Raw genomic sequence first — 575247 nt, 5'->3', positions numbered from 1 at the left:
AAAAAAAAAAGGAAAAGGTGGAGCTGAAAATTGAATCAATTCTGGACTTGTTGGAATAAGAACATGTACAGAGAAGCCACTGTTGGGCCAGGAGGTGGCCTCGAGTCTTTGCAAGGAGGCTGTGACAACACAAAAGAAGACCTCACCAATCCCAGCATCCTGAGTGCACAGGAACCAAACGCATGACCTTGGTTCTATTTGCAGCATCATATTCTTTCAATCACCTGCACGAACAGAACGAGGAGGGCGATTCACAGACACGTGTACTGTAATGCCGCACGGTGACATTTTGAATAGCAGGCCTGATGGCTTATCTGCCCCTAGCTCTGCTTGGATGTCACATTTTTGCAAGCGACATCTTCAAGCTACATTCCAATGTCAGTTATCTGCACTAAGGAAACAGAACGGTGCAACAGATCGTCCAGTGGTCCTTCCTCTTAGCCTTTGGAATGCATTACAATGGGAATTTGAAGAAGAGAATTCTTTCTTCCCAATTCATTTTTTTCAGACCCATATGAAAATGAACGTGCCCTCCCTTCTAAATACATCAGACTGTCTGGTACTAAACATTTTCATGAACAGTCTGCAGAGGGAATGATCCACTATCACTAATGGACATCACTTAACTACTGTCACATTTATCTAATTACATTATCTCACATTAACAAAATGTAACATTTTTATGTAAGCACCAGGATGTCACCTCCTAATCTCTGGCCTGGATCCATCTGAATCCCACTAGGATGAAACTCTAGTTTAACATCTGAGCTCACCACATCCTTGAGACGGTGTCCTTGGACAATCTCTTCAACATGTTTATTTCCTCATTCTACTGTGATTGTATTTTAGTTTCCTGGGTATCAACATTTAATGTGTTTTTTCACATTTGGCAAACACTTCTATTCTCCTTCACTTTCCATTAGATGCCTCCTCCACACCTCTTCCCCGCCAGTGGCAGGGCACCTTTGAGTGTGGTCCATATACATTCAAGCTGAGGGGTGGTCTTGGGTTAATATCACTGATAACCAAAGGGGGCCATTTTCAAGAGATGAACCCAAACTGACTCTTTGTTTACCTTAAAGGAATAGGCTAAGTTCCTCTAAATAATACCACACAGTCATCTTCTCCTGATCCCCAGCCAGCGTCACAAGCAACCTGTTTCCTCCGTGAGAAATTGCTGCAGAAATTGCGGCATGAAAAGGATTCCAGGTGCCTGGCAAGGACAGACACAACACATTCTGCAACACGGCTGCCCTCTAACGGCTGACCCAGCGAAGTGCCCTATGGTGGAGGATTCACGCGTCCTGATGGGAAGCTGCAGCTGAGAAGCAAAAAGACTCAGCCTTTGAGAAACAATTTAGGTTCAATTCAAATGGAGATGAGAAGAAGAGGAAGTGGTACCAGTTCCCTGATATTCCTCTCAGAATCACCATCCCCATCACCATGACCACAAAAATCAGTTATCACATCTGAGAGGTGGTGTATATTCTGGGGTAGCATGGAATCATTGGTCAGTCCAGGCAAACAGACAGACATACACATACATACATATCTACATACATAGAGGAATTTATTTCAGATGTTCTTGGGAAAAAGTAAACCTTGCAAGTAGGACAACGAATGTTTATTTTATATTTGGAAAGATTTGGGATATAATTGCATTCTATACTAATTCTTAGAATAAACAAAATTTGGATTTTTTTAAAAGCCTGATTTTTCAAACTGATCATAGGATAGCAAGATGCAATGCTGATCACCCCAGGTTTAACTGGAACACAGCAATCATAGAAGATCAGTTTGTAAAACATTGAATAGATACCTCAGTTTTCCCAAGGGCCTCGCTCATGCTTTGATGTTCAAATCATTCCCTTTTGAATAATCCATCAGGTCCAGATCCCCTTCCATTTTCTCCAGTCTTCAAGTGGAGTATCTCTCCCAGACCCACATTCATCGGCGCCAATGTGTTTGTGATTCCAGCAGTTTCTGAGAGCCACACTCATTAACTACATGTAATCTGCCTTTTTGAAATATGGGTAGTTTTACTGTGCAATTTTATTAGACAGGGAGAGTTGAGTACATTTTAATTTTATAAGTGATCAGTTTCTAAATGAATATTTTAATGTAGAACAGCTTTTCCTTCCCCCAGGAAATGAATTCCAGATAATTACTTCACAGAAATAGAGGACTCTCAATGTTCTCTAGATGGCTGATTTGACATTAGCTGGATATGGAGACCTGGACTTGGAAGGCTTTCTTCATTGCATTGCCTTCCCCTATTTCAGCAGAGACAGTCCCAGCGCAATCGGACACTGGGAATTTGGGGATAACTTCCTGGTCATTATGGTGAAGTAACAAATGGCACATCGGTGCTTCATAGCTCAGGAAACATGGTGTAAGATTGGATGGAGTTCAGAATTGGTCTCATTATCATTCGCCGAGGGTTGTTTATTGGCATAATGACAGTCACGCATTTATGCCCAAAAATGAATAAACAGAGCAGCTTCCTATAGTCACCATGATCATCATTTCAACTGCCCAAGGGGGGCAGTGGAGGAAGCAGAGGGCCATCTCTGTGAAGACAGTACAAGCCTTAAGCGCCGAGGATATTATCCGGAATCAAGATTTAACGAAGGCTAGTTGTTTCCGTTTTCCTTCGGGGATGAGGAGGTTTACATTTTTATCATAACCAACGTTGGCTCCAATTGTGAGCTAAACAAAGTTTTCGTCTTCTGGGATACACCTTTTCATTACCTTGTTAAAAAGAACCAAAACCCTTATACCACTCGGTCCTGTGTGGCTTAGTCTCAGAGCTGTGAAACAGTCAATAAAACACAAAAGGAGTTCACATCTTTTGCTTGCTTTTCTTAAAAAGCCTAAAGAGGATCCAAACACACAGTTCAAGGCAACCTCATAAAACTCCCTTATTCCTTCCTAGGCCTTCCATCATATTCGGCAGCTAAGACGCTCTTCTCTTAAAAGCCCCCAAACAGGGCTTCCCTGGTGGCTCAGTGGTTAATAATCAGCCTACCAATGCAGGGGACACGGGTTCGAGCCCTGGTCCAGGAAGATCTCACATGCCATGGAGCAACTAAGCCCATGCACCACAACTACTGAGGCTGCGCTCTAGAGTTTGCGAGCCACAACTACTGAGTCTGCGTGCCACAACTACTGAGGCTCACGTGCCTAGAGCCCATGCTCCGCAACAGGAGAAGCTACCACAATGAGAAGACCACGCAGCACAACGAAGACCCAATGCAGCTAAAAATTAAATAGATTAAATAAATTAAAGAAAAAATAAATAAAGTCCCCAAACAAAATGATTCTTTGCTCTAGCTCTTATAACTTGGGTCTCCTCTGCCTTTCATTTCTGTGTTATTTACTTCAATTGATACCTTCCAAGTCCCCCTCCTTTTCCTCTAGTGTCTTGAATTCTCTTTTAACTAGGTTCCCAATTTTTGCATTATAAAAACTCAAGTCTGGTAGAGACCGAAGAAGAGGGCAGAAGCCCTCTGAGGATGGGAAAGAAGGTGAGGAGGCAAAAATCAAACTCTCTTTGGAAGAGATTGGGGGTGACTGGAAGTCTGGGAACACTGCAAAGTTAATCACGGTCGTCTCATCTAAACGTACATCAGATGTACAGGAGTAACCGTCATTAGTGGGTGAGCACGCTGGTGGTGCCCCGCTGCCTTCACTCCCGGTACAGGTGAAAGAGAAGCCAGCACAGAGTCTGCACGGCAACAGAGAGCAGCAAATACGAATGTCCAGACAACCTCCTCTGCTTGACTCAGCTCTGTGTCCCTGTGGATGAAAAACTGGAGCCCTTAACAACTTGCACCGTGATTGCTCAAACTGTGGAAGAGTGTGTGTGTGTGTGTGTGTGTGTAAAAAGACACACTAAGTCACGAATTAGACAATGTCAGGCTTGGAAAGACCCTGCTAGAGATTATTTCACTTACACCCATCCTCACCCGTTGTTTTAAAGGTAAGAAGTCAGAGGCCCAGAAAGATTGTGATTTGCTCGTGGAAAATCAGAATTTCCTGAATTCAGATTCCTTAGCTCCTAGGACACAAAGCTGAAGTGCAGGTCTGTCCCCACTGGGACCACTGGAGCATGGTATCAATGAAAGGGGTAGCATGGGCACCGATAGGCCGTGTTTGCAGAGACATCCTGTTTGCACATCTCTGGGCCTCCAGCCCTTCTGCTTAGACATCCAGGAAGGTGCTGAGCCTGGTGCCAGAGAATCAGCATAACCCTCCCAGTAACCCTTACCTCTAAGCGGAAGGTGGGAAGCAAAGGTGTCGCCCTTATACAAAGGCTCCAAGATCTCTGGTAGAGCCCAGTGACTGTCTTTCCTTTAACACAGAAAAGGGTGGACTTCCCTGGTGGTCCAGCGGTTAAGAGTCTGTGCTCCCAATGCAGGGGTCACGGGTTTGATCCCTAGTCAGGGAACTAAGATCCCACGTGTTGTGTGGCACGGACAAAAAAAAAAAACAAACAAACGAAAAAACAAAAACCAGAAAAGGGAAACTTGAAACTCAAAACCTAGGTTTTATAAAAATTTGCCACTCTCCTATAAATGAATCTGCTGCCCGCAGAAACCTGCAAAGCATTTTCCTTCATCCCTAGAACAGCTCAGATCATCTCTCGGTATCCTTTAATTTCATGCCACATTCCTTAACCGAATATTAGATTTCCCCCTTGAAGAGACAGTAATAAATCACCTAGGAGAGAACTGGCAGTTCTTATGAAAAAAACCGGAGGTACAAATTAGAAGTGGACACCTTTCTCGTCTTGTCATTCCAGCCCTGGGCACAGCTATGCGGCCTCAGCTGCCCCACGGAGGCTGCTCTGTGCCCTTGACTCTGAGGCCCTGCAGAGTTCTGGTGCCATTGTTACTGCTGCTGGTGTTGGGCTGTTTATTTGTTTATTTTTGTGTTCTTGCTGTTTTGCTCTCACAGGAACAGGTGTGGGCGTTTCAGTTTGCTTGTTCGCCACAGAGTCATTTTGATTGAAGTTCATGATGACAGCAAACAGATCTACTGTGGCAGCAGCCAAGCTTTGATGCTTGCTTTGATGCTATTGTTCTAGCAAGACTTTTTTTTTTTAATTTTTCAAAATAACCCTATTACATCCCATGTAGATTTATTGTTATGCTGCACAATTGTATAATATATACTCCTCAGTTTCCAAAAATCCTGCTATTTTGTAAATAAGAAAACAATACAGTATCCAGCTGCCTGCCAAACCATTGACTTCATAACACATGTCAAATGCTTTTTGCATATACAATTGGGAACTATGTTTACAATCAATCCCTTGTTGCCATTCTGAAGACAAAGGAGAGAATTTGCTTTCTATTTAAGGACAAGATGCATGTGCGTCTTAAGGGCACACTGCAAAAAAGCGAGGAGAATTTCTCCTTAGCTTCCTTTTAGCATCGCGTGGAGAGAACTGGATTAAGCTGACATTCTGGGGATAAACAGAAAACATTCAGGTGAGTGAAGTAGAACTTGAAAAAAATCAGAATGAGGAGATTAATTTGCTTCGTTCACACTCTGTTTCATAAGCGCTCGTTTTCAGCAGCTCAAACTCTTAAGGGAGTTTTTGTCACTGGGATGAGGGCTTCATCTCAACAGGTCAGCTGTTGCATCACAGGTAGAGTGTTACCTTGGGTAGCAAAGAATCAGTCACTCCTGATGTTTTAGGGATCCTGAGCCTTGACTGAGATAACTACCCACACCCATGACAAAAGCTGAGGAAATCAAAACGTGGGTCTGGAATTCTGTGAAGCAGCAATGGCTAGACTTCACTGGATGCCCACCGTGAGTTACCTACGTCTGTGATCCTTCACTGGGTGAACTGGCCCCGTGGGGAGGCAAGGTGAGCAACTACCTATGGAATTTATTAGAGACTGACAGATACTCACTGAAAAGAAAACCAAATTTTTAAGTGCCAGCTATGCAAATAATTTAAGAGACATTGACAATGATGAAGTAGATGGTTACTGACATGAAAAGATGACCCCAAGAGGAAATTGGTCTGGGGTGGGACCTGGGTGTGGCTCATTTTCTGAAGCTCCCTAGGAGATGCTCTTGGTCTGCAGGGTTGACAACCTCGGCTGCAGAACTTTTAGCTTCGTGATGGGAACAGAACCCAAAGCTCCACCTATAGACCAGCTATTGGCTGAGGGAAGCAGCACTTCACCAAGCCCAAATGTTCCCCCAGCATCTCTGTAGACAGAAGAGAATATAATAAAATAAAACAGTCTAAGCAGAATGTAAGGGATTTGGAGTAGATAGAAGGAGAAACCTTGAGAAGGAAGGAGGTTAGATATTAAAATGTATTACCTCAGGGAAATTGTGCCACATCGTTTTCCGGAGAGTTTCACAATGAGGATGAATTCCCATCTGTCTTGGATATGTTTCTACTGGAATGCCTACATGGTACTGGAGAGGAGAGCTCATTCTTTCAGACAGGGCTGAATTCTGCACTCATTCATTCAAAACAAATCAAGCATTTCCCACGTGCCTTATAATGTCCTAAAGGAGACCACTCGGTTTGATGAATTATTTGGGTGTGTGAGTTGTGTCAGGTCCTGTTTGTAAAACCAGTACAGTATAGAGAGACAGTACAGTATTTGGGCTAAGTATGTTTCCTCTGGAGCCAAACTGCTTGGTTTTCCTCCTATTAGCAGATAGGCATGTCCCCTACTGTATCTATCAGTTTACCTGTAATGATGACGATGATGGTGGTGGTTATGATGATAGTACCGTCCACAGAGAGTTATTCTAAGAGTTCAGTGAGCTAATGTATGTAAAGAACTTAGACCATGCCTGAAACACAGTAGACACTTATATAAAGATTAGATTTTTTAATTAAAATTCATTTTAGGTTGCTTAAGTCATAGAAGACACATTATATATATATATTTTTTTTTTTTTTTGTAAATTTTTTTTTTTTTAACTTTGGGTTTATTTATTTATTTATGGCTGTGTTGGGTCTTCGTTTCTGTGCGAGGGCTTTCTCTAGTTGCAGCAAGTGGGGGCCACTCTTCATCGCGGTGCGCGGGCCTTTCATTATCGCGGCCCCTCTCGTTGCGGAGCACAGGCTCCAGACGCGCAGGCTCAGTAGTTGTGGCTCACGGGCCTAGTTGCTCCGCGGCATGTGGGATCTTCCCAGACCAGGGCTCGAACCCGTGTCCCCTGCATTGGCAGGCAGATTCTCAACCTCTGCGCCACCAGGGAAGCCCGACACATTATATTTTTAACTGCAAAATTAAATATATGCTCTTTTTTGTGTTTTTTAAGCTAGTATAAAGTACAACTCATCCTTGGATTAGCAGAATCTTAAGAGTTTGAAGGAAATAGAGAAACTGTGTAAAGGAATTGCTCTCAAACACAGCTGCGCGTTGGAATCACAGGGGGAAATTTTAAACATACTGATACTCACACCCAATCACAGACAGTGCAATCAAATACGAGCTCTTTTTTTTTAAAGCTCTACTTGTCATTCCAAAGTCTAACAAAGGTTGCAAGCTACTGGGTGGGAAACATCCTCCTTGAAATTCAGACATTTCTTCAACAACCTCTTTTTAATATTTCCGTTGACAGCGAACTCACTACTTCACATAAAATTGAATGTCCCCTTAAGTTTAGGTACCACTAAGCAGATAATTCAGACTGAAAAAATTCAGAGTTTTCTTTTCGAATCCCTCACCTCCTCAAATTGTTGGCAGAAGGTTTGCTCAATCAAGTGATAAAGGCCAAATATAATGAAATATTTCTGTAAAATCTCTAACCTTTTACTACTGTCACAGTTAAATGGAACAAAATACTTTTCAAAGCAAATCGAATTCATTTGCAATATATAACCCAACTATTATGAGTTTAAATGAAATTCGTAAGATGGCATTCCTGTTTTGAGAGTTATTTCAGAATTGGCCTCCACATGATCAATTTTACACATTTCTTTTAAAATGATATTATTCTTTTATTACTAGTTGTTTAATAAGCTATAGCCAAGAACCAGCATCAGACACTGGCTACAAACATTAATAAATACAAAACAAAAAGCTGGGTTGAGACTTTGAATTTTCTCAATATTCCACAGCTTTTTCTTTGTCCTGAATTACTGATTGTATTGAAGATTCTATTAACAATTAAGCTGATGTACAATTGACCTAATTGTTAAATAGACTTAATATATAAGAATCTTGAGCTGTAATTCAGGTCAGTTAAGGAGTTAAGGGATGGGGTGAGGGTGAGCAGTTCATTATGGAATTTTTTTGAAAAAGTGAGTTTTTCTAGCTTATTTAAGATGTGACTTACTTTACCAGAATTGTCCATATACAATTTCTGAAGACACTGACTGAGTAAACCAAGACCTGCCAACAGCTGAGAATTCCTGTGCAGTGATCACTCTTGAAATATCACTGAGTAATGCATTTAGGCTGGCTTCAAGGACAGAAATGAGAGGAGACCAGGGCCATCAAAGGTTGGATTCCATTAATTAAATGAGAATAGCCCATCCGTGTCAGTGTGGTTCAGAGGAGGGGCAGGAGCCCACACGGTTCTCATGAAGGACACCTACAAGGGCAACCTCAAGGACATTGCAGCTCACAGGAATCCTGCTGGTGAGGTCTGTGAGAGGTGATTGTTGCAATATCCTCAGCAAAAGTACTACTGAATTTTTATTTTTCATGGCAAAATATCAGTGGGCCAAGGGTTATGAGCACCAATGATACAAGTAATGACAACCCTTGTTAATGTGTGTCTATAAACACAGTTTTTTCTCCAGAACACTTAAAGCACAGCTTTCAGGTCTGGTCTTATCTTTTCTAGTTATTATCATTAAAGTATATCTTGGAACAATTTTTGGATTCTAGCTCATTGTATTTCCAGCTAAACTGGCAGAGAGCAAAGGAGCTGGAATTAGTACAATGAAATAGAATGAATGCAAGTGAGAAGGCACGTATAATAATGTTGAGTGGAAAGAAATTGATTGTGGTTTTAAACATTTCAATGGGCTTTTTTTTTTTTTTTCTAAATGCTAAAATAAATCCTTACAGGATACCCATTTTGGTTTTTTGGGATTTTTTTTGTAAATTCAATTTCTCAGGTTCTTTTCAGTCCAGTGTAAAAAAATTCAATCTTTATGATTTTTCCCAAAAAATACACGGGCAAACATTAGTGATGCTCATTTAGATTTATAGAATGCCATTCTCTGACATAACACACTCTCAGTTTATCCTCACAGCACTAAAAAAAAAAAAAAAAAAAAAGGATTTTAAAGCAAAACGACTCTGGTCCTCTTCTTGATTTTCTTTTAATTGATCTGAACTTCGGAAAGACTCCTAAGCTTTGCCCTATGTTTCTTTATCCAGGTTATATATTAAGTTTCTTCCAGCTGTAACATTTTATAAATCTCTACTTTGGAGGGTGTTAACATGGTGGTGAAGGCTTTCAGTAACTTGCTCAGGGTCACATATTTAGACAGAGGTAAAGGAGGACTCAGGTCCCCCGAATCAAATTCCAAAGTGTCCTCCCTAGGCTTGATTGCTTATTATTGGGAATGTGAAAAACAGATCTTGGTTAACTTCACTATTATTTTCTTTTACTTTTGAACTAAAGAAATCTGTTTAAAGTCACACTTGAATATTTGACTGTGACATTTGACTGGCAACGATGTGTTTCAAGTAAACAGCGAACATCAGAGTTTTGCATTTAGTTGTGAGAATTAGGGAAGAAAGATTTCTACTCTGACCCAAAGCCACCAACTGCCACCATAGTCTGCTATCTCTTGGGTTGGCACTGTTTCCTAAAAACAGTGATTCCATTCGTGCTAAAGGAGTAGGACCTGATGAATCCTAATTCTCCAAGGCCAAAGAGAAAAGCTCACCTAGATGATTGAAGGTTTCTCGGAGTTTTACTGTTTGTCTATTTGTATTTTTTTAGCTCTAATTTATTTTATATTATTGTGTATGTTCACAACCTAGTGTATTTGATTTCAATGACATGAATGTTTTCTTCAGTATCACTTTTAAAAAAATTGTTTTTTATTGGAGTACAGTTGATTTACAATGTTGTGTTAGTTTCAGGTTAGATTAACCCAAACTTCATGGATTTCTTAAATGGTATGAAGCTTAAAAGCTAACCCTTGAAGAAGAACTAATAATAAGTGTTGTCTTCTACTCCCCCAGAAGGAGCTGCATGGGAAGGAGCACATCTTATTCTTCTCTTTATCCCATTACTCAGTTTTCCCCATAGAATAGAATGGTGAAATATTGGCTTCCAGTGGCCAATGTTAAGTAGGAACTGAGGTCATCACATTGAAATAGCCAAGGGTCCAGTTGCTGGGTCCTTTGTGGATGGCTTACACTCTCTTCTGTCCCTTGTCTCCATGCAAAAAACTCCCCAGGGAAGGCTTGCTCTCTTCGGGCATTCTCTACCTTTTTTCCAGCTTCACTGCAGGAGTTCAGTTGGAGTGAGATAGCAAGGCCCAATCCTTTCTCCAATTCAACATTGCTAGAAAACCCTATACTTTGAGAGCTATTGGGAAGCCATTGATAAATTGATACCATAGTTGGCTCTTGTTTGCCTCCTTGACTATTTGTCTATGTACTTACATTCAAAAGAGAAGACGGAGGATGTCATTAGCACTCCAAATCAACAGAAGTGCGCAGAGCAATCAAGAATCAAATTCTACAGCTGATGACTACAGAGGGCAACAACATTTGCTGTTAGAGTTGGCTAGAAGTTGATGTAATAATTCCAGATTAAGAAGGCCATGCAGGAACTCCAATTGCAGTGCATTTCTCATCTAGTCTAATTAGATTTTAATGTCTTCACACCTTGTCAGTTGGTTGGAGAAAATTACACTGGGAAGCATCACATGCTTCTGTCGCTAATAATTATCCTAATTTGTCTTGCTCACTTTGTGTCATAAAGTAGCACAAGGTGGAAACGGGGGCCCAGCAGGTCAGTGTGTATGACTTCACTACTCGGTACACATTTGTAGATCATAAACATGGTTCATTAGTTCCTCAAAGACAAGAGAGTTTTCTTGCAGCAGATATTTCTGAAAGCAATAAAAATTATATAATCATTCTTGAAGAACACAGAACGTTTACCGTCAGAATAAATTTTCCATGCACACGTGCATGTGTAACAAATGGTGTAGAGACTGAACGTTAAAAGGAACTCTTTAACTACAGAAAGCCACATGTCAACCCTTTCTTTAATTGTGGTGAATTCTCTGCTCTTACCTGAGAAAGTGACATTTCACGGCAAGTAAGTCTGGGAGATCACCTGGGACATGAAAAGATTTCCTGTTTTGTAAGCTGTTTCCTATAATGGCCAGAAAGTTGTGAACCAAAAGCTAACTGACAGTACAGTTGTTCTGAGCTTTGTTAAGCAGGTCAGGAAACCTGTACTTTTGTTTGAAAAGCAAGTGGAGAACTCTGGTTCTCCTGGGCATGAAGCTAGCCCAGTGAATTGGTAAGTCCAAGTGAGCATCGACATTGCTCAGAGCCTCAAGTCCCCAGGATTGCTGTGTAACACAGAGAGGCAGATGGGCAGAGGACATGCACATGATGCTGACCCTTGGTACCCATATGCTGCCCTCTCATCTTCCTTGTGGCCAAGCTGCCGCCAGTATTATCACCTCCACTCACGCAGACACCCCCAAGTCAGCAAAGTCATATGAATGGAGCTGGAACTGATACCAAGCAGGGCCCTGTGGGGCTCCTGGGCACAAAAGCCTTTCTGAGTCCCCCATTTCTTTGATTACAGGAAATAGGCTTCATTCAGCCTCCATGACCTTCCCTGAGTTCCAACGGCAGATCCAAGCAGTTGATAATTAAGGAAGGAAGAGGATGCAGAGACCAGGGAGAAACAAACAGTGAAGAGAAACAATAGTGCAGCCTTGGGGCAAGGTCCTGGTTCCCCATCAGGAGATACACACAACAATAGCTGTTTTGCAGATACTGAAACACCCCCTAGGTGGAAAAAGTTAATGGTTAATGACGGTATGCTGCCCACAAGCACGTAGACCCCCGACCAGTTGGAACCAGAAGGTTGACAGATGCTGACTCCTACTTATCTCATCACCAACCAGTCAGAAGAATGTCCACGAGCTCATCACGTCCTCTTTGAACCATTACTTCTCAGCCCCCTCTCCAAGTTGGGACACACATTAGCCTGCTGTGGCCCCCTTTGCCTGGCAAAGCAATAAAGCTATTCTTTTCTACTTCACCCAAAACTCTGGCTCCAAGATTTAATTTGCTGTCAGGGTACAGAGGCCGGATTCTGCTTCAGAACTAACTGTTTTGCAATAGGGTCTCACCTCTTCCACCATCCCCCTTCAGGACCTGCTATCCTCTGCTGTCACCTTCTCGGTCGGTTGTCCCCTTGAGACTATTCCTGATGTATATCTATCTGAATAAGACACCACAAAGATACAGACAGTAGATGGAAAAGGCCCTGACAGTATCATTTATCTCAGGCAGTTCAACAGAGACAGTGAAGTGAAACTCTCCAAATGTTAAAAGATAGCTTTCAAATCTGGGGAAAAGAGCACCGCTTCCAAACTCTGCATCATCCATTGCACTCAGATTTAGGGGAGTGTTCCAATATCGGTCCTGGCAGAGATGAGCAGGAACCTTCACAGTCCCAGGTGTCCAGGTGAGGCCAGCTCTGGGAGCAGATGAATGATAAGTCTGTGGCTTAAAAAAAAAGAAAAGAAACAAAGGAAAAGAAACAAACAAACAAAAAGACGTTCTGTTTTCTTTCTGTCTGTTGGATGTTCAGAGAGAACTGTAAATACATAGATCTCTTCACTGGGCCCAAGATTCTATCTATAAAACTGTGAACTGAATGGACCCCCAAATGGGCAGTTGGAATCCAGACCACTTGCAACACAAACACACACATGCACAATAAAACAAAACAAACAGATTCTGGATTGAAGGAGGGAAGATGCTTGTATTCTTCACCGAGTATGCCAACTAAGCCTCCACACTTGGAATCTATGATGAGATGTTGTGGAATAAATACTGCCCTAGGAACTGGAAATTAGTTCTGGTCCTACTATTTGCCATGTAACCTGGATGAGTCCCTTAATATCCCCACCCTCCCTCTTTATAGCATGGTGAAATAATACCTAGTTTACTTCCCTCAAAGAGTTGTTGTCAGATTAAGCAACAGATTAAAAAGTGTAGCGCATTGAACACGTAGAATGCTACCATTTATTGTTTTCCTAAGTAATTCTGCTTTGAATAGTTTTACTTTCTTTATCCACAATATTTTTATTTGCTTCTCCTAGCCCCAGGAGATGGAATAGGGAATATATTTATTAGTAAATCCCTTACCCCTGAAATTTAGAAGACTAGTTGGTAACTGTGCTTAGTTAAATCATACTTAAGGGAAAAATTAGCCTCTACTTGGACCACATTGACTGCTCCTCCCCCCAATCAAAAAACACTTAATGTATACTCATTTTTTATTCATTAAATTGGTCCAAAAAATTTCAAACCAGGCTTGTAGCTGAATTTTAAATTTGGATATGACTCAGTCTAGAGTAGGCATACAAATAAGTATAGTTACGTAATAAAAGAATGCCAAAATATTGCAGGGCAGGGGAAAAAAATTAACTTTCTCTGAGAGTAGAAAGTGAGAGTCTTTACAGGAAGATATCACAAAGAGATATCTTGAAAGATAAGTAGGCTTTTTCTATGTGAACAACAGTATTTTCATGTATATTCATCAGTAAAATCTTCCTTTTTAGTAGGAAACTAAAGAGTGAAATTATATGAGTAAATATGGTAATCACCTTTCACAGTAGGGTAGGTTCTTTTTTCTTTTTTAATAAGTTGATCACTTCAGGTTTTTTTTAAATTAATTAATTAATTAATTTTTATTTTTGGCTGTGTTGTGTCTTTGTTGCTGCACGCGGGCTTTCTCTAGCTGCGGCGAGCGGGGGCTACTCTTTGTTGCGGTGCATGGGCTTCTCACTGTCATGGCTTCTCTTGTTGCAGAGCATGGGCTCTAGGCGTGCAGGCTTCAGTAGTTGTGGCTCACGGGCTCTAGAGCTCAGGCTCAGTAGTTATGGCGCGTGAGCTTAGTTGCTCCGCGGCATGTGGGATCTTCTGGGGCCAGGGCTCGAACCTGTGTCCCCTGCATTGGCAGGCGGATTCTTAACCACTGTGCCACCAGGGAAGTCCAGGGTAGGTTCTTTTGAAAGCAAATTAAACACTGTCCCTGGTCTAGCAATTGAGTACCGCAGCGAGCACCGTACGCAAGGCTTGCTAAATGGTCTGTTTGGATGGAAATTGTCCCACTGGACTTAAGTCCAAACACAGTCCAGTGGAAAAAATGCCTAGGATACAGCTGTTCCAAAGGAGCTTAGGGAAGAGGGAAGGAAGGAGAGGGAGAGGGACGGAGAGTAAAGGAGAGTTGGGGTGGGGTGTTCAGAGAGTGCGAAGCTAAATTCTGACTTTCTGACTCCATTCTACTCAATGTCTTTAGCCTCTACACGACTTCTCTACTCTGTACCATCACCTCCTTCAAAGATGGGTCTACAAAATAGGACAAGTTAATAATTAATCAGGGTCAAGAATTTAAATGTTCTTATATCATGAGTTATTAATAAAATGGTTGAAATTAAAGCATGTGGTAAATTGAAATAATATGGCTTGGTGAGCTCTGGGGTAGATGCTGATGAACCTGAATCTCGTCCTGATGCTGTTATTTGTTTATGGAGTGACACTGACGTGTTCTGGAAGATGGGAAGAACTCTTTTCTGTGCTACCTTCTGAAAGAGCTCAAAGGGTGCATGGGGAGTGGGCTTCCTTTCTCCGTTTGAACTTGCCAATGTTCTGCAGTGCTGACCTCAGCAGTGAGGTGTCAAACCTGCTTGAAGCTCGAGAATCTTCCCCAGGAAACTTGGGGATTTCTTTCAGAGAAATGGTTTCATTCTAGCTGAAATAACCCAACACGTAAAAAGGATTCTTGGGAAAAAACATTTCCCACACCTGATACAAAACAGAAACCTGGAAGCCGTGGGGATGGTTATGTGTTGAATCGCAGGCGGGTAGGGGGACATCCTCAAACAGAGACTCAATCAGTCTCCAATTTCTCTCTCCAACTCTCACTTCTAATGGCCTGTGTCCAATTCACTTTAGGCCTTTGAAGACCTTGAGAACATCTCAGACTTGGGGAAAAAGAATTCCTTACTCTTTTCTATTCCTGAGTTCACAATAATAGTGATTCTCAATCAGGCTTATGAATTTATAAGAAATGCAGTCCTTGGACTCTGCAGAGAAACATTAAAACAGTATCTGAGCTTAGGACCAAGTGTCCATGTCTGGAATCTTTTGCGGGTGATTCTGAGGTTTTTCTGATCAATAATAATTTTATTTATTAATAATAATAATAAAAGTCAATCTACCCCTAAACTCTGCTTGTATATATCTAGAATCTCTGAAAGGAAAGGGACTTAGAGATAATTGCAAAGGTCATTAAGATGACTTCAAACCTTAGCTACATTATAGGGTTGGAGCTATTCAAGATACAGCCACACTTAACTTAGCCAAGCAAAGTTTAAACATGTTAAATTTGCCAAGGAAGTATATTTTATCATACCTAATGTGCCTTGAATGCTACAAACTTAACTCTAGTTATTTGACGGAGACTGCTGATAACCATAATTAGAAAGAGTAATTAGCCACAGAGGGCATCTCTAGGTCCACAGTTTAATTATTGTTTGCTTTAAAATTTGTATAGCATCTCACTTTCAATGTGTTTGTATTGTTCTTTCAAACTTGCAATCTTTTAATTTTGAACGTCCGTGTTCTAACGCAAAGTGAGAACATTAGAGACTGTCGTGTGCCAAAGAGACATCCTTTCCAAAGACTTAAATCAAATTAACTTAATCATATTTTATTTTACACATGAGAAATGCAGCAATTATTGTGCTTTCTAAATTTTCTTTCTTTTTCAGAGATAGCTGGTTGTCACTAACATCCAGTCTCCTGATTTTCCTTAGCCATTATGGCTGCTCAGCTAGACTAAATTTTCCAGACTCCCTTGCCTTTGGACCTGACAATGTGACATGATCTTGCCATTGGAATAGGAGTGATGCCTACCACTTTCCAGCCTGGATCTTTGGTCAGTGACCACCCACATCATCTTCCTTGTGACAGTGACCCAGCTTCTACTGTTTAGACAGCAGCAATGTCACAGTGACACGGAAAAGCAATGGCTTGGAACATGGGTCCATGATAGACTGTAAGGAACCCAGTTCCCTGCTGACCTGAGCGGGTCTCACTGAGACTTGTACCTGAAAGAAATAAAAAGTTGTAATTTTTCTTTTAAGCCATTCAGTTATGGGTTCTCTAGTTTTAGTGTGTTAGTACCATTATACCAACTACTTTAAACCCTTCAAACCTTTCATCTCCTGAAACCACGTGTTCAACTTCTTAGGAAATGCCTAACTGATCTCTGTAAATAGGATTTAGAAAAAGACCTGGCACACAATACAAAAAATACATAAATATTGAAATAATATGTGCAAAAATGGTGGAAAAGTAATTTGCTTAAGGGCACATAGTCAATTACACAGAGCTAAACCGAGAAACATATCAGAACAACCTACGAAAAATCCAAACTTACGCTCTTAATTATTTTAAGATATCCTCAACTGAAACCTCTCTTTCTTATCCAGAGAACTAAGAACATGGAGTTTTAGCCTTGTTCATACAATTTTGTCCTCCTATAGACTACTAAGAAATTTTGCTTGGAATATCCTTTTTGTTGTTATTAATTAGTATCAACTAGCTAGTACTATCAGAGAATTGTCCTAGTGATGTTTTCATAGCAGATACGACATCTTGGTTGGTCAAATGTATTACAATTTCAGGGAGAAAAAAATAAGCTACCCCAATTATGCTTTGCCATTTGTCTGACACTTTTATTATTCCTGATGCACTTCCTGTCACAGGTTGTCTTGTTGTAAAAGCCATTTCTGTCAAATTAACTTAGGGAAGAGTGGTGGGAAAGAAATAACTCCTCATCTACTTCTAACACCTAGAGAATCAGCAGAGAAATATAATTTTGTCATCTTTCAAATTAAATCAGATTCTGGGCTTGCTGTTTCTGAAAAATAAAAATCAGTATAAAATGGAAGTCTTGCATCCATCCATGACCATTTAGGCACATGCTCAGTTTATGGTAAATCAATTCCACCTCACAGCTATGTGGCTTTTTTTCTGATGCCCCATTAAGATTTCTCTAATTTTTGTAAATCTAGTGGTGTATTCATTTGGGTGCTCTCAGAAAGAAGACGTCTTCAGTTCAATAAAATCTTTATCTGGGAAAGTGATCTGGGGCTCTGGTCACAGTTCTTACACATATTAGGAAATCCATCTTTCCCACCTAGTACACAGCAAAAGGAAGAGGGCGGGACAAAAAGCTTCAAAATCTTTTTTAAAAAGATATCTTTTGCAAATTCTGAGACACTTCTGTCACCATGTCTTTTCATTTTGATTCTCTTCATTTGTCTGTCAATTTCATGTATAGGAAAAATATGCCAGACTTGATAAACAATTGAATATACAATTGGATTTTTATGTATTTCCATGGTTATACATGATTTTTTCAAGGAAAACATACGCTATAATTTACTAATCAGTTACAGAATTCCAATGATCTGAGTCAGGTCTGGTTAATCATTTTCATGTAGTTTTTTTTTATAGCTCTATTGAGATATATTTCAGATATAATAAATTTTACCTATTGGAAATGTTAGTGTATTTAGTATATTCACAGAGTTGTGCAACCATCACCACAAGCTAGGTTTAAAACATCTGAACAGGCCAAAAATAAACCCCATATACATACAATTCCTCCTTATCTCCCCTCCACCCACTTCCCACCAGCCCTAAGCAACCACTAATCTACTCTCTGTCACTATGGATTTGCCTATTCTAGATGTGTGGCCTTTTGTGACTGGCTTTTATCATTTAGTCTAATGTTTTCAAAATTCATCCATGTTGTAGCAGGTATCAATACCTTATTAATGTTTTTAAATGTCTGAATAATATTCCTCTGTTTGGATATACATTTTGTTGATCCACTCATCGCTTGATGAACATTTGGTTTTTTTCCACTTTGAGGGCATTATAAATAATTCTGCTAGAAATATTTGTGTACAAGCTTTGCATAGACATAGGTTTTCACTTATCTTGGGTCTCTAAATAAGAGTATAATTTCTGGGTCACATGGTAATTCTTTTTTTTTTAATTTCTTTTTATTTTTTAATTAATTAATTAATTTATGGCTGTGTTGGGTCTTTGTTGCTGCGTGCGGGCTTTCTCTAGTTGCAGTGAGCGGGGGCTACTCTTCGTTGCAGTGCGCAGGCTTCTCATTGCAGTGGCTTCTCTTGTTGCGGAGCATGGGCTCTAGGCTCGCGGTCTTCAGTAGTTGTGGCACGTGGGCTCAGTAGTTGTGGCTCGCGGGCTCTAGAGCACAGGCTCAGCAGTTGTGGCGCTGGGGCTCAGTTGCTCCGCGGCATGTGGGATCTTCCCACACCAGGGACCGAACCCATGTCCCCTGCATTGGCAGGCAGATTCTTAACCACTGCACCACCAGGGAAGTCCCACACATGGCAATTCTATGTTTAACATTTTGAGAAACTCCTATTTTCTATTTTGATTTACATTTCCCTGAAGACTAATGATGTTGAACATTTTGTCACATGTTTATTGGGCACATAAAGATTCCTTGGAAAAATACTTATTCAAATCCTTTGTCCATTTAAACATTAGCTTGTCTTTTTAATGTTGAGTTGTAAGAGTTCTTCATATGTTCTGGATACAAGTGCCTTGTCTCTTATATGACTTACAAATATTTTTTTTCCCCATTCTATGAAGTAAAAGTTTGGTCACTTGTGCTTTTGGTGTCATATCTAATAAACAATTTCCTAACCCTAGGGTCACAAAATTTATTCCTAAATTTTCTCCCAGGAGTTTTATAGTTTCAGCTCTTATATTTAAGTCTATGATTCATTTCAAGTTACGTTTTTGTGTGTAGTGTGAGGTAAAGGTACTCTTTACTCTTTTCCATATGGATATGCAGTTGCCCCAGTACGTTTGTTGAAAAGAATATTTTTTCTGCCTTGAATTGTCTTGGCACCTTTGTCAAAATCAAATTGCCTATAAATAATAGGGTTTATTTCTAGACTCTCAATTTTATTTCATTGATCTATATCAGTGTCAATTTGTCAATTTTTGTGACTGTACCACACTATCTCATGATAATTGTGGCTTTGTAGTAGGTTTGGAAATGGAAACTGTGACTCCTCCAACTTTGATCTGCTTTTTCAAAATTGTTTTGGCTATTTTGGGTACATTATGTTTACATATGAATTTTAGAGTTAGCTTATCAATTTCCATAAAAAAATAACAACTGGGATTTTGATAGGGATCACATTGAATTTGTAGATCAATTTGGAGAATATTGTCATCTTAATGTCATTAAGTTTTCCAGTCCATGATCATGATGTCCTTTCATTTATTTAGATTTTCTTTAATTTCTTTCAACACTCATTTGTAATTTTCATTTGTAGTGTATAAGTTTTGAAATTCTTTTGTTAAATTTATTCCTAGATTTTTTTTTACTATTATAAATGGGATTCTTTTGTTAATTTCATTTACAGATTATTCATTGCTAAAATATTGAAATGTAATTGATATTTGTATGTTGACTTTGTATGCTGCCACATTTATGAACTCATTTATTAGTTCTTATAGCATTTTAGTTGATTCCTTAGGATTTTCTGTATACAATATCTTGTCAACTGCAAATAGCAATAGTTTATTTCTTCCTTTCCAACATGAACATCCATTATTTCTTTATTTTGCCAGTTTTCCTGGCTAGAACCACTAGTACAATATCGGAAAGAAGTGGCAAGAGCAGATATTCTAACTTTCTCCCTCACTTTATAAGGAAAGCACCCAGACTTTCTCCGCCACATATCATGTTAACTGTGGGCTTTTCATAGATAGCCTGTGTGAGGTTGAAGAAGTTCCTTCTATTCCTAGTTTGTTGAGTGTTTTTATCATGAAAGGCGATTGAATTATGTCAAATGACTTTTTTGCATCTATTGAGGTGATCATGTGGTTTTAATCCTTTATTCTATTAATATAAGGTAATAAGTTTATTGTTCTGAGGTGGTTAAACAACCTTGCATTACTGGGATAAATCTTAATTGGTCATAATGTATAATCCTTTTTATACTTTGCTGCATTGGGTTTGCTATTATTTTCTGAGGAGTTTTATGTCTTTGTTCATAAAGGATGTGTGTCTGTGGTTTTCTGGGTTTTGTTGTCTTTGTCTGGTTTTGGCACCAGGAAAATAATGGTCTCATAAAAAGAGTTAGGAAGTATTACTTCCTTTTGTAATTCTTTGGGAAGTGTTTCTAAAGGACTGGTAGCAATTGTCTTTAAGTATTTGATATAATTCACCAGTGAAGCCCTGTGGGCTTGGCTTTTCTTTGTTGGAAGTTTTAAAACTATGAATTCAATTTCGTTGCCTGCTGTAGGTCTTTTCTGATTATCTATTCTTCTTGAGTTACTTTTGTTTGTTTTTGTCTTTCTGGAAATTTTCCCATTTAATTGAAGTTATCTAATATATTGGCATATGAGCATTCAAAGTATTCTATCATTATCCCTTTATTACTGTACAATCAGTAGTGATGTCTCCCTTTCATCCCTAATTTTAGTTATTTGAGTCTTCTCTCCATTTTTCTTGGTGAGTCTAGCTAAAGGTATATTAATTTTGTTGATCTTTTCAAAAAACCAACTTTTGGTCTCATAGCTTTTTGTCTGTTGTTTTTTTTGGGGGGGGGTGGAATTTTATTTCATTTATTTATTTATTTATTTTTAAGGAACTCCTTTATTTACTTATTTATTTATTTATTTTTGGCTGTGTTGGGTCTTCGTTTCTGTGCGAGGGCTTTCTCTAGTTGCGGCAAGTGGGGGCCACTCTTCATCGCGGTGTGCAGGCCTCTCACTATCGCGGCCTCTCTTGTTGCGGAGCACAGGCTCCAGACGCGCAGGCTTAGTAGTTGTGGCTCACGGGCCTAGTTGCTCCGCGACATATGGGATCTTCCCAGACCAGGGCTCAAACCCGTGTCCCCTGCCGTGGCAGGCATACTCAACCACTGCGCCACCGGGGAAGTCCTCATTTATTTTTTATACAGCAGGTTCTTATTAGTTATCTATTTTATACATATTAGTGTGTATATGTCAATCCTAATCTCCCAATTCATCACACCACCACCACCACACCCTGCCGCTTTGGTGTCCATACGTTTGTTCTCTACATCTGTGTCTCTATTTCTGCCCTGTGTTTTTCTATTCTTTGTTTTTTTAATTCCATTCCATTATTTCTTTCCTTCTGCTTGCTTTGAGCTTAGTTTTTTCTTTATTTTGTAGGTCTTTAGTTGGGAAATTAGGTTATTAATTTAAGATTTCTTCTTTTTTTTACTTATGTATTTATAGCAATAAATTTCCTTCTATGCATTGTATTTCCTGCTTCCTGTAAGTTTTGATATGTTGCATTTTCATTTTTACTCCTCTCAAAGTATTTTGTAATTTTCCCTATGTTTTCTTATTCGACTCATTGGTTATTTCTAAGAATTTCAAAATTTCCACATAGTTGTTAATTTCCAAGATTTCCCTTCGTTGTTGATGTCTAATTTAATTCTTTTGTGGTTGGAAAACTTATTTTGTATAATTTCAGTCCTTTTAAATGTATTCAGGCTTGTTTTATGGCCTAAGGTATGGTCTTACCTTGATAAGAATATGTATTCTGCTACTGTTGGGTACAGTCTTCTAGAGATGTCTGTTACATCCAGTTGGTTTACAGTGTTATTCAAGTTGTTATTCAAGTGTTCTTTTTTCTTGTTTATCTTCTGACTAGTTGCTCTTTCCATTATTGCATGTGGGTGTTGAAGTCTCTATTATATTTAAATTCCTTGTTTGTTTCTTCAATTCTGTCAGTTTTTCTTCATGTATTTTAGATCTCTGTGCTTAAATCCATATATGTTTAATATGATTATAGCTTCTTCTTCATGTATTGATCTTCTTAGTAATATAAAATATCCTTCTTTTCTCTAGCAACATTTTTTTTAAATCTTAAAGTCTATTTTCTTATATTAGTGTCACTACTCCAGTTCTTTTTGGTTACTGTTTGCATAGATTATATTTTTTCATCCTTTTACTTTCAATTGATTTATGTCTTTTAATCTAAAGTGTATCCCTTGTAGATAGCCTTTACTTGGGTAAATTTTTACCCATTCTGCTGATCTCAGACTTTTGATTGATTGACATAATTTTATTTAATGTAACTACTGATAAAACAGGATTAATGTCTGCCATTTGCTGTATGTTTCCTATATGTCTTATGTCTTTTTTATTTTCTATTCCTCAATTCCTGTTTTCTTTTTTTGTTAAGTGGATATTTTCTAGTGTATGTTTTTAATTATCTTGTTTCTCCTTTACTGCATTTTTTAAGTTATTTTCCTAGTGAATGATTGTTCTGGTGATTATATTTACCACCCTAATTTAAAACAATCTAGTTAGGATTAATATGTACTTAATTTTAGTAGTATACAAAGCTTTGTTCCAAAATGTTTCAGCTCCTCTCCACTCCTTTGTACAACTATTGTCATACAAATTACATTTTTTAAATATTATGCGGCTATAAAAACAGTTATCTAATTATAGCTTCATGCAGTTTCCTTTTAAAATAGATTGGATAATGAATAAGCATTTTCAGAACTCTAATGGAAAACTGATGAGTTCATAAAAGTGCTAACAAAAGATCAAGATGAAAAATAAATTAATTACATGGGACTGAGTGAACTGATGAGGATGATTATAATTTTTGTTACTTTCTGTTTGAATAAAAAAAATAGATTGGATAAAAAGTGTTACAAACAAAAATATGTTTATACTGCCTTTCATAATACCTTTATAGTCACTTCTATTGGTGCTCTTTGTATTTTTCTGTGAATTCGAGTTACCATCTAATGTGTCTTTGTTTCAGCCTGAAGGACTTCCTTTACTATTTTTTGTAGCTGTAAATTCTCTGTTTTTACTTTTCTGAAAATGGCACAACTTATCCATCAGTTTTGAAAAGTGGAGCTAGATATATATTGGTTTACAGTGTTTTTCTTTCAATACTTTGAAGATGTCATCCAGTAGGATCTTCTGGTCTCCATGGTTTCCAATGAGATATCAGTCTAATCTTTGTGAAGATCCCTTGTCTGTGATGTCATTTTTCTCTTGATCTTCTCAAGATTTCCTCTTTTTCTTTGATTTCATCAGTGTCTATGATATGTCTATGTGTGGTTCTCTCTGAGTTTATTCTACTTGGAGTTTGTTGAGCTTCTTGAATGTGTTGATTAATATTTTTATCAGATTTGAGAAGGTTTGATCATTATTTCTTTTAATATTTTTCTGCCTCTTTCTAGGGTCTTTTTCTGGGGCTCTCATTATGCATATGTTAATACATTTGATAGTTTCCAACAAATCTCTAAGGTTTTGTTTATTTTTCTTCGTTCTTTTCTTTCTCTTCCTGCTCCTAAGTCTGTATAGTATCTATTGACTTATCTTCAAGTTCACTGATTTTTTTCTTCTACGAGCTCAAATTTGTTGTTGAGCCCCTCTAGTGAATATTTATTTCACTTATTATACTTTTCAATTCAAGAGTTTCTATTTTTTAAAAATAACTTTGTCCTTATATTGATGTTCTGTATTTGGTCAGACATCATTGTCATTCTTTTCTTTAGACATAGTTTCCCTTAGTTCTTTAAACAAATTTTATTTTTAATTGCTGATTGAAAGTCTTTGTCTACTAAGTCTATGACCTGGGTACTCCGGGACGTTTTCTGTTGGCTCTTTTTTTTTATTGTGTATGTGGCATATTTCCATTTTCTTGCATTTCTCATAATTTTTTGCTGAAAACTGGACATTTAAGTAATATATTGTTTCAATTCTGGTATCAGATTCCTCTGTCCCCAGGGTTTATTGTTGCTGGTTTGTGGTTGTTGCTGGTTTATTTTGTTTGTTTGCTTGTTTTTGTTTTTATTGGTGCTTATTTATTTAATAACTTCCCTGAAGTAATCCTGTACATTCTGTTTTTTTCTGCAGTGTGTGGCCTGTGGGTTGAGCCTTCTGCTGTTTATTTTTAAGTTCTTGTTTGTATTTTTAAATCTCGCTACCTATGGCTCACACCTGGGGTCAGTATAATTTGGTAGTCAGCCAATAATTGGTCAGATTTTCTTAAATGTCTTGCCTTTATATCTGTACCCTTTGCCACATGTAGAACTTTACTAGAGAACAAGCCGTCAAACTTCAGGCCATTTACAAGACAGACTTAGCTTTCACTTTCTGCTTATACAAGACCTCAAAGTCATCCAGAGGGAGTGACAGGTGACTTCTCCTTTCCCAGTAATTTTCTGGGCTTTCTCATAGCCTTGTAGACCCCCCAAAATATGTGGGGACTTTTCAAAGTTCCTTATGGTTGTCTACTCCTGTTGGATTTTCTTTTAGATTCCCAGTCAGCATCTTGTTGGCCTCAACTGAAATCACAGCCTTAAACAGCTGAGATGTTCCTAGACTTTGTTATTATATTAGTAATAACCTGGGGGTAGGCTTCCTCCTCTTCTCCACTTCCAGTGAGCTGAGCTCTTGATAAATCACGTAGCCATCATGCTCTGAGAATAGAACTTTCTTAGGGAGCTGCAAGTTTGGATAAGACTTTGGCTGTATTCTGGAGACTGTGCTTTTAAAGAAGCTCTAAAAAGCTCAGATCTGTCCATTGCAGTGCTGCTGCCTTTTGGCTACCACACTACTGAGTTGAGGAGTGAGGAAGGCATGTGAATAGCCCCCAAGTTAAAGTTTGCAGACTCACCTCCCACCATCTAACTGAGGTTCAGTAGTTTCTCTTGGCTAGGTAATTTTCAGGTTGTTCTGTGGTTTTGGTTCATTGATAAGAGTTTTTAAATTGTTAGCTTTAGTTGTTTTTCCTGTATTTTTGTTGTTTTAGAGGGAGACTAAGGTCACCAAGTTTCACTCTGCTATTCTAGAAGTTGATCTCCCCTCATACAATTTATCAATTTTATTTGGCATCTCATTTAATTAATCTATGGTATGTTTTGAATTTACAGCAGACATATGAGATCTACCACAAATAATCAGCTGCATGCAGGGCTAGAATCTCAAGTCATGACAGATCATATTAGGCTAGAAAACTGACACTTCCAGTGATGAATGTCTAAACATTTAACCTCAAAATCTGATATATTCACTCTTACAAGGAATCTTTCATGATAATATAAAGACAGAGAGAAAGTAAAAGGTGAGTTTCATGAGCACTTTGGTGACTGGATCACTTATCCTCAACTTTCCACTTAACTATTGTTGTGTAACAAACTATAGCCAATGTAGTGACATGAAACACCATATTAATGTTACAACTTTTGGACCAGAAATTCAGGAAGGGATCAGCTGGGCCATACCTCTATGCCACATGGGGTAACTCAGTGTTACTCAGCTGGTGGCTGTTCCTGTATGAAGGGGCCAAAATGGCATTGTTCAACACCTGCCGCTTTTGTCTAATGGCTAGAAGGCTAGGTTCTGCTTTATCATGCTGTTTTTCTATCCATGAACTCTCAGGGTTTCTCCGGGGTGGGGGGGGGGGGTCTCTCCTGGAGGGTAGTCAGAGTTCCTACTTCATGGATCAGGGGTTCCCAGAGGGCAAGCCTAATCCTCTTCAAAGTTAGGTCCAGAATTGGTATAGCATCATTTCCACTGACTCTACTGGTCAAAGCAGTCACAAGCCAAGCCATCTCAGGATAAAGGGGAAGTGAAAGAGAACCCACCTCTTGAAGGGAAGAATGTCAATGCATTTAATGCCATCTTTAGTCTGCCACACAGCCCATCTCTGTTTGAAAAATAAAATACAAAGAAGTTAGCAATTCTCTGGGCTTGAGAGTGAGCACATCCCTGTGAATTTCTCATCACAAACGGCCTCTGAGACGTCGTTAAGAAACCTGAGAATTTGGTTTCTCTAGTCATACATTTTCCTGATTCATTGAGCGTGACAGTGGCATCACCTTTGGAGAATTACTAAAGCATCAGCAACAGTGGGATGAAGCCTGCATTTTTCAAAGGCATAAGGCGAAGTATCCACCGAGCATTTGAAGAGATTTCCAAAGATGATGTTCTTCTAACTCCCTTTTTAGAATCAGGTGCCATCATTGCTGACACATAGTACTGACATGAATGCTATTTCTCCTTCCCTGATGGACCACCTAGCAGCACAGTTTCCCTAGCTCAGCTCCTAAGATAACAAAGCCTTTAGAGGGAGGGTGGCTTCACTTGCTTAGTGCTACTTTGCTGGATTTTCTTAATGTTCATGTTTTTGTTTACGCACCTATCTGCTGCTGCCCCTGGAACATTTTGTCTCGATTAGCTCACAAGTTCATCACAGAACTCTCAACTCGCTCTCCTTTTCTAATCCTGGGGAATCTTACCATGAACATATTCACATGTTTCTAATCCTCAAAACGTAAAGAGCTCTAATACTCCTCTTTCACTTAGCATCTCCAATGCGGCACAGACTCTGAGACAAAAATAGAGGCCTATTTATTGATTGTCTTGTTGGAGGAGCAGTTGTATACCGGAAAGGCTCCACTTTTTGATCCTTAATACAAAAGACTGACTATAACCCCCTTCTTGGACAGTAGAGCTAATTTCCTAAAGGGTAGTTTTGTGTGTGATGGGAGTGAGGTATATCTTTGAAACACAGGAAGCAAATTCAGGAATTTCCCTGGTGGTCTACAGGTTAGGATTCGGTGCTTTCACTGCCATGGCCAGGGTTCAATCCCTGGTTGGAGAATTGAGATCCCGCAAGCCACAAGACGCAGCCAAGATTTAAAAAAAAAAAAAAAAAGGAGGCAAATTCATTCCCCACCTACCACTGAACCTTTAATGCCTCAACACTGACTAGTCCTCTCAAGGGTAAGATACTGGTAGCACCTGTACTTGACTGAAAGTAAAAATATCAAAAGTATATTAAATAGCAGATTTTGTTTAATATTGAACTTCTGCTATGTTGAAGGCATTGTACTCTAAGCTGGGGATATAATGGAAAACAAAATAAATATGCTTCCTAAAACTGGAGTTGACATTTAATAGTAATAAGAAAAAAAACCCGGATAATTCAAATAATGTGTATATTGTTACACAATGTTTCGAAGAAAAGGAAACTGAATCTAGAAGAGTGTATCCAAGGAACCTGATCCAGACCCGAGGTTGAAATCGCTTCTTGGGGGAAGTGACAGGTGAGATGAATCTGAAGAAACAGTAGGACATAATCCTACTAAGAGTAGGATAGTAATCCTCAAAAGAGTAGGAGGAAGTAGAAGAGCATTGCATACAGAGGCGATAACATGTACAAAGGATGTGATCCAGAAAAAAAAATGGCACATTTGGGACACGGAAAGGAGACCTGTGTGGCTGAGATACAGAGAGCAAAAGAAAAAGTGCATCAAGACCAGGTTGAAGAGACAGGTTTGTGCCGAATCATACAGCCATAGGCCAGAGTCAATATTTTGTATTTATCATAAATAAAATGAGCATCGCTTAAGAGACTTACTCTTAAGGATGGTATAATTATAACTACATTTGGGGAAAAAGAATCATTAAAGCTGAAATGTGGAAGATGGATTTGATTAGTAAGAGAGTGGCTCTTGAGAAGACCAAGTAGAGATAATACGTTTTCCCAAAGATATGTATGAGTTAAGATCGATAGAAGTTGATGATTGTTTGAATATATGGGATATGGTAAGGAGACAGAGATGTTAAAAATTGCTACGAGAAATTTAATGGTGACCCAATTCACTTAAAATTAGTTTGATGTGGGATTGGATATTGCAGTGGTATGGAGAAAAGGAGAGAAAGAGTTAAGTGACTGTAAGATTTCTAACTTGAACAAGAAAATAAATGGTGACCCCATTCTCTGACACAGAGAGCACTGGACGAGAATTAGACTTGAAAGGAAAGATCTCTCTCTTGGGTCTGTTGTCTTTGCTACATTTGAATAGAAATGTTAGTAAGTAGTTGAACATATGTATGTGGAAATAAAAAAGAGCGGTTTTGACGGGAGATGTAAATTTAAGAGTCATTAGACTGTAAGTGGTAAATGAAGCCATAGAACGGTTAGGAGGGCCTGAAAATGTGCAGAGTGTAAGAGTGAACACAAACAAAAACCCCTCATTGCTAAGTGTTTTAGTTTGAGCTTGCAAAAGAACAGAGAAGAACGACAATAGAAAAGCATTCGCTCTCAGAGGGGAACATCCATATTAAAACCATGAAGGTACAAAAGCCAAAAACTAAACCAAGACAGAACACTCTTTGAGTCTCTACAGGCACATTTTAAGATACTTGAAATAACTCTATACGACTATAGACCTAACATAAGTGTTCCATGGGCACTTTTTAAAGAGTTACTTCTGTAGTATTCAAAATATTAAGATAACCTTTATGTATCTATTAAATCAACGTTAGAAAGAATATAATTTTTATCAGTTATATCATTATTTACTGTATTTTGTTTATTGTATTTCACCTATACAGTCAAAATGAACAGAAACTTCAAACTCTGCCCTGAATAATGCATTTCTTACTATATGTTGGTATGTTTCTGATTCATTTAATTTATGTTAGGGCTTCCCTGGTGGCGCAGTGGTTGAGAATCTGCCTGCCAATGCAGGGGACACGGGTTCGAGCCCTGGTCTGGGAAGATCCCACATGCCGCGGAGCAACTAGGCCCGTGAGCCACAACTACTGAGCCTGCGCTCTAGAGCCCGTGAGCCACAACTACTGAGCCTGCGCGTCTGGAGCCTGTGCTCCGCAACAAGAGGGGCAGCGATGGTGAGAGGCCCGTGCACCGCGATGAAGAGTGGCCCCCACTTGCCGCAACTAGAGAAAGCCCTCGCACAGAAACGAAGACCCAACACAGCCATAAATAAATAAATAAACAAATAAACCCAAAGTTTAAAAAACAAAACAAAACAACAAACTAGTGCTCATCAAGAAAAAAGCAAACTGGCATTTCACCCACAGGAGCATTTAAACAAAAAAAATTTATGTTAGTATGCACATAAATATTTTTGACATTTATACTGCTATTGCGGATTATTTCCATTATTTATTTAACATTTTTATCATTTAGTGCTTTTTACTCCAAAATTTACTATGTTGATGTTAACTTTGTGACCCCATTTGTTCTATTTATTTTTCCCATCCTTTTGGTTTTAATCTTTATTTGTCTCCTTTTCAACTTTACGTGTTGATTAGATAATACAAGCTCATGGTACAAAATTCAAAGGGAACGGAACGATACACAGTGAAAAGTAAACCTCCTCCACCTCGGCCCCAGCCGTGCACACCCTTCCCAGGAGGCAGGCACTTTAACAGTTTCTAGTGAATCCTTCCAGAAATTCTCTAAATATATAAGAAAATGGATTATACATATAATTTTCACAGAAATGTTATCAAAACACACACATTGTTCTTTACATTGCCCATCACATACTGTGATGTTTCTTCGATATGAAGTCTATGTCTTTGTTGTTAATAGCTACATCTACGTCCCATAATTTTTTAACCAAGCCTCTGTTATGAATATGTATGCTTTGCAGCTAGCACATAGTTAGAGTTTGATTTTTGACTGTAAAGAGAAAACCAGGCTTATAGTTTGAGTTCTGTTCTAGGCTCAAAGTAACAGAAATCTCTGGCTTTCAGGATATAAAAATGTAGTATCTCACCTATTTGGAAACCTAGGTGGTGTAATCAGTGGCTCAATTATGTCACCAAGGACCCACGACCTTGCCATCTCCCCATGATAGCAGCTCAGCAGTGACTTCATCCTAAATCTTGTTCTCCTAATAGTTTCAAGATGGCCTATAGCATAGACTGTAATTTCTTCCCTTCAGTGGGACAGGGCCAACTTAGACCTTGTGCCCATATGTGGACGAACAGTCTGGAGGGCAATTCTGCACACTGATTAGCTTAAATTATTCAGGATTATCTTCAGGAGTGGGGGGAATAATGTGGATATCTTAAAAATATCTGGGTTCTGTTAGGAAAGGTATGATGAATGAATATTAGGAATACAGCTAAATGCCCAGTATATTTTCTCAATTTAAAAGACTTAGGCTTTAAATAGAAAAGTATATTAGGTCATATTAATTCTCTCTTATTGTCAAAACGAATGCATTTTGTTCCAATCTCACTTTGTTGTTTTTCTGCATCTTATTCTTATTGTTCTATCTTTTACTTTATGAACTATATTATATTCAATATTTTCTCTATAAATTTGAAAGATATATATCTTGTTACTATTTTATTACTAGTTTTTTAAATTAAAAAATTAGTCTATATGTCTCTAGTTATCATAACAATAATTAAACCAATGCTTCATTATATAAATGTTATATAAAAATCTATATTATATGAAGAAATGATCATACTTTTACTTTCACTTCACCAACTTTCCAATTTTTTCCCATAAATTTGGGCTTTAGTTACTATTATTATTGATTATTTATATTTGATTATTTATATTGATTATTAATATTTTATATTATTTATATTTAAATACAATATAAATACAATTTATATTGTATTTGTTATATGTGAAGAATTATTCTTATGTTTGCCTTCCATATTGCTGCACAATTTAAATATATATATATATATTTACATTTAAAGCTATGTCTAACTAGTTGTGACTCTCACCACCGGTCTTTTATGCCATGGATTTCTTATTCACGAGATTTTGTTTAATTGATGACATGTTCAATAAGAGTATATCTGAAATTTTGTTCCTCTAGAATGATGGCTGTTTCAGCAAAACAACAGATCGTCTATTTGGTTAGATTTTTTTCTCCCCCTGGCATAGACTTAGACAATGAGGTGTACTTGCCTGGGCTCTTGAATCATTAACCAAAGATGCAAAGAAGTCAGGACTGTGATAAATACTTTGGGGTAGTTAAGAAAATAGCAAATCACTCCTTTCAAGAAGGCTCAGAAGGAACAGAACTGACCTTGGCCTTGGGTGCCCACAGCTGTTGATAGCCGCGCTACAGACTGCCACGTCCAGCTTTACAATCTGTTTCCTGACTGTTTTATAATCCCAGTTCCTCAGCATTCCAGTGATTCTCTGAGAGACCTAATATCCTAATTTTACATTTTGCGTAAATCATTCGGAGTTGGTTTCTGATGTTTAAAACCAAAGCTTCCCAGGCTGCTCCCTGCACAGACAGGGTTAAGCTTACAATATTTGGCTGTTTTGTTTGCTCTAGCCTCCCAGTGAAGCACAGTTTTCACGTGCTGCTCCTCAGCACGAAGAAATAAATACCTAGCGAACACTTTCCCCAATGCTCTGAGAGCCAGAACTCACCCCTGCCCTGAGGCTCCTTAAATCAAAAGGTTTAAGGGGGATTTTCTCAAGAACTGCTCTATATGTTTCCTACTGACAGTTATTTTTAATCAGAGAGGTTGCTGGAAGTCAACCTTTCTTGAGCAACCTCAATTTCTTCCCGTCAGCACTCTACCTAGAAATTTCTCAAAGATGCTGACATATCAGGGGAGTCCTTTACCGGTTACCAACGCTCATGTCAGGGTTTGTTTCTCTCTATGCTTTCTATTCCGTTGACTGTGATGGGTGACCCACAGTGGGCAGTGCATCTTACTATGACATCAGATGTTACTACTTAACCATGTAAGTGTGCTACACAAAGTAAGGAGTAAAATAATGTATGTTTCAATTGTAACAATACCAGGCCAATAGAGCTTGTAAATTGCTTTAGATCGTGGATGACTTTCTGACCTCCAACTCACCCTGCCTTTGTACTGGTTGATGAAAAAAACGTCTAGAAGAGCGATGTACATATTGAAATGGATCCTGGATCCTGGTTTTAATCCTTAAATTTCAAGGCGGTATAGATGATAATCCCTGAGAGTCTGAATGACCATCTCCTGTAGTTCGACAACTATAACCGATGAATATCTTGTGATTAGCACAATATTTTCTTCTTTGCTCAGAATTTTGCCTTCACTCTGACCTCAAGAAATCAGTCAACCCAAAGATTTACCCTGCTCCTCATACCCCACCCTAAGAACTTGTTAGCCTGCCCAATAAGCAATGAAAACCAGGAACAAAATGCCCTTTTAGAATTGTCTGTGTGCTCTTCTGCTTGTTGCAACCTCATATGACTCTATTTATTTATATCATAACAGGTTGTTTTTCTTATAGATAAAGCTTTCCATATGCCCCACACATGTACACAATATTTGGGGGATAGAAATGAGTCTCTCACATTACCTCAGCTCATTTTCATTAATTCAGGATTTAAGTTCTCATCTTCATATAAGTTCAGTGCCTCCTTTTTCTATTCATTTTCTCAATTTGCTTTGACTGACTCATAAACAGACATGAGCTCTTGGAATTATCCTCTTTGATTCCTTACTGACCTTCTTTCTGTCACGAGTTAAAATCTCACTACTAATAAACATGAAGCTCTCTATTTTTATGGCAAAAAGAAAAATTAATAAATTCCAAGAGCTTTGCTTGTATATCAGCCTAAGAGAGAACGAAAGCAAAGGCAAGCAGGATAAAAATAAAGAAGGAAAATTAAAAGTCAGTATTTCTGCAATCCTAGATGCAAAGGCTTTTTTAAATTTTGACAGATTGGTTTCATAGCTTGGTAATTCAGGTAACATATGTATGAAAATGCCAAGAAGTTTCCTCTCGAAGAGTTTTTTTCCACAAATCCTGTCAATTTTTTAAAAATACTTATAAATGATTCAGTTCTGCATTATTTTTTTAAAAATAATGATGTTCTTAGCCAATGCTTTTCTTATCTTCCTTAGCCCATGGTGCATGTTTCCCCCAAGCAATTTACATAATTCCTCAGAATGTGATTTAGGGAATTTGTTATTGCCTAGTCTCTTATTTATGACAACAGATAATTTGTAAGATAATCTTACAATATTATAATGATTAAATAAATCACCTTAAATTGGTGGCTTCTATAAATTCTCTTGCTTGAGACTCCCTTTGAAGCCATCTCTATCCCAGGACAGGGTTATGTTATCACCACGAATGGATCCTCTGGTCTTTGTTTGATAGTTGGGAGAAAGCAGACAGGAACACGTAGAAATCATTTCTATTTCCCAAGAGAGATTCTCAATGATGAAAACCAATATGGAAAGCTACCGTCATCAGGAAGTGGTGGCAGCAGTGTCACACCAGGTCCTCCAGGGTCCCGAGGCCTCCCCTTGACCCCCATCTCTACTCAGACCCCCTCCCCCTCTAGGGCTCTGATCAGGGAGCCTATTCTTCCTTTGCCTGAGTATCAATCATTCGACATCAGCAATGCTGAATTTTACCTGTTCTCCTGGAAAACAGTAAAGATTCAGAAACCCCCTCACCCTTTATCATGTGCCTGAGACAGCTTATTGCTAAGAACCATCATTCCCCACATAACTTGTTGATGACTCCTGGATGCCCCCTGTTTACCTATGACAAGGTCAGACTCAGACCCTCCAAAGTCCGATTCTCATAAGTGATGAGCTGAATTGCTGCTCCCACTGATCAATAAGAACAAAATATTTATAAACCAAATGCTGATTAAGATTCTCTCCTTCCCTCAGCCCCCTGAAACTTGGCTCACCTCAGCCGAGAGAGCACACAGCGCTTCTTTAAGACCCTTCCCAGGAAATAGGCTGGCCTCAGGGTGAAACCTTCTCTCATCTACTATTCCATCACGCCGCCCTTTCATCCCATTCTTTCTAACTTTGTTTACTCCTCTCTCTAAAAGAAAGCCCTTTTTGCCTAGTCCTTGAGATGCTTGTTTATCTGATGTCACAACTCTCTTCCTATTGCTGTGATCTCTCCCTCTCTACTGCATTCTTCTCTTTCCCCTTCTTTTCCCCCTGCGATAATCGTCCTGAATAAAGTCTCTCCTTACCAAGTTTGTAGTTTTTAAAAACTTGTCAACATACATTGTAAAACTCCTCTATAATAAGAACTAAAATTGAATGGTACCTCCTTTGTCCCTCTGGCCTCTATTCTTCAACCCAGGTGTCCAGGATGGAGATGTTGGGCCAGTTAGGGAAAAGGTGAAAACCCCAGCTTAGAAGCCAGGAGGTAGATGTTGAGTCTGAACACTCCGAGTTTTCTCCCCTTCCACTTGTCATGGAAGCAGCCAATGAAGTGTGTATCAGCTGACCTGGAGATCCCTCAAATCCCTGTTATGAGTCTGGAAATTGATCTCCAGTCAGTCCTAAGACCCAGAATTGGCTCTGGTGATTTTTAAAATGGAGGAGCTACAGCCACCGGATGGCACCAAACACTACTTGGTCAGGGACAGACTGACGAGGGATGGACCCCTGCTACTGCAGCATTTTAGCTGAACTGGCTCACGCGTTCATCTCATTAACTTTTCGGTGATACTAACCTGCGTTTTAATTCTTGGACTCCACTATCACATTATGGTCCTAATAAAGTTTATTTATTAAGTACCTTTTTATGGGAAATTCAAATCAACATTGGGTATCTATTCTCAAGGAGTTTATTTTAATTGGGGATCAAGCTATATATCCATGAAAAGATGTGTGAAAAAAGAACAAGGTAAAGTAATGTATTTAGTGCCCTCTGATTGAAATTCAGCTAAGACATTTTTGCAAATGTTGATCGGTAGAAGCTGGAGGAGAAAAAAAAGGCATTTAAAGTAGGATGCAATGTTTTTTCTCCAGAAGTAGAGACTAGAACTCCTTTGGGAGTCCCTTTCTTTTGGAAAATCATTTGGGTACTTTTAGTAATGCAAATGTGATGCAAAGTGGCTGCAGAGATGGATGCTTGAGAAACCAGAGCTCAAGGAAGCTAAATTTCTGTAAAGAATAACAGTTTGAAGGGTCCCCCTTTGTTGCAGCTAAAGTTACATATTTAGATGAGTTGTTTCATGAAATCAACGTTTCTCAAACTTTTTAACAGACCCTCTCTGAGAAATATATTTCACATTTTACACGTGGTCGAGTACAGAAATATGTGCCTGTTTCACAAAACAATTTCACTTACCAAACCCAAGGCCTTGATCATTTCTATTTCTATTTTTTAAATGCCTATAGTGATCCATTATATTGACTTCAAGAATTCCACTGGGTTGTGAAGGATATCAGAATATGCCACCCTAAAATCTGCGGCTTGCCAAAGGATTCTTTTGGCAAAGAATTAATTGCATAAGGATTATTATGAGGTGAAGGCAGTTAAGTAACAGCAAACACAGGAGGAGCTCCCAGTCTTAAGCTTTCTGCCTAAAAGCAGGGCAAAAGTTTCCCTTTTGTAAAGGAAACTTGGAAATTTCCATTTGTAAAGGTGTCCTCCTGTCCTCTTTGTCACCAGAGACAATTCTTATCAACTGAGAGTGCACAGCAAAACTTACTAAACAACTCTAATTTACCTTATTTATTTTACATTTCCTAGTCCCTTGCCCACAATTTACTCAACCCCCCTTCTCCTTTGTCTAGACTCTTGTCCACATTTTACCACCCTTTGTTAAAATTATATATATATATCCCCAGGTTTAACTGCCTCTTTAGGGTTTTCATTTCTTTTCTGTGAGGAACCCTGTATGCATAGGAAATAAATCATTTCTCCCGTTAATATGTCTCTTGTCAGTTTAATTCACAGGTCCCAAAACAAAACGTAACAGGGTAGAGGAAAGATTATTTTTCTTCCCCTATGGTTGCAATCTATAATTTAAAAAAAAAAAAAAAAAAAAAGCTGCCTTAGGAAAAAACGTTTTATTTCCAAGTATAGATTTGGAGTACAACTTATTTCTCATCCTTGTGGAGATGTGCAGGGTTTTTGGGAGACCTAGAAATGATTCAGAGACTGCAGCAAGGACAGGCAGGTAAAGTCTTCACCTCATACTGCTTGACATACCGTAAAGTACCTATAAAATGGATACCTACCTAGATTCTTGATATTCAGTTTGGAATGTGCTGCTGGTGTTATTAGAAATTTTTCTGATTAATGTGTCCCTCTGCAGTGAGTAGGAAATCCTGCAAACGTGGGAGTCATGGTGAAGGCATAGATTCCAGAACAGAAACAATGACCAGGAAGGAGGCGCTGACTTGAAGAATATAGAAGAGCCATGGGGGCTTTATAGAAAGTTGTAAACTGACCACCTACCCAGAGAGACACAGGTACAATGTCAGAGTCCTTGAGAATGAGTCTGAATCTGTGGTCTCAGAGAGTAGCCGTTCCCAGAAGTATTTTTAATTTTTCTTTGTTACACTTTCCTTCTTATATACCGTTAAGTCCCTGACATACGAATGAGTTCCGTTCCGAGAGCGTGTTCGTAAGGCCAATTTGTTCATAAGTCCAACAGAGTTAGCCTAGGTACCCAGTTAACACAATCGGCTATATAGTGGTGTACTGTAACGGGTTTATAATACTTTTCACACAAATAATACATTAAAAACAAGCAAAAAGTAAAGAAAACATGTTTAATCTTACAGTACAGTACCTTGTAAAGCACAGTAGTACAGTACAACAGCTGGCACACAGGGGCTGGCATCGAGTGAACAGGCAAGAAGAGTTACTGACTGGAGGAGGGAGAGCAGGTGGGAGATGGTAGAGCTGAAGGATCGTCAGCGATAGGAGACGGAGGGCAAGCTGCCATCCCCCTCACGCCTGCAGTTGATGGAACGCACGTGCGCATCTTTGAAAGCTCACAACTCGAAGGTTCGTATGTTGGGGACTCACTGTACCTGAAATTTCCATAATGTCTTGTCAGAACTTCCAGCCTGATCTTAGTTATGCAATGAGAGGGTCTCTTGTGTGCCTGGGACGAAGCAGGAGAGCCTAGAACAGTACTTGTCGCGCGAGGCCAGAGAGACTGTAGCAGTAGTGGATTCAAGCAAAGGCTGGGGGTGCCCGGTGGGGCAGGCAGCCAATGTGGGCCAGGCCACTGCCTGTGAGGCATGTCCCGGCGGCTTGATGAGAAGCCAGAAAGAGGACATGGGCCCTCCTCAGCACAAAGGGAGCAGTGAGATATAATAGGGCAGTGGGTTTTTCTGTACTGAGAGGCAGCTCACTTGAATCACTGTAACTTATGCAAGTGAAGCATTAATGTTCCTGTATTTTTCCCTATAAGCTAGTGGAAAAGCCTGGGCTCTTGTCTCTTTTCTCTGTAAGTAGTGCAGCCAGTTACTCTTGGGCTTAGAGGGACAGGGGTGGAAATTTTTTCCTTCTTCCCTTCTACTTTCTAGGTTCTTTGCCTGGTCTAATAATCAAATTGACATCAGACAAATGAACAGGAGAAAAACAAATTTAATTTTGCACATATGGAGTCCCATCAAAATGTAAGACCCAAGGGCAAGTCTGGCAATTTGAGGCTTATCTGCCACCCTTATCACCCATCCCGTGGAATGGGATGAAGTCTGGGCCTCAAAAGGCAGGAGGGCACTTCACAGGAAGATGACAAGAACTTAGCCATGCAGCTAAGTCTTTTAGATTAGAAGAACCGAATAAAACAAAAAACAAACAAAAAAACCCCCAAAGCTAAACAAACCCCAAAAAGGCAGTTGCAACAAAAAAATATTATCTCTGATAACAGCTCTTTTCCTGATACAGGCCCCCTACCTAAATTCTTACAGGTATTAAGGGAGAGGTAAAAGTTTTTCCTGAGTTTGCTGGGTCTTAATTGCCTTGAGCTCAAAATAATCCACATGTCAAAGTGGGACCTTTTGGGGCGGCCTATTGTGTTCGCCTCAGAGGAAAATGACAGCTACATCTCAGAATTTGGAGTCAGACCACAGCAGGTGTCCTTTCTTGGGAACTCAGACCAGAACTGCCTCTCCAGTGGACTTGTGCTGCATACAGTATAAGAAGCAGGGTCACGTGATGACACATGTGACTGCAGCAGTTTACCAATGTCTTCAGAACATTGCCTACTTTCACCATTATCGTTAGCTCCAGTTCAGTGCTGCAGGTCGGAAATAACAACACAAATAATATAGACTCTCCCTGTGTTTTAGTTTCAGGTACGGAGCTTTGAAAGTAGGACCAAATCCCTAATAGATAACTTTCCAATTTTAGCATTTGCAGGCTCAATTCACAATAGGTTACTAATTGAGCACCGGGGAAAAATTTCAAGGCTCATGTCTACTAAACCTCCTAAATACAAAGTAGGGGGGAAAATACCAAGAGATGTACCAAAGGTTTTTCAAACTCTCCCTTCTATTAATGTGGTCTAGATCTATCGTTTGGACTAACTTTCCCCCTAAGAAATAACTAAATGATGGATTAAAAACATTTTTTAAGTCTTAAAATTATTGACGATGTGGCAGGTAGAAAGGAATGTCAGGGTATACTCAAAGGGAAAGAAGGAATCTGGAGAAGCAAGAAAAGACAGAAGCCATTTTTGCTGTGGAAACATTTGTCTACACAAGCACATTTGAACTTTTTGCTAGATCGTCTTACAGCCCCTGGGAAGAAAACCAAAGCCCAGGAAGTCTAGCTAGGGAGTCTAAGAGGTGACCTTCACGTATTCTGCTGGGACAACAGAGAACCACACTCTCAAGTTAAGGATAAGCTAAAAAAAACCCACCTTCACCACCAAATTCCATGGCATTTTTAGGAAAGTTGCTTTATTCCAAGTGAGAGATAGCCATAAACAGAAGCTGACCCTTCTGTAGATTTGAGGTCAAATTCATGTCACCTGAGTAATCAAAACAAAATAAAACAAAACAAACAAACACACAAACAAAAAAGACCAAAAACATACACACAAAAACCTTTGGCTCATGAGTTTAATTTAAAATGATTGAGAATAGTTCCTTGAGGCACCCTTTGTAGAAATGGACATTTATCCTTTATCTTGGGCTTCAAAGAACACTCATAAATAAATTTTCAAAGACAATACAACTAAGCACATAAGGAAAAAAGAAACCATGTGCAAGAAGCATTAAAAACAAATATATAAACAGATCTACAAACACCTCTAATAGAATTATCAGACATAACTTATAAAACATGGATTATAGAAATAGATTATACTATGAAAAAAAGACGAACTTGCAGTACCTACAAAAAAGGAAACTACAAAAAGTAATCCAGCATTTTAGAAAAAGTGCCAAATAGAAATTCTAAAAACGGAGATTAGATTACAATTTTGAAATACAATAACTTAGTAGATGGATTTAAGAGCAAATAGAACGCAATGAAGAATGAATAAGTGACTTGGAAAATAAGTCAGAGGAAATTGTATGGAAATTATGGCAGAGAAATGAAAAGATGAGCACACAGAAGATGAGATATGAAAGATAAAATGAGAAAACATAATATGTATTTAATTGGAGTTCATGAAGGAAGGGAGAGAGAAGGTCAGAGGCAAAGATGTGAAGATGATGACTGAGAAATTTCCAGACACGATAAAAGGCACTCAAGAATTCCAATGAATCTCCAGAAACAACTATTTTTTTAATGTTCACATCTAAAGACATTACAATAAAAGTTCAAAACTTTAAAGACAAAGAGAAAATCTTAATCACAGCCAAAGAAGTGAAAGATCATCTTCAAAAGAGAAGAGTGAGATTTATCACCGCCTTCACAACAGCAATAATGGAAGTCAGGAGATAATGAAACGATAATTTCAATTTGCTGAAAGAAAACTGCTGCTAATCTGGAAAATCTATGCCCAGAGAATCAACCAAGTTAAAGTTAATTTTATTTTAAATACTATTAATATTAACTTTTTTTGAGATTGATCATGGAAAATAGAAACGAGGTCTGAGGCATAGAAGATGCTATAGATCAGAAATAAGAAAACTATGGCCTGCATGCTTGCTGCTTATTTTTGCAAATAAAGATTTATTAGAGCACAACCATGTCCATTCATTTATATATTGTCTATACTGTTTTCACAATACAGTGGCAGAATTAAGAGAACTGTGACAGACACAACATTACCCTCAAGCCCTACATTTACCCTATATTTAATCTCGTTCCCTTTAAGGAAAATGAGCAAACTGAATGCATTACAGTGAATCTCACAAATAAAATGTTGCACAAAAAAAGCAAGACCCAAAATAATACATATGAGCGGAACTCCACTATGCAAATTTCAAAGTAGACCAAACTATACGTATATTGTATAAAGCCGCATATATAGGTGGTAAAAGTGTAGTGAAAATAACTATCACAAAAGTCAGAAGAGTGCTTACCTCTGATGTGAGGAAGAATATTATGATCAAGGAATGACTCATGGGCTATGTGTGTGAAAAAAGTGTGTTTTGGTGATAATGATGTTCTATTTCTTGACCTGGGTGGTGGTTATAGATACCTTTGCTTTATGATTATTTATTAAACTGCACATATGTATTTTCTGCATAATTATGGACTGAATTTTGTGGTCCCCAAGTTCATACGTTCAAGCCCTAACACCCCATGTGACTGTATTTAGAGATAGGGCCTTTAAAGAGGTAGTTAAGTTTAAATGAGGTCATAAGGGTAGGACCTTAATTCAAAAGGACTGGTGTCCTTCCTTATAAGAAGAGGACAAGACCACAGGGATACACACTCACAGAGAAAAGGCCATGTGAGGGCACAGCAAGAAGGTTGTCATCTGCAAGCCAAAGAGAGAGGCCTCAGCTGGCTCCTTGATCTTGGACTTCCAGCCTCCAGAGCTGTGAGAAAAGAAATTTCTGCTGTTTAAGCAACTTAATCTATGGTATTTTGTTACAGAAGCCCTAGGGGACTAACACATGCACTTTCCTGTTTACGAGTTAAATTTCACAATTTAAAAATGGAGATTTTTAAAAAAAAATAAATTTCCTAAAAGGAGAATGCTCTATAGAGTTTTTTTTTCTAAATAGTGTTTTTTTTCTAAATAGGTGAATTTTTAACCATTAAGCTTCAGGCATCCTTGCTTGTCTAGCTTTGGGAGGTGTCTTAACAATTTGTTTACATAGTTATATGCTTTTGTAAAATGTGCAAACCTAACGTAACTGTAATCTATTGAGATTGATCCACTTCTCACCTTCCCTGGTGTCTGTTGGGTTGCACTGAAGTGGCATTTTGAGGATCTGGCTTGTCACAGTTGAATTGAGGATACGTTTAGTTTGGGTTTAGTGGGACATACCTTTTTGGTTCCTAGTCACTTATGGGTATAGTTATCGTTGGCCATCTGTGGTCATAGTTTGCATCATGATATGAATGTTGGTATCAAAATCCGAAAGTGTCCACCATGGGAAGCGTGGAGATAGTAAAAGAGAAGGACGTGTGAAATGTAAGAACTACAAGCTATCCTGTGGGAATTTTTGTTTCTAATCATGTCCTGTATAAAATTACAAGCAGAGGATTCTATTTCACAACATCTAGTGAAAAGAGTTGCCTCATGTCAATAATATATTCATAAGCAGCATATACAATTATAGAAGCATCATGGATTTTTTTTTCTTTTTGATGGAATTTGTGCAAGACAGAATTTATCCAAATTCTCATTTGTAGGGCTTAAAGCTGTAGCAGTATTGCAAACAGCAACTACATTTGTAATGGTTCACATATGAAAGAGACTTGGGGGAAGGATTCCCAAATTTGTCAACCATCCTAATAATTCATATGACATGACCAACACTGAGTTAATAAGCAGAAAAACTTCTCTAAACAATTGATAGCAAAAATATTTTGACCAATGGCGCTAGAGGAAAAACCAATTATCTTTCTATTCTGTTTATAGAGAATGATGTTATAAGAAAATCTTTGTCATATGAAAAGGCAATCAAATAATACACAGCAAAAAAAAAAAAATTCAAGAGATGTGTCAGGCTATTATTAGCTGTTATTTTTTCTGGATTTTGTAATATTTGTACCATTATATACATTTGTGATTTGTTGTGATTCCTTCTCTTATTCTAAATAAATATTCACTTTTGTACCAAATTGCTCATTCATAGTGATTTTTTTGTTTTGTTTTGTTTTTTAATTAATTTATTTATTTATTTTTGGCTGTGTTGGGTCTTCGTTTCTGTGCGAGGGCTTTCTCTAGTTGCGGCAAGTGGGGGCCACTCTTCATCGCAGCGCGTGGGCCTCTCACCGTCGCGGCCTCTCTTGTTGCGGAGCACAGGCTCCAGACGCGCAGGCTCAGTAGTTGTGGCTCACGGGCCTAGTTGCTCCGCGGCATGTGGGATCTTCCCAGAGCAGGGCTCGAACCCGTGTCCCCTGCATTGGCAGGCAGATTCTCAACCACTGCGCCACCAGGGAAGCCCCTATGGTGTTGTTTTTTAAACAGTGTCCCCCAAATTAATATTAGGCCCTACAAAACCTGGGTCTACCTTAATCTAAACCTAATCAGATATTTGCTGATTTTTCCTTTCTTCTCTGATGGCTCTGTCTTCTCTGTGCTAAGATACAATTTTTCTGGAGCTCTATCTCGTTATATCTTTACACAGTAATTCTATTTGTGAAATTACTGTTATACATTGACTGGCCTCACATCAGTTGGTGTTACCCTTTCTGTGGGAAGAACTATTTTCCACACATTTAATCTCAAGGATATGACCTTCAGTTATATCTCCCATAGCAAAGCAGCTCTAAGCTCTTAGTAATTTCAACCTGCTAAGTCTTTGACCTCGAACTACTGTGTTTTAATGGCTTTGGTGTCTTACTGTTCTATAGCAAAAGAATTGCCAAGGTCTCATATATTTTTACTGATATTTTACTTCATTTGCTATCTCAATCTAATCATCTAAACTGAATACTCCTTCAGTTTTTATTCCTGTCTCTTTTTATCATCTTCTTCGCAAACATTTTACTTTCTCAATAACTAAGTTACTTAATGTCACTAATCCCAAGATGCCAGTTAAAAGCTTAGAGGTGAAAGCAGGTAAAAAAAAATTAGTGTCAATTTAGACCTGTCAGTGAAACACAATTTAATCTATTTTCCTCTGCATGCTTGAAATAATTTCATGGAAGAGAAAGGCATTCTTCCGGCTACCAGGTTTTTTTACTTGAAAATAACAGGAAACTTTCAGGATCACTGAGTAATGAAGTTCATATACCATATACAGACACTTAAACTGTCACAAACTTAATGGTTTCCTAATACTTTATGGTTTCCTAATACTCTGTGCCCAGAGCTGTGTTAGGGGACATGGTAGCTATTGAAGAGATGATAACATGATCTTTATATTTTCAGGAGGTTATGGTCTAATTAGGAGAAGAGGTATGTACACATGAAGTAACTAAAACTGGTACAAGCTAGTAGCAGGGCAAACAGGAAGGAGACAAAGCTACCTATGAACTGGGGCCTTATGATAAATAATTTCAGGATAACAAACAAGATTGGAAAGGATTTAAAAAATGAACTTGAGCAAGTAAAATAATAATACAATATGTTTGGAGATCAAATTTAAGAGTAGTATTGACAACTTATTCATCCTTCCAGATATAGTTCAAAAAGCACCTGTGCCCCGGGGGTTTGGGAGAGGGGGAATTGGATGAAGGTGGTCAAAATGTACAAACTTCCTGTTTTAAGATAAATAAGTACTAGGGATGTAATATACAGCATGATCACTATAATTAACACTGCTGTATGTTGTATATGAAAGTAGTAAAGAGAGAAAATCCCAAGAGTTCTCATCACAAGAAAATTCTTTTTCTATTTCTTTAATTTTGTATCTACATGAGGTGATGGATGTTTACTAAGCTTAGTGCGATAATCATTTCATCATGTATGTAAGTCAAATCATTATGCTTTACAACTGAAACTTACACAATGCTGTATGTCAATTACATCTCAATAAAACTGGGGGAAAAAAAGTGAATTGCCACCATAAATAGGACATTGAAATTCTATCTCCAATGCTTGGTTAGCTTCCGGGTAAGGAGTCATTCATTGTGTTTCATTTATGATCATTGATGGTGTTCAAAAACTTATTTACAGTGACTCAAAGGCAGTCTCTAAAATATCTTAATATTTGAGATACTTTAACATCTCAAATATATAGCGAAATATATTTCGAACACACAGTATTTATCACTGTGTGATAAATACTGAAATATATAGCGAACACACAGTATTTATCACGTGCCAGACACTGTACAGATACAGATATAGATATGATTGTAGATATAGACACACGCACTCATTTAACCTGAGGCACAGAGAAGTAAAGTAATTTGCCCAAAGTCACAGAGCTGGTGCCTAGTGGAACTGGAATTGGAACCCCAGTTGGCTGACCCCAGAATCCATGTTCTTAACCATGATGCTATCCTGTCTCTCATGCAGGGAAACAAATTTTATTATGTTTCACTCAGTTGTGAAGGAGAAGTGGGATGCTGACAAACATTTTCAGTCCCTGTGAAAACTACCTTGAAGTGTGCCTTCTTAAAAAAAAACTATTCCATTGTATATATGCGCCACATCTTCTTAACGAGTTATTTGTAGTGAGGTGGATGGACCTAGAATCTGTCATACGGAGTGAAGAAGGTCAGAAAGAGAAAAACAAATACTGTATGCTAACACATGTATATGGAATCTGAGAAAAAGAAAATGGTTCCGAAGAACCTAGGGGCAGGGGCAGGAATAAAGACGCAGATGTAGAGAATGGACTTAAGGACACGGGGAGGGGGAAGGTTAAGCTGGGACAAAGTGAGAGAGTGGCATGGACATGTATACATATGGTATATACATATATATCAAATGTAAAATAGATAGCTAGTGGGAAGCAGCTGCGTAGCACAGGGAGATCAGCTCCGTGCTTTGTGACCACCTAGAGGGGTGGGATAGGGAGGGTGGGAGGGAGATGCAAGAGGGAGGGGATGTGGGGATATATGTATACGTATAGCTGATTCACTTTGTTATACAGCAGAAACTAACACAACAATGTAAAGCAATTATACTCCAATAAAGATGTTAAAAAATAAATTAATTAAGTAATTAAACTAATAAATAATAAAATGGGGGAAAACAGCACCTATGCCCACAAGCCTTCCCATCCTACCTGGTCAAAATGAATCACTCCATTCTCTGCAGTTTGTTAGCCCTCTTTACTTCTCTTGAAGCACTTGCCAAATATAAACTTTTATATCTTACCTTAACATAGGGCAATCGTCTTCCAAATTGACCGTGAACTCCAAATGACACTGATTCATCTTCATCTCTGGACTCTGTACATGGTTTTTCAGTAACAAACCAAACCTCGGGTACCTTGATATTGTGTAATAAGCAGACTCTTTTAGTTGCAAGTGACTGAAACCCAACATAAAAAGTTGAATCTAAAATGAATGTATTGGCTCATGTAACTGAGAAGACCAAGAGTAGGTCTGGCTCTATTTATGTCTTGATCAACAAGCTCAAACAACATTAATTTGTGTTCTGTTTTGTCTTCTCTCTTTGGATACACCCAGAAGTGTGCAATCTTCCTTGAAAGAAATATGGCCGGTTGTTTCCCAGGTCAGATTCCTGTAGGAGACAGCTTCTCCCTCACAGGTCTGTAATCCATCTTGCTGAGGGATTCTGATTGGTTCAGCTCGGTCAGGTGACCATTCTTGATCCAGTCATAGTTTTTCAGGAAAGGGTGTGATACCACAATTGATTAAGCCTGGGTCCTTGTTCCCACTTGTGGCAAGGGATAGGATGGAGAGAACAGTTACTAGGACTGAAGAAACCTACACAAGTTAGGGTAAGGGCAGTTGGGCAGACCAAAATCAAGGGTGTTTATTATAGAAAGGTAGAGTAGGTGCATTGATTTCAGTTACAAATGAAAAGTTGAGATTTGTACAGGAGATGACAAATATGCAATAGTCTCTTATCGTGAAGAACCTGTTGGAAATAAAACGATGTAACAACTACAATGATTATAAAGTGCACTGGGGGTTAGAATGGGGGAGACAGTGAGGACAGAGATATCGGAATGATAATCCAAATATGAGAGGAAGATCTGAGATGTCCGTTTAGAAAGTGTGAAGGAAAGATGAGTAAGGTTAAGTGACTAAGGATTTAGGTGATAAGAAGGGAACTAAGTTATGCTGATTTAAAAATTTTGCCTTCAACAGATATTTGGAAAGAGAGGAGGGGCATATGTTTAGCTTCAAATAAAATAATCTTACCTAATTAGATGGATGGCCAGGTATCTTAAGGTGCATGTCCTTTGAACCAGCATGGAAGACAGAATTTCAGCTTGAGTGAAAGGTGAGAGGTGGAATAACAGAGGAGACAATATCAGTATTAATTTGATAGTTGAAGCCACGATGTTGAGTGAAGGCACTTTCTGGAGAAAGCGTAGGAGTATGAAAACTGGAAATTGTGGTTGGATTTTACCTGTGGGAGAGGGGTTTCAACGAGGTAGAAGAGGAAGGTGCCCAATAACAAGGGCTCAGGGAGGAAATGAGGCAGTAGAGGGTTAGACCACTTGGCTCTAAAGAAGAAGAAAATTAAGAAGATTGATGTAAAGGGCAGCAGAGTCAGGTTGAAATGTACTCAGTAAGAGGCAGTGACTAAAAAGAAAGAAGATAAATATAAGAAGAATCTTTAATGGAGGAAAGATTGAGAATCAGAGCCAAGGAGGAAAGAATTGTTCTCTCTCGGTATTGCAGGGGAAATGACAAGATACCCTGATTCTGCAAAGGGGATAAAGGAAAATGGTCTTTCTTACCATCTGCTGATACTCGTCATTGTTGGGGGTGGACATTAGCTTCTGGAGAGAGGAAATTTGGAGGCATTAGGGGGAAAATCACAGAATTTTTAGATAAAAGATATTGTTTTATTCTTCTGAAGAGTACCAATGGGGTGCAAGCGCTGCTCATAAATTTCCTAAATGGAGATAAATGGTGTTATAAAAGCTGACTTTGAACAATGAGGAAATGGCCACACCGAAGGCATTGCACACTATCCAAAGCCAGCCTGTCTTGGCCCGTGTACCCACGCACCTAATAATCTCGGTGTAGATGATAAAGAAGGAGTATAGTGAATGTTGCTGTCTCTAAGCACCTAGGTAACAATTAATCATAATTTGCTGATTACAGAGCCCAGGCTTCCCAAGTTTGAATCCCAGGTCCTCCTCAGAACAATAGTTCTGTGACTTTGGAGAAGTTTCTGAACTTCCTCTGCATCAGATTCCCCAGCTGGAAAATGGGTATAATAATAGAAATCTGGGGGGCTTCCCTGATGGCGCAGTGGTTGAGAGTCTGCCTGCCAATGCAGGGGACACGGGTTCGGGCCCTGGTCTGGGAGGATCCCACATGCCGCGGAGCAACTAGGCCCGTGAGCCACAACTACTGAGCCTGCGCGTCTGGAGCCTGTGCTCTGCAACAAGAGAGGCCGCGATAGTGAGAGGCCCGCGCACCGCGATGAAGAGTGGCCCCCGCTCGCCACAACTAGAGAAAGCCCTCACACAGAAACGAAGACCCAACACAGCCATAAATAAATAAATAAATAAAATTAAAAAAAAAAAATAGCAATAATAGAAATCTGTATAATGGGGTTGATGTTAAAAATAAATGAGGTACTATACGTTAAACGTTTATGAGTGTCAGGCACATGGTGAACATAAATGTTAGGTATTATATTTAGAAATCTCTGCATTGGGGTTTAAGGAAAGAAAATCATCGATAATTACTCTGAAAACGAACTTAGGATGTGATGAAATCTCAATGAATTGAACTTTAAACATTTTGTAATATAAGTATTTTAAAAATTCCTATCAAATACAGTCTTTTGTTTTTAAAATGGATGTTTTTGGTTTTCAAAGAGTTATTATAGAGTTTATTTAGTAAGCATACACCCCTCGTATGTAGCTCGGAGTACGTGATTACAGAATGTTCATCTTAATTAATTTGTTCATTGTTTGATTAACTCCTTTATTCATTTATCGAGTCAATCAGTATTTCTATAGAGCATCTAACAATTGCATTAGCCAGGTTCCTACTTTCATAAAAGCCACATAAAGAGGATTAATTACTGAGGTATGAAAACAAATGTATACAGCTTCATCGCCCATAAGAGAATTTTCTTTACAATATCATCCATGACTACATTTTCCTGAAATTTAAGTATATGATTTAATTTTTACCAGTTTGAAGGTATCTGTGTTCTATATTACAAGGCCCTCTTGGAACTGTGCATAAAAGAAATAAAATGTTCTTTATCCATATATCCTTTTTTTCTTTTTAAAGTAAGGTTTATTGAACTATAATTCACACACAGTAAAATTCACCTTTTTCAGTGTACAATTTTATGAATATTGATAAACACATACAGTTGTATAACCACCACCATGATCAAGATACAGCATATTTCCATCACAGAAATGTCCCCATGTCCATTTGCAGCCAATTCCTTACTCTCAGCCACAGCTCCTGGCAAACCCTGATCTCTTTTCAGTCCCTAATGTTTTGAGATTTCCAGAATGTCACATAAATGGAATCATACAGCATATAGCAGGTTGAACCTGGATTTTTTCACATTGCACTGTGCATTTGAGATTTATCAATGTTGAATTACTGTCACTAGTTTCTTTTTTATGTTTTTTTTTTTTTAATTACTGTTTCATTGTATAGATGTACCAAAGTTTATTTATCTGTTCTCCAGTTGACGAAAATTTGGCTAATTTCCAATTTTGGTAATGAAGCCACTAGAAAAACTTGTGCATGGCTTTTCTGTGAATATATGGTTTTATTTCTCTTGAGTATATACCTAGGAGTGAGATTGCTGGGTAATATAACTAAATATTTAGCTTAGAAGAAATTGCCATATTTAAGAAATTATTACCTAATCCAAGATTATGAAGATTTATGCCTATGTTTTTAAAAAAAAGAAAAGAACTTGCCGAACTGTTTTCTAAAGTGGCTATCTCAATTATGCATTCCCCTTAGCATTGCTTTATTAATTGTATTGCTTTTTTCAAAGTATCAGATTTGGTTTCTTTGATTCTCGCTATCGTTCTTCTGTTTTCAGTTTTAATGATCTCTGCTCTTACCTTTATCATTTCCTTTCTTCTGTTTGCTTTGTCTTTAATTCTCCTCCCCTTTCCCACATGCCCCTTGTTTCTTATGGTAAGAAATTTTATCATTGATTTGAAATGTTTCTTTTTTTCTAATAGAAACATTTAAAGATATAAATTTTCCTCTAAACATTGCCTTAGCTGTATCCCACAGATTTTGATATGGACAATACCGTGTTTTTATTTTTATACCATCAAGATATTTTCCAATATTGTCTGTGAGTTCCTCTTTAACTCATGTGTTATTTACCAATGTGTTGTTTTATTTTCAAATATTTGAGTATTTTTCAGGTATCTTTCCACTATGGATTTCTAGTTTAATTCTGTTATGCTTAGAAAACATACTTTGAATGATTTCAATTCTTATAAATGTATTGAGGATTGTTTTAAAGCCTAGAATATTACTTACCTTAGCGAATTTTCCATGTGCACTTAAAAAGGATGTATATTCTTCTGTTGTTGGGTAGATGTGGACTGAGCTATCAGTGTCATTTAGGTCAATCTCATTGACAGTGTTCTTCCGATTTTCTCTGTATTTACTTTTGTCTATTTGTTCTATCAGTTATGGAGAAGAGTATGGAATTTGCTAATTATAATTGTGAATTTGTCTATTTTTTCCTTTCAATTCTATCAATTTTTATTTCACTATTTTGAAATTCTTTTGTTAAGTTATTTCCACTTAGAACTGGTGTCTTCTTGGTGAATTTTCCCCTTTATATAAGGCTGGTCAAAAATGCTGTAAAATTCATAAACCTTGAGGTTGTTTGTGAAATAAGACTAATTATATGCTAAACCCAAAACTGATTTATTCAATAATTATTTGATTTTCACATATGACTTAGTGGCTGAGTTTGTTGATTATGCATGCAGAATATTTTTTTAAGTTGCTAAACTTTCAGTTTAATTATGTACTAAAAATATGTGACCCTTTAACAGGTATAAATATCAAAAGTCAAACTTAGAAAATAGACATCAGAAATATACTAGTTCTCATCATGCTCTTCTATGTCCCTTAGGGCCTTGTACATACCTCTACTCTGATTTTTTTGTTTGTTTATTTCTCTCTCTTATCATGCATATATATGGGACAAGAACTGAATCTGAATCTCTGGTGGCCAGGCCAATAGTTGCTTTACAGAGAGTGCTAAATAAAGTGTAAATATATGAACACATAATGAATGACTCAGGCTTTCTTCACTTTGCAGAAGATTTCCATTTTAAATTCTGAGCTATCCTAAGATACTTGAGTTTTATGTTATAGAGTACCAACCATCCTAATTTGCTCTTGTTTCCACGTTGTAAGCCCTGCCTCCCAAGAAACCCTTCAGTCCTGGGGAAACTGAGATGGTAGGTCACCCTACAGCCTCTCAGGTTGCATCTAAATGTTTAACATGGAAACAGAATTGTGTGAGTAGAAATGCTTTTTCAGCTGTAAGGTTGAGGTCAGAGCATTATGCATATGATTATAATTGAACCACGAAGTTCATTAACATGATTTTAAACTGGGGCACTTAGGTCTTCAAAAATTACAATTTGAATGAATGATGATTATAAATTTCACTTTTATTTTCCTGTGGAAATTTGTCCTCCCTTGGTAAAAATAGCATTTTTGTGACTTGTTTTGGTTGACTTTTGATTCACTGGAGGTAGAGAAAGCAAAATTGAATTTTAAAATGCTGTTTGTCCGTGGGATTACACCGAACCAGGTGAAAAGGGGAACACTGAGTTAAGAAGCCAGAGGGGTGTTTGAATAATGCCATAGAGCACGTATTTGACGGAGTTGCCTACGTTGTGTATTAACCACCTCCAAGAGAAAATAGGCTTAATTTTGTTGGAGCAAACTGATAGAATAAGCTAACTGTCCTATTTGACAGTGATTCTTCATGACCTTTCTTTCCCTTCTATAAACCCCAATTTCAATACCTTCCTCTGTTTTGCAGCAAAGTGGTTTTTTTGATATTGCAACAAGATATTATGCAAATATAAATCACATTAGATTAGAATTACTCCTTAACAGCAAGAGCAATGTTCTTACTAGCAAGATAAGTGTAAATGTCTTTAATTATCTTTTATTACACAAAGTCTGAGAGCAAAGTATCAGGCTGCAAATAGAAACAATCAGCTAGACTGGATTGGAGAACTAGATTGTTAATTCAATTCACAGAGGACAAAGCAGTTAATTACATTCTAAGACCAACTTTCTCGGTGCCTTATGATTTGAGATGCATTTGAGATGTATAAGCTGATACAGTCGTCATCTGTATCTTTCACACGATGGATAGATTCCAACAAAATAATGACTCTGGCATAATTGAGAAGCAGTTCTAAGATGTAGAAGTCAGAAGTTGCTGCCATAGATGAGACACAAAGAAAACAAATAGGGGATGACTGTCAATTTCCACAGCGATCGGGTTTTTCTGCTTCTTCCCATTTTTAAACCAGAAGATCAGTGATGAATAATAATGCCCAGTTTCAAAATGTTTAGAGTTAATTGAAATGTGCCTATTAGGTCCTTATTTCTTCATGGATATGTCAGTTTAAAAAGAAGCTTTAGAAAGCCAGGCAAAAACGGTATGAAGAAAGCTACGTGTTTGGGAATCTTGTCCAGCGTTCCTCTGCAGTAGGTATTTTATTCTCTGTTTCAGGTATAGAGGAAGAGATTTTGCAGGAAAAAAATGGCCAAAAATCTTGTCTCTTTCCTAAAATCGTTAACAACAGTTAACATATATTGAGTGCTTGTATATGAAAGGCTAACCCTGCCAGTGAAGGACTTACTATTATCATATCAATTTTAAAAATTAAAAAAATTCTGATACTTAGTTTAACTTTTTTTGAAGTATAGTTGATTTACAAAGTTGTGTTAATTTCTGCTATACAGCAAAGTGATTCAGTCATATAAATATATGTATATATGTATTCTTTTTCACATTCAGAAGCGTGAGTTTTGAAGCACAGAGTGCCTGAACAAAGCTGGTGGTCTCTACCAGCTCGTCTCTACAAAGAACATCTCTTCATGTATCTGTGGGAATCTGTGTGTTTACATCTTGTACTCACAGAGATCCTAAGACTGGGATATTCTTTTGGTTTATAAGATTTATGTGTTTTATTAAATAAAAGTCTTAACTTTACCCATCAATATCTAGTATTAAATACTATGTCTCACCCATGAGATAAATGTATATCAAAATACCAACTTGGGAAACAGACCTGGGAAATATACAAGTTATATTTCCATTATACTCCTCTGTGCCCCATAGCACCCATCACACATAATAAACCAGCCTTTGACAAAACATGGAAAGGCAGATTAGTATGGAAAGAAAGACTTCAGGATCCTTGACTGTCAGTAACCCAAAAGGCTATAGACAACCATTCTTCATTGATACCTAGCACGTCCTAACCTATAGATCATGAGCTGTCTTCCTGATTTCCTACCCAATCTCAATAGATACTGCACTGATTCTTCCCACAAGTTACTGCCTTACATGCACTGTTGCTTCTTATGGATTTATTTATAGGCACATAACAACCTTGCAGTCATTTCAGTTAAGCAGTATCTATAAAAAGCAAGGTGTGTTGAATTGCTTCAGTAAACCTCAGCTACCTGGTGAGAGAGAGAACTTTGCTCTTCATAGGTTGATCAAATTAATGACTGAAAAAAAAAATCATTTGAATGTGTGTTACATTCTAAGATGTTCTATTCTCTAAATCTTATCTAGGATGATCTGAGGAAGCCCAAGGTAGGATTACACATCTGCAAATATGATAAGTGTTTAGTCTGTAAATTATTTAATCTGTACCTCAGTGTTTTTATGTCTTTAGCTGTTACTCTAAATGGTTTATTTATGTGTGTATTTATTTATTCATTTAATGCCTGGTCAGACCTAGATTAAGATCAACATCCAAACAAACATCAGAGGTATCATGGGAGAGACAAAATTGAAAACATCCATTCTGATGGAAAGAAGAAAGTCAGGCACACAACGATAAATGACAAAGGAAAGGTAAAATGTAGAGCTGTACTCTTCAATATAGCCAGTAGCTTTTTGTGGCTATTGAGCACTTGAAACATGGAGAATTTAAATTAAGATGTGCTATCATATAAAATACATGCTGAATTTTGAAGACATCAAGAACAAAATTTTTTTAATATCTCAATAATTTTTATATTGATTGCATGTTGAAATGATGATATTAGAGTTTGATTAGCTCTGCTTCAGAGACTAAGTCTAATTTGTTTGAGGGCAGCCAACCAGAGAGTCTGTAAGGCCAGAAAAGACTCATGGCATTCCTCTCTTAACCTGAGCCATAGCAGACATCCATAAGCAACAGTGGCATTTTCCCATAACTCAAATTCAACTTTAGAATCCTTCTCAAAAAAAACAAAATTCTTCTCAAAACACATCTTTCACTCTCCTACATTAGTCCTAAGAGTTTATCTCTAGAATGGAGAGTGAAAGCTTTGGTGAACCTCTAAGATCTTCTTTCTACTACTGTCAGACTCATATACACTTATCCCCACTGGGTATGCAAGATCAGGTGGTGATGCTGGGTCCTGCATCTCCCTGATTAGTCTCAAGACCCCTTCTTTCCTCATTGTATATCTTCATTCACCAAAGAACAGGGACTAATTCAAAACAGCACAGGAATCAATGGAAGAGTTACTTATAATCAAATGTCTATTTACTCCTTTTATTAATCAATCTCTGACCCTGAAAATACAAGGGGAATAAAAGAATCAAGGAGACAATATGCAGATTATTGAACAAAAGGCATGATTTTGACATCAGGTGATCTTTCCTTTCCTGACATCAGGTGATGTTTCCTTTCCTGTTATTTCCCTTTACTATTTATTTCTTTCCTTTTTATTTCAACTGTGGAATTAGTGTAACACCTTTGGTGAGAAAGAAAGAAAGAAAGAAAAAGAAAGAAAGAAAGAAAGAAAGAAAGAAAGAAAGAAAGAAAGAAAGAAAGAAAGAAAGAAAGAAAGAAAGAAAGAAAGAGAGAGAGAGAGAGAGAGAAAGAAAGAAAGAAAGAAAGAAAGAAAGAAAGAAAGAAAGAAAGAGAGGAAGGAAGAAAGAAAGAAAGAAAGAAAGAAGGAAGGAAGGAAGGAAGGAAGGAAGAGAGATAGAAAGAAAAAGATCTGACAGTTTCTATAGCTTCTGACACTGCTCATGTCTCCTGGCACCTATTTGCACATTAGGAGGTACCATGGGGGACTGCTAGTTCCATATTTCCAAATTTAGGCAAGTGCAGAGAGACAGACCTAAGGAGAGAAACAGGTGAGCAGCGAATGTAGAGGAGAAGGTGCCGAATTTGTTCTCAACCCAGCCAGCATCAAAGAGCTTAACCCCTCGCAACTTGTAAAGCACAAATAGTGTTTAACTGAATGAGGACTTTGGTACTCCTCAGCACCTATGATTTCAAAGCAGAAATGAGGGGCGAGTTGGAGGGGCGATGAGGACGGGGGAAGGAGAGGGCTGACTTAGAAAATATTTTTCTTGAATTTCTATCACACTTTTTTTTTTTGATGAGATGCAAAAAGAAGGATGTGTGGCTAAACACAGTATTCAATATGTTTCCCTAAGATCTTTCTTAGAACTACCTTCTGCAGAGCAGATTTTCTATCATAGCTAGAAGGCATCATAGAATTAATCTGAAGCAATCCATTCATTTCTTAAATAAGCAGAGTAAGGTTACCAAATAGATGATTTGCCTCAAGTCACATGGCTGCTCACAGGCTCAACTGCAACTGACTCCCAGATAGCCTTTCTCAGCTGGGACTCGTCTGAACCACAGAAAGCATAACGTGTGCATGATATTTACTCAGTTCTCCCAAGGATGGTACAGAGCTAGTACCATTTTGGAGTAATAAGAGAGAAGTTAATTCATAACATCCAGTGGATGTCTTAGGACATTAGGGCATAATTCTCTTGCAGAACCCCGGTTGAAAAAGGCTGTAAATAGCACACTCTCACCATCTGGCTTTCCCCTGTCATAAACTATTTGGAAGCTGATCTATAAAATGGAAGCCACAGTGAGTTTATAGGAGTCATAAATTTAAAGTATAAACCTTACTGGTTTGGGCTGCTAGAAGATTCCAGACTATGGACACAGGGCTGTTTCATCTGTGACCTTGAGTTATGATAAATTTTAGATGAGCAGTGGATAATACATTTAAGGGACCTCACTTTGGCTCCACCTCGAACAGAAGCATAAATTTCACTTGTGTTCTAGTTTTTGTAATAACGGCTTTGCCGTAAAAAGTTTCCTAAATAGCTCGGCACTGGAGAGGCTAGTTAATAAAGCACTCTGTGTGTTCATTAGAGAAGGTAAAATGCCACAAAATTCAACAATTACCTGCAAATAATTGTCAGGAACTTTTTTCCTAAAGGAATTGACTCTTCCTCTAGGTGGGCATCCATCACCAAAGGTGGAGAGAAGCAATAACCCCCCTTGCAGGTCATGATGATGACCAAGAACAATCAAAGTTAAATATAATCAGAAACAGAAAGCAAAATTCAGCAGTAGCAGAGCCAAGCAGTAATTTAGGTTCATCACTTTACTGACAAATGATCACTTATTTTTCTTATAGTTTGTCCGTGGATAATTAAATATTTTCAAGGGAAAGAAATAGTAACACTCACTGAAATGAATCTGTCTTTGGAGGGGGTGACCTTGATTGTTTTTGATGCCCTTACCAAAGCCAGTTTCTAAATTTAATTTCTGTATAACTATCTATTTTAACCCAAATAGCATGGCGTGTCAGAAGAGAGGTTCATGTCCCTCCTGAAGACATCTATTGTGGGGTTTGATGGAGTCGGAGTACAGTTCAGGATTCAGAATGCTGAGTCACTGGTTGAAGTTGCTATGAGTTGACTGAAATGAGAAATTGGAATCAGGTTGAGAATGAAGGATCCAGAGTAAACCACTGTGGCATAAAACTATTTTGAGCTGAAGCTATTTGAGTTCCTAAAAGCAGAGCCTCCCCAAAGAACTCAGTGGCCATAAACTCCTCTCTGGAAGCATCTCTAATCTTGTCTTCCATAAGATGAGAAATGGGCACTGCACCCAAATAAACATTGTCACAAAACTATCATATCTCTCATCTATTCTCCCAAGGGTCTATTTATTCATCTTTCAAAGAAAACATTTGTTATTTCCATAAGTGTCCTTTCTTCCCCCTTCTAAAAAGTCATTTTTATCTCCCAGAAGTTCCCCCTTTCCAACCCCATTCACTATTAAGATGGTATAAAAGCCCCAAACTCTAACAACCTTCCTGAGTCACGTTTTTCTCTGAACTCCATGTACATGTATATAAATAAAAATCTGTATTTTTTCTCACTAATGTCTTTTGTCAGTTTAATTTGCACTCCTCCATAATAGAACTTAAAAGGGTAGAGAAGGTTTTTTTTTTCCTCCCACCAACAAGGATCAAGGTCACAGAATCAGATCATGTTTCTGTATAGTATGATGGTGGTCACTTCCTTGCCTGTTTCTACAAGACTGGAAAAATCAACCCATGGCCACCTAGTTATTTTACTTAAAAGTGAGGAGTGATCACGTGACCCTGTTTGACCAATGAAATAAGAGAAGGCATTTTCTGGAATTGGTTTCTGCTTTCCTGATCAAAGTGGCAAAGGTTCTGGGCATGCCCCATCTGTCTTTTCTTCCTCCCTTGAATGTGGATGCAGTGTTTGAAGCAGCAACAGCCAACTACCATCTATGAAGGGAAGAACATGAGAACAGAAGACAATTTTCTAACAATGAAACAAAAAGTTAAAAAGAGAGTTTGACTTTGGGGCCGTGATAGTATCACTAAACAGGTAAACCCAAACTATCACCTTCCTGCTTCAGGACATTTTGTTAGGAGAGAAAATTTATCCCAATTTGTTTAAGCCACTATAGCAGCATATAAGTTCAGGCAATTGACATCCTAATGAATGAAAACAGATAAGACAAAGCCAGGAACCCAGACACCAGAATGAGGAGGGATAGGGAAAATCTGGAGATGTTATGTAGTTCATTGCTTCTGCTGTTTCCCTCTATTCCTGCAGAATTTTACTTGAAGTTTAACTTGCTCGGTATCTTCACTCCCTTCCAGGAGCCTAACATCAGAGAAGGGAATTACGTGAGCCAATTGCTGTGGCTGGGTATTGCGTGTTTCCTCCTGACTGTAGCTCATGTTTGGACAGAGGAAAATGTCCTCCTGCCCTGTCCTCTCTTCACCCCCTTCAGAAGAGCCTTTGAAATCCTCTAACAGCAGTTGAGTGAGTGAAGTGGGTAATTACACTGCTTCCTTTCACTCAGAGCAAAGAGGACCATTTCTACCTCTTGTCAGACCTAACGAGTGGCTCTTCTGCTGAGAAGCTGGAGGTCTAGAAGGGAAGAAATGATATGGAGACACATAGAAAATATTTCCTGGGGATGACGGTGCAGAGCGTGTGGTACATGGGAGATGAGCTATATATAAAAGTACCCGTTTGCTAGTGTTCCTGCCCCAGGAAGGGGCAGCTCAGCGGAGAGACCGGCTCTCCACTGGGTTCACAGATGGGTACGCTGTCTGACACTGTGTCAGACACAGAAGATTCCTGGATTGTCCGTACAAAGCAAAATATGACTGAAAAGTGCACATAATTTTTTACACTCAAATAAAAGAAATGCAAAAGTCTTATTTGTTTGTCACAAATCTGTGATTTAATATACCCTCCTTCCCTCCCCAACCAAATCCATTTTCCCTGAAGCTGAAGTGCATCTTTCGGTGATTTTCTTTCATCTTCGTGATTAGATTGCCCTCGATGAGTGTCCTCTCTTAGGGCCCAAAGATCCCTGGAGAGATGGGGTAAGGAGAACAGGGAGGAAAGATCTTAGAAACATTTATGGAGGGCTGACAGTGAACCAGGTAGTATCTTAAGAGCCATATTAAATTACTGTGAAAAACAAGACAACAGGCCCCAAATGCAGTTGCTTCTGCTAAGCCCTGAGTTGCCAAACCAAGACTTAAAAATTACAATATGGGTTCTCCCAGAAATGGAATCTTAAGGCAGTCAAGCAGGAATCACCTGCCTAGCACTGGTTAGGTGATCTGCCTGATAGACCCCTGCATTCCCTAAAAGAAAGTAACCTCACCATAACCAACCTGCTTTTTGGCCAGTATAATTCCCTTGTTCCCACTCCCTTCTGCCTGTAAAGGTCTTTCATTTTGTAGAGTTCCTGGAGCTCCTTTCCACCTGCTAGACTGGATGCTGCCTGATTTAAATCAATTTTTGCTCAAATACACTGTTAACATTTTTAATATGCTTCCGTTCACCTTTTAACCCTAGACACTGGGCGTGGTGCGGTTGGAAAGATGTGCGTGGGGTGGGTAGTGGGATAGGAGATGGGGGATCTGGGTGGGGCACATGCCATATGGGAGAAAATAGGGTGGCAGAGCAGGGTGGAGCATATGGGGTAAGGGGTGGACATCAGGACACGTAGGGCAGCAAAGGACCCCATCTTCTGTACCACACTGGGATGAGTAGGTAAGATGTCAGTTCCCTGGGGAAAGAGACATTGATGGAATAGCAAGGGCCCTAAGAGAGAGAAAGTATAAAATGTGAGAAAGTGTCAGAAACATAGACAAACGTTGGCACTTCCTATTTGACACTTTACCCGGGGGCAGGGCTTTGTGAATTCTCTGACTGGAATCCAAAATGCTCTCTCCAAACACTTCCGACCTCTCCAAGAGACACAAACAAACGGACCACATTAACGCAACTGCGAGCTCATCACATTGACTTGGCAACAACTAAGCCATCTCCACGCCGAAGGGCAACGCTGCTGAAGATATTTAGCCGAGGAAACTAATCACTGAGGAACAGTTTCTGCTCGAGGAGAAATAGTGATTATGAGCAGATCAGTGCTTACTGTCAAAAGGCTTGGAAAATGTCTTTACTTTAGTTTCACTCTGTGCTGACTTCACACTTTTTCCCCCCAAAAGTTTACAGAAGTAATTTCACTAACACGCCCACCAAGGAGACTAAAATTACAATAGGCAAATGGCTTCAGAAGAAAAATTAAGAACACAAAGGATTTGAATGGAAGGCCCAGATATCATAGGTCTGCCTACTAAAATTCTCATCATGAAATCAGAAATGCAAATATAGGGAATTTCCTGGCGGTCGAGTGACTAGGACTCCGCACTTCCATTGCAGGTGGCCCGGGTTCCATCCCTAATCAGGAAACGAAGATCCCGTGCAGCCAAAAATTTGTTTTATAAATGCAAATATAAGGGCTGGAAAGGTTACAGGTCATAGCTGGGGTGAACCAATCTCGGTGATTCAGCGGAATTCATAGACCCTTTTATTACCTCTATGGAGCTTGAAGCCTTTTGTTTGTAACACAGTGACTGCCTTTTGAAACAGATTAACATGGGAAAAGGGTAGGTCTTACTAATGTACTTCAGGTACTTACAAAGGCGCCTGTTTTGTTTCCTACAACTCAGCTATAGAATTTACAAATCTTATGAGGGCAATATTTAATCTTATTTTCTCCAGTAAGGGAGGATAAATAATTTTGCCTCTACCTTCTGAGTTCTTGGCTGAGACCACCAGAAATAAAAGACAGATTAATAAGAGAAAAACAAACAGAAGTTTCTTAACATGTTTCCCCACGTATAAAAGAGAGATACCAGGGAAAACGAGTAACACTCCACGGTGGTCTTAACCACCACCTTAAAGACCGTCTTCAGCTAAAGGCAAGAGAAGGAAAAGTATGGGGGTGGGTGGTGGGGGGGGAGAGTCTGGGAGGCTACCAGGTAAAGCCTGGTAAACAAGGGTAAGGTTAGTTCTTGTAGATTTAAACTGCTGTCTTCTCCATTGATAAGATGCTCTTGTGATTCAGTCATCCTTCCCTTCCTGATACAGAGAGGGAGACACCCTTACAAATGGAGGTTTTCTTTATCCAAGTAAAATTCCCTTATAAAAGGGTAACTTCTACTGTGGTTTGCAGAGCTTCTCCTGGGTCTGCTGCTTCTCAAAATAATCAGCTCAGAATAATTCTTACGCCAGAGTGGTATACTTTGGTGTGGCATATCCTAGTACCCTTCACTTCCAAGATAAAACATGAAGCTATATTTTGGGGTCATGGAAGCAATATTAATTATAAAGCACGGAATATTTGTAGCGTTTGAGCAGAGGAATCTGTGAAAGAGAGAAGAAGGAAAAACAGAGCCTTGGATATTTTTCAACTTTCCCATTCTTTCTTAGCTGTTCCTTGATCCTTCAAGAGATTAATACTCTGCCTATATTATATGTTATACACAGAAAAGAATCATGTAGAACAAACGTAATGACTTGAAATATAAAAATGACTTACAGAGAAGAAGTACATTTATAGGAAACCATTCTCTGCAGAGCTTTCCTAAAGTCTCTGGGAATTTATGAAATAATTTTGCTGATGAACCTTATTTTTAGATTTACCCCATGACAGTCCCCTTGCAAAAGGAATGGGAATTCTGTTTATGCTACAGAAATGAAGGTTCTTCTCAGCAGTCAATAGAAAACAATGGATATCAATTACACAGCTGGAACTGCTGACTTGATCAGATTTTATAACTTTCTTCTCTGGGGGTCTTTTTAATAAATCCGTGGAGAGGAGTGTCATGTGTTTTATGGGAATGTTCCAGTGTTTTATTCTATACATAGAAACTAGTAACTAAAGGTAGCTTGACCACCCTGGAGTGACTCACCTTCCTAAATACATAAAAGTTAATGCCAAACACATACAGAATGTTAGATCTTTATTAGATCTGGAAGGAGTTGTTATCTTTGTTTCTAGGACTTAAAGGGCACTCTGATTTCTTTTATTATCTTCTTCTTTTTTTTTTTTTTTAACTTTGTATCATTCATCTCTCTACTCAGAGGGGAAATCAACTAGATATGCTGCTTTGGACAAGGTCCAAGGGTCTTTCGCTTCCTTTTCTAATTTATCTCCTCCCTGACTGCCACTTGCATTGAACAGGATCTGGTTTAGGAGATCTTATCTAACTTTCTGTCAGTTGGAGATAATAAAAGCACCTGCTTGTTAGGTAAGGGTGCCATAAGGATTAAATGAGATAATACATGCAAAGGATTTAGAGCAGTGCCTGGCACATAGTAGTAAGTTCTTAAAAATGTCGGCAACAAGTCATCAGAAAGTCATCAAAAAGAAAAAAACGTCCTGCTTATTCTTTCATGACACTTCGGATCAAGTCAGAGAGTGATTTCAGTAAAAACAATAATAATCAAAGTGTATGTTCCTCTGTTCTTGCAAGAAAGGGTCACTATGAAATCTTGAGGAGGCTTTGCTATTCTTTCCTATTTTTTAATTAAATTTCCACAGTTCTGGAGTGTTTAACTTCATATTTATGAGACTCACCTGGGGCTCGGGCGTGGGTAAAATGCAGATGATCAACTCCTTTGCCCATTCTCAGAAGATTCTTCTTCAGTAGACTTGGGGAAGGGGCAGGAATCTGTGTTGTCAAAGGCTTCTTCCACCCCCCATTTTCCTGCAGTGGGTCCACGGAGGAGCCCAGACTTACCATCTAGCTGAGAGCCTGACAATAGGCTCACTGGATTTATTGAATTGCTACTAAATTTGATTTTCTCAGTAGTTGATGTGTTGAGAACTCTCTGTACTTTTAAAGCTCTTTCAAGAGATTTAAGAGATCTCTACCTCATGTGTGGACAGTTCCCACACATAACCTAACTTTTTTGGAAGATTCCCAGTGGAATAGTTAAACCATCATTTCAGAACCCTTGAGTCTTTTTCCAAAGTGCTCAGAAGGCATCCACAGCTTTCCAGGATCTTCCAGTCAAAGCTTTTGCCATCTGCTGGATTTGGCGCTTGGTTTCCACTACAGGTGTAGACACCATTGTTGAGAGTCTAGCCTTACTTTATTTAAAAAAAATTTTTTTTGTTTGTCTTTGAAGTATAATTGACCTATAACACTATAGTAATTCCTGGTGCACAACATACTGATTTAGTACTTCTATACATTACAAAATGATCACCACTATACTCTAGTTACCATCTGTCACCATACAAAAATATTAGATTATTACTGACTATATTTTCCTCACTGTACATTTTATGCCTGTGACTAATTTATTTTGTTTTTTTTTTGTTTTGTTTTTTGGATTTTTTTAATGTTTTTTTTTTTTTCTTATTAGTCATCCATTTTATACACATCATTGTATACATGTCAATCCCAATCTCCCATTTCATCACATCACCACCCCACCCCCCCGCCGTTTTCCCCCCTTGGTGTCCCTACGTTTTTTCCCTACTTCCGTGTCTCAATTTCTGCTCTGCAAACCGGTTCATCTGTACCATTTTCTAGGTTCCACGTATATGCATTAATATACGATATTTGTTTTTCTCTTTCTGACTTACTTCACTCTGTATGACAGTCTCTAGATGCATCCACGTCTCTACAAATGACCCAATTTCGTTCCTTTTTATGGCTGAGTAATATTCCATTGTATATATGTACCACATCTTCTTTATCCATTCGTCTGTTGATGGGCATTTAGGTTGCTTCCATGACCTGGCTATTGTAAATAGTGCTGCAATGAACATTGGGGTGCATGTGTCTTTTTTAATTATGGTTTTCTCAGGGTATATGCTCAATAGTGGGATTGCTGGGTCATATGGTAATTTTATTTTTAGTTCTTTAAGGAACCTCCATACTGTTCTCCATAGTGGCTGTATCAATTTACATTCCCACCAAAAGTGCAAGAGGGTTCCCTTTTCTCCACACCCTCTCCAAGAGTTGTTGTTTGTAGATTTTCTGATGATGCCCATTCTAACTGGTGTGAGGTGATACCTCATTGTAGTTTTGATTTGCATTTCTCTAATAATTAGTGATGTTGAGCATCTTTTCATGTGCTTCGTGGCTATCTGTATGTCTTCTTTGGAGAAATGTCTATTTAGGTCTTCTGCCCATTTTTGGATTGGGTTGTTTGTTTTTTTTAATATTGAGCTGCATGAGCTGTTTATATATTTTGGAGATTAATCCTTTGTCCGTTGATTCATTTGCAAATATTTTCTCCCATTCTGAGGGTTGTTTTTTCATCTTGTTTATGGTTTCCTTTGCTGTGCAAAAGCTTTTAAGTTTCATTAGGTCCGATTTGTTTATTTTTGTTTTTATTTCCATTACTCTAAGAGGTGGATCAAAAATACCTTGCTGTGATTTATGTCAGAGAGTGTTCTTCCTATGTTTTCCTCTAAAAGTTTTATAGTGCCCAGTCTTACATTTAGGTGTCTAATCCATTTTGAGTTTATTTTTGTGTATGGTGTTAGGGAGTGTTCTAATTTCATTCTTTTACATGTAGCTGTCCAGTTTTCCGAGCACCACTTATTGAAGAGACTGTCTTTTCTCCATTGTATATCCTTGCCTCCTTTGTCATAGATTAGTTGACCAGATGTGTGTGGGTTTATCTCTGGGCTTTCTATCCTGTTCCATTGATCTTTGTTTCTGTTTTTGTGCCAGTACCATGTTGTCTTGATTACTGTAGCTTTGTAGTATAGTCTGAAGTCAGGGAGTCTGATTCTTCCAGCTCCTTTTTTTTCCCCTCAAGACTGCTTTGGCTATTCGGGGTCTTTTGTGTCTCCATACAAATTTTAAGATTTTTTGTTCTAATTCTGTAAAAAATGCCATTGGTAATTTGATAGGGATTGCATTGAATCTGTAGATTGCTTTGGGTAGTATAGTCATTTTCACAATATTGATTCTTCCAATCCAAGAACGTGGTATATCTCTCCATCTGTTGGTATCATCTTTAACTTCTTTCATCAGTGTCTTATAGTTTTCTGCACACTGGGCTTTTGTGTCCCTAGGTAGGTTTATTCCTAGGTATTTTATTCTTTTTGTTGCAGTGGTAAATGGGAGCGTTTCCTTAATTTCTCTTTCAGATTTTCCATCATGAGTGTATAGGAATGCAAGAGATTTCTGTGCCTTAATTTTGTATCTTGCAACTTTACCAGATTCATTGTTTAGCTCTAGTAGTTTTCTGGTGGCAACTTTAGGATTCTCTCTGTATAGTATCATGTCATCTGTAGACAGTGACAGTTTTACTTCTTCTTTTCCAATTTGGATTCCTTTTATTTCTTTTTCTTCTCTGATTGCCGTGGCTAGGACTTCTAAAACTATGTTGAATAATAGTGGTGAGAGTGGACATCTGTGTCTTGTTCCTGATCTTAGAGGAAATGCTTTCAGTTTTTCACCATTGAGAATGATGTTTGCTGTGAGTTTGTCGTATATGGCCATTATTATGTTGAAGTAGGTTCCCTCTATATCCACTTTCCGGAGAGTTTTTACCATAAATGGGTGTTGAATTTTGTCAAAAGCTTTTTCGGCATCTATTGAGATGATCATATGGTTTTTATTCTTCAGTTTTTTAATATGGTGTATCACATTGGTTGATTTGCGTATATTGAAGAATCCTTGCATCTCTGGGATAAATCCCACTTGATCAAGGTGTATGATCCTTTTAATGTGTTGTTGGATTCTGTTTGCTAGTATTTTGTTGAGGATTTTTTCATCTATATTCATCAGTGATATTGGTCTGTAATTTTCTTTTTTTGTAGTATCTTTGTCTGGTTTTGGTATCAGGGTGATGGTGGCCTCATAGAATGAGTTTGGGAGTTTTCCTTCCTCCGTAATTTTTTGGAAGAGTTAGAGAAGGATGGGTGTTAGCTCTTCTGTAAATATTTGATAGAGTTCACCTGTGGAGCCATCTGGTCCTGGACTTTTGTTTGCTGGAAGGTTTTTAATCACAGTTTCAATTTCATTACTTGTGATTGGTCTGTTCATATTTTCTATTTCTTCCTGGTTCAGTCTTGGAAGGTTATACCTTTCTAAGAATTTGTCCATTTCTTCCAGGTTGTCCATTTTATTGGCATAGGGTTGCTTGTAGTAGTCTCTTAGGATGCTTTGTATTTCTACGGTGTCTGTTGTAACTTCTCCTTTTTCATTTCTAATTTTATTGATTTGAGTGCTCTCCCTCTTTTTCTTAATGAGTCTGGCTAATGGTTTATCAATTTTGTTTATCTTCTCAAAGAACCAGCTTTTAGTTTTATTGATCTATGCTATTGTTTTCTTTGTCTCTATTTCATTTATTTCTGCTCTGATCTTTATGATTTCTTTCCTTCTGCTAACTTTGGGTTTTGTTTGTTCTTCTTTCTCTAGTTCCTTTAGGTGTAAGGTTAGATTGTTTATTTGAGATTTTTCTTGTTTCTTGAGGTAGACTTGTATAGTTATAAACTTCCCTCTTAGAACAGCTTTTGCTGCATCCCATAGGCTTTGGATCGTCGTGTTTTCGTTGTCATTTGTCTCTAGGTATTTTTTGATTTCCTCTTTGATTTCTTCAGTGATCTCTTGGTTATTTAGTAACATATTGTTTAGCCTCCATGTGTTTGTGTTTTCTACGTTTTTTTCCCTGTAATGGATTTCTAATCTCATAGCATTGTGGTCAGAAAAGATGCTTGCTATGATTTCAATTTTCTTAAATTTACTGAGGATTGATCTGTGACCCAAGATGTGTTCTATCCTGGAGAATGTTCCGTGCACACTTGAGAAGAAAGTGTAATCTGCTGTTTTTGGATGGAATGTCTTATAAATATCAATTAAATCTATCTGGTCTATTGTGTCATTTAAAGCTTGTGTTTCCTTATTAATTTTCTGTTTGGATGATCTGTCCATTGGTGTAAGTGAGGTGTTAAAGTCCCCCGCTATTATTGTGTTACTGTCGATTTCCTCTTTTAGAGCTGTTAGCCGTTGCCTTATGCACTGAGGTTTTCCTATGTTGGGTGCATATATATTTATAATTGTTATATCTTCTTCTTGGATTGATCCCTTGATCATTACGTAGTGTCCTTCCTTATCTCTTGTAACATTATTTTAAAGTCTATTTTATCTGATATGAGTATTGCTTCACCAGCTTTCTTTTGATTTCCATTTGCTTGGAATATCTTTTTCCATCCCCTCACTTGCAGTCTGTATGTGTCCCTAGGTCTGAAGTGGGTCTCTTGTAGACAGCATATATATGGGTCTTGTTTTTGTACCCATTCAGCAAGCCTGTATCTTTTGGTTGGAGCATTTAATCCATTCACGTTTAAGGTAATTATCGATATTTATGTTCCTATGACCATTTTCTTAATTGCTTTGGGTTTGTTTTTGTAGGTCCTTTTCTTCTCTTGTGTTTCCCACTTAGAGACGTTCCTTTAGCATTTGTGGTAGACCTGGTTTGGTGGTGCTGAATTCTCTTAGCTTTTGCTTGTCTGTAAAGCTTTTGATTTCTCCATCAAATCTGAATGAGATCCTTGCCGGGTAGAGTAATCTTGGTTGTAGGTTCTTCCCTTTCATCACTTTAAGTATATCATGCCACTCCCTTCTGGCTTGTAGAGTTTCTGCTGAGAAATCAGCTGTTAACCTTATGTGAGTTCCCTTGTATGTAATTTGTCATTTTTCCCTTGCTGCTTTCAGTAACTTTTTCTTTGCCTTTAATTTTTCCCAATTTGATTACTATGTGTCTTGGCATGTTTCCCCTTGGGTTTATCCTGTATGGGACTCTCTGCATTTCCTGGACTTGGGTGGCTATTTCCTTTCCCATGTTAGGGAAGTTTTTGACTATAATCTCTTCAAATATTTTCTTTGGTCCTTTCTCTCTCTCTTTTCCTTCTGGGACCCCTATAATGAAAATGTTGTTGCATTTAATGTTGTCCCAGAGGTCTCTTAGGCTGTCTTCATTTCTTTTCATTGTTTTTTCTTTATTCTGTTCCGTAGCAGCGAATTCCACCATTCTGTCTTCCAGGTCACTTATCCATTCTTCTGCCTCAATTATTCTGCTATTGATTCCTTCTAGTGTATTTTACATTTCAGTTATTGTATTGTTCATCTCTGTTTGTTTTTTCTTTAATTCTTCTAGATCTTTGTTAAACATTTCTTGCATCATCTTGATCTTTGCCTCCATTCTTTTTCCGAGGTCCTGGATCATCTTCACTATCATTATTCTGAACTCTTTTTCTGGAAGATTGCCTATCACCATTTCATTTAGTTGTTTTTCTGGGGTTTTAACCTGTTCCTTCATCTGGTACATAGTCCTCTGCCTTTTTATCTCATCTACCTTTCTGTGAATGTGGTTTTTGTTCCACAGGCTGCAGGATTGTAGTTCTTCTTACTTCTGCTGTCTGCCCTCTCTAGCCTTATTTTAAAATGGGAACTACAGAAATAAGTCAGAACTTATTCTTTCCACATGCTCTCTTTCATCCTTGCCTCTCTCACAGAAGGTTTTATCCTCTTTCTATGGCAACAGATTTTAAAAATTGCCTAGGTCTCTTGAGTTTTCCGTCTCTGTAGTCCTAGCGGAAAATGCTATCTATATTATTTGTTCTCCTGGTCTAATTGACTATCTACTGCCTCTTGAGTTTGTAGGGGAACCTCTATATTTTTCCATAGTAGAGATAAAAACTTCCTTCTTTTCTTCTTTCACAAAAAGTAGAATCAATTAAAAATCTTTCTTGGAGATATCCTGCTGCTCATAAAATGTAAAACATGGCATATAACCCTCCTCTCCATATGCAGCCAACTCCCGTAAACATTAAAGCCACTTAGACACTTGCATTACAGGAAAACCACACCCTATGAATTTAAACTGTGAGGGGAAAAGAAAGAGAAAGAGCTGCCATGGTCTTCACCATGTTTTCTTTTGTGTGCATTTTTTATTTATTCATCTCATTATCCAGGTTTGTAAATATAAAAGCATCACGTCTTCTATGTGACCTCTTCCCCGTGGTAAATCTAATTAAACTGCCATTAAAGGCTGTTTTTCCTCTATTATGCCAAGGTGACTACAGCAGCTACTAAATGTGAACAGTATCTTTCTTTGCTCATGGCCAGGCACTTGGGGAGGAACCAGCAATAGTGGTCTTTACAGAAATAGATTTTAACAACTATTCTTTTCTTGCTTTTTTTTTTTACAATCAGTATCTGTGATTTTGAAAATATTATTGTCAACAATGAATAACCATGTGGGGAAAAATGATATATTTAATGCTTTTCCTTGTACTATATAACAGAGTTTGATGGCCAGTTAAAATCAATATTTGCATATTTCTCTGGCTTTGGATCAAGTGCCTATCGATGTCTGGACATCTACCTTTCCAGTCTATTTGCCTGACTCTAATAGGACTGTTGCTGACTTCTGAATATGGCAAGCAGGTTTCAGCCCTCATGTTTTGCTCATGATAATTTCCATTTTTAATGTTTTGGTTTTTTTATTAAATCTTGACACCATCCATCTTTAGGACTCAGTTTGAAATGAAGCTTCTCTTGGACCTCAGCAGCCCAAAGTGATTTCCCCTTCATCTTGAATCAGTCGATGGCGGCCCATGTGACCGTTTTCACAGATCATCTTGCATTGGGACTCAGCATCTGTTCATCCAAAGCATCTTCTGGGCCACCCACCTGAGGAAGAAGAGGGTGGTCAGTAATTCTGGGCTCATACTCTCTCCGACGGCAAGGGCTCGCTTTCGGCTTCTCAGGGCCTGACATAGGATGGGGTGGAGACGAGGTGCTCTTAGCTCACAGAAGGCAAGCCAGGCCCCTTATCTGCTCACTCTCTGTAACTTTTTTGTTTGTTTTTTTACCTTCACTATCGTCTTTTGATTGCTGTCATATTGGAGCATTACCTACACTACACTTGCTGCCTTTTCCTCTCTGTCCCTTGCTCTACCCTAATTCACACACACACACATCACACACACACACATACACAGCAGTTCCATACCTGCGGGGATGCAGGGCACACCAGGTCCTATGGCTTACGTGGGCCTCTGCTAGGTTCCACCACAACTCCCTGTAAGCATCCCTGCTCCTCCTGGTCCAGCTTTTGGGGCACTGCTGGGGTCCAGGTTCTCTCCTCTCCTTGCCTCCCTGGGTACCTGCTGCTGACCGAGGCATGTGGGTTTCTTCCACCCCCAACTTTGCCCTTCCCTTCTCTTTTGGGGGCAGTTTCTTATCTAGTAATCCCCACTCCATGGCTAGATTTCCTTCCACCTGGATTCGTAGACCTACGCATGTGTCTATGGCCCCAGAGATGGATGGTCACTCTTTAGCAGGAAGGGGTGTGGTGTGTGGACAAATATCTGTCTCACTAACTAGAGTCCCCACTTCGCTTATGTAACTCCCTGTCCCTGATGGACTCTAAATAAATGTGAGTTGAGGTCAATCATTTGAAAGCTCTCTTTCAGAACCCCTACAGCAATTAGAGTTACTCTTTGTCCAGCTTCTATTAGGCTGCTGGGTTCTTTACTTGAATTATCTCATTAAATCCTTACAGTATTACCATAGGGCAAATATTCTTTTTTTCTATTTTGTGTGTGAGGAAACAGAGTCAGAGAAATTCATTAACTTGCCCCCGGTCACTCAGTCCATCAGAGTCAAAGAAGAGATTCAAACTCAAGTCTTCTGAATCTGTAGAATGCATGCCATTTCTCTTCTGACAGGCTTGTTCCCCAGTGAGAAGCAGAATCTCCAGGCGGGTCTAGATTTGTAATTCTCAGTTTACAAGGCCAGTCATTTAACTCCGCGGGATGGAGCCTCAGTGTGGAACAGAGGCTACCCAGTTATCTGTCCACTTTGACCAAAAATATTAAAATGTACAAAAAGAGGTGCTTTATTGTTGATTAGCACATTTAATTATTTGAGAATTACCCATGTAGTTTGGAAAACTTAAGCCATACTGAGGTATTCCCTTCCGTAAGTTCCAGAGTTGCGTTTTTATCCTTGGATCTGGCTTTTGACCCAAATGCATAGAGTATGCCATCCACTCTAACAGTTTACATTGAAATATATCTCTCCTAAGTAGGTAATTTGTCAGCTGAAAGTTAATGACAGCAATGCTAATGACCAAGTGGCAATTAAGTGTATCGTATTTTTAAACCAAACTCCCTTAAGAAGTATTACTGTATAATTACGCTCTAGGAAACCTCCACCATCTCCTAAATCAAAGTCAGGGAGATCTTCCTTCTTAGCAACAACGTGTTTGTCTTCTGCCTTTCTCTATTCAATTTCACACGTTTCATAAATCATTTAGCAGCTGCAATTGTTGTCAAAATGTTTTGGTTTCAAATGTAAATATTTATAACTGTATCGTTTACTTTTCCAAAGCAGAAAGAACTGTGTGGAGAAAAGCAACTAGAACTTCCGGTGCTTTAAGCTTGGCCAGGGGTGAGCCACCATTGTGGGACCGGGATCCTCTCCGAGGTCCTTTCCCAGGTTCTTGCCTGAAAGTAAATTGTCCTCACCAGGGGACACATACCAGGTCCAAAGCTGGAGCTGCAAAGTGAGTTTCAGGATTCCCAAACCCAACTGAATTGGATGGGCTCTGTCTAGACCCGGTGCTGCCCTGGGTAAGTGGTCTTCATGCCAGATGAGAGGCACATGTGCATTTTTAAGGCATTTCCAAGAGTTCCAAGGACCTTGGGCATTATCATCATTCCAGTGTTCCTAAGAAAACATGGTTCATATGGGAAGACAGTTAAGCAAACAGGTTCATGCTAGATCCTCCCGTTCATCTTCCTCCCAATCTCTCTCTTCTAGCTGGACACTCTTCCGAGGATGTACCCGTGAGCCGGCAGGCTGTGACAATGCAAAGCAGTCACAGGCTCTCAGGGGCAAGGCACTTGCCATCTTCATGGGAATCAATACACTAAGAAGGATTCATTCATCAGCTTTGTCTGAAAAGTTTGTTTTTTAAAAAGAAATCCAGCATGGCTTACAATGAACCTGTAGGAACTGCAATGACTGTAAAATAATGGAAACTTAGATGGGGAGGAGAAAAACAGCCATATGTAGGCTAACAGAGTTACCGCCTGAGAGCATTAAATAGTCTAAGCTTCCAGAAGGCTCAGAAGGAGAATCAGAATGTTACACCCAGCATTCATCTCATCATTTTCTAGTAGTAAAACAACATAAAAAGGTTTTCAAATCAGTTTTGAGGATGAGGAAGGCATCATTCTCCAGACTTGTCAAAGCTATTTTTTTTTTTGTTTTAGCATATGCCATTTCAATCTTTATTCTTGCAGAAATTCACATTCCTAGTACTTGTAAACTTTCATATTCTCCTTCTTGTCTCCTCCTCCACACCAACGTAACCATACGTCAGGTGAATTGTGACAGAAACTAGATGACCAACAGTTCACAGCAAAGCCCCTGAGGGCACCTGGGGCCCGTGAGGCAGAGGCAGGCTGCTGACCTTGAAGGGTCACGAGGCCCTTGGACGCCAAGGAAAGCTAGCTAAACTCTCCTTCGAGGGCACACAACTGCACAATTGTACAGGTTCTTTACATGCCATTTTAGGAAGCTGTAGAGCCTAGATTGAAGATCTCCAATACACAGTTAACTGCAGCAGGCCCTGCCAACAGGGCAGAGCTCGAAAGTCGTAATAGGCAAGCCCTTGGGAAGACAATAGCCCTTGGGAGAGTAAATGAGAGCAACTGTCTCAGGCCCAAGGCTTTGGGTGCCCAGATGTAATGGAAGAGATAGCCTCCAACTGTGGGTCTTAAATTCTGGTTTTGGGAGCCCTTGACACTCTTTAAAAGTATTAAGACTCCCCGGACTTCCCTGGTGGTGCAGCAGTTAAGAATCCACCTGCCAATGCAGGGGACACATGTTCGAGCCCTGGTCCGGGAAGATCCCACATGCCGCGGAGCAACTAAGCCCGTGCGCCACAACTACTGAGCCTGCGCTCTAGAGCCTGTGAGTCACAACTACTGAGCCCGCACGCCACAACTACTGAAGCCCACGTGCCTAGAGCCCGTGCTCCGCAACAAGAGAAGCTACCGCAGTGAGAATCCTGTGCACCACAACGAAGGGTAGCCCCCACTCGCTGCAGCTAGAGAAAGCTGCGCACAGCAATGAAGACCCAACACAGCCAAAAATAAATAAATAAACTTATTAAAAAAAAAAAAAAAGAATCCCCCAAATGGTTTTTTATATAACCTGGATCATTATTTACTATAGTAGAAATTAAAAATTTTAAATATATTTTACTAGTTCATTGAACTACATGGATTTATTACCTAAACAGCATTACATGAATAACATATCTTTTACAAAAGTCACTCTATTAAAAAAAAATAGTAGAAAATGGCATTGTTTTCCATTTTGCTGGTGTCTTTAATATCTGGGCTAAGACAGCTGGATGCTCCAATCTGCTCTGCATTCAATCTGCTGTGACGTTTTGGTTGAAGAATATGAAGAAAATCCAGCCTCACCCAGACATAGAGCAAGAAAAGGGAGGAGTATATTAGGAATTTCTTCAGATAATTGTGAAGATTCTTCTTTGATCCTACACCCAAAACTTTCCACGTGGTAGTTTCTCAAAAGTAAATGGCCCCTGGGTGTGTACACCTGAAATAATTACTTGTACTTATTTCCTGTGCTGTTACATAACACTCAGGGGTCTGTCTTGCCATTTAAATGTTTGTTTTACCCATGAACCTTTTGGATCTCTCAGAAACCCCTGAAAGACTCCCTGAGTCCCAAGGCCATGTGGATACAGCCCTGAAGCAGCCCTCTCCTCAGGCCACCCACACTCTGGACCTGCAAGTTCTCCTCTCGGGGTTTCCTTCTACCCATCCAGGCAGCATGTTGTCCTTACCACCCACAGCCAGGTAACAGGTAAAGAATAGAGCATGCGGAACGCAGAGTGTTGTTATCATGATCATGGAAACTCAGGAACTCCCGTGCGACGCCAACGCAGAGACCTGTTTGATGTGAAGAAGAGAAAAGGAGAAAAGACCAGAAGGCAAAAAGAGGCAAATCCTAACTCTAATTCTAACCTTACGTGTGTGTGATTGTGTGTGTTTGTCCTGGGGATGCGGGTGCAGATAACTGGGGTGTGGAGGTTAGAGGTGAGTTAAAGACAAGCTTTACCTAATACCAATCTTTGTGGGAAATGCTACACATTATATATATGATATATATATGTATATGTCATATATATGTTATATATGTGATATATATCTATGTATATATCATATATGTTATATGTATGATATATATCATGTGTATATCATATATATGTGATATATATGATATATATATATCTATGTATATATCATATATATGTTATATATATAAGTACTATATATATATTTGAACAGTTATAGGCATCACACATATTGTATATGCGATGCCTATAACTGTTCAAATTCCATGTATATATAATTATATATGTATGTGTGATGCTTATTAGCTGTTCCAGTTCCCTGTATTTGCAAGGCAGTTGGGATAACTCTTAAAACGATAACACTACCTCAATAAAGGTTTAGCAAAACTGTTGAATGGGGAATTCCTTGGTGGTCCAGTGGTTAGGACTCCGGTGCTTTCACTGCAGTGGCCCAGGTTTGATCCCTGGTGGGGGAACTAAGATCCCCTGAGTGCGGCCAAACAGACAAACAAAAAAATGTTGAATGAACCACATTTAGAATTTTCCGACCGTTAAAATGCCTTATAGTCTACTTTTTTCCTTTTCTTAATAGTTGGGTTGATCTTCTTTACCAAAGACAAAGTTAATCCGTGATTAAAACAAGCTAATTCAGTACTAGTATTTTTTCTTTCCTAGATGTTTCTCCAATACTGGCCTTCCAGTTCAGATGTGGCCGTACAGCATCTGGAAGGTTTCCATGCCCCTGCAGTTAATAGTCTCTGATAAAATGTTAGGCAGCTTGAGCCCTCCAAGGCTGACCACTCCTGCCGGTGAGCCTGACCTGTCCATCGCAGAAGAACCCGTGCTGACTGACCTCACCAGAGACCAGGTCTCAGGTGGATGGAGAACATTGGATTCAAGGTTCCTGCTCCGAACATGTCCCTTTGCAGCTATGATGTTTTATTCCAAGAAATAACATATTCTCAACGAGGATCTGGCCCAGCCAGGAAGTCTTGGGATCTTTAGAGCTGAGGTCCCTAGACTTGCAATGCCTTTGTTACTTCTCTAAAAGTAAAGACGCTTGTGTAATCCTTGTGAAAGGCTTCAGAGACAGAGACATTTATAAGCATAAAGGTCTGGCCAATGAAAACAATGTGTTCTGAGATTGTAACTACGGCCACATGCAGAGAGCAGAGAGCCTTGCTGTGCTGTGTGTTACGTAGGTGATGCCATGACTGTGCCCACGACTGGGGCACCCGAGCTGGGGAAGCCGGGGCCCGAGGCTGGGTACCCGCAGCTCAGGTCTGGTTGGTGGGCGAGTGGAGGACCCAGTCTTTGCGATGGAAGCACCCTGTTCGCAGAGCTGATTAGCCCCTGGCTTTTCAAGGAAAGGGATTCCACTTCTGCTGACACTTCCTATCTAATGAACTATTTAAAATTCGTCTCTGGTACCTTCCTTATCCCTGTTATGCAACTAATTTCCCCAAAGGAAGCATAGTTGGAAGCGTCTGGGGCCTCTGAAGGAGCCAGGCAAAGAGCACATTCTATGTGTAAGCCGAGCTGCCTTCTGTTCTGGCAGCACCCAGGCACAGGGAAAACTTGGGTTTCTTCCAGATGGTTCCAGGCTCTAGGGACACATTTCTGGTCTCTGTTTCTGTCAAGTTCTCCAGTGTATTTTCACTGAAAAACAGCGTATTTTCACTGTTAATGACTCAAAGGGGGGCCAGGGGGTGAGGTGCCGGCAAAAAAAAAAAAAAAAAAAACCAAAAAAACCCATGATGATAAATCCTGCTGATGCCTCTTTTCTGGAGAGAACAGACAACTGTCTTCTGCTTCCTATACCAGACCTGGCTGGTTCCCTGTGTTTTCCTCCGTTCCCAGTTCCCTGGTGGGTGGCGTTGGCGTGTGCACAGTTCCAAAACACCTTAATGAGAAGGATGCTATCGTGGGGCTGTCATTACTGTGAACATCTGTGAACCGTTGAGTTTAACTGAGCTGCAGCTAATGTTTATTGTGTGTGGAAAGAGTAGGGGATTAATGGTCGTTTGATTGCCTTTAGATGGTTTCTCACTATCTTTCCCTTTCTCGTGTGATGTTTTGGCAGGAGTTACAAAAAGGAACCGGAGCCCCGAAGATCAGACATCTAAATCATCCAAGAGTCTGGATTTGCAAACAAAGCAGCATGGGGAAGGGTTTTTCTTACAGCCTTTCTTTGAAATATATAGTATAAAATTTAGGAGCAAGTGGGAAAGCAGTTAATCAGTGAGAAAAGTTAGCTCGCCCATAGCAAAAAAAAAAAAAAAAAAAAAAATTCCAGAAAATTCATTGTAATTCCCCAAATGTTATCCACTTTGTACTGTCATTTCTGAATCTACTTATCTTAATATACTGGAATTGAGCTGAAGAAACGAAAGTTCATGAAGGACATTTTAGATTAAACCACAGGCTCAGAAACTTTTTTTTTATTTGAGATAAAAAAGTAAATAATCCTTAATTTTTTTTCCCTTCACAAAGCTGAGTATAAATGAAGTTTCCCTTATCTTGGCTTCCTTACTCTGGCCGTCTTCTCGGGCTGCAGAATGTTGGATGCTATACCCTGTATTCCTCCATCCTTGACAAAGATCTCAAGACTTAAATCACAGAACAGGTTTTTAATTAATTAATTAATTTATTTATTTATTTATTTATTTATTTATTTACTTCAGTACAACTTCAATCTGGAGAACAACTTCCAAGATACTTTTCAGTAAGAATGTTCCCTGTGTCTGGCATTTTAACTTCATTTTCATAATAAATTTGGGTGTATGTAAGTATTCCAACTCTAGATTTCAGGCTCTTCCTCTGTGCTATAAACCTGTGCTCACAGCTGCAGAGAAAGACGTTTCAGCATTTTTAGTAGTTAATCTTCAAAGAGCTATCATTTGAAAAAAACCCTGTGGAAAATACACATACAGACGCCTGAATCCAACTTTTTTTTTGCTGAATGACACATACCCTGTAAGGAGTGTGCCAAGGTAAACAGATCTGCCTGGGGCTGAAACTTCTTCCTCTCATTCTGGAGTCATAATCAGTGGTCTCCATACACACGCTTGGAGCCCTAACCAGACCCCTGCCCCCCAAGTTCCTCTGCCAGGTATATCCCTCATCATAGGAGGAGAAGTAGCATCTTTCTCCAGGAGGCCAGGTGATGCCTTTCTATGTCACCTCAATCAGAGGACACTGAAACAAAAAGCAAACACAAACAATAAGATAAAAAAAAAAAGAAAAAGCCCTTTAGAATAAAATTCCTTTGGTCCAAGTACGTACTTTTCCTTTTATTCTAGCCAGCAATCTTCTTACAGAAACCTGAAAGAAAGAGAAGGGAGTGCTGACAAAGACATATGTGATTGAAATTAGCTGTTATCTTCAGGACGCCACTGGATTGCACATGGGATAATGAATTAAATGAAGTAGAAACCACGGCCTGAACTGGAAATGTGCTTTGTGCCTAATGTAATTAATCTGTATTGAAACAGCTAAGCCATTTAATTTGTGTTGCATGAATAATGAAATGAAAGGGGCATGTATAAATGAACTTTTTAACCAGCAGAGAAGATGCAACCTCCAGGCTTAAAAATTGATTGAGAGTTTCCTGACAACTCTTTAGATTTATGTGTATTGGCCACAATCCCTTTATCTCGTTGGCTGGTCACGGATTGGTCTTGCGTTTCAGAAATGTCTGGTTCATCCAGACTTTTTGGGAAATCTACATCACAGGGACATTTTTGGACAGTGACCCAAAGGGTGCATGCAGAGCACAGATAGCTGCTGGATGCAGAGCCCTTCCCTGCAAAGACTGACCTTCTTTCTTTTAAGATTTCCTTCCTCTGAAGACTTGCAGAGACCGGGTAGGAGAGTTAACCCATGGCTGTTGTCATGTGCATCTGTGCCTCTGAGACCATCACACTCCTTTGAAAACGCTGGTATATCTACAGTGGTCTCAGAAGAAGGGCAGCGCCAGGAGGGCCTCAGTCCCTTCGTTTTTCATTCTAAGCATGGAAATGCACCCCTCCCTTAAATGTTTTTAGCATTTAACACATTTTTCCTAAGACTCAGTAATAGCCGATGGTTATCATTAATAAAAGACAGGCTTCGGGCTAAACGACCCAGAGTCTGGCTGCTGTGCTCCGTCCTCCAGCATCTTTGCTGGCTTTCCCTCTGCTTAGCCTGCCACCATGTCTCCTCCTATCCTGGGTCCAAATTTGGGCACAGGTGGGAGGGTGAGGGGTTGAACAAAATGTCTCAAAAACAATTAAGATTTTGCAGGACAGTACAGTCTAAATTCAGACTTAGAGATTTAGGAAAAAGGTTACTTAAAAGAGCACTGATTTTTGGTAATGTACATAACTTATATACACACGTGCCTCCTTAGGTTACCTACATTTCCTTTGGCTTCCACCCTTCATCTTTTTCTCCCATCATCACTGTAACAAACATACTCATTGACTGTTAAGTCTGTAAACAGGGCTCTGACTGACATGGTTTACAAAAAATAGAATCTTAAGGTGAAAAAAACAAAGGGCAGAGGTAAGAAAACTAGGGAAAAGGGAAGACATCCAGTGATGTAAAAGCATAAGAAAAAACTCTATCAATTACAGTTCAGTAGTACGATACTGCATGGTTTTAACCGTATAGAAATGGCCCCAACAGAAGGTGTATCCCGTCACCATTATAATGAGGAATCTGCAATCCAGCCTTGACAATACTTTCAGTTTAATTGATATAAAAAAGAGTAAGATGATCATTCAGCTGACCCTCAGGACCAGAGTGACAGCGTACTTTCAGGAGAGAGCCTTCTAGCCTTCTCAGAGCTCCTCTCACTTCCCCCCTCGGGGCTCCTCTCACCTCTTCTTTATCATCAAAGCACCTTCAGAGCCTGGAAATCACTTTAGCACTCTCTGTTCCACCTTCGTTTTTACTACCCTCTTCAGGCGCTGGATTTTCATCCTAAGTGGTCAAATTCCCCTAATACCTGTTCTAACCTGCCCCAGAGTCCTTCATTGTCTCCTCTGTTGAGTTTTCCTCATCAAGTATGCTTGCTCCATACCTTTCCTGCCAACTAACTACTGAACAAAACGTACCTAAGTATATGTATCTACACTAAGTTGTTCACTCGTTCTAAAGATAATTTTCCGTAGTCAAAAGAAATGTGTATCCAAGTGCAGCACATCAAGCATTAAGATTTGATGATAAGGGAGACGTTTTTGAGGAAAGGAGGGGAGAACTTTGTATCCTATCCCTTGCTCAGGCTGGTATTTAGCCAAGTACCGCCAGTCCTGGGAATATCACTGTCATCAGAAAATGAGCTGTTGAGAGAAGCCTCTGGTCTGTTCAACACACTCAGTTCTTCCTTGCTCACCATCACATGTGTGACTTCTGAGACGAGGTCATAAAAGACCCTACAGCTCCTGCTGGCTCTCTCTCTCAGATTGCTTGCTGTTCAAAATCCAGCTAATGTTGCGAGGGCACTCGAGCAGTTCCATAGAGACGCTTGATCAAGGAACTGAGGCCCCCTGCCTCCAGCCATGGAGTAAATCGTCTTGAAGTCAAGTCACATGACTGTAGTCCCAGCTGACGTCTTGACCACAGGTTCACAAGAGACCCTCACCCAGTTAATCTGCTCCTTCATTTCTGACCCACAAAAACTGTAGGAGTATAAATGTTTGTTTTTGTAAGTTGCTAAGTTTTAGGGCAATTTGTTTCTTAACACTGGCTAACTAATAAAAATTTAAAATATATTTTATATAAAAATATATAAAATTATGTACTATTACATAAATGCAAATATTCTCCCTTGTTCCAAAAGTGTTTGAGATCAACTTGTGATTAGTTTGACTTGCTCAGGGAATGACCAAATATGGTTTGGTCCTTTTAAACAAGATATTTAGATACCACTTGTATATCACATTGTGCTACAATGAAGTTTGAATTTTCTTGTTTAAAGAATCTACCATATATTTTTACCTTCACATTTTTTGCCTGTTTATTGTAAACTAGAAAAAGCTATCAGTATTATATTAAAACCGAACTTCCTACTAGCATAGAAAATTAGACTGATTATTTGTGTAATTCAAGAAGGTGTATTCTTCTTTACCTTTTTGGTTTCTTTTCTAAAAATGGTATTTCTATAGCTATTCAGAACAATGGAAGGGAGTTATACTGGTTTGACTTCATCTGAACTGTGACGGTTTTCTTAAATTAAAAGAAAAAAAGCAGATTTTCTACCTTTCAATTATGGTGTGTTTCCTGATTTGGACTGCCTAATCTAATTTTGCCTAATTTTATCTCTCATTTGCAGAAAATGAGTAATCTGCAGCAAAATAAGTCAGTGAAGTTAAGAGCTCATGGTATATAAAGAAGTCCTGTGTGTCAACAAGGAGGTAATAGGAGCAAACGAATCCCATTCTCTTCCTGGCTGGTCCAACAGCAGTTATTCTGTGTTATGCAAAATTTGAAAATTCCTTCCTAAACAGCATATTCTAAGTATTTTATTCCTTAAATAACCCAATTAATGTATTCACCCACATTTCTGCTTTTTAATCTTGGAATCAAGGAATTTGCCGCAGCTTGAAAAAACTGATGTATTTATTAGCTATCTAAAACTTAATGGCTTAAATAACAATAAATGTTTATCTTGTACAATTTTTGTAGGTCAAAATATTGTAAGCAGCTCCACTAGGTGGTTTTGGCTCCAGGTCTTTCATGAGATTGCAGCCAAGATGTAGGCTGGGTCTATAATCATCTGATGGCTCGACTGGGGTTGGAGGGTCTGCTTCCAAGATGGCGCACTCACATGGCAGCCAGCAGGAGGCCTCAGTTCCTCACCACTTGGACCTCTGCATAAGGTGGCTTGTGTGTCTCATGACAAGGCAACTGGCTTTCCACTGAGTGAGTAATCCAAGAAAGAGGAATGCGAGCAAAAATGTTTCTTATGACCTAGTTTTGGAAGTCACAAACCATCATTTCTGTAATATCTTTATTGTTACAGGTCATCCCTGTCACATGTAGATTTTAGAAGGACACCATGTGTGTCCACACATGCATGTATGGTACAGCTCATAACTGCCAAGGATCTGGGGACACCACTCATCCTCAAGTCCATTAAAATTTTTTTCTGTAAAAGACATGAATATTTTCATTAGTTACTTTTTTTTTTAACCTAAGGAATGTACCACAAATTTATTTTTAAAAAGTTAACTTCTCAGAACTCTGGATTTGAGGATTGTGGAGAAGGTATTTAATGTTGGCACAATTCATATTTCTTTTTCTTTTACGTGTATGTAGGTCTACAGCTAAATTATCAAACCAGTTATTTAATCCAGGTCACTTAGAAAAAGAACAGTCTAGTTCCAATGCAGAGTCTGCAATGGATAGTTTTATATAGAATGACTTTACTGTATAGTTATTAAAATAATTTAAAGGTATTACATTGAATTAGTAAATCTTAAACGTTTTATTCAGCATCATAAAAACATTCAAGACACAAAAAGTTCAATTATAAAAAATGTCCTTGAAAATACTAGAACTCTTTGTCTTGAAATTTTCCAGGCTATCACACCTTTAGTTCCAGTCCAAAAACATGCATCACTAGCTATAGCTATTCATAGTGAAAGCAAAGAAAATATACCCTAGACTTGGAAGCAGTGAGAACTACCTCTCTCATTTACAATTAGGAATGATTCAGGGAACGGTGTGGATTTTTTTTTTTTTTAAAGCACCAGCTTTTAGTGGTATGATTAGGTATCTTGGAGTCAATTGGATGCAGATTTGAATCCTCACTTATGTTTGACCTTGGACAAGTGACAAAGTCCTTGAGCTTCAGCTGTACATAAGAGATGGTACCTATCCTGCAGGTTCATTAGAAATATTAGGAAGAATTTCAGTAACACTATTAGCACAGGACCTGCCAGCTTGTAGGGACTCAAAAAGTTAGCTTTTATGGTTATTTAGGTGATAACCATCTCTCTGAAAATTTGGGTATAAAGTTTCTAGATATTAAATCATACTTAAAATACACTTAGGAATTTGCCTCTAATAAAATCCTTTAACTTTCTTTTTATTTTGAAAAGAGAATAATCTTTCTGTAAGGAAACTATGACCTTTAAATGATCAACCGGTTGGTCTAGATATTTAAATTTAAGTTGGCCTTGACTGGGATATAATGCACCTATGCCAGCAACAGGTGCCTGCAGCCCTCATGAGAAAGAAGGAAAGTATTCCTGACCTTTTACTCTATGCCTTTGAATTCAATTACAGGTAGAGGAGAAGCTGGGCCGTTGCCAGAGACAAACATGAATTTCTCCTTAGATACAAGTTCAGTGTTTACAAGGTTAGATGCATAGCACAGGACCTTGACAGTATGTGATACAACTTTTGTGTGTTAATGCACCTCATTCATATGCTGATAAGACTTCTGTTGCTGGTGGCAGAGGGTTGCCTTTAAATTAATACAAAGGGCAGCTGTAAGTTTTAATTTGCTACAACCTGATCAGCCCAATTGGATGTGCTGTTCTCATCATAAATTTAACTACGGTTACATTGCTTGGGCAGATAATTAGAAAGCACACCATTACTCCTACACTGAATACAATATGCATTTTGGTTTTCACCAGAGTTATTTTAACAGTATAAACAGTAAATTAAATTTATAATACAGTTATCGAAGTGCACACAGTGATAGCGACAAAGAACACAGAAGATTACCTGCTTCAATCCCTACATTTTACCAATGAGGAAATAGCTCCAAAGAAGGGAAGGGACTTCCCAGAGGTGACACAGCTGAGAAGCAAAGCTGATGCTGGAACCCAAGTGTCCTGTCTTCCTTTGCTGAGAAGCAAAGCTGATGCTGGAACCCAAGTGTCCTGTCTTCCAGTCTCACTCTTCTGTCCACCAACACAGAGTGAAATATGGTAACATTCTAATGGGGGATTCTGGGTTTCTTTTTCTCACCATTCACACTTTCTTTAAATAAATGAAAACATTCTACCATCTTTTCTATGGCATATAAATTATCTACTGAGCAACTACAGCATTTGTAGAAGAGCTTTTGGGTAGCAATTTCTTCCTTTCTTTTTATGCTCTCTAGACCGATACCATATCGTTTCATGCAATGCACTCATCTCCCTGCTTCTGCTATATCTCCACTCCATCCCAATCTGAAAAATACTCACCATAAACTCACTCATTCCATTGCATTCCGCTCCATTGTAAGTATCTAACCTGGAGGAGGCACTGTTCTAAGTGATGGGCCCCCAACAAGGAATAATAAAGAAACCAAGACCTACGTCCTCCTCATAGAATCCTGAGAACTCTTGACATTCGCCTGCACAACACTATTCTGTGACTTCCGTTGCTTCCTTCACGGAGCTCTGTCTGACCACAGTAGGCTCTTTTGCACTGCATCATTGAAGTCTTTCATATAGAAAAAAAAATGTCAGTTTCCTGAGCCCCATCTCAAATGACTGAATCAGAATTTCTGGGTTAAAAATTCTCCATTTTTAACCAGCACCCCAGGTGATTCTTACGCACATCTAAGTTTGAAACCCACACTCCTACAAAAATGAATGTCTGCTCAATTCACTGGACACTCACCACACGGCCTCATTTTTCTATTTGTCATCTCATAAGTGAATAAAATATTTTGTCTATTGTACCGCTGACTTCTTAATGACAGTGGCTCTAATTGCACATTTTTCTGTCTACCTCACTGTGCCTGGCACCATTTATTGAATATATTAGCTATTCAATTTATTAAATGACTCCATAATTAAATGTGAAATGACATTATTCATTCTTGAGACACATTTCTCCCCAGGAAAGCAGCACAAGATTTTATTTTTTATTTCTTAAATTGTGTACTTTGCAAAGTTGCCAAGCCTGACCAGAAGCTCTATGGGGACCCTAATGCGACTGTTGTGATTATCACCACCAGCAGCAAACCTCTTCTCTTCCTTCCCTTCCCAGGTTTATTGGATGTCTCTGGTCCTTGCCCTCAACTCATAGACCCTGACTCCAGAGTAGGGCATGTGGCTCCAGCCTCAACTAATCAATACAATCCCAACTATTGTATATTCAGGGGTGAGTATGACTCCATTAAAGCCAATGAGACACAAGGAGAGATTGGCTGGGAGCTCCCAGAACATGGGGATTTCTTCATATGGAAGAGAAAGCAAGTAACCTTGGTGGCCACCTTACAACCTTGACAGCAACCAGCCTTATCATCTGGCAGATGATGCAGAAGGCAGAGCAGAGATGGTAAGAAACAAGAGTCCCCAGGGATCTCAAAGGTTGATGGATCAAACCATCCCTGAAGCTGGCTGCCTTTGGCTTTGCTGGTTATGCAAGGCAGTAATCCTTTTTATTATTTAAGTTGCTTTGAGCTGGGTGTTCTGTTACACGGGATCAAAAGCATCCTGAGTGACGCAGGTAAGGACCATGTTTATCTTTGTCACAGTACATAATGCAAAGTCGACATGCACAATACAATTTTGAGTGAATAAATGAACTTCAGTTGTGCGCTTTTGTTGTCTTAGTGAACTAAATAATTACAATACATTCAGAAACTACCATGGTTTGTTATAGAATATCATGGTTTGTTATTGGAAACTATCATGTTGTCTAATATACTAAGCTATACATTCCTGTATTGAATCCATACTTATTCCAAGTGCTGTGTTAGTTTCTGGGGATATGGAGATTTTTTTTTTAACAGAGAAGATGAAAGGAATTCATGTTTGCTGACTCCCTGAAATAGCCCAGGCCCTGTGCTGAGTGCCTTCACATGTAGTTTTTTTCAATGAACCCTCACATAAGCCTTATGAGAGATGTATGATTATTATTATGACTTTAAACAAACAAGATTATCTCAGGGTGATTTATTAGACCAAAGTCACGTAGCTAATCTGTGGGGAAATTGATATTCAAACTCAGGTTCCTGCCCTTTTTTCCTCCACCCCAGTTTGGTGCCTGTGGCCAAGAACCTTACACTTTCCACCCCTCGCTGGAGGCCTGCAGGGGACAGAGACATGTCTGCCAAGTATGAAGCCTCACAGTTTCTGCTCTACGGAGGGAAATGAGTAATCCATTGTTCCAAGGTCACTGAAGGGAAAAATACATGCCTTTGCCTCAGAGAAATAATAATATTTGTTACTCACAGTGCTTTTTGCCTTGTTTTAAAATTTAATTGGAAGCTAGTTTTTAGCTTCTGTGACTGCCAAATGACCAAGAGGTCAGCTGCCCCGCTGTGGGCTTTGCAGCCAATTCATGAGGGTTATTTTACTTGACAAGGGTCCTGTTTTAATGGGAAGGGTTATCACATCCTATTCACATCCTGGTTTTGATCTCACTGCAACAGATTTGCTTAAACTCTTCGCCTGTCCTCCATACTGTTCTTTCCCAGATTTTTCTTTTAGCAGCCCTACTTTCATATGCAGAGAGAGTGCATCCTAGTCAAGATGTTTCCTGCCTTGCTGGATTTCCCCCAACACCTGAATGTGGTCTTTCGCTGCTTTGGGATTGCAGGCAATGCGGGTGAAGCCCTGAGCAGCCCTGGCGTCCCAGCCATCCCCATCAAACACCCTCCTCCCTTGTTCAACAAGACGGTTGGTTATGTGCTGGGCTGCTCTACCTAGCAGTAGCTTTCATTTCTTCTCAGCAGTAGAGGCCATTGTTTTGTGGCAGATACGTGTCTTGAAACGAGTCTCCGGGCAACCCTGCCCGTGAGTGAGGGAGCTCATCAGCTCGGTGCTCGTTCTCGCCAGGTGGTACCCAGAGCTTGATGACCTCATTAGTACTAAGAGACCATCGCAGAGCCTGGCACAGCAGAAGTCAGAGGAAGATGGAGGCAAAGGCAGATGAATGGGAGAGGAGGGGCGAAGAAAGGAAGGAGGGAAACAGAGAAAGTAGGAAGGAAAAAAGGGGTGTGGCTTGTAGAAGTGGGAGCATGACCCTTAGAAGTAATATCTCCCAGCCTCCCTCTCAGATGCAATCGTTCAAGCCCTTTTCACCAGGTTTACTGAGTGAACCTGTTTCTTGGTCCAATCCTGGAGCTTAGAGTACGATAGCAATCTCATCCTCATTACGGCTGAAGTGTGGAATTAGTCTCCATCTGGTAGGACCTTGTTCCTGGAGGGATCCCAGGACTCCTTGATCCCTTTTGATCTGCCACTTCCCCCAGACCCTCACCAAGTTATCGCAGTTAATACGTACAGGTTTCTTCTTCTATCTTCAGCTGCTTAATGAGCCTTGAGTCTTATTTAGATTCCCAGACCAGGGGTGCCCATAGCTCTGCACAATTTTAAATGATGCCCTTCAGGTGAATCAGGCTCCTTGGGGTCGTGCGTGCACAGACTGTATGACCTTCTGTGACAGTCCTGGTGCCATATCCCAACACCGCGATTGTGAGTGAGGGGTTAAGCCTCTTAATCCCAAATCTTGGCCACGCTCCTCTCTCGACAAGTCGTTATGTCTGCTTCATCTTAGTCAGAAAAGTGCCAGTTGTGTTGTTGTGCTTGTCCAGGGACTTGAGCTGGGCTTGATTCAGGGAAAATTCTCTAATACAGCTGCTCCCCACGCCTCAACCTCGCATCAGGGAATAGCTTTACACTAGAGTGAGTCAGCTGTCCTTCTGGTCCAGTTCCTGAGTCTCTGTAGCCCAAAAGCTGGGCCTTGAGGTTGCAGTGGGTCTGAGCTCAGCCTGCGTTCCACGTCCCCACAACTCCTGGCCCGCCCAGCAGGCAGCCGCATCTTTCAAAGCGCAAACCTCCTTAGAGGCTGCTCCCCTGCTTAAAAGTCCTCCGTGACTTCGTATTGCCCTCAGAAGGAAAAAGAATGAAAAAGATGAAACCAGGGAAAATTTAAAAATTGATCAACTCTAATGAAAAGTGGATGCTCTACCAAATAAAAATGATAAATCTCTGGCTAATTTAATTAAGAAAATAAGAAAGAAGATATAAATATATACTTACGCAGATAATATTTTCACATATATAATTATATATAGTTTCATATGTATATAGTCTCAGTACTCTAATTAGAATGCTTAATGAAATCTAACTACATTTAAGGCTCTTTAAATGACTCAAGTAGAGGAACGAAATCGGAACAGACCAAAATTGAGAAAGAAATTTTAGAAGTTTATGAAAGAATAACCTCCAAGAAAGATGCCAGTGGGCTTCACTGGAGAGTTATTTCAAAAGTTCAAGGAACAGATAATCCCTACCATTATGTTACCACCTAATGGTGCCTAAGGATTCAAAAGAGGCTAAAGACTTTTAATTTCACTTTGGTAAGTTAGTATGACTCTGCTATTAAAATCTGATAAAGTTGTTTTAAAGATGAAACATCTGGATCAATGTTACTTATGAATCTAGATGCTGAATTACTAAAAAAAATTATAGCTAATCAAATTCTTCAATATATTAGAGTCTATTAGTATATCAGTATGTCAGCATATTAGAAGAATAACATACTTTGTCAAGTAAGGTTTAATCTAAAAACATATGGTTAATTAAATATTAGAATACCTAGAACATAATTTATAATATTAGGAGAACAAAGGAAAAATATGCATTTGGTGGAGTTCAAATTTTATTCCATATTTTACTAGTAAAATAGGAGTAGAGGAACATGTCCCTAATATGATTTTTAAAAAATGCAAAAACAATAGCAAGCGTCTTACCTTATGATAAGAATGTTAATGATATTGTTCCTAAGTCAGACATAAAACAAACAAAGCTCTGTTTACTACTACTATTGTGGACACTTTTGTCACTGTTCTGAACATTTTACTCTCTATAATAAGATAAAATAAATCTAAATTTTCAAAAAGGAGAGTGATAATATCAATTCTTTTAAAAAGTCTTCTAAACAACGAGAAGTCGAGAACTTTTGTCGTCTGGTAATAAGAATGTTTGTGATAAAACATGTCAGAAGGACAATTTGGTACCCAAATTGTAATGGTTATCAAGAATCTTTCATTCCACACAAGCAAAAATATATATACATATAATTTTGTCATGTATAGAAATCTCAAATCTCCATGCTGTGCCCCAGGAGCTAACGTAGTGATGTAGGTCAATTGTGCTTCAAACAAACTCCTGGAAAAAAGAGATGATTTGCAGTCACCAGAGGCAGGAGGTTGGGGAGAGGGAGTAGAACTGGGGGAAGGGGGTCAAAAGGCACAAACTCCCATTTATAAGATAAATAAGTACCAGGGAAGTCATGTACAACACGGTTAATATAATTAACACTGTTATATGTTATATTCGGAACTTGCTAAGAGAGTAAATCCTAAGAGTCCTCATCACAAGGAAAAGATGTTTTTTTCCATTTTGTATCTATACGCGTTGATGCTCACTAAGCTTACTGTGGTCATCATTTCATGGTGTAAGTCAGATCGTTATGCCGTACACCTTAAATGTATACAGCGCTGTATGTCAATTTATATTTCAATAGAACTGAGGAGAAAATAAAAATAAAATAAATATATATATATGAGTTTACTTAATGCAGTGTTTTCAACGTTTATGTAGATTGAACTGAGATGATGGAGCTCTGCATGTTAAATGCACCTGCATAGTTCTGTAGAGAGAGAATAAATGTGACAGCTACATGTTGATAGCTCTGGGTGGTGGAAATGCTAACGTCACATTTTCAACAAGGTAAACTCCATGACTCATGAAAGTATAAAATGAACACATGTCCAACATTTTGTTCAGTTGATGAAGTAATGAGGGAAGATATTAAGACTAGTTCAAAGAATATGTAAGAGGCTAGATATTTCTAGTCAGTTTAACAACAACAGAATGCTAGGATATGATTGCTGGAGTAGATACAAAACTGGTTAATATTCTACAGCACAAGATGGTGATGATTGATGTTATCTTTCCTACCAGACAGAAATTATTTAGATCTCTACTGGACAAAAATCTATAAGTTAACATGTGGCTTCAGTAAGACCGGGAATTTTAATTAAGAGTAAACAGTGAGCTGAACGACATATCTTTCCCCAGATCTGTGCTGTCCAAGGTGGTAACCACCAGCCACAAACGGCTTTGGAACTAGTCCAAATCAAGATGTGCTGTGAGTATAAAATACACACCAGATTTCAAAGACGTAGTACAATAAAATCATATGAAATATTTCTTTAATGATTTCTTAGATCAATTGCATATTAAATTGAAACTATTTTGATATATTGAGTTAAATAGATTGTATTATAAAAATTAATTCTACCTGCTTATGTTTTGTTTTTTTTAATAAATTTATTTATTTATTTATTTTTGGCTGTGTTCGTTTCTGTGCGAGGGCTTTCTCTAGTTGCGGCGAGCGGGGGCCACTCTTCATCGCGGTGCGTGGGCCTCTCACTATCGCGGCCTCTCTTGTTGCGGGGCACAGGCTCCAGACGCGCAGGCTCAGTAGTTGTGGCTCACGGGCCCAGTTGCTCCGCGGCACGTGGGATCTTCCCAGACCAGGGCTCGAATCCGTGTCCCCTGCATTGGCAGGCAGATTCTCAACCACTGTGCCACCAGGGTACTACCTCTGCTTATCTTTTTAACATGGCCATTAGGACACTTGAAATTACGCAGTTTGCTCTTGTGTTTCACATTATATTTTTCTTGGTCGTAGACAATCCTTGGGTGGGTCCTTGCCCTCATGGTGTTGAAAGGACATGCCATGCATATTTCTGTTTCCAAGCGTTGAATAATTTTTATTATCAGAAATATGAGTAATTTCATTTTTCGTCATCTGTAATTTTACAAAATCTCTAAAATAGATAAGCATTAATTTTATAAACTGAAAAAAGACTATTTTGTACTTGGCTCTAAATATAAGAGTAAAATAGCTAAGTCAGGTTAGGAGAGAAAAAGCACATTGAGGAGGATTTTGAATGGGACTCTAATGGCACGTTCGGCTCTGTTAACTCCAAAGTCCTCCTGTGAGTTATTTTCACTAATGGTTTTAAGCAGCCAAGCATCCCTTAAAGTCTAATTCAGAGAAAATGAGAGCGACCCTAGGCATGAGCTGTGAAAGCCTCATTTGGGTGAGAAGAAGCTTCACTGCACGTTTCTCTGAGTTACACACTGTCTCCTAGAGCTCAGGCCAGGCCTCACCACTTGGGGAAATCAGGTAGCCCTGCGAGCTTGAGTTGCAGAGTTTTGGTGATGGAAGAGGCGGTGGATCAAGAAGGTACCACACCTGGTCCCTGTAGGGTTGGACCAGATTGGAATGGCCTGAGAGTAAGAGATGGCCATGACCCAAGAAGGCAAGAGATTCCCAGGTATCCTCAGATACTAGGCTGTTATATCTTTACCTGCTGGATGATCTCTGCATTACAGACTTCCAGGTGCTCATCAATTCAACGGGTAACGTTTGGAGGGCAAGCCAGACCGTTTGAGATCTAGCTTTCATTTTGTTGCTATCTCACAGACTACTCTGATCTTTGGCTGAAATTTAGGGACAAAAAAGCCAAGTCACTGGGATTTTCGTTCTAGTCTTCTATTGTGTTCCCCATAGTCAACAATGCAAATCTCTTAATGCATGAGGATAATTGTTAAAACATTTAGAAATTAAGATGACCCGCAATCTCCAACCTAATGCCTTAGGTTTTCCAAGCTGTGAACATTTTCTCTAAAGTATATAAAATAAAAATTAGTAATAGTATCCCCAACTCCTTGGATTTTGAGGGTAGGGAGTGTAATTTATACAGGAAAATAGTATTTATATGAATGATAAAACTAAAGTGGCAGTTTGCTTTAAAATAATAAATTACCCCCCCCTTCTTTTTTAAAAGGAGAGTGACATTTCTTCAGTTAGAATGGCAAAAGAAATTGATCCATGTGTGTCTTCTCTGTGAATTTTGAACTTTAATCAATTGCCCAGATTTTCAAGTTCAGGTAGCAAAATGTAGACCAGTTGAAGTTGAGGCTGATTCAATAAATAAGCTGAAAGGAAAGTGGCTTTCTATATATGCTTCTGTTTTTAGGGCAGAACAAAGCAGGTCGAGCAGCTGTTTCTGAATTGTGTAAGCCCTGCTTCACGTAGACTGGTGGAAAGAGCTTTGCTTACCCCTTTTCCAGCCCTCCATTGGAATAATTCCCTTTGTCCAATATGGCCTTTCATCCGTCCTAGCCTCTCATCTGACCCTTGTCTTCCAATGTTCTAGTCCAGTGGTTCTCAGAGGATGGTCTGAAGACTCTTAGAGTACCCAAGATCCTCTCAAGGCCATCTGAGAGCTCAAACTATTTTTACAATATGACTCAGATCTTACCTGCTTTTTACACTTTGTTAAAGTTTGCACTGATGGTACAAAAGCACTGTGGTAAAACTGTTAGTGTCTGATGGCAATCAAGGCAGTGGTCCCCAATGGACAAATACTCACTGTATTCCTCACCATCATGCATTCAGTTTCACTTAACAATGCCCCAGATGAAACAGTAAAAAGCATTAATTTTGACCCTTAAGTATATCTCTTTTTATTATTTTCAATAGGAAGTACACAAAAAAGATCTTCTGCTGCATACGATGGTTATCTCGAGGAAAAACACTGTGCAATGAATTTTTGTACTGGTACCTTAAAATCCATTAGTCTTTATAGACTAAAATCCATTAGTCTATATTCTACTGGTACATTAAAATCCATTAGTCTACTTTAAGTGGACTTTTTACCCATGTTCTGATTTTTGCAACAGCATGCAGTGGTCATTTGGAAAACATTTGCTCACTGAGTTATCCAAGTCTTCCCAAGGTTGACTCATGAAATTTGATATTCCACACATTTGAGCTGTCCTCTCCCTTCTATTATTATTATTATTATTATTATTACCATTGTTATTATTACTTGTGCATCTGCTATCAACTTGGTGCCGGAGGACCCTGCAAGGAACTTTACATGTATTATCTCATCTAACACTCACAATATCCCTTTACGTAGACTCCATTATTATATATACCTTGTCTACGGTCGAGGAGACTGAGGATAAGTATTTGCCAAGGGCACAAACAATGAGGAGGAGATAGAATTTGATGCCATGTCCATTCGATTCCATGGCCAGTGGTACTAATTACTGCATTATATGGACTTATTTCAATTATCGTAACATAATTTGCTTTCACTAGTACTTTTCTGTTTAGATTATATGCTCCTTGGGACCAAAATCCAAGGGCTGTCTCATTTCTCTTGGCCTGGTCCTCTTTTCAGAAATCTACAATGGCCCAATAGATACGTTGTGTATTCGTTTGCTGTGGTTTCAGATCCACTTGTCTTCATCCAGGAATGAAGCTGCTTTGTTCTAAGAGTGGATTGTTTACATGGAGGAGGCTGTGTCAGGATGTTGTCATCGACATCTGTAGTGGTCAGTAGCACTCAGTAGCCCGGCTATTAACAAGCACTGCTGGGGGCTTAGCCATAAAAACACATGGAGGAGCGACTATGGCCGGGGGAAGTTTAAGCCTTAAATACCAAGAGGGTTTGACTAGCAACTCGAGAGCATTCTGTCTGGAGAAACCTACTCCTTGCAGATCTAAATAGCTCTCCGTAGACCTTGGGGCACTAGCTCCTGCCTGGGCAGAGTGACTCTTTGTGGGCAGTGGTGAAAACCGTGCATCTTGCCACCAACACAGTCTTCTTTCCTGGGCAACACTTCCAAGCAACAAGAGACTTTTGCATTTGCTCTGGCAGCTGGATGCCAGCTCTTGGTTAGTTAAGCAGACTCTCCCAGGGACAAACTCATAGAAAGGTTCATCTCAACTAAATCTGGACTTTATTCTCTTCATCTCCCCCTTGCCTGGAACAATAATATGATTAATCTATTATTGGTTCGGGTGATGCTATTTTTTTTTATTGGCCTATTAACAGACATTATCCTGTATGCTCTTGGCTTATGAAATTATTATAATTCCCGCAGTGAGCCTGTGTTAAATAAATGAGTGGCAAAGACAATCTCAGTCTCTGAGCATAAGTTGTTCTCAACCAAAACAAAATATATATTTGCTGAATAAATGTATCAATATAAATGTTTATGTAGTATAATAAAAGTGACCCTGAAAGTCCAAAGTGGTTGCACTTCACATACCTTCAGTAGGACGTAACACTCTGAATTATTTTAATATCCAGTAGTGAGGCTGGATCTGGGCTGATGAATTTCTATCCTTCTGTTCTAGTTCCTTTAGGCCAAAAGGTAGGCCTATGATGTCTTGTAAATGTGTTTTCTGTTCCCCAGCGTCGTTGGACCTTTACATTTTTAAAATTAATCAACTGACAATATTTAAAAATCAGGGAATTTCACAAAAAATCCAGATCAATCGCTTGGCTGTAATAGGGCCTCAGTTACGCATTAGACTAGCTGGAGGGAAGTAGCTGCAGATCCCTGTAGCCAGTTTGTACTCTCCTGGTCAACACGGGGCCCAGCATCCCCACCTCTGTCTCGCCCATCAGATTCTCATGTGTTGCCTTCCGTCATTTAAGTGTGTGTGTCTAATTTTAGGACACTACTCTGCTTTTAGAAGTGATATTTTGTTACCATCAAACAAGATGGTATGTCAAAGAAGCACCTATTATATGACAGTCATTTCTACAACCTGATTGACCATAACTTTGTCTTAAATATCAGCTTATACTTTTTCTTGTGGAGAGTTTCATAATTGCCATGTTCTAGGAGGTCTCTGTGAGGATCTCCTAACTAGCCAGTTCCTCTCTCAGAGGTTTTGGATCAAGAGAAAGGTAGAGAAAAGCAAGAAGAAAATTCCTACCAGGAAGAGGTGAGAAGAAATGGCTAACAGTTGAGAAATAGCATGAAACCACAATGAAACATGACAGAAGGAGAACAGAGAGAATATGCCAAAACTGGGTATTTTGAAAGTTATCCATTCTTACTTTCTTTAAGTTCAAATCATAATTTATAGACTATCTTTGAAAGGGCAGTTTTTTGAAAGCCCAGAGTCAACTTTGCCTTTCTCTGAAAAGCTTCATCGGAAGGACCGACCACACTCTGAAGGGAGAAGAAAACAGCAAGGATTAGTATTTGTATTGGCCTCTTAAAGTTTGTAGCGCTCCTTTGCTTACATTTACTCATTTGATCCTCCCTGCAATCTAGTGAGGTAGGTATTATCATCTTTTTATTAGAGATAAGGACACAGATCCTCAAAGCACCGTCCTAGGTGCTCAAGGTCCCTTATCTATTAAGCAGATAGAACAACCCAGCCCCTTGCTACGCTCCTTCCATTCCCTGCATTAGCACTACTAGCATCAAACCACTATAAGAGTAGACAGTTAAGTGGCATATTGGACTGGCACACACTGAGAGGAAGACTGGTAACTTCTATCTCTGAGTTTCCATAAAATCAATGTGCAAATATTACATTAATTTATTACATTAATGATTACATTTGATTAATTAATTATTACATTTAACATAATGTTTTTGGTCACCACAATTACTTGTATTAAAGAGGCTGCTTTCAATTCTCTGCGCATCTTTGTGTTGAAGTCTACTTTCTTTCTTTCCATGTTCATTGTTAGAGAAAAATCAAATATTCTGTCTCTTGTTAAAACAGTAAGTCAGATTTTATTCAGGACTATCGTGACAGGTATAGCGACCACAGCAACGGGGTTTCACAGTAAGGGAGAGAGAGATTGGGCTCAACTCTGAATATAATCAAAAAAAAAAGTGGGAATTTAAAGATAAGGAGCAGAATTGGGCAGGGCAGGGGAGTGTGTATGGGAGGAGGGCCGTCTGTAGATGGAAAATTACTAAGAGGGTCCAGTAATTCTTTTCTCAATTGACTTAACGGTATTCTTGCTGAAGGCAGGCCAAAGTGATCACACGTCACCTGGGGGATGGTGGAGGGTGAGGGGTTTGGTCAGCTATGAGAGAGAGCAGATTGAAGGTGGAGGATTCGGGCTAAACCAACTTGACAGGATTCTTGCTTAAAACAGGGCTCTTCAGGACATGTCTAGTTGAAAGAGAGCTTGGAGGAACCCAACTACAGTTTGGCTAAGGAGAGACTCTTTGTCATCACATTTATTACATGAATAGTACATGAGTGTAGAATCAATGGAAACCCTGTTGCCTTTCTTATTTTTTGTCCTGTTTCTAATGAGTGTGTGTGTGTAGTTGTGTATGCATGCATACGTATGGGGGTTGAGGGAGATTGAAGTCCAATGTCAGATTTTGTAGATATTTGTCCCTTGACCCTGATTAACATTTGGCCAATAGCTTTTCTTCTCCATGCTTACTGTTGTCTTTAACCAATGATTAACATTTATCCAATAGCTTTTCTTCTCTATGCTTACTGTTGTCTTTAGCCATAAAGGGAAGGAACTAGCCGAGATTATTTCTAATGTCCCAACTAGCAGGAAACTCTGTCTGTCAAAATTTTGCTTTTATACTTTTTTTGCTACGACAGCGATGGAGGCATCTAGAAATGTGGTGAGGAGGGGGTTTTGTCCATTCCCCACCCCCAACTCTATAAGTCTTCCATCCTTGATATGCACAGTTGACATTTTTCCAATCATTTGTAAACTTATGTGCAAACTTAACTCTAGGCAAGTTCCTAGGCCCCATTTCCAACTAAATTGCTCCCCTTAAGACTCTTCTATAGAAATTCTGGAGTTGAGGCTTCCCTGGTGGCGCAGTGGTTAAGAATCCGCCTGCCAATTCAGGGGACACGGGTTTGAGCCCTGGTCCAGGAAGATCCCACATGCCGCGGAGCAACTAAGCCCGTGTGCTGCAACTACTAGCCTGCGCTCTAGAGCCCACAAGCCACAACTACTGAGCCCACAAGCCACAGCTACTGAAGCTCGTGCCTAGAGCCCGTGCTCCGCAACAGAAGAAGCCACCACAATGAGAAGCCCACGCACCGCAACGAAGAGTAGCCCCTGCTCGCCGCAACTAGAGAAAGCCCGCGCGCAGCAACGAAGACCCAACGCAACCAAAAGTAAATAAATAAAATAAATAAATATATTAAAAAAAAGAAAAGAAAAGAAACTCTGGAGTCACCAAGTTCTGTAGTCCCCAAAGGGAAGCTCAGAGACTTACGATTGTGCGTCTTTCTACAGCAGCCGCCATGGGTCCTAAGAATACTGCTCTCCCCATAGGGCTGTGTCAAGGACCTCTCCACAAAATCCATGCAACTCTGGGGGTTTCTCTCAATGTGCCAAATTTGGCAACATTGCAGTGTGTCTGCATTGCTATTTGGGCTAAATTTTTTGCCCTTTTCCTCATATCTTGTTGATAAATTAGACACCAGTTAGCAAATTTGCATATATTATCTCTAATCCTCATAAAATCTATGCAGATATAATTATCCCCAAGTTATTCATGACAGAATTTGGATTCAGAAAAGGATGGGTAGTTAGTACCAGAACTGGATTTGACTCCAGGCCTGCTCACTTCCAAATCATGTGTTTTTCCAAATATATCGTGCTACTGCAGTGTTCTGGCCTTTTTCTGGCTACAATTAACATCTGAGAAACCAAAGCAATTCACCTCCAGTGTAAAACGAGCAATAAGCAAAACCTCTTTCCTAGAATTGGAGCTTATTTCCTCTGCTTACTGACTGTCCAGACTCAGGCCTCCCTCCCCTCTCTGCTTCATATGAAGGAGTTTAACCTCTTCCTGGCCAGAATGCTGAGTCTCCCAGACTCTCCTGCAAGAGCTGGAATCCTGGCTTTAACTATCGTTGGCCAATAGCTTTTCTTCTCCATGCTAACTGTTGTCTTTAACCATAAAGGGAAGGAATTAGCTGAGATGGTTTCTAATGTCCCAACTAGCAGGAAACTCTATGTGTTGAAATTTTGCTCTTATACATAGTTTATGACAGTAGTGAAGGGATGAAGAAATGTGGTGAGGAGGGGGCTTTGTTCACCCCCCTCCCCCATTCTGTGAATCTTCCATTCCTTCCATTCCTTAATGTATTTTGCATGACGATCGTTAACCAGCAGTCAAGCAATAATAGGAATTTCTTAGGCGACTTCCCTTCACTTGTGTTTCATTCCAGAGGTCCTCACATGAAAAGATTCCTGTCTGTTTCCATACAATTCCAGATTTCTGAACAGGAATACACCCTACAGATGATCTCGTCTACTGCTTCACTTTGGGGATGATTGAACCAAGGCTTGGTGAGGTGAAATGCCCTCATTTACAACATGCACCATGTAGATAGCAGAGGAGAACTGGAATGCAGCTCTCCTGACTCACCACTCAGACCTCTCTCCTCCACACCACTCTGAATCCGGAAGATGCCTGTATAACTCATAACCCAGGTGAGTCACGTTTGCCTCTCCCCTAGTCCCAGCTGAACCGACAGCCGACGTGGCAGCGAGGTTTTCCGGGTCTGAGAAGGAAGCCTGACAAATGATGAGCGTTGATCTAGAGCCCATTATCCTTGATCAAACTAAAAAGTACCCTGCTGTCATACAACCTGGTTAGAAACCCAAACAACACGAGGCAGCCAGCCCTGTCAGCCAGAGACAGGCTTCCTGCTGGCAAAGCTAAACGCTTAGAGGCAGTTACGTTTTCACTTGCCTGAAAAACAAACTTCCAATGGCCCTGAAGCCAAAAACTTATTGAGCCACAGAGAAAACAGTGCAGGGCTCTTGTTTAGATATTCCCTTCTTTTTCATGGAGAATTTTGAAGTTTTGAAATTGAGGAAGAATGAGTGAGCGACGGTAGCTGGGATCCCAGTGGAAGGGAAGTTGGGTGGGAGAAGATGCCCTGTGGCAGACTTGCTCTTCAGTGGTCGCTGGGGACTTGGGCTATATTCAGATACTCCTTTTTTTAAATCTGGGAGACCTTGGAGGGGTCACTTCGCCACTTTGAGACTTAACCACTTCATTGATAAAATGAGTAACTTAGGTCAAGTCATCACTAAGATATCTTTATCCCTTCAAAGTTAGGCCAGAGAAATTTAAGACTTAACCGGTATCTTCCACCTAGATTTCATCTTCACTCCCACCTTGGATGCTCTGTGGTCCCTCATGACCCATCTTTGATACCGTCCCATTATTCAAGGATGGTCTCCCCTCCTAGGTTCTCGACCTTCCTGATGACCAGCCTACACTGCTCATCCGTATTCTCAACCCTCCTCCTTCCTTGTCCTTCTGCCCCGGTAACTTTGTTAACTGCCACTGTTTGACCAGCTTAGTCTCCTTCCATCCCTGAGAAGCTGAGTCTTGATGGGAAAAATGAGATTTCACTGTACTAATTGGACCCATTCCAAATGTATGATTTCCTTTGCAGGAAGATTCTCAATGCTCTTCAGAAATTCTCTTAATCATTTCTAGTGGTTTCCTCTAACACTCCCTATAATGAGCCCACACATTTATTACTTTTCTCAATATCCTGCTTTCACTCATGCGTATTAATTGGATGACATTTACTCCAAATACATGAGAAATTTTATGGTACAGAGGCAACAACTAGGAATTAAACACGTAGCATTACCAGGCACTGTTCCAGGTAGCAAGACTAAAATAAAATATCTGTGTTCTTAGATTCTAGTAGGGAGCATGGAAACAGACAAACAAATAAAGCTGCAAAGGAGTTTCCTTGACTCTTGGATGAACTCTAAGCTGCTCATGTGTAGGGCAAGACTCCATAATGCTGAGCAGTAAATAACCACTGGGGAGCTGTGAGTCAAGTAAAGGTTCCAGAGCTCGGGCAGGACTGGGAGTTTTGGAGTATGTTAAGTATTACTAACTGCTATGGAGAAAATAAAGCAGAATAAGGGGGATAGAAATTGGTGGGGGGATATATATTATATATAGGGTCATGAGGAAAGGCTATATTTATAGGTGAATTTGGGAAAGACACCTGAAAGAAATGAGGATATAAATCATGTAGATAACAAGGGAAAATAACATTTAATTAGCGCTAACTATAACTGATATAAGTGACGGTACTTGATGTATTAGAGCCAAGAGCAATGAGGACTCCAGTGTCTTTGCCTAGATTATTGGAAGAATAGACCTGTCATTTACAAAGATGAAGAAGGTTTAGGGAGGGGCTGGCTAGTTATAGGGTGATGCTGGGAGATATCAAGAATTTGACTTGGAAATGTTAAGTCTGAGATTCCTATCACGTAACCACGTAACGACAATGAGAAGTTAGTTGAATCCACAGTCATTCATTTTACGGTAAGAGTCTGTCTGGAGATATAAATTTTGGAGTCAATGGGTATAGCTGGTATTTAAGGCTATCTATGTCAAATGCTAGCAACTCACTTTCTTCCCACTTAAAATGCAAGCCTAATTTTCACGTATCCTAACTTCTCATTAGTCTCCTAAGTGTTCTTTTTTCTTTCTAAGACCACGTATTTTTCCATCTCAGGTTTCCTAAGGCAACTCTATAGCCACATTTATCTTACGATGTCTCATTTTCAATATATCTGAACTTCAATTCATCTACCTCACTTATGAATTGTTTCTTCTGGTCTGGTTTCTTATCACAAGAATGGACACCACTGTGTATGATTTTCCCAAGCTACAAAGCTTATTCATCATGAATTCCTTCATCTCTCTCACCTGTGTCATTCAACTTGTTGTCAACTTCTAGCAAATAATGTCCTTACAGCGGTTCTCATATCTAACCTTCTGTACTTTCTCACGACCTTCCAAATCCTATCCCAAAGTATGCAGCTAACACTATATGCCATCACTCTCCTCATTTACCCACAATTGCAGCTCTGCCAGCCTGTGGTCCATTCCACATACACATCACGATTTTCAGGGTATTTAAAATTCCCTAGCCACACACATGTTTAAATTCTACTAGTACTTGAACTATCTCTAGTATTCCCATTCTGGATCTTCCTTGACTCCAAGTCAAAATTAATTCCCCCTGATTATCAATTGCATAACACTTTGTTTCTCTCTCTATCCTTGCCCTGGGCATAGTCTGACTTTATATTCTAGTTTTCATACCTGTGAGTTTCCCTGGTTGTTCAGTGTAAGATCTTTAAGGATGTAAGATTCTTAATCATCATTTTGTCTCCAAGAACCAACAATGTGGCTGGTAATTAGACACTCATTAAATGCTAAATAAATTGACATTAAATATGTAATTTAGTTTTCTCTAATAGCTATATCCTAAATAATGTAACATTCTCAATTCCCTATTAATAGTTCTTCCTTATCGTTAGATAAGATTTTATCCATCTGGCTCCTATGGTTGGGAAGAAAATCCAACCTCTTGACAGAAGTCCCTTTAATGTCTAGTATAGCCTGATGGAAATAGCATTCTGCTATCAATGGGGAAAAGAAAGCTTTCTCTTTTACCTTGAAGAAGCTTCTGACCAAAAAACATTTCCAAAGGCGTGTCAATTGGCTGCAGCAGCCTCTTGGTCTTTCCTTCTGTGAATTGATTCCAAATAATCCCGGCACAATTTACTTTTAGATTTCTCACCTAATGGTAACTAGGTGTTCTGCAGGCACCCTCACTATGAGAATAAGCTGCTGGAAGTAAAATAGAAGAGGTGCTTCTCAAAAGTGAGGACTCATTCATTCAATAGGTATTGCTTAAGGGCTTATTGTATATAGAGCACTGTATGCTGTGGGGAATCACTGAAGAAATAAAAGACGAGGGCTTCATTTTTTTAAAATAGTTTCATAGGGGAGACAAAGATAGCAGACGAAAACTAGAGAATGGTGGTATATTAGTGACTTACAAAATATACTTACGATCTGAGTAATACAAAGGATAGTGCTTGAAAAATTTATCCCATCTCAACAGCGATATTTTTTTCTTACCTTTTGGTATGCGCTCGTCCATCTGTCTGCCTATCTCAGTCTCTCTCCCAATTCCCCAAATTCAGTTAAATATTAAATTCTTCCAGAAGACTCCTTAGCTATTCCAGGTAACTGATTTCTCCCTTTTTTCAACACTAGCTCATTTATGGTCTGTTAGTCTCAGTTGGCTATAGTTGCATAATGCCTTATATCGTTGGTGATCTTAAAAATAGTAAAAATAGTCACTGTGTTTTGAGCTCTTATATGTAAGCAGTACTATGCCTTAAGAATGGCATGTGGGATTATTTCATGTAATGTCACAAGACCCTAAGAGGTGTACTATTTGTTGTTGTTACTGTACAAAAAGAGAAGCAAAAACTCATTAACATAAACAGCACTTTAAAAATTTGAATACAGGTCAATCTGACTCTTAAAATCATGCTCTAAATGTGTTTCCCTGTAATAATTCGAAGCCCTTTTTTTTTTTGGTGGGGGGAAGTGGGAGTCATTCATTCTTTTGAAAATCTGATCAATTTGATTGCCATTTCTGTCAACACAGAGATTAGAGGTCCCCAAAATCCCACCCAGTGAAAACCTCCTGAAAATGTTGAATAAACTATTTCAAAAGAAAAATGTTGAGAGAACACAAATCGGGAGCAGAGTGAGTGTCGAAGCTGGCACTGCCTAAGGACCAGATGCTGGTCCCTTATGGCTTAGAGCTTTCATTTTAACGACAGTGAAAGATGACTTGGGACCAGAGACTTTGACATAAATGAGGACTCACAAAAGGCAACACCGGGTGGTGTAAACTAAAAAGAAAACAACATCCCCCCTTACACCAGATAATAATCAAGAAATTTGCCCCCCTCTGGGGCTTCCCTGGTGGCACAGTGGTTGAGAATCTGCCTGCCAATGCAGGGGACACAGGTTCGAGCCCTGGTCCGGGAAGATCCCACATGCCGTGGGGCAACTAAGCCCATGCGCCACAACTACTGAGCCTTTGTGCCACAACTACTGAAGCCCGTGCACCTAGAGCCCGTGCTCCGAAACAAGAGAAGCCACCGCAATGAGAAGCCCGCACACCGCAATGAAGAGTAGTCCCCGCTCGCCACAACTAAAGAACGGCCGTGCGCAGCAACGAAGACCCGACACAGCCAAAAATAAAATAAATACAATAAATAAATTAAAATTAAAAAAAAAAAAAAGAAATTTACCCTTTTCAGCCTTGCCTCCAGATACAGGAAGAACAAGAAAAACAAAAACACCTCCTCACCCAAGAATTCTTAACTACAAGTCAACTTTCAAGTGAAGTTGGGTCTAAAAATTACAATAATGATGTGGTCTGAAAAATATCAAGTATCAAATTAAGTCTGAAGTCTTCCCAGGTAAATAGGGCTCCCAGATGCCCAGCAGAAGCAAACTGAAATTCTCTCTATAATAAGGGCTCTAAGCCCAAGCCTTGACACTTTCCATTCCTTAAAGTTCCAGGGAAAATTAGATCACAATAAAAGGAAAAAAAAAAAAAAGAAAGAGAAAGAAAAAAATTTAAAAATGAAGTCACCACAAAGAAGAGTCTTCAGAAATAAATGAACAACAGAATCCAAGTAAGCACTGCACGCTTCTGAAATGAAGTTGGCAAGGAGTTTCTGGTGTGGCTGTGTAAATGTCTGTGGAGATGGCTCCTAAAGGGGTGTCCAAATATCTCTTGACCATTAGCTGCAGTCTCATGTATATTAATAAATATATAGCCTCCCAAGGTGACTGAAAGATAGTATTTATTTAGCTGTTTATTTTCCGGCATCTTTCTTTTACAATTAATTCCACAAAGCTGTTTCCACATGGAAGAAATTCCTCTTGCTTTTTAATGCTCACAGTATTTGGTCTATTCTATCTATGCTTTACTGACAACGCTAATCACTTTTCACCTAGTGTTATACATTTTTATCTATTAGTCTTATCTCTCCTATTAAGCAGGAAGTATTCTATCTAACTACCTTTATACATCTCAAATAACCTTACCAAACATAGTCAACATTCAAATAAACATTGAATGAAAATGAATAAAACAGCAGGTAACATATACTGGATACTTAATATGTTCTATGATACCACTTTACCTCTATTATTTAATAGACACACGTAAACAAACCATTTTAGGAGGACACTACCAGCATCCCCAGGACACTGATGAAGAAACAGACAGAGAGGTTAAAAAGACAACAACCTTGTCCAAGGTTACATGACTATAGGGATCAATACCAGTATTTCAGCTGGAGCTATCACACAGCCAGGAAGCTTAAGTCCTGTGCTATTAAGCCTCCCTGTAAATGTCCCTATAAGAGGCAGCATTGTATATGGCAAAGTCCCCAATCTTGCCATCAAGAATGTCAGTGAATAAAAACTGAATCCTTAACCCAGTTCTGCCAACAAAATCACTGAGGCATCCTTGGGAAATCACTTACCTCTCAGCCTTAGTCTTAAATAAGGGATATTACAGGCTGACTTGAAAGTTCCTTTCATCATATGATTCTATGTGCCATCAAACTTGTTTACCCAGATTTCTCTAATACAAACAAACACTGTCTTGCACAGATTCCTCACTAACCTTCATCTATATCCTAGTTAATCTTATCTCTAACCCTTTTCATTCTGTCTCCCCTTTAGAAATAGCTTGTCTCTTTTTTTTTTTCATACTATTGAAATTTTATTTTTTTAAGAAATAGGATTTTATAATAATTTCTTTTGCTGTGTAATACAGTTTTTACATTGTATGATGTTTTCTTCTTCTTTTTTTTTTTTAACATCTTTATTGGAGTATAATTGCTTTACAATGGTGTGAGCTTGTCTCTTTCTCTTGGCTGGTCTGGTTCTACTATCCTTTAAGTCACCACTTCAGTTCTGTATTCTCCATGAAGACCCTGCCAGCCCACACTAATCATCATTTGCCCTAAAGGATGTAGCACTTTCTGTTTAATATTGTCCTCTTCTTGTTTACTGCATGCTGTTTTAGGTTGGCATCCAAAATATAAGCTCCTTAAGTTTAGAAACTATGTATTTTGCTTTTTGTTTTGTTTTGTTAGTGTTTTATGTTCTATAGCATGTACCATGGATACATTATAAGAGCTCATTCACATGTGATTATTTTCTAAAAATTTGATACTTAATGAGGGGGGAATTCAGTGAGAAAATTCAAAGAGTTTACAGCATCAGTTAGAACCTTTGAAACTACATTCTCCAAGGCCAACGAGTCAGAGTTAGAATGGATTGTATTGAAGTCATAGCCTAGACAGTAGATCTCAGTCAGTGTCTTTCACTGACAAAGCTGGTGATGTAAAACTGAATGAGATCAATCCTATTCAAATCAGCATCCCTGAAAACCGGTTTTTCTTAAAGAAAAAAAAACACACAAACAATAAAAGCAACCTATAAACAAAGCAGCAACACAACAATGACAAAATTTGTCTACGGTAAAAAGGAAATCATAGGAAAACTAAACAAAATTAAATTATTAAAATTTTAGTAAAGGTGGTGACGAGCACACATTTCCTTTCCAAACATAGTTTCTGTAGAGAAAGAATTGACAGGCTGGGCCACCTAGACAAGCTGGTTCTCAGGTCATTTCCTCTGTCATCGTGTCTGGTTGGAAACTCATCCATAATTCATAGTCATCTCTCAAAGGACGATCATTTCCACCTCTTCTTCTCCTTCACATATTCTGGGCGGATAACCTCACTTTCTGCTTCACCAAGAAAACAGAAGTAAGTCAGAAGGAGAAAAACAAATACGTATATATGTGGAATCTAGGAAAATGGTACAGATGAACCTGTTTGCAAGGTAGAAATAGAGACGCAGACGTAGAGAACAAACGTACGGACAGCAAAGGGGGAAGGGAGGGGGTGGGATGAATAGGGAGATTGGGATTGACATATATACAGTAATATGTATAAAATAGATAACTAACGAGAACTTGCTGTATAGCACAGGGAAGTCTACTCCACTTCACTAAACACAACATCGTAAAAAACTATACCCCAAGAAAAATTTTTTTTAATTTAAAGAAATTTTAAAAAAAAGAAAATGGAAACCACGGAAAGGAACTCTTGAAACTTACATGGCTCCGTCTCCCCCTGCCCCCAGCCCCCCCCCACAGAGACCTCACTCTCTCAATTAGCCTCGAATTAGCCTCAATTTCTCAGGCATGTTCACCCCTACCACCTGCTCTTCCTCCTAACAGCATTAAAATATTTTCAAAATCTCTCCTACCTTTTTTAAACAATTAATTAATTAATTAATTAATTTTTGGCTGCGTTGGGTCTTTGTTGCTGCGTGCGGGCCTTCTCTAGTTGCGGCGAGCAGGGGCTACTCTTCGTTGTGGTGCGCGGGTTTCTCATTGCAGTGGCTTCTCTTGCTGCGGAGCATGGGCTCTAGGCACACAGGCTTCAGTAGTTGTGGCACGTGGGCTTAGTTGCTCCACTGCATGTGGGATCTTCCCAGACCAGGGCTCGAACCTGTGTCCCCTGTGTTGGCAGGCAGATTCTCAACCACTGTGCCACCAGGGAAGTCCCTCTCTCCTTTCTTAATGAAAAAAAAAAATCCGTCCACCCTGCATCCCATGTTCCCCTACTACACCTCTTCATTTAAACATTTAAATATTTAGCTATATTTGTTTCCTCTCTCCTTACCACCCACGATCTGGTTAGCCAGTCGCAATCTGGTTCACAATCTCCATGCTCCCCTGAAACAGCAAATAGTGCCCAAGGTCATCAAGAACCTCTTTTGCTGTCAGATCCCTTGGATGTGGGAGGTGGGATCCCTTGGGTTCACACACTCTTGATTGTGAATTCCAGCTCCTCCTAAGCTGTTTGACCTTCTGCAGTTGCCTGATTTTAAGCCTCATTTCTGCCTATGTAAGTGCTTCATCTGAAGACTGTCATGATGATTAAGTGAGGAAATGTATTTAACGAATTTAGCTTAGGTCCTGACTAATATGCTGCCGTTTACTGAGGGCTTACTGCCCTTGACCTCCCTGAAACTTTTGATTCTGTGGTACCTTCCTTCTCTTTGACTTTCTGTCTCCCCTTTGCTGCTAATGCTGTTGGCCGTTCCTACAATGTTAATCACAGAATTCTCCAGTGAGTTCTAAAAAGTTGAGAAACATAATAGGAATCAAATCAGAATCAACGCATTTGCTTTATTGCAGAAAAACTATGGGATGTTTACTTATAGCTAAAATGAGAATTTCACTACTCTCCCCAAAATTTGGACCCACATGAGATTGTAGCTCCCTCCCATCCAGCCAGTGACCCAGTTGACAACTGCACACCTCCCCCCATCACGTCTCCCTCTCATCACAGGCAGCTTGCCCCACGGGGAAGGCAGGATGGAGAGAAGACGACACTGGGCTCGTGGTCCTGGCAACCCTGAAAGGCTGAACCAGGCATGCTTGCCTCTGACAATCTCACCAAACAGCAATGAGTGAGGGTGTAGATGTTCCTGTGTTACGAGATAAGGTAGGAGGCCAGGAGAAAAAGAGCACGGTGTATCCCACCTTATCTGTCTGATTCTACTCCTCCTTGGCTGGCCACTCCTTCACAGGTTCCCTGCCTCTTTTCTCCCTTAAATGTCACTCTTCATTAGGAATTCACTCAATCCCTCTCCTCATCTCTGTGTACACACACTCTTAACATCTAATCTCATACACCCCCAGGGTTTCAACTATCATCAGTATGCTGATGACTCCAAACACTGCCTTCCTATTGCTGTGTAACAAATCACCACAAATGCATTTCTTTATTGAACAACACAGACAAATTATCACACAGTTTCCGTGGGTCAGGAGTCCGGGTGTGGCTTAGCTGGGTCCTCGGCTCAGATTCCCACCAGGCTGAAGTCAAGCTGGTGGCTGGGTCTGTGATCTCATCTGAAGCTCAGGAGGGATTCCAGGCTCACACGTTGTTGGATAAATTCAGGTCCCTGTAGCTGTATGGCTGAGGTGCCCGTTTTCTTGCTAGTCGTCAGCAGGTGACACTCTCACTTCTTGGAGGCCATCCTCAGGTCCTTGCTATGTGTCCTTCTCTGTAGGTCCCCTTACAAAATAGTAGCTCATGTCTTCAAGGCCAGCAGGAGGATCTTTCTGTTCAGCAAGGACCCAGTCCCTCTTTTAAGGGCTCACCCAGGATAATCTCTCTTTTGATTAACTGGGACTCAACTAATTAGTGAACTAGTCACGGAAGTGAAACATCATTATACGTACAAGTCCCACTCCCACTTGAAGAGGTTGATTATACAGGACGAGTATGAAAATCTGAGAGATGATCTTAGAATTCTTCCCTGCTGTTCAGCCCGTTTCTTTCTTCCCCCTGAGTTCCTTTATACGTACACACACATCTCTGTACAAAATGCCTCTTGAACAGCTCCAGTTAGAGGTCCCACTGGCTTGTCTAAGCAAACATAACGAAACCTGAATTATCTTTTTTCTTCATTCTACTGGGCAGGTTACAGCAGAAGTCCATAATACTTCACGGTATCTGTCAGGTACACGGAGCCCTTCCGAGAAAGGGAGCTTTGAGCGGTTCATTTGATCATGAGTGATGGACATTCATGGCACCTAAAAGGAAGGACACAGCCCTGCTCTTCTAACCAAAGCTGACAGGACCAGGAAGCTGTGCATATCCTGAAGGCAACCAAATCTGGGTTAGATGAATGAAAGCCAGCTACCACTAAGTGGGTAACGATGAAAAGGCATTTCATATGGATGATGGTACGTTGACCTCATCAAAACTACTCTTTGAGTAAGATGATATTTCCTTCCCAACCACGGAAATTATCTTTCTGGAAATTATCATCTTCAGAGAGATCAGTGTTTAAGATTAAGTTACCATAATCAATGCAGAGTAAGAGGGAAAGCAATGGCCTTAAATATTCATATTAAAACCATCATAAATAAACATTTAAAAGACTCCCACCTCCATAAAAAAAAAAAAAAAGGTAAAAATAAACTTTTTCTCTTGTATCTTTTTTTCTGAATCACCTTGTTGAGTTCTTTAAGAATCACTGCTACATATGCATGACCCCCGAGACAGATTTTTCTCACAACTTTTTTTCTATGCAAAAAAATTCCTCCTTCTAAATCTTTCGAACTAGTCTTTTCTGGTTGAAATGCAATGCATTTTGACCTCTATGCTCCTGTTTTGTTTTTGCGAGTCATGGAAAAACAACAGTCTGTCCTTTACAGAGAATATATTGATTGGGGTCTGTTCTTCTAGTTCTGGCCTGGATCTAGTCTCCAGTGGATGGATCAGCCAGCAAAGCGCAAATGGGACTTGCCTCTCTGCACGTCCCCAAACTTTACTTAGAGACCATACAATTTCTAGGTTGCTCACCCACTGACACATTTCAGCTAAGACTGTGAGGCTTCTGGGGCTTCCAAATATACAGAATGGTCCTAATGCTGCCTCTGAAAGAATGGAGCAAAGCAGAAGCAGAAGCAAGTAAAAGATGCTGGCAAGTCAGGTGCAGTCAGTGGGTATTTGCTTAAATGCTATTCAGCTCTTTTGTTCTGGTACCACGTTCAAAACCTTCTCTGGTTTTATTTTGTCTTTTCCACAGGGTCCGAGCAAGATGCCAATTCTGTAGTGAACCAATCCTCAGGTTATATAACAATATATTAGTTTATGTCAGAGGCATGCTTCACTTTGCCTCACAGATTGTGCTTCAAAATAGTTCTGTTTCTATCAGAATTTCCCTAACTGAAATATATTTTCAATGCAGTTAGGGTGGAATACTCTGTAAACAGTTAGGAGTACCTGAGTACTGACAAAATAATTCTGGAACAGGGATTATGAGGGCTGTATTCTATTACCCATTCTGATACCACCTAGCTGTATAATCATAGCTCTGGACAAGTCACAACCAATAAAGATTTTTATCTAATCAAGTGCTAAGTGAGAAATGTCGAAAACTAGACACCATCCCGTTCCAGGAATTCTTTGACAAAGCATTCAGTGTTACCTATTCAGTGAGTCTGAGCTGGGAAATGTTAGTGGCTCCACTATATTTTCTTTGCCATATATTCTGGAATTGGGACCTCGCCTATTTTTTTCCCAGTGTGCAGAAATATTGGCAAAGCTGTATTTCCTAGCGCTGGAGAACTGCTTTATGTAACCCTATCTAGAAAATAATACCTTTCCCCCCACTAAAAAACCTTGACAGAAACAAATCTTTTGGCTGTAAGGAAACCCTTGATCAATTGGGTCAGATCCCAGAGAGAAGGTCCCCAGTCACAGACAGCTAGACAGAGGCACCTTGACATTTACAGCATTGAGGTCAATATGCAATTACAAAACAAAACAGCAGGATGTGGACAATTTGGCTTAAAAGCGCATCCTTAATCCCACAGCAGATTTCTTGGGAAGGAGCAGAGTCCTCCAACGCAGCATTCTTCTGCTGGGTGAGCTGGGCTGTGCAGCTGTCCAGTCCTGCTCAGTGCGAAAGAACAGATCTCATAGGACACGTGATTTCTTAGGACTGCCATTAGCTTAACATTACATTTATGGCAACAAGATTCTTCTTACAGTCAGTTAAAAATCATATGTCATATATAATATTGCAATCCACAGTGACTCGGTCAACAAGTATATATCTGGCAGCTGCTCTGTGCCTGACACCTATGGTTAGAGCTGTAGGTGTAGCTATAGCTGCAAAACTGCTGGCCCTGCTCAGGAACAACCTATAATGCGATGTCTAACACCTAATACAACATTGATACAAATGAATATTTAATGACTATTGAAGGAACAGATGAATTAATCTAAGTGCGTGTGACCTGGCAAAACTTACTTAAGCTTGCTTTGCTTTCGTTACCTCACCTGATAAAACGGAGATGACAAAATACATACATTTAGAATTACAGGGAAGATTAAACGAATGAATACTGGGAAAGCGCTCGATAAACATAAGCCTTTATCATTAGTTGGGGCTTAAGATGTGTACATACATAAAACAAATGAAATTCGATAATGAAATGTAAAATTACCCATTATAGACAAGTTAAGGGAAATAAGGTGAAAATGGGCTTTCCTGGGGTGAAGTAGATAAAGCATAGAGACAGAATTGAGTACGAGATTCATCAGTAGGAGGTGCCTCCATACTTGGTTGGGGCCTGGGAGGTAGAACGGGAAGTGGCCCGGCAGATGGAAGGAGTAACAAAATGGTCAGCAGTGAATGAAAGTTCGGTGTCAGTTTACCATACGCATGGAATTTAGGCATTCCAAGCAGCTTTAAAGGTGCTGTAGAAATCTACACACAGAACATTCAAGTGAACATAGCCCTGCATAGGTTAAATGATCGGCAAGGCTATCTTCATGTTATCCTGGGCACCCACATAAGCGTAAGCACCTCGTCTTTAGAACCCATGGCAGTTCATAGGCCCGAGTCGCATCTTCCCCAGCACCTCAGAATCAAGGAAAAAACCCACGATCTCCTAATAGTTTTGAAAATTTGCTGTTTAATCACACTGGATTGCATCCTGATATTCATCCAGACATTCTCAAATATGATCAAGTAGGCTAAAATATAACTAAAGTAAGAATAACTGTAATTGAACAATTGTAGCATGTCATATGTTTTGAGGTCATTGCATTCCCAGAAAGTGGATCAGCTGAAGGTACCAGCAGTGATATAGAAAGTGGGACACAGGAAGTGGAAGAGGGGCTATGGGACTAGAGGATTATAATACTCCAAGGGTCACCGTGAGGAATAAAAGGGGCTGAAGTACTGACACAAAAGAGAGAAGGGCTCTACCGGAGTCCCCAGGTATCATGACAGTGTGTTACCTCTATATTTATTCAGCAGCTGTCAGTTGCTCACTACATGACGTGATTAAAATACTGAACAAATTAGCAATAAACATGTGCTCAGCCTAGTTGTCTTTTTCATATTATATGATTAAGTGGATGACATCTTTGTAGAGTATGAAAGGAATGTACAAAGAGTACTTAAGGACTCTGTCTCTACTGGGGGCAGAATGAGCAAAGGTTTTATTAGTGAAACTACAGCATGCAACTAGAAAAACCTCCTGCTGTTTTCTAAGAGGAAGCCAGAAATTCTTGTCATCCTTGGACAAAATCAGGGGACGAGTCTGCTAAGTCCTGGGCTACGGCTGTGATGAGCTTCCCTGCATCATTCACACATCACTCCTTCTCTCACAGCCAGAGGGATGTGCTGGGACCATTTGACCAAGCTCCACTCCCTAATCCCTCCTGCTCACGGCCATATGTGTGCCCAGCTAGACACAGACCCAGACATACACACATCCACATGCACATTCACACGCACACCTCCCCTGCCAAAGCCATTTCTTTATCTGGTACAAGTGTTGTTCCACCTCCTCCTTCATAACCCAAGCAAGAGAGAGAAGAGCTACAAGTTCATTATCAAAGGACGGAGCTGTGCGGGAAGCCCTGGAAGTATAAGTTCGTGTCTCTCCAACATGGTCAAGGGCAGAGACCTTGGATCTGCTGTTTTGGTCTCACAGAGCTATTCTCAGCATTAGAGCAGGGCCAGTCCTCCAGGCTGAAATGAAATATTGCACAGGACAACCAACTGTTGGCGTTATATACCCCAGGCTCCCCAAGCTGTGGCCAGTTTAGCAATTTCGATTTCAAAGAATAAATTGAAATACATACTTACTGAACATCTGAATATCTCAGTGCTATATTTGCACTGGGCCATGAGGAATAAACAAAGGTACATGCAGCCTGGTGAGGACAATGTCCGTTAAGCAGCTAGTGTGTGCCTCAGATGAGGAGTTCCTGACGCCTTAAGAAAGTACAGCAGCAGGGTTGGTCCAGTCTAGGGGCCAAGAGGGGCCTCCCTGTGGAAGTGACTCTCAAGATGAAGGTTGAGGAGCTTACTGAGAGAGAGAGGCAGTGGGCAGGAATAATAGTGTTCCAAGCAGAGGGAACAGAGAGCAAGGGTAGGGGTGGGGGAAGATGCCCTATTCTGAAATTCCAGTCCTAGAAGGATTTGGTCTGTTCGATTATAAACCCACTTCCCCTGGGTCTGGTAATCATGTGCAGGTCCTCCAGCTCAATCATCCCTGAGCCTCTGGCCACCAAGACTCAAGAGGGGGTCCTGGACCCTGTGAATGTCTGCTCAAACAGCCAGGCCATCGGCTGGCATTCCTAGCTTCCCTCATATCTTACATTGGGAGAGGTGCTGGTTCGTTAACTACACATAAATTCAATCCTAGTGTGAGGATTGTAGCAGGGATCTTGCAATCAGTCCTTTTTTATTGTGAAGAATTAAGAAAGAGTAGGATGAAGATTTTTATACTAAGATGCAGCCAGTGCAGGGCAATGCCTTTCTTGTTTTTAGCAAAGCCTCTTTCCCATCCTGCCCTGTCATCCATTCTGTTCTCCTCAGCAGACCTGCTTGTTCTCAATCACACCTGATGGGCAAACCTCCCCCAAAGGCAGAAACATCGACACTTCGGCTGATTAAAAAATAGGACTAGTGAAATCGTTTCACCCTATGAAAATGGACCCCCTCAAAAAAGAAAACCCTAAAAAAGAAATGGAGGAAATCCCCAGTGTTCAATAGGAAAGGAAGAAGAGGGAGCCCTAAAACGTGAGGGTGAAAATCCTGGGATGGTTTCTTATCTGTGTTAGAACACAGAAGCTCTCTGTTCCTTCCCAAGCACTCCTACTCATCTGGCTTCTCTTTGGTTTGGACAATAGGGAGCATTGGCAGCTATCAGAGGGAGGGTAGAAAGTGAGTTCAGGCTATTAGTCCCTTTCCTCTTTCTCTCTGGGGTGGTCTTGAGTTGGTTATGTCCTTTGACCAACTCTCTGCTCCTTTCAAAATGGCATTCTCTACCTGCTTCAGCCCTTCCTGGTTCTTGGACACTCTCTCCTCATCCCTCGAGGCCTCAGGATGGTCTGTTACTAGTCCCCGGTTACTGTATTGATCCTCGAAGATGCCCTACACTAGCCACAACATTGTGTGCAATCTGTTTATTGTCTTGATGTTTTCATTTGAATATGTCATCTGTTTCCTGATACAGCTACAGATCCAAATTTTGTTTGGGAGAGCGATGTGATGATCTCAAGCCCAAGCCAAACACTTAGCTTACCCTGTTCCCTTGTAGCCAGGAGTGGTCATGTGACATAACTGAGGCCAATGGGGGGAAACCAAAAATTGTGGAGGGGTGGGTGCCTTCTGGAAATGTTCTTTAAAAGGGGAAGGGCTCAGCTGGTTTGCCTCTCTGTTTCTTTAGCCCTTGACCTTCTCCCTTCACGGACAGTGGATGCCATGCCCATGTCTTGAGCGTGAACATGAAAGCCATGTGCTAGGAAGGGAAGGGCAGAAAGCTAAGGAGTCTAGGAGCCTGAAGGCACTGAAGTGGTCACGGTACCAGCCACGGACTTCCAATTTCCAGATTACTTGCTACATAAGAAAAACAGATCCATATTTGGATGAGTCGCGTGGTTGGGTTTCTGTCACATGCAGCCAATGCAATGCTAACAGATGTAATACATACAGATATAATGCAATAGTTAGCACTTTTCTCCAATTCTGCTTGCTTTATGCTGACTTCACATAACCTTCCTGACTTTCTCCTGTCCCAAGGTCTCACAACTCAAACTCTTTAATGGCTTCTCTAGCCTTTGACCTCACTTCCTTCCCACTTCCTCTTTCCAGGTACCCTGATCCTGTACTTTTTCCAACAACCCACCTAGAGACCAGACCCATTTTCTTGACCCCAGAATGCTTTCTGATAAATCTCCTTTGTTCTCGGCCTTCTGAAACAGCTGCAGAAGTCCAGACTCTAAGAAGGAAATGGTACATGGCAAGTTAATGTAATGAAATACTTATTGGGGTTGGAATCAGACAATGTGGGGTTATTTCTCCATTATCTTGTGCTTTGACCAGGGGCAAGTTAGTAATCTCTCTTCGGGTCACGTTTTACCATTAGAAAATATCAGATAAGTTGGTTTTACCTAAGCAATAGAGTTGTTATAAGATTCAAAATCAAATAAAAATGCTTTCTAGTTTTGAAGAAACAATTCCATAGTCAGCATACTAATTTAAGGATTATTATTACTGGAACCATGGGGAGACGGTGCCAGAGCACTGGGTAGTAGCCAACTGTGGGCCTAGAGGAGTTGGTTAAACTTCTGATACTTCAAGGCTTCCAGGAGCTACATGGTGATATTATTAATATCATCAGCCTCACAGGATTGTAGGATATTCACTACCCTAAATAAGGCTGTCTCATGGGCACTTGATATTTTTTTTCCTCACAGTTGAGATCTTAGCCAGTGGCATAATTGGACATGAAGGGCCCATAAATAAATTAGTTCAGAAACTACCTCATTATTGCAGGATAAAAGAATCTGGATATTTGTTGCAATGCAGTTTATTTTCTCCTACAGAGCTGGAAGAAGGAGGCATCTGGCAGTTATTTCCTTTTGTCTGGATCTGGCTTTCTCTCCATGTCATTTGTCACTCTCTCTACCTGACCGAAGTCATGGGTAATTAGTCTACAGCCATAAGTCACTGAAGTCCTCTGCAGTATTTTCTCAGGAATCAATTTAAAAAATGAATTTCCATCTAGATTTTCCTGCGAGTTGCCGACCAATAGGACATAGCAGAAGTGAGTGTTGCACACACACCCTGTGTTTATAGCACCAACAATGGTCCGGTTAACACAAGAGGTGGAGTGGGAGGGCAGTGGTAGAGTTTAGCCCTGCAGCTGGACAGCCTGGGTTCAAATCGCATCTCTGCCACCTCTCATTGCCATGACCTTGGACATGTCAATTAATTTCTCGTGCCTCAGTGTTCCCTCCTAAAAGATGGGAATAACAGGAGAACCTCTCTCACAAGTGTATTATAAGAATTAGATTACTTTATAAACAAAATGTTTAGACCAGTACCTGGCACATGGGAAGATTACATGGCATTTTCTATCTTTGTCATCCCATTGTAAGCGAGGTGGAAATGCAGCCCCAGTGCTCCAGATGATTCAATTCCTTAAGAAAAGCTAGAAATTGGATTTTTATTGTGATGTTTAAATATTGGCACTTCTTTTAATAGCCTTCAACACTGTACACACCAAACAAAATATGGCAGAGGGTGGCATTCAGCCTGGAGGCCTCCAGCTTTATAGTCCCTGAATTGGAGAAATCTACAGTAGATGCATAATGGCATGTAATCATTCCCAAGTTCTGAGTCTTGGAAAAGTTGGTTTGAAGCAGGGCTGCACCTAGATCTTGAAGGAACTGGTGTAAAGAAGAGAAAAGCAAGCACCTGCTGTGTGCCAACCTCGTGCCAACACTTGACAAACATGATTTTATTACTTTCTCACTAAAATGTGAAAGGTAAGCATTGTCATCTTCTTCTCACAGATGAGAGGACTGAGACTCAGAGAAATTAAGCAATTTGTCCAAGTTTACGTGGCCATGATGGCAGAGCGGAGATTCAAACTCAGATCTCGCCCCAAAGCCTATGTTCTTGACCACCTTTTAAAACTACTTGTTGGGCTTCCCTGGTGGCACAGTGGTTAAGAATCTGCCTGCCAATGTAGGGGACACGGGTTCTATCCTTGGTCCAGAAAGATCCCACACGCCTCGGAGCAACTAAGCCCCTGCACCACAACTAGTGAGCCTGCGCTCTAGAGCCCGCGAGCCACAACTACTGAACCCACGAGCCACAACTACTGAAGCCTGCGCGCCTAGAGCCCGTGCTCCAAAACAACAGAAGCCACTGCAATGAGAAGCCTGCTCACTACAACAAAGAGTAGCCCCCGCTCACTGCAACTAGAGAAAGCCCACGTGCAGCAGCAAAGACCCAACGCAGCCAAAAATTAATTAATTAATTAATGAAAAATTTAAAACAATAAAACTACTTGTCAATTAAGCCAAAGAAATGATGGTAATGTTTACCACTGATACAATAAATTCCAAAATCTCAATGGCATATTCCAACAGGAAGTGATTTCTCACTCATGTAAAACCCAGACGTGTATATCTAATCAGTGACATCTTCTGTGCAGTCATTCGGAGACCTGGTTCCTTCCATCTCCTGGCTCAGCCATGTTTCTGTGGGACGGCCAAGGAGGGGAGTGAGTGGAAGGAGCATGGAGCACATTGAATCAGAGTCAGTTCCAATCACACGCCATGTCCCCGCATCCCGCCACACAGGGCAAGAAAGGAGTCTAGCTATGGTCCAGAAGGTAGAGGAAACTGCCACTGGCTGTCAATATCCCATCTGAGATGTAATAATATTTTTACCCACCTAGATCCAGTGCCCTCTTCCTGAGCGGTGGTGGTGGTGTTGGTGATCTTTGAAATGAGATGATGATCTTGTCCATGAGATGATGATAGAGTCTCATGAATAACTATTTTCTCGAGAACATATTTGTCTGCTCCTGCATTAGCGTATTACAAAGGCCATTTCTTTCTGATGGTTTATAACTTTAAAAAAGTTACGATGTGGACATTCCTTTAAATTCCATAATCCATCATCAACAATAGTATTATGTAGTAACTCCCACTTTTAAATTGAATTTTCGTGCTCTCCATTAAAAGTTCACTAGGGAGAAATGACAAATCATTTCATGGCTCAAGAGCAGCAGACAGATGCCTTCAGCAAAAAAAAGACGTTTGGTATCAGCGGGGGTTTGACAAAACATGTAGCTTTCAAATCAAGACTATTTGCTTTCATGTTTGTAATTTTATCATTTAGCATCACTAAGGGTTATTAGCCCATTCTTTTTAGATGAGCAGCAGGACCTGTCTTCTTGTCATTGTTTCTGTTTGCTCCATGTTTGTTTTACAGCGGTGGGTGCAGGAACCTTGGAAATTTCAATATTTTGTTTCAAGATAGGAGCCAATGTCTTCCTCTCATTAAAATGGAAGACGTTCCAGGATACCTACGTTTTCCCTCCCTTGAGATTTTTCTTTCTTTTTAAACTCCTCAAGGAAGAATAGCACTTGAGCCTCAGTTTGTTGGAGAGATTTGTAAATGCATCTGGGATTTCACTTCCTCACACAATGCCTTTTTTTATTGCAAGGAACATCCCCCTAGGACATTGTCTACGCTCAGCACAGCTGCCTTTGCTTTTGCCACAGTAGGAAGGGAGGGACAGGATGGCTGTCTTCTGTAACCTCCATCCTGGGGCGTCTGTAGAAAGAAGAAAGTGGTAACATTATGGCGATTTTTAAAAATTTAATTTAATTTCTCTATTGAAGTAGAGTTGATTTACAATGTTGTGTTAGCTTCAGGTGTACAGCAAAGTGATTCAGTTATACATATATAGAATCTTTTTCAGATTCATTTCCCTTATAGGTTATTAAAAAACACTGAGTACAGTTCCCTGTGCTATACAGTAGGTCCTTGTTGGTTATCTATTTTATATATAATAAAAAATCTGTTAATCCCAAGCTCCTAATTTATCCCTCCTCCCATTCTCCTTTGGTAACCATAAGTTTGTCTCTAGGAGCAAGCCCCTACCCAATATAGAGGGACATCCACGCCATAGTTTGCTTTCCCTTGATCTCCAAATCCTCTGGCCACAATGTAGGAAAAGAAAATTTAATTGAGTCAGGAAAAGCAAATGACATAAATTGTTTAGCAATAGGAAGTAAAGAAACGGCAAGTCCTGCCATCCACACGAATCACATAAGCTGTTCTCAGCACCACTTTCAGTCTCTGGAGAGAGGGTTTAATCCCACCTGAGTCCACAGAGGTCCGTGGCATCACCATTTTTCTTGACCAGAAAATCAACTTACCCACCTGTTCTACCCCAGATATTAACCGTCTTTCTCTGCTGCTACACTTACCCTGAGAAGGTCCAGCACTCTGACTCCTGGCAATGTGGTAACACAAGGAAAAGTCTTTATGTCTCCTTCCAGAGCAGCTATGCATACTTTAAAATCATCTGCTCCTCCCTCACTCCTAAGAACTATTAGGCTGGGAAGTCTGAGATCAGGGTGCCACCTGGTTGAGTTCCAGTGAGGGCTCTCTCCTGACTTGCAGACAGCTGTCTTCTTGCTGTGTCTGCTCCTGGCAGAAAGGTTCCATCTTCATGATCTAATCACCTCCCAAAGATTCCCTTCTTCAAATATCATCATGTGGGAGATTAGGGTTTCAACATATGAAGTTTGGGGGAACACAAACATGCAATCCATAACAAGTTAAAACCACAGTGAGATACCACTTCACACCCAATAGGATGACTATAATAAAAAAATTAAAAATAAGAACAAAAATGATAAGTTTTGGCAAGGATGTGGAGAAATGGGAACCCTCATGCATAGCTGGTAGGTCTGTAAAATGGTGCAGCTGTTGTGGAAAATAATATGAATTTCCTCAAAATATTAAATGTTGAATTACCATTTGACCCAGCGATTCCACTCCTATGTATATACCCAAAAGGATTGAAAATGGGTGCTCAGGCAAATATTCATAAACAAATATTCATAACAGCATAATTCACAACAGCTAAAAGGTGGAAACAACCCAAATGTCCATGAATGGACGAATGGGTGAAGAAAATGTGATCTATACACAAAATGGAATATTATTCAGCCATAAAAAGGAATGAAGTTCTGATCCATGTTACAATGTGGATGAACTTTGAAAACTTTATGCTAAGTGAAAGATATCAAGCACAGAAGGCTACATATTCCATGATTCCATTTACATGAAATATACAGAATAGGTAAATCCAGAGAAAGAGAATGCAGAGTGCTGGTTGCTGGGTGCTGTGGGTAGGGAGGAATGGGAACCCACTGCTTGATGGGCATGGGATTTTCTTTTGGGATGGTGAAAATATTTTGCAATTAGATAGAGATGGTCCTTTGCAGAACTTTATGAATGCACTAAATGTTACTGAAGTGTAAATTTTAAAGTGGTTAATTTTATGTTATGCAAATTTTACTTCAATTTAAAAATATAAGCTCTGTGCATATTTCCAAAACCATGTGAATTTCTATTCTGATGACATATGACCAGAGGTCCCAACACTTAAACTTTCTATTTCCTCCTTCTGCCCTGTGTTCTGGGCTGAGTGTTTGTGTCCCCTCAAAATTCATATGTTGAAATCCTAACCTCCAACATGATGGTATTACGAGGTGGGGCCTTTGGAAGAGAATTAGGCCATGAAGGTGGAGCTCTTATGAATGGGATTAGTGCTCTTATGTAAAAAACACCACTGATTAAAAAATGAGCAGAGGATCTGAACAGACATTTTTCCAAAGAAGACATACAGATGGCCAACAGGCACATGAAAAGATACTCCACATCACTAAGCATCAGGGAAATACAAAATCAAAACCACAGTGAGATATCACCACACACCTGTCCGAATGGCTGTCATCAAAAAAGGCAAAAATAACTAGTGCTGGCAAGAACGTGGAGAAAAGGGAACACTTGTGTACTGTTGGTGGGAATGTAAATTGGTGCAGCCACTATGGAAACAGTATGGAGGAAAACAGTACGGAAGTTCCTTAAAAAAATTAAAAATATAAGTACCATATGATCTAGCAATTCCACTCCTGGGTAGTATTTATCCAAAGACAATGAAAATACTAACTCGAAAAGATATCTGCACCCCCATGTTCATTTCAGTGTTACTTAGAATAGCCAAGATATGGAAACAACCTAAGTGTCCAAAGATAGACGAATGGAGAAAGATGTGAGTATCTCACAATGGAATACTACCCAGCCAGAAAAAAGAATGAAATTTTGCCATTTGTGACAATATGTATAGAACTTGAGGGAATTATGCTAAGTGAAATAAGTCAGACAGAGAAAGACAAATACTGTATGATCTCACTTATATGTGTAATCTGCAAAACAAAACAAACCAACAAACCAACAAGCGAAAACCAAGCTCATAGTTACAGAGAACAGATTGCTGGTTGCCAGGGTGGAAGGGGAGTGGAGGAGGGCAAAATGGGTGAAGGGGATCAAAAGGTACAAAATTTCAGTTATAAAGTAAATAGGTCAAGGGAATATAACGTACAGCACGGTGACTATATTTAACAAAACTGTACTACATATATGTAAATTGTTAAGGGAGTACATCTTAAAAGTCTTCATCACACAAAGAAAGAAAAAATGTAACTATGTATGGTGACAGATAGTAACTAGACTTAGAGTGATCACAATGTACGCAAATATCAAACCATTATGTTATACACCTGAAACTAATACAACACTATATGTCAATTATACCTCAATTTAAAGAAAAATTTAAGAAGACCCCAGAAAGCTCCCTCATCCTCTCTGGTCCCCTCTAGCATGTGAGGATAGAAGGAGAAACAGCACCCCAGAAGAAAGCTCTCACCAGTACCCAACCGTGCTGACATCCCCAATCTCAGATTTCCAGCCTCTAGAACTGTGAGAAATACATTTTTGTTGTTAATAAGCCTCCCAGTGGATGGTGCTCTGTTAGAGCAGCCAGAACAGACCAAGACACCCTGCACCTCACCACCATCCAACCAGCTCCACTCCCCATGTATCAAGTGCCAGAGACTTCACTTACCCTCTCATTTTGACATCTTTTACCCACTGCTGGCCCAGCCCACAGATGCTGGGCATACTTGGGGCACAACAGTTCAGCAGTTTCACCGCCTGCCAAAGAGATGCGCACTGATTGATAAGTAGCCAAAAATAACCAGGGTAGGCAGAATGTTTCTAAATAGAAATGTGGTACACTTGCAAGTGGGCATGAAGCAGGATATGGCAGAGCCCCAGAAAGACAACAGATGGGTGATTTAGACGCAGCTGCTGTCACTGGGGGCGGGGGTGGTGGGGAGAGAGACTTGCTGATTACCATAGAGATAGGGGGCAATGAGAATTTATTTGGGGAGAAGGTTTCAAGGGCATAAAGAATGTAAGTCGTCATTTCCCACCTGAAACTCAATAAAGGGATTATAACATCAGGTTTGGGGTGATGGGTCGGGGATTAAGCGCAGATAAAGCACTTAGCCTTTAGGTGAGGGTTTACTGGAGTGCAGAATGCAGAGAATCCCACAGTGCTGAGTACACCCCTCAAGTAATGACTGATACCACTGAAGCATCTGAAAGGACTTAAGAAAGAAGTTTACATGCTAGAGTAATTATTGCATTTTTCCAAACCTGTGGAGCAAAGAACTGAATTTAGTCACTTTCAGGAAATCGTCATTTTGTCAGGTTCATCCTTCTCTCCAGACTTTCAGGGGGACTTCTGTGGCATCACGAGGGGAAGGGGCCAGGTCGGCACCTGTACTCTCTCCTCCACTAGCATCTACTGAGATGCAACTCATCACATTTGATCTTTGCTTACCTGCAAATTTTGTTTAGGCTTGTTAGCACGTACGTGGAACCTGTAATTTACCTAAAATTGCATCAGTCTAAACAGCGTGATATTATTTGTGTGTTAGTGAAAACTATATTTTAGTGCAGTCAGATGCTTTATTCTGTAACTCACACTCCTAGCATTGTAGGCTGGCACACTCTAGGGGTAGCTGCTATTTTTTTTTCTTTTTTGTAAACGGAACAAGTACATAGTGTTTACTTTAGGCCAGGCTCTGGGCTAAATGCTTTGAAAATACTAAGTCATATTCACCCATGAATGATACCACAATATTTCAGTTATCTTTTTTTGCCAACAACATCAAAGGCTTTAGGAACTAGCATGATGGGTCCTTATAGATGAGATTCAAAGTGTGTGACATGGCTAGAATACTGTAGAGGCACCCCTCACTTTTGCTTGAGCATCTAACCACATTGGCAACCTTTTCTCTAAGGGAAAGCATTTGAAGCTGGATCTTTACATGGTCCTATGACCAGCTTTAGGATCAGAAGGTTTTGGTTGTGTATTTCCTGCTCTACTGATAACAGAATCCTGTCTTTAGACTATTGTTCTATCTGCCCTAGATGAGCTTTCTATACAGAATTGGTTTGATGAGCATTAAGGTTAGAAACCTGGAGTTTATCACATTGTTTTTTGCTTACTTGTTAATAAAAAAAATTTTTAAGTAAATGTCCTAATATGGGAAAGAGTTTGGTCTAAGACTTGCTTTCATTATAGATCTTGTAGCAAGACTGTGAAGCTATAGCTAATCCTCTGCCACCTCATACTTTTTGGCGGCTAACATTATACACCAGGAAGTACCCAGACTGACTTAAGGAGTGCCATAGCACCAGGTCGTTGTCTGGCCTCCAACAGCAGTGGTCCTCACACCATCTGGAGCTACATTCTCTCACCACCACTGTGAGATGGCCTGAGGCCCTCTGCCTCTTGAGATCATAACATGGCGTGTCTCAGACAATGGGAAATGGTTCCACTGTTCCTCATGGGCATGTGGGACCTTCTGTGTACAAATTTTCTCTTTATTCTTCCTTGCTAGAGTGCCAGGAGAAGTGCTCCAGAGGTGGCTGCTTTCCTGGGTTCCAGAGAGAACATTTCTCCCCTAACAGCATTTACCCTGTGATGGCCCGAGTACCATCTGCGAAGTTACTAATACCCCACACCCACCCTAAGATTGGTAGCCATAATCTCTGTCTCTGGGTCGTCACATCCTGTAGTCCCCTCCCATATTGGCCCAAGATTGGTCTGTGGAACCAAGAGAACACAACAAAAACAATGGTATGTCCCTTCCAATTGCAGGTCAGAAAAGATACAGTGGTTCCATTTTGGCTGCTGTCTCTCTCACGTCCATGGCTGAGTCATACAACCACTAAGAGGAAGATAAATTGCCTCTAAGTCAAGCACAGTCTTGATCCCAGGGAGAGAGTTGTAGAGTCACATCAAAAAGTGCCCTCTTGTCCCAGGGAGGCTGCTAGTACGGGACCGCCTTGGGGGTCAAACATTTACCCAATTGTAACTAGAAATCCAGGAACCTGATTGCCATTCTCACATTTTTTTCTCCTTCACCAAGAAGAGAAATGGATGTTATCATTATCTGAGTGGCAGTGATTCAGCAAATCCACAGCTTTACAAATCCATCAATTTCAGTGCTGACCAGAGTAACCTAAAACTTTCAAGTGTGTGGCAAGGTCAGGTAGTGGTATTGGGGTCTTGGGACCAAGGACAAGTACGGTTCTATAATGGGGAGTGTTCTTGCCCTTGTGGGTTCCAGACCCGGATCTGGTCTCTTACTGGGAGACTTTGGAAAAAATCATAATCTCTTTAAGTCTTAGTTTATCATCTGTAAAAAAGAAATAAATATAATAATCCATGCTCTACGTCGTAACACAGAGTTTTTAAGAGAATAAAACAAATTAAAATTACGTGGAAGTGTTTGGTAAACTCTGAAATGCTATGTAACTATAAAGGATTATAATTATTCACCCAGATCAATTCAAAAAACCCACATGTAAATTTACAAGTTAGAAAGTCATTATGTACTAAAAATGTTGTTCCAAATCTAATTAAATTAGAACCGTGGTTCATTTGTCAATTTGTATGCTAAGTATCCAAATAACAATGTTATGGGATGAACTAATGAACAGGAATAGAACAAAATAATAGGTTTGTTATACAGCTAAAGCAACCACCTTTATGTTCTCCAAGACTTAATAACTATCTTATTCAGAATTCATTTTTTAAAAGACAGGAAATCAGTGCCTGATTAACACCTGGCTTGCTTAGGCCCCTTATGCATCTATCTGCATTGCACTTTAGTTTTCACAATGTTTTTAGTACATTTTCTCCTTCGATTATCATAAAATACTTTGATGCTAACTGAACACTTACTGTCCCAATGTGTTTACAAGTGAAGAAATTGAGCTTCAGAAAGTATGAATGTCATTCCAAGGTTATACAACTATTATGCACCAGTGGTGCAGCTAGAACTTGCTTGCAGGTTTTCACATTATCTTTTTATTTTTTTTTTTTTTTAAACATCTTTATTGAAGTATAATTGCCTTACAATGGTGTGTTAGCTTCTGCTTTATAACAAAGTGAATCAGTTATACATATACAATATGTTCCCATTTCTCTTCCCTCTTGCATCTCCCTCCCTCCCACCCTCCCCATCCCACCCCTCTAGGTGGTCAAAAAGCACCGAGCTGATCTCCCTGTGCTATGCGGCTGCTTCCCACTAGTTATCTATTTTACATTTGGTAGTGTATATATGTCCATGACACTCTCTTACCCTGTCACATCTCACCCCACCCCCTCCCCATATCCTCAAGTCCATTCTCTAGTAGGTCTGTGTCTTTATTCCCGTCTTGCCACTAGGTTCTTCATGGCCTTTTTTTTTTTTTTTTTCCTTAGATTCCGTATATATGTGTTAGCATACTGTATTTGTTTTTCTCTTTCTGACTTACTTCACTCTGTATGACAGACTCTAACTCCATCCACCTCATTACAAATACCTCCATTTCATTTCTTTTTATGGCTGAGTAATATTCCATTGTATATATGTGCCACATCTTCTTTATCCATTCATCTGTCGATGGACATTTAGGTTGCTTCCATGTCCTGGCTATTGTAAATAGAGCTGCAATGAACATTTTGGTACATGACTCTTTTTGACCTATGGTTTTCTCAGGGTATATGCCCAGTATTGGGATTGCTGGGTCGTATGGTAGTTCTATTTGTAGTTTTTTCAGGAACCTCCATACTGTTCTCCATAGTGGCTGTATCAATTTACATTCCCACCAACAGTGCAAGAGTGTTCCCTTTCCTCCACACCCTCTCCAGCATTTATTGTTTCTAGATTTTTTGATGATGGCCATTCTGACCGGCGTGAGATGATATCTCATTGTAGTTTTGATTTGCATTTCTCTAATGATTAATGATGTTGAGCATTCTTTCATGTGTCTGTAGGCCATCTGTATATCTTCTTTGGAGAAATGTCTATTTAGGTCTTCTGCCCTTGCTTGCAGGTTTTCTCACTTCGAGTCCCCTATGCTTTCCATTACAGCACAGATATAGTGAACTCTATGGATGGGCGATCTTGATTATTCAGCCTCTCTTCTCACCCCTGGCCCCTCAGGAAAACACACAATCATCCCTTCTCTCAGCAGATCAGCTTAAACCACCATTTCATTTTGGCCCCAGGGGAAAGATCCACTAAGTTCTCCTGCCCAGTTCTTTGCAAATCACACTAGTTTTTTTTCTTTTTTTTTTTAAATATTTATTATTTTCTTTATTTTCTTTATTTTTTTGGTTGCGTCTGGTCTTAGTTGCAGGGTCTTGCATTGCGGTGCAGGCTTCTCTCTAGTTGTGGAGTGCGTGCTTTCTCTCTCTAGTTGTGGCACCCAGGCTCCAGGGCGCATGGGCTCTGTAGTTCGCGGCATGCGGGCTCTCTTGCTGAGGCGCGTGCAAGCTCAGTAGTTGTGGCGCTAGGGCTTAGTTTCCCCGTGGCATGTGGGATCTTAGTTCCACCACCAAGGATCGAACCCTCATCCCCTGCCTTGGAAGGCAGATTCTTAACCAGTGGACCACCAGGGAAGTCCTTTTTATAAATAAAGTTTTATTGAAACACAGCCATGTCCATTATTTTATGTATTGTCTATGGCTCTTTTTTTTCTTCTTTTTTTAATAGAGGTATAGTTAGTTAACAATGTTGTGTAAATATATGTATATATATATATATATATATTTATGTACATATATACATAAATTCTTTCCCACTGGACCACCAGGGAAGTTCCTTTTTTTTCAATATAAGAAGTGAAACAATCTAGTGCCTTCAATCCTTGTATATTCTAGTATTCTATTAGACCTTCTGTGGACATGAATTTATCCCCAGGAACTCTGAGGAGCAGAGACCCTGATTTGTCCTGGAAATACAGTTGCAGATGGCAAAAGTGATTCTGCACACCCAGGTTAAGACCAAAGAGGGTAGCAGAGAAGACTAATTCGTGGCATCTATCTCCCTGAGGGACTCCTAAGTAGAAGAGAGAAGCTGAATATTCTTTTTCTTCCTTTCTTTTTTCTTTCCTTTTTTATTCTTACTTTTAATCAGATCAGAAAATTGAAATAAAAAGAGTCAGGAAACGTAAAATATGTCCATGGAAGATGAGAATAACATTTTGTCAGACATTAAAATTATGTAGTCTTAATGATGTAAGCATTGTTCAATGGTTTTCAAAGTTTGGAGTTAACCTAGAAACAGATCATAGGTCATGAAGTAAAATTTTCAGCTACAAAGAGGAAAAGAAAGATTATATTAATAATTTGATATATTTTTAATGCATTTTTTCTAATGGCCTCCTCTTCTTCCCCTTACCTCCCAGAAGAAGAAATTCACAGTTTTGAGAAGGGGTTGGGGGTAAAACCTGCTCCTCGGACCTTTTCTTCTACTGGGGTGTCCTCCGCCCTGAATTGATCCATTGTTGCCTGAACTGACCTGAGTTGCATTGAAGGCTTTCACTCACTTCACTGAGGGGGAGCGTCTTTCATCCCCCCATTGTGAGCATAATCAGGAAATAACCGCATGGCTCTTCTTCTCCCCCGTTTCTTTTTTGCTGCTGTTTAAAATAGAAAAGAAATATAGCTTCAGTGATTCTATTTAGTCCACACAATAGAGACGAAGCCCATGGGCGGCACTGCAGCTTCCTTCAGGGACATAATGGGCTGAGAGAACAAGGTGCTGTTGGAAGCATTGATTTCAGACAGACAATTTTTCATTTGATGGGGGATGGGGAGCGATGGAAATAAGTGAATATATATGTATATATCTATTCATATGATGCCTTTAAAAAAACAAAACAATGATTTGAGGATCAGGCTTCTGGGTATTCATTCTGTGGGACAGCAATGGGACTGGGGAGGTGTTGAATAAACACACCCACACACACACACACGCACATACACACACACACACACCTGTGTGCGCAGACCTGCAGTCCTAAACTTAAAACTGACCCTCAGAGACAGCAGCCATTTATAAATCAGTTGTCTGGAACAACTTTTCAGAGAAACAATACTCCACAGTAGAGTTAGCTGGCTTGCACAGTCATAAAGGCCCACGTGCTCTTGAACACCAATGTTCTTGTAGAATTTTAATATACTGCAATGTGTCTGAGGGAAAATGCCTTTCAGCTTTCTAAATCAGGAAATCCTTGCTTTTTTGCCTTAGGAGAGCAAGGATTAACTACATGTAAACCAGAGGGTTTAAGTGAAGCAGTAAATATTGACAGAATTAAAATCATGAGAAATTTTAAGTACAAGGAGTGCTTGACAAATTGTGTATTTACATTCAATTTATGGCAGTAAATGCTCATTGACCACACGTGATTATAAATTGGGCTTAGCCCCATCCTCCTTTCTCCACGATTCCCAGCTTAGATTTCAACAAAGGCTGGTTTCAGGTGGATGCCAGGCAAAGCTATAAGATGACAGCTTAGTATATGTGTGGGTATTAGGTTAGTAGTTCAGATGGGCTTTTTAGCTCTTTTCAGAACCTTTCCAATCTTTACTTATGTGTGATCCCCAAGGTGGTCCCCCAACATCAGGGGCCCTTGGATAAGAAAGACACTTTTATATGTGTCCTATGCTCTTCCCCTGGGGTCAAAACTACCCTGCACGTGTGTTATAGGCAATTTATTTTCCTCTGCGTGGGTTGTGTGGCCCAGCCATTGAAGAACTCTCTCCACGTTGCTATCTTCTTTAGTTTTCTGAAGCGTATTCATCAGCTACTTGATTTAGTTGTTCTGATCCCACTGTGAAGCATCTTCACTCCTCTTTCAAGATGAAGTCAGTGTCTGGGCTCCTTCCCCTACCCTTCTTCTGAGGTCAGCTGCTGGTGTCTGCCTCTCCCGTTCCAAGGCAGGGGACCTCTACCATAGATTCAGTGGAAATCGTCTAACTTCAGGTTTTAGCCTGGGGAGCATTTCTGATTCCAGCTTACCCACAGATGACTAATCCACCCATGGTCCGAGAAATAATCAATCCAGCCTCATCCAATCCCCAGTTCCTTGTGAGGATTGATTTATGTGTTCCCCCATCCATCCCAGAGCATTTAAAATCCTCTTCATTTTTGACTTAATCGATCAAGGGGACTCAATCAGGGGAGAAGAAGATCATGTCCTCAAGGAAGATTGTGTCCACCACTCTCCAGCAGGGCATTGGGAAGAAGCATGACCATGGCTGAAGAGAGTTCTGTGGCCAACCCAGGTCTCATTCTGAGGGGAAGTGCTTGGCTGGGTCCACAAGACAGTCTCTGAGCTTCTCGCACCCCAAGATCTACAAGCCAGTCAGACTGTGACTTTAGCTAAGAATCTTTCTCTCAAATCTGTCAAAACTCCCTCCTAATCTTATCATGATAACTGAAAATAAATGTGAATGTGCTTTAAAAAGTTAGAGCTGGGCTATAAATATCCAGAGTTGTTGTTTACGCTTATATCTCGTCCTATGTTACAGCGTCAATGAAATCCACTGACGTGTCTTTCCATCCACGACTCCGTTTCCTTCTCTGCATCACTTTATGTGTGTGGCTGGGAGTTGAAATGCAGACATAAACATATTCATAAAGGAGGCTGGCTGTGACTGTGGCTATAAATGGTTATAAATGCGCTTTTAGCTTTTCCTTCCTCTGGTGCAGATGACTATGTGTCTTAAAACCCCTCTAGTGAGCTATGTTTTGCCTTCAAAAGCTGGCGCTCCAAAAATAAGGCTGGGGCTGAGTCATCAAGCCCTGGGACAGGGAAGGGATGTGGTGGAGGAGAAGCAAGAAGGCATTTTCAGTGAAGATGTACTGAACAGAGTGGGAGGACTTTCTCTCAGGGATCGGCAACCTATAAACCACAGGCTAAATTTGACCCTCTGTCTGTTTTGTAAATAAAGTTTTATTGGAACCCGAACATTCATTCATTTAGGTATTGTCCATTGCTGTTTTTGTGCTATGGTAGCAGAGTTGAGTAGTTGCAATAGAGAATGTATTTGGCCTAAAAACCTAAAATATTTACCATCTGGCCCTTCAGATAAAGTTTGCTCACCCTTGCTTCTTTTCTAATATCTGTAAACATGCCATATTTTCCACATTTTTCTATACTTCGATTCATTTTAGTAGCGTACTCCCTATGAAGTACTTACGGCTTGTGCCTTTATGCCCAATTTGCTGATGAGAAAAATGAAGCTCAGCAGGGTCATAGAACTAGCCCCAATTCCTTCATCTACAAGTGACCAGGAGGGGCTGGCAATGAGATTTCCCAATGTTTGTCTGATCCTCTGTGCACTCGTACTCTGCATCAGCTTCTGAGTGGGAACCTTCCTATTATGTATGTGTGGGAATGAATAATCTATCTACCTATCTATCTGTCTATCTATCTATCTATCTGTCTACCTATCTATCTATCTATCATCTATTTATCTATCTATACATCTATCTATCTATCCATCAATCTATTTATCTATCTATCCATCTATCCATCTATCTTTCTAGCCATCCATCTATCATCTATCTTTCTATCTATCCATCCATCCATCTATCTATTTACCTATCTATCTATCTACCCACCCACCCACCTATCTATCCATCTAACTATCTACCTAGCCATCCATCTATCTATCATCTATCTATCCATCCATCCATCCATCCCAGCTTTATTGAGATAAGTGGGATGAAGAATTGAAATTCAAGTTATTACACATGTGCTTTCTTTAGACTTGCACCTAAAAATTAGCACTCACCATCTGCCTCTACAAGGATGAAGTCAGTAGCCACTTCAGTCCCTGACCTTCAACACACCCTCAAAGGAGTTCAGGGTGGAGATCAGGAATGAGACCCTCTGTGCTCTGGGAAAAACTGGAAGAACAGGCCTCAGGTAGTTAGAGATTTTCAGAAGATTTTATGAGCCCAAATCCTTGCATCTTCTTGTATATAGAAAAGCACTAAAATCATGAATGGAGACATCTGCTCCTCGTGACTACCAGCCACCTTCTGCCAAAATGTGTACTTGATTGCATGTGCCCCCTTCACTAAAATCGTATCTAATACTGACCCCCCTGTCCCCACCTTTGGAGCAGTTCCTCAGAGCTATCTGAGACGCTGTCTCCCGGGCTATAGTCCTCGTTTTGCCTCAAATAAAACTTAACTCACAACTCTCACATTATACATTTTTTTTTTTTTTTTTTTTTTGGTAAACAGACTCAACACTGCACCAAGTTAGAGGGTAAAGAACATCGGTTTGGGACTCCAAGTTCTGACTGTGCCCCTAAGTAACTGAGGCACCTTGGCCAAGTCCAGTCCATTGGTTCTTTTGGGTCTAAGTTCTCCATTTGTAATATAAGTAGGGAAGTATGACAAACAAACAAACAAACAACGACAAAACCTCTCTAAATTGCTGGCACCTTGAATTTTTACAAAGTCCCTCCCTTCTTCTCCCCCTCCAATACCAGGTACTGCAGCCTTTCTCCAGACAGGCCCCTCTCCACCGGCCATCACAGGTACTCTCACTAAAGCAGGGAAGTTCTGTGGGGACTGGGGAGACAGCAGGCAGAGGAGGGGCGGTGGTCTCACACTCTTTTGTCCACAGCTATGTCTCTTCCCCTTTCCCTGGATCCACTTGGTATCACCACTGCCTGTCCCTTACATTTCCTGGAAAACCACAATTCTGCAAAGAGTCTGGTGAGGGGGCTGGTGTCTGTATAAAAAAGGGACAAAACAGAACAGTCACTTATTTTGTTACCAAAGAGTCTTTTTTTCCTTTTAATGGAATGTGCTATTTTTAAGTCCCATCCGCCTGCTGCAAGTGCCTGTGTGGCAATTGCCCTGAACACATTTGAATAATGTCTATGCATCCTTCTGTGATGTGGTGCAGAACAGTAACTTTGTACTTTGTGGTTTTATTGTGATGAAGATATTTTATGACAGTATTTGGATCTCAACGACAAAAAAATTCCTGAAAACAAGGCATTTCGAGACCACTTATGCAGAAGGAAGGGGCCCAGACCAATCTCCTCCTGGGAAATTTGGCCTGGGGCAGGTATGATCCCCAGGGCAGCAAGGAACTTGGGTAATCTGTAGAAGCAAGTGGCCACCACATTTGGAACCATGAATTAGGCCCATTCGGCCTCCTGCCCACCCAGCAACATCAGGGTCAAACCCAGGGAAAATTTGGCAATTCCAAAGTCTGCGTTAGTGCCCTGCAATCTTCTTTTCTCTACACTTTTCCTTTTCCTACACCAGTTGATTGGCCTTTCAGTGTGTATCAGGCAGGTTCCTGCCAACAGAAGTATTTCAGCATGGGGAAATAGTTGGAAGATATTGGAGGACCTGAAATTTCAAAGAGGGCCCTGGGAGGCAACCCAGAGATTTAGCAATTTGAGGAAACCACCATCAGTCACCCCTAGATCTGGAGAAACACAAGGAGCTTAGGAGGTAGAGTTATGCAGTGGAAGCTGGACCCATGCCGGGGGCCACCTGTAGGAGCTGGGCCCAAAGAGAGGTGTAGTTTGACGGGAGCTGGTACCATGGGGGAGACACAGTCCCTTCCAGAGATGCAGCCCAAAGCAGAGGGGGCGAGGGAGAGAAATTCCCTGGCCTCTCCCTTCCTTCTACCCTCCGGGCTCCTGCCAATGTTTCCCATTAGCTGGACCCAAAAACTTAGCAGGAGAGCTTTAGAGAAATGTAGTTTTCATGGGTCAACTTCTTGTAATGTAAGCCAGAGTAGAAAAGATGTGGGGGAATTAATAATTAATCTGAGAGAAACAAGCAAAAACAAAAAAAAAACAAAAAAAACCCAAAACAAAGAACAACAAAACAGGTACCTTGGACAGCAGTTCATTCTGACAACCTCTGTTACCCTTAAAGAAGTCTCCATTGTCCCGGGAAGATTTCCTTCTGCATCCAGGACATGCCACACAGAGGTGACAGAAATGGAACCAGGGGAAACTGATGTGACTGCAGGCCTGGGCCTGGGCAATGGGTGGGAAGACGGAGAAGTCGGGGTCACGTGGACTTGTGTTGATGTCTGGGAGTAACAACTGATGGCATTGGTGGAAAAGGAGGCTGCAGCAGAAATACAAATTATAGAAGATCCTTATGATCAGACATTATGATTGCATTGTAGTTCCTGATGGCCAGCTCATTTGGGGGCTTGATTCCAGCTAGCAGCTAGTGATTTAAGGAACAGGTTTCCTGGGGGAGCAATTGGCAAGCTGTGAACCCAGGGTTTAAGCCTCCGTCACACAGAGCGGGACTTAAGCTTTGGCCCCAGTCACAGCAGTGCCAACCTCAGCCTGGTCCTTCCTGCAGAATGAATACATTCACGCATCACGCCCTCCAGGCTTGCAGAAGCCCATTTCAAACACCAAGCTGCATTCAAGATAATCGCCCTGGTTGCAAACCCACTTTGCCCCTAACCTATTTTTCTTGAATTTGATTTTCTGATTCTAAAGATTTGACTTTGATATCCACCTCTGACTCTTCCAAGACTCTGTTTTTTTGTTTCTGATTTTCGCCTAGTCTGCTCCTGCTTCCCTGGTACTTTTCACTCTCTTGGAGAGAGTTTCCTGCTCTGGCTCCTGGGCTTACAGAACGCTTCCCCCGCCCCTGTTCTAATGCCGGTCCTCTTCCTGCCTTGGTCAGCCCTCACCTGGCACGAGGGTGCATTCTGAGGGGCAAAGGGGCAAGCAGCTAGAGGATAGAGTTTATATTGGATAGGCTGGATCAACACGGTAGAAGCCATGGAGGACTGAGGTCCCTTGTATACTCACCCTGGGACAGCCAAGGAGATGGAGTTGTCAAGAGCTTAATAGGTTACCCTTTTTCACATATATCACAGGTTTCCTCATCAGCCAGCAACATGTGTGCCCTTTCATCTATTACAGAAATTCCAAGGGAGTCTGTCACCTCTGCTTTTTTTTTTTCCAAAATGGAAACCACTTCCTCTGTTTTTATAAGTTTTTCTGTTTGTTAAGAGGCACTAAGTCAAAAAAAAAAAAAAAAAAAAAGGCACTAAGTCAAACTTTCTGTATTTGAATACTAGTCCCATTGTTGACACCCTGTGACTTGAGAATCATGTAACCTCTATAAGTCTCAAGCCCTGCATCTGTCAAAGAGATATTAGTATCTTCCTTCCAGGGTTGCTTTGAAAAATTAAATCAAGTAATCCATAAAGAACTCAATACAATAAATGCTGATGGACGTCATCATTACTATTATCATTCTCATCATCCAAGACTGAACAGTAGAAATAGTCTTCCTGGCTCTCTGCTACCTTGATAATTCCCACAATAACATTATCAGCTTGTTTTTAATGTTTTTTTAACTACCAATCACTGCCAGACAAAAGATTCAAATGAACCTATTTACAAAACAGAAACAGACTCACAGACTTAGAGAAAGAACTAATGGTTATGGGGGGGGGGGGTATGGAGGGATATATTGGGAGTTGGGGATTGACATGTACACACTGCTATATTTTAAATAGATGACCAACAAGGACCTACTGCACAGCGGCAGAGAACTCTGCTCAGAATTCTGTAATAACCTAAATGGGAAAAGAATTTGAAAAAGAATAGTTATATGTATATGTGTAATTGAATCACTTTGCTATACACCTGATACTAACACAACACTGTTAATCAACTATACTCCAACATAAAATTTTAAAAAATAAATTTTTAAAAAGACAGCAGATACCATATATGTGACACACACACAATTTTTTTTTTTAATTCTTGCAAAGTTATCTTTCTCATTGTCCCTGGTCAGCAAGTCCTAAATCTTTTATTTCTTTTGAGTCTCAGTAGACTTGTGAGCCTCCTGTGTTTATCTAGAAACATCTGAACCTCCTCGGGTCTCTTTCCAGCTTTTGTCAACTATTTGCCTCAAGGAAACCCCACTTTGCAGTGTCTGTGTACAGATTCATGTTTTGGGTCCCTTAAGTCTCACCTGTAAATGACCACTGACCTCTTAGGCTTCTATCATCCTCCTGTGAACGCAGCTTCCAAATGTTTCCAAAAAGAATAAAACTCTCCTTTTCAGGAGTTTGAGACCAAGAAAGAAAGTATTATTTATAAAAAGCTCAAACACAGCCAGTTCTCTGGAAATGGGCATCTCCTGGCTATCCACTGAGCCACCCACGGTTGATTTCCGGGCACATGTCCTTGTTTTTCCAGTGTATTGTTCACTGGATCAGGCCTTGAAAATGTGGGTCATGAATTGGCAAATAAGATATCTTTTTTCTTCTAGATTGTTCCTATTTGGGCAATCTTGCATTCCTTATTGGTAGTGGGATCAGAACTCAGGACTCCAGACTCAGCCCAGTGGATTTCTCATCTGATATGCTCACAGAAAGATTTAAAACCCCAATAGTTTAAAACGGATTGAAAATGGACCATAAAGAGTAGAAGAGAGAAAGGAAGGAAACTTCTGCTGACCAGAATATAATCCTGTAGTTAACTTTAAGAACTCAATACTACCTAAATTCAAATTGTAGCTCCAACACCTATTAGTTGCATGACCTCGAGCAAGTTTCTTAATGGCCCGAAGTCTCAGTTTCCTCCTCTGCAAAATAGAGAGAATAATATCCACTCTGTAAGACTGAGGGGAGGTTGAGATGAATTAATACATGTAAAACATTTAGAATGATTCCTGACTGGCTCAGGAAATAAGCAACCTGACATAAACAATCACAAAAATTTCGATGGCATGAAACGATCAGCATTGATCCCTCATATGTCTGTGAATCCAGGGGCAGCAACTCCAAGTGCACGTTGCACTGGGCTACTCCACGTTTTTCTTATCCTCCTTGGGCCAGGCAGGAATAGTCTCCTATTCCTATGGCAGAAGCACCAGAGGGCAAACCCAAACAAGCAAGTTCACTAAGCCCCCGATTCCCTCTCATCTGGTTGGCCAAACAAGTCATATGGATGAGCCCAAAATCGAAGACCAGGGAAATATAGTCTGTCTCTGGTGGAGGAATTTAAAAGTTCTATGGCCAAGGACGTGGATTTGAATGGGAAGCAGTATAAAGAATTAGGACCAATAATTTAGTCTACTACATGGACGTGTAATCAAAGCTCTGTTAATGTTAGCTATCTGCAGTGCTGTTCCTAGACATTCTTCAGAGGAGGAGCCTCTGCTTTCCTACTGCTTCTGCCATCATACCCTCTTTCTCTTCCTGAGCACTGCCTTTCTACACTCCCACTCTTCACTGTTAGGGTGTGACTCCCCGACCACCAGTGGTTCCACCTCGCTTAAGGTCCCTACAGCAAAGCCCCATGCAGGCTCACACTGGCAATCTAACTTCTCATGTCATCTTCTCCCCTAATAAAATTGAATTGGTCTAAAGACGATTTCTCCTTATCTCCAAGATAGGGGCAGGTCGACAAGGAATGAAAAGAAAAGCTGACAGCTTTACACATTAACACTGCAAGTTTATTTTAATAGAGGTCTCTTGGTAAAAGTTTTAATTGCAGAAAAAATTAATGGCAAAAAAGATGATATGGTAGGCTTGCAGAGGAAGAGATTTCGGGATCTGGGAAACGCAGGCCACTAAGTACACGCAAGAGGATATCAAACTGACCTTAGTGTTTGTCGGCTGAATGATGACCTCCCAGAGATGACCACGTCCTAATCTTCGAAACCTGTGAATATGTCACCTGGCATGGCAAAAGGGACTTTGCAATTGTGACTGAGTTAAGGATCTTGAGATGGGGGGTTAGATTTTCCGGATGGGTCCAGTGTAATCATAAGAGTCTTTATAAGAGGGAGGCTGGAAAGTTAGAGTCTACTAGAGGCAATGTGAGGATGGAAGCAGAGGGACGGAGAGACAGATTGGAAGATCCCGAGCTACTGGCTTTGAAAATGGAGGAGGGGGTCACAGTCAAAGCATGCAGAAAGCCTCTAGAAGCTGGCAGAGGCAAAGGAATAGATCATTCCCTCGAGTCAGAAGGAACACCTCCCTGAGGACCCATTTTAGGACGTCTGCTCTTCGGAGCCATAAGGGAATAAATTCTGTTTATAACCCTGTTTATGGCAATTTGTTACAGCAGCAATAGAACCCTAGCACCCTGGGAAAAAAGAAATCAGGCAACAGGCTCTACTTCCTATTTTCACACAGTCATAACTAAAATGGAAAAGCCCAGGAATTTTCTCTCTGCTGGGCCATGGGACTTATAACTCTTAGTCATTATAAGATATTGAATATAGTTCCCTGTGCTGTACATAGGTCCTTGTTGGTTATCTATTTTATATACAGTAGTGTGTATCTGTTAATGCCAAACTCCTAATTTACCCCTCCCCTCATCTTCTTTAAAGTTGACCAAGTATCCAGACTTCTTGCTTCTATTCAGTCATTTACAAAGTGATTGCAGGCTAAAAGGAGCTTTTTAGCAGGAAGGGTCTCATTTTTTATTTACTGGCCTCTGTGCTCTGCCATGTCTTGCTTTCTCAACCACTCAAATTAATGGTCACTTCCTGGACTAATCTGATACACTGAACTTGGATGGGAATGTAATACCTTTAATCTTATATTTGTCAGCAAGTTCCTTACTTCCTGTGAAGGGATATCAATCTTACCTCTCAGCAATTTTACAGCCACTACTCATAACTGCTTCTGTTTGGGGTACAAATGCATTTGGCTTTTTCAACCCTGAGAGACTTAAATTATGAGACTCCTATTCAACCTAGATTGCAGACTGCAGGCAGGAATGTCTCTCTTAGTAAATTGGTAGTTCTTTCCATCAGTGCCTACAGTATGGCTAGCTCTCAGACGAGCTTCTTACTCTCCGGTAGGACTCCGCTGAGAGCGGCAGGAGGAGGCTAGCACATACCAAAATTTGTAATTTTCCTACCACTTTTCCCAACACTTCGACGGTGGTCAGCATGAGGTCTGATTTTCAAGGTACAGTAGGCAACAGATTGACAACATGTTTCACCACCGCAGTAACAAGGACAGGAGGAATTGCAGACTACAATACCTGAATCTTTCATTGACATTAAAGCCTCTCCACCTCCTCCATCCAGCCAGGTTGATATTTTGGGTTCTGTTTTCTCTAGCGCCCTACTTCTAGGAACCAAATTCTATATCGATTACGGTTGGTTTCAGCTGCATATAACAGAAAGCCCAAATATGTGATCTAAACAAGGTAGAGGTTCATTTCTTTCTCACATGAAAAGAAGCAGGTGGTCCAGGATGGCTATATTAGCACTAGGGTGTTCAAGGGACTGGTTTGCTTCTACTTTTCTGCTCCATCATCCTCAAGGTCACCTCATTTTTCGAAATGGCTGCTGACTCTCCAGCCATCACGTTTGTGTTCCAAACAAGAGGAAGAAGAAGGGCAGGGGGTGCTGAATGAAAACTAAAGCCTAGCAGTGGAGTCAGCTTGATTTGAAATTTTTCTTCTGTGTGTCTCCCAGTGACTGTCACTTACATCAATTTGGCTACATCCAACTGCGTGGGAACCTGGGAAAGGTAGTCTTTTAGCTTAGCACATGGCCACGCAAAATAAAACTGGGTTTCTGTCAGCAAAACAGAAGAGAGGAAAGAAGACTGGGTGGGCTACTACCAGTCTCTTTCACGTTCTCCAGAAATCTGTCTTCTCTGCCTTTTGCTGCCAGGACTGTGGCCAATGCCTCATCTGCATTAGAGCTGACTGCCAAAGGTCAAAGCTAATATTTCATGGGGTGGGGGGAGAGGAAAGGGAACAATGGTTATGAGTCATCTACATCCAATGCCAGTAAATTTCATGTCATTTCCCAACAGTGGTTTGATGTAAGAGAGAGAAGGAGGTGAAGGAGAGGATACAGTCAGGGCACCAGGCACCAGAGCAGAGAAGGGAGTCGGACACCAGAGAAATTCCATTTGTTTTTCTGAGATCTTCACCCAGGGTCAGATGACCAGCTTCCCTTCCACATAGTCCCACCAATATCAGGGGCACAGTTGGAAAGCATGTTTTCTGCCCAGACTGTCACCCCCTGAGCAGCCCTCCAGATCACCCGTGCTGTACCATCTTGATTCTGTGAATATGACGGGGTGGGGGGCAAGAGACCGTGCTAGGTGGTGCCAGGTGTTGGCTCCTCTTTCGGATGTTGAGTGGAGATGGCATGGAAGACGTATCACCTTTATGGTGAAATGGTCACTCTTCCTCTAGAAGGATGTCTTTCCCCCAGTGCTTCCATATCTTAGCAGACAATACACCAGACCAGGCATATCAGTTCTAACAATGGGTTGTCCCCAACTTGCATGACCAGATACTGTCATCTGGTCAGTGTCTATGAGCCGCCCTTTGCTGGATGTGCCCGTGCCCTGTCCAGGGTGGGACACTCATGTCCCCAGCTGCTGGGAGCATCAGTGGCCAAAGGGTCTCCCCTGAGAACTCCTCTAGGATTTGCTCTCAGTCAAAGAAGCCACTTCATACAAGGTCACACACCCTCCCCAGGGGTGGGAGGGTTGATGGAGGCCTGACTCCCTCTCCTCAAAGCAAGACCATCCCAGCCCTGGAGTCTCCCACAGGACTCAGACGTCTCTGTCACAATTGTATCACAGCCCAGAATCTCCCTCTGCTTCGTCCTGCTTCCCTCATTTCTTTTAGATATTGTTTTTGAAAGTGCATCCCCAGTAAAAAGTCTGCACACATATCTAAGTCTCAGTCTGTTTTTTCAGGAGACCTGACCTACACTTGCTGGGGGGGGCGGTGAGGAGGCAAATCAGAAATTGCCTCTGTGGGTCATGATCTACCTGGTCCAGTGTCATCTCTTTAATGGCAGGACCCGGGGTTTATGCTGCAGGGGTACCTGGTACCCTTCTCTGGTAACAGCTTCAGAGGCTCTGGCTGACCTCCAAACTCCATCTTTCCTTGCATAATCTATAAAAGGTCTGTCAAGAATTTAATGAGACCTTCAGGTACTTATTATGTTTTTAACCTGTATCACCTATTTGGGAAATTGATTTCATAATTTTACATTATTAGACAGTTTATTAAAGAATTATCCTTAAGGACAGTATGGAGGTTCCTCAAAAAACTAAGAATAGAGTTGCCATATATATCCCACTCCTGAGCATATATACAGAGAAAACTCTAATTTGAAAAGATACCTGTGCCCCAATGTACAAAGCAGCACTATTTACAATAGCCAAGACATGGAAGCAACCTAAGTGTCCATTGACAGGTGAATGGATAAAGAAGATGTGGTACATGTAAACAATGGAATATTACTCAGCCATAAAAAAGAATGAAATAATGCCATTTGCAGCAATATGGATGGACCTAGAGATTGTCAAACTAAGTGAAGTAAGTCAGAAAGAGAAAGACAAATACCACATGATATCACTTATATATGGAATCTAAAATACAACACAAATGAACTTATCTACGAAACAGAAACAGACTCGCAGACAGAGAACAGACTTGTGGTTGCCGGGGGGGTGGGGGGTCGAGGGGTTGGGGGAGGGATGGAGTGGGAGTTTGGGATTAGCAGATGCAAACTTTTATATACAGAATGGATAAACAACAAGGTCCTACTGTATGGCACAGGGAACTATATTCAATATCCTATGATGAACCAGAATGGAAAAGAATATATATATAAACTGAATCACTTTGCTGTACACCAGAAACTAACACAACATTATAAATCAACTCTACCTCAATTTAAAAAAAAAGAATTGCCCTTAAATGAAACCTCTTTTAAACTTTAAGGGGTACCCTTTGCTTAGAGTGGATTACAGATGAGGCCCTGTACCCTACCCATATTGTAGGTAACACATAGATAGTCTCTGTCACCCTTCTACCAGAACATTATGTTGTGGATGTGAGTCTGGGGTGGGGAGGAGGTCTGAGTTGTCCCCTAAGAGCTTGGAGATAAGAGAAATAAGATTCGCTTCCGAGGGTTCAACTAATAAAATCCACAGGCAATGTTTAGAAATCTGGATACGTAGATAAGAGACTGTCTGTAAATATGTGACCAAAGGATTTGCATTGTCCCTCAATTCCACAGAAGGTGACCTGGGTCTCAGAGAGGCAGGACAAGAATGTTGTTAATATTTAGGAAGCAACAGCCTAATCAATTGCATTTTAATGCGTGAACATAAAGGGACAGTCTAGATCACAAAAGTATAGCTCAACAGGACAAAATTTGGCGGTGTTTTTCCAGCACTGGCCAAGCTAAGAAGACACCGAATCTGCAGGGCAACCTTAATTTAATTACTAGAGAGGAGTTCTGTAGCAAAGGGTAGGGATCATCATACCACACAATTGCCTGGACAAAAGTCTCCCAGACTCTCCACCCCACCCCGCCCCCTTTGCTCTGATTCTGTGCTTACTACACAACTTGAGAGTTGTCCCCCAGCAGTAACAATGAGAACTCTTTTCACTGGATCAAAATTAACTCCCATTGCATCCAAAGAAGCTTTCAGTCTCCTAATGCACTTCACTTTGATTTTAATTTGATTAGTGAGAGTCTGTGTCCCAGCTTCCGTCTGACTCCAGGACAATGACACAGTTTGGACTTCAAGGGCATGGTGAATTCTCCAAGGTAATACCTCCCTGTTAGATGACTTGGGAAAGAGCCATCTGGCCTTCACCTCAAGACCCCTCCTCTCTCAAAGTAGGCAGACATCTTTTGGAAAGCTTATCTGTGTCTGTCTGCTTAATATTTTACATTCAGGAAATGCTGAAAGGCTGAATGTCATTGGCAACTTTGGGGCTATCTCTGTAAACTTGCCCTTCCAGATCGCTCATAAAAATCAGAGACAGAATGTCTCCCAGACCCAAAAAAACCTGTTATACATACATCCTCATAAGAGCAAGGCCTGTTCACGTCCACGCTTGATATCATAAATATACCAAAAATATTACTCTGCCTTTGACAAAATATTTTCTTCCATCCACCGAAGCTTGGCTGGAGCAGGCAGCGTTTGTCAAGAGCTTTAGGAAAGTTTGCATTAATCAATCACAGTGCTGGCACTTTCTCCACTCTGGATTCCTAAGCTGGTTCTTTAGACAGCTACTATCCAGCAGACCCCAAAAGCAGGCTGCTTATAGCACAGCCCTCCACTCAGCTCACCTTCCTCTGGATGTGAAGTTTCTTCTGGGTCCCTGGCCTTGAATCCTTGGCTTCTTGTCCCAATTCTGTGTGCCATATCTGGCCTGTCGAGATTCAGTACACACTGCACCCTCCCTCCAGGGCTTTAACCTCAGTTTCCCAGATGCTGGCAGGACTACCCTGTCTTCCAGCTCTGAAGGATTAGGGTGTCTCTGGCTAGGTATCCAGGACCCGGCCTTCACTCCCTTCATCCAGGAAGACTGCGGAATAGATGCAAACATCTTCCTGAAACCCACCTTCCCTGGAATTCGGTCTCCCCCCTGGGAAAAATGAATGAATCCCTCTTGCGCTCTACACGTATTGCCTGCAGCAGGCAAGGATGAGCTGGCGGATGGAGGGCTGAGCCAGCAGCACAGGTAACGGAGCTGGGGGTGCCTGGAAGCAGCCACTGTGGCCCTGCTCTGTGTCCCGGCAACGCGTGACCACCAGTGACTCCTGATACCCCCAGGCTTTCCCCCGAAATTACAATCTTCACGAACCGCATCTGTATATGGGAGGAGGGTACTTTGAAATAGGCAATGCTTCCTTTTTCTGCCACCCAAATTTCCTATCTGTTTTGTCTCCCCTTTCATTATTCCAGGGGAAGGAAGACATAGCAAAACAACGAGAGGAAGCTAATTCTTGACTTTGGAAGACTATATGAAAAAGAATACATTGTCTCTATTCCCAAGAATATAAATGATTCTCTTGGGTGTGGGAGGGGAAGGAATCAGAAGGGAGACCAAGATAATTTCACGTTGGAGATGTCTAAGCCCTGGGGAGGAGGTGACTGAGATACTGGAAGAGTGTGAAGACTCTGGGATCAGAGGGGATCAGTGACAAACCTCGGCAGCCTCCATCCTTCCTGAGGAGAGGTCAGAGATGGGAAGATGAGGAGGACCAAATGGCTGTGGGGTGCACCTGGGAAGGTGGGCCCGAGACAGCCTGGCAGCGTTTCTCACATACAGAAAGAGTGGGAACAGAGGAATGCCCCAAGCAATGGCACAAACAGGGTACATGGAGCCGTGGCCCACGGGAGGCCTTGCGGCCGGGCCGAGGGGCTGCAGGAGGGGCCTGCATGGATACAGGATGACATCAAAGACCAAATGCCCACCCCCAAACCTGGCATTATAGAAGCCACTGTGTAAAAAGGTCCTTGAACTCAATGGAAATAGGTTTTCAAGAACTGCAAAGTTGAGACTCAAAGTAGGAATTAATATCAGTTATAGAAAATAAAGAAATTTAGATATCTTAGTCATCTGTGAATTTGTGGATTTAATCTCATAATCAATACAATGGAAATCTGGATTTCCCAGGAAGCCAAGTAGAGCAGTTTTTGCCAAGTCATACTTACTGGTGTAGGTGGAACAATGGGTGGTCCTTCTGCTGTAATTTGGCCTCCTCTTCTGAGGGTCCTGCACTAGTCTGCTCTGGATGCTATAGCAGGATACCGTGGGTTAGGTGGCTTCAACAATGGACATTTATTTTCTCAAGGTCCTAGAGGCTGCTATATCAAGGTTCCAACGTGGTCAGTTTCTGGTAAAGCCTCTCTCACTGGCTTGTAGACAGCCAAGCTGCTTCTGTGTGCATTTGTGTGTGTGTGTGTATGTGTTGTGTGTGTACCTGTGTACCTATACACAGGAAAAGAGGGAGAGAGAGAGAGAGAAAGAGAGAGAGAGAGAGAGTATTCTCATGTCTCCTCTCAAAAGGACACCAATCCCATTAGTTTAGGGCCCCACCCTTTGACCTCATTTAATCCTAATTTCTTCCACAAATCCCCATCTCCAGATATTAACACATTGGGAATTAGGGCTTCACATATGAATTTGGGGGGGGGGATACAATTTAGTCTATAAGAGTCCCTCGAGATTCCAGGCCACCTTGCAGAGCACAGTGGACAATTCAGAACATTCCAGCATGACCACTGGCTTTTCTGTATTTGTCCCTCTGAATCTGTGCTCCAGCCTTCTCTCCAAGTCTGGGACCATGAAGCTGAGGCCCACATGCTGACCATGCAGGAATCCATTGCTTTTTGGATTACAATTGGGTTCATCCACTAGGAGGCACTGGCAGAATTGGAAAGAAAGAAAAGAGAAAGTCTGGGGTATTTCTTCCTCCTGCTCCTTCCTCACTGATAGCCACACTCTCTGTGGGGCAGATCCCCACTTCCAAGGCTGCTATTTCTTGCTGGGTCTGGTAACAGCATCCTCCTCTTGCCCCTTCAGCCTAGCTGTGGTACTGCTTGCGCTATTGCTGGTCCCTGGGTGCTTCGTGGTCCCTTGTTAGTCCAGTAACCCTGGCTACACCTCTGCAAATTCCCTTCATTAAGCCCTCTTCAATGAGACCCTTTGAGTGAACGCTTAGTAACAATGCCAAGTCCCAAGTGAGTTCCACCTTAGCAGCTGAGTGGAGCTATCTGATGCTTCTGACTGAGCTTCTTATAAAGAACAAACCCTCAAAAGAGCACATGATTGACCACTCCAGCCTCTCTGAGAGGCTAGAGTGGCTTGACAACATAACAAAGCTCCCTTCTCCCGGGACGGGGTGGAGCAAAGTGCCTGGTCACTCCCCGATATGTCTGTGTCTCTCCCAGGCCACAGAGCAGAAGTAGCAGACCTACTTGATAAATGACCACAGCTTGGCAGTCTTGCTGTGGACGTTTTACTCTAGGGAGGTGATGTGATCCAGAGTTGGAACCCCGGAAGACCAAATGGCAGGTGACAGGGAAGGGCAAAGTACACAGGGGGACAGAGTCAGATCCACCTTTGCTCTCAAGGGGTTCACAGTCCAGCAACCAGACACGACACAATATGAGTCCTGAAATAGACGTATCTACTAAGGGCTTCCAGGGATGGAAGCATGGAGTGCCTGCCTGCTTTATGCTGAGTCTTGGAGAATGTGTAGGTTTTACCCGTAAGAAAAGGGTGGGCAGGATACTCTGGGCAGAGGTGCTGCATGGACACAGCATTTGGTGTGAAGGACTGTGGGGCAAGTAACGGTGTGCCTTTAGAGGAAGATTGCAACACTCAAGATACTTTTGGAAACTCATTAGGAAACTGATACATCGTTTCTTACTAAATCCAACAGAGATTGTTTCCCAATATTGAAACAAGATTGTGTTTCTCCGTTTAAGCAGCAGATGGAGTTGGCTTGAGTTTTCTTCTTTTTTTTTAACATCTTTATTGGAGTATAATTGCTTTACAGTGTTGTGTTAGTTTCTGCTTTATAACAAAGTGAATCAGCTATACATACACATATATCCCCATATCTCCTCCCTCTTGCGTCTCCCTCCCACCCTCCCTATCCCACCCCTCTAGGTGGTCACAAAGCACTGAGCTGATCTCCCTGTGCTATGCGGCTGCTTCCCACTAGCTATCTATTTTACATTTGGTAGTGTATATATGTCCATGCCACTCTTCTCACTTCGTTCCAGCTTCCCCTTCCCCCTCCCCACGTCCTCAAGTCTGTTCTCTACGTCTGCGTCTTTTTGAAGTCACGTTCAACAAAACATGTTTCTCCTCAAACCCCAGGCTGAGCGGCGGAGCTCATGCTAGGAGGGGCAAGGGAGTAGAGCAGGAGGGGGCTAAGCACGTTTACAGCTGCTGTCTCTGCACATCTCAGAACAAATGCTCTGGCACAACAGGAGCTAGAAACACCATCCATTCAAAGCATCGCTTCCTCTCCATCCCTGTTTCTCTCAGGCCAAGATGGCACCACCGAATCTGCCTGTGATGGTCACATGTGGCTGGACTGCAGAGTTCATACGTGGCCTGAGTGGCCACATCTGGGAGCAGGGGAGGAGGCGTTGGAGAGGAAGCAGGGAAGTAAGTCAGCTTCACGCTGTGATGTGTTTTGTGTGCCGTGCTGAGTTCTTTGGACACTGTCTTTTAAGGACTGGGGACCCGGAAAACAATCTGCAAACCATCTTGTTGGGAACAGAAAGGATGCATCAAAGAGGGGTACAAGTGGAGTCAAGGAAATCATTTAGTTGGCAGCTGGGAAACCCAAACACTCAATACTCAAGATCTCAGCTGATGAGACCATCACTGGGGAGAGAAAGGAAATGACCACGTCCAGAAGTATTTGGGTGGTACGTGTGACAGGGCTGGATGGCTAGTGGGAATCAGGGGTACAGGAGAGGGTGGATTAAAATGACTTCTAGATTCTTGATTTGAGCATCAGGAGAGATACAGCCCCTGAATCACTTAGAATTCATACAGGACACAGATGACCTATCAAATTAGGATAATTTGAGTAGGCTTTGTTTTCTTTTGTTTTACGAAGGGTCTAATTACAAAGGTGTCGGGGACCACGAGGGACTGTATAGGAACCTGGGGCTAGATTCTAAGGGAGAGGGAAGGAATCTGTTATCAGAATCAAGAGGGCAAGTTCTGTAGAGCAGACCCCTTGAGAGAAGCATTGATCTTCTGAGAAGGGATCCTGCCAGCCCATGTAGCCCCCTAGGGAAGGAACCAGGGAATAAACACCCTGACCTCACCCTGCCACCTTGTTCTGGTCTCCTGCTCAGGCCCCCTATCGACACTCCCAGCTAGAGACAAAGTACCTGCGAGAGCCTGTTGTCATCCTCACAGGCAAGTGGGTCTCCAGGGACAGAGAACAGAGTGCCAAAGGGTGGGGAGAGGACCTCATGCCAGGGAAAGGGGGAACTTAAGATCTCCAGCCTTCAGATGGATAAGGAGTTGGGAGGAAGGGCAGGCTTAGGGGGAGAAAATGACACATTTAGTTCATACATGATGAGGATTCGGAGATTTGGGTACTAGTTCTAAGAGGATCCAGGAATGCCAGAGAGTCACCATTGAATGAGTATATGCCAGACCCAGTTCTATATGCTTTACGTAACTTACCTCATTTAAGTCTTCCTGCAGCACTCAAAGAAAATGTATTATGTCCATTTCGCAGATATGGAAATTGCAACTTGATGAAAATGTGACCACTCTCCAATCAGACTAGTAAGTATGAAAAGGCAGGACTTGAATCCAGCCCTGCCTGGCTCTGAAGAGTATGCTATTTCCTGTCTGAAAGTTAATTAAAGTTGTGCAAAAATCAGAGAGGATGGAAGCCCTCCTGCCCCACTCCAGTGCCTACAATTATCCAGACAATTTATAAACAATTTCACACCCTTCACCTGCAAGTTTGGATCAACGTCTATTTTCTATGGCTTTTCTTGCAGTGGTTCATTTACCCATCAGTTCTCTGCAGACTTGGGAGGCCTGTTTGATTATGATATATGGGGTTTTCTACAGCCCGAGGCTCCAATTAGAACAGAGGAAGGACAACAATGGAGATGGAGTGAGAGTGAAAGAAACAGGGCTTGCGAGGAGCTCCCTGCAGGGAGAATGGAGCACAGACTCCTGATGGGTTGGTTAGAGCCCCTGCAGCTGGTGCTGTATCCCCGGCATCTGTGCGGGGGTCCCGCCTGGATGCCAGAGGCCATGGCCAATGGCAAGGTGACCTGTGAGTTTCTTAGAGCTGATCATTCATAAGGCAGAAGCCCAGTCTTGTTGTAAATAGACTCCTGGCATAGCATTGCTTGCTCTTAATCAGCCTGTGGAAGGACTGAAGGACTAGTTCCCGCTGGATTCAGTTGCTGGTTATGATCTTTCTTGTATTAATTTTTGGTCGCATTGGGTCTTCCTTGCTGCGCGCGGGCTTTCTCTAGTTGCGGCGAGCGGGGGGCTTCTCTTTGTTGCGGTGCACGGGCTTCTCATCGCGGTGGCTTCTCTTGTTGCAGAGCACGGGCTCTGGGTGTGCGGGCTTCAGCAGTAGTTGTGGCGTGCAGGCTCAGTAGTTGAGGCTCGCGGGCTCTAGGGCACAGACTCCGTAGTTGTGGCACACGGGCTTAGTTGCTCCGCGGCATGTGGGATCTTTCCAGACCAGGTCTCAAACCTGTGTCCCCTGCATTGGCAAGCGGATTCTTAACCACTGTGCCACCAGGGAAGTCCAACAAGTAGTTTTAAAAGGTGGTCAAGAACATAGGCTTTGGGGCGAGATCTGAGTTTGAATCTCTGCTCTGCCATCATGGCCACGTAAACTTGGACAAATTGCTTAATTTCCCTGAGTCTCAGTCCTCTCATCTGTGAGAAGAAGATGACAATGCTCACCTTTCACTTTATAGTGAGAAAGTAATAAAATCATATTTGTCAAGTGTTGGCACGAGGTTGGCACACAGCAGGTGCTTGTTTTTCTCTTTTTCACACCAGTTCCGTCCATTCAAGATCTAGGTGCAGCCCTGCTTCAAACCAACTTTTCCAAGACCCAGAACTTGGGAATGATTACATGCAATTATGCATCTACTATAGATTTCTCCAATTCAGAGACTATAAAACTGGAGGCCTCCAGGCTGAATTCTACCCTCTGCCATATTTTGTTTGTTGTGTACAGTGTTGAAGGCTATTAAATGAGATGCCAATATTTAAACATCACAATAAAAATCCAATTTCTAGCTTTTCTTAAGGAATTGAATCATCTGGAGCATTGGGGCTGCATTTCCACCTCGCTTACAATGGGATGACAAAGATAGAAAATGCCATGTAATCTTCCCATGTGCCAGGTACTGGTTTAAGCATTTTGCTTATAAAGTAATCTAATTCTTATAATACACTTGTGAGAGAGGTACTCCTATTATTCCCATTTTTTAGGAGAGAACACCGAGGCATGAGAAATTAATTGACATGTCCAAGGTCATGGCAATGAGAGGTGGCAGAGATGCGATTTGAACACAGGCTGTCCAGCTGCAGGGCTAAACTCTACCACTGCCCTCCCACTCCACCTCTTATGTTAACCGGACCATTGTTGGTGCTATAAACACAGGGTATGTGTGCAACACTCACGTCTGCTAAGTTCTCTTGGTCAGCGACCTGCAGGAAAATCTAGATGGAAATTCATTTTTTAAATTAATTCCTGAGAAAATACTGCAGAGGACTTCCTCTGCACCTCTTCCTCCTTCTTTCTTCTTCTTCTTCTTCCTTTTCCTGCTCCCCTTTTCTCATCCCACTATATTCTACTAACTGGGTCAGCGTGAAAAATTCCGAACCTGTAAAAATCAAGGCACTTTGCCAAAACCTACTGAATTTCTCAAAGCTGGGGGTACACGAGAAAGGAGACTCAGATACTGTCACCACGCAATCCCAGGCTGCAGAGACTGACAATGAGAGCAGTGGAACTACATTATATGTAAACCAAAAGTACAGAGGCGAGGTGAGAGCCCGGGAAAGTGTGACAGGGAGGCTTTCAGAGATTAAGAGCCTCTCTCTGGTAAGCATAGGGCAAAAGGCAGGGATACAGCAAAATCAGAGAAAGACAATAAGGTGGTGGAGTAGTAGGAAATGAGCTTTCTCATCTCCTGGGGGTAGGAAAAGGATTTAGTGTCATGGGAAAGTGTCAGCTAAATATTGGGAGATCACTTTGTGCTCCATAGATTCTTGAGGGTGGCAGCCGTGGGACATCCCCACAGCCTGCCTGAGAGGGTTTCCTGCCCAGCAATAATGCTTAGGGCACACTGGGTGCCCAGCAAGCCTGGGGGACGGAGGCTGTTATCCCAGTGGCAGGGTGGAGGTGGGAGGGCACAAGGTCTATGGGGATCCTGAGAGTTGGGGAGCTAAAAACTGAAGCAAGTGCATCTCTGGGCTTCAAATGCCCATCTAAAAACAACCACCTTATCCATGGAGAGGGGGTGAGGTAGATGGGTTTCATGGCCAAACCTAACTAGGAATTGTCAGTTGCTATTTGCCGTCTCTACTCCTGGCATTTTCTGAAGTATTTTCTGCTCGTTGCACTTCTTAACATTACATTGTGATAAGAGTGACTGTCCATAGTTGAGATAGTCTCAGGAGTGCAGAGATTGGAGTGAGGGATGGTCCCTGGCAAAAGCCCATGAAACCAAACACCTGGAGAAATTCATGTCACAGTCACTGATTCAGATGTTATATACTTGTGGCATATATTAGGAGGAAGGGAAGAGAAAGATGCCTCTTGCTTAAACTGTAAGCCTGTTGTCACTGTATAAAATGCACCAGGCACCCCTCTTTTCATAGAATTTTCACACCCGTTCAGTGGGTTTGGGTATATGGGGAGAGAATTTTTAGAAAGATCAACATTGCTAACTTGGTTCATCATTATGTACCACTTCACATCAAGGGTTCATTCTGCAGACGGTACTTGAGATCCAGGAACAGACAGATGGCAATTTCTCCCTGAAAGCTACGAGTTGTGAGTCCTTTGTCACTGGAAATTATATGCCTGCACCCTCTGGCTTCAGCAACCCAAAAACCATGCCATATGTTACTGAAACTTAATTTTTTTTCTGAACCAGCCAGGTTGTGAAATCCAGGTTGCTTCCAGAAAACAGTTATCTACCCTGCTACCTTCTTTTCATCTCAATTTTCATCCGAGAAGCTATATTTGACAAACCTGCATCACGTGTCACAGAATCTCATCATCCCGAATGGTTGAGTCAGGATTGAGACAAAGTCCTTTGCAGCCTACATCTGACAGCCCTCATCAGATGCTGGGTCCAGACTGAACGTTGGAACAGGAAGAGGAAGATGATGATCTGGAAGAGGAGCCAGGGCAGCCGGGGCACAGCCAGCCGCGGGCTCCCTCCCAGTGCTGCAGGGGGCGGGGGGGGGGGGGGGTGGTGGTGGTGGACATGTCTTAGTCACGTGTTTCTCATCCCGCCTCCTCCAGCCCTTCCGGAGCCCCGCCTCCCTCCTCCCGCAAGAAGGGCACCCGAGGCCTCACGCTACAACTGCCCTTGCCCTGGCTCATATTTTCCGGGTCTCTTAGTCCAGCCCCACCTCCTGTCTTCCCAGCCCTCAATTCATCCACCTAGCCCGCCCTCCGGGGTTCTTTCCCATGCTCCAGATGTCTGGACTCTTTCTTCTCTTTCAAAACTTTCCTTTTGTATTAATTTCCATTGCTAGTGTAACAAGTCATCACAAACTTAGTCCCTTAAAATAACACAAAGCTGTTATCTTACGATTCTGTAGGTTAGAAGTCCTGTACGAAAGTGTCATTAGGCTAAAATCAGGATGTCAGCAGGGCTGAGTGCCTTTCTGGAGGCTCCCGGGGGGAGGGCGGGGGAGGGAAGCTGTTTCCGGCCTTTTCCAGCCTCTGGAGACGCCTCCCGCCACCCTCCTCCAAGTGCTGCGGCTCTGGCTTCCTCCCTCCGTCCAACAGCCCGCGATGGCCAGTTGAGTCCTTCTCTGGTCCCAGCATTCTTACCTTTCCGCCGTCATCACCTCTCCTTCTCTGCCTCCCCTTCTGCTTCTAAGACTTGCATGATTTCACTGGGCCCACCTGAAAAATCCAGGATAACTGTCCCATCTCCAGGTGCTTAAGTAATGGCATCTGCAAAGTGCCAGGTAAGGTAACTTACGCACAGGTGCCAGGGACTAAGATGTCACCATCTTTGCGATGCCATTATTTTGCATCCCACATGCTTCTCGGCCCCATTCCCTCAGAATTTTCTAGGTTCCTAACACTAATTTGATCCACTAATTCACGATCAGGAGTGAGTGGGTTTATATGCCCCCTATAAACACACACACACACACACACACACACACACACACACACAGTGTGTTTTCCTTTCAGCCACTACTTTCAATACCCAGCCCAACGTAGTCCGTCACACAGGAGTTGGAGCTATTGTGATGGGACCAGGGAGGTGTCATTTCCATTTTGGGTAAACGGAATATTCTAGCCCTTCAAACCACAACATATTGACATTTGCTTGTGCTGTGTAAGGTCAGAGACACGTCCCACAAGCCCTTCATCAGAGCATGAAGCTTTGGGATCCAGAGTGCGCATCATGAACTGGGGTTGAGCAGCATTCCTGGAAACCAGGTCGTAATATTTGCCGGCTGCGGCGACTCATTAGCGTAAAGGAGTTTTTCCATATGACATTAATTTATAGGGACGAATAAATCCTTCTGCACTTTGTTCCTCCTCTGGTAGGTTCCATTCCCCGAGGGTGCAGAAAAGTAGGTGTTACTGATCTTCTTACACTTAAGAAATAGATGCTCGTGGGTGCACGCGCGCACACGCTCATTCGCACACACCTGTGAACACGCGTGCCACGGGGGCGACACAGCAGCGAGCACGAGCCACTCGACCTTGGCGAATTTAGGATCAGCTCCTCCTTTTCTGTCCCGAGCATCTTGGAGGGAGCAGACCCAGCCCAGGAAACAATAAGGAGAAACGAAAAGTGTGGAACCTCTGAGAAAGGTTTACAGTCAGGCAAGACTATGGACGCCACATGATGAGAAAATGAAAAAAGATGGGGCGCCTTTCGAGATACTGATGCGACCTATTAGCAACAGTGGCAGGTCACTCCATCCTCCCCAAACCTTCTCCAAGTTCCAAGCGAGAGCAGGGTGTGCGTGTGTGTGTGTGTGTGTGTGTGTGTGTGTGTGTAACAAAGGGAGCAAAAGAAATGGAGAACAGGAGAGAATAAAGGGCAAGAGAGAGGAGTATTTAGAATGGGGTGGACAATAGCATTGGTCAGCTTTAAACAGGGAAAACAGCTCGTGTGGACCCAGCAGATGTTGAGGTCATAAAGTTTTCAGGACTTGAAGAGTAAGTAGTAGTCCAAACGAACAGCATGGAGGGACAGAGAAGTCTTTCAGGGGCATAGAGACTGGCCTTCACAGCTAGATTTCAAGAGCTTTTATTTCTATTTTATTTTATTTTTTAATTTTTTAATTAAAATTCTTTTATTGAAGTAGAGCTGATTTACAGTGTTTTCAGTAGTACAGCAAAATGATTCAGTTATATATATATATGTATGTATATGTGTATATGTATATATTTTTTTTTCCAGATCCTTTTCATTATAGATTATCCCAAGATATTGAATATAGTTCCCTGTGCTTTACAGTAGGACCTTGTTATTTATCTATTTTATGTATAGTAGTGAGCCTCTGTTAATCCCAACCCCTAATTTACCCATTAACCTCTTCTTTCCCCTTTGGTAACCATGTTTGTCTTCTATGTCTGTGAGTCTATTTCTCTTTTGCAAATAAGTTCATTTGCATCTTTTTTTTAGATTCCACTTATAAATAATAACATATGGTATTTGTCTTTCTCTGACTTAGTTCACTTAGTATGATAAGCTCTAGGTCCATCCATGTTGCTGCAAATGGCATTATTTCATTCTTTCTTATGGATGAGTAATATTCCATTGTATATATGTACCACATCTTCTTTATCCATTCATCTGTTAATGGACATTTAGGTAGCTCCATGTCTTGGCTATTGTGAATAGTGCTGCTTCAGGAGCTTTTTACAAGTCTCTCTTCTGTCCTCCAACAATTGCCATATGTGAAAGTCTACCATTAGAGACTCACTGTGGGAAGGGAAGGGAGGTCTGTCTTGGGAGGGGGTTCCTTTTAGAAGAGAAATAATACTTCTTGGGGGGCAACTTACGGTATTAATTGCCATAAGGTGTTAATGTTATCAGAGCTGATTTTGAATGAGGGGAAAGTGGCTGGGAGTGAGGAGATAGTCTGGACAACAAGGCATAGAGAGTGAAGAGCCCAGAGGGAATGAGAGGAGAGAAAAGTGATGCAAGGAAAGAAAACTAGAAGAGAAGGCTGACTAGGGAGAGAGACTAGACTTCTGATTTTGTAATAAAGACAAGGATTTGCATTTTAGCTCTGTGTCCTGCGAGCTACGGTCGATGATAAGTTCCTAACCTCCCTGCGGCACTGCCATGCAACTTCTCCATTCTGTAAATGAGAGATAAAGCTCTGGGTTGTTGTGAAGTGTAAAGTTAATATTTACGAAGTACAGTGCCCGGTGCCTGGCAGGTGCCAAGAAACTGGCTCTTCCTGCCCTGGAGGGAGTCCTGGATGTTCTGAAGCCGGGGGCGGGGGGAGGTGTATCTCATTCACTCTCTAAACAGCCCCTCAAAAATGACAGGAAGATTCTGAGCCCATTTCCACAGAAGACACAAGAGCTAAAACACAGCTCTAGGAATTCTCCCCTCTTTCTCCAGAATCATTCATTTCTTCTCCACTGGAACATTTCCATCATCACTGGAAACATGCTGTTGTGTATCCACCCCAGATATTTTCTCTCGACCCTCTTTTCTTCCCTACTTTCTGACCCATTGTTATGCTCCCCTTTGCAGTAAACCTCCTAGAAAGAATTGTTTACCTTGCTGTCAGATATCCCTCTCTTCCCGTTCTCCCTGAAGGCCATTCCCCTTGGGTGTTTATCTCCAGCACACCCCAGAAATGGCTCTTCTCAAGGGCACCAAGAACTTCCAAGGAATACTACTCAGCCATAAAAAAGAATGAAATTTTGCCATTTGCAGCAACATGGATGGACTTGGAGGGCATTATGCTAAGTGACATAAATCAGACAGAGAAAGATAAATACTATATGATATCACTTCTACATGGAATCTAAAAAAATAAAACAAACTAGTGAATATAACAAGAAGCAGATTCACAGATATAGAGAACAAACTAGTGGTTATCAGTGAGGAGGGGGAAAAAGGGAGGGGCAATATAGGGGTAGGGGATTAAGAGATACAAACTATTAGGTATAAAGTAAGCTATAAAGGATATATCATACAAAATGGAGAATATAGCCAATATTTTATAATAACTATAAAAGGAGTATAACCTTTAAAAATCATGAATCACTCTATTGTACACCTGTAACTTATGTAATATTGTACAATAACTATACTTCAATTTTAAAAAGTATTTTTAAAAAAGTGAGTTCAGGAGTTCCCTGGTGGCCTAGTGTTTAGGATTCCAGGCTTTCACTGCCATGGGCCAGGCTCAATCCCTGTTAGGGAAACTGCGATCCCACAAGTCAAGAGGCATGGCCCAAAAAAAAAAAAAAAAAAAAAGTGAGTTCAGGTTCAGTGAGTTCAGGTTCAGGTTCAGTGAGTTCAAGAGCCTGCAATGGTTACCCATTTCCCACCAAGTAAGAGCCAAATCCCTTACAATGGTCTAGGAGGCCCTTCATGGCTCGCATGACCCTTAGTCTCTGTCATCACTCCACGCCAGCCACTCTGGCCACCTGCCATTCTTCCAATATTCCAAATAACCTCTAGTTTTAAGGCTTTCACACTGTTCAGGTCCTCTGCCTGGAATTTTCTCCTCTCATATGTGCCTAACACCTTCACTTCCTTAAAGTTTGTTTTTTAATCATATGTCACCATCCCAGTGAACTTGAGGTTATCCTGATCACCATATTTAAAATTGCCATGTAGCCACCTCCTACATTCCCAAAGTCCCTTCACTGCAATTTTTTGTTCCTTATAGGACTTGTCACTTGATAACAAACAATATAATATTTGTTTTTATTAGGTTTACTCTTGTATTTATTTTGTAATTTGTAATAATAGTGTAAGCAGATAGGGTAGGGGGTCCCTGGAGAAAGAGGGCCAGGCATGGCTTTCTTGACAGAAGAGAAGCCATTTTTGGCCTAAGCCATTTTGTCATCTAAGCCTGGCAACGGTGCTTGTCCTTGAACAGGTCTCAGTAACTAATGACCTTAAGGGGACCAAAGAATGCAGAGACAAATGACTATTATCAGGCAAGAGAAGTAACAATAGCAAAGATAATACATCAGTTGTAAAGACTCCCAGTTCTGTTTCAATGGTAAGGATTGGCCTGAAGTGCTCAACTACCAGACCAACTGAAACCTAAGAGGTGACGATGTTGACCTTTTCTGACCCTCCTGACCTCAGTCAACTAAAGCTTGGACTCTTGATGACTGACAGCCCAAAGCCCTTCATGAATATGCATGTACCTTTATCTTGGAACTTCCCCAATTTTGCAGTTTGGGGAGACACTGGTTTGGGAAAGATCTCCAGTGTTCTCCTCACTTGCTGCAAGTAAAAAATCCCTCCGTCTCCCGATCTTTGCCTTGGTTGTATCTTTTGGCTCGACACGTACCAAGAGGCGAACCCAGTTTTGGGGTAACAATAGTTTGCATTATATTTTGATCAGTTATTATTTTTTTATATATATATATTTATTTATTTATTTAATTTTGGCTGCGTTGGGTCTTTGTTGCTGCATGCAGGCTTTCTCTAGTTGCAGTGAGCGGGGGCTACACTTCATTGCAGTGCACAGGCTTCTCTTGTTGCAGAGCACGGGCTCTAGGTGCGTGGACTTCAGTAGTTGTGACACATGGGCTCAGTAGTTGTGGCTTGCAGGCTCTAGAGTGCAGGCTCAGTAATTGTGGCGTACGGGCTTAGTTGCTCCGCGGCATGCGAGATCTTCCCAGACCAGGGCTCGAACCCGTGTCCCCTGCATTGGCAGGCAGTTTCTTAACCACTGCGCCACCAGGGAAGTCCAGTTTGCATTATATTTTGTAATGTGTTTATTAGGTTTATGTTTTTATCGTCTGTGGCCTCTGCCACTATTTGAAGCTTTATGAGGACAGGAATTGCCTATTTTATTTGCTAAAGCAGGGCTTGGAGCATAGAAGCCACTTTAAATATATACATATATACTTTTTAATGAATGAAAGATAAGCAAATTAAGTTTACTAAGGACAGATCTGCCACTTGGAACCCTATCTTCTCTTCCCACCCCTGTGTTCCTTTAGCTGCACTATATACTCTACACAAGATATAGCCTTCCTTGTACACACTACACATGATGTAACCTTCATTGTGTATTCTATGCAGGGTATAGCCTGCATACCATCCACGTGTGAGCCCCTGCAGTCACTCCAGGACAGAGCTCTGCCTTGAATTCAGACCAAGTGATGGAGCCCTGACACCTGCGCAACGCTTGCAAGTATCTCTCCTGAGAATCCTGCCCTCTTCGAGTACTAACTGCTGGCTACTTTTCCAAAGAGTAGTCCACACTGAACCACTACCACCATCTTTTCCTGAGAGCCCTGTGGAGTGCCTGACATCCACGCTTTGGACAGCCTGGATAGCAGTACCATTCTGGGTCACTGGCCATGACTTCCGACACTGACCAATATCTAGTGCCTGGTCCAAGCCCCAGACTTTCCTCTTTTGCACTGTTTCCTACTTATATCCAATAGTCCCACCCAGATTGGATTAAGGGAAGAAGAGCTGGGCAACCACTCATCATACCGACCTGAAAAGGACATTAAAATATCACTGCAATAACTAGGAATTATAATGCCAATTAATTCAGGTTTCCATGGGGACTAATTAGATAACTGGTGAAATGTTAATTGGCCCAGGCTTCCACCGCATCCTCGAAGGTAAATTAAAATTAAAAATTATAAATTAAATACTTACATGTTGCCAGTACAAATCTAAGATAAATCAGATGCTAGTCCTCTGAAACTGGCATTCAAAATCTAAATTCCAAATCAGAAGAATGCATGTTATAATCTTTTTTGCTGAGCTTTCTTCACAGCCCGAAGTTAGCTTCAGATGGTAGAAGTGTATTATTAGGTAAATTTTTTGGAATATTTATTCATAGAAATATTAATTAAATAAGTTTCCAAATAAATTTATCACCAAATAAATGTCATAGAACAAATGTTGAGATGTTAAAAAAAAACAAGTTGGAAAAATATGAAATTTTCTTCTATCTACACTGCCTGTAAGTCTGTCCAGTGTTGGTTTCACCATGCCTCATAGTTAAGAAGTGTTTTCCAAGTTGAAGCCCAGATCTTCTGCTGTTCTGTCTAAAAATGCAGATTGCTGGCCTCAGTGTAGCTCTACTAAATCAGAAGGAAAAGACTAGGAATCTATATTTTAACAAGTAACCACAAGTAATTCTTATGCATACTCCTAATCTCAAGGGTTATTAAATGAATAACTGAAAGATTATTAAATGAGGGGGAAGAGAGATGAATGAATGAATGATAGAACCTAAAATGCCACTTTTCTTTCTAGTGGAAAGATTTAAGTAGCATCCTTTCCCTCCGCCCTCCCATCCCCCTGCACTCAGAGTGGACCTCACTTTGAGGAGCCAAGGTTACTGAGCCGGGAGGAGTGACAGCTCTCATCAAGTAGCCAATGGACTCTCATCCATCTTTTCGGGTAATTAATTCTATTTACAGCTCCATTTAATACAGACGACAGAAACCCTTGAGGGCATGGTTTTATAAGACATTGCAAAGCCTAACTGCAATTTTTTTACATTATTTTGAAAACAACTTTCCCTAAAAGGGTTTAGAAGTATTTAAAAGTAATAAAAAGGAAACTTAGCAACACTAACTTCTGGCTATGGAATTTTGCGAAGACACATCCAAGACTATGGAAACATGTTTAATTCCTAGGGATCTTGATATGGGGTAAAAGAGGCATGGTAAGTGCTGGGCCTAGAATTACAGATTTACATAAAATGAGAGCTAGACTAAAAGTAGCCAATATGTACACGATGTTCAGTATGGACCAGGCACTATTCTGGGCACCAGGGAGGCCTTGGATCCTTTCTCCAGATGTGGAATCTAAAGTGCGGGGAGGTTAACCTAACTCCCCCCATAGTCCCAGGGGTGATTAAGCCAGGCTGTAAATGGGGGTACTCTGCCCTTAACCACTGCACTGACTGCCCCTCAGAGAGTCACATCTTTTCCAAATAGAGAAAGTGAATCCAAGAAGTGCAGTGGAGTCCAGGGTCACATGGCCAGGGAGCAGCTGATCTCACTTGACCTTGGGTGTCCCGGTCAATTTCTCTGGCTCTACAGCTCAGTGCCAGTCAACCATAGAAAGACAGAATTCCAGAGCCAGAAGGAAAAGCCTGGAGCTCACCTCTACCCCAAGGAGGTAGACAGCCCTCACCCTTAAACTTGTCCTGAATTTCCCAAGGCATCTGTCAAAACTGACCCTTTGGTTGCTTCTATCTAGCATTGGATCGACTTCTTCTCTTTGGCTTAGAAACACTGTCCATTAGGTCCTTTTCATGTATATGGGAAACGTCCTCTAAATAAGAGACTAGAAAGCTCTGAGGTTGGGACTGTCTGCTGAGCTTTCTTGCCCTCTTCTCAGGCTAGTCAGCTCCTGCAGGGGGGAAGGGCTTTGCTTCCTGTCTGCTCCTGCACACTTGGGAGGGAGGTTCTCTCCATGCCAGCACCATGGGGCAAGCCTGCCAGGTGGGGGACTGCCAGCCAGCAGGGCCAGGCTTGCAAGTCCCCATAGCTCCCAGAAGTCTAGCAAACTCAGATGCTTTCTCCCCCTGCATGTTTGTTCTTTCACTTTCCATTTGGTAGAATGAGATCCCCATACTTTCAGTTAGATTTGACCTTAATATTCTTTGAGCTTTTGCTAAGGTCCTCCTATCAGACTGTCAAGCTTAATTTATTACAGATAATAGGGAAGTCACCAACGACAGTCTCACCAAACATTTCTTTCTTTCCTTCTCTTTCTTTCTTTTCCTTCCTTTCTTCCTTCCTTTCTTTCTTTCTTTCTTTCTTTCTTTCTTTCTTCTTTCTTTCTTTCTTCCTTCCTTCATTCCTTTCTTTCTTTCTTTCTTTCTTTCTTCCTTCCTTCCTTCCTTCATTCCTTTCTTTCTTTCTTTTCTTTCTTTCTTTCTTTCTTCTTTCTTTCTTTCTTTCTTCCTTTCTTTCTTTCTTCCTTCCTTCCTTTCTTTCTTTCTTTCTTCCTTCCTTCCTTCCTTCCTCCCTCCCTCCCTCCCTCCCTCCCTCCCTCCCTCCCTCCCTCTCTCTCTCCCTTTCTTTCTTTCTTTCTTTCTTTCTTTCTTTCTCCCTCTCTCTCTCTCTTTCTTTCTTTCTTTTCCACACTGCGTGGCATGCAGGAATCTTAATTCCTCGATCATGGATCAACCCATGCCCCTGCAATGGAAGTGCAGAGTCCTAATCACTGGACTGTCAGGGAAGTCCATCATCAAACATTTCCTCATTCCAAGAGAAACCATGTATCCTATTAACCATAGCTGATTATTTGTGTCATAAAAGGATTCCAAACACTTTGACAATCTATGAAGTACGTATTACTTTAGGTCCAATCCCATTGCTAAGAACGCCAAAGCCCTTTTCATACTCTTTAGTGAATTTTGTTGAGCGGAGGAGGTTGCTTTAAAAATAATGAGCTGTCCAACGGAGCTTAGAAATCGTTTGGTTATGTAGAAATTTTCATGGCCACAGCTATCCAAATTCAAGAACACCTCTTTGATATGCAAATGCATTTAGTTCATTCCAGCCTATACTTTGACCTTTCCGGAGAGAAATTCTTCTCTTTGTCTCTCCTCACTCACTTCCTTGGGTCATCTTGTCCAACAATGACCTCACTGTACACTTGTGTGCCATGTAACTTCCACGTGCCAATAACTTCCAAATATATATCTTTACTCCAAACCCTTTCCTTAGCTTCAAACTGTCTATTTGACCTCTTTACATAGATATGCCTCATGCCTTCAACACTGATCTTCTGCCCAAACCCATTTATCCTGCTTCATTTCTGATCCTAGTGAATCTACCTTATCAGCCAGTTCAGTAAACCTGAGAATCGTAATGATCACCCCCTCCACTTCCCCACACCCAAACAATTCCTACCTGTATTGAGTAATGTTGACTGTTTACTACACACCCACTTTCGCCTCCCCCATTCCTAGAAAACTCTGATTTTGTTCAGCTTTGTCCCCTCTTCTCCCCTCAACACAGTCCACTTGCTTCTTTGGAAGTGAATCCCACCATCAACTTCAGGGAAGTCCTAATTGGCTTGACAGTAATCCTATCCCCCTTGCCAGTGGTTGATTCAGGGATGGGCACGTGACCCAATCATGTGAGAATCAAGGAGAAGTTTATTAGGAGCTTTCAGGAAAGTCTGTCCCTGTTTGCTGGGCAAGCTTCTGGAAATGATCCTCTCTCTGGATGATTTCATACATGGATAGATAATAGGTCTAGAATTGCTGTAACCATATTGCTCTCATCTTGAGAATAAAATCAACACAAAGAAGTGAGCATACAGGGAGTGGGAAGGGTAAGCTGGAACCAAGTGAGAGAGTGGCATGGACATATATACACTACCAAATGTAAAATAGATAGCTAGTGGGAAGCAGCCACATAGCACAGGGAGATCAGCTCGGTGATTTGTGACCACCTAGAGGGGTGGGATAGGGAGGTTGGGAGGGAGACACAACAGGGAGGAGATATGGGGATGTGTGTATGTGTATAGCTGATTCACTTTGCTCTGAAGTAGAAACCGACACACCGTTGTAAAGCAATTGTATTCTAATAAAGATGTTAAAAAAATAAAAAAAGCAGTGAGCATAGAAAATAAAGTGGACACACAGAGTAGGAATCACTGTAAGCAACTCCCGAAGTCTACCTTCTTTCTGGATTTAATATCTCATTAGCATACAACTGTTGAGGCTAGTTTGTGCTGTTTATTTTCCTATTATTTGCTGCCAAAAACTCCTTAAATGATCCATCAAGTCTCACCAATATCTAATATCTATCCCCCCATCACTGTCTCCACGGCCACTGTCTTAGTTCCAGCTTTCATCATTTCTCACTTGGATTAATAGAACATCTTCCCAACTGGTGTTTCTGCCTCAATCTATAGCAATCCATCCTCTGCAGCTGCCAGAGTGATCATTCTAACAAAAAAACCCAAAAAACAAAAAACAATCTGCTTATCTCAGACTCCAGCTAAAAAAAATCTCTTCAGATTTATCCTTTTTCAACCACCACTTAATGCAAAACGACCTTATGGTTTACACTAATTTGGAAAGCACTAAAAAAGGGTGGGATTAGAGAAAGAAGGAACCAGCATTCTTCAAGGTCAAGACAGAGGCTTAGACAGAAACCCCAGAGACCAGAAGGTAAAGTAGCCTCTTGGGAATGACTCTGGTCCAGCTTGAGTAAGTCTCTCAACTGACTGTGTGGGCAGACGCTAAGGCATGTGGACCCAACAGGTCTTTTTTAAGGTCAAGGTCAAGGTCAAGGCATGTTCCAATTACAATGTGATGGTTTATTAACATCCTGGAAGAGCTAGGAGCTGCTCTGCCAATGCTAAAGACTTAAGAAGTATTTAGCTCCCTCTTTCTTCCCCTCCAGCTTGCCAGAAGTGGACGACACAAACCCAATCATCCAGAAGGCTAGAGAAATACCAGGGTAGAAGTTATACAAGTTATACAAATGATTGAAGTCAATCATTTCATCAAATGAATGCTCTATAGCAACCTGAGTGCCTTTTACAGCCTAGCAAATTAGCAAAACTTTTAAAAATAAATAAGTAAATAGTGCTGCAATGAACATTGTAATACATGCCTCTTTTTGAATTATGGTTTTCTCAGGATATATGCTCAGTAGTGGGATTGCTGGGTCATATGGTAGTTCTATTTTTAGTTTTGCACAGGGAGATCAGCTCAGTGCTTTGTGAACACCTAGAGGGGTGGGATAAGGAGGGGGGGAGGGCGACGCAAGAGGGAGGGGATATGGGAATATATGTATACATACAGCTGATTCACTTAGTTATACAGCAGAAATTAACACAACATTGTAAAGCAATTATACTCCAATAACGATGTTTAAAAAATAAAAATAAATAAAAATTCAAAATAAATAAATAAATAAGTAAAAGACAAGATGGTGAGACTTCTGGAAAACTGGCAAACGCATATACTGTAGGTGGCATTGCAAATTAGTATGTCCCTTTTGGAAATCAATATAATAAGGTACAGCATGCACCATAAATATGTTCACATCTTATGTCCAAACATGACATTTTTTCCTAAGGAAACAATTCCATAAAAGCAAAAATAATTAAGAAAGCATAAATATATTCATGGCAGCAATGTATAATAGCAACACAGTTAAGAGAGAGAAATTGTTACATTAAATTTTGCTGCATCAAGGTGATAAAACATTACATTTTATTTAAAATAAGAAGTTAAAACTAGAAATAAGGGAAAATTATTATATATTAAATTTTTAAAAAGCAAAATAATGAAAGGGCAAGTTCAGGATGGTTTTTAAATTTTCAAGACTAAATATCAAGCCTGGAAAGTAATTAGGCAAAAATGCAATAGTTGTGTTGAGCAATGGGATTAGCGGTATTGTATTCTCTTCACACAAGTTTTATTTTAGTTGAAAAGATGTTATTGCAACAATATTTATTAAGCAGGGGAACGATTGTCCTCCAAGTTGTGAATTCTTCCTAGTAATTCCTGCAAAACCTTCTTCTGGATAAGGTATGGATACACCTGCCTAGAGAATTCTTGACCCATGAAATTCAGTACATTCAGTTGTGAATCATTCTATCAACATTGTCACAGTCGGCAAATTTGCATAATGATTTATGGACATTTGCCCTAACAATTGTGTAGGGATATGAAGCAGCTGTTCACTAGCTCGGCTTTGGCTTTGCTAGCAAGAGTTGGACAGCTGTGGTTAATGAAAAACAATTGCTTATAGATAATCCCGATTTTGCCTTGAAGTGCATTTTGGAGTGGCCAGTACACAGAGGGACTTAAATACAGATCTAAAGTCTCATACCTGCTTCATCCCCTTCCTCTCCTCGGACTCCACCCTCCTGGGCTGGATGTTGTGGAGAGAGCATTCCAGAAGGTGATCTGGGAGCATGCTGCATGGGAGGAGCTGGATCCAGTTAGGGCTCATGGTGATAAAATATAAACCCAATACTTTACACAGTCTGTAAGGAGAAAACCAGGAAAGCTCCATTCCTGATTGTCCCTTCTTCACTGCTTCATCAACCTAAAACACGAGGACCCTCCTTACAGGGCCACTAGAAAGTAAATGTCACCCAAGGACACAAGTAGAAGCCAACCAACCTGGGACAGTACTGAGACAGGCAATGGGCAGGACCCTTGTTTAGCCTTAGTTCTGCTACCTTTGTTGAAGGGGTTGCTCTCTTTGGACCTCAGTTGACTCACTTAGAAGAGGAAGAATTTGAAATATCTCTGAGGTCCTTTGCCTTGATTCTCTAGGTACCAGTTAGGATGGGTATCCTTTTAGCCAGGTTGTCTTGAAATAAGCCCAAATGCATTTGGGACTTATTTGTGATTGCTGAAGTCCCTCATCATTTCTTTGGAGTTCAAGTGCAGATTTGGAATGACAATGGCACTCACAGTAGAAATTGGTTAATTGGTGAACTGGGCGGTGGTATTATTTGAATATATTGTAAGTTTCAGTTCATATGCCAGAAGTTAATTGAACTTGCCCTAAAGCCCTTCAATTAAAAATAGTGCAGAAACTAGCATTTTCAAAATAAATGGGGGGCCTTGATCAAACTCCAGGAAAACAAAATGGTAAGTTTTTGAAAGGTTAATAACATCTTTCTAATCAAAGCCACACTGGAGATGGACAGGCTATTTTCTTTTTTTGGTGTATCAGAGAGTTTGATAGTTTCATCCCAGGAGCAACCTGGTACTCTCAGGAATTTAGCTGAGCAATGAACAGCCTTTGAAACCGCTGGTAGCTCAGGACCACCTTTGGCAAAATGTGTGTTTCAGTCTCTACCTCTGGGAGGTGTGTTAGCACAGCCTTGAGGCTCTGGACAGCCTGGTCCCCCCTCCTTACCAGCCTCCTCTCTTGCTTCTCTGGGTTTTTTGTCCTTTTCCATCACGATGTTCCCAAATTCCCTGCCTTTTCATATGCTGTTCCTTTGGCCCAAATTAGTCTCCCTCCTTCCCTCCTTTCCTGCTTGACAAACTCCTTCCTCCTAATCCTTTGAGAGTCAGCTCACCTGACTTTGGAGTCAGTTAAATCCAGGTAAACCTCCTGAGTCTCCTGATTATAATTTGTGGAGCTTGGACCCAGTCTCTTCTGCAAAGGACTCACATTCTAGCAAGAAAATGGGTCAGCTCTGAGTTGGTTCTTCAGAGGGGCATGGGAGCTCGCCCCTTGCACGACGGGGTAGCTGGCGGCTACAGAAGGGCAGCAGCATGTACAAGGCACAGATGTGGGAAGAATGGGAAACTTGACTTAACCCACTGATCAGAACACAGCATCTGGGAGGAAGGAGGAATCTGGAGATGAGACAGGAAAGCAGGCAGGAACCCAGATAATGAGGGACCTTTTATGATATACTAAGAAGTTTGAAATAGGACCTTTAAAGAAATGGAAAGACTTTGAAGGATTCTGTTCTAAGGAGCTCTTGGTTCCCTCTACTAGCTCCGTGATATTCTCGCTGAGGTTTTCTGTTTAAACACCCTGGCTCCAACCTGGTATGATGTAAATGAAAAGCTCAGTTCTCACCTCCTGTGTGGGGAGAAACCCAGTTCATCCTTGCTGTCTTTCTTCTACCTGAGAGTCTTACAGGAGCGCTCCTGGCACTTCCGGTCACCCAAAATATGAGTTTTTCCCCCCTCAACAATGAGCAACTCTCAGACGGGACGCCAGCTGGGTGTCCTAAGATTTAACTCCACTTGACACTTGATGGTGTCCGATCCCACGGGTGAAGGGCTCAGTCCCACAAGACTCCCCACCATGTCCCCTTCAGATGCCAGTCACAAGTCCGGGTTGTCACCTGCACTTCTGACCTATAGATTGGAGGTTCTCACAACCTCATCCTGGGATTCAGTTGATTTGCTAGAGCAGTTCACAGAATTCCAACACTTTCCCCTCTCTGGAGAATGGGAGGGAGGGTAGCGCTGAACATTCCAAGCTTCTGATCATGACTGCTTCTTTCTGGTGACCAGCCACCACCTAGGAGCCCACCCAGGGTCATCTCGTTAGAGCAAAAGATGCTCCTAATATTGGTATCACTCAGGGACTTATGAGGGTTTTAGGTGTCCTGTGTCAGGGACGGGCTCAAAGACAAATATTAGGACAAGAGGTGCTCTTAGTATTCTTATCACTTAGGAAATTACAAGGGTTTTAGGAGCTCTGTGCCAGGAACTGGCGGCAGAGACCAATATATAAATATCCTACTGCCTTGCACTCGTATTCTGCTGTTTTTCTCTGGGAATAAACGATGTGGTTCAGGTAACTGTTCACCCTGGTTTACCTGGAATAGTCCTGGTTTCACCAGTTGTCCTGGTTTAATTATTAACAGTGCTCACCTTTCATTCTCAAACGTGTCCCAGATTGGCGCTATACGTATATTATCTTCATCACCTCAAGAGGTCATATATGGAGAAACTCTGAATCATTTCTAAAAGATTAATGGCATAATTTTGAAAAGAAAGCCAGACATCATAAGAGAGGCTAGAAGATATTCATCCACCAGAGGTCATGCCCAGTGGGATGTTCAGATCTCAGAGAGGGAGGAGGGTAGTGTGGATGCCGAGGGTGACTCTGAAGACAAGCTCACATTGCTCAGAGGCTGGCCACAGTCTGCTTCCTGTGTGTCCTTAGGCTAAGTACTTAACCTCTCTGTGCTCCAGTTTCTCACTGTAAAATGAGGAAGCCATTAACAGCGCCTACCTCATACTTCACTTGGAAAACACGAAGATGTTGAAATAGATAAAATGCTTTGAAAAGCCTGATATGGAACAAGAATTTGATAGATGCCAGCATTTGTTTTCAGACCGGTAGTTGGATGTGACTTTATCTGTGGGTGAGATCCAATATACTGTGGTTTTGCTGATCGTCCTTGAGTATCCCACGGTTTTCCTGCCCTACACAGATCTGGGAAGCCACTCCTTAAAAAAAAATATGTTAGAACCCTTATGTGCCTAAAGTTCTTCAATTGATCAAATAAAAACAAAGATCTCTTTAAAAATACGATGTGAGTGTCGCACTTGACTACTCTGCTAAACTTGTTTCTTGGCATACCTGTCTTGCCCCTTAGAAGGAGGTCTCTATGAGTACAAGGACTGCGTTTGACCCCCCTTTATATCTTTGTATCTGCCTTTGTACCTCATTCATAAAAAGAACACAGTAAGTATTTTTGGAGAGAAGCTGGGATTTTTTTGCCAACCTAAACAGAGCTGTACTCTGAAACACAGCTGTGTGGCCATAATTTAATAGCTTTTACATTCCACATTTCAAGTTCTCCCATTGCAATCAAGTAGACCTTGCCCACTGAGAGCCGACATCCTTTCCTTGGGGGATATGGAATAAACAAAGTTAGCAGTTTGTATAGGAAACTTCCAGCACCCAGCCTGGAGCAAAGTGAAGGTTAGATCTAAGCCTGGAGAAAGAAACGAAACAGCAGCCAGATAGGGAGAGGTTATTTTTAAAGGTGATGTTAACTTTATAACCCTGAGTTTTAGGTTTTCCTTTAGGGATAGTAGATTGAGTGGTTAAAAATCACTAACTCTGGGAACAGGTTCTTGGGCTCTAACCCTGGCGGTGGCACTTTCTTGCTTTAAAGCCATGGATGAGTTACAAGTGTTATCTGGGTTCCCTAGAAACCCAAGGACAAGGCACAGGATGACATGCTCAGATTTTTGGGGGGAGTGTAAGCCTACTGAATACACGAGTGAAAAGAAAGGGAAGAGGGACAGGGAAAGAAGGAGACCACATACAAGGCTGTGTGGAACTGGGTTGATCACAGCTTCGGGACAAGCTGATTCTTCAGTCTTGTCAATACCTTTTAAGAAACAGTATGAAACTACCTCCCAAGGGTTAGAAAAAAGAATTTATCTGCAGAGCCTGAAATTCCATTGATCAAAGCTCACCGCTGCTGGGAGTTAATTGCCCTGACCTTCTGGTTTGCCCATGTCTGGGTGACTAGTAGGTCTCACCCTGTAGAGGCCATGGTGAACCCCAGGTAGGAGCTGAGGGACAGTTGGCCCGGTGTGAGTCTAAGGCTGTGGGTTGTGCTCAGAAGCAGCAGGAAAGCCTGAAGGAGCTAATGCAGGTGGCCCTTCGGCCTGCAGGTGCAGACACAGCAGCATTAGGGGCCAGGTTCCTCGATGCTGACGGCAGTGTTGACCATCACTAGATCATCTCTGGCTAGACAGTTCCTGGACCTGCAGTGAGGTGTACACTGGATCCAGTACATTGCTTGACCTCGACTGAACAAGTTAATATAGGTAAGGTTCTTCGGACATTGCCTGGCACACAGAGAACAGCATCAAACGTTAGGTCCTGTGTGTACACAATTCTACCTTTCTCTGGCAGCCTATCCTCATCTTTTTATGTTTCCTCTGAGGAATATATTTGAAAGTGGAGCTATAAGGCCTGAGTTTGGTACTGAAGGGTGTCTCAGAGCATCAATGCCCCTCATACCCTGTGCCTGGCCCCCTGCCACACCAGTTGATACGATGCTCAGGGAAGAGACAGAGACAAGACAAATCCCAGCAATAGCCACCAAACTCATCACCACCTTAGCCCCAAGGGGTTCTCTGGGAAAAGTTACCAAGTTCTTATCATGCTAGCTATACCCATTGGCTTGACTGGGTTTCCTCCAATGGAGTTGTTCAGAAAAGTACAAGAAGTTCAGAGACAGAAGTGCAGGTGCAGCGATGCAAACTATTATATAGAGAATGGATAAACAAGGTCCTACTGTAGAGCACAGGGGACTATATTCAATATCCTGTAGTAAACCATAATGGAAAAGAATATGAAAAAGAATATACATATATATATATATATATATATATATATATATATCGGAATCACTTTGCTGTAGAGCAGAAATTAACACAACATTGTAAATCAACTATACGTCAATTAAGTAAATTAAAAAAAAAAAAGAAGTGCGGGTGCAGCAAGGGCTTAAAGCAGAGCTTCTGTACCTGGGAACTCTCAGGGTAAATCTAATTTGCCGGGGTGTTCTGTCTGGACTTCATGGTGTTAGTAAAAATATTTCAGTTTGAGCCTCCTGTAATGACTTCCCAGACAACAGGCTATCAGGAGCTGCTATCTCTGTTGCAATCAGTAGAAACCAGGATGTAAATGTGTTGAAACCAACATTTAAATTTATAATATCGTCTATAAAAGTCCTTATTCATAACTTCCCTTTAAAAAGTAACCAGTCCATCAACAGACAAATGGATGAAGAAGATGTGGCACATATATACAATGGAATATTACTCAGCCATAAAAAGAAATGAAATTGAGTTATTTGTAGTGAGGGGGATGGACTTAGAGTCTGTCATACAGAGTGAAGTAAGTCAAAAAGAGAAAAACAGAACCTAAGGGCAAGACAGGAATAAAGACGCAGAGGTAGAGAATGGACTTTAGGCCATGCCAACACATATATATACAATCTAAAAAAAAAAAAAAAGGTTGCTAACACATATATATGGAATCTAAAAAAAAAAAATGGTTCTGATGAATCTAGGGGCAGGACAGGAATAAAGACGCAGACGTAGAGAATGGACTTGAGGACATGGGGAGGGGGAAGGGTAAACTGTGACAAAGTGAGAGAGTGGCATGGACATATATACACTACCAAATGTAAAATAGATAGCTAGTGGGAAGCAGCCTCATAGCACGGGGAGATCAGCTCGGTGCTTTGTGTCCACCTAGAGGGGTGGGATAGGGAGGGAGGGAGGGAGGGAGATGCAAGAGGGAAGAGATATGGGGATATATGTATACGTATAGCTGATTCACTTTGTTATACAGCAGAAACTAACACAACACTGTAAAGCAATTATACTCCAATAAAGATGTTAAAAAAAAAAAAAGTAACCAGAAGCTCGCATAACCTGAGCCTGAATTTTCACCCGGCAATTATTAGCTGGAGCAGAATAGTGACTCTCTAAGTCAGATAGGAAATACTTGCCCTAGTCCTCTCCTCTCCATATTCTCTCACCTGGCCCGTCTCACTCATTTATATTATGCTCTGTTGCAGACATTTCAGTTTTCAGCTCTGGACCTGAAGCTCTTTGGACTGAGATGGCCATTTATTGTAGACAAACAGGCCCTGGGACTCTAAAGTTACTTTAAAGATGATCTGGTCCAATCCCTGTAGCCCCACCTCCACCCGCCAAACTTGCTCATTGGATACTTGTTTAGTTTGGTTTTTTCAAAAATGGAATAGCTTTTTGGTTTCATTAATAATGTCATACATTTTCTTTGTTTACAATTAAAAACAGACATGGAGAATGGAATAGAAATAAAAAGAAAGGCTTATCATCACATGATATGGAGATGCACTAGAAATTTTGGGATAGATCCGTGGCAGGTACTGCAGAAAAGCTCTCTAGGCTCCATTCAAATTCCCATAGCAAGTCTTACTTCACCTTGGAAGCTAGAAATGTAAACTGCATATTCTCAGACTCCCTTAGACCTCAGGTTTGCCATGTGATCCACCTGTCCCCAAGCCAAAGCACCGTGGGAGGTTTGGCAATGAGATAGAGCTGGTGCTTCTGCTGAGTCTGCAGTTTCTCCTGACAACAGCATAGTTGTTAGGGCAGTGAAGGCAGTAGCACAGTGCCCACGCTGTGTTTGGCCCATGTCTGGCACAGAACACCGAGTTGCTGGTGTGATGGCAGCTGAAGTAGTGGGTCTTGAGCCAGCAGGGGCTACGGTAGCTTCTTGATGTGGCTGCTGGTTGCTGTGGAGACAGCAGCTTTCTTGGTGGCCTGTTCATCAGTATTGTCTGGGGACTCATGGCTGGAAGGTCAGGCTAGAGCCTGTTCCTCATACCTTTCCAGTGACTTTGTAAGCGCTTGATTCCCTTCTGTTGAATTCCTTAGTACCTAAACCAGCTAGAGTGGATTCCGCTACGTGCAGCTGAGCCCTGACTAACAGTGTATCCTTCCAGCTCTCAGCATGCACCACCTTCAGTGGGAACAAATAGCAGGGAGAGATTTCACGTACCTTTAACATCTTGGAAAGCTATAGTACAATGTCACAACCAGGATACTGACATTGTTACAATCTACTGATTTTATGCAGACGTTCCCTGTTGTGCTTGCAATTTTATGGATAGGTGTGTAGGTTTGTGGACCCATCACTACAGTCAGGGTAAAGAACAGTTGCAGCACCACAAAGACCCTCATGTTGCTTTTTCATCTCCCTCCCAATCCCCTCCCTAATCTCTGACCCCTTCAGTCTCTAATCTGTCCTCCAGTTCTGCAACATTGTCATTTCAAGAATGCTTAATATAAATAGAATCACAGTATATGAGCTTTTGAGATTGGCATTTGGGGGTTGGGGTTTGCTCAACGTAATACCCCACTGATTCATCCAAGTGGTTGCCATGTATCAACAGTTCATTCCTTTTTATTGCTGAGCTGTAACTCACGGTCTAGGTGTCCAGTTTGACCTTGCACCCATTGAAGACCTGTGGATGTTTCCAGTGTTTGGCTATTATGAATAAAGCTGCTGGGAACATTCATGTGCAGATTTTTGTGTAAATGTAAGTCTTAATTTCTCGGGGATAAATGCCTCAGGGTGTAATTACTGGTTCACATGGTAATCACGTAGTTAGTTTTACAATAAACGGCCAAACTGTTTTCCAGAGTGGCTGTACCATTTTAACTTTCCTGCCAGCAATGCATGAGTGATCCAGTTTCTCTGCACGTTTGCCAGCATTTGGTATTATCACTTAAAAAAAATGTAGCCCTTCTGATGAGTGTCTAGTGGTAGTTTATTGTGGAATAGGCTTCATTTTATGCCAGTTTGTGTAGCACTGCTTTATAATTTCAATGGTAGTTTAAAACTGTTTATATCATTATATTCAGAATTGATACCCCACAGCATTGCCTTTCACTTCCATAGCGTTTTCACATATTTTAATCACATTTAACTTTTACTACCTTATGGCTTGTTATTATCATCATACCCGCTTCTTTGGTGAAGAAATGGAGACAGCAAAAATAAAGAATTATGCAATGTCTCTCAGGGGAAAAAAAATGTTTCTTGAGCAACTACTATATGCTAAGCCCGTCGTATCATATTTAATGACACGGCTATTTCTGCAAGTATATGCTGTCATTCCTCATTGAAAGAGGATTTGAAAGTGCTTATAGCCACTAATACGTGACTGAGCTAAAATTGTCATGCATTTTCTTTGTCAAAAAAAAAAAAAATACAGACATAGGGACATATAGAGAGAAAAAAAGAAAAAACTCTACGTATTATCTATAAACTATAAATACAGTTAATATGTTGATTATATATTTATATATACATAATATATGTATATACATATCACATATATATTATATAGAGAGAGATAATATAATAAATATATCATATGTGTGAATATATGTACAAATATACATATATATCATGTCTATAATGATATAGACATGATATAGAGAGACCCACTAGGAATTTTTGTGTATATATTTATGGCAGGTACTGCAGAATGGCTCACTGAGCTCCGTTTGAACTCCATACCAAAGGCTTTTTCTGCTAAGCTATATTGCTCAGCTGGCAAATGAAAGACCTGGGGCTAGAACCTGCGTATCTGATGTCGTGTCTGGCAGGCTTTCCACCACAACAAAGCTACCTCTCCTTCTAACTTGAGAAGATAAAAAACACACCAAAGCAAAAGTCTTAGGGGACATTCTAATTTTGCATTTCTATTGATTAAAGTGTTTTCACCTTCATGTTTCATGTCTTCCAGCTCCTTCCCCATCTCTACTCCTGAGACGGTATCTTGGGCGGACTCTGTTTCCCAGCTCAGTGCTTCATGATAGGATGAGTGTACATCCCGGGGAACATTTGTTTGATTGGAGCGTTCGGTACCTCACTGATTCACAGGGGCACATCCTCTGGGAGGTGGACTGCTGGGATTAGGAGACTGAACTGAGAACAGGGAGATGTAAGTTCAAGAACTAACCAACCTTGGGAAAGTCAGTTCACCACATTCTTAAAAGGCAATGTTTGGACCAGAGCATCTTCAAGGCACCTCCCAACTTTTTGATTGGCTTTGGTTTGTCTTTTGACTGTATCACTTGCTCTACATCACAGCCTTCGGTGAGCAAGGGTGGGTTGGAAGTCATCAGCTACTTCATCAGCATCAGGTTTTTTCAAGGATTCCTGACACCTTGGCCCCTTCTCAGAGATAAGATGTCCAGAGGGAAAAAAGAATGTAGCCTTGCACATGTGAAAGAACCTGGTTATTTCCTAGGGAGTACAATTTCAAACAAAGGCATATACACACAAGTACATCCTCACTTCAAGAATTAAGATAAACAAAAAGAAAGCAGTAGAATTGCAAGCCTGTATTTCAGTTCTAATTATCAGTAGTGACTTCCCCTGAGGTCCCTAGGATGGCCCTGGCTTAGATGATGGATTTGCTGCTTGTTCACATCGGTCACTTACTTGGCAGAGAGACATGACCTCCGTAGGCACAGAGATTGTATGTGGATCTCTGTAATAGAATACTCTTTGTCCACCATCATCCCTCCTGGTTTTCCCATGTTCCCTTTCCTTCACCAGGAGACATGGGATTGGGGGGCTGTTAAGTCACCGGGCTCCTCTGCCTTGTGCCACTACAGGGGTTAATAAATAATCGTGAAAGCCACGACTTGGCCTGCTGACATGGGACCTCCCAGAGCCCATTCTTACCCAACTGTTGTTGCATCCCTTTAATTAGGGGACCGGCATCTGCTGAATAGTAATCCCTAACTGGAAGCACATAATAGAAAAATGAAACCCAGCTTTAGCTGGCCTCCACTTCTTACACCGTGAACGCCGGGAGGGACTTGGAGATCATTCGGTCTAATACGTTCATCTTAGAGGCAAGTAAACAGAGATTCCGAGACTGACAGCTGGGTAGCAGGAGAGCCAGGCTGGAACTCAGGTTTCCTGGCTGCACTATTTCTCAGAACCTCACGTGTTTGAACCTGTGACCGCTACCAATGTAAGACTGCTATAAAGAAACAGAGTCTGTTTCAGTTTTGTCTTGTTTGGGGCAGTGGGATGGTGGTATTTGGGGCCAGTATATGTGGGGGGCAGGGACTTAGCTATTAACTACTCCTGTGCTCCTAAGGCATCAGCTCCTAAACATCGGTAAATGACAGTGTAGCAAAACCGCAGAGACGTGACTGTCTCCCTATCACTGGCGCAGCTGTGATTTCTCAAATTCTAGAAAAAATGTTGTAAAAATATGGATCAGTATAATGATTCTACCACCTGAGACCCCTTCCATTTGGCGTGGAGAGTCAAGATAAGCATCAGAAAAAGATACACTGGAAAGATATCAAGGGTTACATACAAGGAAGGCAATTCGGCCAGCCGCAGCACCTCAAATGGCTTGTAATCTTAAGACTATTGCTTCTAACACATGGGACAAAATAGAAAACAATTTACAACAGGCTAGGGCCGGGTGGTATAATGAGGCAGAAATGCTACAGGAAACGCTACGGGAGTGGGAAATGTGAATGTGTTGCTCACAGTTTTATTTCTGTGCCCAGCACAGCTGGTAACACCTTATTAGAAAAATACGGTAACACCTTATTAGAAAAATACGGTAACACCTTATTAGAAAAATACTCCATCTAATCTAGGATAGCGTTAGTGTAAGAAATGCCATTGTATTTTGTACTCTTGAGAAACAAAAACAGTGCCAATTAAACACTACATACCAGTGTTGGAGATGTTAAAATTTAAACAAAAAATGCACCTTAAAATCAATGAAATACAGTCTCTGTGAACAAATAGATGAATGAGTAACTTGGGTTAGAATCTTGGGGCGGTTGCTCACTGCATTTGTGACCTTTAGCAAATCACTCCAAGTGTCATGATCTTGAAATTAGAAAACAGTAATAATAAACCCTACCTCAAAGTTTTCTGATAATTATTAAAATATGTAGTTGATGATAAACTCTTTGTAAATGCAGAGTTTTAATAGAAAATGTTAATTCATTAGGTTTCAAACTTAACTCCTAAGCAAGAGTTGCAATGACTTGATAGGAAAGGACTTTTTTAGAATTACAGCATCATGAAAGGCTTATTGGAAACTGCAGGATGGGCAGTGTGCCTTAAAAAACGGAGATGATTTGAACCAGGAGGGCATTTTTCACAGGCTTTAAATTGTCAGTAAGTGCAAGTCTTTGGTGAAAGCAGACTGAGAGAGACTGACATTAGACCCAGACCCAGAATAAAGGGCAGAAAGAAAGGCTGTTGCCCCCGATGTTTGTCTATAAAGAACAAAAGGTCAAAATGTACCATCGCTTAACTCATTTCCAGGCACAACTTCTCGTATAACTGGTCAACCACAAATGACTTCTAAACCAGCAGAAGGAGACAAGTCTGGAACAGACATTTAAAACACTCCATTTTAGTGCTGACCTTGTCTGTTGAGTTTTTTTGTGTCACTCATGCTGGCAGTCGAGGTTAGCTGAAGTTCTGAAAAGAATAATGCAGGCTGTAATGTGGCTTACTAAAATTAAATGATTTTTAAAATTATGTGCCTTTTAAACCAATTATATGTGTCCCTAAAAGTTGTCCACTCCTGGAAATAATGAAAGTAAAGTGGAGAACAATTACAGAAAAATAGAAAACACTTTACAAAGTTTCCTTGTTTTTCTGTGCATATTGATTCTGCCTTAGCAAATGGAAGTAAATTAGTAAGCAGAAGCGTTTCCTTAAACATTTGGTATCAACAAATGAACCTATCTATGAAACAGAAATAGAATCACAGACATACAGAATAGACTGGCGGTTGCCAAGGCGGAGGGGTTGGGGGAGGGATGGAGAGGGAGGCTGGCGTTAGCAGATGTAAGCTTTTATATAGAGAATGGATAAACAACAAGGTTCTACTGTATAGCACAGAGAACTGTATTCAATATCCTATGATAAACCACAGTGGAAAAGAATATTAAAAATGAATGTATATATATGTATAACTGAATCACTTTACTGTACAGCAGTAATTAACACAACAGTGTAAATCAACTATACTTCAATAAAAAAATTTGGTATCAAGTTCTGTTTAAGATATTTATTAACAGAAATCCCTTTGTTCTCTCCTCTACTAAATAAACAGTGAAAAATATTTAAGAAATATTACTGTGAAGATATTATCCTGTTTAGCATTCTCTCCTGCATTTATCTGGCTTTGATGAGACCTGAGCCTTAATCTTTCTAATGTGACTATTTGGAGAAATGTTCCTTCTGATCATTTGACACAAGAGAAAGGTTGAATAAACATCCAAAAATGTAGATTTTCTCCAAGCCTCTTTTCCTTTTCTAGCAATTAGCCCTTCAGGAAGCATTTCGGTTTCGTTTGACACAGTGATGTAGTGCAAGGATATTTTGGGAAAAAATTGGCACCTAACGTTTAATGAGTAAGCATTGAGTGCATAACCGGGTGCTGTATCCTCAATTCTGTTCCCAGTGCTCCAAGGTAATGGTCCCTAATGTTTTGGAGCATCAGAAATTCTAAAGAGTATTTAAAAATACATGCTGGGGACTTCCCTGGTGGCGCAGTGGTTAAGAATCCGCCTGCCAATGCAGGGGACACAGGTTCGGGCCCTGGTCCAGGAAGATCCCACATGCGCGAAAACTAAGCCCATGCGCCACAATGACTGAGCCCGCGAGCCACAACTACTGAGCCTGTACGCCTAGAGCTGGTGCTCCACAACAAGAGAAGCCACCGCAATGGGAAGCCCGCGCACCGCAACGAAGAGTAGCCCCCGCTCGCCACACCTAGAGAAAGCCCATGCGCAGCAATAAGACCCAACACAGCCAAAAATTAATTCATTAACTAATTAATTTAAAAATAAATAAATAAAAATACATGCTGATTTCCTATTCTAGACTTACTGAATCAGGATATCCGGAGCCCACAGGACCCCCGTCGTTGAGAATTCTCCATAAGTCATTAATGAATTCATCTGTTTATCATGGGCTGTAATCAACATCTATTGAGGATGACAGATGACAACCAATGGGAAATAAAAAATTTAGCTAGAATGCCTAAACTTGGACTTGGCAGGAGAATTACAATACTATGAAATCTAAACTTAAACTTCACCTCTTTTAATGGAAAGAACGGTCAAGTCATATCCGTTTTACATTCTTAGAAAAATATTGTTCCACAAAAGCTTTCTATCCTACTTGCTGCTATTAACTTTTCACCTAAAGAGTGGTTCTTTATTTTTTGGAGGAGCTTCACAGCAGGTGGTTTCACAGGGGTCTTACTCAGAGACCTTATTTCCTTTCTCCCATAAAGAGGAGAACAAGAAAAGAAAGGCCCCCAGCTCCACAACTTATGTCTATACCATCACCCTTCCTCACTTACTCACTGTAAACATCTCATGTTTACCTTGATCTGATCCCATCCAAGAACTGGTGTTAATCAAGTTCTTGCAAGTTTAAGTCCGAAGTCATTTTGGCCACATCTTGGACTTAGGGATTCAGTTTGCTCAGCATTAAGCTCTTTATTTAGAAGATGGCTTCTTCCTTTGTTTTCTAAAGTTTTGCAGGAAAGTCAGTTTCATCTCTCTCTCTTTCCCTTCTTTTTCTTCTCATTGCTGACCAGGTTTCAAATAAGGTGTTCCTTGGATTGTCTAAAAGCTGATATACAAAGTTATTTCATGTATGGGCGAGAGGGCATATGGATTAATTTGCCACTTGCTCCTGTCTGGAGCTTTCACAATAAAAGTGAGAAGTATATAATACAGATTGGCAGGAAATATTTTATAATTCAATTGTTCTCCTGAAACAGTAAAACCTACTACCAGTGAACAACATATAAAGACAACTTTTGGGTCATCAGTTGAGAATTCACCTTCTCTTTGGCTTAAATCCTCCCAGATATACTGCAGATGAAATCCTGCCCTGTCTATTTCCATTGAATATCTCTTATTGAAGGACTTTTGACTTTCAGAACCCATTCAGTTCCTACCTGCTCCATGAATTTGATTTTATGAGCAAATCAGCCCACAGTGACCACTGAGTTTCTACCTTGGGTTCCTTATTTGTTCACTGTTCGTTCATGTTTCCAAAGTTTTTATAAGCTCCTAGAAAACAGGAATTGTGGTGACAGTACAGTAGAAAGAACTCAGGGTTTGGAGTCAAAAGACATGATAAGGATGTGGAAAATTTATTGTGAATGTTGTTTTCCATAAGATCCAAGATTTTCTTCTTTTTTTTTTTTTTTGATTTTCTATGCCAATCAAATGCAAGAAACCAAAGAAAATAAGGGTGTACTGAAGGTTTTGAGCATGTAAATGAGCCAATAAATATTTGAACGAAAATTAGAGAAGGCCTTCTCATCTAGCTGGTTCTATCATTAATGAGTTGCATAAATCTTTCACACATGCTTACTTCATGTTTGCATGAGAGACATGGCTTTTAGCTTCTTGAAAATTATATTTGACACTCTTTTGGAGGTCCTACTGAGATGACTAGTTGGTTTACCTTCTACAGCTACTTGAACTGTGTTGCCCAAGAAGTGCCGTTCTGGGCTGTTTAGGTCTAAACATGACTTAGGTCTTGACTTCTAGGGTGAATCTTGGGTCACCCTAAGATTTCTTTCCCCTTCTTTTCTTCCTTCTTTCTTCCCTCCCTCCATCCCCTCCTCCTCTTCTTTCTTTCTCTCTTTCTCTCTCTTTCTTTCTTTCTCTCTGTTTTTCTTTCTTTCTTTTTCTTTCTTTCTTTCTTTCTTCTCTTTCTTGTTTTTCCTTCTTAATGTTCTGTTGTGGCTTGTCTTTGCTTCTTCTGCTTCTTCCCTGAGTTCACCTCTAGTTCTGATTTTCATGTCTCATAAGTTATTGCCCACTGGTGGCAACAGTGATTGGTGGGTTGATTTTATGGTATTACCATTAGGTAATCTCTAACAGAGAGAGAGGGATTCGTCTCACTGGAAGAGAGATAACAGAGAATTTGGTTTCTTAGATTTTTTCTGTGTGTGTTTAGGCAAGAACATGCCTTGCTTCCACTAGAAAGGAGAATAGATCTTTGAGATCAGGATTGATGCATTTTTGTTTTCTATGTTATTCTGTCCTGTGACAGCAGCTGTAAAGCATAAGCTGCAAACTCCCTGTGTCTGTAACTGGGAAAAGCTTTCACCTCTCATTTTGTCTCATGTATGTATATATGTGTGTATGTGGGGGTGTGTGTATATATATATATACACACACACACTTATATGTATATATATACATATATATATACACATATATAGAGAGTGCATGCACGTGAGTGTATGTGGGTATATTAATATACAGGGTATTTTAATAAATTAAATTACAAAATCCCTTAAAATAAACGTGCTCTGTTCTCATTGATTTATGGACATTAATAAGAACTTATCTAAATCTCATATTCCCACAATTCCCAGAAAATAAAAAAACCCTGAATTTCTAATGCTTTAAATCTGCTAACTTTTAAAGAAAAGAAAACTTCTCATAGAAAGTGCTAAATCGGAAGCTAAGCTCACGTTATAAAAATGAATCCTTGAGCAAATCAGTCTGGTACAATTAATTTGCTTTCAGAACAGCTATGTTTATTTCCCTGACTTTACCAGTGTAGAGTATATACAAATGCACATTTCATTTCATTTTTAAAAGGAAGATGTAGCTTTTTGTTTGTGTGTTTGTTTTTTTAATTTCTTGATGACAAGTTTGGTGAATCTAATCTTCCTAAACTTCTTACACTGATTTACTAAATAAAGAGACTTACATTGCTCTCACAAATGTTTCAGATTATGAAAAACATAAAATTATGTGTTTAAATTGAATTATAACTCTGATAAGTGTTTTTATGTTAACAGTAATTATCTCAATTTAAACATAATTACCAAATCTCATAGGTGATTTTAAGGTCTTAAACCAATATTCATTGAGTTGCTTAATATATATAATCTTTGAATACTCGACTAATTTCTAAGATAGAATACTATCAAGAAAAGTGTATGTATGTATGTAAAATATATATAATAGTATATGTATATATAGTGTTTGCTTTGTAACTTCTTATTTTATGCGTTTTGGAGTGGCTATATCCCTAAGCAATGTTAAAAGAAGTCTTCACTTTTGCTGCTTTAAAACATTAAAAAGGTGTAAAAAAGGTATCTGTGGCCACAAGAGTCATGCTATATATGTAAATGAGCTTGAAATTTTGTTAAAATGCTTGCATTTGTACATGTCACCCACCTCCTAATTCTTTCTGTGAAATAGATGTTACATACTTTGGTAAAATTTTTATTTACCATACATGAATGCTCTCCTAGGAGCAAGAGTAGCATATAGGTACAACTTAGTATGCAAGGTCATTAGATGTGATTTCATTTGCTTAGGTGAAAAATATGATAGTTTTGTTTAAAATTAAGTGACTGGCAGTTCTAACATGTTAAAGAGGATCGTGATGAAAAACACCTGAATTCCTTTTGCAAGAGGGAATTTTATTTTCCTTGGATTATGATACGTTCAAATAATGAGTCTGAAAAGAAGCATTAAACTGTGCTAACATTTTGCCAAAAGTGGCTCAGTTTTGATGAGTTTATTCAAAAAATTCTTTTAAAAGAGTTTTCATTCCTTTAGAATCAAATATTATATTAATGCATAACCAGAATTAGGTTTACTCTCTATTGAAATGATAAATCTGTCTTCGAATATTGATCTGCTCTTCTCTACTTTCTATGATATCTGATGAGAAACTGGGCTATTACCTGCTCTATGGCTGAAAGCAGAGGTTGGCAAACCACGGCTGCCCATCCAATCCAGCCCATCGACTGTTTTTGTAAATGAAGTTTTATTAGAACACAAGCACACCCATTTGTTTACATATTGTTGATGGCGCTACAACAGCAGAGTGAGTAGTTGGAAAAGAGATGTTATGACCTCAGAGTCTAAAGTGTCTACGGTCTGGCCCATTACACAAAGTTTGCTGACCCCTGGCTTAAAGCTTCCTATAAGGTAGTATGGAAGGCCACTTCCTGGCTGGCCATGAACCTTAGTTAGAGGAGAGAGAATTTCACCAGTATTTATAGACATTGGATTTGATTCCCTGGCCTTAAACTAAAAGAGAAAATGAGAGGAATGAAAAATAATAGAAACTATTTCATTTCTCCAGAGGGAAGTTAATTTTCGGGCCTTACAATCCCCAACACCATAGAGCTCTAGATCTGCTGACAGAATCAAAATGTGGCTTATATGCGTAAATTAACACTTTTTACGGCAACTGTGTAAATGAATTAGAGTCAAACACAATGAGGCCAGCTTTTCGTGATCAAGAATAATCTTGGAAGATTATTTATGATCAAAGGAAAGACTGCTAAGGAAAATATCTGCTGAGAAAAAAATAGACCAGAGGGACTACTGAATGTTCTTTCAGTATCACTGAGTGTTTTCTGGCAGGCTCCCCTGTGGATTATCTGATTCTCCAGGTCAGGGGTTGGCAAACTATGCCTACAGGTCAGACACTGAAGTCACCTATTTTTTGCAAATAAATACAATTGAATAGGAACAGCCACACTTATTTATTTACATATTGTCTATGGCTGCTTTCATGGATAGAGAAGAGTAGTTGCCCCAGAGACCAAATTACTCACAAAGCCTAAAGCACTTACTATCCGGTTCTATACAGAAAAATCATGCCAACTTCTCCACTTGGAATGTTTTCCTTCGTTTGATTTATTATTCACTGTTGATTAGGATAGTTTTCAAGTCTGTAAGTATAGATGATATAAAAAATGTATAGCAATGTAAATGATTCTGGTCTGATATGAGTGCAAAGAATTTTTCCATTTGACAGAGATGCAAAAGATTTATGTATATAGAAGTGATAATCCTCCAAATTGAAGTTTTATTACACTGTAGGATTTTAACTAGTTTTGTGTGGAAATTAGCCACCTCATTCAAAGCATCAGCCACTACAAATTCTCCACTCTCTTCAATTCTCCTTGAACAACCTCACGATTTTTTTTTGGTTTTCTCATTAATTGATGAAAAATATATGTCAGGTGCTCACTTTAAAATAAAAGATGTGTAATATATAATATATGTTTTACCTTCAGAGGAAACATTGATCAAATCCTTTTGATGTCATTATGATTTCAACATTATTACCAACCAGAAAAAAATGTAAGTTGAAACCACAAGGGATACAAATTCATAGGCATCATTATTGGCAAACAATAAGGTCTGATAATATCAAATTTTAGAGAAATTATGGGAAAACTGTACTTATTCATGATTTATGGAAGTGTACATTAGTAAAACCACTCTAAAGAACAATTTGGAGTTATTTAGTAAATATGAACCTGCAGATGAAGAAAGATTCTTCTTGAAGATATAAGCCTTAAAGAGACCTATGCACAGGTGCACAAGGACATGTACAAGAATGGTCATAGCACAGTAGTTTACAAGAGCAAATAAATCTAGAAATAAAAATGCTATCAACAGCAGAAAAAATCATAGTATATGCATACAACATCAAAAATGAATGCACTATAATTACACGCAACAATACGGAAGAATCCCAGAATACAGATCTTTCTCGATTTACAAAGTGGTTACTTCCCCATAAACCCAACCTAAGTTGTAAATAATGTAAGTCAAAAATGAATTTAATACACCTAACCTCCTGAACATCTAGCCTACTTAAGTGCATTAGCCTACAGTTGGGTAAAATCATCTAACACAAAGCCAATTTTATAATAAAGTGTTGAATATCTCACGTGGTAATATTGAATACTGCACTCAAAGTGAGAAAGAATGGTCGTAAGTGTATCGGTTGTTTACCCTCTTGATTGCATGGCTGACCAGGAGCTACGGCTCTTTACCTCTGCCTAGCATCCTGAGAGAGGATCATACTGCATATCACCAGCCCAAGAAAAGATCAAAATTCAAAATTTGAAGTACAGTTCCTACTGAATGTGTAATGCTTTCGAACCATCTTCAAGTTGAAAAGCCGTTAAGTCAAACCATTGTAAGTCGGGGATCGTCGGTACAGAGTTGAGTTTAAAAAGCAAGCCAAGGAAGAAGATGTACACCATGACTGCATTCATATAAAGTTAAAAATCATGCAAAACCACCATTCATTGTTTAGAGATACAAACATATGATAAATTTTTCAAGAAAAGCAAGGGGATCTAACACAAAATTCAAGGTAGTGGCTACTTCTGAAGGTGTAGAGTTAGGTGTAGCATCTAGATGAGGCAACAGAGAACTTTAAACAGTCATGTTTTCTTTCTTAAACTGGGTGGCAAAAATTGGGAGTTTGATAGATAGCTATCTTAAAATTATTCTTCTTTATATCTTCAACATTTAATACACATAAATTTTAGAAAACAGTCTAGCAGTGACAACCAAAATGGACCACACAACTAAGGAACGTGAGGCAGAAGGAACTCGATATATCAGTCAAGATTCTATTTTTTTTTTTTTTTATAATGTGAAACTTTAATATACCACTTTCAGTATAAAATATAATAAGTGGGCATAAATAAGAATATAGGAAATAAAAGCAACATAATTGATATAGTAAATCTTATACATAACACCCTACAGTCTAAAAAAGAGACAGCGTATGTCCTTCCAAAATGCTTATAGAACATGTCATATTTTATTATATATGAAGAGCCATATCAGGAAACTATCAAGAAGTATCATAAAGAGAAATCTTATATTTTCTTATAATCATGCATAAGAACCGGAAATTTAAAATAAAATATAAAAAATTGAAAATCTCTTTCATCTGAATATTTTTTTAAAAACTATTAGACAATTTTTGGAGCAAGGGATACTAAGAAAAATTGCAGGATTTTTGAGAAGCAATGATAATGATAGTACTACATACCACTATATATGAGATATATTTACATATTTGAAGCAGTCACCAGAAGAAAATTCACTTTACAAGAATACAGGGTACACAGATTTTCTTATTGCTATAAGGGAACAATCAACAAATTCATAAAATGGGCAACTGATCTGGGCACCTTTAAAATAATGAATTTACTGGTAAAAAAAAAAGGAAAAAAAAAAATAAATAAATAAATAAATAAAAGACCTCCTCCATCTTTTTTTTTAAATTGAAGTATATTTGACATACAACTCTGTATAAGTTTAAGGTGTAGGAAGGGTTGATTTGATACATTTATATATTGCAATATGGTTGCCATTGTAGTGTTAGCTAACACCTCTATTATGTCACATAATTATTATTTCTTTCTTGTGGTGGGAATAATCAAGACTAGTCTCTTAGCAAGTTTGATGTTTATTATTTAGTATTATTGTGTGTAGTCAATATACTGTGCATTAGATCACCAGGACTTATCTACTAGTTGCAAATCTGTACCCTGAAATCAGTCAGGATTCTCTGGATTGTAAGCGAACAATAACAACAACAACAAAATGGTTTACACAGAAAGGGAATGTTTGGCTCAAATAAATGAAAAGTCTAGGGCCTCAGCCATAGCTTAATGGGAGGGAAGAGTGTGGTCAAACTATGTCACCAGGTCCTGGTTTCTCGGAGCTCTGTTTCCTCTATGTTGGATCCCTCATGAGATGACTTCTCCCTTGGGTTAGCAAGATGGCTGCAACAGCCCTGTTACCACATTTTCTAGGTTCAGGCTTGCAAGTACAGTGGAAGATACTGTACGCCTCTTATCCAATAGTCCTAGCAAAAGTTTTTATCGTGTCACGTTGGCTCAGCTTGGATCATGTGACCATCCTGGATCAGCCATTGGCCAGCAGGTATACAGTGCTCTGATTGGCTGGAAGCAAACCACATGTTCACTCCTTGAGCTCCGCTTGGAATGAACTTCACTGGATCTGCATAACCAGGGGTGGTAAATGGATAACTGCCCAAGGAAAATCAGGGTTCTTTCTCCAAAAGAGGCAAATCAAGTCTCGGTGGCCAAAATCAAAATTAAAAATCAAATCAATCATAGAATCTAATTTGCTCTCTCAGTAAGCCTGACCAGAAAGCCTGGTCCAGTTTAACTGGAAGCAGGAGAAATGGTCCAGAAGGTAAGTACCTGTCTATGCCCAGCTTCTCCCAGAAGCTGAGACTGAAGCAGAGCCTTTCAACTTTCAATTCACCAGGGAACTTCACAGAGCAGGAGAGAGGGGTAAGGAGAATGACGCAGGGGGCAGGGGAGAGAGACAACCCGAAAGACATTGATGAAACAGCCACCATTAAATGTAACTGGTCCTGAGGGTTATCCACAAAGAAGCGCTAAAAATTGCCCCCTTCTTCCCCCCAATCAAAGTTTTACTCTGTAGGTCACAGATGCAATGTGCTGAGCAGAGATGCCCTGAAATGGGAAGCAAGAGGCGACTGGCACAGGGGTGATGTGAGGTGTTGCCAGGTTGTACCTGTGTGAAGGTGTCGGCAATCCAGGTCGAGCTGGTTGCTGCCATACCAGCTGGGACGAGAAGCAGGTGAGACAGATCAGATCAGCTGCTGTGCCTTGGGTAGGGAGATTCATGGGGGTAGATACCATGGCTGAGTCATGAGTCCCATCACTTAGTGATGTATCAGGGCCCCTTCCAATAGCATTTTTCTCTCTCCTGCCCTAGAGGCTTCAAGGCTCCATCATTCCACTCGTTACCTTTCAAAACCTGTCTGGTGCACCAGGGACTGGGTAGGAGGGTTTGCTCTCTCAGGTACATCAGTTACCTGCCTGATGATCTGCTAACTTGACTGCCCAACTCCTGGGGCAAATTTCAGCAAATAATCACTATCCAGGCAGGGTTCCTGAGGGGCCACTCTCACTTTGCCCTAAGCCCATCAACCATGTGCAAAAGTGGAAAACTAGGGTGAAATCAGGACAGCATGGTGAGGATGACAAAAGGATGGAAGGATTTGGAGTAATCTAACTGAAGGGAGTGGAGAGGGCATCCAGAACACGAGGCTTGCAGATGGTCGGGACCGTGGTACTCCCGTAAACGGACTGTTTTCTTGTTGTGGAAGCAGTTCTAACCCCTTGAAGGTTAATTTTTCATGTAGCATTCGGCACTGCTCTGGTGCGTCATTGGTTTCTGGGAGGTCAGCTGTGCCTCACGAAAAAGCCCATTTGAAAAACATCAATCTGCAACATTAAAGTGGAAATAATTCCATGCTTAGCTACAGAAACTCCAGAAACACATTTCACTGATGAAAAGCTTTTAAAAATAATATAGACCTTCATTTCCTAATCCCTAAAATGAGGGGGTTGGATTAGGTGATCTTGAGGTCACTTGTTTCCCTTTGTCTTTGTTGCTAGGAAGCATAAAGCTCCAGTTGCTGCCGGTTTTAAAAAGGAGTTTGGGGTTTGGGTTTGTTTCTCTCTCTCTCTCTCTCTCTTTTGTTCTGTCCCTTTCACCTTTTCAGTCTGTGTTAACAGCTTCAGTATATATGGGTCTCTCTGTTTATGGTGAGCTATTGCAAGTCCCTTTGGTAACATATACAACCAAGATTCCTTTCATTTCTAAGACTATGATTCTAATGATGTCCATACTTGCTTTTCCCATCTGAAAAATGTAAACAATAATTCCTGTAGCCCTCTTTGCTCAGGTGCTGAATCTTGGGTACACTGAAGCATCAGATGTGAATAACAGTTCAGAAAGGCTCCAAGGTGCCCTGTGCCTGTTATCAGAGCTCTGACCTTGACCACAGCGAGCCTGGGATGCCCAAGACGATTCCTCACTGTCCTGGCTTTCATCATCACCGGACTCCCTCCTCACGCACAATGTTCCAGCTCTGCCATCTGCTTTGAGGTTTAGTCACGGAATTTATCTTGTAACTTTCTTACACTCAACCTCCTACCTCAGCTGCACAAAGACATCTGGGAGCCCTGAGGCTTCCTCTGCGCTGGTGCGTGCCATCCCCTCAGGGAAACCAGCAGACTCAGGATGGCCGGGCCCCTTCTCAGGTGGTCTCTCTCCATTTCAGAGCCCATTACCTAAGAGGCTAGAAGAGGACAAAGAAGTGTCACATGACCCCACTCCTTTTCCTGTCCTGTCCTGTCATTCCCCCTTTGCCACTGTGCTAATTTCTCTGCGTCTCCATGGACCCGAACTCCTTCTGTAGCATTCTGTTTTAGCTGCCTAAAACAGAGTTTCCCTTTGTTTTCTTCGCTTTTTGATGCTTTTTCTTCTCTCACCAAATGCCTCTTCCCTTCAGGAATAGCTTAAATGCTATTTTATATCCTACAGCTTCGACCCCATATTTTTCAACAAAGGGAAATGACTTTTATCCGTTCTCTTTTGAGCTTATTGTGGTGGTCTGGAAGGAATGAGGTAAATCTGCGACCACACATATAAATCCCGGGCTTGGGCCTTTCCGGGGTGGTAATTAGTCTTTGTGAAAGCAGAGTTTGAAAGCTCCACATTTACGTACCTTTTCTTCATGCCACCTCGGGCGGAAAATCCATTCCTGACTGCAGGTGTGAGCTGGATGCATGAACTCCTCGGCAGGTTCCTGACAGGCAAGTCCTTGTTGGCCTCGATAAACTGGCGATGGTGACGGGGGAAATCACTTCCTACACAGGCGCCAGATGAGTGAGAGCGAGCTGTGTCGACAGAGGAAGGGAAACCAGCATCCTCATGCCTCCGGTGTGTGTGAGATGTTTTCCTAGGTTCACTGATTGTCACTTAATTCTAATAACAACTGACTAGGAAATTATTGTTGAGCCATTATACAGATGCATAAACTGAGGCTTTAACATGTTAGGTCTTTCCCAAGCTCCAGGTGCCAGTAGGTGGCAGAGCTAAGATTACAGCCTAGGTTTGTCTGATTGCAAAGCCCAGGCCCTTTGTACCGGGCCCCGTGTAAAGCGCTTTACATATAGTTTCTCAAGTCATCACGGTAACAACCCTCCAAGATAAGTATTAGCATCCTCGATTTACAAGTGAGGAAACTGAGGCTTAGAAAAATTCATTAACTTGCCCCAAATCATGCTGTTGTGAAGTGACAGGGGCATTCCAACTCAGGCTTGGTCCAGAGGCCACCTGTGTTATGTACCCCAATTAAACAGCCAAAGCACTTGCTCCCCAAGGAGGGTGGCATGGAATGCTCAAACCTCAGGTTCAGAGCAGGCAGGTCTGGGCCCGCAGCAGGTGAGATTTCTCAGACATCCTCTTCGGCTTCCATCAGTACGTACTGAAGCCCCAGGGAGCCTGGCAGACAGTGTTTAGTCTTCCCGTGTCAGGCCCCATCCGTTCCGCGCAGCTCTTTCGCTCAGCCCTGAGTGTGCAGCTCTGTTGTGGCAGCTGCACCATTAGCAGCCCATATGGCGGAGGTGCAGCCCACTTATCTGTAAAGGATGTGTCGGTAGAAACTGACAAATGGCAGCAGTTTGGCCACCCTGGGGATGGTTCCATTTGGAAACCGCAGCAGGGGGCCCGAAGTCCTGCAGTCACCCCACCACAGGGCCAGCCCTGCCCCGGCAGCCTGGAGCCAATTGCCACACGGCAAATCTGCTGACTTTGGTGCAGAGGAATTGCTAACCAGGTTTGCAGTCCTCCCCGCTGTCCCGCCTCAAGCAAAGCAATGCCACCAGCACCCCTGCTCTGAAGTAGGACAATATCTTTGGAGACAGAAGCAACAGGAAAAATACGACAGAAGCAAAACAAACCCAGATTTTTCCATAACAAAATGGCTCACGTACTGACTACTGTAATGCCTGTCCTCCTGGTGCACTAGAATTTCTATTTTAGAAATGAACCTTTTCCTCTTCCCCTCTTCTGGAATGGCCCTGTGACTGTCGTGGCCTTTGCGTTGATTTAATTATTATTAAAGAAGCAGATGGGAAAACCATGAAGCGCATCGCTGGGGAGAGAAGAACGTTGGGAAGGAGGAAATCAACCTGAGAGTGGGCTTTGACATGGTGGCCTTTTCAAAGACTGGAGGGCAAGCGACAGGTGCACCTGTGATAGCACAGGAGCCACAGGAAGAGGAGCTCAGAGACCTCCGTTCGGCTCGGAAGGAAGCCTGTGAATCTGGGAGATTGTGAAGCACATCCGGAGATTCTCGCAGGATGGCAACATGCTCTGGCTTTTAAGAAGGGCGAGCTGGGGGCTTCCCTGGTGGCTCAGTGGTTAAGAATCCACCTGCCAATGCAGGGGACACGGGTTCGAGCCCTGGTCCGGGAAGATCCCACGTGCCACGGAGCACCCGTGTGCCACAGCTACTGAGCCTGCACTCTAGAGCCCGCGAGCCACAACTACTGAAGCCCGCACGCCTAGAGCCCGTGCTCCGCAACAAGAGAAGCCACCGCAATGAGAAACGCACACACCACAACGAAGAGAAGCCCCCGCTCGCCGCAACTAGAGAAAGCCGGCGCGCAGCAACAGACCCAACGCAGCCAAAAATAAATAAAATAAATACATTTTTAAAAAAAGAAGGGCAAGCTGTAGTCCGTCTGCATCTGGATTGATTGGACACAGTTCTGTCCAGAAGGAAGGCACCTCTGGAAGGAAGGAGCAGAGGTGATGCTGAAAGGGATGGGTGTGGAGAGTGAAAGGCGGCGCCTGGGTGTGAGGACCGAAGAAGAAGGGGCTGGGCTCGGGCGCCCCAGGCAACCGCAGCTGCCAAACTCCAGTGTAAACTAAGCAAGAGAACAGACTCCAAAATACGGTGTGTTTCAGCACCAGGGTGAAGCCTGCATTTCTGGGAAATACCTTGTTCCCTGGGGCAATATGTTCTTTCTGCAGGACCCAGAGAAACTTGACTGATAACAAAAGGGGAGGGGAAAGAGAGTGAGATCATGGAAAGTTACTGTTTGGGATGTAAGAGTCTGTTCTCCACAGGGAAGCCCCGAGATCTATCACAGAAGGTCAAGTGAATTCCCAGATAAACAAGCTTAAAGGTCAGGAATGCCCCTGAAACAAACAAGGCCCAGATCCTTGAAATTGAGAAATGCATTATTTTTACTAATGTGTGATAACTTCACCTCTCCCGGGGGGGGGGGGGGGCCAGGTCAATGAGAAATCCATCATTCCCCGCAGGTGGGGGCCACCCTAAAAGGGACACCACTAAGATTACCAGCTGGGCACTGAGATGGAGCTTCCAAGGAGCAGCCCTTGTGTGAATCTAGTCATCAGTCCCTCATGTCTAGACATCAGACTGTTAGAACTCAAGAGGCTCAGGCTTACGAAGATACGATTGCTTCAACCAGCCACGCATTGCAGAAATAATTCCAGATGACCTGATTCTCTTGGAGAGGATCCCTCGCAGAACCCAGTGAAACTATTATGTGAGAAGCTCGAGCAGCTTGGAGATGCCATGGGTAGGTATTTTAAGACTTCAAGTAATGTCAGCCGAGGTACCAGGCATGGGAGTGATTCCAGCCCCCCACTGTTTCGGGCACCCCAGCTATGGACCAAAACAGCACTGAACAGAGACAAGACATTCCCACTGTGCCCTGTATCTGGCTCTTGGGACTGGCAAGCACAATAAAATGGTGGTTTTATATCATTAAGTTTGAGGTAGTTTATTATTTAGCGATAACGACCAGGAACACTGGCTAAATGGGTAAACACGCTGACACCAACATACCCAACGTACAACAAACAGCAAGTACCCCTTTATGGAGACCGTATGTTGTAGATTCTAACGCACTAAGAAAAACTAATTGGACATCAGAAACTTGCTTGAAAATTAAGGAGGAGAAGTGTAGTGTCAACATGTATTTCATTCAGGCCACTGTGATAGGGTCTGATGAGGTAATTTAACTATTTCAGGTCAAAGTCTTATTTTCATCTTTTGAGAAAATATTAGGAGCTAGGCACTGTGCTAAGTGCTGAGTACATAAAAATAAATGTGTCTTTTCTCTGGTTTATATTCTAGAAGAGAATATAGACATATAAATGAACACTATTAACACGATGGGTTAAGGTCTATGGGAGGAGCAGGAACAGGGTAGAATAAGAAGGGGATGACTGGCCTGAATCTTGCTGATTGAGAAGGAAGTAGTCAGCTGAAGAAAGAAACATGAGTATTCTATGCAGAGGGAACTTCATATGCAAGGCCTGGAGGAAGAAACCCACACAGTATATCTGAAGAACCGTGAGGTCTTTGGCATCTAAAATGTAAACAGGGAGGAGTAGGGGATAAGGCCAGTGCAAGGAATCTGTGAAGTGCCTGGATACCGTGGTAGGAGCTTGGATTTTACAGTGTAGGTGACTCAAAACCAGGGGTCATTTAAAATTAGGAACTGATACAGTCACATTGAGTTTTAGATAAATCACTCTGGGGGCTGTACCAATGATGTCACTCAGAGGGTAAGTGTGAAGGCAGAGAAACTCACTGTGTTATTGTTTCAACAGCCCAAGGGAGAAACTGTAAAAGGCTAAACTTGGATAGTCATAGCAGGGATGCCAAGGAGAAAATGGATTCCAGAATATTTTGTAGGCCAAATTCTCAGGATATTGTAATCAATTAGATACAGGTTGAAGATTAGGGAGAATTCAAGAATTATGAACTTGAGGTGTTTGTGAAATACACAGGTGGAAATGTCCAGCAGAATTTGAATGTGTGATCTAAAGATGAGGGTAATTGAAATTTGGGAACATATTTAAAAGTTATAAAAGTAAGTCTCCCAAGAAAAAAATGTAGAGTGAAGACAAACATTTTTTAAAAAGATAAAACCTGGAGGAACTTCAAATGTCATTCAAAAAGAGAACGGATCCATAAATTAAACTATAATCACACAACAGAGTATTATACAGCAGTGAAAATGAATACTGCAGCCACTTGCAACAAAACAAAGAACTCTTACAAAATACAAAGTTTAAAATACACCAAAACTCCCAATATATTGCTAATGGATATATATATGTAGGCCATACTGTGGTGAATAGGAAGAAAATGAAAACCAGAAAAATCAGTAGAGTGGAACCAAAGGTGGGTGGGAAAGGGACTCCACTGTGGACAGATGCACACTGGTATCACTATCACTCTCCTTCTTAAGATGGGTGAAGTCTTCATGGGTATTAACATCCATAGTTTATACGTGCATTACATACATTGTTGTTGAATATTTGAAATACTTCATAATAATATTTTTTGATGAACCCAGAAGTGACTAGGAGACAAAGTCAAGATAGAAAATGTAAATGACTCTTTCAAGTCGCTGGACTGAGAAGAACAAGAGAGAGCAGTTGGAGGTTGGTGTGAGGAACGTAGGAGATTGAGAAGGTTGTCTTTAGTATCATGCTGCTGTGAGCAGTTGGATAGGTTCAAGGAACCGAGCAAAGAGGAGAGAGAGCAGAGAACGTGTGGTCCAGCCACCCTGGAGGGTCTAAGAGGTAGTATATATATACACATATATACACACACACACACATATATACATTACTAATAAACTGATAATCAGATTGGCCCAGGAAACACTCTGTTTTTAAGTAGTTTTCTTTCCTGGATGGGCCCCTCTGTTCTCCCTCTACCATCTCTCCCGGAGCTATTGGTGTGGCAGTGCCTTCTGAGTCCCAAGCATGCAACGTGCCTGAGTGCACAGTATGAGAATGACCAGATATTTCCTACTCCAACCAGACAGGAATAGGATTCTCTCTCTAAACTTCAGGAGAAAACAAGCACAAACTATTGGTAGGTGACCACATTACAGAGTGTGCAAATGTGCTCACCACATTGACTCATCAGTCATGCTGGAATGATGGCATTGTGGTTTTAATTCCCAGCCTCTCCTTGCTGGGGAGTTGGGAATAGTCATCTCACTGCAAATGACTGGGAGCTTCAGTTCTGTTTCTGTGTCTTTATGTCAGCACCTGCCATCTGCCCCTTCCTGTAGCAGACGACAGACCCCGCACTGCACCTATTTGGTATCCAGTCAGCATTTTACAGGGGCTTTCTCTGCCTCTGTTGGAGAGCAACCACTTTGTATCTTTGGCTGCTTCTGTTATTTTGATAAGGTCATTGCTCATTTTATTCTCTCGACCTCACTTATTGTTCTCTCTTGGTCTCTTTTTCTTCAGTCGTGCATAGTCTGCAGAAACAGAATGTTTTATAGTGTTCCATGCTTCTTCCCTGTGTTTATTGCCCCAAACTCACCTATAGGCTCTAACCCTGAATTATTAGCTCTGTGGCTGGGTTACCAAAAAAAAAAAAGGCGGGGGTGGGTGGGAAGATTATCTATCTTAACAGCTGGCACCCCAAACTTGTCTTTAGAGATAGGACTATTTTTATTTTGGAAAACACCATCAGTCACTTGGGGGTGGAAGGTAAGACCCCGAAATATGGGTTGGAATAAGACGAAAAAGCTGCAAGAGATAGTTATCTATTTAGGATAAAAAATGAATGAGAGGTTGGTGCTGGTGATAGAAAGGAATAAGCTCCTCACAGACTGACCCAACCACAGAGAGCAACTATGAACATTGCGCAAAATACAAAAAACAAATAAACAAAAACAGCCGAAGGCACTGGAAAATGAACAAAAGCAGAGAGATTTTGAAAGGGAGACAAAAAAGCAGCTATCTTTCTATACTAGGGAACCAAAGGGAAGAACATGAGGCGACCCCAGCCACCAGAAGTGAAGAGGGGATCCTGGAAATGTAAAAGCACAAAGGAGGGCCCCAAATTCCATATATAAACGTTGCCCAAGTTTCTGGCTGGCCCCTGACAAAGGCAAATATAAGCAGACTCAAAGTAGCTTTCAGCTAAGGCTAAAAGATGTGATCTGAGTTTTGAGCAGTGCCCACTATAGGTGAGAAAGGGTTAAGTCTGAATCTAATCAAATGAGTTGTTTGCTAAAACCAAATATCAAAAATCTTTGAGGAAAAATAACAGAATCCAGAGTTACCATAAAATAACATTCATAATGTCCAGTATCCTCTGAAATTGGATGCATAATGTCCAGTAACCGGTACCCTCAAACTAAAAAGAACCAGGAAAATGGGACCCATTCTCAAGGGAAAAGACATGAATAGAGGCCAATCCTGAGAAGTCCCACATATTGGAATTAGCAGATAAAGATTTTTTAAACCACTGTAACACATGTATCAGACGAGGCAAAGGAATATTTACTTGCAATGAATACAAAACAGGGACTCATAGCAAAGAGATAGAAAATATAAAAGAGAATACAGTGGCAATTCTAGAGCCGGAAAATAAAACGTCATTCTACTACATACCCATTTAAATACTAAAACAAAAATAAAAACAAAAAACTGACAGCACCAATTGTTGACAAATATATAGTGCATCTACCTGTTTAATAATACACTGCCAAGGACGTAGTGAAATGTGCAGCCAATATAGCAGTTTCTTAAGTGAAACACACACTAATCATATGGGCCAGCCATTCTACTCCTAGGTATTTACCCAAGAAAAACAAAAACATGACCACACAACAGCTTGTACACAAATGTTTCAGCAGCTTTCTTGGCAAAAGCCCCAAACTAGAAACAACCCACACATACATTAGCAGGCGAATGGTAGACAAAATGTGTTGTATCTGTACGATGGGATGCAGTAATGCAAAGGAATAAACGTGGATGAATCTCAAAATCCTTATACAGAGTGAAAGAAGCCAGGCACAGAAGAGGAATACAACATAGTAGATACTATGATTTGAGTTTTAGAAAATTTTTTAAAATTTTAGAAAATGCAGACTAATCAATAGTGAAAAGAAGTCACCTGCATGTGGGGATTGCATGTGGCTGGGGGAGAGAGAGGTTAGAATGAGAAAAAGCATGAAGGGCTTCCCTGGTGGTGCAGTGGTTAAGAATCTGCCTGCCAATGCAGGGGACACGGGTTCGAGCCCTGATCCAGGAAGATCCCACATGCCGCGGAGCAACTAAGCCCGTGCGCCACGACTACTGAGCCTGCGCTCTAGAGCCCACGAGCCACAACTACTGAGCCCGCATGCCACAACTATTGAAGCCCGCGCACCTAGAGCCTGTGCTCCACAACAAGAGAAGCCACCGCAATGAGAAGCCCGCACACCGCAATGAAAGAGTAGGCCCTGCTCGCCATAACTAGAGAAAACCCACGCGCAGCAACGAAGACCCAACGCAGACAAAAATAAATAAATTTTTAAAAAAAAAGGATGAAGAAACTTGTGGGTGATGTGAACCTTCTTCATCTTGATGGTGGCAGTGGTTTTACTATGTATACGATTGTCAAAATTCATCAGATTGTACACTCTAAATGCTTACAGTTTGGTTTATGTGAAATAAACTAATAAAGTTAATTTTTAAAATGGATGGTGAATCAGGAATCAGTTAGAGCAAGGCAGAGAAAGGGGAAGGTCAAGTAACATGGAGCTTAAATGGAATCCGGGAAGGCCTTGAAGGCTACCACTACTTAAGATCAAGGATATTTAATATCCGCTCAGAACCCATCTGGCTTACTCCATCCTAACCCCATTCCACCTTCTACAAAACTTCTGTAATTCTAGAAATGCACAACAATCTATGAGTGGTTTTCCATGAAAATTAAGGACAGGAATTTAGCTGTACCTATGGCTGGATGTAGGGTGGAACAAGGAGACCTTACAAAAGGCAAAGAAACACACCATAAACTGAGTGACTTCAGCAGAAACTGGAGCTTAGGGGCAAAGATCAACAGCCAAATATTCCCCAGATTGGAAGAAGTCACAGTGAGGCTGTGGCCCTTCTGTGGGGTTTGGACTGGGATTTGAGACAAGCGTATCCAGCTCTTAAACGGCAGCATATACCTGGCTAATAATCTGGGTGATATCTATAAATGCTCTGAATGCTACACTTTCCCTCTGGCCACCTGCCTCTGTGGACCTGAATGTGGAACCTCTATAATGTAAGGTAGTAAGTAATCCTCAATCAGGGGGGACACATCAGCATCTCATTAAAATTATAACCCAGCTCAACCAAGTCATTATCTCTAGGGTATTGCCTGAGCATGTATAGTTTTTAAATTGCTCTAAGGAAATCTGCACTGGCCTCTGGGCCACAGAGAATGACTGGTTCACCTTTTTATCCAGATGTGACTGACCATTTTAACCCTGCAGATTCCTGACCCCAATGAAACCACAAGTCTCAGTGGTGGGCTGGCCTGAATCACCTGGTCACACAGCCTCGGTCACTCCCTAATCAGAAACTAATCTTTGACACAGAAATCCACTAGGCAGAGAAAAGACTCTTCCAGGATACACCGGAAGCTATTTCCTAAGTTCCAAAGTTGTCCTGTCTCTATAAGTGCCTCTTGGTATTTCACTCTGGAACTTTCTCTCTTCTGAATTCTGAGGCAAGGAACAGAACGGTCAGGCTTCTCAATGTACCCGCCAAACTGCTGCTGTCCTAGTAGAAATGCCTTTCCACACTTTTAAACATCCAATTCCTTTCGGTCAGCAAAATGAACCGTACCAATACCCAGAACTGATGGATTCCCAGAAGGAAAACAGAAAGAACAAATGTGAAATAATGTACAATAACCATCTCCATATTTGCTATCTAGAATTTAACTGTTTTTCTTTTTTAATGTGCAAAGATTAAAGGGAAATATTATTCATCTCGGCAAATAAGATATTAGTTTTTAAAAAAGCTTTTTTCAGTGTTTTGCATTCTGAATATGATTCTGAGGTAAATATGAGGGACTGACTGTATCATTCCTTAGCTAACACTACTTGGATTCTTCCTATATACCATGTAGTGTTCTAACACTTCACATATATTAAGTAGTTTAATCATCATAATTCTATGAGTTATTATTTTTACCCTTATGTTACAAAAAAGGAAACTGAGGCATGAGGAGGTAAAGAAACCTTCCAAAGGTCACACAGGTATTAGTTGGGGGAGTGAGATTCAAGCCCAGCAGTCTGCATCCAGAGGCAATGAGTGATCCATGTCTTAATCATTGTGTTTTTTGACTCTTGTGGCATAACACACTGCCTCTCCATCTGCCATTCCTCCGGGAACACGCGTGCCATAGACTGGCATTTGGAAATGGTCTTGCAAATATCTGGAATTGCACATTCGGTTTTGCTGCATCATATGATATAGGGATAATATTGTTGAAAATGCATTTTGCTACATTGTCCAGTGTCACCTACATTCAAACATAAGGAATCTAAAAACCCACATAAGACAGTTCTTCAAAACTTAAGAATTGCCAAGACATGGAAGCCACCTAAGTGTCCATCAACACGTGAATGGATAAAGAAGATGTGGTGTATATATTCAATGGAATATTACTCAGCCATAAAAAAGAACGAAATTTTGCCCTTTGCAACAACGTGGATGGACTCGGAGGGCATTTTGCTAAGTGAAATAAGTCAGACAGAGAAAGACAAACACTGTATGATATCACTTATATGTGAAATCTAAAACATAAAACAAACTAGTGAATATAACAAAAAAAGAAGCAGACTCACCGATGTAGAGGACAAACTAGTGGTTACCAGTGGGGAGGGGTAAGGGATAATATAGGAGTAGGGAGCTAAGAGGTACAAACTATTAAGTATAAAATAAGCTACAACGATGTATTGTACAACATGAAGAATAGAGCCAATATTTTATAATAACTATAAACGGAGTATAACCTTTAAAAATCGTGGATCACTCTATTGTACACCTGTAACTTATATAATGTTGTACAGAAAGTATACTTCAATTTAAAAAAAATTGAAAACTCAAAAGTAAGGAAAATCTTTGTTCAACATTTAAAAAACTTGTATCTTATGAGTTTTTCTATACTTTTATCTTTTTGCTTGGGCCATCAGGAAGCTCAGGAGCTGAATTTGCAAAACAGCATTTTAAAAACATGGGCATTTTTCCATAGCTTTGGCTTATTGGACTTGCTTTCTAATTTTTTCTGTATTTTCACTGATGCGAATTTTTATCTTGTCTATTTCACTCAATTTTTCATATCATTTTATGGTTTGAATCCTTTTAATACAAGGTGATATGGAGTAGTATAAAAATAGAAACATTTTCTTAAAATAGAATGGAAAAAGTCAATGCCTTTCAGGTAGCACATTTAGATTTAAAGGGAAAGCAATATTATATTTTTCTAGAAAAAAAATTTAATTATCTAGAGCCAACTTCTGACTGATAATTTCCTCGTAAAGATTTCTTCTCTCCCTCTCTTCCCGTCCCCCTTCTTCTCACCATTCCCTCCTTCCCTCTTTCTGTTTCTTTTTTTCTTCCTTCTGTTAAAAATAACACTACAACTATTTTACTGTTAAACGCAACTTTGCATTCCTGCGTGAGTATGCCTCCAGAATAAAGTATTAGAAATATAATTATTGGACCCTCATTTTGTAATAGGTTGTTTGTTCTTTGTCTTATCAACTTAAAACAATCATATATATATAAAGAAAATTAATCCTTTATTAATGTATTGTAAATATTTTTCCAGGTTGTCACTTGTTTTACAATTTTGTTTATATTATGTTTTCTTAAAATTTTTGCCTCGAGGAATCAAAGGTATTATTTTGCCATGGTTTGCCATGTTTAGAAAGGCCTCTCCATACTGCAATTATATAAAGAAATCCAACTATATTTGCTTCCATCTTTTCACATTCAAATCTTATAATGAATCTGCCACTATTTTTTTTCTAAAAGATAGCAGGTTGCCTTAACATAGTTTTAACGATATGTCTTTCCCCAGCCTCTGTCTTTACCATCCACAAAATCCTCATTTGTATTAGGGTCTATTCCTTACTATTGTATCACATCAGCTGGTCTCCTTACCCATCTATTAATGTGCCAATATAAACATTTTAAAATTTCAGTACACTTAAATGTCTGATAATGATTATTTTACCATGTTATTCATCCTTTAAAAGTAGATACGGCCATTCTTGCATGTTACTTTTAAAATATCATTTTATCAAATCCCCCCAAAATCCATCTTGTTTCTTGACTGAAACATCAAATGTATAGATTAATTTAGAGAACATGTGTGAACATGTATAAAGAATTTTTATATTAGTGAACTTTCTTATTTTGAAATATATGTGTATTTATTCAATATTATTTTAGGATCTTTAGTAGAATTTACAGTTTCCTGTTTATCAGTTCTATATATTCCTCATTAATTTACTTCTTAGATATTTCTCCTATATTTGATTTTGCACTTCAAACGACAACTTGTTTGTGGATTATACCTTATAGCTGATTGGTGATGGATATATGTTTTTGTATATTAATTTTAAAACCAGCCTCCTTATTAAACTTTGTTATGGCTTCTAATACTTCAGTAATCATCATGCATTTTCCAGGTGTACAGTCACATTATCTGCAAAAAGTAACTTCATTTCTAACATTTGCACTTATTTTTTTCTCTTTTCTCCATATATTGGATAATTCTTCAGAATATTATTAAATATGTATTGATAATAGACATCTTTATCTTGTTTCTAACTTTAATGAGAACTCTATTAGTCTTTTCACCAAGTCTGTCAAGGAAATGTTTAAATTTTATTAATTTTTTTTCTATTAAGTTTATTTTTAATCAGTGAAGTTATTATATTTTATTAAATATTTTTTAAAGATCTGTTGAAATGATATTATTTCCTTTTACTTACATAACGTAGTTATTTAAATGCTGTCTTTTTAAAAAAATTTTACTGAAATATAGTTGATTTTCAATGTTGTGTTAGTTTCAGGTATACAGCAAAGTGATTCAGTTATATATATATATTCTTTTTCAGATTCTCTTCCATTATAGGTTATTACAAGATACTGAGTATAGTTCCCTGTGCTATACAGTAGGTCCTCGTTGGTTATCTATTTTCTATACAGTAGTGTGTATATTTTAATCCCCAACTCCCAATTTATCCCTCCCCCCCTTCCCCTTTGGTAACCATAAGTTTGTTTTCTATGTCTGTGAGTCTATTTCTGTTTTGTAAGTAAATTCATTTGTATCATTTTTTTAGATTTCACATACAAGTGATACCATACTGTATTTGTCTTTCTCTATCTGACTTACTTCACTTAGTATGATAATCTCTAGGTCCATCCATGTTGCTGCAAATGGCTAAATGCTGTCTTGACCCAGTTATAAGGACCTGGCTAAGGCTGGTCCATTCTCCTTCTTGAGCGGCTAAGTCCTCACCTCACCACCTCTCTTCTGGAGGCTTCTACATTGTAGACCATCATATTCCAGCTCTGATGGCCCCAGGGCCAGGTTCCAGACACCCAGGCACCGTCCATACGCCCAGAGCCAGCTGAGATCATTCAAAGTAGCCAATTCTAAGCCTGCTTGCCCTGCCTGGTCTGTTCCTTCCTGCAGACACCACAAGAAGGACACTTGTCCGAAGTCCCCTCCCCCGGGCCTTGCCCCCAACCCCTGCTGCCCCTGAGTGGCCCGTGAGCCTGCAGAGCTCTCCCCAGGGACCTGTGAGAAGCAAAACTAAAAGTCTTTCCGGTTTCTCTCTCTCTTAACCTTCATCTGGCCACACCACACCTCACCCAAGGTAATGTGGTAAAAATAACATGTTGACATGGTGAATAATATTGATAATTTTTTAATATTCAGACCTTGGCATTCCTTGATGAAATATATTAATCTTCTAATATGCTGCTTGCTTTTATGCACCAGTGTTTTACTTTGGAATTTTGGATTTTTATAATAAATGCATAGTCATAAGTTAGATGGATGTGTGTGTGTGTGTGTGTGTGTGTGTGTGTGTGTGTGTTAACCATGCTTTGTCAGGTTTTGTTATCAATACTATCTTGGTTTTATAAGATCAGTTTGGAATATTTCCTTTTTTCCCACATACTGAAACAACTTATACAGTCTAAGAATTCCCTGTTCCTTGTTGACTGAAAAAATACATGCAACCTAGAAGTTGAGAGTTATGTTTTATTTGGTGGAAATGTTTAGGACTTAAGCCCGGGGTGGGGCAGCACCTCAATTAACCCTGGGAGAACTGCTCCAAGGAAGCAAGGTAGGGGCCAGTTTATATAGATGTTTTGAGACAAAAGGCAGATAGCCGGGAACATCAAAAGATTATTGTTAATTGAAGAAAACCAGAGATCCCAAGTTAAGGAATTTAGTGCTTTTCTATGTATGGGAAAATGCAAGAGTCTGGGCTCACTGAAATCATTCCTTTGCTATGCACCTGAGCTATCTGAGGCCCTCACATCCTGAGTTTCCTCAGGGCTCACTGTGGGAGTGGCCCTAGTCTGATGGCTGCTAGATGGCAGGTGTTCTTTCCTTCCTGAGTTCCCTCAGGGCTCACCAGATCACGTTCATGGCGGCTGCATCTGCTGAAGACTGTGACATCCTTTGTTTACTGATAGGGCAGCAAATATTCCATTTCTCATCCTTAAACGTGTGAAAGAATTGGCCTGTGAGGCAGTCTGAGCCTGAGAGGGGCTGGGGGAGAGCAGGGATCGTGTAGATCTGGAAGCTATTTTTCTTCTACAGTAATCGTTCTGTGTAGCGTTTCTACATTTTCTGGGATAAATTTTTGTTTTTCTCATTTCTGACAAGCGCAAAGTGGGCATACGGAGGTCAAAGCACTCGGATCCCAGGGGACAGGCTCTTCCCCAGCTCCCGTCCAGGGCTCCCTGCCAGCCCTAAGCTGCCCACCGCCAGGAGGCCTTTCCTGGACTGAGGGGTCCACACTGACCCAGCCAAAGCTTGTTCAGATGCTGAATCAACACTCTGATGGGCTCAAAAGCATTGGGAGTATCTGTTCATTGACAGTTTGATAGCACTCACCTGGAAACCAAATGGAATATTTTCCTATTTTTCCTGAGTCTATGCTGGTGAGGCCAGAGCAGTATTTTCTCTGACAGAACTCAGAGCTCAGAGCCACAGGCAGGGCAAAGAAGCTTTGTGAAGTGAGCTAATACCCTTTCTAGAGTCCAGGGGCCTGTGTCTACAGTTGTATTGCTACACCTGCAGAAGGAAAGCCCTGGAGGGCAGAGACCCTGGATGCAGTCACTCAGGAATGCTTAGTGCAGGGAGCACAGCAAGGGGACCCTGGGCGCTTGGTGTCCCCAGCAAAGGTGGGAGCTTGGCTGCACCAATAGCAGGAGAAGAAAGATGGCGCAGGGGAGATGCAGAGAAGAGGCATAACGCGCATCACAGGCTTTGGGAAAGGTAGTGAACGCTTGTTCTCCCAGCGCACAAAAACTCAAGCTCTGAGCAAAATACAGCTAATGGGCTCCGCTCACTTGCAATTTGATTTTAATTAGCCAAGCCATTATCTGAAAGCAGGGTGGAATGTATCTTATAGATCATTATTCAGATGCAAAGGTAGACCTAAGGCTTGGGTCCTCAATCTTCTTTATAAGTTGACACCGCCCCCCTGCCCCCTGGGAGCCCAGATTCTATTCCACACCTGGACTCCAAGGGCATCATCACATGCCCCAGTCACCATGAATTTCCAAAAGCCTTTGATGAGGGACTGAGTAAAAACAGCAGGGAAGCTATGAGTCTGGCAAGGCCACTGCTCCCGTCAGCCTAGTCTGGGGGTCACACAGAAGACAATCCGTTCCAAGGAGTGCGGGCTGTGAATCAGAAATATCGCCTGCCGTATCAGTCAACAAAGGATGTTGCAGCCATCAAGCCATCACATTACAGCCGCCTGATGGTGAGCCCTGAGGGAACTCAGGCTGGAGACAAAGAATGCCTGCCATCTAGCGGTCAACTGCTGCACCCACCCACATCGGCGCACCCTGAGGGGGCTCAGGATGAGAAAACACAGGATGCTGGCCCCAGAGAGCTGAGGTGCATAGCAAAGGAATGATTTCAGGGAGCCCGGGCTTTTGCGTCTTCCCATACATAGAAAAGCGGCTAAATTCATTAACTTGAGATGTCCGGTTTTCTTTAATTAACAGCAATCTTTTGATGTTCCCGCTACCTGGTCTTTTGTTGCAAAAACTCCTACATATCCTGGCTCTCCCCCTCTGCCACCCCTCCCCCCTGCCTTTTCGGAGCAGTCTCTCAGCATTATCTGAGATGCTGTGTCCCAGGCCTGAAGTCCTCAGAATGTCCACCAAGGAAAACATAATTCTCAACTTTTAGGTTGTGCTTTTTTTTTTTTTTTTCTTCAGTTGACAGGGCCGAACGTGGACAGGGAAAGGGAGAGGGTTTCTTCGTGAAGGTTTCTACTCAGAGACAAAGGGTTAATAGTGTCTCCACAAGGTAGCCAAAGGGAGTTGTTTTCCACTCTCTCTTTGTAATAAGGAAAAGAAAACATCACCAATAAACTTTCTCCTGTTACAGGCTGTGACTGACAATGGCATCTTAAAAATGCCAATCGTCAGTGGTCTCATAAAAATAAATGTCATTCAGCAGGGGACAGTTTGGGAGAGATGCAGGACGGTGACGGGTCTTTCTCACCCCTCATCCGCCACCCTCTGGCTTAGGAGAACCCACAGAAGGTTCACACATTCTGGAAAAGTTATTAAAAGATATCAAACAAGAGGGTTTGATTCTCCCTTGAGTTCCGTATGTGATCTTAGTGAGAGAACTACCCTGCTGCATCCTTCAGAGTTTTTCGTGAGCGATTGATTTTTAGGGTCCACCCCAAATCCTCACCTGCCTCCTTTGGACAAGTAGCACGTGAAAATGGGAAAATTAGAGTCAAACCACATGTCGCAAGAACCAAGTTGTTCTTGGTTGCTCTCCCTCCAAGAAACCTAGCTGAGTGACCTTGGACTTGTCATTTCTCTTCTGTAGACCTAAGTTTGCTCATCTATTCAATGGAGTTTCACTCCGTTAAGTCAAGCAGAAAACATCTTCCAGGTGTCTTGTGTGCACCTGGGGAAATGAAGGAAGATCGGGTCCTGATCTCCACGCAGCTCATGGTGTGTTTGTTTTTCTATAAAATGATATGTATTATAATTGAGATCAGCGCAATGATTTTCTTTTGGAAGGGCATGCGAGAATTTGAAATTGATAACCCCCAAAGTCCTTTTATTTAGATGTCATTTCCAAAAGATTTCACAAAGGGTAAGAGAGCTCACTGCCAAAAAGATACGCCAGCTGACTGTCACAGGTCTGCCTTTACGATCATAGCAATGCTGTTACTTGTCTCTATTTCCTTCTTGTCAACCATGCCCGTTTTTGTTCAGGAGGCCACGTGCCAGGTCTCAGGAGGTGAACTGTGGTTGTTCCTTGTCAAGCGTCAAATCCCATCCCCTCTGTCGTGATTGATCTGGGGCAGTATTAGCTCACTTCGGACCAGTGAGCTGTAAGGTGACATCTGTTGAGGAGTTTCTGGAAAAGATTTTCATCTCTGATGTAAGAGAGGGTCACAAGAAGAACTCTGTCTCACGTGTTCTTTACTCTCTCTCACTTTGCTGGTCTCTCTCCTAATTCCTACCTCGGGGCACAGTCATACAAAGGGCTTATAACTGAGGCTGAACTGACCATTTGGCACCATTATGGGAACACTAAGAAAATCTCACACATCTCCACGGGCTCTAGGATGGAGCCGCTGTGTCACTCTAGAAATCAGCTGCCTACAGATTCATTATTAAGTGCAAAATAGGCATGTCATACAGTTTGAGCTACTCTTACTCAATGTTCTATTTTTGCTGCATTCCTTATTCATAATGATGACATAACATTTTCTGCTGTTGAACTTCCTATTTATGTGCAAGAGAACCTTATACCAAGTGAAGGTTGTTAACTTCATCTTTCAACTCAGAGGATCCCCTGGGCTGGAATACTTAGAATTTTTAGCTTCTTTAAATAAATTAATAAAAATAACCCCCCTTTCCCCTCCCAGGAAGCAGGTCACACTGCCCTATCTTCCAAGCCAGGACTGCTCCGGAGGCCCGGTTCCTCTATATCCTCTGAAAATGCGAAGTCCAAGCATCTCTGTCTTTGTTTACAGGTGGAATTTCTAGGCTCAGCCCGGGGACAGAGGTGGTCTAGCCGGACACAGTTCTTTGTCCCCATCATCCTGTACATTTCTTTCCTATTCTGAACTGGTGGAGAAGAGATGACTAGCATTTTTAAAGTTATGCTGAGAGATGGTAACTATCCCACAAAGAATTTTTTTTAAGTTTGTACTGCTTCAGAGTTGATCCGTAAGTGATATAAGTCTGGGGGAAGGACCCCAACCCACATCGGATCCGGACTCATCTTCTTCAGGATGTTCGGTTGACAGAAATAGGACAACCCATGCAAACTGTGCTTGAATTACTGGAAATATGAAGCTGATGATTATGGAGTGGGTAGGAGGGGTAGGGCGGGGGGAGAAACAGTAGGTCCCAGGGGATAAGTAATTGGAACTAGGGTTTAAACATAACAAGAAAAAAAAAAACCAAGAAAAAAAAATAAACATAACAAGAAACTGTAAAAGGAATAAAATGTCTCCAAGTTTAGGAAATTCAGGGGATTAGGGAGAGTTTAGAAGTGGTCCATGGTATAAAAGTCATGAAACTTACGTGGCTGCTTGCTCTGGAGCATTTTTTTTTTTTTGGCAGATTAGAAACTGCTGGGGAAGCACGTACTAAATTACTGACCACCTGGCAGAAAAAGGACTCCAAGTTTTTGATGAGGTTAGAAATATTTTTACATATGACCTTGAAAAGAGGAAAGATGCGTGAGGTGAGACAAATTCCATGCGAATTAAGCAAGTGCTGGTGGAAATTCCATAAGCCCCAGCTCTCCTAACAACCATATGCATTTTGAGAGGTGTAAAAGGATTCACCCTGTTAGTTCAATTGACTCAGGTGGAGGAGAAGTACGTCCCACAGTAAGGGAAACAAACAACATAGGGTTCCTGGATTGAGGGGAAAAGCAGAAGAAATTATACAGGAGCAAATTTACAAGTTTCTCCTTTCATGATAAGAGTGAACTTCTAGACATATTCATGGAATCTCCTCTATCAGGGGAGGCCCCATCTTCTACTTCTAGTGCGTTAACAAAACACTTCTAGCAGATGGCATTGTGGAAAAATTCAGAAGTTCAAGTGCAGTCTAACAAAGGTCCTGGGGGCACGTGTAAGAAGCAGCCAACCTCGAGAAGCTCTGGGTTCTATTCCATGTGTCTGCCTCAAGCCCATTCCATCAGAAGGGATTTCAGTCCCCTCTCTATAAGGTTGGTGGTGCCACGTGTGAACAGAGGGAGAGGGGCGATCAGCAGTGCTGGGCAGCAAGTACCAGTTATTTACAAACACCAATTGTCTGTGAATAACCTTTGGTCCACATTCAGCTACCACATCCAATGGCGCCTCTGTGGCTGGAGTTTAGCAAACTACCTTATCTGTTTCCCTCCCTCCAGACACTTTCGTACAACTATTTCTCTTACTAAAATCCTTGCATGTTTAACCTGTCTTGGCATCTGCTTCTCAGAGGATCCAGACTAATATCTTTCCTAATTAGTACAAGAATCTTCTAGACCATGCATTCTCAATGTGGGTGATATCATCCCAAAGGAGGTGAAAATTGGTTCTTGGGTACATAAGAAAACTTTGATATTACAATTGTTTGTGGGCCACAAATCAAGAGATAGACCGTATCTGTGGTATCAACATTTCATAGAGGAGAGGCAATTAGGAAAAAAGAATCTAAAAAAACTCCTTGTGAGGGCAATAATTTTAAAAAGATTGAGTAATTGTTCTAGATGAGTCATTCTGCCAGAAAGCAAAGATTTCAGAGCTCATGTCAAGGACCTCTCTGGATTGCATTATAGCCAAGTATTAGAGTCAGTATGCCTCTTTGGTTTTGATGTGTGAATTAACGGATATGGAACAGATGAACTCAGACTGTCATATACACTTCCCCAATTTCAGGAGGTTTTAGATACTCAGTAAGAAGCCAATGGTTCTCAACATTAGACCTAAGAAGTAAGAACTTCCTAACACATGTATTTCTGTCATTATGCTCAGACACATCCAGCTACAACCTTCTGGAGAGCTTGTCCTTGATGGAGGAGACTAAAACAACCCCAAGTTTGCAATCATCATCTGGTTGTCCAGGAGTACCTTGAAAACATGTTGGATGACAATTCTCTCTGGATGTCTTACATGTCAGCACATCTCGCGATAAGGCTTCAACAGCTTATTTCCAGACTATCTTAAAAGGATGGTGGCATAACAAACAGCCTTTGAAGATAAAAAGTGTCTCCTTCCAAGTAAGAGGGGATATTTGCTTCCTGATCAGGATAATGAAGATAATGTCCCCTCTAGGCAAATGTGGGGCATGTTTGCTAGAAGCCTCCTTATAAGATTGGGTGTTTACTAAGCTTGGGGTTCCCCAGCTGAGATAAGCCCATTGCATGGGCAGTATCCACCCGGGCCCATCACTACATCACCCCCATGGGGCTTGGGGGCAAGAGGAACCAGTATGAACTTGAAACTCATGCTGTCTGCAGTGCCCTGAGTAATAACCTCCTTTGTCTCTGACCCAGGAATCTGGTGTCTCCTTCCAACATCTATGAGAAGGTAGCAGGTTAACTTGTTTGCTGGCAAGTAGGGTGAAATCTCAGAGCCTTCATGGTCCTTACCAGAAGCAGAACCAGGGAGGAATTACATTCTTTCCTCAGTGAGGAAGCAATAAATTGGGCAAGAAGATGGATAGAGCTGACAACTCCCAGGATTGGGGAGAAAATGGCACTCCTTCTTTGAGGGAGATGGGTTCTCCTCCTCCTACAGCACAGACGAAAGAGTTTTTCCCACCTTGGAGTCTTAGAATCCAAGCTTGCAAACCCCAGATTCTGAGTTCAGAAGGAGAACATGGTGAAGATGATAGAGTGTTGTCTTTGCTGCACTTCCCACGTGGCTAGATCCTGCCTGACGTTTAAGGTGCTCTGATGTAAAAACTCCTTCCACTCACCTCTATGTAATAACTGTGGGGGGACAGAGTGGGTCTCCATGGCTGTAAAGCTCAAAAAATTATAGTAGGGGATAGAGAGTAAAGGTCACCCTTCATGCCCTTCAGTGTGTTACGTCCTTACTGGGGGCAAACAGTTTCTTTTAGTTTAATAACATTTTAAAGTTATTCCAAGAGAAAATCAATAAAAGAGACTTCTGTTTATCTTGTAGATTCTCCATGGTGAAAAATGTATGCCAGTACAAGAGCCCTAGGGTTGGGGGTTGTGGCAGAATAAAGCTGAGATGATGAAAGGAGGGGTATGAAGGAAAAGAAAGGGAGGGGGTAGATCAATGAACAAGGGACCAATGGACACCTTGGGCACCCATCCAAGGTTTATCCCAATGGACTTATCAGAAATCCAATGAGAGATATAAAGAAATGATAAAGAAACTTATGCTGGACTTTGAGAGTGCTCATGATAAGCTACTATATTATTTCTTCTATGTAATATGTATTATGTACATCTATTATATTATTATTATTATCATAACTAAAATTTATTGAGGATCCACTACATTCTGGGCACTGTTTTAAGTGCCCTCAATATATATTAACTAAGTTAATTTCAATAAGACTTTGAAGTAGGACCACTGTACTTCTTATTTTATAGATGAGACAATGGAGTCACTGAGGTGATAAATAACATGCCAAAGTTTACAGAGTTAATAAACTCAAATCCAGACAGCCTCGTTCCAGAGCCCCGATACTCGACCACTTTACAGCTTCTCTAACATTCTGTTTCTCTCCCTCAGATACTCCTAAGTCTCCTGTATCCTGGGCTCGCAAATAGTACTGTCAAGAGGAGAGTTCCAGGAACTTTTACTAATTCTGAAAGAGAATACTGAATCTCCTTAAACTTTTCTTGATATTATATAATCATCATGGTGAATCCCAAATACCCCGATGTCATTCGGTGAAACTTCACAGACAATTCAATTGACGATTCAATTTATTTTGCCTGTCATTCTGTGTCTGTTTATCTGGCAGTTTTCCTTCTCTTCTTTTTTCTTAAGCCAACTGTACACTTTATTTTTATTTTATATATTTTTTTATTTATTTATTTTTGGCCGTGCTGCATGGCATGCGGCATCTTATTTCCCCAACCAGAGATTGAACCTGTGCCCCCCTGCAGTGGAAGCGCACAGTCCTAACCACTGGACCACCAGAGAATTCCCTCCCTGTCTTCTTGATTAAGCTGACCGGTGTCATTTTTTGTTGTTTTGAAGAATCTAGCACGGTTATATGACATGTTAACATTAGGGGAAGCTGGGTGAAGATTTTATGAGACGTCTCTGTATCATCTTCATTACTCTTCTGTAAATCTATAAGTATTTCAAAATAAAAAGTTAAAGAAGGAAAGGCAGAGGCCAGGTGTGACTATCACTGTGATTCTTGGCTCCTTGAATCACACCTTGGCTGCGTCACTGATTACTCTACTGCCTTGCTTTTCCTATTAGACCCTTAGCTTCCTCATCCTTAATAAGCTTGGAAGATAGCGATCGTTATATACGGTTCTCTAGGGAGGGTTAAATGAAACAATGCATTGAATGGTTTTAGCATACAGCTTATCAAGCAAATGTTCAAAAATTGCAACTCTAACTATCCTTCGTATCACCATAAAGAGAGGTTCCTAATCTGAGTCCATGGAAGATTTCAGAAAATCTGTAAAACCCATAAAACTATCCATGAAATTGCCGCATAAGCTCATGTACATTTTTCTGGAGTCTAACACATTCATACATTTCACTGGATTCTCAAAGAGGACCCCTCCCAGATGATTTTAACTCCTGGTCTAAAATAAAGGCTTTGAAGATTCTGAGGTAGAGAATGAGGGGCTTAGTTCAAAAGTACCTTTTGTATTTTTATTGTATGTTTTTTTCGGAGAATTGGGCTGCTCAAGTCTTTTCCATATATAGATTTTTTTCCCCCCTTAGAACATGCTTCGCTTGAAGAAGTGAGAGAGGGCATCGGATTCGTGAAACTGAAGGGGTGGCATAGGAGGGTCATTTCACAGCCTCCATCACTCCCAATCCTCTTGCTTTATCCTGTATATACCACTGCCTGAACTCATATCTACTGATGGACTTGTTGATGGTCTGTCTCCCCACTAGACTGTAAGCTCCAGGAGGGCAGGGGTGTCTTTGTTCACCGCTGCATCCTCAGCTCCTGGAATATTGCCTGGCGTGTGATAGGCCCTTGGGAAACATGAATTGAGTGAAGGAAGTTGGCAATGTGTAGGCTGAGAGGAAGGAAAGCTGGGCTGGGAGCCCCAGAACTGAATGCGACCACTGGGATTTTTGGCATGAAGCTGAGCCTGTCAGTCTCACTGTCCAGACAGCCCTGGGTCCCATCTGCTGCTGCCTTCGCCCTTCTTAGCTTTCCACGTGGCCCCCCAGAATCTGCAGAGACCACCAGGGGGTCTGCCCTTTCCCAGCAGCATTTGTGAGAGAGGCTCGATTTTCATGGAGCTAAGACCACAGAAGGGTGGTGTTATGGGCTGAATTGTGTCCCGCCAGATTCATATGTTGAAGTCTTAACTCCTAGGACCCCAGATTGTGACTGTATTTGGAGACAGGTTTTTAAAGAAGTAGTTAAGTTAAAATGAGGTCATTAGCGTGGGCTCTAATCCAATATGAGTGGCGTCTTTATAAGAAGAGACACAGAGGAAAGACTATGTGAAGACACAGGGAGAAGACATTCATCTACAAGGCAAGGCAAGAGGCCTCAGAAGAAACCAATCCTGCCCACACCTTGATCTCAGAATTCCAGTCTCCAGAGCTGTGAAACAATAAATTTCTGTTGTTAAAGCCACCCAATCTGGGCTACTTTGTTATGGTGGCCTGAGTGAATGAACACACATGTATACCAGTATTTAGGGTCTAACTTCAGGGTTCTGTTGAGAGTTGAGCCCTGCAGACAAGAAGATGAAAGTTCTGTCCTTCCTCAGTATGGTATAGGTAGTGGTTCTCAAATGTGGTCCTCAGAACAGCACACTTGTCATCAACTGTGTGCTTGCAAGAAATTCACCGGACCTACTTCAGATTTGCTAAACCATATTCTCTAGGAATTCAGCCCAGGAAATTTTAAAGAGATCCCCCATGACTCTCAGGCACGTGGACATTAGGGGGGTCACTGGGGACAAAGCTGTAGGGTGTGGGTTTCGTCTCCATAACTGGACTCAGCCATTCCCACCGATGTTGCCACACTTCCCTTCAAGCATTGCAAGAGTAAAACAGTGAGAAAAGTGTCGTTATTGGTGACTTCACTTAAAATTAAGAAACGCAAGGCTGTCTGGTGTTGAGGCAGAGAATGAACTCACCTGAAAGTTCAATGCTTTGATATATACATGGAAGCAATAGGCCTGAGAAACCGCACTGCTGGCAATTCAGTCAAGACAATCAAAAATAATTAGCTTTTTCCTAAAGGAGATCAATAAAAAATTGAGTTCTCTTGCAACAGAATATTCTAAAAATCTCTAGTGCTTCAAACCTTGTCTAATTGCAGGACTCTCACTGGGCCCCTTTGCCCAAAGAGAGTTTTGCGTTCTATTGCCAGGGAGCACAAAGTCATGTTTGAGGCTTCTCAGGGGTTTTCCTCTTTCTGGATGGGCAATTTTAATGAGTGATTTTGCTGATAAAATGTGTAATTCCTGGAAAGGTGAAAAGCCACTGAGTCTTTCTGGCAAAACTCTGCAAAGAGTGAAGCTTGAAAATAAAAGCTTAGGGTCTCAAGACTACAAATTCACCCCACTCCCCAAACCCATAATTCCCTTAAGGTACCCAGGACCCTTGCCCGAGGGGACCTTGTCTCCGCATACGTGACTTCATGGATAAATAAATGCACATCGACAAATGGCTGCATCTCTAAAGGAGTTTGACAGTCTTGCTTCTGCTTCTTGCTGATGATAGAAAAGCCTGATCTCTTTTCCAGACCAACAAGCAAGAGAAGTCAGTACCTTCTCCCTCTCTGGTCTCCTGGACAATTCTGACCGCTCACCTCCATGATTTCAACCGCCACCTGTACCAAATACCAGCCCCATTTCTTCAGCCGTGACCTTCCTGATCCATTTTGCTAACCAGTTCTGGTGACTTCAATCTGCGTATCTTGTAAGCAACTCAAATTCAATACATCTTAGACTTCAGCATTATCAGTAACTTCACCTCCATCATTTCAATGCCAAGCAGCACAATTTCAGTTCACAACTTCCTCTGTGCTTACTCCCTGCAAGCCATTGGTCTTAGTATATCTGTAGTCTCTCTTTACATACCTACTGTCACATCTCTCCTAACCCAGCTTAGAATAATCACTCCTTTCATTAACCCTCAACTTCCTTGACCCTTTCCTTTGTCACATCATTATAATCACTTTGCATCAAGCCCCATCTTTTGTTCAACTGGACTCTCCTTTATTCAGCACCTGCACCAAGCAGATGAACCTGGCTAGAAAAAAACCCTGGATCATACTGACAGATCTCACTTTATGTGCACAAATCTCAATGTGACCCTTCTTGCTACAGTCATACTACTTTTTATTCTCCAGCTCTCCAAGATGACTATTTCATTCCTTCTCTTTCCTCAAACCTCCAAACCTCCTCCACCGTCCTCCTGCCCAACTGATGACTGCTTCCCATTTCACTGAAGGCATAGAAGCAATCAGAGAGAATTTCCCTCATCTCCCACCATGCTGCTACTTACTACCTCTGTCTGTGCCCCTGTACTGAGCCCTCTTTCCTGTTAATGAGGGTGAACTGTGCCTGTTCCTTACTAAGCCTGACCTCCCACGAGTGGACCTGATCTCACCCCTTCTCATCCACGCAAAGATGCACGACCAGAAATAACCCCCTCTCTACTGCATCATCCAATGTTCCGTCTCTTCTGGGGTCATTCCCATTTTCTTATAAACATAGTATTCTTTCTCCATCTTAAGAAAGAAAGAAAAAACCTTTTTATTTCACTTCTCCCTGCAGTTATTGCCCCCACGTCTCTGATTCTCTTTGAGAAAATGCCCCAAGAGTTACGTAGACTCACCATTGCTCAATCATCTCCTCCCCTTATATTTTGATCTTAGGACAATCAAGTGTTCCTTCTACCCCCTCTAAAATGGAACTGTTTTCATCAAGATCACCAATGACCAACTTAGACACTAAATCTAATCATAAACGTCCATCCATCTTACTTGACCCAGCAGCCTCCTTTGGCACAATTTTTTAACCCTTTTAATCCTTGCTACACTTTCTTCCCTCAGCTTCCGAGATGCCGAATTCTCCTGGTTTTCCTCTTACCTCACAGGCTACTCCTTCTCACATTCCTTCCTGGTTCCTCCTCATCTTCCTCCCTCTTCATGTTGGAGGGCTCCAGGATCAGATTTTAAAGCGCTTCTCTTTCTATATCTCTTCTCACTTCTTTAGCAATGCCATTCACTCTTCTGGCTTTAAATGTTTTTCATCGGTGAGGACTCCGCACTTTCGTCTCTAATCCAGGACTTTCCCCTGAAAACAACAATGAATATCCTACTGTTTACTCAGCATCTCTTCTTGAACATCTGAAAGGCATCTCAACCTGTCCAAAACCAAAATACCCTCTTAAGATTCCTCCAGCTCCTGACCTCAGTAAATGGTAACTCCATACTTTGGGGCACTAAGACCGAAAATCTTGGAGTCACTCTCTACTCTTTTTTTCTCTCGTATCCTATAACCATGCCATCAGCTAATGATGTCTGCTTGACTTTGAAAGTATGTCAAAACCTGACCACTTGTTACCTTCCTAACTGCTCCTTTGCAACCCCACCATCCAAGCCACCCTCTTTTGTCCCCTAGATATTTGCAGTAGCCTCCTAAAGGGTCTCTTGCTTCTACCCCTGCCCCTCTAGATCTGTTACCAACATAATATCTAGTGCGATCCTTCTAAAATATAACCATTTCATCAATTCTAAGGTACATGTTCATTTTTTCTTCACAGTTTAACATCTCTGAAATCAGTATGAATCTTATCATCATTATCATCTTACAATCTTTATCAACTAGATTCTAGTACTTTGCACAAAACCCTCCAAAGATCTGCCAGCCCCTCATGGATCAAACCAAAATTCTTGCAGAAGCGCACAAGGTCGGGTCAGGTTTGCCCACCACTGCCCCGGCCTCACCTCCTACTGCTCTCCTGCTCATTTCCGGCCAGCTACCCTCTCTGCCTTCATCTTCCTCTACAGGCCAAGCTCACCTACACATGAAGCCCATTGCATTTGCCTCTTCCTCCTCCTAGAACCCCTTCCTGCCCAGAGCATCCTCTCATCTTCTACAGGTGTGAGTTCACATGTCACTTCCCCAAGAGGCCTCCCCTCCACCCCACCCAGTACTTCTTTTCTTCCCTCCCCTGATTTCTTTTTCTTCCTAGCTCTCGCCATAACACACAGTCTACATTTTACTTATTTTTCCCTTTTATCCTCTTCCCGCCTCCACTAGGATATAAACTACATGATGGCAGAGGTTTAGTCTGGTTTGTTTCCTGCTCGATACTCAACATCTCAATTAGTGCCTGGCATATGGTGGACAATTAATAAATGTTAAGAACAACTTCAAAAGAATGAACAAGTTAAACAGTAAATTAATATTATCTAATACATCAAAATAATAACACCAAAATACACGATATTTGTTAAAAGAATAAATGGATGACAAAACAAACGAATTCTCTTCTTCCCCAAATGCTCCTTCTTCTGTAGTCTAGGCTAAGCTCCTGGTCATCCTAGAAATCCAGGTTCCTTACCCAAAGCACCCAGGCAGTCATCAAGACCTGATCAATTCTACCTCTTAAATATTATTAGAATACATACCTCCCACCCATCCTTATTATTCCTGTCTTACTTCAACCTGACAGAATTGCCAGCCTCATGGGTAGAGGCTAGGAGTCAGGGATGGGGTTGAGGAAGTGGCAAGGGTCAAGGGAAGTTAACTGCCTGGGCTGTACTGAGACTACGGCCAAGCCACTTGCTGGAGGGCACCACCATCCTGCCTTCCTCCAGTACACTCCCTCCTTGGTGATAAATGAGTGTAGTACTTTGAAGCCTGGGCATTTGGACTCCAAGAAAGGTGCTGTTGCAGACTTGAAAAGGTAGAACCTGCTCTAAGAAGCTGGTGGCCCATTTTCCTTGCTAATTAAGAAGCACAACCCTGATTCTCACATACGGTACTGGCCATGCCAGGGTCTGGTAAGGTAGAAGCAGTGGTCATAGAGTTTGGACACTTCCCCACTTTCCCGATCCCCCTGATAAGGAAAAACTGATGATGGGGCAACATTAGATGTCCCCCAAAGATTTTAAGGGAGACAGGGAGCAATCGTTGGGCTGAAGTCAGAGTCAGTAATTTCACTGGTCAAGTGAAAGGTGAGAAAACACCTGACAATAGAGTGGTGAAAACCCTGCCTGTGTCATTTCCCCCAGTGATGCTTTATGAGATGGGGGTGTGGTAACCTTGAGCTTGAGGTGAAATATCCCCAGGACCCAGCTTGTAGGATTTTAGGGCTGGAGTGAAGAGTTCTCCATCTCATACCACCAAGCAAAGCAGAACCAATGGAGAGACTGGAAAAGAGTGAGATTCCAAAATTCAGTTCATCAAAGGAGGATTCCAATAGTTGACCAATGGAGTTGCCAGAATCAGAGAGCCAAGCCGGGGGGTGTGACTAAGGGCCGCATGCCAGGAACAAAAGCATAAGAAAATCATGGGCAAATAAGGGGTCTAGGATAATGACCTGAATTGTATGTCACTGTTGATCATGTCTGGGCATTATTTGTAGCTCAGTCCACTGATTTTTAAAGATCTGGGTGAGGCGAGACCCCTGACACACAATATGGGCACAAAAGTGCCACCTCCTGCCTTCTCCACACATCTCTTCTTTTTTTTTTTTTTATTCCTCTTGGCATTGAAGGTGGGACCTCCAGTGCCACCAAAGCAAAGAATTTTAGGCAAATCAAGTTAAGAAGCTATATGGGAACAGAAAGCTCTCTGAGTCGTACTGTGAAGGTATGATGGCAGGAGATGGCCACACCCAGCAGTGGTTCACAGCTCCTCGGAGCCCCTGGTAATTGACTGAACCACAGGACTCCCCATCAGGTAAACCAAGAGAGCAAAAATTCATCTTGATTCCGGTGGATCTCACTCAGTGATTTTGTGTCTAACAGGGAAATAACTTGACCTGAATGAATAAAGAGTGGGCTCCAGATGTCATCAGGCGTTGTGGTGGCAACATGGTCTTCCAGATCTATCAGTTACTGAATGAAAGGAATCCCATTTAACATCTAAGATTGATTCTTCCTGTGCCTGCTCTTCAGGCCGCAGTAAAAAGGAAGAAAAAAGAGCTGTCAATATAAAATGGGCCTCTGTTAGTTGACATTATTGGCCAATGACCATGTGGAATTGTGACCAGGCAGTCATCGTCCTCAACAGCTACTGTGTTCCACCCAAGAGCCTTAAATCCAAAGGCAACAATTCATACTCTTTCACGAAGGGTCCATTCATGGCCAATCCACTTCCTTAGTACCACATCTGAAGATACGCTAAATGCCTCATGCTGAGAGTTGGTGCATGTCTTGTTGGGTCTAACTCATCACTGCCTGGTGTTGGGTGACCTGAAGGAGGGTAGGTAAAGATTTCTGATAGCAGTGATACCTTCTGCTTTCCATCCAATTCACAGACCCTGTATGGTGATAGGGTTTCCAGCAAAATAGAAAATTATCAAATTAGCTTTGGTCATTATCTGTAATAGAATATGAAGCCTTCATCCGATTATCCCATGCCCCTCAAATATGAACGATGATCGTCTCTGGAAGTTGGGAATGTGGGTGATTTGTATTATTTCTTTATCTTTTTCTGGGTGTCTCAAGTTTCCCACTAATAAGTGTATACTATTTTTATAATTTTCTTAAAACTGCGTATTTTCAAAAGAAGGGTGGGGAGGTAAAAGAAGAAATGAGGAATTTCTTCGCAGTGGAGAAAGTTAACAAGACGTCATCACACTTGCTGGCAGAAGGCCCAACCACCTACAAGTGACAGACCAGGTTTAATGCGGCTGCTCACCCACATCTACGATCTTGTTATTCATTCCTACATTTTCGTGCAGCTCTTTGAAGCCCGATAGCTCCAGTTTGCTTTATTCGTTTTATCAAGGGGAGACAGAAAGCAGGAGGGGATTGGCAGCAAACAGAGAGTGGATTCTGCAGCTTCCATTCATCCCTGAGCCCACTTCACAGCAGACAGGCATCCGCACAGATTCCTGCCACGGGAAAGCACAGGTGCTCACGAAGGGTGTGCCAGCTCCAAAAACAAAGCTCTGCCAGTCACAACGCTCTAAAAGTCTTCATTATCCCTCTTTGACTGTCTCCCAGTTACACAGAGGACAGTACTATCTGGACCTGCAGATTCAGTGTCTACTTAAACAAGCTGATGTTTTGTAGTTGAATTTAACTCCCTCACCCATCAAACGCCTCTGCAGCCTCCAAAGCTTTCTCCAGATGCAAACCGCCCCGTCATCACCCATAAGACCTTGGACCTGAGGAAAGAGAGCTCCCCTTCTTTTTTCTTTTTTAATTTGTTTTTTTTAATTTTTATTTATTTATGGCTGTGTTGGGTCTTCGTTTCTGTGCGAGGGCTTTCTCCAGCTGTGGCAAGCGGGGGCCACTCTTCATCGCTGTGCGCGGGCCTCTCACTATCGTGGCCTCTCTTCTTGCGGAGCACAGGCTCCAGACGCGCAGGCTCAGTAATTGTGGCTCACGGGCCCAGTTGCTCCGCGGCATGTGGGATCTTCCCAGACCAGGGCTCGAACCTGTGTCCCCTGCATTGGCAGGCAGATTCGCAACCACTGCGCCACCAGGGAAGCCCAAGCTCCCCTTCTTAAACACTGACTATAGACAAAAAGCCAAAGCCCTCGGCATGGTTTATATGACTCTTCACTCTCCATCCTTAATTTATGATTTCATAAATTTCATGAAATTTCACCCCACTCATGTGAGAGTTCAATTTTACCAGACTAATAATAGATTAGTCTCTGATCTCACCAAGAGTTTGTATCCCTTCATCTTTGTTTGTTTGCTTGTTTTTTCTCTGGCAAGAAATAATCCCTTTGTGTTGTTATTCACCCGGAAAATTTCTACCCATCTTTCTATGCCTAATATTCTCAGATGTCTCCCAGATCCAAAGAGCAAATCCCTCCCCCTTAGGCTCTCACAGTCCTTGGACCTGTATATGGATTATCACACTTCCATCTAACTGGTGAATTATTTGCCCTCTTATATGTTTAGACTTTGTGATTCACAGAGGAAAACTATTCATTCTCCTCTGTGTTCCCAATAGGCAACCACATAGTAGCTGTTCTTTAAATGTTTGATGAATGAATAAGTGATTTCTTCGGCCAGGTTCTCAATACTGTGAGATTATGCCTCCAAATCTAATCATGAGTGGAGTTGTTTGGGGGGGTGGTTTGTTTTGTTTAAATGTCTTCCATTGTGACTTGATCATTTTGGTTTCGTGCTTTATTTAAGAGAGCAGATAATTGTAAATTTAAGCGAATTAATAAATGCAGGTAAGTATATGCCATTCCATCAACAAACAAGTATGCATTGAAATCTTCTTTGAGGCTAGCTCTGTATTGGGTGTTAGGGAGACACTATTTTGTTAGATAAGAAAGAGAAGGAGCATATGGTCTAAGTGGAGAGATAAAGCTGAGAAGACTTAGGCATGTATCTATTTTCATTAATTAAGATTAATATGTGGGTCTGATTTGCATTACATTACATTACAGATCTTCCTCAGCTTACAATGGGGTTACATCCCAATAAACTCATTGTACCTTGAAAATACTGTAAGTTGAAAATTTTAAATGTTTTAAAATGGATTTAAATCTAACTGGGAGCGAAGTCCAGAAGGGAGGGGATATCTGTATGTGTATGGCTGATTCGTTTCTTTGTGCAGTGGAGCCTACACAACACTGTAAAGCAACCATACTCCAATAAAAATTAATTTAAAAAAATGGATTTAAAACCTCTAACCTACTAAACATCCTAGCCTAGCCTGGTCTGTTTTAAACGTGCTCAGAATAATTACAGTAGCCTACAGTTGGGGAAAATCATCTAACACAAAGCTTATTTTATAATAAAGTGTTGAATCTCTCAAGTAATTTATTGAATACTGTTTTAAGTGAAAAACAGCATGGTTGTCCAGGTACAGAATGGTTACAAAGGTGTGGATTGTTTACCCCATGATGGCATGGGAGCTACGGCTCCCTGGGATACTCACCTACACCAGGGAGGGTCTTACCGCAGATGACTAGCCTGGGAAAAGATCAAGCTTCAAACTTCAGTTTCTATTAACTGTGTATTGCTTTCGCACCGTGGTACAGTTGAGAAATCATCATTCAGGGACCTTCTGTAGTGCCTGTCACTAAGCACGTTAGCTCAGGGGTAGAAGTTATCAACATGCATGGGGACACCAGGAGGAAGCCAATGAGGAAGCTGGGCTGGACCCGCTTCCTGAAGGATCTGCACATGCGCGTGGGTACAGACTCAGGAGTGTGCCCACGCTTCAGAAGTAGAGGAAGCCTTCTTTTCTCTAGGACAGCAGTCCCCAGCCTTTTGGACCAGGGACCGGTTTTGTGGAAAACAACTTTTCCATGGACGGGGTCGAGGGGGAATGGTTCAGGCAGTAATGAGAGTGATGGGGAGCGGTGGGGAGCGGCAGATGAGCCTTCGCTCGCTCGCTCGCCTGCCCGCCACTCACCTCCTGCTGGGCGGCCTGGCTCCTAACAGGCTGCGGACCGGTACCACGGCCCGGGGGTTGGGGATCCCTGCCATAGGAGATGCTGCCTTTAGCACATCTGGGACATCTTATCCTCAGCAAATGGATTCCCTACAGCAGGGTTTCTCAACCTCAGCACTACTAATATTTTTGGACAGGACAATTCTTTGTCGGGGAGACTGTCCTGTGCATTTAGAATGTTTAGCATATCTCTCAAAGTCACAGCAACCCACCCCTTTCCCCATCATAACAATCAAAAGTGTCTCCAAACATTGCCAATTATACTCGGGGGGGACACAATCTCTAAGGGTCCAGCCACAGCGAACATGCTTTCCAGGATACAATCTCTAAGGGTCCAGCCACAGCGAACATGCCTTCCAGACTTGCTTTGCTGGAGCATTGTTATGTTTTTGTTAGGAATCTTTAAGAGAGAGAGAGGAAAATCATATGCATTGCCAGGAAGACAACTCCTAAAGATTCAGTAGTTTTGTTTTGGTTTGCAAATGGCTAGTATTAGGAAAATGAGGAAAACGCACACTCTTCACTGTCTATTTCCTAGTGTTTATTTCTCATCCAAGATGAACCGATAATACTCCAGTGATATGGAAATGGTGCCCGAAGCCATAGAATATGACTTTGAATTAAGCTTTGAAAATATTCCTAGCAACACGTTTAATTAACTGGGATACTTGGTTTCCATTAAATCCACATCAACTAATATTAACAACATATATATTGAGGCTTAATGGCTTCAGGAGGGCTCAGGATCTGACTGTGATGTGATTCATCTTCTGCGTACAGGTTCATTGAATCTCTCCAACTTGAGCACTGGGGCCGGGAACGTTACCACTGATTTGGAAAGCAAAATGGGGAAAATTAAGTCCTTGTGTATAACAGTGTTTATATTTTTTTCTTTTTAAAAATTTTATATTGGAGTATAGTTGATTTACAATGTTCTGTTAGTTTCAGGTGTACAGCAGAGTGAATCAGTTATACATATACATGTATCCACTCTTTTTCAGATTCTTTTCTCATGTAGGTCATTACAGAGTATTGGGTACAGTTCCCTGTGCTCTACAGTAGGTCCTTATTAGTTATCCATTATATATATAGTAGTGTGTATAAGTCAATCCCAATCTCCCAATTTATCCCCCGCCCCGTGTTTATCTATTTAAGCAACGTTTGTAATGAGCTATAAAAAGAGGTGGGGGGACCTTGCTTCATTGATGGCAGTATTCTTCCTTCTACCTCGAAATGTTTGAGTCTCACTTCCTTAAGCAGGTGCAGGACAACCAGAGTGATAAAAATGACTATATGGTCATTCCCCATCACCCCGACCCAGCAAAGTTCAGTTCAATATTCATGACCATCACTGAGGCTGCCCTTTGTTTGATCCGAGCTTGGAGGAAGCAAAATAGAACAGGATCTGAAAGCAATGGATCCCTGCCCCCCTGGGATTTGGGGGATTACCAGGACTGGGAGGGTGGTGGTAGATGCAGAGAAATGGCCAAAGAAGGTTCACTTAATGTTTCATTCAACAAATACTGAGACAGGCCTGGGACCTGGGACCCTTTCTGCAGGGCTTGCACCTGGACAAATGTCTCCTCCAGCAACAAAATACAAAGAGACTACATGGGACTAAATATAACTGCGTGCATGCACAGCTGGGGCAAATTATGGACAAAAGATTAAAGAAAGACCAAAAAAACCCCAACTGCCACTTCTGAAGAGCTGGGAGCAAAAACAGGGTGTCTAGAGCAAAAGAAGGGTACTGTGCACGCCCCCTGCACACACCACCAAAGAGGTGGGCAAGCCACCCCTCCAGCCTGACCCCTGGACGCACCTCTACCCTCACCCCATATGAGGAGCCAGCTTGCTCCGCGCTCAGAGAGCCGGCAAGGGAACCTGTTACTTGTTTTTGCCTACCCCGCCCCCCTGCTGCAGCAGAGGCCCCCATAAAGCTTTGCCTGAATTTCCTGTCTGGCCTCTAGTCAATTTCTATTGATTTGGGAAGGCCAAGAACCCTGGTCAGTATCAATATGAAGGATATGTAATCTGATCCACAATTTTCCAATTTTATGGTATCAACCCTCTTAACAACAGAATTCTTTACTATTTTCCTTAACTGTGTAATTTAGTAATCTTAGTCGACTATCACATTCCTATATTGTGGTCAAACGCTCATGAAAGGTTGCTTGTGTGTTAATTTTGTTGTCCCCCAAATATTATAAGACTCTAAAAGACTGAATTAGAGAAGGGAGCAGAGCCTGTGAAGAGGAAATCTCAGCCCCAGGCCCCACGCTCCCTTGTCAGGAATCTGCAGACTCTGCCTTAAGAATATTCATGCACTACCTATACTCGCCAAGGTAGGGCCCAGAGTGGGTGCTGGGACCTCATTCCTGAGCCCATGCTGGTCGCTAAGTCTCCATTTCTTGGCCTGTGCCCACATGCTTGAACCGAAGAATTTCAAAATACTGTCATTTAGCGAAGGCCTAACACTATTCTTCACACTCAGCCCACCAACACCCCTCCAGTGGGTGCCTGCCAGGACATTTTACTACACCCAGACCATTCTTTTTTTTTAATTTATTTTATTGAAGTACAGTTGATTTACAATGTTGTGTTAATTTCTGCTGTACAGCTAAGTGCTTCAATTATACATATATATTCTTTTTTCATATTCTTTTCTATTATGGTTTATTATAGGATATTGAATATAATTCCCCGTGCTCTACAGTAGAACCTTGTTGTTTATCCATTCCATATGCAGTAGTTTACATCTACTAGTCCCAAACTCCCAATCTATCCCTCCCCTTCCCCCCATCCCTCTTGGCAACCGCAAGTCTGTTCTCTATGTCTGTGAGTCTGCTTCCGTTTCACAGGTAAGTTCTTTTGTGTCATATTTTAGATTCGACATATAAGTGATACCATATGGTATTTGTCTTTCTCTTTCTGATTTACTTACTTCACTTAGTATATTCATCTCTAGGTCCATGCCTGTTGCTGCAAATGGCATTATTTCATTATTTTTTAATGGCTGGGTAATATTCCATGTGCCACATCTTCTTTATCCATTTATCTGTGAATGGACACTTAGCTTGCTTCCATGTCTTGGCTATCGTGAATAGTGCTGCTGTGAATGTTGGGGGGCCTGTATCTTTTGGAATTAGAATTTTGCAGGACTATGCTTAAGACTCTGACAAGCTACAATTAGTTTTTTAAAAAGACAGCAGTGCTCATGTGGTTTTTCTTCCTGATTATAAGGGACAAAGAATTTTTTCTTGTCAATAAATTCCTATCAACCACCAGATCTACCTGCATTTTTTTCCGAGTGATGTTGCCACTTCACGACTCGTGAATCAGTGTTTCAGTTTAGCAGCATCTGGACAGGACCAATGCAGCTGTGTGCAGGCTTGGCTGTTCCACAGAAACACGCAAGCATCTCTGTGCTCATCTGCCGATCGGAAGAGATGACCTGGATGGACTTACGTTTCCTCTCTCCCCACTTTTATAAGTAGAATTATCCAGTACTTTGGATTCAGTGTAATTTACTTGCGTGATGGCAGTAAAGCAGAGAAGGCTAAAAGGATCTGAAAAGGTGGAGGGCTACTAAAGGCATTTAACAAAAAAGATCGCCTTTCCATTCTCACATCTTAACAAACGAGGCAAATGTCCCCAGGGAGGGGTCCTGAGAGGTGCCTCTCCACTTTAAGATCTGGTTTTGGCTGAGACTTACCTCTCCTGCTCATTTCTCTAAATTTTTTTTTTTAAACCTTTGAATCAAAATCAAAATAACCACCTTATCAAGTGGACTTCGTTTTGTAGCTTTCAGCTCTGGCTTCGTGATGAAAACTCAGCAAACAGTGATGCCCTCAATCTTTGTCCCTGAAACTTGTGCTTTCCGTTGTTTTAGGGCTGAGCACTGGACTCCAGGCACACCTGACGGGAAGAGCTGAGGGTGAGACAGGATCCCAGACAAGGGGTGGCCTGGGGGTGAGGCAGCCCAAGGCAAGGCTCCAGGAACATCTAGGGAGGGTCTCTCTCCTTCTCTGCCCATCTTTCTCCTTAAGGCTCCAAAAAATATTACACCAACACATGACCTTCAGAAGCTCAAGAGTCTACTGAAATGGGATGCTCTAGGCAGCTTGTCCTGTTTGCATCCTGACAGGATGTCATGCTGGACAGATAGTCATTTTAACATGGGCTGCAAGCAGTGACTCTGCCTCACAGGTTGTCATAGAAGCAGAGCTCCCAGCTCTGCCCTCTCTCACTAGAAGGAACCTTAGACTTCACAAAGAAAGGTGATATGTATGTAACAGACACAAATACCCCTTTTTCCTCTCTTCTCCTTCTTCTTAATTCATTTCACCTCCCAGGCATGTACATTGAGATTCACACACACAAGCACATGTGCACACAAATACAGAGATGGAAAGCTACCACCAAACTGGGTGAATATATTATATGTGTACCCACTTGAACACCCATTCATTAAAACTAGGAGGAGTCAATTCAAAGCTAAATTCCTTTTCTAAAGTAAAAGAATATGAGCTTGAATTTGGCTGCTTTGGCACACCGCAGTACCCTCGTACGTGCCAGTAGTTTATGCCTCTGGGTGTTGGCTCGTGCTGTGCTGTCTGCAGTACTCTCCCAGCAGAAGGATAATCATCTATAGCTCATCTCTTGGGCCCCAGGGGCTGAGGGCACGAAGGGGGACACACACTAATAAGTGGGCAGGAGGTCACATCTGACCAGGAGCAAATTTGCATAAATGTTAGTTCCAAACATCTCCCTCTGGTTCTTTCAGAGTCACGGGGTTTCTCCCAGGTGTGTGCAACCTTCCTGCCCTATGTGCTACGGCTCCCCCCGCCCATCCTCTGTTGCTCCATGGGGGGCCTGGCTGAATCCCCAGTCTCTGTGTATCATTCTCCTCCACTCCTGATGGGCAATATTCCTCCCTAGGTGCTGGCCAGCAGGTCCCCTGGGCACTGACAGGTCCACCACCTTGGCTCTCTGCCCATAAAACAGACTTTCGTGGTGCCACCTGTGCTGTCACAGTACCCCTCTCTGCTCTGCTTCCTCCTCTCCCTCAGGGTGACTTCCTTGCTCTGGAGTTTCTCGGTGATGGCTGAGGAGTTCCGCCTGGGTGGCCACCAAAACCCGTTAAGACCAGCCCCCAACTCCTTTCCTTAGACCCCACGGGACTTGCTTTCCTCTCTTCAATAGCTCTTATCAAGGTGGATTATTATTGTCTGTCTACACATGGGTCTCCTCCAACTATGACCGTGAACTTTAGAAAACTGAGTCTTGATGATTCTTGCGTACAGGTTTATGTATCCAATAGACTACCTCACATTTCATTTGGGATAGCAAATAGACCTCTGAAATGTAACATGTACAAAACTGGACTCCCGATTTTCACCTCAGACCTGTTCCTGCCCAAATGGTGCTCAACTCAATAAGTGAAAACCCTCTTCTCCAGCTGTTCAGGCCAAAAACTCTGGAGTCACCCCTGACTCCTGTTGTTTTTTTCAGAACCCATGTCCAGTTCAACAGCACTTCCCATCAGCCCTACATTTAAAATACAGACAGAATCTGGCCATTTCCCATGGCCTCTACCACCACTACCTAGTCCAAGCCACCTCCAGCTTTTGCCTGGATTATTTTAAGAGGGACCCTTGTTTCCTTGCCCTCTGAGGTCTATAATCCATGCAGCAGGCTTTAGGGGGTTGAATGGGGGGCCCTCAAAAAGATATGTCCAGGTCCTAATCTCCAGAACTTGTGAATGTAATTTTATTTGGAGAAACAGTCTTTGCAGATATAATTAAGCTAAGGATCTACAGACGAGATCATCCTGGGTTATCAGGAGGGCCCTAAACCCAATGAGAAGTGTTTTTGTAAGAGATACCTGGAGGAGAGACTTAGGGAGAAGAGACGGCGACATGGAGGCCAGGGCAGAGATTGGAATGACGCAGCCACAAGGAATGTCAACGGCCACCAGAATCCAGAAGAGAAAATGAAGGAATGCCCCTACAGTCTTCAGAGGAAGTGCAGTCCAGCAGACACCCTGATTTCAGACTTCTGACCTCAAGAACTGTAAGAGAATACTTTTCTGTTCTTTTTAAGCTACCAGATCTGTAGGAAGTTGTTATGGCAACTGAAGAAAACTAAACACAGCTCAAGAAACACTCTGAAGTGTCATGCCCTGTGTGTTCCGCCAACGTCCTCCATCCCAACCACGAAAGTATTTTCCATCTAGCTTCCTTTCAGGAAGTGGAGACAAAGTCACTCTCTAAGAGAACGCAGTCAGCACTGTAATACGAGAGGGGGGTGTTTTCCGTCCCCTTACAAAGGCAGCAGCAGCGGCAGCCTGGGTACCAGCGCCGTACCGGCTGCTCAAATATGGCAGGTCAGAGAGTGACAAAACCGTCGTAGATGTTTCAGAGGTGATGCTGGCCGAGTCGGGACGGTAAATGGAAGGACAAAGAGCATCAGGTGTGGCAGCAGGACAACCCTGCCAGTGGAGGGAGGCCGTGACACTTCACCCCAGCGATTCTGCTGGCGGTACACTCCCTAGGGGAACTGGGGATTTCACCCTACTTTTACAGAGCCCTTTACTTTGTGCTCATTTGAATGTAACGACTATCCAGGAAAGATGGTAGAAAAGCGGTGGGATGTTTTTGTCTCAAACTTATTCCCTCAAGCCTATTCAAGACCTTAGTTTTGAATAAGAAAGAAAAAAATAACCAAATAGCTTGAGATACTCAGAGTCAATCTACCATTCCGTGATTGCTATCGTTCTGGGTCAATTAAAAATTTGATACTAAAATGGAAACATCCTAATTAAGTAGATGTTTTGGACATTCCGCAGGAAATCCTAAATACTCGATTTAGAAAAGACAATCGTGACTTTCACAGTCCACAATATAGGAGATACCTGTTGTGGCCATTCAGTCATCGTGAAGTTGATGGCACAATTTTGTTTGCCAATCTAGAGGTGAAAATGTATTCAGAAGGAAAGATTAGAAAGGAAAGCTCAACTGCAAGTCATCTGCAACTTTTAGAAGAGTGTATACAAGCAAATTGCTCTAAATTTTTTAACTTGATAGCATTTACCCTCTGAGCAGGAGGTGGAGGGAAGAAGGGCAGGAAACTGACATTGAAATTCTTCTGTGTTACTAGTCTTATTAGCGCTTAGTAGCCTGGTCTTCATGGAGTCATTGCATGTAGTTCTCACCACAACCTACTTGGCTGGGCTATTTATTACTTGTTTTGCAGATGGAAAAAAACAAAACAAAACAGATATAAAGAGGTTAAATCTCCTAACTGATGTCACCCAGTTTATAAATGACCAACAACGTTGAAATAAGCTGCAACCACAGATAGCTTCCCTTCATCTCCGGTGCAGCATGGGCAGTCGGTAGAGGACGATGGGAAAATGTGAATTTCTTCTGAGGAGTCCCACGTAAGGTTTCTGTACGGGAAACATTTTATCACAGCAGCGTCTCCATCTTGAGTAATGTCTGTGAGGAGTGAGAAAGTGCCAGCTTCCTTAACACCATTCCTAGCAGAGTTCTTCACAACCTGTCAGTAAACTCAATACCGGAGATCCCTGTCGTTTTAGAAATGAAGCCAATGGGAAGACTTCTTCCTCCAGGACATGTTGACCATTTGCATTCCTGGAGGTTGGATTCTGAATTCTGAGCCCTCCTTCCAGCCAACTGTGCTTTATTATTTTTTTTAATAAATAATGTCAATAATGTATTGAGTAATTGAAAGTTAAAATCAATCTTATTCTCAAACATTTGTTTCATAAATTATTTGTCTGCATGAGAAAATAATATTTCCCAGTGATTTTGGTGATAATTTTAGTGATTTGATTTTTGTCAAGTTGGAGTGTTTCCAAATACCAACTGGTGCTTTAAAAATGCCCTTTTCCTGATGCTTGTAGAGTTTACCAAGTATTAACCCATTCAGTCTTTATGACAACCCTAAGGCACGTAGGAATCTTTTCATTTTTCAGATTTGTTAACTGAGATTCAGAGAGTTTTAGTAATTTGCTGAATCGCACAAATAGTAAAGAGTAGAGACAGAACTTGAATTTATGTGTTTTGACCTTCATTGTGGTCCTCCTCCTTGTATTTACCCATCCAATGCCTTGGGCCCCCAAATACTATGGAGATATTGGAATTCAGGCACAGTGCACCGTGGAGTACAATAGACATGTTTTCAAGGAGACATGAGGAGGGGCACACACGTGATGGTGCCAAGTTCAGTGCTAGACCCTGCAATCTAGTCCTTCTCTCACCATAATTGAGCCTTCCTTTACTCGGAGCCAAATTAAATAACTCTAAAACTATCTGATCCTATTTTCCATAATTTTTCAACAGAAACTCATACTGGCTGTGAAATAGGAATTCAGGTGTTTCCTTCCGACTTTTCATCAGAAGGTGTCTGGTACCCTGGGGATACACAATACTGTCTCATACCCCTCAAACCTGCCTATCTATACACCTGCTTATTTTTACACTTAAAACATATTTGCTCCTTGACACGTCTTTCTCTACGAAGCCTATTTTATCAAGAAGGAATGAGAATTCCTGGAGAATAAGCCAAGGACTTAGCGTTCCACCTCTGCATTGAAAAGTGGCCTCCCCATTAAATGACAAATCCTTCATCTCAGAGGTTGAATAGTCCAGCTCTTCAAAAAGACTTCCAGCTGGTTACATGTAAGGGGCTGGAAGAAAAAGGCCAGTCCCAGAATATCTACTGGCTCGAGGCCATGATATATTTTTGTTTGATATCGAATGGGAAACTTTTCACGTGTTCTGCATTCCAACCCCATGAGATTCGGTCTTGTGTCCACAGGTGCTGTGGACACAGACACAGGCCTAGGTGCCTCCGTGGCCGAGGTGCCCTGCGTAGAGACCACACCAAGCTTCCGTCCTCTCATTATGACTGCCGGGAGGGAAGAGCACTCCTGCTCAGAATCTTCTGTCCAAAGAGAAACACACAAGACCAAAGGCTGTTTTCCTACATTGTTTTGCTATTGCAAACTCTTTTCCTGAAAAAGGACCACAAGAATGGGAAAGGGCAGTCCCTCCTGGGCAGGGAAGCAGGTTTGTCTGTCTCCCCAACACCTCCGTAGGATTGTCACCTCTTACCCCACACAGCTGCACCCCCTGTCACCTCCCTTCATCCTTCTTCCACGGCTAATTCTCTTCTTCTCCCTCCCATGTCCCTAATGTTAGACTCTCTCAACGTCCAGACTTTTCATCTCTGCTCATTTTTAACTCTCTTTTCCTCAAAAAATTATTGAGGTGGAAATAGTGCTCTGTCCTTTCCCAAATATAGCAACTTTTCACCAGTGTCTTATTTCTAAAAAGATAATAAGAATGGAATGTTTCGTGATGCAAAGTTTTGCTGTTAGTGCTTCCTGCTGACTCATTTGTCCGTGTGTATCTGACATTGATTTTAATAGTAACTGTAATGATGTGTTTATCCATGGAGATAACTCCAAAATCTGGATGTCTAATCCTGACCTCCTGTGTCAGCTTCAATATTTTAGGCTGAACTACCTCCGTGACATTTTTAATTGTGTATCACACTTTCATCATTAACCATCACTAAGGGAATAGCCATAGTCACTCATCTCACGAGAGTTCCAAGGCACCAAGCAGTGGGTTTGTTCTGATACCAAAGACTGATGGGCCAGTCAAGAAAGACGAGCTAATCATCTCTGGAGAAGGAGAAGGACCACGACTGCAAACTCAAATCCATCCCAAACTGGCATCCATCGTTAAGTGGTCTGATTCAGTTGGGAACAGAGGGTTGAGTGGCAGCAGTTCTTAGTATCAGGAAGAAAACAGGATGATAAACCAAGGTGGTAAATCCAGGTGAGGCAGAATAAGCCAGAAGCAAGATGTAGCCCTGGGATAAAAGGTAGCAGGAATGTGACAAAAGGTCATTGAAGTGAATGGTCTCAGGAATGTGTCCTAGACCCAATGCAGACCTGGAATAGAAACATCAAATTCTGATTCTAGGTGACCTGGCCACTGGGAGTGACCGTGAGACTAGCAGACAATGGCAAGGCCTGCCCGCTGGAGAGGAGGGGCTTGAGTGGAGCTTAAGCCTGGGTTCTCAGTGGTGCAGCACCTGGGCAGTGCTGAGTCTGCAAGAGAAAGGCCTTTGTGCCTTTGGCCAAGCAGGGCCATGGCAGGTGAGCAGTGACCAATGGATGCACCACCTACGTGAACTGAAATTTTCCCAGTCGAGCTTCCCATGGTGATAAGTCTCTACTGCCACTTTCTCAGACATCTCATCTGAAAGCTTTGTCAGGTCTAACTTTCCACCCTTTGCTTCCTCATATCTAAGCCATCATTAAGTCCTAACAACTATGCTTCCATTCTATTGCTAGTACCCTTGCTACCTTCCCCAAGCCTCTACAACCATTCTAGTTAATATCCTGTTGTTTCAACAAATCCATTATCCACTTAACAGTTTCTCTCTCTCCAGGTTCTCTCTCATCAGCCTATGCTGTATGGTATAGATTTTTTTTTCATCTAAAAATCTGTATATTTTAATCATACCTCTCCCCCTTTTAACAATCCTCAAGGACTCTGCATTATCTGCAGGGTAAAGTCCGAATCCTTTCAATGCAGCTTTCAAGCCATTCCACCATCTGGTCGCCACGCATTGTTCTCACCTGATCTCTCACTCAGTCTTAACAAAACCATTGCCATCGAAGGTAGTCCGCCCACAGTAAGCACTCCAGGTAATTTTCATCCTACAACTTCTGCCCATGCTGTACCTGTGGCCGAGGCACTGTTTCCCACCTTCACTTTCCCTCCTCACTGCTCCCACCTCACTACTAAGACCCTACTCACCTCTTCTCTGAACTCCCATTAACCATGCCAGCCCTCAAAGAACTTCCCTAGCATTTACCATCTATTCCTCCATTTTGGTACTTTTTGTATCTACTTGTCTAGTTAATTTCCCATGTAACTCATACTACGTCCTGGTAGCTAAGCATCATTGGGGATCTCACCTTGTGTTCATCCATTTCTACCAGAGCGCCTACCTCTGCAGAAAATAAGCAATAAATATTTTCTTAATCAATCAATCAATCAATCAATCTTCTCCTTCATAATACTGGTGTCTGCAAACTGTTATGGCTGTTACATTGGATACAGGCAATACCGTGATCAGTTCTATTTTTATTATACACAGGACATCACTTTGAACTGCATTCCTTCTGGTGGGAATGGATTTGTATGGATCCATTTACACAATTTCATGAGGTTTCCCCTGTGACCAGCAAAATGGATTTGTGAGACAGCCTCCTAAGTCTACGACTTCTCAGAAGAGGTTTTCGCTTCTATGGAGCTAACTAAGCATAGTGGATTTTGAACCCCCTTTAACAGAATGCATTAACCATCAGGAGCATATGGGTTCTGATCTACTTCGGTTTGGTGCAGTTATTTTCAATATAAATGAGTCCAGTTTATATAAATGGGTCCATGATCGTGGGAAATCATGAACACAGATACACTCAATATAGGCAGATGCCCCGTTTCTCCTTCTACCCCATCCTTATGTTATTATATTCCAATGAATATATAAGTGGCCCCAACACTTCTGTAGACCCCGAGGTGGATTGTTTCAGAGTACAGGGCGAAGGCTAGACCGTGAACAGCCAAGAGTGATAAAGTATTTGAAGGAAGACAATAAATAGCACTTTTTCTCTCCATCTTGATTTTGAACAAAGCAAGCAGTTAGACAAAGGGCACGGAGGCACGAACGTTATACTCCCTAAGCTTTCCCTCGTGGAAGGAAACCTCAGGTGGGGAAATGAAGCACTGCATTCCGAGGATATCCCTATGCCGGACCTGGACTAAAAGTTTCCATCCAGCTTGTCTCCAGTGAGGCTCAGAACCCTTCTAAGTTACTACTTCCTCATCTCTCGAATTTGTTACTCACCTAATCAAGGTCAAAGCAATAATCAATCTAGGACTAGAGGTTTCAAGAGGAAAAGAGATGCTAGATTCCAAAATGGGGACGAGACAAAAGCATGAATGGTCCAACAGCTCCATTCCAAATTCCGGAGAGCAGCTTATGCAAACATATGGAAATAGCTCAGTACGACCACCTGGAACTTGAACCCTACAGCAGAACTGCAGACACATATGCAAAGCAGCAGAGGTTTGACGGAACACTCATTTTTTTGCAGGAGTGGAGCTGTAGCAGCTCGCTGTGTCAGCTCCAGGCTGTGACTTGGTGCCAGGCAAGGATTCTAAGTTTATCTAAAGGCTAAAGCTTCCTACATTCATTTGAAGAACTAGGAAATCCCAGCACGGATAACGAACCTTTCATTCATTTCTTATCAAATCTCTGCTTGTTTGTTTTTAATTGTCTGGCTGTCTACAGATCCTGGAATGAATGTGTTCTTTCCTATTCTTAGAGATTAAGCCCCTCTTAAGTACCAGCTGTTGTGCTCTGGATTTATTAATACTATGGTAACTCATCTAATCTTCACAAGAAAACCCGTGAAAAACAGGGACAATTCCCAACAGAGCATCACAAAAGAATTTCCTCATAGTCACAGAGGTAATATGGGCTGAAACTAGGATTTGAGTCAAGGTCTTGCTGGTTCCAAACCCTAGATCATAGGAGGAAGGGGCTGGTCACTCAGTCCCACTGTGCTATTAACCTAATGAATGACCCAGAGCTGGGGACTTCCTGATAAAATTCTATTTGTTTATCTGCAAAGTGCCTGCCTTCCTGGGCTATTGTGAGGAATAAAGGAGGTCATTTACTGGAAGGTGTTATGTCAATTGTAAAAAAGCACAGGAGTAGAAAGGATTCAAGGTATTTTTTCACTGATTCGAACCTCAGGGGAGTGGGTCTGGATGGCAAACTCGTCAAGTCCTGGACTTTGTTCCCTTTGACCCCATCACCTTTGACCCCATCTTCCAGCTCCCGGGGCCCTGCTCTTCTTTTTTTTCCGATTCCTTCTCTCTGGTTGGCAAAGCAGGGGTGGGGGAAGGCTTGGCATTTGACAAATGCTTGACAGGTGGAGTTAGTGAGTGAAGACAAAGGTTGGGTATAAGCAAACGATTTCCACTTTTTAGTGGAAAGCTGACGTTGTGGGCAGAGGGACGTCAGACTGGGAAATAACCCGGGGAGATACAACTCCCTGGGTGGTGAATTCATCTACCTCGTGTGGATAAATCAAATACAAAATCGCTCCTGATGTGGGTGTTGGTAAGATTCCTCCTACATGCACCTTTCTCTTGGCTTCTGGATGCATTTCCTTGGATTAATTCCTTTTCAAGTTGGGCCTGAAATAACATGTCTCTGTTCCCCAGATCCCAGGAGAGAAATAATTCACTTTAAAAGGGAAAAAAAAAAAAAAAATCACATGTGATAATAAATACTAAAATGCCAGGAAATTCAACAACGAAATGCCTACTGAACAGCACCACGGCAGAAATGTTATCCAGGGAAACTGGAAACTCCCTCGAGAGGAGGCCAAGGAATGAATATAAGCCAGGGGGGCTGTCAGGCGGATGGATGTAGAACGGCCCAGCAGGACGGCCCAATCGCAAAGAAAGCACTACACGGGTCAAGGACCCTGAGATAGGACAGCCCCTAAATACCAGAGCTTGAGCCTCCTGCTTGCTTAGTGGGATGAAAACTGTGAGTCTAAATTAAACTGATTTTTTAATTTAAAAAACACAATATTCTTTGCACACCTGTCTTTGAGAACTGCGATTGCTACCCACTACACAGTCACACAGAAAATCAGAAGGGTCTTACCATGATTTTAAAATGGAAATGAGCCTATCTGAGCATAGCCGTATTTTCCAATATGAAAAGAAATCTGTTTTTATATAAATGAAGGATAGGATAGAAAAAGAGAGCCTTAAGATTGAAAATTCTCAAATATGGCTCATAAACAAGGCAAGGACAGAGGGCAGCTGCTCTGGGCTTTTTTCCCAGTTTCTCAGCTATCTCCCTTCGGTTAGCATGATCCACTTTTGCCCAGTTACTGGGTTCATCCAGTGTTTTTTCACCTGGGGTTTGGTGGCGTAATGGAGAGGGAAGGCCTCCAGGGGGCAGCAAAGAGACCAGGGTTCTAAGAAATGCTCCAGCCCAGGGGCCATCAGCTCTCCGGGCCCTCACCTTCCTCCTCAGTAAATAAAAGACTTGGGTTAAGTTACTCTGAAGCAATTGCATCTCATGGGGGCCAGGGGAGCAGCCATCCGGCTGGAGGAATATTTCTTCACTGGCATTGTTTAGAATTATCGGTGTCCAGATAATAAGAAGCAGACTGACGGTTATTCCTTCTTTTTTTTTTGTTGGAAGTTCTTTCCAAATAATGCCTTCCCTTACTGGTCTCCCCCATCAGTGGGAGACTCAGACCACTACCTCTGTTCCCTCTAGGTACCCCCCGCTTGGAAGTCTTTTTCAGTTCCCGAAATCTAAGATTTTGCTTTTCCTCATCATGTAAATGTATCTTCTGTTTCTCCCCATTATTTTCCTGCTGGACTGGGAGAGATAACAAATCCAGACTGTGTTGGGTTACCAGCAAAGACAGGAGCTAGCAAAAAGACAGGGGAAAAGGCATGCATTAGCCTGCCAAATGGTGAGTGTCATTGAAAGATGTAAAATACTCTGTGACTTTGATAAGGTGGAGAAATGGCTTGACACAAACTCTAACTGCCAACCAAACAGAGGCAGTGACAGCTGATCCATTAGGCCTTCTTAGTTTCCAGGCAGGAAGGTTCTTGTTGGTCCCCTGTGGCTTATTCAGAATCTGGTCTGAAGTATTAATCTGCAACCTGCTAAGAGCACTGTGAACTTGGATAAATACAAGACAACTCATTTTAAAATGCTATTTTCCTTGTTTTGTTGACTTCCCTCCAGTGGGTATAGTATTTCCAAAGAGCTCTGAAGTTGCTTCTTCCATTCCATTTGCAGGATTTTTACTAGCCCTGCCGGCCAAGAAAACCCCTGAGTGCTCGCCGGCGGCCACACTTGAGCTGTACATGCTGGGGCTACAGAGAATGAGGAGGGAAATTATTCAAGAACAGAAAACCTCAGAAGCGAGCATCTCATGCCAGTTATGACCCCCTCCTCTTTTTCTCTGGCCAACTTTGGAAATGATTTGCAAAAGGTTCATGATTTACAGAGGGAAAAGGAAGAAAGATAGAAGAATGGGTAGGAAAAATAAAAACTAATCTCCATCCTAGCTGTTCTTTTCTCCTTCCCTTTTCATTTTTGGGTATCTCATTTGCCTCCCAGGTGAGTCATAATTCGTCTATCCTTTGTCTATTTCAGAGTCCTTACACTTTTTTTTTAAAACATCTTTATTGGAGTAAAATTGCTTTACAATGGTGTATTAGTTTCCGCTTTATAACAAAGTGAATCAGCTATACATATACATATATTCCCATATCTCCTCCCTCTTGCGTCTCCCTCCCACCCTCCCTATCCCACCCCTCTAGGTGGTCACAAAGCACCCAGCTGATCTCCCTGTGCTATGCGGCTGCTTCCCACTAGCTATCTATTTCACATTTGGTAGTGTATATATGTCCATGCCACTTTCTCACTTCGTCCCAGCTTAACCCTTCCCCCTCCCCATGTCCTCAAGTCCATTCTCTACATCTGCATCTTTATTCCTGTCCTGCCCCTAGATTCATCAGAACCATTTTTTTTTAGATTCTATATGTATGTGTTAGCATACAGTATTTGTTTTTCTCTTTCTGACTTACTTCAGTCTGTATGACAGACTCTAGGTCCATCAACCTCACTACAAATAACTCAATTTCATTTCTTTTTATGGCTGAGTAATATTCCATTGTGTATATATGCCACATCTTCTTTATCCATTCATCTGTCGATGGACACTTAGGTTGTTTCCATGTCCTGGCTCTTATAAATAGTGCTGCAATGAACATTGTGGTACATGTCTCTTTTTGAGTTATGGCCCAGTAGTGGGATTGCTGGGTCATATGATACTTCTATTTTCAGTTTCTGAAGGAAACTCCATACTGTTCTCTATAGTGGCTGTATCAATTTAAATTCCCACCAACAGTGCAAGAGGGTCCCCTTTTCTCCACACCCTCTCCAGCATTTATTGTTTGTAGATTTTTTGATGATGGCCATTCTGACTGGTGTGAGGTGATACCACATTGTGGTTTTGATTTGCATTTCTCTAATGATTAGGGATGTTGAGCATCCTTCCATGTGTTTGTTGGCAATCTGTATGTCTTCTTTGGAGAAATGTCTATTTAGGTCTTCCGCCCATTTTTGGATTGGCTTGTTTTTTTTGTTTTTTTTTTTGATATTGAGCTGCTTATATATTTTGGAGATTAATCCTTTGTCAGTCAGTTCAGTGGTAAATATTTTCTCCCATTCTGAGGGTTGTCTTTTTGTCTTGTTTATGGTTTCCTTTGCTGTGCGAAAGATTTTAAGTTTCATTAGGTCCCATTTGTTTACTTTTGTTTTTATTTCCATTTCTCTAGGAGGCAGGTCAAAAAGGATCTTACTGTGATTTATGTCATAGAGTGTTCTGCCTCTGTTTTCCTCTAAGAGTTTTATAGTGTCTGGACTTATACTGAGGTCTTAATCCATTTGGAGTTTATTTTTGTGTATGGTGTTAGGGAGTGTTCTAATTTCATTCTTTTAAATGTAGCTGTCCAGTTTTCCCAGCACCACTTATTGAAGAGGCTGTCTTTTCTCCATTGTATACTCTTGCCTCCTTTATCAAAGAGAAGGTGACCATATGTGCTTGGGTTTATCTCTGGGCTTTCTATCCTGTTCCATTGATCTGTATTTCTGTTTTTGTGCCAGTACCATACTCTCTTGATTACTGTAGCTTTGTGGTATAGTCTGAAGTCAGGGAGCCTGATTCCTCCCACTCCGTTTTCCTTTCTCAAGATTGCTTTGGCTATTCGGGGTCTTTTGTGTTTCCATACAAATTGTGAAACTTTTTGTTCTAGTTCTGCGAAAAATGCCATTGGTAGTTTGATAGGGATTGCATTCAATCTGTAGATAGCTTTGGGTAGTATAGTCATTTTCACAATGTTGATTCTTCCAATCCAAGAACATGGTATATCTCTCCACCTGTTTGTATCATCTTTAATTTCTTTCATCAGTGTCTTATAGTTTTCTGCACACAGGTCTTTTGTCTCGTTAGGTAGGTTTATTCCTAGGTATTTTATTCTTTTTGTTGCAATGGTAAACGGGAGTGTTTCCTTAATTTCCTTTTCAGATTTTTCATCTTTGGTGTATAGGAATACAAGAGATTTCTGTGCATTAATTTTGTATCCTGCTACCTTACCAAATTCATTGATTAGCTCTAGTGGTTTTCTGGTAGCACCTTTAGGACTCTCTATGTATAGTATCATGTCATCTACAAAGAGTGACAGTTTTACTTCTTCTTTTCCAATTTGTATTCCTTTTATTTCTTTTTCTTCTCTGATTGCCATGGCTAGGACTTCCAAAACTATGTTGAATAATAGTGGTGAGACTGGGCAACCTTGTCTTGTTCCTGATCTTAGAGGAAATGGTTTCAGCTTTTCACCATTGAGAATGATGTTGGCTGTGGGTTTGTCATATATGGCCTTTATTATGTTGAGGTAGGTTCCCTCTAGTCCTACTTTCTGGAGTGTTTTTATCATAAGTGGGCGTTGAATTTTGTCAAAAGCTTTTTCTGCATCTATTGAGATTATCATATGTTTTTTATCCTTCAATTTGTTAATATGGTGTATCACATTGATTGATTTGCATATATTGAAGAATCCTTGCATTCCTGGGATAAACCCCACTTGATCATGGCGTATGATGCTTTTATTGTGTTGTAGGATTCTGTTTGCTAGTATTTTGTTGAGGATTTTTGCATCTATGTTCATCAGTGATATTGCCCTGTAGTTTTCTTTGTCTGTGACATCTTTGTCTGGTTTTGGTATCAGGGTGATGGTGGCCTCAGAGAATGAGTTTGGGAGTATTCCTCCCTCTTCTATATTTTGGAAGAGTTTGAGAAGGATAGGCGTTAGCTCTTCTGTAAATTTTTGATAGAATTCACCATTTTGAGATTATTTTTGTGTATGGTGTTAGGGAGTGTTCTAATTTCATTCTTTTACATGTAGCTGTCCAGTTTTCCCAGCCCCACTTATTGAAGAGGCTGTCTTTTCTCCACTGTATATTCTTGCCTCCTTTATCAAAGATAAGTTGACCATATGTGTGTTTGCCTCTGGGCTTTCTATCCTGTTCCATTGATCTGTATTTCTGTTTTTGTGCCAGTACCATACTGTCTTGATTACTGTAGCTTTGTCTGAAGTCAGGGAGCCTGATTCCTCCAGCTCTGTTTTTCTGGGCTTTTGTTCATTGGAAGATTTGTAATCACAGTTTCAATTTCAGTGCTTGTGATTGGTCTGTTCATATTTTCTATTTCTTCCTGGTACACTTTTGGCTTCGCCCTGAAGGTACCATTCCTTCAATCATTCACTGCATCAGAATTACATCAGGTTCTCGAATCCCTGAGACACCTTTGGCAGGGACTTCAGAGCTCAGAGCAGATACCTGTATATTTGGAGAAGTTAGACTTCATTGCTGAGGCTGCGATCCCACAGGGGGCCTGGAGGATGAAGGATGGGGTGGGGGATGAGGGGCAGGAAGATGAAGGAAAAACTCATGGGTAGCATTTCCTCCTATTCTAGTCTGACCTAGAATGGGGGCTTGAAGTACCAGGAATTTCTGTGGACCTAGGCTGAGCAAGGAATTATGGAGCAAGGGAATTATTAAGCTCTCCAGGCTGCTGTGGTTTAGAGAACAAACAGTTCTTTGGGGAGAAGTCTTTACAGGCAAAGAATCTTTCAATGAGGTAGAATTCATATTCAACAGGTTTCTAATCATTTCCCATGATATGCCAGGCACCATGCTGGGCAGAGTGTCACACAGGATGGACAAGGTCCCTTCTTGCATGGAGCTTACACGCTGGTGCAGAAGATGGACAGCTCAACAAGCCATTAACTACAAGTGTGATGTGTATTACAAAACAGAAGGTGCAAGAGTCTGTTGGAGCATATAAGTTTGGAAGAACATCTTGACCTTCTTAGAAAACCAGGAAAAAACCCAAGAACGTCCCTCAAGTGGAAGCATGGCTTAGAGTAACAAAAGGATGTGTATAACACCAAGACACACCTGCCAGAAGCCAGGTTCTCCCTGACCATCAGCTGGGCCCATCTGGACTGGCCTTGTCCAGGTTCAAGGTGCTACTTCCATGATGTGTAACTTCTACCTGGGATGCTTCTGCCTGACACCAACATCTTCCCATTTACAAGAGGCACCTGCGTCTACTCAACCCAGAGCAGTGCCAACTCTCACAATATCATCTCAAGGGTAGGGCTGCAGGGAACCAATTGCCTCTAAACAAATTTTTAAAAAAAATCAATATGGCACAATTGCAGTATTCCATTGTTTCAAACTAAGTGTTCCATTAACCCACAGCAGATTATTAAGGAAGGACAGAAGGAAAGTACTCTTGACTCTAACCCTTTCAAAGAATCATTGAAAGTCAGAGTCCAAAGGGTCTTTAGGGAGGATTTAGCCCAGTGGTTCTCGCCTGGGGTAGGGTCTTCTTACCTGAACACCTGGCAGAGCTTTGTCAAATGTCACACCCTGCCTGTTCCCCACCCCAATTCTGATCCATTCGGATTGCTTGGGGGGAAGGAGGCTGGCATTTGATTTAGAACATGATCTTCCAGCATATTTCTGACTGTTCCCTCCACGCCTGCTCCCTTGCCCCCCACAGAGAAGGCTGATCTAATCCAGTTTCTCATTTTATGCACGGTCTAGGATCAGAGAGGTTAAGTGACTGTGTTGCTTTTTATTTACTAATCAAGCTGGAACTAGAACACCAGCTCACCATATTTTATTGTTTTTCTGTGCTTTGGGCTCTCAAGGCAGGACTGGCTCTGCAGGCTGCCACCTCTGGCCCCTGTCAGGCTTAATTGCCAGCTGGTGTTTCTAGTGACAGCAGCCAACACGGGTGTGTTTCAGTTCTCTGGAGCCACCTGGCCCCGGGGACAGCAAGGAAATGCCCCTCAAATCCTGGGCTGCCTTTGTGTCGAGGAAGCAGGGGTGTTTGCAGCTGGAACGGAAGAGGAGCCCCCTCTTCTGTCTTAGGAGACCCTCAGTGCTGGAAACCTTGGGCCTTGAGTCCTGCCAGTCTGGTTTGTGAACAGGGCAGAAAGACAGATCTCTAGGCCTTTCAGAAAGGGTGTGGGGCTTCCCTGGTGGCGCAGTGGTTAAGAACCCACCTGCCAATGCAGGGGACACGGGTTCGAGCCCTGGTCTGGGAAGATCCCACATGCCGTGGAGCAACTAAGCCCCTGCACCACAACTACCGAGTCCTGCACTCTAGAGCCCATGAGCCACAACTAGTGAGCCCGTGTGCCACAACTACTGAAGCCCGTGTGCCCTAGAGCCTGTGCTCCGCAACAAGAGAAGCCACCGCAATGAAAAGCCCGCGCACCGCAATGAAGAGTAGCCCCCGCTCGCTGCAACTAGAGAAAGCCCACATGCAGCAACGAAGACCCAACACAGCCAAAAATAATAAATAAATTAAATAAATAAATTTATAAAAAGAAAGAAAGAAAGAAAGAAAGGGCGTGGGAGCAGGAACTCGAGATGCCAGAAATGAGGTGGTAACTTTTCTGAAATGGGGTGTCAGTATTTTTGACCTTTTTTCCTTTAACCTGCTTCATGGGGAAATGTCTGAGACTGCAGAGGACCAGGCATTCCCAAAGGGGAATTTGGTCCTGCTCTAAGGATTTTCATCTCAGTATGCCAATCCAAAAACGATTTGCATTTTAAAGGAGAAGATATTTACACAAATGACGAGGCAGTCTTAGATCTGACAGTGTGAATTATTCAAAATAGGTGGATTTCCCGCTAATCTTCACCCTTCCCATCCTCCCCACCGCAGCCCTGGGGGCAGGGAAGGCAGCTTTGCGGGTGCATCACTGTCATGGTGGAGGTTCTTGTAGCCTGAAAGCCAGTGTGAGTTCTCTGAAAACCGGAATTTCGGAGGAAAGCCTGAGAGGAGGGTGTGAACACAGGGTGGGAGACAGCAGGGCTGGAAACTCACGCTTGTATACTTTGCATCCTTCGCCTATGGCTCCTACAGTCGCTGAATTGTCTCAAAATCCTCTGGTCTGTGATTTAATGGGACAGGTCAGCAAGTGATGGCCCACAGCCCACATCGGGCCCTCCAATTTTTTGTACAGTCCACAAGCTAGGAAAAGTTTCTATATTTTTAAAGGGTTGAAAAATATCCGTAGAAGAATAATGTTTTGTGATATGTGAACGTTACATGGAATCCGAATCTCAGTTTCTCATTAGAAAAAGGGCTATTGAGCACAAGTGCACTCATTAATTTCTGTATTGAATACAGCCCTTTCCATGCTACAGTGGCAGGAACATCTGATCCACAAAGCCCGGGATACTTACTATCTGGCCCTTTACAGAAGAAAGTTTTCTGGCCTCTGATAGAGGGGCTGAAATAAAGAGAGAAGTTGTAATGGAGGAGGATTTGTGTCCATTCCTCTGGGTTGGGTTGGAGGAGGGCATCTGTCTCCCTGGTAGAACCTTCCCATCCAAGTCTGCGTGTATTCTTACATGTCACCAATGTCGACCTCTGTTCTGCATGTTGCTTCCACCTGACACAGGCCATAACACCAGTTTTTACTGCTGAAACAAAGGAGAAAGGAAGGCTTTTCTTAACTACAGGAAGACTAGGCACTCGGTCTCAATGTCAGGAAACAGCCCAACCTTCACAAATGAAGTTTGTAGCAGGCCAATGAATTGGGGTATTTTGAATATATTCCAGTGGTCTATACAAAAGGTGGGGATGAGCAGGAGGAAGGCCAGTGGGCTAATTAAATCCACCCTGTCTCCAGCTCTGCCCTCTCGACCCATCCCCAAGCCAACAACAAACCTCTGGGTCAGAACTCCCATCACACATGATGTGATTCCGACATCACCAAGTAAAACAGAGTGACCACAGGGCTGGGAAAAGAAGATCCACTTTGATACTAACTTGCTATGTGTCCTTGAAAACAATAACTGCAATTATAATTGTTATTCTCTGTTGAATGGTCACCAGGCTCATTATCTCATAAGAATCTGAAAATAAAATAAACATTGGACCCAAGAATATATTTTGAGACATAAAAGAGCAAACACATATTTTTCATCATTTAGTGCAGGAAACAAAAATATCTTTTGAAATCTATTGCTTAATGTTGCTTAAATTCTCAATAATACCCAAGAATAGGAACAGTTTATAAAAGGAAAATTGAAAGAGTAGCTGTTGAGACAACAAATTGAGATGGAAAAATAGGGGGCTGAAAATCAGGAAGAGATTAAAAATTTGTTAGATGAAAGAAGGAAAGATTATAGACAATTGAAATGTAATCATAGAATTGCCATCTGCATCAGAAGTCCCAGAAGTCCCAAAAGACAGAATCAATACTGTAAAAATCAAAAGAGCAATCTGGAAGATGCATTTCCAAAGCTCCACTTGACTGTAGATTTTAAAAATGCAAAGAGATGCAAACAACTAAAGTTAAGAGGAATGAATGGGACAGAAGCAATAAGCAAACACACAATCAGAGAAAAACATTCATAAATATAAAGAAAGACGTGAGGCAAAGATTGAAAGAGGTCATTAAAAGCTGGTAAAGTAAGTGAAAAGAAGCCAAGAGGCAGATATGTCTTTCACGAGAGGTTTGCTTTTAAAGAGTTAGTCAAAAATTCTAAGAGTTTTCAGACAAACCTGTCTCTCTTCACCTAACTGCCCTCAAGAGTGGATGATACATGAAGAACAACAAATTTAATATTTCTATAAACTACCTTAATATCACTCTTGACAGTCAACCGTGTACACACACTATAGTCACAGAGCTTTCACTCATCTGCAGTCTTTTACTGGATTTTTATAGAACAGAATCAATCTTAAAATAATAAAAATGTTTTAAACTAATAATTTAATAAAGTAAATAAAATAACATATGTTTGAAAGGATGTCTATTTTTTCCTCAATATTCAATGTTCCATCAATAAAATCCATTTGAACACGGGTTCAAGCCCTGGTGCGGGAAGATCCCACATGCCGTGGAGCAACGAAGCCCGTGAGCCACAACTACTGAGCCTGTGCTCTAGAGCCCGAGAGCTACAACTACTGAAGCCGCGTGCCACAACTACTGAAGCCTGTGCGCCCTAGAGCCTGTGCTCCACAACAAGAGAAGCCACCTCAGTGAGAAGCCCACTCACCGCAACGAAGAGTAGCCCCCACTCGCTGCAACTAGAGAAAGCCCACGCGCAGCAATGAAGACCCAATGCAGCCAAAAATAAATTAATTAAATAAATTTTTTAAAAATTTGTGTAAGTTATGGGGCCAAGCCTCATTCTTAAAAAAAAGAAAAAAGAAAAAAAAGGATGCTATTGGGAATTCCCTGGAGGTCCAGTGGTTAGGACTCCGAGCTTCCAATGCCTGGGGCCCAGGTAACCAAGATCCCACAAGCCGTGCAGCCAAAAAATAAAAATAAAATAAAATAAAATATGGACGGTATGGCCTCTCCAGCATTTCTTTCACAGATTTATTCAAGGTAATTACCTTTTGAACCCTTCATAAAACTACATTTTTAACAATATTCAGAAATTGGTCCAAAGTAGGCTATAATTTTTCACAGTTACATCTTTTATGACTGCTAAAACTGTTACAGTTTAATGGATCGTGATAAAACTGGATCCAAAGATTCTTAAGGTCAAATTCTTCATTTTAATCTTACTTAGCGTCTGTAGTGTGCTTTGCACCTAGTAGGAACTTAATAATCGTTTTAATATACCTAATAACCTGTATTTTTGAAGTAATGCTGCTCTGCAATATACTGAATTTTGTTTATTTTCAAAAATCTCTTTTCTGGAAATTCTTCAGAGTTTGTAAGTTCTGGTAGAGCATCCTCTGACAGTAGTGATGATGTCTCAGTGCTGTTTCCAGCTGTGTCTGTGATGTGCCCGTGGACCTTCTTCCCATTGACTCCATTCCTTACCCTCAGAACACAGGAGTGCGTGAGCCAAGCCTGGCCAGTCCTCCCGAAGACTGTTTCTAAAAATACACAGGGGGGGACTTCCCTGGTGGCGCAGTGGTTAAGAATCCGCCTGCCAATGCAGGGGCCACGGGTTCGAGCCCTGGTCCAGGAAGATCCCACACGCCACGGAGCAACTAAGTCCGTGCGCCACAACCACTGAGCCTGCGCTCTAGAGCCCGTGAGGCACAACTACTGAAGCCCGCGTGCCTGGAGCCCGTGCTCCGCAACAAGAGAAGCCCCTGCTCGTCGCAACTAGAGAAAGCCCATGCGCGCAACAACGAAGTCCCAGTGCAGACAAAAAAAAAAAAAATACACAGGGGGAAGGAGTTTTCCTTCTGCTGGGCTGTCATCGGCCACCTTCCCTTCTCGTCCCTGTGAAGAGAACCATTCTGAGTAGGAAGCAAGCAGAAAGGAATCCAGATGAAACAGCTGGGAAGGTTATGGAGAGTGGTCCCTGCAGCCTGGACCCTGTGGCTTCCCTGGGCCTCTGGATGCTACCCTGGAGTTTCTTTTTCTCAGTCCTTTTGCTCCTGCTGATTTGAAATAGACTTCTTCCACCTGCCACAGAAAAGAGACCTGACTAATAATTACAGAAATACATGAAATTGAAAAAAAAAACAGTTGACTCTGAACAACATGGGGGTTGGGGTGCAGTTGAGAATCCGCGTGTGACTTATGTCCACCGACTTACATATCCAGAGTTCCTCTGCATGTGGGAATTCAACCAACCACAGGTACTGCAGTAGGTATTCATTGAACAAAACCTGCCCGTAAGTGGACCTGGCAATTCAAACCCATGTTGTTCAACTGCATACATATAGTTTTAGGCTATCAGTTGGTTAGAAAGAGGTGCCTATTATTACTTCTTTCTAACTAACAAAAAGCCTAAAACTATAACTTTGTTTAATTCACCACTGAACTCTGTTCTCCTAAGCAGCTACCCCTCACCTTTCATACTGTCTTATACTTCTCTGTTTACTTACACATCCCTGTTCGTAATCTATTTCTGTGTAGCAAATTATTCCAATACTACTTTGCTTCAAATGATCACTTTATCTTATCTCACGATGTGATGGGTCAAGAATTCAGACAGGGCTTGCTGCACGAATTGTTAACTCCACGTGGTGTCCAAGGGGTCACCTGGCAGCAGGCAGTTGGCAGCTGGTCTCCTCTGGAAAGTCCAGGCAGCTTCAGTCACGTGTCTGCACTTGGTGGGGATGTCTGGAAGGCTGGGCTCCGCCAGGCGCCTCATCCACCCCATTGGTCTTCCCGGTCTCCACGTGGCCCACTCAGCAGAGTGGTCGGACTTCCTACATGGTGGCCCAGGGCTCTGTGAGAGAAAGGAACTGGAAGCCACCTATCTGCAAGGTCCTGGACCCAAACTTGGCACTGCATTGCGTCTGCCATATTCTCATGGTCAAAGCCAGTCTGGATTCCAAAAGGAGGACAGTGTCAAAGAATCTACGGCTTATTTTATCCACTGTACCTACTACTCTGTGAGCACCTTGAGAGCAAGAAGTGTGCCTTATTGATCTTTGCATCCCTAGATCAAAAATCAGGCCAGAAACACAAGGACAAAAGCTAGAGAAGGACAAACAGAATCTGGAATCTTGAAAACATCCTTGAGTAGCTGTACTAGCCCTGGATGGCCCACGTCTCAACTTCTTGATACACGAAAACACAAACAAACAAAAACTATGTGTTTAAACTCTTGCTAATAGAAAATCAGACTAGACTGATCTTCCTCTTCTGCATGAGGTCTCAGAACAGAACTGAACAACATTCACAGTGGGGTTTCCTTGGAGGGGGCCAAGAGGATGGAACAATTTTGACTTAAATCATGCTGATTTCTTTAAAGTCAAGTTAGGGGGAATTGACTTTTTTTGCATCAAGAATTAAGGAACTATAGATTTGAGTATATGCTTAGAGAAACTTAAAGGTAACCATTACAAAATTTAAATTTTATTTAAATTACAAATGACTAGAGGAAAAGAAAGGAAACAGTGCATGTAACTTAGAGAACACAAAGGAAACATACAAAATGCAAAGCAAAATGACCTCAGACTAAATTTTCTGAAATGCCAAAATAGGTAATGGTTTAATTCTCCTGGTAAAAGACAAAGACTCCCAGTAATGATTAAAAAAAAGAAAGAAAGAAACCAAACCCACATCTAAAATAAAATGACATAAGAAGCTAAAAGACAGGGGTAGTGGGGTGGGGTAGAGTGAGCAAAAACAAAGCAGAAAAAATTAAAATTTAAAGTAAGAAGAGTGGGACAATCTTAACAATAGAAAACAAAATATAAAGTATTAACCCAGATAAGGAAGGTTAGTTCACAATGTTAGATATATAAGCTATAATAAATATATAATAGCTGTGACACTTATACCCAAAACCATTCTGAAATACTTTGGGTAAGAATTAGCGCTAATCACATTGACAAATATTGTCTTATTAAATCCTCACCGCCGTACTTTAGAGTAGGTATTATTATACCTAAACGACAGATATGGAAATTAAGGAGCCAGTCTTAGATAAGAGTATGGGGGTGAAGATTTGAAAGCGCAAATGACAGATGGAAAAAAAAAATAGGCAGAGCTGGGGTCATGTTTGAATTCTGCTCCAAAGAGAGGAATTGGCAGGAATAAAGGCCAGAGCTGGCCTTCCTTTCAGAAGGCTGGTAGGGAGTATTCCCTCCCGTCCTCAGATCCCATGCTGGGGAGGGTGACAGAGGTTCCCGGGCTGCCCTAGAGGCCCACAGGAGGAGGACTTAGCTGGGCATGAATGGAAGGCCATTGTTGTTCTGACCTCCAATCGTCTTATTGGTTGCAGGGCAGAGTCGGGCTTTGCTCATGAGAAAAATTGGTGCTCAGGCAGATGGAAAGCTGAAAGTGTTCAGGACACATCCTATACACATCGGAGGGACCCTGGCCCCAGAGTGGAACAGCTTTGCTCACTCTTTCAACATCTAGGCAACAGTTCAGGGCCTGTTTATTGCTTGTTACTACTCAGCTATGGATGCTTTTCTGCTTACACACTGTCAAATAATAACATTCAGAATAAACAGGGCTACATTCCAGAGCAAAAGAGCATCCATTTGGGTTGCCTTCAAAAGAAGCCACCTTATGTTCTCACACAGTAGCCCAAGCCATTGTCTTTGGTTGGTTGATTGGTTTGGTTATGTTTGGACTTTGTATTGAAGTGTCTTGCGAACATGATTAAGCTTAACATGTCCAGTGACTACTCAGGGAGAAGGTGTTGAAAACACCAGTAAGAAGAGACATTTGGTTAGGAATGGGGAGAAAAGTGAAGATGAGGCATGAATAAATTAAAAGTGGATTTTTTTAAAATGACAAATACTGAGTGTGCTTGTGTTTGTGGAAATGAGCCATTGGATTGTTACAAGGATTCTGAAAGAGCAAACTGCGTATCAGCGATAACCCAGAAACGTGGGGAAGAAGTGATTAACCAAAAGCAGCATTGGCCTCTGTGTGGTCGGCTCAGGAGAGGGGCAGGGTCACGGAGAAGCAGGGCAAATGTGGGAGGGGCCACAGAAACAAAACACGTGTGGGAGCCCCGCCCTGGTAGCCTGTTGGTTTAAGGCCAATGGAAACTGACTAGTTCTCCTGGGAACTTCATCAGGGAAGAAGTCTCTGTGTGTCCAGTTGTGAAGGGTGGTCTCCCCTTTCTGTTGGGAATATACCTGGGGTTGCAGGTTAAGCCCTCTCATTATCAGTTAGGGATCACAAATATTTTGGAGCCTCGTAGAGTCTGGGTTTTTCTTTGGGGCTCTTTTCCTGAGTTCTCAAACCTCAGGGGTGCATAAGGCATTCTGGGGGCCTGATTTGGCAAAGACCAAGGCTGTTATCTGGGCAAGCCCCCGCCCAAGCTCTGGTTCAGGAAACACCAAGTACCATAGTTTAGGGAGTGATCACACCACCTGGGTTCTGGCCCTAATTCTGCCACTAGTCAGCCGGGACTTTGGGTGAATCCTCTACGATTCTTTGCCTCATTTCACTCAGCTGGAGGTTGGTATACACTCCAAGAACTATACAGCTATAAGGGAGTAGGGATGTCACAAGGACCTTGTCTTAGAGAAAGATGCTACAGGCCCTACGTGAGGACATGTCTGCCAGCAAGCCTCCCCTTCCCTCTGATTCATTTTTAACAGACTCTGCCCAAGTTCAACAGGCACGTGTTAGCTATGGTTTTGTCAATTACTTCTCACCATCTATCATCTGTTTCCATGTGTGATGGCTTTCACGTTTCCAAGACAACAATCACTCCAACAGCACACGGATGGAAATAACCAGTTCTCTGCCTTCAGCCTCTCACAGAAGTCATTTTCGCTCACTTGTAGAGGAGGATTAATGAGGTCTATCTAATCTTCTTTTGCCCAAGTTACTATATTTAACAGACTTTCCTCATTGAAAGAGCCCAAGGATGATCTATAGCTTTCTGCAAATGTGTAAAGAACCAACTCGTTGCTCCACCCGACAGAGTGATTTGACTTCGTCTATTTCCCCAGATTTGGGGAGGGGGGAGATTTTCAGAAGGACAAAGCGTAGATGTTCCCAAAACATAGTTAAAGCCATAAGACACTGACTCTATTGATGGCTTGAACTGGCCTGGAATATTTCACAAACTATCATAGGAAAATGACATGACAAGTTACTTTTTTGTGAATAGAGGAACAGCTTGTGAATAAAGGAACACCTTTAATCAAATGGAAAGCATTCTGTTTACGTGTTTGAGAGCTTCACATTACTCTTACACAGTTCTGTTGGTCCCTCAGTACAATAAGCAGTTTCATTTTTCTAGGTTTATCAATTTAAATACAAATTATGTAATTAGCAAATGCAGTTCTAATTAGACCTTTAAGTTTGTGACAGTTAAACACAGCTTTCTCCTTAACCTGTGAGAATGTCTGTACTGTATTTTAAGCATCTGAAATGCATTGAAATAAGACCTACAATAGCACAGAATGTCACCCACAAAATAGGTCTGTTTTTCAATGCTGATTTGAGAGTTGACAAAGGACCCTAAGTTACCACCTACAGGCAGCCATTAACCCATCTGCCCCTCTCGGCTGCCCTAATTCCCCAAGGTTGTCTCTTACTAGGGAGATGTTTACCAGCAGCCTCGTGCCCACTGAGGCAGACCCTGAAGGACCTGCGTCATCCATGTGTCTTGGCTTCGGAACATCTTGCCTAAGCTGACCACCCACCAATAATGGGCTGGTGCAGAAATCTGCCATTTACTCAGTCCCCAGCAGTTGGGGGCAGAGCCCCTCAACATCCCAGGGGCAGAACTGCTCAGGAACACGTAGAGAAATCTGAAATAATGTTGGAGCAGGAACCAGCTATCTGGTAGAATTTTGTGGATGTCGGGGGAAGCTGGGTCCCCTCTGGGAAGCCCTGCCCTATGGGTGGCTGGCTTGGTCTCAGTGGTGCTGCTTCCGGGCGCCTCCCATGAGGTTCTGCGCTCCATCCTTTGCTCTGCCTTTGACTTTGCATCGTCTTCAATTCTGTGTCCTCTCTTGGCTCTCACCCCCTGCTTGGGGGCCCTGCTCAATCTGGGGCCAGCAGGGTGTAGCCACCTGCTCTGCCAGCTGAGGAACCACGGCCAACCACAGACAGCACACCAGTGTTACCCGGACCAGCCCTTGATGTGTTTTTTACCCGGATGGCTGGGACCCAGCCCCTCTCTTTCCAGTCTTTTCCCTGGCAACTTCTGACCTGCTGCTCAGTCTTTTCCACAAATCCGTGTTCAGACCGTGCCCTGTCGCTGGATAGGAACACTTTTCCGAATGACACCTGGCTTTGCAAGGTTGTCTGAAAATCGTGTAACGTCCATCTGAGCAGTTCTTTCCGTGCGAGCCCTGGCTGTCTGCTCAGTCCCCTGGGTCTCTGCCCGGACTCAGCTGCTTCCTTAGCCCTGCTGACACAGGATGCTGGGGTCCCCGGGTGCCTCACACGAGAGGGCACCTGAGATGTAACAAGGCAGGGATGCGCTGCGGTACGCTTCCACCGCAGGCCAGCAATGACAGGCAGCCAGAAGGTTCCCTCCGCATCTCCTTCTCTAAAAGGGCTTATGTCAAAAAATGTGCATACAAGGGACAGAAAGCCTCAAGCAGAGCGAGCTATCCCTCTCAGTTTGTTTTGCAGAAGGTGGAGGGGGGGCCTCCATTTGATTTTTTTTTTTTTTTGGACGCATCCAGAGAACAGGATGCAGCGTGGGCTGGGGTGAACTTCTGGGTCCTCTCCTACACATTCTGCATTGGATGGGCAAGAACAGAGAAGGCCTTTCCCAGATTCTCAGAGGGGGTGACAGACCTGCAATTAGCACACTGACACCTGAGCCTTTTATAGACCTGGCAGTCGGGGTACCTCAGAGGATGACCCACAAGCACCCTGAAAACTGTGCGCCTGTCCCAGTATAGGTGATACAGAGAAAGCTCAGTTTCAACTTTTCCTCTTTAGCCTGTATCAAATGGCTAAAGAAATTTGTGAAAACTCATGCTTTTCTCCTTTCCTTCTTAAGCCCTGATTTTGCCTGAATTCTACTTTCCCATCCCCCTGCTTTTCCTCCCCTGTCCAACAATCTAGAACCTTCGAGTAGCTACAGCCGTTTTGCAGAAGCCAGGCCTCCCCTTCTTCCCTCCACTACCCCCCTGCCCAGGAAGTGGAAACCAATATAGTGCTTTAATCTTCCTGCGGGAACATCATTATCATTTGATATGCCAATGTGCTAATGGGCAGTTTGCCAGTCTTTTCATTTTAGAAGCAAATTGGCTTAAGTAATCACCTAAAACAGCCTCTCCCAAGGGACTTTTTTTTCCCCCCCTACATAGGAGACAGCACCTGTCATTTCCAAGTGTGAGGGACAGAGAAAATATTTCTCCCCCTAAATGATACAAGGGATTTGTTTGAAGCCTTTGCAGGCCTTCCGTGTAAATAAAGCTTTTTTTTTTTTTTTAAAGTAAAAATTCAATGCACGGCTCAGAGGATTTCAGTGCTGTCAAATATTCAATTTAAACTCTCCCCGTTATTTACATCCTCCATCCTAACAACCATGATTACCCAAGAAAAGTTTGTCCCTGCGGAGAGCATTCAGGCCACGTGGGGCTGGTGTTATTACCTGAGCGATTCTTGTCTCCTGTAGGCTGTGTTCCAAAGCCTTATCTCTATTGTTCCCTTTGTCCCATCCGGCGCCAAGTGGGCGTTCTCCACAGCAGCAGGCAGTGATTTCCATCTCTCAATAATCAGCCTGATTCCAAGGGGATGGACTGGGGGGAGCCAGAGCCTGAAAGCTGCTGGGCACTGGGCCCCAGGGTGGGAAAGCTCGACTCCCCTGCCCTGCTCTCCCTGCTGCTTCTGATCTGAGGAATGAACACCCCGCCTCTTCTGTTTCTCATACAGACGTTTCCTAACACGCCTAAAACCAGGCTGGGAGGGTGCTGCCTCCTTGCTTCTCAAAGGGCTCTCTGGTGCGTGCTGTTTTCCTTTGACTCAAGCCTGGGAGAAGCAACAGGACGTGCTGCTTGGGCTGCGGCAGGTGGTCATGGGGTGACGCTTGAAAATGATTGATGGTGGCCACACACCTGAGTTTTTGATGACACCTAGGCTGCAGAACAGTCTACAGACCGTCACCGTGGCTGGGATGCCACTTTTCCTCCTGCTGCCCTCGAGCTCCACGGTGATTTGATCCTGGAGTCCGTGCTCTTTCTTTAGTTATGGCTAAATTGTTTGACGTATTTGGTTACAAAATTAAAGTGCTTTCTCACTGTCAGTTGAGACCTGGGACGCACCGGACAATTGCGGGGTCACGAACATGAAGAAGCGGTGAGTCGGAGCCTTGTCGTAGGAGAGGTGAATGGTGACAGCCCCAAGGTATCCTCCTGTCACTGCCAAGTGCACAGAGTAAAATGCCAGAAACCCTCTGGACATCTTTGGGAGTTTTTGATAGTGTAATATTGTGGGCAAAGTAATTGCAAACTTCATTTAGGATGCAGGTGGCATCGGTGTTGCCCTCCTGTGATCTAGTCGTATTAATTTTTCTGAGTTGCTTTAATTCACATTCCTGAAAACTGAAGTAAACCCTAACGGAGGAGGTATTACTTCAGCACACCGTACCACAGTAAAAGGCATGATCGCTTTCTTTACTATTCCATCGACTTCCTATTTGACACGGAAATTGAGACCATCTTGTCCATACCTCCCCTACTGTTTTACCCAAGAAATCTGGGCTTAGAGAGAGCAAAGCGGCTTGCTTTATAAAAGCCCCAATTTCTCTCCTGGCAGAGCCTGGCTAAAACTCCTAAATTTCCTACATTTCAACTCCCTTCTTGCACCTTAATGCCGCCTAACTCATAGTTTCAAATTAAATTCACGATAATTTCTGTTAAGTATGTAACTGCATATCATTGAAGCCGTGAAGATGTATCTATATTTAAAATGTGCGTGGATCTTATAAAGCCATGGCTGTGTTTCCCCCCACTTGTCAGGACTATCAAGGCCCCATCCACTGATGATGAGAAGAATATAAGGAAGAGGGTTGTAAGCTAAGGATGGCTGGTGCAGAGAACGAACAGGAGAGCAGGACCCCTGTCTTCAAGGAAGGAGTCAGTAGGACACGTCACCAAGATGGAGGGAGCTGGAGAAATGGACACACCTTCTTTGTTGGGATCAGGCTCCAGGAATGCGGACCAAGCAGAGCAGTCAGCAGCTAGACACGAATCGAGGGCTGTCCAGAGACACTGCAGCCTGATATGGTTGGAATATTGAGTCTGAAAAGTTCAAATCCAGCAGGCTCCAGGCAGAAAGCTATAGTACGCGTCCAAACCGCACTGATTGCCGGGTAGAGCTCTCATTGGCTCGGGGGCTGGGTCGGGTGGGACTCCTGAACCCACTGTGTCCCTAACGGGACTGGGCAGAACTTAGCAGCTCCAACCCCGCCAGGAAGCACTCATCCTCCCCCAGTGATGAGGATTCTGGCCATGCTTCTCTAGCATCTGTGCTGTGAACTTGAACCAGAGGGCAGATTTCTGAGCAAACACATAAGGAATTCTAGTCAGCTAACAATTAAAAATTTGGGGTGCCAAAGGGACATATTTACAGAGCTGGGTCCTTTGATCTCATGTGCATGCAAAGTCAGCTGACTTTCTGGAGTTGGGGGCTCATGTGTACTGAGCTGATGGATGCAGTGGGTTAGGCTCAAGCTCACAAAGTTTATGACTCAGCAATGTCTGTCTGACATTTATTACCACTCAGACTGGCAGTCATAAATCCAGCTTCATTTTTACAGTTAAATGGCTCCTCTCATGAGACAAAGGAACAAAGGGGAATCATCCACAGCTGTGCTATTCATCTTGCATCTTATCAAAAATAGAAAAAAAGTATAGAAATGAATAGGTCATGCTGTAACAGATTCATATTTATGTGCATACACGCATGTACACTATATTACAAATACTGTATAAAAACATATGCTAACCTCTGCTCCGCCTATGGAAATATGTTGAGCAGATGCGGGTCTTATCTCTCTGTGTTTAGAGCCAAACTGATCATGAGCACTCCTTGGTAGCTGCAAGTGTGGGTCCTGGTGCCAGGTAAAAGCCCAAGAGGCGGACAGAGCTACTGGAAGAGATGCTTGGGGAGAGGGGTGGCTGGCAGAGATGCTTGAACCTGGGGATGGGGGAGGGGTGCAGCAGGAGTGAGACAGATGAAGGTGCCTCTGGGGAATTCACTTTGACAGCTTCTGGAAAGCTTTGGGCTCTGCTCTTCTGGGAAGCTCTTTCCCACTGGAGTTATACTAGCTGCAACCTTCTTCTATACAAGGTTCTATCTCATCACGTGTTTTTAAAAACAAGAATGGTCAAAATGAGAGAGATGGGCAAGATAGTCGTAAAGGCCTTTTCCAACTCACACTGAATGGCTCTGTTTTACATTAAACAATTATTAGCTAGTTGGATGGTAGAAGGAGGGGAGAAGAAGAAATGCATACAGTTAATTTGTTCAATTTTTACAACCCTGTAATACAAGTATCATTAGCTCCACCTTAAACACTGAGAAACTGAAGCTCAGAAAACTTACATAACTTGCCCAAGATCATAGAGCAAATAAATGGCAGAACTGTATTCTAAATTCAAGTTATTTTTAACTCCTGTATCATTTCTTTTATAGTGTCTCTTTTGTCTGGAATTTTTTATTCAATAAATAATTACTAAATCAATATATGCACATATGATAAACATAACCCATACAACCCCTTTAGTCCTTGTTATAAACTGAATTACTAGAGTTTGCAAAAAAGATAAATAGATTTTGGTTTTGGTTTTTCCCTCCTCGGGTATCCATCTCTATTCTCGGAAAATAGAGCTTTGGCTAAAGAAGAATGATTGCAAAGGAAAACTGGTTTGTTCTCTTCAAATCCCATCAACATCAGATAATATCAGCTATTTCCTAAAAGTAGGAACCGTACTCTGTCTTGCATTCAACATCTGCAGAGATAAGGCCCTATAGTAACCAAGACATGTGTTACTGTACAAAAATGGATAAGGACTGAGTCCAAATCCACCCAGACAGAGCTCACCATTCATCTGGGAAGACAGGCAGTTTCTGAACCAGGGGGTCACTGGAAAATAACTCAAGTATTTAGTTCATTTGCATCTCAGTACCGTCAAAGAAGTAAATGGTTGATGGAATCCCTGGGTGGAACACTCAGTTTATTATAAACCCCCATGGGTGGCTTGTAAAGGGTACCTGATTAGCTTTCATCACAATTAAACTCTCTATACCTAAAGGGCACTGAGAGATGGTAGCTTATATAAAGAGGTAGGAGATGAGCTCGTAACTGGCCTCAAATTAAGTGGTAAAGACCAAGATAATGAAGACAGAGGCTTTAAAAAAGATACCTAGTCAAAAGTAGAAACTTGTTGGCTTTAAAAAAATATGTCTCCAAAATGCCAAGTATTCTCCATACACTGACTGTATTTCCTTTTACTCATCACTTTTTTTAACAGCAACATGCTCTAGTTAAGCAAGAGGGGTGGAGAAAAGTACACGCCACTGAGGAGTTCTGAATGCGTGGTCCTTGTTGCCAATCAACATGAAAGCTGAAAGAGAAAAGAAGATTGAATGTGGAAGAAAAAAGGAAGGAAAACTCAAACCATTCATTAATGCTCCTCCAGCTGACTGTGGACCCCCGGGGGCCAGAGGATGTCTTTTCTCTACTGGGTGTGATCTTCCTAATGCTTTGACAGTTCTCAGAGTTTCTGCAGGTAGCCTTCCTTGCAAGATGACTGCCCTTCTTTCCATTATTCTCAAGCTCCACCAAAGAGATGATCTTTTTGACAAAAGAGGAAAACATCCCTACTACCTTGCTTATACATATGCAGCATTCATAATTTTCTTGGAACTAATATTAGGGAGGCCAATCACATCCTTCCATTCTGAGCTTCTTCAAACCATTTATGGCCAGATTAGTAAACTGATGGGACATGGGGTTGACCCAGCATGGCAACTCTTTGAGTCTGAGTGATAAAATCATTAGTACTGATGCTGTTATGAATACTGATTAACACTCCTTCCAGCTATGAAGACAATAGCAAGAAATATGAGAATATACAATAAGAAACTGATTTTAAAGTAGGACATATGGTCACTGAGTTGGCCGCCACAAGGAAACCTTACCTTGCCCATCACTGGTGGTCTTACAGTCAGACTTTTAATCACTTCAAGTAGAAAATGCACTGAGAGTTCTCAAAATAGCAAGGATTCAAGAGAGGAGTCCATGATTGTGTATAGCAATTTCACTTTTTTCCCTTTAATTAAGAAATGAATAAATTTAGCAGCCAAATGCACTACATTGTGCATTACTTCAACTTTCTGAAGTTGAATCAGCCCGATCCTGGTGACCACCTGTGGGATGAGAGAACTTGAGCTTGGACTTCAAAGAACCACTGTTGATGTGACAGTTTAGCACACGACAAATAGTTTGACTGTTCTTCACAATGGTAACCTGTGCATGATAGTTGGAGGTTGGGGGACAGGGAAAATAAGGTTTTTTTTTTTTCCTTCACTCATATAATTTGAAGATTATAGAATGTGGTTTTTAAAGGTCAGAATGAATTGCTAATGAAGTTGAGACATTTGAAATTAGCAAATAAAACTGCTCCTCAGAATGGTGACTAAGGAGTAATTAATCATACAGGGAAAAATGGTAACCAAGTAGAGCCAGCAGGAAAATTTCTTTTTAACTCATTGCCATTGAGCCTTCAAATGACATTACGAAGAATCTGTCAGATTCTAATTCCTTTCCTTTCTCTTAGGCTATATCCTTTTTTAAAAAAAACAACCAGTGTTCACCATTTTTCTAGGAAGAAACAAACCAAGGCAGACGTTCTTCTGCCCAGTCTCTCTTGCAGGGAGGTGTTCCAAAATATATGGACTAATCATGACTCCTCCCTCTTTAACTCAACATGGGAAGGAATTAAGGGTTACGTTATATAGGCATAACCTTCACCCCATTCTAATTGATTTTTCAGCATAAATCACTGACGATTTTTGGCAGTTAAACTATTATAGTGCAAATGACTTAATACACTCTTTAAAATAAGTGTTGACCTCCTCTCCACCCCACCTGGGAGAACACCTGCTTTAAAATCTGCTTAAGAAAACATTTTGGTTTTGCTTCTAGGTACTTTTTGTTTCCTTAGGGGCTACATTTGCCAGACTTGAGTTAGATGTTCTCAGTCCATGCTGGGACTCTCAAAATTTCATTTCACATCAAAATATTTGTATACGAAATTTCAAGTCAAATTTATCAACATGAAGATAACAATGAAATAACCAGATAGTTCATTTGACATGCATATCTTAAACTAGAAAACTAAGGCAACATTAATCCAGAGATTTATATTTTTAAGCACTTGACATGTATTAATTAGCTAATCCACACCACAAACCTATGAGGTAGTTTAGCATGACTTTAGGATGAATAAATTAGGTAAGAAGCAGGAAAAGAAAAAAAATCCATCCCCACAATAGTATGTTGATCAGACCATTCTCATTCTGGTGACAAAAGAACAACCATCGATTCTTTGTACGATCTGGTCAAATGAACGATGAATATTTAGCTTGGATGGAACATAGAAAGGGTAGTAATTTTATTACCTGACAGTTAAGACAGTTTTCTTATTGGAGTTCCAATATGCTGTGCTCATGTGACCTGTCAGAAACTCCTCACTCAAAATTCAGCTTCAGAAGAGGTGTGAGACCTGCCCACCCCAATGACCCCAGGGCTCAAATTTCCCAGTGGGAGTATTAGCATTTTTTCATCTATCTCATGTTTTTCTTCCCTTGGTCTGATTGGTCTAATAAACTCAGGTCAATGGAAAGGTATAAAGACTCCTGCAGTTCCCATGTATGTTTATATGTCATCTAAAAGGTAAAGGGAAAACAAATTCTATTGGTCTTTGTAGTCAAGCAACTGCTGATGAGTTTTGTTACTACTTTTATCAGCCAAAGGGATCACTGGAGTCCTCTCTACTTAGCAGATTGCTTTATGATCATATTTATGAGTGTGTTGGGCTGCGGAGACTATGTGCAATGAAAGCTCATTAACTTGGGTCTCATTCCTATGGCATTTGTGGCCAATGGCCCAGGAGCCAGCCTGAAGGTTCCCTCTGTAGTTAAAGAAGAAAAACTCTGCAAAGCAAGTGCACTACATGCCCAGCACTGTAGGAGATTCTATCTCTCTGAGAAGACATGGACTATTTCAACCTTTAACAAGGATCCTTTTAAATACAAACATTTCACACTAATGTAAGAACACCATTAGGCTTGTGTGTTAACTCCGAACCATTTTTCTCTCATGGGAGTCAAACTTCAAATGGGCATTCGTTGGTTAATCTAGTTGACATGGCTACAAATACTCTGGAACAGTGCAAATACTTTAAATATTGATGATCTGGATATTCTCACTCTTTCAAATAGATAGCGTTCTCCCCCAGTTCCCTTAAATTGAGATTTTACAGGAAATTCCTGGACTCTTCTCTTTCCCGGAATCTCTGCTGTAATCAGAAGGTCCTTCCAGAGCAGCAGGTCTGCAGGGGGCTCTTCCTCTCCACCAGAATTAACTTGGCTATTTGAAAATAGTTCCCTTACATCTCAGTCCCGTTGTTCCTAATGAAATTGGAAGGTAAGACACGACCTAATTAAACAAGTATAACCATAACCCCCCAAAAAAGGAACAGAAACAACAACAAGTAGCTAGCTTCCCCAGCAGAGATGCTTCCATTCAAGACTTCCCCAAATATAAATTACATTCATCACAGAAAACGTCACCTCCATGGTACACTGGAATGACAATTCCCTTTATCTGCAGGGGCAGAAAAAAAAGAAATTTGAAAACAAACCACAGACCTCTGGCAGGGTATTCCCTTGCACTGTACAGGTTGCCAAAGAGCAATGGTATTTAGATGAGGAATTCTTAAATAATCTGATTAGTATATCTGGGAGCTTATCTATAAAGGGTTTGGCACAGCCCTTCTGAAAAGCAAAAGAGATCTACGTTCATAGGCGTGTCTATATTGTCATTAACAACAATAACAACAACAAAAAACGCTTAAGGATATGAGCTCGCTCACAAACAGAAACAGACTGTTTTTCTTTCTTTCTTTTTTTTTTTTTACTTGGACAATGCTTATTTTACAGCAGAATTGACAAAGAAAGCCTTATTTTACACACTTGAAGAAAAGTCATCATTGGAGGTTTGTACCTCTTTTGTGTGCTTTCCAAAACAGAAAAATAGGTTGCTTCCTTTCAAAGCCTTCTTCCTTCCCAAGGGATGGCCCATGACTGGTGTGGCTGGCACGGCCTCTTTTCTCTGCAGACACGGAAACTGACAAGCCTGGTCTCTCCTGAGTGGACCCTTCTCAAGAGAACGGTGCCAAATTGCAAACACCTCCATAACAACGCTGTGCATGCCTAAGTCATTTCATTTATTGCTCACTGAGTTTTAACGACCTCAGCTCTCTGTGGAAAAATCACAGACATACAGAAAATCCTGACACCAAGAGATCAATCGGCTGGAGTCACAATGTACAAAGGGCAACCCCAGCCAGGCCCTAAGAAGCATCCAGAATAGAAGCATTTAAATGCCCAGCTTTGCAGCCAGCCTGTAGGACTCCAAATCCACTCGCCATGGAGAAGATTTCAACCTAGAAATTTAACCCTCCGAGATAGTCCCCATCAGAGAGTAATGGTTTTCCAGTCTGCCATATTGGCCAGTGGCGTTCTCTCTAAAGAAGTAGTTGAATCTCAGTTCAGCAAAAGGACTTCAGTGAGAAACAGAGGAACAGGTGACCTCAGTACCCAAGGCAGTCATTTGTTCAGAATTCACTCACTTTTTTCCAAATCATCAGTGCCCTACACTAAAGCCCACAATTCAGGCCAACTTCATAAAAAGCCTTCATTTATTTCCCTCTCATATGGGGTTGATCATTCTTCTTTTGAATGCCTTTGGGAAAACATTTCATCAAGGTCAACTGCTATTAAGACATTTTTGCCTAAGAGGATCGTCATGCAGGCAAACTAGATCTTTTCCTAAGCTATTATTTTGGCAGCTTGCAAAAGAGGACTTGGCTTAACCTTGAGAAACTGTTGTTTGAATGATCAGAAAAAAAAAGATGAGGATTCCTCCTTGATTCCCCTCTTCATTCTTGTTCAGATGGCAAAGATGGCTCACATTTTTGACGGTGAAATGAGAGTTTGTGTCCATTATATATTTTCTACTAATAGTGATTTGTCTGGTTCTGTGCACATTGCCACCAATCATGTCAACAAGATGAAAAAATAAAGTTTATTTCATGACTGAAGTGGTTTACATCTCAAGCTGCAAGGATTTAACAGAATAATTATACGTTGAAGAAATCTGAGAATAAATTGGAAATTGAGATTTTCCACTGTCTTTAAGTTTGAATGACGCTCCCGCTGTTTGCTATAGGATTATAATTGAGAACATGTGCTAAATATATTATCAGGAAAGAAATTTAAAAAACCATCCAAATATCATAACTTACCACAAAATTAGAAAAAAGAAAGAAAGCAAGCTCATTCACTCTCCAAAACTTAAATTAGTCATATGTTAATCTGTGAATCCTCATAAGAAATGTTCATTGTTCAAGAAAGAATCTTCTTCTTGTGGCTGGTAAGCGATTCTCCACGGCACAGAAATCCTGACTTATTTTTCCTTATCTCTCAATTGATGTTTTCACTACTTATTCTTCAGGCTATAAAACAGAAGGAAATACAGTCTTACCTTCTTTCATAATTACATATTACCATCTATCCCCCCACCCCCCTTTCCCTCTCTTTCTCTTAAGCTCTTCCCATCCCCCATACCACTTTAGCCATCAAATTAAAATAAAGCTGAATTGATAACGATGAATCTTTTAAGTTCTAAATAACATGCATATATAATAATTCAATTACCAATGTCACTTCAGTGTATGTAGAAGAAAACAGATATCTCTATACTGGCAATCCAGACACTAAATTCATTCTGAAAGTTCTTTAAAATTAAAATAATAAATTGAATTTTATATATGGCATATTGCAAACACCCATCTTTAAGTTTCAGGTATCACTCTTTGCCAAACCCTCTTTTGGGGAGGGAAGAACAACATTATAGCATTTAGATTTCAAAGAAGTATAAGCCCCCTTCAATTCATTCAAATTTTCAGTTGGATAAATAGGAAGAAATTGTTTCTGGTTTTACTCTCAAAAGTATAGATTTAAATCAAACAGATAACTAATTTTTAATGGGTTTTTAGTTGTGTTTTCCTTTATGGTAAGAAGATACCTCCATGTATTACATGCCGACCATGTGTCAAAACTTTCACATTTATTTTACATGATAATTGAATCCCCTCATCCACCTTTAATGTCATTTCTCCCCATTTTAAAGGTGAGAGCACTGAGGCCAAAATTGGCTAAGCTAATGGCCCAAGGTCATCAGCTGTCAAGCGTGGGAGTTGAACTCTAGGAAAGATCAGAATCAAAGGCAAAAGAGCTTGTTGACATGATGTGAAGGGCATTTTTCTCACAGTATTGAACGTCACAGCCTGCAACGAGGCTGCCAAAAGAGTATCTTCTAACAATTGCCATTGACCCTAAAGCTATATTTTAGTGGGGAGGGCGGCAAAGTGCTGGAGCATGTCAAAATCCTTGCATAGATTTTCCTATCCCTCAACACTAAGATCTAAATATCTTAGTGGAAATCTGGTAAATGAAAAGTCACATGCCACAAAGTAATAATCTTATCACTCACCTAGAACCACACAGCATATCTTGACATTTTATTTTCCAAAAAACAGTGCTGTCATAAAATATTCTTAGGACCTGAGTAAGAACTGAATGCTGTTGGGATAATGCAGACCAAAAGAAAATGGAGACTACCTGCATTTTTTGGGTAAAAATAGCTTTGAAATTTTGCCTTGGAATGACCCTGGTAAACACTGATGCTTTTTAATAGTTGTCATAAAAAGAAAAATCCTGTTTTAGAATCTCATATTCAGTTTCTGCTACCATCCGGTCATGACCTAAGGAAATTCTATAGTCCTTGTCATCTTCATGAATTAATGTGACATAAAGGTTGGAAGTTCTCACTAAGCAAACAAGCATAATCTCATTTTTAAAATCTGCAAAGATGAACACTTTTCAAATGAAAATGAGTTTGAAGTGCAGTATCTCTACAGAATAGTAAGAAAACCAAATATATTCCCAGCTGAGCAGACTTCAATCATGATTACATTGTTAGAAGAAACCACAAGAGAGGTTTTTTTTTTGCTTTTTTTTTTTTTAACTTATAGTAAAAGTGGTACATTAAGAACATAATCCTATAATGAGGAAAAATAGTACACTCTTCTTTTTTATGGTCAGAATAATTATTCAGATCCTTCCTAAACACATAGAAGTAATGACAAATTAAAATGCCTTTCAAGTCCATACAGCTTTTATAATTATCCAGCCGTTACTGGTTACTGTTATTATTGCTGGAAAGGCTCTTTCATATTTTAGTCAGCATCCCATTTGATACAAAAGAACATGGAAATTTTTACTGCTATTAATAAATATGCAGTCATCCAATCCAAGGAGAAAATTCTTTTCCATCCGAGAGATAAGCTGCATAATTCATGTATTTTCAGAAATTTCTTTAAATAGAAAATTGAAGAAAGGCATAGGGAAAAAAAGAATTCATTACATAGCTTCCATTTGTTGGGAGGGACAGTCTTTGTTTTCTGAGTCTTCAGTGTGATTCGATTTGAAGAGACAATTTCCATTGCATGGTATTCATACCAATCATACTCACAGAGCTCACTTTATTTTCGACTTATATCATGGTACAAATGATGACAATGTGGGCTTTGTGTCATTGTCTAAAAAAAACCCCCAAAACCCTGTAACTAAAGATTACTGGGACTTTCCTCAGGGTCTTAGAATGCAGTGAGAAAAGCTTAGAACAATGCGGGATGGATATCTCTGATCTTCAAGAAGAGAAGGTTCCACGTCAGGGGGTTTGGGGTCCCATCTGCCTTCTTCCCTGTCGGAGTTCCTGCCTTAGGAGGGGTGTGATGAGCTTGCAGGCAGGTCTTGGATTCCAGGGTCCCAACCAGATGAAAATCACATGTGCAGGACCAGTTAGTGAAAAAAGCTTTTCTTTCCACTAATCACGCCTTTCACAGATCTGACCAGGAAGGTCCAGAGAGCAAGGATGTTGGAACGGGCTGCGAGATAGAAGTCTTGTGTCATCTGATAAGGACTTAATACCTGAAAAGGAGTCTTAAATACTGAAATTAAACTGTTCTCACCATTGAAAATGACCAGAAATGTACACAGTCTTCTTAGATACTATCAAGGAGAGAGACAGGAGGAAAGAAAGTGCTCAGACCAAGTGTGTTTAAAGTGGTGACTAGAGAAAAATGTAACGAATCATTAATCCCAGGCTGAATTTAGGCTGTTTGATAAACCGATTAAAAAGCAGAGTGAATATCCTCAGCCCTGATCAAGCCCAGTTTCTGACAGCCAGGCAGCAAGTTTACAGTGACATGAACCACGAAGTCGTGAGCCGTGGCTTATATGAAATGATATGGCCAGGATTCATCAGGTGAGGAGTTATGTTCCAGAGTCTTCCACAAACATGTTGCTGGACAGTTGTGACTTTGAACTTTTTCAGCCTGCTGTCTGTGTCTTGAAGGACGTCCAAGGGCTTGTCATCTTTGCCCAATTTATTAAGATAGTTACAATGTTATTAAAATTATGTTTCCAGATTAAATTATGTTTCTATAACTGAACATCTCCCAATCTCTATTCTTTCTTTTCCTGCATTCCCTAACTTGGCAAATAAGAATCAAGGGCAGAAATTCGGGGCTTTCCCTGACTTGTTTCTTTCTCTCCCTCACCCCATAACCAATCAACCACAAATCTCATTGGCTTCCTGATTCGCTCATCAACATGTATTTCCTCGGCATCCCCTACCCACCCATGCCCTATTCCAGGACTTTGACATTGCACGGTCTTCCAATCTGGCAGCTTTGCAACCAGCTCTGCTGCTTCCTCGCACTGGGGTACTGACTCACTAAGTTCCCATCACCCACTGGAGAAAAATATAATCACAAGGCTCCTCTGCGATGTGACTGCTGCCCGCTTCTCCAGCTCTATCTTTTTGTCGGTCACCTTCATAATCACCCTGAACTCTGATCACAGAGAACTACCTGAGGTTTCTGAACCGGCCAGACTCCCACGTGCTTCTACAGTCTGCACAGCCTCTTCTTCTTGCCCGGGAACTCATCCCCGGCAGCTGCTCTCATCCCACTTAATGGAAGCATATTTCCTTAAGATACCCTTTCACGAAATAACCCTGGCAAGATGTAACACAATAAGAAATGTATCTGGCATCTTTTGAGCAACCACTTAGGAGTAGAGAACAAAACCCCAAGAAAATGCCCAAGCGACAGGAAGTGACTGGTAAACTGCTACGCTTAAGACAAGGGGTGCAGTGTGTTTTGCTTCTGAGAGGGGTGAATGGCAGGGAATGAGTGGGGTGGAGAAAAAAGGGGAGAAGAGAAAGAGAATGAGGGGGAAGGGGGAAGGGGATGAAGCACGGAGAGAGTAGAACCAAGAAGACAGCTTTGTTCTGTGCACGGCACTAACTCCACGATGACCAAATCTTCAAGAGTTGTCTAAACAAATAAAATACTTGCAAAGTGTTAATTATTAGTGGAAGTCTATGTAGTCTGATTGATGTGGGGGGCACTCCATAGTTATAGGGGGAGAAAGATGCAGAAAGACCACAAGACATTGGAAGTTAAAAGTACAGATAGGGCTTTGCATCCTAACAGATTGTATGAACTTTGTTGGGTGGTCCTGAGCCAACCCCAGATAACTAAAAGTGGATGGGGTTCAGCTGGGCTACACAAGATGGACTTCTCCAAACCTTCTTGGAAATGCAAATCCAATATATGTATAATCCATTACATACAGAAATAATTTAAGAAAATTCAGGCTAGATCAGAGAAAACTCAAATATTCTGAACATTCAAGGAATTGCAAATATTCAGAAGTACACAATATTTAAAATGAATGCAGCTCTAACCACTGCCTAATATACCCAGTGCAGCACAATTGACAAGAACAATCTGTAATTAACTTACCAAAACACCTAAGAAAACAAGGCTCCTCCGCTCATATAGAATTTGCATTGTTTATATGCAAATGAATGCTCCTGATGTGTTTGAGAACAATTTATTCCCTTAAGAAGGCAAATATTCTCTTTATAATCCTGTTTACTCTATTCCTTTGCTTTGCAAAACATTTTTCATAAAATCACAAAATGATGAAATGTTAGAGGCATCTAACATTTCTCAGGGAACATGTTGGGAAGTCCAAAGTCCTCGTTGTACAGAAGAGAAATCCCGTGGAGCCCCGGGGCACACCGATATACCCTCAGCATTCCCGAGGTCTGCACCCTGCACCCCGAGCCCCCATTCCCCCAATGCTGGGGTTCTAGCCACAGCTGAAGCAGATGCAAACAGAGCAAGAAACCTTCAAAGCACTAGATATGGGGGCATCACCAGGACCCATCAGCCTCCTAGACTGAGGCAAGAGATTCCAGTACCATCTCCTTATAGAACTCTAGGCCTTGTTAATCCCTGTTTGTTTCTAAGCCCCAGCTCCTACTTTATCTCCTGCAGGAAATCTTTCCTGACTCTCTCTTCCCCCTACCCCATCCTGATTAGGTGCCCACCCTAAGTGCTTTCCTCTATTGTTTTTCTAACCACATCCTATGGCCATCTCACATTTACTTTCTGACCCCCTGCAAAGAAGCCTGGGACTCTGTCCATTTCTGTATTTTCAATGCTTGGGATAAGGCCTGACACAGGACTTATTGATGCATGAGCTTCTCCAAATAAACCCATGAAGAAAAACCAGAGAGGAAATCATCGTCTCCTTGGGAAGGAACCTAACTCAGATTCACACAGTCCTCATTTCCTGTCCTATCCTGGCCAAGTCCACTTCCATCCTGCATTTTCAGACAAGAAACACAATTAAGAATTCAAAGCATCTCTATCTCTATTCTTATCTTCTTCTACCCCTCTTCTTATAGCTTCAAGGGACTTCTGATCTAAAGTTAGGAAACTTGGTTTTAAATTCCAACACCAATTGCTACTACCCGAATATTCGTGTACCGCGTTTTCAACTTTATTTAGTCTCAGTTTATCCATCTGTAATACAAAGACACCAAGAATATCTTCCACATGGGGGTTTCAGGAGGATTAAACGAGATAACATGTATGAATATGTCTAGTAACCACTAAAATTTAGAAATTCGAAGGTCCTTATCCTTGATCTTAGCCACTTGAAAGAAACATTTCTGATGCAGGTGCTATATAATAAGGAATTTAGCTGGGTCTTGTCCCAGGTTTTGGGTGGAGGTCCTAAGCCCTTAGAATTCCCTAAGTGATAGGAGGGTCTTTGGTATTCATGGTGGGCCCTGATAGTTTATCCTAATAAGGTGACTCATGGTGAGTCCCAGGATAATTTCAGGATGGGTGCTGGCCATGACAGAAAGACCAGCCATGTGATTAGAGGGTTGAGGCTCTTAGCCAAATGGTGCTACACCGACCGCAGGGGAGGGGAGGGAGGCTGGAGACAAAGGTCAGTCATGTGGCCAATGATTCAATCCATCATACTGAAAAAAACAAAACCCCAATAACAACTCTGGACACTGAAGCTCAGTTAAGCTTCCTTGTTGGTGACCACATCAATGTGCTCGGAGGGTGGGTGGTACCCCCAATTCCACAAGGAGAGGGCATAGGAGCTCTGCATTTGGGACCCTCCCAGAACTCACCCTGTGCATCTTGTCTGCTCCTGATTTCTATCCTTTATAATAAAACTGTAATCATAAGTCTAGTGCTGTCCTGAGTTCTGCAGTTCCTTCTAGTGAACTGTCGAAACTGAGGGCGGGGGAGGGACCCTGGAATTTGTAAGCCCTTGGCCAGAAGCACAGATAGTCTGGGGACCCCCCGCACTTGCAGCTGGTGTCGGAAGTGAAGGTGGCCTGATAGAGGATTATGCCCTCGTCTCGTGAAGGCTTTGCTGACCCCAGGTAACTAGTGCCACAACTGCACTGCAGTACCGCAGTAGCAAACCTCTCTGCCTCTGCTTCTGGTTTAGCGGACAGCACCCAACCCCACCTCCGTGTGGGACAGGCACCGAACAGGTGCAGGGGGCAGGCCGGAAGCTTCTCTGCAGTGCGAATAAGGCAGAGGCAGCTCTGTAGTTGTCAGAGAGTGAGCTCCACCATCGAATGCTGGACTTCAAATCCCAGAGCCGGCACTCATGGGCTCTGTGGCCTTTACCTCTGTTTCCTGATCCATAAGATGGGGATGATATAATAATAGCATAACAGCTCACAGGGCTGTTTCCAGATTAAATGAGTTGGGCTTCCCTGGTGGTGCAGTGGTTAAGACTCTGCCTGCCAATGCAGGGGACACGGTTCGAGCCCTGGTCCAGAAAGATCCCACATGCCGCAGAGCAACTAAGCCCGTGCGACACAACTACTGAGCCTGAGCTCTAGAACCCACGAGCCACAACTACTGAGCCCACGAGCCACAACTACTGAAGCCTGCATGCCTAGAGCCCGTGCTCCGCAACAAGGGAAGCCACCGCAATGAGAAGCCCGCACACTGCGATGAAGAGTAGCCCTCGCTCGCCGCAACTAGAGGAAGCCCGTGCACAGTAACGAAGACCCAACACAGCCAAAAATAAATACATAAATTAAAAAAAAAAAGATTAAATGAGTTAACACCTGTAAGTATTATGTATCTCGTGCACATGGAACAAGGAATACATGTGGTCTCTCATTATCATTATTAGTACTGGTATTATTTACTCTGCTGCACGGGCCCTTGCTTTAGGTGAAGTCGATTACTGTGGCTGACGTAACTGGCGGGAACAGAGGCAGGGTGTGGAAGGGAGACATGCCTTCTAGAACCCAAGGGCATCTCTGCTTCTATGTGTTTCCAGAGTCGTGAAAGGTCATGGGAAACCACAGAGTATAACATAAAGATACTGGGGGTAGGAGGAATGCTAATATTTGATGGGTTTACAATGTCCCCTTCGGCAGAAAAAGAAAAAAAAAAGGTCTAAAGTGGTCAAGACTACACTGTGGTACCCAGTATCTCTGTGTGGTATTTAAATGTAAAATAATTAAAATTAAATAAAATTTAACATTTATTTCCTCAGTCACACGGGCCACATTTCAAGCTCTCCGAAGCCACTGTACCTGGTGGCTACTGCATTGTATAGAGTAGATACAGAACATTTCTATCACCACAGGATCTTCTATTGGACAGTGATGGTCCAGAACCATCAAGGTGTCTGCAATCAGAGATGTTTTGAAACATAAATCAGAGTTCTTTTTTAAAAAGTTCTGTAACCATTTAAAATCCATCAATTTCCCCTCAAATGTAAAATAAAATGAAGAAAAACAATGGGTGCATTTCACGGACAGACTGACCATCACTATGTTCAAATAATCTGTACTCTTCTCTCAAACACTTCAGTGGCTCTAAGTTTGGGATCAGGAAAGGGGAAATGTCCAAACTCCTGATATACTGTCTTCCTCTCCTTCAGCTCTCATGCAAACATCCTGGGGCACCTGTCTTTTGACAACCTGGAGGCTAGCAATTCCCGCTAATTCCTGGTATGCTCAGGTCAGCAATTTTAGAAGGGGAAAACCACTCCCCAAAGCTGGCCCTTGGGCAGAGATGGGTCGAAGGCCGATGAAATGGAGTAATGGAAGCAAAGGAACACATTGGCAGAAGCATGTGTTGATGGGGTTTGTGGTGAGGTCAGAGGGAAGGGAAGGACGGGGCACAGAAGTGATAAAAGCTGAAAAGCAACACTGATTGCTAAGATGGTAACTGGGAAATCTGGTGGGATGGGATACAGCCAGCTTGCAAGGGGGAAGATGCCAAGATAGAGAGTAAGAGGGCAGGAAGCTGCTGGAGGCAACAAGGGGGTCTGTACCAACACATGGGCCACGGAGGGGTCACGGAGGACCCTGGTACCCTGAGCCAGCCTGCTGGACGAACATAACAATGCAAATTTTATAACAAGTTATTTGACAATTCTTACATTCTTATCAAAACACCAAAACATTGTGTGATGGAACAAGTGACCTCAGAAAGAGCATTAAATTAAGATCTAGGCCTGGATTTACCACTTAATGGCTACACTGCAAGTATAGCTTCATCTCCCCAAGCCTCAGTTTTCTCAACTATTCAATCAAGAGATGGACAGGTATATTCTCTAGGCGCTTTAACCTCCATCATGCTGGAATCCTGTGGCCCGGCCAAGGTCACTGTAGTGCAGACAGACTCAACCCTTTAGGTCATCCAGCTCCAAGTTCAGCCCCATCTAAATGATCACAAACTCCAAAATGACAAATCCACAGATAGAGAAGATTCTATACCAACTTTTTCCTTTCCTTTTTAATTTATTTTCCCTTCAGACTCAGTTTATTTGCTAATCAGCACCAGCTATAAACACAGCCAAACCTTTCAGCAGATGTCCAAATTCACTACGGAAAGCTGTCAGGACATTTTGCCAATAGAGCCAAACTCTATCTTATAAATGTGCCAAAAGGCCGAGGAAGAGGACCAAGAAAGCCAGCATGTGCTCACAGAGAGCCTCTGGAGGACCGTGGTCTGGTACAGCATCCTCCAGGGCACCCAGGTCTGGACCAAAACAAAAAAACAAAACACACACTACAAAGAGAGGGCAGTGGTGTCTGCAGTGTCTGTGGTAGGGAAACTCAAAGATGCGGAGACGATTCAGCCACATCTAGAAATCATCCTAATAAAAATATCCACCTTGATCCCCGACTCCAAACGACTCTGCCCTCCATACTGTCCCCGGAGGACATCTACGATGCAGAGTGGCGCACGCAGGTGTGGAGTCTGAAATTCCAATGTCACGTGACATCCTCTAAATCATGTAACTGATAGAAAATGACTTGACATCTCTGAGCCCCAGTTCCCAAAGCTCGAAACTGGGGAAAAGATATCTTCTGCAAAGGATGTTTGTGAGGAATAAGCAGGTTAATGAAAACCCTTTGTAAACGGTAAAATGGGTGGGAAAAGCTATTCAAATGTAAATCATTAGAATTATAGCTTTGTGCAATCATGTGTCGTTACTGCTCCTTAAAGGCTATTTTATACATTTTAATTGAGATAGTGTTGTGGGAATAACATATTAGCCAACTACAGCATCATCCGTGTTTTGCTTATATGATGAATCTCTATCACTTTGGACTTCCGGGTGTCCAAGGACTTGAATCTAACGGACTTGAGCTATTGGAAACAAGATGTTCGTCAGCCTGGGGATGCTGAAAACCTTGGCCTAAGTAGTCAGGGGCTGCAAAGGGCAATGAAGCCAATGGTGGAGCAAGAATGGAAGAGCAGGGAGATGGCATGGGGGTGGGTTGCAATTATGCACGGGAGGGGCTGTTAAAATATAGTTTCCCCCTCACAAAATGGTCTTGACCAGCACTAATGAACTTGGTGATCCAGCAGAGGAGATTTTTAAGCTGGGTTGAAGGTGCCATCTGGCCTCATCTTGCTGCTTATAGTAAACTGCAAGAGTAAGAAACTGAAGGAAGAACTGTTAAAAGAAAAGGAAGCAAGACTTGATGATTTTGAAAATTCTCAGCCTCTCCGGACAGAAAAAGATGCTAAAATTAAGAAATGGCTTCCAAGCACTGTCAGAAAAATGTGGTCTAGAGACAGAGCTGAATGAGACTGCAGAACCCTGGGTTAAGACTCCAAAAAGATCAAAGCATGGGCTGTTACTGGGTCCTGCACAGCAGCCTGTAAAGAGACTGAAGGTGTGCCTTCCGGGTTGTGTCAATGGGACAATTGGGCATTGACTCTTGGTCTTCTCAACAGGACCCAAAGCTAGAGGAAGGCTCTTCTCAAAGAGATTTGTGGATGTGACCTTGTTCTAGTACAGTGAACCCCGACTGGATTCACAGAAATCCCACAGAGTTTTTGAGAAAATGGTATCAGCAGAAACACTGTCATTTTGGACTAAAAGGAGTGACACAGTACAAAATGAAAAGAGGCCAGTAGACCCCAGACTTCCTACTGGCAAGAAGCAGGTCAAGCAAACTACTTGGGAGCAAGCATGTATTAGCTTTCATGAAAAAGGACGATGACTCAGAGGACAGACCGTGGTAAGTGGCTTCTAATAGAGCTTCCAACGGTCCCTGGATTCTGGTACCAATGTCCTGGTGTGATGCCCTCGCCTTGAGTGTGGGCTGGATCTCACGACTTGTTTCTAGCAGATAGGATATGGACAGTATTATTGCAAGATGAGGTTATAAACGACTGTGATTTCCATCTCATCTCACACTCTCTCTTGCCCTCCTGCTTTCTTGTTCAGATGGTTGTGAGCTGCCCATGCCCAGAAATGCCTCTGGTCAGTATTTAGAGAGGAATAGAGACCCTCATCTCAATAATTCACAAGCTATTAGATCCTGCCCACGACCACTTGAGGGAGATTGGAAGTAGATGCACCCCTAGTGCAGCCTTGATGGAAGCCTTAGGAGAAACCCAGAGCCAGAGAACCCAGGTAAGCCATGCCTGGATTCTTATAAGGCACCAAGTTTAGGGGTAATTCGTTAGGCAACAACAGATAACTAATGACCAGTGTTATGAACTGAATTCTGTCCCCCACCCTCTCCCCTCACAATTCATATGCTGAGGTTCTAACCTCCAAAACCTCAGGATGTGACCTTATTTGGAAATAGTCACTGCAGATGTAATTAGTTAAGACGAGGTAATCCTGCAGTAGGATAGGCCTCAATTCCAATATGACCAGCATCTTTAGATGCTGGGAAAGGAGAAATTTGGACACAGATATAGGGAGAATGCCATGTGGAAATTGGAATTATGCTGCCATAAGCCAAGGAACTACCAGGGCCTAGGAGAGAGGTTTGGAACAGATTCTCCCCTAGAACCTTCAGAGGGTCCTGCCAACACCTTGACCTCAGACTTCTGGCCTCCAGAACTTGGAGACAATCAACTTCTGTCATCGAACCACTCAGTTTGTGGTACTTTGTTACAGCAGCCCTAGGAAACTAATACAGTCAGTAAGTAGAAGAAAAACGTTATAGAATATCAAGTGGGAAAAGCACAACCAAGGCATGATTTGCTCTGGTTCCAGTAATCCTCTGAAACACTGATACCCCTTCACTAAATCTTGGCCAAAAAACAAAAAAAGATCTATGTGTCCCTGTTCAAATGCCATCACTCCAGGGTCCTTCTGATCACAGGAGAAGTTACAGGACCAAGGCAGAATGGTCCTGCCTCGGACCATTCTGAGGCAGGTGGGCATGGTCCTTGCATCATGACAGTCACACACCTGGAAAAGGTAAGCAGGGTAGAGTAGCTGGAAGCAAACAAAGCAGAGCAAAAGCCCAGATACAGTAAAAAAGAAGATCTGGGTAAGGAGACCCCCCCCCCTTACCCAGGGCGTGCATCTCACCCCCTCTACAGATTCATTACTAAAAGAATAAAAACAAATAAAGAGAAAATGTGATTCCCTTTTGTGTAAGTTAATTTACAGCACTGGCTGACCCACTTAAAGAACCACAGGGTGAATCACTTTAACAAGAAAGACATCATCTTCTAAAGGACCCCTTACATAAGCCTGGGCTCTGCCGACAGGCGCACGCCGGCGCAGCTCTGCATGTAAGCCACTGGGTTCCCAGGCGTCCAAATCCATCAGTTCTCAAACTCTACGCATATTCGCTTTCAATTAATAGACAAAAAAAGAAAAAAAAATGGATTATGGAAAATTCAGGGCTGAAAAACAGACTCTCTGATTAAAATTCATGCTGACTGCTCTCATCCAGGGCTGGCAAGTCCTGGTGGAGAAGAAAAGCTTTTTTTGTTGACTTTGTTAATACTTGAGAGGAAAGAGTGAAGAAATGAATTACATTCCAGTGGTCCTCAGGGGGGAGCACCGGTTCCTGAGGCAACATAATTATCCCTTCCAGCCCATGACCTTTACTCCTTGACGACTGGCAGGTAGGGAAGGGGGCGGGGAGCCCGGCTCTCCGAGGCTCCCTGTGAGCTGCCAGGGTCAGGAAGCACTCTGCTCTAACCGATTGCTACAGAAATGTAGGTTATGTGCAGCTCCTCAAGCTGCACCAAAATATGGCTCAACGATGCTTCTTCCAGATCCTCTGAACAGACTCCGACACATCCTGCTACCAGGGGTGGGTCTGAGTAGAGCGTAATTTTTTTTTAAAGCATTTCACACACACACACACACACACACACACACACATTCACACACCAAACTAACAAGAAACAAATATGGAAATGCAAACATGACCAGGGGTGACATTTCTCAAGGTGCAGCATTTGCAATATTTTGATTAACTCCCATTTCCGAATGGCAAAGCAACTTGTGTTAATAAACAGCAAGCTCCAGTTAGACATCTGTGCCTGCAGTCAAAGTGGAACCTTTGGCTGGCTCGCGTGTGACACTGGTTTTCCCAGAGTCTGTGTGCAGGCCATCCAGCCTGGGCTTCAGGAAGAAGATTTCCAGTGATCTCCCCAGGCACCTGCATTGAACTCCTGTAAGCAGAAAAACCCCCCCGCAGGCTCGTGACCGATCACCTTTCTCTCCTTTCTCTTCTTTCCTGCCTTCGCACAATCGGATCCCTGACCACAATTCAGTCTGGAAAGCAGGAACCCCTGTGCAGAAGCCACCCCCTGAATATAGGAAGGTATTTAGCTGGCTATTCGGAGAGGAAGGAAACCATTGTGTAGTGAATAGGACATGGATGATGGGCCAGACACAGATCTGGATGTGAATTAAAGCCTTGCCATTTACTAAATAAGCGACTTGGGGAAACCATTCCAGCTTTTCAGCCCAGTCCTATTAATATCCATTAATTACTATTAATTATTAATATTTAGTAATTAATGAAAATGAATGGGAATTTTTATAGTTGCCCTTTTAGAGCCAGGCACTGTTGTAATGTGCTTGAGGACACAGCAGGAAATCAAAGTGGCAAAAATCCATGCCTTATATTTTGGTAGGGAGAGGCTGGTGTTGGATGAGAATAAGTTAATTATACAGTATAATGGAAGGCAATAGGGAATATGAAGAGAAATTAAGCAAGGCAGGAATTAGAGTTGTAATTTTTAAGAGCAGTCAGGAGACTTGCCACTTGCGTGTGCTGGGAAATTGCCAGTGGTTGTCAGGAAGAGCAGGCAGGGGATCAGCAAGGGCAAAAGCTCTGAGACAGAGCTCTCTTGAGGTGTCCAAGGAGTAACAAAGCGGGGCGTGTGTCTGGAGGAGGACAAGAAAGCTGTAGGCACGACGGTGAGGTGAGTGCAGCCCTTGTAGGCTGGTACGGGCCGAGGCTTTTATGCTGAGCAAGATGGAAAACCATCAGTGTGTTCTGGACCTAGGAGTGCCCTCATCCTTTAGGATTTAGTGAATTAAAAGAAGATAAAGACAAAGACAAGAGGAGAGGGAGGAGGAGGAGGACAGGGAAGGTGAAGGAAAAATGATACAAAGTGCAATTAAGGAAGAACAAATCTGACTCCATATTGGATCTGTTTATTTCACTTTAACCTTGTGTTCTATTGCTTTTGCTACAAGTTAACCACTAAAGGGATGTTGCCTAGAGCTTCAAGTGTACATAATGGTCCATCTCTGGGGACCCTGCTTCCCGTCCCAAGCCTTAAGCTAAAATACCTTTGTTTAGCTCACAAGAAACATTCGGACCAGGTCCACCTGTGAATGGCTGCAGGAAAGAAGAAATTAACACACACCCTCCCAGAGTCTGGCCGAAACCAGGAGATTCTGCAACAACTTTTGGCCTTTTTACTTAACCTCCTCACCTCCCCCGTTCTTTGCTCCATAAAAGGAACTAGCAACCAGAGCCCAGCAAGAAGGTTCTCTAGGACAGCAGTCCGTCATCTTCTTGGTCTGCTGACTTTCCAAATAAAGTCTTTATTCCTTGTCCCTACACCTTGTGTCCTGATTTATTGGCCCACCCTGCGGTAGCAGGAGGTTGCACCCCGTAACAAAAGTACTTAGATACCTCCTGGGGCTGGTAAGTGCTTTAAAAATGCTGTTTCGGAACCCTCTTCACATTCCCCAGAGAATCACAGCAATCTTTCTTTCTTTTCTCCTTTGCCCCAAGATGGTGTGATTTATGCATACAATTTTGCTTGGAAATTTTTATGTTGTCTGAATGAATGTCATGAAACTTAAAAGAATGGAAATGAAGTTTGGAACCAAAGCACATTGTTTTTTACTAGAGATTCTGGTGATTTCTGCCTTGCTGGCTCAAGGAAGCCAGGTAATGTTTTCCCCTCCATCCATCCATCATCAGCTCTCAGAGATGAGGGTGTGACCAGTGTCTGCAGGTTCACCCCACACACCTGTCTGGAGAAAGCAAAGACGCATCCTCCCAAAGGGACAGAGAAAGACAGAGACAGGGACGGGCTGGTAAGAGTACCTTGTCCATGTGATGAGAAATTCATGGCTGTTGTTCTCTTTACTGACTTCTGCTAAGTAGACAAAGGTCAAAATCGATACCCAGATGCAAGGGAAGCACGCTCACTAAACCCCTCACTTTACACGATTCAAGGCGGCCGCTGACCATGCCGGGGTTGTTAAAATGCCTCCCAGGAAAGAAAGGTTCACAACTCCCAGTCTGCACCTGAAGCCTTGAGTCATCATTTGAGCTCTGGGTAAATCAGTGCTGAGGGATCTAAAATGCCACACTGTCCAAAAAACATTCTTTTTTTTCCCCAAACCAGTGTCTCTACATGCAGTCCCTCTCTAGCTGAGGAAATGACCCCACTGTCTAGTGCCCGAGCCAGAAACCTGGAAATCAAAGACGCTTCACACACAAAACTGGTGACCAAGTGTTGCTAATTCTAGTTTCCAAACACCTTTCCAAGCTTCTGCATTTCCAGTATTACTGCGATAGTCAGAACATAACCTGTTTTACCTGCTCTCCCTGTTTCTTATCACATCTTCTAATCCATCCACTGATTTATTTGGAGAAAAAAAAAAAAAAAAACCTTATTAGGTCCTTTCCCTACTTAAAACTCTCCAATGTCTCCTCACTGCCTAAACCCCTTAGATGTACATATCAGACTCTGTGATTTAGCTACGGAACATCTCTGCTTATTATTTCTCAATACCTGCCCTCATCCATCCTCATTTCCACCAAAATGCAACTTAGCCAGATTGAGGTTGGAGTTCTCCTAAAATTTACCAAAACACTTTATAAGCAAATGCTTTGCTTAATCCGCCCTCTCAGCCTGGAGAGCTGGCCTCACAGCCACTGTGGGTCCCCAAGAACATGCCTCAGGGACCTGCTTCCACAGGGAGGGTGGCTTCAGACCAAGGGACCCAAGTGCAGAGTCTTCTGACTGCTTCTACCAGAGCAAGACAGAGGGCAGCCGAGAGGTCAAGGCGGATCCTTCCCCTGAAGGCAGGAGGTCCTCTGAGACAGCTTTCCTCTCTGTCTTCCAATGGCCCTGATTTCCTTGGACGACAGGAATCTGGGACACTTCCACCCATCTTTCCTCCTTCTCTCCTTCACCCCGGGTCAGCCGTGTGGTCTGACAGCTTTCTCAGTTTCTCCTGGATCACCCCGCATTTTCTCTCACCGTTGTTCCCCCAATAATATTCTTGCACATTTAATCCTCTTAGCATCTGCTTCCCAGAGGAGCTGGTCCCAGACTAACACGATGGCCATGTCGGGAAAGCCTGCTTTTTATCCGACACGTCCTCTCCAAGGTGTCTTATGACCCCGGGTAAAACAATGCATCATATATAATAACAGCATACTATATATTATAACTAATCATAGCACTGCTCATATTAGAGAAGTAAATATTCACACGTCTCCATGGTATCCCCGCTGAAATGCCATCATGCCTCTATACTATACTACAGGGCCTCATCACAGTCGTGGCGTCTTACACAACATCTCTGTGTCCAGAGAGCTAAGCACAGGGATTGGCCCACAACCAGAAATGGTTCATCACTGACTAGAAAAGTGCTCAGCACAGAGTAGATGCTCAATAAATACATGGTGAAGGAGTGAACGAGTGATGCTTACTGCCTACATGAACGAACCTATGAATGGATGGCACACAAGCCCGGAGGGCAGGGGTGGAAACCAGAGAGCCTAGAGAAACTCAAGGGAGAGAGAGAAAATGTTTTGCTTCCTTGAAGGAATAATGGAGGATGAGCAAATTCTAACAGGTAAGGACAGTAAGAAAGATATCGAATTGTCCTAAGGACCTTGCAATTTAAAGTATAACTGAAAGTCAAGTGTTTGACATTTTGTAATTTTGTTTTGTTGGACTATTTTGGTAGTTAGGCTGTTATTAGTTGTTATGTAGTAGAGGCTAGATTAGGTATAGCCTGTATGTTTGCGAAAGATGGGCAATTTGTTGTGGGGAAAGGCATGGATTTGCAGAAGAGATCCCAAAAGAAAATCATCACCCCCATTTTACACGTCACTGCAGGGAAACCATGTCATCAAGAGCAAGGTACCTTTCATGGAATGAGATAAGCCTAGAGCTTACCCTACACCCATCTTTTATTTAGGGAGAGATGCTATGTTTTAAGAAATGTTCGTAAATCCAGGATGTATCTGCATTTGCAATTTCTCATTTTAAGAGAGGAAGGTTGTGATATAATCAAATGTAAAAACTTGGATTCAAAGCCCCGTTTTTGCCCCTTGCTAACTTGGTGACTTTGAACAAAGCACATAACCTCTCTGAGCACTAATGTCCTATAAAAGGAGAATAATAATAAAACTTCCCATACAGTGTTTGCGAGGATCGAATGAGATAATAAATGGGAACGCCAAAGGAACAGCGCTTGACGCACAACTGCGGCTCAATAAACACTGGCTGGGTCGACAGCCAGGGCTGTCGTGGCACCGAATGCATTTGCAAATGTCTGAGATGAATTTACAGCTTGGTGTTTCTCCAAAATTCAAATCTACTTGGAAAGGTTTCACATAATAACCCTCTCTGAACCTCGCCGGACTCACTCATTCCTTCGGGCTCTCCAGTTCTGAAGAGACCTCTTCTTTTGCTGCATCTGGGAGATTTCCCCAGGGTGGTTCCCACTCTCAAGGTCATCTTCCCACCCATCAAGCTGCTGCTGCTGCTGCCATTGCCAGAGACTGCAGGCCACCTCCGGACCTCCCAGCTTTCCGTACACACGTGCAGTTGTAAAGCTGGGATCTGAGTGCCTGATTCTCTTCCTTTTCCCACTGGACCCCTTTCCCCGATCCCTGTCCTACTCTCCAAATCCTCAGGTCCACTTACTAAAACTTGTGTCCTGGAAAGGATCAGATAAACTACTTCCATTAGGGATCTTTCAATACATTGAACTAATGTTCATTGAACTCTTTTCTGTGCCAGGCACTATGTTCCATCTTTCCAGAGATGTTCAGTTTTAAAGGAGATAGTGTATTAGCACATATGGATAAACACAAATCAAACTCTACTGGGAGAACTTGAGCAAGCAGGTGAAGTTGACTGAGAAGTGAGAAGGGAGATGAGGTCCCCACGCTAAGTGGATCACCATCGGTGGCAGGTGATGTCCAAAGGGATTGCGAATTGACTTTGACTCTAGGGAATTGTGGTGGCTTTAAAATATGCCCCCAGATTCGTTCACACACCTCCCTTCAAGAGGAGGAGCCTGGTCTCCATCCCAACTCCCCTTCAGTGGGGCCAGACTCATTTCTAACAAATAGAAAAAAGAGTAGAATAAATGGTGTGTGACCTTAGAGGCTTGGTTACGCAAGGCACTGTATCTTCCTCCTTGCTCTTCCTCCTGGATTTCTCACTCTGGAAGAACTTAGCTGCCATCTCATGGAGAGAGAGCCGTGTGGTGAGGACAGAAGCCTCCTGCCAATAGCCAGGCCCATGCGCCATCTTGAAAGCACATCCCTCAGTCCCAGTCAAGCCTTCAGATGCCTCTGTCAGGCATCATTCCTGGTTCCCAGAAACTGTGAGATAGCAAATATGTGTTGTTTGAAGCTACTTAGTTTGGGGATACTTTGTTACACAGCAATAGAGAGTTAATACAGAGGAAACTTAGACATTCTAATGTTTTAGAGTTAGTTAGAAGTAACAGGTGGTATATTGTGTTTCAAGGTGGCAGCTGGGTTTCTTGTGCCAACACAAGAACATGAGGCCTAAAAACGCTAAAAAAATTCCAAAGGCATGGTTGACTCTCATCCCAAGATAGAAATGTCTGTCTGGGTCACAGGTGGCATTGAGGACCAAAATAATGGCACCTTACATTCACATAGCATTTCATGCCTGATGTCATTTGATCCTCACAATAATCCCATTGGGAATGTAGGAAAACTATTATTATGTATTTTGTAGATGACATAAAGTGAATGCCTAAGTTTCACAGATAATGAGTGATATGGGTGGTATGAGAATTCAGGACCCCTGAATTTCAATCCAGCATAATTTCTTCCATATTATACTCTCTGCAAGAATCTATTCCCAAGCCAGTGACTGTGTTAGTTATTAGGGGAGAGGAAAGAAATAAACATTTTCTGATTATACATTCTTTGTCAAGAAGTACAACAGCTATTTTACACACATGATTTCATTTACAAATCATCACACCCATTGGCATAGCTCTTGTTATCTTAGTATTTCTGTCCCTAAAATTCCTTGTAGCTATAACCTGACATGATATAAGGTCAAGGTTGGTCACCCCTGAGTAATTTTTGGCACTTAAAGGCTTTCGTATTTGGGTAAAGGGCAAGACTAGAGCAGGCTTCAACTACAACCACCAACGTCAAGATTACCACCAACGTCAAGATTACCACCAATGTCAAGATTACCACCAATTTCTGCTTCTGTTTTTGATGAATTACAAACCTACCACCATCTTTAAAACAAGCAAAAACAAAAAGAAAAAATTAGCAAAACAAAGTAATCTACGTTCTGGAAATACATCAATGAAAAAACTAGGTATAAACTTCTACCCTCACAGAGCTCCCTGCAAAGTGTCAAACAGTCCTACACAACATGGAAATCAAGTAAACATCTTTGTGGGAAATGTCACTCTTCCCCATGCCACTTCCTCATCCATCCCAGCTGGGTCATCAATAGCATTCACCAGTCTTTTTATTTGTTCTTCATCAACCACCTCCCAAGTATCAATACTTCTTAGTCACAATCTCAGATATCTTCAGATATCACAGTCTTCAAGATTAAAAACAACAACAACAAAAGTAGCAGCTAACACACTGGAGTGCTTGCCCAAGCTAAGCACAGTGCTTAGCTTTATGGTAATGATCTTATTTGACTCTCACAACCCCATGAGATAGGTCCTGGTATCCCCATTTTACAGATGAAGAAACCAAAACCCAGAAAGGTTGTTACTTTCTCAATGTCAAACAACTAGCGAGTTATGTGCCCACTAACTAATGTCAGAGCCCATGTTCTTCACTGCAAAGGGGCACAGTCTCTCCTCCAGTCCCCACCCCGTCATTCTCAGCAGAGGATCATTTCCTGTTTACTGATAAGACTGACCTCCTGCAGTACAGATGCCCCTGCCTCCTTCTCTCCGATTAATAATACACCCATGATCCCTCCAGTCTCAGATTGTGGGTCCTCCTCCTGCCGTGAGCTCTCTGCTCCCGTTCCTCCCGGATCGCTCCCTTTTCTATGCAAGGTGAATTTATTCAAGGAACAGTCCACACCATCATCGTCCCTTCCTCCCCTCTCTTCTTCCTTCAACACCCCCGCAATCCATCTTCTCTCCCGACCACTCCACAAACTGCTTTTACTGAGGTCATCGAAACAGCCCACTTCTAGACTATCCAGATAGCATTTAGACTTTACCTTACCAGACTTCTCTCCTGCATTTGACTCTGCCCATGACTCCCTCCTTCTTAAAAATCCATCCAGTGTTCTGACATACCAGCCGTACGATCCTCCCACCTCTATAACTATTCCTTTTGGATGTCCTTCATATAATATCTTTTACCCACACTTAAATTTTGCTATTTCCAGGGTTTCGTGCTTGCTTGCCTCTCTTTTCACCCTTTATCTTTTTTATTCAACAGCACTCATGTTCTCCATTTTAACAACCACCTATATGAGGATTCCCAAGTCCACAGGTGTGGAAACACTCCTATCTGATTTTGTACCACCAACCCTCACTGCCAACTCTTATATCCAATGTTTTAGTGGAAAATCTTTCTTAAGGCTCTACACACACATCTCAAACTTAACATGACTAAAGCTGAACTCATCATTTTCCTCTTTGTCTCAAGTCGGCTCCTCCTCCTTTCTTCAAGTGATGCCACCCCCATCCTTCTAGTTCTTGACTCTGAGGTCTGGAGTTATCTCATAAAGCTCACTTTCACTCATCCTTTTCTTCAACTCCTAATACTATTATTGTCTAAGATAGTTTCCCTCTCTCTTACTCCATGCAGTCTTGCAATCATGGTCCTAGTTCTGGCCTGGACTACCTTAATAATCACTTAATTGTTGTCTCTGTTTCTCGAATTTTCCAATGTGCAGCTTTTTCAATCCAACGTTGGAGTGATATTCTAAAATTCACTTCAATGTGACTCTGCTACCTGTAAGACCAACTTGCTTATTTCCTGTACACCTACTCATCAACAACTCAAGTACCAGCTCTTCCAGGAAGTCTTCTCCCAGGCTAGGTTGGCTGCCCCTCTTTTGTGCTCCCATAGTACCCTCTGCTTTCCTTTGACATGGCATTTTCCATATCATTTTAAAATTTTCTCTCTCTGACTGTCTTTAAAACAAGAATGTAATGCATGCTTTCTGTGGGCTGGTCCCTTCCAGGTACTGGGGATATAGCAGTGAACATGACCGAGAAAATCCCTGTTCCTCTGGAATTTTTCTTCTATTTGTGAAAGTATAGATGGAGGGATGGATGGATAGATAGATAGAAATATCAGAGAGGAATAAGTGCTAGGTAGAGAATCAAAATAGGTTGATGTGACAGAGAATATTTTAGAGTCATTTAAGCTGAGAGCTGGTTGACAAGAGGAGCTAGTCACGTGATGATTGGTGGAAAAGCACATCAAGGAGAAATCCAGGTTGTGTAGGGGATACCAGTTCAGGCAGAAAAAAGGTTTGGCTGTTTCAAAATCAGAATGAAGGCCAGCCAGTATGCCTGGATCCAAGAGGGCAGGGGGAGATAGGTCTGAGCTGACACAGAGAGGTGGGTGGAGGTCAGATCACATGGGGCTCCATGAACCAGGATGAGGAGCTTGGATTCTCCTCTGGGTACAATGGGTAGCCTTCAGTGGATTTTTAGTAAAAGAGAATAAGATCTGGAGAGATGCAGACTGATTTGAGATGTGGAGAGGCAGAGTCCCAGGACTTGCTGATAGATTAGATGTGGAACTGGAGGGAAAGAAAAGGATCAAGGTTAATTTCTAGACTTTTGCCTTGAGAAACTGGATAAATGGTAGTGATGTTTAGAGATATTTGGAGATCAGAGGAGAAGGAGGTAGGAGGTTACAGAGGGAAGTCAACGGTTCCTTCTTTTTGTTTCTCTTTCTTCTTTTATTTTATATTTTTTGGTGTTTCCAAAGGATGTTTTTTAATTTTTATTTTTTTATTTATTTTTATTTTTAATTGAAGTATAGTTGATTTACAATATTATATTAGTTTCAGGTATACAACATAGTGATTCAATAATTTTATAGATTATAATCCATTTAAAGTTATTATATAATATTGGCTATATTCCCTGTGCTGTGCAATATATCCTTGCAGCTTATCTACTTTATACATAATAGTTTGTACCTCTTATTCCCCTACCCTCCTCCTGCCCCACTGGCAACCACTAGTTTGTATATGTTGAATCTATGTTGTAGATTCAACATATAAGAGATAACATATATTTTTTTCCAAAGATGACATACAGATGGCCAATAGACACATGAAAAAATGCTCAACAACAGGGAAATGTAAATCAAAACCACAAATGAGATGTCACCTCACACCTGTCAGAATGGCTGTCATCAAAAAGACAGCAAAAAACAAGTGTTGGCAAGAATGTGGGGATCAAGGAACCCCAGTACACTGTTGGTGGGAATGTAAATTGGTGCTGCCATTATGGAAAACACCATGGAGGTTCCTCAAAAAACCAAAAACAGAGCTACCATATGATCCAGCAATTCCATTTCTGGATATATATCCAAAGAAGACAAAAACACGAATTCAAAAAGATATATTCACCTCAGTGTTCACAGCAGCACTATTTACAATAGCCACAATATAGAAGCAACCTAAATGTCAACAGATGAGTGGATAAAACAGATGTGGTACATATATACAATGGAATATTACTCAGCCATAAAAAAGAAAGAAGTAACGCCATTTGCAGCAACATGGGTGGAGCTGGAGGGTATTATGCTTAGTGAAACAAGTCAGACAGAGAAAGACAAATATTGTACATTATCAAGATTTCTCTTTTTAACCATGTTAAGTTTGAGATCTGAATAGAGTCTGGAGTTCCAGGGGAAAGTGTTTATATACATATATACACACATATATGTATATACATACATACACCATCAAATGTATATATGATAGTATGTGTGTGTGTATATACATATAATCAAATCCATATCTCCATAGATATATGTATATGTGTGTATTTTATATATAAATACTCATAGAGATAAATAAATAATGTGTGTGTGTAGCTGGATTAGATCTCTTCTGGAAAGTGTGCTGATAGAAAAGAATAGAGCACCCAGGAATGGTCCCCATAAGCCCCTTTGTGACCAAACTGTTTTGATAATCTCCTTGGCAGGAATTACAGAGCAGGTGTTGTCTCTTGTAAGTTTTTCACCTTTTTGTCCCCTGAGGTCTGTCCCCTAACTCTTGTCCTCACATCAGCTTCAGGAGATGACCCTGCCATTGCCATCATTCCTGCCACCTAGCAAGTTTCCAATTTCACCCATTCACAACGTGGCTAACCTATTTTCTTTGGAATGATCTTCCATAACCCTGTCAAACTTTAAATATACACATTGAAAGTAAAATAGACAATTTCACCGAGGGAAATTGGACCTCCTATCATAACTCGTTGTCCTGAACAAATTATATAAATAATAATACTTGCAACCACAGATGTTCTATTTTCCAGGAAAGCTCTGTAATAAATCCCCAAGCTATAGCACCAGCATAAAATGTTTTTCTGTTTTTCTACTCACCAGTGAGAAAACAAATCATTGTATCTTTCCCCTCAAATAAATTTCAGTAATTTAAATTAATTTCAGAGGAAACCATGTTTTCTCCAGGTAGTATTTCAGTTCTTTAGTATTCTGGGTTCAGTTCATTTCTAGGTGGATATTAATTATCTTACACATGTGATTCTAGAATATTTTCATTAAAGCCATATGGTTCCTTTAAAAAAAGATGGTCTTCTCCAACCACCTAGAGGGGTGGGATAGGGAGGGTGGGAGGGAGACGCAAGAGGGAAGAGATATGGGGATATATGTATGTGTATAGTTGATTCACTTTGTTATAAAGCAGAAACTAACACACCATTGTAAAGCAATTATACTCCAATAAAGATGTTAAAAAAAATTAAAAATAAAAAAAAAGATGGTCTTTCATTTATAATTTTTATATGTACCTAAACAAAGAGATTCAGAATGCCATTCATTAATAAAACAAGTTCATTTTCCTGAGAAAATTGGAGGCCTCTAAAGTTCCTTTTTAATTTTTTTCAAAGAAGGACCAAATGAATCAGCACTTAATGCCTTGGACTTTCATCTGGCATTTAACTCTTTTTCCTTCTTTCGTTACCCAGCTGCTCTATTAGTGTGCTGTGGTCATTTTGTAGTGTGCTAACTTGGCTAGGCTGAACGTTTTCTAGAATTCCCTTCCCTGTCTCGTTCCAGTTTTGTCTTTTTACACTTGAAGGTCAGCGCTTTCGTGGTTCACACAGGTCCACACCTGATTCTCCTGCAGAATGCACCCTTCACTGGGGTGGGTGGTGATAACCAGTGAGCAGTAACAAGGGGTTCCGTCCATCCTCACAGGTTCCAGCTGGTGCTCACGAATTCCAGCTTGTCCGGGCTCTTCCCCACTTTCAATCCATTTCTCTTTCCAACGGCCTGTGCTGCATCCTCCAAGCTCCAGCATCAGATGCAAAGGCGACAGCCTTAGACAGTGTCTAACCAGCGGCCACGCTGCCTAAAGTCAAATCTCTGTTGCAAATCCCTGTGTGTAAGGGGTCAGGCGGTAGCGGGGGAACTGTCCAAGGTGATGTGTTTTCTCTCTGCCCTGTCTGATTGCCAAATGACACCTCTACTCTCCAGACTTTAACTTAACTTAATCCTCTCCAGCTGACTCCATCATCTCCGTTTTAAGCCCTGGCTTGTATCTGCACACCTTGCCTGTTTCCAGCTACGTACAGGACATCCCCACTCTGATAAGGTACCATCACTTCAAAAGCCATGTGTCTAAATCTTAGCTGACTGAAGTCCCTGCCAGCCTCCATCAGCATCCCTTCCATCTTCCAGGCTGGAGAAAGGCAGGCACCTTTGACTCTTTCCTCTTGTGGTCCATTCAGCAATGATTATTGAATGCTCCCTCGGAGTTCTAGAGGACAGCAGGGGCCAGGGAAGAAGTCCAGTGGGTGGCACTTTTGACCCTATCTGTCCAGTTCCAACAGAGTTCTGTTTTCATGAAATTCCACACACAATTATTTTAAATGAGGGCTCTGCTATTTACTGTGGCGTCCTCACTCAAGGCCCTTTCCTCTGCATGTCACCCTCTGCCCTCCTCACTGCTTATTACCTGTGGGGCTGCAGGTCAGTATTGCTCATCCAGTGAGAACACTGGTGAGGCACACCCGCACTTCGTCCTCACCCCAGACACTGCGGGCATCACGGTCTCCAAATTTCAGCAAGACGTCCCTGGCAAAAATCAACCACCGCTGCCTCACTGACAAACCCTCTGGACTTTTCGTCCCCTTCCTACTTGACTCCTTCTGGTATGAGGTGACTCTGTTTTGCACCCTCCTTCTCGAAATGCTTTTCTTCCTTGGCTTCTGAAGCATTAATCTGTCCTGTTCTCCTCCTACTTGAAAAGAAATATAAAATGCATTACTACGGGAAAAAGTGATCACGTCACTTCCTTTGTCACCCTATGTGTGTGTGCACAAATGTGTGTGTGTCCCTGTTCTTCTCCATACACTCTCTTTGAATAATCTCATCTTTTTCCATCTCATCCACTTCAACAATCTCCTATGAGCTGATGACCCCCGAATCTGTATCTCAACTGTTATCTATGATCTGCATTCCAGTCTCATAAAACTAAATATCCACTGGAATCTCCACCTGAATGCTCCTAGACCCTTAAACTCATCCCACCCCAAACTGAATCTATCCTTCTTCCCCAGCCCAGGTTCATCTCACCCAAGCATATTTCTCTCATTTATTCATTTATTCTCCCTTCTCTTGATTCCTTGCATGATGTTATGTAAGATCACTCTCAGATATTAGCATTTAGATGTTCTTTTATTATGTTCACCTGTTAATTTAGTCTCCTCATGTAAACTTTAGGCTTCTTGAAGGCAGGGATCACACTGTTGGCTGGTCTTCTAGCCTTACAATACGTGACATTTAGCTACACATAAATACATGGAATCGAATGGAATTATTCTCAAGTCTTTGGCTCTACCAATGGAGGAACATGCCAGGAAATCATAACTACATCCGCTCTCTAAATCCAAAAGTAACAGATGCAATTCATCTTCTTTGAGTACTATTAGTAGGAGAAATAATTTTAAAGTGAAAAATATGTAAGAAAAAGAAATGTTCGAAACTAGATTTTGAAATCTGACTTAGAACTATGTCTTAAACGTTTCCACCTGCATATCTTCCATGACTTGATAATCCATCTCCCCACCTCCGACCTTCTGATTGGACCAGTACAGATGAAGACAGATGAGAAGCACATGGCTTATTAGGCTACAGGGGCTCTGTCCCCAAAGATGGCCAACCCTTAACTCTGAAAACCAGTCAGAAACTGGAGGAGTTGGGGGGAGGCTTGGAAACAGAAGTGGGGCATCTCAGCCCCTCCCAGCCCCTACTTTCGCTTCCCGTGGTCAGTCCCCTGCAGGGACAGCCTCTGACCTTTCACCCCGTGGTGGCAGGAGGAGGAGCCTTCTCCATTTTCTCATGCCAGGCTCCCCAGACTCTCGGAGGCCACACATCTGCTATCCACCAACACCTCTCTGACTGAAAATGGTAATGAAGCTACTTATTCCCCGCCTGTCCTCCAAAAGGATAAAAATGGGTGGGTGAGTCATGAGCTCAGTACATCTACAGTTGTTCCAGAATATTTGAAATCTTTGCTTTATGGGCACTAAGCTAGAGGAGCCAAAGAAATAACCGTGGACAAAGCCATGATGGGGAAGAGGTGTGTAGAAGAAATAGTTATCTCCTTGAGTTTTACATTTCTCACTTGCCTTTTTACAAGTCCAGAGTACATGGAAGCAGATGTTATTTCTTCATGCTTGCCTGGCCCTGGGCCCAAAGAGGCCAAGCTTGACCTTGCCTGTCCCAGGCCCCCTTCTGCCCTCTCTGCCCCACTCAACGACACCCTTTAAATGTCTACCTCAGGCCCTCCCATCTAAATTTCTCACTGATAAGATTCTCAGATTTGTCATTTCACACCCCATTGTACAACTAACCCTGGGACTTCTATGGGAAAGTAGACAGAAGCAATATTTTTTCTTCTTCCCCAGTTAGCTAGCAGGTGTGTATGGAGGGAAGGGTATCACTTTGAGAGAAGAAAGCCATTCCCTGATATCACATCCTAAGGCAGGTCCAGTGGTCCAGGCTGTGTCACATTCTCTCAGGGGAATGAAGAAATTACTCACAATTAGCAGAGAACATCTTGGAATGATATTCACGATATTCCTTGGCTTTAGTCATTGTATGCTCTGTTGGCCTCAACCCTAATTAGACGGTTGAGAAAAGAAAGACTATTAATTGCTGCACATCCACTGTGAGCACAGGATGAGACATTTTAATCAAAAGATCCAAGAACTATTCTCTTTCAAGGTTAAAAGAAAAATTAGCTGCATGGACAGTAAAAAAATCTGCTTTGGCACATAAAGCAGTTCTTGTTATGAATATCTGACTCAGGCTGATGCTTTTATCTGCATGCTATCTTATAGAAGCTAATCATTTGCTACCAATTCCTAGAACCACACACTAGAGAACGTGTTATAAGCATGAAGAGAAAACAAATAATTAGAATTGATTTTCAACCCAAGTTGGACAGATGAATGCCTCTAATCATCCTTCTTTGATCACGAATGTCACTTTTTCTTAATGTAATTTTTATTCCCGGTTTCTTCCCAGGAATAGCAATGAAATATCCAATCAGGTGTTGCAAGATTTAAATCATCCTATATAAGTCATGAGGGGTCTTCAAAGAAAACCCAGAAAATATGAAGTCTTGAGTGAAGAAAGCAAAGGCTTTTTTGGGAAAGCCTTAGAAGGCAGAGCTTCTGGGATGGCCAAGACAACAAAACAGCAAGTGCTTTCTTGATGCTTCATCTTGTTCCTACTTGACATCCCTCCTGCATCCTCAGATCATCTTCTCTCCTCCCTTCCCAACTCAGGTTCCAGGCTGCTCTGGATCCTGAAAGCTGTACCTAGAACCTACTTTCCTGGTGGCAGCTGCTTGGAGGCACAGCTGGGGATGCTGAGTCTGGTCACCCGGCTCCGCTGCGCTGACAGCTGCTCAGAGAGCCCACCAGCCTCCATTGCTGAGATGGGCCACCAGCCCTCTCTCCCTCCAGAGAGACCCCAGAATGAGGGCTTACTCTCTGGGATCACAAAGCTTTATTGTTGAGGCACTTTAAAAATCACACCAGTGCTTTAAGGATAGGGAAGGCAACTTGTTAATTTGTCATTCTCTGCTAAGTGCCTTGGACCCTAGCATGCAGTGGATTGCTCTGTAATAACTGACTCAACTACTGACCCTATCAATGGATATCCTGGAGTTCTTTCATCATGACATGTTGTGTCACCGTAAACAGATCATCAGTGGACTAAATTCCATCGGCAGAATGAACTCTCTAGATTCACTGTAGAACTATCATTTGCATGTTCTAGAAGGCTAATTAGTGGCTTGTTACTGGATCTCTTGAGAGTTAAATTTGAAATGAAAGATGCCACTCCAATGTACATACACAATGAAATGTGCTGGTAGATCTTTTACTTGTACTTGTTTTCACTTGTACTTGTTTTCCTAAAATACTGGTGTGAGGGAGCCTGGCCCTTTTCCTGTCACTTTTAAATAGCCTCCTTCTAATCCACTAAACTTCCTGGCAGTAATGAATCTCTCAGAATACATTCTGATCAGGTCTCTCTTTTCCACGGAAAGCACACTTTTTACCTGCAGGACTCTTATAAAATACGGAATAACACAATCATAACATCTGGTTCTAAGAGTAAGAGATAGAAACCTGTGTAGTTGGTCTAAAAGGGTCCTTTCCGATATAGATACCCCAGGGCAACTAGGTTCTAATTTAGGTAAGATGCCTGACCGTGAAAATCTTAGCTATTAGTAAGTTTATCTTTAGCACTGGAAAGATGTTAGAAAACAGAATCTATTGTCTGAACTTTATCTATTATCAAGGAAAGAAAATCAGAGGTCTGAAACTCCTCGATTTGAGGCTATTACAAGATCTTTTTTGTTAGAACAGGAATAAATTCAGTGGTGATGGTTTTGGAAATCAAAAAGAGTAAAGAGCACATGTTAGCCTGTTGGGTGTCTTTAGAAGAAAAGGCACTTAAATAAGGAAGAGAAAAGACAGATATATCTCTGGAAAGTATAACAAGACCAGAAGCTGTGGGTAGAACTTTGAAGTAATTGTGTCCTGAGCTTGAAATATCACCAACATTTCTGAAAGCTAACTATATAGATTTTGATTTATATTTGACTACTCAGCATGAAATGGACTGAGATTTCTTTGTGACTCTAAAAGCTATAGAAAAATATACACATTTCCTATTTTCTGTTAGGGATTATTCAAAGTGACACGTATATACTATAATGATGCTCACAAATGCATATTCGGACTGAGGTCCAGATTTTGGTTACATCTGGCTATACTTAACACAATATTGAATGGTCTAGATAATATTAACTCAAAGAAGAAAAAAATCTTCAAAATATTTATCATTAAGTTACGACGTAAATAACAGTGGTTAACACTTAAAGAGGTGTCTCCCTCATACATGGAGATCATTTGTTTTTGAGAAAACCCTTCCAATTCTGAAACATAGGGGATTTATCAAATGCTGTGAATCAAAATCGGATTTAATAAGTTAATGTTGAGATTAGCTAAGGATCTAGTATGTGCTGCAGCAGACAGATGCCTGCATAAAAAGGATACATATTATTTTTTAATGGTGAAATAAAAATGCAAATGGAGAAGAAAAATGAGCTCCATATTATCAGAATGGTAAAGAAAATCTCTCCAGGGAGTCTCAAAGAATATTGGGAAAACGATTTTAGGAAATGCAGCCAGGAGCATAGTTCAATTTATTTTATTTACTTTCAAGGATTATAATCCATGGTCTTTGGAGAATAATGTGCTAATTACAGATGGCTGACACAATGTAACTGGTAACAAACTATTATATATAGAATGGATAAACAACAAGGTCCTACTGTGTAGCACACAGAACTATATTCAATATCCTATAATAAACCATCATGGAAAAGATATGAAAAAGAAAGTATACATATATGTATAACTGAATCACTTTGCTGTACAGCAGAAATTAACACAACATTGTGAACCAACTATACTCCAATAAAATAAATTCTAAAAAAAATATGCTCTTTCTGATGTTGCAAGATTGAATACCAAGGTTGAAACTGTTGTATAAAATGAAGACTTGGAGCAGGTGGAAGGCATTAGACCACAAGAAACTCAGAATGAGAATAGTCTTCGGAGGACTGTCCTAGATAATTCTTTATATCCCACTGTCTGATTTAGGTCACTTTGGGTTCTAAACCCTGAACGGGTCTGAACTTTTTGTGAGTCCAAAACCCAACTTTGGGCAAGCAACTAGAGTTTGCTATGAAGAATTCTGGACCAATCTTACAGAAGAAGTACTTGGGTAAAGAAGTACTGACGGATCCCTCAGTATTCATCTGCCTGTTCCCCAAAGTCCATTTCGAATGTAATTTCATTATTACAGAATGATAATTGACACGTAAGAAAAAAGTTCATGCCATTCATGCCAAGTACTGTCTAAGAAGTTTTGTATTTTTTGTTATTGTTGGTTTTTGTTGTTCTTAAAACTCAATCCTAGGAACTTCCCTGGCAGTCCAGTGGTTAACACTTCACCTTCCAATGCCTTCCTGGTCAGGGAGCTAAGATCCCACATGCCTCCAGGCCAAAAAACCGAAACATAAGAAAGCAGAAGCAATATTGTAACAAATTCAATAACGACTTAAAAAAAACCCCTCAATCCTCACCACAGTCAGTTCTGCTAAGACTTTTTATAATCTGTCATATTTTACAGGTGTGGAAACAAAGCTCCAGACAGGTCTTTAAGTAACAAGCTCAAGGCCACCCAATCAGTAGATGTAGAGCCAAGATTGAACCCAGATGGTCTCCTTCCCAAGCCACTTTCCTGTACTCACCCCATGACCACCTTTCCTGCTGACCCCCAAACAGATGCAACTACTTCTGCATTCCAGCAGCATTTTGTGCCAATATATCCTATGTTGATTTTAACTGTATTTACTTGACTACATGTTGCTTCCTCTCAACTAGATTATATACTTGTCGAGAGGTAAAAGGAGCTCCTTCTGTTGTCCCCAATGCCTGTTTCAATGCCTCAAACATAGCAGGCACTCAACAGATTTTGGTCATGGGAGTGAATTAAATGGGGTGAGGGGCTGATTTGTCCAATCACTCAAACCACTACCCCATTTACACTATGAAAATCCCAGCCAGAATGGGCTTAATCCTCTCCTCCAGCCAAAGGGCAGAGATGGAGAGCTGGACTCAGGAACACAACCAAGGCACGTGTCCATCCCCATCTTATCTCCTCCGCCTACTTCCCTATCAACATTGACCTAAATGAAGCAAGGTCCTTCATTTATTTTAATTCAATTCCCTGGCATTCCATGTTCCATGACAACTTTTAAGAGATTAGACAAACGCTGGCCAAATTCAACATTTTACCAAAGTCTGATTGGAGTAGAAGTCAAGAGCAGCTAAAGATAGCTTACAACTGGACATACTCTAGTGTCTAATGAACTCTGGGGAGATGTGTGAGAAGGGGTTACAGTAACTTACAAAAGACCCAGAATGAGTGTAAGGACAGAAGCCTGGACTGCTCAGGTGATGGGTCCAGGTTCCCTTTCGAGCCTTCCTCAACCCCCCTCTCACTCATTCCATTTGCCTGAGAAACCACCAGAATGTGTGTTTGGTATTCAGAGAGTGGAATGAAGTGAAAATAAAGCTTCTTTCTCTACTTTCTCCTGATATGACCAACTTCACTTCTTTTGCCCCAAGGCATAGCCTTGGAAAAGCCCCTCCGCCTTTTGTTCAAGAACAGGATAAACAGGCCTGGAGGACACTTTTCCTCTAGCAGGACCTGAGTGTGAGGGGACTGGTCAATTTCTGGGCCACCCAGCAGGAGAGAGGTAAACACGAAAGAAGGATGACTTTACAGCTACTCTTCTGCCGCTGGAAAATACTAAAAAGTTTAAAAAGCTCAGTCTTGAAGCATAAAATTAGAGAATGTTGGGTTGATAGAGACCTTGACTACCCTATATTCAATGAGGGCTTTGAAACTCAGTGAGGGGACATGATGTGAGAAGCAGTGACCCTGGGGCTTGCTGTCCACCTCCCAGGCCAGGCCTGTTGGGCTCCATCACCTCCTTCCGGTGGTTCTTTTCTCTCTTGACACAGATGCACTTTTCAGAAGCAAATCAGGTAACGGCCTTGCACCCTTGGGGACTGGTACTAGGTGACTCTCTGAAGCAGCCTGACAAAGAACATGAAAGGTGGGCAACGGGACCCACAATTAAAGCTGAGACTTGAAAGCATTGGCTCAGAACCACTCTGGAGACAGTTATGACTCACACAAATTTCAAGCAAGACAAAATAATGATTACAAGTCTGTCCAGAAGGAAGGGGGGTGGAAAACGAGTGAGCTAAAGAGCACTAGGGGTCATCAGTCATTCTATAAATAATATGGAAGAGTGAAAATGCTCCCCATTTAGTACTTTTCAAGCCCACAAAAGGCCTAATCTATTCACAGACTGTAATTGTAATGTATCCCTAGATACGGCATATAGAGCAAAAGCATGCAAGTGAGACTTAGGAAAAAGTACAGCTGTTGGAATTGCCTGTGCATTAGTGCCGTAGACAGAGACAGATCTAGTTTTTTCTGGCTTCTCTGGAATCCCTCTATCTATAAGCTATTGTCTCCTCCATTTGAGAAGTTGGGCTCTGAGGCCTTCCTCAGAGAAGGGAGGGCTCGTGACAGCAGTGAACTCGAATGTTCTGTAAAAAACAGGGCTAACTGTGAAAAACAATCTGGAGTTTCCTTAAAAAACTAAAAATAGAGTTACCATATGATCCAGCAATCCCACTACTGGGCATATGTCCAGAAAAGATGAAAACTCTAATTCAGAAAGAGACATGTTCCCCAGTGTCCACAGCAGCACTATTTACATAAGCAAGACATGGAAGCAACCAAGGTGTCCATCAACAGAGGAATGGATAAAGAAGATGTGGTGTGTGTGTATATATATATATATATATATATATATATATATATATATATATATATATATATATAGTGGAATATTACTCAGCCATAAAAAAGGAATGAAATTTAGCCATTTGCAGCAACATGGATGGACTCAAGAGATTATCATACTAAGTGAAGTAAGTCAGACCAAGAAAGACAAATACCATATGATAACACTTATATGTGGAATCTAAAACCAAGATACAAATGAACTTATTTACAAAACAGAAACAGATTCACAGACATAGAAAATAAATTTATGCTTACCAAAGGGGAAAGGGGAGGGTGAGGGATAAATTAGGATTATGGGATTAATAGATACACACTACTATATATGAAGTAGATAAACAACAGGTATTTACTGTGTAGCACAGGGAACTGTATTCAGTATCTTGTAATGACCTATAATGGAATAGAATCTGAAGCTGTACACCTAAAGCTAACTCCATATTGTATATCAACTATAGTTTAATAAATAAATTTAAAAAAACAGGGCTAAATAGAGAATGCCCTTTGACCCACAGGCCCTGCCTCATCCCCATCCTTGTGCTGCATAAGGCACCCTATTTACAGTGCCTAGGATGCAAATCTAGCCCTTTGGCTAGAAAGACTTGGTGATATTCCACAAGCTCCACTTCCTGCAGGAGCTCTTTTGCCTTGGATTCTAGATTTTGCCCTTTATTCCAAGCCTTTTCAAGCAGCTTATGAATAATTATCAGCTGAAGAGAAATAACTTGATCCTCTTTGGGAAAGGACGGCTCTGTTTTCAACACTGTCTTATGCCCTGCCCGTATCAGAACTCAGAACCAAAGTCCCAACCCCTTAGGTTATTGAAATTCTTGGTTAATTAATGTCAGTAAATCACATTGAAAATTCTACCAAAAAAAATTCTATACTTTTAGCCTTCGAAGAAGTCCATGCCTCGATTTGGTTTTTGTTTGCTTGTTTCCAAAGAGAACATCTTCTTGGTATATTAAGCTATTTTTATTTATTATAAGTACAGAAGCTTCTTCATGCTGAGCATCTCTTGCAAAAATATTTATTTTTATTATTATTATTTATTATTCCACCCTCCTCCCCCCCACACACAACTAACTATTATCCTGAATGCAGGAACTGAATTCCAAGGTATTTAAAGCAAATATATTCTAGCTCTGAAAATTAGACTGGACATCCACTCAATCACTTCACAAATAAATGAATATAATGGGGAAATGGATAATATGAAGGCTTTGTCTGGAGGATTCATACTAATTGGGAAAAATTGCAGAAAAAGCAATGGATATCACCACTTCAGGCTTCTTCTCAAAGGAAGCAGCACATATAGAAATTACTACTAACTTTTGGTCAGTCTGATTTATTCTCTTAAACACTTGTACCTCATTTTCAACCAAGTGAAATATCAAAGTAAGTAATGACAAATTTTATAACCTTTAATTCTAGGTAATACAATGTCCTGAGGCTTGAAGTGTTCCCTAAACACTTCTGCCTTTAAATTTCATTTTAAACATTTGTACTGATTGACAGACTAGATCCCCCGGAAATGCTGAAAAATCTACCAACAGGCAATTGCTTTATATGCCAGTGTGATCATTTGCATTTCGAAACCTTTACTCTCATTAGCTATTGAATATTTCTCTTGCAATTTAACCATGGAGCAAAATTCGACAGTCATTTTGCTGTTTATGACATTTGCCATAAAAAAAGAAAAAGTCTTTTTACTACTAGTAAAGAGCAATGCAATAATAATAGTATTATTTAAGTACTGTTATAACAGTTAGAGTAAAGGTTGCCAGTAACCTGACTTCTGTTCTTGACTCTGCTGACCAATTTTTTGGGGGACCTTGGGCAAGTCACTGAACTTCTCTGAGACTCAATTTTCTAACCTATAAAGTGGAGCCTCTGGTCAATTACAGGACTGCTGTGTGTATTAGATGTAACACTTCCAAAGCATTTTAGTCTGTGGCTGTGTCCCAGTCTCAGACAAGTCCCACTTTGGTTATCAGTGGTGGCGTCATCATCATCACCATCTTCTCCACCCGCATCCCTATGACCATCATCATTGTCGTTATCGGGATTGGCATTGTAAGCAGTTGCCCAGAAAATATGACTGAAGGATTACTTATGGAACAAGGCATGTAGGTTTCACACTCTATTAATTTCCTAGGGCTGCCCTTTAAAAAGTACCCAAAACTGAGTGTCTTCAAACAACAGAAATTTATTCTCTCAAGGTTCTAGAAGATTCTCAAGGTTCTGGGATCAAGGTGTCAGCAGGGCACACTCCCTCCAAAAGCTCTGGAGGAGATTCCTTCTTGCCTCCTCCTCCTCCGCTGCTGGCTCCTGGTGTTCCTTGGCTTGAGGAAACAGAACCCCAATCTCTGCATCTGTCTTCACGGGGCCACCTTCTCCGTGTGTTCGAATCTCCCTTTCCTTTCTCTCATAAAGACACCATAAATCATTCTCATAAATCCAGAAAGATTTCATCTTGAGATTCTTAACTTTTACATCTGCAAAGACCCTATTTACAAATAAGATCATATTCTGAGGTTCTGGGTGGACATAATTGGGGTAGGGGAGGGTCACTGCTAACTTCAATAAATGCTCAAGGCTGACTGGGACATGTTTTAGGAAAAACTTTAAGTCTGAATTCAGGATTCGTAGAAAAGAATACCAGGATCATGAGCAAAGCATGGGAAGTGGAAGCGTATTTGCTGTGTTCTTGTCATCATTAAACACTCATCTTTGAGGGAAGTGAGACTTAAAGAAGGTTTGTCAGTGCCCAGGGTCACTCAGTGGCAAAATTGCACTAGAAATAAAATTCAGTGTCCTTTCCACTACACAACTGAATCATCTCTGCTCATCTCAACGCTCCTCTAGAAATGACTGCAAAAATATAAATATAAGGCCTTGAAGATTACTGACAGTTTAATACTTATGTTGACTTAGTCCGATTAGAACAGTTAAGAACCATTTGGCTGACTTCCATCACACTAAACTTCCACCTGAGAACAAAATAAAAGCTGGATACAATTGAAAGGAAAAACTTTTGAAAGCCTTGAAGAGTCGCTGTAGTTGATGTTGGTATACGTCAAGGAAAATACTACTAGTAACAAAGAAGGACATTTCATGATGGCAAAAAGTGATTAAAAAAAAAGGGCCCATACAATAAGAATACATTAAAAAATCCTAAGTTTGTAAGCATCTAATATATATACCTTTAAATATATAAAACAAAAAAGAAAAGATTAAAAAAAAAAAAAGAAAAGAGAGAATTAAGAAGACACATAGGCAAATCATATGTACAGTTGGAGGTTTTTAATTATGTCTGCTTCTCATGGATATAAAAAGCAGACAAAAAAATCAGTAAGAATATACTGATTTGAACAAGATTAAGAAACTTGGCCTAATTGATAGATAGGACCATTTATTTATATTTATATTTATATTTATATATATTCTTTTTCAGATTCTTTTTCATTATAGGACCTATACTTTTATATTAAGAAGCCAGGGGAAAATGCAAATTAAATCCAAAGGAAGTAGAAAGAAGGAAATAATATTTTAAATGTCATAAAATAACTGTACATAAAGAAAATCAACAAATCCCCAACATTTGTTCATCAAAAAAAAAAAACAACTAATAAAGATTGATAAACTTCTAACAAGAAAAATGATCAAAAAAAAAAAAAAAGGAAGAGACACAAATAAACAGTGTCTGGAAAGAAAAATATTCCACAAGCATTAAAAATAAAATTAGGGGACAAAATGAACAATTTTATACCAATATATTTTAAAATGTAAATGAAATGGAGAAATTAATTGAAAGACAGCTTATTTAAGCTGATTAAGAATAGAAGATATGAACAATACTGTATTAAAGAAACTGAATTTCTAAGAAAAATACTCCCACAGCATAAATTTTTAGGCCTAGATGGCTTCACTAATGAATTCTTCCTCGTATTTAAGGTAAGAAATAGCAGCAGTCTACCACAAACTCATTCAGGGATTAGAAATAGAATCTGTTTATCGAGGTCCTCACACACCTGAAACCAAACCTAACAAGGATATTACAAGAAAATTATGGAACGGTCTGTCTCGTAAACAAAGACAGACTCATATACACACCCAGGATACTCAAATCTGGTATAAGGACAGATGAAATGGCCTGCGGGACAGAGCTATGACAATTATTTTCTTCAAGGTTTCTTCAACCTTGTGCTTTTGTGGTTAAAAAAAAAAGCAAACTGTCTTGTTTATTGGAAAGAAGGCAGCACAGCAGGAGACGTACCCTTCTGAAGTCACGTATACTTATTAAATTACACCAGGGAAGCAATGCCCTTTTTCAAAATTCATCATAGGACTCTCTACTGGCAGCCCCTGCAGTCCTGTGTCCAAAGCCTGTCTGTGGCGGCTGAGTGACACGAATTAATTAAAAGCAAGAGCCAGACGCTGCTGGGTCCAGTCTAGTTCTGCCATTTTTTTGGCAAGGTGGTGCTGCGAAACTTACTTCGCCTCTCTGAGCCTTAGTTTCTCAGATCAAATAATGGGTCAGTAATATGTATCTCAAGGTAGTTAAGGGGAATAAACAAGGTATTAGGTGTGACTATGCCTGGCACAAATTCTGTCACGTGAAGTTTTATAGGTACACATAGAGAGGTAGGTATTTTCCTGAACCTGGAGATGCTATCTATCTGCATCAGTTATTGACATGATTCTTGCCACCTAAAGTCACTGCTGTCTACCTTTTTCTATTTATGAAGAGCAATAAATACATGCCCCTAAAAGATGATCATTTACTGTTGCAGCTCCTTGTAAGGTGTCTGTGCGTACGTCAGATGCATGCTCGTTAGAATGCATACGGTATGGCTCACAACGGGAGAGTCAGAGAGATGCTGAAGGGACCGTTTTGGGGGTTGGGGCAGCAGCTCCCAATAATCAATACAAGTGCTCTAGGTGCTCAGTATCAGAGACAGTCTTGTTTCTGAAGAACCTCCTTGATAAAAGCCCTTTGGGGGTGGATCAGAGTAAAGCAAGTGATGAAAGCAGCTTTGACTCACCGAACCGCACTATATTGAGGAAAAACTGAGGGTCAGTAGGAACTCTGGGCTTAAACTCCTCCCCTGAAGCCAGAAACCCCTGTGAATCTATGTCTTTGCAGTATCTTTGCCAAGAAATTTCCCTGCCTGGAATGTACCTTCCTATCCGTGCTTGGAAAATCGTTACTCATCTTTTCTTCTTTTTTTTTTTTTTGGACATATTTATTGGAGTATAATTGCTTTACTGTGTTGTGTTAGTTTCTGCTGTCGTTACTCATCTTTTAAAAATCACACATTCACTCCATCAGGAATGGTTATGAAGCCCTTAATACGTATCAAGTGTTGTGCTGGGGGCTGGGTGATAATGGAAAACAAAATCAGACCCTGACTTCACCCTTATGAGCTCAGCCTCTGCATTGACGTCCCTGGAAAGCTTCCCCTGGATGCTCCCGTCCTGGTCCTCAAAGATCAGGGTGCCCACATTATGGTAACAGAGAACAATCTATGTGTTTACATGACTGTTTCCCCAGCCTGGCAGGGAGCTCCGCAAGAGGAAGGCCTAAATCCATTCATCTTTTCTTCCCCAGGGCACACTCGGGGTCTGGCACACAGTGGGCGCTTCATAAACCTTTGTTAAATGAATCATTCATTATGTATGAGGCCCTGATACAGTCGAATCTGTTCAATGATTCTGCTAATGAATATGAGAGAAATGAAAACAATTATATTCAGGAAAATTACATATTTTTGAGATATTCTTTGTTTTTTCCTATTTTATTAGATTTTATTAGCAGTCCTAGCAGCTGCTTTAAAAATACCTAAAAGCTAATGTCATCGGTTTTCTAAAAAGATGAGCAGTATAAATACAGGGGAAATGATGCCTGATTAGACTTTTCTGGTTTAAAATCATGAGAATTTGGGGGAGGGGGAATGGAATGAGCTTCCATTGAATTGAAAATAGCTATGTATGTGAATGACTTAAAATTCCAGGGGATTTGTTAGGTTTCCAGACTAAGCAACAATATGCTTCTAGAAACAGAAAGTGGTCGAAGACATTCACAGAATTTGACTTCACAACACGGAGGTCTGGCCCATCCTCCAAGTAGAGACTACATTGCTTATTTAAAAACACTTAATATAGATCTAAAAGTTTCCTGAAGTTCATACAAATGTGCTGACTAGCCTTGAAAAGAAGGAAAAAAATGAAAAAAAAATATTGTCATTACTGTGTCCAAAAAAGGCAAGAAGTCATTCTTCAAGCTGTGCTAGGCAGACTCTGGAGGCTTGAGCAGCATAAATATCAAGGGAACCTTGGAGATAAGAGATACAGTTTTCATCTACTTATTTTGAAATAAGTAAAGTGGTTAGCCTTTATTCATCATGCTAAAAGTTACATACAAAAGGACTGAAGAGTGAAAGCATGAAAGTACCTACTTGGTCTGATGTTTAGATCCTTTCAGATGGGCATGATACTGTTCTATTGAGTTTAGAGAGACACTGCAGATGGTACATCTGTAATTGCGCCTCAGACCTGTGGATGACAGACACACAGACCTGGTTAGCTGCATCCTTGTCTTCAGCCACCTGAACGAATCCTACATCTCCAAAAGGTCAGGGACAGAGTCTCTCAGAAGCCATCTGGTCCACCCCACCAATAACATTTCAATCCTTCCTTCCAAGAGCCCAGCCGACAGGTTCCTCAGCAGAAGTATGACTGTGAATACTTTGGAAGCTGCCTGCCCCCTTGCTGGATGACTGAAATTATTAGAACATACTTCTTTGAGGTAAAATGTTTCCGGGTACTTCGTAACCCAAACAAAGAAGCGCTCCGTAACCCAAACAAAGAAGCAATCTATTTTTTCCTTACGGCAGAGAGACATGTAAGCTGTCATCTCTTCAGTGAAACTTGAGACTCCAGAGAAAAACTCGGTCTCAGTTCCTCTTCCACCTCTATTCCAAGGACCGAATCAGAAATTCAAGTTTAGATATCATTCATCTGAGCTCTTCTCCCAAGACCATCTTATAAAATGTAAATACCCAGGAGGAGGAGGCTGTCTTAATTTAACCCACATGTAAACTTACTTTCCACCAGAGAGTTGAAAAGAAAGTTATTGACTGTTTACCCATTTCATTCATTCATTAATAGAGTGTCAACTTTGGACCAGGCACTAGGGATTCCAAGATGAATAAGATGCTCTTTGTTTCCAAGGAGTTTAGTGAAAACCTTGACTCCTCTGTCGCTCCTCATCTAGAGTCAGATGTGTTTGAAAGAAGCATCAACCAAACAACTTCCACAAGCTCATATTCCTGCTATGTCCCATCAGAGTGGAGAGGAAAAGTAGATTCAGGGTCATGGTCTGAGACTTTGGATTTTAAATCCTGGCTCCAAATATTCCTCGTTGTGTAATGTAGGGGAAGCCACATAATATCCCCCTGGCCTCAGTTTCTTCATCTACAAGATGAAGACGAGTCCATCCACATCACAAGGTTTTATAAGAATTAAGTGAATAAGTCTATTCAAATGCTTAGCAACTGAGACTTGTTGCTCTTAATTTTGCTCCAAAATTCCATATCTTCCCATTGTCAAAGCCAGGATAGTAAACAGCTATAGCATTTTTTTTCCCCCTGATGAATGCATAGTATTTTCTTTCTAAGACACAAAAATCATTCTTATTTTCCTCAAAAGAAAATAATGCACAGTGTTGGGAAGAATTTTGCAACCTGCCATCTGGGTGACTTGACACAAATTATTTGACTTCTCTGAACTTCTGTTTCCTTATAGGATTGTGGGAAGGACTGAGTAAGATTAGGCATGTATGAAGGAGCGTCTGGTATACAACAAGTGATAAACATAAACTAGCTGGTATTATGATTGCAAAGAGATATTACAAGGGAATCTTTATTTCCCAGTATCTTGGAGGAAGCCCCCGGTTGAAGCTCTAAGACACAGATGCTAGCTACACCCCCATGACTAAAGTGGAGTGTGAGAGCCCCAGTTCAGGGCATCCAACAGAAGTGGTCAAGAGCCATTTTCCAACTAAAGCTGATCCCTCACCACCAGTCTGAAAAAGAGATTGGAGAAGAAAGAAAGGAATAGGGAATTTCTTAAAAGGAGCTCTATCATACTATGAGTTTGACTTAACCCTCTTCCATGTGAGATGGGGGATTCCTTCTCTCTCACCTCGAACCCATGGGAAAAGGATTCAGTGGAACTACTCAGAGAGCTTGAGGAATGCCTTATTGTGCTTGGAGCCCAGTGTCCTGGACTCGACAACACTGGCAAGATCCAAAGTCTGGAGCCTGTGTCTACTTAGCTACTCTGATGGCGAAGTAAGAGAGGTGGAAGGACTGGGCCTGACCTGTATTCTCAGAGCTTGTCAGAGCAAACGATGTGAAGTTTCCCACAGACCACGTGTGTGCCGTGTATAAACGGTGGGGGCAATGTGACCTCAGCGGAAGGATGATAGCAGGGTTCAACTGGATATCTAGGGCCTTAAAGTGACCCCAGAGGAGGTACATAGCCTATGGGCTAAGTATCAAGTAATGCTGAGTTCTTGAAAAAGCCATGAAATCACCCCATGAGAAAGAGTCAGGTAGTGTCTATGCGAGTTTTGTATAGGTATCTATCAAATAAACCTTTATCTCCCTCGCCTTTCTAACCTGATACCCTGCATCCCTCAGCCCTGGAGGAACCTAAGGCAGAGATAAAGGAAGAAAAGCAAAAGCCACAGGCAGAGAGGAAGAGAAGAGCCTATGCACCCTTTTCCCATGGCAAATAGGCCGCCCAAGCAGAACTGAGCTAACGGAGGGGGAAAACTCACTTCCAATAAAGTTTGGAGCTGTTTAAAAATTATGTTTCTACCCTGTGTGAACTAAGAATGTCACCTGCCATTTCAGTAGACAAAGGAGTCATCAGCCACTGCAGGCGCTCCTGGCAGTGGGGCTCCCTGAGGGGATTCAGGATGGAGAAAAACAGGATATTGGCCCAAGATAGTTAAGATGCATATCAAAGGAATGACTTCAGTCAGGCCAAGACTCTTGCCATACATAGAAAAGCGCTAAAATCATTAACTTGAAATGTTTTGTTCTTATGATTAGCAGTAATCTTGTGATGTTTGAACACATGTTTTTTTTTCTCAGCAAAAACTCCTATGTATCCTGGCTTCTCCCTTACCTTTTTGGAACACTCCCTCAGAGCTATCTGAAAGGCTGTATCCCAGGCTAAAGTCCTCAGTAAGTTCACTGAATAAAGCATAATTCTCAACCTTGAACCTGTGCAGTTTTTTTCAGTAGATTAAAAGCTACTGAAAAAAACTTGGATATATCAGTTAAGGACATAGAATTTTGTGTATTTAAGAATGAAAGTAAAGAACTCTTTACTAGTTAAAAGTGAGCGAAAATTCATGACACTTACCCTAGTTTTTACCCAAGGGGTAGGAAAAAATTAACCCCACAGAGATGGCATGAAAGGGCAGTGGATGGCAAGAATAAAGTTACTTCTGATTACATCCAATGAATCCTGCTTGCTGAATATTGCAATGCCATCAGAATTGCTCTTATGTAGATAACGTGACAAAGGGCAGAACTTCCTGTGGACTTTCAAATTCCTATAGCCCAATGCATGTTTCTGAGAAACCTGTTAGACATGACAGGATAAGTTGGTTTGGCCAGTGTAAGGACGAACTTATTTTGTTTTAGTTTCAAGTACATGATAATCGGACCCTGACTGACCTAATTGCTCAATTAAGAGTCAATTCAGTTATGGGAAAAAAACAATGAGACCACAGGATCTTCTTGGTGAGCAATCTAAGGGACTCAGAATTTTCCAGGCACAGATTGACAGTTAAGAGACAAAAGAGACAACTCTTGTCTCTCTATTCCCTCAAGCAGTGACTCCCAAATGTCCCAGTGCATCCTCTGGGGATGGTGCTCAAATGCAGATTCCCAGGCCCAGCATCTGCAGGTTCTGATTCTATAAGCCTTGGATGGGGCCTGGGAACCTACAGGAAGTTTCAGACTTGTAACCCTCACCTCCAACACACATACACACCCACCTTACAGAGTGTCGCCCTCTAGTGCCATGGTCCTTGCGTTAACTTGAACTTGTCAGAACAATACTGGGTCTTAAAGAAAAAAGTTACAAGGAACAGCTATGCTTCCAAGGCTCTTCCATTTCACTCGCAGGTGTGCGTGACTCAGGAAGATTACCATAGTCCCCAAACCCAGAGGCAATAAGTTATCACAACCTACATGTGAGTTGTTTGAATGCTTATCTGGGGCTGAGCCATTCTCCTCTGTTACGCACAGAACATGAAAGCTAGCTTCAGCCTTCCTACCTCCAGAGTTCTCCATCAGTCTTGTCATAATAAATGGTAACCAGTATTTATATGGGTCCTCTTCACACTACAGACTCATCAAAGGTCTCCTCATAACGAACGGAGGTTGAGCATGGCAACAGGCATAAATATTTATGTTTAAAAGTGGGCGTTTTTAAGAGCACCAACAAATCTAAAAACTATTCTGATCTGCTGCTTTTCCATTACAGTTCCCCTGCTCTGCAGCCAAACAGACGCGTGGGCAGGAAATATTTGGCACGTTATTGTGCTGCAAACTGCAGGGAGCCTAAACTATGAAGGCAGTGCGTATAAACAGAAAAAAAAGAACAAAGGCAGGGAAGGGGCAGAGGAGTCCTCCTCCACACGTGACACAGTGTCCTTGGTGGGAACTTAGGGCTTTATTAATGCTGAGTTGAAATCCTAATGACTTTGGAATTATACAGCTCCTTTTTCCACAGAGAAATAGAGAATCTTATTAAACAAAAATGCTAACTTTCTCATTCAATTCATTTTCAATGCAATACTATTTTATGAGTATCCCAAAACGTCTGCAGACGTAAAGGTTATTTCTGCAGGACTGCCAGTGTGTGTTCAGAAATATCGTCCCTGCCTGCAAGGACCTGACAATCCAGTTGGAGAGGGAAGATATGTATAGAAACAGCAATGGTACAAGGTCAATCACAAAAAGTACCACAGTCAGGATGAAGTGGAATGCTAGGGAAATGAGAGGAGGAGATTGTTTCCAACTCAGAGAATCTGGAAAAGTTTCTTGAAGATGCTTCACTTTTGCATTTATATTCCCTAGCACAGTGTGTAAAACAGATGGTCCTGGAGAGTTTAGCAGTGTGACTACTCAATGTGTCTTTTCAATTCTAGCAAAGCTAGACTTCAGATGCCCCTGTAACTTCAGTCGCATCCATTCTACATTAGGGAAACATCACTGTGCCTTTATCATGATGCCAGGTATTTTGCCAAATGCCAAGAATGTAGGAGAATATAAAATAAATTTTCATATGGAGCTACTCAGGTAGAAAGACAAGAAGCAAGGAAACAAATAAAAACATTGTGGAAGTATTGCACAAGATGTAAAGAGGAAAATGAGAAAGTCACAGAGAAGAAGGCTGGTTTTGGATAGCATGGTCAACAGAGGTCTCTGAGAAGCGTGAAATGAAACCAGAGAGATGAGAATTAGCCTGTGACATGAGGAACTGGTTAAAGAGTTGTCCAGGGAGAGGAAAGAGCAAACAGAGAGACCAGGGTGAAGTGGACTTGGATCGTTTAAGGAAGAAAAAGTGGTGAAACAAGCAAACGAACAAAACAAAACAATCAGAATTCTATATCCAGCAAAAATATCCTTCAAACTTTCAAGTGGAATAAGGACATTTTCAATAAACAAAAACTAAAAGAACAGTCTGCCAACAGACCTGCGCTAGAGAAATGCTTATAAAGTTCTTCAGGTGGAAGGCAAATGACACCAGATGTAAACTCAGATCTACAGGAAAAAATAAAGAACACCGTAAATGATTAATATGTTGGAGTCTTTTTTATTGCTCTAAATTTATCTGAAGATAGAGAGCAATTTAAAGCAAAAACTATAACACTGTGCCATGTATTGTGGTGCTTATACTGTATATAGATGTAAAATATGTGACAACAATAGCCCAAGAATGGGTAGGAGTTTGAGAGCTCATGATACTGTGTATAAAATCTAATTAATAAATAATAAATTTACCAATATTAACTCTAAATGACAGTGGTCATTTAAGGATGCGTCCTAATCCCCCAGAAACAAATACGAAGATATAAACCTAAGGAGACTATAGAGAAAATGAAATAGGATAATAAAAAGTATTTGATAACCCAGAAGTGGAAGTTCCTATATGAATGTCAGACAAAATAGACTTCAAGACAAGAAATATTTCCAGAGATAAAGAGGATGTCTTGTAATAATACAGGGAGAAACTCATTAGGAGAACCTAGCAATTGTAAATCCAATTTAGCCAATAAAGCATAAAAACATGAAGCAAAAACTGATTGAACTACAGGCAGAAACAGACACCATAATTATAAGAGATTTAACACTCCCCTCTCAGTAAGAACAGAACAGTACGACAAAACAAATAGTATCTAAATGAAACTATCAACCATATCGTACCAACTGATACTTATAGAACAGTACACTCAACAAGTGGAGAATACACAATCTTTTCAAGTGTATATAGCAAGTAAACTAAGTTAGGGAATATGCTAAGCCATTGAAAATTCTTACTAAATTTCAAATATTTACATTTTGTACAGTGTTTTCTTTGACTACCACTGAAATTAATAAGAAATAAATATTAATAGCATTTATGAAAATACCTAAATACTTCCAAGTGACCTATTATCAAAGGGAAAAATCCAAAGGGAAATTAGAAAATATTTTGAACTGAATGATCATGAAAATACTACATATCAACAAGTTTATATTAATCAGTTTTTAAAGGAAAATATATAGCTTTATATTAGAAAGGATGAAAGGTTTAAAATCAATGGTCAAAGTTTAAATGCTATGAAAGTAGAAAAAGACAAGAAAATTAAAACAAAATCAGGTAGAAGGAAAGAAATAATAAAGAGAAGTCAATGAAATAAAAAACAGAGTACAGAAAAAATAACAAAACCGAAATCCGCTCTTAGAAAGGATTAATGCAAGTATTAACCGTTAGAAAGTTTCATGGAGGTTTAAAAAAAAGCAACAAATTACTAAAATAAAAGAATTGTTTCTAATGCAGATACTACAGACAGTTTTAAAAGGATAATAAGAGAACATTATGAATAATTTTATGCCAATAAATTTGACAAAGTATATGAGATGGGCAAATGTCTTTAAGAATTCAACTTACCAAAACTAACACAAGATGAAATAGAAAATTAGGGTAGCTATTATCTATTAATGAAACTGAATTTATTGTCCAAAGTTTTCACACAAAGAAAGACCCAGAGGATTTCACTGGAGAGTTCGATCAAACATTAAAGAGTTGCAGAGTATCAACTTATACAAACTCTTTTAGCAAATAGATGAGAAAGAAACACTTCCACACTTGTTTCTGAGCTAACATAACACTAATTTTTTAAAAAATTGATAGAATATAAAAGAAAATAAAATTGCAAGCCAATATCTGTCATGAACATGACAGAAAAATCCTTTAAAAACTAGTAAGAATCACATTATAGATAAAGATATTTCTGCATGTATGTATACATACAGACATATAACAGTTCCATCATAAACAAGTTTGTTTGTTACAGGAAGGAAGACTGGTTTAACATTTAAAAATCAAATCATATAATTCACTTTATTAACAGACAAAATGAGAAAATAATATAAGCTTAATAGATGCAGAAAAGAGCATTTGACAAATTTCAACATCCATTCATGTTCAAAATTCTCAGCCTACTAGAAAAGAACATCCTTAATTAATAATTAATAATAAACAGCACCTATCAAAACCTACAGCTAATATTATATTAAGCAGTGAAATACTGAAGTTTCCTAAGACCAGGAAAAAGCCAAGAATGTCTTTCTTATTTCTATTCAACATTGCACTGTAGATTCTAGGCAGTGCAATAGGAAAAGTAAAAGAACTGAAGGGCTTGCAGATTGGAAATGAAGAAGTAAAACTGTCTTTATTTGTAGACGATATGATTGTTTATATAGAAGATCCTAAAGGATCTACAAAATAACTACTAGAATAAGTGAATTTAATAATGTCACAATACACAAGGCCAATAGAAAAAATTGCATGCTTGAAATAGCTGCAAAAGACTGATAAATACATTTGTAAAAATACCATTGTAACAGTATCAGAAATATTTTAAAACACTTAGGGATGAATTTAATAAAAGATGTACAAGACTGAAAACTACAAAACATTGCTGAAAGAAATTAAGAGGAACCTAAATAGATACAGAGATATATACACCATACTCATCAATTAAAAGAATCAGTACTTTTAAGATATCAGTTCTCCTATAGATTCAATGAAAACTCAATCAAAATTCCAACAGTCTCTTCCAGAGGGTTTCACTGGAGAATTCTATCAAACACTAAAGGATTACAGAGATCAGTGGATTCTAAAATTTATGTGGAAATCAAAGTACCTAAAATAATTTTGAAAAAGAAAAAAGTTTGAGGACTCACACTTGAGGATTTCAAGATTTGCTTATGAAAGTCGATCAATCACAATAGTGTTACATAAGCATAAGAATGGACAAAATGCATCAAAGGAACAGAATAGAGAGCCCAGAACTAGACCACACCCAAAGAATCAATTGATTTTTTTCACTTTCATTGAGATACAATTGACCTACCGCTCTGTATAAGTTTAAGTGTAAGGTATACCCCGTAATGACTTGACATACATATACTGCTACATGATTATCACGATAAGTTTAGTTAATATCCATCATCTCAGATTAAAAAAAAGAAAAAAATTTTTCTTTGTAATGAAAAATTTTAAGATCTACTCTTAGCAACTTTCAAATATATCATACAGCCCTGTTAACTATGGCCAGTATGTTGTACATTACATCCCCGGTACTTATTTCTCTAATAACTGGAATTTTGTACCTTTTGACCACTTTCATTGATTTTCAACAAAGGTGTCAAGGCAATTCAATGGGGGAAAGAAAACTTTTTCAGCAAATGGTGCTGGAATAACTGAATAAATGCATGAAATAAAAAAATGAACATCAACCTCTACCTCACAACACACATTAAAAGTAAGATTGATTACAGACTTAAATGTAAAAGCTAAAACTATAAAGCTTCTAGAAAAATACAGAGGAATACGTCTATGAACTTGGTATAGGCACACATTTCTTAGGAATTAAAACACGGTGAACATAAAAAAGAAAAAAAGATAAATTGGATTTTACAAAAATCAAAAGCTCCTGCTTATAAAGAGACCCATCAAGAAAACCAAAAAAGTAAGCCACATCCTGGGAAAAAAATAATTGTAATTCATATATCTTGTTCAGGACTTCTGTCCAGAATATATAATTTACTCCTACAGATCAATAAATAAAAGACAAACAATCCAAGTTTTTCAAAGGACAAAATATTTGATCAGATATGTTATAAAAGAAAACATAAAAATGATTAATAAACACATGAAAAGATGCTCAACATCGTTTGTCACCAGGAAATGTAAATTAAAAGAACAATTAAACACCATCTCATACCCACTACAAGTGCTAACATCAAATAAAACAACATAAATAACAACAACATAAATAACATTTGGTTATTTACCAAATGTAAATAACCACATAGAACAGCTGAAATTCACATACAGAAGAATGTAAAATGGGAAAACTGTCAGTTTCTTATAGATAGACTTACCCTATAGCTCAGAAATTCTACTCCTAGACATTTACCCAAAAGGAACAAAAACTTAGGATTAAAAAAAGGCTTCTGCAAAAATGCTTAGAGCAGCTTTATTCATAATAGCCAAAAACTCAAAATAATCTAAATGTTCATCAATGCAAGAATTGCTAAGCAAATTATGATGTATTTATATAATGGAATAATATGTGGAAACTAGAAACCAAAGCAAACCAAAACAAAACAAAACCTACTGATTTATGCAACAACATAAATTAGCATCAAAAACATAATGTGTAGGTAAAGAAGTCAGACAGAAAAGAGCACAACAGTACAGCTGTGCTGTAATGATAGCATTCAGAGCAACGTTGCCTTCTGGGATGGGGAATGACTGGCAGAAGACACAAGAGAATTTTCCAGAGTAATGTAACTGTTCTATATCTTGGGATGGTAGTTACAGGGTATATTCATTTACCAAAAGTCATCAGATTATATACCCAAGATCTGCATATTTCATTTTATTAGAAAAAAAAGCCAGAAGGATGTGGTTCTAGACAGAAATCTCAGCAAACCTGAGACTTCAGTTTACCCTCATTTATTCCCTACAACTTCTATTGTTTTACATTCCTAGAAAGTAAACTTTATATTCCTACTTATGCTTTGATAACCTTGTAACTCTCCAAGAAATGTTTGCACATGTTCTGTATTATAATGCTTGCTAAAGCTGGAAACATTTTGAAAGATGATTAATAATATGAAAGTCAAAAAAATAAAGTCTTTGGTTTTGAGTTCTTTCTTTCTCCTCTACTTCCTAAATATTCATGAATCAGACTGTCTAGTAAATGGATGTGTCATCTTCCGGTATAAAAAATCATTATCTAGGACTTCCCTGGTGGCACAATGGTGGTTAAGAATCCGCCTGCCAATGCAGGGGACACGGGTTCGAGCCCTGGTCCAGGAAGATCCCGCTGCAGAGCAACTAAACCCGTGTGCCACAACTACTGAGCCTGCGCTCTAGAGCCCGCGAGCCACAACTACTGAGCCCGTGTGCCACAAGTACTGAAGCTCACATGCCTAGAGTCTGTGTTCCGCAACAAGAGAAGCCACCGCAATGAGAAGCCCGTACATCGCAATGAAGAGTAGCCCCCGCTCGCTACAACTAGAGAAAGCCCGTGCGCAGCAATGAAGACCCAATGCAGCCAAAAATAAATAAATAAAATAAATACATTTATAAAAAGAAAAATCATAGCTAATCCTTATCTTATATATGCCATATAGAAGCATTGTTGTGCTTACTTTACCCATCTACTCACTTACTCTTGGCAACATTCTAGGAGCAGACACGACGGTTATCCTTCTTTAGCAGATGAGGAAATAGAGGTACAGAGACTTAGTCAAAATCACAGAGCTAGGTGGAGACACAGCTGGGTTTGAAACCATCCCTCCTGCTCAGGCTGCTCCTCACACCATGCACGTGGCCCTCCTGGGACAGGAGGAATAGAGTCACAGAAATACGTAAGGCTCTTTAGAGCTCATCTGGTCCAGTAGTTCCCACACTGGTGACTAGAGAATCAGGTGGGAGTTATTAACAACACAAATTCCAGGCCTCACCCCAGATGACTGTGATTCAGTGCATCTAGAGTAGGACCTGGAAATCTACATTTTGGAAAGCTCCCCAGGGGGCAAGTTTTAGAGAAACCATTGGTCTAGTCCAAAACCCCATGGGGGTCGCATGAAGGTTTACAAGCAGAATGGTTTGTGTCTGCTTGCATTTGGAGGCTGTCCTTTTTCAAACACCCACTGTCCTGAATTCTGCTTTGCGCACAAGTTTATTCCCATCTCTTCAAATACATCAAATACTTGAGGAAAGTTATCACATCCCCTAAGGCTCTGTTTACCAGGCTGAAAGTCCATTGGCACTTTGACAGTGTTCTTCACTAAAATATAGGTTCAAGCTCCCCATATCATCTCTTATTACCTTATGGATGGCATTTCCTCTTAGTTGATGACATTCTTAAACTATGACCCTCGAACTGAAGGCCAAGCCCCTGGTGTGGTTTCATCGGTACAAAGCAGAGCAAGACTTTCACAGCTCTCGTGCACCATTAATTCTATCAATACCTTTAAAGCTCTAAGTACGTATGTGTGTCTGACAACCCTGACCCTGACCCACTGTAATCTATACTCATAATGAACCTGCTAGCAATCAATTCTAAGTCTTTTGCACCCAGATTTCTGCTAAGCCAAATCTTCATTTCCTCTACTTTTTTACACTGTTTATCCCCATTAAGTTCTAGCAAAATGAATTCCACCTATTCCTTTAGGGAATATAGCTGCAAATACAATGCAGCTCATGTATCCATTTCGGTTAGTTAGGAAGGAGTGGCAGCCAGATTGCTATGAGAAGATGATGAGCCCTCATTCCAGATGATAGTGAAAGACGGCCACCATCTATTAGCCAGTCTGCCATTGGCCAGTGGTGTACTTGGCCTGTCTGTGAGATTCCAGCTCCAGCATATCAACATCAACCGTAGAAAAGTCAGGACAAGCAATGTTCTGGTAAACCAGGGAGTCACTGACATATAGGTGGTAGTTAAAGCTGTAGGGCTGGTGAGATCATCTATGGAGACAATGTAGGTAAAGAGAAGAGAGTGGAGGAGGGTAGAGGAGCAGTTAGTACCCCCTGATATCAGAGATGCTCACCGTCATGCATGGGGTGGAGCCAGACCCACGGGCATCTCTGGCTCCCATCGGACCTCCACCTTCCAGGTTGCTGAATCCTAGGCAGGATGTGGACGTGGGAACATGGTACAAAGCCCCAGCCTATCCTGCAGGTCACCCTCATCAGACACAGCCTCCAGTTTGTACTCGTGGGTTCCAGTTTGTCTTTGCTCTTCCCTACTTCACGGCCACCTTTCCTTCCTGACTGCCGGCCCTACTGACTTCAGGCCCAAGACTAGATGCAGAAGAAACAGCAGAAGAAAAGACTGTCTTACCAGTTCCCATAATCCTTACAATAAGTTCCTCATTCTGTATCAGTCTTGGTGGTTGTACTCTTCTGGTCAAACCCCGACTGATAGAGGGGTTATCAAGGAACCAGAGAGAAGAAAGCTCTGCTAGAAGGATGAAGGAGACATTATTATCATATTTAATCCTCAAAACCACTTTATGAACATTATTAGCCCATTTTCCAGATAAGAAAACCATGGTTCAAAGACATCAAAGTCATAGAACTAGCAAGTCGACAAGGAGACCTGAATCTACTTATTTCTGAATTCAACGCTAGTGACCTTAATAACGACACTAGGGCTTTTAAAAGAAACATAGGAGTGAAGGAAGAAAAGCAGAAGAATCCTGTTTAAAAAAAACAACAACTTAATTTGAAAATAATGCATAAAATAGACAAAGCACAGTTGCTCTAGTTGAAAGGGGGGTTAGGGTTTTCAAACAGCAGTGAGACCATCAAACTCCAAGCATAGCACGTAGGGTACCCCTAGTTAGGGACCCTGGGCTTTGTGGAGAAGAATTTGAAAATCACAGCATTTTATCATGCCACCCATCATAGGATAACACGAGGAGCGTTGCCATGTCCGATCTTAGACTTGCGCTGTGGAGTATCTCTTCCCTGTGAGTGTCGGCTAAGGAAACCTCCTAGGATCAGGGCTGGCTGCAGTACCAGATAAAGAAGAGCAGTATTACTCCACACAAGAATCATTATGACCTTCAGAACATTTAAATGCTTAATCTTTTGAATTCATCCCACTGCTTGCTGGCACAGACTGCAAGATATCTGACAGTCAATTAAACAAAGAACACACATTTCCTAAAACAATTCTTTCTCTATTTAAATAGTATTTATGTGAAGCCTTGAAAATGGAATCAGGAAGCAAATGGCTTTACATCTTCATAAGCTCTTTCCAAACAAACAAAACCTAAAGCTATGGGCTAAATGTATTCCCCATAATTAAAAGACAATTTTAGCCATGTTGGATGCCTGACCCAAGAAAGGACTAGAAAATTGTCACCCTACTGTGAAGATTCAGAATTGACAGAGTAGTTCATTCTAAGCATTTAAAGAGCTGCTTGATCAGAAGAAGGTTTACATGTATTCTATGTCGCAGAGGATAGATGATACTTTTTTTTTTTTTTTAGGCCGCACTGTGAGGCATGTGGGATCTTAGTTCCCCGACCAGGGATCGGACCCGTGCCACCTGCACCGGGAGCATGGAGTCTTAACCACTGGACCGCCAGGGATGTCCCGATATACTTTCATACTTTGAGCAAGGCAGCCCCCAGACAACCTTGTTTTTAGCTTTGGAGGGGATCACTATTATTATGATGGCTATTAGCAAACTGCAAGCAACCCAAAGAATTGAACTCATTTTTGTTTTTGTGATTTGAATTAAACGCAAAGGAAACAGAAGTAAGTAAACCTACTCTGAAGTAATCTGTTATTTGAAAGGTACTCAAGGTATCTGTAACCATATATTAAATAACAACATATGGGTGAAATAGCTTTCTCCTGGTCTAGGTGTTGATGTGATAAAAATGGAAACTTATGGAACATGAAATGTGTTTTTCCTTTTGGTCCCATGCCATTGCCATAGATCTCAACTTATACAGGCAACTAACAACTTAGCAGGGCTATATGTTTTTCATGTAAAGTGTTGTCATAAATGTGTTTTTTTCTACAATATAATTTTTGATTACAGATTGTTTCACGCATGAAGTAAACTGTACTCCTAAGGTGAAGTTGCGAATTATGGTATCAAGTTCAACAATGGGTTACATTAAACACAAATGGGTTAAATTAAACTCATGAGGGCTTGTGGAAAGGGTGCACAGGAAAGGAAACACGTGTCTCTTCCCTTCTCTCTCTGCCCTGTGGAGATGTGTCTTCCAGGCCATCTCTCTTTTCTTCCTGAGGGCTAGGGAATCACAGGCCCTGTTATTTCCCTGAAGAACTGTCAGTAGTCCTGATAGGTCCACAGCTGTCAAAGGATCATGGCATTGGCTTTTTAGCTGCATCAGCTGAGGACACAGTGATTGTCAACTCTTTTGCTGTCGGCTAGAGGTCCGAATGCATCCTTAGCGACCTTTGCTTTGGAGCTGTCCCGACTACCCTGGTCAACCAAAAGGCCCCAGGAAGCAGGAAGAGCACTTGTGGTCATTTTCAAGAGACCTACTCCAAGAAGGATTCAAAGGTGAAATATGAATGAAAAAAAAGTCCTAATTGTCAGTGCCTCCTTTGAATCACATTATAAATGAGATTGTTCTCTCCCCCTCTTTCTCTCATTATCGTTCACACACAAGTTGGCGGTCTGGTACATGAATACTATCTTTGGTGTCCTCTGATTCTTTGTTAATCTCTCTTGCCTGCTCGTAAACATCTGTCTCACATGGCTGGGTCTTTATCTTGCTTTCAGCAGACAGCCTGCCAGACCCTGTGTTAAGTCATGGCTGTCTGCTGCTTCCTGCGGTATTGGCCTTTTAATAGGGATGTTTGAAATTAAAAAACCTTCAACATTTGAAGAAAATAATATGAAAGGTAGAATTTCAGGCCTCACCAGATGGGTAGGAGAGACCTTTATGAAGACAGTAGCCTTCAAATCTCCACAGCCACCTGAGTGTGTGCCCTGCCTTCCCCTGGGCCAGCCTGACACCAATGCCTTGACACACATGGCCCACTGTGCCTTGAATAAGTGAATTTTCTCTAGGACACATGACAAGAGACATCCCCATTCAATACCATTATCACAGTAGCCTCACCTAATTACAGAAGCACACCCGATCCTGTTTGATTTACAAGGTAATAGAGAATAGCAAAATTCACAATTTATAGATAAATGTTGATTTTAGAAAAAGAAAACACTGTAAAAAAAATCTAGAAAATGCCTGCGACTCAATAATTCTCAAATATATCGGGGCCTGCGAATATGGGAAACAGAGGGCATGAGAATAAAGTACCAATCATTTTCAGGAGGAGGAATCACATATTTTCCCCTCTTTCAATCTAAGCTTGTTATTTAACCCTTAGGAATCTCTATTTCATAAACTATGAAAGGGAGATAATAATTGTACCTACCTCAGAAAGATTATATGAAAATTAAAACTGTTGATGTAGGTGAACAACTTAGAAAAGAACCAAACAGCTCAATAAATGTAAACTACAATTGCTATTTTTAACCACAATGAGCCTTTGCTTTGAACAAAAATAAAGACCTAACTCATGAGTGTGAGGTTTCATAGTAATTTCATATTCTAGAAAGAGTTCTCTTTCTTAGCATCCTGAGGCATATTCAAATTATTCTGGCAAGCTGCCTTCTCTACAGATGCTATTTATACACATCTTTTTTGACAGGTCAAATGTTTACTTATATACTGATCATCCTATATATTTGTTTGGCATAGAGTTGAATGAAAAATTATCTCTATTCTTTTTTAAAATTTTTTTGAAAACATGGAAGATATGACATTATATGAACTACTTCTTAGGAAGCTGTTGACAGTGGATCTCAATATATTTTGCCTGCTTTGTTCTCAAATTGAGTGATTGAGGCTATTGAATAGGTAATTAGCCAAGTTCATAAATTAGATAAAAAGGAAAACGTGGAAGGGTATATTGGAAGTTGTGTAATTCCGTCTTTTTTATTCTTAAGGCGTGCACTCAAGGATCCATCTGAAGACCTGTTTTTATTCTTCCATTAATAGCCTTTGTTAACAATACTATTTGTTCTCTTGGGCACTTATGAACACTGAGCAGGCAGCAGCTCTGGTGAGAGCAGCAATTCCTTTCCAAATGCTCAAACTGACTTCCCAGGGGGACTTTGATGTACCTGAATAGACTATATATACAGATAAATAGATATATAGATATATCTCCTCATCATTCTATTCTATTATATTATAATGCATGGATCTGAATTTGTGAATTCACTTACCTACTAAAATTTATCTGTAATCCCCAAAATCAGTACTGGTGATGCTCTTTGGTCATTCTCAGACGTGTACAGAACAGCCCACATGCACATTCCTTGATGAGGCTGAACAGGTAATACCCCGTTTCCTAGTTTCAGCTCTCACACAGAGACGAACAGAGGATGGAGGTGGTGGGGAACAACCAATGTAAGGCAACAAGGTCCAGCTTCGGGGCCCGTTGATGGAATTTGAAACTCAACTCTAGCCCCTACTCATGGGGTAACTTCAGGCACGTTGCTTACCACTTCTAAACCTTATTTTCCCTTTTTGAATAAAAGGAAAATAGCCTTTACCGTCTGAGTTGTTTGCTAAAGATTCTAATCTATGTGAGATATGTATACAGATAAAATGATAGGCGTAGTTATTTTGTGATTTATAATAAGAAACATATATTTGGTCTTCACCCCTGTTTCTGGCACAGAGCTCCTAAAACCCTTGGAATTTCCAAAGTGAGGGCAGAAAGTTTTCTTTTGTTATGTTAATGAGGATGGGGCTGGTTGCCAGGAGAACCAACCATGTGATTAGAGGCTTAGAACTTTCAGACCCACCCTTCTGATTTTTGGCTGGAGGTTGAATCAGTCACCAATGGCCAATGATTTAATCAATCATGCCTATGTATGATAAAGCCTCCGTAAAAACCCAAAAGATTGGGTTTGGAGAACTTCTGGGTTGGTGCACATGTGGAGATGTGAGGACAGTGGTTCCCCTGGAGATGGCATGGAAGATCCTAGCTCCTTCCCACGTACATCTCTTCCATCTGGCTGTTCCTGAATTATATCTGTTTATAATAACCTGGTAATCTAGTTAAGTAAAAGGTTTCTCTGAGTTCTGTGAGCTGCTCTAGACAATTAATCAAGCCCAAGGAGGGGGTCATTGGAACCTCCAATCGATAGCCAGTGGGTCAGAGGCACAAGTATAGGTAACAACCTGGCCTTGTGACCGGCATCTTAAGTGGGGCTGGGAGGGCAGTATGGACGGACTGTACCTTTAACCCATGGGATCTGGTGCTGTCTCTGAAATGGCGTCAAAGTTTAGTTGAATAGTAGCACACCCAGCTGGTGTCTCAAGAATTGCTTGTTGGTGTGGGGAACTCCTTGCCAGCATTGGAATTGATACCAGAACCTATGTAGATATACATATTTCCACTGGGAGCAATGGTTCAGTATTTGTAATTTGGGGTGGGGGGATTTACAGAATAACTACCCTGGATAAAGAAGATTAATGGTATATACACACGATGGGGGAGGTCAAGACCATGCGAGGGTCTGTGGCCACTGTGGTGACTTTGGCTCTTAATCAGAGTGTCATGGCAGCCACTGGACCGAAAGTCAACAGGATCACTCTGACTGCTATGTTGAGAGTTGTCTAAATGCAGAACAAGAGCAGAAGCAGGGAGACAGTGTAGAGATCAATTACAGTCATTCAGATGGGAAAAGGTAGTGTTCTGGACCAGGGTAGTAGCCCTAATTTCATAAAATGCCAAAGACGAGCGCAGAATATGCCTTTCTCCCCCCAAAAGAGGAAAAGCGAGAGAGCTTTAACTATGCAATGTCTCCACGTCTAACACCAAGCTCTTCGTCTTCTATTCCAACTGCTCCTCCCACAGTGCTTTGCATCAGGTCCAGTGAGCACCGGCTAAGCCTTCAGAGTCGTCCTCCAAGCCCTTTCCAACCCCATCCAGCTCCCTGGTACACTGGGTTGGTTCTGTCTTCAAAACAGATCCAGAGCGTAATCTGACATTTAAGAAACTGTTTTGATTGCGGTAAAATACACGTAACATAAAATTTGCCATCTTAACCATTTTTAGGTGTACACTTCAGTGGCATTCGGTACATTCATATCACTGAGTTGCCATCACCACCATCCATCCTCAGAACTCGTTTCATTTCGCAAACCTGAAACTCTGTACCCGTGAAACAACAACTTTTTTCCTCTCTCCCCGCTGGCAACCACCGTCTACTTTGTCTCTATGAATATGACTGTTCTAGGTACCTCACATGGGTGGAATCATACAGGAATTTGTCCTTTTGTGTCTGGCTTTAGCATCATGTCTTCAAGGTTCATCCAAGTTGTAGCATGTGTCAGAACATCCTTCCTTTTTAAGGCTGCACAATAGTCCATTTGTATGGACATACTAAACTTTGTTTATCCATTTGTCCTTGGACACGTTGTTTCTACCTTTTGCCTATTGTGAATATTGCTGCTATAAGCCTGCTGTACACATACTTATCTGTTTGAGTCCTGGCCTTCAGTTCTTTTGTGTCCCTAGCCTGAGGTGGAATTTCTGGATAAAATAGATCCAGAATCCATCCCTGACACCTCTGCTGCTACCACCCTAGTCTAAGCCCCCATAATCTCCCATCTGAATGACTTCAATTGGTCCCCACACCCATCTCCCTGCTTCTCTCCTCTTCCCCAACTTTAGACCGTTCTCAGCACAGCAGTCAGAAGGATCCTGTTAATGTTTCAGTCCAACAGCTCCCATCACAGTGGCATCACATTGTCACTCTGTCCGGACCTCCCCCGCTGCCTCTGCCTCACCTCCCACTGCTCTCTGCCTTGCACACTCCTGTCTCAGCACCCCACCCCCCCCACCCCTTGCTACCCCCTCTGTCTGCTCATCCCCAGGGCTGTGTGTGGCTCGCCCTCAGCTTCTTCGGGGCTTCATTCAAAGGTCACCTTCTCCATGAGGCCCTCCCTGACTGCCCTAATGAAACTGCAAACCTCCTGCCCCACTCCTGTCTGTTTTCCTCTCATCTTTCTCCATAGCACTTACACCATCTATCAGATTATTGATTTTACTTTTTAAAACAATTTTCTGCAATGCTGCTTTAAAATCTAACATTCGAAAAGGCACAAATCTTTGTCTTTCTGTTCCAAGCACAGAGAAGTGCCTGACATAGAAGCACTCAGTAAATATTGGAATAGATAAATGGATGAACGAATGAAATGTACAATCATTCAAAGGTAATTCAGAGAAGGTGAACATGAAGATATGTTTAACCTTTAGAGCAATATCCAAAACAGTCCTTTCTTTTGGTTACCGGGATGGGAAAATTCATTGACCTATTATTTGAGTTTCATGGCTATTTAAAACCAATGTTAGTGGAAGGGAGAGGGTTTCAACAGTAACTATGCTGCTTTCTTCCTCCCATCAAGATTCTAATGTGCCTCTCCAAAAGGAAGTACTTGAAGATGCAGAGAGTATATTTTTAAAATTCCCTGAGTTTTATGATATAAGATTATACCACAGATTAAAAAAAAAAGAACACATGCAATTCATGTTTTTACATGCCAGTATGTTATATGCATAATTTGAACATGAAAGTAAGGTACCATGTATATTAGTGAATTGATTTTGGAATTCTATGTGAATGTGTATAGGAAAAGAAATAAAACATTAGGCCTACAATCCAGTGAGATCAAATCCCAACAGCTATAAAATACTGCTTTGATACCCCAACTGACAGTTTCCAGGATTAACTATCACCAGGTATGTGAATTGTTACAGGATTTTTTTCTGATCAGCCAATACAAATGACTATTCTTTAGTCAACAGTTACAATCTGGTGGGAAATTTTGACTGGAAAAGAGTTAATTCAATAAGGTCAGTAGGCATAGGCAAATCAATCAAAAGTTGTAAATTTGAGATTTTCTGAAATCTTACAAATGTCTGACACTGACCTTCTACTCCAAAGTATTTCTAAAACGAATTTTAGGGCCCCAGATTCACTCATTGCAATTTATTTTATCGTTTCTCTTCTTTTTACCCCATTGCACTTTAATTTTATAACACTCCGGCTTCCTCTATTACTTGGTTATAGCCATGGAGAACGGGAAATGTCTGATTCATTTATGTATTTCCAACATAGGGTCTGGCACATAGTAGGTATTCAATTGAGGTCTATAATTACAGTTAATCAGTAGGACTCGGTCAAATACACACATACACAAATGCACACACACATAAACGCATACACATAAACATGTATACATACATATACATACACACATACACATGTAGACTTAAATGTTTCTATGCTGACTTTCAGGAAGTTGAAGAATTCGATTTCCAAGGTAAAATTGGGAAAAACTTCACCAAAGAAGGGCTTCCCTAATATAGCAGGTCTTCACCATTAAAAGAGCTAAGATTCTCTTCCCTTTGGTAAAAATAGGGGCACACCTCGTCTGACGACGTACCATTTTAGGGACTCATCAGCTTGCTTTGAACCTAAGAGTTGGCATTTGCGTTAGTGTGCAGCTGTGTGTGCCGGGGCATGGCTTCCTCTCCAGGGCTGTGCCTCGAGGCAGGTGGGAGGGTGGGGTGAAGACATCTGGAAGGAGGATGGAGGAGGATGGAGATTGCTTGAGCATGCGCTGTATAAGGAGGAGCGTGGGGAGGCATCACTCAGTCCAACTGAGCCCTCAGTTCCCAGCACAATCTCTTCTTCTGCCTGCCCTCCCTCACCACCCTCAGTGCCCGAGTCGCCCTCAGGATTCCTTGGACCGTGATGGTGTCTCCTGGTCATGCAGAGTTTGCAAATGTTCTTGGTCTTGAACTATTCAAACTAGCACACTATTTTTTTCGATGTTTTCATCTCCCCATTTAAACTAAAAACTGCTTTGAAGCAACGATGGCATCTCAGGACGGTCATCCTTTTACCTACATCTGCACCTGCAAAGAGCTCTGCTCACAGCGCTGCTCACAAAATAGCTGTGCAATCCAACAGGTGTGTATGTGTGTGTGGGGGGGAGGGATGTTGGAAGGGAGAATGAAGGTGATGGATAAAGCTCTTTTTTGCCTTATTTCCATAAATTGGACATCTGTCATTCCTGCTAGGACAAAAGTCAACAATAAGGAAAGTAGAGTTTCCATCACATTCAGATATTCTGTTATTCCGACCTCCTTTCTGGCCTAAGCTGTGCTAACTCTTATCTCTAACTTCTCCCAAGATAAAAATGAACCAATTAAAACATTCCTACACAGCTCAGTACAGGATGCCAGAGGGTCCTGCCTGGGTACCAGCCTGCAGATCCTTCCTTCTCCATCACAGTGGACCCAGCTGCCCTCAACAACGGGCAAATACACACACATACACCTAACACCTAGCCGCACCTTTGGCAGTCCCAAGAGCCCCTGCCAGCCAACCTTAGGCAGGAGGAAGCAAGGAAGTTCTGATCCCGGTAATTTGCTTCTGAAGGGCTCCCAACATCTAGGCTGTGTAACTCCATCTCACCCCAAGTGTGGAGACTAGATTCTCGGCTTGGTCGTGATGCCTGAGTCCTCGTGATGCCTGAGCACACTGGAGAAGTGCTATTTCCTCGTGTCGGTCCCCTGCTGTCCCAGTCCCCTTCCAACTGCCTACAAAAAAGCCCAGCAAGCCATTCCATCCTTCCCGTCAGTTCCAGAACTCCAGCAGGGTGGAAGTTAAGTAAAACTTTTGTCCCTCTGACCAGGTGGGTTTGGAAAAAAATCTATGTAATCTATAGCTGAGCACTTAAATGTCAAGCACGTAACATAGACAGGCAGCAGGATAAGACTGTCCTCCATCCCTCAACTTGAAAATGGCTCTCACTCCCAGCAACTTTTATTGCTTGAATATTTTCAGTTGTTGAAGGAAAGGCTTTATTCATCTGATGTGCCATCAGGGAGAACCGAAGATCAGGTGACACCCGGTTGAAACAGGGTCAGGATTATAGGGCAAGGGAAAGCTGAGGATGGTTCCTAGTGGTTTGGACTGAGGCAGCCCTTTTCCACTTGAACCAAAACTTGCAGTCCGGGTACCAAAACCGAGCAGCATAGTGTTTTCCGAGACAGGTTTAATAAGCCTTGTAATTTAGCAGGTCTCCAAAGTTCCCAGGAAGGGAGGAGGTAAATAGCAGAGAAGCAAGGAAGGGGGCAAAGGTGAAAGGCAAGGGGGAAACTGGGGCCTCTGAGGTCTGTTTTATTCCCCTTACGTGCTCAGTGCTTCTCAAAATATCTGTGATAAAGAACCAGAATTTTTTGTTTTTATTGACTTTTAATTTTCAATATGTTGCAGACCGCACTTCTGTGAAATCCAATAAAAATTAAATTAGTAGGAAAATAAAATGAAAGCAAAGGCACATAAAACACCAGCTCAGAGTTTTATTATCAGCTTCAACATGCTTAAAATGACTCTATAAAGTTAGGGGGGAGAGTTTCTAAACGTTTACTCTCAATGTCTATGCTTATCTCATTGCAGACCAGTAAAAACTGGTTCTCAGAGCATCACGGGCCATGAACTACTTTTTGAGCAGAATTGAGCTTCTTCATTGCCTCTAGATCTCAAAGCCCCACCTGCCCACAGGAACATCCCCCGCTTCACAGCGGGCATCCCTGTGGCTGGCTAGTACTTTCCTGACAGCAACCTGCTGACCACCGCCCACAGGTGGTCCCCATGCTCTTGTTTTCAGTGAGAATTTACATCCCAAACCCACAGTTAGGCACTAACGTCGGCCAGCCTGATCACCTACCAGCACTTGGAATGTGGCCAAACCCCAGAGACACCTCGCTGTGACAAAATAGCAAAGCCAGACCTTTTATTCTGCATTCTTCTCAATTTTCTTCTTACCTCCCCTCACTTTCTCGATTCCTTGATGGATAACTGATTCAACACACTTTGGTGTGCCATCCCTCCAAACTTTTCTTGTAGCTTTGGACCATGGTTTCCCCCAAGTTTCATGTCCTTTCTGTTCCCTCAGCTCCCTTTGAGAAGATGTCCCAGGTTCCAGCTAAGCCGGCAGAGCCCCCATTCAGAGGAGTCAGGTCACAGAATTTGCTGTGTTAATGGCCAGATCCAAGCCCTAGTCCCTTTACTCTGTCCCAACATACACTACAAAGAATCCACAAATAAATCCCCGCTCATTATTGAATCCAGAGCGTGGAGAGCGTGCGTTGTATACAATAAGTCCAGGAAACTGAGAGATTATTCACAGAAGCCCACACGACTAAATTTAAAGAATATGCAAAATACTGTTCACATGTACAAAGGCCACCTGGGTGTCTACTTACTTTTATCTTGGATCAAACAGGCAAACCTGTGTGAGCACATCATGCCTTAGGCAGACACAGTATTACAAAGCAAAAATGGGTTGGGTGAAGCAGTGATGCAGGGTTGGAATTCATCCCACGAGGAGATATCCAAAGGAAATCACACAAAAAATATCCTAATCAAGTGGATGATCCACCAAATCATATACACTTTTTTTTCTTTGCATCTGTTTGGAAAGCTTGATTGCCAGTTGAACCACTTAAGGGAAGAGGAGTCGTCTGCTTCATGTGGATGAAAGCAGGACGCATTTCTTTCATAAATGACATGAATACAATTTAATTCTGTTATATTTTCTGCTTGGGAAAAGTGCCTGGATTTTACACAGAAATAAGAATTCGATGTTGGCACATTTGCCATGTTTTCTTGAGACTGTAAATAAGAAAGAGATGGTGCCTTGTGCATTTCTGAATCGTAGGTTATGTCTTGGATTCAAATGTGCAGCCTCTGTAAACAGCAGAAAGGAAAGATAAAGATGGGGCAACAAGAAAAGGAGGCTGTGTGCGAAACCCAGGCTGGTCCTAGACTAGGCTTCTTCCTATTTTCAAACTGAGTAACCAGATTTACCCTTTGCATTACTCGGCTGGTCTCAGCTTATGTGTGTGACGGCTGTTATGGAAATTTCTCTTCGTCACCACATAAATAGACAATTATCATTTTCAAAAAGAACCAAGGTGGCATCTGCACTTTCCTTTGAGTTCTAAGAACAAGTGGTCTGTGCTTAATTGAAAAGTTCCTTTGGCAAATACACGAGTTGTGGAATCTTTTGCTATAGAGAGTCACGTAAAAGTAGTTTTAATGAACCAGGTAATGGCTTATTTGACTGTGCCCTTTTATCTTAGCATAAAAGCATAAATATTCTATTCAAATGCAGAAAATCTATTCAAGGCAAAAATACCAGCCTAGTGCATCAGCTACAACACTCTCTGGGTTGTGGCCCATTTAAAGGACAATGATATGTCATCATTCATGGTGTCTGCCTAGAATTTGTATGTATTATCTGTGGGATATAGCTGATCTCTGAAAATTCACACTTCAACTTATTGTCTAGTGCATGTAATCACATTTAGAAAACCATTACTCCTTTCTACACCAAATCAACGTCGGATTTCCTTCTGGGAAAAAAAAAAAAAAAGTAGGATGTTCATTATTCTGAGCACTAGTAAGGGAGACCAGTAAAGATGAAAAGTAAAAGTCTCAAATGTTCAAATGGTTTCTCAAGAGAGGTTAAAAATAAAATTTTACTATCATCTATTTTAGTTTTACAGACAAGCAGCTTAAGTGCCACAGTAAACTGGGGAAGTAAGGTCTGGAACTCTCCCTGTAACCTAGAGAGCTGATTTTTCAGCAAGCGTTTTTAATGGTCAGACCTGCATTGTCATGGTTGAAAGGCAGAGGTAGTCCAGAGGAGGACAAGTTCACGGGTTTTGGGTTCAAACAAACCTGAGGTTTCACTCCCAGTCCCAGGACTTACTGTCGTGAGGCACTGAGGCTCAGTTTCCTGCTTTGCAAGAATAAAGATCATTTCATTCACTCTGGAGGGTTATTGTGAAGGAATGAATTGGCAACATATATAAAGGACCCAGCACAGTTCATGGTATATTACAGATACTCAATCAGCGCTCATGCCTAATCTCTCCTTTTCTCTCTCCCACGAGTCTATTATGCTAAATAATAGCCACTAGCGTTCTGGGGCAATATTGCAGCCCAAAGATTCATTTGTGTGCCAACACAACTAGTGGGTAGGAAACGCAGGTTCTATGTCAAAGAAGTCACTTGTGACACCCATAGAAAATTTCTAATTCCATATTCCTGGCAACTCTTTGTCAGTTTCCTTTATTGCTACCCCTTCCCATGTACACACAATAGCTGTTCCTTATACACTGATATTCCTCAAGCTTCTGTGCTTGGCTTTTCTCCTTGATCTTCACTTATCACTGATCTTACCCACTCAAGGACTCCAGCTTCTACCTCTGTGCTGATGATCTGAAGTCCATACGGTCAGTCCTGGCCTTCACGCCTTAGCTCCAGACCCACGTATCTCATGGCTGACTGGCATCTTCACCTGAGTGACCCCCAGGCACCTCAATCTCACGTCCAAAACAGTCTTCACTCCCTCAACCCACTCAATCCTCTTACCTCCCAATAAACCTGTTTCTCTGATCTCCTATATTCTGGTTTATTGTATTCCTACCCAGTCATTCTCTAAACTAGAAATTCTTCACCTGCCCATTTAAATTGGTTAAATAAGCTTTACCCTCTTCCCAAGATTCCTACATTCACTATCCTATTCAGCTATGGATGTTCATTCCCTCCTGCCTCTTCCCACCCCCACCTGTAACCTGCTCCTGACTTCCTTATCTATGCATGTAGCAAAGGCAAATCTTATCTGGAACCTTGGATTTCCTCAACTGGCCAGTTTCCTGGACTTGATGCCACCACTGGGGGCCAGGAAGTCACTTGGTCTTACTGAGAGCACCAGGCCAGGCACGTGCACTGGGTGACTGGTTCCTTCGGCTACTTCTGGACTTGAAAGAAACATCACGCTGCAGGGCATGGAATCTGGCATCCCAGAGCAGCCTCTGAAAGCTTGGGTGATGCAACCTGATAGCATGAGAGAGTCAGCTTTCTATACGGCCAATTTCCCCCAAAGAAAATCAGAGATGGGATAGATCTGGACAAAGGAATTCCCCCTTGCTCCTCCCTCTTATGGGCTCTTTTAAGGTAAGCTTCCTTGATAGACAGTCCAGTGGCATTCCACATACTGACTGACAGCCCTGCTGGGTCACCTCTGTATCTTCTCACAGCCCATCATGAAGCAGCAGCTCACACAGAAATGCATCACGTTTCATTACATCATATCCTTCTCTGCATCCCCTCCATGGTTCCTCACTTCTGCTACCCTGGGCTTGCACCCGACAAACAAAGCACTGATATTTAATCCTTGCCTTGAGCTCTGTTCTCTAGGGAACCCAGGACTAAGAAAACTTCTAAAAAAGATTTTGCACAACTTTAAATAAAAGGCCATGTTCAATAAGATAAGAAGGCTTGGCTTACTTTCCTTTTTCTGCAGCAAGTATTAAAAGAAAAAGTAGTTTAAGAGTCTGTTGGGGGAATGCTACATTCATTTTACAAAATTGTGCCTTAGGTTTTCTAGCAGCCAGAATGAAGAAAGAAACATAATGGGTTTCATAAGTTAATAACAATTGGAAGTACATTTATCAAGAAAAAGTATCTCAACTCTGACTAGACCCTGAGCTTTGGGAGGAATTTGTCATGATGTCATGACGATCTTTACATAAGAGTCATAAAGTAATGCAATGAATCATATATCCTTTATATTATATATTTTTTACAAAATTTTAAAAAATACACAGAATGTGCATTTTTCTTACACTAGAATTCAGGGAAAGGCAGTGCAAGATTTTAGGACAGTAGTTGTAAAACACTGATCTACACAAGAAGTTTCTTTAAAATACACATTTCAGGGCCTCATTCCAGACTCATGAATCAGAATTCCCAGGACTAGAGATATGTATTTTGGACAGGATGAAGCCAGTGCACATGAAAGGTTGAATACTGGCAATTTCCAATCTAAATGTTACCTAGAAAAATGGTACAACTTTGGTGGCAGACACAGCTTCTAAGAATACAGTCTAAATGTTATCCTAGAATGGGGGATCACTACACAAAAAGACACCATCGTTTGGATTTGAGGAATTACGAAATGTGTATAAAGCTAAAATGAAATGGCAAATTATGGATCAAGAATATGGTGAATGTTCTTTGAACAAATATCTGTGACACACCCTCTGTGGTTACAATGCCTTAGCTAAGTAAATGGCATGGGACATGCAATGTGGGATCCTTAAAAGCAGAGGCAGGGTCCCAACCATCCATAAGCTTACAGGATAATTCAGAAGAAGTGCCACACAACAAAAGGTTATATCACTCAGGGCGAGACGATGTACCATGAATTATGTCCACGGATGCAAACTGTCTCCTGAATATGCCAGCCACTGAGGAAACCCAAGACCAGCCAAATGTTTTGCCTTTTCCAAAAGGAAGCTTTCGTCCCATAGATAGTTTTGCTGCTGACAATTGCTGTGAGATTAAAAATACAACAAATAAGGCACATGGTACAGATCAGAGCACTGGAATGTTCTCAGAAATTCTACCCCACTCTCCACTTTCAGAAAGTATGACTGAGACAGCCTGGCTGGTCAGAGTTGAATCACCTTTGTTTTCTTTCTATTTTTTTAATTTTTTAAAATTTTTATTGGAGTATAGTTGCTTTACTATGTTGTGTTAGTTTCTGTTGTACAGCAAAGTGAATCAGCTATATGTAAACATATATCCCCTCTTTTTTGGATTTCCTTCCCATTTAGGTCACCACAGAGCACTATGGGTAGAGTTCCCTCAGCTATACAGTAAGTTCTCATTAGTTATCTATTATATACATAGTATCAATAGTGTACATATGTCAATCCTAATCTCCCAATTCATCCCACACCCCACTTCCCCCTTGGTATCCATACGTTTGCTCTCTATGTCTGTGTCTCTATTTTTGCTTTTTTTCTCTATTTTTGTAAATATGATCGTCTATACCAATTCTTTTCAGATTCCACATATGTGCGTTAATATACCATATTTGTTTTTCTCCTTCTGACTTACTTCACTCTGTATGACAGTCTCTAGGTCCATCCATGTCTCTGCAAATGACCCTATTTTGTTCCTTTTTATGGCTGAGTAATACTCCATTGTATATATGTACCACGTCTTTATCCATTCATCTGTCGATGGGCATTTAGGTTGCTTCCATGTCCTGGCTATTGTAAATAGAGCTGCAATGAACATTGTGGTACATGACTCTTTTTGAATTATGGTTTTCTCAGGGTATATGCCCAGTAGTGGGATTGCTGGGCCGTATGGTAGTTCTATTTTTAGTTTTTTAAGGAAACTCCATACTGCTCTCCATAGTGGCTGTATCAATTTACATTCCCACCAACAGTGCAAGAGGGTCCCCTTTTCTCCACACCCTATCCAGCATCTGCTGTTTGTAGATTTTGTGATGATGGTCATTCTGACCAGTGTGAGGTGATACCTCATTGTAGTTTCAATCTGCATTTCTCTAATACTTAGTGATGTTGAGCATTTTTTCATGTGTTTTTTGGCCATCTGTATGTCTTCTAGAGTAATGAGAATAAAAACAAAAATAAACAAATGTGACCTAATTAAACTTAAAAGCTTTTGCACAGCCAAGGAGACCAAAAACAAGATGAAAAGACAACCCTCAGAATGGGAGAAAATATTTGCAAACAAAGCAACTGACAAAGAATTAAACTCCAGAATATACAAACAGCTCATGCAGCTCAACATCAAAAAAACAAACAACCCAATCAAAAAATGGGCAGAAGACCTAAATAGACATTTCTCCAAAGAATCACCATTGTTTTCTACACATTAACCTCCAGGCACTAGGTTTCCATGATCTGGGTGTGTGGCAATGAGCCGACACACCATGAGGAACAGTACCATTTTAATATGACTTCAGATTCAATGTTTAGAGGTATTTTTAAACATCAGTCCAATTCTAACAAAGAAAAAAAAAATTCTTTGTCCTGGGGTATCCAGGACAAGGGCAATGTGAGGCAGTGTTTTCATTTATAACAGAGTCCCGCAGGACCTATTGGTATTTATCTTCTACATCACTGCTCTAAGAGGCTAAACACTCACAAACAATTCTATCAGAGGGTCTGAGGATAAAAAGCACCTATAAATAATACTTCCTGACACCAAATATATTTCATAGTGTCTAACAGATGCACCAGATTTTAAAAAGGAAACCATGGCTTAAATATCTTTTAAGGGGATGCAGTTCGTGTGGACAGAAAATCAGATACTCTTGAGTACGAGGGTTTTAATTGTCTTTTGAGACCTTTAAATCCAAGCTCCTAACTCATTTGTTTAATGTAAAAACTGAAATTGTGTGATCATTTTGATTGAGCACATTCCATTTTTCCTGCGACTAGAAAAAAAAATAATTACAAGTTTTAATGGTCAGAGCCACACTAAAGATGGAAAGGAGAAGTGAGGGTCTAGCTCACTCAGGCTGACCGTGCATTAGCCTGAAAGACACAGCTTCCTGCCTCATGCCCCGACATGCTATTAAGTGGCATCTGAGCTTGGGTTTCTCTGGCTGATTCAAGGAATCAAGTGCAAGAATTTTATTCTGAAGACAATTCCAGGAAACACTAATGAGGCAGTAGGGAAAGGGGTAAGGAAACTGGTTAATGAAAGATTTGTTCCCCAGTAAGCGAGGTCTAAGAAGAAGGCTGAACCCCGCTGGGGCCTCTAGGAGTGAGTGTCCAAAGTGCCTGTCAGAGAGTAATCCCATCTGAGGGGTGAGGATACACCAACTCCTAGTCAGTCATGGAGAACAGGCTGCTGGGGGAAGGGGCAGGAGTATTAATTCTCTGATGGTTTCAGCCTGCCACAGGGACAGCGAAGCGGACTCTGGTGACCCGAGAAAACCCTTAGACAAAGAGATGCTGGTGGCGACGGCCTGAGGTCAAGGTGACGTGCACTGAGGCGCCGTAGGTGGGGGGTGATATGGGCAGAGCGTCAACAGGGTTGGCCCCAAGTGGACTTGACCTCATGCGCCCATTCAAACTCTCTGTAGTCAGGAAGATGGCGGGGGCAGGGGGGCGGGTAGAAGAGAAAAGGTCAAAAAATAATAAGAGCAGATAATTTGGTCTTCTCTACTTGGATGGGGCACACTTGGCTGGAAACAGGCAGAGCTCACACAGGTGCCCGTAAGGCAGGCACTGATGGGGGTGGGGGTGCCGTGAGCCCAGATGGGGACCACAGGAGAGGCAAGCGGGGAGAGAAGCAGAGACAGAAGCTTTTGCTCAGTCCCTGGGGTAACAGAGGGGGAGACAGGGCAGCTGGCAGAGGCGAGGTCCAAGGAAGCAGGTGCCAGAGAGATGCAGGGCCAGGGAGACACGAGCAACATCTAGTGCAGAGCCCTGGCCGGGCAGCGATTCTATCTCACTTATCTCTTAGCATCAGCTCCGCACTGCTGACAGGTAAAGCAGAGCACGGAGGGTGAATCGGGCACCTCTCCACCCCAGGAAGGAAGAAACACGCCCTGGCAGAGAGCAGAGGGATGAAGGGAGAGCACGTCCACCACAAACATCCCAAGTGCATGCCCTTTAATTGTGGGTCAGTGACGTCTTTTTCAGACTTGAAGCCCAGCCCATTACCAACAGCCCAAGACACGTCAATCTAGTTTCTCAGAGTGAAATCACTTACAAGGAAAACGCACAGTAGAAAACACAATAGGCCATCAGCCAAATAAAATCCCAGCGTTTGGAGGCTATTTGTCATAACATAGAAATCTAGATTTTTCTCACCAGCTGAATACATTGTCCCCTACGTATGAACCTTCAAGTTGTGAGCTTTCAAAGATGCGATCGTGCGTTCCATCAACGACAGGCATGAGTGAAATGGCAGCTTGCCGTCCGTCTCCTATTGCTGACGATTCTTCAGCTCTACCGTCTCCCACCTGCTCTCCCTCCTCCAGTCAGTAACTCTTCTTGCCTGTTCACTTGATGCCAGCCGCTGTGTGCCAGCTGTTGTACTGGACTACTGTACTGTTCAAGGTACTGTACTGTGAGATTAAAAATGTTTTCTTTATTTGTGGTGTTTGTTTTTTATGTATTATTTGTGTGAAAAGTATTATGAACCTATTACGGTACAGCACTATATAGCCGATTGTGTTAGTTGGGTACCTAGGCTAACTTTGTTGGACTTACGAACAAACTGGACTTATGAACTCGCTCTCGAGACAGAACTCGTTCGTATGTAGGGGACTTAGTGTGTTCCGAGAGATCCCAAGATATGGAAGTGTCTGGGCTCGTGGCTTGTTCAGGAAGGTAGCAGGCTGAGAACTGCTATAGGGCAGGAGCCCTGACCCATCCTGCCACTCTCTATGCTGAAGGGTCACGGCAGAGGCACTCTTTAAAGTGACAAAAGTCTGGGTGTTTAGAGCAACAAGAGAGTCGAAGCTGGAGCTAAGGTTGATGTGGGAACTGTCAGAAGCCCCACTCCTACTCCATCCTTCCCCAGAGCACGGCAGGGCTGGTGGCCACAGGGCACAGAACCAGGACAAAGCGAGGCCTTTCCTGCCCGGGGATAGGGGATCTGCCACCTGACTAACATCCCTTTTTTTTTTTTTTTGATTTTTTTTTTTTATTGAAGTATAGTTGATTTACAATGTTGTGTTAATTTCTGCGGTACAGCAAAGTGACTCAGTTATACACATATAGGCATTCTTTTTACATATTCTTTTCCATTATGGTTTATCACAGGATATTGAATCTAGTTCCCTGTGCTATACAGTAGGACCCTGTGTTTATCCATTCTAAACATAAAGAGTTTGCATTTACCAACCCCAAACTCCCACTCCATCCCTCTCCCTCCCTCCTCCCCCTTGGCAACCACAAGTCTGTTCTCTATGTCTCTGAGTCTGTTTCTGTTTTGTAGTTTATTCCACTGTTAAAGACCATTTTTGTGGGATCCTTCCTACAAGATCTAGGAATCCTGTGTAATAGCAAAGCAGGGACTTAGGTCAAAGGAAGACATGTTTGTTTCAGATTTTGAGATGCTCCCAATGTAAAGTCGACCATATGTTATTATAACACAAATTATCCAACCAACGATTCCTCACTCCTATCACTTGTTTACAGATCTTATTAAGTTCTTGATCCAGCCACTGGGGTTTGCCGTTGCTTCTATTTGAGTCATCCCATAACAAATGGCCCTGATAGGTTATAATTCTGCGATTACAGTGCCTAATACAATCTGTATGCGAATGTGCACAAACATGTTTCTCTCTTAGTGGTTTTCTCAGGCAAGCCTTTTTGCTGCTCAAGCTCCTTTCAAGCCTGTGCCATACATTTATTTTTCAGCAAAAGCATTTGATTATATATCCCCTGCTGCGTATTCATTTCTAATGCATCCTAGACCATTTGGAATTCTTATAAATTCTTTATGGAATTATATATATTCTAACATTAACAATGTTCTGTTTCACAAAATTGAGGCCTAAGTCGTTTTATTAGAGAAATGACATCCACCGTTATTGAGCTCCATCTTTATAACCTAATAAGAGTGGGTGATGCCCTGCAAGGATAGTGGGCTGGCTGGGAGACACTGTGATTCTAGTCTCAGCCCTACTGGGAAGGGACTTGGGGGTGGGGTGCTTGGGAAAATGACTCAGCGTCAGACACAGGGCTTGTGCCCATGAGACAGGCCTGCACACACCAGGACCACCTGTGGAAAGGCAGCAGGTGGAAAGATGGGAAGATGTTGGAAGGTGCAGGCAAGGCCAGAACTTGCTGCATTAAAGGATGAAGGCAGATACAAGAGCATGAAGATAGCCCTAAACCCATACTCTAATCTGGAGGAAAATGGCTGGAAGAGGCTGTAATTCCACTAGCTGGTGCTTTGAAGTGGGTCCAGGTCTGAGCAGCTGGTAATCTGCAAAGACTCAGGGATTCAGAATTTGGAGCAGATAATAAGGACAGAGGAAAGAAGAGAGAGTCACCCCGGTGGTACCAGACAGGGCTGGGAATTTCAAGTCCCAAGGTTAGAGCTGAAGGAATAAGCAACAATAGTGACATGATGTGACATCCCTGAGCTAATGGCATCGACTCCTCGGGCCCTGCCCTTGGGCATGTTTTGTACCACGTTCGTAAGTGGTCCAGAGGCCTCTGCTTTCAAGGTCAATGGGAAATGGTGGTGATGGTGGGGGTGTGGAATCAGAAAAACACGGCATGTGTCTCTTTGGATTTTCCCCTCTGTAAAGTGAACAACTTGGACCACATCTCTAAGTGTCACTCGGTGTCTAAGTTTAATTATTCTAATGATTCTTCGCGCCATCTATGAATTGTTCAAAGCAGGTCAAATCATGTTTGGTAAAAGCTTACTCAAAGCTTTTCAATTTCAGTTGTGTCGGAGGCAACACACCAGTTACAAGGTCAGGGAATTTATTTTAAAGGCACCATAAATATTGAATATTTTGTATAGTTTTAGTAAAAATAGAAACTCTACTCCCATTTACTAAAATAACAGTTATCAGAAGCTTAGTAGTAAGAGTCAGTTCAAAGTATTTAACATGTTTAAACTGCCCATCACCAATACATGAAAACACAAAAGAAAAGTTCAATTGATAAATAAGCTGCTAATTCTTTTCACTAACCAATCACTATGGCTTATAACTTAAGCATATGAAATGCAGAAGAAACAAAATAGTTTATTTCAGACATCCAGAGTTTACACTTGTATCTGCCCAAAGAAAACGGTGAAAAGAGTGAATATGTGTGTAAGGTACACCATTGAAGGATACTGGGAAGGACCATGGACCCAAATACCTGTCTTCTCTCAACCACTTACGAGGAGGCCCCTCCAAGGCTGAGGCTGTAGACTTCCAGGAACCTGGCACGGCTGATGCATGCTTACAAAGAGGAAAGCACACTGGGCCAAGAATCAGTTCTATTCTAAATAGTGCCACTAACTGGGCGGCTTTGCACAAATCCTTCACTTCTCCGAGTTTTCTGTCTCATTTGCTAAAGAGGCTATTTAAGTCCAGCTCAAATGTTATGATGTTAAGAGGTTACTTAGCATTAACACTTCATTTGACACACATTTACCGCTTCCCTCACCAATGTGTTGGACTCTGTGTTAAGGGCTGGGAAGCAAGACAAATAAAACAGCACACGTGGCTTCAGGGAGCCGTCCGTCTGGCTGGGGGACCACCGAGGACACTCTGTTACTGAAGTCGGGTCTAGCTGCTCAAAAGCCAATATTCGAGAGGCAAGATTGGTGGAAAGGAAAGTTTGCTTTATTCTAGAGGCTGGCAACCGGGGAGAAGGTGGACTCTTGTCCAAAGGCCAACTCCCCACTGCCAATCAGTGGGCAAGAGCTTTTAAAGGGGAGCTTCAGGGGTGTATAGGTGGAGGGAGGGGGTTACGTGTAGAAACAGCACAGTCAGCTCTGACAGTCATCTTGAAATTGGTCCTGCCGTGGTCTGATCAGCGTCATCTTGATTGTTTTAAGTCCAGTTAAACTTCAGTTCCAGAGTTGGTTAGTTCCCATTTCTCTGAGGCCAGTTCTTGGAATTGTGGCCACTTATGTCATGGTTACAGTCTGGTCATCGTGTAGTTAACTTCTTCCACCTGGCGGGGGTTTCAGTATCTACAAGACATCTCACAGGACATGGCTCAGAATATTATCTATAGTCCTTGAGGAGGAACTAAAGGTCCTTGACTTTATTTAATAACTAAGGCTATTGTTATTTGGTCTTATTTGACTGATTTTCCTTTGTTTCTGTCTTTTCTCATGTCTCTGATTAAATTTATTCTTTCATTAAAGTTTTCCTACAGATAAAAAGTAGGCCAAGGACTTGGTGGGGTGGGGGATAGTGGGGTCTCTTCTGGGAAGGGTCCATAGGGTCCTGCTTGGTTTCATAAGCATAGGATGCTATACAGACAGAGGGAGGGTCCCCTGACATAACAGAAGAAGCTAGCTGGAGATTAGCAGCTGTCACTTGAGTGCCTGGCCTCGTGGCGGCGCAGTGGGGCAGCATGCAGCTCTAGGACAATGTGACATAGTGACAAGACGGCAGACTTGGAGGCCTCTCAAGGCAAACACTGTAACTCTAGGTGCTCCTCTGTGAATCTGAAAAACAAGACTAACATCATTTCCCTTGCAGGGTGGGTGTGAGGATAAAAGTGAGATAATGCATAAGAAAATACTAGTAAATGCCTAGCATAATTGTAATAGGGAAGAACAAATCTGACTCCATATTAGATCTGTTCCTCTTACTTTAACTTTTGTGCTCTGTTGCCTATGCTTAGTCACACTGGCTCTGCACCTTTTGTAAAAGAATGTTGCCTATAGCCTGAAATATACAGGATAGCCCATTCTCAAGGCTCTGACCTTTAAAGGTACAACAGTCCTCCATTCATATAGAGATAAAAAGTTGCAGAACAGAGAATAACATTTGTCTTGTTGGAGGTTTTCCAGGAACATCATTACCTAACCGATGTGGGCAGATGCAAGAACAAAGGATTCTGACAGCAAGAAGTCTGCAATAACCAACCACACCACCTCCCCTTTTAGTATAAAAGAAGCCTGAATTCTAACTCAGGCAAGATGGTTCTTTTGGACATTAGTCCGCCGTCTTCTCAGTCTGCTGGCTTTCCAAATAAAGTCATTATTCCTTGCCCCAACAATTCGTCTCCTGATTTATTGGCCTGTCATGTGGTGAGTAGGATGAGTTTGGACTCAGTAACTTAATTATTTTGGTGATTTTCATTTTTACTAATATGCAAGTTACTCAGAAGAGGAGCCAAGAGGCCAAGAAGACAGATGTGGCAGTTTTGCCTCAGCTTGGCCTTGCTTAGCCTGGCTGGAGGAAGTGGTCATCACTAGACTGCAGACCCCAGATCTCTCTTTTCCAAGACCGCCAGGGTATATCACGGCACAAGGGGACAAGGGATGGCATCTAGCATTCCAGCAACAACCAGAAAACAACAGTGCTCTTGGTTGTGGGAAATCCATCTCACAGGGGCATGAGATATGTTGAGTTCTGAAACCACAGGGACCCCGGACAGGTCACATCAATTCTAAGATGAACTAAACACCTCTTCTTCCTCCAAGTTTCACCCTGCCATAACAAACCCCAGAACTAACAAAGCCTCAGCCTGCCCCATCCAAGCAGCTACAGTGCTAACGTGTTTGACTCCAATGGGGGAGGCTTCTGTGATGGGTGGCCCTTTGTCCCCTGTATCCTACAAACACTCAAGGCTTAGGAGAAACACCAGTTTGCCAGATTCTCATCATTGGCCCAGTATCAATACCCTTGGCGAAGTGCATGGGTCTGCTCACCCCACTCACACTGCCTTTACCTGTCGGTGCCTTCAGGATCCTGCGTTTTCCTCTGTTGGTGCATTGCAAGGACCTGGGTATGGATCTGCTACAGACTGAGTTGTGCCCCCCCCCCCCCAAATCCATATGTAGAAGCCTTAACTCCAGTGTGACTGTATCTGGAGATGGGGCCTTTAGGAGGTAATTAGGGTGAAATGAGTTCATAAAAGTGGGGTCCTAATCTGATAGGACCAGTGGTCTTATAAGAGGAGAGAAAGAAATCTCTTTCTCTCCGTATGCACGCACTGAGGAAAGGCACATCAACTGAAAAAAAAAAAAAAAAAAAAAAAGCACAACCTAAGAGTTGAGAATTTTGTTTTATTTGGTAGACTTTCTGAGGACTTAAGCCTGGGATGCAGCCCCTCAGGGAGAGACTGCCCTGAAGAGGTAAGGGAGAAGCCAGGATCTATCTATAGGTGTTTTTGCAACAAAAACCAGGTAGTTGGAACATCAAAAGATCACTGTTAATTAAAGAAAACCAGATTCATTAAATTCAAGTTAATGAATTTAGTGCTTTCCTATGTATGAGAAGATGCAAGGGCCAGTATCCTGTTTTTCTCCATCCTGAATCCCCTCAGGGTGCACACTGGCGGGGTGAGGGAAAGTTCGAGACTGCGGTGACAGCTTGATGGCAGCAACATCCTTTGATATGGCAGGTGGCATTCTTTGTCCACAAGCAGGTAGGGAACAGCAAGAAAGTGACCATCCGCAGACCAGCAAAAGAGTCGCCACCATAAGGTGAAAATGCTGGCACCCTGGTCTTGGACTTCCAGCCTCCAAAAGTATAAGAAGATGAATTTCTGTTGTTTAAGGCTCCCAGTCTCTGGTATTTGGTAATGGCAGCCCGAGCTCACTAAGACAGTGTCTACCTTCATTACCAAATTATGAGCACCTTAAGGGTAGAAACCTTGATTTGTTTGCCTTTGTTGCCCGAGCCTCAAGTGCCCAGCACACATTGAATTCTTAAGAAATGTTTGTGGAATAAGGGGATATCTGATTGAATGATTAGCTGTGAATATACCTCAAAGTGCTCATAGATTCTTCTCAGATCTCAGTACACATCCTCTTCCTGCCTGCTTCCAGAGAAAGGCACTGAACCACATAAAAGGATTCTCTCCTATGAGGGAATCTTCCATTTTTCACCCAGTTGCTGAAGAAGCAAAGCAGCAAGAGCTGGTTGAATCTAGTGGTCAGTGAGTAAATCAACACACATCCACTGTGCACCTCCCATGAGCCAGGCACTGACCCAACCACGGAGAATGTGTCTGTGAAGACAATGCACCGAGTGCCTGCCCCACGGAGCTTAGACTCTGATGAACTGAAACAGATATTAAGCATGTGGGGGAAAATCAGGTAATTGCAGATACTTCCAAGTGCCATGAAGAAGCTGAAACAAGGTAACGGGGTGGAGAGTGATGGAGCAGGGGCTGCCTTTCCTAGAGTGTTGAGAAGTATCCCTCTGGCAAGGTCCCATGGGAGCTGCAACCTGAATAATGAGAAGGAGAAGATCTGGGGAGGAGAATTCCAAGCAAGAGGAACAGCAAATCCAAAGGCTCTGTGAATGGACCAAGCTTGGCATGTCTGGTGGAAAGATCAGATTCGGAACATCGTGAGCAAGAGGAAGAGTGGAGGGACAGAGGGAGGGGAGGCGGGAGCCAGACAGAGTGCGCCTTACTGGCTCTGATTACAAGTTTGGACTTCATTTGGTTACAATGGGAAACCACTGGAGGTGTTTTCTCAGGGACGTGCAATAATCTAAGTTATGCCTTAGAAGTGTGACTCTTGACTGTTATGGGAAGAGAAAGAACATTGGTCTGGGAGAGTCGAAGTGGCTTTGACTAGGGTGGTCACAGTAGAGGTGGTTAAAAATGGCCAGACTCGGGGGCTTCCCCGGCGGTCCAGTGGTTAAGACGCCGCGCTTCCAATGCAGGGGGCGCTGGTTCGATCCCTGGTCGGGGAACTAAGATCCTACATGCCGTGGGGCATGGCCAAAAAGTTAAAAAAAAAAAAAAATGGCCAGACTGTGGGTATCTGTTTTGGAGTAGAGAAAAACTGGATTTATGGATGGATCAAATGTGGGACCGGAGGGAAAGAAAGGAATCAATAATGACCCGTATCAGGGTTTTAGCACGAGTAACTGCCAGGATGTGGTACCATTTCTGGCGACAAGGTAGGAAGCAGTGGTGGCGGGAGGGAGGATTGGCTCACCTGAGACCTGTTGAGGCTGAAATACTTATTAGACCCCGAGTGCACATGTAGAACAGGCAGCCGGATACATCAGTCTAGAACTTAGAGAAGAGGTCAGAGCTAGATAAAGAAATTTGTCAGTCATCAGCATAAAGACAGTATTTGAAGCCAAGGGACTGGGTAAGTGCATCGGGGGAGAAGACATAGATGGAAAAAAATAGATGATAAGAATAGACCCTGGGGCGCTTCAATTGCTAGAATCAGATATGCAAGAAGAAGCCAGTAGGGAGCCTGAGAAGGTGCAGCCAGAGAGGAGGAAACCCAGGTAAGTGTGGTATCTCGGAAACCAAGAGGAAATCAAAATGTTTCCTGTTGAATAAAATGAAGATTCTGACAAAATAGGAATTCGTATAGCTGCTTTCTAGGGATAGGAGCATCGGAAGGGATTTTAGACCTCAAATGAGGAAACTGAAGGAAATAAAGTCCCCAAGGATATACAGCTCGTCTGTGTAAAGGGCCAAGACTAGTCTCCAACACTAAACTAGCCTGCTAACTGCCAGCCCTGCGATCTTGACCTGTGCCACCTGCCCCATTGCATGCGGCCCTCCCTGATGCCCTGCCGTGAGCCGTAAACATGCAGGGTGTCTGGGGAATGGCAAAGCTGGTTAATATCTCTTTGTGATTGAGAGCGGTACCCAGCACACTGGGAGGACAGACCAGACCTTTATCCCACTGGTGTGAAGGTAGGCGTCTGTGACTATAGGAAGAAGCCCCTGGGTCTTTAGAATTAAGAGGAAGCAAAGCCGTTGATTGTTAACGGGAGATGCTGGGGGGACAGGCACCCGTTAGGATTCAACTGGAGAGGTAAAAGAAGGCACGGAGAAGATGGGGGTAGGCTGGAGAGAGCCATTTACAACTGCAGCCCTCTGCAGGAGAAGCTGGGTTTGGAGTTTGGGTAAAAGGAGAATAGAACCAGGAGCTGTGGAATTATCCATTGGATGAACCACATTTCCAAAACAAAGTTCAGCACATCTGACCCTGTGAAGCTCTTCCTGATCACCCCACTCTGAATTATGTGTTCCCTCTGCAGTTTTCCCAAATGATTCTGTGTATAAAATCGCATTGTTCTTCTCTACCTTTGTACCTATCTCCCCCACTGGACCGTGCCTGGTCTGGCAGACTGTCAGTAAGTGATTATTGAACCAATCAATAATCAAACAATGAATGGATCAGGAGATTTGACATTTGGTTTGTCCTTGAAAATCTGAGACATGTATTTCCCTTAAGAATACTGCTGCGGAATAGTCTACCAGAAAGGCTGAGATTTTCAAGGGCATTAAGCACACTGAGAATGTATCACCTCATTATGCAACGAGAACATTTTAGATATATCTGCAGTAGAGTTAGGCATTAGAATCTAATGCATAGATAAACAAAAGAATATAAGAATATATACACAAATACAAACCCATACACACATATATACTCAAAAGTCTATATATACATACATACAGGCGTGTATTTATATGTGTGTAAGTATATATACACACACAGAGAAAGAGAAAATATTCACTGTTTTACTGACTTTATGGACCAGGAAGACATACACACTCCTAAAATTAATATTCATTAACATTTATTAACACTATTGTAATTCAACTTATCATTTGAATTATAATATTTCTACCATTACAATTTTTTCTGCTATGTATAAGCCCGGAATAGAATTAAGACATCTTATACCTGTGAGATTTCAATATTTTCTAGGCTGATTTTCATATTCAAATTATTTCAACTTGCTTCTTCAACTTTAAATCTAATGAGAGCAACATCTCTTTTCTTATATGGTACTAAGCACTCTCTGTGTTCACAAATAGGTATGTTGATAAGGCTTTGTAATTGACACAGCCCTATTTCTTAGGGAGTCCTTGGAGAGGATAGGGAAGGAAGTGAGGATTAGTCTACAGATGCAGAGGCAGGAGGCCAAGGGATTGACTGCTGGAAGGTCTCACGTCTGTCTCTGTGGTGGGAGGGGAAGCCACCACTGAGAGTGAAGGTGATGGAGGTTAGGAAGAGGCTTGAAATAAGTCGTCAGCTTTGAACCGTCCACAGGGAACGGGAGAGAAAGTTACACAGAGATACACAGGAGGACTGAGCTCTGAGTCAAGAGCTGAGGAAGGATTGTGTTAATTTATCACGGCCCAAGGTTTAGGTGATTTTTCCCATTGGTGTCTCCACACCCTGATCACAGGAAAGGATGTGAAGATGTGTGGATGATTCCAGGTTACAGCCTGTCTGAGGGGGTGTAAACGCCAAGCGGGCAAGGGACCTGAGGGTACTAATAAGGGGGAGGCAGGTTGATGTCCAGGTTATCAAAGAAATGAAGTGAAGTCAGGAAAAAGTTGATAATATGGTATATATGGATCAAGGGACTAAAGATCGTAACCCTGAACAGTAAGATTTTGGAAGGTTTATTAGGCGCCAACTATTGTGTGAAGCATTTCACATACATTATTTCATTTCATAATAACTATGAAGTCTGCAGTATGACTATCAAAGAGGCTAGGTAAGTTATCCAAGGTCATACTGCTAATAAATGATAGAACTAAGAGGACTCAGCCCTCTCGTCTATTATATTACGAGACCGCGTGGTGAATAGTTACAGTGAAATTAAGAAACTGTTTTGAGCTTAGAAAGCTGTAGTCTGGGCATGAAATTTTGGATGGAAAGGAGGAATTACTGGAGGGCTGAAGGTCTAGAAGTTGGTAGCTGGGTGGCATGAGCCTCAGAGGAACATGATCTCTAATTTGGAGCAGAGAGATGGAAATTGGAAAATGTCACTAATAAACTACAAGGACGTCAACATTGCTTCTGGGTTATTTGTAACTTAGAATGAAAACAAGGAGTAACCACGAGGGAAACTGCCAACACAAATCTATGCAATACCGAATCACTACTACTTCGAATCTAAATACCTAGTGATAAAGATCCATCACACAATGGAAAACAAGATTGTATTTCTATGGCAGATCGTGTGGAAGCATATTGTAATGTCTACTTGAGAAAGCCTTACTTTCAGTCTTCCTTTTCTATTGGAATTCTACTTCCTGGCAAAACAAAAAACAAACAAACAAAATTTAAAAAAACTTATTCTCAATTCCTACTTAACGATTTGCTGCTCCATGTGAAAAGTTTCACATCACTCACGTGGCTTCCTCCACCTGGGACGTCCATCCGTCAGCGGCATTCATGCAAACTCTCTCTTGTCTGGACCAAATTCCACATTCTACACAAAGTTTTTCTTCCTTCTCCAAACAGAAGTATAGTCGGTCCACCGTATCTGAGAGTGGTTGAGTTCGCGGACACAGAGCCCAAGAACGCAGAGGGCTGACTATACTATATGCCACTTTATACAGTATAAGGGACTTGAGCATCTGTGGATTTTGGTATGGGGAGGGGGTCTGGAACCAATCTTCCCCAGATTCCCAAGGACAACTGTATATGCTACGTGTGCTCCAAAATCCCCAGCACATTTATTGGTACTTCAAATTCCTATGCTGCCTTTCATAGGTACATCCATAATCAGTAAAACAACAGCTCACATTCACTGCGAACGTCATATTCCCTGTCAGGCCTAACATGGGTCCCTTGAAATAGACTTTCTCTAAACCTCACACATCTCTTATGTAGAGTGTAATCGGTATCAGTTCCATTTTACAGATGAAGAAACTGAGGTTCAGAGAGGCCAAGTTACTTGTCCAAGCTCACACCACCAAATAGGAAGGGACCAATATTCAGACACAGTGATGTCTATTATTAATCTCGGGCCCAACCCCTGTAGTATTCTACACATACAGATTCACATTCTATAAATCCTGAAGAGTAGGTACAGGTTAAGATCTGAGTGTCAATGATCTTTGTACTTCCTGGAGTGCCCATGACAGTGCTTTGCCCATAACAGGCTGTGCAAAGATCCTGAGTGAGGGGATAAATGAATCAGGCTAGTAATAGTTAATAAGGGGAAACTTTGTTTCTGAGTATTTAAATAATTGTGGGAGAGGGTAAATTATCAGAAGAAAAGGGCTTAAAAAGTGAGAAATAGTTGGCAGTGTAGAGGGAAAATGGGGCTACAGTGAGATATGTATCAGGACCTGAGCCATCCCAGAGCTAGGGTAGCCCCACTAACCCCAGTCACTGTTAACACACGCATGTTGTGTCAGTGTACCTGCGCATATGTCCACGAAGTCATTTTCTTACCTTTAAGAGTCTGATTTTTCTTTTTAAAAATTTTATTTTATTTTTCTTATTTCACTCCTTAATACCTTACCAATGCACAACCTGTCAATGGCACATACTTTTTTTTCCAAAAATAAGTAAAGTTAAAAAAATGTTCTCTTTTATTATTTTCTTATTTCTGCGATAGCATTGTTTTTACATTGTCAATTGGTAATAAGCAGGAGAGAAAATAGCATGGCTTGCCAAAAAAATCTATGAAACTCTTGGACTAGGATGATTTCTTGCTATGGGCAGGGGCGAAAGAAGAGGGGTGAGCAAGTACCCCATAGATGAACATTATCTAAAAGGTTTGTTTAAATATCAGATACAACTAAGCTTTAAACGTCATTGGACTCAATAAAGTTTCTTTCTTTTTGGCCCGGCAGCTAGAGGTTCATGAAAAAGACCCTATTTGTTTAGACAAACAAAAAAGCATCTAAGAACAGTGCAAATGAATTCGTGTTTATCCCAGGTTTGTTCCCTTAAATAGCTGGGGAAAAATATTTTCTCTTTGCTGTCACCTCTAAGAAATTATCTTTCACAGCTCAGAAACACTCCTTACACCACCAGTTCTAGAGAAAGATTATTTCCACATCCTTAATTTCACCCAGAAATGTAAAAGTAAGTCAAGGCAGTAATGTCATGCATCAAGCAGTTATTCTACACGTAATGAAGAGACTCCAGAAGCTCTGGTTCTATACACGGGGAGTTGGGCAGGAAATGTGAATTGTTTGCAGGTAAAAGTTTCCTTTCTGGGTGCATCATTCAATATGGTTTTCTTAAGCTCCGTTACCTTCTTTGCATTCATAATACCTCTGATCACTTTACAAAAAACTATTCAAACATCAATAATCTCCCACAATCCACTTGTGTGTAAAAGCATCTAAGGATGGAGCCATCCACACAGAGAAAAGATACAGAGGCAGGATTCCATTACCCACATCCCTTCAGCACCCTGCGATCATTTGCAGTATATTAATTTGTACACATTTGTAGGCGTTTCATGGAGATATATCTAGAGGCTAGTCATATGGCTCTATTCTGTCTGCCCTTTTAGATGGTGGATGATCTTTTCAAAGGGAAGAGCAGCAATTTCCCAGCGGCCCTTGTGTAAACTGCTCGGCTACTAGTACAGAGAACGAAATTCCCCCAAATCTCATGAACGGATAGTGTTCCTAGGTTTTCTCTCCCAAACCTGTACAAAGCATTTCCATTCGTATGATTTCTGAGAGGTCCACTTAGCCAAGGCACCGACAAATAAAAGGTGGCTTGGGAAATGATGTTCAGTAAATCTTGATCATTACTTTCTCCAGAGACCTAAACACAGTGGTGAGAAGGACTAGGGAAAGTTTGGTCACTGCTTCTTCTGTCTTACTTCTGCCTCCGTTTCCTTCCCCAGACAGTCCCCTGCTGCGTCCTCAACTCTCTGCGACTTCCTTCTCTCTAAAGGACACCCCAGCCCACCACACGCAGACACACTCACACACACTGCAGCCCAGCACCCAGGAGTACATGTGTTCCAAGATATCCCATCCCCTGGCCAAGTGATCAAAATCCCCTTCCCTGGTAGTAGACTAGGTAGTCATACACTAAATATTCATTTAAAGTGATTCCCCGGACTTCCCTGGAGTTCCAGTGGTTAGGATTCTGAGCTTCCACTGCAGGGGGCACAGGTTCGATCCCTGGTCGGGGAACTAGGATCCTGCATGCCGCACGGCACAGCCAAAAAAATAATAAATTAAAAAATAAATAAATAAATAAAAATAAAAATATACAACGATTTAAAAAATAATAAGTAAAAAAATAAAATGATTCCCACTGAAAGAGTGGCTACAATGTTCCAGAAAGAGCCCCCAGACTTTAATTTGGAAGTCTTCGGTTTGCCCCCTTGTTCTATCACTTACTAATTCGAAAAATTCCTCTGCCTCTTCAGTGATTCCCCTCATTAACTTTGGTGTCACGGCCGTGAAAATATTCACTATTGTGGGTAAGTGGCTAACAGACATGGCCTTTGTGCATGTGTTCTGAAAAGCAACGTTTAAAAAGGAGAGCTTAAAGGGTACAGCTAGATACACGTATGGATAACCGAATCACATCCCTGTACACCTGAAACTAACACAAGATTATAAATCAACTATATTTCAATTAAAAAAAAAAAGTTAAAAAGTTAAAAATAAAATAAAATAAAAAGAGGAGCTTACTAAGTCAAAGAAACTGTAATCTAATTAGTAAAGTTTGAGAGCAGGAATGGCTGAGTTCTGACATCTTCTGGGGACCTCCATCACCACCTGCCAGAATAAGTGTCAGCGACCCGGGCCCTTTTCTAAAGGTTCCAGATATCGGAGTAAGCTTCTTAGCCAATGTTATGAGACGCCGTGCAGAACTGGGAGGAAGTCCAGCAATCAAAATTAAGGACATTTCCAAAAGAACCTGTGACTAGTCCCTGGCACTTTTCAATATGTCATCGCCTTTTCCTGTAATGGACATGAGAACATTTCTTAGTAGACATCTGAGGGTGTAAACACACACACTTACACATCTTGTAGGCCTTTTCTTCTTGAGAAACAGGCTTGCACCCACAGAACTGATTGCAGTTGAAGAACAGACTTGGCCACGCAGCCGGGGTTGAAGTATGGTACACAAAAGCTTTCACTCTGGGAAAAACCAGGATCTCTGACATAAAGCCAAACAGTGGCTTCAAGTCCTGCACGTCCGCTTCCTTTTTTTTTTTTTTTAAGACAGTGCTCAATTTATTCTGACAAACACAATCAGAAAGGCCTCACAATGTTTTTGGTTTTTTTGCTTTCTTTGGTGTTTCGAAGGTCAGCTTTAAATGCCTTCACATTTCTTCGGCTGCCTTCTATTCTTCTTTCAGGAAAACAAACAACAACTTAGAAGAGAAGGATAATTTGCTATGCCTGCCAAAGCTTCTGGAGCTATAAGCTATAAACAGGTGGCAGTCACCAGTGGCATAGTCTAGGGGAACTTGTAATTAAATAGTGGCGCTTTGAGTACCTACCAGAAAGCACTGATGATGGATCAATGCCTTGGGGAGAGTTTTTGTCACAGACAATCAAGTCTCAGTCTAACACGTATATTTGGGGCATTGAGGAATGTTTTATGAGGGATTGCGGCCCTAGGATCAATTTTAATTTCACTGAGTTCCTAAGACACAATTGTCAAGTTTTTTTTTTAATGAAAACCTTTCATTTTTTAAAAAAAAACACCTCCCTCCAGAGGGAGTCCCTATGCTTTCTCCTGATGTGAGAGCTGCCAAATGCAGAGCCAGGTATCCTGAAAAAGTAATTGCTTCTTTAGCCGAGGCTCAAGTGTATAGTTCCTGAAAAATAACCACCTTCAAAAGTTCCAAAGAGAGGAAGACAGGTCTGAATCTCAAATATAAAAAAGTAATGAAATAGACTGAAATAGATAAGACACAACTCTGCGATTCCCAGGAGGGTACACAGAACACTTGAAATGTCTCCTCTGTCTCGAAGTGACATTTCTCAGCCAAACTGCAGGTGTTGGAGACGGGGTCAGAAGGAACACTACAGTCATACGACCAAAATAAAATAACATGAAATTATTTTCAGATTATTCTCAGAATGGAGGCCCTTTTGGAGAGGCAAGAAAAGGCAGCAGTTATCATGGGAATTGCTTAGTGCCAAATCAGAATTAATGGCAAGGAGGCTGACTCAGACTTGAAGAGGCTGACGCCCCAGTAACTGTGTGATTCCTCCCTTCAAGTCTGAATTCACCAAGATCCGGATAAAGTGACTTAAAACAAGAGGTCAACGTGCAGTTCCTTATGGTTCAGCACCCGTCACTCCCTGTCTCTCCCAAAAGAGAGAGAGATTAATGGGACTCAGAGAATTTTTTTTTTTAATTATTTATTTATTATGTTTATTTTTTTTGGGCTGTGTTGGGTCTTCGTTTCTGTGTGAGGACTTTCTCCAGTTGCGGCGAGTGGGGGCCACTCCTCATCGCGGTGCGCGGGCCTCTCACCATCGCGGCCTCTCTCGCTGCGGAGCAGAGGCTCCAGACGCTCAGGCTCAGCAGCTGTGGCTCACGGGCCCAGCCGCTCCGCGGCACGTGGGATCCCCCCAGACCAGGGCTCGAACCCGTGTCCCCCGCATCGGCAGGCAGACTCTCAACCACTGCGCCACCAGGGAAGCCCCAGAGAATTATTAAAATTAAACTTTAGAAACAGAAATCCCTCCAATGCCATATTAAAATAGCTATTAGGTGGGTCCTCTGCAGTAATAGAAGCTGTGTACAGAAATAGCTGCGAGACAATTCCTATCGTGATGAAGTCCTGGACAAATGTCTGCTTTTAAGAACCCCTGAGGGACTTCTCTGGTGGCACAGTGGTTAAGAATCCGCCTGCCAATGCAGGGGGACACAGGTTTGAGCCCTGGTCCGGGAAGATCCCACATGCCGCGGAGCAACTAAGCCCGTGCGCCACAGCTACTGAGCCCGCAAGCCACAACTACGGAGCCCGCGTGCCTAGAGCCCGTGCTCTGCAACAAGAGAAGCCACTGCAATGAGAACCCGCGCACCACAACGACGAGTAGCCCCCGCTCACCGCAACTAGAGAAAGCCCGCGCACAGCAACAAAGACCCAATGCAGCCAAAAATAAATAAATAAAATAAATTTTAAAAAAAGAACTTCCTTTCAAAAAAAAAAAAAAAAAAAAAGACTTGAACAGGTACTTTATAAAAAAAAAAAAAGAACCCCTGAACCACTCATGTGACTGTTGGATGGAAAGGTCCTTGTTTTCCAGACTCACCAGGACACTAGGTACCAATCCCTGGAGGTCAGGGAATGGGGCAGGGTGTGCCAGGATGCTGGAATTTGGGGATGTTGGGAAGACATTCAGGCCACCACCACCAAATCTTCAATCTGTCTTTACTTCACAGTCATTTAATGAGGGATGGAGTCTTCCATTGCACAGCTGATGTGAGGGTTAAAAGGCTCCTCTGCTTAGGAGGAGCTCCACTGAAGTCCCCTCTCCAGTGTAAATAAGTGCTTATCAGACAGGAGAATATTTGTGTTATGAGGAACAATTAAGGATGGAGAGGTAGAGGCCTCGGACCAGCAAGAGGGGCGCTGCGGGAGAGGCCCTGAGAGGGCAGGAAAGGCATTCCAAGAAACAAGGGCGAGCGTTTGGGTCAAACTTCACCCACTTCTCAATTTTGCAGTTTTCAGGCTGTGCCTGGGTGTGAAAGGCCCCAGGAAAAGCTTCTGGTGCTTTGGGGAAAATGGAACATAAACAAGGTCAGCAACAAACATACACGCCGGTCGGATTTCTATTAAACGGCGGAACTCTGAGTCAGTATACAAGGTTGTATCTGGAAGAATAAAAAGATGCTCATGAATAGAAAGCACATTATAAATACGAAGTGCAACAGAAAAGCTTTTGAGTTCAGTCTATTACGTGGTTTTCATCAGTCTGATACGGAAGCATGAAGTCATTACATAGCAATGAATAATTACCCTCCGTCACAGGAAGCTCAGTCTATGCCTGCAGTGACTCTATGCTGGTGATGGCAGGGTGCCCCCTCCTGCACCCAAACCCCCAGGCCTATGACTGCTGCTTCTTAGCTGAGCAAAGCCCAGAGGTAGTAAGGTTGCAAGCCACAGACAGGGTCATGGAGAAATACTGGCCGGCCACTCTTTAAAAGGATCCATGTCTTCAGCCTGACTCTTCTCTTTAACTGTATTTCTCATCCATGACTGCTCAGATATAGATGTGAAAATTGGGGATATGAAAATTCTACTCTGGTAAAGTTTTCTACAGGGTTTTGAATGAGCGTGGAGATAGTTTGGGAGCTGGGGAGGCCCAGTTGGGGCTAATATACCCATGCAGGCTCTGAATCCCCAGCCCTCCATAAGGCCCCCAGGTCCACACTGGGATTCCCACGCCCACACGGGGACCCCATGCCCACAAGGGAATTCCCACGCTCTCACAGGGATCAAGGTCGGGGAGTAACTCTTAAGCTTCAGAACTTCCACCATTCTCAGTCGTAGGGTTTTTCTAACAATCCTCCGCAGAGGTGGAATGGAAAGACAAAACGCTGTTTCTCTGAGGTTCAGCCAAGATAAGGCTGGATTTTCCTAAATAACATTTATACGGAAAATAAAACGAGGGAGGGGAAGAGTGAGACAAGGCAAGAACACACACACACACAGATGATCACGGAAAAATTGTATCTGAGTTCCTGCTTGCCTGGGTCTAATCCTCATAGTTTTGAGGGCAGGTGCTTGTCTCAAACAAGCAAAAGATCTTTATCATAAATAAATATATATGTAATAATACATATGTAACAATGTACAAATATATATAAATGTATTGTTTATTTTTGCATATATTTATAAATATATGTAGTGTATATATTATATAAATATATATGTAATGTTATGTATATGTTTGTGTGCATATATATATATATATATATATATATATATATATATATATATACATATATATATATATATACACACACATTATTATACAAGAGAAAGATGCAGGGAAGGACTCAAGTGAGAAAGGAGTTCTAAAAAAAAGAAAAAATATCAAGCTAACACAAGTCACTCCCCTCCCCTGTCCTCTGTCTTTCCCTCATACCCATTTACATTTACATTTATTTTGCTCAGATGACTTTCAAATCTTGTTAGAGGAACAGGAAAAGTAAAAGTTCAGAAATGTTTACATACTTTAAATGTCTCAATAATGTGCACAGAAATGAATTATTTAAAAAAAAGCGTTGGTGACCTTTAGTCATTTTTTTTTTAATGACTTTGCAAATTTGAGGATCCCTGACAACTAAAGCTGATGTTGCCAAATGGCAGCGAAACTATTTTCTTCTTCTAAGATGTCTTTTTTTTCTCTTTATTTCATTGAAATTCAAACTTTTAAAGATATTTTGGCCTGAAGAATTCGGCATGACATTAAGTTTACCAAATTTAGCAAATGAAAATATAGGATGCTTGGTTAAATTTGAATTTTGGATAAACAACAAATAATTTTTTAGGGTCAGTATGTCCCAAATACTGCATACTCATTGCATACTTATACTAAAAATTATTTGTTGTTTATCTGGAATTCAGATTTATCTGATCATCTTATATTTTATCTGGCAAACCAAGGGGCCATTAAAAAATCATACCTACACCATATAGCCTACTGTTATGGTGGGTGAGCATTAAATAATATAGGGTATTCAAAAATAATTATCCTGGGATATCAAAGACAGAGTAGGAAAAATATTAAACATTTAGTCATCCTCATTAGTATGGCCGAGAGGTAGTACATATATGCAATCAATGTGGCTTCCAGAAGACTAGAGAAAACACATATCAATACTTCAGTGTATTCAGCTTTCCTACTTCCCTCACTTGGCCAAAAAGGGTCATCTTTTTAGGACAAATATTTCCAGCTCACTCCATTCAGTACGAAAATAAAAGACTTTCCTTCTAAACCTGATACACGAGCATGTCCTTCCTTCGGGAGAAAAAGCTGGCAATGCTGTGGCAGTTTTAGCCTCTCTCCTGTAAAAGCTATCTGTGAGAGGAGGGCTATTAATATTCTCTCCGTTTCCTTATCTAAGGAAGGAGGATTAGAGGCGACATCTCTACGCTATCAGATTTAGAGGAAGAGAATTGATGTTAGGAAGGAGTAAAGATCAATTTCCATTCTGGTGGGTCTGAAACTTCACATCCGGGCTGTATTTCATGAAAGTAAGATGACTGACTTAGTTTCCCAAGGAAAGATATTTGAAAGACACCAAAGTTTTCTCTGGATAAAATAAAAGTGTGGATGAGCAAAGTCAAAACTTATCTACTTGTTCCCCTGTTAGAGTCTTGGTGAGTGTGTCGCTGTCTGGGGGGACGTTTTGGAACTTGTTTGGAAATGCCTTTGAGATCACACTCTATCCTGAGCCACCAGGCACAGGTATACATTTCCTGGCAGCTCTAGAATCCCTGTCCATTTCTCTGTGGCTGGTTTCCCAGTCTGTTTAACCAAGCACCTGCCACACGCTACATTAGGACTAGGCACAAGCAGTTCAGAAGCTGCACTCTGCCTTCTGTGTTCATTTAGAAATGAAAAAAAAAGACGCCAGGAATGCTGCCTTATTATGAGTGACGATAGATGGGTGACATTACCTGTTCAAATACCAAGGGAGTCTCTGCCTGTAAAAATCAATTTATAATAACACTTGGAAAACCATATTCTTTTGGAAGTATGTCAGGGCCCTTTATATCCATGAGACAAGCATAATGGGGAATACCCCAGGGGGCACTTACCGACTCACTAAACAAATAGTTCTTTAGTGCATGTCAAGTGCCAGTTAACACTGGGTTACGTGTTAACACTACAGTGATGAAACTAGTTACAAAGTCTCTGCCATCACATAGCTCTCAGCCTAGAGGAAAGAGACATGTGCAAAGGTGATTGCCAACCATTGTGAGGAGTGTTGTGAAGTGAAACCATAGTGCAGGGTCCTATGGGGAGCTGAGGAAGGACGCCCAGCCTGGAAGCATTCTTGTGACAGCTTCCTAGAAGATGCTCATCTAAGGTGAGACCTGAAAATTCAGTAGGTATCTACCCAGTGAAGTGTGTGTGTGTGTGTGTGTGTGTGTGTGTGTGTGTTGGCAAAAAGATAGCAGTAAGGGCAGTGTTCCAGGAATAAAACTGTGCAAAGCCTCACAAGGAATGAAAATTATTTCCGTATGGATGAAGTGTAAACCAAGGTTGAGAGGTTTTAGAGGTGAAGTTGGAGAGAAAAGTAAGAACAAGATCCCAAAATCCTTTCCAACAATATTAAGTTAAAACTTTCTCCTGAGGGCAATACTGAGCTTATGAAGCTTTTTAAAGCAGGGTAATGGCATAATGGGATTTGTATTTTACGAAAACCTCTCTGGTTGCCAAATGGGAAATAGATTAAAGAGAGGGACCATTTTGGAGACTCTTCCAGTAGAGAAATGATGAACTAAAGGACATAGATGGAACTTAAAAAAAAAAAACAAAAAAACAAAACTTGAAGAGAAAGAATTTGTCCAGATAGAATAAAACAGAAACAATTCTTTCAAAGTAAGCAAGAAACCTAGTGCCCAGGTCTTGGTTTCTAATATCATTCTCAAAAAAAAAGGTGGGTGAAACCAGGATGCCTTCCAGAAATGGCTAATTCTAGGACTGAGGAAGGAAATTTACAAGATGAATTTCAAGTAACTTGTGCCAGAAAGTAAGGCAGTGCAAACAAAACAAAGCAAAACAAACAACAAAACCCCCAGAATAATGGGAGTATATCAAAGAGACACAGGAGCTAACTACAAGAAATCCCCGTGGTAAAACCTAGAACAATTCAAGCAACAAAATTAATAGAGTAGAATTGGATTATCACCAAAAGTGTAAAATAAATATATCCAAGAGTTCATACTGATATAAATAAATGATTGAATAAACAAGGAGGAGATAAAAATCTCCCATGCAGAAGAGTACCAAATAATATCTATATAGCTAATTAATCCTTAAGGTGGTAGAGGAGAACTCCCCACTCCTTAAGTGTGGGCTATGCACAGTGACTTCTTTCCAAAGACAACATGATCATGAGCCAGGTGTCAAGGTTAACATCAACATTATAGGTCATACTGATCGTATGTACACATGATAGGACGTGTTGTGAGAGTGGTACTTTAACACTGTGGTCTTCGTCTCAAAAAACCATACCCGAGTCAGATCATGAGGACAGTACCAATTAAGGGGCATTCTCCCAAGTATCTGATCAGTACCCTCAAAACTGTCAAGATCATCAAAAACAAGGAAAGTCTGGGAAACTGTCACAGCTAAGAGGAGCCTAAGGAGACATGATTAATAATTATAATGTAGTATGGAGCTCTGGAACAGAAAAAGGACACTAAGTGAAAATTAAAGAAATCTGATTAACTATGGACTTCTGTTAATATTAATTTATCTATATTATCTCATTAACTGTGACAAATGTAGCACAGAAAGGTAAGACGTTAATAACAGGAAAAACTAGGTGTGGTATATATGAAAACTCTCTGTACTATCTTCACTGTTTTTCGGTAAATCTAAAACTATCCTGAAATTTTAAAGTTTATTTAAAATATATAAAATAACCAGTGGTGATAGGAATGAAAACCATGAATTACTGAGATAAGAAATAACCTAATTTTATTCAGCAAAAGTACTTGAAGGGACACCTAAGGTTGTAGGGAAAGCCAGGATATAATATATATGTACTTAAGGAAGTTAAGTTAGTTTGATAGATTAGCAAGAAGAATGTATACAGTCAAATAGAACACTTAGAAAATCTAGGTTCATTGCAGAAGGACCTTTATTTGGGAAAATAACTGTACAAATGGAGAAAAAAATCAATAGAAGAGAAACTTATGTCCACTCATATTCTTGATTGGGGAAAATAATTCTCTTTAGCCTAATGGGTGGGGTATGGGGAGCCTTAAGATAAAGGTTCTAGAGGAAATGCCCAAGTGAGATGTGATTGGAAAACTTCAAATATGGCAGTAAGGTTTCCAGCACTGGGTAGATGTTCACACAAGGGAGGTGAGCTAAGCAAAGTTGAGTGACAACTCATGAGGGGCACAGTTTCCATAGAAAACAAAATACATTAAAATCAAAATTACCTTTGAACACCCTTAAATCATAAAGTATAGTATATACCATTGTATGTATACAGCCATATGGAGTAATATGGGTATAGTAATGTAACAATAACACAACAGGATAATTTTACAGAGAAAATACACATCTCTTACCAACAGAATCCTAATCTTCTGTTAGTTATTCTCACCATGATAGATAATAAGCATCTCCTCTGTAATAAGTTCACACAAAGAGGTATCTCCATTGTACGTTTAGTTGGGTATTGAATTTTATTCATCCTGAAAATCTCCTCCTTTTAATTGAGTGTTTAATCATTTTATATTTAATGTAACTATTAAGATGGTCAAATTTGAGGCTTCCATTTTCACTACTTATGTTCATCCTATTTATTTTTTGTTTTTCTTCTCCTTTCATGTTTCCTTTGACTTCAATGAATTATTTTAGAAATCCATTTGAATTTATCCACTATCTTTTTTGGTGGTTTCTCTAAGGATTTTCATAAACATACTTTAACTTTTTATTCTATTTAGAATTAATATCATATCCCTTCCAAAAAAAGTGTAAGAACCTTACATTTCCATTCTTTATGTTATACTTTTCAGTTTTATTTAACCTACATATGGTATAGAGACAAAGAAGGACATTTTATAATGATAACACAGTCTACCAAAAAAATATAACAATTATTTGTATGCCTAACAATAGAGCCTCAAAAGTACATGAGACAAAAAAAAAAAAAGTACATGAGGCAAAAATTGACAGAATTGAAGGAGAACTGGACAATTCAACTATAATAATTGGAGACTTCAATATCCTGCTTTAAATATGGATAGAACAACTAGGCAAAAGATCAACAAGAACAAAAAAAATCAAACACTGAACAACACTGTAAATCAGTTAATAAGTGAGCTCTATAAAGTTTTAAGATAACAATTAATATTTTAAAAGTATATTTCTAAATACTTGAAATAAATAATCCAAAAAAGAAATTAAGAAACAATGCCACTTAAAATTGCATGAAAAAAATTAGGAACCAAGATGGCGGAGGAGAAGGACATGCTCTCACTCCCTCTTGCGAGACACCAGAATCACAACTAGCTGCTGGACAATCATCAACAGGAAGACACTGGAACTCACCAAAAAAGATACCCCACATCCAAAGACAAAGGAGAAGCCACAATGAGATGGTAGGAGGGGCACAATCACAGTAAAATCAAATCCCATAACTGCTGGGTGGGTGACTCACAGACTGGAGAGCACTTAGACCACAGAAGTCCACCCACTGGAGTGAAGGTTCTGAGCCCCACGTCAGGTTCCCAACCTGGGGTTCCGGCAACAGGAGGAATTCCTAGAGAATCACACTTTGAAGGCTAGTGGGATTTCACTGTAGGACTTCAACAGGACTGGGGGAAACAGAGACTCCACTCTTGGAGGGCACACACAAAGTAGTGTGCACATCGGGACCCAGGGGAAGGAGCAGTGACCCCAGGGGAGACTGAACCAGACCTACCTGCTGGTGTTGGAGGGTCTCCTGCACAGGCGGGTGGTGGCTGTGGCTCACAGTGGGGACAAGGACACTGGCAGCAAAAGTTCTGGGAAGTACTCCTTGGCGTGAGCCCTCCCAGAGTCCACTATTAGCCCCACCAAAGAGCCCAGGTAGGCTCCAGTGTTGGGTTGCCTCAGGCCAAACAACCAACAGGGAGGGAGCTCAGCCCCACCCATCAGCAGTCAAGCAGATTAAAGTTTTACTGAGCTCTGCCCACCAGAGCAACAGTCAGTTCTAGCCACCACCAGTCCCTCCCATCAGGAAACTTGCACAAGCCTCTTGGACAGCCTCATCCACCAGAGGGCAGACAGCAGAAGCAAGAAGAACTACGATCCTGCAGCCTGTGGAACAAAAACCACATTCACAGAAAGATAGACAAGATGAAAAGGCAGAGGGCTATGTACCAGATGAAGGAACAAGAGAAAACCCCAGAAAAACAACTAAATGAAGTAGAGATAGGCAACCTTCCAGAAAAAGAATTCAGAATAATGATAGTGAAGATGATCCAGGACCTCAGAAAAAGAATGGAGGCAAAGATCGAGAAGATGCAAGAAATGTTTATCAAAGGCCTAGAAAAATTAAAGAACAAACAAACAGAGATGAACAATACAATAACTGAAATGAAAACTACACTAGAAGGAATCAATAGCAGAATAACTGAGGCAGAAGAACAGATAAGTGACCTGGAAGACAGAATGGTGGAATTCACTGCTGCGGAACAGACTAAAGAAAAAAGAATGAAAAGAAATGAAGACAGGGGCTTCCCTGGTGGCGCAGTGGTTGAGAATCTGCCTGCTAATGAAGGGGACACGGGTTCGGGCCCTGGTCTGGGAAGATCCCACATGCCACGGAGCAGCTGGGCCCGTGAGCCACAACTACTGAGCCTGCGCGTCTGGAGCCTGTGCCCCGCAACGGGAGGGGCCGCGATAGTGAAAGGCCCGCACACCGCGATGAAGAGCGGTCCCCGCACCGCGATGAAGAGTGGCCCCCGCTTGCCGCAACTGGAGAAAGCCCTCGCACGAACCGAAGACCCAACACAGCCAAAAAAATAAATAAATAAATAAATAAATAAATAAATAAATAAAGTAGCTATAAAAAAAAATTTTAAAAAAATAAAAAATTAAAAAAATAAAAAAAAAAAAGAAATGAAGACAGACTAAGAGACCTCTGGGACAACATTAAAGGCAACAACATTCGCATTATAGGGGTCCCAGAAGGAGAAGAGAGAGAGAAAGGACCAGAGAAAATATTTGAAGAGATTATAGTCGACAACTTCCCTAACATGGGAAAGGAAATAGCCACCCAAATCCAGGAAGCACAGCGAGTCCCATACAGGATAAATCCAAGGAGAAACAGGCCGAGACACACAGTAATCAAATTGGCAAAAATTAAAGACAAAGAAAAATTATTGAAAGCAGCAAGGGAAAAACGACAAATAACATACAAGGGAACTCCCATAAGGTTAACAGCTGATTTCTCAGCAGAAACTCTACAAGCCAGAAAGAGTGGCATGATAAACTTAAAGTGATGAAAGGGAAGAAGGTACAACCAAGATTACTCCACCCGGCAAGGATCTCATTCAGATTCGATGGAGAAATCAAAAGCTTTACAGACAAGCAAAAGCTAAGAGAATTCAGCACCACAAAACCAGCTCTACAACAAATGCTAAAGGAACTTCTCTAAGTGGGAAACACAAGAGAAGAAAAGGACCTACAAAAACAAACCTGAAACAATTCAGAAAATGGCCATAGGAACATACATATCGATAATTACCTTAAACGTGAATGGATTAAATGCTCCAACCAAAAGACACAGGCTTGCTGAATGGATAAAAAAAAAAGACCCATCTATATGCTGTCTACAAGGGACCCACTTCAGATCTAGGGACACATACAGACTGAAAGTGAGGGGATGGAAAAAGATATTCCATGCAAATGGAAATCAAAAGAAAGCTGGAGTAGCAATACTCATATCAGATAAAATAGACTTTAAAATAAAGAATGTTACAAGAGACAAGGAAGGACACTACATAATGATCAAGGGATCAATCCAAGAAGAAGATATAACAATTATAAATATATATGCACCCAACATAGGAAAACCTCAATGCACAAGGCAACTGCTAACACTATAAAAGAGGAAATCGACAGTAACACAACAATAGTGGGGGACTTTAACACCTCACTTACACCAATGGACAGATCATCCAAAATGAAAATAAATAAGGAGACAGAAGCTTTAAATGACACAATAGACCAGATAGATTTAATCGATATTTATAGGACATTCCATCCAAAAACAGCAGATTACACTTTCTTCTCAAGTAAGCACGGGACATTCTCCAAGACAGATCACATCTTGGGTCACAAATCAAGCCACAGTAAATTTAAGAAAACTGAAATCATGTCAAGCATCTTTTCTGACCACAACGCTATGACATTAGAAATGAATTACAGGGAAAAAAACGTAAAAAACACAAATACATGGAGGCTAAACAATACGATACTAAATAACCAAGAGATCACTGAAGAAATCAAAGAGGAAATCAAAAAATACGTAGAGACAAATGACAATGAAAACACGACGATCCAAAACCTATGCGATGTAGCAAAAGCAGTTCTAAGAGGGAAGTTTATAGCTCTACAAGCCTACCTCAAGAAACAAGAAAAATATCAAATAAACAATCTAACCTTACACCTAAAGGAACTAGAGAAAGAAGAACAAACAAAACCCAAAGTTAGCGGAAGGAGAGAAATCATAAAGATCAGAGCAGAAATAAATGACATAGAAGCAAAGAAAACAATAGCAAAGATCAATAAAACTAAAAGCTGGTTCTTTGAGAAGATAAACTAAATTGATAAACCATTAGCCAGGCTCATCAAGAAAAAGAGGGAGAGGACTCAAATCAATAAAATTAGAAATGAAAAAGGAGAAGTTACAACAGACACTGCAGAAATACAAAGCATCCTAAGAGACTACTACAAGCAACTCTATGCCAATAAAATGGACAACCTGGAAGAAATGGACAAATTCTTAGAAAGGTATAACCTTCCAAGACTGAACCAGGAAGAAATAGAAAATATGAACAGACCAATTACAAGTAATGAAATTGAAACTGTGATTAAAAATCTTCCAACAAGCAAAAGTCCAGGACCAGATGGCTTCACAGGTGAATTCTATCAAACATTTAGAGAAGAGCTAACACCCATCCTTCTCTAACTCTTCCAAAAAATTGCGGAGGAAGGAACACCCCCAAACTGATTCTATGAGGCCACCATCACCCTGATACCAAAACGAGACAAAGATACTACAAAAAAAGAAAATGACAGACCAATATCACTGATAAATATAGATGCAAAAATCCTCAACAAAATACTAGCAAACAGAATCCAACAACACATTAAAAGGGTCATACACTATGAACAAGTGGGATTTATCCCAGGGATGCAAGGATTCTTCAATATACATATATCAATCAATATGATAAACCATATTAACAAATTGAAGAATAAAAACCATATGATCATCTCAATAGATGCAGAAAAAGTTTTTGACGAAATTCAACACCCATTTATGATAAAAACTCGCCAGAAAGTGGGCATAGAGGGAACCTACTTCAACATAATAATGGCCATATATGACAAATCCACAGCAAACACCATTCTCAATGGTGAAAAACTGAAAGCATTTCCTCTAAGATAAGGAACGAGACAAGGATGTCCACTCTCACCACTATCATTCAACATAGTCTTGGAAGTCCTAGCCACGGCAATCAGAGAACAAAAAGAAATAAAAGGAATGCAAATTGGAAAAGAAAAAGTAAAACTGTTGCTGTTTGCAGATGACATGATACCATACATAGAGAATCCTAAAGATGCTACCAGAAAACTACTAGAGCTAATCAATGAATTTGGTAAAGTTTCAGGATACAAAATTAATGCACAGAAATCTCTTGCATTCCTATACACTAATGATGAAAAATCTGAAAGAGAACTAAGGAAACACTCCCATTTACCATTGCAACAAAAAGAATAAAATACCTAGGAATAAACCTACCTAGGGAGACAAAAGACCTGTATGCAGAAAACTATAAGACACTGATGAAAGAAATTAAAGATGATATCAACATATGGAGAGATATACCATGTTCTTGCATTGGAAGAATCAATTTTGTGAAAATGACTATACTACTCAAAGCAATCTACAGATTCAATGCAATCCCTATCAAATTACCACTGGCATTTTTACGGAACTGGAACAAAAAATCTTAAAATTTGTATGGAGACACAAAAGACCCCAAATAGCCAAAGCAGTCTTGACGGAAAAAAATGGAGCTGGAGGAATCAGACTCCCTGACTTCAGACTATACTACAAAGCCACAGTAATCAAGACAATATGGTACTGGCACAAAAACAGAAACACAGATCAATGGAACAAGATAGAAAGCCCAGAGATAAACCCACACACCTACGGTCAACTAATGTATGACAAAGGAGGCAAGGGTATACAATGGAGAAAAGACAGCCTCTTCAATAAGTGGTGCTGGGAAAACTGGACAGCTACATGTAAAAGAATGAAATTAGAACATTCCCTAATACCATACACAAAAATAAACTCAAAATGGATTAGAGACCTAAATGTAAGATCGGACACTATAAAACTCTTATAGGAAAACATAGGAAGAACACTCTTTGACATAAATCACAGCAAGATCTTTTTTGATCCACCTCCTAGGGTAATGGAAATAAAAACAAAAATAAACAAATGGGGCCTAATGAAATTTCAAAGCTTTTGCAGAACAAAGGAAACCATAAACAAGACGAAAAGACAACCCTCAGAATAGGAGAAAATATTTGCAAACGAATCAATGGACAAAGGATTAATCTCCAAAATATATAAACAGCTCATGCAGCTCAATATTAAAAAAGCAAACAACCCAATCCAAAAATGGGCAGAAGACCTAAATATATATTTCTCCAAAGAAAACATACAGATGGCCAAGAAGCACATGAAAAGCTGCTCAACATCACTAATTATTAGAGAAATGCAAATCAAAACTACAATGAGGTATCACCTCACACCAGTTAGAATGGGCATCATCAGAAAATCTACAAACAACAAATGCTGGAGAGGGTGTGGAGAAAAGGGAACCCTCTTGCACTGTTGGTGGGAAGGTAAACTGATACAGCCACTATGGAGAACAGTATGGAGGTTCCTTAAAAAACTAAAAATAGAATTACCATAAGATCCAGCAATCCCACTACTGGGCATATAACCAGAGAAAACCACAATTCAAAAAGACACATGCACCCCAATGTTCATTGCAGCACTATTTACAATAGCCAGGTCATGGAAGCAACCTAAATGTCCATCAACAGATGAATGGATAAAGAAGAAGTGGTACATATATATATACAATGGAATATTACTCAGCCATAAAAAGGAATGAAATTGGGTCATTTGTAGAGACGTGGATGGATCTAGAGACTGTCATACAGAGTGAAGTAAGTCAGAATGAGAAAAACAAATATCATATATTAACGCATATATTGGAACCTAGAAAAATGGTACAGATGAACCGGTTTGCAGGGCAGAAATTGAGACACAGACGTAGAGAACAAACGTATGGACACCAAGGGGGGAAAGCGGTGGGGGTGGGGGTGGTGGTGTGTTGAATTGGGAGATTGGGACTGACATGTATACACTGATGTGTATAAAATTGATGACTAATAAGGACCCGCTGTATAAAAAAATAAATAAAATAAAATTCAAAAATTAAAAAAAAATTGCATGAAAAAGAATATTAGGAATAAGTTTAACAAAATGGGTGCAAGACTTGTACACTGAATACTACAAAATATTATTGAAGGAAATTTTTTAAAGACCTAACTAAATACAACAGATCTTGTATCCATGGATTGGAAGACTTAATATTGTTAAAATGGCAATATTCTCCAAATTGAGCAACAGATTCAATACAAGCCCTATCACATCTTAGCTCTCTTTTTTAGAGAAATTGACAAAGTGACCCTGAATTTCATATGGAAATGGAAGGGACCCAAAATAGACAAGATAGTCTTGAAAAAGAATAAATTTGGAGCACTGACACTTCTTGATTTCAAAATGCTACAGTAATCAAGATTGTTTGGTACTGGACTACAGATAGACATACAGATCAATGGAATAGGACTTGTAGTCCAGAAATTAATGCATACATTTGTAGTCAATTGATTTTCAGAAAGGATGCCAAGACAACTCAGTAAGGGAATAGTCTTTTCAGCAAATGTCACTGGGACAACTGGATATGTATGTGCAACAGAATGAAGCTAAAAACCTACCTCAAGCCTATAAAAAAAAATTAATCCAAAAGGGATAAAAGACCTAAATGGAAGAGCTAAAACTATAAAACTTTTAGACGAAAATATTGGGGTAAATTTGTGACAACTGGATTAGGCAATGATTCTTTACATAAGATACCCCAAATACATATATATGTACACACACACACATATACATATATATGTACATACACATATAAATTAAACAATCAAAATTAAAAACATTTGTGTTTCAAAAGATACTATTAAGAAACTAATAAGATAACTGACAGATGGGAGAAAAAAACTGCAAATCATATATGTTAAGAGTCTACTATCCAGACTAAATAAAGAACTCTTACAATCCAAAACTAAAAAGACAACTCAATTAAAAACTTGGTAAAAGATATACACAGGTATTTCCCCAGGAATATATACAAATGTCCAATAAACACATGAAAAAATGCTCAATGTCATTAGCCATTAGGAAAAAGTAAATCAAAAACCACAGTGGAATACCACTTCACAGCCACTGGAATAGTTTAAATCAAGCAGATAGATATTAATAAGTGTTGACCAGGATGCGGAGAAACTGGAACCCTCATTCATTGTTGGTAGGAATGGAAAATGGCACAGCCAATTTTGAAAACAGGTCTTTAGTTCCTTAAAAAGTTAAATGTAGAGTTACCGTATACCCCAGCAATACCACTCCTAAGGTATATACCCAAGGGAACTGAAAACATATGTTTATACAGAAACTTTTATGTGAATGTTCAAAGTGGTATTATTCATAATAGTCAAAATGTGCAAACAGCCCAAATATCCATCAGTTGCTGACTGGATAAACAGAGGTGATCTATACAATGGAACATGATTCAGCAATAAAAAGAATGATGTACTGATACATGCTGCAGTATAGATGGACCTTAAAAACAGTATGCTAAGTAAAAAAGCCAGACACAAAAGACACATATTGTATGATTCTTTTTATACAAAATGTTCAGAATAGGCAAGTTCACAGAGACAGAATGTACATTAGTGGTTGCCAGCAGCTGGGGCAAGGAGAGAATGGGGAATAACTGCTGATGGTACGGGGCTTTATGGGGTGAAGAAACATTCTAAAATTGTGTTCACGGCAGCACAACTTCACCAACACACTAAAAGTCACTGAACTGTATACTTTAAAATGGTGACTCTCATGACGTGTAAATTATGTCTCAATTTTTTAAAAAGAGGAATTAAAAAGAATCATATGTAATTTTTAAAACTTAAGGGAAAAGTAAGCCTGTTATGCTAATCTACATATTTAATATGCCTGGTGATTTTCATTCCGTCTTGAGGATCCGATTTTCCATCTGGTATTTCTGTACAGCCTGAAGAACTTCTGTAGCACTTCTTGCAGTGCAGGTCTGCTGGCAACAAACTCTAGTTTTTTGTTTATTTGAAAATGTCTTTGTTACATCTTTACTCTTGAAGAATATTTTCACTGGTTGACAGGTTTATTTGTTTGTTGTTGTTTTCTTTCCAGGACTTTGAGGAGCTCCCCTGACTTCTGGATTCAATTTCTTTGTTTTAATGAGAAATCAGCTATAATTCATATTGTTGTTGCTCTCTGTGTGATGTGTACATTTTCTTTGGCTGCTTTTAAGATTTTCTCTGTATCTTTTGTTTTCAGCAGTTTGACTATGATGATCCTGATGACTCAAGGTATGGTTTTCTTCACATTTATCCTACCTATGTACATTTGTTTCTGTCACCTATGTTAGACTTTTTCACATTATCCCATGCACTACTGTGGCATTTTAATTTTTTTAATATATTTTCTCTGTGTTCTTTAGATTAGGTCATTTCTACTGATATAAATTCAAGTTTGCTGACTCTTTGGTCAAATCCAATTGGTCTTATAGACACATCCAGTAAATTTTTTTTTTCACTCATTCTCCAAATATTTATTGAGCACCTAATATAAACCAGACAATGTGCTTGAAATACACTGCTAACAAGACAGAGAAGCTCCTTAACCCAAGGAACTCACAGTGTAGCATAAAGGCAAATATTAATCAAATAATCCCACAAATAAATCATCATAGACCACGATAAGTGCTGTTTTTCGTAAAAAGTCATGACAAGCTGTGAAAGGATATCACCTGGGGGCTTGATGTTCTCAGACAGTAGTAGGTGAGGTTTCTCCACGAAGAGACATTTACGTTCTGAAGGATGAACAGGAGTCGCCTAGGACGGGGGTAGGGGTAGGGGAAGGATGGCGTGGAAGTGTCCAAGCAGAGGAACAGCGTGTGCAAAGACCGCAGAGCGGGACAGGGTACAGAGCACCTGAGGGCCTGAACTAGACCGGAGTGGCTGACAGCAGTGAGCAAACAGGAGAGTGGCCCGAGATGAGAAGGGCGCAGGGTAAGGACCTTGGCCTTTATCCCAAGAGAAATGGGGGCCATCGAGGTTTTTAAGCAGGGGACTGACATGATAAGATGTGCACTTCGTGATCACTCAGTCGCTCTGTGGAGGACGAACTGGAGTGGGCCAGAGGGGGAGTGCAGAGGCCAACATGGGAGATAAATAATGAGAGGGTGTGAGCAACCCCATGTCAGGTGGGAGGCAAACTGGTAGAGATTAAGGACATGGGCTCGGAGTCAAGCTGCTCAGTTTGTGTCCTTGCTTTGTCTCTCTATGATCTTGAGCAAATTACCTGAGCTCATCTCTAAAACAGGGATAGTATCTGTCTACCTCCTAGACTGTGTGAGGATTCAATGCCTAATACACCTCGAGAATTTAGAATGGTATCTGGCACACAGGAACCTGCTGTGGCCCAAGGCCACACAGCTACTACCTAGAAACAGATAAATATTGGACTGCTCTGATTAAAGTTGGGGGTGGGTGGGCTGGACCCTGAGCCCCGTCCTCTTGCCCACCCCCCTTACCACCGCCTTGTCCCAGGTCCCACCCACGCAGCCCTAAATTCCCGGGACTTCAGTGATGCCCTCTCTGCGAAATAAGGTTGGCCGCACAGTGGCCTGTTGGAAACCTGTCTCCTGGGCACTGTGTGAAAAATGGGGTGACAGCAGCTGACCCGTTTTAAGAGTTCCGGCACGCAGGGCCACCCTCAACTTGATAACATAGCTAGACTAGAACCTCAGAAGGCTTTTGCTTCCCATACTTCATCTGCCAAAAATAAAAAAAATTCTAAACACTCTTCTGCTTGCTGACGTCTATATAAACTGTTCTATTTTTTTAAATAACAACGAAGGGGGAAAAGGCCACAAAACAGACAAACACAGCCTCGAAGGAACTCGAAGGAAATGTAGATCTCAGAAGGGTACGGCTGACAGAAATGCCTTTGAAGGAACTCCTCAGAAGTTTACGGTGGCCCTCACCACCTGCCTGCTTTATTATTCACTCTGTCTCCCCCTGACCCGGGAGAACTCTGGTTCTGATCCGGTTTCAACCAGAGACTTAGACAACTCTGGGTTCTAACCTCCTAGAGATTTGCTTGGGGACAAGGAAGTCCATGGATCAACCACAGGCCCCAATCCAGGAATGGCCCCCTGAGACCTCAGGCCGGTGGCTGGTCAGGGTCACTGGGGGGTGAAGACAGGGTCTATGAACCCACAACCCAGCCAGCTGTTCCAGAATTAGGTCACAACGAGAGATACTTGGACTCCCTGTGTGCCAAACACCTGTTCTGAGCCATTCCCAACATTCCTGACCAGACGCAGAACCTCCTGGTGATTCTGGTTTACACAGATGGGACTACGGGATCGTAAGGGCAACAAGGCCTCACATATCTGAAGACCAGCATAGCTGATAAACCCGAAACTACCCCGGGACGAATGAGAGCTCTCACCAGCCCAAAGAAAGCATCCGAAGGTCAGAAAAGCCGGGAAGACTTGGGCAGGGGAGGCCCCCTCCTGACAAGGTGGGCTGCTGGACGGCACAGATATACAGAGACGGAACGAGAAACTGACAGGGGCGCTAAGATCGTACAGGCAATACTTGTTCACCGAGAGCGGGTATAAGAGAAGGAAAACTGGCAATCGTCCAGTTGTCCCCAGCAGCCCCGGGGAAGGCGCGTAACTGCTGATCCGGAGAGGGCAGAGCTTGTGGAGCTGTTCTTCGGGGCAGTCCTGCCTTCTCTGCCTCACCTCGGTGAGTCAGGGCCAAGTTTACGACTGCAGTCGCTCAGTCTCCTGGCGGATGTTCGGCCCCCCTGCGCCGCACTCAGCTAGGAACGCCTGAATCCTTTTCACCAAACCCTTCCTTTTTCATTCTACTGTCTTTGCAATTTTCGGGCAGAATCAGTGTGTCAATCTCTTCCAAGATATTCGTAAACTGCTCGCCTATGGAGTTTGCAGGGAGCTTCAGCTTGCAAATCCTTGGCCAGAAAACCCTGCTGAATTCCAGTAAGCTCTTTCCTTAACTCCTCCAGTCGGTCAGCTGTCTTCTCCACAGACTTCTGCAAGTCTTTCAACTTCTTTAGTTCAACTTCTTCCTCGGGACTGTTCTTTTTCCCAGTTAACATGACCCGGGCACCGTTTGGTATTCCAAGCGCTGACAATGGCGTCTCCATTTCCTTCAGAGATTTCCCCTTCAGTATGAGTTTCTGAAAAGGCAGCGGGACCCCTGTGGCCTCTGCAACAACGTGGGCCAGGTCTTAGACCATTGGTTCACTACAGTCCTCTTGCGGGGTAACTTACAGATCGTGCTGCGCATTGCTGTGGGTGCCGGTCAGGCGGAGCTCGGCCACCGCCTTTTCCTCCCTCCGGGCCGTGCTTTCTTCTTTACCCGCGGGCTGCGAGCGCAGGCGGCGGCGTGCCTGGTGGATGCCGCACGCCCTCTGGTCCCCCTCCGGACGGCTGATCGCTGGGAGGGAGACGGACCGCGCTCGGCTGGGGGCACCGACTGGCGCAGCTCTGGGCCCGGCCGAGGGGCGCGCGCAGCTGCGCTCCGCCAGACCCGCCTCCAGTAAATTTTTTTATTTTGAATATTTTGTTTTTCGGATCTAAATTTTCCACTTGATTCTTTTTCTGTTCCTGTTGCTGAGTAGATTTTCTATTTCCTATCTCATTATGACTGTATTTCCCTCTACATCCTCAAGCATGTCCATTAGCTGCATCAGCTCAGTGTTAGTCTGCACTGATTGCTTTTTCTCTTAAAAAATGGGTCATATTTTCCTATTTCTTCATAGGCATGTGTATTAACTTGATATCTTATCTGGACATTGTGAAATGATACACTGTGTAAACTCTGGATTCTCTTATATTCCTCCAAAGAGTACTGATTTTTAAAGAAGGCAGTGAACTTAGCTGAACTCAAACGCTCCCCAGTTGTGTGTGTGTTGCAGCAGAGGGTGGGGAGTAGCAGTTGAAATGGGTGCTCAGGCCTTTTAGCCTTTCCTAGGATGTTTGGAGTTGGCCTCTTGGAGGTGTTGCTTAGGTGTCAGGAACAAGTTTAGGCAGAGTATAAACACAGAATTTGAAGCTTCCTCTCTATGGCTTTTCTCTCTTGAATTTTTCCTCCACTTTCTAGTGCCCTTGTCCCCAAGAGCTCTTTGCTCTGGTTTTTCAGGCCATTAAGACTGTGGGCTTTTATCTGAGCTTTAGCCAATCAGCTTGATGCTGACCGAGGTCAGCCCTGAGGGAAAAAGCCACGAAAACTGGGAAACTCACTCAATGTTGTTTGTTTCTTCCAAGTATTCAATTCCCTCAAGTTCTCACCTGTTTTTGAATGTTTGTTCTTCATTGCCTTCAGTTACATGAGTTTTATATACTGTCCAGAGTTTATAGTCTTTATCAGTGGGAGGGTTGATCTGACAAGAGTTATCCCACTATTAATGGAATTGGACCCCCATGATTGGGTGCAACAATCGTGAATTCCATTCAAATAGTAACCACACTGGGAGAAACTGAGAGACAATTAGAAACAATATATATGATCAGTAATCACGTATGTATGTGTGGGGACGTGTGTGTGCATGTGTGTTGTAGAGGCCAATGACCACTGACTCCACTGAAGAACTTTTATGCCTAAGGGCTGAAAATTGGAAACTTACAGATGTGCACTTGAAATTGAGGGAAGGCTACAGAACAGAGATGAGATGAGGGGATGAGTAAGGAGATGAAGTTGGCATTGACCTTTAGGGGTTGACAGAAAATCTCAGGTCTTAGGGGAATAAGTCAGGGTGCCTCCAGAGTTCTAACTGTGTCGGTTTGCTTAGAGCTTCAAGTAGAGATATAGTTTGTTCAGACTCAAGCCAAAGAGTAAGAAAAAGCTATTTGCTAAGACTACATACCTGAATCAAGTCTTTACATTGTGGCCCAAGTGCAGAAGCCCATGGGTGGTCAAAAAGAATAGAGAGGGAGCAAAATAAAGCTCTTCCTTATGGGTCCAAAGTAGGGTTAGTTCATCATAAAAACTGGTCTTAGACAATCTGTACCAGATCCTATTCCAGAGGTTCAGCTGTCCACACCCCAAGCACATGGACTTACAATAAAGTGTTCCTCTGTGGTTCAGACCGATGGGATGGAAACTAGATGGAAGGTGATACTAAGGAGACATTGTGGATGACCAGCCCAACACCTTCATTGTATAAGAGAGGAAACTGAGGCCCAGAGAGGTGAAGCGACCCATCAAGATCTCCCAGCTACTTAACAGAGACAGGACTCAACTCCACGGTTTCTGTCTCTGAGTCCTATACCAAACCTTAATGAGTAACCAGGACTTTGTGAAACCACAGCTCCCGCCAAAAAAAAAGGGTTCGTAGTGAGCGATAGATGCCCCCCTTTCACACGTAACGGCATAAAAACTCAAGACTCTTATTTACAAAACAGCAGTGCTTGATAACTCATTTCAAATCAGTTAACAGTTAGCCAGCTGGTATCAGTGAAAAGCCACTCCACTGGTCCATGAGCTATTTTAGTAAATGTAACATTGGCATACTTTGCAAAAGTAGACTCCAAACTCAAGTTATGGCATATTTTTGTTCATTACCCAGGTCTAAGAACCCACTTAGCTAACGGAGGCATCGTACATACCTTCCAAATAAAAGATCTGTTTTGGTAAATAACGTTTCTACTGCCAGCACACCACCAGCCTCCATATTTCTAAGGAAATCTTTCATTTTATTATCGTATATGTTTAAATGAAAATGTTTTCTCCAAGATTTTAAGGAAAATTTTCCCATTTCATACAGTAAGGACATGTAAATCCTTTGGGAATTTTAAATACATTTTACAAATAATGTTAAAATGCTTGTTTTTCCTATTAAGCGTGGAAATTTCCTGAACTCAAGGACCGTGTCTTGTTCATTATTGCATCCCAACATCCAGCATGATAACATATAACACAAACATAATAATCACCTAATAAGGATTCGTTGAACAACCAGTGGATGAATAAATGAAGAGATCTTTCTTTCAAGTGATTCCATTAGAGCAAAGCATCTATAGGATTGACTGTCTCCATTTGCGTGTAGCAGTTTCCACCCTGGGCATATAGCCATACAAAGGTTCCAGACACAGTTTACCAGGATGCCTAATGCTTCTTCCCTTACATCAACCTCAACTATAAAATCCCCATTTTCTTGAGGAACTGTTCACGTGAGATGATAATTGCCAGTAGCAGAAGCTGTTTGAAAAATAGATCGAACGTGTAGAACGCACTATGCTTTTGTGGGTGTGTTTTCCTTCCTGTATCTCTATGCGTTTACGTATGCAGGATACACCAGAGATTTTCAGGTAAACAGCTTTTCAAAATATTGCTGTGGACTTCTTGAAGATGTGAGAATGTCTTTTATATTTCAGGGCAATGCCATCTTTATATGCCAGGGTTTTATCACAATGCTTGTTATACGCTAAGTGCTCATTAAATATTAGCCAAAATAAGATAGTGAACGAAAACATCAGTCAGTAGGCTCTCCTTTGAGTAAACCTGACATTTGTATACCTTAAGCTCAGTTCACAATCCACTTTATAGAATCTCATCTATTGCAGAAAACTAGGTCTATCGGTAGCAGCTTTGAAAAAAATCGACACTTATGATTACTTTTTTGCGTGGAGTTAAAGCTATAATTTTAGAAACAAAGAAAAGTTTCCCACTTGTTAAAAGACAGGTTTCTCCTGATTTTGCATGTTTTCCCAAAGCATCCCTTATTTTGTTGAATACAAAGCCCAACTAACAGAGCCACTACCAAAGCCCACAGCTATTTAAGAGCCAGCATGGCAGATACGTGTTCCCAGAACCTTAGGAAAACACCGTGCTGAGCTCTTGTAAAATACGATCTCTGTTTTTGAAGCTTAAACTAAACGAGAGAGACCTTCAATCAATACTGAGGAAAAGACTTAGAGCACTGAGGAAGGAAAGCATCTTCACGTGATACTGTCAGCTTCCTCAATGTAGCCAAAACTGGCAACTAAAGAACACTTAAGTGACCTGGATTTTTGGTGGGTGTGTTTTGATGTTGCTTTTGCCCTTTTCTTGGTCAGCATCTCAAAACCAAGGACACTGTCTCCATGTGTCAAATTTAAGGCTGTTTCCAATGTATTAGCCCACTCTGAAATTAGAAATCCAAGCGGCTTTGTAGTTCTCTGTTTGATGAGTTTGCCCACAACGCATAAATGGAGACAGAATGATTCCGTTTGAAAAGCCAAGCTCGTCCATTCTGGAACCTAGTCCGTGACGATGAAGAGTTAACCCAGCTTCTTCAGACAGTGTTCCATTCATTCACTTCATGAAGAGCAATAATGGACCAAAATCTGTCTCGGCTGAAGAAAGAATGGCCCTACAGGACGTAAACAGACTGCCATGAATGTTCATCAGCTACATTTCTTGTTGGATTTGAGAGTGAACAGAAGTCTGAGTCATTACTCATATTACTCATTAAATTTCTATTTTCCCTATGAGTGTTCCCAAGGCCTCGCCAAGGTGTCTTTGAGAATTCTAATGCTCTGACTTCTCTTCATTTGGCCGACGTGGGGAAGTCTGCTGACCAGTGCAAAGAGAAATACGTGTATCTTTCACTGGTCCCATTTCTTCCCTCCCCCTGCTGGACCTTGGGCCCCTCCAGGCCTTCACGCTGCATCAATTCTATCCAGTCTCCTGGCCTCCTGAATCCCCCCATTACAATCCATCACAGAGTTATCCCCCTAAAGCACAGATAAGACCGGTCATCATCCTACTCAAAAAAAAACCCAAAAAATGTCAGTGGCTATCAAATAAAGTTCAGCTTTGCCTGACATGTAAGGCTATTTATAATTTGGTTCGGATCTGCCTTCTCAGCTTTATGTCACTAACTCCAGTGAACTGGATTGCTAATCGTGCTCATACTTCTGCCATCTCTCTACACTTTTAGTTATACTGATCCCTCTTCTCTAAAGAAACTGGTCATCAGTTTCCACGTGTCCTGTTGCTAACTCCAGGTTGGAAGTCATTGTTTCCCTACTTTCAATTCCCAAGGCATCATGCTGGAGTGGCTTTTAAGCTCTGATTTTATTTTTTCATATTTTGTGTTATACTTATTTCAATAAATGTATTATTTTGCTCTCCCTGCTCTCCTCAAGACTTTAAATGCTTTGAGATTGGACGATGAGTCAGACATTTCAATATTCTGTAAATCTTTAGGCACAGAGCCTGGTACATAATAGATACTTAGTGAGTATGAGTGAGTGAATGAATGAAAATGATCTCTTCCATATCACCCTATTTTCCCACTCCAGTAATATGACAGGAACACGAGCCATTTAAGCAGTTTAATTATCTAACCCAAAATATGGGCTCTGAACATCAGAGCAAGTCTAGATGCAACAGCTGAGGTGTCAAAACACATTAAAAATAATAATGCAAAAACAACCAGGTGTAAGCTAAGCTGAGCATTTTCTTCTGGCACCTCTTCCCCTACCATTCAATTGTTCTATAATTATCATATCTGCTTAAAGGTCCTACTTTCTGCTGATTCTCAACTAGATAAATACATACAGCTTTCAGAGACTGAAAATATTCCTATAAGGAATGAACTAAGCCTTTTGTTCTAACTTATTAAATGGAATACAAATGCACCTTACTTGACATAGTAATTTTTTATCAAGTATTCAGCACTGGGAAATGTTCAATCATCCGTTTGAGACCCATAATTCTGAGTGCACCAGAAAAACTGGAGTTGGTTAATAGGAGTGAGACCACTCAAATCCTGGGCATCCAGTCAGGACCTTCCATCAATGATACGTTGTTTTGCACACTGTAGGTGATACAAAGAATAAGAAGGTATGGACCCTGCCCTCCAGAAACTTTGACAAGACCACGACTGGGTTAAAAGTATCAGGACAGATAACACCAAATGCCCAGCCCTGGGATTCGTGCTTCAGCAGAAGGTTCTGACGGTATCTGGGCATGCAGTTAAGAGTCAATCATGGGCAGGCCCTGCCTGTACATGGAAGGTGCAGCTGTCAAGGGCTCTGGAGGACCAACTGTCCACCAAATTCTGTTGAATTCACATCCAATTTGTTCCTCATTTTTTCCCTTTACTGATATTCCTGCTGCTACTACTTTCTTTAGCTCAAGTTGGCATAATTTCTCACTGGATTAAATTAGTAGCCTCCCAATAATCTCCCTGCCTCCCATCCAGTTCCCTTCTAATCCAGGCTCCACATTGCTGTCTGTAGACATCTCTTTCAAAAATACAAATATCAACATGTAACTTTCCTGCCAAAAATCTTTAAGTTACTCCCCATAACCTTCAGGGTTCAGTGGAAGTATTCAACTGCCGCCATGATCTGACTGTTTCTCGAGGTGCTTCTCCCATTAACCCCAAAAGTGGCCTTAAGCTCCAGCCATCCCACACAGTTCCCCCAGGGGGCGCTGCTGTCCCCCCAGCTCGCAGGCCTTTGCGTGGGGTCTGTCCTCAGCCTGCAGTGTGGTCCCACTCAGCTGCCTGACCTGCACATCTTCCAGTGCCCTTCAAGGTTCACCTGACGCCTCTGATCGCACCATCTGGGAGTTCCACCTCCATTCCCACGCCCACTGTCACCTTCACAGGTCTCTTTTACTTGCTCACTTAAACAAGGCTCAATTCAGTGGCCAGAATCCTCTGTTCTGAAATGAAGACTTCAATGGGGATTTGGTAGGTCCATTTTCCTGTGAATAAACTGCCCAAACATGCCTGTATGAACCCAATGCATCTCTTTCTAACTCCCCTGCTCTTTTTCAGGAACCGACATGCTCTTCCCGAGCTTGGTTTCCTCCCCAAGACTGTCAAGAAATTTCGGTTCTCCCCCCATCCCCCCCACTCCCCCAAAACTATTAAAGAGACCTTGGTCAGTATGACTTTCATACTAAAGGAACTCCAGAGCTTTTTCTTAGTCCTGAAAACCATGAATGAATGATGCACCTCTGGTCAGAAAGGGCTGCTACCCTAAAAACCTGCTTGTGATTTGAGATGTAGCCCTGAACAAAGGAAGCAGGTAAAGGGTGCGTCCCCAGGAATGACAGGAGCAGGACCTGCTCTTGGACAGAGGGAAGAGCCGGTGACCCAGAATGGAAATGAACTAAGCCCTAAAATAGAGAAAAGGTGGAACATTCGGATTCACAAATAAAATGAGATGCAAACACCTGGGTGCACTTAGAATAAATCACAACTTCTTCCCATGACCTATTAAGATCTATGCAGTGTGACCTCATCTAGGTCACAATCTCACTTTTTACCCCTCTCCTCTCATTAGTTTCAGGCCCTCTGCCCACCACAGGGCCTTTGCACCTGCCAGCACCTCTGCTTGAAGGGGCAGGTGCTTCGTGTCTGGATCCTTCAGGTCACAGTTCAAAATGTCAGCTTCTCTGAGTGGTTGTCACTAACTTTCCCATTTAAAGGAACACACCTCCCATTAGCACTTGTCACAGGGTTAATGTATTTTGCTTGTTTATTTCCTACTTCTTCTCGATAGGAACCTTCTCTTCTCATTCACTGTAGAATCTCCAGCACTTTGTGCTTGGTACCAGGTAGGAGTTCAATGTTAGTGGAATGAAGTGGAAAATAAATGAAAAAATCAAAGAAGGCATCAAAGAGGAAATACACCAACACATAACAAGCTTTCTGTTTCTAAAATCTTGACCTCGAGTCACCTGATCAGAATTTCTGTTTCTATCATCTCACAGGGAGATTAGGAGCCCACGAGCAAACTGTTAACTCCAATTAATTTGCTCCCCAAAGCGTATTGGAGTGGCCATGTCTTAAGGGAAAATGGTTGTCAGATGAAGGAAGGATTGTTGAAAACTCAAATGGAGATTCTCAAGCAACCTTCACCTGGGAAAGTGTGCCCTGTCTTTGCCGATTCCCGCTGTCACATCCATCAAGTCTTGGGCAGAGGACCTCAGAGAAACTATTTTCTGTTGACCTGGTTCTCATGAGAATAGGCAGAAATCTCTATCAGATTTTTTAAATGAAATCCTTGACTTGTGTTTATTGCATACATGAATGCCTCCTGTGGATAAGATGTTTTCCACTCCAAAGTCTACAAAGGGTATGACAGCACAGTATTTGTCACATGGGTCGGGTATCCACCTGCATTCTGATTGTGGTGGTTTAAAAATGTCCACGTGTTCTCTGGTAGTCCCTCTTCAAAGGTGGAGTTGAATTCCCAACCACCCCTTGAATAGGGACTGGCATTGACTTCTAACCAACAGAAAGTGATGGAAGCGAGGCCACGTGACCTTGGAGCATCCTAAAGAGGATGGCTTTCACCTGAGGCTCTGTGGGAAGCCAGGGTCCACAGCACAAGCACCTTCAAAACTCCTGGGAGAGGCCCACGAGGAGAAAAACAAAGGCCTCCTACCAACATATGAGTGACTCACATTTTCTTTCTTCTTTTATTTGGCTTTTGAAATTGACATTCCACTCTCCCCACTCTCTCCTTGGATACAGTTACGTAAGTTTTGACAAACAAACTCATACAGCCACGAAGCCATATCAAGGTCCAGACAAGTTCCACAACCCCCCAAATGCCCTCTTACGGCCCCACTGTAGCCAACCCCTTCCCCTCACCCCCAATGACCGGAAACCACTACTCTGTTTTCCAGAATGGAATGAGCCACCTTTAGAAGTAGAACTGCAGCCCAGGCTGACATCTCAGGTGCAAAGTGATAAGAAACCTCAAGCCAGAATCACCTAGCCAAGCCACTCCCAAATTCCTCCCTGGAAACTTTGAGAGATAATAAATGTTTACCATTTTTTAAGCCACTAAGTTTTGGGGTAATTGTCACACAGCAATAGTTGCACTTGTTGCCTTTGGAAACTGTTCATTTTTTAACGTAGAGTGCCTTTCCTTCCTTGGTCTTGGAGAAGCCCCAGTGCCCAAGTCCCCTGCACAGGTACCTTAGGTGACCTGAAGGTGGAGGAGGGTCACTGAATGATATGACCAAGCTGTCTACTGCCTGCCACGTGGGCAAAGGCCAAACTAATATTAAGTGGAACCCACTATCATCTGAAAGTCCACAGCAGAAATAATTCAAAAAGTGAATCTCTCTCACTCCAGCGTTCTGCCTGTTTTGAGGAAAGTCTGCTCATTCTCACTCACATACCACTTTTATGATTTGAAGTCCTAGGTAAGCTTCCTGCAACCCCTGGAAATGATTCCCCATTCCCTCCAATAAAGGCAGAAGCTGCATTACAGAGGGAGTCATCAATTCTAGCAGCCTCTCTAGAAACAGCTTTCTCTTCACAGAATTTTGCTTCTCAATCCCAGGCCCCTGGGAAAAGTGACTATGATTTCTTTGCCTTTTCTAGATTCTCTCTAACTGAGATGGAGTCATGAAGGTGGGGAAAACTCTATTATTAAAGTATAGGATGTACCCTGTAAATCATTCATTCCCAGAAAGCTAAGAGTTGAACTGTGTCCATTCTATACTTGAATTCAAAGAGAGTTTTATACTAAAATATATGTAAGTTCCCAAACTTAACTGTTTTGAAACAAAAGAGTTAATCATCAGAGTTCTAGTTAGTCAATGAGGAGTCACTGGAAATGGATGCACCTCCAATCAGGAGCCATAACTTAGAAGGGGACAGTTACCCCACTTCTCTGGGCCCCAGAACCCTGCTCTGTAAAAACAAGGGGCATAATTCATGATGTTTGATGTCCTTTCCAGCACTGTCTGCATCTGATGCTCAGAAACATTATGAAATTTTCAAATGGATTCTTTTGCTCTGTTTTCGTTTCCTCCGAAACAATGAAATAACTGTGCATTTTCTCATCCTACCACTTTTAAAAGACTAAATAATAAAGGTCTGCAAAATGAATATTCTATTTTCACTGAGCTCTAAATTCATAATTTATACTCTCCCTGTTTCTAAATAAGAAATTTCCTTATATCTGTGTTTTATGCTAGCAAGAAGAAATTAAACTACAAAGAAAACCTCTAAAGCACTTTCTCTCCATTGGATTTTATAATTCTATAATTCAATAACTTCCTTTGTTTTCTACATTGGACTCCATGTTCAGAAAGAGGTGGCCGTTTCTCTTATTAAGCTAAATCTTGGAAGTAGAGACAGATGTCATCTATTTTCTGGAACAAATATCACTAAACTTGAGTCAGGAACCAGGTTATTCATATTAATAACTATTTAGGCCAATCCCATTTAAAATCCCTTGTTAATCTACAAGAATAATTTCCTTTTTAAAAATTTGATTTGCCACTTGAAGCAAAGGAAGGCCAGAAAGCTAATACGGTTCTGTAGAGTTTCCAATGACTAAATAGTGTGGATACCAAAAAAATACAAAAGGTACAAGGTTTTTTGGTGCTATTAAATTATATACAAATAATAGGTAGAAAGTTATGTGTAGGTCACCGGAATCAAGGTCAATGTATAAAAATTAATTGTATTTTCTATATGTCAGTAAAAATCACATAAAAATGAAATTTCAAAAAATATAATTTATAATAGTGTTAAAGAGCAAAAAGTACTCAAGGATACATTCAACTAATAATGTGTAAAATCTTTACACTGAAAACTACGTAATAGTGCTGATAGAACTTAAAGAAACAAGTAAATAGGGAGATATATGATGAAAATAGGGAGATATATGATGTTCATGGATTGTAAGATTCAATATCATGAGTCATTTAAATAAATCTCCCCAAATTGATCTATAGATTAAATGAAGTCCCATTCAGTATTCCACCAAACTTTCTACGTAGAGACTGAAAAACTGATTCTAAAATTTATATAGAAATGTGAAGGATTTAGAACAGCCAAATAATCTTGAGAGAAAAGAACAAAGCTGGAGAACTTGCACTACCTAATATCAAAACTTCTCTAATGCTATAAATAAATACAGTGTGGTGCTGGCATAAAGATAGACAAATAAATCAATGGAACACAATAGGTTGTATAGAAATAGACTCACACACAATCAATAGATTTTCAAAAGAGGTGCCAAGATAATCCAATGAGGAAAAAAAAATAATTTCAACAAATTTGCTGCAACAACTGGGTAAATATCTAAAAACAAAATGAATTTCAACCCCTTCCTCACACCATACACAAAAATTAATTTGAGATACATCATAATCCTAGATATAAAAGCTAAAATTATGAAACCTGTAGAAGAAAATATACAAGATTATCTTTGATCATGAGTGTAGGCAAAGATTTTTTAGATGGGACACAAAAAGCAATGATTATAAAAGAAAATAAAGAGAAATTATACTTTCATAATTCAATAGTGTCTGCTTACCAGACATTATTTAAGAAAATGAAGAGCCAAGTCATAGTCTAGGAGAAAATATTCACAATGGGTATACCTGACAAAGGATTTGTATCTACAATATATGAAAACCTTCCACCTATTACTCAACAATAAGGTATGGTACTGGCACAAAAACAGAAATATAGATCAATGGAACAGGATAGAAAGCCCAGAGATAAACCCATGCACATATGGTCACCTTATCTTTGATAAAGGAGGCAAGAGTATACAATGGAGAAAAGACAGCCTCTTCAATAAGAGGTGCTGGGAAAACTGGACAGCTACATGTAAAAGAATGAAATTAGAACACTTCCTAACACCATACACAAAAATCAACTCAAAATGGATTAAAGACCTAAATGTAAGGCCAGACACTATCAAACTCTTCGAGGAAAACATAGGCAGAACACTCTATGACATAAATCACAGCAAGATCCTTTTTGACCCACCTCCTAGAGTAATGGAAATAAAAACAAAAATAAACAAATGGGACCTAATGAAACTTAAAAGCTTTTGCACAGCAAAGGAAACCATAAACAAGACGAAAAGACAGCCCTCAGAATGGGAGAAAATATTTGCAAATGAAGCAACTGACAAAGGATTAATCTCCAAAATATACAAGCAGCTCATGCAGCTCAATATCAAAAACACAAACAACCCAATCCAAAAATGGGCAGAAGACCTAAATAAGACATTTCTCCAAAGAAGATATACAGATTGCCAACAAGCACACGAAAGGATGCTCAACATCACTAATCATTAGAGAAATGCAAATCAAAACTACGATGAGGTATCACCTCACACGGGTCAGAATGGCCATCATCAAAAAATCTACAGACAATAAATGCTGGAGAGGGTGTGGAGAAAAAGGAACCCTCTTGCACTGTTGGTGGGAATGTAAACTGATACAGCCACTGTGCAGAACAGTATAGAGGGTCCTTAAAAAACTAAAAATAGAACTACCATATAACCCAGCAATCCCACTACTGGGCATATACCCTGAGAAAACCATAATTCAAAAAGAGTCATGTACCACAATGTTCATTGCAGCTCTATTTACAATAGCCAGGACATGGAAGCAACGTAAGTGTCCATCGACAGATGAATGGATAAAGAAGAAGTGGCACATATATACAATGGAATACTACTCAGCCATAAAAAGAAATGAAATTGAGTTATTTGTAGTGAGGTGGATGGACCTAGAGTCTGTCATACAGAGTGAAGTAAGACAGAAAGCAAAAAACAAATACCGTATGCTAACACATACATATGGAATCTAAAAAAAAAAAAAGAAATGGTTCTGAAAAACCTAGGGGCAGGACAGGAATAAAGATGCAGTTGTAGAGAACGGACTTGAGGATACTGGGAGGGGGAAGGGTAAGCTGGGACGAAGTGAGAGAGTGGCGTGGACATATATACACTACCAAATGTAAAATAGATAGCTAGTGGGAAGCAGCCACACAGCACAGGGAGATCAGCTCGGTGCTTTGTGACCACCTAGAGGGGTGGGATAGGGAGGGTGGGAGGGAGACGCAAGAGGGAGGAGATATGGGGATATATGTATACATATAGCTGATTCACTTTGTTATAAAGCAGAAACTAACACACCATTGTAAAGCAATTATACTCCAATAAAGATGTTAAAAAAAATTAAATAAAGAATGAGGCAGACAGCCAATTTTTTTAAATAGGCAAAAGAAATGAACAGACATGTCACAAAGGAAGACATACAAATGACCAACATTTTAAAGTGTTTGACATAATTAGTCAACATGGAAACACAAATTAAAGCCATAATGAAATACTCTCCTACACCCACTAGAATGACTAATATTTGAAAGACTGATAAAAACAAATGTTGGTGAGGATATGGAATTCATATATGTTGCTTTAGGGTGTGTAAAATAATGCAGCTACTTTGGAAAACATTTTGGCAGTTTCTTCTTCAGTTAAAAATACACCCAACTTATGACCCAGCAATTCTACTCTGAGGTATTTAACAAGAGAAGTAAAAACATCTGTCAACAACAACAACAAAAAGGATGTTCATGAAAGCCTTATTCAAAATAGCACCAAAAAAGTCAAGAGCAGAATGGATAGACATATTGTGGGATTTCTGTCTAGAAGCAAACCACTCAGTGATAAAGAGCAATCAAGGAAGGGGCTACTCTGCTTTTTATACAACAAATGGATACATTTCAAAAACAATATGAGAAGCTAGACACAGAAAAATACATACTCTCTGTGCCAACTGTATGAAATTTTAGAGCAGGCAAAACTAAATTTTGGTGAAAAAAATAAGAAAAGTGGTTCCCTGGAATGGGAAGTTAGGATTGACTGGGATGGGGCAAGTGGGAATGACATCATGATGGAAAAGTTACGGATCTTGGTAGGAGTGTGGGTTACACAGGAGTTTGCATCGTCAAAACTCAGTGAACTATATAACACTTCATATCTCTGCCTTTCACAATATATAAAATATACATCGTCTTTTTAAAGTAGAAGAAAAAATCATAAATAATTTCTTGTAAAAATTATTCAATCAGGATCCCTTTAGAAATGAAAAGGATTGCCATGTTAAAAAATGCAGGATTTTAGGTGATTTTTAAATTCTGCTTTCTCTGTTTATTCATTCATTCAGCAATTTTATTGAGTACCTACTCTGTGCCTGTCACTGTTCTAGGTGTTTTTGAACACATCAATGGGCAAAGCAGACACAGATTCCTGCTTTCAAGTTGCTAACAGTCTGTAGGGAGAAATCAGGAAAACCATAATAAGCTGGTAAATGATGTAGAGTTTAAAAAACTGAGAAGTGCTGGGACTTCCCTGGTGGTCCAGTGGTTAAGACTCCACACTTCCACTGCAGGGGGCACAGGTTCGATCCCTGGTCGGGGAAGTAAGATCCCATGTGCCACACAGCCAAAAAAATAAAATAAAATAAAATAATTAAAAACTGAGAAGTGCTAAGAAAGAGAGGAAGCCTGTGACACTGCCATCCTCCAGCTGCTTGACACCAGTTTTTTAAAAGTTATGGATATGCCTGTGTTTACTGGTTAGCATTTTTGCCTTTATTAATTGATTGATCATGCACTAGAAGCGTTCCAGAAATAGGAGACTGTGTGTGTGTGTGTGTGTGTGTGTGTGCGCGTGTGTGTGTGTGTGCGCGTGCGTGTGTTTTAAAACATGCTAGGTTATCACCATTGCTTTATTCCCTAAACTTTTGCAATATTTAATGCCTGAATACATATACATCAAGATGTCACCTGGGGTGGGTGTAAAGGTCGGTTTCAAGGACGCTGCGTTCAATGCTAATCGCATTTGCTACTGAGTCAGAATCACATTGAGTTATCAAGTCCAAGAGCAGCCTTTTTTGCCTTCGGGATAAAAGACAAAGCACTCAAATGTTACAGAATTCAGACGCTCAAGTCATTAAAGACGAGGTTGTACATAAAAGATGCAGCACCGATAATTCAAAACAGACAAGAAGAATGTGCTCTAGGAATAATTCTTCTACAAGTCATAATATCTGGCACAAAACATAAATAAAGCCCTACTTTCCTCCTTCAGTGCCTGCCGTGAAGGAGTCGCGGAGCAGACTTGTTATCTGCCAGGAACGGCGAGTCATGGGGAGGCCTTCAGCTAAAAAATACTCCTCCTGTATTTTTAACAAGACCGAGACTGTGAACACAAGAAATTCCCCAGCAGACCGCAATAGTACCAACAATTCAAAAGTATTTGCAACGTGATTATCCAACATACTGAAATATGAAGCTCCACGTTGTTTCTCTATAGCTAGAAAACCTACACAAAAATAGTGTTTTTGCTCTTTGCTCCACCTGCTGTTTTTAAGCATTATCTTGGAAACATCAGTCTCTCATCAAGCTCCATAGATCTCCTAATGGACCTGCAGTCTTAAATCTATGCTGTATGATAGGATTCTTCCATGATAATCTGTTCATTCGCCAGCGACAGCTTATGTTTTCCTCTCTTTTCCCTAAACATATATGATTCTGCTCACATGGGATGCCTTCTCACCTGCTCAAAGACCACCCACATTTCTAGTTCCAACTCCAGTCCTTTTCTTTGGTGAAGTCTTCCCCAACCAACGTAATCAGAAGTGACCTGTCCCTCCTCTCAGGTCACACAGCAAGAACTTCTGTCCCATTTATTTGGTCTAGAATTATACCAGGTTATTTTCCCTTGGAGGCTCATAGCCTGGTAAGGGTAATAAGAATTGCAGGCTCTACATACCGAACCCAGCTCAAACCCAGGTTGCGTTCTCAGAACTGACTTGTAAATTTTGTTATTACAGCTATTATGATGGATGATCTCCTGGCCAACTCCTAAAAGTATATCTAAACCATAAGATATCTGAGGTATAGTAGAGCACCCTTTGCAGAATTATTTTTCTGAGAAAATGCATTTCTACTTCTACACTGCCAACATCAGTTGATCAAAACTGTCTAGGTGATCAAAAAATGCTTAAACGGTTGTTGACGATGAAATATTCTATTAGGTTCCACAGAATGGTATGTGGCTTCCTCAGGAATCCATAGGACTGACCCTCACCCTATGACTTCCAAATCTCCACTCAGCAACTTCTGTAAAATCTCACATGAACTTCAAATGCTCCATGGTTTCCATCAACCGAGAAAATACGTATCAGATGGGGGATGGGGGCAGCCAGGTATTGATTCTATAGTGGTCCACAGCACTGTCTTACCTCAGCTTCCTAGATATGCCCATGAAAAGGCCTTGGGCTTAATTTAATCCATGAAATGGAGCCAATGTGTTGCTCTGTTTTGGCTGAATTCATAAAAGCACAAAAGTTTAAAATTAAGATAACACCATTTGGCCTTTTTTGCATCTGCTCTTGTACTGCTCATGTACAAAAGCATTCATTCCAGAAGGTGTTTAAAGATAAAGCAGAAGGAAACACTCTAGTTCATGAATGGGTGGTTTTGATCTGAAACATAGTCAATAAATATACGGCAATCACAAAATACTTTGAAAGAAAGGAGATGGCAAAAATTACTTCTCTGTTCATTTCCTTTTCCTTCTATTCCTTTTGGAGGATCCTAGAATTGTCCTTAGTAAGCAAAGCAATAGGAAGAATCATCCCAGTTTATGAAAACACAGTCCTTTCTCTGAAAGCCCAGCTCTGTGGCAGAAATCAGAAGAATTTCTCTTACCTCTTAATTCCCCCGTATCCAGAGTTGTCCCAAGCTGTTCTAACAAAGCAACTCTTGCTGCATTCTTTTTGTGTTTCTTGCCATCATAATGCTGCTGGGCCATCAGAGGATTGTTAAACCAGGCTGCACAGAGCCCACAGTATCTGTCTGAATCTCTTCTTTGATAGGGAGATGAGACCACTGGAGCAGAGTCCACCCTCGGAGGTTTAAGTGAGCTCAGAGGCGTTGCTGGGGAGAAAAACAACCAGAGAGAACCACAAGCCACATTAGTCCCTTCCTGAGTGAACGTGTCCTCAGCAGCTGAAGATGAAAGGGTCTCCCGTTGATTCTAGAGCTCAAAAATCCAAGAGTTTACTGAGATTGGGAAAAATGATCTTTGCCAGCCTTTGTTTTTGAAGTTGGGCTACAATTAAAAATTCCTAACTTATTGCGATCAAAGTTTGCAATTTGTTATGGTTCCATCTGAGAGGTCAGGAGGCCATCCTTTAGGAGGAAAGAAAGGTTTTTAAAAATAAAATCTCGGAGGTAAGGGAGTGATTTATTAATCAAAGCCAAACCTTGAAGTAAACATTGAACAATCACGACTCGAAAGATTCTGAATGAATTAATTAAACATCTGTGTGCTATAGATGGAAATAACTAGTAAGTAAAGGATTTGCCAAAGTGATTGATAGAAGCAGATCTGTCAGTTGCATGGATTGTACCAATTGACGAAATCATGCTAATTTTATTGTCAGTTATTTCTGTTTATTGTGAGAGGTTATTTTCAACCCATACCTGCTAAAATTGGCATTGAAAATACAATATTTTTTTAAAAGACCAAAAGACAAACACTATAGAGCAGATGTTGCTTATCTAAATGAAAAAGACATACTATCACTATTTTGAGATTGCACAGCCTCAGCTATTAACACATTCCATTGTGAGCTTACAGTTATTTTGGGTCCAGGAAAAAAAAAGAGAATCTAACTTGGAAGAGTTTACTAACAGAAAACAAAAATAACTTTTTTAATGCATTACAACATACAAGTTGCTTTCATCTTTTCAATAACTATGAGTTGGATTACTATCCTGTTTCTCAGATGATGGACTTCAGAGATGCCAAAGTTTTACTGAAGGTAAGGTAACTAGTTACGGTAAAGGCAGGACTCCAAGCAAATCCTTAATTTCCAAGACCAATATTCCTTTCAATACCCCTAAGAACTCTTTTCATACTTCTTAATAGGCAAAGGGATTTTTTTCTAGACCTCAGTTATCTTTGTATTTTATACGGGACATAATTTAATTTTAGAAAAAAATTCTGCTCCAAATCTTTTGGAGAAGAAAACAAATTTAAATTCTCACATGGCCCGTTAGTCATCATGCAATATAGCAATGCCTTCTGTTTTTTCTTTGCCTCTGTGGTGTGGAATGCAGCTGGCAAGACTATGAAAATTAGGGTTATTCCAAGGAAAAGCTGAGATCTGGAACCTCAATAACAAATTAATGAACCATCTGATCAACTCACTAAGCTTTCAAATCACTTTTATGTGGATTTTATTTTTAGATTAAATAACTGATATACCCACAGCCAACACAATACTCCATGGTGAAAAGCTGAAAGCCTTCCCACTAAAATCTGGAGCAAGACAAGGATGCCCACTCTCACTGCTTCCATTTAATATGGTATTGGAAGTCCTAGACACAGCAATTAGACAAGAAAAAGAAATAGAAGGTATCCAAATTGTAAGGGAAGAGGTAAAACTGTCACTATTTGCAGATGACATGATACTCTATATAGAGAACCCTAAAGTTTCCACCCCAAAACTATTAGAACTAATAAATGAATTCAGCAAGGTTGCAGGATACAAAATTAATATACAGAAATCTGTTGCATTTCTGTACACCAATAATGAAATATCAAAAAGAAAAGTAAAAAAAAAAAAAAATTAAAATCACATCAAAAAAATACTTGGGAATAAACTTAACCAAGGAAGTGAAAGACCAATATGCTGAAAACAATAAGACATTAATGAAGGAAGTCGAAGATGATTTAAAGAAATGGAAAGATATCCCATGTTTTTGGCTTAGAAGAGTCAATATTATTAAAATGGCCATATTGCTGAAAACAATCTACAGATTTAATGCAATCTCTATCAAAATACCCAGGACATTTCTCGCTGAACTTGAGCAAATAATCGTAAAATTTATATGGAAGCACAAAAGACCCCAAATTGCCAAAGCAATTCTGAGAAAAAAGAACAAAGCTGGAGGTATAACCCTCCCAGACTTCAGACTACACTACAAAGCTACAGTAATCAAAACTGCACGGTATTAGAACAAAAACAGACATGAAGATCAGTGGAACAGAATAGAGAGACCAGAAATAAACCCACACACTTACGGCCAATTAATCTATGACAGAGAAGGCAAGAATATACAATGGAGAAAAGACAGTCTCTTCAGCACGTAGTTTGGGAAAGCTGGACAGCTACATGTAAAACAATGAAAATTAGAATATTCACTCACACCATATGTAAAAATGCACTCAAAATGGTTTAAAGGCCTAAATGTAAGACATGAAACCAAACAACTCCTAGAAGAGAACATAGATGAAACACTCTTTGACATAAGTTGTAGCAATATTTTCTTGGATCAGTCTCCCAAAGCAGAAGAAATAAAAGCAAAAATAAACAAAGGGTACCTAATTAAAAGTTTTGCACTGCAAAGGAAACCATCAACAAAATGAAAAGACAACCTATGGGATGGGAGAAAATATTTGCAAATGATGCGACCAATAAGAAGTGATTATCTGAAATATACAAACAGCTGATACAACTCAATATCAAAAAAAAAAAAAAAGCCCAATCAAAAAATGGGCAGAAGACTTAAATAGACATTTTAGAGAAGACATACAGATGGCCAACAGGCACATGAAAAGATGCTCAACGTCACTGATTATTAGAGAAATGCAAATCAAAACCAGAATGAGGTATCACCTCACACCTGCCAGAATGGCCATCATCAACAAATGTTGGAGAAAAGGGAAGCTCGTACCCTGTTGGTGGAATGTAAATTTGTGTAGCTACTATGGAAAACATATGGAGTTCCTTAAAAAACTAAAAATAGAGCTGCTATATGATCCAGCAATTCCACTCTGGGTGTATATCCAGAAAAAACAAAAATCACTACATCAAATAGATACATGCACCCCTGTGTTCACAGCAGCATTATTTACATGAACACAACTCAATATATATATATATACACACACACACACACACATATAAACACACACATCGCCATGTGATGATAAAACTAAAACTGGGGCTGTACCATCCTGGCAGCCACCCAGAATCATTCTGCTATGACTTAGAAATGCTAATAAAAGCTACAAATATGCAGTTGACCTGTAATGTGAAAGGACTTCTATTTACTTTTCTGAAGGAAATTGAATCTTTCTTCCAAAGTTTCCTGCATCTTTATCAATTTCTGAGGATTTATAGCCATCTATTGTTTTTGATAGAAATGGAAAACATATAAAATATTTGCAGTCTGAATGAATGTTGACTCTTGAAGCATAATTTACCTTTCTCTAAACTGGGCCCTAAAAAACATTTCAGAGTTGATTTCATCAACTGATACCTTATACATCATATTCTGGCAGGAGCAATACACTATAGAACATTCATCAGATAAGATAATCTTATCTTGCACATAAGAAAGTAGTTTGATGCTGCATTTGCATGGTAGCTTTTCCTCTTTAATAATCCTACTATCCTGGTGCAGCACCAAAGTTTAATTTTTCTTATGCTTTTGTTTCCAACTGTCTTCAGTTGAAAATATAAAACCCAGTTTATATTTCCTATAAAGGCAAACAAAGGTAGTAGTATAAAGGGAATGGAAATAGCTTTGAATCAAAATTGAAAATCAAGGTTGGGTTGGACCCTACCACCCCTGAACTGTGTGACCTTTGGCAAATCTCTGATGCCTCTGGTTTCCACAAGGTTATCTTTATACATTTCAGAGAGTACAAATTATGCATCTCATTCTGGAAACTTTACTTTCAAACAGGAAACCATTTACTCTGATTCACTGAATATAGCATCCAAACCCTCACTGCAGCTATTGACAGGGTACCAACGATCCCAGTGTGCCTGGGACCAAGAGGGTTCCCGGGACATGAGATTTTCAGTGTTAAAACAGGGAAAGTTCTGGGCAAACTGGGATGAGTTGGTCACCCTAACCTCTGGGATCAGACCTGATTTAACATCCCACTGGAGAAAAGAATTAGGAAAAAGTTTGGAAATAACTATTCAGGAGACCAGAGCAGGTTCTCTTTCAACCAAGCAGACAGGATCCACTGATAGATCTCAAAGGTTTACTTGTTAGGGCACCAAGTGGGTGTCCTTTGCCAGAGAAGGGGGTACCACAACCTCCGGGAAATGGTGTTCTCACTTGCCTGTCTGCTTTCCAGTCCACAGTTACAGGGCGCCCTTCAACTCTCACACCTCCACAAGTGAGACTTGCAATAGCATCTTCCGTCTCCTACACTTTCTCTCTCTCTCTCTCTCCTTTCTTCTTTGTTCCTCCTTTTCTCTCCCCCTCTTTCATTCATTCTTACAAAGGATCTGGGGGCTTTCAAAATAATCCCATAAATGGACTCATTTTAAAATGAGTGGTTTTCTACTAATTCAAAAAGATACATGTATCCCAATGTTCATAGCAGCATTATTTACAGTTGGCAAGATATGGAAGCAACCTAAGTGTCCATCAGCAGATGAACAGATAAAGAAGATGTGGTATACATACATATATACATGTATATATGTGTGTGTGTATATATATGTATACACACACACACACACACACACACACACACACACAGTGGAATACTACTCAGCCATCAAAAAAGAACAGAATTTTGTCATTTGCAGCAACATGGATAGACTTGGAAGGCATTATACTAGGTGAAATAAGTCAGACAGAGAAAGACAAATACCGTATGATATCACTTATATGTGGAATCTAAAAAATAAAACAAACTAGTTAATATAACAAAAAAGAAGCAGACTCACAGATACAGAGAGCAAACTAGTGGTTCCCAGTGGGGAGGGGGGAGGTGCATTATGGGGGGGGAGGGTGTGGAAGTCACAAACTATTGGATGTAAGAAATGCTCAAGCATGTATTATACAACACGGGGAAAACAGCCAATATTTAGGAATAACTAAATGGAAACTAACCTTTAAAAATTGTATAAAAATAAAACATTAAAAAAATAAAAGTCCATAATACATTCAAAAAAAAGCATGTGTTTTTCTCACCTAAGGGTTCTTATCTACATTACTAATTCTTCCAAGTTTTGTGATATCATGCAGTTTATTCTATTACATCTGTTCCATGTATTTTTTTAAAATTTGAGTTGCCCCCAAATTCAGTTTGACCAATGGGGCAGCTTGAAGCTCAGGGAGATAAATCAACCAGCATAGGGCCCCTAATTAATAAACAGCAAAGGAAATAGCAAAGACCAGACCTTCTGACTTGAGGCCCAGCACCATATTTCAATGTCAGCTAGTTCCCAGTGATGCCAAGGGAGCAACAGGCCAAACAAACAAGCAAATTAACCACAGAGTCAGGACACACTTCCTAGGTTTCAGCATCTGTTCTCAGTAGGGATTCTTTGGAAATATGCATGTTCTCTAAAATAATTTTTCTGATTTCCAGTCCCTATGATAAACTGCCTTTCTGTTTTTTTCTTCCTATCCTAAATCAAATTAAAGACAGGAGGAATTGTTCAGCAAGTATCACTGTTTTTTGCAAATGCAGTTGACACTTCAATGTGACTAGACCATTCAGTGCCTGGCTGAGGAGCGGCTGTCACTACACATTGACTCAGCTCAGCCTCCAAACAGTCGAGCCTCTTCTGCAGGTAAATGCCTCAACTGTGCAAACGGTGCAAAGTTAGAGCTCAAAACGTACACTTCCTCTGTACTTCTCACAGAGGAGAGTGCCTCTTGTGTAGATGATAAACGCTCAATGAACGTGTGATGAATAAATGAGAAAAGAGCTAGTAAATTTCAGTTAATATCAACTCAGGGGATTTTCATGTTTTAATAAATGGCTTGTGATAGCTGAATTTAAAATCTTTGATGGTGTGATTAAACTTACTTCATAGGATTAAAAACAAGTTAGATGTTCACAAGTGGGGATGAATTAAATAAACTGTGGATCTCTATACTCTGAAATTTAGTGACCTGGAGAAACATTCAGGATATAATATAAATTAAAAGATGGAGGTTACATGTGGGATGTAAACCAAATTACTTATTAAATTATACACATAGACATATAAAACTATATATGAAGGCTAGAAGACTATAAATAAAAATCTTAGCAGTGGTTATTTTTAAGTTGTGGATGATGAGTGATGTGGTTTGTACTCATACAACCCTTGATGCAGGGGAAAAACATTTTTATTTTTCATCTTACATAGAGGTCACATTTCATGCGAACTTCTTTTAGTGCAAAGTCTAGAAAACACTGCTTAAGGGACTTTTGGTGCCACAACAAGGTCTCAGATTAAACCTCACAAGATTTTCTTTGCACTGATTTATTTATTAATTTATTTTTGATGGGGGTGGGATAGGGTGGGAGAAAGCTGACTCAGTCAGAATATCATATAAAAGCTCCAGCTTCTCCTATTTCTCCAAAAGATATGGGGCAACTCCTTTCCCACCACAGCCGACCCTGAAATGGCTCTAAAGATTTAGGTAAAAGGAAGTATCTCTCTTCCTTCTCATCTGATATGTTTGGAAGTGAATACTGCTACCTGAAGCTGCAAGATAGGAAAATCCAGGTGCTATTTCTTCGATGCCAGGAAGGAAATTAAAGAACACTGTCAAATATCCCAAGTTCCAAAGTATGTACCATTAAACACTTCCTGAGAATAAACAAAGATGAGGGTGACTTACCAGAACCATCATTCCAATTCAATTTTGTATCAACAGTCTCAGTATAATCAGCCTATTAGTGAGAATTGCTTCCTCACCCATACTGCATTCATAGATCATCAGTCTTCATTAATACCCTATTCATAGATTATTGATTTTCATTAATATAGAATAATTCCCTCTGGTTCAGTCACTGATTAGGTTCTAAATACCTTAAGTACGCCTGTTTTCTGCAGAATCCTAATCTTTGAGAATAAGCCATTAAATAGAACTTGAGAGGAGATAAAAGCCCTTTTATAACTTTCTCATGTTGTTTGACAAAAGAATCCTAAGGCTGTGGCACTCCACATTCTTTTACGCATTGGAAACAGGAGGACAGAACGTAAAGTTTCAGGAGGATAGAATCTTTATCAATTTTGTCCGCTGACGTATCCCAGGTGCCCAGAACCAGTGCGTGTTAAATCAAGGCTTGTGGAATAAGAGGACTCCTTTTTTCTCCATCAAGCTATCTATGTAAGAGAAGGAATCATGGTTTTACCTTAGGACATTCTGCTAAGATGATGTGATAGCATCCTCTCTGTCCAGACTGATCTTAAAAAGCCCTGCTGCGTTGTGGGTACAATACACTCCTGGCATTCGGTTTTCAAACACTATTCAGTTAAGGTGCTTTATTCCCTCTGAGTTCAGTCTCACAATCTTCGGTTATCACCTCTGTTCTCAAACTCTGTGCAGAGGTGCCCTGGATGATGCAGTGAACACACAGAAGAGCCCATACGATCTTTTAAAATCCTGAGAAAGCATAGTGAATCCATCAGACCCCATGGGAACCACTATCTCCAGGTAATTCACAGTTTCAGCATGAGATGCTACAGTCCTTTCAGTGAGCTCATATTCCTGTGAAGCTGGACTTCCAGAGGCTGCTGTATATCTCCAATCCATCCAACCAATCAATGAGGAACAGGAAATGAAGTTGATAAAGTCCAGTGTAATTCAAAGATTTGAGAAGTTACGCAGTGCCCAACAGGCAAACGCATCCATTAGTCAGTGTGGTTATCTAAGGATAAAGTACAAAATTAAGACTTCTTTCAATGCACGTGCATTATTATTTCTTTTATAAATTTATTTATTTTATTTATTTATTTTTGGCTGCGCTGGGTCTTCATTGCTGCGGGCGGGCTTTCTCTAGTTGTGGCGAGTCGGGACCACTCCTCGTTGCGGTGCGTGGGCTCCTCACTGCGGTGGCTTCTCCTGCTGCAGAGCATGGGCTCTAGGCGAGCGGGCCTCAGTAGTTGTGGCTCACAGGCTCAGTAGTTGCGGTGCACGGGCCTAGTTGCTCTGCGGCATGTGGGACCTTCGCGGACCAGGGCTCGAACCAGTGTACCCCGCATTGGCAGGCTGATTCTTAACCACTGCGCCACCAGGCAAGTCCCGACGCGCATTATTTTTGCACACGGCTGCTAAGTCATTAGGACATAAATACTCATTAAGTTGTTTGGACATGAAGAGTTATGACATCCTACTGTATACTTTGCTTATTGCTTGAGCAAGAATTAATGACCTGCTAATTGGGCACTGCTCGAAGTGCCTCTCCTCACAAATCTCAGGTGAGAGGCAGAAAGTCAGCTTCCCGGAGAGAGACTCGACTCACTGCCACCCCCATGCCTGCCCCCAGCAGGTGCCATCCTTAGAGTGGTGAGCGGGAGAGCATCCCCCAGACCACAGCCAGTATTGTTAGAGGGCGAGGGAGGGCCGATGAGCTGACCCCTGGGAACGGATACTAACTCCTGCACTTTTCATTCTGCCATCGCTCTCCGGCGTCACCTAATCCATACGCCATGCTCAGGGATGGGAATGATTTACTTATCCAGCGGCATCAGCTGTTCAACCAGGGAGCCAGCTTCCTGGATCGTTTCTTATAGCCTATGAATATCTACAGAGGATTCAAAGATGAGAAAAGTGATCAGTGCCAGAAGCACAGCGGAGATAAAGTGCAAGCTAAGTTTGGAGGAAGACAGAGAGAAAGAGGGTGGCCTTTTGGCCTGGGCTGGAGGGAAGCTGAAACTTGAGAAGTAATTTTAGGGAAGTTAGCGCTGATACTGTCCCCTGAGTAGAACACGTGCATCTACACTTTTCTTCTTTACCCTTAGGCAGCATCCCTCGCGGCCCCAAAGCGATCTCCTGGCTTCTCCATCCAGCCTCAGCTTTGAGTTACCTTAAGCCCACATCCCTAAAAGTAACATTGACCTCAATAACCCAGAGTTTGCAAGTTACGAAAATTGCCTCTACTTTGTATTTAAAACTATGAATATTAGCTCTGCATCTATCTTGCCTGTATCTATTTGGTTAATCCAAATAATCTAGAAATAAAGTATTTTGCATTAACTGCCACTTAGAAACTGCTAAGTCTGAAGATTTGGTGCTCTTCAGAGTCAGCTCTATAAACCTCAAAGCAACCCGAGAACTTCCAGAGGTCAGACTGTGACACAGACGGGGTTACCCGGCCCCATCATGCGAGCTGCCCCCTAATACCTGGATCAAGAGAATCCAGAATATTAAAGCAAGAAGGTTCTCCAGCCCCAAAGAGTTTAAGGACCTCACGGCCTTACACCACTGCTTCTGATCTTGAGCAGTGAGGTTGCTGGGTAGAGGATGATTGTACATAAGGAAGGGGTTTTAGGCTAGATAAGACTTTGAAGATAAATGCTAGAAAATCATTAGGCAATCCAGTTCCTGTGGAAACAGAAGCCTACTCAGAGCCCGAATTGTTTAGACGTATCATCCATAATCATTCCTTTAACTATGGTTTTGACCATAAATTGCACAGTGCATTGACAGGCAGACACAGCCAAAAGGGAGTGTGTAAGAGAGAACAGAAAAGCTCTCAGCTGAAGAATTTTTAGGACAAGAGTGCCATTAACAGCCAAGGAGTGTGAAGCGTCTTAACACTTGCTACCCTGAGTGTGCTCCAAGGACCGAGAGTATCAACATCGCCTGGCAGTTTACTGGAGATGCAAGTCTCAGGTCCAGTCCTGGACCACTGGATGAGAACCTACATTTATGAGAGCTTCAGATCACTCATATGCAAATTAAATTTGGAAAGCACTGAATTAGGATTCAGTGGTTCCCATCCCTGGCTAAGGGTTAGAATCACCTGGGAGGAGTTGAATACTTATGGACTCTAGGCCACAACCCAGACCAATTAAATCAGGATCCCTTGGCTCAGGGATAAGCATCAGTAGCATCAGTAGCACTTTTGCAAGGTGCTTCTAGTGTGCGGCCAGGGCTGGGAACCATGGGGCTGAAGGAACACCCTCTGGCTTGGACCCCACATTCACCTTGACCTTCCCAAGCATCTGTGATTCCTTGTCTCATCCATTCGACTATAACTGGCACCGTCTTCCCCATGAGACGTACAGCACCACTCCGGCCCTCCTGGAATGGAAACATCTTTCATTTCAAGTGGCATCTTGTACAATGACGTGTAGAATTTAGAACTTGGAGCCTAGGCAGAGTCTTGCCGGGTTAGCACGAGGTCTCCCAGAGCACGTTTCCAACCCCCTCCTGTCAGAAGGAAGGTGTAACAGGCTCTAGACACATTTTTGGCTGTTTTCCTGCAGACGTTAGTTTTTAAATAAACTTCCTTTTTCCCTCCTTATTCCAATTGACAGCTTTCTTATTTAATGAATACTAAAATTGTTTTAGGTCTATGGCCATACCACCCTGAATGCACCCGATCTCGTCTGATCTCGGACGCTAAGCAGGGTTGGGCCTGGTTAGTACTTGGATGGGAGACCACCTGGGAATACCGGCTGCAGTAGGCTTTAAAAAAATAAAAAGTAAAAAATAAATTAAAAAATGTAGAACTATTTTATTATGTTGCATTAATTCTACAGAAGATTTCTTAAAAAAAAAATCAAAAGAGACAATGGGAATAAAAAAAATAACATGGTTTTTAAATGAAATCCAACCACAACTCAGGGTGGGGTTTCTAATTAGACAATAAAATGGGGCTAATTGTTCAACCTCATATCGTTGCTGTGAGGATTCAAAGTACCTGCTTGGTGAATGTTAGTTCCCAAGCATCCTGGCCACAGAGGAAACTGTGACTGGAACTCAGATCTCCTAACTCCGGCTCCATGTTTTTTCCACTGCCCCACACTGACTTTATTATTATTATTTTTTTACATCTTTATTGGAGTATAATTGCTTTACAATGGTGTGTTAGTTTCTGCTGTACAACAAAGTGAATCAGCTATACGTATACATATATCCCCGTATCCCCTCCCTCTTGAGCCTCCCTCCCACCCTCCCCATCCCACCCCTCTAGGTGGTCACAGAGCATCGAGCTGAGCTCCCTGCTGCGCTGATTTTAGTTCTGCCACAAGTGGGCCCAGAGGCTGGCCCAGCAAAGACTGGGAACGCGGTGAGCATGAGGGAGGGCAGTGTTGGGTGAGAATAAGCTGACGTAGTGGTGATGAAACGTTCAGGGAGCTTGCTGTAAGTGGCTGGTTACCAAAGTAAACGGCACACGTTGTAGAATGACACATAAGAGCCAGAGAGCTGGCTCTCGGAAGAACGGGGCATCAGTAACGGTTAAAGGATTCGGAATGGCTGAACCAGAAGAAAGGAGGCTGCAGACTTATACATCTTGAGACTCATAGAGGACTATGGCATCTGGACCAACGGCCAGCTGTTTTCCAAAGCTGCTCAAAGAGGGAAACAGATTGAGTCTGGAACAGTAGGCCTTTGGAAGACAGGTAGCTTAAGGGACTACATGCCTGATGTGAAGCAGGCTTCCTGGCCCTGGGATGGGGACCTGAGGGAGGTTTACAGAATGTGAGCATTATTAATACCCAGTGGTGGAGGGGAAGAGTGTTTAAACCACACCAGATACTGGGACTTAGAATGAAATGGAACCTTACTGGAAACAGATAGATAGATAAGATGCTAAGTCCAGATTCTGTGAACTTCTAGGTATAACTAGTCTCTGGATGAAACATAAAATTTTTTTTCCAAAAAGCAAAATTCTTGAATATTAAATCATCAGGGTTAAACAGATATATGGACATCCTTCTTTCTGACTTATTTTGACTAAAAATCCCCTCTCCTTGGTATTAAGAAAGATCAAGGAAAACATTGCCAGAGTTAGTTTTCGCCTCCCTCGCCCATCAGCATTCTTGATCTATTAGTTCTGCTATCTGAAAATGAAAATTCAAGTATTAATATTTCATCCGCTCTATTGACTGAAAAGCAAAATGAAGATGTCATGATTAGCGCTTCGCACTAATCGAGATGTAATTACAGTGAGAATTCGTGAGGAGGCCTTTAACCCCAGACTCCTGCTGCCCGGGTAACTGATTCCAGCAGGTGGGAGAGAGTGGCCATCATGCCTTCCAGTGACCAAGGGCTCCCGGCTTCCAAAGGCTTTTGTTTTGAGGGCTGCACTTGGAACTCCCAGGTGGTGTCTTTAGCCAGTATCGTTAACTATAAGAGTGGCTGCAACTCCTGCCCCCTCACAGTAGACAACATCCTCTTGAAAACCTAGATGGATTTTCCATTAAAGCCATAAACTAGTGTGTGCCCACCAGACAAGTGAAGAGAGTCACTTAGCAGGAAATCCTACACAGGAGAAGCAACTTCTCTGGAGGCTGATCATACAGTAAGAAAGCATGAAATGTCATCTTTCTGTTTTCAGGCAGGGAAACTTGCTTGGTGTCTGGATCACATGACACTTTATCATGCAGGATAACCCCTTGAGAAACTGCCTATTTTCCTATAGACTCACTTCATGAAGAGGAAAGGTGCTTTTCTACCGCATTCCAACATGAGAGCCTTGAAGCTGCGGTTTTCCTCACCCCCACGAGAGAAGGAACCCATGCATTTGTTCTGGGCTGGCTGAGAGGCAAAGGGATCTGAGTGTCAGAGGCGTGTGACTGATGTCAGGAAAGGGATTGCTAGGGACTAGGAAAAAAGAGGATTGTACATATGGATAGAGACCTGGGTGTCCAAGGTGGCAGGATGTCCCAGAAATGTCTATAATGGGACCATGGCCTTCTCTTTGAAAGCCTAGCTTGGCACAGAGGGGATGAAACCACCAAGGAAAGTCACTAACCTGGAGGAATATGCCAGGCTGCACAGGCAGAGAGGAAAGTGAGACCCACTTCTGAGGAAGTCCTGGGTCTTCACCTTGAACCTGTGGAAGCCCAGCACCCAGCAGCCTCCTGGGTGATCAGAAAGTAGCCAGAGCCCACAGGCTGAGGGACCGCTTTGAGGGCACCCACATGCTTCTAGGCCCCTGTGTGGCCCTGAAGATGGAGACGGTACCCCAAGGAATGACCAAGACTGGCCTTCTCACGAAGCTTCAAGGCTAGAGGACAGAAGTCTTGTAAATTGATTTTTTAAATATAAAGAAATTTAATATTTGTGGCACTCAAGTATTATCCAGTAATTCACACTTACTGCATCTGATTACTGAAGAAACCAAACTGAGTGTTAAGCAAGACTTTTAAGGCTGATGTTTAAAATACATAGATGTTTCAGAGGATGAGAATACAGTCTGGGACATTTACTACCAATTATTTTAGGTGGAATGCTTACTCTACAAGTGCCTTCTCGATTTCATAAACTAGACAGTTTTAGGGTTCTTGTCTTTAGTCAATAATTTAAGAGTTGTTGCCAGAAAATCTCTCACTCACAGTTTTCTGAATCATAATGCATTCTGTGTGGATGCCAAGTCCTGACCATGCCTCTTATTGACAGTTTCAGAGTAAGCACAGGAAGTTGATTGTTTTACTGGTCTACTGTATTCCTTCCTAAAAATGTGTCAAAGAACACTTTCTGGAATAAAGGTATAACTGCATCATAAAAGCTGCCGAAATCATCAACTATCTTATACTGCTGTTGGATTACCCAGAGGAGAAAAGTGAGCTTGTGGTATTTAAAAAGATTTGTGAAAATCAGCTGGGAGGTAGCCTCATTGTTGAAATCTTTAATTCTACCCAATCACCGATGCGTTGTTTTATTGGTCATCAAATATAAAATAAAAAGACAGTAGCCTTGATTTAATCATTGTTCCAAGCCTCTTATGATCATGACCAAAAGAATCTGGCTTACCTCTCATGCTAATTCGTTTAAAACCTGATTCCCTTTCTGACTTACTTCACTCTGTATGACAGACTCTAACTCCATCCACCTCACTACAAATAATGCTAACACATATATATGGAATCTAAGGGAAAAAAAAAAAAAAAAGGGTCATGAAGAACCTAGTGGCAAGACGGGAATAAAGACACAGACCTACTAGAGAATGGACCTGAGGATATGGGGAGGGGGAAGGGTAAGCTGTGACAAAGTGAGAGAGTGGCATGGACATATATACACTACCAAACGTAAAATAGATAGCCAGTGGGAAGCAACCGCATAGCACAGGGAGATCACCTTGGTGCTTAGTGACCAACTAGAGGGGTGGGAGGGAGGGAGATGCAAGAGGGAAGACATATGGGAACATATATATATGTATAACTGACTCACTTTGTTATAAAGCAGAAACTAACACACCATTGTAAAGCAATTATACTCCAATAAAGATGTTAAAAAAAAAAACAACAACAACAACCTGATTCCCTATAGGGTAGTCAGCGGCCTGACTTGTGTGTTTTCTCCTGACAGTGTGACACAAGGGAAAGATCACCGCAAGAAAAGAGAAGCCTCTTTGCCATCAACCAGTTTTATCACTTTGGGCAAATAATGTCATCTCTCTAGCCTTCAGTGTCCTCATCGGGAAAATGAGGTGGTTGAAATAATAATTGCTAAGAGCGTTCCAGTTCTGCAACTCTATGAATCTATTACTTGTTGCATTCATAAGCATCAGAAAAGCCACAGTCATCATTGGAACAAGTGCACTGATCTGAGGACAATGCCTTAGAACAAGTCAGCTTTCCTAATTTAAAAGAAAACACACCACTACGAAGATCTGCCTGTTTGACAAACTATTGTTTGCATCTATTAAAGCAAGTATCTAGACAGTTTATGCCAGGCACACCAAATAACATGATTCGGATGATAGAACTGCTGTGGTGGAGAAAATCTTCAATGCAAATATGAGGCACTGATTGGATCTGAAATGCATATATTATTCAAAACGCGAATTTGTTTAAGTTTCAAACAGATCCAGAATACCCTTTTCTTTATTCATTCAACAGAGAACTCAAATAAGCAGTTGGGTATCAGCCATAGAAATTTATGGAAAAGTTCTAAATCTCTGTCTGTCTCGTTTTCAACAGGAAATAAGGGGAAAAAAGGAGAGAAGCAACAAGATTTCGGAAGAGGAATATACGATAAATACACCCACACACTGGACAAGCAAGCAGAGTGGACAAGATCATTGCTTGTCTATTTCCTTCCCCACACAGTGGTTCACTGTTCCCACAAATGAGAAATTCTTTTTTTTTTTTTTTTGAGCTTCATTTTTTTAAATTGAGAGACATTCTTGATTGAAGGTGTATAAATATCTGTCTCTGTGGCTTTATTGCTTCCAGTCATCTTAGTGAGAGTCTTGGGGGTTGAACTGTGCTGTTCATTAGGTAAGCAAATGTCTGTAGATCATTTTACGAAGAATTATTTATCCTCACCTAGAGATCAAGGGAAAAGCCTTAGAAAATGCAATCAAAAATCCTGGGTTCAAGTTCTGATTATATATTTCACTATGTGACACCAGGCAAGTCACTTTACCCTATAGAGCCTCAGTTTCTTCATCAACAAAATGGAGCTAATAAATACTTTGTATTTATTATGAAGATTAAACGAAACAATGAAGGCAATATTTCTGAAATAGTATCTTTTTTTTCGGGGGGTGGGAAATCCAGGGTGAGATAATATCTTAACAATTATCAGTTACGATCATTGATTTTATCATTAGGTTAAAAAAAAAAAAAAAAAATATATATATATATATATATATATATATATATCTCATTAGGTTAGATTCAGCCTGCTCAACTACAGTTTTACCAGAGGGCAGGATCTTTTAAATACGATATATTTTTGCTTCATTGTTGAGAGACGAAAAGACTTTTTGAAAGCTACAGTTTATAAATGTAACGAATATAAAGTAACTTTTGTCATGTAGACAGTTGATTCTTGTTATCCGTGGTAGTTATATCCTATAAACTCTCCAAGAATACTGAATTAGTAAATACTGACTGAGTATTCCTTGGGGAAATAGAGAGTTAGGTTCCTGTGAGCCTGTGGTCACATTCTGATCAACTGGTCAATACAGAATCTTGTTTTACGTGTGCTTCTGTTTAAAGACACCTTCTTTAATATATATTTTTGATTCACTAACATTTAACTCAAAGCCAACACATTACAACTCATGCCTGAACAAAGCTTATCTAAACACACACATTTTCCCCGTAAGGCACATCACAGCCTTCTTGCACTTAGGAAAACTAGACAGCACTCCAGGGCCGTAACGGGGAGCCATTTTAAATGGCAAAATTTCCAACAAAAAGCACAAAAATGCAAAACACCTGGCAGGAAATAGATTGCAAAAAAGGCACTTGTTTGCAGTATGAGGGTTGAAATTTCGAAGATAGAGTGTTGCCTTCCGCTGAGAACATACACATGGGGCAACTCAAATTTTTCACCACTTTGCACACATCTGTGAGTGCCCATGAAATGCCATGAGTGCTGATTTTGTGGTTAAAAATAAATTTTAGTGAGTAGGTGAGTTCACAGATACAAAATCCCACAAATAATGAGGATTGTGTGTTTGTGTATACTTATGTAAGTATTTATACACAATCATATATTCATTCAATAATTAATCATGAGGCAGGCACTATAGTAAGTATTTTAGATATATATTCTTCCTCATTACAATAATTATATAATCTCAGTATCACTATAATCTTACCAATATGAAATTGAGGGCTGAGGACTTAAAATCACTTGTAAAATTCACACAAATAGAACCAGAATTTAAAGCTGAGTCTGATTTCAGGGCCTATGTTTGCCCTCTACTTTATTCTGTGTTTCACCAATTTGAGTCAAGCCAGTGATGTCTGAGAGTTATATAAAAGAAAGTGCTCAGTATCCATTCTGGCTAAGAATGATGGATGTATTCATAAAAGCTTATACGTGAAACAGTGACTTTCAGGGACAATGTATCAAGCAGGATGGATTAGGCTCTCCTGCAGTAACAAACAGCCCCCAAGTATCACAATAAAGGCCTCTTTTTTGCTCTTGCAAAGTCTAGTGTAGGTTGAATGGCCCTCCTCCATCCCGTAGCCCAGTCTTAAGACATCTACTCCCAACCAATTGAAAGTCTGGGGAAGGTAGGAAGCAAAGGGTGTTTGGATGAGCAATGTCTCTGCCACAAACACAAATAAATTTTCCCGTTAATCCTAAATATAATACCTAACCATATAGACTATGGGTAATCTTAGATCTCACTTTGATTAATGGTAGACAACGGGAAATACCTGTAGTTTAAAGGTTTTATTCTAAGCTTCAAATTTCTTCTAAATCGTTTACATTTTCTTCAAGAAAACTTTTTAAAGGACAGTTAAAGGATGTTTTCTTTTAGGATTTTCTTTAGGATTTTGGATCAGAGCTCAGTCTCATTCTTATTTCAATTATTTTGTTTGTATGGGTTGGTCATAAAGAGAAAGGGGAAAAATCACTAGCTAGCAAGCATAATATCGGGGCCAGTGACTTCAGTTAAATGAAGGTGGTTGTATCCTGCGTTGAACAGTGTCTCCCCTCAAATTCATGTCCGCTCAGAATTTCAGAATGGGAACTCCTTTGGAAATAGGGTTTTTGCAGATATAATTATTTAGACTAAGATGGACCATACTGGATCAGGGTAAGCCATAGATCCAATAACTGGTATCTTTATGAGAAGAGGAAAGGACACACAGATGCAAGGGAGGAAGGTCATTTGACAATGGAAGCAGAGATTGGGATGATGGATCCAGAAAGCCAAGGACTGCCAGAAGCCTCCAGAAGGTAGGCAAGGATTTTTCCCCAGAGCCTCAGTGTGAGCGAGGCCCTGCCCACACCTTGATCTCAGACTTCTAGCCTCCAGAACTATGAGCATAAATTTCTATCGTTTTAAGCCACCCAGTTTATGAGAAGTTGTTACAGCACCCCTGGGAAACTATACAGATCAGACCTCAGATTTCAAATAAGAATTTAAAATCAGGAGGTATAAGCATATGAAGGTTTTGATCAAATCTGGTTATAATTTCATCTCTTTCATTTTCTAAATGTCTTTGAATTTCAGGCCTAGTGGAGATATTTGCTATCACTCACATCTTGCAGCTTCTCTGGAGAATTCCTTGCTCTCAACAAGAGGGAGCCACTGGCCTCCCCTCATTCTCTGTTCTCAAGGTACCTCCCCAAGGCTCGTCTCTCTAACTTCCCCCCATCTGTCCTGATCTCTCCACTAACCCCTATCCGGTGTCTCCCCAGCTTCTCAAAGGTGTGTGGTCCTGGGGAATGTTTCATTTTATACACACACACCTATAATACCACCACTCTCTCTCCTCGCCGCCTCTCCCCCAAGATCATTCACTGTCTAGATCAGAGGTGGGCAAACCTTCCACATAAAGGACCTCGGAGCAAATATTTTAGGCTTTGTGGATTCTGTGGTTTCAACTCTGCCATCGTGGCACAAAAGCGGCCTAGACAGAACGCAGGTGAATGAGCCCGGTTGTGTTCCAATCAAACTTTATTTATGGAACACCGAAATATGAATTTTCTATATTTTCCGTGTGTCACAAAATATTCTTCTTTTGATTTTCTTTTAAATCGCTTAAAAACATAAACACCATTTGGGGCTTGCAGACCACACAGCACGGGCAATGAGAGGTCAGATGTGGTTCTCGGGCCAAAGTTTGCTAAACCTGATCTAGCTCAGCGGTTCTCAACTGGGGTCAACTCTGCCCCCCAGGAAACATCCGGCAATGTCTAGAGACGTTTCCTATTGTCACATGTCTAGTGGGGCTCTTTTGTCATCTAGTGGGTGGAAGCCAGGGACACTGCTAAACATCGTACAATGCACAGGACAGCACCCCTCCCCTAACCAAGAATTAGCCAGTTAAAAATGTCAGCGCCACTGAGATTAGAAACTCTGAGCTAGATAAAGGGTTCCTGTGAGAAACTGAGAGCCCTCCCTAACACCCCACGCCATAGGTTATATAGTTATTAAGGCCCTAGTTGGACAAGTCTCATCCTAAATTCTTCTCAGATCTCTCCAACTGCAATGATTCTAACTGTTCTTCAATAGATCCTGTGTATCCATAGGTCTTCACGGTGTGTTGTTCATTGTAGACAAGGGCCCACGCTTCCTCCACCAAACGGCGAGCCTCAGAAGGGCGTGTGGTGTCTTATCCACCTTTACATTCCCAGGACCAAGGGTGACAGGAACTGAGCTAGGAAAACAATGAACTAAAACCTCCAAGTTATGAACTCATTTGAGGCAGGTACCAGGCGAGGGAATTCCAGCTTCCGTAGAGAAGCTACTTCTATGAGCCCTTAGAGTGGAATTTTCTGTCCCAGAATGCCAGAGTTGCTGGGTGAATCGATGGCCAACAAGGCCCCATGCTTGATGCAGCAGGAACTACCGTTGGCCAGAAAGTCAGTGGGACTGGAGCTGGTTGAGAAGAGCCAGTAGGACTTCCTGCAGCCCCTCTTATGGCATCAGTGGAATCTTCAATTACCCGTTGAGCTTGGTGTCCTGTGGCATCACATGAGGCTGGAGCAGGTGGGACCACAGAGCCAGAAATAGATCTGCAGAATCCCGCAGCTCTGTGTTTGCCCTGCCCTGCTCCCATCCAATGCACCCGACGGCCCTTGGATCCCTGACTCAGCCCCTCCTCCTAACCTCTGAGTTTCTCTCACCCTGACCCTGCTTTGCTGTCCCCATCTCACAGCCCACCTCTGCCCCACCCCAAGCTTCTGCACCGACTATGCCTCTTCCTCCTATGATTTCTGGACTCGGCTAGTCCACACCCTGGACGTCCCAGGCCAACACCACCAATGGCTCCCTCCCTGCACACAGCACAGAGCCCCGCTTCTCCCATCCTCCGACTTGCCCTCTGCTCAGATCCGGTCTCCTGCTCGGTCCTATTAGCTCCATCCTCCCTCTCTGCCCAGTCACGCTGGATTATGTCTCCTTTGGCAGATTTCCCTGGCTGTTTTGATTCGTCTTCTCCCCAGGTTCCTGTGACCTGTACCCTGACCCCTACATCTGCACTCGTACTTGTCCTCAGGCAGGGACAGAACGCCAGGTGACACTGGCTGTCACTCTCTGTTTCAAGAACACGGAACACAGGCAAGCTTGTGTCCGGGGAGGATGCAGGAGAACAAGTGTGGAGCCCTGTTCCCTCCAGGAGGTGCTCTTGGTAAAGCAGATTCACCCAATGGAAGCAGCCTTGGATGACAAGACAATAAAGTATTTCAAGAGCAAAATTATATGGCCCGGAGTTCAGAGCAGGGTAAATAAAAACAGCTTCATTTCCTAAGCAAACAGAGAAAAACATTTCCTGAGCTCTACGTGGCCCTGTGATTAGCACTTTGCATTTATTAATCAGATCCTATAATCATTGTGGAAAGCCTTTGATATAAGTAACAGCATTAGACCCATTGTACAGATTGGGAAAGGGCAGTCCGGGCAGGTGAAGCCCTCAGCCAGTAAAGGGTGGGGTCTGACTGACCTGCTTAATATCACAGGACAAAGTCAGCAGCGGTTTTGCACAGCGAAGTAATAAGTTATACTTGGGGGTAAGGCCCTGATACAAAGATATACCTCCTTCCCTCAGGCAAGTCTCTGAAAACAGTCACGTCAGTGTTCCCTATGTTGAATTTGAGGCTCCCCAAGGTGAAATAAGTAAAATATACATAAAGGAGTGTCCTGTTTGGCTAAGTATTTACTTAGCCCAGGTGTGTTAGTTTCCTCTGGCTGCTGTCACAAAGTACCACAAAATTAGTGGCTTAAAGCAACACAGTTTTACTGTATCACCATTCTGGAGGTCAGAAATCTTAATTCCATAGGCAACCTCAGTTGCCCCTTGCCATGTAACACATGTTCACAGGTTCTGGGGATTCGGAAGTGGACACATTTGGATACACTATTTGGTCTCCTCCAGGCAGTGACAGTACCCTTGGGGCGCCACCAATGGCAGACCTGCAGCCACTGAACACATACCCCTACAGGGCACCCAGGCAGCTACGGGGAAAATCCAGCACCGCTTATGGCACAGGAGCCCAGGATGGAGCCATGCACCTGGTTCCTCATCCTCCCCTGCTCTGTTGGAAGTGCTCCCCTTCACCTACAGACTCGGCTCCTGTGAGGGGCCTCCAGGGCCAATCCATGCCTTCTGTGAGCAGGTTTACATCAACCTTCTAGCCCTTTGTGTTTCCACTCTGATCGCACAGCTCCTTCCATATACCTGAGATTGGCACTCTCTTCTGGGCCTTCATTCTGGTGTCTGGTTCCTTATTTGATCCTTCAGAGACGTTGAGTTCTTGTCTTTTCTTTTTTTTATAAATTTATTTATTTTATTTATTCATTTTTGGCTGCATTGGGCCTTTGTTGCTGCGCACGGGCTTTCTCTAGTGGCAGCGAGCGGGGGCTACTCTTCGTTGTGGCGCACGGGCTTCTCATTGCCGTGGCTTCTCTTGTTGCAGAGCACGGGCTCTAGGTGCACGGGCTTCAGTAGTTGTGGCACACGGGCTTCAGTAGTTGTGGCTCGCAGGATCTAGAGCGCAGGCTCAGTAGTTGTGGCGCACGGGCTTAGTTGCTCTGCGGCATGTGGGATGTTCCCGGACCAGGGCTCAAACCCGGGTCCCCTGCGTTGGCAGGCAGATTCTTAACCACTGCGCCACCAGGGAAGCCCGAGTTCTTGTCTTGAAAAAGATTTACTGTCACCTCTATTTGCTTGCCAGTCCTCAGTCCCAGATGCAGAGTCCTGCCCTCGGCTGGTGGCTGCGTCTCTCTCCGTCTGACAGGTTTCCTAAACGCCAGAGCCTGTTTGTGTCCTCGGCTCCGTGGCCACCCCCTTGCCCCTGAGTTCACAGTCCCTGCTCCCCCGGCCCACCAGCACCAGCACTGCCCCCCTCTCCTGGGCCAGGCCCCGCCTTGGTTCACAGAACTCATCCCAGAAAGGTCCGTCTCCAAGGAGACCCAATCCCGGGCACCCTTGCGCTCCTCCCAAGGCAGAGTTTGAATAACCCCATGTTAATCATAATCAGTACGTCAGAGGCTCTGATAGAGGAAAGGGGTCAGGCTGCCTACTACCCCCCATCAACTCACCAAAGGCTCACCTGGGAAGAACACAAGACCTTCTAATTTTCAAAGCACTTTTCAATCTATCATTTGCTCTGTAAAAGGGCCAGTGAGGTAAATGCATCCAGTATAAGAAATAGACGACTGATGGGAAAACTAAGGTTGAAAAGTATGTGGAGCTACTAAAGGAGATGCGACAAGACAGAGCCAGGGCCTCACTTCCTGTCTCCTGACTCCCAGGCTAGGATTTCTTCTGCCATATTATGTCAGTGGGTCAAGCCTGTAGGTAGCATCCGCTGAGAATCTCAGGGTTGGAAGGTCTTTAAATGTCATCCAGGCTAACCATGTAATCTAGGGACATCAAATGTCCTCTAGGCTAATGTCATGATGGTGGCAGCCCCTCAGGAAATGCCCTGCCAAGTGGTCAGCCAGCCTCTGCTTCAAAAGCAGCCCCCAGACACACAGCTCACCTTTGAGTGTCTCTGAACACTAATAAAGCCTTCCTTATCTTGAGCTCAGATCTAACCCCCTAATGTCTACCTACTCATTGGTTGAATCTGTTGCACCCAGGCACACACATGCATGCGTGCACACACACGTATGCATACACACACACACACATAACAGGGAAGAGCCAAACTGGACAACCTGTTGGACCTGTTTCTTTTACCTTAACCTTTGCTTTCCGCTGCTTTTGTTCATTAAAAGGGTACTGTCTACACGTAATTGCCTGCCTTGGGGAACCCTGCCCCTCTGCCTGAATGTTAAACCGAAGTGCCTTTGTTCAGGGAAACTCTGGGCCCTGTTCCACCTGTAGATGGCTGCAAGAAAGAAGAAATGAACACATCCCCTCCCAGAGGCTGGCCATTCCAGGGGATAGTTGCATAACTTATAGCCTTTTTACCTTACTTCCTCATCTCCTCCCTTTCTCTGTGCTATAAAATAAACTGGCATCCAAACCCCGATAAGATGGTTATTTTGAGACTTTAGTCTGCCATAATCTCGGTCTGGCGGCTTTCGTATTCCCTGCCTCAACACCTTGTCTCCGATTTATTGGCCTGTCGTGCGGCGAACAGAGAGAACTTGGACTCGGTAACACACACACAGCATGACTGTTTCCCATGACAGCCTTCTGAGTAATCTCTTTTCTGTGCTAAACAACCCCACTCCCTTTCCTCTCCCTCCAGTGAGAGGATTTCCATGCCCTTCACCATTCTGGCCTCTGGCCTCTGAGTCACCTCGGAACGCTTCCCACAGTGTGGCAGTGACACGACCACGGCAGCCTCAATCTAGCCTCCGAGCTGGGCAAGACCTCCACGCTGGAATCTGCCAAGGCTTGGAGAACGTGAGGGGTCCCGAGTCCTCACCACGCTCTCATCTTACAGAAGGATCTAGAAAAGCATGAACTGGAGCAGAGATTCCACAACACACTAACAAACAAGATCCGGAACTGGGTTTTGTTCTAGTGGTCCTACCAAGCATTTCAGAAATTCTAGTAAATACACGTCCATCTGGAAAGGCAACCCAAACCTAAACTATGTAATTCGGCAGGATCCCCAGCTGATGCTTGATCAAAGCACATCTTGAGTAGGAGGAAAGGCAATGATTCCCGGATACCAACCGCTCGCCCTCATCAGATGGAGCAGCTCGGAGAAGCAATGAGCTGTGCTTCAATTATTCCTGCCCAGAAATCGCCACCGTTCAGGAGCCTCTTATTTCCGGAGGGGAGGCTTCAGCAGCACACCTGAGCAGGGAGATTGCTTCTGAATTCAGTTGTTTGGGATTTATATGTTCTCTTTTTTCCTTTTGTTTTCATGATAGAAGTAATGCCAAGCCAATCCGGTTGATTAGGCAGAGCAGTTCCTAGACGGGCAGAGGACGGTGAACCTTCGGGCACCACTGCTGGGTTCGGCCGCAGGCAGCAAGGGCGGATGGCAGGCAATCCCGACTCCGCTCAAGGAGCAGAAGGGGTTGCACTTGGGGGCTCAGGAAGCCCGTGGCCTGGGTATTCTTTTCTGCTGCCTCTTGGTCCTTATCCTGCATTTGCAGTAACTGCATTTTGCTGGAGACCAAGCCTCAACCTCTATCCTAGGTCTGGCAAACCGGGTTCCTGATGTGTCCTTATACTTGGTTTCCAGCCCAGCACTCTGGTCTAAAATGACGGTGCCCTGCCATGCTCTGAACAGCCTTTTCTTTCCCTAGAGCCCCAGGACTGCAGCCAGCACCCTGCTACCACCTGCCTGACTTTCTTGATGCTGGTACCCTGCTTGAGTCTCAGCACGATCTCGGTACCCAGAATCTCCATTGCTGGATTCCACCCTCCTATCAGGCCCTCCACCCTTGTCCTGTGCCTCAGGACATAATGCCTACCCTCTGCTTACACTTGTACCTAATGACTCACCTCCCTCTAGGAGGACACATTGCTTTCTTTGCTCCCTGCCAGCAGCTGGGTTGACAACAACACCAGCCCAGGGACCAATGTAGCTTCCCAGGCTCTCCAGTTCTGTCTGAAGTTACCATGTTCCAAGATCCTTTCTGCTCAAAGCAGCTTTGGAGGAGAATGGATGAGAGGTTAACCTGCAGAAAGAGAGATGCTGGGAAAAGACAACCAGCATCTGTTTCCATAGCCCAAGCCACGAGCTGTGAGTGCTACCTTCCCCCTGCCCACCCCCATTCCCTCCTCACCCACGCAGCGCCTTGAGGCCTGTCACAGCGAGGACTGGGCCAGCTCCGTGGACGCCAAGACTAAGTCATTACGGAAACACTGCACTTCAAGTATTTTAGATCTTTTTCCTTTGGGATATATTGATGGCAACTAACAACGCTGAGGATAACTCAGAAAAACAAACTGATGCTTGGTTATCTTAAGGATGTAATGAAATTCACAAAGAACTATTTTTTTTTTTGCCTGGTGGTGATTTTTTTTACAGAAATAATAACTCCCATTTGCTAATTAATGTGATAAACAAAGATACAGCCTCTTCTCTTCCATCACCACCCCCAAAATTAATTTTAACAGCAATCCTAAGCTTAGGCAGAGAGAACAAATGGGCTAGTTACACATTCATGGAGAACAGGTAAAAACTTTCCAGTGGTTGTTTCTTTGAGGTGTCTATTTTAAGAGATTTGAGAGGGAGTAGGTTACAAGGTGAGTATCCAACCTTTTAGAGAGCAAAAATCAAGAGTTTCGACCAAGTGCCTGCTTATCAAATGTCAACACACAGAATGTGCCTAAATCAAGCTGAGCTTGTCTCCAAATTCCACGTGTTTTGCAACGCCATCCTATATCTGAATGTCATAGCCACCTTTACAAAAACAATAGTCTTTAGTTCAACTAAGTAGAAAAATGCAGTGAAAAGATTCCTTGCTCGTCTCCAAGTAAAAGCAGATATCTTTCTTAAGAAAAACACCAGTGAGGATAAAAGCCAAGTATTGTTTTAGACTCTCTTCAATTTCAAAAATACCATTGAAAAAATAATTACACCCACGATTTATGCATGATTCATTAGGCAGCCAGATACAATGCACTGCTACCTTGTAATTGCACTGAAAAAGTCAACATCATGAAATATACCCTCAACTTCTTGGGATTATCACCTAGTCTAGTAACATCTTTGCCACAATGTAAATCTTGTCCAAAGAATCTATCTTGATTAATGATAACAGTAGTAATTTAGCTCTATGACTTAATAGACTTCTGAAGAATTTTTTTTTTTTGTTACTTCTGAAGAACTAGAGGGTCAAATGATCTGTTATCAATGTTTAAGCTTTTTATTGTGAAAGTTAATAGGCTTGAATCACAAGATTCCCTACAAATATGACCGAAATGTCATCTGGGGGGAGGGGGTGGGTGCACCCTGGGTGTCAGCACATGAAAGTGTTTTTAAAGACTCCCATTTTCCTCCTCCCTATCCCCATGAAGATAAGAACATTATCCAGGAGTAAGTAGGGAAGCAATATGTATACAATACACTATCCCTCACCCCTACTGATTACAGACCAAAACTAGAAAGGACAGTGTTCCTTACATAATAGATAGATTATCTTACATAATATACGATAAATATGACAGACAACATCTTGCAGGATGGAAACAGCCATTCAGAAGATGCAAACTGCTGAATTACGAATCTGAAGGCACCAGGTTGAGAGAACCAGCCCTTGGATTTAACAGTCTTATGACAGCACTAGTTCCGCTGGGCTACCTGTCCATCCCTTTAGGTTTTCCTCTCATCCACTCTCATCCTGGCAGCCACCCGTGAAGAGGGAGCCTGACGAACGGGACGGGCACTGGATTTCAGTGTCTCCCCGCCATCACTGTTCAGACACCTACCTGTGGTCGTTAATGGGGTTTTCTCTCCTAGCAACAGTTTTAACCTCTTGGCATGGATTTTGCCTTGATAATGTGAGTCGGCCACCACCGCGGAGGTGAAGGACATGTTACAGAGGGTGCAGCACTTGTTTTTATCCACCATGTCGGCATCACTTCCCTGTGAGGGAGACAGATGAAGAGAACATTAGAGAGAGCCCCAAGGCCTCTGAGGTTTTTGTCCCATTCCGTTCTGTCGCACGTGAAACTCGCCATAGACTTTCTTCTTGAAATGTCTGTGTTGTCTTTGCTCTGCAATCTCTTTTTTCTTCTCCATGATAATCATCATCAAAACTTTCTCAGTTACTAACTTCAACCTATATTTAATAGGGACCACTACTGCCGGGCACTGGGAACACAGGACGAATGGGCGGATATGAACCTACCCGCAGAAAACCAAGGCCCACAGCAGGTGAAAACACAGTGGATCTGGCACCGGGAGGAATGGGGTCTCTCACTGCATCCATTATATGCATCAAAGTAAGTAAAATATCAGAGTTCACATGGCCTGAATTATTTAGCAAAAATTATCATTTGGCATTCAGCTCTGCCTTTGACCCACTTTAGTCTCACCAGGATACGTGGTCCCATGTTCAAGATTTTTTTAAAGATTTCTTTAAGGAAATGAATATTTTTCATAATTAACTTGAGTCTATATCATAAAGCTATGGTGAGCACGCTGGCTGAATTTTCCAAGAGAGTTTGTGCCATTTTCTTTTTTTTCAGGACAGGTGATTCATTAACTGCTGCACAAAATACTTAAATCCAGCTTGATTTTTATTCCTTTGTAAGACTTCACGAAAATGAATAATGATTTGGAGAAAGTAAATCCTTTGTCAGACCATGTGACCTGTCTATTGTGCTCACAGATCATCAATTACTTATATTCTGTGAGGGGAAGATTAATCCATGGGCTCCCCTCGTGCCTAGTTAGAAATTGAAGGTAAAGAAGACTCTCAGATAAGGAGTTAATCTATTCCTTAGGGGAACGGCAGTAGCAAAGCATCTCTTTATTAAAACAGCAGCCTTGGGTGAGTATCTTGCCCCACAATGGCCCCTTCTCCTATTCCCGGCAGGCCCAAGGAGTGCAATTTAAAATAAAAAGGAATGAAATTGGGTCATCTGTAGAGACATGGATGGACCTAGAGACTGTCACACAGAGTGAAGTAAGTCAGAAAGAGAAAAACAACTATCGTATATTAACGCATACGTGTGGAATTTAGAAAAATGGTATACATGATCTTATTTGCAAAGCAGAAATAGAGACACAGACGTAGAGAACAAACATATGGATACCAAGGGGGGAAGGCGGGGTGGGATGAATTGGGAGATAGGGATTGACACATATACACTATTGATACTATGTATAAAATAGGTAGCTAACAAGAACGTACTGTATAGCACAGGGAACTCTACTCAATGCTCTGTGGTGACCTAAATGGGAAGGAAAACCAAAAAAGAGGGCATATAGGTATACGTATAGCTGATTCACTTTGCTGTACAGTAGAAACTAACACAACATTGTAAAGCAACTGTACTCCAATGAAAAAAAATTTTAAATAAAATAGCATGGGGACGAGGATGAGGGTGGGGATGGGACTGAGAAAGGGAATTCTGTATTTTTCTGCATAATGATAAGATGTCCAGGCTGCTGGAGAGTGCCGCCTTGCAAATTATGTGGCAGTTAGAAAACTAACTCCTTCCTTCTTAAGGCATTCGTTGGTAATATGGCTGACAATTGGCAGGCAATCTTGGGAGGAGCAGGGTGTGTGTGTGTGTGTGTGTGTGTGTGTGTGTGTGTGTGTGTGAATGTACCAGGAGGCTGGCCCGCAGTTCGGGGATCGGAAAAAGGGAGAGACGCCATAAGAGTCTCTGAGATTTGGAGTCCCACCTACAGCCATTTATTCTCTTGACCTTAGCATTTAAATCTTAGCATCTCCCCAGTCCCCTTACCACAGCTAATGAGTGAGATTGAAAGAAATGTACTGCTAGGGGCTGGAGCGGGGGTCGGTGAAAGGAGATGGATTCTATGGAGAGGGGAGGGGCTCCCCGAAAGGGGTCTCCTAGAGAGGCACAAACCTCAGGGCAGGACGTCTGGGTAGACATCGAGGTTGGACTCACCGAGTGTACCCTTGCTGAGGGTTTCAAGCCGAGGTTTTCTCCTCAATACAAAACCAAAAAGGGAATTCCCTGGCGGTCCAGTGGTTAAGGCTCTGCGATTCTACTGCAAGGGGTGCGGGTTCAACCGCTGGTCGGGGAACTAAGATTCTGTATGCCTTGTGGCACAGCCAAAAAAATTTATTTTAATTTTAAAATATAATAAAAATAAAAATAAAAAACCAAAATGAAGTCATAAATACTTGTACCCCTTTGTTTGGTCTACTGTGGAGCTGACTGGACCAGGCAGGAAATAGGAGAAGAGTTGGCTTCCCCGCATCGACCTCACCAGCCAAGCCCAGGAGATGCCCCAGATCTATGTCTGGGGTAGAGCTAGGAATACCGGGAAATACAAATCAGGGAGTTACTGAAGGCTTTGAGCCCAATAAATGAGGAGTGGACAGCTCGGGAGGACTGAGAGACACAAACTGGCACTTTCCCACTCTGTGTGAGAGGATATTTGTCCTACATTTGGTGGGGCGGGGGGGGGGGGGGGGGGCGCGGAGAAAGGAAGGTTGTCGAGGTGAAAGTGGTTGCTTGATTTACCCGTTTTCACCTACTTATGCATAATATGGGTCAAAGCACCTAATTTTTTTCTTAAAATTAGGCAGAAGATCATAAGCCAAAGCTTAACTCACAAGCTACACCTATTTAGATCACGCGCATCCCTCCTGCCTCTTTCTAGCAAAATTCCCGGCCCGGCCTGTCCCTCTCTCCCTGGAGTTCTAAGGTGGAGACATTTCTACGGAAAGTGGCTGCTGTCATTATATAAAGTGTATTCAGAACTAGTTTCTGGGGCAAAGGACAGCCCTCAAACTGTATAATGACCAGTGGGTTTATGGTATTCATTCACCCAACACATTTTTAAGGACCTCCTAAATGTGCGAAATGCTGTGTTAGATGAATATAACCCTACTCCTTGTTATTAAGGAGGTTGGGACCGGGAGAATTGGAGAAGGCAGGTATAAAATGAAAGGAAAATATTGTAATCAAAGACACATAGTCTCCTATTGGACCCACGCTCTCCCAATTGTAAGGTAAAAAGACTAGTAATGTAAATGAGCCTATTTCTGTGGATTTTCATCTTCAAGCCTTTCTTGTGCCTGGAATGTCCTTCCTCGTCATTTCCTGTCTAATCTCCTCTTTCCAGAGCCTGTTTTCATGGCCCAGGTTAACCATCACTTCTTGAGATGAAGCTTCTTCTGTCTCCCTCTACTGTCCTGCAGAAGTGGGCACTGATCTTAGGGTCCTCTGTGTGTCCTGTACATACTTCTCTTAGAATAGAGCACTGAGTCGTGATATTTATTTGTTTTCATATTTGTTCCCCTTGTGAGGAAGAAGGACATTGCTAAGGTCAAGGAAATTGATACTGAGGCCCCAGCTTTTAGCACAATGCTTGCCACACAGTGGGACCTGCAGCTATTTACTGAATGAATGGAGGAGTTGAGGGTTGGTTTGTGAGGTTAGTAAATTGCATGCCATAAGAAGTCAAAAGAGGAGACAGGTAATGCAAGGAGGTCTATGGTCAGCCCAGATCTTTCAGACTAACAGGAAGTTGGCCAGAAAAAGAACCAGAATTTTCAACAATTTATAAACTAACTTGAGGGTTCAACTAGGGCAACATTTTCCAAAAATTTATGTTTGCTTCATCATGGTTTTAATACATATTCTTCGATTTCTGCTCTGCTGGGCAATCTCATTCACATCACAATATAGAACAGCGGTCCCCAACCTTTTTGGCACCAGGGACCAGTTTCGTGGAAGACAATTTTTCCATGGACCGGGGTTGGGGGGGGGATGGTTGTGGGATGATTCAAGGGCATTGCAATTATTGTGCACTTTATTTCTATTATTATTACATTGTAGTATATAATGAAATAATTATACAACTCACCAGAATGCACCATCAGTGGGAACCCTGAGCTTGTTTTCACTTGCCACTCACTGATAGGGTTTTGATATGAGTCTACAAGCAATTGATTTATGATGGTCTCTGTGCCATCAAACCTCTCTGCTAATGATAATCTGTATTTGCAGCCACTCCCCAGCGCTAGCATCACCGCCTCAGCTCCACCTCAGATCACCAGGCATCAGATTCTCAAAAGGAGCGCGCAACCTAGATCCCTTGCATGCACATTTCACAGTAGGATTCGCGCTCCTATGAGAATCTAATGCCGCCGCTGATCTGACAGGAGGCGGAGCTCAGGCGGTAACGCGAGCGATGGGGAGCGGCTGTAAATACAGATGGAGCTTTGCTGGCTTGCCTGCCGCTCACCTCCTGCTGTGCGGCCCCATTCCTAACAGGCCATGGACCAGTACCGTGGACCCCTGATATAGAAGAATCAAAGAATAATAGAAGCAGAGAACCAATTGTTATGCAAAATATATCATGGGATGTAATTATGCCATCATTGCAGAAGAGGGTCAAAGAAAGTTTAGCTGTCTGACAAGAGAGGGGCTGGGATGCCCTGAGAAGTTAGGCAGATTTTGAGGCCCATAGGACATCTTTTATAGGATATTTTACTAAAGAGGTCAGTGTAACTCACATGATGCCACCATCTCTGATTCCTCTAATGACCCTGGTGGAGATGCAACTACTCAGAAAGAATCTCAATATTAACCAAGGGCCTGGAAACTGCTGGAATTTAATTGTGTGTTCCTGGCTATCTACATCCTAAATTCATAGCTCCTTGCAACTACAGATCATAGCATTGTTCCTAGAGTCTCCTACTGCCCCCCAGAGCCCTGCTCTTCTATGGCTCAGGGGAGAAATTCCATAAAAGTTGATGAACTGACCTCAATGAACACATTTAAGGTTTCTGGCTTAAAGAATTGAGAATGGCCCCCAACTACCAAGTAAATTAAGGGGAGTCCAAGATTGTCTTAAAATATGGTTTTCAAACTGGAGGTAAACATTCAGTGGGACTTTTTCAATGCAGTATCCACATGGCTGAAAGAAAAAGAAATTGTGGAGGGTCCTAAGGCTGCCTAGTCAAAGCATTTTGCAAAGTTAAGAACTTTTCAGAAGAATTCCATCTAGGTGAAAAAAACCTGGCTGACTAGGCCAGAAATCTAGTCCCAAAATTCTGTTTTCTTTTTTTGTACTTTTTTTTTTTTTACTTAATTCAAATAACTTTCTTCATTCTCCTTTACTTCAAGTGAGTGTAAAAAGTCTGAGAGAGAGACTTTTACTTCAGAATGTCAGAGTGAGGAATCCTGTGAAATTGTTCCCTGGCAAAATAACCATAACCAGTGAAAATTCTTTTTTTTAAAAAAAACCCTTTAAAGTCTCTGAAAATTATCCTAAGAGCAAACACCAAATTAAAAAATATATATCTATTTAAGAAAATATACTAACTCTCAGTAAGAACAGTGAGAGTCTACGGTACTTCAGAGACAACCTCTCCCTCCCTACTGACCCCCCAGTTCAGCATGAAAAAAGGTCCACTCTGCTGTGTGTGGTCAAGAAATTAGTGTTCCCTCTCCCATCAGCTCCCCATTAAGAGATATCAAGAAGAACAGATCACCAACACATCCCCTTTAGCTCCAAGCTGTAGAAACTAAATTCCTGGCAATGTAGCCCAGACAGAGATCAGGTACTCTCTTCCTCACTCTTATTCATAGGACAGAAGCTCTTTCCCTGGCATAGCAGGCCAAGAATATTGGAACCATGATTGGCCATGCCCCAGTTTGCTTGGAGGACAGAGGTTCTGTGCCAGGGGAAACAAGCTAAGAAGACCAGAGGCTGCCACCTCTGCCCAGATAATAAAGCAGAGCTGTCACTCTGAGAAAAGCAGTGGCTCAGAGATTTTTTCCGTAAGAACAGAGGGGGGAGAGGGGCTGCAAGAACAGAGAGCTCCTAAACTCTCCCCAGAGGAACTGACTGAGTTTGAAATAGAGTGTGGGAAGGTTTATGCTAAAGGATGCTCTCAAAAACAATGGAGGTTTTGGTGGTAAGCAATTAAGAGAAAGCTGATAGCTCCATCAGAGCAATAAGCTAAACCATAGCCCAGCTAGTTTATCAGAAAGAACCAGGGAAAGAGACAGCTAAGGCGAGCCTTCCCGGAGTGAGAACAAACTTCAAAGACTTGCCTCAAAAACTAATGCTACAAAAAGGACTGAATTTAATCAGATCAGAATTTATATTGAGCACTGGCAAAAACAGAAGAGCAATCATCCAGCAATTAGCAGAGCCTAAGAGCTAGGTGTGATTCTAGCAGAGGCAGACAGCTTAACAGAGAAGATCAGGGAAAGAGACAGTCAAATAGAGTCCTGCAAAAACACTGTCACCCCACAATGACTGTGCACTTTCCTAAGGCTGTTCCTCTGAGCAATGACATTTGTGGCTGCATATCATGGGGGGGAAAGAGATATAATTAAAATAATCTAGCAAAGACGCTGGACAAATAAATAAGCCATCAAGAACAAAAACAAACCCAAGAGGGTGGGGGAATAAGTTTCCAGAACTGCTACAATATATTACCTAAAATATCAAATTTTCAACAACAAAATTAAAAAACAAAACAAAACAAAAAAACCCCAGAAAAGTGTAACCCATACAGAGAAAAAAAAAAAAAAAAAAGGGCCCAGATGTTAGGTTTATCTGGCAAAGACTTCAAAGCAACATCAAAGACTTAAAACAATTACAAATGTGTTCAAAGAATTAAAGGAAATCATGCTTAAATAATGAAATGTATGATGCCAATATGCTATAAAGTAGAGAATATCAATAAAGAAATAGAAACAATGAAAAAGAATAAAATGGATATTCTGGAGTTAAAAAGTGCAGTAATTGAAATTAAAAATTCATCGGTAGTTTTGAGCTTGCAGAAGAAAGAATCAGTGAACTTGAAGATAGATCAAGATAGAGATTGTGCAATTCAGAAAAGAGAGAAAAAAAAGAATGAAGAAAATTGAACAGAGACTCAGAGAAATGTGGAACACAATGAAGCACACCAACATATGCATAAAATTGTAATACCAGAAGCAGAAAAGAAAGAGAAAGGAGCAGGAAAACATATTCAAAAAAATAATGACTGAAAACTTCCCAAATCTGAAGAAAAACATTCATCTACACATCCAAGACATTCAACAAGACTCAAGTAGAATAAGCGCAAAATGATCTACATCCAAATACTTCATAGTAAAAACACTGAAAGCCAAAGACAAGGGGAAATTTTTGAAGCAGCAGAGAAACACAGCTCATCACAGACAAGGGAACCAAAATAAGATAAACAGTTGACTTCTCATCAGAAGCAATAAAGGTCAGAAGACAGTGGGATGACATACTCAAAAGGCTGAAAGAAAGAAACCTATCAACCAAGAATCTTATATCCAGCAAAACTTTTTTTTTCAAAATTTAAGGTTAAATAAAGGCATTCATAGATTTTTTAAAACTGAGAGAATTTGTTCCTAGCAGATCCACACTATAAGAAATACTAAAGGAAGTTCTTGAGGCTGAAAGCAAATGCCATCAGACAATAAATTGAATCTCATAAGAAGAAACAATAAACAAAGAGCACCAGTAAAGGTAACTATGTAATTATAAAAGACAACATAAATGCATATATCTTTCTTCTCTTAACTAATTTAAAAAGTATATAGAGTCACATGTATATATTTGTATAGTTGGGCCAATAATATATAGAAATATAATGTGTTTGACAATAATAGCACAAAGGAGGTAGGTGGGAGCAAACCTGTAATACAGTAAGGAAATGACACCAGGTTGTAACTCAAATCCACAGGAACTAATGTTAAGAACCATAAAGAGTAAATAAGAAGGTGAATACAACAAACACTAAAATATATACTGTTCTCCTTTAATTTCTCAGCTTCCTTAAGGATATAAAATTACATAAAATAGTAATTATATCAATATATCATTGGGTTTGTGACATGCATAGATGTAATATATATACATAATAATAGTAGCACAAAAAATGGAAGGAGAGAAGACTGCTATACAAGAGTAATATTTCTATATTTGGCTAAAATTAAGTCAGTATAAATCTTAAGTAGATTCTGATAAGCTGGGATGTATGTGTAAGCCCTACAGCAACCACTAAATAAATAATTTCGAATAATACAGTGAAAAATCACTAAAGGAATTAAAGTGGTATAGTACAAAATATTCTCTTAATGCAAAAGAAAGTGGTATAGGAGAAATAGGGAATAAAAAAGACATAATTCATACAGAAAATATAAACTAAAATGGTAAACATAAATCAACTATAGCAACAATAACACTAAACTGTGGCAGTATTATACAGTCTAATCAAAATAGAGATGATAAGACTGGATAAATAGAAAACATGACCAATCAATATGCTGTCTGGAGTACACACACTTTGGATTCAGTGATACAAATGGGTGAAACTACAAGAATGAAAAGATGGGACTTCCCTGGTGGTCCAGTGGTTAAGACACCATGATTCCACTGCAGGGGGTCATGGGTTCAATCCCTGGTCAGGGAACTAAGATCCCGCATGCCACAGGGCGTGGCCAAAAAATAAAATAAAATGAGCATAGTTTTAAAAAATAAAATAAAAAAATTAAAAGATATATCAGGCAAACGGCATATATAACCAATCTGTAGTGACTCCTAGGAAAAGACCTAGGCAGTACACTTTTTAACATCAGTCTGAGCAATTTCTTTTTAGATATGTATTCTCAGGCAAGGGAAACAAAAAACAAAAATAAACAAATGGGACTATATCAAGCAAAATACTTCTGCGCAGCAAAGAAAACCATCAACAAAACAAAAAGACAACCTACCAAGTGGGAGAAGGTGTTTGCAAATCATATATCTGACAAGAGGTTAATATCCAAAATATATAAAGAATTCATACAATTCACAATTAAAAAATAAAACTGATTAAAAAATGAGCACAGGAGTTGAAGAGACATCTTTTCCCAAAGAAGACCTACAGATGGCCAACACATGAAAAGTTGCTCAACGTCACTAATCATCAGAGAAATACAAATCAAAACCACAAGGAGATATTACCTCACACCTGTCAGAATGGCTACTTTCAAAAAGAAAATAAATAACAAGTGTTGGCAAGAAAGTAGAGAAGAGGGAACCTTGTGCACTGTTGTTGGGAGTGTAAATTGGTGCAGCCCCTATGAAAAACAGTACTGAGGTTCCTCAAAAAATTAAAAATACAACTACCATATGATCCAGCAATTCCACTTCTGGGTTTCCAAAGAAAACAAAAGCACTAATTTGAAAAGATACATGCACCCCTATGTTCATTGCAGCATTATTTACAATAGCCAAGATATGGAAGCAACTTAAGTACCCATCAACAGATGAATGGATGGATAAAGAAGACATAATACATATACACACACACACACACACACACACACACAATGGAATGTTGGTCATAAAAAGAATGAAATTTTGCCATTTGTGACAACACGGATAGACCTAGAAGTTATGCTATATGAAATAAGTCAGATGAAGACAAATACTGTATGATTTTACTTATATGTTGAATCAAAGAAATAAGACAAATGAACAAAAACAAAACAAGTGAACAAATATAACAAAATAGAAACAGAGTCATAGGTACAGAGAACAAACAGGTGGTGGCCAGAGGGGAGGGAGGTAGGGGGATGAGTGAAATAGATGAAAGAAATTAAGGGGTACAAACGTCCAGTTACAAAATAAATGAGTCAGGGGATGAAATGTGTAGTGGGAGAAAATTAATAATAATGTGATATCTTTGTATGGTGACAAAGGAGGTCAAAAGGTACAAACTTCCAGTGATAAGCTAAATAAGTACTATGGGTGTAAGGTACAACATGATTAATATAATTAACACCGGTGTGTGGTATAATGAAAGTGATTACGGGAGTAAATCCTGAGTTCTCATCACAAGAAATATCTCTTCTATTTCTTTAATTTTGTATCTATATGAAATGGGTGAAGTTCACTAAACTTATTGTGGTCATCATTTCATGATGCATGTAAATATGTAAGTCAAATAAATCATTATGCGGTACAACTTAACCTTATACGGTTCTGTATGTCAATTATCTCATAATAAAACTGAAAGGAAAAAATTGGGCAAAGGATCTGAATAGACATTTTTACAAAGAAGATATACAAATGGCCAATAAGAACATGAAAAGATGCTTGAATCACTAATTATCAGGAAAATGCAAATAAACCACAGTGGGATACCACTTCATAACCACTAGGCTGGCTAGAGTTAAAAAGATGGGCAATAAAAGGCATGAGCAAGGATGTGGAGAATTAGGAACCCTCATATACTGCTGGTGAGAGTGTAAAATGTCACCGCCCCACATTGGAAAACCACCTGGCAGTTCCTCAAAAGCTGAACCGTGGAGCTACCGTATGACCCAGCAATTCCGGTTCTAGATACAATCAGTCCTTCTCACTTACAGGCACATACAGGTATTCCCCGCTTTTTGGAAGTTCGCTTTCACAGAAGACCTCCAATTAGTACCTGTTTCACTAACTGAAAGAAATCCCAAGAGGATTTTGACTTTTGGGGAGAGAAGTGAAAACAGCACTGAGCTTTTGTCTTGCACTGAGCTGTTACAGGGGCAGCACACAGCCGCAGCAGACAGAGGAGCGCCACAGGCTCCCTCCCCAGGAACTACACAGCATCTCAGCATCAAGCTGCCGTAGCTTTGCACACCCTGTGAGCATCTGTGCCTCCGTTAGCAAGGTGTGTCCTAAGGTAATCGCTTCTTCACTTTACGCCATTTCAGCTTACGAAAGGTTTCAGAGGAACGCTCTACTTTCAGAGAGTGGGGGGAACTTGCATTTGCAAATTTACCTACTTGCAGATATTTATTTGTAACCCCCAAATCCACACTTGTGGCGCTATTGTGGTAATTCGCAGACTCGTGCACAGTGGCAAAAAAAATGAGTCACCTGACACACACGTTCCCAGCTGAGCTTGAACAAGGCAACGCTGCCTTCTTGTTTCACCTCTCATGCTGTTAACAAGTGTTCTTTTTATGGACCATTCAGTTCCACTTTTTTTTTGCATTTTTGTGCTTTTTCTTGGCGATTTCACTGCTTCCAATGACCCCCAAGAGCAATGTTGAAGGGCTGGGCAGTGTTCTCAAGCACAAGAAGGTTGCGATGCACCTTACAGAGGAAATACACGTGTTACATCAGCTTCATTCAGGAGTGACTCATAGTGATGATGGCTGTTTGAGTTTGGTGCTAATCTGGAATAAGGAAGAGAAAATTCGCTGATCCTTATGTTATCCAGAAAGTGCTAAAGTCATATCTGCAGTGCATGATGAAGGTGTGGAAAATCTGGAAAAGTGGCTAAGTGTGTGGATTCACAAGATAACAGCCGATAAAAAAGCATAATGGACAGCATTGTTGCGAGGCTAAAAGTCAATGAAATGTACCACATTACCCAGAGTCAGGAAAATATTAAACGTTCCTCAGCTAATTTTATCATAAAAAAAGAACTATGTATAATCAATTATTTGTAAGAAGTGTATATTAAATAAGGCATTTTTAAAGAGAAACACATAAAACGAGGTTATGTATCGATAGATGGACAAAAGTCTCGGGACCAGCGGCTTGCAGGAACTTAACCCTGTATTTCCCCTAGAAGCAGTGGCTCAGCATTTGCTAACTCAGAGCTGGTGACTTTACAGAACATAACTACATGAAAAATGAGAACTGAATGTATATTTCATTCAAGAGAAATAAAAATATATGTCCACATAAAAACATGTACATAAATATTCATAACAGTATATTTCATAATAGCCCAGAAGTGGAAATAACCCACATGTCCATCACCAGAAGAACTGGTAAATAAAATGTGTCATAATCCATACAATGGCCCATTATCAGCAATAAAAAGAATAAAGTACTGATACATGCTATGGCCCAGATGAACCTTGAAAACACTATGCTAAGTCAAAGAAGGCAGTCACAAAAGACCGTATATTGTATGATTTCATCTGTATGAAATTTTCGGAATAGGAAAATCTATAAAAACAGAAAGTAGCTTAGTGATTGCCACACAGTGGGAAAAGGGGAGAGAGAGTGACGGAAAATGGGAGCAACTCCAAATGGGTACAAGGTTTCTTTCTGGTGAGGATAATATTGTATGGTTTACTATGGTAATAGTTCCACAACTCTGTGAATGCACTAAAAACCCTTGAAGTGTACACTTTAAACAGGTGAATTGTAAGATATCTGAATCATATCTCAATAAAACTGTTAAAGGAAGAAAGCCTAAGAGATGCATTTAAGTATTCCAAAAGCCCAAAGGAATACTACATTTGAAGCATAACTTTTCTTTTCTGGGCATCTTCTGCTTGGAGGCAAATCCACTGAGAAAGGGAAAAATAAAAAATATTTTGTTCGTGTGGACTGCCTTGTAGGATACGTCTCAGAACTAGCTGGAAGTCCTTGGAACTCCGATCACTGGTGTCCATTTTAGCTAAAGACATTTCATGGCTATCATGGAACTCTAACTGCAGCTGCTATTAACCTACACCTAAAGGCAAGAGCAACCTGACACCCCCTGCTAGAGCCAGAAATAACTGTATCTCCCAGCACATACCGTGCAGTAAGATGAAATATCCAATAAATGCAACTCTCTCCAGAGTTATGCATGTCGTTGCTTATCGTCTGGTATTTAACTTTGAAAAGAGGCAGTAAGCAGGAAAGAGTGTTCCTTCTCCTTCTCTCCTACTTTATTGGGGAAAAAAAGACCTAGAAGATGCTTCCTAACTGACTGCGGGGCCCTGGCAATCTTTCTCCCACTGTTCTCTCTCATGCATCCTGTCCCCCTCCATTTAGGTCACACTGTCCTCTCTCCTCCCAGGCTATTCAAATCACACCCAGACGCCAGTCCATTTTCTCCAGGACTCCTGTGAACTTCAGCTACGTCTTCAGTGGCTGACCTCTCCCCGTCCTGAATATCTCTGCCTTAAGTTTTGATTAGGTATATTTCTTTGTTTCATCTGCATTTTTTTATTAGGATCATCTCTCCAAAACCATCTTGAAGGCAAGAACTATAGGAGTGATCCTCCCTCCCCACCCCCCCATCTCCAGAGCCTGCTGTGGGTCTAATTACATAGAAGAGACTCAATAAACATGGAATAAATAGTTGCTAACGGAATGATGTGAAGTGGCCATCCATGAACCAGTTCTAACTTGGTCATGTACATCTGTTTTCCGCATAAAATCATCTCTCCCCTGCTCTCTTCCCAGCATTATTGCTGTGTCTCAGGAAAAGGTCAATGGGCATGGAGCTCACACTCAATACTGAAATGGACATAGTGGCAATGGTATGTTATCATGGGAGTTTGCCCACACAACAAGGATGTGTCCTGCTGGCCAGGAAAGTGGATGGTGACCAGATATCCCAAGAGGAAGCTACAGTGTCTGCAAGAAAGTTGGCATGAGCCTCGTGTCCCAGTGTTGACTAGAGAGATACACAACCCATCCTTTGGATGGAAACCATCCCTCCATTTCCATAGGATTGGGGAAAGTGGTCCTTTTGACACTAAAGGAAAGAGAGAAAGAAGATGTCTCCCCGGGAGAGATGCAGAATTGTCTGTGTGCCTTTGGTGTTTGGAGGGCACTGGTTTGTTTTTGCAGTCACTGAAGAAATATTTAAACAGATGGTAACAGTACTTACGAGACCTCCAAAGGGAGAAATTAGCCAGAGCCCCTGAGACAGGACAAGCACATAAGTCAGATAAGCCCCACTAACAAAGAGAAGGCGCAAACAAAACTGTCACCACTGAATAGATGTGCCACAGAGAACAAAGGCGATGGGAGAGGCAGGAGGGAAGAGGGGGAGACCAAGGGCTAAAAGCTCTGAAAATCTAGAACCTTCCAAAGGAAAAGCTGTATGTCCTGCCTGAGACACCACTTGAAGATTGGACAGAGCTGAGGCGGCCTTAAAGTTTGAATGCCACCCATGCCAGAGAGGCCTATTCACCTTTGCCATCCACACTCTCAGACCCCACGTACCCACACACCTGCCTTTTCTGAGCCGTATGAGGCACCTTATGTATTCTCCCACACTTAGGTTTCATAATAACTCTAAAACAGGCTTAGGATTTATCTCTGTCTTCTCTTTTCCCTCATCCCCCAAATACAAGCCATCAGCACATCCTGTCACCTTGTCCTCCAATTTCACCCCCAAACTGTCTGTTTCTGTCTCTCAATCCACTTGTATAGTCTTTTCTCTGATCACGCCCACCGTTCAAACCTGAGTCCTTCTCCACTGCATGCCTCTCTTTTATACTCTTCATAGCACTTACTTCACATTCTAAAATTATACGGTTTAGCTATTTAAATCAATTTATTTCTTATCTGTCCCCTACCACTAAATTATTCAGTCCTGTGTGCCCAGTGTCCAGAGAAGCAGACTGGCCTAGAGTCTGTAAGACAAGCCACAAATATGGCCACATTTAAAATTTTAATAGTCATATTTAAAAGAATTAAAAGAACCTGTGAAATGAATTTTTAAAAACATACTTTATTGAGCCCAATATATTCAAACTATTTTCTTTCCACATGTATTCAACATAAAAATTATTAAGGAGCCATTTTATATTCTTATTCTCCTACCAAGACTTTGAAATCTGGTGTTTACATTTACAGCACATCTCAATTCAGGTTACCCGTATTTCAGGCGTCCAGTGGCTCCATGGGCCAGTGGCTATTGGGCTGGATGGCATAGTTCTAGATCATAATGAGTAACTGTTAAATACTAGTTGAACTAAAAAATGAATGAATAAATGAATGAAGGACTCAGTGAATAAATAAATGAATTCCCATTTTCACAGATCAGGAAAGTGAAACCAGAGTGTTTACGTAAATTCTCCAGTGTGTCATATGTTTAGAACGTGGGGGAACTGATTTTTGAATCCTTGACTCACTGAATTCAAGGCAGTGCTATTTCCATGACATGGCACTGGCATCTTAGGTCAGTTGTCTCAACAAAAGCTTTCAAGGGCCCTTTACTACCTAAAAATAAATTCCTTATCATGACATTTAAAGTCTGCTACCACGTAACTCTCAACACACTTTTCCACTGCTCTTCACACATCATGTGCCCCAGGCAAACTGATTTTTTCAAGGTCAGGAACACAAAGGAACCTGCCAGGAGATGGCCTGAAGTCCCAGTTCTCAATGTCTCTGCCCTTCATAGCCTGGCCGCCTGCCCTTGTCGGATGCTGCAGGTGACGGAGGATCCAGTGCTTTTGGTCCCATTTCTGTATCAGGTTGGACAGCAGCGACTCCCCAGAAGTGGAAGCCCCTATCTTGTCCATCTTTCTGTCTCTGCCCCAGCAGAGTGCCCGGAACATGGCAGCTTGAATGGAGGAATAAACCCCCCATCCTACAACCATCCTGAGTACATCCCTGCATGTCCTTGTTCACATGGCCCCTTCCACCTAGAATTTCCCCAGTCCTTCTACATGCAAGGGTCACTCAGATACCATCTCCCTCATCAAGGCTTCCCCAAGACAGCCCACCACCAAGAGATCTCATTCTTCCCTCACTGCTGCACAACTTCATTTAGGTCTCTCCCCACACACTTAACACCACCAAGCAAATATCTCACTATTTCTACTGGAACGTTCTTTCTTTGGTCTAAAAAGGTATCATTCCCAGTGCCCAGCATGGTGTTTTTGTGTGACGTCCTAAAAAAAAACACAGAATACTGCATTAAAGAGGAGCAGATCTGCATTCAAAAGATGCTGGTTTAAGTCCTGGCTTTAAATGTACGAGATGTCACATAATTACTGAGTCTGAAATTTCTCCCCTGTTATGTATGAAATAAAATCTGCCCTGTCTATTCATGAGGTAAAAGTCAGGATAAAAGAATACAGTATATGGAAACATGCTTTGTTTGGAAAGTACTTTTCAAAGTTTATATATATATATATATATATATATATATATACACACACACACACACATATATACACACACGTATATACACATATTTATGTATATACATATATAACATATAATTATAATATTGTAATTATATTATTCATATATATATACATACATATTCAAATAGACTGGGAGATGGATGCATATTATCTTATTTTATATTTTTCACGGCATTTATTTATACCTGACTTTTTCTCACTTATTTACGGGCATTCATGTTTAACCCCTGTCTTCTATTGTTGTAATGTACGCTTCTTGAGGCCAGGAACTCTGTTTTATTCACGGCTCTACCCCCAGTGTCTATAAGAGGACCTGCCAGAGTCCATTCAATAAACATCTGCTGATGAATGAAAAAATACATGCACACAAAATAAAATGAGGATTCTGAGAAGATGTTGGCGACAGCGGTACAGTTTTAAATTTTCTCTAAATCCTCAAATAAACACAGAACTCAAAAGCCAAACAAAAAAAACCCAAAGGCAACACTTCTAACAAAACTAAACGACGAGGTAGTCCCAGGAACTTCAAAATACAAGTGAATAAAAAAAATAAACAACAAGGTCTAGAAGGCCTGTAGGTGTAAGCCTCTGCGCAGGAAAACAGAGTGAAGGCATGGGGCACCTGTTGGACCTCAGAGCAGGAGGGCCCTCAGCGGCCAGTAAGTCCTCATGAGAAAGCATGGCAGATCCATGTGAGAACAGCAGCTGAAATTAGGAGGGCCTGCTCCATCCCAACAGCAGGTAGGTGCAAGGGTGTATGTAAGGTCAGGAGAGGCAAGCACAGTCTTGCCCCTTGGAACTTCCAAGGCAACGCATCAGAATTCCTACCAGGACAGAACTTTATACTGAAAAGACACTGCTGAAGATAGAATCAAAATCGTGGGGTTGACATATACACACTACTATATTGAAAATAAATAACCAACAAGGACCTATTGTATAGCACAGGGAACTCTGCTCAACATTCTGTAATAACTTAAATGGGAAAAAAAATTGAAAAAGAACAGATATATTTATATGCATAACTGAATCACTCTGCTGTACACCTGAAATTAACACAACACTGTAAATTAACTACAGTCCAATATAAAATAAAAATTTTTAAAAATCGGTCAGAACAAGGACAATGGAGACAAAGAAAAGAGAGGTTCAGACAAACATGCAGGAGTGAAAAAGAGCCAATAATATTCAGTAAACAAGTTATTGTATTTTTAAAAACACAAACATGCTCATGCCAAAAATGTAAAAAGAAAGGAGCTCTGTTAAGTTCGAAAAGCAACCTTGAATCACACCTCCTCCTAAAAGTTCAAGAGACAAAGACATGATAATGAGCAAGAGAAAACTATGAAAATCATATTCCATAAGAGTTATTTTCAAAAGGAGCAAAATAACAAGCTCACAGAAAATGAAAACATATCAGAAACAAATGCTTTCAAAACAAATCAAAACAGTAATCTTCTATGTCAAAGCAAACTAAGACACTTTAAGAAAATGATACAAGGCCATGAAAGGACAACATAAAAATGAGAAAATTCACAAATTAGGTGTAAGAACTACAAAAATAAGTGGAAATAAAAGAATAAATCACTTCAGAAATGAAGATTAAGCTAGAAGAAACAGAAGATGAATAAACACAATGAATAATTCTCTAAGAGAAATAGAAGGTAAAATCAAGGAAAACATTTAAAATTCTAAGGAAGTAGAGATATAAAGAGATTCAATAGTAAGTGACAAATTGAAGAAAGACAAGGATAATCCAATATCTGAATAATAAGAGACCTTGAAAAAGAAAGTGAAATTAAAAAAAGCATATGCTGGTACTTTCTAAAAGTAAAATTAAAGAATATATATTAAAAGAGCATGCTCTGAATGTCAATTCAGAGCAACCAATACTAAAATATACTCCAGGAAAATTACTGAACTTGAGAGTAACATTTTAAAAAAGTATTTGAGCCTCTAAGAAAATGACTTATTTATAAGGAAAACAATATTAGATCATGATCAGACTTTTCAACTGCCGTGTTTTATTCTAAAAATAGATGGACTAACATATTTTACATTCTCAAGAAAGAAAGGTGAGCCCAATTTTTTTTTATATCCAGCAAACCTGACATTTCAATAGAAAGGGTCCAAAGTGATAACAGGGATGAACTCAGGTAACTTTGTTCTCATGAGCCTTTCCTACTGTATCTGCTGAAATGACTAGAGAGACATCAATAGAAGACAAGTGGTTGTGTAGTATATACGGTTACTTATGAAATTAAGATAAAGGGAGTTAATGGGGAGAAAGTACAGTATGCAGTGTCTCTATGCTCAGATACTGTGGATATAGTATAACTATTTAAACTGGGGAGAATATGTGCTGCAGAAAATATTTATCAGTTAATATATTAGTGATGTAGTAATAGTATGGTTATTTGCAGCATGTTATGTCTATAATATTGGAGAGAGTAAATGAACAATCATGGGACATTCAAATTTTGTCATTTCCCGTGTCTTTGGGAATCAAGAAGAAAGGTAAACAGAAGAAAATGTAAACAGAAGAATAGAGGAGGGTGAGTACAAACCCTGAAATCATGACTGAATTGGAAGAATCAGTCTTTACTGGTGAGGTCTTGTGGAAACACACATCTTTCTTAGTTCTATCCACTGAAGAGACCTAAAAACAATCACAAACCCAGTACAATATCCCTAGCACTCAGAATCCTAGCAATCTTGAAATACCATTCCCACTAAAAGAAACTCAGTCTTTTGGGAGAAAAGAAGCTGATTCCAGGAAGTGGGCAAGATGAGCCTGGACTATCTTGCCATACTAGATAACAAGAAAGCTATCAAAGATGACCACGGTCATGACACAACGGCTCAGAGGCAAACTTGAAGAGGCTCCCACTGGCAAAAGATGAACTTCAAAAGGGATAGTAACTGCAACTGATCGAAACACACCAAAATACGTTTAATCCATGCACTCATAACAGTATGTCTTAAAAGTCTATTCGGTCACCTCTGCAGGGAACCCAATTCCTTAACTGGAAAATTGATAAGTAAAAGGACAGAATAAAGCAATATTTCTGCCTTTTCTAAAAGACCTGTAACACAGAGTACCAAACAGTAAATGAGGAAAAGTGCTCGTTCAGAACAATTCCAACTAATCAATGAAAAAAATGATAGAAGAAAAAAATTTTGCAAGCTTCAGTGAATTAATAGCACCAATAGCTGCTAACATCACAAAAAGAGAGACAATCACATATCATGTGTCTTTGGATGAAAGAACCCAACACCATTTACAGTCTTGTCAAAGGCATCAATCCCAAAGCTTATCAAGTCTCTGGATCCATCTGCCAATTTGCAGGGAACAGACAGGATAAAAGAAAAGTATTGAATGGAACCACAAATACACTTGCAGCAAAACCTACACTCTAGAAAATTCTGTAGGTCAAGTGCCCCCAAGTTTTTTCTACGGGTAAATTATAATGAAAAGAAGAAAATGGAGAAGGAAACTGAAGACTCAAATCAATAAGAAACAAATACAGGGAATTCCCCGGCGGTCCAATGGTTAGGGCTCCGTGCTTCCACTGACGGGGGCACAGGTTCGATCCCCGGTCAGGGAACTAATAATAATAATAAGATAAACATTAAATAAGAAAAACATTAAATAAGAACAAATTCATCAAGTTTTTAAAAATTAGGCAAGACTAAACTTTGGTAATTAGGGATGCACACATTGTCATAAAACTATACAAAAACCTGAGAAATGGTTCTGGGAAAGTCAGGGTCGCAGTTTATTTTGGTGGCACAAAGGGTCAAGATAGGGAAGGAGCAAATGGAGGTGGCTCCTGGGATGAGTGACCTGGGTCGTGGTTACAGGGTGTTTGCCTGAAAATTCATTAAGTGAAACATCTTTTTTTTGTTTGGTAGAATTTTGTATCTGTGTTTTATTTTCTAATGAATGGTTTGAAAAGATGGATTCCAGTTTAAAATGCACCTGGCTAGCAGCCCTAAGTGTCTCCCTGAGTATAACTCTAAAATACTAACGAAGAGTGAAAGAGATGAAATGCACACTAAAAATTAATTTGACAGACCACCTGATACCAGGACTTAAACTGAATTTCCACTTGCCATAAGGCATAAGGAGTTCAACTGAGATAAGCTGTAAAACTGGAATAATAATAGAATTTCCCTCGTAGGGTAGTAGTGAGGATTAAATGAATTTGTAGGTGGAAAGTACTTAAATGGGGCCTGACCCAGAGCAAGGCTATATTTAAGAATAAGCTACTGTTTTTATTATACGCCTACCCACGGTCACATCTCATGAGACCCATAAAACAAAAGATAAAAATATACTGTCTACATCTCACTGTCCTTCCCCAAAATTCAGACTTGTACCAACCACAACAAAAACTGAACCGCTATGCTCTATCATATGGCTTTTTGAACTGACAAATCATTTACTAGTTGTCATTTATCTGCATCCATTCTGTGACACTCATTCATAATTATCAGCTGGGTAAGGAAACGCGACTAATCCATTATACGTTGGTGGGTGTAGCTTCCCATCCCAGCAGCCAAAAAGATGGGCTATAGGGACAGAGGCAGGGACAGCTGCAGGGGCTCAGCATCTTGGGACTCATATCTTTAAACCGAGGCAGCCACTCCTAGTGTTAGAAAACCAGGCAGCAAGGATAAGAAAATATGCTACTCAGAAAGCAAGGCTTAACTGTAGTTGAAGATCTTGCAGAAACTGGGGATGGGCCAGGAGCTGTGCCCATCAAGCCACGTTTCATCATGGCTCTAAGAAAGGAATTAGACACTTAGCCAATTGGACACCAAGTTATTTCTTCTCAGATTAATTTACAAATTCAACACAAGTTTAACCACTGGACGTTGGGGAGAAAGAAATCTGAATTTCTTCTGCAAGAAAAAACCAGTAAAAAGCTTAGACAATTTTGAACATTAAAAATTAGGAGTGATTTAGCTTCAAACATGAAAAACATAAAACCCTAGGAGTTTTTAAGGTGGGTTTCTGTTACAGAAAGGCTAATGAAACAAAATAAATGCAGAAACAACTACAGAATAAATTCAAATTAGGGTAAAATAAAGGGAAATTTCAAGTCAGTGAGAAAAGTGACATTATTAAATAAATGGAATTGGAAGATTGAATAATAATTTGAGAAAAATAATACAGCCATAAAATAATGAGAAGAAATATACAGAAATATTCATATAATCTTAGGATGGACTAAACTTTTTAAGCATAAAATAAAAAACAGTTCAACATTAAAAATCTTAATGACATATTCTTCTCAACCAGAAATTTCTTTTCTGGAAATTTATCCTGAGGAAATCATGAGAGTCTGAGTGAATACATACAAGGTTATTTGATAAGCACTGATTATAATAGCTAAATGCAAAAATGTATATACTGAAATTAAGAGGACAATTTTTGAACAAATGGTGGTATATTGGTTATTGAACTAATGTTTAATAAACCGAGGCATGTTTATATAAGGGCATGATGGAATACAAAGTTATTAAGTGAAAGCAAAGCTATTAAAGTCGTGATAGAAGATATTCACAGACATGGAATATGATTCCTGATGCATTACTAAGCTCATTCATTAGACACTTTGAAACAAGTATTTATGAAGTATCATCTCTGCATTGGGGATAGTGCAGGAAACAACCCAGGTGACAAGCCCTGTCATGGAGTTTATATCCTAGCTGGGGAAGCTGATAATAATTAAGATAAATAAGTAAAATACATCATATGCTAGTCATGATTCCTAAGGAGGAGAAAATAATGAGAGGAGATGTGAAATTTTAAAGTGGTCCTAGGGGTGGGGAAGGGAAGGATTGGGAGTTTGAGATTAGCAGATGCAAATTATTATATATAAGAAGGATAAACAACAAGGTCCTACTGTAAAGCACAGGGAATTATATTCCATATCCTGTGATAAACCATAATGGAAACGAATATGAAAAAGAATATATATATGCATCAATATAACTGAATCACTTTGCTGTACAGCAGAAATTAACACAACATGGTAAATCAACTATACTTCAATAAAATTAAAAACAAACAAACAAAATAATAACGTGGTCCTAGAAGACTTCACTGTGGAAGAGACTTCACTGTGGAAGGGACTTATTCACTGTGGAATAAAGGCCTGAAAGAAGTGATGATCGGTCGTGCAGATAGACACAAGGAGGAAGAGTGTTCTAAGTGGAGGGAACAGCAAGTAATAGGGTCCTGAGCATGAGGTGACCACGGTGCTCACAGGTTAGCAAGGAGACTGGCATAGCTGGAGCAGAGTGAAAGGAGTGGTAATGAGGTCGGGGACATGACCAGGAAGGGGACATGGTGCAAACGGTAGGTTATAATAAAGACACTGGCTTTTATGCTGCATGCAATGGAAAGTCATCTACAGGCAACAACCAGCATGGTCCACGTGGTACCACATACAAAAAGCAATATTTGCATACGTATGCATACATTTTATTTATTCATATAGACATAAGACAAGGGAGAAAAGAGACAAGTGAAAACAAAAACTAGAAAAACATGCCTCTGACTGTTAAAAAGATTTTCTGTATATACAGTTTCATAAAACTTCTTTCTTTGTCCTTCGTAAATTGTCTAAACGTTCCATATTGACTATATGTTCCTTTCTTGTTTTAAAAAAGAAGTGAAATCGTTTTTAAATTTTTTTAATTGTAGTTGATTTACACTGTTGTGTTAGTTTTCAGTGTACAGCGAAGTGATTAAGTTATGCATATCTATATATTCTTTTTCATATTCTTTTCCATTATAGCTTATTAAAAGATACTGAATGCAGTTAGCTGTGCTATACAGTAGGAAAAGAAGTAAAATTTTTAAAAAATAATTTTTAAAATAAAATGTGAGCAAACCATGATTCCCACTATCTTGGAAATTTTCAGTTAAAAGGGGAGAGATCATGCATTTGTAGATGAGATACCCTTTCAGCAATAGATGGGGCAGATCTACACGAATGTCTCTAGTTAGCATGACCCACCTCAATATCCGGGTCCCCTGTCCATGACCTCTTTTTCCACATGTTCCCATGGGGGTCAAGTCACTGACCTCTGCAGACTTCTGAATAAGCTTAAGGTCCAGGAACTCCCTGACCCTACAAGTCACGAAGGAAAACTGTCAAGGAGGCAAGACGTGGGATGCAAATCTACAAACACCTGTGATTTTATGTCTTTACCCACCCCCCCAAACGCCACTTCCAGGTCTCAACTGTCTACAGAGAGGACAGTCAGAAGCAGACATTATACCCCAGTTCCCACTGGTATCACCAGAGCCTTGGGGACAGGAAAGCAAAGGATCAGACCTAAAGAAAAAAATTTATGGACACTTTTAAAGGAAAAATAAATAAATATCTCCACTGGATTCACCGTGAATACTCAGAAATGAAAGTCTAGATCTTCAAATTGTGGTACCCGGCTCTGCAGCATCAGTATCACCTGAGAACTTGCTGGAAATGTGAATTCCCGGGAGCCCATCCCAGACCTGCAGCATCGGTGATGCTGTCCCCGGGACCAAGCTCCAGGTGATTCTGTTCCATCGAAAGAATGCCCTACCAATTTACATTCCCACCAACAGTTCCCTTTTCCCCACACGCTCTCCAGCATTTATTGTTCAACCACTGTGGAGAACAGTATGGAGGTTCCTTAAAAAATAAAAATAGAACTACCATGTATATGATCCAGCAATCCCACTCCTGGGCATATATCCAAAGAAAATCATAATTCAAAAAGATACATGCACCCCAATGTTCATTGCAGCACTATTTACAATAACCAAGACATGGAAGCAACCTAAATGTCCATCGACAAAGGAATGGATAAAGAAGATGCAGCACATATATTCAATGGAATATTACTCAACCATAAAAAAGAATGAAATAATGCCATTTGCAGCAAGATGGATGGACCTAGAAGTTTTCATACTCAATGAAGTCAGACAGAGAAAGACAAATATCATATGATATCACTTGTATGTGGTATCTAAAAAAATGATACAAATGAACTTGTATACGAAACAGAAACAAACTCACAGACTTCAGACACAAACTTATGGTTACCAAAGGGGAAAGGTGGGGGGAGAGGGATAAATTAGGAGTTTGGGATTAACATATACACATTACTATATATTAAATAGATAACCGACAAGGACCTACTGTATAGCACAGGGAACTCTACTCAATATTCTGTAATAACCTATATGGGGAAAGAATCAGAAAAAGAATGGATATATGTATATGTATAACTGAATCACTTTGCTGTACACCTGAAACTAACACAACATAGTAAATCAACTAGACTCCAATATAAAATAAAAATTAAATTTAAGAAAAAAAGAATGTCCTAAGTCTACTGCAGGAGCCGTTCCTCGGACTCTGCGTCCCTTTACTTAAGGGAGAGTCGGTTGGATTGGGGGTCAAATGTCCACCCTTTAAAGGAGCTCCTCATTCGTGCTTTGCGCTCTGTGGAGGTTTTCAAACGCAAGGTCTCCTCAAGATCTCAACATCGACCCAGTTTCCAGCTGGTTAGACTGGGTAGGAGTTTGGACATGAACACGTTCTCTAGACTGGTTTGGAGACCACACGCCCATCTGTTTTCCCCTCTTATTCCCTCAACTGCCAGCAGAAAGGCAGTTGTGAAATTGTTTCACTGGTGAGTTAATCTCTCTGGATATAAAATACTGTCCTCCTATGAAAAGTTCTGAGAACTTTTAACAGCGAGACTAGCTGCAACATTCTGTATCTCTTTTATAATCCTGTAAGTTTATCTTCGATTGTTCAGTAATACCGTCTTTTCCCAGTAGGTTGGAATCATCCTTTTGCTATTAAACCTTGAACACAACGAAGGCCCTTAAGTCCCAGTCTGATGGGGTCAGATGGAAGGTATTCTGAGAATCTCATTTACCATTTACTATGTGCTTGTCTCTGATGCAGGCTGTACAGAAAGGTCAGAACAAATCACATATTCACTAGCCTTTCTGTGTCAGTTCAACTAAGAAAGCCAGACCAAAGGAACACTTTCTAATAGGAAATATACAAAATAAAACATTCAGTTAAAAATGTGTATTTCTTGAAAAAACTTCAGAGAGTTATAACTTCAGAGAATCTTACAGCCTCAAGCAGGGACTGAATTTAGTAAAGTAAGGTTACTGGAAGTTTCAGTGGTATGTTCCTTTTTATTTTATTTTTAAATAAACTTTATTTTGGAATAATTTTAAATATACATAAAAGTTACAAGGATAGTACAGAAAGTGCCCATATACTGCTCACTCTGCTTTCCCTAATGATAACATTGTACATAACCATGATATATTCTTCAATGCTGCGAAACTAACATCTGTACATTACTATTACCCAAACCATAGACTTTATTCGGATTTCACCAGTTTTTCCACTCAGATTCTTTGTCTGTTCCAGGATCCAATCCAGGATACTACATTGCATTTGGCGTTCTGCTTTTCAGCTCTCTTTTACTCCTTCCTGCCAGCTTCTGGATTAGAACTTCGCATAGAAAAGCCGCTTATAAATAGCTGTTAATTAACTAACACAACATCCTGTGTTTCATAACTGGTAGCAATTTTGCTCTAAACATCAAGCAACCCATCATGCCCTGCCACCAGCCTGCCTCAAGGGTTAGACTGGCCTGACTCAAACTTGGGCACCCTCTTAGGTAGGCCTGGGGTCAGAGCAAGAAATCTATTTGGACTGGACAAGCTAACCGAGCCCTGCTGATTCCTATTTCTGAAGATACAAGTAAGCCAGTGTGTCATGGGGGCAGCTCTTTGTAACGATATCCTCAGGATGGCTGGGATGACAAATGGTTTAGGAAACTGCAGTTATTTATTTTTTAAAATTACCAGTTCATTCAAAGGCTACAGTATGAAGAAGATCTGGGCAACAGAAAGAAAAGAAATCACCCATGATCCCTTGGAGAGCATCCTCCTGACAACAGGCACTGTGTCCTTATCAGCTCACCGGCCCCCCACACTCTCTCCCCACCCAGCTCACCTCCACAACAGTGAGAGAAAGAGAGAGAGACACAGAGAGCAAAACAAACAAAAACCTTTAGCCAAAAGCGAAGTTTGCAAACTGCCCATCTAGATCATGGTTCTCAGCCCTGCTCTGTAATAAGGTTTCTGCCGGTGCAGGAAAATGGCTTCCTGAGTGGACGCAATCGTCTCTCATATCCCTGTGAATTCAAGTTCCAATTTCTCACGATATTCTTCCTCTAAATCTCTGATACACAAACACTTCCTAAGGTTCAACTGTGGCATCGACCCGGAAGCTCAGATGAGGAAGAAACAAATAATCATGTCTGATTCTTGAGGCACCTCCCAGAAGGGAAATGGGTCAGGCCCAGAAATAAGCCTAAGGGCTCTCTCCCTAAATGCGTTATACCACGGGGATGTTTTTTCTTTTTCTTTTTTCAATGAAGAAGTTGGCATGAGAGTTGTTATGACTTTAAGGAACACACTAGAGAAAGTAGTGGGAATGTGGACCTGGACAGACAGTGAGGTCCACAGCCAGGGCCTCCCCATGTGCTGCTCTCCATGAGCCCGAGGGCACGAGCCCTGCCACCCAGCAGCCCGTCCTTCCTCAAGGCTGATTCTGGATTGGAACTGAGACCTGGAGACAGTTTCGGCGTGTCCTCCGCAGAGGACCAAGCTGCCATCTACACCATCATTGGTCCACAGTGAACTCACCTTTCCCTGATTCCAAGTTCATAATGAGTCTCTGCATCCGAAGATTCTTACCAACTTCTTGCCCATGTTATTTAAGCCTCAGAGATTTGTCTGGAAACACCAGCATCCTTAATGATCCAGAGGAAATCCATCTCATTCAGGTGATTGTTGTCACTATTTATGTGACAATCAGCACTGTTGAATACGAAAGGTCCTAAGATTAGCCTGCCATTCACGGCAAGTATCCCCAAACTTTTCTTAATCGATTTTCCAATTTTCTAAAAAGTCTTATGATTGCTTTAGATAAATACAAGTCTTGGCCTGAGGTCAGAAGCATTTGCGTCATCCCTTCTCCCTGCTGCCCTCATCCAAATTACAGGAAATGGATGACAGGGAGTGTGACATCAAAGGCCAGGTACAATTTCAGAATCATCAGGTAGACTCTTTCAGAAGCCCCTGTCTCCTGATAGCACGATCTGAATGAGGGGATGAGGGGAGAGGGAGATAGGATCAGAGGCAAAATAGCAAATGCCACGAGAAAGCTATTTTTAAGCCTTCAGGTGACACTGAGGGTAGAAGTTTCTTGAATCATAGAGCTGCATCTTAAAGCCAACCATGTGTCTGCATTTTAGAGCTATCAGCTAGACGCATCTTAGTGGGTAGGGAATTTATATTTATAACCAGATAAGTACATAGTCTGATCATAAACAACGTAAAGCCGCCTCTCTTTCTATGCCTGGAATAGTTTTTTTGGTAGCACTCTCTGCTTTTCTTTACAAACGGCCCTAAACATGGCCACAAGTAAAATGGCATCAAATATAACAAAGTCATATTCAAATTATTCTCCAAAAAGTGAATAACGATTCCCTTTTTTCCTGTGAGACACAAAAATAAAAGTGTGATGAAACCCCAAGGGGAAAAGCCAGACTTGGAACCAAAACACGACCCTCGTGTCCATGAGCAGGAGTAAACGAAGGAGACGTACAGGCTGCACAAAGCACCAGGGAAGGGACGGGGATCCACACGCAGAAGAGACCCGGGGGACGGAAGCACACGGTTTTCGTCCGGCGCTCCCTACGAGCGCATGCGCACTCACAGCACAGACAGCAGGCGCATGCGCACACACGCACGCAATGCAGGTACGCACACGTACACGCACGCACACTCATTCACTCACACGCTAGTCCTCCCAGTCCGCGACGTTCACGGTCTCAGCACAACAATAACCCACACACAAGAAACGGTTTCCCAAGGAGTCCGAGACCCCACCACACAGCCAGGACGAGGCCATTTCTTCCCCACCTGACTGAGCCTGCAAGCGCACCTTCCCTCAGCAAGAAGCTGGAGATGGAGGCGACAAGGCGGTCACAGAAGTACTAACCAATGCTCCAGACTGGAGCCTGTGGGTACCAAGGGCCAAGAAGCCCCTGAGTCAGGACAGAGAGCCGGGGAGCGTGAGCATCTGTATCTGAGGCCACAGTCACCTTCTGGAAGGCGTATCGTTAAGATTGGTTAGGTGTAGCTGGAAGGTTCTATCCATGCTCCACGTCACGTAGTTCACGGGCTGATGAGGATTAGTGGACCAGGTGGAAATCAAACCAGCCTCTACCGTATTATTTCTATGGAAAAAGGGTTCCACACTCCAGGCAAAGATTCACAAGTGAATTGTTAGAACACCATACATTTGTGCTTTGATGCCTTCTGGGGAGGGGCAGGGACTAGCTTTCTGCCTTTCGTCTCATCTTGAAGAAGGACGCAGCCGGTGGATGGGGGCTGTGCTCCGCGGGGGCGGCAGATTGTCCTGGAAGTGTCACATCTGAAAATGCACGCTGACAATGACTGCTACTGCCATCCCACGTGCAAAGCTGCCTCCTGAAGTCCTGTGCTAAGCGCCCTTGCCCTTGAACCTGGCTGTGCCCCTGAGAGCCAGGTAGCTGCCCTGCCTAGTCTGCATTTCAGGTTTTTCCCATCCTGTGGGTTGACGTTTCCTGTGCCTCTGCTGTCTCGACATGAAAGCCACTTCCCATGCTCTCCTTCGACTCTCTGCCCAGCAAGTCGCCCTGGGATAAACACGAATCCCCCTAAGGCTTCCCTATCGCTCTCCCCACAGCCTGATTGCCACTTGAGAATTAACTGAAAAACCTATGCTTTTGAGTTGCTACCCGGTGACTGAGCAGGAATGAACACACTTACAGGTGTCTCGGGAAGCACAGGTGAATTCAGGTAGGCTGACCCTCGATAATATGACCCAAATAGGATGGGGAAGGGAAGGAGTGACAAAACCATTCAAGGAGCTGGATGTGGTATCTGTGGTGGTCGCAAGTCTCAAGGGAAGTCAGGATGTAAAATTACTTTCTTGGCTTTTAGCTTGCACAGAGGTGATGTGCTCTGTCAGTGTTTGATTTTGTTCTAACCTGTTTTGTGGCTCAGTAAATCATTCGACGATGTCTTAAGATGGTATCTAGCTTTTCATGGGCTGATTCATATGCACAGATACTTATTAATCATCTACTATAATGCCAGGCATCAGAGAGGAATAAGAGGTAGACTCTGACCTTCAAGAACTTGCAGTGGAAGGAGAGAGAATGACACATAATCAGGTCAGTTGATTTCACTACGTTCTGGTATGTTCTATCACAGACAAGGGGAGGCACAGCAGAGAGAATAACTCTTCTGGAGAGAGCTGGGACCTTCCTACAGGAAGAAATTTTTAAACTGGGTTTTGAAGGCTGAGTAAGACTTTGCCAAGCATATATGAATGCAGAGATGAGAAAGGAGATGGTGCAATCTGGAAATGGGAAGGCATGCAGAGTAGGGCACTTGAGGAAGAAGATGAAGTGGGCACGTAGGCAGGACCCAGGACAAAAAGAGGCTCAGGTCCCAGGAGGAAGAGGTAACCGGATACTTCTAGCTCCCCATGTTCATCTACAAAACAGTTTTACTAACGAAGCGTCAGAAGTCTTGTTGAATCTGTCTGCACTTCCACCAATGAAGCTGAAACGACGACCCCTTTCCATCACTGCATGACTTGCAAGTGGATACTTTGTGATCATCGGCTGCCTCCCAGGGGCCTCGCCCTGAGGGGGCCCACAGCGGGAGTCATCTCAGGAGTGCCAGGCAGCAGAGCTGCGCTTCCCGAGACACCTGTAAGTGTGTCAATTCCTGCTCCATCACCTGGCAGCAACTCAAAAGCATAGGCTTTTCAATTAATTGTCAAGTGGCAGTCAGGCTGCGGGGAGAGCGATAGGGAAGAGGTAGAGGGGATTCATGTCTCGTCGGGGCTGTGGTTACTCTTTCCCCAAAGAGACAGAGAACCTCATTAGAAACTAAGCTAATGTAACATCTTTCCTGGGGTGCCTCTTAAGGGGAGGTTCTTTTGTTCTGTTTTCTTTTTGTGTGTGTCTGTATTAATCAGAATCCACCAAGGCACTGGATATAAGCATGTATGAGGGTGATACGACGTATACGTCTCTTCTACACAGGGTGCAAGGGGCAGCTGCTTGAAAGCATGATGCTGAGTCAGGGATGCAGCAGCTTTTCTGACCCTGCCTGGTGGTCACAGAGCAGGACCCATCAAACAGCCACCGGGAAGCTCTTGCTCCAGGGCTACGTGCACTGAGGAACTCCTTCAAAATCATCATTTCATTTCCACCTACTGTCACAGACAGCGTTGCATTTGAAGAAACAGGGAGAACGAGAGATAAGAGAAGGACTTGCAAAATGAACGAACATTCTTCTGAATATGTGTTGTACACAACCGTATAATTTTTGCAATGTTACTCATTAGATCATGTAACCAGGATCCTCCAATTTCCACTCTGCCTTTCCTCTCTTTTTTCTCAACAGATACTCATCATTCGTACTTTCCTAGATCAATTTTTTACCTGATTTCCATTACCCCATGTTGTTTTTGACGGAGTGCATGATTATCTCAAACAGCACGCTGGCTAAATGTGACAGACAAGCACTTTCAGAATTAAAGTCTTTCCTGTTTCTCTAATTAGAACAACATTCCTGCACAGACTACCCAGATGCACCTGCCTTGGTGCAAACTCTGAAGGCTGATCACGTTGCCTTTCTTTGGTCAAAGATGCTTTGAGTTAAAGCAGATGGACGGGAGCAAACCTTCTCCAGATGTGATTTTCTCTTTCATCGAGCAGCATCAAGTTCATGGGCTTTTCTAGACAAATGGTTTCCAAAAAATGCAGCCAACCATCAATTATTCAGTAATTGATTAAGTCGACTGTCAATTATATAAATCTGCTGTTTCTCAATTTTCTCTCCCTTGGACTTTTGCTCTTCCCACCATCTCACTGCAGATAGCTCTTTCCCCAGAGGACAGACAGTGCCAGTGAAAGGGGAGAAAATGGGAGTCAGGCAAGTGGCCGCTCTGTCCCCGTGAACCTTGCTCACCCACAGTCGGCTGAGCATGTATTTTAGGTCAGAAGTCAAGCTCTGGCCCACTACCCAAGTCTGGCTCGCTGCCTGCTCTCTGACAACAAAGCGTTATTGGAGCACAGCCACTACCATTTGCTTATGTGTTGCCCGTGGTGCTCTTGCACTCAGCAGCAGAGTTGAGTAGTTGCAACAGAAACCACGTGGCTCTCAAAGCCTCAAACACCCACCTCTGGACCTTTCCAGAGGAAGCTTGCTGACCCCTATGTTAGGTGCTTGGGCTAGTGAGATCAGCTTCTTAGGGCAAGCTCTGATTGAGGTGAAGGACTCACATTCTCTAGCTCATGAGCCCAGATGTCACCTGTAAGAATAGTATAAATGTTAAGGACACCCTAGGTCACCCAATGCAGAAAAAAGGTCATTTGAAAGTTTGCTTTTAACTGCAAGTAAAAGAAAACACCGAATCAAACTGGCCTGAGGAATTTATTTTCTCACTTCGTAAGCTGAGAGAGAATTTAGCCCCAGGGTTAGTTTTGTTAGTGGCCTGGCAGCTTAAGGTTCTTTTGCTCTTTCTGGCCAGCCATGCTTAGCCTGATATGTGCTTCAGGTGAACTCTCCTCGTGGCACTAAGATGGCTGCAGAATTCCAGTCATCTCACACTGACACAACAGTGTCCAGCAACAGAACAATCTTTCCTTATGTCTGTTTTTAAGATTGCGTCAAACTGTTCCCATAACTGCCACACCCACCCTCAGCTGTCTTACCCTGTATCTCAGTAGCCAGAACAACAGTACACGCTCCTGTGTTAAACCAATGACTCACAAGTCACAGGACCAGCTTCCTCTAGTCATGATGCAGCCTTTGGTCCTGGGATGGACGCCTCTCTCCCCTGAGCTTATGCTTTAGCTGAGAAGGGTGGGTCTGTAAAACAAATTGGGGCTCTATCAAAAGGAAAAAGAGTGAAGAGGTATGCTAAGTAGACAAACAACAATGTCTGTTGTAGATTAACACAGATCCCCTTTCACCACTAGAATAATTCACAAGCCATGTCCAATTAGTGATGACCAAGTTATATATATTATATATACATACATATGTATACATGCACACACACAGAACTTTATACAGTAGAGAATACTTTCTATTTTAAAGATTAAAATACTTCCATGAGCTATCCCTATGAACTTGGAACGTGAACATATCATTTTATCTCTCTGGACCTTAAGAGGTTAAGACAAAATGAAACTCCCTTCAAGGTCTGGGATACAAAAATCATTATTAATTCAAAACCTTAAGTAAAGGAACATTGGTATTTGGATAACTATTTTATTCATATGTTTTTATATTTATAAGCTGCATTTTTACACAAAGAATATGAGCTAGCCTTAAAACAAATCTAAATACGAAAAGGGAAAATAAGTAGCCATCGGAATCGGTGCTAGTGGAAAATAAGGGAAGGAAAACATTAAAGATAGAGGCTAGGGAAGCATGTAGAAAAGCAAACCATATATGTTCCCGGAGAGCTGCTTCTAAGAACCACCTAAAAATTGAGTTCTAAGCTCTCTACAATAGGAAACAAGAAAGGAAACACGGTAAGTTACAAAACAATGTCCTTGAGATAAAATCACAACAATTGTTTAAAGGAAGCATAGCTTTGCTTGATAACAAGACTTAAGATAAATTTCACTCAGGTCTCCTAATAAGGAAGACAATACTGAAATAAGTATTATTCTTGGTATCAACATTTTAAAGTTTGATCTATTAGTTAAAGTAACGCTAACCGCTAAAACAAACAAACCCTAATATTTCAATGCCTTAACACAGTGAAAATGCATTTCCTGCTGACATGACATCCAATGTTTCTGCAGTTTCTGGCCAGTGGGTGGCCACGATTTTCCATATCGTGGGTTCAGCCTTCTCTGGGGACTCAGAGCCCTCTGCAATCAGCTAACGCAGGGTTTCTCAACCTTGGCACTACTGACATTTTAGAACAGCCGATGTTCTGTTGTTGAGGGCTGCCCTGTCATTGTAGGATGTTGAGAAGCATCATAGGACACTATACACCAGATGCCAGAAGCAGGGCAATCAAAAATGTCTCCAAATACTGCCAAATGTCCCCTGGGGGATGAAATTGCTTCTGCTTGAGGATGGGGAAAGAAAGAGTAGGGAAAGCATGTCTTTCTATTGATGTATAATTTACACACACAAATGGTCAGATTTTAAATGTTCAGATCAGTGAGTTTTGACAACTGCTACCCCCGTGTGATAATCACCATCCAAGACAGAGGCCAACCATTCCCCTCGCACAGAAAACTTCCTAGACCTCTCATCCAGTCAGTCTGTCAGGCATTTCTGATTTCTATCACCAGCGATTAGTTTTGTCCAGTCTTGGACTTCGTATTCATGGAATCACGCCATACACATCCTTCTGTGTTTGGCTCCTTCGCACAATGTTTTGAAACTCACCCATGTGCTGCATGAATCAGTAGTTCTTTCCTTCATGTTGCTGAACAGTATTCCACTGTATGAACAGACCACAGATGTCTTCACCTATTAACTTTTACACTTCCTTTTCAAAGTTTTTCCTGGAAGTGTTGTGCATCACTTCTGTTCATGTTCCATCACTGAGAAAGATGATTGTGACCCATCTAAATGTAGGAAGGGCTAGACAATGATGTCTCCAGCTGGGCGGTCACTTGTCGGTGATGATTCTGTACTCCAGAAGGTGGAGCATAAATCTTTCGCAGGGTAGTTAATTATCTCTTTCAAATCTCGCATCCAAATGGGAGAAATATGTATTGCTTCTCACCTTTAGGCTAGAAGAGGCAAAAGCTGCTGGAAGGACTTATATTACATGTATAGTAAGTTTTGAAATAAAGTCTAAAAAACCATTAGCTATACACGCATGTTCTAGTCAGTCATGTTAAATAACAAAATAAACTCATATTGCAGTTAATCATCCACATGGTCTCTCTAATACTAAATAACCCAATGCTAAAAGGCAAAACAGCCTAGTATTCTCTGCTTTATTTTCACGAATGATTTAATACATACAAACACTCGATTAAAATATATAGAAATAGGGCTTCCCTGGTGGCACAGTGGTTGAGAATCTGCCTGCCAATGCAGGGGACACAGGTTCGAGCCCTGGTCTGGGAAGATCCCACATGCCGCAGAGCAACTAGGCCCATGAACCACAACTACTGAGCCTGCGCGTCTGGAGCCTGTGCTCCGCAACGAGAGAGGCCGCGATAGTGAGAGGCCCGCGCACCGCGATGAAGAGTGGCCCCCACTTGCCGCAACTAGAGAAAGCCCTCGCACAGAAACGAAGACCCAACACAGCCATAAGTAAATAAATAAATTTATTAAAAAATATATATATATCGGGGTGGGGCGGGGAAGGGCTGGTGGTGGTGGTGGGATGAACTGGGAGATTGGGATTGACATATATACACTAATATGCATAAATAGATAACTAATAAGATCCTGCTGTATAAAAAAATAAAATAAAATATTAACTTGTAAAAAAAAAAAAAAGAGAGTTGTGGGATGGATCTTCACCATCTCTTCCCAAAATGGGCTCCAGTTGCCTTGGTTGTGGGAAGAAGAGGGATGCGGAATTCGGGGACCAGGGACAGCTGGCAGGCAGAGGCTGAGCGTGACCTTCATGCTCTTAACTTAAAAAAACATTCTTCCCAGAGTTGAAGTACATTGACATTCTTTTAGAAGAGTCCCGAACGCACCTTTGCAGGGAAAATTATTACAAGGGGGTCAATGGGCAAAACAGACCCCATTTTTGGACCTTCAGTCGGTTCACTATTGTCTTTGAAAAAATCAAAACTGGTGTATTTCACTTCCAACTTAAAAATGCCTTGAAACGCTGCTATGTTCCACATTTTAAACTTGTTGCAGGGAAAGAGGGTAAATGCATCTAATTTGCAATGCATGCCTAGGCATCATGTTAATTCACAGGACTTGTGTTAATAAGATACACTTCAAAGTGAATCCTGTGTATTCTACAGAATTAACTAGAATTGTTCAGGGGCCTGTTAACAAGTTGCTGAAATGCAGAAGCTTCGGGGTTTGTTGGGCAGTCAAAGCTTATTACAAGCTGTGTCAAGGCAATTTCAGGGGCAGGCAAAAAAGGATTGTTACTTTCTGGGGAGCCTTAGGCACAACTTTCAGATTTCATTAACAATGACATATACGTGGACTGCAGATAACTATTACAGGTGGGCTCCATTTGAAGAACTGTTAGTTGTGAAAAGCAATCTGAGAGCGTGTCTACGTGAGGAGGAAGTTATTCATTTTGATAAAGAATTTTCTATTTACTCATCAGCTATAATTCATTCATTCAATCATTCACTCATTCAGAAAACGTTTCCCAAGCCTCCCCATGAGTGGGGAATTCTGGACCATGAGTAACTCACGACCCTTGCCCTGGAGGAGCTGACACCCCTGAAGACACATATTAATAATTAGCTAGTTCTAGGAGGTGACAGGTGAAAACAAGATGCTATGAACATTAAAATGATGGAGATGCCATTTCCAGCAGGGAATTTAAGGAAAGCTTCTCAAAGAAGATGGTAGCCTAGGTGAGACTCAGAGCTAGCAGGGTTTTAGCAGTTAGTGATTGGAAGTAGAAAAGAGGAACCATCTAGACAGGCATAAAGGAATATACGTAAATCAATCAATGTGATACACCAAATTAACAAACTGAAGGATAAAAACCATATGATAATCTCAATAGATGCAGAAAAAGCTTTTGACAAAATTCAACACCCATTTATGATTAAAAGCCTCCAGAAAGTAGGCATAGAGGGAACATACCTCACCATGATAAAGGCCATATATAACAAACCCATATGCCAACATTGTTCTCAATGGTGAAAAACTGAAAGCATTTCCACTAAGATCAGGAACAAGACAAGGTTGCCCACTCTCACCACTACAGTTTTGGAAGTTTTAGTGACAGCAATCAGAGGAGAAAAAGAAGTAAAAGGAATCCCAATTGGAAAAGAAGAAGTAAAACTGTCACTCTTTGCAGATGACATGATGCTATACATAGAGAATCCTAAAGATGCTACCAGAAAACCATTAGAGCTAATCAATGAATTTGGTAAAGTAGCAGGATACAAAACTAATGCACAGAAATCTCTTGCGTTCCTATACACTAATAATGAAAAATCTGAAAGAGAAATTAAGGAAACACTCCCATTTACCATTGCAACAAAAAAGAATAAAATACCTAGGAATGAACCTACTTAAGGAGACAAAAGACCTGTATGCAGAAAACTATAAGACACTGATGAAAGAAATTAAAGACGATACAAACAGATGGAGAGATATACCATGTTCTTGGATTGGAAGAATCAACATTGTGAAAATGACTATACTACCCAAAGCAATCTACAGATTCAATGCAATCCCTATCAAACTACCAATGGCATTTTTCACAGAACTAGAACAAAAAATTTCACAATTTGTATGGAAACACAAAAGACCCCGAATAGCCAAAGCAATCTTGAGAAAGAAAAACAGAGCTGGAGGAATCAGGCTCCCTGACTTCAGACTATATTACAAAGCTACAGTAATCAAGACAGTATGGTACTGGCACAAAAACAGAAATATAGATCAATGGAACAGGATAGAAAGCCCAGAGATAAACCCAAGCACATATGGTCACCTTCTCTTTGATAAAGGAGGCAAGAGTATACAGTGGAGGAAAGACAGCCTCTTCAATAAGTGGTGCTGGGAAAACTGGACAGCTACATGGAAAAGAATGAAATTAGAACACTTCCTAACACCATACACAAAAATCAACTCAAAATGGATTAAAGACCTAAATGTAAGGCCAGACACTATCAAACTCTTAGAGGAAAACAGAGGCAGAACACTCTATGACATAAATCACAGCAAGATCCTTTTTGACCCACCTCTAAGAGAAATGGAAAGAAAAACAAAAATAAACAAATAGGACCTAATGAAACTTAAAAGCTTTTGCACAACAACGGAAACCATAAACAAGACGAAAAGACAGCCCTCAGAATGGGAGAAAATATTTGCAAACGAAGCAACTGACAAAGGATTAATCTCCAAAATATACAAGCAGCTCATGTAGCTCAGTACCAAAAAAAACAAACAACCCAATCCAAAAATGGGTGGAAGACCTAAACAGACATTTCTCCAAAGAAGATGTACAGATTGCCAACACCCACATGAAGGGATGCTCAACATCACTAATCATTAGAAAAATGCAAATAAAAACCACAACGAGGTATCACCTCACACCGGCCAGAATGGCCATCATCAAAAAAATCTACAAACAATAAATGCTGGAGAGGGTGTGGAGAAAAGGGAACCCTCTTGCTCTGTTGGTGGGACTGCAAATTGATAGAGCCACTATGGAGAACAGTATGAAGGTTCCTTAAAAAACTAAAAATAGAACTACCATATAACCCAGCAACCCCACTACTGGGCATATACCCTGAGAAAACCATAATTCAAAAAGAGTCATGTACCACAATGTTCACTGCAGCACTATTTACAATAGCCAGGACATGGAAGCAACGTTAAGTGTCCATCGACAGATGAATGGATAAAGAAGATGTGGCACTTCTTATACTTCTTATAATATTACTCAGCCATAAAAAGAAACAAAATTGAGTTATTTTTAGTGAGGTGGATGGACCTAGAGTCTGTCATACAGAGTGAAGTAAGTCAGAAAGAGAAAAACAAATACCGTATGCTAACACATATATATGGAATCTAAAAAAACAAAAAAGTGGTTCTGAAGAACCTAGGGGCAGGACAAGAATAAAGACGCAGACGTAGAGAATGCACTTGAGGACATGGGGCGGGGGAAGGGTAAGCTGGACAAAGTGAGAGAGTGGCATTGACATACATACACTACCAAACGTAAAACAGACAGCTAGTGGGAAGCAGCCACATAGCACAGGGAGATCAGCTCGGTGCTTTGTGACCACCAAATGGGTGGGATACGGAGGGTGGGAGGGACATGCAAGAGGGAGGGGATACGGGGATATATGTATATGTATAGCTGATTCACTTTGTTATAAAGCAGAAAGTAACACACCATTGTAAAGCAATTATACTCCAATAAAGATATTAAAAAAGAATTTAAAAAATTTTTAAAAAACCATTTCCCCAAACAAAAAAATTAATTAATTAAAAAATAAAATAAAAGTAATTGGACCCAAATCAGGAAGAGACATAAATTCCAGGGTAGGGAGTGTGTGATGGATTTGTCAGGCAATCAAGAGCCACTAAGCTGTCTGCAAAGAGAAAGGACAGGTTGAATGCTTACGTAAGGAGAGCAACATTTGCTTCTGAAATGCTGTGCATCTTCTATGGGGAAAGAAGACTGAAAGCAGCGATATCAGATACAAATACATCACCATAGTTTGGCAGAGATGTGAGGGGGGACTGACCCCACGTGCTGCAGGGTGATCCCCGTGTGCCGTTGGGTGATGCCCCACGTGCTGGTGTCTGAAGGAGGCTTAGCTGCGCTCACTAGGACATGTCACAGCGTTGCCCAAATTGGGCACACGTTTTCAGTTGGGGCTTCAAACAGGAGGAGGCTCTTCCTCCCAAGAGTCTTTCAATGGCCCCATCATCACTGGCTTTGGGGTAGATGCAGACACACACACCGGTCAGAGGGATGGCACTGTAGCCCTGTGGTACCACTGCCACGGCTAAGAAAAGCACAGTCATCAGAGACACATTTTGCTCAGGACCAAACCAAGACCAGGTTATTGATGAGCGAGTACTGGACATTCCAGAACAGACTGGACTCTTGGGGGCAAGAGCAGTGGGGCCTTCAGAGCAGAAGCTATAGACATGATCAGTTCAGAAACGTCCTCTTGGCATTCCTGGTAAAGGTTACTCATCCGTTCCTTAGTACACAGGACCTGGAGACTGCTCTGAAAACCCACTACTTCTTCTTATGTTTAGCTGCACAAAAGGCTGTACAGGAAGCGAAATACTGCTCCTACTGGAGTATAGACGTGATTGATCATGGTGTATCCTCTCATCAGCACTATAAAGAAGCAAGAGGAACAACCTGTCTAGGTATTGGTATCTATTCATTACCTAGATTGAGAGACCTCTTCTGAAATTTAACATCAGGATCCCTGTGTCCACAGTGTGTGTTTGGAAGTAGGGCAAGTAAGATGGCAGATTGTCCTAGAGTCCCATGTTACCAAGGCTTGTCTTGTACGCACCAGGAGCAGCTAAACTTTGCAGTATCTTCAAGAACAGTAGCATGGCTTTAGGTTTGCATACATGAAGGAGAGGAGCTGAGTGGGACTGAATGAATGCGTTTGGGAGCCTGGAAGAACAGTGATGCTTCCTGTCAAGTAACAGTAGTTGGGAAGGGGAAATTATTTGCTTAAGATGATGATTTCAGTTGAGAACGTGTTGACCTGGGATGGGAAATCCAGAGCAAAATGCAGGCACCGAAAAGGCAGGATGAGAGATCAGCAGAAAGGTCAGGGCATGAAACCAAACGTTTCTCAAAATAAAATGTAAACCAATAAAAAGGGACTCTTAAAACGTGTTATCTGTTTACACACAGCTTTCTAGAACTATCTCAAAAGCTTAAAATGAGGTATACCTTTAATTACATTAGTAGTATATTTGACATTAAATAGACAATCATTTTACACATTTTTAGAGAAATAAGTAAAAAACAAAACTCTTTTTAAGGAACTGCAAAATTCTAGTGTAGCCCTCATTCCTGAATTAGTCAATACTCTTATTGAGATAATAATATCATTGTAATAAAAATTTTGGGATGTAAGTTGCTAATAATTTAATCTTTAATAGAAGTACTGGAGGTTTTAAGACATTCTGAGCTTCAGGTGTGCTTCTGATCATAAATAAAGAGCCAAAATTTGCAACACACTACTTGGTGTTTATCATTTTTTAAGGACACAGAACTAAATGCTAATTTGAAGAATTAATACATGTTGTGTGTTTCTGTCGTATGGATTTTCCCCCCTACTGTCCCTCAGATGTGCTGACTATTGGAATGAATCATCTTAAGTCACCCCAGAAACAGAATTTATAAGACGGGTTCACACTGAAAGGCATCCACCCAGCCCCTCTGTACATAAGGCCATCTGTGCAATTGTTTTCCATCTCTACACTCAAGACAAAACAAAACACACCTGAACAACAAACTCCTGAAACCAAAAAAACAAAAAAACAGTTCATTATATCACTAGAATATTCCACTGCACAAGGACAGAGACTTTTGTCTGTTTGTTCACTGTATCCTCAATGCCTACAGCAGTGTGTGGCATACAGTGGGTGTTCAGTAAACATTTGCTGAATCAATCAATCAATAAACACCAAAGTAAAATTCTTCTTTCCCAACAGACACACTTTTAGCATTTTAGATAGGTCTGTTCTTACCTGTGAAATATGGCCCTGCACACTGCAAGACGGTTAGGACCGGCGACCCTCCCCTGCTCGATGCCAGGAGACCCCATTGTAACAACCCCAGACACGCTCACCCATTTTCCAATGGCCCCTAAGAGGAGGTATTGGCCGCAGGTTGAAGACCCAGTGTGGGAAATGTGGAATTCATTATAGGCATCTGCCTGAGAACCCCAGCCAACTTTATGAAACTGTGCAAAATAAAACAAAATCTAGAATATTTGAGTGCAAACTTGATGATTTCCACACGAAGAAAAAAAAAAATGCCACTACTAAGAAAGTGCTCTCGGGGGGAAAGGTGCTGAGTTAGAAAGAATCAGCCCTCTCTCTTGAGAAAAACTCATCAGTCGATTCTCCCCACCCTCTATAGAGAAGCATGGCCAAGTTTATAAAGAAAGTCAAAGGGGAAGTAATATCCACTTTACATTATGGGTCAATCTTTCCAGAATACAATTATCCCACAAGGCTATAATAATAATAGCCTTATGGGATGATTGTACCTAGGGATAACTGATAAATAGATAATTTACAGATAGGTATTCCAGAGGCCAATATTGAAAATCCCCAAAAGATATCTGAATTGTCCAAAACTTAACATACCTTTAAAGACATTAGAAATACAATAGAAATTACATTTTTTGAAATAATGCTCTCGTTTGAATGTTGCAACAAACATTCCTTTGTAATTAGAGGAGTATGCAAGGATTTTTAAAAATACCCTGAACATTTCATATGGGCTTTGAGTCAAGTTTTATTGCCAATAATACAGTAACATCAGTATCTCTGGTGACCTAAATATTACAGAACTTGTTGAGCTTAATTTTTGGAAGAACATAGACTATTTTCAACTCTTTCTTGCGAGGACGCCCATAACTAGATGACAAGAAGGCCCGTTTGCGGCAGGACTGACTCAGCTTCCAACTGAGCGCGTGACCATCTGAACTGCTCACCAAATCTGATGCTCTAGGCAGAAATCCTCCCTTATTAACGCTCAAAACTCCTGGTTTAATCTGTAACAGCACAACAGTCAAGTTGCAAAAGTGGAGCCATTGTAAGGAATCCTTGGTGATGATAAATCTGCCGATGAAGATGGTAAACAGCCAACGTTGAGCACAACGCTTAACACATGTTTGGAGTTTAATAAATACTGGTTGAATAAGGAATACAAGAGATGACCTTGGCCACCCAGGAAATTTAAATTATATTCAATATCTTCTCTTTATAGAGGACAGGATAACGGTTCATACATTTTATGAGGCTTTTCATCAAAATAGTTAAATATTCGTTTTGGGTGCTCACAAGAGTAACAGCCAATTCTCTGAAAAAGATACTCACTGAGAATAGTCCATTATCAGACAGGGTCAGATATTTTTAAAAAGCATTACTAACATACAGGATATGAGTTAGAAATTTGTTAAAAAGTATTTGAGAGCTGTTTTCAGGAATGTAACCCACTGTGAAGCTTGAAAATATACATTTTGTGTTGCAGCCACTTTTCCAACTCTCCTCACAGAGAAGGGACCTCCCTGCAGCCGCCCGTCAGAATGTGCAAAACTTCGTGCCCAGTGTATGCAATCGTCCTCCTAAAGCGGAGAGTTTAGCGACTCTCTCTGTAGACAAAGGCATATGGACAGGTGCCACTGCAATACTCAGAGTCCCAAAACAGCGTGTCTGGAAGGGAACTGGGAAAGCATCTTCCTTTCACAGAAAGGGAAACAGGCACAGAGAGTCTGAGCGACTTTTCCTAGGTCACACAGTACATCAGTAGCTGTGATGATACTGGAAATCAGGTCTTAAAAGCTAAGAACCCGGGTGAATTATGCAGGAGCACAAATAGAAAAGATGAGAAACACATCCGTGTATAGGGAGATGCTGCAATGTGAAGCAGCAGAAACACGATAAAACATCCACCTTCCAACGGCCCAGACATCAGGTGGGATGGGGGAGAGTTGGACTCACCTGGCCTGAGCTTCTAGAATATTCCAACCACAACAGCCTCGGGAACACGGGGAAGGAAAAAGGAATGCCAGCACCAGGGACATTGCTGGCTGAGGGCCTGAGTCCAAGAAAACATGTAAGGCCTGCTGGTAAAAATGAGGATGGCTCCCCAGCCTTTGCTGGCCTCTGCAGACAACCCACCGTGAAAACGCACAGGACATAGAGGGAAGGACCCTGTTGATCATCTATACCCATAACAAGGAACAAACTGCAGCCAGGAAATGGTGGGTATTTCCCCTCAGATTTGGATATTACCCAGAAACATTTGCTTTCCTGCTTTTGCTATTTTTATATCTTTCAGCGGTAAGTTTTATCTGACAGTCTCAGAGTAGCATCCCATGATTCTCATTCATTCAGTAAATACTCACTGAGGACCAACTGTGAGGAAAGTACGGCACAAGCTCTGGGGACACACACAAAAAAGAGGCCTGATGCCTGCCTTAGAGGAACGCACAGTCAAGGTAGAGGAAAACAGTAAACACCAAAAGTGTCCAGAATTGCTGGGAGTATTTTACAAGTTCACAGCAAGTTTAAAAGTAAGACGTGACAAGATGCAGCTCACAAGGAGGAGGACAGGGAGACTGGAGGTCACGGCACGAACAAGGGGAAGATCACGAAGGGGTGGGTTTTGCATTCTAGAAGGACCCTCTCCAGCTGAGTGAGAGACGGGGAGAGTGAAGCCAACGGGACGTGGAAACCAGAGAGGGAACGATGGGAGAAAACGGAGGTCAGCGAGGGCCCCGAGATACAACAGGTGGGACTTCCTTAGGGATGGAAAGCGGGGGCTGAAAACAACAATGACTCCAATGACTCCAGGGTGTCTGGCTTGGAGTCTTATTTGCCAAGACTGGAAAGACACGGAATGGGTTTAGTTCCAACAGGACATAGCACCCATGGGACTTCCAGAGGGAGAGATCGGTAAAGCATTTAGATACACGTCTAGAAGTGGGAGGGAACGTGGGGAGATGGGGTGGTGATGGAGCCATGGCAGCGAATGGAAGATACAGAGAGAACATTTAGAAAAAGAAGTGATGGGGGCCAAGGATGGGACTGCTAAGCGTGTGAGAAGTTAAGGACTTAATGGAAGCAAGCCATTAAAGGAGAATGAAAAGAAGCCAGAGATATAGGAGAAGGAAGAAACGTCATAGAATCCAAGGAAACTAAACTTCTAAAATAATATCATTGGTGTCATATGCTCAGATCAGATGAGAAAGGACTAAAAATCCCCCTGACACTGGTCACTAGCAGGTCAGTCATTAGTAACCTTGACCAATATTTCAGCAGGGCCATTGGCCAGGTGGGTGGGAAGTAAATAACATGAGGAATCGGCATAAGTGTGCTCAAGGAAAGTAAGTGAATTTGAGGGAGGTCTGATTATCCATCTCTATCTATAAACATAGACAGAGATACAGATTTATCCAGATATATCTCACTATATAAATAGAGATTATGGAAAATGACATAAAGTCTCTGCTCTGTAACTTTCAAACTATATGCTATTAAACAAGTTATTTAATCTATCTTATCCTCAGCTGCTTTTTCATAATGAAAAGAGTAATAGTACCCACAAAAGAGTTACATGAAACAACGCACGTGAAACATTCAGCTTAGAGTCTGGTGCATGGGATGCCCTGGGTGACGCCAGTCATTAATAGAAGTACCACGGTTGCTGCTGTAGCCGGGGCAATGAAGGTTCTGGCAAAAGAGCACTGAAAAAAGCAAAACGAAGAGGTGCCCGCTGGATGGGTTGAAAAGGAAAGGGTTAAGGTGTTGGAGAAACGGATGCAGTAAAGACAAGGTATCCTAGGAGTTAGGACTTGGACAACTGGGGGAATACGAAGTTCCCCTATGTGATTAGAAGTTTCTATGTTGCATTTTAATGCTTCAGAAAAGGTTAAGTGCCATGTAATAATGAAGGAATACGACTAAGGCAATGAGAAGACAAAGATCATTCATTCGTTCCCAAGAAGTAAAAACTTCTTGAGAAATGACGATGTTGTTTGGGGAGCTGGGACCACACCCTGAAACAAAGTCGAAACCTGGCTGCCAAGGAGCCTAGAGGAGGTCAGGACGCAGGACGGCTTGTCTCCAAGGATGTGAAAGTTGTTCTTGGCAGTGTCTGGACAGTAGACTCAGCGATCCAAGACCTCACAGGGTCAGACCATGGGCATCAGCTAAAGGAGAGCTGTAGGGTGACGTGTGTGGACAGAATGAGGCTGGAAGTAGATGGTGGCAGGAAAGTGCCCACCACGTGGGGAGTTTCCAGTTAAGGGCAAGAGGTGAAGGGACATGGTCTGACAAAAGGCTGAGTACAAAGGCTGTTGATTTACACCCCCAGGCGGTACCATATCCCTTTAGGCACTACAGGCACCAGCCTCAGGGCCCAGGGGCTTTCCAGAACCTACAAAACATACTTTTAAAAAATTGGCTCCAAAATATGGAAAGCAAACTGCACAATGGCTATTGCTAAATGTTTAATTAAATGTACAAAAACGTATCATTATGTCAACTTCATTAATTGTTAAATTTAGGGCTCATAAAAATTTCGTTACATTTAGAAAACAATTTGTATGTTAGATTTGCCTGCTTTGCAAGAACCCCTGAGTAAGTACAATAGTTGTCAAGAAAGCGCAGTCAGTTGTAAATGAAATAACTTTCTCATAACCAAGTGATTTAAAAAATACAATTAGTATAATTCTTTCAAATTTTTATAATAAAAATGTATTTAATGGGAAACAAGGGTAGATGTTAATATATTTGATATAACACTTGAAAAGTTTCCAGGGGCCTAGGACAGGGATCCAGGAGAGTGAGGAATGATATAGGGAAAGGAGAGGTCAGGGCAAAGAAGGAACCTTACGCAGGAACAAGTAAGAATCTTCCAGTAACCTTGACACTTTCTCCAGCTCAGGGATTCTTAACCTATGTGTGCCTTGACACCTACAGACCCCTTCTCAAAATAATCTTTTTAAGTGTATAAAGCAAAATGCACAGGATTACAGAATAACCCAATTGTAGTGAAATACAACCAACAAAATATTTCACGTTTTTGTAATAAAGAGAGGATGCTTTCAACATCAGTGATGTGATTTCAAAATATTGGTGGTTTTTATTGGTGTCAGGAATTGCTACTATTACTACGGTTTGTTGCTCACATGTATAATTGAAAGAAATACTAAATCTCAAGATGTCAGTGCGCATAAAAATGTAATTTTTTTCCCATCAAAGTTCAAAAATCTCTAGAATTCTATCCACAGATTCCCTTGAAAGTTCATGGCTCCGTGGTTAAAAAATCATGCTGTAGCTTCTGTGCAGATAAAATGAACAGACTGGGGGAAAAGTTAAAGGAATGAGAAGCAGGGGCAGAAATTTCTAGCTGACTTACAGGGACATCAAATTCAAAGGTGCTCCCCCAAATTTTAATTTCCTCTTTCTAAACTACTTCATACATTCTGGCAGAATCCACTTCGGTTGGTTTGGCGTGTCATGTCCTTTAGCAAAACCTCATTTGAACAGTACTGGACTCAAAGCTAGAAAACAATTTCACAAATGGGTAGGGGGATAATATAGAACAAAAAGTAAAAGTGAGTAAAGGATAAATGACATACTATGAAATTCAGAAAAAGTTATGAATGTTTAGAAAAGATGGACATAACCACATGATAATCAAACCTCACTAGTAACTAAAGCTATATCAACCAAATAATGAAATCTCATTTTTATCTACCAAATTAGCAAAGATTAAAAGGATTACTAACATCTAGTATTTGTGAGGATGAAGTAAAATGGACACTTTCATACACTGAGAGTGGGAGTACAAGTCAGTACAATCTTCCTGGCAGGCAATAGCCTTAGCCTTAGACTACATATCAAAAGGCTATAACACAGAAATGCTGCTAGGAGGATATTAAATAAATACTTGTACAAGTGGACCAAAATATAGTTAAAATTTTGATATAGCATAAATATCCATTAATAAGAAATTGATTAACTAAATTTCAGAATATTCATTCAATATAACATTTAAAAGAAAGCATTAAAAATAAGATATATGTGTTGTGTTGCCATAGGAATTTGACTAAACTATTTTATTATATAAAAAAGCAGGACACAGACATTATCTATAGTGTTATCCCATTTTTGCCCCCAAAATACATATATAACATAGTTAACATACAATTCATATGTAAATATTATATATAGCTTATATATGAATATTATGTATGCATATATACAGATGTATATATGTATATAGAAATGCAACTTTCAAAATATTTTTTATATATACGTATATTTCCAGGTGTATCAAAGTAAAGAAACCAGAAAGGATCTCTATCATACAGTTAACGACGACATCTCTCAGGGTGGGACTTTAGTTTGCAACTAAACTAAGTAAATAAATAAAACCATGTAGAAAATAAGAATCACTGTATCTCATTTTATAATCAGAAAGGGAAATAACACAGCTATTCCCGTGTGGCAAAATGTAACGTGGTTCCTGTGTCCTCCAAATGCCTACTTCTTTAAAAGGAGCCTTTGAATAATTGATCTTTTTCTCTGCTCAACAAGAATTCAAGGCTTTAAAACATTTGCTTAATTGGGTCGTTTCAGTTAACACCTGAAAGCAGTCATTTGTGATGACACCTGAACAGGGAGCTTCCTTCCTGAGTATTTCCTAATGGCCCCAAGATGTCAGGCAGACGCCCCAGACAGCTGATCCAAGGTTGCCCTGGCTGAGGGTCCCACTAAGCATTTCCTAAGGGCCAAGTAATCCGCTTGCAAAGAAACGATGTTTTGCACTGACAGAGGTCTGGTTCAAACCCAAGTGTTACTTCCTTGTTCATTTATTCACTCACCACCCATGTGCTAAGTATCTTGGATGTAAAAGGAAACAACATATTCCCTGCCCTTCTGGACCTTACCATAGAGAGGGAAGTCCTTAGTAAAAAAAAGAAAGACACACACACACCAAACAAAATGCAGAGGGCCCCCAGGTGATGGTGGTCTTCGAGGCGCAGGTGCTTTCCGAGCTGGACCATGAGTGAGAAATGGGGTTCTTCAGGCAAAGAAGGGGGGCAACGGGCACTCATTTCTAGGAGGGTGACCAGCTTTAAAAAAAGAAAGAAGATGCATGGTAACCACTTCCAGGAACGAGGAGAATCTGACCTGACATGATCTTAGAGTTCCCTTGGGTCAACGCCAGGAGCTGAGTCCACAAGGGTGACGGGGTGGGATAATAAGGTCTTGTTAAAGGACCCCTTGGAGACAATCTCCTACCTGGGGCCCAGGCTCCCTGGCACTGCATGTTTGGATGTTTCTTTCTCGCAGGAAGCAAGAGGGGTTGGTGCACAGATTGCGTCTGCCAGCTCCATTTCTATATCGAAACACACCAAGGACTCTGGGTCCCTGGCCGGTAGAGATAGAAGGCAAGCCTGCTGGAGACAGGGAGCTGGGAAGTGGTGTGAGGGTGAGGAGAGGCCAAGGGGCACGACCCCGCTGCAGACCCCCAGCTGGTTTAATTATCAGGCTTGTGTGTTTCATTCCTTGTATGTTTCCATGAAATATCAGGGTCGCCCTGCTCATCAGTGTCCCAAATGAGGTGAAAGAAATGTGAAAAGATGTATCCAGTGGTCCCTCATTTCTGTTCTAAGTGAAAAAACACATGCCCTCAGACCCCCGTCACCTGGAGCACCTCTCCTGAATGTAGTCACCTGGCTCCGCCCAGCTGTAACTCACCAGTGTCCCTCCACGTGAGTGACTGAGCAAACCCACCTTGCATATAGTACCCCCGGCACAGTTCAAGAACTGCATCTTCACAAAGGTAAACTGGGAATGGGGAATGAAGGGAGAGTGAAATCCTTTGGACGGACTTGCCCTTGGTATCTTGCAATTCCTACTAACTTCGAACTAAAATAACGATTGAGGCAAGCCCTAGTTAGGCAGCTAAATTAGGAGGGGCTACGGGTGCCCTGTTGAGAAGTTTAGGTTTTATCCTACAAGAAAATGCATCAAAGGTAGATAAAGAAGATGGGACAAGATCAGACCAAGACACAAGAAAGGCAATTCTCGTAACAAAATTTCTAGGCTGGATAGAAGCAAAGACATAGAACAAGGGTAAGGAGGCAGAGGCATTAGGCCGAGTGGGAATTGATGACGGCCTGATCTCATTCTGAAACAGCAGGAAGGGACCGAGATGGGGTGAGCAGGGTCAGACAGGGCAGAGTCACAGGATCGGAATGTGGCAGGTGAGCGGGGCTGAATGTATTCCAATAGTTTGCAGCCTGAGAAAATGGAAGACGTTTGGTATCATTAGATCGTAAAAGGACACATAGGAGGGGAAGCAGGTTTCTGTGGGGAGAAAAGATAAATCCATGAGGCATGCTTATTCTAGACTGAAAACACCCAAAAGTCCACAATCTGAGAACATGGGGCTCTATTTTCAATATATAAAAGCAAACCGCAGGGCAGTAATGCAAGGAAGTGGTATATGAAAACATTTTCCCCACATTCACATAACTGCATTTCCCAGAATAGAGAGAGATTTCTTCATGTTTAAAATTTAGTTTTCTGAGCAGAACAAATGACTCAGGCATATCAGTCATTTGCACCTTAGTATAAGTGAGCGTATAAGAGCTCTTCCAGAGCCAAGGCTTGGAGGAGAGTATCTCGGAGTCAAGCACAGTGGCCCTGGGAGGGAACAAAGGTGCAGAAGAAGGATTACAGGCAGCCTATCCCTTGCTACACACGGTGCCCAGAGCCAGAGCTGCCAGGCAACGCTCCTCCATTTCCAGCCAGAGAATGTTTATCCTACACCCGCAGGTCATCAAAACCTCTGTCCCTCCACCTCATGTGCCAGAAGGGAAGAAAGCAAGGGGACATTTCATATTTCTTAGTGCCCATCATTCAACTTGCCCTCTTAAGGAAACAGAAAATGGACAATTTGGTATTGTGTTATGGAATATTGAAGTAGTAAAATGCAAAAAGATATTGTTCTATAGCTGATTTCATCCTCTACCGTGACTTTGATGGTAACCAGCTAAGCCTCCCATACACAACACACTCCCATCTTCCTCCTACTCTGCCTGCTTCCTCCACATGTCCTCTGAGGCCTCACTGTCTTCCCAGCAGTAGGTCTCCAGGCTCCTGCCCCAGCCCTCCCCTTCCCTCCCCTCCTCTCCTCCCCTCTCTTCACACTCTCTCCCTGGAGGTTCTCAAACACACAGACACACAGACATCTGTATCTCCACACAAATCTCTCCTCTGAGCTCCAGACACAAATCCCCACCCCTGGTTGACCTCACCTCCAAAATATCTCAATAGCTCCTCAAAATCAACATGTCTAAACTAAATGGGTTTATGCAAATCTGGTCTTCATCCAGAGTTTTCTCTCAGTTACAACTTCTGCATCTACCGCTATGTAACAAACCAAACCAAAACGTAATGGCTTGCAACAACAACTATTTCCCTAGTCTGAGATTCCACAGGTGGGCAATTCGGGCAGGGCTCAGCCGAGCGGTTCTCCTTGTCTGAGCCAGGCTTGCCTGCTCTCCACGTTGGCAGTCGACTGTTAGGCTGGGTCTCAGGTTTCTGGCGGCCTCCACTGGGATGCCCCCACCTCCTTCCCCGTGCCCTCCCATCCTCCAGTCAGCTGGCCCAGATGGGCTGCCAGAATCCAAGTGCGTCACAAGTCTCGGGGCAGTGGACACGTGTGTTTCGTGTCTCTACTTGCGATGGTTTTGCTACTACTCCACTACCAAAGCAAATTGCCTATTTTAGTCCCGGTTCAGGTTGGGAGAATGATGCCAAAGGGCATGTATACAAAGAGGTGGAAACAACTTAGAACCCTTACTGCAATCAACCCTCCATCACTGAAGATGTTAACTTTAAATTCTCTCATATTATTCACTTCTGATCTCCACCTGCTCTGCCCCAGTCCAAACTCCCCTAAACCTCTACAACAGACTCCTGGCAGGTCCCCTCGCTCCCCTCTGAGGCCCTCGTCAATCTTTCTTCCACTTTGCAACAGACTGATTTTCAAAAGCCACATGTGATCATTTCAGCCTTATGGCTTAAAATCCATTGATGATTCTCATTCCACGTAAAGTAAAAAGAAAACTTCTTTTGATAGATTTTAAATAGAGCCCTTGATCATACATAGTGGGTTACACCTATTTTTCCAGTTTCATTATGAATAGTGCCCTTTCACTTGCACACGTATCGCAGTTGGGATGGGCTGGGATGGTCCATTATTACATCGTCATGCTTCCCCTAAAAGCATCAGCGGTCTGGCTCCTACTTAGTGCCTGTCCTAGCCTCTTTTACCACCATACCTGGCGTTGTTCTGCCCTCGCCAGGCTCGCCTTCTCTCCGTCCCTCCCCAAACTTTCATAAATGTGATTCCTTCTCCCTGGAATGATCTTCCCCTTACCTCCTTACCTGTGAATACCTATGCACCCTTCAGATGCCACTTAGGAATCACTGCTCAGAGAGACCTTCTGCCAGCTCCCAGACAGGCCACCTCCTCTAAAGAGCTCCCCTGGCACCATGCCCACTCACCACAGCATTCATCAGGGTTGCCATTTTCAGCCAAAGGCGGGGGGATCTTGTCTGGGTCTGGCTTTGCTCACCACTGACTCTCTATCTGGAATTGGCACTTATTACTGGATTATACAGATGAATAATTATTGCATTAGAAAATGAAAGAAATATTTCTAATGGTAAACAATTTATTTATGAATCAGTTTATTTATGAATCATAATATTGGTTTCCAGAGAATACTTAAATCACATTTGATGAAGATCGGAAAGCAACAAGTGATCATTTAATCCAGACAAGGAAACAGTCCAGGAATATTTAGTGACTTGTCCAAGATCTTTCCGCCTTTCTTGAAGTCCAAGTGAAATGCAGACAGGACTATAGGTTTTCTCTTTTATTTCTAAGTGACAAGGCTTCCACAGAGAAACCTTGAAATCCCTTCCAAACTCAGATATTCTTTGGTTATGATTTAACTTTACTTTTGTCTTGATAGTGTTCTGTTTTTTTCTCTTTCTCTCCCCTTTCCTTCTCCTTTTTGCATCATTAGCCATGAAAGCAAAGAACTACTGCCCAGGACAGTATGTCACAATGCTCCCAAAAAAAAAAAAAAAAAAAAAAAAAAAGCCAAGCCTGTATGGAGTGAGGGAAGGGCAGGAGAGACACACTCACAACTCTTATTTCTTGGTGTTCAGGAAATTTCAGGCCTTAATCCAATCTTGAATTTCTCCATTCCCCATTACAGTCATGGATAGAAGGGTAATGAGAGATCAAACAAACTAATCTGTCAATTCTAGGATGTGACATCATGACCATTCATTTCTGGGATTGCTAATGCCAACCAGTGACCTTCTAGGATTATGTACAGCTGTGATGAGGAAATTTAATAAGAAAAGGTCAACCAACACTCAGTGCAGAAAGGAAACAGACATTTTTATTTTACAATAAAATATCAAAAATTTAAAAAAACCAACATTGTGTCTTACAATACATATTCAGTGCTTATAGCCCAAACTATAATGACTATTTAAATTATACAGAGGACAATATTTGCTGAGTTCTTGAGTATCTGAAGCCATAGACATTCCTTGAAAGGTCAGCTGTAAAACCCAGTTAATAACTTTGAAGAAAAATGCCTTTTTCCATCAGGAATTTACAATAAAAATCATCTCCTTTTCTACACAATTTTTCTTTTAACTATACTTGGCAAAAAGACAAAGCTAATAGAGGAATTATAAATGATTACAGGGCTATTTGGCTATACAATGTCACAGATCAAGAGGAACAATCCCTGTTGCAAGTAGGAAACAGTCCTGCACCATTCGCTCACGTATGCTTCCAGAGAGAGTTTCGATGGGGTTTGAAGAATGACATGCTTAAACAGCTGCATTTTTAACATCTATTAAAGTCGCTGTGCCATGACTGAATAATGCCGCCCGTGAGCGGGAGGAAAGGGAATACAGTACAACCAACCACACCACGCATGTGACCTAGGGGTGTGCTTGCTGTCACTGCAGCTGTTCCAAACATCTCACTCTCTCCCGCTTAGACTCAATGATGGGGACTGGATAGCGGCCAAGTCAGGACAAGATGAAAGTGTTCCTCCAAGCAAAGATCTGATGTGTAAATACCAACACCATATTTTTCACCCTCTGAATTAGTTTAGGTTCCTTCGAACAAGAATGTTATTGGACACTGCAATATTTCCTCTCAGTTTGTCTAGTTCCTTGGCCATCACTTAGGGCTTCTACAGAAAACGTATCTCTCAGCAGCGTTTAGTTCTGGATACAGAGCACTGAATTTCACCACTAGGTCATTCTAACCAGTCTGTATGTGTTTCTCCCCCTATCAAATGCAGCAGCAGGAAGACACTCAGCATCATCTGGGCTATTAGAAAGGAGAAGAAGGTAACAGGTGTAGGGCATCTCTCCCCCACCAGGCTCTGGGGGGCTCCCTACTTCACGTTTACATTATCACATGTATTCTTCTCAGTAGTCCTGGAACATATGGGCTGTTGGCAGCATTTCTCAGATGAGGAAGCTAAGTCTTAGAAAAATTAAGAAACTTGACCACGGTCACCCAGCTAGTAGAAGTTGGAGGCCAGATTCAATGCCAGGGAAGTTCCCAAAGCCTATGACTTTTCCTTTATATTACACTGAATCAGGTGGCACCTCAGCATCTAAAACCTCAGGTTTTCTATAGGTCTGTAAGGCCATCAACCCTTAGTAGGGACCTGGGGGAACAAAGAACGTGACTGGGATGTCCCACCAAACATTGCTCCAGCCCACGGCAGGCTCTGAGCGGAAGATTTCCTTGAGTCACTCCCATGAAGAATGTTCTATGGGAACACAGCACTACCGATGTCACCGATATATGAAATGGCTGAGTCAGGAGTGAAAGTGTGTTCTTAAAAATAAAGTCAATGCATCAAAGCCTGCCACTGGGAAGTGGGAGAATGAGAAAGAATTAGATGACCTGCCCCAAAACCTTCTTTATCTCATTTGTATAACGGGCACAGTAAATGCTCACGTTGAGACAATGTTCTGAGACTGACATAAGCTCACATGTGCAGAGCTCCCAGCTCAGTCTATGATATGGGGCAGGTGCATGAGTGAGGTTCGCTGGATCCAAGTCCAAAAAGCCATTTTACTGCAAATTAGTAGAACTCAGTGCACCATCCCTATTTTCAAAATGTATTTTGCAAGGCTTTCCGGTGTTTAACAGGAGACATTCATCATTGTCTCAGCATGACCTGCAGCAAATCTAGGCCACATGAAGGTAAAATGTATCTTGTATTCCAATGTCACAACCCCTTGTCCGGTTCTAAGGCAAGAAGAAAAATATACATATATTCCTAAATGAACACATCAACCTAAGCAGAGCCAAACGGTTGCAAGCCAGAAGGTAGTGAAGGAAACGGACTTCTTTGTTCTGCAAGAATAATATTCTGAGCATGAGGAATGCCCAGAGGTGACAAAGGAGAAACAGAACGGGCACTGGTGGTCATGTAACAGGGTGACAGCAGGCGTGATTTATGACATGGCTGCACGAGGGTACAGACTCACGGGGGCTTTGTAGGACAAAGCAGGGAAGGGAGGCGAGATGCCCTCACACCCCTCCCTCCAGCCAGGGAAGAGATGAAGATAAATGGACCCAGACACAGAAGGCAAGAAATCTGATTAAACATGAGTGATAAAATTTTCAGGATAGAGTTGGGATTTCAGAGAAAAACAAACTGATGTTTTGTGAGATTCTAGCATGTTAACCAAGGAAATCTATCTATCAGGGGAAAAAAATAATTGAGACAGGGAAGATATGTTTGAGATACAGACACCTAAAAAGAGGAGACACAGCAGAAAGGGAGGAGAGAGCTGCAGATCTCAGCTGTCACGTGCCAGCGAGTCACCTGTGCCTGGAGGCTCCTGTGTGCCCATGCTACCTGCCCCCAAAAAAGCCAACATAGAAACTAACATTTCAGAGCTGAAATCAGCTGGAGAGAGACTGTCACAGATCAAACAGCTCTTTGGCAATCTGTGGTCACCAGAATTCTTTTATTCAAACTACCCTAAACAAAAATGTCTTTCGATTCATTTTCAAGGGCCCAAGTGGTGTGCAAAGTGAGAAGACACACACTAGGGAATTTGATCCATACCCTTCCAAGTCTTAAGGTCACCCAGGAGGCATTCTCGACCTCTTCACCCCTGAGGCAGCACCAGATTGTCCTCCAGAGAAGGACTTCCTGACTATCACGTCCCTTTTGTCTTATGGCTGAAAGGGGGTTGGGATCTGGGAAGGACATCTACCTCTGTGAGCTGCACACCAACTCCGGCTCACACAGCCTTGATTTCTGGTAAAATAGGATCAAGCCTCCAAAAGCAGACAGGTGAAGGCAGGCAACGCCTAGCAGCAGAGGTGTCCAGTGAGAGGGCAGTAGGGTTTGCCAAGGGGGAGGATGGAGTCAGGACGTGTAGATGGTTATCAGAAGCAACTGCCGGAGGGACCAGCTTGTGCTATGAGAGCACGCCCTCCAAAGACCTGCCTCTCCCTTTCTTTGGGTTTTTCCTATTTGAATGTGACCCCCATGGGACCAAGAACCTGGTCAAGATTCTTGTGGAAACTGGCCATAACCCTCAGTTTTCTTGAACAAAGCCAATTTCACAAAATATTCTTTTAACCAGGCCACTTTGATAGGTATATAACTAAACTATGATTTCATGGAAATGTTCTAGAAGACTTTCTATACAAATGATCATTTTTTAATTAAAACTATTGTTTAAAGTCTTAATTGTTTTAAAGAAGAAAACAATGGGGCAATAGCTTATTATGAAGATATGAACAATCATTTATGGAACCCCTCTGTGTGAGGTGCTAAGGTACAAAGGTGAGTAAGCAAAGCCCATGCACCCAAGAAGTCTAAAATCGTGCTCTCTGGGTCCTACCATCTCTGCCTTGTAAACAAAGGAAGAACGGGATGGACCCCCTGGGAATCACTGGACCTAGGTCCCGAGACCACACCTAAACTGTTCCCACCTTTTAAATAATCCAGTCCTCCTGCTAGAGGCGTATCATCCAACTACCGCCAACTTCCGTGTCCCCTCTGGACGCCTGCAATAACTTCCTGCTGGTATCCTTCATTCAGGGTACCGGGGTTCTGGTAACTGTCCTGTCCCCAGCCCCTCCCTTGGTGACTGTCTTGAACTCACTCAACGCACTGTCCTGCCTTTGGATATCAGCACACCAGGAGGGCACCTCTAGCCCGTGCCTCTCTGGGCTCCACGCCCTGGGCTGGCCCCTGGGTGTCCTCACCCTCCATCAGAGAGGTAGAAAGGCTTGATTGGGAAGAAGCTCTGAGGACAAAGCCCCCCGGTCCCTCTCCCTTGCGGCCCCATACCCCTCGGCTGGGGGCAAATTCACCTCTACGCCACTTTAGCCCTGCTCAGCCTGGAGCAACATGGACAAAGGGTTTCGTCACGTCCTTCCCTGCTTCTCAGGTCTTTCTGGTCTCTGGGTCACAACCTCAAGGTTATTGTGGCGCGGCGGTGGCGGGGGGGGGGCGGGTAGGGTGGAGGTGGGTGGGAGCGGCCACCATCCAGTGGTGTAAGTTCTAAGCTTGGAAGTCATTCAGAAACCACCTTCTCTTTCACACCCATTATCCACTTCATCCATTTTTACCTACTTCATTGTCCCTCAGATCTATTTATCGCTCATTTTTCTCCACTGCTGTCACCCTCATCCAAGGCCATACTTTCAGTTGATAAAAGAAATGTTCACATACTGAGGTATGGGGCAGTCATTCTGGCTTAATTTGAATTTTATGCTAACCAGAACAGCCCGTTTGTGGCTATCAAACCTACTTTATACATCTGCTTTAGTTATTAAAGAAAAGGGTGCACTGACCAGAAGTAAAGAATGTCCATGTTAAAAATAAAGATGAAATGCCCCCCCCCTTCCTGGGACGCCACTGCTGGTGTTCCTTCCATGATAAGACCCCCTTCCCAGGTGCCAAGGTCATACTGACTCGCTGTGTGCGTGCTGATCTGGTTTTTTGAAAACCTAAAGGAATGTGTATCCCTGACTTGTTTGATGTGCTTTGTTCTGACAAGACATAAAACTGTGCTGAAATCCATGCTTCTCCAGAGCAGTTTCTCAGAGTAATCTAAGAAGCTGTCTGCTGGGCTACAGCCCTCAGTTTGGCTCAAATAAAACTCTTTTCTACTCCTATTATAGACTGTTTATGGATGATTTTCATCGACACAGGAAACAATTGAAAGTCTGACAGTTGACAGTTCAAAGTAGATGACACTCTTGTTTCCATCAATCCATTCTCTGCACCTCACCGCACGGCTTCTAGCCATGCTGGCTTTCTTGTTATTCCTTAAACGCTGTGATTTCTCTGACTGCAGACGCTTTGCATATGCTGTTCCATCTGTCTGGAATTCTCCTGTCTCCCCTCACTGCTCTGACTAATCCTTACTCAGAGAAGACTTCCCTGTTGCCAAAGACCTTGTGATTTCCCCATTCTTTACTATTCCATTACGTTCCTTCATTTAGATATTTGTATGATCTTTTAAATTAGTGTCCATTTCCCACTATTCTGTAAACACTGTAAACAGAAACTGTATCTGTTTCATTTGCTATTAAATTCTCCATAATTAACACAGCACCTGACTCTTGGTAGACAGCCAATTAATATGAAAGATTAAGTAAATGAAGACTATATAGTAATTCAGAGCTCAGATTCGAGAGCTAAACTGTACTGTGTTTGAACCTTGGCTGTATCACTTACAAGGTGTACGATTTTGGATGAGATACTTGACCTAAGCTTCAGCTTTCACATCTTTTTAAGATGGAGGCAATGAAGATTCCTACTTGCACTTGTAAAGTTCAAATGAAATAAATACCAAGTATTTAGTAAAGGGCCTGACACATAAAAAGGGCTTAATAAGTCTTCTGCTAAGGAGAGGATATATCCAATGATAACAATATAATAATGGGATTACAGAGTACAGGAGGAGGCCACAAGGCTTACAGTAATCAAACACCCATGATACTACCTCCACCTTAGAAAAATTACTTTCATAGCTGTCATTTTGGGGAATTCTTTCCTCTCCTCTGAATCAGATTCTAGATGGAAGTAATGACTATGATATATATTTTTTAGTATAAATGAGCTTCAGAACCGGACTCCCAAGCTACAGATCTTGTCGCAGGCCTAGGAAGTTGTATACAGCTCAAGTGTCATACTACACATTCACATCTGTTTTTTCATTTAAATTATCATCTGTGTGTTTGTATAACAAAAGTGTTACTCCCCTGTTGGGTGCAGTTTGGAGAGGAAATATTAGATTTTTCAGGACATATCATTGATCTGTAGTGACAAGAAAAAATACTCTACATCAGGGCTGTCTCAGAAATCTCAGGAGTCCTGGTTACCATAAATTCAGTTTGGTGGGAAGATGGCAGAAGAAACAAACCAGCCTCATTGTTTCCACAGTGTGGCGGACTTCAAACTGATTCTTACAACATAAAATGTTCGTAAATTTCAATCTATCTTATTGAAAGAAACAAAGCAAAATAGCAACAAAGTTCCTGTTCAGGGGTTGGGAATGATACTTCCTATTCCCTACAACCTTCAACCTGCTGGGCCCTAAAAAAACGAAACTCTGGAAATGAACAGAAGACAAGGCAGCTTTAGAGTCTGGAATGTTCCAAAGGGATCATTCCTATGAGTAGGGAGACAGCCACCCAGAGGGATGACAACTCACCTCCTCCTTCACCAGAATCATCCACTTCACACAGGGGTGGGCAAACATTTCCTGTGTGGCGGCCAGAGAGTAAACATTGCAGGCTTTGTGGGACAAAGAGTCCTCCACTGCAACTACTCAATTCTGCTGTGTGATGTGAGGAGAGCTCTAGACAGTATGGAGAGGATTGCGTATGGCTGTGTTCCAATAAGGCTTTATTTATGAGCATTAATTTTTGAACTCCATGTAATTTTCACGTCACGATGTACTATTCTTCTTTTGATTTTTTCCAAACGTTTAAAAACGTAAAAACCATTCTTCGCTTGCAGACCTTACAAAATAAGTAGTGGCTGCATTTGGCCGGTGGCTATGTTCTGACCCCTGGCTTAAGACACATAAATAAATATTAAGTCACACCTATGGATTTCCTAATTGCTCTTCGAGTCTTCCGGATGTGCACAGCAGGCCTGCCCCTAACTGGAAGATAGAAGTTGTATATTGCACTGCAGAGATGAAAGAATGGAACTAATAGACAATTTTTTTGAATCCCATGAAGGAACATTTTACACACACTTTACCGTTTATTACACAGCTTCGCAAACAGGAAGCTTCTAAACAAGCAGGGCAGTCATTGTAATCCCTGATTATAAAACCATGGCAGTGAAGGTTTAGGAAGTTCAAAGCAATGCTGTAAAACTACTAGGCAGCTGAGCCAGGGACAGAATCCCCGCTTCTAGCTCTAAATGTGCAACTGGAAGCCAAGGCACAGCATCCTCAGTAGATGCACCCCTCTTTGAGAATTCCCCACGAATTCGGCAGCAGACCAGTCGAGAAAATGGAAAATGTTGACAAAGTAAATGTCAATATTATGCACAGTATGGGTCTGTACCTTTGTCTACCATCCAATCCCCACTTTTGTCTCTACTGCTGTGCTGGGAGAATACTGTCCCCCCAAATTGAGGTCCACCTCGGACATGTGACCTTATTTGGAAATAGGGTCTTTTCAGATGTAATTACGATGATGTCACACTGGATTATAATGAGTGCTAAATCGGATGACTGGGGTCTTTTTTCGAAGAGGAGAGGACACCCAGAGACACACACGGGGAAGCGAGCAGGCTGGTGTGACTCAGCTGCAAGCCAGGGAACAACAAGCGTTCTCAGCAGCCACCAGCAGCGAGGAGAGAAGCGGGGACCTGACTGTCAATCAGAGCCTCCAGAGCGAGGTCCTGCCTACACCTTGACTTCAGATTTGTAGCCTCCAGAACTGTGAGAGAATAAATGTCTATTGTTGTAAGCCAAGCAGTTTGTGGTCATTTGTTACAGCAGCCCAAGGAGACGAACACAGCCACCCGCTAGCACTTTGCACCTAGAAATACCTTTGAATTTTGTTTCCCTGAAGACATCACTCATGTCGAGGCCACACTCAGGAGAGGCCTTTCCCACCCTTCTTCACTGGCACCATCCACATCCCACCCTTCAAGAATCAGCTCAGGGTCCCTTTCTCCAGGAAACACTGTCCTGCCCCGTCCTGCCAGGAGAGATCGGGGACCCCTCCCCTGTGCCCAGATGGTAGTGAGAAAAGAAATTTTCACATACTGAGGTATGGGAAAGTCATTCTGGCTTACACAGGAGTTAACTTGAATTTTATGCTAACTAATACAGCCTGTTTGTGGCCTATCAAACCTACACTGTACATCTGCTTTAATTATTAAAGAAAAGGGCACAGAGACCAAAAGTAAAGAATGTCCATGTTAAAAATAAAGATGAAATGTCTCCCTTCCTGGGACACCAATGCTCGCGCTCCTTCCATGATAAGACCCCCTTTCCAGGCGCCAAGGCCATACTGACTCACTGTGTTATGTGGTGGTGGGTTTTCTTCTTTTGTGGTTTTTTTTTTCTGAAACCTTGAAGGAAGGTGTCCTGATTTGTTTGATGCTCTTAGTTCCGACAAGACATAAAACTGTGCTGAAAACCAAGCTTCTCTGGAGCAGTCCCTCAGAGTTGTCTGAGAGGCTGTCTTCTGGGCTCAGATAAAACTCTTTGCTCTTCCTATTATAGATTGTTTATTGATTATTGTTGTTGATGGTAGCCTGGACATATGTTTAGGGTAGCGCCTCGCACGCTGTATGAAAAGACATGATTTGCACATTGAAGCCCCGACTAGATCCTGATGTCTGTTGAGGAAGGTTCCATGACCTTCCATCTTTGTGCCCCCAGCACTTAGTAGATGCTCACCACCTGTCTCCGGGAGTGGCATGGTCAGCTAGTTTGCAGGGCCAGAGGGAATTTTATTTTGTTGTGTTTCGTGTTTTCCCAGCCTTGTCTCTGCCACTCACCAGCTGTAGGACCAGAGTCAAGTGCCTTAATCTCGATTTCCGTTTGCTTCTCTTGGGGATAATGCTGGCTCCTGCCTTACACAGGAGGTGTGAGGATGAAATGTGTGGTTGTATATAAAGCATTTAGAACTTAAATGGGAAGCACCTGATAAGCACCAGTTACTATTATTACTTTGCCCCAGAACAGCAATATTCTCTGGCTATGGACCCAGCAATGGCTTCCAGGACTCCAAATGAGATACAATTTCAAGATACGTGGAAGAAGCCCAGGAATAAGATTTAGGGAAGCCGGGAGGGTCTTATTCTCAGGCCTGACAAATTTGGACAAGGCATGGTACTTCTTTGGGCCTTATTTTCACCTTTGTAATTACGGGGTGGGAGGGAGGTTATATCAAGTCCTCCCAACCTGAAACCCAGGATATTTAGGGACCTGTGAACGTGATAATGGAGGTTCTCAAGCTGCGCTGAATATTTCAGACCTAAGGGAAACCATATAAATATTTAAGAGTGATAAGTTCAATCACACTAACCAAATGTCAAGTTTCCCCACTTAGAAGAAATTACATTAATTCCATGTAAAAACACTGTGTATTTAATACCAAGGGGCAATTTGGGTTGGCAGTTACTTATCTTTACAGAATGAAAATAAAACTAAAATTAAATCACCTTTTTAACTTAAAAGTGCTGTTTCCCAAGCAGACATTTTTTTTTCAAAGCATGTGACCCGTGAGTGAGAAGATAATAAAAAGGACCATTGGTAGAAAACCGAGGCTCTCGATGGACTAGATAATCTTTAAAGTCCTTTTTGGCTCTAATGCCCGTGGGATTCCTGAACATTTCTCTAAGGCAATCAACTCTAACAATTTATTTCGCATTTAATTTTACTCTGTGGCCTCAAGGGGAAAACGTCTTGCTCTAAAATTTCCGGGAAAAAAACACGGAAGACCCAAATGAGGATTCTTAAAGAGTAAAGCAGGGAATTTAAAAAGCTGGAAAGGCCAGAAGACAGAAATGAATTTAAGTTTTTAAAAAGCAACAACGACAACGAAAGGTCAAATAACCTGGAATAGAAATGGCAATGGCCCTGGGAAAAATAACGGGCACTTCTGTTCATCTGTAGGTAAATTCAGAGTTACTGTGTATTCCCAGGCTGCCGTTACCCATCAATTTTAGGGATCACTGTGGGCCCAAGGTTCATGTGTGGTCAGGGTTTGGAAAATCAACAACAAGTTTTCTATTTTCAGAAACACTCCTTTTGTTGGATATTCGGGGCAGCCATAAAAGTGTTCTCGATCAAGTAACACTACGAAGCAAACCACAGACCCTGGGAGCAGGGGAGGTGGGAGGATGCGCAAGACTGCAGAGGCAAGTGGACCAAAGTATTACATCCTCCCAAGATCACAGGTGCTGGTGGCGAGAGGCTCAGTAATAATAATGCCTGCAGAGGGACTTCCCTGGTGGTCCAGTGGTTATGAGTCCGCCTTCCAACGCAGGGGGACGCGGGTTCGACCCCTGGTCAGGGAACTAGGATCCCTCATGCCGCGGGGCAACTAAGCCCACGCGCTGCAACTAGAGAGCTCACGTGCCGCAACTAGAGAGAAGCCCGCGCACCGCAAGCACCACGAAGACCCGACACAGCCAAATAAATAAGTAAATAAAAAGTAATAATGCCTGCAGAAAGCACTTTGAAAACAAAGTGCTATATAAACGGGTTAGTTCAGTCGAGTCTTAGGATGAACCTGTACTTCAGAGATTCTTCTTCTCATCCCCATTTTACCACCCTGTGGAAATAAACGACAACCAAAGGGGAACAAGAAAGGCTGTTCATGTGGAGCTTGCTGTAGCAAGACAGCCAGCCAACATCACCTGCATTTGGAGGAGACTCAAAGGCAAGCAGAGAAGTGGAGGAGCTTCATAATGGAAAAGGGGTAGGTTTCACCCGTGCCCTGATCGGAGGCTGTTGGCCTGGGGAAACTGCAGGTGGGCCACCTAGAATGGGGCAGCCGATGTGATTGGTACATATTTGGCTTTTTCTGGTTGGTCCTAAGTTGGAAACAGGGACAGAAATTAGGGAAGCTGTCAGCTATTCATCAAGCCTTAGCCATTCGAGGCCTACTGTTACAGGGCTATTTTTTGACTCCCTGGGTTGTCACTAGAGACGGTGGTCTGACTTCCTACAAGTCTGACTCACAGCAGGCAGGCTTCTGGGCCGGTTACTGGATAGCAACGGGTTGGTCTTCTGGACTGGTTGCTGCAGGTTGTGGGTCAAAGTTCTACTTTTAGATGTGTTCTGGCCATTGTCGATTTGTGTATTTAGTCTTTCAACCCTTAGGCGTGAGTCTGTACCAGAGAAAATTGGCCCAAATAGCTACCAACTTCAACTCTCAGGGCCCTGGAGAGGGGCTGGGGGTACCTTCCACACAGCATCCGATGCATCAAGATGCCTAATGGAAATGATCTATTACTCCTGTGAAATGTCCATACAGCCTATTAAGGCATCAACCATCTCTTTCAAAAAGTAAGATCATTATGTTGCTTTTCCTACTTACTTATTTGCTTCCAGACAATGATTAACAAGTCATAGAAAATGATTCAATCAGCAAATCGCTGGTAGAGCTAAGTTTTCAAAATCCAGGAAAAAGTTCTCAAAGGAGCCTTTGGTAAAGAGCCCTTGCAAACACTTCTTTCTGTAAAATCTGAACCTCTTCCCCTGTATCAACTGACCCCAAGGAGTCTGGCAGAACCGGAGCCTGAGTGGGGTGAAACATGGATCTGACCAGAGCAGCAAAGATCGTGTCCTCAAAGTCACAGCTGGAGTTGCAGTGCCCCTTTCTGTTTGCTTGTGAAGGGGAGCAGAAATAAGCCCACCCCACCATAAGCCACCTCGGCATATTGATTTTTTTTAATGAAGTTACTTAAGAAACAGCAAGGTCCAAGAAGGATACTCTGACCATCCTTTGTCCTCCTGAAAGCAGGAAATAAATCTCCCATGTAAAAGGCACCTTCCCTGTACCAGGAGGTAGACAGACACCCGTATCACCAAAGATACGGAATTCGGGGGGGGTGGGGAGAAGCCTGTATAAACCAACCTTGTTATTCCTTCTCTAATTTGCTACCCCGAGCCCAAAAGCCTTTGTCGTGTCAATTCCTCACAAATTTATTGCTTTGCTTCTTTGTCTAAAAAGCATAAAAGTTGCCTGTTTTGGTCACCTCCTTGAGTCTCCTATCTTTGGGGCTCCCACATGTATGAAATGAAATTTGTTCTTCTTCTGTTCATGTGTTTTATGTCAGTTTAATTATCAGACCAGCCAAGGAACCTAGAAAGGAAAGGTTTTCCTCCCCTACACCTGACGGATCACTCGCTAGGAGCTCAGATGTAAGTGCAACATTCATAATTAGAATTTGAGTGGATAGAAAATAATCTGTGTTCAAAGAGCTGTCAAATGTCTGTGAATCCTATTGTTTCTGACTCTTAGGATTAGACAGTAAATGGCTATTGAATAAAGGGATACATCGCTGAATAATATCAAGAGGAAATAAAAAACCTAATTCTGTTCTCTCTGTTAACAGACAGCTGATGGAGGGCGGGACTCCAGCATGGTTACAGGATTCTGAGATCACATAAAAGCTGACTTAGGCCAACTTTCCTGTGTCTTAATAGGTTCTTTTGCTAGGGATGCACCCAAGAAAACACCTGTCCTCCCCTCACTCTCATGCCTCCATCTGGTACCACCCATCCAAGCCCAAAGAGCCCAGCTCACATGCCAACTCTGCAGTAACACCTTCCCTGGTCGGACGGCCCTGGCATGACTCACCCGCCCTTTGTCTCCATGGGGCTTTGTACAAATGTTAACAAACACCTACACTGTGGCATCAGAGCTATTTTTTATACAGTGTTAACCTCTCTCACTATACTTAAGTCTCTTTAAAGCCGCAGGTCTGTGGCTTATGTGTCCCTGTTTCCTCAGTGGGCAGTAAAGAAAAATTCACAGCATCCAGATGAGTCTGTACGTGAGCGGCCCATCCTGTGACGCTGAGATGTGGGCTTGGAATCTGTGGACCCTGCCAGCTCCGCGGCTCGCTGCCTCTGGTCACATGCAGTTACCTTTCTCTCTCTGTTTCTTCTGTGACGACAAACAAGTACAGTTTTCGTCCAGTCTCTTTGATGATCATGTATTAATTTTTAATGAGACTGGCATCGATGTGGCAGCAGAAAGAAAGCAGGATCACAAGCACGTGAGAGTGTGGTGTGTGGATTCTACGGCCTCAGCCTCTCAGCCCTCAAAGGGGGAGGCGTTTCTCTGCTTCATCGGCAGTTTTTATCATGGAGGGTCTCTGCCACGGGTGGGTAAGAATACTCCACTCACTAGGAAAAGGGTCCCCTGCTGGGAGGAAGCAATATTTCTCTCATCAGTCTTGGCCTTGGCCTGGCTAAGGGAACCCCTTTGCTCTGACATTAAACCCTCAAAGCAACTTTCTAATTGTCATTTGTCTTCCTAAGTAAACATTCCCTCAGGAAAAAGTGACGCTGATCAAAGCCCTGAATATTTTTATTTGCAAGATGTGCACAGCTTTCATTATAAATGAACAAATGGCATTCTGTTTTACACACCAAAGGAAACATACATTATGTAGAAAGCAAAGCATCTGATCTTTCTGACAGGTTTGCCCTTAGGTCATGTCTTCTGAAGGTGCCCGCCTCCCTGCAGCCAGCCTCTGTCTGCCTCAGCCCCTCTGTCTGTTCTTTTCTCTGTGAGGTCCCAGCACAGTATCATCAAAAAGTCTCCCAACCCCATACTGGCAAGTTCTGGCAGGAAAAAAAGGAAAAGACTTGCTTACATGTCATATTTTCTGTAATATTTAATGCGAACGATTTCAACTCACTTAGCTTTCCCACTAAGCTGGACATAACTGCAATTCCCAAACCTGCAAAGTTTTTAGCAAACAGAACAAATTATCCAAGGATAACATGTGGCATCAGATACTCACATTCTCTGATCGGAGCCTCTTTGCGGGACACCCACCGTCCCTGGGGTGAAGCATGTAATATAGTCGGACTTTACTGGCATGTTTTCGACTCTGGGAAGAAAAAGCAGAAGCAGATACTGTGAAAGAGAAGGCATTCTGAATCCTTGGACACATAACCAGTGACTGCAAATGCCCAAAAGGACTTTGCTCAGAAAACACTTGAAACAACAAGGTCTTCACTGCAGAGCACAGAGAACTACATTCAGTATCCTATGGTAAACCATAATGGAAAAGAATATTTTAAAAATAAAGTATATATATGTGTAACTGAATCATTTTGCTACACAGCAGAAACTAACACTTTATAAATCAACTATACTTCAATTAAAAAATATTAAAACTGAAAAAAAAAAAAGAAAACACTTGAGCACATTCCTATGGGTCCCATGGGGTGAAGTTTCAGATAGGTTAAGTGACTTGCCCAAGGTCATCAAGCCAATATAATTTCAGGATTAGAAAACAGAGTTAATGAAGAAAGGTGAAACCACTGGGATCTTTTAGCCTGGAGTGAATGTTTAATTGTCTTCAAAGGTAAGACCAGGTCAGCAGAGGGAATAATACAAGGATCAACTGTGATGAAGAGCTAGGTCCCCAGCCCCGCTCTCACTGCAGCTGCCCTGCCCTAAGGAGCCAGGGACAACGCCGCCCTGGGATGGGGACACGCACACGGCACCTCCAACCAAAGCCTGATCAGAGCCAAGCTACACGCAAGCAGACAGGTGCAACAGAACAAATCAAGCCCCACCTCCTGCAGATTAGCAGGACTATGAATTTCCATCTGTCCTGACTGCTCTATGTCGAGTGTGGAGAAACTGACCCCTTCTTTTTTTTTTTTTTTTTTTTGCCTTGTCTGGGTTATTTTTTTTTGGGGGGGTGGGTATAGTTGCTTTACAATGTTGTGTTAGTTTCTGCTGTACAACAAAGTGAATCAACTATATGTATACCTATATCCCCTCCCTCTTGGACCTCCTTCCCACCCACCCCCCCATCCCACCCATCTAGGTCACCGCAGAGCACCGAACTGAGCTCCCTGTGCTATACAGCAGGTTCCTACTAGCTGTTTTACACATGGTAGTGTATATATGTCAATCCCAACCTCCCAGTTCATCCCACCCCCTTCTCCCACCCCCATGTCCATACGTCCGTTCTCTTCGTCTGCATCTCTATTCCTGCCCTTCTTAGTTCCATCTTTCCTCCTTTGCTGAACTCAGAACCCATCCAAACTCCCCTCACCTCTCAACAACACTGCAGTTCTAACTTCCAAGTTGCTACCTGAGGCAGGATGGTGGACTGAAAACACCAATAAAAGAGTCAGAAGTTCAGAACCCCAGTTCCAGCCCTACCACTTTCTAGCTGCATGATATTGAACAAGTCGTGATATCGAACAAGTCATGATATCGAACAAGTCACTTACTCTAATTTGTAGCCAAAACGAGTGTCACCTTCTCCATGTACAAAATGAACAGTGATATTTATTAGGGTTTCCATGAGAAGCAAATGAGACATTGTATCGGAAACACTGTAATCCACGTAATGCTAAGCATCACTCACTTGCAGACTGCATCAGTCCTAACTTCGAGTTCTGTGTAATCTCCGTAATATGAATTCTCCTTGAATCCTTTGCTACCTGATTCCAAGTCCCCCATCCCCTTCCTTTACTCAGAGATTTTTTTCCTTCTTTTCCAGTCCTTGGTTCCACTTGTCATTCTTTACAATTGGGTTCTAGCCGATCTCCTGAATAATGGTTTGCCTTCATGGATTAGCCACAAAGGCAAAGTGATTTTCAGAGAATACACAGCAAATGGCATCTTGCTTACAGGACATAGTGTAAATCCTTTCTGTCTGGTTTTCCTCATTTATCACTTTTTTAATTCCTTCATTTTTCCTGGAGCACAAAGACTGTGGTTCCAAACAGTCCCTGGACCCTTCGAAGGTCTTTAAATGGGTTTAAAAGTGCTATCGGAACGTGAAAAATACTAGAGACATAAAAAAGTACTGAAGTGTGATTTTAAAATATATTTGTAGTCCTTTCTAGGTCATATCTTAAGTTTTAATCAAGGTTATCTGGAGTCTCGTTTGCCTGGAAGATTGGTAGGACAGAGAAATGGAACCCTATATGAACGCGTGTCAGACGATTTCAACATCATTGTTTAGCTTCTGCATATTTTTGAGAATGATGCCATGCAAACTAGCACTTTTCCTTTTGCAGATAAATATGTTGATTCCTAAAATGTGTACACCTTTCCTACAGGATTGTGGGGTTTTGGGAGGTAAGGGGTAGTGGGAATATTAGGAATACTGCTATAGTCAAAAAAATAAAATTAAATTAAAAGAAGACGTCAAAATCTCCAGGACAGTGAACGTGGCCACAGAGCCTGGGCTGGTGAAGAGCACACACAGACAGGTAATTGGTGAAAAGACAAAGTGATAACAGTGTGAGCTCAAATGGGGCTGAAGCAGGCTTTCAATTTTGCGTTCGTTACCATAGAAGAACTTCTTATCACAATCCTTGCAGCATCAATCTACCCAGGGAACAAAATCACGGCAAAATTGGAAATCTCATAATGCAGCCTTGTTTTGTGGTTCGGCTTTATTTTTCCTCTTTCCTAAAATAAACCATTTCTTTCCAAAAGACTATTTCCAGCAAAGACAGAGTTCACTAGGTTATTTACTTGCAGTTTGACAAAACTAGTAAAAACCCATTAGCTGGAAAAAAAAAAAAAAAAAAGGCGGGGGGAGTAAAAGAGCAGCTCGGGTATGAAGCCATTAGTGGTGAGCGATGCTGGGTTCGACGAGCCTTCTTCGTGATTTTGTTCATTGAAGGCTAGTTTTTCTCCTTCAGCTTCCCAGCTTCCAGGTTTGATGGAAGGACTGCCTTGCCCCAGTGCCTGGGTGAAAAGAAACAGAGTCGGGCTTCCCTGGTGGCACAGTGGTTGAGAATCTGCCTGCCAATGCAGGGCACACGGGTTCGAGCCCTGCTCTGGGAAGATCCCACATGCCGCGGAGCAACTGGGCCCGTGAGCCACAACTACTGAGCCTGCGCGTCTGGAGCCTGTGCTCTGCAACAAGAGAGGCCGCGATAGTGAGAGGCCCGCGCAGCGCAATGAAGAGCGGCCCCCGCTCGCCGCAACTAGAGAAAGCCGTCGCACAGAAACAAAGACCCAACACAGCCATAAATCAATCAATCAATCTATATATATATATATATATATAAACTGAAAGTTTAAAAAAAGAAAAAGAAAAGAAACAGAGTCTTGGCAAACACCACCTGATTGTAGATTGATGGGGGAGGCGTTCTGGCTCACCATTTAGCCGCATCCCTTCCGCCTGGTTCTCTCTTTTCCCCCTGCTGCTTTTTCCAGGCTGGAGCCAAGGCCTCCCCACCCTGACTTCAGGCAGGAAGTAACAACCCCAATGACAGTCCACTCCCCAGTGAGAGGAGCACGGAGTCCCAGTGAGTCTGATTCAAACCCAAAGCCACAAATCATGTTGGTTGACAAAGGGAAAGAGGTTCCCAGCAGAATGTTCCAGGTGCTGTCAGCTCGCCCTGCCTAGGCCCTGGAGCTCGCCAGCAGCCCTCCCCTTTCTTCCTGGTACACTCACCTCTTTGTCCTGACAGGACACCGAGTCACCTACTGCATCTTCCTCCAAATGACTTCTCTTAACTACCCTCCTCTCAACTTCCCTTAACCATCTGAAATTGCTTGGAATTTGGCACAGAAATTCCATTCCATTTATTCTAAAATCAAAACCTTCCCCATAAAAAGTTACAATTAAATTTGAGCAAAGATGTCCATTGTGGCATTATCGAAATCGGAACAAAAAATAAATAAATAAATTGGGAGACAGCTACATTTTTGACAACAGGGGATGGGTTCAAGCAGCCGTGGAATGCCCTTATGTTCAGTTGGAAATGGAAAAAAATGCTTTCTACGTAATGAATGTTGGATGGAAAATGCTAAACTCAAAATTGCTTGTATACGATGATGACAATTAAATAAAAATTCATAAGTATACCGAGAAGAAGTGCCAAGGGAAAAGGAAAAAAAGCATGATTTATTAGGGTAGAAGGAGGCTGGATGGTTTTCCTTCCTAATTTTTATAACAGATTCATCTTTAACATAAAAATAATAATAACTTCACAGTGCTCAAGCCTTTGTAATTCCTCATTAAGTCTACTTTATACGCAAAATAATTGTAATTAGTAAAAAGCATCACTGATCTGGAATGCGTTTAACATATACTGATATAACTGACCACATTTCCAACTACCCTTATCAACATTCAAAATGCATATTTTTTTCATTGCAATAATTGTTATTTAGAGGAGCCTACTTAACCCAAGGGTAGCACGTGCTACTTCAATATTGAAAACTTGATTTTGGTACGTACAGATTCAATGGTAAATATGTGTACTTTTCACAGTGTGGTCACTTTAGCTTTCTGTGTGTGAATGGAGATTATGGCAGCGGTCCCCAGCCATTTTGGCACCAGAGACCGGTTTCGTGGAAGACAATTTTTCCACGGACTGGGGTCGGGGTGGGGGTGGGAGAAATGGGATGGTTCCGGCGGTCATGCGAGCGATGGGAGCGGCAGATGCAGCTTCGCTGGCTCGCCCACTGCTCACCTCCTGCTCTGCAGCCCTGTTCCTAGCGGGCTGTGGACCGCTGGATTATGGGATGGTAAATGCTGTCCAGACAACCAAACCGAGAAGCCCTGGAAGAAAGCTAATTCTGAAACTGACTTATGTCATCCAAATAAACACGAACAATAGCAAGTCCTTAGGACTTTTTCAAAGATCCATTAATATCTAAAATTTACACTGCTTTTAAGAGCTTAAAAAGCCAACTGAAAGGAACTTAAAAGAAAAAAATATATACCTTATATGTTAAATGTATACCTTACGGAGTTCAAGAGGGAAAAAGACCATTCCTTTCAGGGGGAAAAAAACATGAAAAAGGAATTACAATCTCTTTCGGTTGCACTCAGAGTCAAACCCAGGTTCTTTCTTGCATTAATATTCGCATTTTAAGCAAAAGTCATTACTTTCATTCAAACCACATCAACTTTAAGCTTCCCAGATAGGTCAGAAATGACCAACTCTTCCATTTTAATTAAAGCCTTTGCCCCCATTGCTGGGCCTTGTGCGTGGGCAGACCTATCTGCAGATTAGTTTCTTTGGCTGAAACAATCTCTTGGCACTGTAAGAAATAGTCTAAAGTGGAAATTCAGGCCAGCCTTCTCTTTGCAGGGATAAAGAACGAGACCAACCTCTATTTCAGATCTATTGCTGTGAAAGGAGAGGGCGAAACACATAGAAATGGAACGGCTCTCTGCTTCACCTAAATAACCATCTTCCATTATCACACATTCCTTAAAAAACTCGCAACTCACATTTGCTTCCAACAAGGCTACTGATTTCTGGTCTCATAAAATGTGGGGATAACAAAGCAACTTTGTATTTGCATAATGTTCCTAACAGCCTTCAAAGTCCGTTCACGTTTATCCTCTCATTTTATCCTCCAATCACAGCTGTGAGGCTGGCAGGAGATGTGTTATTTCAAATAAGCTTTAAGATCCATTGCTGATTTCCTAGTTAAATCTTCACCATCCTATTTCATCATAGGTATCTAATTATACCTCTTCCAGAAACCAGTTAACATAAACCAAGGACTACAAGAAAAAAAGAAAACCCGGAACAGATTGATCACTACAGAAGAGTGATTCTCACAAGCCACCAATTTTTGAGGTATTTCCACTCATTTCAGGGTAAAGAGCAGCTGATTAGAGCAGAGACAAAACATACCAAAGGTTTAACTCCCCAGCTGCCCAAGAACGTCTGGCCGATGTGAGATGGGGGTTCCATCTCTCAGGAAGGAGGAGAGGTTGCCCTGGCAGGTCCTCACTTAACATTCTGAAGTTGAGGTCCCACGGCTGAGCCCCAGAAAAACTGGGGGGCAACTTCACTAGGAAGTCAAGGTTAAATGCAGATAAACCAAGAGAAACCATGAGTCTCGGAGATTCCCTCTGATGAGTAGGGCTCTTTTTCAGATTGGTGCACCCGGATTGGTTGGATACAGAAACCTACAGTGGAAGATGGACCACCTGGAAATCTAGGAGGAGAAGACTGACCCCTTAGAGAAAGGCTTTACCAACACAGAGAAGGAAGAAATAAAACTCCTCTGCCCAAGGCCCCAAAGCAAGATGTCCTACCCAGGCTGCTGGGCTACTGAAATGGTCTGTCATCCAGTCCTACAGCTGACATTGGATCAGAAGATCCTAAGAAGGTTTGGGTGGACTATGAAAGGACCCAAGGCTGATCCACACACACTGGGGACGTGCGGCAGGCCTTAAACTGATGAGCGGCACACAGAAAACAATTATGTGACGCAAAAGAAGACATTGAAAAAACTCTCAAGGAAGAGACGTCAAGGAATTTTTTCTTTGCAAAATATTTACCACAATAAATAGAAGTAAGTTTTAAGTGGCATGTTGTATTGGGCCATTTAATTTCAGAAAACATGGACTGAGGATTAAAGCTCAAAGATGAGACAAGACAGTTGATTAAGATGAAGATGTACTATCTGAGTTAATAAAATAAAGCTATTAAAAATATCACAGCTTAATTTGGAAGGCCTTTCACAGCAGGGCAAGAGCAGAATCAATACTGCAGGTCAGTGTGAAGTCCAGATAGAATCACTTCCTAGAATGCAGAAGAATAGGATAAAGAAGTAGGAAAAAAATGATATGGGAGATCTGACATACGAAAGACCAGGACAAATATAGTGCAGCTTTAGCCATAGAAAAAACAGACAAAAAAATGGAATGGGAAACAACTCCCAAAATAGATCCAGTAGTTTGGGACCAAAAAGAAAACTAGGAAAATATATCTAACTTTGTGATTGGAAAGTTTTCTAAACAACAAAGCAAAAGAAGCAGTACTGATAGATATAGCTAAATATATACATATATATATATATATATGTTTGTAATATGAAATACATATATGTAAGAGGCAAACCACAAAGTAGGAAAATATCTGCAATATGTAAAAGAAAGTGGTCTAATACCTTTAAGATAAAGAGTGTTCTAACAAATTTATAAGAAAAAAAATATTAAAATAAGCAAAAGATATAAATAGGAATTGTAGAAATGCAAATAGCTAAAAGATACATAAAGAGAAGTTCATCCAAATTCTACCTCATATTTCTTACTTTAAAATACATATGTATTTTCACCCATTAAATTGGCAAAGGTTTATAAAATATACATATCCATATCAGTGAAGATACAGGAAAACTAAGACTCTTGTACATAGCTAATAGGCATGTGAATTGATACAATCTTCCTGGATGGAAATTTTGCAATATATATTCAAAAGGCAAAAACTTGTTTGATCCAAAATGCTACTCCTACAAGTTCATTTTAAGGAAGCAGTCAGAGACATGTACTGTCGTTTATTTATAATAGTGAAAATGGGAAAATAATTTAAATGTCCTGAATGAGAGGGATAAATGTTATGACATATATATGATAGATCACCAAAACTGCCACTAACAAGTATATTAATAATACTTAATGACATGAAAAATATCTATGCAATAACACTAAGAAAAAAAGTCTGTTTCAAACCAGAAAATAAAAGATGCCAAATTTTTTAAACAAAAATATCTATGTGTACTATACGCGTTTGTGTGCATAGACATGGCCAAAGTCTAGGAAGAAACACACCAAAAGATTAATATTCTTTACCATGGATCACAGGTGAATTCAATGTATGCTTTTTTTTGAATTTTCCAAATTCCTTAAGGGACCTAGTCATTCCAGTAAGTAGAGGGGAAAAAAATCACAATTTTAAAGGTTCATTTCAGTTTTGATGATTTAACCATTCTGTTTTACCTTAAGATGAGGCCAATGATCTCACAACTTCTAAATCCTCAGAGAACACGGATAACACCTATTTTGTTCATTTGCATCCCCATCATTTAGCATCATGCCTGACACACAGTCGGTGTTCAAGAAAGGTTTGTTGATTGAGGGGCTGAACGCATGCATGAAAGAAAGAGGTGATCCAGAACCAGAGCCCAAGACTCCTGATGAACACACACTTCCACGATTGTGTGGAAGTGTGTGTACATCATTGCTATAGATTCCCTTCCACTCTGAAAATGAAATCAAACCCACCTCCCAGTTCTTACCATCCCTGAACCCCACGGGGAGGGCAGGTCCAAGAGGAGGAGGAAGCGTGCAGACCAGAGAGAGTTCTGGCAACAGCTCCTGCAGGCATTTTGCAGACTGTACACATTAGAGGAAAACTCTCAAGGGGACCTGAGGACAGCTGAGCTTGAAGAGAAACTCCAAGGAAACCGAGGAATTGCTGCAGCTGGTACAGAAGTCCAGATCCAGAACGAGCCCTCTTGCTGCAGCCATCATGACACATGCAGATCCAGGTGGTTGAGCAAGAGGAGGTTCGGGACTGGCAGAGCCAACTCCTCCACTGTTTCCAAGAATCCCAATCCACCAGACGCTGGTTTAGTAAATCTCATTTAACCTGTGGTCAGACACAGGCTGTGGCCTAGGGTGATATGTCACTTCGTTTTTAATCATAGGATCCCAGGCATTTGTGCTGCTATGGACTGAATTGTATTACCCACCCCCAAATTCATATGTGGAAGCCCTCACCAACCACCCTCCTCCACGCCCCAGCATTATTGTATTTTGAGATAGGTAATTAACGTTGAAAGGGGTCAGAAGGGTGGGGCCCTAATCCAGTAGAACTGGTGTCCTTCTAAGACGAGGACACGTGCACAGAGGAAAGGCCATGTGAGGACACAGCAAGGAGCTGGCAGTTCTGCAAGCCACGAAGAGAGACTTCACCAGAAACCACGCCAGCATCTTGATCTTAGCCTTCCAGCTCCAGAACCGTGAGAAAGTAAATGTCTATTGTGTAAGCCCCCAAGCGATGCTATTTTGTCTTGCAGCCCGAGCTGACTAAGACATGTGCCATTTATCCACACCAGGTGCTCTTTTCGGGGGGGGGGGGGGGGGGGGTCTTTCTTCTTATACACAGGAATCAGTCCATTTCCCAAAAGCAAATAGGATAGCCTTAAAGTTTCTAGAATTAGGTCATTTTATTATTTTTCTGAAATATTTTTAAAAGAGCATTTGAAATGAGAAATGCTTATCTTAAACAAGTTTTGAGAAAAATGAATTTTTGTTGGAGAAAACCATATAGGGTGGGCTGGGCAGCATTCATGATTGTGTAAACATGTTCGCACTAAATCCGTTACTTCCGTCTGCCTACACAAGTGCCTACATCAGTGCATTACAATTTTAAATCAAAGTCTTGCAACTCAAAAAATTACATTACCACCAAAGTACAGAGGAACAATTTTTCCGTTGTGTGAGGGCAGAGCTAAATATTTCTCCAAGATGTCTGCACATTTTAAGCAGAATCACAGGAGAAATAAGAGAACACCGGAGGATATATAATGCAGTATACCTCACCTAAGGCCTCACTTTTACTGTTTGGGAAAATAAAACAAAAATGATTTTTTTTTTTCCTCCAGAAGCTCCTGTAAAGAAGTTAAAGTTAGAGATGAGAGAAAAAATAAAGCCAGTGAGATCAGTGATTAAAGTCAGAGAAGACGGGGGTGATTTGAAGCAACAAAGCTACCAAAGCCTTCTGCAATGTGAAAGCTTAAACAACACAAGCCAATCCTGAGCAATCATTTTCCCAAGGTCTCTTGGTTTCTCTTATAAAATTCATGCCTGGAATAAGAAAAAGGTTAGCACTTTATAAAAACATGGTTTTATGAGGTCTTCCAAAATTAACCCAACCACTGCCAAGGGCAAACACTTGTCTCCATCTATTTGTTTGGAGTGAGGTTTAGGTGGTGGAGAAAACAAGATACAACCGAGTCCCTGGTCTTCTGAAATAGATGACAGTCACCCAGACAACCCAATAAGCAGAGCAGCAGGAGCAGGTTTAATGTGGCCTCATTACTCTGTGTAACATTTTTACATTCGATTCTCTTTTTACCCTATTATTTTATACTCCTTGGCATGTACCATACAATTATTCTCAGACTGAACTCTGTTGTTATGACTGAATCCTCAATTTTCGTTATTTTTATAGGCCTGATCCATTCTCACTGTGTACCTTTAGAAGTTCTGCACAGAGCGGTTCCTCTATAAAAGCATGTTCATTACTTAAATAGTCAGGTGAGCAGAAGCTTTTTTGTTCTGTAGTCTGTTTTTGCTTTTATAGTCCCACTTGCTTATTTTTGCTTAGGTTGCCTTTGCTTTTGGTGTCAAACCCCCCGAAAAAATCATTGCCAAAACCAGTCTCAAGGAGTTTACTCCCTATAGTTTCTTCTGGGAATTTTATGGTTTCAGATTTTATGTTTAAGTCTCTAACCCATTTTGAGTTAATTTTTGTGTAGGGAATAAGACAGTGGTCCAGTTGCATTCTTTTGCATATGACTGTCCAGTTTTCTGAACACCATTTATTGAAGAGGCTATCCTTTCCCCATTGTTTATTCTTGGCTCTTTTGTCATAAATTACTTGACCCCATATGCATATAAAGGTTTATTTATGATCTATGTGTTCCATTGATCTGTATGTTTGTTTTTATGCCTATATCATACTGTTTTTGGGGGTTTTTTTTAACATCTTTATTGGAGTATTATTGCTTTACAATGGTGTGTTAGTTTCTGCTTTACAACAAAGTGAATCAGCTATATGTATACATATTACCAAATATTTGAAATATACTTTGATATCAGGAAGTGTGATGCCTCTAGCTTTATTCTTCTTTCTCAAGATCACTTCAGTTACCTGGGGTCTTTTGTGCTTCCATACAAATTTTGAAATTGTTCTGTTTCAGTGAAAAATGCATAGGAATTTTGATAGGGATTGAATTGAACCTGTAGATTGCTTTGGGTAAAATGGACATTTTAACAATACTAATTCTCCCAATCCATAAGCATGGAATATCTTTCCATTTCTGTGTGTTTTCTTCAATTTTTTTCATCAATGCTTTTTTGTCACTTTCAGTGTCCAGATCTTTTACCTCCTTGTTTAAATTTATTCCTAAGTATTTTACTCTCTTTGATGCAATTGTAACTGGGATTACTTTCTTAATTTCTCTTTCTGATAGTTCATTGTTAGTGTGTAGAAACCAACTGGGTTTTGTACATTGATTTGTATCCTGCAACTTTAATGAATTTGTACATCAGTTCTAACAGTATTTTTGGCAGTCTTTAGGGTTCTCTACATATAATATCAGACCATCTGCAAATAGAGACAGTGTTACTTCTTCCTTTGTGATCTGATACCTTTTATTTCTTTCTTTTGCCTAATTGCTCTGGCTAGGACTTCCAATACTATGTTGAATAAAAGTGGTGAGGGTGGGCATCTTTATCGTGTTCCTGATCTTATAGAAAAAACTTCCAGCGTTTCACCATTGAGTATAATGTTAAGATGTGGGCTTAGCATATATGGTCTTTCTCATGTTGAGGTACATTCCCTCTACAACCAGTTTGTTGAAAGTTTTATTATGAATAGATGTTTAATTTTGTCAAATGCTTTTTCTGCATCTATTGAGATGATCAAATGACTTTAACATTCATTTTGTTCATGTGGTGTATCACACTGATTGATTTGCAGATGTTCAACCTTCCTTACATCCCTGGAATAAATCCCACTTGATCATGGTATATCATCCCTTGAATGTATTACTGAATTTGGTTTGCTAATATTTGTTGAGGATTTTTGCATCTATGTTTATGAGGAATATTAGGCTGTAATTTTCTTTTCTTGTAGTGTCCTTGTCTGGTATTGGTATTAGGGTAATGCTGGCCTCGTAAAGTAAGTTTGGAAGTGTTCCCTCCTCTTCTAATTTTTGAAAGAGTTTCCAAAGGATTAGTATTAATTCTTCTTTAAATATTTGGTGGAATTCACCAGTGAAGCCATCTAGTCCTGAACTTTTCTATGCTGGGAGGTTTTTGATTACTGACTCAATTTCTGTAGTCTGCTCAGATTTTCTATTTCTTCATGGTTCAGTCTTTGTAGGTTGTACTTTTCTAGGAATTCATCCATTTCTTCTAGGCTGGCCAGTTTTCTGGCATCTGTTTGTTTACAGTAGTCTCTATGATCCTTTGTATTTCTGTGGTATCAGTTGTAATGTCTCCTCTTTCATTTATAATTTTGGCTTTGAGTGCTCTCTCTTTCTTGGTAAGTCTAGATAAAAATTTGTCTATTTTGTTTACTCTTTCAAAATACCAGCTTTGAGTTTCATCAATCTTTTTTTATTGTCTGTTTAGTCTCTATTTCATGTATTTCCACTCTGATCTTTGATATTTCTTTCCTTCTACTAAAAGCTTCTGCACAGCAAAAACAAAACAAAACCATCAACAAAATGAAAAGGTAACCTATGGAACGGGAGAAAATATTTGCAAATCATATAGCTGATAAAGCTTAACAGCCACGATATGTAAAGAACTCACGTTAACTCAATAACAACAAACAAAGAACAATTTGATTAAAAATGGGAAGAGGAACTACATAGACATTTTTCCAGAGAAGATATACAAGTGGCCAGTGGGCATGTGAAAAGGTGCTCAACATCACGAACCATCAGGAAAATGCAAATGAAAACCACACTGACATATCACTTCACATCATTCAGAATGGCCATCATCAAAAAGACAAGAAATAACAAGTGTTGGCAAAGATGTGGAAAAAGGGAACCCTTGTGCACTGTTGGTGGGAAGGTAAACTGGCACAGCCCCTTGGAAAACAGAATGGAGATTCCTCAAAAAAATTAAAGACAGATCTACCATATGATCCAGCAATTCCACTTCTGGGCATACATCCCACGGAAATGAAAACAGGGTATCAAAAAGGTATCTGCACTCTCATGTTCATTGCAGCATTATTCACAATATTCGTAAGTCATAAGATATGGAACAACTTAAATGTCCATCAATGAATGAATGGCTAAAGAAGATGTGGTATTTACATACAAAGGAATATTATTCAGTCATGAGAATGAAGGAAATCCTACAATTTGAGACACAATCATGGCCCTTGAGGGCATTACACTAAGTGAGATGACCCAGAAACAGAAAGAGAAATACCACGTGGAATCACTTATATGTGGAATCAATCAATCAGTAAAAAGCTGAACTCACAGAACCAGTAGAGAAGTAGTTGCCAGGGGCTGCAGGGTGAAGGAAATAAGGAGAGGTTGGTAAAAGGGTACAAACTTTCAACTGTTAGATGAATAAGGTCGTAGGATCTAATGTAAAACATGGTGACTATACTTGATAACACTGTACTGTATAATTAAAAATTGCTAGGAGAGTAGAACTTAATCGATCTCATAACAATACATAAATATGATAAATAGGTGACATGATCGATGTGTTAATTAACTCCATGGAGAGACTCCTTTCACAATGTGTACATAAATGTGTACATATTGCAAATCACCATGATGTACACTCTAAATATATTACAAATGTATTTGTGAGTTATGCCTTAATGAAGCTGAAATAAATAAATAAATTGCCAGATGACTTTTACTATAGAACATAACTCCAATAAACCTCACTTTGAATGCAGCGATAGTGAATAATAATAATTTTTAATTGGACTAACAAACAAAACAATATCTGCCTAACCAAGAGATCCTTCCACGTACAAGAAAATTTAAAATTTTACAGTCAGTTTCCTCTGGTACACTTGAAATGTGATTTTATTTTCACAGATTGTGCATTCATCCTATTTTCAAGAATACTTGTAGGTACATATAACTTTTATAATCTGAGAAAAGTAATCAGCAAATTTATTAGGAACATTTTTCACTGTAAAATAACGTGCAAAGAATGTACTGCCTATTTCTTCCTACCCTAGTGTTCCCCCCTCCATGTTTAGCTAGATTTTTGCACACCAAGTTAGCCGGCTGAAGTGGGGCAGGGCTGGGAAGCCTCAGCACTGCTGAAATCCTGACGGTCCAGCACGTCACTAGTCGAAAAATAGGTTAATAACTTTGTTTCACTTAATGACAGGGAAACAGAAATTTTTTCTCTTGAATCCCTAGAGTCAAGTATCTGGAAGCATGTTTTATTTTTCCAGAAATACCTGTTTTGCTTAACACTGCTCTCCAGACCTTCAGAGCACACATGCACATGGCTGCCAGCTGCAAATCTGCTGTCACCTCCAGCTCACCACCACCTGCATTTCAGCTTATCTATTTGCCTATTCAAAGTCCCAGATTTTAATCTGTTTGCAAGTTGCTTTGAACTGACAGCATGATTAAAGAAAAATAGGGAATTCTGAAATAATCCATTCTCTCTAGCCAGGTGGTTCAGAGAGATAGACTTGTTCAGTGGAAGATGGTTGTATTCAATAAATACTCCCCAGATGCTCCAGAGTCCCTATGTCACTCCTTTCCCTCAGCTGGAGGAACCAGAGGGACACACAACCTAAAGCAAGCAGAGGTTTGCACATCCATCTGCCACAGAGTGCAGCGTGCCCCCTCTCGGGGACAGCAGGGAGGGGCGCAGGAATCCCTAGTTTCCACCCAACCGCCCGCCCCTCTGCATACAGACCACACCTGGAGTAGTTCTTTTCCTTCCAATCTTTCCCAAAGTTTGGTCCCTGGACCACCTGTTTCAGAATCATAGGGTTTTTTTTTTTTTAAAGGAAGGTTTCAGACCTCATCAGAAGAATTGCTAGGGGCCAGGGGACCGGGAATTAGGTTTTTCGCAGCTCCCCAAGTGCTTAGAAGGCAAGTTGATTTTTGAAAACCCGGTTCTATTTTCCCTCCTTTCTAATCAGCTCCTCTCCCCTTCCCTTCTGTGGCTGCCAAGCCCAGATTGAAAGAAAAAGAAAACAGACTGGGAGAGCTATCTCCAGCTTCAGCTAGATCGCACTTCGGGGTGAAGCAAAATCTGGAAGAGCCGGTCTCGGCCAACCTCCCAGGGACCTGCAAAGCGCAGGCAGAGAAGTGCAGAGCTCGAAAGAGAGGCTGCGTGGCACAGAGAGGCTGCGTGGCACAGAGGGGCTGCGTGGCACAGAGGGGCTGCATGGCACAGAGGGGCTGCGTGGCACAGAGAGAGGGGCTGCGTGGCACAGAGGGACTGCATGGCACAGAGAGAGGGGCTGCGTGGCACAGAGGGGATGCGTGGCACAGAGGGGCTGCGTGGCACAGAGGGGCCGCGTGGCACAGAGGGGCTGCGTGGCACAGAGAGGGGGCGGCATGGCACAGAGGGGCCACGTGGCACAGAGGGGCTGCGTGGCACAGAGAGAGGGGCTGTGTGGCACAGAGGGGCTGCGTGGCACAGAGAGAGGGGCTGCGTGGCACAGAGAGGGGCTGCGTGGCACAGAGGGGCTGCGTGGCACAGAGAGACGGGCTGCATGGCACAGAGGGGCTGCGTGGCACAGAGATGCTGCGTGGCACAGAGAGAGGCGCTGCGTGGCACAGAGGGGCTGCGTGGCACAGAGCGAGGGGCTGCGTGGCACAGAGATGCTGCATGGCACAGAGGGGCTGCATGGCACAGAGATGCTGCGTGGCACAGAGGGGCCACGTGGCACAGAGGGGCTGCGTGGCACAGAGAGAGGGGCTGTGTGGCACAGAGGGGCTGCGTGGCACAGAGAGAGGGGCTGCGTGGCACAGAGGGGCTGCGTGGCACAGAGAGGCTGCGTGGCACAGAGGGGCTGCGTGGCACAGAGAGAGGGGCTGCATGGCACAGAGGGGCTGTGTGGCACAGAGATGCTGCGTGGCACAGAGAGAGGGGCTGCGTGGCACAGAGGGGCTGCGTGGCACAGAGATGCTGCGTGGCACAGAGAGAGGGGCTGCGTGGCACAGAGGGGCTGCGTGGCACAGAGTGAGGGGCTGCGTGGCACAGAGGGGCGGGCTGCGTGGCACAGAGATGCTGCGTGGCACAGGGAGGCCGCGTGGCACAGAGGGGCTGCGTGGCACAGAGATGCTGCTCTGACATCTCGCAGCTCTCAAACTCTGAGACTCCACTTCTCACCATCTCCTCCCGACCTCCATCTGCCTCTTCCTAAGGGCCTTCAGAACATCCCCTGTAGGTCCAGCTGCTGTCTTGCTCAAACCCAGTACTTCCAAAGAGAAGTCATCATCTTTCTTCCTTGTCTAGTCCCCTTTTCAATGTCTCTGTCTTTGTCTGGAACACCAGCGTTCTTGCAGGCAACCAGGCACAAAACCAAGTGAAGCAAAAATATTGGAAAATACCAACCAAAATTGTTAAATAAGGATGCTAAATATATTGAAGGAGTTGAGAAGATATTACCAATAGGAAACAAAAACATGAAATCCTAAAAAATAAAAAAGCAGAAATACCAGGTAATAGGATTACACAGCATGGCTGTATGCGGTTTATTGCTTTAACAGATGAAAATCCATCAGTGTAATATACCGCCAACCATGATTGTTGAACTATGTGAATCTGTTATTTCTCTAAGTGAAAAGCTATCAAATATTGGAAATTTCATATGGTTCGACTTCAGTTTTCTTTGATAATCAGACAAAAAATACATCTTTTTTACAAAATGGAAATGTATGTGCACACAAAACCTGCACACAGATGTTTATAGAAGGCTTATCCATAATTTTCAAAACTTGGCAGCAACCAAGAGTCATTTAGTTAGGTGAATGGATAAAATAAACTGTGGTGCACACAGACAAGGGAATATTATTCAGCACTAAAAATAAATGAGCTGTCCAGCCATGAAACATTTAGAGGAAACTTAAGTGCATATTACTAAGTGAAAGAAGTCAATGTGAAAAGGCTACATACCATATGATTCCAACTATATGACATTCTGGAAAAGGTAAAACCATGGAGACCGTAAAAAGATCAGCGGTTGCCAGGGGTTACAGAGGGGGAAGGATAAACAGGCAGAGCACAGAGGATTTTTAGGACAGGGAAACTACTCAATATGACATTATAATGATGGGTGGATGGTCGTCATTATGCATTTGTCCAAACTCACCGGAGGTACAACAGCAAGAGTGAATGAACCCTAAGGTAAGCCATGGACTTCGGATGATGATGATGTCAGTGGAGGTTCATCAGTTGTAACAAAAGTACCATCTGCTGGGGGATGCTGAAAGGGCGGAGGCTATGCCTGTTGTGGGGTAGGGGGTCTATAAGAGCTCTCTGTACCTCCCTCTCAGTTTTGCTGTAACCCTGAATACTGCTCTAAAAAATTAAGTCTATTAAATTTAAAAAAATTAATGTAGATGCCAAAACCCTTAAGTAAAATTAACAAACTGAATACAACATTGTGGGTTTTTTTAAAAAAGTAATGTATCATGATCAATACTGGATTATCTAAGAAGCGCAAGCACGGCACAGTGTCAAAAAGCTCAATGTTATTTACCACATCAGCAGACTAAAGGAAGAGAAAAATCATTATCTCAACCAATACAAAAAAATCATATGATAAAATCCAGCACCTATTTATATTCTTTTAAAAACTCAGTAAACTAGGGAAAGACAGGAGCAGTCTTGCCTCCACACTGGTTGTATGAAAAATCTATAGCGACCGGCATGCTTACTGGAGAAATTTTGATTGTATTTCTTTAAAGACTATGACCACTGTCACTCTTGCTGTTGCACACAGCACTGGAGCCCCTCATCAACTCCATAAAGAAAGTAAAAGAAAAAGAGATCTGGGCAAAGGAAGGGGAGAGCTGAAACTCACTGTTGGCAAATAATAAAAAATGTGTCTAGAAAGAAATTGACAGAGTCAACAGACAGACCATTAGAACTAGTAGGAGAGTTTAGTCAGTTTGATGGATGTGAAGAGGCACTGCCCAGATCCCCTTCCATGGAGAACGTGTGGCCCCTGCTCTGGGAGTACTGTCAGCAGCCAGTCCTCAGCTGTCAACTCTTTCAGGGATCCCCAAGGGCAGGTCCTTCCCAGGGTATGTGGAGAAAAGAACATAAATATATACCAGGAGAGGGACCTTGCGTAGCCCAGTTTTGAGAAGGCTTTATGAATTTTGAATGAGATTAACTAATCCAGGTTACACGCTTAGTAGGTTGTGTACAAGGTTACACGACTAGCAGGTTGTATAGAGCCAGTATTTGAACCCAGGCTTTCTCATTCCAGGGGTTAAATAAAGTCTTAATTACAATGCCGTACCACAGGATACTTTCCCCTTACCATCCTAAGATCACAAAATGCATATTCCTGTCTCTGTATATTTGTTGATTCTCTTCCCAATTCCTGAGATACACTTATGCCTCTCATCACATAACCGAATATAATAACCCTTCTATGTCTATTCCAAGACTGACCCCTCTAAGGACTCTTCCCCAGTTGCTCCAGAAACTAATTTCATCCTACTCGAAACTCTCACAGCTCTCATTGTCTTTACTATATATTTTGGCCTCTTTATTATTATCAGTTAAGCAATTCCTAAAATACTCCCCAGCAATATCAAATGCATATCTAGTTATCCCCTCAGCATAACTCATGTAGGCCCAAACCACAACTGCTTCAGCAAAGGGCAATGTATGAATCTTCTATTTTACCACAAGGCAGGGTGAACAGTCGGTGTCAAAAAAGCACCCCTCGATTTGAATAGGTTACAGAGAGTATATTAGTCTCGCTGTCTCGAGACAAGTTAAAGCAAAGGAAACAGAACTGACGGTCAAATTCAGTTCTGCTTGTCTTTCTCAAACACATGGTCAGTATTCTATAATTTCTTCCTTACCCTCATCACTCTTGACGATCTAATTTTGATTCAGAATCTCTTCCCGAAAGTCAGCCCACAGATAAATATGCACATATAAAGTTAGCCCAAGACTACTGAGAAGTATTTAACCAGTGTAATCATGCATTCAGGCTGGACACTTTCTCAGCCAAGGAAAATAATAACATCTTCATCCTAACATTATCGGGCGTCCCATGATTATGCAGTACCACGCATAGCCCTTTCCCTCTGCCACCTGCTCTTAACTAAATTTCCAGTAAGCCTGCCCCACTTCTTTTCACCTGCTGAGTAATTGGCTGTTTCATATAAATGGACTGAAATTTTGAAAACTGATGAATAAGGGTGGGAAAATTATGACTATTATTTTTTTTTTAAGGATAGAGGGTTTAGCTGTCTTCAGCTCCCCGACAGCCCACTGCAGTGGTTTCTGGCTTACATGACAAAACACAGCAGCCAAGGCGGGGGGACGGGGTGCTGCGGCTGCGGGTTCCTTTCTTCTTTGCTGAATTAGGAATCCAGCAGAAATTACTGCCTTCAACACAACCATCTGTTCTGCACGCATTCTTTTCTTCTGGACTTCAACAAGGGGTGATATGTTGACGCTAAGACACATTTCAATCCAGTTCCTGGTGTTTCAAATCTTATTCGTCTCAGCTGAGAGTGAAGTTATGAAATTGGGCCAAGATGAGGGAGGAAATTAACTAACGTTCATGCCCCATTAATTTTCTAGTTTCCTTTTCCTGGATTAAACCAACTGTACAAAAAATTCCCTTGATATTTCAGCTATGAGAAGAGTTATATGGACTGTGGCAGGTGAACAGTACAAACAATTACACAACAATTATTCATTCACTCGTTTATTCTCCAAACTCTTGATGTGTAATATGTACAGACAAGGGTCAAAAACCACCTCCACAAGTCATGTGGCACATGGATTATTCTGGGTTGAGTTATTGCTATAAAAAGAGATGCTACCGAAAGGAAGATGATCCAGCATACGCTATCTAGTTATTCTCTTGTGAAATCTCAGCATCACCTTCCACGAACATCTGTTCAGTCCTGTGCCTCCCAACTTACTGGCTGGAATTCACTCAGCTATCCTTAGGGAGCCTGACACTTCTTGGTCTTCTTTTGACTTGGTATGTCTAACAGTACTCCCCTTCCTCAAGAGTCTGGGCCCTAGGATAGATGTATACAAACACAGGCTGTGCTAACAGAAGAAAACTGGAGCTGCATTTTGCCAAAGGCTATTCTTGGTTCAAAGAGGATGAATAGGTAGAATGTAATTTTGAAATCTGTTACAAAGATTAAAACAGACCAGAAAGCTAGATTGTGAGTATAAAGATAGATTAACCTTCCAAAATTGGGTTCATGAGAGAAGTTGTTTAAAGGCCAGTGAAGGAACATACATGAACTTTGAGATGCTGACTAATTTATGGTCTCTTAACTATAAAATGCAAAGGTAGGACATGACAATTTTTAATGTCCCAGTCAATGGTAACGCTCTGTGATTCATGATATACACACATTGAAAATGCCATTGCAAATTTAGAGCAGTAAATGCTTATGAGAACAGGAGGAAGGTCTCAAATCAATGACTTCAGTTTCTACCTTAAAAAAAAAAATCAGAAGAAAAGTAAATTAATCCTAATGAAAGTAAAAATGAGAAAAAATAAATATCAAAGTGGAAATCAAGAAAGGAAACAAAAAAATAGAGAAAACTCAATGAAAGCAGAAGCTGGTTCTTGGAGATCAGTAAAACTGATAGGTCTCTAGTCAGACTAATCAGCCAAAAAAAAAAAAAACCCATAAAAGACACAAATCACCAATATCAAAGATGAGGGAGCTAACATCAGTACAGGTACTACAGATATTAAAATATTAATGAGAATATTATGAACAACTTTAGGCTAATTAATTCTACAACTTAGATGAAAGGAAAAATTCCTTGAAAAATACAAACTACTGAAGCTCACTCAAGAAAATATAACCTAAATAGCATATCTATTAAAGAAATTGAACTTATAGTGTAAAACCTTCCACAAAGGAAACACCACACTCAGATGGTTTCACTGGGAAATTCTACCAAACATTTAAGGAAGAAGTAACATCAGTTGTACACAAACATTTCCAGAAGTTGAAGAGGAAGGAATATTTCCCAGCTCATTCTATGAGACCAGCATTATTCTGACACCAAAAATAAAGATATTACAAGGAAAGAAAACTATAGATTAATATTCCTCATGAACATAGATGTAAGAATTTTTAACAAATTTTCAGCAAGTGAAATCCCACAATGTATAAAAAAGATAATGCATCATGACCAAGTGGGATTTACCCTAGTAATGTCAGGTAGGTTTAATATTTGAAAACCAGTCAATAGAATTCACTATACCTACCACCAAAAAAAATAAATTTATAATAATAATAAAAAAATAAAAAATAATAATAATAAAAAAAAGGAGGGGGAAAAAAGAAAAGAAGAAAACTTATGTGAACATCACAATAGATGAAAAAAAAATGCATTTGAGAAAATCTGACATCAATTCCTGATAAAAACTGAAAGCAAACTAGGAATAGAAGGGAACGCCCTCAAATTGATCAAAGGCATCTATAAAACACCAAAAGCTACCGTGATACTTAATGGTGGAAGATTGAATGTTTTCCCCAAGATGAATTAGGCAATGATGTCCACTCTCTCTGCTGCTATGCAATATTGTACTAGAGGTTCTAGTCAGGGCAATATGGCATGAAAAAGAAAATGTATCCGAATTATAAAGTGAAAGACTAAATATACAAATGGACAATGGCCAAACCATGTATAAATATAGAACTCTGACCCATAGCTATAGCAACCAGTCCTAGAAGTCAACCTACTATCTGCAGTAACCAGTCCAGAAAATCAAACTAGTCTTCGTGGCAACCAGTCCGAGAAGCCAAATAGTAATGCCTGTAGCAATAGCCCAAAACTGCAAGAATATAATTAATAACTGAAGTCTCCCTAATTTTTCCCCTGCTTCCAATTTAGGACCAACTGGAGAAAGACAAATATATGTCCCAAACCAATCGCATAGTTAACCCACCTAAAGCCTCCCCATTGCTAAGAGCCTCTAATCAGGACATGCCTGAGTCTCTTTTTTGCAGCTATAAAGTTTTATCACCCCTCTGCCTGTCTTTGAGTTTCTACCAAACACAAGTGATGGTGACTGACTCCCTTGCTATAGCAATCTCTGAATAAACAGTGTTTGCTTGTTCTCTTTCGATTGGTCTTCATTTATTTCTACAAAAGAAAGAAATAAACCTGTTTTTATTTTCAAACAACAAGATTTATGTGTAGAAAAGACTGCAGAATCTTTCTTAAAAGCTCTTAGAACTGGGCACTATGTTAGTAATGTTTCAGGATACAAGATTGATATTCAAAAATCAATTGCATATGTACTAGCGACAATCAGAAATTGATTTTTTAATTCACTATTTATAACAGATCAAAATTGAAATACTTAGAGATAAATCTGACAAATTATGTGCAAGACCTATACACTAAAAACTATAATAGATTGCTGAGAGAAATTAAAGAAAAAGTAAGTAAGTGAAAAGATGTACTGCATTCAGGAATTATAAGACTCAACATTGTTAAGATGTCTATTCCTCCTGTAAGTTATTTATAACCTTCCAATAAAAAATCTGTGTAGCCTTTGTATTTGTATGAATCGATGAACTGATTATAAAATGTATATGAATATGCAATGTACTTAGAATAATCAAAACAACTTTGAAAACAAAGAACAGATTTAGACTTACACTACCTGATTGAGACTATAAAGCTACAGTAATCAAGAGAGTGTGGATTTGGCATTAATATAGAAAAATACAGGACAGAATAGAGTGGGCAGAAATAGACTCACACATACATGGTCAATTGGATTTTTAACAAATATGCAAAAGCAATTCAGTGGAGAAAGAACAGTCTTTTCAACAAGAAGTGCTGGAAAAATTGGATATTCATACAAAAAAATGAACTTTGATCCATACCTAACACCGTATAAAAATTAATTCAATCACCACATACCAGGTAAAATGGCCATCATCAAAAAGTCTACAAATAATAGATGCTGGAGAGGGTATGGAGAAAAGGGAACCCTCCTACACTGTTGGTGAGAATGTAAATTGGTGCAGCCACTATGGAGAACAGTATGGAGGTTCCTTTAAAAAACTAAAAATGTAGCTACCATATGATTCAGCAATCTCACTCCTGGGCATATATCCAGAGAAAACTCTAATTCAAAGAGATACATGCAATGTTCATAGCAGCACTATTTACAATAGCCGAGACATGGAGCAACCTAAATGTCTATCGACAGATGAATGGATAAAGAATATGTAAGATATATATATATAGATATAGATATAGATATAGATATACACACACACACACATACACACACACACACAAAAAATGGAATATTACTTAGCCATAAGAAAAAAATGAAATAATGCCATTTGCAGCAACATAGATGGACACAGACATTATCACACTAAGTGAAGTAAGTCAGATAGAGAAAGACAAATATCATACATCACTTATACGTGGAATCTAAAAATTGATACAAATAAACTTACCTAAGAAACAGAAACAGAATCAACAGACATAGAAAACAAACATATGGTTACCAAAGGGGAAACGGGGGAGGGATAAATCAGGAGGTTGGATTAGCAGATACAAACTACTATATATAAAATAAATAAACAAGTTCCTACTGTATGGCACAGGGAACTATATTCAATACCTTGTAATAATGGAAAAGAATCTGAAAAGTATATACTTTTTCAGATATATATATATGTGTGTGTATATATGTGTATATATATATGTATATATACACATATATATATATATACACACACACATATATGTATAAAAAACTGAATCACTTTGCTGTACACCGGAAACTAACACAACATTGTAAATCAACTACAGTTCAATTTAAAAAGTAACTTAATTAAAAAAATTAACTCAAAATGGTCCAATGGTCAACTGTGAAACCTAAAACAATAAAACTTCTGGGAAAAAATAGAAAATTTTTGAGATCACGGATTAGGCAAAGATTTTACAGATATGACATGAAAAGCACAATCCATAGAGTGTGAACAAATGGACCATTTGGACTTAATTAAAATCAAGAAGTACTGCTTTCCAAAATGTATAGTTAAGAGAATTAAAAGATAAGCCACCACCTGAAAAAATATATATTTGCAAATCGTATATTTGATAAGGGACTTGTATGCAAATATGTCAAGAATTTTCAAAACTCAGTAATAAGAAAACACACAACAAGATTTTTTAAAATAAGCAAAGGATTTTAACAGACATTTCTCCAAATCTCAAATAAGTACATGAAAAGATGCCTCAACATCATTTGCTATTAGGAAAATTCCAATTAAAACCACGATGAGATACCACTACATACCTATTGGAATACTAAAATAATGATGTCTGACCATACCAAGTGTTGACAAGGATTTGGAGCAACTGGAACTTTCATATACTGCTGGGGGAATGTCAAGTGGTACAATGACTTTGGAAAACAGTTTGGGAATTTCCTTAAAAGTCAAACATCCACTTACTGTATCAGTTTGTTAGGGATGCCATAACCACAGACTGGTGGGCTTAAACAACATAAATTTATTTTCTCACAATTCTGGAAACTAGAAGTCTGTAAGCATTACTGGCCTAGCTAAGAGTGCCACTGCACAGCTGGGCAGTGATGTCTCCAGGGTGAGGAGGGCTGTTTTGCTGCCCAACCAAGACAAGCAGTGAGAGCTCACCTTCTCTGGGATTGTGCACAAAGTTCCAGCTACGACTAGGTATGGGGGCAAAACAAGTCTGGATGGACCCTGAGGCATAACATAGTCTTATGTTAATTTTACCTATAATAAAAATCCTGTTTCAATTTTCTACAGTTTGGTTTTTGAGATATATACTATGAGCATATATTATGTTGAACCGTATGTAACTTCTTTATTTGTAAGTGAAAAAGATCATATATTGGCAATTTCAACCTTATATTTCTCTGATAATCAGAAAAAATACATCTTGATTTTTTTAAAAATTGAAAACTATATCCACACAAAAACCTGCACATAGATGTTTACACCAGATTTATTCATAATTGTCAACATTTGGGAGCAACCAAGATGTCAACAAAATTTGCCAAGTAGGTGAATGGATAAATAAATGGTGGTACATCTAGGAAATGGAATATTATACATCCATGAAAAGAGATGAAGGAAACTGAGACGCATATTAGTAAGTGAAAGAAGCCAACGTGAAAAGTCTACATACTGTGTGATTCCAACTATATGCCATTCTGGAAGAGGCAAAACTATGGTGATGGTTAAAAAGCTCAGTAGATGCCCAGGGCTTACATGGAGGGAGGGAGGAACAGGTGGAGCACAAGAGGTATTTAGGGCAGTGAAACTATTCTGCGTGGTACTGTAATGGTGGACATAAAACCCATAGAATGAATAACACAAACAGTGAACCCCAAAGTAAATTATGAACTTTGGGTGATAATGTGCCATCATAGGTTCATGGATTATAACAAATGACCATACCAATTCAGGATGTGAACAGTAGGAGAAACATAGAGGTTAGGGAATATACAGAAACTCTCTGCACTTTCTGTTCAATTCTTTGGGTAAATCTAAAACTGCTCTAAAAAATTAAGTCAATTAATTTAAAAAGAAGAAACCCACCTTGCCTTTCATGGCCGAGTACAGAAATTAAGGACAGGTGAGCTCAGGGAGAAAAATCCTGGGACAGGCTGTGTGCACCTGGCAGGAAGGCAGCCCTCATGTCTGCAGAAGGGGCCCTAAAGGAGTTCAGACAAGTCCCAAAGACACGCTCCAACGACTTTCCAATCTGCCTGAGGCTGACCTTCCTTTCCTAACAGCATGACTTCACAGCAGCCTGGAAATCCTTTTGCGAATTTGCTGCTTCCTTTCAAGCATCACAAATTTCCCACTGGGGGGTGTTTCTAAAGCTCTGGTGGTGTTTAATCTCATCTCCAAGGCATGCCAAAAAGTCCAACACTTGCAAACATTTCCAAGTAAAATGAATAGCTTGTGACAAGCAGTGTCCCCAGTGTTTTCAAACCTGCACGTCAGGGAAGACAGGGACCACTCCATTTTATCTGGGTCATTTTTCTCGCCCTGAGGTTTCCCAAGGTTGAGGGGTCCCCTGAGATGTGACATCTGTCATTACAATCCATCTGGATTCCTCTTGTCACCTCCTTTAGGAAAAGTGTGACAGACATGCCCCTCTTTTTGCAATCATAATAGAAGCACATATTTGTGTATTTTCTGCCCCAGATCTGTACATTCCTCAAGGTCTTCCATCCACAGAAAACAAAACATGCTTATTTCTCCCCATTCTCCTGTATTCTCATTCGGTTGAACAGAATGGCCAATTTCACCCGAAGAGAAGTTCCCTGGAATTAGTTATCTGTGGGCTGATTCAGGAGAGGTCAAAAGGCCATTTTTATTTTTACCTTTAACAGAATTTTTTTGAACTGAAACATAAATATTATTAAATAAAATCCATTGATCTGTTCACGTGGGTCCGTAACATGACACAGTCCTGGGCTAACAAAACTCGGCAGCTTGATCAGGAGGTCAGGATACATTAAGGAAGAAACTGCCCTCAAGAGCCTGGATGGGAAATAGCTTGTCTGCACCAACAGCTGAAGAGAGGCATTGGGATCTGCCCTGATTCAGAATGTAGGAATGTGTTTACTCAACACGCTATAGAGCAGGACCTGTCTCCATTGTGGATATTAACTCAAACCTGGGGCACCTAGAAAGGAAATATACACATACTGTGTTGCAGTTCACGAAGTATTTCACCCGCCCAGTGACCCAGGCACTATCTGCTGGGAGGCAACAGTCAGGCTTCTACATCAGGCTTCTTCTTAAGGACTTTGCTTGGGCTTTTATTGCCTCGTTATGGGGTGTAGGCTGTTTGGATCGGGACACCACACGGTGGCACAAAACAGATATGCACTGTCCCTGGGGCCTTCTGACCCTCGCTTTCCCATGGACACGGGTGTCCCCAGCCCCAGGGACCTCCCTTCCCTGCAGCCTCTGTTCTGTCTCAGCTGGTTTCCCAGATGGACAGCCGTCATCACAGACGTGTTGAGCTCTAGCGTGACAATGGCTATGTAAATGGGAAAACAAGAACTTGTAGACGGGGCAGGAGGGAGATTGGGTGAGAGTGGCCAACGGAATGTCATCATCCTGACAGCTGAGGAGGAAGCTCAGAAAACAGAAAGTAACAGATGCAGAAACACTTCGTATCGGCTTGGAAACCCAGACAGAGCCACCAGGAGTCCTCCATGCTTCTTTTTCCAGATCTGCTCATGAAGGACTCCTGAGCAGTCCTAGCTCATGATCCTGCCGTCATCGTCACCCTCAGACCCTCCAATCAAGAATCTACTCTGGACCCGGCCCTTGCCTTGCAAGCCCTAACCTTGGGCCATATTTATGGCTGTGCACGCCATCACAGCACCTGACCTGGGGGTAGACCTCTTGGGCAGCTGTGGCCAATGGTGTGAATGTCCCTGCACTGCCCTCCTGCAAAGAGGCACTTCTGCACCTGAATCCTAAAGACAAAAACAGAAAGCCCGCTGCATCAACCCATCAGGCATTTCAAAGGTACAAGGTACCCTTATGACACACGATGGTCTAGAGATGCCGTTCAGAGCCTTGGCTGTCCCTAAGCTGAGGGGAGAATTTAGTGTCACACCTGCTTCCTCCTTAGGGGCTTCCTTTTTGCTTTCACTGGCTGCACTGATACATCAATTGGGAAACTGTTCTCAGCAGTGGAGTGCGGTATTGATTTAAAGGGCCGAGGCTCTGGGGCTCAGGGCATAAACTTTCTCCCCAGATTTACTGGATACAATCCATGGCATTAATGTTGCATATAAAAATCTCCCCATACTTTATAATGAACATTCTCCGCAAATCGCAAACCAATGGCATTCTTGAGCATCCAAAGTGATGCTTTATATTCCAATCACCATCACAACAAGTACCTTACAAGACACCGCTTACACAGGAGGGTCGAGGCAGGCAGCGTGCACCGGCCGTGGAGCGCGCCCCTGCCGTGGTGCGTGCACCTGCGGAGGCTCCAAGATGCACGCAGCGAGAGGGGATGTCAACACCGCTGCCCGTTCCGCCCAAACTCTACATCAGCCTCCACCCTCCCCCACCTTTTCCCGTTAGAGGAACGGTCCTGCATGATTTACTCAGATCAGCGCTGAAATGAAAATGAGAGCATTGATATTCCATCTCAGGATGTTTCTTTGTGTGCCGTTTAGCTCAGGAGAAGGTAAAGAGCAAATGCTTAAATCAGCAATTCACAGAGCAATTCACAATGCTGTCTGCTAAGCACCACCCTTGAATTTCACCTGGCTCTTTATCACTGTCTCGGTGGTATTTAGAAAAAAAGACAGAAAGAAAACTTTCAGAGCTGCAGTTCTGCCTCCAAAGCACTAATGAGAATGGTGTCTCCTTCACTCCCGGGCCGCCCCACACAGCTGCCGCCCAGACGGGAGAAGGTGCCTGGATTTGCACGCCTGACGCAGTTTTCACAGTATCGCCTTTGCTTCTTCATCGAATCCAGTCTGGAATTCTTGCCCATTTCAGTCAAAGGCCATCTTGGTTTTTTCTCTTCCTTTTGGGTGTCGGGGAAGCTGCATGAAGTTCTAGGCCAAATAGCCAGCTGCTGTGCTTGGAGAACTGACTGGCCCCAGGCAGGATTCACAACAGCACCAAGCCTTCCAGCCCCACGCAGGGTCCCCTCACCTCTGGGGTCAGCCAGTCCCCTGACCTCTACCTCCAGGCTCCCTGGGCTTGCTCTTCTCTCCAGCAAAGCCAGGCTGCACGCCGTTCGTATTCACTCTGACTTCGGAGCTTCGTGCCAACAGCCTGGAGCCTCCTATTTCCCGTGTCTATAACTGCTGAAAGCTTCAGAGACTGCTCACCTCTCCTCTGTGAATCCCACCCAGTGATCCATCACGTCCCACCCACCAAAACCCAGCCCAGCACCTGGCCAGGGGTCAGGGTGGGTCTGACCTAACCCTTGGGGCAACCTGACGTGTATAACGAACATTTACACACCCATCCCTGCTCTCCGGGAGGCCCCAGGCAATCACAGAGACACCACCATTCATCCTTGTATTCTTGGGCCCCAGGCTCAGCGCCCAGCACTTTCTAAGAGCGCAGTACATGCTTGTTGAATTGAAGAAAACACAGTTGGACTCAACTGCATTGTCACCTGACTTTTCTCAGACAGAGAAAGGAGAGAGTGTGACAGGACCAAGGAAGGTGGTATTCAGGGGATTTCCTACATAAGAGTCCAGGTACTGCACCTGGGCAAATTACCTAACCTCTCTGAACTGCAATTTCCTCAAAGGACTAGGGAAAAATCGCCATATCTACCACTTGATAGTCCTTAAAAGAACAATACGAGGGACTTCCCTGGTGGTCCGGTGGTTAAGACTCCACGCTCCCAATGCAGGGGGCCCAGGTTCAATCCCTGGTCAGGAAACTAGATCCCGCATACTGCAATTAAGACCCGGCACAGCCAAATAAATAAATAAATAAACAACAATGACAAAAACAAACAAAAAAACCAGCTTTAGTGTTTAAAAAAAGAAAAGAACAATATGAGATGCATATAAAGATTGGCACAATGCCTGGCCCTCGGTGAATGGAAGCGTTGCCATCAAGAAGAGCTTGGGTAGGGAAGCAGATCAGGCAGGGAGTGGTCGGCCAGCCCACACTTTTCACCTGCGGCATCCTCCATGGTGAGACCGGTCTGTGGCAACTACAAGAGAACAGGTAGCCTTTAAGACCCCGAAGTCCAGGCCAAAGCCCTCCAAGGGGTGAGCCAGGTGGGAAACAGGCAAGGATGTGAGGAAGACTGGCCGGTCCCTTGGGTGAGCTCCTAAGGGACGGTGTCAGTGGTCCAAGCCTTTCTCCCCCTCCCCGGTCTCGACTGCCCCCCTCAGTTTCAGAGCAGGAAGACAGGAGGGCTCAGCTACCATCTGGGAAGGGGGTTCTGCAACAGGTTGAGGGATCTGCCCGCGGCTCGTTCCCCTGCCTCCTCTGAATCTGTGCAAAAACACTTTAAATCCAAGCATGAACCGGGGCAGCTCCGCTCAGAGACCTGATCTGCAACGTAATGCCCCACACACATCTCAGAAAGAACTTTCCGCTGTTCTCCTCCTTCTTCTCCCCTGGCAAATATTCATCCAGCCCCACAGTGGGATGTGGTCTTGCCAACCTGTAGGGCTCGGTTCCAAGGTCCTGGTCCCCAGCTGTTAATGCATGAGGACCGACAGAGGGCAGGACATCTTATTTCTCAAGCCCTGTTGCAACTATCTGAAAAAAGACGTTGCTAAAAAGCAGAAGAGAACACTTAGAAACCAATCAACATCTCTATCCCCTGACTGATTCTACCTCGAAGAGCTGCCTTGAGTTTCCACATGCGGCATAAATCTAGGCTGTTTTAGAGCCACAGAGGCACCTGTGGATGCCCCTCGTCGTCCCAATCCCTCCCAGCTTCTCTTGGCTCTGACAGGAAAACGTCATTGACAAAGAGGGTAATTCGTACTTGCATTACCAAAGCAGCACTCTGCTGGGCTTAATTTTCCCTTATCTTTACTGCCTTGCTGCTGTTCCTCAACTTTACTTCCTAGGGTTTCATCCTGGGCCAACACAGTGTTTTATCAGTGAATAAAATAGCGGCTAAAATTAGAGGCACCTTAGTGCACAGACCACCTCTACCCCCTACCTCCTTCTCCACTCCGTGTTTCTAAACTGTTCCTACCATTTCGAAGGATTTTTTTTCAAACCAAACTCTCTTCAGTTGGCTCAATTACCTCTGTTACCATCTAGTCTAGCTTCTCCCTTTCTCTGTCTGTCTGTTTCTGTCTCTCGATAGATAAGTAAAAGATAGATAGATAGATAGATAGATAGATAGATAGATAGATAGATAGATGATAGGAAACAGATCATCAAACACTGTTTCTGTTTCTCTCTCTCTCTTATATACGGGCAGAGACATATCTAGGGGAAAGAGAGAAACAGAAAGAGTCAGACAAGAATGGAAACAAAGTGTTTTTTTCTTTATTCCAAATTCACAGATCTGTTCCCTTCACTATTGGAGCTTTCTCCTGAGGTCTCTGAAGGCTCTCCTAAGCGGTCTGTTTTTTAAAAAATAAATAAATTTATTTATTTATTTATTTTTGGCTGCGTTGGGTCTTCGTTGCTGCGCGCGGCCTTTCTCTAGTTGCCGCGAGCTGGGGCTACTCTTCGTTGCGGCGCACGGGCTTCTCATTGTGGTGGCTCCTCTTGTTGTGGAGCACGGGCTCTAGGCACGCAGGTTCAGTAGTTGTGGTGCACGGGCTTAGTTGCTCCGCAGCATGTGGGATCTTCCCAGACCAGGGATCGAACCTGCGTCCCCTGAATTGGCAGGCAGATTCTTAACCACTGCACCACCAGGGAAGTCCCGAAGTGATTTTCAATTTGAATACACAAAAGAAAGTCAGCTAATCAAAATGTTAAAGTATAAAAGAAAATTTTAAAAACACCACCAACATACTTGGAAAATAGGTAAAATCAATTGTTAAATCCATCAATCTAGTGATCATCTTAATAATCTAAATCATTGGCTCACCAAATCTGGAGATCATTGACACAAAAGTAATTTAAAATTATTAAGCCCCCAAAAGAGTAATCGAAGAGTGGGCTCTAAGATGCAATGTGTCTCAAACACAAGTAAAAGAAGAAATTCTCAAGTGTCCACAAGAACAAAATTCTTAAGGATCTGATGACTCCTGTCTGAGAAACAGTAATTTAATGATCTAAAGTCTTATTCCATAAAAATATCTTTTATTAACACAGAAAAAGGGAATGGCTCATCTTTATACCAGCCAAAATAGATGCATTAAAAATGATTATTAAAACAATTTTGAAAAGTAAAAGAATTTGTAGAATCTCAAGATTCCATCCATGTACCAAATGTGAGGAACACTAAACGTCTTGCATCCGGACAGCTCAGTCAACAGCGTGCCAACACTCCCTGGAATCTCAGAGCTACAAACCTCAACATCCAGGGAAGCAGACACAGGGCATCACTGTCAGGGTTTTGCTTTGTTTCTTTTCTTTTTTTTTTTTTTTTTAATTCAGGGCACTTGAATTGACTTTATTTCCTAAAGACATGGATATGTACTTCCTCACGATCACACACATGACAAGTAGCCAAGGACAGAAAAGCAAGGCTCCCTGAATGTGACTTTGAGTGACCTTAATTTTCAGAGATGTGCTGCCATAATCAGGGCTTTGTTCTTCTATTAAGCAACCATATTTTCCCCTTTTAATTATTAAATATATTATATGTACAAATCTAGTCCACAGAAAAGACACAGGAAGTTTTTAAATTTTCACACTTCATTAAATAGAGAAGAACAAGTCCAACGGAATCTTCCTTCTAACCAAGTCACCCTAAACCTCTGTGATGAATAACACACACCTGCACTTCCCTAATGCTCCTTACACCTTCTCATTTGTACGGGTGTCATTTCCGCTCTGTCCAAATGAGTGCAAGAGCTTTGTCTTTTTCACCTAGGGACCCCCGAAGAGGAGGAAAATGGAATCGATTATGGTGCATTTACACAGTGTAGATGTTCAAAAAATACGTTGGGAGCATAAATGCAGGCAAACATCAGGGGGTTCATCACCAGGCTCCAGACTTAGAAGAAAATGTTCAGAAATTACAGTGAGTCAGTCACCTCTTAAATCCTACACTACTCGGCTGACCTAAATATCAGAACACAAACCAGTATGTCCTTCTGTCCACCGTTGTCACAAAAACAAGCCTAAGAGACTTGCAGTTTCCCAGATGAATGTTTCCAGAGGATAAGACCCTCTTGAGGGCCCTCTGGAGTCAACCCTAAAACGCTGGGTGGGCTAAGCGGGGGTGAAACCAGTTATGCACTCGGTGTTTCACGTCTTCCAGAGACTGAAGGGACAGCCCTGGTCCTTACCACCAGGCGTGGCCCTTCATTTTCATTAAACAGAGAACGTGTAACTCTGCCACATTAATATTTTAGCTACAAGACTGCTTTCCTGGGCAAACACATTTTGGTCTCTAAGATGCTAATGTAGTAAACATCACTTCTTATTCCTTCACCCAGAAAGCATTTCAAGAAAATTTCTTAATGTCATAGAAGCCCAGTGACATCAGGTTAACTTCCAAACTTTGTTTCTGCCTCAACAGAATCAGCACATTGCTTAGTCCATAAATACCACACACCCATGTCTCATCTGAGGCATGCCAAACCATTCCAACGACATCTGGGTTCTTATAGTACCAGAGCCAAGGGATACCATGCGTTCTAAGTGCCCTCAGCTTATCCAACTTTGAATTATTTCTCACTACACGCAGTTCCTAAAAACCAAATAACTTGCTGAATTCTTTGCACAGTGACACAGATTAAAGCAGCTTTTCAACATGGAGAACTTCATTATCATACAAATTTATTATATGGATTTGGATAGGGTGCAAGTCAAATCATATTTCTGGGTCATCATATAGATTGAAAAGGAGACACGAAGCAAAACAGCCAATAGGGCAGGGGTTAGACATGTCACTAACAAAATAAGGAGGATCTACTATGACTTTGTTTTACGAAAATAAAACGTTTTTTTTCTTTAGATCAAAGAAGACTACCATGGGAGCACCTAAAACAATAAAAGTTTCCATAACGAATGTTAGAGCACTTTGTAAAGAAGATGTGGTAATGAAAACGCAGCTTAAGGATTGGGGCGGGGGGGAAAGACTGCATATTTTGGCTTTTTATTACAGGATATTTAAGCTTAACAATAAATGTTAACATCTTTCTAATGGTTGGCAATGCAGTTGTGTGAAGCCGAAAACTCACCTCGACTTATTGACACAGCTGAGTTTGTTTTTTTTTTTTTGAATCTATTTTTTTTTAAACATCTTTACTGGAGTATAATTGCTTTACAATGGGGTGTTAGTTTCTGCTGTATAACACAGTGAATCAGCTATACATATACATATATCCCCATATCCCCTCCCTCCTGCGTCTCCCTCCCACCCTCCCTATCCCACCCCTCTAGGTGGTCACAAAACACCAAGGACACAGATGAGTTTTAAGTGACACTGTTCATCCCCAGGGGAAGTGCACCACACTGCAAAAAAAGTGCTTAGCCTCACTCGATAAACCCTACTGTGACAAGGGCCCATTAGGCATTTTCACCCAGGGGAGGAAACAAGGGAACCAGGTGGAAAAGGCAAGCAAATCAGTAAAGAGGGAGAATAAAAGACCAAAACTGTAAAAGAGGAAGGCAGAAAAAATAACCTTCCATAGGGTGTTTATCCTGGCTATCAATTAACAAAAAAAAAAAAAAATCCAAAAAGTGGTATTCATTAAGACCCTCTAGGCTGCAGGACAGTGAGGAGGGAAAAAAGAAATTAAAAGCATGACCCTTGGTCCTCAACACAATTCCAGTTTAGCTGAAGAGGAACGACTAAACCTTAGCCAATGAATAGAAAATAATAAATAACATCAAGAACTAAATTATACAATTGTATATGTGCTCATAGGTTATATGTTTATTAAGTTATATTTCTTTGAAATTTTAATGTAAAAATAGGTTTAAAATTGAATAAATGGATAGATATCCCTGCTTTAAGATAAAATGACTTGATACTGTAAAGATATCAACACTGTTTAAATTCATTCTGAAATCTGATGGAATTCCAATCAAAATTTCAACTGAGTTTGTGCGGTTATTCAAGCATGTATATGAACAACACAATTGGACACCGCACAACTAACCAAGACAGCTCTGCAGTGGCAGAGGAAAGAGATGTGGCTTGTCACTCTCAGATATTAAGACATGACACCAAGGGATAGTAACTAAATACGGTACGGACTGGCCTGGATAGACAGAATCACAGAGCAGAATAGAAAGGTCTGATTTGGAGTCAAGTGCATGTGGAAAATGAACATATAGTAAAGGTGGCACCACAAATTTTGGAGAAAAAAAGGACTGAAGATGGTGGTAAGACAAGTGGTTCACCATATGGAGGGAAATCAAAGTGGACTCCTACCTTATACAATATACAAAGGGAGACTCCAAACAGAGTTAAAGACATGAATGTGAAAAATAGAAATGTCATATTAATAGGCGCTGGGATACTCAATGTTTTTGTGATCAATCAATGGGAAGAACTTCTTAAAGAAACCGTAAGGCAAAAAGTTTATTAAATGTATCACATAAAAAGTAACAAGCTTGGGACTTCCCTGGTAGCACAGTGGTTAAGAATCCGCCTGCCACTGCAGGGGACACGGGTTCGAGCCCTGGTCTGGGAAGATCCCACATGCCGCGGAGCAACTAAGCCCGTGCGCTACTGAGCCTGCTCTCTGGAGCCCACAAGCCACAACTACTGAGCCCGCGTGCCACAACTACTGAAGCCCACATGCCTAGAGCTCCACAACAAGAGAAGCCACCACAATGAGAAGCCCGCACACCGCAACGAAGAGTAGCCCCCGCTCACCACAACTAGAGAAAGCCGTGTGCAGCAAGGAAAACACAACACAGCCAAAAATAAATTAATTAATTTTAAAAAAATTAACAAGCTTAATAAATAAAATGAGCAAAGGACATCATGAGCAGACATAATAAGAAGATGACTGAATGGGAGAAGGTATTTCCAGTGTCTAATCTCAAGAAGGAATATACGAGGAAATCAAAAAGAAAAATACAAGAATACTGACAGAACAATTGTCAAAGAATATGAACAGAAATCAGAAACGAGAAAATGACAGCAAAAGGGCTAGTAAGTGTACAAAAGAGTTGTTCAAACTTTATAATAATTTGAGAAATGCAATTTCAAATGACAAAGCTATCCCATAGCAACTAGGTTAGGAAAAAATGAGAAGCTGGATAAAGCCAGTTATTGGCAGAGATGTGGCTATGGGAAGCATCACCCTCTCCTGATGGTGCCAACCCTCTCCTGATCAAGGCTCAGTCAAAGTAAGTGATAACAGGGCTTATGAGGCACAGGGTCCCCTCTTGTCTGTATGTCCATCTCAGAAAAATGCCCACACAGGTCCTTTAGGAAACATGGTGAAGGTTGTTTGTCCAGCATTGTTTGTGTTCATGGGGGACCAGAAGAAACCTAAGTATCCATCCCTGAAGGAATGAGAAAGTCAAAATATGATAGATGCTCACTGTGGAATGTTGAGCAGGAGGTAGAAGAAAGAGATTAGACACGCGTAGGAACATGGATGATTCTTAGAAACATCCTGCTGAATGAAACAGCAAGAATGAAACTCACATCACAATGCCATTAAAAAGACATGCCTACACTGTGCCTAATGACTTCCTTCCAAAGACTGCAATACAGAAAAGGAGGAAAATAAATCTGCAGTGGAGAGACCTGAGAACACTGCCTAGATCCAGGAGATCAAGGTCACCATCACCAGTGACCCAACCGGTTGATGACAGGACCCTTGATAGGATGTGATGAGAAAACACTTCACCTCTGGGATCTTCCCCACCAAGAACCCATAAACCCAGTCTAATCATGAGAAAATCAGCAAACAAATCTCCACTGACGGTCATCCTACTAAGCACCTGACCAATAATCCTTAAAATTATCAAGGTCATCAAAAACAAGGAAAGTCAGAGAAACTATCACAGTCTAGAGGAGCCTACGGACACTGGATGACTAAATGTAACGTGGAATCCTGGACAGGATCCTAGAACAGAAAAAGGAATAAAGGGCGGACTTTGTACATTATATAATGATAATAATAATGCATCAGTCTGGGTTCCTTAGCTGTGATAAATGTACCACAGTAACTCAAGATGTTAACAGTAGGGGAGATGGGGTCAGGGTACACCACAACATTCCATACTACATTTGCAACATTTCTGTAAATCTAAAACTATACTAGAATAAAAATTATTTTAAAATATACATGTATATACCTGGAGAAAACCGTAATTCAAAAAGACACACGCACTCCAATGTTTACTGCAGCACTATTCACAATAGCCAGGACATGGAAGCAACCTAAATGTTCATCAACAGAGGAATGGATAAAGAAGACGTGGTACATATATACAATGGAATAGTACTCAGCCATAAAAAGGAACGAAATAGTGCCATTTGCAGAGATGTGGGTGGACCTAGAGACTGTCATACAGAGTAAGTCAGAAAGAGAAAAACGAATACAGTATAACGTCACTTACATGTGGAATCTATAAAAATGGTGCAGATGAACTTATTCACAAAGCAGAAATAGAGATACAGATGTAGAGAACAAACGTATGGATACAAGGGGGGAAGGGGGAGTGGGATGAACTGGGAGATAGGGATTGACATACATACACTACTATGTGTAAAATAGATAACTAATAAGGACCTACTGTATAGCACAGGGAACTCTACTCAGTGCTCTGTGGCGACATAAATGGGAAGGAAATCTAAAAAAGTGAGGATATGTGTATACGTATAACTGATTCACTTTGCTGTACAGCAGAAACTAACACAACAGTGTAAAGCAACTATACTCCAATAAAAATTAATTTTAAAAATAAACAAAAAATTAAATAAATAAAATATACACGCCCACAAAGCAACATACATTTCAAAGACCATATACAAATAAAAAATATGTCAACCCTAATAAAATGGTTACCTTTGCAGATGCAGGGGAGAGGGGCATAAGGAATGGGGGTAGAAGAAAGAAGACCCCTAACCTTCTCAGAGTACAGAAGGGGGAGCTCAATTCTGGACGGGTGAAGTGACGTCACTAAGATTATACTTACAACGCAGGCCTCTGACCTTGAGAACACCGGAAGCTCTTTTCCTACCTCAGGTAAACTCTGCCTGCTCTGAGGATAGACTGCGTGAATTCACTCCACACATACAAACTGGGGAATTTAGCAGGTGGGCCAAGAAGGAGTATGAATGTTTCCATGAAGTGGAAAAAGAAGATGTTGCTTTAAAGTAAGTGACAGAATCCCATAGAATTCCCCAGGTTAAACGCAGGGGCCGCTTTAGGGCCACAGAAAACTGGGCAGTAAGATGAGAGGTATCATTTAGGGCCAAACCTGGAGAGGTTTAGTTTCCAGTAAGTCAAGAGCTACAAGGAATTAATGAAAACAGAGATGGGTTGGATTTCTGGAACCAGAAGGTGGAGAAACATCCCAAGTCAAAGGCAACATCTGGGACTGCAAGGCCAGAGCAGGAGGAGGAATATTTGGGGCAGAGATAGAAGAGAGTTTTGCTCTATTTTTCCTATTTTCTCAGTAAAATCTAAAACGTTCCATCTGCCTGTGGGTTTTTCAGGGTGAGGGCCGGACTGTTTCTATAGTTGAGTCAGTAGAGTGTGTGGACAGGACAGTCTTCCCAGCAGCTGGCATCGTGGTGGCACAGATGTGCCCAGAGGCCAGGAAACCTGAAGGATGGGGCAGGGAGAAGGGGGCTGCAGGCAGGAGGGGGCAATTTGAAGGTGGTAGGGATCCTGCCTGAGGAGGTACAGTTATGCCTTTGTATGATCCTCAGGGAAAGGGATGGAATTCAAAGCTAGAAACATTCCACTCAAAATTAAAGCATCTTAGTAAAAGCCTAAAGAAATGAATTAAATTCTCAAATCACAGAGAGGGAGGGAAATATGATGCCGTCAACATCTTCTCCAAGCATCAGAAGAAACGTGGGCAAGACACCACAGCTGACATCAACACTCCAACCCACTTCCTTAGGTCATTAGCCTTCAATATTCCCCTGTCTGCTAACATCTTCTTAAAAAAATCAACAAGCCCAGATGGCCCAGTGCCTCGGAAGTCGGAAATGCATATGCTTTCGAGGGAATGCCGGGAACGGAAAACTGGAAGAAAAATTGTCACTGTCAATAACCATTCAGTAGCAGCCAGGATCTGAAAAGTAACTGACCTGCGCGTCACGAAACATGGGTTCACAGGGAGCACCTTCCTGCTACCAGAGTTTTATCGAGCCTGCCAAGGAGTCATCAGTCAATTCAGTAAATTTTTTCTTTACAAACTGTGATACATTCGTATCATGAGAATCTAAGCCACGACTAAAACAAACAAAAAGTGGAGGGTCTAGCTTGCTGCCATTTGTGAAAAGAAAAGGAAAAATTAAGTTGTAGCAATATGGGTGGACCTAGAGATTGTCATACTGGGTGAAATAAGTCAGAGAGAGAAAGACAAAAATCATATGATATCGCTTATATATGGACTCTAAAAAACAAATGGTACAAATGAACTTGTTTACAAAACAGAAATAGAGTCGTAGACGTAGAAAACAAACTTATGGTTACCGGGGGGAAAGTGGTGGCGGGGAGGGATAAACTGGGAGATTGCGACTGACATATTTACACTACTATATATAAAATAGGTAACTAATAAGGACCTACTGTATAGCACAGGGAACTCTATTCCATACTCTGTAATGAGCTATATGGGAAAAGAGACTAAATAAGAGTGGGTATATGTATATGTATAACTGATACACTTTGCTGTTCAGCAGAAAGTAACACAACATTGTAAATCAACTCTAATAAAAATTTTTTAAAAAATTAAGCTGCATCGATAGGCATAGATCATTTCAAAGAAAATCGGTCACCCAGGATTCTTCTGAGAAGAACTGGGTAGCTGAGAAACAGGAATAAGTGGAAGAATTTTCACATTATACACCCTTCCACACTTTTTGAATTTTGAGTCATATAAATTTACCCCCTCTTCAAAAAAAAACGAATAAAATGTTAAAAAAAAAAAGATTAAATATTGATATGTTTATCCCCCGCTCTTTTCTTCAAAGACTTTAAGAAGACATATCAAAATACATCCACCTCTAACGCAAAAGGATGAAATAAATAATTGAGAGGTACAGATTTAAATTACAACAGGGGAAAGAAAATAATAACATCCAGAGGTAAAGTGAGCACAGTAAATGTGCACACAAAATCCTGTTGCTGGATGTGGCCATGGATCTGGTGAATAAAGCAAAGCAGGAAACTAGATCAGAGTCAAGGGCCTGTGATAAAGCAGCCTCTCAAGCAGAAGAACACCTTTTCTTATAAGGGAGAGCAAAGAGAAATTTCTCCCAGCCAGCCATCTTTAGAAGATGCTGAGATACCAAGGACAGATCCCCAGCTTCTGCCCACAGATGGAGAGCCCCTGAGGGTGGGGTAGGCAGGCCGCTCACCACCTGGGCCCCCCAGAGCTCAGAGCCTGGGAGACTGGATGGCGGGGCCCAAAAAGGCAGAGCAGGGGGGGATCCTCCCAGTTGGACATGCCGCTCAGAACACAGCCTCCAAATTCCAAATGGAAAATCTCTGGGCTTGACCAATTAAGTCAGAGGAGTTGGAGAGAAAATCCTCATTTGATAGCATTGTATTTCTTTGTCTCAGACAAACAACACATGTTGGCTTCAGTTTTCCACACATCATGGAAATGAAATAGGCATCAACTTCACAGGGGTCCCCAGACACGTGATTGCCAGAGTTGTTTGTTTGTTTGTTTTTAATACATTTATTTATTTATTTTTGGCTGCATTGGGTCTTCGTTGCTGCGCGTGGGCTTCTCATTGCAGTGGCTTTTCTTGTTGCGGAGCACGGGCTCTAGGCACACAGGCTTCAGTAGTTGTGGCACGTGGGCTCAGTAGCCGTGGCTCACGGGCTCTAGAGCGCAGGCTCAGTAGTTGTGGCGCACGGGCTTAGCTGCTCCGCAGCATGTGGGATCTTCCCGGACCAGGGCTCGAACCCGTGTCCCCTGCATTGGCAGGCGGATTCTTCACCACGGCGCCACCAAGGAAGTTCCCCAGAGTTGTTTTTTGTATGTTTGTTTGTCAAGAGCACTCCCTTGGGGATGTACAGCCTTTCCTCTCTTCCTCTTTCTTCTCTACGTCCCCCCCTCCATCCCCAACAAACCCACAGCAGGTCCTGGTCACAATGTCCCTCTGGTGTCACACACATGCAGTGCACAGAGGCAGTGCTCTATGTTCACCAAACCGGCTCCATTTTCCTCCAGGGAACCCAGCTAAGCCACATTGGTTGCCCAGCTTCTCATGCAGTCAGAAAATATAGGCCTGAGGTCTGGTCAGTGGAATGTAGGTGAATATGGTGTTGTCACTTGCAGACCTGGCCCCTAAAATGTCCTGCACAGTCACCCACATTGCCCATCGGTCCCCCAAATGTCAGCTGGACTTTGACACTCAGAGCAACTGATGGCTCTATCATCTTTGTCAGGAGCAAAGACAGTGGAGCCTCTGTCAACTTTAGTCCTGAATAATTACATGGTACAAAACCCCCTCTGCTAACCCACAATGGGCTATAACGCAGGCAGTAAAGAAATTTTTATTTCTAAGATGCTGAGATTTTTGTGACTGCAGTTAGCCTACCTTGTCTAAGGTAGAAATGGGGGTTCTCCCATAACAAGACGCCAAATATTTGGCATTGGCTTAGCAGGTGGAGAGTTAGGTGGGGAGGGTACAGATACAGCAGATCTGGGATATACAGTGACAAAATATTGGCAAAGCTACTGCCTATAATACCCCGGAGGGCAGACCTGCCTCCAGAGCTTATGGTGCTAGAACTCAATGGTTCTGCACTAGGAAGTGGTTAAAATTCTAAGAAAACTATAAGAAGATGGAAAAGCGGATTGCTTGGATAGATGTTACCTGTTCCTAGTTGCCTGTTACTGATGTTCAGCTAGGTTTTTTATAAAAGTATCAAAGAACTACAAGAACTATGATGTGTAGCTGACACGCTAGCAAATAAATATAAGCAAAATAAAAAGCTATTTCAGAAATTTGAGGCTTAAAGAGTTGGAAACGTCATTTGCTAATTGCTTCTAGTCACCTCGAAGTAAGAGATGTCATTGTTTAACTTTTTTTTTTTAATTGAAGTATAGTTGGTTTACAATATTATGTTAGTTTCAGGTGTACAACATAGCGATCCCAAATCTTTATAGACTATACTCCATTTATAGTTATTATAAAATATTGGCTATATTCCCTGTGCTGTAAAATATATCCTTGTAGCTTATTTATTTTATACATAGTAGCTTGTACCTCTTGATCCCCTACCCTACCTTGCCCCTTCCCTCATTGCCTCTCTGTCATTTTCAAAGACATTGTGTATTGCAGACCCCGTGAGATTTCTCAGTTGCATGTTGTGACTCAGGCCTTTGGCAAAAATCAGATTAAGGATGGGTCTTTCCACCCACTTTTAAATAACCTCAAGGTAGCCACGATGAAACTGAAAAATAGAGGCACAGAAGTAAGGAAGCAATATAATAAACAGCCTAGAAATTACGTCTGGGAAAAACTATGGTTATGACATGAGGAGCTTTCTGAAAGGAAACAAATCAGAAGCCTTCTATATTACTGAGAGAGTTGTATTACTAAAGCTGTTATGATCTGGAATAAGAAAAGCTTTGAATAGTCTCCAAACCTTAAATCAATCTCAGGCAGAAAGTGGGCTGTGAGTGCTGGCGGTCCCCAAGGAGGATGGAGGACCCAGGATCCGTTTCACATGTGTCAAGGAGGGCCACGGACTGACAGGGAAGAACTCTGGGGGCAGAGCCAGGGATCACTGGGGAAAATGAACAAAAAGTCCCTCCCAGAGGGGAAGATCAGACTCTATTTGGGTAACTTCCCCCACTCCCTGGAAAGAGAAACTTCCCAATGCCTGCCCTGCAGGATGTCGACTTTGCTATGGACTAGTGGTTACTCTTAGCCTTCTTTTCTTCCTTTTTCAGATGGAAAATATTACTGCTGTCATCACCACTCTAAAGTGTAAGAGGGGGAGAGATGACATTTCTCATTTGTTCGTTGGTGGCTGAACCAAGAGGACTCACATCCACAACTGATAGAGAAAGACACTCCCCTCCTGGAGATCCTGACATTTGAGCTGTAGGCAGTGACTGGGTAGCACCTGGAGGCTGTTCCCATGGAGATGGGATGCATGTGTTCCACGTGCCCCAGGGAGAATGTAATGGTGACCAGAGGGGTTGAAAAACATAAGAATAGGAACAAATTTCACAGAAGCTCAAGAGTCAAGAGTCTTCATGATTTGGTCAAGAAACAGACATTGAAGAGCATCAGGCAATCAGGGACGTGAGGAAAGGTAGTAAGGATTGCTTTAGCCTGGGCAGATGCACCAATAATTGTAGTAAGAGCATCTGGGAGAAATTAAGCATGTCATGACTATAAGAGATCTGAAGAGACTAAAACAGCAAATCTCAGTGTACAATGCAAAGGAGGCATCTCCACAGGACCCTGCAATAAAGATCCTTTATCGTCCTCACACGGTTAGTACTTGCATCTCCGGGAGCACATCACCGGTGGTACCCAGGAGAGATGCGAGTGGTGTGAGGATACAGTGAGCCCTGCCGATATTCAAGCCCAGTTTGCGTGGTACCTGGCAGGACTGATGCAGAAACACAACACAACATTGACCCCCAACTCTCATACATATGCCAGGAGCTGTCCAGCTTGCATGCTTACTCAGGCAATTAGCAAAAAGAAGAAGCAAAGTGGAGACGAAGGTATGAGGGACTAAGGGGGAGAAGGCAATAAAGGCATTGGTAACACCAAAAGTCAAGACAGTAATCAGCATATATTGGAGACCTCACGTGTACCTTGTCGTCTCTACCCAGGAAACACTTATGCCCCATTCACTATTGGACCTATAGAGACTAAGAGAGTGCCCTTCAGCTATTCCCCACTTTAAACAGAAGCTAAGGAAGGCAGAGTTCTGTTGGAAGGCCATCAAAACAGGTGAAACTGAAAAATCCATTTCAGCATGCCCCTGCAGACCCGATGCACCTGCCACTAGATTCTGACATTCCCGGGGGGGACTGATAGGGTTCACTTGCCAGGACTGACATTACTACAAGATTCAGAGATGTCTGAAGAGTTCCCCATCAGTTTAGAGAACCGTCTTTCCTATAACTGCAGAACTGTCACCTCTACATTGAAGGCCGCTCCGAGAGTATAGAGCGACTCCAAACGTACAGCATCGCGTGTTCTGGTGCATCCATGAACGCTTCCATTACACCTGCCCCACTGCTTCCCTCTGCCAGTCCCCACCGCAACCTCCTCATCACCCTCGAAGTGCCACTGAGCAACAGCCATGGGCCAAGCTGTGGAAATAAATGAGAAACACAGTGCATGACTCTGGCCTGCCCTCAGGAAGCTTGCAATCTTGTTTGGAGGTGCCTCTGAGACACGGATTTCACAAGCAGTGATTAATTACACAGCTGGCAAAGTAACACAAGGGTATTAGGGTTCACAAAACGGGCAAGGAATCGGGGCTGGCGCGTTGATGGCTGGCTCCCTGCCTAACAAGAGCTTTTTCTCTCCTGCTAGATGTGATCATTCATCTTCTTCCTTTAATTTTACTCCAGAAAATAATCTTTCTGTCCTTTTGGTTTCAGTTCTCATAGTCTTCCAATCCTCTTCTTCCTACACTTAGAAAACCACCCCTTCCCTCATGGCCTCAATGGGAAACAAGTTCTAACCTCTGTAACATTCAGGCGTATTCATTTGAAAGCTTTCTCTTCCCCTCTGTGTCTGTGTCTACTTGTTCTATTGATTCAGACTATTCAACCAGTGAGCAGAGACAACATCTAATTATATTTTCCACCAAAACATTACATGTTATTAATGCTTAGCAAGTAAGAAAAACAATAATGTCTTTATGTTTCCCCTTTTTTTCAGCCCAGGACTTCATATGTAAAAAGAGATCTTAAAAAAAAGTATAGCATGGAAGGGTTTAGTCTATTAGACATATATTAGGTTGTGTCCTCCTGTACAAAGGCTCAGGCTTTTAAATGGGACATGAAGCTATTAGCCATTACACGTCTGCTCTGTTTTTTTTCCTCCAGCTTCAGTGGACTGGCACGTTAGTCTCTTGGCAAAAGTCATATCAAGAGCTGTTCTTTTCCCAACAATACATCTTGACCACCGTCGATGCGCTGTCACTCAGAAATGCATAGTTATTTTTTACACTCTCAAATACTTAAGAGCCTCACAAGAGTCCAGACTCCCCTTTCCTTACCCCTTGATCACACCCTACCTATAGGTGCTGCCAGCCTCTCTCCTCCAGCACAAATCTTCCAGTCCAGCCAGGCCAGCCTCCTTGGAGATTCCAAGGCTTCTTACTCTAGCAACCTCTAAATTTAACGCATCCACTGAAACCTCGAAAATTCACGTCATCCCCACAAATCTCTCTTGACCATAATAGCTCTCGGTGATGACTCACCCTTTTGAATTTGGAATATGCAAAGATCTAAAAAATTAACAGCACAACATAGCATATACATCAGAAAGTCAAATGGGCAGAAGAATGAACACTCTGTTTATATCAAGTTAGATCAGCCTCTTTTTAGGAGCAGAATCTACAGAGCCTGTTCCCGGTCTCACACACATAGATACCACACTAAACTGTCCATGGCTTTTCCTTTCCAAGGAAGTTCATAAGCCTCTTGGTGGCAGGGACTATTCCTCACATAACCCAGAACCGCCTGCAATATCAAACGTTAATAGTGTTGGGCACGCAGAAAATACACGGAAGATTCCCACTGATTTGCCCTGTAGGGAGGCTGGGAATATGATCTGGTCAAACTGAGAGTAAAATCATACTGAAGCAATAAATCAGTGAAAGAGCACTGAGAATAACTGTAGCCACATTTTCAGTGAGCTGACTGGGATTTGGGACCGTAATGGAGCTGGACCCTATGAGACCTTCCCAGGATGGACACCCACCCATGTCCTCCGCCTGCCTCTTTGTCTGTAGGAGAACGTTAGTCAAAGAATAAATTTAATCAGAGAAGTGAGAAAATGCAGAAAGAAAGGAAATGGTCAAGCAAGACAAATAATATTACTTTAACCATTAAACAAAGTCAAGGACCTTCCTCCAGGGCTATAAATAATATTCTGAGCCACGTCCTTCGAGCTGTTTTGCAGATACTGAAACCCTCAGCAGGTGGGAGAAGTAAACTGTGTGCTGCCCACAAACGCGCACACCCTAGGCTGGTTGGAGCCAGAAGGCTGATGATGTTGATTCCCACTTACATCACCACCGACCAATCAGAAGAATGTCCACTTGCTCACCACGCCCTGCTCCTTGAACACTGTAAGACCCCTCACTACCCGCTCCAGGGTGGGACACACAGTCTTGAGGACATTAGGCCCCCTTTGCCTGGCAAAGCAATACAGCTATTTCTTTCTACTTCCCCCAAAACTCTGTCTCCGAGATTTAATCCGGCCCCGATGTACAGTGGGCAAATTTTGGCAACAGGACTCACAGAGACCCACTCTACATGCAATTTCAGCAGAGCGGGTGTGTGGAGGGTGGGAGGGATGAATGGCATGAAAATATCAGTTCTCAGATGGCCTTTGAGATCATCTGATAGGAGCCATCCACCTAGAGATGAAGAACTGGGGACGTCTCCAACCGAAGCTGGAAGACCAGAGACCACACGAGGTGTGCTCAGTCCCAGCTATACCCTTTCCGCACCCGCAGCAGCTCTGCATGTGTATTTTCCCCGAAGCAAGTACCCACCTCTACCTGGAAGCAGGGGATGAACCCTCGCCCAGAGTTCCCATCCCTGGTTAACGGGAACACATTTCATGTTGTTCTGATGATATGTAACTCGGTTAACTCCAGATCTGTTGCGATTGCTTTCTCTTCTCCCTCTCATCTATGCTACACACAACAAATCTTAACACATCCTCTAAACAATTAAGTTATGCCACAGCTGGTGCAGTGTGGTAACAGGAAAACTTGAGTTCAAATACCTAAACCCGTAGCTGAGCAGCTAAGATGTTTTTCCTTTAAAAAGATTGTTGTTTTCGATTTTCTGACATTACTTTTCTAGCTCAGGGAACAAAAAAAGCAGTGTTTGGACAGTGTCACCAGGTTATTTTTGTAAACAAAAGCTCACTGAACAGCTCTGATGTGCACATGCTGTCCCAGGAATTATGGAAGATCAAATGAATAAAACTCTCTTTCTGGCCTCAAGAATCTAGTAAGATGATTAAAAATGGAACCCAAAAAGCCTAATAAAGGGAGAACGTAATAGGAGGCTGTGGAATTTCAGGGCAGGGACAAATTCCCTGATTTTCCTTCACTGGGGAAATGGAATTAATAAAAACCATGTGTGTTTACAAAGCAATACCTACAGAATTTAGAAATTCTTAATTTCGAAAGATGGCTATCTTCCATGTTGATCATTCTTCTGCATTCACATTTCCTTCCTCTTCCACTCAGTTGCCTACTGACAAAAGAATATGCTGACTTTTTTCACAGAGGCTGATTTTTAAAAGTTTTCTCTGAAGAGCAAGTTTTCTTTGCCTTCATCCAAATATTGCTGCCACGGAGTTAATAATGAGAAATAATGTAATTTTGCACATTTGCCACACTGTACAGCTTCCGAAGTGTTTTCACAAATGCTATTTCAAGGGGTCTCTCTGGTCACCACAAAATCCTGAGAAGCGCACATGGTCCGATGAATGCGTCGCTCGGTATGTGTGTGTGCGTGTGGTTATTATTATTTTCCTCGTGCACAGAGGATTCTGAGGCTCAGAGGAGTTTGGTGAGTGACAGTGACAACTGGCATTTGTCAGACAAAAAGAAAATTGCTGGCTAAGCCCTCTAAGCTAAAATTACTTACAAATTATTGCCCTTGAAAGCTCATGTTCTCGCTGGTATATGTCCTCTTGCAAAGCTAATGGCCCTGAGCAGCATCTGGGGGCCCAGGCTCCCCTTTTCTCCACGCGTGTCCCCCCGCCATTCCCTCCTCAGAAACTGGTCGACCTGTCTCCTCTCATCCTCTCTTCCCAATAAAAGATCAAAAAGCAGCCATTTGAACTTCCATCCTAAAAAGCCAAAGCCAATGAATTATGTCCTTCAAGAGTATTTGGGCTTTAAAACTTGGGCATCACCCTGCGGGGGGATGTCTTCTTGCTAATAAACACTTTTGGGGGCAGCAGCCAGAAGGTGGAAGGAATTTGGTGCTGAACCACTGATGCTGCCATGTTTCCCTCCAGTGATGAAGAAAGGGCCTCTGAGCTTTTCTTCAGGGTCAGAGAAGGAAAGAGAAGCTGGCACTAATGCAACCTGGGCTGTGTCCCTGAAAGGAACTTCAGGGATGAACAATGACAGATTTAACAAGTAGAGAAAGCGCACTGGGTCCCCAGGGGCTGAGGGACAAAGAAAAAAGCAGAATTTGGGAAGCAGCCAGGGGCCTGAGAGTGACATCCCCAGCGCTCTCTCCAACCCCACGCATGCACATTTGTCCTGGCCTGATCTCAGACTCGCCGGCTCAAGCCCTGTGCTTCTCAAGATCTGCCCCAGGTCCAGAAAGCAGCACCCTCAAGTCCCACAGCCTTGACCCAGGCTACTCTTGCTTCCATTTGAACACACTGAGTGGGAGAAGCTGTTCTTACCTCGTAGTGGGCCACGCGCTGAGATTCCGATATCAGCTGTGCACTGCACACCTTGCAGTAACTGTCTGTAAATAAATCCTGATCGATATCGGAGGACTTCATCAGGCTAAAAGAGGATCAAAAGAAGAGAAAAGCAAGATGAATCCACTGCTTTGGTTTTTATGCAGGACACTAAGTGTGTGAAGAAGCCAGGAGCCCGGTACCAGATCCAATGATGGTGACAGTGGGGGAGATCTCCCCAAACCTTTGGGGTGATCATGTCAATCGACCTTAGTAAGTGTATAGGTGACCATTTTCTCATAAATGCTCAACAGCGTGGCTGATACCCCAAAAAACTGAAATCCAGCTTTAGTTTTCTTTGTTTGACACATCAGACCTACATCTACCGTATTGTCAAGGATTTATGTGAAAAGACATCTTCAAAGATGATTAATATTAGCAAAATATTGTAAGCACACAATATAGCCAACAGTAGGAAATAGGTTAAATGAAATTCTGATACAGCCACACACTAGAATACTACATGGCTCCTAAATCCAAACTCCGATCAAATCCTTTAAGAAAATATTTAGTAAACTAGGAAAAAGTTTACCATTAACAACAAAGGTTTACAAATCAGTATGTACATAATTATACTAATTTCTTTTAAAACATGTATAGGTGTGCAGAAAACCATTCCAGGAAGTTTTACCAAAAGGTTAATAGCAGTTATCTTTGGGAGATTATAGGTAATCACGTAATTTTCCTTATTTTTACATTTTCTACAATGAACATGGATTGCTTTTGCAGTACGTGGAAACAGGTTAGTTTTGTAAAGAGACTTATAAGCAATATCAAATTGACTTTTGAGTTCAATAGCTTTACTTAGACAATTAAATAGTAAAATCAGACTAAAGTATCACTTTCTTTGCAAGTCTATGCCTTGTAAAGTGAGAAGCCCTCATGATTCCTGCTGACTTTTCTACATGTAGGGTAGGGGAAATTCATAAAGGCCACTTCCACCGCTCCACACCACAAGTGAGCCCACAAAGGTAAACAAACATATCCTCAAATTCCAAACCCCAAACCAAAACGCAGCCAAAGTTCTCAAGCTTGTGAAAGTGAGCTGACACAGAGGTGTCTTACAGTAGCTGAAATGTAATGTCACCACCCTGGAAACACACACCAGCACATCAGGATGCTTTTCTCTAACCCCAAAATTCGTTTCATCTTACCTCCTACCTGCCAAGCAAAGAGTAAGGACTGTGCCAGAGGCCATGCATATGAAGAGGCCTGAGAAGCCGAGACAGCAGGGTGAGGTGGGCACCCTGTAGGGTGGAGGATGGAGTTCATCCTACTCCGACACCCTCACTGTACACATGACACTGTCCAGAGTCACACTGCTGATGTTTGGCATGGCCACAGATACTGCCCAACTTCCCTGATCCCAATTCCCACTCTCCAGCCCAGGTCGAGCGCTACCTGCAAGCTGCATGATATGGTAAGTCACTAAACCTTCTAGGTCTCAGTTCTCTCCCTATAAAAGTTGAGAAAACAACATTTTCCAGGCCTCCTTAGAGAATTGTGGGGAATATCAAAAGGAGAAATCTAGAAGAATGTACTGTATAAACTGTAAAGCTCCTTTTATTTGAATGGGAATCACTATCCCATTTTTACTGACATCCCGATGTTGGTAAGATATCGGGCAAGTCTTGATTAATGCAACAAGAGGAAGGACTGTGGTCCATTTTAAGACATTTAAAAAAATCATCTAAATAGTTGGGTCATGAGAGTAAAGTATCCGTCTGAAATAAAAGGCTGCCTACTCAACAACTCCAAACTCACTTCCTACCTTACCTTTGGCTATCTTGGCCCGTTAGGGCATTTGTATTAAGCAGTTCAAAAGGATTCACAGTTTCTGCTCCCAGGAGACGAGTACCTATGGTTCGCAATGCCCTGAGTCCCAACAGTAATGCCAAAGAGTAAGGACCAGTGATTCTCACAGCTGAAATGGACCTGTTATTTCTGGAAGGATCGTTCCGGGCAGACAGCCCGGTCAACTTGGAGTACAGCACCTGCAGTGCCTGGAGGCTCACGACCTCACATGGCAGCCTGTTCCAGAGAGCCTGGCAGCTCTAGTATTTAGGTACTTTTTAGGTTGATTCAAAATCTGTCCCCCTGTAGATTTCACTCATTGATTCTCTTTGGGAACAACACAGAATTATTCTACTCCCCTTTCTCATGAGATCCCCTCCCTCAAGTATTGAAGATAGCTCTCTTCTATCTATTCCCAACACCTGTCCTGCCTTATCGTCTTGGTCTGTGTCTGTCTTTTTATGAACCATCTTCAAAGGCAATGCCAAGAGCAGAATGAAACACTCCAAATATGTCAGCAGAGGATCACAAATCCAAATGACCCTCCAAAACATCCACTGTCATTTGCAACGGTCTGTATTCACAGCCTAGAGTGCAAATGGAGAAGAGGTGCTTTGATGATGCGAAAATGTAGTACAACATTTTGAAATGTCAAATGGGAAAAGAAAACTTGGTAAGGTGTATTTTTGAAGCCAAGCTCCTATAAGTAGTTGTGTTTAAATATTATCGTGTTCCCTGCTATTTCTAATAAAGAAAAGCACGAAAATAGATTCACGGGTGACCTGGTTAATAGGAATCTCCAAACTCAATGCACACTCCCGCCTCATTATACAACTGACTGCAGAAATCAAACAGTGTGAAAGGATATTCAAGGTACATGTCGGACCAAGCAGGGCCCGTAGGAGTCTGAGTCTCGGTAAGGCAGCTGTGCAGCAGAAATAGCTTTAAAGGCAGAATATAAAATGTGTATACTAAAAAAAAAAAAAAAAAAAAAAAAAAATTCAAAGGAAGAAGAGAATATCCTGGCTTTTTCCACTGTTTTATATAAGAATATTGACTTGAACAAGCCCACGTACAGTAAAATGGTAATAAAGACCCCTCTGAAATCGACACGGCCCGAGTAGAATACCTGAATGAGTTAAATTCCAGTGGGACGCTATCAGTGAACAAGTGTCAGCCTGGTTCGTGCATGAGACCTTTACTCCAAGAAAAGAGAACTCTTTCTGTGTAGGTCACTTTAGACATGCAGAGGGTCTGATTTATGATTCAAAGAGTGGACTTCCCAAGAGGGGAGGCTGTCACTTGCTCCTCTCCTCCAGCTTGTCTAGAATAGGATTCCCAGCTTCACTGGCCTTCAGAAGTACAGGAGAGCTGGGAAGAAAAAGGAAAACTTGACTGTCTTTCCTTAACCTTGTCCATGGTGCTGAATCATTGGCTAGAGCTGAGACGGGGCTGGGCCACTGATCACTTACTGGTCAGTCATACTGTCCATCAGGGCCAATGTGTGGTGACACGCCCCCCCAAACTCTAAGAACATGCTGATTGTACTGAACTCTGACCAGGCACTGGGGCATTGTGAGGAGGGAGACAAGAGTAAGGGAAGCAGTCTGATGTCCTGAATTTGAAACTGATCTGAAGGAAAGCTTCCTCAGTATTCCCCACCCTGGCACATTCCAAAGCAAACACTGAAGACTTGAATAACCTCTCTATCACTCTTCAGTATTCACAGAGGACAGGGCTGCCTGTATTGTAGGAAAGTAAAGGCCCAGAGTAGAATTGGAGGCAGTATTAGAACAGGAACATGATTAGATTCTCATTGGCTGTCCTAGGTCTCTATACAGCAATATTTAAATGTGTAGCGGTGACAGTGTAAGACTCAGAGGTGTAGTTCAGTATAATAAATAAAGAAAATTTGGAGGGGAGAGATTTTGTTTATTCAATAATGGTTACTGAGCATCTATTATGTGTGAGGCATCGGGACAACAGAAGGCACAGATCCTGTCTTCCAAATCTTTATGAGCTATTGAGTGAGAAGAGAGATACCCACCAAATACAGGCAGCAAGTGTAATTGGCTGGTAAAAAGCGCTACAGGATTTGAAGAGACAAGAGGCATTATAGGGAACTCTTCAAGGAGGCTCTATAAGAGTTGAAATTTAAGGATGGACAGGATTGGAGTGGAGAGAAATGGGTTCCAACTCAGGAGCTAATTCTTTTCCCTGGCACAGGAGGAAATCCTACTATCAGTAGGTATAAGAAGATATATATGAAGGGCACTGGTGGGCTTATTTGGGATTATGCAACATGAGGGGAAAAGGCAGCAAGATGCAAGGAAGAGAGGGGTACACAAACTTCAAGGTCCAGATGGAAGCAGGAGAGCCAGGTCCCAACACATTTCTCAAGGTGCAAGGAATGGCGTTTTTCAGGATCTTCAAATGCAGATGTGAAGTCTTCCTTTCTGCTTCTTTCTGCTCCTCAAGAGTAGATTTCAGGAACACTGGCTGAAAATTCAAAGAAACCTGAGGCTTCATAGCCGAGATTAATATTCTTCATTCCATTCCATTTCTAATAATGCTAAAATAGCTTCTGACTTAAAGATCCCAAAACCCATGCAGGGCTCTTCAGAGAAAAACAAGACATTAGTTCAAATCCAGGTTTGGTCACTTGCCAACTAGGTTTTCTGAGCAAGTTATATATCCTCCTTGAGCCCTGCTTTCCTCATTTGTGAAATGGGGCAAACATTCTCACAGGGTTATTCCGGTGATTAGAGAAGGTGAAGATTGAAAGCATCTAACAAAGAGTGTAGCATATGGCAGACACTCCAAAAACAGATATTACCACCACTGGTATGAATATTATTAATTTTATATTATCGTTATTCTTATTTTCAGGAGGGATGCTGTAAATATTGAAGCAGAGAAATAAACAGAACCACATTCAAGACTAAGGGGGAAGATAACACAGTCGGTGTGCTGAAATCATAGCTTTTATTGCCTTCACAGGCTTCCTCTTTTGTATTAACAATATCATCTACAAAAATGTCTTGTTTCTACTTATTCCACTGCCGGCTGATACTCAGGCCTTATGCTTGTGAAGACCCCATACTTCATGAATGTTTAAAACCTATTTTTGTTGTTGGTAGGTGCTAATACTGGCAGGTGGAGCAATTTGATGAGAACTGCGTCCTACCCTCTCCCTTGCCCAAGTGTGCTCTTCCCGCTGTGAACTGCTCCCCGGGGGGATGCAAAGGAAAAGCACATTCTACCCAAAGTCTGGGGGTAGACCAGTTCTCTGCACCCATAGCCACTCACTGTGGTGGCCCTGCGGTGGCCACAGCTGTCACACTCCCCAGGGTGGCATCTCTGCTCCCATCCCTTGGAGAGAGAAGCCCTCGGCTTGGAGATCCCCACCTCTGGGTATCCTGTCACAGATTTGGGCATTTTCCCTCCGAAGCTCATCTATAAGATCTAATAACCTAACCTACTCTTCACTCACTCTCTCTCCCCTCACTAGCCCTTTAAAAAATAGGATTTAAGACTCATGGCAATTTCAACCAAAGTGTTACTCTTACCCTTAGGGGCATATTTCTGCATTTCCAAACTGTCACTCCGTCTGACTTTGTGAACTCATCAGTATCAGGGACTGCATCTAAAAAATACTCCCAACATGGGACTTCCCTGGCAGTCCAGTGGTTAGGACTCCGCGCTTCCACTGCAGGGGGCACGGGCTCGATCCCTGGTCGGGGAACTAAGATCCCACATGTTGCACGGCGCGGCCAAAATAAAAAAAAAAAAGTGCTCTCAACAGCGTTTGACTCTGGTGAAAACTCTAGACCCAGAAGGAATGAAGATTTTATTTTACTACTATAAACATACTAAGTGGTGCTTCTGAGTCAGGCTTAGTTAGGGCTAAGAGCCTGACCACCTGACTCAGTTCCTCCAAGAGGCAGGTAACGTCATCAGCCTCATTTTCCGGATGAGTAACTAAGGCTTCGGATTGAGTAACAAGTTTGCAAGTGGCAGTCGGGTACCAAGCTGGGGCTGACTCTGTGTCCAAAGGCTCAGCCCTCACCCTGGCTCCCTCCCTGGGGTGGAATTCAGCGCGGTGAGCCTTTCAGTCTGTTCTCCTATCGCCCGTCTAGGGAGCAGCATTAAAAATATGAAAATGAAAGTGTCGGGCAGACATCCTGCCCAGAATTCATATGTTGTGGCCTGGAGAGCCCCAACTGTCCAGGTGGAACCTTGGAAGCTGGAACTGACCTCAGGGTCCAGACGCTTTTACCTGCGTTTATCTAATCAAACTGGGATGTGCTACCGTCTTCCCGCACATTCCACCTCTGTTCTGCCTGCACGTCGGTAGCCTGACTCACCCTCAGGTTCAGTACCTACTTCTGCCCTCCCATTTGGCCTGACACCCTGCAAAACCAGACCACCCTTCTGTCTAGCCTGGCTGGCTCCTCTTCATCCGGCTGGGACCCTCCACTCTATGTCCCGTGCCCACCCCAGCAAAGGGCTGGACTCCCGCGGCCACAGTGCCCCGTGCGGAGAGGCTAGACTTCTGTCTCTTTCAATTTTGACAAGCTGAATGGTTGACTGAAAATGCCACCAATTAAAACGAACTTTCCCCTGGTTTATGAACGCGAAACAGACAGGAGGAATCCTGCTGCCGTTTACATTCAGCCACATCTTAAAATTAAAATTATTAACATCAAAAAGACTATTGAAATGGTTCCTATTTTGTTCTTACCAATCCTGGAGGGGATCAAGTTCTACTCAGAAGGAGGAAAGCTATGAGAATCGGGGCTGGTCCATTTTCAGCACAAAACAAATAAGCCTTGGTCTGCTTCTCTGTGATACTTTGAGTTCTTATTCTCCGGGCGAAAGGGCCCTGAACTGGAGCCCGCTTTTGGTGTTCTTGTGTCTGTGGCCTGATCTGTGCTCCCTTCCCCTTTCAGGCTCTGCCACTGTCCTTCTGGGGCACATAAACCGCCTTCCCCGCGAGCCTTCCTGTCATAGCAGACAAAGATTTGGAGACAAACACGTGACTTTGGAAACATCTCCACAGTGACCCCTCACCCCCACCCCTGCCTCTAGGGACCAACAATCCCACAGATGAGCTGGGTCTGTCTTGTCCCTTCACATCTCCCTCCATGTGAAGGTGGGGGACGCAGGGCTGGTTGCCATGGCAGCAGACGAAGCAGCCTGAGCAAAAACCACCACGGCAAGTGCTCCAGAAATGGAAGCAAACTGGACTTCCATGAAATCGCACCCGAGAGAGAAAGGGGGCCGAGAGCACGCAAATGAAGTGATGCCCGAACCCAGCTCTCGGGGCCACAGACCCAACGTGTTATCCTTTAATTCACCGCACACCCCCAGGTGGCCAGACGGGGGACCTGGAACCTCCGTGAAGTGGCTGAGATCCGGACGGACGTCAGATACACAACCAGCTTGAAGCACCTTTGGGTTCCCTGTTTCCTGGGACGAAGCCCTTTCTGCTGATCGGATGCTGCCTCCCGCTTCCTGATGCTGTTCAGGTAAAGGAATCTGGAGGTCCAGGCCCCTCACCACAGATTATCCACACGCAGGCGCAAGCTCTGCTTTCCAGCCTGAGCTTGAGAGAGACAGAGAACTCCCCACACCACTCTCTTCTCTCTCTTCTGCTTGGCGCCGCCAGGAGCTGCAAAGCTGACTTAACACCACCTGAATAATTGCCTTTTAATGGCACCATTTTCCTCACTTGTAAAACCGGGCACTGCGATCCTGACTCAGAGGCATCTGCCTCTGCTGGGCACACGTGCCTCATCCCAGGCCCTGGGCTGTGGAACCATATCTGTCAGTCTCGTCCACATATGGCTCGGGCTGGCCGATGACACCTGGGGCGGAGAGCAGCAAACATGCCCCCAGCCTGGGCCAGCCTCTGAGGGCACACACGTGTGCATCTGGTCCCCGGCCACTTCTCCCTCTCCGGCCCCTTGTGCCTTGTCAGGACGTGTGAGTCTGGATTGTAGACGCCAGGGGGCTGAGTGGAGCCCAAGGCTTCCAGGAACCCCAGCGCCTCAGATTTTCTATGACCTTTACAAAACGGCCTCTGCCCAAGTCCAGCATATCCTACAGCCTCGCTCGCATCCCCCTTTTACTCATCACCCGGGGTTTATTGAGCATTTACTACGTGCTGGTGCCCCTCTAGGCACTAGGTTTGCCGCAGTGAACAACTCCAAGGTTCTGATCTCACGAGATGGTTCACACACTGGACTCGGTACACACCATTCTGCAGAAACACACACAGAATCCCTATCTCCTTCCACACATAAATAAAATATTCATACCAGCTAGTAGGCAGTGGCTCTATCTCTCTCTTATGTCATTCTAGAATCTCTACGTGTTCTGTGGCTTAGAAGTCCCTGCTAAGATTTCAGGGTTGGACCTTTGTCTCCAGCGAACAGTAGAGATGGGGGATGTGGGCAGAGGCAGGGGAGTGAACAGGTTTCCAAAAGGTAAGAGCTCTTCTGTCTGGGTTTCCCAAAGGCCCTAGAGGAGACAGCTGTGGGGAGGGCCCAAGGTGGCTGGCAGTAACAGGCGATGAGCCCAACTGTCCCCAGCTGATGGGTCTGAGTGGCCTGACGGAGCACTTTTGTCAGGAGAAGCACCATTTCCTTCCGTAGGATATGAATGGGTGCACTCCAGCACCTCTCCCCATCACAGTGGGTCAGAGGCATTTTCTTTCTCTTTCTGCCACATCAGAGGGGAGACATGGGTGGTGGATGGAGAACTCAGATTTTCCCTTTGTTTATCCCTTCCGTCGGGGCCAACACAGAGCCCCCATCTCAGGAGGAAGGCCAGAGGCAGAGAGAAAAAAATAAATTACTAAGCCACAAAGAGGAGGAGAGGGGAGGAGAAAATATGGGCGAGAAGAACACGCCCTTTATGTTTTCTGTTGCTCTTTCCATCAAACTGAAGGGCTGTGCACCCAGATGGAAAAGCCGCTCGCATCTTAAAGACTAGGTTCCCGCCCTCCCCACCCCCCTCCCCGCCACCTCCCCACCCCGACTTGAAGGAAGAAAGCTGACGATGTGGATTCCTCACTTCCCAGGGTGCCAGCTGCCTGGGTGGAGCAGATGCACCCTTAAAACAGGTGGATTTTCTTAACAAGCTGCAAGACAACACGATCTTTCTTCTGAACAGTGGATACAAGCCTTTGCAAATGCAGTTTATAAGTAAGTATTCCATTACTGTAACTTGTTTACATGATTTATCTTCACACGACTGCCCCTACTGAACCAGACAGATTGAGGGCAGATGTGAATGCGGCTATCACATCCAGGGCTTGGAGGCATAGTTCTGCACCTGTAACCAAGTGCAGATGAGCCAGACCGAGCCGCTGCGGGGAAAACGATCACTTTTATTCTAATCCACACTCCGAGGATGCTGTGTGGCTTTCCGTCCGCCAGCAGACATTCTCAGCCCCGTTCCCTACTCCAGCCTGCTAACTTGCCTTGGCTCCTCAGGAAATTCCTCTTTGGTCTCGATTTCTGTGCTGCTTCTCATAAAATCAGCAAAATTGTAGAGCTGTGTAATAGTATCTGGAGTGGCCAAGATGAAAAGACGCGGGAATTAAATGTTGCAAAGGTAGGGGCCACCCATCCGCAAACTGACAACAACCTGCCTGCAGGTCTGCCCCTTCCGTGAAATCTTTCAATCAGAACTTCTTTTCCCATCTGAGAGCTGGTTTGAGATCGTGTAGCACGTCTTGCTTTGGGGATGCAGCAAGAAGTAGGAAAAATAATGACAGCTTAGGGAATCCAGCTACCAGGGGAAGCTAAGCATAAAAAGGTGTGTGTGTTATGCACATTAATAAACAATGAAGGGATTAGTAAAAATGAAAATATCTGACTGTATCAAGTGTTGGTGAAAGTATGGACACACAGGGTCTTTCACACACTTTTGATAGGAAGAGCAGTTTGAAAGTTAAGCATTATCTCATCAAGCTACGCACTCCAGTTGACAGGCAAGAAATATTCTTGCTCCGTGCACGACACGAGGCGTGTAAAGGATGAGGGTGGAAGCATTGTTCAAATAGCAAAACCTGCAATCAGCCCGATGCGCATCTGCCGGAGGCGGGATGAATAAATTGAGGGAGAACCACGATATGAGTGATGTCCCGCAACACACCAGAATATGGATGAACCGTGGCAGTCGAATGTTTACATGGAAAAACTAAGTCAAAGAGCATGTACACAAGATCCTTTCTACGAGTAAAAAACTGAAATAAAAATAGATACATCTTTAGGATACATGTAGAGAAGATACAACTCTGAAAATGTTTAGCAAAAAAATGAGGACAGGATTCAGGATGGTGATTAGTGCAGACGGGCAGGATGAGGGAGTCACGTGACTGGATGCAAGTTGTTGCCAGATCTTAACTTTGCTTTGAAAGGTGTTATATAGGGGCTCATTGTTATTAAAGATGGTAAACGATAGTGATGATGATGATAGATGATAGATAGATAGATAGAGGTTAGATAGATGCCAGATAGATAGATAGATAGATTGATGATAAATAGATAGATACCATCTATGCACCAATGATGAGACAGAATTTTCTGGAAACAAATCCTCCACACTCTCTATAACAGAGACACCGTTATATTTTTCCTTCTCCCCAGCCACAAAAAATAATCTGAATTTCTCATCCTCTCTCGCAGTTAGTCTGCCTGTACTAGTTCTGGCCAATGCAATCTGGGCAAAAACAAAGTGCACTCTTGTAGGCGGGCCTGGAAAGCCGGCTGCACGATCTTCTATTTGCTCTCTCTCCTGAGGTTTGGATACTCATCCCCTAGTCCATTGGAAGCCACGTGTTAAAGAAGTGAAACTTCTGAAAGCCTGGGATCCTGAGTGACCACATGGAGTGCAGCCCCACGGCCATAACCCCTGGTGCCCACTGGATGTTACGTGGTTGAGAAATACACCTCTGATGCGCTAAGTCACTACGACCCCAGGGTCTACCTAGCATGACCTTAGCGAACTCAACTCAAACACAAGCACCATGACATGGCTGGAAAACAGTTACCCAGAAGCATACTTTTTACCATTTAAACCTCTTACGTGCTTTTGAGGGAGCTGGAAAAAGCCAGACTTTCAAGGGTCTTAAGCTTGAGAGATTCGACTCTACGTTGTCCCTTGTGTGCTCTGGGTGACGGCAGTAAGCAGCCCAGGTCTACCCGAGAATGCTTATTCGGGCCGGTACCAATCACTTCCTCATTTGAAGAGATGTGGTGCTTTTATGGCATCTAAAAATCAAGCAATTTATGGAAAAGTACCACACCATTTGAGGACAAAGCCTATGTTCTGGTACATTGACTAGAAGGGCCTTTTCATGTATTTTAACTAGGAGCCCTTTTCAAATACCAGTGGCACCTTCTAGGAAGGCCACTCTGTTTCTGTCCGGCTTTGAGTGCATTCATCCTCCTCGTGCCTGGCATGCTGGCACTGGTGTCTTGTGCGATCTGCTTTGCCGTCTTGTGAGGGGGGAGAACCGAGCAGACGGCCATGACCACAGGGATGCCAGGTAATGAGCAAGTGCCTCACAGCAGAGTATCAGGGCCTTGTCACCTCGCCAGAAACGACAGCTTGGCCGTCTGGCATCAGCCCTGATGTTGGGAAGGAGCTCCCACCTCACCACTCCAGCTCCTAATGTAGTTGCACTATCAAATTCTTGCCCTAAATCAGTGCTTCTTGCCTTTTCAGCTGAGTTGAGCTGGGGTTGGGCAGTTTCCAGAAAATGAAACCATATTAAATCTAGATTCATCACCTGGCTGAGCAGTTTGTGGCTTTGGGGAAAAGAGGGGCGTATCAACTACGGGCTGAGGGATGCCCTTCTAAGGCCATGCCCCCTCCCCCATGCATCGCTGAAGTCGTACCCCTGCCCCAAGCCTGGCAGTGAATTGTCAGCCCCTCCACCTCTCCTGCCCACCTACCCAGACCGGATTGACCTTAAATCAGTGCCCCTACCCAGCCTCCCTCCTACCCCGCTTCCCCACCTGCTGGGAGGAAGGTAGGGCTGCCCAGTGGAAGAGCATATCAGTGTCTGGATGGGCTGGTAAGGAAACAGGGCAGTGTGAACACCGGCCTGCCGAAGTCAAGGGACATGGGACTCGCCACCCGGACCTGAGGGGAATGGAGACGGAATAAGACCACATCCCACGGTGGAGACAGGAATAAGGAAATCGCAGCCCTGGAAAGGACCTTAGGGACCACTTGCCCTCTTCTCCACACTCAGAGAGAACAGAGAAGACACGCAGGAAGATGATGGGACTTACCCCCAGGTGACCCCTGTGAGCAAACACAAACTGGGGATCCCCACCTCATACAATAACATTCTTTTCCTACACCTCCCTGCCCATCCAGAATGTTCACTGTTTTCCTTTTAGGAGGCATTTTGGGCAAGGAGGAACCAAAGCCACCCTTTTAAATTAGGGGGGAGAACCAGACACTTGCGGGACCTGGCGAATCAGGGATGCCTAACAAAGACCACCTTCTGGGTCGGACTCTGGGGAGTAGGTGAGAGGGGTTGTGAGGAGGGGAGGGGTATTGGGTTGGGGGCCTCGCCTCCCCCGCCAGGCTCTCAGATTCTGGTGACTGATCCTTTGGTCAGGAATGAGAACGCCCTGGCCAGGGACCTGTGAGTCGTGCAGATATCAGGTCAGAGAGGGAAGTAGATTTAAGTACCGATTTCACCTACGCTAGCCGTGCATTCACATCACGAGCAGCAGTTCTGATTTCTCACCACCCAGAGTAATAGGCCATCCTCCCAAGTCGATGGGCCATGACGTGCTTACTGACTGAGTGATCTGGACCCACACTGAAATAAGTACTTGGAGCTTCCTGGGGTGGACAGAGAGACGAGAGGTCCAGATGCCCTTTCAGGGAAGACCTTCTTGCCCCAGCTGCTGGGAGTGGGGTTGGCTTTGGGGCTCAGCTGTCTGCCTTTCGGGAGTGGCTTCTGCTGCAGTCACCCCGTCCAATGTCACACTCCCAACCAGGGTGGCCCACACCCAGCCGCTGATGGACGCAGGGTGAAAAGACCAGCCACTGAGGCTTAGGATGGCACAAGTCGCACACACAGTCTCAACCTGGACCCTCTTTCGCAGGTGGAGAGACTGCCCCTCCCTTCCACGATGTCCCTCCCAGGTGCCACTCCTGGTAAACATCCCAAGCACTAAACCCTGCAGGGTCTACCTCCTGGCAAACCCGCACACTGACCTTGCTTCTCTTCCCAGGAGGCAAACCTCACACCGTAGCCCCACTGTGGACCCCACCTCATCAGAAATTCAGAGACCTGATCAGTTCCCGAAGCCCTAGAACTCCTCTGGGAGCCCAGCAAGTCATCCTCAGAGTAAAATTCAGGCAACCCGAGGCAAGAATTGTCTCTGGTAACGCTGTATCCTGAGATTGGCTCAGTACTACTTAATAACATGCAAAACAGAGAAACATGCCAGAGCTGAATCCCATTTCCCAGCCCTTTGATCTGTGGTCTCCACTGCGGTTACAGTTATTATTGCACCATCTGACTTGAACTGATGTTTCTAAGTTCCGTAATGTCAAATAACTCATATTTCAGTAACACTGCCTACCCACGGCTAAAAATGTTGTTTCTTCCCACACAGCTATTCCCAATGAGATATTTCAAGCCACCTGGCACCCGGGGGAGATCCCTGGCTCATCTTCGACGGCGCCCTATGACATGGGAACCGTATACAATAGAACCCACTGGATGCTGGTGTCACGGGGCAGGAAGAGACTGCGCAGGTTCTTTTGTCCTACAGTAAGAGATGTCCCTTGGGGATGTCATTAGACCCACAGTCAGTGGGACCCTCGGGTAAAACGTAGTACAACACACCAGAAGAGGTGCTGGCCCCTGTCACTGACCGGTTTTCCTCCAGGACCTTAGCTGCTCTTACAGCTTCTGATGAGAACCAGTTTGAAACCTGAACAAGTGTTAACTCCCACTGAAATGTAAATGCATTCAGGGAGCAGACAAGCCTCCTAACTGCTGCACTAGCCAACAAATCCCAGCCATCCCAAAGGCTTGCCATGCATCACAAACAGTGTGCCCTGCACGCTCGTCCCCCCATTTTGCTAGCCTGTGTTCTCGCCTCTCCATCACCCCACTGATCCCGGTGTTCAGGCGTCACCTCCCTGGGACGTGGTTCCTCTTCTTCTCACCCAAGCTGGGTTAGGGACCCTTTTCTAGGTCCTCCCAGCTCCCGGTGTACACATATACATAACAGATATAACATATGCTGCACCCCTGCTGTGCTGTGCTTCCCCCACGGACTGGAAGCTGTTCTAAGCACGTCAGCTAGGGCTGCAACAGCAAAACTAAAATGCACTGGTGTGGCCGTCTGTGTCTAAAGAGAACTTGCTGTTTCTATTCTTTGAGTGCTATCCTGAAAATTATCAAGCAGAGCCCAGAGGATGGTCCCAAAGAAAACAACTCCAAGAGCATCCCTGGGACATCCCTGGGCTGCCCTGGGCAGGCCTTCTCCAGGGAGAGCCAGGCAGCCCACCTACCAGTGCAGACGTTGTCAGTTTCTCAGAGCCCACAGAGGGGCTCCACCCTAGAAAACAAGGCCTCTGTGATCTAGTCTGGGTGGAGTGGTGAGTATAGCCTCCCCTCCCCAACAGTAAGCTCCCCTCCCCCTCCCTCACCTCCCAGCTGCACACTGGGTCTCTGCTGGAACAGGAGATAACACTAAAGAGGAATAAATGTCCCTTCATGCACTGCAACATCGCAGGAGGACCAAGTGAGTTCACCAACTCTGCCTCTGCCCAGGCAGGGCAACTCTGTTCTGAGCCACACCCTCCCACGGCCTGGATTTAGCCTCACCCACTGTTCAGACCACATCTGTGGGACATCTGGGAAAATGCTACTAGATACTCATCGTCATAGTCAACACTAACTGACTGTTATGGGTTGAATCATGTCTCTGAAGAAGGTATGTTGAAGTCCTAACTCCCAGGACTTGGGAATGTGACCTTATTTGGAAATAAGGTCTTTGCAGGTGTAAGGAAGTTAAGATGAGGTCATATAGAATCACGGTGGGCCCCGAATAGCCAAAGCAATCTTGAGAAAGAAAAACAGAGTGGGAGGAAGTAGGCTCCCGGACTTCAGACTATACTACAAAGCTACAGGAATCAAGACAGTATGGTACTGGCACAAAAACAGAAATATAGATCAATGGAACAGGATAGAAAGCCCAGAGATGAACCCACACACATATGGTCACCTTATCTTTGATAAAGGGGGCAAGAATATGCAATGGAGAAAAGACAGCCTCTTCCATAAGTGGTGCTGGGAAAACTGGACAGCTACATTTGAAAGAATGAAATCAGAACACTCCCTAACACCATACACAAAAATCAACTCAAAATGCATTAAAGACCTAAATGTAAGGCCAGACACTATAAAACTCTTAGAGGAAAACATATACAGAACATTCTATGACATAAATCACAGCAAGATCCTTTTTGACCCACCTCCTAGAGAAATGGAAATAAAAACAAAAAATAAACAAATGGGACCTAATGAAACTTAAAAGCTTTTGCACGGCAAAGGAAACCATAAACAAGAGGAAAAGACAACCCTCAGAATGGGAGAAAATATTTGCAAACGAAGCAACTGACAAAGGATTAATCTCCAAAATATACAAACAGCTCATGCAGCTCAATATCAAAAAAAACAAACAACCCAATCCAAAAATGGGCAGAAGACCTAAACAGACATTTCTCCAAAGATATACAGACAGCCAACAAACACATGAAAGAATGCTCAACATCACTAATCATTAGAGAAATGCAAATCAAAACTACAATGAGGTATCACCTCACACCAGTCAGAATGGTCATCATCAAAAAATCTACAAACAGTAAATGCTGGAGAGGGTGTGGAGAAAAGGGAACTCTCTTGCACTATTGGTGGGAATGTAAATTGATAGAGCCACTATGGAGAATAGTATGGAGGTTCCTTAAAAAACTAAAAATAGAACTACCATACGACCCAGCAATCCCACTACTGGGCATATACCCTGAGAAAACCATAATTCAAAAAGAGTCATGAACCGCAATGTTCATTGCAGCTCTGTTTACAATAGCCAGGACATGGAAGCAACCTAAGTGTCCATTGACAGATGAATAGATAAAGAAGATGTGGCACATATATACAATGGAATATTACTCAGCCATAAAAAGAAACGAAATTGAGTTATTTGTAGTGAGGTGGAGGAATCTAAAAAAAAAAATGTTCTGATGAACCTAGGGGCAGGACAGGAATAAAGACGCAGACGTAGAGAATGGGCTTGAGGGCACAGGGAGGGGGAAGGGTAAGATGGGACAAAGTGAGAGAGTAGCATTGACATATATACACTACCAAATGTGAACTAGATAGCTAGTGGGAAGCAGCAGCATAGCACAGAGAGATCAGCTTGGTGCTTTGTGACCACCTAGAGGGGTGGGATAAGGAGGGTGGGAGGGAAACGCAAGAGGGAGGGGATATGGGGATATACGTATGCATGTAGCTGATTCACTTTGCTGTACAGAAGAAAGTAACGCAACATTGTAAAGCAACTATACTCCAATGAAGATGTCAAAAAAAAAAAAAAAAAAAAAAAAGAATCAGGGTGGGTCCTAATCCAATAACTAGTGTCCTTTCAAGAAGGAACTTGGACAAATGGGGAGACGACCACGTGAAACCAGAAGCAGAGATGGGAGCGAAGCGTCAACAAACCAAGGATGCCAGAAACCACCAGAGCTGGAAGGAACAAGGAAGCATCCTCCCCTAGAGCCTTCCGAGACAGCACGATCCTGCTCACACCTTGATCTCTGGCAGTCTAACACGCTGAGCAGGAATTTCATGCCACACGCATAATGACAACAGCCCTGGGAGGTGCTTACTGAGGCCCAGAAAGCCCACGTGACAGCCCCAAGGGAAGCCCAGCATAACTAACACAGACAGAGCAGGAAGTCAAATTCATGTCCCAGGGACTCGAATCTGTGTCTCCTGCCTGCAAGTCCAGCCATCTTTCCAGAGCTTTCCAGAGCTTTGAAATCAATTGTTGTTTCAGCTTTTGCTTTAGGGGTCTCCTGATCCTTGTTAAAACCTTCCTTTCTTTGCACTTGCCAAAAGGAGAGAGAGTTTGAGGCTCTGATGGAATTCCAGATCTCGTGGTCAGGAAAGGCCCAGACAGCCGCAGCTGCCACCTGCCTGATTTTGTCACAGACCTGCCCGGGTTGCTGCACTTGATTTGGGGGGGTCAGGAGAAAGCAATAATTTACAAGCTGTCTTCACCTGCCAGTGTCATTGTCATAAAGGGAGTCCATAGTAATTAGGCACTTGTAATCACTTAATCCACTTTAAAATCTCTGCAAGAGGAAGGGAATCATTATGGAGCTCCAATCTGGCTAGTCCCTGGCTGGTCTTCAGGCACCTAGAGTCCAACAGAATATTATAAATTACACATTTTTAAAGACTCCTCCAAAACAGCTGCAGCCCTGAAGTGGGAGCTTTGTACAGAAAGGCAAAGTCAGGAAACACTCTGGGTTTCCCTTTGACCCTTCCCGAACTGGGAGCCAAATTGTCTCAAAGCCCTCCACTGCTGGCATCGGGTTTGTAAATTGGAACCATTCCCTTCATTCCATTACATCCGCGTGGGCCACCTCTCCAGTCACCGCTGAACTCCACAGCTCCCTGACGAAGGCCCCGAAAGTGTAATTTACCAGGTGCTGCGGGATCAGAGACCCAGCTCGATGTCACGGACCGCTGTGTCCAGCTAGGTTGCATTTGCGAGCGGGAAAGGAGAGTAGAACTGGGGCAGAGCTGAGGGACAGACCAACGTGATCCCCATTTTCCCAGGGAGAGAAGGCTTGCCCGTGGCCCAGACATCCCCTCCACCCGCTGGGCTAAAACCTCTCCTCTGATCTTTCCAAAGCAGCAGCAGCAAGTCTCCAGCCTTCAGCACTGACACTTCACCAGCCTGCGGCTCCGACAATCATTAGTCCACAGAAGCGCATCATGTATTCACCAGATGCCAGCTCCACAAACTCAAGGGTCACCCCTGAGCCTGTTCTTTGTCTCCCGTCTGTGGAATCTGTGCCTGCAGGCAAGTCACTACCACTTCCTGGTGACACAAGAGGCTCTTGGTCTACCAGTGAAGTAAAAAATCGGTTGAATGGATTTGCTGCCGATTATGATTTCTGGTTGGTGGGGCAATTGGGGGCATGACTGGAAAACAAACCCAGGAGGACCTTGCACTAACTTTCAGGATCTGTCCCTTCTTTCTTCCCCCGGAGTATACGGGCTGTGTAGACACGGCATCCGGAAAACCAGGACTCACACAATGGCACTGACGCAATTCAGCAAAAGCCCAACCAGTGACACTGAACATCTTCAGCCCCGCCCAGGGGCCTCTGAAAACTGCCCAAGGATACAACCAGCAGACGTGACGAGGGAAAAGTGATGAAGAAGGGGAAACTGAGAAAGCAAACATCGCAGTTAAATGAAATAATGGCTGACCTCGCATTAAGAACAAAACTTTCTAACTTTCGGAAGTGATCACGCAGAGCACCATCACGTTTTACACATTCTTGGGGTAGCAAGAGTGTCCTTATCTCACACCTGACAGAGCAGAAACTGCGGACCTGAGAAATAAAGGGACTTGCCTTGGGTCACGCTGTCCGTGGCAGGGTCAGGGTCAGGGTCAGGGTTGGGACTCGGGCGCCTGTGGCATTGCTGTGAGCAGAAATAACGCTTCTCCCAGGGGAAGGTCCAAGGGGTGACCTCAGTGCGTCAATGAGACAAAAGCAAAGACACTGAATGCTCGCGCAGTGGGAGAGAGGCTGCCTTAGATTCAGTCCCAGATAACGTGATTGCAGGTGCTGAGCAAGGCTCTGAGCTGAATATCATTCACCAATAAATATCGCATCCTCAGCCCTTCATAGCTTCACCTTTCAATGTTCCCCCATCTCCCTGGGACTTGGATCATCTCGGGAAAGAAGTGTGCGGACGCCCTGGACCTGTGCCCAGATCAATACAGCCAAACAGCATCAAAGGGAACATTTGCAGCAACTTCATTATTAATTTCAAAAGCTTGGCTTCTCCAGAGGAAATAGTCTCGTTTCGAGATCCACCACTCTGCAGACTGCCCTCGGAAGAGGACAGAAAGTTGAAAGTTATTAATGGGTATCTCCAGGCAATTACAGACACCCTGCCCTCGGGTTTCTGGTGTCTCCCGCATGCCAGCTGGCGACTCTGCTGCTTCTGGAAGATAACGCAGCCTCTGCTAAAGTTGGTGAGATGTTCGATCAGACCTGCAGGTTGTGACAACTTCTGCAAACATAGCCGCCTCCTGTAATTTGACTGCAGGCAAGACAGTTGCTCGTGTTCAGGCAAGAGAGTCCTGACACGGTGAGAACCCCAAGAGACCGCCGGGAGAACATGGTGAAAAGCCGTGTTCACTGCCCAGGGAATCTCAAAAAAACCTGTTAGGAAATGATTCAACCTCCCAGGCTAAATGCACTTGTTAGTTTTCAAAAAAAAAAAAAGGTTGGAGGGGGCCACTGAGGGTGAAGATGTGTTGAACAAGGATAGAGCTGAGCATCAATTAGGACCAGCCCCCAAGGAGGCAAGGTGTCAAAAGGAGGGAGCAGCCAACTGGCATATGGGCTCCACGCCGGGAAGATGCGGGCCTCTTCTCATCTGTGGATCCTGGAATTCCAACATTTGGACTTCAGCCTCTTTCAAGGCCCAGGGAGATCAGCTCAGCAGTAGGCTTCCTGAGGCATCAGAGAAAGCGGTCCATCTGCCAAAGGTGCACCGAATAGTCTGCCCGCCAACTGGCTCTGGCTGCGCCCTGAGATGCTGCCACCCTGTGAGCTTCTTCCAAAAGGGCTCCCCACTCACACTTGTTTTTTCTTACAGCCTTTTCCTCGTTTCCCTCTCCTCAATCCAGCCCACCGCCGCCCCGACCCTCCCACTCATCCTGAACTCCAACCTTCCCAACAAGAAGACCAAATCTCCCTCCTTCTAGATGTGCTTCAGGACACAAAGGGAGAGCCAGCGTCCTGGAGCTCAGGTCTGGGGGCCGTGGAGGCAGGTTCCATGGAGGGAGAGGGTGCCCAGGGCAGGGCTGCAAGCTGCCGCCTCGGAGCTGCCTGCCTCTGGATTCCATAATTAACGTCACTGGGTGTTTGAGCACCTCCTCAATGCAGAGTAATTAAAATCCTGCGCTCTTTCTTTTTCATTTCCTTTGATAAATGGTGAAAACTGCTAACGAACAAAGGCAGCAATGTTCCCCGTCATTCACCCTCGGCTCCCCGGTTTTCACGAGCATCCCGCTTCCCTCTGGGTGGGGACCGCGTCAGAAGCTGCAGCAGCGGGGGTGGGTACAATCCAAGAGCCCGGGGAAGGGTGGATCCTCACGGCTGAGGGGAAGGGGTTTGAGGAGGCCCTGTCAGGAAGGACTGACCCTGTCTTTTCAACCTTTTGAGGGGAAAAGGGTCCAGGTAGTTCTTTGTTGTAAAGGGAAAACTAAAAGTGTGAGTTCAGGCTCTTCTGTTTGGCTTGTAAAGGCATCTCCCTTCCCCAGGCCCTTATGAAAAAGAAATGGGGTGATTTCATCCCATTTCTTTTGACCTGGGAGAAAACACTTTAGAAAACACCTTTCTAAGTTTCAGTCTCTCCATCCAGGAAATGGGTACAGTCGTATTTGCCCTGCTTATCACACAAAGATGCCGTGACAATTAACAGCAGGTTACACAAGAGAACACTGCACAGGCACAGGCTCTAACTGATGTCAGCAAGTTTCTGGCATTATCGCCGCCTCCCTGAGGGCAGAAAGGGAGAACTTGGCTGGTTCCCAAAGCAACTTAGTGTTTCTGGTTAAAGTAGGGGGAACTGAGGAAGGACAGGGAAGGGGAGGAGGTGGGAGGGCAAAGGTCTTCCAGGGAAACTTCCGCACCATCCTCTCTGTGAGAGGAGCTTGCCGGTCCCTCTTACAAGGCTCTAGAAGGTGCTGGAGGCCCCAGGCAGCCAGCTGGCCTCCCCTGTCACCACTTGCTTGCCCAAGTTGCTCCACAGCTGTGGCAACTTCAAGAAAAAGGACCTTTTCCCCTAATAACGTACACGTCTGTGCAACTGGGTTGTGAGGCGAATGAAGTTCCCTGCAGAGGTGACTTCTGTCCTGGGAGTTTCCCCTCGAGTCACCTCTCATGGGGCAGCCTAAGTCCATCCGCCAAGTGCAGGCTGAATTGGCTGAAGTTAAGCCCGGTGCCTGCGGGGCACTGAGGAGAAAACCCAAGGTCAGCCCTTCTTGGCCTCCAGAGAGCGCTAACCCGCCAGGGATGGTGGGAAATGTAGTTCAAAGGCACACGTGATCCGGCCTCTAATGTAAGCCCCAGACTTTTCCTCAGAACCGCAGGGACCAGGCAACCTTCTGGCAGTGGGTAATTTTTCTTGTTTTGTTTTGTTTTGTTTTGGCTGCGTTGGGTCTTCGTTGCTGCACGCAGGCTTTCTCTAGTTGCGGCGAGTGGGGGCTACTCTTCGTTGCAGTGTGCGGGCTTCTCATTGCGGTGGCTTCTCTTGTTGTGGAGCACGGGCTCTAAGCATGCGGGCTTCAGTAGTTGTGGCACGCGGGTTTCAGTAGCTGTGGCTCGCGGGCTCTAGAACACAGGCTCAGGAGTTGTGGTGCACGGGCTTAGTTGCTCCACGGCATGTGGGATCATCCCAGACCAGGGATCGATCGAGCCCGTGTCCCCCGCATTGGCAGATGGATTCTTAACCACTGCGCCACCATGGAAGTCCCTGGCAGTGAGTAATTTTGAAAACGAGGAGAGGGTTTTCTGCTGGACTCTGGATGTAGGTGCCCCTCTGCCTACCTCCTAGTGCCATCAGCCATCCTGCGGAAAAGACGTCAACCCAAGCAGAGGGAAATGAAATCCGACAGCCTAGAGAAACAAGGGGAAAGAGCTTCACATGGTGTGACTCTGAGGGAAATGACTTGGCCCAAAGCAACACGTGGCCATGAGGAAGAAGGGCGCACTGAAGGGGAAAAGTGTCTCCTCTATGTGGACGTCACACTCTACATTCTGTGACCCCAGACTGCGCTCAGGGCCAGTGTCCATCCTGTCACCCGAGCATTACACCTGAGTATCCCCAGAAACGCAACAAAGTGTTTGCACTAAAACCACCCAACACCACCACCCAAAAAGATAGTGATTATTTTCAGTTCTTTGGAGGAATCTAAGGCAATTGAACTTTCTGGAGAAAAGTGGGAGGTGAGTTAGACATGAGTCAGGCAGCAGCATATATTCTACAGTAGGGAAATCACAGGCTTTGGGGACATCAAGGTGATCCCAAAATGCCACTCCTGGGTATCTATCCCAAGAAAACAAAAACACTAATTCGAAAAGATACATGAACCCCAATGTTCATAGCAACACAGTTTACAATAGCCAAGACATGGAAACAAGCTAAGTGCCCATCAACAGAGGAATGGATAAAGAAGATGTGGTACACATACACAATGGAATACTACTCAGCCATAAAAAAGAATGAAATAATGCCATTTGCAGCAATATGGATGGATTTGGAGGGTATTATGCTTTAGTGAAATAAGTCAGAGAAAGACAAATACTGTATGATATCACTTATATGTGGAATCTAAAAAGTATAACAAACTAGTGAATATAATAAAACAGAAACAGACTCACAGATACAGAAAACAAACTAGTGGTTACCAGTGGGGAGAAGGAAGAGGGAGGGGCAAAGTAAGGGCAGTGGATTAACAGATACAAAGTACTATGTATAAAATAAATAAGATACAAGGATATATTGTACAGCACAGGGAATATAGTCAGTATTTTATAATAAATATAAATGGAGTATAATCTTTAAAAATTGTGAATCACTAGGTAGTACAGCTGAAATTTATATGATATTGTAAATCAACTATATTTCAATAAAAAATAATTTTTAATAATTTCAAAGAATTTAAAGACTGTAAATGTTTTCAAAAGGTGCAATGGCTGACTCTGCCATTTGCAAAGTTATAGAACTTCAGGGAATTACTTAATCACTGAGCCTCAGTTTACTCATCAATAAATAGGAATAATAATAACCACATCATATCAGGGTTGTGTGGAGAGCAAAGAACATACAGTACCTAAAAGCTTGGTGCATAGAAGGGATTAAATAAATGGTAGCAGACTCTTTCTTTTATTACTACCGATGAGATTACAGCTTTGGGTCGGGGGAAAGGGGGGGATAAGTTAGGAGTTTGGGATTAACAGATACACACTACTATATATAAAATAGATAAACAGCAAGGACCTACTGTATGACACAGGGAACTATATTCAATATCTCGTAATAACCTATAATGGAAAATAATCTGAAAAAGAATGTATATATACATACATATGTATGTATAACTGAATTGCCTTGCTGTACATCTGAAACGAACACAACATTATAAATCAACTACACTTCAATAAAAAGTTGTTTGTTTTGAAAATAAAAAATAAATAAATAAGTTTTTTAAAGATTACAGCTTTGGGGAGGATTGTGTAATTCTTCATCCATTCCCTTCCTCAATTCAAAAGTCCCTTCACTGTGATTCCTGATCATAAAAACCAAGTAAGCACCTGCATCATTCCAGCCAGCCCCAAAGAATCTGTTCAGAGATTCAGAGGACTTCAGACTCGGCACCCAGGAGAGTGCAGAGGTCCCCTGCAGGTCACTGCCCTCTGCCCCTGGCAGATGGCGAGTCCGGCAGGAGGACCAGCTGCTAGCGGGCCGGCGGGTACCACCCAACGCCGGCATCACGAGTCGCCAGGTCAGGCGGCACAACTGCCTACAGAGAGTCAGAGAACCCAGCCTGCGGACCTAGAAACAAGGCAGGGAGGAAGACGCTAAGCCCATCAGCCTCTTCCCCGAAGCCGCGCCGGCCACGGCTGACCGCAGGCCACTCTCAACCCACAACTGCCCTGTCTTCTTCTTCTTTAACCCAAGCAAAAGTGGCCAGACATGCCACAAGGAACCATCTTCTTTTCTACTTTCCCGAGTGTTTCCATTACTGACTTGTAGTATATTTACAAGTAATGGCATTCCTCCGCCCACCTCTCTCCCACAGTTACAGGAAGGAGGAGTAAGATGAAACGCTAAGCTTCCCAGGAGAAAGAGATAAAAGACAATATATCTCTTGGGGTCCCCCCAAATTGCAAAAAGCTTCCCCAATCATGCCACCTGTCCCCAGAGAACACACGTCTACTCTGACTGCTGGATTTTCCTGTACCTAAGCCATTCTCAATATATTCCCAAGAATGGGGTCGCAAGAGGATAACTCACCCAGATGGCATTACTCACTCCATCTTTTCTGCTTCCAAAGCACTGTGATGAGAGAGACGGTCACACATGATTGTGTGTGTGTGTGTGTGTCTCATTCATGAGAAAATCCTTGAATACCTAGATCAGTGTCTTGCACAGAGTAGGTACCTGATCAATATCTGTTCAATTACACTGTAGTTTACACGCTTGGCTATCTACCCAACAGGGCTCAAATCTAACTCGAATCCAAAGAGAACTACTGAACACCATCTGTGAGTTCACTGCCCTCAAGGCTTCCCCAGCTCAGTAAATGGTACAAACACTCACCCAGCTGCTCAGGACAGAAGCCCAAGATCCCTCCGTGATTGCTCTTTCCTTCCCACTCGCATCCAATCTATTAGCAAGACATGCTGCTTCTAACTCAAAAACAGATCCTAAATCAGACCATGTCTTACCATCTTGGACAGGACACCTGGAGCCTAAGCTTCCATCATCTCTCACCTGGGCTCCCGCAAATCCCCTCCCTGCTCTCCTGGCTCCATCTTGCTATCTCATAGTCCATCCTTCGAGGCGCTTGGATGATCTCACCCGTCAATCAGACACTGCCGCTTCCTTGCTTAAAGCCTAGCAAAGCTTCCCAGGCAACGAGAATTAAATCCAAACCCGCTACCCAGCCCAGGAGCCCTACCCAACCTGACCCTGCCTGTCTCTCCAGCCACGTCTCCCTCTACTCTCCTCCTTACTCACACCCCCCAGCCTCGCTGCCTTCCCTCCACCCTCTTGAAAGCACCAAGCTCATACTTGGAAGGTGCATCCACCAGCTCTCTGCCTGGCTGCTTTCTTCCAAATATGACCAAGCCCCCATGCGTGCAGGCAACCCCCCCCCCGCCCCCGCTGACATGGCTCTCTACCCGATCTCCCTGTTGTCTGTGCTCGAACCAGTACATAAAGTGATGCAATTTGTTTGTGTGTTTATTGTCTAACTTCCCCCAGAAGAATTTAAGCTCTTTAGACAGAGACTTCCTCTGCCTTATGGATAGCTAGATCCCCAGGGTCTGCAATGCCGCGAGGTGCATAGTCGGTCCTCAACAAACATTTGTGGGCTGACTAAATTAAGTGGCTTGATCTAGTACTGCCTCTAGTACCCAGCTTCTTTCTCACTGAATTTAGTTTTGCACACGTATGTATATTTATAGATCTCATGGTGGGGAGGAGGACCGGACATATTCTCCAGAGACATTACGTAAACCCCCAACCTTGTAACTACCCTCCCAGGTGAGCAGTTTGCAAACAGGAGCCTTCTTTTCTTACAGAATATGTTAGGTCAGCAGTTCTGAAACTTTTTGTTCTCAGAACCCCTTTACACACTTAAAAACTGTTAAGAATTTAAAGGGGCTTTTGTTTACGTGGGTCAAATCCATCAGTATTGAATGTGATAGAAATTTAAAGTAAGACATTTTAAAAAATACTTATTAACTCGTTTAAAAATAACAATCATAAACCATTACATTTTCACATACATTCCGTATTTATATAAAACTAACTGTATTCTAAATGTCACGTGGTATCCTAGATTGGCTCCTGGAACAGAAAAAGAACATTCATGGAAAACCTGGTGAAATCCAAATAAAGCCTATAGGTTAGTTAACAGTTGTGGCCTGGGACTTCCCTGGTGGTCCAGTGGATAGGGGTCTGAGCGTCCACTGCAGGGGGCATAGGTTCGATCCCTGGTCGGGGAACTAAGATCCTGCCTGCCCCGTGGCACAGCCAAAAAAAAATAATTGTGTACTAACACTAATAATTGTGTTAATGCTAATAATAATTTCTAAATGTTAAATATTTAGTTTTGACAAATACACCATGGTAATGCAAGATGTCAACGTAAGGGAAAAGTGAATGAAGGGAATGCAGAAACTCTTTGTACTATGTTTGGAATTTCTCTATAGATGTAAAATTAATTTAAAATACAAGAGTTGTTTTTAAAAACTGGATTTAAAATAAATTAGTGTGAAGAGGGGCATTGTTTTGCATTTCTGTAAGTCTCTTTTTTGTCCGGCTCAGTAGAAGAGAGCTGGATTCTTGTGTCTGTGTCTGCATTCAATCTGTTGTGATGCGCTGTTAGTTAAAATACACGAAGAAAATCCAGTTCCCACAGACATGTCATTGGAAAAGGGAGGATTTAATAGCCTTAACACATAATTATGGATATTTTTTTCCGTGATACTACGTCAAAATTTGATGAGGGATAACTTCTTAAAGGTTAGTTGCAATGTGAAATATGAAACCGCTACCAGTGAACTTTTTGTACTTTGTTATAATAAACTGTCGGTCTCTCTTACATTTTGGATGGCTCTTCCACCCATCAGTGATTTCATAACAACATGCATTGATGATGTGGAAAACAGTTCACTGAGTTATGTAGATCTTTCAAATGTTGACAAATTTCATTGTACGCTATCAAAAAAAAAAGAACATTCATTAATATCAACCATCTCATCAGAAAGTCTTTAAGGTTTGGGAAGCTGTCAAGTTCATCATGATAGATGCAAATTTTCCAAAATTCTAATTTTCACTTGAGCGCTTAAAATTTATCACTGGCAAAAAATACTTTCCTTGAAATGGCAGGCTTATTTCACTCTTTTTAAGAAAATGTCCCCCCAGATATTTAAATCTAATAACCATATTTTCAAAGAGTAGTTTATCTACCAGCCCTTTTTTCAAGTAAAAAATAGTATTCCATGAAACAAGCACTAGGTCAGTGCACAACTCAAACAACTGAACAAGTACTTTTCCTCAAGACAAGCTTTGTACCATGGTATAGAACAGAAGTCCTTTGTATATCATTCCCACTTCATCACACAGGATGTTAAAAAGATGTGTACTCAAAGGTTGATAATTAATACAATTATTAATTTCTAAAACTTCAGTTAGGACATTCTCAAGTACAACTGACAGCTTTGGGTTTTGTTTTACTGCCACAAGCGTGTGCCTGCTACACTGACTTCTGGCACAGTGCAGTGCCATCGCCTTGACTTGAACTAAGGCGCCTACAGTTTTACCACTTTGCTTTTGCCTCATTGGTCCAACACTTTCCACATGTGTTTCCACAAATTTCAACAAGTGGAAAATGCAAAGAACTCCTCAATAGGATGATGAAAATAATGTCAACCTCACAGACATCCTGCAAAGGGTCTCAGGAAACCCCAGCGGTCTTCGGACCACATTTTGTGAACCACTGTTCTAAATGATCTACCAGTGAGATCCCCCAAAATACAAACATTTAAAAAGCACCCACGGGGCTTCCCTGGTGTTGCAGTGCTTAAGAATTCACCTGCCAATGCAGGGGACGCAGGTTCAAGCCCTGGTCCGGCAAGATCCCACATGCTGCGGAGCAACTAAGCCCGTGCACCACAACTACTGAGCCTGTGCTCAAGAGCCCGGAAGCCACAACTACTGAGCCTGCATGCCACAACTACTGCCCGCGCGCCTAGAGCCCGTGCTCCCGCAACAAGAGAAGCCACCATGATGAGAAGCCCACGCACTGCAACGAAGAGTAACCCCCTCTCGCTGCAACTAGAGAAAGCCCGCGCATGGCAACGAAGACCCAACAGAGCCAAAAAAAATAAAATAAAATAAAAAGCACCCACCGCATGTGGACCCAGCTCTAAATTCGTGTGGAGACTGAGGCTAGGACAGCACAAAAGGAGTAAGACAAAGTCCCTTCCCTAGGAGTTCAAAATATGGTTATATAAACAATGCATCAATAAAAGAACCCCAAACAATATACAGGAATGACAGTGATAACAGTGTAACAAAACAGATTTCAAAGTGACTTCATTTTCAAATGAGAATTCAAAGTGCTAAGGCGATGCTGACTGTGGACCTGAAGGAGTCAGGAGGATTAGGTAGGGAGGGATTCCAGAAGGTCAGCCCTTTGGCAGAGTTGGCTTCAGATTCTGGATTTCTCCCCAACCTCACGCCCAGCAATCCAGCTAATGTGGATTCTGAAGATCACGGCCTCGGCCCAAAGACCGCCGGTGGTGTTGGAACCATCCCAGGCAGGGAAGAAAGATGGCAGCAGGATGTGCGAAAATGGCCTCTGCAAGTTGCACAGTGCAGAGGAGAAAGACAACAGACCCTGGCCAGATACCAGTGGTGGCCAATGCCTACATCTGGGCGAGGGAAAGAAGGAAGGGAAGACTGTGGGATGCTCCAAAGGGGCTGATTGTTGGGGAAAAAAAACATAAAGTCGGTTTAATGGAAGATCATAATCCAAGGACAGGTAGGACATTTTTGAGATGAAGTTTATACCAGATGAATACTGTACACCGACATCATCCAAAACTCCCACAGCTGATTTGAACACAGTGGCATTCACGCTTTTCCTCCGTCCCCCGCTGTTTGTGTTCATTTCAAATGACACTAGACTTCAAAAATTGGCCAGCTGCCCACTTAACTTAGGCTCTTTGTAAACGATGGTTGGCCCAGACCAGAGCCGTTCACGCCTGCACTATTTTTCTAACAAGCTGTGGTGTTTTACCCAGCAGAGCCAGGATGTTCTGAATCCCAGTGGACCCCACTAGAGCCCATCAGAGGCTTTTCTGCTGGCTGCTTTGATGGCCCTGGTGCCAAATGACTCAAAACCCCTCAGGCTCTCAGTTGCTAGGCTCGGATGATGTGAAGCAGAGGGCCAGAGACATCTTCAGCCGAGATGAAAACTGTTTCTGTCCCAGCAAATCCGCAGGCGTGGGGTACCACAGCTCTCCACCACACAGCCAAAAGCACTGATGCAATCAGAACCAATTCTCATGGAGGCTGGAGCATTTTTCCAAACAGAATTGACCCGTGTCTTTCAGGTCCACCCACCACTTACATGGAGAGGTCTATCCTTCCGTCATTTGGTGCTATCGTGATTCTCAGCATTACTTTTTAAGGAGAGGTTCCACCTAATTATCCCTTCCACAAGACCCCCAGGCTCTGAATAGGGAATGAGCCCTAGTAAGTCACGATCCACACGGACACTGTGGTCCGGGGAGGGGATATAATGAACTCTAAATCATGCTGCTACTATCTCTTCCTCTGCATTTTTCTCCACTCTCTAAACAGACACTGAGCCTTTAGGAAGGATATGATGAGTGACAAAGGAATTCAGAAATACTAAGGATAATTTGGAGGAGAAAGAGGTCTTTCTGGACACCTTTCCTCTAGGTGTCCTGGAATGCTGTATGGAGGAAGCAGAATTGAGGAGCCAACACAAGGCAGGAAGGACCGGAAAAAGAAGATAAAGGGAAGAGGACATTCCAGGTGCGGGAGGACATTATAGGCAACGGCATGGAGAGAGATGCTTGTACGGTACAGAATGTGTACCACTCTGGCAGGAGTGCAAGGTTAAAGCATGGAAATCAATGAAGATCACGTAAGAAAAGCAGGTTGAGCCTATAATGTAAAGGAAATTGAACATCAGACTGCAGGGAACTGGGGAAACAAGAGTGATTAAGAGGACCGCAGCCCAGCAGGGTGTGTAGAAAGGGAAGGTGGTCCACAGAGCAGGAGACATCAACCCTGAAGACATCATGAAGGACAGATACCGGAGCATCTTGGCTCACAGGATGTCATATTCCCCAGGCGGACATTGGGGAATGGGCAAGAAGCACTTTCCAAGGACAGGAAACAGCACAGGCAGAGGTGTTAAGGCTTGGAACAGTATTTTGGCATCCAGAAGACTATAGGCACTAAGATATGGCTGGAAGGGGACCTAAGGGGGCTGTGGGGACTGGGGCTCTAGGTGTGGCCAGGCACCAGGTCGGGGCGGGGGGGGGGGGGGGGCAGTGGGCAATTTCCAACGTACGCTCCAAAGAGCACAAGTCACGAAGGAACCTCAGGTGCAGGTACAGGGAGGGATAGATGGGAAGGATGCAGAAACAGGTTCCCATCTCCCTTCAAAAGACTAGCTCTGCTCTAAAGAAAGAGTTCTCTGCTGCAATTAAAAGTTCAAAAACTTCTGATATTGGTGTTAGTCATTCAAGGTCTTTGGGAGTAAAGTCCTGAAGCGATCAGGAAGCCGCCAGAGCAACGCTGGCAGCCTGGTCCGGGAAGTGAGGGAGGCAAGTGAAGAGATCACTGTTTAGTTCAGATGAGAGCTGATCAAGACTGGGGTATGACTATTAAAAAAAGAAAAAAAAGTTAAATAAAAAGATGCATCTGAGAGCAACGCCAAGAAAGGATTCACTGGGACTTGATGGTTAATTTTACATGAGGGACCACAATAAGACTTCACTACACATCCACTGAAATGATTCCAAATAAAAGGCTGACAATACCAAATGCTGGGAGGTGACAAGAGTCTTTCGAATTCTGATGCATTGATGGTGGAAGGGAAAATGGTGCGTCCACTTTGGAAAACTGTATAGAAATATTTGCTAACGTGAAAACTATTTCACTCCTAGATATTTACCCAAGAGAAATGAAAACATATATCCCCAAAAAGACCCATATAAGAATATACATAACTTTGCTCACAAAAGAAAAACACTGGAACTTTTCCCTATGCCCATCAACAGGAAAATGGACAACCCAATTTTGATATCTCCACAGCATGAAACACAACTCAACAATAAAAAGGAATGTACTACCCACGTAAAGAACAATCTCAAAAAATAGTATGTGAAGCAAAAGAAGTTAGACATAAAAGGACACAATGTATGATTCCACTTATATGACGTTCAAGAACAGGCAATGGGAGTTATTGCCTAGAAAAGGGCAGGAGTGAACACTCAGGGGTGATCGGTTGTATATTTTTATTTGGGTGAGAGTTACACAATGTAAACATTTATCAAAACTCACTGAACTCTACACTTAATATCTAGGCATTTCACTGTATGCTTTGAAATATGCTTCAATGATTTTTTTTTCACCCGAGGAACCTGGAGAAAGGGAAAGTCAAAGGTGACTTGAATTCACCTGGACAGACAAGAAGAAGTTTTCCATGAATGAAACAGGGAATCAGTGGGCAGTCAGACGGTGCTCATGTTCCCCTCCTTTGAAGCTTCCTCTTTATACTTGGAAATATTTGGGTTTTGTCTTCTGTCTCCTATTAGATCATAAGCTCCCTGAAATCTCCTTAATGCAAGATCTTGGGCAGAACAGACCCTCCGTCACTGGGTGCTGCCTTGGCCTTGAGATCAGGTGATGATTTTTTTTCTCTTTTCTCTGGGATCCCAAGATGAACAGGCTTAATAAGCCAGTATAGGGAAGCCCTGCTGAACGATGACGGGTCAAAGTGTTACCTCTACCAGAGAAGATGGCTTCATTTCTACGGGTCTCAAAGAAGTTCAATGCCTTCACCCAGAGGAAAGGTTAATTAGAAGATGTAGGCTCCATGAACGACCAGCTGCAGAGATCACATGAGAGGGTTTCCCATAGCCTCAGCTCACATTATCTGTCCCCCAGTGAAGAGTTCAGGTCAGTTCTCAAGGTACCAGCAAACTCTCTCATCAGGAATCCCTTCTCCTCTCAGCTCCTCTTCTGTTCTCCTCCATCATGTTCATCTGCTGGCCCCTGTCCTCCTTGTCAACATCGTGACCACGTGAAATCAGCCCACACTCACTGTACACGGTCCTTGCCAGTCACCTGCCCCATGGGGCTAAAGGTGACCCTGAAGGACAGAACAGCTGTGTTTATGATCAATGGGCAGCGTGTCATGTCCTGGCATCTTCCCATCATTTAGATGCATTTTACTTGCACTTAATTAAATTGGGAGGCAGAGAGGATGACTCCTGGGGTCCAAAGAAAGCCTCTGTAATTGCCCTTGACCACAGAATCAACACTACGTACATGTTGCTTCCTCCCCAGCAAGGCCAGGGCTGTCCCTGCCTGCCTGGCCACTCTTGACCTCAGAGACTTCAGAACGGTTGTGTTTTCCCAGGAAATTAGATTTATGCAAAATACCCAGCAAAGTCACATGCCCGCCTTCAAGGCCTCCCTGGTTCCCTCCTGCCTCAGAAGCTACGGGGAGGAGGGACCCAGGGGTGGTCGCCCCACCCTCATCAGCGGATGAAGAGGCTTAACCGGGGGCACAAACCCACAGAAAGAAAAGTGAATGGCCTTTCCCTCCTCTCCCCACAAGCAGTACTTGCGTGGAAATGCAGATCCTCAGCATCCTAACATCCCTGACAGCGGCAGGGGGAGGAGCTAGCAACACACACGTGCATCTGCAGGATTCTGAGTTAATCGTCAGACAAGGCAGGTTATAGGACCAGTTACCATCTTCAGAGGGCCTTGAACATAAGAAAAAAAACCTCTGATTAAGAGCAGAGCTCAAGGGACTTCCCTGGTGGCTCAGTGGTTGGGAATCCACCTGCCAGTACAGGGAACACAGGTTCGAGTCCTGGTCCGGGAGGATCCCACATGCCGCGGAACAGCTAAGCCCGTGCGCCACAACTACTGAGCCTGTGCTCTAGAGCCCACGAGCCACAACTACTGAGCCCGCATGCCACAACTACTGAAGCCCACATGCCTGAAGCCCGTGCTCCGCAACAGAGAAGCCACCGCAATGAGAAGCTGCGCACCGCAAGCCCCCACTCGCCGTAACTAGAGAAAGCCCGCACGCAGCAACAAAGACCCGTCGCAGCCAAAAAAATAATGATAAATTTAAAAATCAATAAATAAATGAATGAAAATATCTTTAATAAAAGAAAAAATAGTTTAAAAAAAAAAGAGCAGAGCTCAAGGTAAGAGGCAGTGACTCTGCTACCTGTGTCCTGTCAGGTATCAAAGCAAATACTCTAATCAAGACAGTATGGTACTGGCACAAAAACAGAAATATAGATCAATGGAACAGGATAGAAAGCCCAGAGATAAACCCACGCACTTATGGTCACCTTATCTTTGATAAAGGAGGCAAGAGTATACAGTGGAGAAAAGACAGCCTCTTCAATAAGTGGTGCTGGGAAAACTGGACAGCTACATGTAAAAGAATGAAATTAGAACACTTCCTAACACCATATGCAGTAAAGCAAAGAGAATAAAGACTTTGTTATCATCTTCAGTGGGCCTTGAACATAACCAAAGATGGACCAAGACTAATCCTAGCTCTGGGATACGGGCCTGGGGCAAGTCACAGATTGTTTCACCTTCAGTGTCCACATCTGAAAATATGGATAATAATATTTGCACAGGCACTGTTTGGTAATGACCCCTGCCACAGAGGCCTTTCACCTAGAGATCTTCCAAACCAAAAGAAACGGCTCCTTGGTGTGATTTTAGTACCAGCCTGAGGTGAGGCAGGGGGTCCGGCAGGGGATGGGCAGCCGGGAGTCACCAGAGTTTTCAGCCCATGGAGAATTTTGGCAGAGGACACGGGCCACATACTACATTGTCTCTCATGTGACTGGAAAGAGCTTCCAACTTTACCCCAAACCATCAAGAGATATTCATGAACTACCTGTGTGCCTGAAATCAAGAGATGCAGAAGCCAGGCTCTGACCCTGCCCTCGTGGAGCTGACAGTCTAGACATGGAGGGGTGATGGCAGCAAAATAACAAAACAATCTAACAGGGAAGTGGGCAGTGCTACGTGAGCCCTAAGGCGGCCAAGAAACCCACAGCTGGGAAACAGGAGAAGCTTCTTGGAGGAAATGGCGGGAGAAAGCCCCCAAGAGGAAAAGGTCTCCCCTCCAGGAAGCCCTCCCTGACCACCCCCCCAATCTAAATCAGGCCCTTCTCACACTCTTGTCGTCCCTCCTCCTTCCCTTACTTGTCACGGTTGGCATTTACAATATTCACATCATAACTGGCCTCCTCAAGTACAGTAAGTCCCCTACATACAAACCTTCAAGTTGTGAGCTTTCAAAGGTGCGATCGTGCGTTCCGGTCCATCAACAGCAGGCATGAGTGAAATGGCAACTTGCCCTCCATCTCCTATTCCTGATGATCCTTCAGCTCTACCATCTCCCACCTGCTTTCCCTCCTCCAGTCAGTAACTCTTCTTGCCTGTTCACTTGATGCCAGCCCCTGTGTGCCAGCTGTTGTACTGTACTACTGGCTTTTCAAGGTACTGTACTGTGAGATTAAAAATGTTTTATTTTTTGTGTTTGGTTTTTAAGTATGATCTGTGTGACAAGTATTATAAACCTATTACAGCGCAGCACTATATAGCCGATTGTGTTAGTTGGGTACCTAGGCTAACTTTGTTGGACTTACGAACAAATTGGACTTATGAATGCACCCTCGGAACAGAACTTGTTTGTATGTAGGGGACTTACTGTAGCTTCAAACCCTCCAAGGGGAGAAACCAAGTCTTTCTTGTGTCCCAGCCCTCAGTCCAGGACCTGGCACAAGTCTAGGTGCTCTGTATGTATGTGTGGGTGAATCAGGGCAGAGATGACCGTTCCAGACAGGAAGACCAGGCCATGCAAAGGACTGAGGGTTGGAAACAGATGATGCGTTTGAGGAATAGGAGGCCATTCAGGTGACACAGAGATCATCTGTGGGCCAGGACACGAGCAAGAGATGAGTATGGAAAAGGAAGCAGTGAAGAAACCAGACGGTTATGAAAGACTCTGGACTCTATCACAAGGACAATGTGGACTTCAGAAGAACTTAAGTAGGGAAGTGAGGTTATCAGATCCGTACTACTCTCGCTATGGTGTCGGGAATGTTTGGGAAGGACGAAGCCTGGAAGTGGGAAATGGGTTAGGAGTCTGTGTATAAAACTCTGTGAAAGGTCATGGTGGGCCGCTCTAGCATTGGAGATGAAGGGACAAAAGAAGTCAGCAGCAAGCAGAATCTGCATACGTGGAGGGTCTCTGAAAGAAGTGGTTGAAGGAAAGGAACAGTCAAGAACTAGCCCTGGGGCTTCCCTGGCAGCTCAGTGGATAAGATTCCGCACTCCCCATGCAGGGGGCCTGGGTTCGATTCCTGGTCAGGGAACTAGATCTCATACGCATGCCACAACTAAGGAGCCCGCATGCCGAAACTAAGGAGCCCGGGAGCTGCGACTAAGGAGCCCGCCAGCTGCAACTAAGACCTGGTACAAACAAATTAATTAATTAATTAATTAATTTAAGAAAAGAAAGAACTAGCCCTGGCATTGGCTCGAATGGGGTGCCACTTACTGTGGCCAGAACAACCCTGGAGGAGGTGGGAGGTGAGGCTGGGATGGGGATGGAGGTGATGGATTCAATTACAACCAGGGGAGTTTAAATTCTTATTGAGCTTCCAAGAGGAAATACCTAGGAGGTAACTGGATACATCGGAGTAAAGCACCCCAAACCAAGAATTAGACTGGAGATACAGATCCAAGACAAATCCATCTAGTAACAGTGACTGAAGCAGGAGACTAATGAAATTGCCCCCCCCCACAAATTCATCAGAATAGTATATTTTTACGAGATACTGATGATGGAAGACATTGTGAAAATCATTAATTTATGTAAGAAACCAAAGTAAAGCTTTCTATCACCAATACTCACAATCTGGTATTCATTTAAGATTACACACACACACCTGCACTTTTATTACAGCATTTACCTATACAAAGTAATAGTCACACATTATTACTTGCTCAACAATTAAATCATAAAGTCCAGAAAATGGGAATATATATATATTTTAACATCTTTACTGGAGTATAATTGATTTACAATGTTGTGTTAGTTTCTGCTGCATAACAAAGTGAATCAACTATATGCATACGTATATCCCCATATCCCCTCCCTCTTGTGTCTCCCTCCCACCCTCCCTATCCCACCCGTCTAGGTGCTGGCAAAGCAATGTGCTGATCTCCCTGTGCTATGCAGCTGCTTCCCACTAGCTATCTACTTTACATTTGGTAGTGTATATATGTCCATGACACTCTCTCACTTCGTCCCAGCTTACCCTTCCCCCTTCCCGTGTCCTCAAGTCCATTCTCTACGACTGTGTCTTTATTCCTGTCCTGACCCTAGGTTCTTCAGAACTTTTTGTTTTTTTCATATTCCATATGTATGTGTTAGCATACGGTATTCGTTTTTCCTTTCTGACTTACTTCACTCTGTATGACAGACTCTAGGTCCATCCACCTCACTGCAAATAACTCAATTTCGTTTCTTTTTATGGCTGAGTAATATTCCATTGTATAAATGTGCCACATCTTCTTTATCCATTCATCTGTCGATGGACACTTAGGTTGCTTCCATGTCCTGGCTATTGTAAATAGTGCTGCAATGAACATTGTGGTACACGACTCTTTTTGAATTATGGTTTTTTCAGGGTATATGCCCAGGAGTGGGATTGCTGGGTCGTATGGTAGTTCTATTTTTAGTTCTTTACGGAACCTCCATACTGTTCTCCATAGTGGCTCTATCAATTTACATTCCCACCAACAGTGCAAGAGGGTTCCCTTTTCTCCACACCCTCTCCAGCATTTATTGTTTGTAGATTTTTTGATGATGGCCATTCTGACCGGTGTGAGGTGATACCTCATTGTAGTTTTGATTTGCATTTCTCTAATGATTAGTGATGTTGAACCTCCATTCATGTGTTTGTTGTCAATCTGTATATCTTCTTTGGAGAAATGTCTGTTTAGGTCTTCTGCCCATTTTTGGATTGGGTTGTTTGTTTTTTTGATATTGAGCTGCATGAGCTGCTTGTATATTTTGGAGATTAATCCTTTGTCAGTTGCTTCGTTTGCAAATATTTTCTCCCATTCTGAGGGCTGTCTTTTCATCTTGTTTATGGTTTCCTTTGCTGTGCAAAAGATTTTAAGTTTCATTAGGTCCCATTTCTTTATTTTTGTTTTTATTTCCATTTCTTTAGGAGATGGGTCAAAAAGGATCTTGCTGTGATTTATGTCATAAAGTGTTCTGCCTATGTTTTCTGCTATGAGTTTTATAGTGTGTGGCCTTACATTTAGGTCTTTAATGCATTTTGAGTTGATTTTTGTGTATGGTGTTAGGGAGTGTTCTCATTTCATTCTTTTAAATGTAGCTGTCCAGTTTTCCCAGCACCACTTATTGAAGAGGCTGTCTTTTCTCCACTGTATACTCTTGCCTCCTTTATCAAAGATAAGGTGACCATATGCGTGTGGGATTATCTCTGGGCTTTCTATCCTGTTCCATTGATCTATATTTCTGTTTTTGTGCCAGCACCATACTGTCTTGATTACTATAGCATTGTAGTATAGTCTGAAGTCAAGGAGCCTGATTCCTCCAGCTCTGTTTTTCTTTCTCAAGATTGCTTTGGCTATTCGGGGTCTTTTGTGTTTCCATACAAACTGTGAAATTTTTTGTTTTAGTTCTGTGAAGAATGCCATTGGTAGTTTGACAGGGATTGTATTGAATCTGTAGATTGCTATGGGTAGTACAGTCATTTTCACAATGTTGATTCTTCCAATCCTAGAACATGGTATATCTCTCCATCTGTTTGTATCACCTTTAATTTCTTTCATCAGTGTCTTATAGTTTTCTGCACACAGGTCTTTTGTCTCCTTAGGTAGGATTATTCCTAGGTATTTTATGCTTTTTGTTGCAATGGTAAATGGGAGTGTTTCCTTAATTTCTCTTTCAGATTTTTCATCGTTAGTGTAGAGGAATACAAGAGATTTCTGTGCATTAATTTTGTAACCTGCTATCTTACCAAATTCATTGATTATCTCTAGTGGTTTTCTGGTAGCATCTTTAGGATTCTCTATGTATAGTATCATGTCATCTGCAAACAGAGACAGTTTTACTTCTTCTTTTCCAATTTGGATTCCTTTTATTTCTTTTTCTTCTCTGATTTCCATGGCTACAACTTCCAAAACTACTTTGAATAATAGTGGTGAGAGTGGGCACCCTTGTCTTGTTCCTGATTTTAGAGGAAATGGTTTCAGTTTTTCACCATTGAGAATGATGATGGCTGTGGGTTTGTCATATATGGTCTTTATTATGTTGAGGTAGTTTCCCTCTATGCCCACTTTCTAGAGAGTTTTTCTCATGAATCAGTGTTGAATTTTGTCAAAAGCTTTTCCTGCATCTATTGAGATTATCACATGGTTTTTATTCTTCAATTTGTTAATATGGTGTATCACATTGATTGATTTGCATATATTGAAGAATCCTTGCATTCCTGGGATAAACCCCACTTGATCATGGTGTATGATCCTTTTAATGTGCTGCTGGATTCTGTTTGCTAGTATTTTGTTGAGGATTTTTGCATCTATGTTCATCAGAGATATTGGCCTGTTGCTTTCTTATTTTGTGAATCTTTGTCTGGTTTTGGTATCAGGGTGATGGTGGTCTCGTAGAATGAGTTTGGGAGTGTTCCTTCCTCTGCTATATTTTGGAAGACTTTGAGAAAGATAGGTGTTAGCTCTTCTCTAAATGTTTTATAGAATTCGCCTGTGAAGCCATCTGGTCCTGGGCTTTTGTTTGTTGGAAGATTTTTAATCACAGTTTCAATTTCAGTGCTTGTGATTGGTCTGTTTATATTTTCTATTTCTTCCTGGTTCCGTCCTGGAAGGTTGTGCTTTTCTAAGGATTTGTCCCTTTCTCCAGGTTGTCCATTTTATTGGCATATAGTTGCTTTTAGTAATCTCTCATGATCCTTTGTATTTCTGCAGTGTCAGTGGTTACTTCTCCTTTTTCATTTCTAATTCTGTTGATTTGAGTCTTCTCCCTTTTTTTCTTGATGAGCCTGGCTAATGGTTTATCAATTTTGTTTATCTTCTCAAAGAACCAGCTTTTAGTTTTATTGATCTTTGCTACTGCTTCCTTCATTTCTTTTTCATTTATTCCTGATCTGATCTTTATGATTTCTTTCCTTCTGCTAACTTTGGGGGTTTTTTGTTCTTCTTTCTCTAACTGCTTTAGGTGCAAGGTTAGGTTGTTTGCTTGAGATTTTTCTTGTTTCTTGAGGTAGGATTGTATTGCTATAAACTTCCCTCTTAGAACTGCTTTTGCTGCATCCCATAGGTTTTGGGTGGTCGTGTTTTCATTGTCATTTGTTTCTAGGTATTTTTTGATTTCCTCTTTGATTTCTTCAGTGATCTCTTGGTTATTTACTAGTGTACTGTTTAGCCTCCATGTGTTTGTATTTTTTACAGTTTTTTTCCTATAATTGATATCTAGTCTCATAGTGTTGTGGTCCAAAAAGATACCTGATATGATTTCAATTTTCTTAAATTACCAAGGTTTGATTTGTGACCCAAGATATGGTCTATCCTGGAGAATGTTCCATAAGCACTTGAGAAGAAAGTGTATTCTGTTGTTTTTGGATGGAATGTCCTATAAATATCAATTAAGTCCATCTTGTTTAATGTGTCATTTAAAGCTTGTGTTTCCTTATTTATTTTCATTTTGGATGATCTGTCTATTGGTGAAAGTGGGGCATTAAAGTCCCCTACTATGATTGTGTTACTGTCGATTTCCCCTTTTATGGCTGTCAGCATTTGCCTTATGTATTGAGGTACTCCTATGTTGGGTGCATAAGTATTTACAATTGTTTTAGCTTCTTCTTGGATTGATCCCTTGATCATTATGTAGTGTCCTTCTTTGTCTCTTGTAATAGTCTTTATTGTAAAGTCTATTTTATCTGATATGAGAATTGCTACTCCAGATTTCTTTTGATTTCCATTTGCATGGAATGTCTTTTTCCATCCCCTCACTTTCTGTCTGTATGGGTCCCTAGGTCTGAAGTGGGTCCCTTGTAGACAGCATATGTATGGGTCTTGTTTTTGTATCCATTCAGCCAGTCTATGTCTTTTGGTTGGAGCATTTATTCCATTTACATGTAAGGTAATTATCAATATGTATGCTCCTATTACCATTTTCTTAATTGTTTTGAGTTTGTTTTTTGTAGGTCTTTTCCTTCTCTTGTGTTTCCTGCTTAGAGAAGTTCCTTTAGCATTTGTCGTAAAGCTGGCTTGGTGGTGCTGAATTCTCTTAACTTCTGCTTATCTGTAAAGGTTTTAATTTCTCTGTCGAATCTGAATGAGATCCTTGCTGGGTACAGTAATCTTGGTTGTAGGTTTTTCCCTTTCATCACTTTAAATATGTCCTGCCACTCCCTTCTGGCTTGCAGAGTTTCTGCTGAAAAATCAGCTGTTTACCTTATGGGGAGATTCCCTTGTATGTTATTTGTTGCTTTTCCCTTGTTGCTTTTAACATTTTTTCTTTGTATTTAATTTTTGATAGTTTGATTAATATGTGTCTTGGCATGTTTCTCTTTGGGTTTACCCTGTATGGTACTCTCTGTGCTTCCTGGACTTGATTGACTATTTCCTTTCCCATGTTAGGGAAGTTTTCAACTATAATCTCTTCAAATATTTTCTCAGACCCTTTCTTTTTCTCTTCTTCTTCTGGGACACCTATAATTCGAATGTTGATGTGTTTAATGTTGTCCCAGAGGTCTCTGAGACTGCCCTCAATTCTTTTCATTCTTTTTTCTTTATTCCGCTCCCTGGCAGTTATTTCCACCATTTTATCTTCCGGCTCACTTATCCATTCTTCTGCCTCAGTTATTCTGCTATTGATTCCTTCTAGAGTATTTTTAATTTCAGTAATTGTGTTATTCATCACTGTTTGTTTGCTGTTTAGTTCTTCTAGAGCCTTGTTAAATGTTCCTTGTATTTTCTCCATTCTGTTTCTGAGATTCTGGATCACCTTTACTATCATTACTCTGAATCCTTTTTCAGGTAGGTTGCCTATTTCGTCTTCATTTATTTGGTCTTATACGTTTTTACCTTGCTCTTTCATCTGTAACATTTTTTTGTCATTTCTTTTATTTTTGATGGGTGGTGCTGTATTCCTGTCTTAATGGTTGTTTGGCCTGAGACGTCCAGAACTGGAGTTTGCAGGCAGTTGAATAGAGCCAGGTCTGGCGCTGAGATGAGGACCTCTGGGAGGCCTCATTCCGATTAATATTCCCTGGGGTCTGAGGTTCTCTGTTAGTCCAGAGGTTTGGACTTGGAGCTCGGGCCTGACCTCCAGCCTGGGAAGCAAGATCTTGCAAGCCGGTTGCTGGGGGTTCCTCCCATCCCCTTAGGTGTCTGTGGTCCCCCACCGGTGCCTGGTAGGTGCCCTAGTTGTGAGGAGACGCGAATTCCGCATCCTCCTAGTATGCCATCTTCACTCCACCCCCCCGGGAATATATTTTTATCCATATTTTATTTGCATCTCTCATGCCTGGCACAATTCCAACATACAGATGGTTTGTGCATGGCATGGGACTGCATGCCTTGATGATGACCTTCTGAATTCCTCTGCCAGCAAATGGATGCATCTGACTTTTGCTTGGATGGAATAAACCAGAGTTGTGTTGTCCCAGGCTGAGGAAGTCTGGCCCGCTTCACCCTGAATGGAAAGGCACTTGTCTATCTGCCAGTGTCTGGAAAATCTGCAGAATATGGCCTCTGTTTAGATTCATTTTCCTTTTGAGAATTTCTCCTTCTCCCTTTACTACACTGGCTCTATGCCCACAGATCAAACACAGCGCTAAAATCTTACAGACCTGAAAGTGTTTGCATTTCAAAAGAAGTTGGAGAAAAATTGAGAAAAGTAAATCTCTAATGGTGGGGTGGTGGTGAGGTGGCCCTTGGATATGCCATCTAAGTGGGAAAGGACAATTCTAATGACCAAGATAATGGTTGAGGCATCTTAACAGGAAGGGCAAAAGAGAACAAGTGTCACAGTTACCCTGTGTGGCCTGGGTACTTGTCACAGTTCCTGGCAGCCATGAGCTGGTGATGACGTCATGACGCTAGGTCACACAGGTGACACAAGTGGTGCAGCGCCTCAATTCTAAACTTTTCATCTCTCTGACTACAGTGGGTTGTGACTTGCCCAAATGACTGGTATTCTTATGCACCGTGATGGTGTAAGTCAGATTTGAGCAAATATAGAGACAGCCCCCAACATGCTAGGAGATGACTGTAAAAAGTCTACCAAATTATATTTCTCAAAAACTGAAATATATGTCACAACATATCAAAAATTGAAAATGCACTGAAGCTGATTTGGATCATCTGAAATTCCAATATTTATGAAGAGCTGACTTCCTAAAAATATAAAATCCTGAGCACTTTCACTGAAACACGTATTGAAATTCTTCCTCTATTTAGTAAGTCGGTTCTTTAAATAAAAGAGTGACATTCACACAGCACAGAAATTTTCTGAATGAATTCGGAACAGTGTCAGGCAAAAATGTGAAATTAAATCTTACGGGCAAATTCTGATGCAAGATTCCCCTAAAAATGTCGGGTTTGTGTGTGGATATCTCTTGGCAAAGGAGAGGGCTGAAAGAATCAACCTTTTGCTGAATTCACAAGTTCTCCATACCTCGTAGAAAGAGCAACAAATGCCACGTTCTCCTATTTCTGACCTTCACACCATGTTTTGTATGACAACATCCAAGACAAAAAGCAAGTCGTGAATGCAGAATCAAACATGCCAATACACTCCAAGACTGACACCCCTCAGAAAATGTCCCCTTCAAATAAAATCTTCCATACAATTCCACCTGCACTGCTCTCCGGGGTGTGAGGGGAGCTGGGCATGTCTGGAGTGGAGAGGATGGCGACCTAGTGCCGTCCAGGCAGGACATGAACTTGGCCCCCAGGGCAACCCTGCCAGGGACCCCAGGCCTCTCTCCTTCCGGGTCCACAAAGGATGCGCAGTGACCACTGACACTGACCCAGCATCTTTTCCAGGCTGAACCCCAGCTGGGTGATTTAAATACAGGGCTCATCTCTCCCCAGCAACAGTCCTAGAAAAGATGACATCATTCTTATTGTACCGGGACTGAGAAGGAAACTGCAACTTAGAAAGTTAGTCACCTAAAGCCACACAGCCTCACAGCCTCAGTTTATGTAGAGGCTCAATCCCAGACTTCGTGACTCCATCTTATCCTGTTTCACTGCACCCGGCAGAACGTGAAAGTCTGAGCCCGAAAAGAGACTCTCCCTTTTCCAACCCGTTGGCTGAACAGCAATCTGACTTTCCCAACAAAATTTTTGTATTTTAGAATGCCAAACCAACTAACTCACGAGTTTCTCAAAAGGAAAGAAAGCCAGGAAGCAGGTGAATGGGTATAAAAAAGCCTCAGCCCCAGGGGCCACCTCAGACAGCCACGCTCAGAGCCAGCTCAGTGTTTCCGAACGTCTGTCTCGCGGGTGAAAGCAGAGATCAACAATTCTAGTTCACAGCATCCCCAGAACTCAGCATTCTCAGAATATAGTGCCTCCATCCCTGACCTTCCCGGGTTCCCAGAAAGAAGGGGATCCCCCGCGGTTCTCCCTCTGGAATTCGAATCCATCACCACAGGGGCCATGCCATCTACCGCTTCACTTCTTTTCTTTTTTCTTGTCTTCGCTGTCTGTTGCTAAGGGTCGGTGGGGACCGGAGGACCCAGAGCTGCGCGCAATGATGGTTCTGCCTGCAGTGCTCATGTCCTGGGTCTGGAAAACCTCACGTGCCCCATTGTAAGCAGATCCATTTCCACTAATAGCTGGTGGATGTGCATTCAGAGCCTACGGCACCCCAGGCACATTTCCAGCAAACGATGTGGCACACACAGGAATTCATCCGAATCCAGCAAAAATCACTTAGCTTAATAACGCTGCCCTGATTTAATTTTAGCTTTTCATAAAGCATGAGAGATGAGCGGGGAATGCTTGGTTTTTTTATGGATTACTGATGAGATGCGGCTCACATCTGGTTGTTTTCTCTTTTTTTTTTTTTTTACAACTTCCAAAAAGAAGGGGGTTGGGAAGGGAAGTGGGTGGATAATTAAAAGGAGGGCAGCACCTGCAAGATGTACAAGCAAAATGCCGTGGCGGGGGGGCTGGCTCTGTCTGGTATGTAAGTGGCTGGCGAGAGCCCAAGGAGCCAGAGATACTGGTCTCAGCGGATGGATTCACTGCTGGGGATGTAAGCGTCCAACAGGAAGGGCACCACACGCATGCGCACATACTCTCATGTGCACGCATCCACATGTACACATTTATACACAAACATAGGGCATGCTGATGAAGAAACAGTATTATCCCCCTGGTCTGCATTTAGGCGGCGCCCTCAGGGCACAGTCAACCCAAAGGCTACCCACAGAGTGACTTTGGTTTGCAGGCACGAGGTTAGACAAGATGTTCTGGCAAAGTCGTCCTGAACGCTTGCTTCTCTTTCTCTGGCTCTAACTGCAAAATGTATCCAGCCCTCCATCATCTCCACACTCTGCTGTCAGAAGGCACCCTCGCCTCTCATCTACATTATTACCTGGTCTCCTCGCCGGTCCCTCTGTGCCCTCTCCTGCCCCCTATTCTGTTCTCAAAGGAGCAACCAGAGCGATCCTGATAAACAGAAGTCAGATCTTATGATTGCTTTGCTCAGGCCTCCCCAACGGCTTCTCATTTCTCTCAGAGTAAAAGCCAAAGTCTCTACAGTGGCTATAGAGCCCTGCGTGATCTGCCGGATCCCAGCCTCCTCCCTCTGTGCCTCTGTCCGAATCCCCAGTTGCTCTGCCCTTGCTCCACAGTTCCAGCCACATGGCCTCCTTACTGCTTCTCAAACCCACCGGGCACACTGCGCCCCAGGGCCTTTGCACTTGCTGTTTCCTCTACCTGCAAGGCTCTTCCTCAGACACCCACGTAGCTCCCTCTTCACTTCCTTTGAGTCTCTGTCCAAATGTCACCTAACCCTCAGATGGAGGCGTCCAACCCTCCCTGTCTCCCAGCATCCCCAATCCATCTTACCTGGTTTTAATTTTTCCACCCCACACTTACCATCTTAAAAAATACTGTGGAATTTGCCTACTTATCTGTCTTGTTTGTCTCCACCTAGCAGACTGTCAGTTCCATGAGAAAAGGGATTACTGTCCTCAGCTGTACCCCAGAGGCTAGCACCATGTCTGGCACAAATAAGTTATTAATATATTTGCATAATGTATATAACAGTCATTTTAATATAGTTGTTGAATGAAGAATGAACAAATGATTTGCTCTGATTTTCAGGTATATTCATATACAAAAATATAATCCCATTAAGTTGGCATTTATAAATCTCCTGTATTCAAAATAATAAAATTAGACAACATCCAGAGGGCCACGGGCTATCAGGAGACCAGGGGGCCAAAAGACCAGGGGCCACGGCAGCTTGGGAATGTCTAGGAGGAGAACAGGTCGCCCTCCTGGCCTTTCTGCCTGTAGCTTCTAGCAGCTCCAGGACTCTGCCTGAAGGAGCAGCTCAGCTCTGCTACAGAACTCTGGCGAGAGAATGATACCAGCTCACCTTATGCCCGCACTGCCCGCACTCAGGACACCACACCTTCCAGCCCTCTAATCACAGACTGTACGTGGGCACCATGAGGGCTCCGTGGGGTTCAAGACAAGAAGCAGAAGGAGAGAAAGTGTTTGGGTCAGATCATCAAGGCAGAACAGAGTCCAAGGGCATCTGATTTGACCTGCCCCTCCTCCCAGCTTCAAGCAATGAGCACCACTAACCCCTCCTGCCCCTAAAGCTGACAGGTGAGCTCTAAGGCTTCACGCTGACCTTGAGAAGGAGAACAGATGGAAGGTCTGTCCATCCCTCTCCATGGCCACCAAAAGCAGTCACAAGAGTCAGCCTTCCTGTCTCCAGGCTCTGCTATCTGATCTATTCTGCTCTCCACCCCAGATTCACGACCAAACGCCATCACTCACAGGCAGCTGCCCAATTAAAAAGTCTGCAGTTTTAGCCGTTACCCCAAACTGAAGCTCCCCCTCTTGCCCTCACAGCCCTCCGAGATGGGCTTTGCCCTACCCGTCCAGCCCATTTGCCAATGCTCCCCCCGACCCCCAGCCAAACCCTCTGAATGGGACGCCATTCTTCATTCTGACACGTCTCATACACGTCCCACCTCTGTTCACTTATGTTTGTGTTATTCCTTTTCACTGGAAGGCCCTCCCTTTAGCCCCACAAATATCACTGAAGCTTCTAGAAGGTCCGGATCAACCTTCACTTCCACCAAGAAAGTCAACTTCTCTTATGAAACTTTAAACACCATCAGTCTGCATAATGCGAGTCTCTTATATAATATGTTATTGAGCACAGACAAGCCTCCTAATAAATATTGACCAGTTGGCCAGTATCTACTGCCTTGGTACTGGTATTGAGGGGGTTATTTTTTGCCCGTGGGGAAGGAGCATACTATGGGACTTGATCTTAAACCTCCAGCCTGACTTTGGCTAAACTACTTAACTTCTTTTAGTCTTGACTTCGTTCTCTACAAAAGACCAGAAACCTCTTCCTCCCAGGGATAACAGAAGGACAAAATGAGATGATCCCCAAATTCTATTAGAGCAGGAACTTGGCTTTATTCACCTCAGTGCCCAGGATGGTAACTGCCACACTGTTCTCAGTAATAGAAAATGTGAGTGAATAATGTGCATACAATTCCTCATATAATCTGGTGTGTGGTAGATGATAAAAAAAAAAAAAAAGTATTGTCCACAGTCTTATTCTTAAACAAACTGAAGAGAGACGCAGGACAACTCACTAAAGAAGTGCACACACCGACGGCCACCAGCATGACCTCTCCCCACCTTCTCTCCTGGGGGAGACAGCCCAGCCCCTCAGCTCTTTCTCACTGATCTCCTTCTCTAATCTTTCCATCACCTTCCTTGAAGATCTTTCCAACTTTCCCACAAGATAAAAATTAAGAAGTCTGGTTAATTCTGGAAGGGAAGATTATCCTTCCCTAGAAGTTAATTACTTATTTCATCCATGTCTTGCTTTTGCTGCTAAAGGCCTCTGTATTCATCTGTTTATGTCAGACGTCCCCTTCCCAGATTGAGGATGGATTCTTAGACCTACAGAATGTTTCTGACACGTGTTTGTCCCTCCAACACCATGCACATAATAGATGCTGAAAAAAATAATTGTTGAGTAGCTGAATGAACGCACTGATTGACTAAAGCCGATTTGATTATTGCAGACCTTAAAAAGTAATGGCAGAAATGGGTCTAGATTGTGGTCTTGCAAATCAAGTGGAGACTTCTTTCCAGGCTAAGGAAGAGGATTCTGGAGCAAGCCAGGCTTAAGACACGCTCTTTCCGAAAAGGGGGCTCCTGTCTGCTGGGCCATCTGACCTTTTTACAGTTATCGGACACATGTGCCACTCTTAGCTCCCTTCTCCAGCTCCCCTATTTGTAAAGCAAGCCCATGACCTTCCAAGGAGGTTGGTGGATGCATGAGACAGCTCACCTTGAAAGCTTCTCTACCCCCAGGGAACGTGAACACTTCCAAGGAAGCGCATTATTACTCCACTGTCAGGTGAAGACAGAGCTCACGTCTTACTGCCCCACAGAGACGCGTGGCGAGAATTTCTATTTTACAAAAGTTGCTGCACAATTTGCTGAAGGATGTCACAGGGCAGGTAACCAGGACGACGAAGAGAAGGGATGTCTCGAAGCACCTGCTCTGCCCTCTTCTACGAGAGCACAAACACAATTAGAGGTAACTGGGAACACTGGAGACAATCACCATATTTCTCCACCTTTGTATCCAGAAATAGCAAAAGCGTTACGTTGCAAGGGACAGGGAATTCCCAGAACCTGCATGGGGCTGCAGAGGTCATGGAGGGGTGAAAGTAAAGGGTGGTAGACAAACGACATGAAAAAGAGGTTCCTTAACAAAAAAGAAGCAGACTCATAGATCTGGAGAACAAAGTAGTGGTTACCAGTGGGGAGACAGAGGGAAGGGGGAAGGCAAGGTACAGGGGTAAGGGATTAACAGGTACAAACTATTATGTATAAAACAAGTTACAAGAAACAACAGAGGTCCTGCTGTATAGCACAGCGAACTATTCAGTACTCTGTGACAAACCATAATAGAAAAGAATATGAAAAAGAATATATATATGTATTATATGTATAACTGAGTCACTTTGCTGTACAGAAGAAATCAACACAACATTGTAAATCAACTATAGTTCAAAAAAATTAAAAAATAAAATAAGCTACAAGGATATACTGTACAACGTGGGGACTATACCAATATTTTATAATAACTATAAATGGAATATGACCTTTAAAATTGTGAATCTCTATAGTGTACACCTGTAACTTATATAATACTGTACATCAACTATACCTCAACAAATAAATGAGAATCACCAGCTGTGAGCTCGGTCTCCCAGGATGAATGGGGCCCTCCAGCCAGCCCAGGACAAGGCTGAGTGTGGACTGACCCATCTCCTACAGCCCTTCTCTTCCTTGGCTACGGAAACCTGCCCTTCCACTGGGGGCCCAGTTCCCTCGTGCTCTTTCCTCCTCTATCCAGGAGGTGCTCTCAGGAAAGGATGTGATAAACTGCCCCCTTGATGAGTCTACACTGATATAAGTCTCACAAATTACACCCCCAAATGTATGTGTTTTCAGCTCGGATTAAAACCTAACAGGAAAGACATTCATCGCAATGTTGGGCTTTCAAGGGAAAAACAAAAAATATGACATGATTTCCAAGCAAAATGGGATTTTGAAATCAGGGCCAACTTGGGCCAATTTGGGCCAATCTGGTCGCTGCAGTAGTCAGCCCAAGGGTGGGGGGGATTTCTACTTGAAAGTGGAGGGCAACTTCCAAGGCATCTGGAATCCTCTGGAACCCCCTGTAACTGAGCTGATGCTTCTTCAGCCTCTGCACTCCCATCACCGCCACTGTGCTCACACGTGGACTACGGATGTGCTCACACGTGAACACACACACGTGCACACAGAGTCTGCAGGGGCAAGAAAGGCACCCTGCAGTGAGGAACTCCGCAGGCGGGCCCCCCAGAGCACCTCGAGAGCTCCCCAGTTCGCGGAGAGGCTCAGGGAGTTCTCTCCAGGTGCCTGTGGAAACATCTTTCCTTCAGCGGCAGACCTGTTGTAGGACGTGGCTGTTGCTAGGTAACAGTGATCCCCTCCTCTCTTCCCCCCCCAAGCCCTCCCTCTCCGGACAAGGAAGCCCATGTACAACCTGGTGAGTGCTCCCGGGGTGTCCTCAAAGCCCCCTCCTGGGAAGGCAGACTCTTAGAATGCAAGATTTCTGTGCTTAAAATGAGAAGACTGAGGCCAGAGAACTAGACTTGAATTTGAGGAGAGGGGCACTGCTGGTTGGGGACTTGGGGGGAGGAAAAAAGGGGATTTTGTGTGTTCTGAGTTTTTGTGGACTGTTTTAGAATTTAAGGGGGCATTTGCTATTCCATGCGGCCCTCAGAGCCCAAGCCGCCAGAGCTATCAGCAGGACCCGGCCAGCTGAACTCTCCATGGACCAGCACAGCAGAAACCATGGCCTCCAGGATTTTAAATAATCAAGGGCTGTCAGTACCAATCAGCCTCAGTCTCTGAAGCCCTGAGAGGTTAAAAAAAAATCCTCCATGCAAGGTGACAAAGAGATTTAGATGAAGACTCCTTCGGGATAACAAAGAGGGCAGCTGCGGCTTGCAGGGATGCATTGCCTTTGGCCCATCAGAGAAACCTCACTGACATCACCTGACCGGCAAGCCAGGCCCCAGCCAGCCCTGCCTGGATGCACCCACACATGTGCGCAGAAACGATAATGTTCATGTCACTCCTTATTTGTTTTTCCGTCAACCAAAATGCCCACTTATCAGTATTTAATGGCTCTCAGAAATAAAGCTATTTTAGAACATGATCCAAGATGCAAATGAGTCACTGAAAGCTGTTGCTATGACCTTGCCCTGTCACCGGGTGGACCTTGCCAAATCCACAGCGGCTTCCCGACGGCCTGGCTCAGGGCGGGGTCCCCGATGGAACAGAGGAACGTGGACCTTTGCTGTCGGGGGCAAAGCCCCCCAAACGTCCACACACCCTTGAAGAGCCACGTCCTTCATTTTAACAGAGAAGTCCCAGTGGCCACCCTAGACAGAATGCTTTCTCCTCAGGAGGTTGTTTCCTCAGCTGCCTGACCTCTGATGAGAAAGCCAGGCCGTCCAGTGACACAGCGAGGCCCCCCACGGAGAGCCCTCTGCCTTTGGAAGACGCAGACACCCAGAATGTGGTCAAATACGGGCACCCAGAATGTGGTCAAATACGGGCACCCCTGCAAAGGAGTCCCAGAAAGGCTGAAAATAGTTCACCTTCACTGGGTGTCAGGAAACAGGACTTTTCGGAGACCATGCGTCCTCCTCACTGTTTTCCACTTTTGCTGGTTTTGACGATGTCAATTCCACTTGACAGCCTGAGATTTCACCCCTGGGGCCCAAGGAGGGTCACGGTAGTCAGTATGAATCGGGTAAGCCAGGCACATGAAGCAGGGTGCTGTACACTCACCACGAGCCACGGCTCCCGCCCTCAGACTCGGGAAAGGTGAGACGGCTAGGAACTGAACTGCATTTTCTCACATGGAAGGTTCTCTCCCACAGACACAGACGTTAACGTGCCTCTTCTCTCTAACTTCCACCTCAGACACTACCCCAGAGGGAACACTCGGACCCACTGGCAGTGTTTCCAAAGTTCCCTAGAACCGAGGGTCCTCAAAGCTAGGAGCCAACCTGGCCTCTTCCCTCCCCTCAGCCCCCCAAAGACCCCGCTCTCTTCTTCAGTCTCTCAATCCATGGAATGGGGTGATCTTCGCTACCCTGGAGGCAGTCACTGTGCCATGATTAAGGGCTGGATGCTCAGATCCCTGGCCGTGTGAGATGCTGGGCAACTTATTCCAATCCGGGCCTCGGTTTCCCTCACAAATAGGATGAGTCTATAACTGCCCACCTCATAGGGTGGATGGAAGGATTAAGTGATGCAAGTGTCTTAGTAAATGCCATCACTATCATTACAGAGTAGTTTCTAAAATCATAAGTAATCGAGGTGCAGAAAGGTACCGATCGCTCTGCACGGGTCTCCATCATTATTATCCTAATCCAGGCCACCATCGCTTCTTGCCTGGACTGTTGTGAAAGCCTTTAGTCTCCCTGGCTCCATAATCCCATCCTTCCAACCCCTCTTTCATGCCACTCTAGGGTCCAGGACCTGGTCTTTGATTTATATCCTTCTTCCACTTAAAAACCTTTAATATCTATCTCTTCCTTACGGGATAAAGTCCAACTCCTTGTAAGGCTCTTCATGGTCGGGCCATGACTCTCTTCAGGGCCACCTCCCATCATGCTGCTCCTACGTGCCCAGAATGGCCTTCCCACTTTATCTGGGAGGAGAACCACTGCACATTCTTATCCACACAACTCAACACTCCCATCTCTAGAAAACTCCTCCAGGTCCAGCTGGGCAACGGACCTCTATCTCTTCCAAGGCCCACCTCGACCTCTGGCTGTGTTCACGTCTGCCTATTCTAGTTGACCGGGTATTAAAGACAGGCGCTGTGTGCCAGGGATCTTTTTTCCTGGCCTGGTGACTGGCACTGAGTAGATGTCCTCTAAGCACCTGTGGAGTAAAGAATTCCCTCTCGCGATGACACAGACATAAGCAGGTTCCATGTCAACCCATTCCCAACACCAGGACAACCCCGCTGGGAATATTTTAACTAAGCACCCTCTGTGTCAGCCTGGGTACTCTTTCAACCAGATCTTTCTACCAACAAAGCAGGATCCTGACCAGAAACTCCAAAGCCTGGGGTCATACAGAAAGTCCTCCCCGCCTCCCCATCCACACTCTAGTTTCCAGAATCCAAAGGAACATTTAATTTTTAGTAGTATTCACACTCCAATAGCATACCAATGAACACCAATTAATCATCTTCATTAGGTGTGATAATGACTGGGAGAGAAAAGATTAGTTCCAAGAAAATATTCTGTACTCCTATCAAATGTCCTGGCAGCTCATAAGATTAACCCACCCTAAATCAGACCCTCATCAAACAACCCCGCTCCACTGGAGGAGACCTGTCACTGAACCTCTGGATGGTGTCAAAGAAGCAGAATGCCCAGCTGGAGACACAGCTGATGGAGACATTTGACCTGAACAATCACCGGAAGTTAACCGATGTCTTCCCAATGCAAGAATTCTTTGCAATCAGAACAGCTCTTGAAACAGGATACATCCATCAGTGATAGATAATTCCTGAGTCCCAAAGGAGACAGCCAAGATGAATGATGCTATGGCCTCCTACTCCTAAGTAGTTTCCGGTCCAAAGAGGACCAACTCAAAGCCCCTCACTTGCCCGAGGCCCCTCTCACAGCCTTTCCCATCGCTGGTGTTGGACCCTGCAGCCTTCCAATTGCTCAGGCCCAAATCCTCCCAGTCATTATTGATTCCTTGCCCTTTCTGATATATCACAATCTTTTCACTAATAATCAAATTCAAAATACATACAGAGTCTGACCACTTTCTCATCGCCTCCACCCTGGCCCAAGCCACCTGGACCACTGCCGTAGCCTCTAGGTTTGTCTCCGCTTTCCACCTGCTTCACCTTCCCTCTGTTCTAAATATAGCATCCAGATCAATTCCTACAGAAAATAAATCTTATCACATCACTTTTTGGCTCAAAATCCTCCTTGTCTCCCTCAGTCCTTAAGATGGCCAACAAGACCCCATGTGATGTCCCCCCATTACTTCTCTGACTTTATTGCCTACTCTCTCCACTCCTCTCTCTATTACAACCACTCCAGCCTCCTTGTTCTTGGAGCACACTTCTACCTCAGGGCCTTTGCACAAGCCTTCACACGGAGGTAAGCCTCCACAGGAGGCCTATCGAAAGACCACCCTCTTTAAAATCATAACCTAACGCACTCCTCCCATATCCGCTTTCCCAACGCCCTTCTCCCACTCTTCTTTTTCTTTTTCTCCATAACAGTTATCACCTGATACTTCATACGATTTACTTACATGTTCTTTCTATTCTTCATTATCTGTTTTCCCTAGCTAGAACATAAACTCAATGACAGCAGAAGTCTTTGATTGATTCATTGATTTATCCAAGGTACAGGGAATAGTGCCTGGTACACTACTCAATCAATATTTTACTACTAAGTAGTAAGCACAGTTAAAGAGAAGTATATATACGTGACTCGGAGCATCCCTTAGAGCCAGGAACAGGAGAGAATCAGGGAAAGTTCCACAGAGGACATGACATTTGAACTGAACCTTGAAGGGTGGGGAGGATTTGAACCCGCAGGGCTGCGGGAAGGGCATTAGGTGGAGGAGAACAGTGTGTCCTAGGCCAGCAGAGGGCCTGTTGAGATGAGAGGCGGTTCCATCGGGCCCAGGGCAAGCAGGGGGCGAGGAGGTGCTGAGAGCTCAGTTGGGTCCACTGGAGCCACGGCTTTGAGGTCCAGGGAAAGGACTCTGATGACGGAGTTGCTAAGGATTCTGTGATGAGCTGGAGGGATGGTTTCCCTTCGGCCACTTCTGCTTTATGGACTGTTGGCAAAGCATAACCGACCTTTACAGACCAGTGGCCAGGAGCCTCGTCCTTCCCCCCTCTTTTACCCACTAGACTAACTGGCCCTGGTTCAACTTTCCTCGCCCTTGCACTTGCCTCCTGCTCTGATCGCCACAGCAGTCATCCCCTCCTCTGCATGTTCACCGCATCCTCCTGTACCCCACTGCACCTTCCTTGTCCTCTGGTCATTTGATGTGTGTTCTGTCTCCGAGTGTACATCCTAGGCAACTCCTGGGCCTCTTTTGTGGCCTCGGCACAGTTCTGAGCACGTAGGAGGTGTGGCATGACGTGTCTGTGTTCAGGTGCCCTTCCAGATGCAGAACCGGTCTGACCCAGTGCAGGATCTGTAGTGAGTGTGCCCACCACATCCACTGCTAAGATCATCACCCCTAGGCGCTCTCTGGAAGAAAAAAAAACCTCTGAGAGCCTGAGAGCTACATTCTGGGCTCACCTGAATATGAGGGCAGTGGAAGGTACAGGTTTGTTTGCTGGTTTGTTTGTGAAGGGACGGGTACAACGTACACAGAGGAGACCCCAGGCAGAGTGAAGCTCATCATCCTCCTTAACAGTTTCTTACTTTGTGGCTGGAAGGATCCAGCCACTCAAATCTTACAGTTGAGGGAATGCAGCCCTGACTGACCCCCATAGAGAAGAACAACCCCCCCAAGCTAACAAGGTGTATCTTTCCTATGCTTTCCCCTCACCCTTGCCCCCAGGTGAAAATTGTAAAAGTCCGCTTTAACATTTGGCATTGTTCCCCTGTGCCCTTCCCAAGGCAGCTAAGCATACCTAATTTAAACACAATTTATGAAGGGTTCCACTTTTGCACATGAATGCTTCTTGACTCTGGAACCTTTCCGTAGTGCGCTTTTGTCTGATCAGTGGCCCAAGGCCTTTCCTAATTTTAACTCGCAGCCTGAGTGAACTGGGCTGCAGCAGACGTGGCTTCAGACCCGGCTTATCTCAGGGAGCAAAAGCAGGGAGGGTGGTGGTATCTGTATTCATAACTCAGTAGGAGAAAACTGCCTCCCCTCTTGCCATTTTCCTCCCGGATTTTCCATCTCTGCTGCTCAGAATGTCAACAACAGGGCAGATGGAAACACCATGATAAAGAACTTGGACCCGTTCATCCCGTACGCGCTGAATGTGCCGACGCCCGGTCCGTGGGACTGGCCAGTACAACCCCGCAGCATCTAAGGGAGGGATCAGGACAGCCGGGGGTGAAGCTGCAGTCTTACTTCTCTGTCACACCAGGCTCTGTTCCTCAGCTTCAGGTTCCTAACCCTCCGCAGAGGAACCCCAGGTTCCTCCTGAACAAACGTAACTGACCCCTGGCTCCCTGCCCAGAGTCTACATGAAAGGGCTCATCCAGACATGTATACTGTCCCTGCATCTGTCTTACCTCTGGAGGACTTCCCTGGCCGTCCAGTGCTTTAAGACTCCACGCTTCCACTGCAGGGAGCACGGGTTCGATCCCTGGTCCGGGAACTAAGATCCCGCATGCTGTGTGGCAAAAAAAAATAGAATATCTCGCCTCTGCTCAGCACCATCCCCTCCAGTGTGAGGGCTCT

At 41.9% G+C, this 575247-nt stretch overlaps 1 protein-coding gene, 1 non-coding gene and 1 pseudogene across 2 annotated transcripts; 1 reads left to right on the top strand and 2 right to left on the bottom strand.

Annotated features, from left to right (window-relative positions):
• Nucleotides 1-257470: 257470 nt before the first annotated feature.
• On the bottom strand, nt 257471-520235 carry ZMAT4 (zinc finger matrin-type 4). The gene is made up of 6 exons (XM_068532192.1): nt 520134-520235; nt 471747-471836; nt 405927-406083; nt 379372-379599; nt 297161-297257; nt 257471-257505 (listed from the first exon to the last, which is right to left on the bottom strand). Exons 1-6 carry the CDS (start codon nt 520233-520235, stop codon nt 257490-257492), a joined length of 690 nt encoding a protein of 229 aa, XP_068388293.1. The 3' UTR covers nt 257471-257489.
• On the bottom strand, nt 315021-364193 carry LOC137756092 (BAG family molecular chaperone regulator 1-like; annotated as a pseudogene).
• On the top strand, nt 390004-390122 carry LOC137756117 (5S ribosomal RNA). Its single transcript, XR_011072175.1, has one exon. It is a non-coding gene; the product is annotated as a 5S ribosomal RNA (ribosomal RNA).
• Nucleotides 520236-575247: the final 55012 nt, after the last annotated feature.

Source organism: Eschrichtius robustus, chromosome 21, assembly GCF_028021215.1.
Source record: "Eschrichtius robustus isolate mEscRob2 chromosome 21, mEscRob2.pri, whole genome shotgun sequence".
Classification (NCBI taxonomy): domain Eukaryota; kingdom Metazoa; phylum Chordata; class Mammalia; order Artiodactyla; family Eschrichtiidae; genus Eschrichtius; species Eschrichtius robustus.
This window is presented reverse-complemented; position numbering and strand designations above follow the sequence as displayed.

Coding starts and splice junctions, on each gene's coding strand:
- ZMAT4 (XM_068532192.1), bottom strand. CDS start 520,235: ATGAAGTCCTCCGATATCGATCAGGATTTATTTACAGACAGTTACTGC. Junction 471,837..520,133: donor AGCGCGTGGCCCACTACGAG/GTAAGAACAGCT, acceptor TTTTCTTCCCAG/AGTCGAAAACATGCCAGTAA. Junction 406,084..471,746: donor AGAGGCTCCGATCAGAGAAT/GTGAGTATCTGA, acceptor TCTCCCTCACAG/GGAAGTGATGCCGACATGGT.